Source organism: Zophobas morio, unplaced genomic scaffold, assembly GCF_036711695.1.
Source record: "Zophobas morio isolate AGI-343-1 ecotype UQ-CSIRO unplaced genomic scaffold, CSIRO_AGI_Zmor_V1 ptg000023l, whole genome shotgun sequence".
In the NCBI taxonomy this organism is placed as follows: Eukaryota; Metazoa; Arthropoda; class Insecta; order Coleoptera; family Tenebrionidae; genus Zophobas; species Zophobas morio.
The window spans coordinates 10,719,834-11,200,988 of NW_026972128.1; the positions used below are offsets into that span (position 1 = coordinate 10,719,834).

Here is a 481,155-nt window from a genome sequence, read left to right on the forward strand (position 1 = left end):
TCAGGTACCCCCATTTATCACTTAGACGTAGGAAATTTAGTCATGAAGCTTTAGTAGTTTAGTGAAATGAGCTGTGTGTGCTTAGTTAGTCGCACCCCGAACAGATACAATTGAAAAGATTAATTATACCGCAGCTGACCGCTAAGTACCATACAAGGTTGTTTGTTGTCTAATTTTATCCGATTTTATACAGTTTTGGGTAAAATAAATTCAACTGTAAACCACAACAGAGCCTACTAATGTCCGAAGTTTTAAAAGTACATACATACTTTTAAATCTGTAAAAAATACAAAAACGACGCCAGTATTGTCGGTCCTTGGTGTTGTACTTCGAATAAAAGAGAAATAAATGTTAGCTAAATTTAGGACAGTCTAAAAAAAAAATTAAGATATAAATCTAGACTACGATTTTCTATACCCATTTGTAATGTTTTTAATTTTTCATTTTATTATCCGACCGTAAGCTAAGGAGTCTAAGGATGGCTAGTTTCATGCTTTTTCAAAATTTCATAACCCTTAGAGTACGAAAAAAGTCACCCATTGAAATGGAAAATTAGTAGTGGGAGCTGAAAAAGGTTACCCTTTTTTACATAATTTTCAAAATTGTAGAGCCTCACAGTACCCATTTTAATTAAAGTGTGTCTTTAGGCCAAAATGAGTACATAGGTACAGTATATGGCATGTAGTGTAATCTAGGAAAGTCTTTTAAAACGTTCCATTTCACGAATGTGTACTCTGAAATTCGGTTTACAGTTATGGTATGAACTGCAACATGTTAATAAATTTTTTTGTTTTTCTCTCCCAAAATTTGATGACGTTGTGTACAATTTTGCTGAGAAAATTGTATTCAAAATTGCAAAATAATACGCTTTCTACCTTTTCGATTATTTTCTTTTCTTTAATCAAACGTATTGTGATGAATTTTTCCTTTCCTTCAGATCGAGGAGTGAAGGTTAATTACAAAATCCATATTTGTCCACAAAAATTTAACATTTTAAACATGTCTTAACTCTCTTGTTGGGAAAAGATAAACTACATATATTAAGAGAAAAAGGGCAAAATGTAAGCCCCACCCACCCGCCCTGTCTCAATTGTGATGAATTTTTTTATTCGTCGTAACCCAGAGGGCGGAGCTTAATTGCAAAACCCTTATTTTTCTACGAGAAATAACCATATGAAACATGTTTTTAAGTAATCGTGCTGTTAAAACAAGACTAATTGTATTAAGTAAAAAAAGAAAGCCAAAAGTAAACCGCACCCATCCGTTTAGGTCTCAATCGTGATAAATTTTTAATTCATTGTCAGATCGAGGGACGCAGCCTAATTGCAAAATCGATATTTCCCTACACAAATTTACCATTTTAAACATGTTTTAGGTTTCTTGTTGTAAAAAGAAGACTACACATATTAAGAAAAAGAAGGCAAAATGTAGCCCCGCCCATCCTCCCTACCTCAATTGTGACGACTTTTTTATTCGTCGTGAGCCAAGGGGGCAGAGCTTAACTGCAAAATACTTATTTCCCTACAAGGAATTAAAAACAAATTTTTCAGCATCGTGTTTTTCAAAGAATACTATGTAAATTAAGAAAAAAATAAAGCCAAAGATTAGGTCCCTCGAGGCGAGGCTTAATCGCAAAATCCATATTTGTCTACAAAAATTTACCATTTTAAACATGTTTTAAGTTTCTAAAAATAAAAAAATCATCACAATTGAGTTGGGGTGGGTGGGCGGTGTTAATAATTTGCCTTTTTGTTTTAATATGTGTAGACTTATTTTCACAACTTTATTTAAAACATGCTTAAAATGGTAAATTTGTGTATGGAAATGTCGACTTTACAATTAGTCTCCGCAATTATTGCAAAATCCATATTTCTTTGCAAAAGGTACCATTTTAAACATGTTTTGAGTTTCTTGTTATGAAAAGAAGACTACGTATTAACATACGTAGTCTTCTTTTTTTTTTTTAAATCATCACAATTTCTTAACAGAAATTGTGATGATTTTTTAGTACCTTAACATTGTCCTGTACCAGTGGTTTATGAATCCGCCTTGATTTTTATCACAATTACTTTACAAAATTATTTGTGCAATGCTTGTAACGACCTGCTAGTGGCCGTGTGGGTTTTCCACGGCTCAGCGTTGAACTTGAGCTCTATTCGCATGACATCGCATCCCATATTCATCGACTTTTTTTTTCTAACACATTGAATTTGTTTGAATGTTTGACATCAGGTGCAGAAAAGTCGTATCGAAATAACTTCAGAACAATTTTTTGAATTTCTGCTTTAATACAAGATTTTCTCCATCAGTCTTATTACTTTAATTAACCGGCAATCGCAAATTACTTATGATAATATATGAGTAGGTACAGGTACTTTATAGTCGTAAATTTTATACTTCACAATTAAGACAAGGTATAATATTGTTTAATAAAAAATACTAACGCTATTTTTGTCAAATCAATAGCGTGAGTTATTAAATTATTAAATAGTAAGGGTAAAAATGAAAAAATTGGTTTAAGGTTATTTTCCTTGCCCTTGAAGTACAGTTCAACAAATTCCACTTCCTCAAAAGATTACAAAATTTGATTTTGCAATTTTTGTTTTGTTATAACTTATAACCTCTATAAAATAAAAACACGTAACGTAAATGACTCCACTGGGATGCAATTTCCAAGGAGACCCGGTCCACACACGTGCGGACAATACGAAATATATTTAAAGCAGATAATCAACGAGAAAAAGTATATTATCATCAGTGTATCATTATGGTTAACTTCGATTGTTTATGTTTATACATCGAAAGAATGTTACGATTAGGCACGTAGGAATTTGTTTGATTTGAATAAGTTTATCTCCTCAAAATAAAGGACTGAAACTATTAATTGAGCAAAATGTTATGCATATTAATATTATTATTATTATTTTCATTGTAATAATGGAGTGACTCATTCTTAATTTGATCTCAATAAAAAATTAGATTGTGATTAATTGCATTAAATTTATTTTAACTAATGAAAAATAAAACCGCCGAGTAACATTTAAATCATTTTAATTTAGAACTATTTTAGATGACGCCGTCAAATTGTTGCTGAGGATGATTAAGCAAATTTTGGTTAGCATTTTCCCATCCATACGTAACATCCTAACATACGTGCAAAATTTGACAACAATCGGTCTAGTAGTTTTGGAGATTGTCTGTGATATAAAAATCGAGACAGACAGACAGACGGAAAAGGGAGACCACTTGTTTCGTACGTTAGGGGTTATGAAACGTCGGGAAGTAAGAACATTCATCAGTGCGTTCGATAATAATAAATTGAACGTATTTTCCTAAATCTCATATTACATAATATTTAATGAGAGGGTGTTGAGCAAACTATTAAATGTAGGGTATTTTAAATTTAGCGAGGTAAATACTCAATAGCTAGTAATCTGCAACAGTTGTTATAAAACGGCATAAATAATATAAATCCTCCAACAAATATTAGCTAACATTTGGAATAATTATTGTTTGAAAACTTGATACGCTAGAGAGAAATAAAATATTATTCTACAAAGACCCCATTTTAAAAACAAAATAAAATATTTTCAGCTTTTTTAATCTTCTAATGCACATTTTAACATTAAACATGTAGCAAACAGAAAAGTTCTCAATTTGTTACCAACTGACAAATACCTTTAAAGTGCTCAAGCCACATTTTAAAATTAATTTCACATAAACCTTAAATTCCTATTCATAGGAGTGGGTCTACATTTAAGTTCTTCCAAAATTTGTATATATTTTTTTCGTTTTTTGTGACTTTTTGCAGAGTTTTGTCGAACTCTTTTAACATTGTGATTTTCGTAGAATATGTTAAAAAGAAGTCCAGCTTTAAAAGACGCTAAATTTTACTAACTAAAACAGTAAGTTGAACTACTTACTACATGAAATACCACTTTTATTCTCTTCCCCTTTGTGTCTCTCGCTCCCTCTTTGTTTAAAGTGGAGCAAATATAAACAAGATACAATCAACTCAATAAGTCGTGTAACTTTTAAATAATAAAAAACCAATAAGTAATGTTTGTACAGTTCTTTTTCGGAGTTGAAACGGTAATTGTGAAAATGTGAGAAACTCAGTGACACCTGTTGTATATGTGTAGAGATTTTTATTAGAAAAAGAGCTTCAAACATACATATTGTTAAGGCAATAAGCACGACACACTGAAGGAAGGATGATGGATTATCAATAATTGCCGCTAAGACATTCACTTAAATAAAGACAACATCATGTGCCGACATGGTGTCATATTTGATATTTGCTCAAGATGTTCAGCACGAAACTTCTGTATTATTTTTTGTGCGATAACAGAAAGTCTATATTAAAAAAATCTTCTAAAACACTATTTGAAAATTCTGTTGCGACATTTTAGTGTTCTAGTAGTTTTAAAATTCTAAAAAATAATTATCTCAGTATTCTGCAATTTGAAGCAGGAAATTACATCGGATATGAACATATCTGTACATATGTAACTGTCAACTATATTCTGATATGTCGTTATGATATTATAACAGCATATCAAAATATGTATTTCTAGATCATCTCGATATGCTCCACCCTTGTTCAGCTGAAGTAGGTATCTAAAATGGTAAAAACTAATGTTATGCGGTCGTTTTAGATCAGTATAAAACATGTTGTTAGCATGCCGTAATGACTACCGAATGGGGAAGATAATAATGCATTCATGGTAGACTGTAACTTAATTATAACAATAATACAACTGTACGTGTTACGTTCATCTTGTATAGAAACCTATATAAACCACGTACACACAACCGCACTGATGTTCATCGATCAATTCGGTAGCTGTTTAGAACATTTACATGTTATTTACAGCATTTGAGTAGTTACTAGAACTAATACGTGTGTTCGATATTTTTGAAGGGATATATTAATTACTCAAAGTTTTCACGTATTAATTAACAATTTTTTGTCACTAATTGTTACCTGTTGTTAATTTAGTCATGAATACACTGTGAGGTTTATACTAGCACGAAACAGATTTCCGGATAAAAATGTGACCTCGTTATCTGCACAGACAAAAAGATTCATACACATGGATGAGCCGGATCCCACGATTTTTGGCAGAGCAGATAATTTAGAAATGTATTAAATAGAAAAAGTTAGTACTTGAGCGATTTAAAATGGGTAAAGTACTAAGCGTGCCCACTAAAAATTCACTATGTCCTGAAAATTTCTTGGAAAAACCTCTTAGCATGTGGCTGTTTGAAACTCGAGTGGAATATGAAATCTCCTTAAAGTATTTAATGCGAACAACTGCAAAACGGAATACCACCGCGGAGAAATAATAACGAGGCATTCGTGACACACAGCGGGAATCTTTCGTAGTTATGTTCTTTTTTAAATCAAGCTAAATCGAAAAAACTTTCCCGACACTTTTAAGTCGTAGTCGATACCCCGACAGACACGTTTGACTCTGATTTACATTGCGCCCAGACTTGAAATTTGTGTTATTTCACTTGTTACTCCCTGAACGATACCCAAGAACAATCTATAATCAAATATTTGCCGAATATCTAATTTCATATTTGCTTATCGTTCCAGAGGTCGTAAAATACAATCACCGGGGTTTGTCGGGTTGAGAGTCTGCGGCTCTAGCTGTCTGTGTTAGTGCTCTTATTAAGCCGATAATCTCCTGTTATTTTATTTGTCTGTTCATCCCCTCCAAAAACTAATGACGTCATTTCGAAGTAATAGGTAAATAAATAATCTCATTTGAATTGTATAGGAGGTTGGTGTACATATAAATAGTGACACAATTTTTATTTATCAGGCGAAATTAATCACAATGATTAATTAAACATCTTTATGCAAAAATTACCAGAGCAATTAATTTCAGTTAATACTGCCGACGTAAAATCTACTTCAGTGTTAAAAGCATGTGATGCAGTCACTGCAGCTTAAAAACATTTTATAATAATTATAACCTTGATAATAATTAAGTGAGATCAGAAATTGTAATTATATCGCTGGATAAAACTACTTTAACCCATTTAAACTCGCAAAATCTCCAGACCCGTAATGTGGTGTTTATTAAATTTTCCCAAGTTGATAAAGCGTAAAGCAGTTTAATACGTTACACACATCTGAGTATATTACGTAAAACAGCTAGATAGAGATGTTGTCAAATTTTAAACACAATGTTTACTTTACGAGTAAAGTTCTCATTGTCGGAAAATACGGCCGTGACCATAAAATAACAATTACCTTGTGCAGAATTAGCAGTGAAATAGAAATTTTCCAATTTTAAAACGACAGCAGTCGTTAAAAGCCAACGTTTCTACTAATTAAAGAAAACTAGAGTTTTTAATGAAAATATTATTCTTTATTGTTGGTGATTTAATAATCCATGTCAGTGCCATGTTTTATGAAGCGCAGAAAGCCATCCATCAATAAAATAACTTTAAAAAATGAATAAACTCAATTACATTGTCTGCTATGGTGATTATTGGCTGCGTAATTGTTTTCTAATAAATACCAATGCAACCTTAATTAAAATTTGATTGAAATATAGCGAAACCATACATCAATAATTTGTGCATAATGGCTCGTCGAGCGCAATAAATAAAGCGTCCTTTATTTCAGTTCTGCTGAAATATAATACAAAATAATAAAATGAAAACTTGATTATAAACCGTTTATAGAATACTCCGAAGTGTTTGCGTTAAATTTTCCGAAAATAAGGATGAAGGAAATCACGCTAATTACCAAGATCAAAATGAACTTTCGCCTTTGTTTTGTTCTTTAACGAGGCTCAGCAGGCCGATATAAGCGCTGAAAATTTCGTGAGACTGTCGTTTGTTCTTTTTATTAATTGTTGATTAACAATTATCGTTGTGTTTATGAAATACCTCTCGTACAAAGAGCGGGTAAAGATAATGTGGATCTCTTGTTTAAAAAATATTAATCCCGAATTGCAAATTTATCTATCATGAAACGCAAATACCCTCGCCATGGTGTGGGTCGATAATGAATAACATAAATTTAAATTAATTTAGTAGCGATGTTTTTTAATTTACAATCAATGCTCAGCTATTAACGGTATTATCCATTAAGTTTTAACGAGTCACAGACTCCATATTTATGGTTTGAAGCTGCTGGTTTTGAATGTAAGTTTGAACGTTTCGAAGGCAATTTTACTTGCAGATAGATATATTATTATAATTAATACTTTAAATATGTTTAATGATGTCGCCTAAAATTCATAACACTTCGGCAAAAGTTTTCGAGAGTTCTGTGGGAAACCAGAAAACTTATTCGTATAACGAAAATAATTTCAAACACTTTAATACATGCTTAACATTTATATTAGATGTAGCGTTCGTATAAACTTGTATACATTTAGTGCTTACTTACATGGAGTCCAAAAATAAAGGGATTAGGGTTATCTCTTAGTCAGTACTTCGTAATAATCTTTTTTCGACTTTCTTTAACTTTAAGAATTACACTGTAAAAGACAATACATTTTTAAGATATTTTTCTAAAATCTCCATACTATTATTACGTACCGTGTATAGAAAATAAACTAAAACTTACAGTATAAACCTATTTATTCAATACCCCGAGGTATAGACTGACTCCACGAAACTCCTCCACAGAAATCTTTGTTAAAACACGATTCAGAGGATTAATGTGCATAAAGAATAGATAGAAGTGAAATAAGGAACACTTGGGCAAGCAATTAAGGTCCAAACTTACACTGAATTAAAGCAAAGCACAGTTACTGGAGTGCGGCAAGTATAAAATAGTCCACATTTTCTGCGATGCGGCATATGAAGCTGTTAAAAGAAGGCACAAGCTATCGTGATAAACAAAGTAACAATTTGAAAATATTTACTTTTGAAAAAACTCCATACATGGAATTCATATTCTGTGTGAATACAGCTCCTAACCCAAGATGTAAGGCGTCTATTTGGAAACTGTTTCAGCGCCGAATTTAATTTCTAACAAACATCTTCGTGGTTGTCACACTACTTTATGTTGAAATTTTGCTGGGGAATGATTGGATCAGTAGGCATCAGAACATGAGCCATATCGTGCGATCAGATCAAGAAATTGACGAAGAGGGCAGAAATTTGTCTTGGGCGGAACTTTGCAACTGTAGTAAGATGGCTTCGGATGGGTTCTATAGACTTCAAGGGTCTACAGGAGCACGAAGTTTACCTATAAAAAACGCTGCAAGACGACGGCTTTTCATCTCTCTTCCCAACAGTGACGATGAGATAACTCCAGAGACTGTAGAGCGTACTTTAATAATTTCACCTACAGTTATTTTTGTAAGTTCTGCAATATGTTATTGAGGTTAAATTGTCTTTGACATATATATTATTCAGAGTTTTTTGCTATTTTTTTCAGTATGTCATTCCTAAGAAGATTGTTCCCGAGAAGATTTTTCCTTTTCTATATTTCTCTCTATAAAAATCTTTTCAACAATTATCCAGTACGATTACATCGAGATTTATCCAACAGTTAATAACCACTGGAGTAGACTTGTAATTATCATACCTTTGATAACTCATCTAAAAACAATCGCATTTAATTGAAATCCTCCTAGTTAGTTAATTAAATGAGATTTTCAGTATAAACATTTTCCCAATTATTTCGTGTGTATGATGAATTTAAGAAAAATATGTTCAACCAACGTGAATATATTTAATAATGTTAAATCAATAGCTAACAAACAGCAAACTACATTCAAACAAGAATTTCAATAATCTGCAGATTTTATTTTAACGTATAATACACACCCAGCGAAGTCTGTTGCTGGAAAAGTATGTTTTTCATAAAGATACATATTTACATATCATTACATTTTCTTGAACTCGTAAAACTGTAAACAATTTACGCAGCCATAAACAAACACGATTTAGAGAAAATTACACACGCTAATTTTATTTTCTTAGCACGTAATATACTCCAAGCGATGGGGAAAATTGTTAATTCATTGAGGAAGCAAAATGCCTTTTGAGAGAATGCGGCATTTAACCCACTTATAATGCTTAATTACTAACATAACTTCTAAATAAAATACTGTTCGACACCACATTTATGTGTATTTGAAATGTACGCACATTTCGATCTAATGTTTAAAAAATTTTCCAGAATTATTTACAAGAACTTTTTGCGCTCTCAAACAATAATATAATTTTTTGAAATATCTTACTTACTTATTTTTAACTCTTTGAGGTAATTTCATGGGAAGCCGCCACTAATACGTCGATATTTGAAACCTTAAGTTTGGACTTCTAAATTTTAAGTTGTATAATCTTATCCAGTGGAGGTTTAATTGCACCTATCAGTATTACAGTAATTGCGGTGCTAAAGTCACCACATCGTAAAAAATTTAGTATATTGCAGACTGTTGGAAGCTCCTCTCCGGAATTATGAAGCCCTAAATTAGAACTCGTAGTAATGGAATCGCCATGTTTATTGCACAACATTACATTCTTTGATAAAATCGTACATTTATCCTCCAGAGCCTAGATACAATCTTTGCGGCAACACATTTTATTTAATACACCTAATTACTGCACTTGTGACTTTGTTTCTGAAATTTTTACGTATATTCACAACAGTTAATAATAACTGATCATTAATTTACACCTCGAAATGTTTACTCAAAAATTGATCAAAACTGAATTTCTTAAATGTTTATTAACGAAAAATAACCACGAAATTTATTTTTTACTAACTAGAAAAGCACGTTGTTGTAACTAATCAATAAGGCCGGTGACTGTTTTGTAAATGTTGTTAAATTTTTAATTATTAAAGTTGTTGTAAGTTTAGTCTAGTTCGAGAAGTTTCGAAGCTTCTTACAACATAACTTCGCAGTAAAGTAATTGCAGTTTAATGGGTACCTTAAACACCGACCAAAGTACGCTTCCTATGTGTTGATCTGCTTTAAATTTTTTCTAAGCAACTTAAAAAATTATGGTATGCCTTACCGTGTCGTTAGATACATGCTACAATAAATTATAAATTTAAGTAGAAATTCAATAGCCAAAAACAACCATGCAGCATATCAAAAACTAATTTTCTGTCGGAATATGTCTTTTTTTACAAAGCTGTATTATTTTCTTTCTTAATTCTTCAAAAATATGATGACCCATGCTAAAATCTAAAAATCAACTCAGATTCATAAACCACAACTATACAAGTAATAATAAAATTTTGAGATGACTTCATCAAATTACTGATGAAAATGATCAGACAGTGTTTATTTACGTAATAATGTTTAAATAATAGAATATTCAAGCTTTCCCAGTCACTGACAGCTTTTAACAAAGAACAAAGCCAGATCGCACAGTTGTCATTTAAGCGCTTAGGTTACGTAAACCTGTCCTGATTTCCACCCTACACACCACCCATTCATCGTTCGTCAATGTCTGAAAAGGATATTATTCCTGAAAATCGTTTTTAATAATGAAAAAGCAATTTACCTAGGATATGTGGAAATTATTACATCATTCGGATGAGGGAACGAGTGGAGTGTAGGCGGCAAGTCTATGACACAATGCGGCTTGCTAGATGAATCCAGGAATAATTAAACAGCAATTAGCTGCATAACCATGTTTGAACACAAAATTCACCACCAAATTGATCCATCAAGAACATAACTTTTCTTAAAGCGAAGCTCCATGCATTTGAGACGACTTTGTCTTGTCGCGTTATGAGAGATACTAAAGCACTGAGAAATATTAACTATTCAAACGAAATTACACACACCGGATTTTAATTTTTTAAATTACAAGGTGGAAATTGTAAGAGTTATAATCCATAATTAATTTCTGTGGAAAAGTTTGATTCGTGTGCAGAAAGGATCTTGATTCAATTTATTTAGTGGAGTGGAGAGAGTCGTCGGAAGTGTAGAAGTAGACCAGAGCGGCTGTAGCACCACAATCTCCTACTTTAACAACTTCTTTTAGAGGATCATGAATTTTATAGAAAAACTTATTACATCTGTCGTTCAAAAGGAATTAGAACATTTGGAGAACTCGGTTTTAATATTTAATACCACAGATCTCGAGTTTTCTATTAGTTGTTGATTTACCGTCTTGAAAAATGACCGTCGTACGTGTGATTATTCTTTGTTGAAGTGGCAAATTTATTAGCCCCAGGTTTTAACAGCGGAACATTTCAATAGATCAGAGCCACGTCAAGACTATTATTCCACCTAACGACTTAAGATTTAATGAGGGAGCCTGCCGACAGATGGTTCTCAGGTGGTTAGAGCTAAGCCCGTTGCGACCTATACGTGAACTCGGTAATCTAGGCCATTTTTATTAGGATATCCAAGATATACGATTTTATCTGGAAAACTAGTGTACACCTAGAAATTGAAAATAGAGACTTACGACATTCCAATTGCACCGATCACTCCGCATTCATTAAAAATTCTTAAGCAAAACCTGAGTTCGACACGTTTGACGATGCACCTACAAAAAACAAAATAAATTTTATGCTCAAACGGAATGATTCTCTGTGTACTGAATGCAAATGCGAAACCATCAATGCAAATTTCCGCTCTGACTAATTATTTTTTCAACAAATGGATGAACTACAATAATGGGCCCGCAGCATGTGGGTACGAAACACGTTGCGATGAATGTGTGGCTCGATTATTTCGTTACAGATGTGATAAATCGTTAACGCGCAATTTATGGATAAATACTTTTATATAGTTATGAATGGCATATTTATTGCAAGCACAAGATTACAGATTACGTGCAAATTCTTCGCCTGTGTCAGACATATTAAATCAATATCTCCAGTCCTAGATTAAGTGTTAATATTAGAAGTTTCAAATTGTTCCAATTAGTTCTCAATTCAGACATAGTTACGGAAATTCAATCTTTACAATTACTCAAGATTAAATGTTCAATTACGTGTAAACAAGTGACTACTCAGTAAATTTGATTACGGAGAAGTTTTTAGGGCAATAATTAGGTTATCTTGCTAGATAGACACTGCTGGAATTTCCCTAAAGCTATAATTTCTAGTTTCGTATTTGCGTAAATGTAAAAAACTTTTAAAGTAATGCGAAACAAAAAGTACATGAGAAAATCAGAACAGCGTAAAAATTCAAAGTGCACTGTAATAAAATGTTTTTATTCTAAAGAGAGTTTGAATTTCAAGATTATAATAGTAATAAATGAAGCACAGTATTAACTTGGTCTTTTAAAAAGAGTACGTGAAATAATAGGAAAAACTATGATGGAAAGTTTATTTTTAAAAATAGGGAATTTCTGGATAATTCATTACATATAATTAATAATATATTATGCACCAAGGGATTAAAGATCAAAGAACGCGCTACACAACAGATTTTTTTTTAATTACAGGCGTAACAAATGTACTGTACAGGCGATGGGAAAAATACTAGTTTCTAAAAAGATTTTTTCTTGTATTGATGAAGCGGAGGCAAATACTTCAAAAAAAATATACTCATTGCAAGCAAAGCCATTAGATCTATTAGTAACATTAACCTCCCAAAATTGAATGATTTAGGGTGTAACGATCGTATCAATGTGGGTCCCTTCCAAAATTGTAACGTTAATATTAACTTATGGAGCAAAAATATGTAGTATTAATAGTATGTAATGTACCATGGAATTGAATATCTGTTGTTTCTAAGTTGCTACATGTCTTTGTATGAAGCGGGAGTTACACGGTGTTGAAAAAAAAACAGTTATTTGTTTCATTAGTATAAAATAATTACTATTTCCTTGTATGTTCTAAGGCTCCATTACATTGCAGCTTTGAACTACTCTATAAATGTGAACTGTTTATAATAAATAAAAGCATCATTAAATTATGTGCTTTAATATAGGAAACAGGAACTTTTACTGTAGTGTTTGGGGTAGGGTTTTTCTTATTAAGGCATTTCATCGGTATGCAGTAGTTTGACGGATGTACGCCGCAAGAAGTGCTCAGTATAACCTTTTACCAGTGGCGAATTTAAAATACAATGTAACAGCTTCAAAAGGTAAAGAAAAAACACAAAACGTCCGTTCAGCATGCATATAAAAACCCATGAATCTAACTAAAGAAAAAAAATCTTTAATAAAATAACGATCACTAGTAAATCAATAATTTTTAAAGTTTGCAACTGACTTCAAACCGCCTCAGAAGAATAATTCTCTCATTATCTACAATGTCTACAAAATTTCTACATCTGTGGTTCCATTTTAGATACAAATAAAAAATTTTGAGAATCTATTCAATCTGCTAGAGTTACACTTGGGTCAAAATTTTATGTGAGAAATGCTCGAAAACAGTTTCGAAACCAATATCAATTTGAAGAAGTTGTTTTTATTTTCAAACAACTTAGAAGAACTTGAAGAGAAAAGTTTCAATGGACTCGATAATCCAACATCTTTGTTAATCAGCAACAACATTCTAAAGACTATACATGTGGACATCTTCTTCTACACACCAAATTTAGAAAAACTGTAAACTCCAGACTGGTTTAAAAACGAAAATTAAACATTTCAATTTTAGAAATTTGGACAGCAACAAGTTTCATTTTCTTCCGTCGAAAAGTTTGGACTACCACGACAATTTGGTTTCAATTAAACTTGCAAATAATCCGTGGCGCGGCGACTGCAGCATTCTTAATTTAGCTTTATAGTTTTAGACGCTTAAAGAGTTCAAAATGTTAACGATGTTAAATTCTAGGTGGATAGATGAAAACAAAGGTAAAATTTGGGATATTCAGCCTACTTGCCGAGGTCCTGAAGAGTTAGGAGGAGCTCTTTTGAAAGATCTGGGTTTCAATAGTCTGTATAGTATGGTAAATCTGTCTCCCAGAATTCCAATTAGACAAGTTACCATTCAGACGTCACCAACAACGAAAGATCCTGAGCAATAAAAATTAGACACGTTATAGCAGTTTGTATCCACTAAAGTAAATTTTTAAGAAAAACAGTAAAATATATAAGTTAAAGTTCACTATTCAGCTAATTCCTATTCAGCAAAAATATTATGTGTTTTTCCTGTACCATCGCCAAGTGTACTAACAGTGTATCAAGTTATTTCTAAAGAAGTGTTTCTAAGAGGCCATCAAGTGACGGTCATAACCTCTAAACCACTTAACGACCATAGTTTGAGTAACCTTACCGAAATCGAAATTTCTACACAGAATGACATTGAAAGTAGAAACAGACCCCCAATAGAAATGATATTCAAAAATGAATTTTTCCTTAATAGATTATTTTACTACGAGCAGTACTTTATCAATTTTGCTGAAGAAATTCTAGACCACGTAGACTCACTCTTTCCGGATCCTAGTACCGATTTTGAGTTAGGAATACTCGAAAACTAATACACAATTGGAATAAATTCCGATTTTACACCACTTTTTATTTATAATCAGGCACACAGCATTTAAGTGTTTCAAAACTTGTACCTATACTAGGACTACTAGATCTTAAGTCGAATAAAGGCCTGTTTAAGTAAGTTTTGCTATTTTTGTATTTACAGAATATCCGAAGATATTTAGACGAAACTACAAGAGGAATTGTTTGTTTCAATTTAGAATTACCATACGATGTGTTGTGGTTGCTAGACCATAGTAATGTACTCTATCGACCCGCAAATGTGCTGATCAAAATATCTCTAGTAGAACACCACGTTCTTCGTCACCCGAAAACTAAAGTCATTGTTAGTCAAGGCGAACTTTCATCAGTACAAGAAGCATTTGTTAATTCTGTACCTATTGTTGGTATGCCTTTTGTGTTTGATCAGTTCAAAATTGTGCAAAAAATCACAGACTTGGGTATTGCTAAAGTATAGATTACGCAACTATGACAAAAGACCATATGAAAAAAATCATAGTTGAAGTAGCTCAAAGTAACAAGTATATCATTTAAAGAGAGAATATGTCATCAGACATATAGGCACAAAATATTTAAGAAGTGAAACAACCGCTATGCCTTGGGTATAGTATTTTTTAATTTGGTTACGCAAACGTTCTAGGTTGTCTGTACAATATGTATCAATATATGTATAGGTATAGAATTTTAGAAAATCTAGTAACTAGTAATCACTTCCCCACATTGTCCTTGGAAATAATTTGGGGACCGCTGGTAGAAAAAATTCTAGAAAAACATAGTCAACCCTAACCTTTTTTTTTTCATTTCATAAAATTAAATTTAAACTAGTTCATACATTTACGAAAATTTGTATTTTTTTTTTTCAAATTTCGTTGCTATATATTTTGTGGGCGCACTCTGTGCAAGAGAACGCGTGACTTTAATGTGTAGCTAGTTTTTTGGAATGAGGTTTTTACATTAGCAAGAACAAAAAGTAAGGAAAAACTTATCACTTTAAGCACGCCGTGACGACAAGCAGCTTGTGATTTGTGAGAAATGGAAATCATGTGCGACAAAAGTCCTTCAAAATCGCTGTATGTATAAACAATGGTAGCAACCACATACTAATTTAATTAATTTCTAGATTCAACGAATATCCGTAGACTCGTATAGTCCATAATGATATTATTACCACAGTTAGTAAATCTGTGCTACAATGGCTCGAGGTCGTAATTGCAGTGGATAACGACCAAGAAGCAAACGCAGACCACATCCAGATGGTACAGGATGAATTAAAAAGGACGTGTGAAAGCTAGAATATAACAGCCCATTTTGGGTTTTTTGGGCTGTTATAATCCAAGCTTCACACGTCCTTTGTTTATATACGACAAATATATTGATTTAATCCTCGAACAAGTCTACACCTAATATGGATACCAGCTCAGGATAGAGGAGCTGGTATCCATATTAGGTGTAGACTTGTTCGAGGAAAACCAGAACAAAGACATGCCTCTAATTAAAAACTACAATTGGTTGAAAACAAGAATGCAAGAGTAAGACCTTTTTTCATAATTTTCTTAATAGTCTTTGCGTATTACACACTGGGAATCATATATGAAAAAAAAAAGAAGCACGAGAAGTGGAGGGCAAATATGAACTTTTGGCGAAGAAACTGGGGCAATCTTTTAGAACTCTTCCAGATGTCATCTCTCCCCTCTCCGAAGAAAAAGTCAAACAAAAAGTACAATCCTTAGAACAAAGAGCCGTTCTTACAAAAAACGAATTTAAAACGAAAATAACTGAAATTCGAAACATCATTCATGTTGTTGATACGCGCATTAATGGCTTGAAAGAACTGCTAGAAGAATTATGCAATAGTCTTCATTTTTCAGCCAGCAAAAAAATATCTTTTCTAATCTGGAAAATTTAATCGAAGAAAGTAAAGCAACGTTGACCATTCTTTGGGATCAGTGTCACTGTGGCTCAAGCATACGGAATGATTTTCCGGAAATTTACACAAACGAGTACAGTCAAGCGGTGCTTGATCATTTTAATGAAGAAATCAAGAAGTGGGAGGAGTTCTATGTCTAAAACTAGTAACATTTTTATAAACTATTCATTTTTTATTTATTTTTAGTGAAATTATTAGTACGATGAACACCTACAACAAAATTTTCAAAGAGGCAGAAGAAATGCAACAAAATTCTGAAAGAGGCAGAGGTATTTATTTTCATTTCTTCTGTCTCTTTCAGAATTTTGTTGTATCTCTATTTAGAGGTCCGAGGTCTTTTTATGCAAACAGAGGCAGCAAAATGGTGGAGGAATTGAAAAAATTGGGCATTTTAAAAAGCCGCATCAACAAAACTGAAGAGAAACTCATAAAATTGTCGAATTATTTTTCAGAGAAACACGGAGAGCCGTTTTTGAGTTTTGATCGAACTGTTGAAGCTCTAATTAAGTCCAACGTTAGTCTGAAGAAGGTATGTATTTAAAAAAATATACAGAATATCATGTGTTTTTTTTCTAGTTTGTTACGAAAAATACAGCGGATTCTACTAAGTCACCAACAACACCTCGATTGTACATACCAAAAGGTTCTCCTTTCACACCAACGTCTCCGAAATGTGCCGGGAAAAAGAAAGCAATAACCCCATCTAGTCAACAAAAACGCTCTTCAAAGAAAGGTTCTTTTTCATTTTTTAATTTACTAGTACTGGAAATAATAGGAAGTATTTTAGAAATCCCCAAGTTCAGAAAGCAAAACAAATAAATTCACCAAGGAAATCTTGGAAGCCGTCTGTGGTGAGTTTAAAATCTGCCAAAGACTCGAATGATGAATCGTGGACGTCCGATTTTAGTGATTTCGAGGTAAATATAAGAGGGACAAAATAGTAATCTGGTGTCATTTACATGAGGCATCACTTTTCAGAAAGAAATCAAAATAAAAAATGTTCCAGCAATATTGATGGCGTAAATTTTTTAATAAGTCACCTACCTAAACTTATTATTATTATAATTACTGGCATTAATATTACTACTAAGCTACGCGATGATCATATTTGCACAATAACTTTTTTTCCAGGCGTAAGCTAAGGAAGTATTATAACTGAGTACATATGACGAGTAGCTACTTTTATGTTTTCGCGACGTTTGATGACCTTTAGACTGCGAAGAAATAGGTGTCCCATTTCCGTCTCTCTACCTGTCTGTCCGAATTTTTATTAGACAGATATTTAATCTCCGAAACTACTCGATCAATTGTCAGTGTGCATTAAGGATATCGCCAACCAAAATTTGGATACACATCCCTACCAACAATAGAATAACGTCATCTGCTATTTATTTACACTAGTAAATATTATTTCAATTTTATAAAATAAAATAATCCTTCACATGTAGTTTATGAATTCGTGGTCAGTTTTTACCCTATGGAAAAAAAATGCTAAATCGAATGCTCTGAAAACTTGCAATCGTTTTAAGGTTATCGTAATCATGGTAAATCGTCATCCCAAAATTTTGTCGAATAAATTCTCTATGAGATATGCAAAATATTATGACTCTGTAATTCTGGTTTATCAATTCAGTCATAGATTTTAGATTTACTTATACAGGGTGACCCAAAAAAATTAATCATTGAGGCAATTTATTGTACTGATTAAAGCCAAGAACGACTCACTCCATATTCCTGAAAATTTTGAAATACAGTACTGTTATTATTAGTATTACATTGCATCTATCCATATTGATATACGTGTCCTTGCAAAGATGTTGATGAGTCACTTGAAACAAACGCATATCATGCTTCTACTTTAGTGTTACAGACATATCTTTATTTTAACTCATTAGAATTATCATAAAAAAATACGTTGCCAAATCAAATCTTATAATTTTTCTAAAAATCGTGATTTATTTTATATTTACCACCTTCACAATTTTTTGCTTTTCCTTTCTCTTCGATTTTGCAATTTTTTGATGTCACAATCAATTCTTTTCATTGTCTTTATTTTTTTTATTTTTCCAATTTTCATTGTTTCGGTTTCATAATTTTTCGTTTCGTCAACTTTGATTTTCTCAATTTTTTGTTTCCTTAATTTTTCTGAGTCAATTTATTTTATTGTTTAAATCAAGAATTGTAAAACTGAATACTTTGAAATCTTACAGACGTTTTGAAGTTTTGTAAGCATAGTAACTTTTTAATCAAAATATATCTGTTCATCAACCCCAAAAAAAATTTTGCGTCATCCCAAAATTTCGCCAAATAAATCCCTCCTTGCAAGAATGTGGATGACATCAACACAAAATTTTGTAATAGAAAAACTCACTTGTAACAAACGATTAGCACGTTCTTTAATTTTACTCAAACATTAGATGCATATCGTTATTTTAGCTTATAATGGTTGCCATACAAAATAATAAAATTAGCAAAATCTAATCTTTTAATTTTTCGAAAGAGCTCGATTTGATAAGTTGTACTTTATTATCGAGGGAAGTTCTGTCGACCAATTTTTTTTAATTACTTTACATCACGCAACGTAGGGGATACTTCATATAATCATCGTGATCACTACTAATATTAATTTTTCAATTCTATGAATAATTTTCAAGTTTTCTGCCCGCTCTGCAATAATCTCACAAGCTAAGAAGAATTACTTCCTGTTTTGTTTTAATATAAAACGTGTTTTTATCGTAATAGTCCCCGATTGCCTCCTTTTTTTTTCACAAAATGTTATTAAACTCTAATGGCTCATTCGTGAGGTCGGAGAAAAAATGTATTTCTTTATTCAACAATTCTCTCCATATTTAATAGGCAAAATGGTAACTTTCACTAATGCATATTTGGCAATTAATAAAGAGCTATAATATAAAAAATCGTTTAGTTTTAACTGTTACCCGTGAAATATATAATAATAAAGAACACTTTAAAAGAACATTACGAAACTGTTGTTATTTTTACGAAGAAAAGTAAGTTCCAGCTGTTAATTCTCAATCACTTAAATTCGATATACTTACCTACGCTATTTAACTAGAAATTGCTCTTACGCTGTGAAAGCTCGCTAGATTTAACTGCCCTAGAAGAAAACGTTTTTGCGTAATTTTACGCTTGTTGGTCACTCCAAACATCAAAAAACGTTGTTGCAGATACATATTTACTCTCCGTCTGTTTACTCTTTCATGAAACACAATATTGCATTTTTTATTTTCTTGTAGAAAATCATGAGTCTTCTTGTAACGAAATATTTGTAACCCACATCAGAGTCAAGCCACAACCCCAAATCTTATTGACAGCTGTTGGTGCGTAACTAAGATAAATTCGTATTTTCGGGTTATTGACGTTGGGACTATCTATTTATTTCGTGAATAAACTACTCAGAAGTTTATCAAATGAATAGAATGTTAAGATTTCTCTGGGTCGGTCCACTCACGAGCTTAGAAACTTTTGAAAACTTCAGAGCCGTAAAAAGTCGAATTACTTTGAGCTTTGAAGTCATATTCTGTCTATTAAAACGATTAAAGTCAGAAAGATTGTATAAAACTTCAATTGAAATGATTTAATTAAGTCTGAGGTTGTGCGAATTAATTATTCAGTCCATCACTTATTCTCTTGTTAGTTCGACGATCTAGAAACAAAGGTTCTTTGCAGAAAGCCATAAAGTTATTATAACCACATTGTTGGCAGCTACAAGAATATTCGTTCAAAATCAAGTCGTTTTTTCGTAAAACTCTGAAGGTTGTTGCAGCTACAAAAGAAACTAAATAAAATGACTAACAGACGGGAGCATTTGTTGCACATTTTGCAGTCAATTTGTGGTAATTTTTGACAATTCTATAACTTCGCGTTTTAATCTTTCTTTTTAACATAACATAATGTGGTTATTTTTATAAATCTAGAAATGATTTCCAATAATTATAGGTGTAGAGGCACATGTTTTAACAAACAAAAGTTTCGCTCCATTGTCAAATGTTATGGCTTTGATTTATGCATTTCATTTCGAATATTAAATGCTAATTCTGCAGGGTCTATGTTCACCCATACTGTACATCCATTTGCATGTACGTTTACAATCACATGCTGGCATAAATCGTAGAAACAAAATTTCGAATAATGGAAGAAATTCTTTTAAAATTAAGTTTAGTCAAGTACTCCTACTACAAGGTATTCATAAAATACGATTTTTTTTATAAAACTGAGTAATAAAAGTTTGAAAAAATGTTTAGATACATTGAATGAACTTTTTTGGCTTTTAAGAAGAAATCTGACATTTTCAATGAATTCATAATAATAATAATAATATTTATTAATTTCAACACGAAGAAATCCCAATTACAGAAACCAAATTAACTCCTACAAAAATAACTAAAAAATTGACAAAACACTAAGTAACCTTAAACATAATAAGAGCAATGCAATGTTTAGCAAGTTAGCAGAGATCAAAATTAATGAACCACTATGAATATCACAGCTATTAGAAATACTATTAAATAAATTAGTAATTAATAGAATTAGTTCTAGCCAAGTTAATATAAAAAAAAAATATGTTGGTGCGTTTTTAATCGTGGTACAAGAAAATTAATTTTACCCAAGAGCACAGAAAAGTCAATTCTATTATGAAGAAAATTATATAAGAAGCGAATCAAGAGCCGTGATGTAAAATTGAATCTCTTCAAAAGATCTGAATGGTCCACACCACGTGGGGGGTAAACACTGTCTTGTTAGAAAGCTAAGAATTTTAAAAATTTTCGTTGTACAGACTCAATCTCCTGCCGATGGATTGCGTAGATGGGGTACCAAATAACTGCTTCGTACTCCAGTCTTGCTATCACCAAAGAAGAAAATAATGTGATAAGAGTTCGCTGATTTACAAATTCTCTACAATTGCGATAAATAAAACCATACATCTTGTAAGCCTTAGGAATAATGTCTTTATAATGATTTGTGAAATAAAATTTGCAACTGATACAACTTTACATTCAGACATATTCACCATTAATCTATTTGGAATACACCAATGGTAAAGCAAAATTAAGCAATCATTAATGGAATTAATTTCCATATAATTTGACATAATCGGCCTACATAAGTTTATTACAGGGAGTAGCATCAGGAAGATCGTTAATAAAGAGCAAAAACACCAAGGGTCCTAAGTTCGATCCCCGTGGGACCCCAGAAGATGGAGTACAATTTACAAATGAGATTCTACCGGTCAAATAAGAGATTAAAAGTTTCAATAAAGGAATTGTGAAGCCAATATTACAGAGCTTTTGTAGTAATAAACAATGATCTATTTTATCGAAAGCCTTTTCCAAATCAGTATACATGACATCACATTGTCTATCAATTAGTTCTGATATATTTATATTGGAAAAATACAGCTAAATTTGTACTGGTCGATGTTTTCTGACAAGATGAAATCAATAGCTTCGTCGATAAGTAAATGTGATAATACAAAGTTGATCCGAAAACCTTAGCAAAGTTGCAAAGTATCGAAATACCTCTATAATAATTTGTCGCCCGGTTCTGCTGTCCTTTCTTAAGAATGGGACAAATATAACCCTTCTTCCAAAGTGAAGGAAAGACGGATTTCTTTACTATTAGATCAAATATTAATACAAAGTGGCTCAGCAAGAATCTGCGCACAGTCTTTAGGTAAGAAAAAGGGAATTCCATCAATACCCATTGTGAAAGAATCCTTGGATTCTTTTAAATTTATCAGAACATCTTCAGCAGTAATTTGGCACGGTGGAATAGGAATATTAGAATTAGTGTTAGAAATGAACTGAGAGTACTCCATAGGTTTAGAAGCAATTAACACACTATTGAAAAAGTCTTCAAAAACGTCAACAATTTCAGATGGATCAGATAACTCAACACCTTTATAGATCATAAGGCCTGGAATTCTAGATGTTCCTTTTTTGCTTTGAATAGAGCTCCAGAACTTTTTGGAATCAACAAAAATCGATTGTTCTAAGTCGGATAAGTATTTTTTGTAAGCAATATTAACAAGTGCTTTGAGAGAGAATATTTAGGCACGGTTGAGTCAAATAAACTGTACAGAGTTTCATAAAATTTGGAACATGCTTCTTCCACTTTATCAATATTAATTTTTAAACCCCAATCAATAGCCAAAAGTTGTTGCTAAAATTGATGAAAATTCGCTTTTTTTAAAGTTGAAGTTATTGTTCAAGCTGTTCATTTGAAAAGTTTGTAAATAGCGAAAAGAGATTTTGTTCAAATTTATAACCATCAACTAATGAAGAGAATGCTTTATCAACCGATAAAGATATAAGATTGGAAAAAACTAAGTCCAAAAGATGATTGTTACAATTAATAATTGAATTCTATTGGGAGAATCCATGGAATGTTTTAAAAATATGTATTTAATGTCTCACTAAACTGTCACTATAGCTGCTTGTATAATTAGGAGTATTGAGACCTATCACTAAAAAGTGATTGTCATTAGAAAAAATCTCAAGGGAACTAAATGAGTCAAAAAATAAATCTAATTGCTGAAATTGAGTGTAAGGTGGAATATATAAAACAATAATAAATAAAGATTAACATTTATAAATAACCACTCTTGCAGCAACAATATCAATAGAAGGAAAAATGGTTGGTTATTGATTAAAAATCGATCTCAGTGCAAAAGTAACAGTTTTTAGCAGCAAAAACAACACCGCCACCTCTACACAAATCTGTACATTCCATAGAACGGTCTTTACGAAAAACAGTATAGTTGGTGGGAAAGAGTTCACTACACCGAATATCACTAGTAAGCCAAGATTCTGTGAGAAAGATAAACTCAAAATTACTTGCTGAGACATTGTTGTAAAATTCAACACATTTAGAACTCAACTCGCATACATTTTGATAGAAACGTTATATAGAGTTACTAGAAATGCCAAAAGGAAATAAGCTTAAAGGTTTATCAGAGGTATAAACCCGAGCCTAGAAATGTTTACATTTTTCGAATGAAAATCTTGTTTGATTGATTTTAAAAGATTCGTTGCGGCCTCCAGATCGTTGTTATAGATTTCTTCTTTAGGTAAGTTCTGCTAGGGCGCAGGTATACCAACTACAATGATATTTTTGCTCCTCTTTTGACGCTCTTTTAGTTCGTTAACTATATGTTCGATGTCCGGGGAAGTAGAAGACATGAGTTGCTGTGAAGTGGCCGTATCAGTGAACTTATTAATGCTTTCAATTAAAAAGGGAATAATCTAACAGCAACTACATGAATCTTTCTCAGTATTAGAGGGCGAGCGACAATCATTACATGTCCAAGAAAGCCCATTTAATAATTTTAACAAAATTAATTGTTGTTTGTCAATTCCCTCGCATAATAATCATAGTTTTCAATGATTGCTCCATTTTTCAATTTTTATTGTCCTTAAAATAGCTACATTAATACATATCCTCCAATAAAGTCAACAAACACAAACGGGGGCCCTACTTTTTCATATTCCCGGAGCTATGAAGCGTTGAGAAAACATAAAATTAGCCATTCATCAAAAGACTCTCAAAATGCTATAACTTTCTAACATTCCAAATTTCACTGTTTTGCACTTAATAAATTTCAAGTTTTTACTTTCCACATCGTACAAAAAAATGAAACTCGTAAAAATTAAACTTCACAATATATTCTTCGAAAATGATATCTATATGTTATAAAATAATAGTTTAATTTAAATAGTAAATAATATCTATGATGTCGTAATACAGCAGCACCCTTCAACCAATATAAAATTTGTAAAACTGGTGTTTTCCATTTGTGTCAGAGTGCCACGTAAATGTAAAACATTTTTTGCATTTTATATGTATCAACGTATATGTATGAAACCGCTCGAATGTAATTACTATTGAGCCTAACTTGAGGAAGGAACTTCCAAAACTTTATATTAGATTTTTCTAATGGAATTCTTGTTCAACTTTATAAAGTTGTCGGATATGAGTTTTTAAACCGTTATAAATCTCAACATATTTCAATAAAGCGACGGAATGCTCACTTTGCACATGAAATATAGATCGGCATATCCACCGTAATCTTAAAACCATAGAAACCCATTTTGGAATGTACGCCTTAAGCCACATTGGACTGTTTATGATATTCCCGCTGCAATAGTTTACGAGAAAATTGAAATGAATAGTTCTTTAAACAGATAAACTTCCATACAGCTTTATCCACACTATACGAACTGCGACAGTGCTAATAAAATTCGTCAATAAAACGCAACAAAATAAGTACACATTAAAATAAATAAAATAAATATTATTACACAATAAACAACACAAAATTAAGTAACCCAACAGGTCACTCATGATTCACCAGACAATTGCGGATTTCTCCGCTGGTCGTTTATCGATACAACGCATGGTTATTCCCGCACTTTTACCAGTCAGTCGGAATCAGGTTAAGAAGTCGTCGTACGCATTAGCTTTGGAAATTTTATTGTTCTGTCTTCTCTGATGAAATCATCGTCGCTGGAATTATCTACCAAAAACCTCCCCGGACGAAAAGCTTCTTCAGCTTCCGGTTTGTATGCGAGTCGTATTTGTTCATCCAAATTTCGCACGTTACTGAGGCTTGCGGAGAGCTTGTGCAAAGATAACCCGGACGAAACTGCTGCCATTGTTATTAAAGCCGCGGTGATCCACATAACTTTTAACAGGTTAAACAAGGCCATCTGGAAAAATCAAACAGTTAACTGACGTACAGGTCGTTTCATCATGTAATCGAGTCATAATGGATTTCAAATCGTTTGTCAATGTTGCACTCAGGGCATAGCTTCAGTTTATCTTGATTACATATGAGTTGTGACGGTTTGTGGCATTTTGCTGTAAATGGGTATAAACTAGAAAGTGCGAAGTCTCAACATTAAAACAAAATTGAATTTTTAAATTGTAGTTGGTATTTACTTTCGGTGACAACCAACGGTCCAGAGTAAGCTGTAAATTGCAGTTTTATGTTACTGCTGACGCGCAAACTGCACTCGACCCACCCGCCGCAAATGCCAATCAAATGTCACTTGAATTTAACGACGAAATTTCAGATTTACAAAATATTAGGTAAACTAACATTAACATGTAAGCAAAAATGTGAAAACAGATATTAAAAAAACTTACACAGCCTACTGCAATTCCAAACTTCCTTATTACAAGAAAAAATATATATGAAGCAATTGTATTTTTCTGATTATCTCAAAAACAGCTAATCTAATTTGGATAATTTTTTTGGTAAAGTGTCATTATGATAACTGTTACAATATCCACATATAAAACTTCAACTATATTCCTGTCATACTTCCAACAGGAAGTTATTTTTTGCGCATGTCAGCCAGCAAGATTGACGTGTAATGAGATATTGCTACGAAACGGAAGCATTGATACGCGAAAAAAATAACTATTTGAAGCCGGAGTGGTTCTGGTTAGGATATCAATGAAGTTCAATGAAGTGACGAGCTTCCACGTTCAGATTTTGACGTTTGATCTCTTCGTATGCAATTAACTTGTAATTTGATATAATGTAACATCAGAGAGTACTGAAATTAAGTGTGGGAATTGGAACCAGTTAGTGAATTTAATAAATTAGGGTTATCTGTTCGCTTGACTAAAATTTCGGTAACAAATTAATATTTATTAATCATCTTATGAGTACACATTTCGCTTGCATGTCAACCCAGAAATCAATTTGAGAATACGCCCTTGCTTAAACTTTAAAATGTAATCAAAACAGAATAGAGAGACCGAATTGACTTGCAATATTCAAAAGTAAACGAATATTTGTATGCATAAGTAAACGGTTACGGAGAGGATAATTAAAATGTGGAAAAACTGACTCACCTCTAATCTGCTACCAAACTTGGTGGAATTAATTACTGAGTATGTTGATGCACTAACCGCAAGTTCTCAACTTGGTTTCAAGCGAATACATTCAGCGAGAAGCAACAGGGGTTTTATATAAAAGATGTTGACGCTCACTCTGATCCAGCAGCAGTTGGATAAAGGGGATCCACATTTACCATTCGCCAAGTTCTGTCTTACTCTTACCATAGCACTGCGATACTCGACTAAAGTGACCCACACGGTCACGATCTTATCGGTTATTTCATCACGAACATATTTCTCGCAGTTATTTAAAATATTATTGTGATAAGGTTTGCATGAGTTTCTTTCAGTTTGTTTGCTTTTTAAGACTTGCTTGTGACCAGCAATGGGACGAGAGATACAACATTGAATTGGACACAATATGTGGTGAACCTGAACCCACCTAAAATCCCACATACAACATTTACTATGCAAAATAACGCTGCACTGTAATTAACTGCGTAAATCATGAAATGATTAATTGTAGTTTCACACAATTATTCACGACCACACAACGGTCAACGTACTGACAATTACTTCCAGTTTCTTTTTTCCGTTAGGCATAAAAGTCCAAATTTAAAAAGTTCACTCTTCCAAGATTTTCAACAATCACACCGGATGTGAGGGAGAAACGGATAAATTGTGATTAATTATAGTTTCAAAGTTAAGTTGTAAAATATTATTCTAAAATTTTGATTTTTTTTAAATTGGATGCCTCAGGGTAAAAATCAAGACGTATTAGTCGAACCTGTAGGAGTATGTTATTTTATAAAATTTCAATAACATTTACTACGCACAATTTTGAAGTGACGGCGTCACATTGTTGGTGGAAATTATTACAGAAAGTTTGCGTAGCGTTTTACCACCTACACGATATTTTGACAACAATCGCGTCAGTAGTTTCGGATGTTATCTGTCTAATAAAATTTGATATTAATTTATACTAAAATCTTAAAAACGTGACATTAGAAATTCATCCTACTGCAATACTAAAAAGAGTTCATCATTTATTGACGTTTTTGACTTTCCACACGTAACTAGAAGAGTTTGACTGGATTTGTGCTTTGAATTTATTTCTAAAGTTTATAGCAATTTAAAGTTTGTATGAAATTCAATTAAGGATAAATTTTAAACTCCTGATACAAAAACTATTCTAAACTTTAGTAAGAAAAACTGTTATAATTCAATTAAGGATTTGTAAAACTTTAGTCAAACTAGCCATGAAAATTCTATATATTGTGTACAATTAATTCTCACGATTTACTCGTTTATTTGTGAGAAGTTTGTAAAAGAATTCTACTCTTTATAACAATTTTGTAATCATGCTAGTTTACAAGGGATTACAAACTTATCTCGTTGGAAACAATTTACGTAATTTGTAGCTCAAACTTTGTATATCGCAACACAAATGCCATAGAGACCTTCAGCGTTTTATCAAATCCTAATAAAATTCCATTTGTGATAAATAAACGAAAGACATAAAACGCCATTGACCATAAAAATGAATAACAGCCCTGTAGTAAAATGTAAACTAAAAACGATTGCATGGAGCTAAAACGGTCAGCATTAACATACAACACCTGTATATGAACTTTACGACTTTTTGTACGCAAAAACCTTTATGGAGGCAGAGATGGTACACACTGAAATACTTAGTTATAAGTCGTAACTGAAATAGCTGCGCTATACAACAGTTGTTCGAATAATAATAATTTGCATAAATAACGACTTGACAATATGAGAACAATGTGTGGAGTGAATATGAACTATAAGTTTTCATTATCATTCGGCTCGACGAATGAATACAAACTAGTTCAGTGATTCACCACATTGCTTTAGGTGGTCCAATAAAACTTCTAATAAGCAAAGTTTCGGAATTTCGTTTTTTTTCCTTCGTTCGATCCATTTAGTTGAACACTTTTTAGAACAAAGAGCGGAAAATCGCAAGCACCTTTTTGAATAATTGGATATTGCTTGAAAATTTTACTAATTATTTATTTGTGAAAATATATCTATGTGTGTATATGCAAAGGATACAGTAGTCTTAAAAAGGAAAACACCAACAATGGTTTCAACTTAGGAACCTGCTAACCAACAGTCATAGCTTTGCCCACTGTTTTTGATTTACTTTTACCAACACATTTTTGTTTTCTGATTATTATTAGTTAAGATAGTGATTTTCATTAAAGTCTGGCTTCATGTTATTATGGCGTTTTAAAGCTAGCGGGATACGACAATGCAGTTCTCTCGCGTTTGTCGAATAGTGTATATGTTAGCAGTTCATTATACAATATTTTTAAAAGTGGTGCAAGTATGCAAATAATTTTGCATTTTTTTTAAATGCCAGATAGGTAGGTACAATATAGTCAACAACTAGTTTAAATACTGACCCTAAAATTACAGGCAATGAATAAACTGTATTAGAGCCGATTGTACATATAATCATAAGATAAAACTGTACTTACTAACGATTTTGAATAGAACTTTTTGAAATCAACACTATTAATAAATGTAAATTTATTACTGCATTAATACACTATACAGACTTGCAATAGATATTTACGATATGTGTATCGTAATGTGGAATTTTACGATACGCGATGGAAAAATTGTCCAACGAGCCGAAGGCGAGTTGGATAATCCATCAAGGATCGTAAAGAAACATTACGATACAAATATTGTACAACGTTTTATCTACTTTCAATAATTTTCATAAAAATTAACACAGATATTTTTGTAATTTTTAAAATTGTGTTTATGGAGAAAAAAATAAGGCGGCTAAATTAGTAACCGTAGTTACTGATTTGTTCACGTTTTTCACAAGCGTTCAGTGAAAGCAATTTATGTGCAAAAATTAGGGTGGGTTTTTCCAAAATGTAGTTAACCTCTGGTTTCGTAACTTTTAGTTAACTTTAACTCCAAGTTAACTAGCAGTTAATTTTGAATGCGTTTTTCCAACAAATTTGTAAATTTGGTTAGAAAACTAACAGTTAACTATGATTTATATTTGGTATCTATGGCAACGTTTCACAAATCTGTTGTTTATTGTGATAAATGTCATTCAAATTCTTCTGGTGTGATTATTTTGTACAAAAATGAGTAACACAGAGAAAACAAAGCGGTGTTCTAACTTTACGAGAGAAGGGGAAAGGATTTTGGCCCAATTGGTTCATAAAAATAGAAATATAATTGAATGCAAAAAAAGTGGCCAGGTAACATGGGAGCAGAAGGCAAATACCTGGCGTACCATTGCAGATGAATTCAATTCCAGTGTTGGAGGGCAATTTAAAGGAGTCCAAATTTTAAAATGCAAATACGCCAATTTAAAAAAAAAGTTGCAAACGTTTATCTTTGTAAAAATTCTTTTCTATCCCATTTTTCAAAATAGTTTATACGTTCCCTTAAAACTCTTTGTTTTCGTACAGGCACCTCCTCATCGTCGCTATAAACGTTAATATCGACGAAATCCATCATTTTACTGATGACAGTTTTATAAAATCAAACGTCAAAATATGAAACTACTAGTTAACTGATACTTTGAGTTCTGGTTAAATGAAATTAGAAGTTAACTTTAAACCGTTAGTTAACGGAAATGGAAAAACACTGCAGGCCTAGTTAACTGTGAGTTAGGTTAAACCGTAAGGGTGGGTTTTTCCATCTCTAGTTAACTTACGGTTTAACCTAACTCACAGTTAACTAGGCCTGCAGTGTTTTTCCATTTTCGTTAACTAACGGTTTAAAGTTAACTTCTAATTTCATTTAACCAGAACTCAAAGTATCAGTTAACTAGTAGTTTCATATTTTGACGTTTGATTTTATAAAACTGTCATCAGTAAAATGATGGATTTCGTCGATATTAACGTTTATAGCGACGATGAGGAGGTGCCTGTACGAAAACAAAGAGTTTTAAGGGAACGTATAAACTATTTTGAAAAATGGGATAGAAAAGAATTTTTACAAAGATAAACGTTTGCAACTTTTTTTTTAAATTGGCGTATTTGCATTTTAAAATTTGGACCCCTTTAAATTGCCCTCCAACACTGGAATTGAATTCATCTGCAATGGTACGCCAGGTATTTGCCTTCTGCTCCCATGTTACCTGGCCACTTTTTTTGCATTCAATTATATTTCTATTTTTATGAACCAATTGGGCCAAAATCCTTTCCCCTTCTCTCGTAAAGTTAGAACACCGCTTTGTTTTCTCTGTGTTACTCATTTTTGTACAAAATAATCACACCAGAAGAATTTGAATGACATTTATCACAATAAACAACAGATTTGTGAAACGTTGCCATAGATACCAAATATAAATCATAGTTAACTGTTAGTTTTCTAACCAAATTTACAAATTTGTTGGAAAAACGCATTCAAAATTAACTGCTAGTTAACTTAGAGTTAAAGTTAACTAAAAGTTACGAAACCAGAGGTTAACTACATTTTGGAAAAACCCACCCTAAGTTAACTAGAGATGGAAAAACCCAGCCTTAGTGATTCAGAGGATAATTTGCCTTCCGATATTGAAGTGGCTACTCAATCTGCCATCGATACGTTAGTTCCTGGTAAATCTAAAGAACGTACGAGATACGTACAAATATTTTGATGAATGAATGGAAGTTAAGAAAATTGGTGACGTTTCTGAACAAGGTGATGCATTCCTATTTTGCTGAACAAGCAGAGAAGTTAAAACCATCCTCCTTATGGTGCCGATATTCCATGTTGCGAACCTTGGTATTGATTACGAAGAATGTTGATATTTCTGAATATCATCAGGTTGTGGCTTTCTTCTCGGAAATCAGAAGGTTCCCGACCCAGAAAATCGTTTATTTGTTCCAAAGAAGAGATAAATCAATTTCTTAAGAAAATGAATGATAAGGATTTCTTATTTATGAAGGCAAATTGCAACTCATATTGATAAAAAACAATCTCAAATTTATATAGCTTCAGGTTGTTTTGATAGTCGGAGTGTTTGGTGCTTGTCGACACGAGGAGATCACAAATTTTACGACACGAGACGTTAGAGCCGAAAAAGAATTTATCAAGATCACCTTACTGAATTCAAAAACTAAAATTATGTAGAATTTGCTATAACGAGAGGAAATTTTCAGGGAATAATTAACATGTTGCTTGGTCATAGAGGCTGGAAGTCGGATAGCATGGCAGAAGGATATGTTGAAACATCTGTCGAAAATAAGAAAATAATTGCTACGAAAATAACGGGTTCTTCGTGGGTTCAACAAATTAGGTCACGGTGGAGAATCCCAGCTTCAACATGGGAACAGCGTTTGGTGTTAACTTTATAAATGCTTCAAACTGTGTAATTTATGTTAATAAATGGTTTTGAAACTTTCTTTTCTAAAAGTCACTCTTTGCCGCACTAGTGCGGTAATTGTTCCTTTACCGCACTTAGTGCGGTAAAAACTACCATTACAATATCAAAGAAAAACCTGTAATCTGGCACATTACATAATGAAAGTAGATAAATAAATTAATTTATCAAAAAAAGAAACAATACTGTTCTTGTAGTTCTGTTCATCTTAAACTTTTTACTAAACTTAACCGCCAAATAAGTTATTTGAAAACAATTCATAGATTTTAATTACTTTTAAGTTGTTTAAGAAATTTTATTTTGTGTTGTGTTGTGTTTGGATTCGGACACCGACGCTTTGGTGTATCACGGATACTAGCACCCCTGGAAAACTCCTGCTCTTCAGGTGATTCCACTCGCTCCTACCCGTGATGTCTTACCTTTGAAGTAATTTGAAAGAATCTCGGAGGCCCTTTGTGTCTTGATTTTCAAGTAATTTGAAAGAGTCTCAGAGACATCTTGTGTTGTTTTTGAAGTAATTTAAAAGAACGATGGGAGTCCCCTGTGGTTTTTGATTTTGAAGTAATTTCAAAGCATCTCGGAGACCCCCTGTGTTTTTTTTAAATAGATAGTTTGAAAGAATCTCGGGTATCCGATGTCTTGTTTTTAAAGTGATTTGAAAGAATCCTGGGACCACTTGTGTTTTGTTTTTGAAGTAGACTAAAAGAATCTCGGAGACGCTTATCTTGTCTCTGAAGTAATTTGAAAGAATCTCGGGGTCTTTCTCTGTACTGTTTTTAATGCAATTTATTAGAATCTCGAGGATCCCTTGCGCCTTATTTTTGAAATAATTTGAAATAATATCGTGGACATTGGTATTTTAAATAATTAATAGAATCTTGGAGACCCCTTTTGCATGTTTTTTGCAGTAGTTTTCAAGAATTTTGGGAAATCCCTGTTGTTTTGTTTTTGAAGTAATTTGAAAAAATCTCGGGAATCTTTCTGTGTGTTGTTTTAAATTCAATTTATTAGATTCTTTGAGACCACTTGCATCTTGTTTTTGAAATAATTTGAATCACTCTCGGGGAACCCTAGTGCTTTGTTTTTGCAGTAGTTTGTAAGGATCTCGAGGATTTTTTGTCTTGTTTTTAAAGTAATTTGAAAGAATCACGGAAATCTTTCTGTGTGTTGCTTTTGAAGCAATTTATTAGACTCTCAGGGACCCCTTGCGTCTTGTTTTTGAAGTAATTTGAAAAAGTCTAGTGAATCCCTTGTGTTTTGTTTTTGAAGTACATAGTTTGAAAAAATTCCAAAAATTCCTTGTCTTGTTTTTGAAGTAATTTGAAAAAATCTCGGGGAGCCTTTGTGTTTTCTTTTTGAAATAGTTTGAAAGATGCAATAGGTATCTCTTGTCATGTTTTTGAAGTAGTTTGAAAACATTCCAAAATTCCTTGTCTTGTTTTTAAAACAATTTAAAAGAATCTCGGGGATCCCTTTTGTTGGGTTTTTGAAGTAGTTTGAAAGAATTTCGAGGATCCCTTATCTTGTTTCTGAAGTAATTTGAAAGAATCTCGGGAATTCCTTGTGTTTTGTTTTAAAAATAGTTTATAAAAGTTTCGAGCAGCCCTTGTTTTGTTTTTGAAGTCATTTGAAAGAATCTCCCCGGGTTTTTTTAAGTAGTAGAATCTCGGGGACTACTTTTGTATGGTTTTTTAAATAGTTTGCAACAATTTCGAGAATCCCTTGTCTTGTTTTTGAAGTAATTTGAAGGAATCTCGGGGATCGTTCTGTGTATTATTTTTGAAGCAATTTTTCAGAATTTCGGGAACCCTCTGCGTCTTGTTTTTGAAATAGTTTAAAAAAATTTCGAGGGTTCCTTGTCTTGTTTTTGAAATCATTTGAAACAGTCTGGGGAATCCCTTGTGTTTTGTTTTTGAAGTAATTTGCAAAAATTTCGAAAATCCCTTGGAGTTTTGTTTTTGAAGTAAGTCTAAAAGAATCTCAGATATCCCTTTTGTTTTTGAGGAAGATTTCAATAATTTCGTGTGTTTTTTTAAGCAATTTTTTTGTGTTTTCTTTTTGAAGTAGTTTGAAAGATGCAATAGGTATCCCTTGTCATGTTTTTGAAGTAATTTGAAGGAATCTGTGGACCCCTTGTGTTTTGTTTTTGAAGTAGTTTGAAAAAATCCTTCCTTGTCTTGTTTTTAAAACAATTTGAAAAACCCCGGGATCCCTTGTGTTCTGTTTTTATGGTACTTTAAAAGATCCTCGGGGACCCCATTTGTTGGGTTTTTTAAGTAATTTGAAAAAATCTCGAGGACACTCTGCGTCTTGTTTTTGAAATAATTTGAAAGAATCTTGGAACCCCTTGTGTTTTGTTTTTGAAGTAACTTTAAAAGAATCGCGGGTACCCCTTTCGCCTGATTTCTGAAGTAGTTTGCAATAATTTTGGTGTTTTGTTTTTAAAGCAGTTTGAAAGAATCTCGGGGATTCCTTGTCTTGTTTCTGAAATAATTTGAAAGAATGTCGGGAATCGTTCTGTGTATTATTTTTGAAGCAACTTTTTCAGAATTTCGGGAACACCCTGCGTCTTATTTTTGAAATAATTTGCAAGAATCTCGAAGACCCTTTGTGTTTTGTTTTTGAAGTAATTTGAAAGAATCTCGGGGCCCCTTGTATTTTGTTTTTGAAGTAATTTGAAAAAATTTCGAGGATCCCCTGAAGTAATTTGAAAGAATCTCGGGGACCTCTTTTGTCTGGTTTTTGAAGTAGTTTGCAATAATTTCGGTGTGTTTTGATTTTAAAGCAGTTTAAAAGAATCTCGGGGATCCCTTGTCTTGTTTTTGAAGTAATTTGAAAGAATCTCGGGGCCCCTTGTATTTTGTTTTTGAAGTAATTTGAAAAAATTTCGAGGATCCCCTGAAGTAATTTGAAAGAATCTTGGAAATCCCTTGTGTTGTTTTTGAAGTAATTTAAGAAAAACTATGGACTTCTTGTGTTTTGTTTTTGAAGTACTTCGAAAAAAATTCAGGATCCATTGTCTTTGTTTTTAAAGCAGTTTGAAAGAATCTCGAAGACCCTTTGTGTTTTGTTTTTGAAGTAGTTTAAAAGAATCTCGGGGACCTCTTTTGTCTGGTTTTTGAAGTAGTTTGCAATAATTTCGGTGTGTTTTGTTTTTGAAGCAGTTTAAAAGAATCTCGGGGATCCCTTGTATTTTGTTTCTGAAGTAATTTGAAAAAATTTCGAGGAACCCCTGAAGTAATTTCAAAGAATCTCGGGAGCTTTTGTGTCTTGTTTGTGATGTAGATTAAAATAATCTCGGGGACGCCTTTCGTCTGGTTTTTGAAGTAGTTTACAATAATTTCGGTGTGTTTTGTTTTTCAAGCAATTTGAAAGAATCTCGAGGATTCCTTGTCTTGTTTCTGGAGTGATTTGAAAAAAACTCAGGTATCGTTCTGTGTATTGTTTTTGAAGCAATTTATTAATATCTCGCGGACCCCTTGCGTCTTATTTTTGAAATAATTTGCAACAATCTCGAAAACCCTTTGTGTTTTGTTTTTGAAGTAATTTGAAAGAATCTCGGGGCCCCTTGTATTTTGTTTTTGAAGTAATTTGAAAAAATTTCGAGGATCCCCTGAAGTAATTTGAAAGAATCTTGGAAATCCTTTGTGTTGTTTTTGAAGTAATTTAAGAAAAACTATGGACTTCTTGTGTTTTGTTTTTGAAGTACTTCGAAAAAAATTCAGGATCCATTGTCTTTGTTTTTAAAGCAGTTTGAAAGAATCTCGAAGACCCTTTGTGTTTTGTTTTTGAAGTAGTTTAAAAGAATCTCGGGGACCTCTTTTGTCTGGTTTTTGAAGTACATAGTTTGCAATAATTTCGGTGTATTTTGTTTTTGAAGCAGTTTAAAAAAGAATCTCGGGATCCCTTGTCTTATTTTTGAAATAATTTGAAAGAATCTCGGGGCCCCTTGTATTTTGTTTTTGAAGTAATTTGAAAAAATTTCGAGGAACCCCTGAAGTAATTTAAAAGAATCTCGGGACCCTTTGTGTTTTGTTTGTGATGTAGATTGAAATAATCTCGGGGACCCCTTTCGCCTGGTTTTTGAAGTAGTCTACAATAATTTCGGTGTATTTTGTTTTTCAAGCAATTTGAAAGAATCTCGGGGATTCCTTGTCTTGTTTCTGGAGTGATTTAAAAGAACTCAGGTATCGTTCTGTGTATTGTCTTTGAAGCAATTTATTAGAATCTAGCGGACCCCTTGCGTCTTGTTTTTGAAATAATTTGAAAGAATCTAGGAGACCCCTTGTGTTTTGTTTTTGAAGTAGTTTGAAAAAATTTCTAGGATCCCTTGTCTTGTTTTTAAAGTAATTTAAAAGAATCTCGGAGATCCCTTGTGTTATTTTTAAAGTAATTTAAGAAAAAACTATGGACTTCTTATGTTTTGTTTTTGTACTTCGAAAAAAATTCAGGATCCATTGTCTTGTTTTTAAAGCAGTTTTAAAGAATTTCGCGACCCTTTTTGTTCTGTTTTCGAAGTAGTTTAAGAAAATCTCAGGGACCCCTTTTGTCAGGCTATTGAAGTAGTTTGCAATAATTTCAGTATGTTTTGTTTTTGAAGCAATTTGATAGAATCTCGGGAATCCCTTGTCTTGTTTCTCAATTAAGATATGAAAGAAACTGGGGATCGTTCTGAATATTGTTTTTAAAGCTATTTATTAGAATCTCGGGGACTCCATGCGTGTTGTTTTTGAAATAATTTGAAAAAATCTCGAAGACCCTTTGTGTTTTGTTTTTGAAGTAATTTGAAAGAATTTCTGGATTTCTTGTATTGTTTTTTAAGTATGTAATTTGAAGTAGTTTGAAAGAATCGCGGAGTCTCCGGACCACCAGAGGCGAAAAGCACCTAACGAACCAGCACAGGAAAAATTTAAATCGACAAGTGAAAGGTGCAAGTTTTACTTCATTTAAAAGTACATAAAAGTTGGACTCGAGCACCAGCGCTCTGCTGTTCCACAGCTACTATTTCCTTTGCAAATTCCCGATTTCCAGATGGTGCTATCCCCCCTGGACAGCAAAAATAACACGATCAAAGACAACCATGAATTTCTGAAAGTTTGTCTTTAATCGTTGAGTTTTCGTCTCAAAATTTCAAATTGACGGTAATCTGACAACACGAAAATTCTATCAAAGACAACAAAAATCCATGGCTGCCTTTGATAGTGTTTTTACTACTCTCTCGGTAGAAAGAAAAGTATAGATCTTAGTAGGTCTTAGTTCGCCATGGTTATTTTTCTTTTCATTGTCTACTGACTGACATTTTTTTTTTTACCATCACATCTGTTATGTATTCTTCCTGCATGCTAGTTTTGCACATTTTGGTATCAAAAAAATCATGTTTTTCTTTTTTTAACCAAGTACGAGTAGTAAGGAATAGTAGAAGTAAGTAAAATTTTAAAGACAAAATAATTTGCCTATTCGTGCGACTCTTATTAGTCAACAATATTCGCCAAATTTTGCTTTATTCAAAATTTAAATTGTGTTCCAAGGCATTCTTCAGAATTTTTTGCAACTGAAATACATCTAGCATCAATTTTACAGCAGCATATTTTTCATTAATGATTATTTATTACATTCGCTCTTCAGCCAAAAAAAATATTTCTAAATTTTATATAAATATTAAATACTCCTACTAAATAAAGTTATCACATTCTGAATGGCCAATTAATTAGCTTAATAATAATGTTCCTTAATGATATTTAGGTTGGCAACAATGCTTAGGTTTCTGATACAATTAATAATAAATGACGAACCAAATCGCCTTAAATCTTTCTCAAGAAACTTTTGTTGATTGCCAACCAAATTACTAGATTTCCATGGTTTGCCTCGACCTGAAAAGATCGTGAATGCATTATAGAGATGCACCACTGTCAGAGAATGATAGCAACTTGTGCAGTCCAGTTCGTAATTAATTTTTGAATGTCAAATTTTACGTATGAATTAGCTTCATCCAGCGCATCATCAACGTAATTATAAATCCATCAAAATCATGATACTGAAATTAACTAGTCGACTGCAACAACTTCAATGAAAGATATCGCTTTGTACTAAATGCATATTTATAAGTAGTTATCGACCCTCTTATAAACTTTCCAATGCAGCACAATTTCACCTAAATTTAATATGAACCTGTGTGTTTACCTTTAGCAAAATTTCACTTGAATAGCGCTTGCTGCAATCGATATCGCAATAACCTAACAAAAATAAAACGTTTTTTCCAGAAACTTCGTATATCAACCCGAGGCTAGTTTCTGAATTCGAAATCACTAAATCGCTTTTCACACCGAGAACACTGAATGAGAATGAAGACGGGGTTATGAAAAATAACAAAGAATAAGATGTTAATTATTCAAATTGTTTCGAGGAGGGGTTTTGAAACAAAGTGTGAATCTATGTACCTTGGGAATATCCGATGAATGGTTTTTGGATGTGGTTGTATTGATGTTAGGTGCCGTACCCTATCGAGTTCATGTCAATTATTTATAGAAAGCCGTTAGGATACGAGACATGAAAAATTTTACACATTTACACCTCGCCGTTTTTCCAAGGTAAACATCGGTGACCATCCATCTGTTGAGAACTGAGACCAATTAATTATTTTTCAGCGTCGGTAAACGCATTAAATTTTATTCCCTGGCATATACCGTAACAAAGCAAATTTTTAGGAGAGACAGATTAAACCGGCGTCTTGCAGTCTTCTATGATGGAGGATTTAATTTTCCAGCTACCACGAATTTCGTTTAACAGACGACAACTTTCTCGTAATGAGTTGTAGAGATACTCAGTTATAACATTTTTTCGGCTAACTTGAAAAAGATTGCGGAAGAAAACTGTCTGGGGCATTTCCTAGTAAAATTCCAAGGCTCTACATAAATAAATAATCTTGCAGGAGTTCGTTCTTGGTTTAAATTTTCAATAATTCATCGGTCTGTATAAACATTTCAAAGCAAGGGAGCCACTTACTTGGGTATGTTATATGGGTTCAACTTCTTATACCGAACCAAAAGAAATGTATCGATGCCCTTTACAAAGGTAATAGATTTTATGCGAAAAACGGAATTTTAGAGGAACGAAGCGGCACCATGGAGACTTATCGATCGTTTTTAAAGCTAATCTTAAATAAAATTTGCATGAATTCCTTCAACGCAACAATTCTTGCAAATTTTACTTTATAATTAAATTAAATCGGATACTAATGATAATAAGCCTTTGGTTTGAAAGTTTTCTTGATTTCTGCTAACAGCAAGTTTAATTTCATACATTAAACTGGATATTGTTTTTATAATAGTAATAACAACTCGACAAAAACACTGTAGAAATTTTTATACTAGGTAATGATTTGAACACGTATAGGTTTCAGATATTGATTAAACCACTAAGAACTTAATGTATTGGAGAAAACAAAAAAAATGATACGGTACGGGTTCTGTTTTCAGACACGAGCGTTCAGCCCATTGTGTTTCGTTCAGAACGCGTCTCGCGTAAAAATATTGACGTTCTTTGTCTTCCAAGTAAAGAAAACCTATATTGCATTCAGTGAAATTCAATATAACAAAAACTAAACAACAGAATATTTGTAATATTTCTATGGATGCCTAAAGATATAAATACGTCAACGTTTACAATCTCGTTTGTTAAAAATGCTAGCACAATTTTTACATTTTAGCAGTCCGAAAAAAGACTCTTTGTTGTTGGCAAATTAATCATGCCCTGCTTAATGAACAACTTTTATCTAACCTGCACACAATCTCGCAGTTTAAAAACAAAAGTTTATTATTTAGCGCTGGTCCTCGGGGATTACCGTCAACGTAAACATTTGTCTGTATGATGGCACTGATATAAACAAGACGTGTAGACATGAGTAATAAAAAATGACGATTTTTAATTTAGGAACGAGCGAAATGCTCCGACAACTAAAATTTTTTCCATAATGACTTTTCATTTAACAAATTATGGAAATAATTTTCCTATCTAAACAATATAATAAGTAGTTCTAACGTTCAAAATCTTTCACTCTCTTTCTTTGGCATATAAATATTAACTGTTATCACAAAATTTATTTTTCTTAACAAATCCATTAATAAAAGTACATATATATATAACTGCTATAAAATAGTTATAATTTAAATAAAAAAATTTAAATATATGTAATTCAAAATGACGGCTAGGTTACCAGTTTGTATAATATAAAAATGTCGGTCTTCCATTTTCGTCTGTCTATCGTCCATTTGTCGACGATTTTATTGTACAATCTTCAAAATGGCTGACTGTTATCAACATATTTGTAACTAGGACATGTAACACAGTAGGTAACCCGTTTCCGTCTGGCTCTCTGTCTGTCTGTCTGTTCTCTGTGTCGATTTTTATTAAGAAAATATCGGAAACCACTGGAACCATAGTTCTCAAATTTTATGTGTACATATTAGAAACATTATATGGATGGTACAAAGCTTACCAAAATTTATCTATTCATCCCCACCAACAATTTTATGACGTCATCCCAAAATTTTGCATGGTAAATTATATTTTAGTTTTATAAAATAACAGACTCCTGTATTTGTGGTTAATGAATACGCCTTGAGTTTTTACTTCAGGGATCCAGATTTTCGCAAAAAAAATCAAAATTTTATCGCAAGATTTTATATTGATATAAGAAGAATGTGCTAATAATGAGAAGGTCGTGAGTTCGATCCCAATTTTGGTTTCTTACACTGTAACTGATATTGTCTATATTTTTGTTTTATATAAAAAACTGCATTTCTTTTATTATACTTCAAGGGCGAGAGGAATTTCTATCTAGTAACATGTGATCAGTTTTTTTGGGGATGAGAGAGCAAGTACATCGCATGCTAGCATGAGATCGTTAACATGATGATTTATGTCTGTTATATTTTGGTTAAATTAAATCAACTCCTTCGAAATTGTAACAGTACATGACATGGATTACCGAACAATCAATTCTTTTCGCTAAATAATATCCTAACTGTACAAAAAAATTATATATTTGTTAAAACGGATACCGACATCCGGTATTCCTTATAATATTTCAGTAATATTGTTTTATTTATTTTTTAAGTTTACACGGGTATCTCAAAAAATGTTCTTTTATTTGATCAGGATCTGGATTATCTCTCATGTATAACTTAGATTTAAAAAATAGTAAAGTGTGTTTCAAAATGATTTTCATCTAGTTAGCTTTGAAATCGCTTCAACGACTAGGACTAAATGAAAATCATTTTGAAACACGTTGTATTAACAAAATTAAGTGATTGTAAAATATCGTACATCGAGTTGGTTTTAGAAAAACTGTCACTGTATTTTTGGTAGGGATTTGCCACTTATTTCGTAAAGCAATTTTTATTACAACATAAAAAAAGTGGTTGAAGGTTATTTCGATAGAACTTCCCTCACCCCTGAAGAACAATAAAACATATCCAGCTTTCTCAAAAAATTATAAAATTTGATTCTGCGAAATTTATTTATTTTTTTAATGAAAACCCCTAAAAGTTAAAATAAGACATGTAAAGAAGCATGCTACAAGTTGTTTCAAATCAGTGTATCCTTGACAAAATTTTTGGATAATGTCATCAATATTTTTGCAAGGACGTGTGTATCAATTTGGATACTGCAGATACTAATAATAACAGTGTTGTATTCATAAATATTCGGGAAAATGGAGAGACCCATTTCTGGTTTAATTAATAAAATAAACTGACCCATTCATTTTTTTTTGAGTCACCTTGAATAAGCAATTCTAAAAAAATGTTAATTGAATGATAAATTACAAGTATAGACTCATCATATATGTTTCGCACATTTTCGATAGGATCTATTCAACACAATTTTTAGATAACGTCATCAATTTTTTGGTAGGGATAAACAGATATATTTTGATTAAAAATATATCATCCTTACGATAACTTTAAAATGTCTGCAAGATTTCAAAACATTCGATTTTACAATTTCTGATTTAATCAATAAAATAAATTGACTCATTCATTAATTTTTTTGAGTGACCCTGTTTAATAAACAATTTTAAAAACTATTAATGAAATGATAAATCACAAGACTACACTCTATTTGACAAAACTTTGAAATCATCATCGTCATCAATTTTTTGAGAGGGAATAAACGAATAAATTTTGAATAATGATTTACCATCATTTTGATTTCTTTTCCAAAAATCTAATGTCCAGGTCAAAACTCAACACGGATTCATACACCACAAGTGCAAGAGTGTCTTATTTTATACTTAAAATTAAAAAGTATATATTATTGCAAATTTTGGAGATGACGTCATTCCCTTGGTGGTGGGAATAATTTTGGTGAGCGTTCTATCATTTAGATGATATTCCTAATAGGTATACCTAGAAAATTTGACAATAATGAGGTCCAGTAGTGTCGGATATTATCTATCTAATAAAAATCCGGACAGACGTCAGACAGACTTATAGACAAACAGTCGGGAACGGGTGACCTATTTCTTCGTATTCTAGGTGTTATGAAAGGTCGAGAAAACATAAAAGTAGGGAGTCTGCCGATGGACTCAATTTCAATACTTCCTTAGATTATGCTGAGGAAATAAAAATGGTCTAAAGTTATTTGGACAGAACTTTTCTCGTTCCTCAAGTACAGACAGGAATTTAATTTTGCGAATTTTACTTTTTTTATGATAATCCCTGTAAGTTAAAATGTACATATAAATGGGGACTGTTCAAGTACAGGCAATATGCATGTTATGCGTGGTTTCAAATGAGTTTTTCCATAATAAAATTTGGTGATGACGTCATCAACATTTTAATATGGACACTTATATCAGTTTGAATAAGTGCAGTGTAATAATAACAGTCTGTATACTCAGCTTTTCGGAAAAATGGGATGAGCCGTCCTTGATTTGATCAATAAAATAAATTGCTTTATTCATTAAATTTCTTGAGTCATCCTGTAAGTAATTCTAAGAAATATGAACGCACTGATAAACCACAAGTACAGATTCATAATATTTTGCATATTTTAGATAGTTTATCGGCCAAAATTTTAAGATGACGTCATAAATTTTTTGGGAGGGACAAACGGATTGTGACAGACGACGAGTAGTTATCAATTATCAGAATGAAGCGGCAAAATTCACGAAATTTCGAAGCCAACTTGATGTACGATCTTTTATTCTCACCTTGTATAATACTGTCAACTCGTATTAATTAAGACATTAATATTGAGCAAACAAATATTCGCATTATAATTTCCTTATATTCGTAAATATACAAAAAATATTTTTGCCAAAATAGTATAGGTAGTGATCTTAACTATAATTAATTTTGTACTAATTCATACTATACAGGGTCTCGGAACGATTGAATAACTTTGTTATTTGAAAAGCTTTTTTTTGGAACTTTGGTATGGATATGTAGTTAAACATGGCGATTACAATATTTTTTGTTTTTTTATCGCTTCCGGTTTTACACACAAGGCCGCCTACTTTTTTTTAATGAAACACCCTGATTTTTGTTGACATTTTCTAATACAGAATAAAAAACTGATTTCAGAAATTATCAACATGTTTATTTCTACTGACAAAAAAATAGACAAAAATTCACCAAAAAAACACTTATTAATATTGTAAAATCACGCCATTTTTGAAAATACTAATAAATAATAAACTATGAGTGGGACTACAATAAATGTTCAAAGTGTTCTCCACTTACAATTTGGCAGTGATGTAATCGATCAACAAAATGTCTCAGTGAATTATGTATGATTTTACAAAAATAGGTGGTTTCTGTGAGTTTTTTTCTATTTCTTGTATTATTAAAAATAAACATGCTGATATATGTATACAAACATGTAGAATTTTCAACAATAAACGTATCCCAGTTAAATTTATCGTAATTTCAAAAGAAAATAAAAAAGTTTTGTTTGATGTGTTGCCGCCACTTCTATTCAACCAACAGTACCTCGCTTCAGTAGATTTCTGTAAACGCCGGCCATCTAGCGACACCCTCATAAATTTAAGCAGCCATCTTAGTTATTGATCGTGTTTTGTTGTTATCCCAGTTTGCTAGATTTGTGTGTGAAAAAAGAAAGAAATGGCAGATAAGTACGATTCAAACGGTGATTACGGCACTTACGCTGATAATTTCAAGCGTAAAAGTATAGCAGACAAGTTAAATGAAGCAGCTGAAGGAGAAAATGACGAAACTAATCCGGCAACACAAAAAGCCGGGGAGTATGTCAGAGAGTTATTAGCCGAAAAACTAACAATGGATCAAAATAAACAACCAAATGCATGTAGACTCATTGACCAAGGTAATGACAAGTCGTGCCCTTTTATAGTTTTTCACGTTACTTTGTAAATTCGAATTTATCGACTAATTTGCGGTGTCAAATGGTGTTCAATGTCAGACTTCCGGATAAGTGTGTAAATATAAACACTTTTTTAAATGCCAATCGCAGTTTTTCAACAAGGAGTATCGCATGTCATTGGACATGCAGGTGGTAATAAAAACTAGTTTTAACTACTTGTTGAAACTGTGAAAGAAGTCAAAATTTGTATACATCGTTTTCCGTGTCAATGCAACAGAAAATTAAATTTGTACCCGTAATTGCAGTTTTTTTTTTTCGATAAACCGAAAGGACTTGTTATTTGTTTGGATATAGAAGTAAGGAATGATTATTTTGTTACTGAGAAAACGTTCTATAATAATATATTACCTACACACAAAGTATTTTTTTTTATGTTTCTTGCAGTAGATATAATTCTATTGTACTGCTCTTGTATTTATCATATACATTACATAAAAATGAAATTAAGTGAGATACAATTTTGTTTTTAACTTTGTGGAAGCTATGATAATACACATTTGTGAAAAATTGGTATTTTTGTGGACACAATACGAGATTAAAAAGTTGAAGAAGCAACAGGGAGACGATTAGCGCTAGAACAGTTTAAGATTATTTCTGTTTTATTCAACGTATCATCAAACGCATCTTTTATCACATACACTATCTCCACTAACGCGCAAGATCTTACCTGTTAATATCGGAAACAACCTGCATCCACAGTATCTTGTCAGTTGTTACTTCATACAATCATCCATAGGGAAATTTCATTGTTGGCATTTACATCATAAGAAGTAAAACAAGTAAATTTACATTAATTATTACTCGAGAAATAAATTGTAAAAAGGCATGCAAAGAATTTAAATTAAAGTACTACGATTATCATATAAACTAGTGCTGCGTTGCGTCAATATCTGTACTGTACTGTATTTAGTATTTTAAGCTTCTTATAAGATGCACGAGTGAAAGTGTAAACACAAAAGTTTTTACTAAAAGCCGCCTTTTTGAGTAAATGAGGAAATTTTCCTTGAAACAGTAAAAGAGGCAAAAGTCGTCAATGTTGTTCTTCGACAAATTCAGTAAAACACACAATGTTACGTATTAAAGGACTAATGGAGGTTTTAATTGCCCGAGGCGAATAATTATAATTCAAGCGATTTAAAGGGCCGATTGCACAGCATAATTTAAACTTGGTACGAGTTTATTTGCTTTATTTATGTTGGGTCAATTGTTTCCCTTTAACATTAATGTTGTGTTTAAAAGCTTAGTGAAATCTGACATTAAGAGGTGTTTTAGTTCTGTCTACACAATTTTTTTCATCCTCCGCAATAAACATTAATTTTTAAACAAAACATACAATTCACAAGTGAGTGTGGCTTTGTTAACATCATTTAAATGTTTTATTCTGTTTTAGAATCATAATCTTGTTTATAAGCACCCAAATGCGGGCATAAATTGGCCTTTATGTCATAAATCAGTCAAAAATTGCTAGGCAACGATTGATTATTTATTTACATTAATTAGTTATTCAAACAAGCTTCGATATTCAACATTTTTATTAATGTTGGAAAAATAATATTTCATCAAATCACTCCCTGGCCGACTTCAAATTCTTCTAAAAAATTTTTTGAATAAACGTTTTCCGCTTCTTCAGTTTGCATTTTAAAAATCAAATTATTTAATAAATAAAAAACGTGGTATCCATAACAACATCAAAATAATAGCCAGCTATGTATTAAAGTTCGCATCGGCACAATTCACACAATCTTGCCGGAAACACTCAATATTTCGTTAAAAATATTTTAGAAACTAAAATAGAATAAAACGTTCCCTCGGCCATAATCTCCCCAATTTTGCCCTTAATACATAAATAACTATTACGTAACTTTAATAATATTGTAAACAAAAATGTCTGTTATTTTAGAGTTCTGAAATGTGAATTTGTAACAATACTTCGTAGGCTTATGAACGTCTAACAAAATAATATTTTTTTGTGTTAGAAACTATAATCGATTAATTTTAAAAATCAATTTTTAATATATTTAAATAGTATTTTCGAACGCCTTTCTACTAAACAAAACTTGATCTAAGTTTATTTAGATAGAACTTCCCTCTCCTTGAAGTACGTCCAAGAAATCCAGATTGTTCTAAAAATGACAAAATTTGATTTTGCAAAATTTTGTTTATTTTATGACGATTCCGATAAGTTAAAAATTATCGATAATAGCAGTCACAGTGTAAGAAAAAAATTGGCTCATAAGGAATTCGAACCAGTGCCCTCGACGTTTTTCGCGTTACATCTGTACGGACTATCGCTATTTCGCGGCTCTTATACTTTCAAATTTTGGTTAACGTTTTACCATCTACCCGATATTCCTAACATACATACATATACAATTTGATAATAGGTCCGATAGTGTCGAAATTTATATGTACAATACAAATCGACCCAGACAGATGAAAATTGGAGACCAATTTGTTCGTACTGTAGGGGTCCTGAAACGTCGAGGAAACATGAAAGTAGCCATTCGCTAAATGGACCCTATTACAATGATTTCTTAACTTATGCTCGGGAAATAGTTACTGCCATAAATCTTTATAACGCTTAAATTACTTGTTACTTGTTTAATTATCTTTTTTTTTTAATTTGAACCTTTTAAATAAATCGATATATACAGCTCACTTATTATAATTACAAAATAAAAGGATTATAAAAGCGTTTAAATGTAATTTCTTTCTTGTATATTAGTGATTTGTACTTGTAGGTGCATTTTATGCGACATTATTAGAGATGGATCATTTTAAGTTCAACATGATGAGTCAACAGAATCTGACAACGAACTGTCAGTCAGTAGCGCAACATGTACATTGCAGAAGAGGGTGCTTTTTTAAATTATTCTTTTAAATCGTAAACAATAACACAGGGAAACGTAAACTTAAGTGAACTGGTCAACACGCTAGCACGAATGCGAATGAATCTATTAAGCACTAATCTAAACAGGTGCCCTTACGCTAGAAAAGTTCACAATGACACAGAAACGATGACGGACGCCTCTGAAGGTGCGCCCACCCCTTAACTTTGAAGGTGGAGTTGGCACGATGTCTACTAGACCTATTGCTGTGAAATTTTTTGTTACTAATGACTATCGGGTAGACGGTTAACCAAAATTTATTTGTCCATAGCCACCATATTTGATGTCACTTCAAAATTTTGCTAGGTAAATCATATTTACATATTTACTTCCCGATCGTAAGCTAAGGAAGTATTGTTGACTCCTAAAGCATGAAAAACTAGGTTTGTGTTGATTTCTAGTGGACGAATAATCTCCGAAACTACCGGAATTGTTGTCAAATTGCATATGTATGTGTAAAACAATAACCAAAATTTGTCTAATCATGCCCACCAACAATTTGATGACGTCTCCTCATCATTTTAGGTAGTTAATGTTGTCTAAATTTTATTAAATAATATCCTGTACTCGTGGTTTATGGATCCGCCTTGATTTTTATCACAATTACTTTACAAAAATTGTTTTTGTGATATATTCTGCATGCTTCGTAGTCGAGTGAGATCGATGATGATTCTTGGACTCGTGTTTTACCCAGTGTGGATTCGAATTCCATCCTCACCGAATGGTGTTTTTTTTCAGTGACTTGTATTACTATATTTTTGCTTATATCAGACAATAAATCAATCTTGCAAAATATTTTTTTTTTTATTTTTTGAAAAACTGTTCGATTGTATTTAAGGGGCGAGGAATGTTCTGTTTAAATAACATTAGAACAATTTTTACTTCCTGAGCGTAAGCTAAGAAAGTGTAGGAATCGAGTCCATCGGGTGACTTGCAACGATGTTTCATGAGTTCTAGAATACGAAAAAAGTGGTCTCCTGTTTCCGTCTATCGCCTGTATCCATTTTTATTAGACACGTAATATCCAAAACTACCGGAATTTAAAATTTGGCCTATCATCCCCACCACCAATAAGGGTTCTCTTAAAGAAAAATAAAATTCACACAACCAAATTTTATAAAATTTCGAAAAAGCGGGATTTGTGTTATTTTAATTGACGGGCGGGAGAAGTTCTGTGGAAATAACCTTGGGCCAATTTTTTAAATGTACTTATGGTTTATTATTCGCTTTTATTCTTTTTAGAAACATTTAGATTTATGAAAAGAAAATAAAAATTGTACACATTTGTCTTGGATACAAAATACAGAACCGTCTGCTCTGATAAATTGCTGTTCAAAATTTATCCATGCATTTATCTCCTCCAAAACTGTGGTATCATCGCAAAATTTTCCCAGATAAATTGTATCTAAAATGTGCAAAATATGCATCTACACTTGTAGTTAAATCAGCAATAATTTCAAATTTCAGTTCACGCCTTTGATGTGTGTATTGTATAAAATAACATAGTGGTACACATGTCGTTGATGACTCCGTATTGAGTTTTTACCCGAAACGTCCAGATTTTTGGAAAAAAAATCAAAATTATAACACAACATTTTGCAATTTAATTTTGAATCTACAAAACCGAATGCTTTGAAATCTTGCAATGTTTTAAAGTTATCATACGCATGGTAAATTTTCAAAATGTCATCCCCCAAAAAAATTTATGACGTCACTTCAAAATTTTCCTGAACAAATCCTATCTTAAATGTGCAAAGTATGATGAGTCTATACTTGTGATTTATCACTGCATTAATATTTTATAGATTTGCTTATACAGGGCGTCTCAAAAAAATTATTGACTGACTCAGTTAATTTTATTGTTTAAATCAAGAATTGCAAAACTGAATACTTTGAAATCTTGCAGACGTTTTGAAGTTATTGTAAGCATGGTAACTTTTTAATCAAAATGTATCTGTTTATCAACCCCAAAAAATTGATAGCGTAATTTCAAAATTTTGCCGAATAAATCCTATCTAAAATGTGCAAAATATGATCAGTCGATACTTCAAATTTATCATTGCAGTAATATTTTTTTAAATTTGCTTATACAGGGTGACTTAAAAAAAAAATAGATCAGTGAATTTATTTTATTGAATAAATCAAGAATTGCAAAACCAAAGTTCGTCTGTGTTGATTTTTATTAGACGAATATTTTCCCAAATTCCCGTATCAATTATTGTCAAATTGTACATGTGTGTGTAAAACGCTAACCAAAATTTGTCTAATCATCCCCATCAACAATTTGATGACGTCTCCTCCTCAACTTAATGTTGTCTAAATTTTATGAAATAATATCCTATACTCGTGCTTTATGAATCCGCCTTGATTTTTATCACAATTACTTTATAAAAATTGTTTTTGTGTAATATTTTCCGCGTGGTTCATGTAGTCCATATCTCGCTTCTGCATCAAACGCTTCGTAATCGAGTGGGATGGACCATCGACTCTTGGACCTGGAGGTTCGAATCCCATCCTCACCCAATAGTGTTTTTTTTTTCAGTGACTTATATTACATTATTTTTTAGTTATAGGGTTTATCAGGAAATGAACAAAAATTTTGCAAAATCAAATTTTATAATTTTTTGAAAAATATGATTTGTTTGATTGTATTTAAGGGGCCAGGAATGTTCTGTCTAAATAACATTAGAGCAATTTTTTAAATATTATGCTTCTACGCTTGTCCTTTGTTAATCCTCTGATCTGTTATTTTCTTTAGACATTTAAATTTGTAAAAAGAAAAGAAAAATTGTACAAAAAAAAATTATAAATTTGTCTTAGATACAAAGGAGAAAACCGTCTGCTCTGGTAAATTGCTGTTCAAATTTTATTCATTGATCTCCTCCAAAACTTTGTGGTACCATCGCAAAATTTTCCGAGATAAATTATATCTAAAAGTGCAAAATATGCACCTACACTTGTAGTTAATCACCAATAATTTCAAATTTCAGTTCACAATTTTGACATCCTTCGAAAAGTCTCACTAATAAAATACTCATGCTGAAAATTTACAAGTATGATTAATACTGGTAACTTTTTTTTATTTAAAGCAACGAATGCACTAAAACGTACATAGTTAGGATCAATAATATTTATGTGGTTATATGACCATCAAGAAAACTAAAAGTATTCCTATAGATTGTAAAATATTACAGAATTATTCTTTTAAAAGTATGACTGATCACGATTCGTTTTACGACTAAATTTTAGTAATTGAAAATCAAAATTTAACACCAATAAATCCAGGATGACAAACATTCTATGATAAATTGTAAAGAAGTTGTGGATCTACTTTTGGAAATTCGGAGTGGTTCGAACGAACTGGCAACACCGCCGATAATTCTATACTAAAAGACGCTGCTCTAAGTTTCGTCTTTATACATTATTAACTAAATGTCAACTTGATAATAAACGTGTAGAACCAAAAAGACCTTGTAAAGAAAAAATGTACAAAGAGGGATAGTTAAATACAATTTTAAGAATTCTCAGAGTTCGCGAAAATGTCTTCGTTAGAGTGACATACGCTATTTGAACTCCCAGTAATTGGAAAAATAATTGGAAACGTATACGATAGCTAATGATCAAAGTTTCTTTTCTATCGTGGTGTACACTGCTATTGAACATGCAGCTGTGGCTAGTTGCTCATTAATTGCACGGACTTAAATATCTTTCAGGGCACGTGTATGGTAGTACGAGCAAGGTGAGCTTGTCGTTTAGATACCGTTAAGTTCCCTCTTTAATATCGTGTAGGGCCCTCTACATATTTTCAAGGGGTCTTTAAAAGAGTCGAACGCCAATTGAGAATCGTTTCAGTTTTTAGTCTGAACAACTGTTTTTTATCTTTAGTGATTACCCCATGTTTAAGACTAAAGATAAATACCATATGTATAAAAATAGTCTGCTTTCATTTACGAAAATGTCGAAATGCTTCATTTTCATATTTCAGTTCAGTGGCTTCTAATTCCATAACGTTAATGACATTGCAGTGCAGAGTGTTTAGTTTGTATAATTTGTAGTAACAACATTTAACACATATCAAAACAAAACACTCCTCTGAAGTTCACAGAACTGTTCCGAATTAACTTGTTTGCAGCTAATGCTAATTAACTTCTGCATTTATGAATTTACGTAAATTGCACAAGCAAATATTTCACATGTAAAACCGGTCCAAAATGTGTTAAGCAGCATAAAACAGTGGTGTTGCAGATCCATTAAGCCACTATTTATCGTAGTTATACAAATAGTAAATTAAATATGCGACACAAAACTAATGAGGATAATAACGTGTTATTAGCAGTACAAGTCAATTAGAATTTACGCCACCGTATTCAAATCTGCAGTGGTAGTTAAACATCAATACATCCTCTGTAGGCTTTTCGGAACACGAAAGTGATTTTCTCTTAAAAAATCTAACTTGATTCCCTTATTCCTGATTTGATTTCAATTGCTCTTGAGTAATAATGCTCGTAAACTGTAATTCAGTTCGAGAATCTCTGTAGCTACAGCAATTACAGAAATATCCTTAAATTAATTTCGAACAATTAATTTTCAAGGAGTGGCAATTGCAACTCCTTGACCTCCATGCTTTATGACAGTACTCCAAAGACCCTTCCTCGCACCAAATCGCTTTACGGAAAATACGACCAAGTATTCCGATAATAGCTTTTAACAATTACATAAAATGTATCCATGTCTTGAAAGATACGAGACCATTACTTCAAGCTTAAGCTCTCTGCTACACAATCGACGACAGTTAAATGAAATTTGTAAGAGTGCGAATAATTGTTACTTAGGAGAACGAAAATCATTTTATCCTCCGCGATTTATTAAGAAAGCTGACCAAAAAACAGCGGAAATAGACAATCTGAAATGCCTCGTTCCTGTTCGGTTGATGGTGATGTATTACTACTAGCAACCTGAACATTTGTCACTGCTAGTTCGTAGTATCTCCATAAGGCACTTTAATAATGGATAGCGAATAAAAAGATCGATAGTAGGTAACTAAATAAATGTATGTAAGTCCCAAAGATTTACACTTCTTGACATTGATAAATTCCCCATATCAAATAAAGGGAAATGCTGAAGCGCTTAATTTTCAGAATGTCCAGAATTAACAAAAACTGAAAATAGCTTGAAGGGCTGCCGTACCTTCACAAACTACGCAGCAAATCTGACAGTTTGTTTATGGTAATATAATAATGAAACAAGTAAATATAACTCGAGCCTATTTAATTTGGGGTTTATTTTACCTATTGTTAAAGGATGGAAACTTTGTTTTATGCGGTTAATGTAAAAGAGATGTGTGTGCATTGTACAATGAGCAGTATGCTAAATAATGAAAATATTAAATAAACAACACAAAAAGAGAAATGTGAATTGTGCGTTCCTCAAGTTGTAAATTAGCCACAAAACAAAAGAACTTCCCTCGCCGCAAAAAAGTATGTTAAAAAATAGTTACACCATAGCATAGCACCTAGTATTGGTTGCGCTGTTGAAGCAAAGCAAGTTCGGTATTAATACATTTAGCTTTTTCTGTGTACAAGTTCGTGGTAAATCATTAAATCTCAACACGAAAACAATTAGTAATCTGGCACGTTTTTGACTAAACAAAGTTAACAATAACAGGGCCAACATTTAACCATCAATTTAAGCCTTGAAATTAATTGTTTTGACGCCGTTTTCAAGCTCCCCTTAATTACAAAATCAGTCTAGAATGAGAGAATAAACGTAAAAATTTCGTTTTAAAAGTTAAAAGCTGGAGGTGTTTCAGAACAGAGAAATTGGATTTTACGTGTAGAAAGCCTTCGCATTATAATCATTACCTGATTTGGAATACTAAAATTTGAGGGTTAAAAGCAGACTTAAGATCGATATGTTCAGAGGTGTGAATGTTCTGATAAGAACTCTGAAAGTATTGTTTAACTTACAATAAGGATTTTCGTATCTTTTATATTTTGAAGTGTTTTGATCCCTTCAACCAACAATTGAGGCTTACGGAAATCCGCGATGATAGTGTTAGAAGATTTCACTCAGAGTGACGAATGATAAATCCGTTCATCGGTGGCGGCGACAATGGCAGGTTGAATTGAAGTACACTGTCGCCCTATATTTCACTTCGCTCGGAGTAAATATGCATGAAATAAGAATGAATGTGTTGTTACAAGAGAACTAAATAGATTTCGAGTTCGATTGAAATTGAATCTATTTGGTTGGCGAATAAAAACAGGATGGTTGACCTACATGGCCACCATTATCGGATTTGTTCGCAATTTTTAGTTTAATTAAATTTTATTTTGGTACGTGTTTTTTTACTGGCTAAATAAATGCAGAATCCGTAAAATCAATTAACGAAAAAAGTACAACTGAAAAAATTACGAGAGGAAATAAAGGGAGTTTAGCCAGTTTGATTACTATCAATCGTTCAAGGTAAACAGTAGTTTTGAAGTGTACACTAATTTATTAACTCATTTCAATTGAAATTTACAAAATTTTGAGGTAACGTCATCAATTTTTCGTTGAAGATGGATAGGTACAATTTACCTTTTAATTTTAATGTTATTTTCAAAAACTTTTCGATGATATTAACTTTGTAAAGAGTATAAATAAATTAAAATTCCGTTTTGGTTACCAAATTTAAAAAAAAGTCATTTCGTAGATTCTAGGGGAAACTGTATATTTTGCTTTTTTTGTGATATCCCCAATATGTTTCATTTGTAATTTAGCCATTAAACCATAAAAAAGAGCATGTACACAAAAAAATTAAACGAGATTGAATTTTTAAGAAAATTCTGAGGCGACATCAAGATAGTCTTAACGCTTTTACAAAATTTCAAAGCAATCCGTCTTGTACTTTCTGAGTTAAATTGTAAAATTCGATTGTACAGTTTTGAGTTCTTTTTTAAAAATTGAATCCATATAAAGCCATAAATGGGGATGGACTAATACATTACAGATATATAAACTTATAATTGTACATTTATGTGCTAATATTTCAGGTGACGTTATTTTTATGGAAAAGTTTCCTCTGTTGATTTATTAACGTTTTACAAAGTTTACTGATTAGAGATTCGTTAACCATAATTTTATCGTCCATTACTAAGTTATGGTGCAGACACGTCATGATATAAAGGTGTGTCGAATTTCGAGGAGCATGTGGACATAAAAATGTTGGGCTAGTTATTAGAAATTCCAAGCGATCCGCAAGGTCGTGATCGACATCCAAAATTACACCAAATCGATATTTATATTATAGCTATATCAGGAGTATCCAAGCATATGAGGAACGTGTTGATTCGGTTGTAAACTCAGTATTCAACTGTGACTTAATGCAGATTTTTCACGCTAGAAGCGAACAATCTTCACTCATTCAAAGAAATATTTCTAATTTTGGAAAATGTTTTCTCAAACGTTGTTGCTACTTAATTTATTTCTTATAAAGTTATTTACCTGAGTTATAACATCCTGCTATAAAAAACTTCAGTAAGTGCGTGATTTTGTTTTCAGAAATCACGAAGGTACAAGCAATGGGAAAAATTCCCCAAAAAGACGTAAAATACGTCGACATTTATAGGGAAAAGCCTATCAAAGTAACAGTAAAAGTTTTAGTTCCAGTAAGAGAACATCCAAAGGTAAAATAGCAAAATCAAATTAGACAACTTGAAATTCCATTGTCTCTCTTATAGTTTAACTTTGTCGGAAAACTCCTTGGACCTAAAGGAAACTCAATGAAGCGTCTACAGGAGGAAACCATGTGCAAGATGGCTGTTCTCGGTAAAGGGTCAATGAAAGATCGTCAGAAAGAAGAAGAGCTTCGCAATTCTCTTGATCCAAAGTACGCTCACTTGATGGACGATCTCCACGTTGAAATATCGGCTTTGGGACCGCCGGCAGAAGCTCACGCTCGCATTGCATTCGCTCTAGCTGAAGTTCGAAAATATTTGATTCCCGATAATAACGATAACATCAGACAGGAACAAATGAGGGAAATGGAAATTATGACATCTTCAGACATACCGATCGAGGAACCGAGAAGCTCAAGGCGCGCTCCAGGAATTCTTCGAGGTAATTAATTACTTTAACAAGTTTTTTTACTTTTTAATTAGAAGTAACAAAGTCGCTGCTGTTAATTTATTCACACGAAGGATTCTAATTTGAATTAAAATTAACAGATATGCTTGGGTAAACCGAAATAAACATGGGACGAGATCCAGATTTTATTTAAACGACTCCACAAATTTTGGGTCACATCAAGTAACATGTTTTTTAAGTATAGTTTGAAGATTGTTGAAGTTTTGTTTTCTTTAATTTTAACATTTTTAATGACTAATTAACTTGAAGTATCTTCGTTTGAAGAATTAAACCGTCACAGTTTGGTGGGGTCTACTGTATACTTTATTTGTGTATGATTTATCGTAAGATTTAGTAGAATAAAGGAGTGATTATAATTTGTATTACTTCTATTTCTCTAAAACGATTAAATAAACGAGAGCACTCGCAATTTAAACTGAAGTCTTATAAATATATAGTGAACCAAGACCTATAAGGTTATATGGCCATCATAAAAGTAGTTGACCGCAAATAAATACCCCCTTTGTGTGGTTCGCACTAAGCTTACCGGTTGGCAATAAATCATCTTCGAAACATTTCTTGCTCCTATTTAACAGGGCCGGCTTTCAAAGCGAGTGATTATTTCGGAACCCTCAGCGGCTGCAAGTAGTAAAGAAATAGTGGAGTGGTGGATTTTCATATTTAGTGAAAGCCGCCCCTGAACGAACCCACCAGAGCCGGTCGAGCTGCAGTGGACACGTTATTTACGACCCTAAAATCTTTTCTATTGTAAACAACTTAACTTCGACACAATGGGATGATTTTATGATGGCCATATAACCTTATAACTCTTGGTTCACTATACTTGACCATAAAATAATTTATAAAAATCGAACAGGGGTAGGAGTATTTGTGAATGGCGTAATTTTCCTGTAGCAGCAACAATACCTCGGCCACCAGTTCCCATGAGAACCGCAACCAGAACGCCGGTTGTGACTCCCAGGGTGATGCCAGCAAAGACAAAAATAATGTCAATTTTGGATCGTGCTCGCATAGCAATGGAAGAAAGTTACGGTTTTGAGGATTCATACGAACCCACTGACGTTTACGAGCCATATTCCAGTTCAGTGTCCCATTCAAGGTCCTATTCAAGCCACCACTATGAACCAGATTACGAACCCGAGTACTACCGTGAAAGTTCTAGTTCATATGGTAAGTTCATTTTCAATTTTCTCTCGATGGTTATATCCGCATTTTAAAAATAAATATGAAACTAAAATTAAACCCTTAAATAAACCTAAAACTTAAAACAAAGCGCCACCATTTAAAGAGTCCTCTTTTTAAACAAAACTCGTTTAAAATAATATCGGGATATAAAATGAAAGATCGACTCTTTAACTACTCTAATTTAATTTATTGTGCCTCTAATATGTTTTTAAACGATTGTGTACAGAACCATCGCAGCGGTGGAAGTCTTATAAAACTGCAAGCTCATCAACTTCTCGTCACAGTGACACTACTCGTTATCGCACTTCCCCCTACACTCGCCCAAATAAATAAGTTTAGCGTTGAGTTCATTTCAACAATTTTCACTGTTTAATACTAATAACTGTAATTTATTCAACGTTAACATCACTGGTGTCATATTTCTTGTCAAAAAATAAAAGATCTGATTATTTAACGAAGCGCGTTACTGGGATCTGAATGGTTGCTAATGTTCGGGCATGTGCTAATAATACGCCTTTCATCAACAACGAGAGTACAAACATAATACGTAATATGTATTTGTGTCAATACTCGCAAATGGCTGAACCATGGTAGGTACAAATCGCATTAGCAAGCCCTGCGTTCACGGACCATGCAGATCTTTATGTTCAGCGCTCTAATATTATTATTTATTTAGCTTCCTCGAGAAAAAAAATTTATTCATATAGAATGACTGATTTATTTATTTATATTAAATAGTATCAAATCGTTTATTTTTATCAAAAATAACCGTATTAAACTTGTATTTAATAGCGACAACTTAAAAAGCAATTTAACTCAGATAATATAAGCTTAAACATTTATATGGAACGTAAATCAAGTTAATGTAATTTTCAAGATGTAAAATGAGCTATTCTTTAAGAAATCGGATGTACGAGACAATGTAGTTCAGGCTTACAGAATAGCTCGCTAAAAGCTAATGTAGATGTTTAGATTATATCAATTAGATTGAATTAAATTGTATCGTGTCTTCAATAAAAATCGAATAGGACAAAACATTTCTCGTTAATTCCCTTATTAATATCTATTATTTTAAATTTCTAGTGCACATACGTCTTATTATCTCAGGTAAAGTATTAATCTTAACATATTAAATATCAATTAAACTGCGCTAATTTAATCGTTAAATATATTTATAATTTATTTTAATTATAAACCACTCTGCATGTTATTTTCATTTAAACGAATTATTTTATTTTCGTACAAATATTATTATTTTATCATGTTTCATGGTATCATGTAATATTTATGTTTATTTGTGTAATACAGCTGATTCATTATGGCATAAATACTGCAAGATCCAATCACCCTGGAATAGTAGTTTTCTTTTAATATTGTTATTTATTTATTTATTTAATTTTTTAATATAATTCTAATACAATGTTTATTGCTGTTGCAGGTTTGTGACCTTCGGCCCCCAGGAAAAAAAAACAATATGTGAATATTAAAGTGTGATTAAGTGTCTGTGATATAATAAAGTATTTGTATAAGTCGTAAAAGTATTTTCATTCCGTGTTTTCCACCAAATTTTTATTGCATTTTTGTGAACTTTGCCCAGAACGAATGACACTGCAAAAGTTTTAAGATGAGCAAAACTTCGCACCTTCTTTGTTATTTTTTTATTTCTCAACAAAGTAAAAAATTAATTTTCAATAAACCAAAAAATCTACTTGGGTACATTTTTTCTTTATAAAGTATATTAACTTGGTCACCCACAAGATATACAACAAAAGTCGTAAAAATTATAAATTTATAACAACCACTATAAAGAGAATGCAGACAGTTTTTCCATGAGTTTGAAGATCCTACTTGTGTACTGATACATTATTGGGTTAATCTACAAAAAAAATCTACGATCAAAGTGCGAATAGCCACCAAAATTAAATGCAAGTTGAAGGTGAATGTTTTTTAGTTGAGCGTTGAAAACTGATTTCATCAGTCATCCACAGAACAAATTTCAGTTCCCTCTGTTGGCAACACTGTGGGTCAAAGTCTACGTGTTTCGAGTTCACCTGTTTATCAAACCGGTCAACAAATACATCTCCTAAGTTTTATATGTGGTTTTAAGTATACTCCTTATTATTGAGTTATGGCTTCTTATATTGCAAGAAATGTTGTCAAAAGCCCTGCGGCCCTGGGGTTAGTCCAACAACAATTCAGTAAGTGTTTAATTATTTCCACTCTGAATGTGAGTGTATGTTCAAAGTTCACACTCCTAAAAAACTTGTAGGTGGACTTAGGGCATTCTCTGTGGGCACACAGCTAAATAATAAAAAGACTCTAAAAGATAAAACGGGAAAAAATATCGTCTTAGTGGATGGTGTCAGAACACCATTTTTACTCTCTGGAACTGATTATTCTAAGTTGATGCCACATGACCTAGCAAAAGAAGCTTTATCGTAAGATTGTATACAATCTGTTGATCAACACTTATGACCAAATTTCAGCGGTATTTTAAAGAAGACTGGTGTTCCTAAAGAGATTATCGACTATGTCATTTATGGAACTGTTATTCAAGAAGTTAGAACTTCAAATATTGCAAGAGAAGCGGCACTTGCAGCTGGTTATAGTGACAAAACTCCAGCTCACACTGTTACAATGGCTTGCATTTCATCAAATCAGGCCATGACAACAGGTATGAAACAATTAAAACAAAATAGAATCAACACAGTAAAATCTTGTTGTAGCAATTGGTCTGATTGCAAGTGGAGTCTATGAAGTTATTGTAGCAGGAGGGGTAGAATTTATGTCTGATATACCAATTAGACACAACAGAAAAATGAGAAGTTTAATGCTGAAAGCAAATAAAGCTAAGACTTTGCAGCAAAGACTGGGTTTGTTGGCTTCAATTCGTCCCAATTTCTTTATCCCAGAGGTAAGAAACAAGTTCGTTATGAGTGGATGTATTAAATACAGTTGTAGTTACCCGGAGTATCTGAATTTTCATCTGGAGAAACCATGGGACATTCTGCTGATCGTTTAGCAGCTGCCTTTGGTGCTTCAAGGAAAGAACAGGATGACTATGCACTTAGATCACATTCTTTGGCCCAACAGGCTTTCCAGAAGGGTCATTTTACTGATCTATACCCAGTTAAAGTAAGCTATCACTTTCATAAAAATGTTGTACTAAATGCTTTTTAGCTTCCTGGTTCAGATAAGGTTATTGATAAAGACAATGGCATACGTGTGTCTAGTCCAGACCAATTAGGAAAACTAAAACCAGCATTCATTAAACCCCATGGAACAGTTACAGCTGCCAATGCGTCATTCTTGGTAGGAGTTACTTAGTGCTGAATTACACTACTACATGATAGCATCTTTCAGACTGATGGAGCTTCAGCTGCGCTTATTACTACAGAAGAAAAAGCAAAAGCTCTAGGACTGAAGCCTAAAGCCTACTTGCGTGATTTTATTTATGTATCACAGGATCCCATAGATCAGTTGTTACTAGGACCAGCCTATGCTACACCAACATTATTGGATAAAGCTGGTCTTCAACTTAAAGATATTGATGTTTGGGAATTCCATGAAGCTTTTGCAGTAACAATTACTGACATAATATTTAAACAGTCATAATTGTATATTTTTCAGGGACAAATTTTAGCAAACTTCAAAGCCTTAGATAGCGACTGGTTTGCACAAAAGTACATGAACAAGAAAGGCAAAGTTGGAAGTCCAGACATCAGTAAATTCAATGCCTGGGGAGGATCGCTTTCCATTGGTCATCCATTTGCTGCGACTGGTATAAGATTGGCAATGCACACAGCAAACAGACTTGTTAAAGAAAACGGACAATTGGGATTAATTGCAGCTTGTGCTGCTGGTGGTCAGGTAATTTAAAAATACTTTATAGAGTGAACAGAGAAAATATATTTTTCTTTCAGGGTGTTGGTATGATCCTTGAGCGACACCCTGACGCAACAGCCAACTAAATATTTTAAAAGTTACATTTGCTGAGTCAAGGAAGTGCTCTTATATTTACCCCACTTATTTTTTATATAGTTCTGGGTTCAGTAAAAATGTATATATTTCTCCAGCGCCGAGTATAAAATATTTCTTTTTCATATAATGTAAATCTCTTAAGACGTTTAATATATTTATACCTATCCTTAAGTGGTATTGGCCCATCCTGTAGAACTACCAACGTCCTGAATGTGACTTTTAACTGCCTCATCCAGAATATGTTTAATATCTCTGCAACCTTGTAACGCCTTTTCTAAGACTTTCTGAAGGTGATCAACATGAAACCTCTGTGACATTTCCATGAGTACTATTTTTCCAGACATTGGTAAAGCGGCAACAGTTAATGTGGGACCCCCAATAATTTCCTCTTGATGAGAAATATCCAACATGGGTACATCATTATTTGCTAAACTTGCTGTGCATGCACAAACATACTCCTTTAAAGGAATACCAGCATCAATCAACGCCAACGTTGCAGCATTTACACAAGCTGGATATATTCCTAAAAGTATAACTATAGAATCAAAATTTTAAATATCACAATGTTTTACCCCCATCTGCATGAAGAACCTCAACATATACGTCAATCTGTGACCAAGGATACAGCTCTGTTTTAATAGCAGCTGTAAGCGCTTGCCTTAAATGTATTGATATTTCAGTTGATTTTCGGTCCCCACGTGGTCGTCGTTTGCGTTCTCCTGTCGAAAACACTGCCATACTAAACTGGCAATTAACCACAGCAGCATCATGTTGTGCCTTGGTGCGGTTCCCACGTACCTACAAATGAATTTGGTCAAACTTGAAAATAATGTGTGACGAGATAATAACCTGATGGGGGCCATACACAGCCGCTAAAATCTTCGTCAAGCCTTGTTCCAAGTATGCACTACCGTCAGGTTCTGTAAAAACCCCCAACTTGCATCTTATTCTTCGAAGTTCGTCTGCCCGTCGACCGTCAAGTCGCAAACCGATTTTTGATAAAAGTTCTCGATTTTTACTCATTATTTCTTTACACTAATCTCACAAATTTTAAATTTAAGTAAGGTTAGGATTCTACAATTTATGTTATCCACGTGCGACGATTGGCTACACTGGTAAGGGTAATCACGTGATCTTGTGTACTGTTATTTGACAGCTGTCAAATTATTCATGTAAATTTCTGATTCATATTATCCAACAAATAAATAAAAATGGTACGTAAACCAAGATTTGCAATGAACTGCCAAAAATATACATTTATTTCAGTCCAACGAGGTGGAAGAAACTATGAAACGTATCCAGTCCCATAAGGGCGTTGTTGGAACCATAGTTGTAAACTCAGAGGGTGAGTACTTTAATGTAGGCGTTCCTATAACGTTCACATTTTATTATAGGGATTCCAATTAAAACAACGTTGGATAATACAACGACAGTGCAGTATGCTGGGTTGATTAGTTCTTTGGCAGATAAAGCTAGAAGTGTTGTTAGAGATTTAGATCCATCGAATGATTTAACGTTTTTACGAATAAGATCAAAGAAGCACGAAATTATGGTGGCCCCTGATAAGGAATTTATATTAATTGTTGTACAGAGTCCCACAGACTAAAAATATAAGTGATTTTAGCTGCTACTTATGTTCTGTTGATTAATCAATATTTAATATTTTTTACTTTTTTTTGTTTTATATTTACTACTAATAAATTATAATTTTACAACCTCCAGTGCCTCAAGCAGACCTCAAGTTGCAAAATATAACATACAACAAGTCTTTTAATATTATGATGTGCAGGGTCATTTTCGTCACAAAGCATTTTCCATTTTGACAGTTGGTCACACTGATTTTTTTCAGACGTTTTCCAAAATATTTAATCGGTAATGAAACTGCTTCTAATATATTTATAACACGGTTTGATATATTTTAGCCACACTGATAAACAAATAATACATTTTTGGTGTTATTACACTATTGTGGTATTACATAATAAAGTGAGGTTATAATTGTAGCCAATGGGTGGCCACGGGCACGGACATGAGTCCTACACAATCCCCGATTACAAAATATACAAAGTAGATGATATTCCCGAACTCTGCGCCACCAGAAAAGCGTTAGCTTCACATGGTTTGAAAGACCCTTGGCTCCGCAATGAAGTTTGGCGCTACAATCCAAAGGAATTTGGTACAGAAAAAGCCCGATTGAGAACTTTTCTTTTCAGGGGATTTAGAACTGGCTTTATAGCTTTTGCAATCACCATTGCTGGAACTGCAATTTACGATAAAATGTATCCTCCAAAACACCATGGTGAACATAGTGACCATTAACTGTTTACTTTATGTAGTTTATTAGTATTTAAATAAATTGTCGATACATTTAAATCTGTATTATTTCGAACATTTTCCATTATAAAATCATACACAAAGCAATATAATGTGCTCCATTATGAAGAAGTTCTAGGTTTAAGTTCATCATAGCATGACCTAAGAAAGATGTAGTTCTTCTTACTGGAATTGTAATATTCATGTCCTTTGGACCAGTCATAGCTAACGGCATATGCGAAGATTTGTCCATTACTATTGAAAGCGCAGCGTGTAATAGGTTGTTCCATTAATTCAGATGATTTGAGTTTAGTGCGTGCATCTTTATCCCAAAAACTAAATGAACCATCAGATCCTACTGTTGCTAATGTACCATGAACAGGATGGAATGCAATATCATTCACAGCATATATGTCTTGATATCCAGTTGGTGCACCATTAGACCGGTGACACTTGAAGGTAAAGTTATCTTTAGGATTTGTTGGATTAACATACTGGATTGCGACGCGTCCTTCCACAGAACCCAATGCATAACCAGTTGGAGTCTTCTTCTTATCTCTATAATAATAATAATTACTATCTACATAGTAAAAATAATTTAAACAAACCTGAATATTGCCACACAACGATGTTGATATTTTAGAGGACTATCAAGAACTTTATATTGTTGAGGCTTCCCATCTAGTTGATAAACAATAATTTGACGCCCTGCAGTTCCAACAACTGCCATGGGATAATCAACATCTGCACAATAGCATCTTTCTGGCAAATTGATACTCAACATTGGATTAGGGGTGCGTGTGTCCCAAAATTTCAAAGTCTTATCCCAAGACCCAGTCATTAAACAGGAATAATTAGAGGCTTTGATCCAGTGGCATGTTTTAATAGGTGCATCATGTTGCGCAACTTGTACGACTTGATTACTGGCCAGATCCCAAGCCTTAGCTTGCTTGTCACATCCAGCCATAAATACCTAATAATGAACTGAAGAATAAGGAAACTCGGAGACTTAAAATTTCCCGTTACCTTTGTCCCATCATCGCTCCAACAAACATCCAGAACAGGACCCCCACATGCTTGCATAGACTTGGGTACACTCTTTCCAGATTGTTCAATCTCCCAGCAGCGGACATTGTTATCCCAACTTCCAGCAATCAGAAAGTTCTGACTCAAGGTTGCTGGAGAAAATGCCAAAGAACTGATTGAATCGTCTGGGGGCTGAGTTACTTCAAAATCTTTCATGGGGTTTGCAGTGCTTGGGGTCGTGGCGTTACCAAAGCCACCGATCGACGACTGGTTGAACATTTTTGCGGCTTACAAGAACTTTGGTCCAAAATTAATTTCGTTGATTTAAAAAAATCGTGCCCAGGAATGTGAAAACAAAAACAACTCGATACAGCTGTCACTCGCACCAACTAAATGTCAGTTCTGTCACTTGTCAAATAGCCGGCAAGCGACATGTTTATCAACAGAGTAGCGATTCTACCCTAAATTGGCAAAAATTACTAATCAATGAAGCGCGAAATATGGTTGCTCGCAAAAAAGAATACATTTTTATTTTGCAACGAATCATACTTTACATGTAATATAATTATTGCGTTTGCTACACGTAATAACAGTCATTTATTCAAGTTTGCGTACAAGAAAAAAATTCAAATGGGGGTGTTCAACCAATCACAATTCCATTCCTCGTTCAGTTCGACCAACAAAATAATGTTTAAATTTCTAAATATGGCGGGTATTTACAGCTTTTTCCCTCGCTTTTGCTGCCATTTGTTGTTGAAACGCGGACTTTAACACAGTGCTAACTGAACACAAAGAACACCCACATTTGTGTTTATTCTAAGTTTTTATTAATCAAATTCTTTTAAATTAATTTAAATTTTAAACTACACTCTTTTAACTTGCCCAAGATGTTTGAAGCACGTTTAGTGGCCAGTGCAACATTCAAGAAAATCTTGGATGCCGTCAAGGATCTTCTTACTGAAGCCTCCTTCGACTGTTCCGAATCCGGAATTCAGTTGCAAGCCATGGATAATTCCCACATTTCACTAGTTTCTCTCATGTTGCGTTCAGATGGCTTCGATAAATACAGATGTGATCGAAGTTTAACCATGGGAATGAACTTGGCAAAGTAAGTTTCTCAAGTGTCTTATCTCACTCTCATTAAATCTGAATTTCAACAGCATGGCAAAAATATTTAAGTGTGCCAACAACGACGACACTGTAACTATCAAGGCTCAAGATGATGCTGATGTGGTCACCTTTATGTTTGAAGCCAAAAAACAAGAAAAGATTTCAGATTATGAAATGAAGTTAATGAATTTAGACCAGGAACATCTTGGAATCCCTGAAACTGATTTTTCGTGTGTTATTCGTATGCCATCTACAGAATTTGCAAGAATCTGTCGTGACTTGTCACAATTTGGAGAATCTATTGTTATTTCTTGTACAAAGGAAGGAGTTAAATTTTCCTCTGGTGGCGATATTGGCACTGCAAATGTAAAACTCGCACAAACAAATAATTTTGATAAAGAGGAAGAATGTGTCACTATTGAAATGCAAGAACCTGTTACGTTGACGTTTGCATGCCAATATTTGAACTCTTTCACGAAAGCTACACCCTTAGCAGCACAAGTGCAACTGTCCATGTCTGATAACGTCCCACTTGTTGTGGAATATCAAATCCCTGATCTTGGACATCTTAGGTTTTATCTAGCTCCAAAGATTGAGGAAGATGAAAATTAAATTTATATAAAGTAATTTAAGCTTAGAATCCAGTGTTAATTGTCCAGTTACTCCACTTTAAACGTTAATTTTAGTACATGATGTATTTTTCTACCATGAAAGAATACAACTTTCTGTCACCATTAATAATTTATTTTTACAACATACAACTACATGATTATTAAACAATATTAGTAATTCTTTTCCCACTCTTCACGTTCTTCTCTCTCCTTAATAACTTGTTCTACATATGGGGCTAAGTAATGACGATCTTCTTCCAATTTTGTCCACTGCGCTTTGGGAAGAATATCTTTTTGCAGAGACAACTGAATTGCTCTTAGGATACGGTAATTACGGGCATCACGTTCTTTTTGTGGTAGCCTTCTTAGAGCTTCTATGACATCAGGATCATATTCATCTAAGCAGTCATCTCTCATAAGTCCCAGCTTGTTGAAACCCGAAAGGTTATATGCCCACTTTTGTAAAGCACTGCTCATAAAGCGTCGCTGCACAAACTGCAGTGCCATTTTTGTTTTTCTTTGTCCCAATTACCTAAAATTATATCAGTTTACAAAAATTCACGAGTAGTTAGGTAACAACTAACCAAGAACCAAATTATCTAGAATCGTTTGCGTCTGCGCACGCAAAATGATGTTGACGTTTCCAGTAACTTTTTATGTTTGATTTGGTAGCAATGACTACTACATCGCGGGATATTTCAAATATCAACTGAACATGTTTTTACAACGAATTTTATCGGTGCATAATATAGCCATATTTGTTTATTACGTTAAAACTATACCAATAAATTAAAAAATAAAATATATTTATAACATAATTTGGTATTTTAAAGTTTTCTTCACTCTAGAAATTAATAATCTACCATCATAACTAAGGGATGCAAAAATCCAGGGCTCTGCTGGTGACCATTCAGCGCAATAAACACTATCCTCATGTTCACACCACTGTAATGGCCCATCAGATATCCTAAAACCAAGAGTAATATACACTGTAAAAGCTGCAAAAACTAGTAATATTTACATTTGTTTTGTTTCTGTTTCATCGTGTATACAAACATCGTTGTTATTTTCTGAACTAACACTTGCTGCACTAGAAATTAAAACTCTTGCATCTGAACTAGCTGACAGAAGTAGCTGGTCATGGAATGGATTAAATCTTATGCACCAGACCCTACACAAAATGATTTAAAAATAAAAACAGTAATATGCTAATGCAGTACCAGTGTGAATGATCACTTCTGGAATACACTGGTTGTGCAGTCTGTCTGAAATCCCAAATTTTTATTAAACCATCATCACCACATGTTGCAATGTGGTACTGCTTGTTCATATTGTAATCCAAATCCCTTAATAACTGACTGTGAACATTATCAATATTCCAGGCTACTTCTCCAGATCGTACATCATATGTTTTCAAATGTGTCTCAGTTGCAGTTGTAAACTACAAATAGTAATATTACTTCACACAAAGAAAATGTGCTGAATTTTTACTACTTGGTTGCAATTTTGGTGTGGATTCCATTTACCAGTTGTGAATTTGGGATTATTTTTTCCACTCAGTTGCACATTCAGGATAGATTTAGCTTCCTCCCCTGATATATCCCAAAAGACCACATGATTTTCCATCACTGTGACTGCTTTATTCAAGTCTGTGGGATGAAATTCTGTTGTTTTGATTTCACTACCATACTGGTCAGTTTCAAATTTTGTTCCAAGTGATAAATTTTCCACTGTTTCAGGGTTTTCAGTTTGCGGTATTCTGTATAATGCTGTTTTCATGCAGCAAGTGTTATCATTGGAAACAGCGTTGTAACAAGTTGCCAAACTTGTTTTATCTAACGGACTTGTGTTTAATTTCCATATTTCACCCTCTGGGTGATTAAAGACTGAGGTTTTTATGGTTGAATCTTCTTCGTTAAACTCTACCAAATGTACCTGATTGGTTGTTTGCTTGAGAGACTGCGTCCCAATTAGAAAGCGAATTTTTTCGGTTTCTGCTAGCTGTGGAGCTAAAGCTCTTGCCTGTTTAGTTTAATGGAGTTAGAAATTATTATACAAATGAATACGAAATTACCTGAAATTCCAAACCGTAAATAACAGAATTTTCGTTTTCCATGTTGATGTATGTGCAGAGAATTCTATTATGTTTATTTTTTAAACATAAGTTCAACCAGGAACATTTGCCATAGCTGTCAAATTTAAAGTAAAATGACTACCAGCCTAGTAACTTTAATTCTGCCGGTTGGTATTATTTTGACATAAGAATCGACGCTTCCTGGAATCCTGCTGCAATGGCTACCTTCCTTTTCCTCTAAACGTCAACATGGTGAGTGTGATACATGTTAATTTTGTAGAATTATTTGTTAAAAAGAACAAGTTTTAAATAGTTAAAATAAGAAAAACTTCTTTAATAAAGCAGTAAAAGTCATCGTGGTAGTTAAAATTTGATAAATAATAATTTTGAGTTGTAACCTTTTTAATTATTCTTTGTTAAACACGTGTTGTGAACTTAACATTTTGTTTTGAACAGCCTCCAAAGAAGGATACAAAGGCGTCGGCGAAGCAGCCCCAAAAGACCCAAAAGAAGAAAGAAGGTTCTGGGGGCGGTAAAGCCAAAAAGAAGGTAAAGTTTGTGTCTAATTATATGTAGCATGAGTACTATCGTTCATAACATTGCAGAAGTGGTCGAAAGGAAAAGTACGCGATAAACTTAATAATCAAGTTTTATTTGATAAAGCTACCTATGATAAGTTATACAAAGAAGTACCTTCGTATAAGCTCATCACTCCATCAGTAGTGTCAGAAAGATTGAAAGTTCGTGGATCTTTGGCCAGGAGAGCGCTAATTGAATTGCAACAGAAAGGTAATAATACAACCATCTATTAAGTTGTATTTTCACACAATATGATGATACTTTTTTTTTGTAACCAGATATACTGTGTTGGTACAACAAAACTGATTTAATGAGTCTGATGTTCCATGTTCCACAAATATGTGTGAACATAGTGTCAAGTCAAATGTTGTTAATTTTTTTTGTTTTAGGTCTTATTAAACAAGTGGTTCAACATAGGGCACAGTTGATATACACAAGGACCACTAAGGGTGACGATCAGGTTGCATAAAATGTATGACTACATTTGATAATAAATAGTTTAAAAAATACTTGTTCTTCTTTGTAAAATATTTTGTCTCCCATCAAACTGCAACTTGGGGTAACAAATACCTATGTACTTTAAGAAATTAAAAGTCGCGATTGTTACCCAGGGACAGAAAAAAAAAACAATATTGATTTGCTAACAATCAGTTGCTTCACTTGTGTTGATTGATTAATCAATCATTTTTAGTGTGATTTATTTTCACCTTTGACTTAAAGAGAACTGTAAATATAAAGAATATAACTCTGGGACTCCTTAAGGTTAAATAAACTAACCTACATTTTTTGTATTCATTTACTGTAACGAATTATCAACAAAAATTTATTTAGCTATTGTGCTGAATACCTTCCCTCGCTTCGAGGTTATGTTGTTCTAACCTAACGATATTATTTTGAAGAAACATTAAGTTATAAATTAGGCATATTAATTCCTATGTATATGTTCTTAAAAATTTTGTAGACACCATTTATAAATGAAAAGCTATGGAAAATTGTGTTCTTAAACAAATTTACGTTGAAGAAAATACACCACTTCGAGTGTGTATTACTGTTGAAGATAATTCGGTGGAAATACTGCTATTTCAAGAAGAAAAATGTTGGAATTCTAGTGTAAGCCCCCTTTTTGCCACATATTCTGTCTTTCTTTTAATATGCGACTTTCAGGTTGCTAAAGAAAACCTGCAACATTTTGCCAACGAACACAAACTTACAATTGAAAATTATTGTCAAAATCTACTGGAGTATATAAAAACTTCTAGTCCTGATATAAAATATGTTTTCAATTCAGAAGAATTTATTATAAATCGATTACTGAAAGGGTCGTTGACAGTCAAATACTTTATTTGCAAAGTACAGAAGGTATTGCTTGAATTTAAATGTTGCTTAATAGTTTTTTGTTTATATTTTATTTCAACATTGCTCTTAAATACCGTAATACGTTGTAGACTCGATATGTAGAGCATGTCGAACAAATAATGGACAAATTTTATTTTGAGAATTTAAAACTCCTAGAAAATGTCAATATTTTTAAGAAGGCAAATGAAGAATTAACTGACTGTAATCTCTCTTAAATGTATTAAGTTTCAGATTAATTTTACAATTTTTAGGTAAGAACCAATGTGAACTGAAATTAAAGCAACTAGTTGCACAAAAAAAGTCTGATGAAAGTGAACAATTTGGTCAGTTTTTGCTAATCTTGAACGAGAAAAAACGACGCATTCAACATTTGACTGAACTTTTGGAAGTTTTTAAAAAAGGTAGACCGATCAGTAATCCTGAGGTGAAAGTTGGAAAACAGAAAAGTAAAAAAGGCGCCAAGAATTCTGCAACTGTGCAGAAAAAGGAAACAATATCAGAGTCTGAAAGTGATGACGACGACGATGAGTCATCACTGGGGCACAATACCACCGATGATGAGTCTATTGAAAAAAGTAAAAGTGCATCACCAATTGAAAATAAACCGTCGACTTCCACAGAAACTTTTGATTTCTTAGAAGATGATATTGCTCAAAGTCATATGTTGCCTAAAAGAGCTAAGCATTCAAAGCCTGAAGAAAATATCGTTGTTGTGCCTAAATCACCACCAAAGACTGAAGAGGTGGAAACTCAACAGCAAGCTAGATCTCCTGGAATTGACTTAAGTACACAACAACTTCTAGATATGCTTTAAAAACTTTTGGAATAACCTTTTTCTAAACACTTTTCTTATGTAGGTGTATACATTCTTTGTCATTTTCATAAAATAAGACCAAAGTGTAATAATTAAAATAAAATAATTATTCGATTTGAATATTAATTCTTTACTCATTACAATAATTCTTATACAAATATGAACTACAAAAATGACAATCTATTATGATTTGTTTAACCATAGATGAACAGCAATTATACAAAATTTAAATGATTATAAATGGTAAGTTTATCCGTTTGTTCCTCTACCAAACTAAAACTTCCAATTGGATCCCCATGTAAAAAAGTAAAGTTATTTGAAAAAAAAATCAAGTCATGTGCATTAATTTACAAAGAGTGAGTGCAGTGTCTACAGTGTTCCTATCTTAAAAATTCAACCGACAGAAGTTGTTATACTGGAACAAACATCTTAGAAAATTTTGTATCATACTGAATAGTCACTTAAAACGAAAATCACAATGTAATCAAACGTGAACGAAACCCAATAGTACTAGTATTAACTAATTAAATTACACTATGCAAGAGACAAGGAAAATCACATATTTTTAGAAATAAATAATCAGGTCCTGATCGAGTATAAAATATAAGACATCCAGACTATTTCTTTCTAAAAACACATAATACAGTACTCAGAAGCATTTGAAACGAATCAAGTCAAAACTTCTTTGAATTAATGAAGTTTATCAATAATTAGGCTAATAATATTGGTGTTTATTACATTAAAATTTAACAAGGTTCATCAAAAGAAGGAGAATGAAACATAACCAGATTTAAAATAACTATACATACAAGACGGATATTACTATAATATAAATTAGCAGCAACTTGCTACTGAAGAAATTAAGAGATGACCTGCAGACAAATGATGACTAAATTTTCAGCAACATCCTGACTTGGTTGTTTCAATTGGACGCCCTTGATCAATCTTTACTTTGCTCGCTTGATCAGCGGCCGAGGATGGCGGCCCAACTCGATTCTTGATTTCTGCGGCCATCGTCATGAAAGCCTGTTCAACGTTGGTAGCATTTTTCGCTGACGTCTCTAGGAAAGGAATGCCTAATTGATCCGCATATTCCTGTAATTAAACCTCTTACTCAAAACACCCTTGTTTTAATCACGTCATCAACTAGGTACCTTTGCTGTTGTGTAATCTACCACTTTCTTTGTAGTAAGATCACTTTTATTTCCCACTAACAACTTGTTTACATTATCGCATGCGTAACGATCTATTTCTTCCAACCACTGTTTTACATTATTGAATGAGTCCTGATCTGTACAATCATACACCACTATAATACCGTGTGCTCCTCTGTAATAACTGGAAGTTATTGTTCTGAATCGCTCCTGGCCAGCTGTGTCCCACTAAACAGGAAAACATGGTTAGAGATTCTTTTTGCAGACCATTATTTCTAGACCTTTAAGCCAGTAGTTTCAAAACACGAGAGGAAAATGTCTTTTAGCAAACCTAAACATGTATTCGCAAATTTACAAAATTTTTGTTATACAAATTCAAGTTATTTACATTTTTTTTTTTTATTTTGATTAACATATAACACGTTTACTGAAGAAAAATGTATTAACATCAATTCTTTTCTATTTAATAGAATCCGAAATCCGCTGCCTGCAACTGACAGTAAATTCACTTGAAACGTTTTTGAGTACCTACATAAGTATCCATTTAAATAACACGTATCAGCAGGACCGTATCAGTAGTTTTAAGTGCACTTAAGATAATATTTTAATTATTACTTTTATGTTGCATTAACCAATAATAATTTTAAGTTTTAAAGCTTAATGCGACTATTTTTAAATACCACCTCTTTTATACATTAGAAAGTTAGTTTTACAAATTTGTGAAATAATATGACGAATATCATTCCACAGGTACATGAAAAGGACAACAGTGTTGTTGAAAAAAATGAACCTAACGATTTTGAATTTTTATTTCAACAAAACATGTTTCCATTAAATATCAAAACATATTTCAAAAGACTTTTTCTTCAACTGAAGAAGTTTTCAAGATTGGTGACTGCTCCAGGAAGTTAGAAAATGTGAGAAAAGTGACTGAATTTGACTTTATAATTCAACAACAAGTTTCTCCATTTTGATGCTAAATTGTAGGATCAATAACTGCAAATTTGTAAAATCCTATAAATTAATATAGTGATTGATAGTGTTAAGTTAAAACTAATGGTTTTATTAAAATTGTTAAATTAATCTCCTCTAAAAAAATAATGATGTTATTTTAAACTACTTTTGAGTAAAACTTCCTTGACATATCTTACTGATATATTCCTTTACCTTTTCATTATTCATCCCTGAAAGTTCATTCATTTTAATTCAAATGTTAAAATCACTAGTACAAATGAACACTGGAAATATCGCCAGTATTATCATTTCTAAAATTTAACATTTTAGTAAACGATGTTTTGATACTAGAAAATTAATTAGGTTATCAATCCCTGCAAAACGTTGCTGACATATTTTTTTAATAACATTGTAAATTGATCATCACCGAAGTGGTACTACAAACGTGTCTAAAATTGTTATCGATATAACGTCATCATATAAACAAACGGGGGCAGTCAACAAAAAAAAGTAGGTGTCATTTTATTCCGATGACAATGAGTGTGAAATAATGGTCTTTACGATATCTGTACTATAACATACTACAATTTATTTGACTAATGACGTCACCAATTGAATTACAAAACATTTATGAATTTTATTCGTTAACGTATTTTTATAATATAATTTTTTAAACTATTATTTATTCTTCTCTTTAAATATATCGAACCACTGTTCTTATTTAAATCGCAAAACCAACAAAGAATTACCATCGAAAATTGTTTCAGTTTCTTATCAAACTGTGTCAAAACGTTTATATTTCTAGGTAAAGTGTCACTCCAAGTCATGTCGACTTTTTTATCAAGTGAGCTTTAAATTTCGTAAAGATATTAAAACTATACTTAAGAAAGCCAAACATATAGTCATGACAATGCGTGATCAACACACGTACTGTTCTTGTTGGTTCGAAAACGCGCGCCTTTAAACCGCTTTTACGGTATTCTGTAAAATCGCAACTACAGTTATCACGGGGTGTTAAAGTGGACTAAATGTGGAGTCGGTATTCATTATTCAGGTCGTTGCGAGAGCAACAAACGAATAAATCGAACTTTTTGGTGGATACTTTTCGTACTTGTCTATCGCTACGTCGGTTCGACGAGCTGATCTAGTTCAAGGTGTGTTTTTTGCAACAATGCAACAAATTTAATGCTTCCCGTTTTATTTTTAATAAAAACGATGACCTGAAATTTGACTCACCAAAAGAACATTTGGGAATGAATTCCACTGCATTACAACTTTTAAAACTTCATATTTCGCTAATTACTGTTATTAGAAAGCTTTGACAACTAGCTCAATGTAATGTTAAAAAAAATCAATTAGAAGATAAACAATAATGACAAAGAAAAGAAAATTTAGGTCACAATTGGCTACAACATAAAAACTCTTTAAAATGATAAAACAAAGCCATTTAGCCATCTTTTAATCACGTTTTGGAATTGTTTACACTAAAGCGACGAAATTAAAATTTTTACAATCCCTACAGACAAAACTGCTGCAATGCGAAAGTGTCATGTTTAATTAATTGGAACGAGTCGACCTTTGTATCTAGTGGCGTGTTTCTAATCAACCCCATTTTTGTAACAAACTGTATGTTTGTAAGTGGAACTGGTAAAATATTATGTATTTAGTTGACCAGAAATACTTCCACAAAATTTAACTGAACTATGACAGAACATAAAATAATTGTTTCATTACACTGTTTTAATGTATAGTTAAAGCAAAACTGAATTAGACTAATTTACGACATGTATGTACAAATTTGTAAATGTAAAATTTAACCAGAAGAAATGTAGTTTGTGCAAAACCTGTATACTAAAATAGAAAATTTTGAATCTCTATGAATGGTTAAACTGTCTTTCTAGTAACTTTTTATGACTACCACGAGAGTGCGCCAAGGTCAACTTTTCTAACTTCACCCTAAAAGATAATGAACTACCAAATTCAGCACTCTGCCTGTTGTCTATACACTGAATTTGTTCTTTTGTTACAGTGGCGACAGTTTTTGAGAGCAACATAAATAAACATGAATAAATCAAAAGAAAAGAATATCTGTATTTGTCAAAAATTCAAATGAAGTGACTAATAATAGGAGTGACCTCCAGAAAAATAAGAAATATTATCAAGTTGCGCCACTAGTAAACAGGACCCAAAAGACTAAAAAGTTTATGAAGGTCAAGTTTTGCTTGTTTTCCCTCTCATTTTGTTTGTTACAAACAAATAAGCAACATGTGGATTCCAATAATTCAATGTTTTTCTTCAGGAACTGTAATAAGCTATAATTTGGGCACCTACAGTCCATAATAGATCCTTTTTTTTTTCAGCAACATTATGTTAAAATCATTGACTTAAAGGTCTAAGAAAACAAATGTAAAAAAAAATAAATTACAATTCTACAGACAAGTAAATTAAACACTTACAATTTGAAGTTTTATTGTTTTGCCATCTAGATCAATTGTGCGAATTTTCTGTAAGTAAAGGGAAAAATAATGCCACTTAAATCAAGAAAAGAGCCCACAATACTTACAAAGTCTACGCCAATAGTACTAATGTAACTTTCCGTATATGTGTCATCCTAAAACCCATAACATTAAGGTGTATGATACAATATTTGTGTAATTTTACTCACTGCAAACCTAAGTAGTAAACACGACTTTCCAACGCCTGAATCTCCAATCAGGAGGAGTTTGAATAAATAATCGCTGTAAATAAAAATGTCATTAAATTTTGACGTTATTCTTGTAACAGCTTTGGCTCATAAACTCCCATCAGGTGTTAGTAGTAGAATTTAAAGAATGACATGACGACTCAAACAAAAGGAAGTGAAGGAGGCCATTTTTTGAGTATGGACTTTTGGAATAATGACTAATGTGTACAAGTTGGACAGTTGACTCATGAAATCGTAAGTGACGTGCCACTTCTCGATAATTGAGATGTCGTGAATAGTGGGTGGAAACGCATAGGAAATTGATCGCCGCCACCAGTACCACAAAGAATTAACAACTTCCACAAATTACTTGAATTAGAAAGCATGATAATTGAAAGAAAAAACTGAAATCTTGACGCAAACTGCGCAATACACGTCAAAAATATTGCATTGGAGTTCCAACAAGTCAAAAAATAAATAAATCGATACTTACTACTCTGGATTCATATTTTCTTTATTTGCTATAAACAATAGGCTTAAACAACACTATATACGTTTACGTTTCTCTACTGTCACCCTAATTTACACGTAAAACTACAGAAATTTCATACACAAATAAGCAAATTCAGGACAATGGCTACTGCGATTGACGTATCGCGACAACTTTGTTATTAACTTCTTTTATGTTGGCCAGATGACAGCACTGGGTAAAGTTTGGCGCTAAAATTAAATATTTCGCAGTGCCACTGTTTTCCTAAATCCTGCAATTAAAAGTTTAGTAGGTGCCCTTATATTTAATTTTTTAATACTGTAACAATAAAAGATTCAAAATTTCTTGTCTCGCTCTCTTAGTTGCAAACAATCAAAAACAATTAAACAAATCATGTATGGATAGTAAATAACTGGTGGGCATTATGATTGTATTGTGTCTAAAACCCCGATAACGGTAACTACACTTGATTCCTTCTGAAGTTTGATAAATCAAATTCAGATAAATTGTACTAATGTCAGTCTTCACTCACCTTATTTATAATATTTCGCCAACTTGTGTACTTTTAGCGTATATTATCTAGGTACTGAGATGAAAAATTCTTTTTTTTGCATAAAAATGGAAAAACATTTAAAAACAAATTTAATAACTCTGAAAATTAATAAATGAGCCTTCTTAATATTAATTGTCTAAAGAAATGTATTAAGTTTACCTACGAAAAATATCCTATAAATTTGTAGGTACATATATATATATTTATATACTAATTAGTTAGTACTTATTCGAAGCCCCTAATAAACTGCTCATTATTATAATGGTGGTGATTTGCAATGCTTGCCTGCTTTTCGGTTGCGTCTTCGAAAGGATCGAAAGTTTTGCTAAACAGACGTTGTTGTCCATTATTATAAGTATGTATAGCTTGCAATGATTAAATAAATGAATTGGTGTCCTGCTCCAATTTTGATAAAATCTTTAATGTAATCGCTGATATTTTGATGGACTTCAGTATACTTAATGCACATTCGCATCAAAATAGTGGGAAAATTCCAATGAGAAACATTTTCAAATCACTCCCATTTGCCAAGTTGCAAATTTTTGTTTCGTCATTAAATCTAAAGAAAAAGCATTCAATCTGAAGGCGACAACAGATAACAATTTTGTGCACACTTAATTTTTCACCTTTTGCGAGAAGATGTTATCATTCGTTAGACAGTTTGTAAAAATGTGTTAAGTGTTTTAAGCTGAAAGAAGAACACGTGCAAATCCAGAATACCTGTTTTGTACAAATCTCAGCTAAAAATGTTATGCTTTATTTCAGGTTTGCACAAAAACCGTTAAAAATTTCATCTGTCTGCACTTTCGAAAAGACTTAAGCTTCGTAATTTATGGCATGGTTCCACCCTTTTCTGCTTTCAGTAATGCCTGAAGATGAGTTCTCAGAACTGCTAAATCCTCCAAAGGATTCAACCGACAAAACCGCTACCACCGAAGTACCTGCCAGCTAAAAACTTATCTAATGATCTAAAGTTTTGAATTTTCACTTTGTGTGAGAAGTCGTCCACAGTAGATAAATTATAGTTTTTATGTAAAAATAATAGGTTTTACGAAATTACGACTTGACTGCAACACGAAACAACAGCTTTTGTTTATATATTATCCCTCTGAGAACTTGGTTTTTTAACAAATTAGTATCAAAGAGAAAGATGTTTCGGGTGTTTCATTTTACTGAAAGTCTGATCCACACTATATAAAGCAAGGAAGAAAAACTGTATCATAATAATGATAATAGTAATAACAATAACAAAAATTAAATTTATTCTAAAAGAAAAATGTCTTACAGTACAAACTGATGTTCATACACACAGGATATATTGTGTTAATTGTGTTTAAAAAAAAATTGAAATATGTTTATAAAAATTGTGCGCCGCTTAGCAGAAAACCATGAAATATGTGGAAACGACACAAATAACACGAAGTACATGACCCAGTCATAGGTGTTTTTTTTATTTGTTGAGTGTTTACCAACAGCTCAACCAAAACACGTTGGTTTAAATCCATTAATTTAATCTGTTTTAAATTTAAATTTCATTTATTTTGCTCTTTTAGAAAAATTCCCCATAATGAATTTACTAGAGATAAATTGTTTTGTGCACCACTTTAGTGTTTGTTGGTATGAATCCATTTTATAAATTACTCAGCAATAATGTTTCTAATTTCGATCAACTTCTATAAACAACTGAAGCCTATGTTTAGCTTTAGACTTAAGTAAAAAATCCTAAATAAATCTGTTATGAAAACAACGCCCGTTTCTTTTTTGATTACTTTAAAATTAAGTTGAGACGAAATTTGGAAATATAAGTTACTATCCAAAGTAAACAAGCATATTATTCAAAAACAACTTTGTTTTTTCACGAAAGGATTTGCCCGAAATGGGTTTTCGTACAATTTGGAGACTCGAACAAATATTGAATACATTCGGGGTACTGTATAATGCAAAAATGAATTCTTTGTAAACCTATCCGCTATTGTTATAGTTACCTATTGTCTAGCTACCTCCCTCGTCACAGTGCACTGTCCAGTACCGTCCCAAATGGATTTGGAAATTTCCGCTCGCCATAAACACGTCAGCAATAATTGCAGAGGAAAGTACGGTCAATAAATTATCGTCTTGGGTTTTGCAAATTTTATTTTTATGGCCCTTAATAGTGCCGATGCGTCTCCAAAAAGACGACTTTATGAAGCTGGTAATCTCGACTGTAATCATTAAAGACGATGCGACGTATCATTTAGCGACAAAAATGTTTATCGCGTTATATTACGTACATAATGTGTACCTATGGTTTAAATTTTTTAAAGGTTTAATATGAAAAAGTTGAGTAATCTGAAATTTGATCGTACAAAAATTGCATTTCCGTTTTCAATCGTAATGAAAACGAGTTTCCTTTTTTGAAAATTCAGTCTAAAACAGAACACTCGTGTAAAATTGATGGTAAGACTCTTAACATTAGTGTCAAGATTGTCAAGTAGTTTGTTTATTTATTCTCTTCTTTTTCCATTTCTTTAAGCTGGTGACACTTGTTTCTCAGTTGTTAACGAAATCACAACTCACTTTTTTAGAACTGACTTTGAAATTATAAAACAAATGGGTTTTTAAAACTGAAAAATTTTTACTTGCACCTCCATCTACGAGTATTATTGTTGTAATCGAGTCCGTCAAAATTGTTACTTCAAAATTGTACAAGTAAATTAACACATTTAGTTTATGACTCCGTGTTGAGTAAAAACCCGAAATGTCCAAATTTTTGGAAAAAAAATCAAAATTTTAAAACATTTTGCAATTTAATTTTGAATTTGCAAAACCGAGTGCTTTGCAGATGTTTTAAAGTTATGATAAGTATGATATATTTTTAATCAAAATATTTATATTTGCTTATCTCCTCCAAAAAATTGATGATGTCATCTCAAAATTTGCCGAATAAATTGTACCCAAAATGTGCTAAATATGATGAGTTTTTACTTGTGATTTATCACTGCATTCATATTTTTTTAGATTTGCTTATACAAGTGGGTCAAAAAATTAATGAATGAGTCTATTTATTTTATTGATTAAATCAGGAACGGCTTACCCCATTTTCCCAGATAATTTTGGGAATACAATACTGTTATTTTTATTCGACTGTACCAATTCAAGTTGACATACGTTTCATTGTACTTTAGGTGCGAGGGAAGTTCTGTCGAAACAACTTCCGACTAATTTTTATTAGGTGCGTTGCTGAGCTTTAGGTGAAAACTTTAGATTTGGGTACGCTTTTTACGACTCTTAAATTGTGGAGGACTATAAACTTGAAGTAAAAAAAAATTTGAAAACGCAAATGCAAATCTAAATCTAAAGTTAATTTCAATGCAGTTCGTTTACTTTAATTTTATGTTAAAATATGTTTACTGATTAGCCGCACTAATCTCAATATGGTTGCGTTATATTGCGTGTTTTGTTGTTTACTACAATTTTTTATTTATTGTTATTATTAATAATGTCGATAGCACAGTAAATCTTTTTAGATTAGAACATATGCAATTTATTTTAAATTTTATAATTTAAATATATCTTATTTACTATTCCTTGCTGCTGAGGAGTGTGTCAGTAACATTAAGCAAATATACGAACTTATCAGTAAACCGATGTTGATTACACCAAATTTTATGCGCTTGACGCTCAAAAATTTAAAATGCAACATGTGAAAGCCATTAAATTTTACGGTCATTGTGTTAAAGTCCGGTTTTTATAGAGGCAATGGTTCCGACATTTTTCAGGTCAACTGCCCTTCAATCACCCCCATAAAATATTATACGGTTTTCAAAAATACTAGTTTATTAGGAGTATACAGAAACCCGACCCGTTTATTTTATTGTATAATTCCAGAGATCCCGGTCACGCTTTTGACAATAAAAAAATATTTTCTTCCCCTATTATAGTTAGAAGAGGAGCTGTCAAGCAAGGTTACAGCTTTTTTAATTTGATTTATTCCACTTATGTAGAACAGATTTGTGTAGACTTACTGCAGTCATAAACACATAAACTTACTTTTTGTTGGTAAAGTATTTTTTAACCCTTGTCATCCCAGTGTTTGGTTGAATTTTTCCCGAATCATGGTTTAAATTAGTCTTCGACGAACAAAAAAACTCCATCATTCACCATCGTTATTGGTTTCTACAAGGTTCCTCGACTGTTATAACTACAGTTCATTTGATTCGCATGATTTTAAATTAAAACGAAAAAACGAACCCTTTCAAACACGGGTCAAATAGACATAAAAGTATTGCACACAAATGATAAATTCGTTCCGTCATGTGCAAAAAAATGGTCTAAAGTTATTATTAGACAGAAGTTTCCCGTCCCCTGAAGCACAGGCGAACAAATACAGATTCTTCGATAAATTATTATAAATTAAAAAAATTGTGATGAAGTCATTAACTTTTTAGTAAGGACGAGTATATCAGTACATTGTTATATTAATAATAACAGTACTGTATTTCCAGAATTTTCTATTTAATCAATACAATAAAGGACTTCATTAATAAACTTCTTCAGATATCATGTAAACAATTTTTTGCCCAACAAGTCTCTGGGTTACTGGGTTGGAAGTTACGTCAAATCTTTTTTCAGTTATCTTAAAAAATTGGTCTAAGATTATTTCGACAAACTTCCCTCGCTCTTGAAATATAATCCTACAAATCCCGCTTCTTTAAAAAATTATAAAATTGATTTTGCGGTTTTCGTTCTGTGATAACTTCTATAAAGTAAAAATCAGCGGTATAAATAACAACCCCCACAGTCCCTGTACTCCCAAGTACGGACAATGTAAAATACATATATAGCACATAACTATTCGAGATAAAATGTCCTCTCAGCACTACTGGCAATATAAAGTTCAAGTGTTTGTGTTTATACATCGAAAGAATGTCACGTCGAAATTGATTTGATTTGAATGAGTTTGTCTTCTGAAAATGGAGAACTAAAATTATTAATTAATTAAACTACAATCGAACACAATGTCGTGAATACTATAATTCTTATTTTATCATTATTAAATAAAGACGTGCGTATTCTCACATTTTCGAAAAAATGGGATGGCCCGTTCTTAATTTGACCAATAAAAAATTTGTAGTGACGTCAACAACATAGATAAGATAATAACGGAGATTACGTGTCTAATAGAAAGGAGAAATGAGAGATCACTTTTTTCGTATTCTAGGGGTGATGAAACGTCGAGAAAACAAGCAAGTCGCCCGATGGACTCGATTAGATTAGACTAGATTCTACTATACATCCTTAGCTTACACTCAGAAAGTAAAAACGAAATCTTCTTCACTATGGCCCATGTACTCGATGTTAAGGGTAATTGTTAGCACATAATATTAAAGTAAGAAATCGCGAACACTAGGATTGCAACAAATTGAAGATTTTTTGAAAAATCTTTCTAATAGCAAATATTTATTTATGAAAGTCTGTATTTTAATTTTTAGTTACATTTATTTTACGTATTATTTTAGGTCGTTTGTGTTATTGTTTTAAGTGGCGCCTGCCAGAAGCAAGAACTGAAAAATATGAAAATTGATGACGTAGAAGATACTGGGAATTCACTTATCATTAAAATTCCCGATTTTAAAACCAAAACACAATGCTCTTTTGTAGTGTCTAATACATTTTACTCAATATGCAAAAAATATATGAATCTTCGCCCTTCTAGCCAGAACGCTAATAATTCAAATTTCTTTCTAAACTAGAAATGAAAAATGTACAAAACAGTGTATTGGAATAAATAAGTTTGGTATAATTCCGAAAGAAATTGCTCTGTCTCTGTACACCGGACATTGTTTCAGGCGGTCGTCAGCCACTATTTTGTAAACGTGGGTGGCGATATGTTAACGCTGAAGGCGACATTGAAGAATCAATTCAGAACAAGGCTTCAACAGCAAATGTTATTGCAAGTGCAATAAATTACAACCCTTCAACGCCGGAAAATAAAATTAAACAATAACAACATAGAGTCTGGTCCGTCCACCTCCAATAACTTTAATAACGAGGAATCTACATCACATTATAATCAGACTATGACTCTACCTTTTCATAATTGCACTACTACCATAACGTTTAAATGCTGTGTTCCATTCATGTTTTGTTATATTTTCTGTGACATAACACTGTTTAATATTAAAAAAATGTTTTTTTACTTAAAGGGTAAGTAGTCGTAGAAAAAATATAGTACAGAATTCGAGTGGTAAACTCATTACACACTTTCGCTATCGCTCGTGGCTCAAACTTCGAAATTCGTGTGTAATGGGAGTCTTACTACTCTTGTTATGTAATATACTATTACAGTTAGACTTTCGTACCTAGAAAAAAAAATTTTTTGGGTCAGTTCATTCAACTGTTCAGTTTTCAGTTCATTCAACTGTACAGTTTTTCTGTTATCGCTTGTAAAGTGGGTTTAAATTTGACTTTTACAGTTGATATTTCCAGCAATGAACGAGATATGTTTCAATGAAAACACAGTTACACAGTTTTAGATTTGCCAAATTAAACTTCACAAATAATAAATCAAATAGAACGCTATCACAACACAAATAAATGAATATTTGTTCTGAAACTACATAATGTTAGTATCTTACCAACTTTGATATGTCTTTTGTGTAGTGTTTGGAAAAAACTCCAAAATTAAATAATACATAATTGGATTAATATAATAATTTAAGTCAAAAATGATGGCAGATTATATATAATGCATATATAATAATATTTCAGAAGAAGTCAATATAGAGTTAGAAACATTTGAAACAGACGAGCGAAAAACTTTGGTTCGTGTTTTACTATACTTACGGTGTCTGATATATACTTTTCACTTCCCGGGCGAAGCTAGGGAAATACTATACATAATAGGTCCATATGGTAAATGGCTACCTTCATGTCTTCTCGACATTTCATGAATTCTAGAGTACGTAGATGAAGTCCCGTCATCTTTTTCGCGTGTTATAAAACAATAGACTTCTGTACTCGTGATTTATGAATCCGCCTTGATTTTTATCACAGTTACTTTACATGTTTTTTGTGCAATATTTTCCACGCGTTTCATGTGATTGATATGTAGCTCATGCAGAAAATACTTCGTGGTATGTACATACGTGGCGTAGTTGGTTAAGTGGCAGATTATCGAACTTGTGCTCTGTCACTGTGAGTTCGAATCCCATCCTTATCGCGAATGTTTTTCTCTACACTGTGATGGTATTATCTACATTTTTTTACTCATAGGTGTTATCATAAAATAAATATAATTTTGTAAAATCATTTTTTTTTTCGAACAAACTGGATTTGTTCGATTAAGAAGTTATGTCTAAATAACTTTAGACCGATTTTTATTATTTGTTCTTTGTATAATCTCAGACATTTTGATTTTGTTAAATACGATAATATAGTGCTACCAAGAGTAATTTTGATTAATATACACGGACCGGCAAAAAAAACCGGCCACCCTGAAAAATTTCGCAAAACCAAGCTTTAACAATTATTAATTTAACTACGGATCGTTATTTTATTAAAGAACCATTCACTTTTTACACATTAGGTATAAATTAGCAAAAAAAGAAGCCAATTAAACGCAGAATTAAATTAATTTAACAAAATAACAGAAACAGAGCGACACTTTCAGAGACGTCTGCAAGAGTTAACGAAATTATTTTCGCGTGAAAACGTTTATTAATTGCCAAACTTATAATCAAATGATGAGAAACACTGTTTACAACAATTTATTATTTAAAAAAATATATATCGTACTTGGTCTGTTTCTGTTATTTTGTTAAATAAAATTTAATTCTGCGTTTAATTGTCTTCTTTTTTTTTTGCTAATTTCTACATCGTGTGTCAATAGTGAATGATTCTTTAATAAAATAACGATCACTAATTAAATTAATAATTTTTAAGTGGTTTCGCGAAATTTTTCAGGGTGGCCGGTTTTTTTGCCGGTCAGTGTACATTATATACAGATATTAGATATAATAAATTATATTAACGTACTCCTAAAATGAAAACTAAATTTATAATAAAGACGAAATTAAAAATTTAGTCAGGGAATAAATGGAAAACATGCGATTATTTTTTAAACTTCTCCGTTTCGTAGAACACAATGTTGCGGCCTTGAAACATAGAAATGTCCACGATTTTTGTTCTGCGTAAGAACTTTTAGAGTAAGCAAAGCGATGAACATGAATCATTTATTGGTTAATACATTGATTACATGATTAAAAAACTGGAAACCCAGAAAATCCATATTTTTGCCTGAAGGCTGTTGCCATGCAAAACTAATGACCAGTCCGAAGGGAGTTGAGTACTGGCGAAAGATGTTGGGTTGACACCATAAAGACGTGTTTACTACCTTCTTGTTTCCGTTCTTCCGTTGAACAAGAGCTTCAAAGCTGTTAAAATACAGCCTTGAAACAAACAAGAAAATGCGACGCTCGGACCAACAATTGAAGAAAAACTAACTCGTGCTTTATTTTAGACGATCTCTCAAATTTGCATAAGAGAATAGATCGAATTAAGTCTGCACAGCGTTATTTTTGTAATTTTTGTAATAACAATGCGATAAATTAGTCAAAATATTTGTCTACAATTTACTACTAATTTACAATTTACAAAATTATTCTTAGGGGTTCTAAGTTGTTGACTTTGGAATCATTTGATAATAAAATGATAATCAAATGCGACTAAAAAATGTATGTAATTAAATTTTTCACTGATTTGTATGCTGTTGTTGGTGTCATGGTCATGAAATCTGATAAAATAATAAATAGTTGCAGCAATCAAAAAATTTCAAAACGTAGAAGAAAAAGATATCAATTAAAGAAAATCTTTTACTGATGTCTTATTGGAATCAACAATTTAACCATGAGACAGTATGTCAGATCTTGTAAATGAAATAATTTTTAAACAGTGATATATTTTTTGCTAATTTGAAAACAGTTCAACCAACGCTTAATCATTTCTGCATATCATTTCTTGTCTTGTCGATGTTAATAAGAGCCTCATATCAGTTACTGATAAAATTGGTCTTTTTTATCTTGTACTTTTCCTACAGCTAATGTCTTTGTTTATCTTGTTTCACTAATGTAGAGTCCAGAGCAATGGTTGATTTGGCGAGCATTGTGGACCATTGGCAGAAACCTATTTATGCGAACTGCGCATAGGGAGGGACATGCAACCCCTAGTTGGGGAAGGGAAGGGCGGAAAAGTGTACGAAATTCCTGATATCCATCAAGAAAGGTCGCAGTCTCAGTGCGACACAACATAGAAGTGAGATAAGTGGTGTTGTCAGCAAGTGTCCAACAAACTGCCGTTTTTATGGAATAATGTAAGTCACAAACGTCTTTATAAATCATAACCTCCTATTTCTAAGCTGTGTAACTCTACTTAGCCTAAACTAAGTGCATTTTTTACATTTTTATTACACAAAAATCAGAAACTTTGCGGTTTTTGACATTTTTTTCAAAATCTGTTTTTGCCACAGCTTGAAAAAAGGAGCTCTATCTTGTTGGTATGATTAATTGCGCGTTGTTGTGGGTTGCAAATATCATCTCAAGTTCATTTTTGACTATTATTTTCAAAATACGAGTTGAACTTCTAACTTAAGTACATAATTTTTAACTAACAACACCAAAAAATGCTGAAAGTATAAATTCTGACAATCCTTTGCAATTTGGATATATTTTCAAGGCTCAAGGTCAAGTACAGTGTTCTCTCTCTGATTCACAATGGCCGTAGTAAGATATAACGATCCTCTTTTGCTTGCATCGAATGCTAGTCCCGTTATAGAAACTAGCAGCAACCTCCAATCCTGACCTACGCAAACAATTTCGTGTGAGTGCAGGGCGAGAATTAGAACAGTGGTTCTCAAACAGGCGATGTATTTGATCGATTATTTCTATTTTCTTCACTCGAAATTGTTACAAGACTTTGTGATATTGAAACGACAACGTGGCAATAATAAGCGTGTGGCTAAAAGCACCACACATTAAGAATCGTAGACCGTGCAATATATGAATTTAGAACCTCTGATTTAGAAAGTTATCGAATGTAAAACTCAGTAGCGGAGAGTCACTATTGTTGCTTAGTACATTACAGTAAAAATATTTGTTCTAATCATATTTATGTAGCTTGGATTTTTCAAAACAGACCAGAATTATCAAAATTGTGATAACCAAAAACAAAGATTTTTTGGGGGGATATTTTGTATGAAATATGAAGACGATATTTATTGGTACTTTTTTCTACGATCGTCACTACTATAACGCAGTTTTTACAAATTTAATGCATTCATAACAAATTAGTAGTGGTGTCACGAGTCATCACTGGCAGAGGGTGTAAACATAAAAGCGCATGCTTGCTGGCTCCCCTGATTCGTTTTCCTGGGACTCGATAATACGAATTTCTTTGGAAACACCCTTTTATACGTCCCTAAAATTCGTGATTTAACGTGAAATTCTATGTTTTAACAAATTTGGAAATTTTCCGCCCACAGGCAATCCTAAACAATGCAATGCACATGTTCACTTGTTACAAAAGGATCTCTACTTTCAAAAGGGATTGGCCATAAACTTCAGAAATGCACCATTGTACGTGTTTATTGTCAGAAAACTGGTTTCGCATCTCGGCATCTGGTGGCCATCGGGCTTTTGCAGGCCTAAGTATTATTATACCCGTATTAGTTGGAGGCTGAAAAACGAGGGACATTCGCTTAATTTTGTACTTTCTACCTGCCAAGGGTGTTTTGGGGTAGGGTATGTTTGTTCAGTGTGCTGGTGGGATATCTGTGCGAACAAAAATTTACAACCACCAAAGCGTTCGGCATTGTTTACAGATGTGCAAAACAGATGCTAACAGGTCAATGCACCTTTTTTTTAGCTCAAGGATTTTTTGTCATCAAAATTAGAGATTGCATTTGACGTTTCAAAATAAAGGGGTGATTGAGTTCTGAAAATAATTTTCTTCGCCAAAATTGCATTTAAGTACATAAAATTTTCCACAATATTTTCATTTGATACATTAAATTACAACGAAAAGTTTTTTCAAAAAGAGATCAATTAAAAATGAGGTGCTCAACATGTTACAATTTGCGAATTTTCATAAAATGTTTGTTACATTGTCATATATATCTTGCGTTATCTTTTAAAATATACATTGGAAACAATAAATTGCTATCTGCAAACAGCACCGATAACAGCCTTAACAGACATATTTTGGACACAGTGTACATCAATGCCAAAAAATACTCTGAAATAATTTTGTACCCCTTTGAATATTGTTAAAATTTGAGATAGTTTGCAAACTTGACTTTGATGGATATAATTATAAAGTAATACAAATTGCCTGAATCACAGTGCTGCCATTAGTGCTTTTGTAAGCGCTATATTATTATAAGTTCGATAATTGAGACAAAATAATGTTTTCAATATTTTATATTTCGACAAATATATTGAACATAAAGCTTGTAGTATTATTTAGTATTTAACCTTTTGGCATTACGTTTAACATTCAGAGTACTATTTGGTTAACGAACTTATCACCACTCTATAAACATGTAACGATACTACGGAAATGTTCATTAAAGAAGTATCGGAAATGTTGCTGTTGAGTTTGAATTAGCTTACGTTCGGAAAGTAAAAACGTCTAAAATTCATATTAAATGACTGGTTTCTCCGGAAATGATTTTTTATTCTTTAACAGAATTCTGATATTCTTTTTGACTTTCACCAGAAATGCAGTTTATGCCACACCTATGGACGTTACAATCCAAATTTCTCTGTGTTCGTATCTTATCCTTCGGTAGTAAATATTTAAATAAATTTTAAAAAAGTTTTTATTTGATCTGAGATAGAATAACGATTCAATGCATAATTTTGCTCACATAAATATTCCTTCGTCCTTAAAGTATACTCCGACAAGTTCCTCTTTTTTTAAAAAATTATAACATTTGATTTTGCGATTTTCGTTTTGAGCTAATCTATAAAGTAACAACGAGTGGTGTAACTAACACCCCTACAGCCCATGCGCGGTTGCGGGGACAATATGAAAAATATTTTAAGCAGATAACCAGTGGGAAACATGTAGATATTCTTACTTTCTTAGTACATGCTTAACTTCGACTGTTTATGTTTATACTTCGAAAGAATACGACTATTAGCACATTCAGATTACAAGCATCAGCAGTTAAATGAAATTTAATTGATTCCGTCTTCTCAGCGTAGAGAGGACTGATTAATTAATTAACCACTATTTTTTTACCAAAAAACACTTATAAATTTGAAGAACATTAGGTAAAATTGTAAGACGGCGGACAAATTCTGATTAACGTTTTACGATACTTCCAATTACCATAAAATATTTACAAGAACTCACAGCATTCGGTTTTTGCAGTTCCAAAGTTAAATTGTAAAATACTGTTATTAAGTTTAGATTTTTTTCCCAAAAATTTGGATCCCAAGGGGCATAAACGAGATTTTTATTTATTTATCATGCTTAGAGTAACCTTAAAACACTTGAATATTTTCAGAACTTTCGGCTTTGCAATTTCAAAGTTTAATTGTAAAATGTTGCTATAAAGTTTAATTTTTTTTTCTAAAAAATTTGGATCCCAAGAATAAAAACTTAACGCGGATTCATAAATCACGCATGCAAAAGCATATTATTTTATAAAATTTAAAAAAACGAATAAACTTTGATTAACTCTTCCTATAACCTTAAAACGTTTGCAAGATTTCAGAGCATTCGGCTTTGCAATTTCAAAATTGAATTTTGACACAAAATTTCGAGTTTTTTCCCAAAAATCAGCATGTCTACGGTAAAAACTCAATACTGATTCTTAAATCACACATGCAGGAGTACGTAATTAAATAAAATTTAAGGAACATTTTATTCGGCAAAATTGTATAATGATCTCATCATTTTTTAGGGGGGGATAAACGAAAAAAAATTGATTTAAGGATTTATCATGCTTACGATTAACTTAAAACGCTTGAAAATCTTCAGAGCATCCGGTTTTGCAGTTGCAAAATTAAGTTGTAAAATGTTGTTATACAATTTTGATTTTTTTCCCCAAAAAATTTGTTTAGGGTAAAAAACACGGCATCGTAAACCAGATGTGCTGGAGCATCTTACTTTGTAAAATTTAAATATGATTAAGGGCCGGTTTATCAATGCGCAGTTAAGTTAAAGTAACTGGCAATTAAAGCTTGTCTGTGAGTTAACCTGTTTATCATTACCCGCTAGCTCAAAACTGGTGGTCAAAGTGCCTGATAAATTAACTGACAGTTCAAACTGTCAGTTAAAACGTTATCCACCAGTTAGTGGCAACATAACCTAACAAATCCAAATAAATCTGTTATGAATTTAACAATATTTTGATGAGGACTTATGTTGTGCAACAAACTGACAGAGAAAAGATGAGAAAAACACTCATTATTAGCTGATTATTTTCCAGGTTTAATGTGGGTACCAAAAATTAAAAACCTATCTAATAATACCGCGAGATCGAAAAAGAAATTAATCGAAGTAGGCCATGCACGACAAGCCGTTTGTCGTAATCACGGTGGTAGGGTAATTTAATTTTTTTATTAAATGTCAAATTGACAGTTTAGAGATTCGAATTATGACGCCTACTTTTAAAACACAAGAATGAATTAAAATCACCGTTTTCCAATTTTGTCTAAAATTTATCCCATTTCTGAAGATTCTAATAACAAAAAAGCTTTAATTTCGTTTGATAACAGTGCAAATTACTTTTGTCAACGTGACGATTAATCAAAAATTATTTTAAACTAAAACAAACGCCTTTTCGTGCATGGACAACTTTGACTAATTTATTTTTCGATCTCTCTGTATTTATTTATAGGTGTACCTACTTGTTTCATTTTTAATTTCCAATACTTTTTTTCTAATGCTAAATTTTGCTTTTTCATGATTGATCACGTGAAACGCGATATACAATCGTTGAATACCGAATACGGATCGAATCTGACGGAACTTTCAAGGTCGGGGTAGTTTTGAACTGACCAATCACAACTCATTTCCAGTGGGGTGCGCGTTACCAACTTAAGAGAGTAACAGCTAAACTTCGAGCTACGAAACTGGAAGAAACATCGTGCATTGATAAACACTTTACCTCCGTTAACTGCTAGTTACCCTTACCTGACAGTTACTTAACAGACACTTTTAACTGAGCATTGATAAACCGGCCCTTACTAATATAAATTTTGGTGATGACGTTATCCTATATGTTGGTCGAGATCATGGTAGAAGGAGACATGGTATAGGCATACGCATCGGGTGTGACGTCAAGTGGGGTGAAATTAGCGCGAAATTTAAAATACAGTTCGTTATCCGACAACTAATTGACGTATTGGACAGAGCACTGACAACTCAAGCTGAAATTCCCTAGACTTCCCTAGCGAAGCTCACAAGAGTCACAAGGTCGTTGATGCCACCTAACGTCACAAATGGATGCGCAGACCATTTTTAAATTGGTACATCGGATGCCTATACCATGTCTCCTTCTACCATGGTCGAGATGATCATCCCAATTTTGGTTAGCGTTACATCTATACGATATTCCTAATACACAAAATTTGACAATAATCGGTCCAGTAGTTTCGAAGAGTCTGTTTAATAAAAAGCCGGACAAACATCAGACCTATTAAACGTCGAGAAAATATAAAAGTAGCTAGTTGTCCAATGGACTCGTTTAAAATACTTCCTTAGCTTACGACGTAGTAGGGAACTAAAACCTTTGTGATTCCCCCGCCAAGGTTCAAATTTAACTAACCATTTTTTTCGATTGTTTCTTGACATAATAAACTAGTTTAAACTATTTATGTCTCTAGGTGTATAATACTGGGTGTGTGATTTTAAAACTAGTGCATTTATGTAAAAAAATCAAATAATAAGAATTCACAAAAAACAGTGGGTATATTTAAGAATATCACCAATTTCATCATACCAATTTCGTTTTTGATGAAAATAGGAACAACGTTAAATGAAGCCACCAATTTTTACCATTTCCTGAAAAAAATATGATACATTAAATTTCATACCAAATATTTCGAAAATGCGCGGTTTTTATTAAGTGAGAAACTAATTTCATAAATTTCCAGGTTAGAACAAACAGATACTAAACTCTTGTTTTTTCAAATTTCACAACTTCATACCGTGTAGAATTTTATAATGCTACTAGCTGACCCGGCAAACGTTGTTTTGCCATATAAATTATTTCTAGTGATTATTTTGGTAGTTAAATAAAAAATAAAATAAAATAAATAAATCATAATTAAATTAAATTATAAATTATAAGTACATAAAAATTTGCAACCCTATTGCGCATCTGTGGATGAAAGTAAAGATACTAATATAGTTATTAAAAAATGGGGGTTGGTGGTAGAACGGTGAAAATTTAAGGTTATATGTATTTTTTTAATGTCAAATCTTAAAAAAAAATAATAAAAAATTTTGTCCAAAAAATAAATAAAAAAATTTGGGTGGGCCACCCTTATTACTTAGGGGTATAAAAAATAGTTTACGACCTATTCTCAAGCCGTTTCGGAGGAGTTTAGTAATAAACACTGTGACACGAGAATTTTATATGTTAGAAGATAGTAACAGTCACGAGCTTCTCTCGCTCCAAATAGCTCACCACACTTTCTGTGTATATCGTCACAGATACACAATTAATTATTATTGTTCGTGCAGTTGCAGTTATATTTATTTTTATTATATTTGTTTTCAGTGCACGGAAGCGTCCTCACCAGTCCCAAAATGTCTTGCAACAGGAACACGACGTCCTCATGCTCTTCGACCTCCAATGATATGGACAGTCTCGTGTGCAATATCATCTCGGTCGCATTGCAAGACATGTGCGGGAACTGCGATGAAGGATCTACAGCCACATCCAGATGCACCGATTGCACGGAGCTTCTGTGCGGCCCTTGCGTCCGAGCCCACCAACGCGTACGATTAACCAAAGATCATCGAATTAGTGCGCTTCCAAGCAATATTGTTACGTCGCCTATAACAGTAGATTCGGAAATCAGTTCGCCAGAGGTACTTTACGCACAATTCCCACTAAACCAAATATTTACACCTTTTTTTGCAGGCAAATGTGAGTCCTTGTAGTATGACAAGCACACTCTGTGATACTCACAAATGGCCTGCAAGGCTGTTTTGTGGAACCTGTGTTGCATTAATCTGCAGCGACTGTATTCTAACCGATCATGCAAAACATGAAATTACGTACCTACAAGAAAAGCACACTCCGATTTCAGTGCATTCGAGATTAAATCTCGAAACAAAAAGTGCAATACATGCTGTTGAAGATGCAATGAAAAGAGTTAATTTTATGTCTACCAAGATTCATGAGAAACTGCAAAAGACGTCGTGTGAAGTTCAAACCGTTTTCAAAAGGTGAGGATTCAAAGGTTTTCAATGAAATATTTGCATGTCAAATATGTTTATTACCACACATTTCAACAAATTTTGTCAGGTTTGGCATCTTCAGGACACTTCAAAACTTGTTTATTGCACCAAATAAGATTTTGGGTCAGATTTAGAATTGTGTGATGCTTTCATTGCGATCTCGATTATAAAACTAAAATTTTTCCAGATTTTACTTTGTCTATAGCTTTAGGAAGAATTTTCGAAAGTACCAAAAAATGACACAGAAAAATGTTTTTCAAAAACTCCATTTCTTGGGTTACACGCTTTTGAAAGGCAAAGTTTATCTTCCAGAATACCAGTTTTTAGTGTTTAAATAACGGAAATGACACTTCAAAAAAATTAATTCATACTTGACACGTAAGTAACTAACAGAGAAGATTCTTATCTCGTAGAATTTAAAAATAGAGACAATAATTGATGCAATTGTTTTTATTAATAAGATGTGATAAAATTTAAAAAATATGCTACACTTTTCAGTTTCACTGATTCATTAGGTGATGAATTTTTGAGAAATCCTGTACAAGAAAGAAACATACAATTATTGATAAAACACAAGTGTAGATAAGCAATATTTTGTAGATACATTTTCAATAGCATTTATCTAGCAAAATTTTGAAATAGGAACTAATTATTTAAGCGGTTTTTTAACTATCCGGGCAGTTGCATTAGACAGTTAATAATTCATATGGGCAACATTTTTTTTTTGTGGTAATTAAACTGAATTATAAAATTTATCTAGTAGAAAAAACGGACTTGATTAGTCATACTTGGTGTCTGGAAAATGGAGGATTAACACTTCGCTACGCTCTTAACAATCAACTAGCGAGTCTGGGCAAAATAGTAAAAAATTCTTCTCACATTTTGGTGGAGTTACAATAATTTTAAAATTGGTTCCTGTGTTTTATTTTCGGATAAATTTAAAGGAATCTGGTGTTTTGTTGCTTTTATTGGTGTTTTATTTTTTACAAATTTGAAAGTCTTGAGTGTCGCAGTTTTTTTTTAATTAGGATTTTAATAGAATTGGGTATCCATTGTGTATTTGGGAGCCTATGGAGATTTTTTTGTAGATTATTTAAAACAATTTTGGGGGATCTTTGTGTTGGGATACGTCATTTGCTAAAATTAGTCTTAACAGGTACTAGCCCAACCCACCTGCCCTCTCTTTTCTTAGAGGGTATGTCATTTGCCAAAATCTGTCTTATTTTAGCAGGTACTAGCCCCATTCACCCTCTTTTCTCACAGGGTATCTCATTTGCCAAAATCAGTTTTATCTTAGCAGCTACTTGCCCCACCCACCCGCCCTCTTTTCTTCGAGGGTATCTCATTTGCCAAAATCAGTTTTATATTAGCAGCTACTAGCCCCGCCCACCCACCCTCTTTTTTCTTAGACGGTATATCATTCCCAAAATCTGTTTTATCTTGGCAAGTATTTTTTGTTTATAATTTATAAATGTCTTATTAAATGTTTTTTTTTTTGTTTATTTATTAATGAAAAATAACAGCTTGTTTTATTAATAATATTGCCCAACGATTAATGACTACTGGTTGTTATGGTTACTGTCCTAAAAAAAATAAAAGGTGGATTTCAGTCACCATCGTTACTGAGAAATCAGAAAGTAAGCCGGAGGTATAGTCTTTGCCATTTCTATTGAAACACCTGTTGATTTTGCCTAAAATTTAGCAATTGCTAACAGTTTTCGGTTTTTAGTTAGAAAATTGTCTGAATATGAGCGTTGCCAAATTTAGGATCAACAAGTGGTGTTTCAGTAGAAATGGCAAAGACTATATTCACGCATTAGGTGCGTGCAGTGTTGCCAATTTTATTTTTATAAAATTAAGTTTTTTTCCTAATCTACATCAAGATTTTTTAAATTATTTTTTGGGACTCTCGAAACCCCCGTACATAACGTATTGAAGAGTTAATCCATTTTCCAGATACCCGGTGTAATTCTATATCGCCAGTACAATAATTTAGTTAGTAGGTTTTAGATTATGTAAATTAGCGGCAAAATTATTACTTGAGCGGTAAAATGTTTGAATGGGCAGTTAGATAAATATTTGGACAGTTCTCAGCCCTCTGTAAAACTTATTTAAAGAAAAAATATTTTATCTCCATTATACAATAAGTTTTAACATTTTTTATTATTTCGATGGATATGTTTGCAATTAGTTTATTTTTATTCTAAACTATATTTCCATTTAAAAATTTAAAAATATTTTAGTACCAAAAGGTTTTCTGGTTCATAATATATTAAAATAATACAAGGTACTTCAGTCAGTCTAAATAAACCAATAAAATTTAAAATTGTCAAACATAATTACTCGAATTATATTAAACTTAAATAATAAATAATTATATGTATGAGAACTACTTAACCCAATGTTTCTATCCAACTGATTCTCATTTAGTAACTGCCTACGCGTGACTGCCCATTTATTCACTTTACTGCCCAATTATAAATAACTCTTCACCAATTCATTGAGCTACTCATTTCAAGATATTATGTTACTCCATGTCCCCTTTTTTTCTTGTTCATATTTTATCGGCCAATATGTTACTGAACATACGATTTGTATTTTCATTGCAATATATTACTGCCTCTTTAAATCGTAGCCTTCAAAAACTAGCATCATTTCAAAGATCCTAGTTTTTGAAGGGGATAAACAAATTTTGGTTAGCAACTCACCATAACTTTAAAACCTTTCCAAGATTTTAGAGCAGTCAGGTAAAACTGTTTTTTCAAAATATTTAGTTGTCTAAAGCAAAAAATAAGGGTGGATTAATAAACCACAAAAAATACAGGTGTTCTATTTGTAAAATTAAAATCTTGATATTGGAAAATAGTGATTTCGATATTAAACGGTTATAAAGTCTTCGAAGACTCTGATCAGAATAGAAATATATAGGCTGTCCCATTAAAAAAATAAGTCAAATGTTATGCCTCAAAAATTGAACAGATGAAAAGACTTTGGATTTTGACTTTTTTTTCTTCCTAATAATAATGATAATGATAATAATTAGATATGTAGGAGCGCCGTTTTGTATCCACTAGCTTGTAAAATTATATTATACCCATAGCAGGTAAAATCTGACGAGGACCTATTTTTAAAACTTCAAAAATATATTTGAAGAAGTATTATGTGTGTATTAAAAAAAAGATATGTTATTTTTATATATTATCTGTTAAGACGAGGCATTAGTAATTCTGTTTTTTCTTTGATTTTTTTACCGAAATAGCAATTAATAAATTATTCATAATTTACGAGTATTTAACCTTCGGAGATACGATGTCTACAAATTTATTCGAAACCGCAACCATTATTACTACTAACCATAGTCAAATTTAATAATGCAACCTTCAAATCTATTGGAAGGTATTGTTTACAAATTTATGATTGTTCCATGGATCGTAAGTCGTAACCATCATGAAAAAAATCACATAAGTTACAAAAAAGTCACTTGTATTTAACTGACATGAGTAGAACAAAAATTGGACACCTTTTAGTGAATTAAAACTTCTAGCGGCAATCTATTTTTTTATTTACAAATATGTAGTACCAAACTTACAAAAATAAAGTCAAGAAAAAAATGTGGAAAACTACAGGATCATATCTCATAGTTTTGCTTTCTACACATTTGAATATTTAACCATAATACTTGTATTAAATTCACATCTATTACTTTCAAACCAGCCATTTTTCTCCTTAGATACGTTATCGCAAAAATTTACAAATTCAATCATCTCCAGAACCTGTTTTCCTCAACAATATTTATAGTTCTTAAATAAGTATAACAGGAAATTACGTAAACCAATTTTTCAAAGACAGTATTGCATAATGTGACCTAAGAGAACATTTGTGTGTCATTTTTTACGACTGTAACTACCTATGTAAGAATTTTCACTTGTAACTTAATTATTAAACTAGTTCAGTGAATTGATGGCTGGTTTACGACGACGCGCTTCCTTGCAATGTTATTTAATAATATGGGAACTGTGGTAAATAAATAAAATTATGTCAAAGGGGTGTTACCTAATTAAGCAACTAATTAAAAGTTAACACTCTACGTCAACGTTTGTTATCCCACATTCCATAATTAATTTAATAACAACATGCAAAACACAAAATTGTGAGAAAAATCTTTTTAAGCAAGAAAAATATTTGTAAGAGAGTTACAAATCGCTTGTTTCCAAATATTAGAGAAAAAAATGCAGAGCTGCTAAGTTAGTATTTGTTGTATCATAATACCTACTTTTGTCAACTGTACCCTATAGAAAACAATACAATTTACCGACTTCTTTAACTTGAAACCCTGTAGTTACCGTAGTACAAACGGTAGAACTTTAAAAACCACAACTATATTTTTGCTTATTTGTCAATATTGTTCCAGATACATAAACGTTCTAGAACGGCGTGCTCAAGAACTCATGAAGAGAATCGACCAAATCCAGCGTTATAAAGCATTTCGTCTTCTTACTCAAATGGAACGTCTCCGCACAGCCCACAGTCGCCTAAAGTGTCTCTCAGAATTGCTAAGCAGTTCAATTGGTGGCACTTCCAACGAGAACGAATTCGTGGCAGTCAACGAAAAAGTTCACAACGAACTAAAAGTTCTTCGTTCAGTTCAATCTGAACTTTTTCCCTGCGAAACCGACAGCGTCTCATTCAGTGTCGAAGAGAACGGCCTTTTATCGATATTGAGTACTTTCGGTGAGCTGTCTTCAATGCCATGGCCTCCAGTAGCTTCAACCTCTCAAGCTTCAACACCCCCATTTGACATTTTCGACATGAACCAACACTGCCGTCCAGTATACGGTGTTTCAGATCAAATCGTCGTCACTCGGATAAATTACGGTCCACCTAAGATGTTCTCCAGAGAAGGCGTCCAAAACGGGGAACTGTGCCGCCCATGGGGGGTCTGCTGCAACAGTTTGGGGCACATCATCGTGGCAGATCGCAGCAATAATCGCATTCAAGTCTTCGACAGCACCGGCGTCTTCATGTACAAATTCGGCAGACAGGGAAATGGGATTGGAGAATTCGAGCGTCCCGCGGGAATTTGCGTCAGTCCTCTTAACCACATCGTCGTGGCTGATAAAGATAACCATCGTATTCAACTTTTCAAGATGGATGGGACTTTCGTTTTGACTTTTGGAGAGAAGGGGTCTCAGAATGGCCAGTTCAATTATCCTTGGGATGTCTCTTGTAACACTCACGGTGATATCGTGGTTTCGGATACCCGTAACCACCGCGTCCAACTTTTCACTTCAACCGGAGCCTTCGTCACTAAATTCGGCTTCGATAATAATCCGATGTGGAAGTATTTTGATTCTCCGCGTGGCGTTTGCTTCACCCCTTCCGGCAATATTATGATTACTGACTTTAACAACCACCGGATTTTAGTGATTGATAGAAATTTGACCCATCCACAGTTCCTAGGCGAGGAAGGTTCTAGACATAGACAATTTTTGAGACCACAAGGCATTGCTTGTGATGATCAAGGTAACATCATCGTCGCTGATTCAAAGAACCATCGCATTCAAGTGATGGACAGTTGCGGAAATTTCCTATTTCTTCTCGGGCGTCCTGGTAAGAAAGAGGGCGAATTTGATAGACCCAGTGGACTCTGTCTTGGTCCCACTGGAAAAATAATTGTCGTTGATTTTGGAAATACTCGTATTCAAGTTTTTTAATCTGTACAATAGGTTATGTAAAGTGACTTAAGTTTGTAACTACAAACGCAAACTTCTCAGGTATGTTATACACCTACCTCAAAAAGATCGTTTAGTGCGATTTTCATCTTAGTGTAAGTGTTGTCTAGCATCGAATCGTTTTTACCGTATAAACTGTAATTTGTACAGTAAAAACGACTTTGCTAAATTTATTTCATAGATGACTCAAAATGTCAACAGAATCTACAATGCTGTTTAATATTATAAATGCATATAAAGACAAAGAGTTGTCTTAGTTTTGTAGACAGATCTTAGTGTCATTTTTATTCGAAATGCGGTACTTCACGGTAATTCACAGCATTTGTAGGTTCAGGTGACATTTTGGATCATCTGCGAATAGATATTAATTTTATTAATTAATTATAAAATTAATTAAATTAATATCTGCTCACAATTATTCATGTCATCAGACTTGTCATGACTGAATTTCATATCAAGTCTGATGTGACATGAACAATTGTGAATAGATATTAATTGTAATAGTTAATATTATAATTATATAATTAATTAATAAAATTAATATTTAATATCTATTCACGGGTGATTCATGGTGTCATCTGCACCTAGGAACGCTGTAAATACTAGTAGCAGCAGATTTCGAATAAAAATACCACTAAGTAAGTCTGCAAAAACAAGACTTAACCACAGCTCTGGTCTTTATATAAAATTAAACGGCATTTGTAGATTCCAGTGACACTTTGAATCACTTGTGAATATACACATTATTTGAATTTGATACTGAATTTTGAAAGTACACATTATAACAATTGAGACTGACTTTTAAGACTGATTGTGAGTAGAGTTAGAATTTGCTTTAATTTTTTTCCTTTTACGTGTGCTCAACTCTAGATAATTATTCCGTTTTTTTAATTCTGTATACACTTCAACCTTTCTTCTTTCTTTCGAGATCCTGCGATAGGTAAGACAAAATGAGTGAAAGCTGAATGACATGGATGTAGCGTGAGCAGAGTTTGTATCATGCGGTCTCCATTAAAATAACTCATATTAAGTTAAAGAAGAAAAGAGTATTTTGCTAAGCAATGTTAAATAAAGGTACCTGGTGTTGTCCTGACGGGCAACAATTCATTAGTCTCGTTTTCTGTGTTAACTAAAGTGTGGCATAACATGCTTAATTTTAATTGTAAACAAATTGTTAAATAGTAAAAACATTCAAAGTACAAAAATCGAATGTTGACTTGAAGTGATTTTGTCGTACTTACTTTGAATGTGTTTAATATTAGCGAGCTATACCATCATAATTTGACGATAAAAAAGTTAAACTTTTCTATCGGAAAATTGTAAGTTCGCTAGTGTTTTTTAATTGTTAACTTCGTAAGTAAATCAAAAACCGGTCATTATAATTTTGAAAAATTTTTGTGTTACAAATTAGTAAATTTTAGACGAATTTGAAAATTCTAACAATTTTAGAATATTTTCCATACCCATGAATTAGTCAGTCAAAAATTGGCTACACACAAATCCTTAAATTAAGAATTTGTATATTAACTTTTGAGTGATTATAATTATAAACTTTGATTCATGTTAGTTGTTAAGGATAAAAATTAATAACATAACGATTAGTTGTTAAGAAAATGCTAATTATTTATGAATTTTCATGCGTTTTGTGTAAACCTCATGATATTTCATTTTTGATTAGGATATTTTATTTAGTTATATAAGGAATTCAGTTTATTATACAAATGATTGTGTGGAAGAGCATTTATACACACAATCATTTGCGTAATAAACTAATTTCCCGCAGCATTAGTTTTTAATTGTTTTATTAGAAGTTAGACATAGATTATTTGATTTTTATCATATTTCCTTGTGTTTTGTATTTTATTCATAATTTTGCAACATCAATAATATGGTTTTGAATACTGCTGATTGATTTTTGCTCTTGACAGGTAGTTCATTCGGCTTTATTTTTGTGTTGTGTTTGTTTTTGAATGTAGATACGTTTGTTGCAATAATTGTGCACGCGAGTAGGTTAACGATTTTCGTAGGGCTATTGCAAATTATGAGCATTACAACGGTGATTAGTCCATTACTCGCTATTTTTTTCTACTCGTTTTATTGTCGAGATATACTTACATAGTTTTTATACACCTTCTTATGTGGTGCAATTTCAAGTAATATACAGTTCCTATCAAAAGATTTATTTATTTTTGTCCTCTGACCTTTTCCAAAGTTTCCAATGAATAAAGAACCTGGTCACTGTCTGAAGCTACACCTGTGCGGTAGTCTGATCCAAATACCATTTCACTTCATGCCTCTGGCATCAGTAGGACTTGTTCTTATTTCACATTATTTACTTTTACTACCATATTTAATGAATGTGTGTTGCATAACAGAGCGTATATGATCATTTAAGAATATGCTAAGAGGGATGCTACGAATAGTGTCTTAAAATGCAACTAAATATCTGTTCATAATTGTGTGTTAACGTAAATCTGCACTATTGCAATTTGTGTAAGATCATTTAAAAAAGGATACGAAAGTAAAGGCGCTGGACAGTCCCCACCACATCGACATGCTTTCTTAAGAGAAGTTATTTAGGTACAAATTTCTCTGGTAAAGGTTTTGTTGTGATTTTGATCGGTGTGTGGTAGCTACCTAGGAAGAACAAATCATAATGACGTAAGTATTTCATTTTTATTTGTGCATTGTTACAGTCAATTGTATGAAACTGTTGACACCAAAATTTACAATTTTTTTAAAACTTTTTATGCAACAATTTTTTTAGTTAATATTAACATCCTGCATTAGATCGGAATTACTAAAATTTATAGATTTAACAGCAAGTAGAAACTCAGTTTATTGCAACTAGCTCTAAGCTCTCACAGACCTTTTCCCAGATAATTTCCGCTAATGACAAGATTTGTGTGTTACCTATTATGAAAGTGGTCGCATTCTAGCGGAGACAGGCAGTGTAATTTTTAAATCGTTAATAGACATTCACGTAATACCAATTATGTTGCATTTAATACAAAAAGACTGCAAGTTCTAAAATGAAAAATGTGATTTAGAAATCAACAGTGAATTTGTAATTATTACTCCTATTAACTTAAGCTATTTATACATTGGAAAAAACGTTTATTACATGACAATTTCATTGATTTGTTTTCTGCCACTTACTCCGAATTGTATGTAAATAATACATGTTTATAAAAGTAGCCTCAGAATTTAAGTTGCATTTTTTTTGTGTCAAAGTCATGCAGAGATTGCAAAGACGAAGTGTAGTTTAAAAGCAGTCATCAGAAAATAAAAATGTGTAACCACCGTTGACTGCAAAAATCATTAAAGTGTAAAACGGTAGTGGTTGTCGCAACAAAACAGCCATTTCAGCTTTTTTAAAACCTTCAGATTTTGTTACTACACATAAATTTCTTCCGTCTTTTATTGTTTAATTTAATTGACCTGAAGAGAAATTATCTGAATTATATAATGTGGTATTAAATTGTTATCAAATGATATTTAATTTCATAACAGGTGGTTATGTTTTTGTGTGCACGTTTTAATCACTCAACTGTATCGCGAATTTAAAGCTCAAAAAAGATGGCCCACTAACAAGATTTTGACCTAGACCTTTACCTCACAACATGTAAAACTACTAATAAGAATTTCAAATATATTTTTTCAAGTTTCGTGGTCAATGATCATGAAAGAGAAAGTTTACCACGATTAAAAAAATGTAGGTTTTCAATTAAGATTTTTGCTAATTTGGCTTGGTGGTAGTACGACGTCGACGCATTAAAAAAGTGAAAAAGAATTTTTCATTAATCTAAAAGCGATGTTTATTGGCGACATAAACGACGAACGTGCTTCAGTATGTGTAAAAAAAGTTAATGAATCTTTCTTTTAATCTTTTACGCTTAAAATTGATTTAAACAATGGTCATAAACACTTTCTCCTACAAATCTATGCTTTCCAAAATTGAGTATTTGCATGTGAAGCCTACGCTGTTGGTTTGTTATAATTTTATAAGTAGATAAGTCTATTGTTCGACAGTTAATGATGCAGTCACAATTTAATAACATGTAAAATTTAAAGAAAGTGTTGTCACCTTTAAAGCAGACAATTTTGTAACAATGGGTGTGGATTCCGGACTCCAGAGAGAGTGGTCCACATAATACTCATGAATGAAAATTCATGATAATAAATTAGTGACTGTAGATTGTTACATAACTCTTAAATCATTAAAAATTCCATAAATATAGAGAAGGGAACATCTCGTACAACAAATATCATTTCTTAATTATTAACTGAGGGTCTACATAAACATAACGGGGACGTCAGTTTTTATTTTTACTTCTCGAGCGGTAGCTAAGGAAGTACTGTAACAGGTTAATCTTAACGAATGCTTAATTAATTTCATGTATTCTCGATATTTAGCAACTTTTATAGAAATGTCGATCTCTCTTTTCCTTCTCACTGACGTGTTGTTGGTCATTTTATTAGACAGATCACTCCCAAAGCTATGAATTGATTACTGGGTAAAAGGCTAATTAAAATTATTCTGTTCATCGTCATCTGTACTTCAGAGGCGAGGTAAATTCTGTTTAAAGAATTTCAACCCAATTTTTCTGAACTGTGCAAACTCAGGTATTTTAGGAGTGCTCTTTTATCTAGTGAAATGATTGACTGAATGTTCATATACAAACATTCTTAATATTTCAAAATACATATTTTTCATCTATTAGAAAACAATAAAAATGCACTTTTATAACTGAAAAAAGAACTAACTGAAATAGAGTGCAATGCAATTAATTTTTTGCCCGTTGTTTAACCGCAAAAATATAGCTATACTTAATTTTGCAATAAATAATAATTAAATTATTTAAGACTGTTCACTAGCATCCACTTTCTACAAAAGTAGAATGTAGGTAGACAAGCTAAACGTAAAAAGCAAGGATTTCATTGTAGAGGAAAATCATCAAGTTCAAATGTCAAACCCGTGTGATTGTAAAAACCTAACTGCATTCTCCAGATGGTACAAAACGATCCAAGACACTACATATGTTTATTGTAAATTAATTATTCAACAAAATCTACACTTCTTTATTTAATCATGAAATGAATAATTAAGAAATATTTTAATTGCACATTTTTAGCAAATACAATACACTTTTTGAGTTATTTTTCCAGTGCGGTGTTACATATTGAATGTGTATGTGATATTTTACGTTTTTGTATAAGGGTTATCTTTGAAAAATGAATTAAAATTTATTTAGTCCCCTGGAAAGCTAATGTCGCCATTACAAAAAAGTAAACACGCCTTTAGATGGGAGATACTTACATAAAAGTTCTTTACTTGATAAATATGATTGGAAAAAAATCAGCGAACCGATTTATTTTACCGACTGTTATGTCAGCAAAAGCTTATACAATTTCTATAAGATTCTGAGAAACGTTGCAATTGGTTTATTTGTTTTACAATAGGTGAAGGTCTCCCCGGGTAAGCGAATTTACTGCAGCCTACTATGATGGATTTGTAAAAATAACCACACTATATTTTTTGCCGAACTTTATTCAGTCCATCATGGAGCAGATCAGAGCATAAGTAATAAATTTTGGTTAACATATAAACCGATTTATTTTATGAATTAGTTCAAAAATAACAAATTTTCGGAAAACTACCTTACAATTTTTTTTAATAAATCATAAAATTTGATGGAATTTTATTTTTTAATGATACCCGTCTACAAGTTCACATAAAAATAGAGTAGATTATGAAACTATAGGTAAATAAAGAGTATAAAAGGGCACAGGTCATTTTTTATTTGGTTACTTTGCAAAATTTTTAGATGATATCAAGATGATGTCAGACAATTTTGAATTCTTTACCAAAAACCCTAAGGCTAAGTTAATATACCATAGGTAAATGAGCACAGTATTTTACACCCTTTAAATAAATAAAATTTACTAAATAAGTTTTGAGATAACGTTATCACGTTTTTGGTGAACATTTTCTCTATTCCATATTCTAAAAAAAACCTAAGAGTTTACAGCAATGTCTACAAAATATGTTTAAAATACATCTAAAATTCCAAAACAAAATATGTATAGTTTCGGAGATTGCTTACTTGCTGCCAACGGACGACAGATAGACGGAAACGGGAGCCCTATTTTTAATATTGTAGGAGCTACGAAACGTCTCGAGAAGTAAAAAACTTATTTTATACATAAATCACCAAGAGCCACAAAACGGATGGATTAACATTAATGAAGTTATAAATACTAATTCACAGGAATCCAAAGTTTATTTAAAGTCTTAACAAAAAAATTAAATGTTGATATATTTTAAGGTTTAGTATACGTACTTAAATTAGTGACTACGTAGAAGTCAACTAAGATTTGAATTTCTATTCACCTTTTACGTCCTTATGGCGCGACTACTTTGATATTTATTAGATATCTAGCACTTCCAGTGCAAAATAACAAGAGTAAAAGTTGTGTCGAACCCAAAAGAAAAATAATTGTGGAAAAACTTTTTAAGGTAAAATATCCTGCATTTTTTGAACACTTATATAGAAATAAGTGTAGATACAGACAGCTATCTTTCCAGTGAAAGCCATCATGAATAAAATCGGCACCACATCTGTACCACTTTACTGATTTACCTCTATACACCAACACTAATAGTTGCCGGAATAACTTTCACTAAAATATTGCATTTTAAGTTATTTTTTAGATTTAACTTAATACGCTTATTACCTTACCCAATTTTCTAAGTTTATACAAATCGACAGAAATTTCTCTTTAATTCGTCTCACTACAGTATTGTACAACAAATTTAAATCCTTACAATAAAATTACTAAAGTACATAGAAACACGCAACAATCTGTTTATAGTCAGTTAAAAATTATATAAAAATGTAGAATTAGTTCGAGTGCTAAGTGCATTTAAAACAAAGTCATTATTTTTCATACTCCAGTTAGCAATGAATACAAACACCACAATTAACACGGTCTAGGCAATCTTTAATGATAATCAGATCCGCAATAAACATAATCCACTGCATAACAGAGTACTGCTAAAGTGCATCCACGCAGTAGCAAACAATGTTGAAGTATCCACCCGAATAATTTTTATCACACGCTCTATTTGTTTCAGGAATTTCTATTTAACGGCAAGCTTGTTATTAACAGTCGTACAATTTATTCATGGTCTGCCGAGAACTCCAGTCACAGAATTACCAAATTATCCCAGATATACGGAATCAGCTAAATCCCACCGGAGTTTTACCCCCAAGGCACCTTCACCATTTACGTCAGCAGTAGAGTACAATGATGCCACTGCCGCGGCAACACAGCGTGGCCCAAATTACATTCAAAATCCCTATCTTTATCAAAATGTAATTCCTATTAAACAAAAAGTTCAACAAGTGGGAAGGCCTGGGAAAACCGGACCACAACAATTTGCAAACCCAGAGGAGCCCCTTACTGAGGTAAAATTTAACTCGAAAAAAATCGTCTTGTAAAAGTAAAAGTAACGAATTGTAGAAAGAACGCAAAGAACTCGAAGAAGAAGAAGAAATTGAAGAACCTGATCGTCTGAGTGTTTTGCTGCCGCAATCCAAGTTTAATTGCGCAAGTAAAAACACAGGGTATTATGCGGATGAAGAATTAGGTTGCGAGGTGTTCCATTACTGTCAAGATAATGCCAAACATTCTTGGATTTGTCCTGAAGGGTTTACTTTCCATCAGGTAAAAGCAGATACAGAAAAATATTTTTGTTTTGACTGCTATTATTTTTGCTGATAAGGTCCATCTAATTTGTATGCCTCCTGGTGGTGATAACATCTGTGAAAAATCTTCACAGTTTCATTTTGTTAACGAATATCTCTACAAACCAGTTAATTTGGAAGAATATCAACAAAAACCCAATATCTCGTTACGTTATTCTGAAAGATTTTACCCCGAAAACTACTACGACGAAGGAGAAAATGAACAAGACGATCGTCAAACAGTTCAACATAGGAATTCAGTACGAACCTTTTTAAATGTGTTTTCAGTCTTTTATACTGATATTTTTAGGTGCGGGTTCAACAAAACACACCTGAATCGGTAACCAGAGCTACATTCAGACCAGAAACTTCTCTTGGTCAAGTATTTAGGACTCCTAATGAAGTTAACATACCACTTCAGCAGAGAAGACCGCAGTATGGGACGCAAAGATTTTTCACCAAAAAATAATATGTAGTAACTTTGTTGAATATTTATCAAAAATGATACAAGACTATCGTAAGCCTGAATTAACTTAGTTATAAATTAATAGTGCGATTAGAAGATGTAATAAATGTTTGTTTTTTTCAATAAAAAATATTTTTACAAAATAATATCTCTGATCTAGTTATTTTCACATGTGGCAAGCAGAGAATTGGCCTCGTTTCACTATTACTAGCACCAGCTGGATTATTATCTCGGTAATTTACGTCAGTGCATGTGCATGCAGTTCTCTCATAAATTATGAAATAAATTCCATAAAATTACACACATAAACATCTGAGAAAAAATGGTATTCACCTATTCACCTATTCTCGTTGCGCTTGCAAAAGTTGTGACGTCACTATTTTTTTTAGGAGGGTTATTAAGCTCTATTAAGAATTAACAAAACCTAATTTAGATTACTATATCGCATTAACAAAATATATAGTATTTTGGTAAATAAGGTACAACAGAAGTAAAAAAGCTCGAGAATTACTTATTATTGTTTAGTAATGTTGAAAAAAAAAGATCAAACAAAGTTTTTATAGCAGAAAAAAAATCCTGCATCAAAATAATTTTGTAATTCATGTTAAACTTTAGACCAATATTTTGCACAACTTAATTATTGTGACTGCAAAAAATAATACTATACCGACATAAATTGCTCCTTCCTCTTTCAAAATCATCAAAAACCCTCGGGAAATAATGTGTAATAAAGCAGCAATTAGTTTTTTCCGCAAGCGCTGAAAGTTGCTGTTTTACCATTTATTCTTATTAAATTAGTTGTCGTCATTTCTTCCCGATTTTAGCGATCAGCCTTAAGTGACGCTCAAATCCTGCATCGTTTCACTTAATTTTGCTTATACAAAATATTATTGTTCGCTTTTAAAACTTCTGAAATCAGAAATAAAGCTTTAAGTACATAAATATTTGGTTTAACAAATAAAAAAAAAGTCGACTTCCCTCGCCCTTGAAGTATAATCGGACAAATCCAGCTCTTTAAAAAATATATAAAATTTGATTTTACGATTTTCGTTTTGTGATAACCTCTGTAAAGTAAAAATCAGTGGCGTAAATAATTCCCCGCAACCCCTGCGCCTTGGAATAATGTAATAGTTATTTATGTATTAAGGGCATAATCAGGGAGATTGTGGCACGAGGGAATGTTTAAAGCCCGACGAAGGAGGGCTTTTAATTTCCTGAGTGCCACAATCGACAATTATGCACGTGGTACATACAACGTTTTATTCTATTTTAGTTTATAAACTATTTTTAACGAAATATTGAGTATTTTCGGCAAGACTGTGTGAATTGTGCCGATGCGAATTTTAATACATAGCTGGCTATTATTTTGATGTTGTTATGGATACCACGTTGATTATTTGATAATTCGTTTTTCAAAATGTAAATTAAAGAAGCGGAAAACGTTTATTCAAACGAAAGTTTAGAAGAATTTGAAGTCGGTCAGGTAATGATTTGATAAAATATTGTTTTTCCAACTTAAGAAAAACGTTGAATATCGAAGCGTGTTTGAATAATTAATTGATTAGAGTAAATGAACAATCAATTGTTGCTTAGCAATTTTTGACAGATTTGTGCTAAAAAGGCCAATTTAAGCCCGCATTTGGGTGCTTATAAATAAGATTATGGTTCTAAAATAGAATAAAGACACGTATATCAACTTGGGTTGGTGCAATGCTAAAAATAACAGCATTATATTCCCAAAATTTTATGGGAAAATGGAGTGAGCTCTTCTTGATTTATAAATTAATAAAATCAATTGACTGATTCATTAGTTTTTTTGAGTCACTCTATATAAGAAAATCTAAGAGATACGAATGCATTTATAAATTACAAGTATAGACTGATCATATTTTGCACATTTTAGATAGGATTTATTCGGCAAAATTTTGAGATGACTTCATCAATTTTTGGGGTTGATAAACAGATATATTTTGATTAAAAAGTCACTATGCTTACAATAACTTCAAAACGTCTACAAGATTTCAGAGTATTCAGTTTTCCAATTCTTGATTTAATCAATAAAACAAATTGACTTCGTCATTAATTTTTTTGAGACACCTGTATAAGCAAATCTAAAAAATATTAAAGCAATGATGAATCACAAGTATAAACTCATTATATTTTGCACATTTAAGATAGGATTTATTTAGCAATATTTTGAGGTGACGTCACCAATTTTTTAGGGGGGAAGAGTAAATACATTTTGATCAAAAATTATCCATAGTTATGATAACTTTAAAACACTCCAAGATTTCAAAGCATTCCTGATCTGCTGGGATTATTATGCCTGGTTCCTCCCCACAAAGAGAAGATTAATAACCCAGTAGAGAGTTAAAATCTAAAACGAGTTTAGCACAGAACTTGTTAAAAAATCAGGTAACCATAATATACATAAGCTCTTCATCATTTTAAGGGTGAGCTAAAGCATATTCCAGCATAGGGAAATACATATAAACTTCTGCCCAAGTTTTTGCCAAAAGTATACGTCCCATTGTAATAAACTTCACACCATTGAAATGAGCGTAAAAAACCCTGCCCAGACTGCTTTTCCGTTTTTTAAATTTTGTTTAGCTTTCGCTATTTATGGATCAATTTTAAATTTTGAAAAGGTACATTAGTAGAAATTGTATTAAAAAATCCATTGCGCTTTAGAGAAATAAAATATCTTAATAAATAATTGAGTAAATAGGGGCAGAATATTTAAAATTTGTGGTCAAACAAACTTTAGCCATTTTTCTGGTCCAGTCAAATCTATAACAGGTAACCGATAATAATATACCGACAATGAAATTTTATGAGAATGTCCACTCTCTAAGGTGTTCTAAATTTAATCTGTAAGTCACAACGCCAAGTAAGAGGCAATTAAAGACAGATTTTTAAGTTTACATTATCTTGTAGCCCCCTTCTAAGTATTAGGGAGCACCCTTTTTATTAAAAATTAAAAGATTTGCGTCCGCAGGTATCCGTGGACTAATATTTACGATACATTTACACGTAGCCAATAAAATATTTTGAAATCTCCGACCAATGCAAATTTTTGTTTAAAAGTTGTTGCAGTTGGCATCGAACTTTTATTTGTAACTAGAGTGGAATGAAATTAAGCGCAAAATAATTGGCTCTTCAGTTTTTGATAAAATATGTAACATGTTGCCCCACAACAATTCTACCTAGCGCCGCAGTGGAAAGGATGTTTAGTTTTTAAGACAAAACCTCATACTTTAGCTGACAAAAATTTTGTATATCAGTTTTTATTGAAGTTAAATTATGAATAGAGTCCTCTGAGTGAAGTATTTCTTTGTTTTATTTTATTTACTGATGTGAATATATAACAAATGCGTTAGTAAAATAAATCACTGACTGCCTTTTCCATTCTAACATGTTTTTTTTGACCCTTTGAACCCATACAACAAATATCTAAAATTGTGTAATTGTAATGCATTACTTTTTAAAAGTAAGTGTTCAGTAAATCATAGACCCAAAATTTGTAGATTAATTATTTTTAAATATAAAGTACTTGATTTTTGATTTTACCTCGATAGGATTTAAATAACGTCATCAAGTTTTCAATTTCTACTAAAAATACAGGATTGCCAACAGAGTCAATCAATTCAAATCATGCGGTACTTCCGGAGATTATCAGTCTAATGAAATTGGAAAAACGGCGACCTACTTTTTCATACTCTATTCTCTACTAAAGATGATGAAACGTTAAAAACATGGCAATTTACGATATTAAAAAAGTACAAATGTTCATTGTGAATTAAAAGCAACTTGGCAAAAATTGAAAATCGAAATACATTTCTAAAAAAACATTTCTTCGGCGCCGTGAGATTTCGAGTCGAACAAACTAGAGATGGGAACTATCGTTACTTTGGTGTACTCGTACGTATTCGTTACTTTTTAAAAAATTAATCGTTATTTATAATCGTTACTTCGGGTATTGATTACTCAGTGAAACTCGCTTTGGTATGGTTTTATTGCGGTATGAAAATATCTAATAATTTCTAGAATACAAAAAATATATTTAAATCGTAAAAAAATACAAAAATAAATCAAATATTACATAGAATAAAAAAAAAACAAAAACAAAAATACTTACTTTATCAATCTATTATTATTTAGTAACTTTAGTTACTTCATTAAATTTTTGTTAGAGAGTAATCCAACGTTTGGCCCGAAGGCCCGAAGTAACAAAAGGCCATATTATTTTTAACATATTGCTTTTTCTATATTCAACATTCAACTCAAGTTGAAAGCGAAGTGTTAGTAAATAAAAGTAAGGGTATTTGATTTATAGGTATCATTTTAGGAGGTCGGTAATTTTCGGTATTTCGGCAATCGGTTCTTGATTCCTCAGTATTTGAATCCAGAATGCATACTCGAAATCACGAAATGGTCAGTAATCATTGACGAATAGTAACGATTACTTTTCAACTTCGATACTCGGTAGTTCGGGTCTCATCGTGTACCGAATACTTTGTAACGAATAGTTACTATCCGTCCCACCTCTAGAACAAACTACGACCGGATGGAAATGTCAGTTGTCAAAATAAAAATCAAAATATAACCTAAAAATTTGTTGTATAAATTGAGTGCACTAGGAAATAGGAATTGTTAAAAACAATGCAATGTTTGCATGTAAATATAAGACAAGCAACATTCATAGTTCTGTCCATAATAATTAATAACATCAACATTATTCAAATGGGTTGGTACTTCCATAGCTCACTACCCTACTGACATTTCATTTAAATTGTTAACATTTCAGCTGATAAACCCGAAAAAGATGTTAATAGTAGTAACGAGGGAACGCGCACTTCAACTGCTCTTCCAGCTTTTGTAACAGTTGTATGACAAATACTAAAATTGTATTAATTAAAACACACATTCTTCTAGGAAATTGATGAAAGGTGTCGGGCAGATGATGTAAAGTGTAAAGACTTACATCCACAATGTTTGAAATGTGATTTTAATATGTCGTGCATCTATGGTGAACTAATAACTACAAAATGTGAAACGATAGACCCCAAAATAAATTGTTCAGGTGATAAAACTTTTACAAAAACGTTGATTTGTCGTTATTGCTATCAAACTGAACCATGGGAACATACATGTTTCTTGAGGGCGGACTGCAACTCAGTCGCTTCTCCGAGGGTATATTATCCAACGAATTGTACAGTTAGAGATGATTTACTCTGTTTAGGTAAGGATTTTTCTAAATGTAACTGTTTGTCTAAGGTTTAAAATTTAAGGTAATCGAACATTTACCAAAAACGTGATGTGCAATTGGACTGGTGGTTACCGCTGGACGACTGCTTTAATTTTAAGTATCACATTAGGAGGCTTTGGAGCTGATAGGTTTTATCTAGGTCATTGGCAAGAGGGAATAGGAAAGTTGTTTAGTTTTGGAGGATTAGGCGTTTGGACAATCATTGATGTTATTCTCATTTCACTGCACTATTTAGGACCTGCAGATGGGTCTCTTTACATTTAGGCGAATTCTCTTTATTTTACAAATACGTTTTATAATAATAACACTGTTACTTAAAGTTACATTTTTATTATTTATTACAATGGACTAAATAGTGGTAACTTTCATGCAATATGCAGATATATGAAAATATACACAGCATGTGTACAAACATTCCATGGACTAGCTGTAATATAATACAAATAGCTTAAATAGGTAAAAAAATACTGCCAATAGTAGGAACACAATCGAGCACATTTAACAAATTAATTTTATTTCATCCAGTAAATATTCATTTAAATCTGCGTCGGTCATTTCTTCCATTTCTTTTTGCGATACCTAAAAATTTAATTGATTGCATACTTATTTTCAAAACGTAGAAAAAAAATACCACTAAAACTCCTTCTTCTGAACGATCTAACAGTCTTAATTTCAGGGCCATTAACCCCACAGGTACATCTTCTTCAATGTTTTTTATTCGAGTATAATCATCTAACACCTCTACATGTACAGCTTTGCTTAATTCATTTTTATACCCCGTAATTCCAACAATATTTAAATATGGAATGTCCTGACTTAATTCGAATTTACTTAAATCTAATTTGCTTCGTATCCCTTGTAAATTATTCAACAGTCTTTGCATAAGCGGCCTCTTGTGCAGTTGATATGTTGAAAAGTTATTAGGATTTTCAACTGGTTTTCTTCTTAATGTTTTCCATAAGTCTGGGTTTTCACTATGGATTGCGTGCAACAAGAGATTCAGTCTTAAATTCGTTTTGGGATTAGCAGCTGTAAATCAACGTTTTCATTACGATTCTCCAAAAAATCTAACAAATACTCACTTAGTAGATGCCATTTGTTATTATTAAATATATAAGGCACAAGTTCATTGGCGTGATAATTGAGAATCCATAGATATAAAGTTATATCCACTAGCGAATCTACATCTCCTACAAGTTCGCCAACTCTTATGCGTTCCATTATTTTTGGCATTATCACATTTTTTATATCACCATGATTAATGAGTTTCATTTCACTAAACATGCTCATTATCCATAAAAATCTTTTAATATCCTTTGCTCTCAGTTGTTCGGTAGGATGTATCTCTTTTGAAATGAAACGGCTTTCACTGAGCTGCTCTAGGCATTTATTCGTCAAAAATTTAAAAAGTTTCTCATCGTAAAAAAAGTAATCAGCAAACAGAGCCATGATATGGCAAATCATTGTAAATGAATAGAATGTAAAAGTTTTATTAAAAAACATAGCGTAAGATATAGTATTGAGCAAATCATCATTTTGGTATCTGTTGTGTCTCAGTGTTTTAAGTAAAGTAACAAACAAAGCTGGATCATCTAGCACTGCTAAATTATTACTGATGTAGCTCCTAAGTTTTTCTAGCAGATTTTTGTTTATTATTTTTGTGCTTGTTTTAAACGTCGCGTTGCAAATTATGCACAACTCCTCACAACTCAAATTTTCTATAAATTTATGATCCATAGACCTTATGCACTGTCGGAGCATTGTTTGTGTTTCTAAATTTTTCTTTTTCAAGCCTATATAAAACATTAGTTGCAATAAATCTTTCTTGTTCAGACTAGACAATGAATCAAATAAAATTTTTATGGAGTATTTATAAAACTTAAAATCCGTCATACGATGTGGAATAATACTCATGTAAATATTTAATAATCTTAAAATATCTGTAGAACTTAAATCAGATAGCCTTACGCAACATTCAGTATCTAATTCCTTTAATACTAATAGTAGTTCGTTTCGAGTAAGATTGTGATTAGTCAAGTTGTTGGCAAATATTAGAAGCTCATTAGTTCTTAATTTATGCATCTGGTTTTGATTTTGCAGAACGGTCTTTAGTGTTTCTGATGTATACTTAGGAATATCCAATTGCTGGTCCTTCTCGGGGTTTAAATATAGCAAAATTCTACCTGTAAGGGTCTCCTGATTTGGTATGGTCACTTGTTGCTGAGTCAGTGCTCCTGCGAAATTTCTTAACTGACTCCTGCTGACTTGAAAAACAGTGCTTGAAATCAGTGACAGAGTTTTTGTTATTGCACGCATTTTAGAAGCACTTAACATAATTAGAAAATTTATAAAAATGTGTAGGTTAGAACCATTTTAACAGCTGCCAATTGACATTATTAACACATGACAGGGAGTTCAATTGCCTTTTGACGTTTGTGTATTGTTGATTGCATACATTCCAGTAAATTCCTAGGTTTTACAAATTCTTAAAATAGAAAAACACTTGTAAATTGTAAATCACAAATTAAACAACTGTGATAATGATATTCTACTACATTAAATGACAGATAAAGCACTACTATAAAATGCGATAAGGTGTTAGAAATACTTTATTTTAAAATAATACAACATGGCAGCAGGTAACATAATTGTAACTGGATTTGGTCCTTTTGGTGAGCATCGAATTAATGCTAGCTGGGAATGCGTAAAGCAGCTACCACAAGAAATAGATGGTTATAATGTAATAAAAGAAGAAATACCTGTGTCATATGATACAATTGATAAGAAAATTCAAGCATTGTGGAAAGAATTTAATCCAGAGGTAATAAGTATACATACTTAATAAACATTATTTACATTTAAAATTGTTTTATAGTTGGTTGTACATGTTGGCGTTTCAAGTATAGCAAACAAAATTACCTTAGAAACTTGTGCATATAAGGAAGGGTATAATAGGAGGGATGTTCATGGAAATTACCCTAAAAATGGAACTCAGTGTTCAGCAGATTGTTGTGAAAACTGTATTCAAGTAGGAGTTAATGTTAATGATATTTCTAATCACTTGAATGCTACTAAATCAGTCAAAGCATGTGTATCTGTTGATGCTGGAAGGTAAAATTAATAATTATAGATCTGTTTAATATTTATGTATCTATTTTAGGTATCTTTGTGAATATGTATTATTTACGTCATTGAGTGTGGATAAGGATAAAGCAATGTTCATCCACGTACCTCCACTGGGAAAACCTTATACAGAACAAGAACTTGCAGATGGTGTTTTAGAAGTTATTCGATGCGCTTTGAGGCAGCGAAAACAAAAATAATATAACGTCTTTAAATGTATTTTTATTGTAATAATACTCACATATTAACTATTGCAGCAATATACAAATCTTTAGTACCTAACAAAAATGAAATTATGATTTTAAAAAATCCGCCCACTAGGAATTTAGGGATAAATAGTGATGAATCACTAAATTTATTGAAAACTAAAAGTCCCTAGAAATCGCGCCAAAATAAACTGTCAACAGGTAGAACACAGGGCACAGGTGGTCTTTCGGTTGTAAGACATTTATTCGCTAAAAGTTGACGTGCTTCAAGTATAGTGTGTGACTCAGGTGTGAATAAACGTTGACGAAATGTCTGCAAGAAAATCTCAGCGGTTGTTACAAGCACGGAATAATACTCCAAGTCCAGCAACAGCACGCCAGACCAATACTTACACTTCACGTTTAAGAAATTCTGTTAAACGTAATTTAAATAGTTCCTTTGGAGCAATCGAGGAAGAAGACTCCATTTCCCCTCGAAAACAACAAAGAAATCATGATAGTATTACAAATAAGACTGACGAAACACCCACAGACCTTACTTTAGTAATTAACAAAAAGTCTCTCACTTGTCGTCGCAAGTGTTATTATTACGAAACTATTTCTGACTCTGACGATGATTCACCTAAAAAAGAAGAACTGTTAGTAACAGGTAAACGGAAAATTAAGACTCCCTTAAAATATTCTGAAGATATGTATGTATCTCCTTGCAAGTCATTAAAGGTAGTTATTAATAAGTTAGAACAAACTCCTGTTAAAAACAAACTGCTGGAGAAAGACACTTTGTATGAAATTAGGACTCCAAAGACACCAAAAACTCCAAAAAACGTGGTTGCAAAGTCAACACCAAGAAGTACTATCAAATTAATTAGGGAAGGTGTTATAACTCCTAAAGTTCAATCAAGGAGTAAGGCTATTGATTCAGAAAATACGCCATTGAAACAAGCTAGAAGCCAACTACATGTTTCGTATGTGCCTTTAAATTTACCATGCAGGGAAAAAGAACATGAAGATATTTTCAAATTTCTAGAGGGAAAGCTTTTAGATAAATGTGGCGGGTAATATTTAGATTATACAATACTGTTGAGGTATTCATTAATTCATTTTAGCTGTATGTACATTTCTGGAGTACCTGGGACAGGCAAAACAGCTACTGTTACAAGTGTTATTAATAATTTAATAGCTTCCGCTAAAACAAGACATGTTCCAGAATTTCAATATGTAAATATTAATGGAATGAAATTGACTGAGCCTAGACAAGCCTATGTTGAAGTATGTGCTTACAATTCTTTTTGTGTTTATATATTACATTACCCTTTTTTTTTAGATTTTAAAGCAACTAACTGGTAAAACAGTGGTATGGGAACAAGCGCATGATATTTTGGAAGAAAAATTCACAAAAAAATCAAAGAAAATGAAGCTTCCTATAATTTTATTAGTAGATGAAGTAAGTTTAAATTTGAAAATGACAGTTTTAAGTTAACTGGTTCTTTCAGTTGGATATTATATGTACAAAAAGACAAGATGTTGTGTACAACATCCTTGACTGGCCTACAAAATCTAGTACACAATTAATTGTGATAACCATTGCTAATACAATGGACTTACCAGAAAGGTAACCATTTCATAATATACAACTTTTTTTTATTTATAAATAAATTTTTAGACTGCTGATGAATCGAGTGACAAGCCGATTAGGACTGACAAGACTTACTTTCCAAGCTTACACCCACAAACAACTTCAAGAAATAGTAACAAAACGTCTTGTTGGTACAAACAGTTTTAACCCTGATGCTGTCCAGCTAGTTGCTAGAAAAGTTGCATCGGTTTCTGGTGATGCTAGAAGAGCACTGGACATTTGTAGAAGAGCAGCTGAAATTGCTGAATCTGAAGGAGATTATACTCTGGTGGCAATGTCTCATGTGAATGAAGCATTAAAAGCAATGATCACCCAGCCTAAAGTTAAGGCTATTAAAACCTGTTCCGTTTTAGAGCAGTATGTACTCCAAGCTGTGATTTCTGAGGTGAGGTACTTGCTTTAAAATTGTATGGTGTTCTAAGTCTTTTTTGCAGGTGGGAAGAACCGGGGTTGAAGAAACTGTTTTTTCTGATGTGTACAAAATGTTAGTGTCTATTTGTGCTTTAAATGGATTTACCACGGTATCATGTACAGTTGCTTTGAGGGCTGTGGCAAGGTTAGGTGCTTGCAGACTCTTACTTGTTGATCAAAAGTGTCATGATATTGATCAAAGAATTATCTTAAATGTGAGTTCTGACGATGTATATTATGCACTAAAGGAAGAATGACTATTTATTTTTAAACTAACAAAGTTTTTGTGTTTGATTTATAATGTAAAAATTTGTGATACAAAATAAAAAACAACTGCTGATTGAAGTTTGTAATGTTTGGGGATATTTGCTTTTGTAACCTTGGTTTCTTAGACACGATGGAACTAAAAACTAACCTTCAAAAAGTGATAGGCGGAAACGTCATAATTGTCAAAACCGTGTTTGAAACGTTCAAAAAAAGTGAATTATTTACAATCAAGAGTTAATTGAAGGTAGTTAAATTATTGTACAAGTGTTTTTTTGTGTAAAGGTAAGTTTTAACAAATAATTTTCACATCTGTTATTTTTGGCGGAACATAAAATTTAAAGTTAATTTGTGGTAAATCAAGTGTTTTTTTTTGTCAGATTTTGTACTTCTTCGCATATTTTAACATTACCACAGTCGTTAATACAATATCATTTCGGACTAGAAATCCTGAGCAATTAACAGCTATTATTAAACTAAATTTAATAAACAAAAGGAAAAAATAAAAATTTATGATATTTGTACTTGTATAATACTGTGTACTTACTGGCTTATTGTTCATTTTAAAATTACCATTTGAAGCAAGACAAGGTTATGTACTTAAAGAGAAATCGTGCGTAACATTGTAAGGTCAAATTTATGCGTGAATATTGAAAAAAAATATTATTTATCTCGTTCATTTAGATATTCAAATCATAGTTTATTTTGGTCGGTAGTTACAGACATATCATGGCTCAGAACGCACCTTTAATTTTGCGGCTGTTAGCGTCTTCAGTGACGGCAGCCAATAGAGCAGGAAAAATTATCCGAGATATTATGACTAGAGGAGATTTAGGAATCGTTGATAAAGTAAGCAGGTAAAATTTTATTTTGAAATATTCACTGTGATATTTTACCAGGGCATCAACGATCTTCAAACAGAAGCAGATCGGTCTGCACAACGTTGTATAGTAGCTTCATTGTGTCAGCAATATCCAGATTTGACTATAATAGGTGAAGAAGAAACTAACAACCATGAAGTAAGTTTGACTTTTATAAATAACAAGTTATCTTACAAGCTGCTATTAAGGTTCCAAGTGACTGGATTGTAACAGATTATGATAAATTAGTACTGACGAAAGAATGCCCTCAGGAATATGAAAACATCAAAAAAGAAGATATTGTGGTTTGGGTAGATCCTCTAGATGGTACATCTGAATATACACAAGTAACACTACTGCAACAAAATAGTGACTTTTATGAAACTATTTGATTTAGGGATTGTTGGAACATGTAACTGTATTAGTAGGACTAGCAGTGAAAGGTAGGCCCATTGCTGGCGTCATTCATCAGCCATACTATAATTACAAAAGTGGAAATATATTAGGCCGAACAATATGGGGATTGGTAGGAGTAGGTGTTGGCGGTTTTGATCCTCAAAACGCACCTTCAGATAAATTCATTGCAACCACCACAAGATCACATTCTGATGGCACAGTTCAGAAGGCCTTAGAAGCATTGAATCCCGATGAAATTATTAGAGTGGGAGGTGCTGGGAACAAAGTAGGATAAATAGTGTGTGACAGTGGGGAATGTTTATTGAATTTGTTTTAGGTGCTGCTACTAATTGAAGGCAAAGCCCATGCCTATGTATTTGCTAGTAAAGGTTGTAAGAAGTGGGACACGTGTGCCCCAGAAGCTGTGTTGTTGGCTACAGGTGGACAGTTAACAGATATGCATGGATCCCTATATTATTATGGAAAAGACGTAGCGTGTCCCAATGTAGGAGGTGTATTTGCCACAACAAGAGGTATCAATCATGAAGTTTTACTATCAAAAATACCACAAGAAGTCAAGGATAAACTGAAATGATTTTTCTATTTTAAAACTGCGTTTCCAACTCTTTGATGTACATGTTACTAAGTCAGTTCCAGAGTAGGCAGCTGTTAACATTTTATACACCTTTTTTACATAAAATACGTGAATTCAGTTATAAATCAAGTTTATTTTTACAAAAAACTACAGGGTGCATTGATACAGCATTTATTATATGTGAACTGAATTCATAATATTTTGAAGTGGTTCACATCATTCCAGTGATTTGTTTTATACAGAAATGTGTTAGCGTTAGCAATTTTAGAAATTGATTAATTATTTGTTATTTATGTCACACTCTGTTGAAATTAGTTGAACATGTTAAAGAATGCAATAAATGTTTTAATAAAAGTTAGTAAATTTTAGGTAGCTATGTGTAAAGTGTCTATTTTCTGTAACAATAAAGTTTATTAAAAACGTTTTTGTGTTTAAATTCGCTTCCTCAAACCACATTTATTTCACCGAGATTTTGTAAAAGCAGCGGTTAAAGTCAGTTTTTAAGTTCCTCAAAGTGGCTGACAATCAAGATCAAATGTTTTTGCTTTTATTTGTTGAACTCTACCCAATAACTAAACTTTTTTTCTCCCATTGTATTGTAATCTGCATAACTCTGGTATTATTACTACAAACAAAAAACAGCGAATTCAGTAACATTACTATATAAAAATAAACTTGATATCAAAAATAGTTATATTTTATCTACAATATATTGCTTGTTTATATCCAATTGGTTTAAAGTTACATTTAAACATAATTTATCGTCTCTAAAGAATCTAGCAAATCTAGTTTCTCACAAATTATAAAATTGATCCTATATATTTTTTTCGATAATGCTTACACATTAATAAAAACAGGAATGTATTCTTAAACTATAAGTCAAGTAGTACGCTACACTGTATATTTCGCGTATTTTCTTAATAAAATGTTGTAGTACCGTCATTGGTTTTTAATGTAAAGAAATATACGCGAGACCTACTTTTTCGTACTTCAGGGGTTATAAAATGTCGAGAAAACATGAAAATACACATTCGTCGGATAGTTTTTTAATGTAATTGGCAATGGTTCTGTTTTTATCAAATTTTGTTTTATTTAGTATTAAGTAAATAATTTTGTAAAACTCAACAGTGAAAAATATAGAGGGTTAGTACAAAGTCCCGGAACGATTGAATAACTTCGTTATTTGAAAAGATTTTTTTTTTGAAATTTTGTGTGGATATACCGGGTGTCTGGAAAATGGCGGATTAACTCTTCAGTACGTTATGTACGGGGGTTTCCGGAATCCCAAAACAATAATTAAAAAATTCACACCGCACGCATTTCTTAGTAACGATGATGACTGAAATCCACCTTTTATTTTTTTAGGACACCAACTATAACAACCAGTTAATTTTAAATTAATCGTGCTACATTATTATTAATAAAGCAAGTTATGTTTCATTACTAAATAAACAAAAAAAAAAAAAAAACATGTAATAAGACATTTATAAATTATAAACAAAAACAAAACCAACAAAAGAAAAATCCATTAAAGCATATAACCAACTAAATTAATTATTATTAATATTTTAATATGGTTAAAATCGTACATTTTTACAAGGAAATATGGATTTTGCAACTATGGGGGGGAAGCCTAATTGCAAAATTGATATTTCGTTATACAAATTTTCCATTTCAAACACATTTTAAGTTTCTTGTTGTGAAAAAAAGTCTACACATTTTAAAACAAAAGGCTAAAATGTAAACCCGCCGACCCGCCCTCTCTCAATTGTGATGATTTTTTTTATTCGCCGAGAACCAAGAGGGCGGAGCTTAACTGCAAAATACTTATTTCTTTACAAGAAATTAAAAACAGGTTTTTGAGTATTGTGTTGTTCAAAGAATACTATGTATATTAAGAAAAAAAAAGCAAAATATAAACCCCACCCACCCACCCCCATCTCAATTGTGATCTTTTTTTTCTTAGAAATTTAAAACACGTTTAAAATGGTATTTTTTTTAAGGGAATTATGGATTTTGCAATTAGGCTCCGCCCCTAGTTTGCCAACGAATGAAAATTTGATTACTATTTAGATCAAGGCAAGTATGGGTAGTCTTTATTTTTTTTTCTTAATAAACACAGTATTTTTTTAAACAACACGATACTCAAAAACATTGTTTTAATTTCTCGTAGAGAAATAAGGATTTTGCATTTAAGTTCCGCCCCCTTGGCAGATGACGAATAAAAAAATCATCAGAATTGAGATAGGGTGAGTGGGCGGGGTTAATATTTTGCTTTTTTTCTAAATTTACGTAGCTATCTTCTCACAAGAAACTTAAAATATGGTTAAAATGGTACATTTTTACAAGAAAATATGGATTTTGCAATTATGGGTAGAACCTAATTGCAAAATCGATATTTCCTTATACAAGTTTTCCATTTTAAACAGGTGTCTTCTTATGAAAAGAAGTCTACACATTAAAAAAAAGGCAAAATGTAAGCCCGCCCACCCGCCCTATCTCAATTGTGATGATTTTTTTTTATTCGCCGTGAATCAAGTAAATTCGTAATGTTTCCAAATTTTGATCATTTTTTGTAAAAGTTAGTCATCAGTGCTTGCTAAGATAAAACTGATTTTGGCAATGATATACCCTCTAAGAAAAGAGCAGGTGGGTGGGCGCGGCTAGTACCTGGCAAGATAAGACTGATTTTGGTAAATGACATATCCTCTAAGAAAAGAGAGGGTGGGTGGGCGGGGCTAGTACATGCTAAGATAAGATTGATTTTAGCAAATGACATATCCTCTAAGAAATTTAATTAAATTATTATAAGAAAAGACACTAGAGGCTCCAAAGCACTTTTAAATTCTTTCCAAACAGGAATACCTAGAACTTCAAGATTGTAAAAAAAACCGGGTCCCAAAAAATATCCATGGGCTCCCAAAATAATACACCATAGGTACCTAAGAGTCTCCCGAATTAAAAAAAAGACTTTCAAATTCGTAAAAAATAAAACACTAAAATCTCAAACGATTTTTTCAAGTTCATCCAGCAACCAAACATCAGATTCCTTTAAATTTATCCGAAAATAAAACACCAAGGGACCTAAAATCAACTGCGAACATTTTAAAGGTAGGATTTTGAAAACTTTGACAATTTTTGATACGTCAAACATTTTTAACTGCTTACTCGATTGTTGCTGATTTGTACCTTCACTTTATATCAGACAAACATTGTTGTCAAATGGAATTTTGTCAAATTATTTTAAAAACAACACAACCATATCTGCGTGGTACATTCTAACTGAAGTGGTAATTAAACAATAAACATGGTCATGGGCGACAGAAATATTAACTAAAAGTTATATTACTAGTTGTGATTGTAACTCTACCAAAATGTGAGAAGGATTTTTTTAATCCGCCATTTTTCAGACACCCGGTATAGTTAAACATGGCGACTTGATTACAATATATTTCTTTTTTTTATCGCTTTCGGTTTGACACACACGGCTGCCTATTTTTTTTTTAATGGAACACCCAGATTTTTTTTACATTTTCTGATGCATAATAAAAAACAAATTTCAGAAATTATCAACATGTTCAAAATTCACAAAATCACGTCATCTTTGAAAATATGTACTATTAAAAAATGTTCAAAGTGTATGATTTTACCATATTAAGTGGTTTTTTTTTTGTGAATTTTTAGAAATAAACATGTTGATAATTTCTGAAAATAATTTTTATTCTGCTTCAGAAAATGTCAAAAAATCTGGGTGCTCCATTAAAAAAAAAAAGTAAGCGGCCCTGTCTGTCAAACTGAGAGCGCTAAAAAAGAAAAAAAAAAGTTGTAATCAAGTCGCCATATTTAACTATACATATATCCAAAGCAAATTTCTGAAAAAACTTTCAAATAACAGAGTTATTTGACAGTTCTGGGACTTTGTATTAACCTTGTATATTTCTTAAAGCACATATTATTTATTGCGTTTTGTGATTTACTAATCTGATGAGATGGCGTCTTCTAGAGTGATAAATACATAAATTTTCCATCTTTTAGTTTTTAATAAACCTTAATTCTGTTTCTATGTATTTGAAGCTTTTTCTATTGTTATACAATAATCGCTTTTTATGATAGTTTATTAAAAGTGGCTATGTTTGAAGGCTAAAGCTTGGGATTTTAACTTAAAAATAAGTTATATTATGAAACAACTAATTCGTTAGTTGGAATATGGAACAAATGTTGGGCATCAATCCAAATGTGTTGTCAACACTCAATTTACTTTAATAAATCATATAAAAACAAACTGCATCACTACCTATAACTTACAAACAGATCATTTTCTTTTCACCTTCTTCTTTTCACTTTCGTCCTTCCCTTCTTTCTTTTACCACCAGTTTCATGTTTTTTAGCGACTTTCGCGGCCTTTGGTTGTGGCAGCGTTCCTGGCCTTTTAGGTACTAACAAATGTTGCTCTACTAAATCCGCTAATTTACCTTGCTCTGCTAACATTGACAAAAATGTACAAATAAACTCATCATAATTATGTGTTCTTCTGCAGTCATCAATCTATCAAAAATAAAACCAATGTCATATTCATGTTACTTTAAATGGAAGCTTACCTTATATTTATTTTGTTTGTCATTTTCATCCTTTAAATTAATTTCACACATACAAATCTCGTTTTCTAAATTTCGTAAAAGCGCTAGTAGGTCCTGGGGCGCAAATGTATGAGGTTCCAATAGTTCTGGGTGTTTTTTCTCAGCTACTACAGTGTCACCATCGCTTGTACGAACCCGTGCTACTGCCCCATTGGGGTTACTCTTCTGATCAACACCTTCTTTTTTTACTAAACAATAAAATTTTATTTATATAAACATAACATGAGAAGTGGGCTATGTAAATAACGTACTCAGTTTCTTATTATTTTGTTCTTCATCCTGTTCTGACATCCGAATAACAACGAATCTTTTCAAGTCTCGAGACGACGGACTTGGTTGTTGCTGTTGCGCCCCCCAATTCCAAGTCTGCGTTGGTGAATTAAATGCCGACCCTACTTCTGATGAAGTGTCTGTTCCTGATGTACTTGGTGCTGGTGAAGTTTGTATAGTTAAAGGGGTTGCATAATCTAAAGGACCCAATGTTGTCACTGAACTCTTCGCCGCAGTTGACACTGGTTCTTCAGGAGCACCAGTCTGCATGGGTACATTTTCTTGCGATATCTCTCTTTCTTCCACATTATTAGTTGTATGTACAGCGTTTGCATTATCTTCCTCTTTCTTGTCTTTTTTCACTTTAACTAAGTGTTTTAAAGCATCTAGTACAATCTGCCGATTAGTTTTCAACATTTTCAATTTATGGTGAATGGCAAGTCGGCGATCTGGTACCACCGCCATTAAATTAAATCGAATTTCGCTACATTCATCACCGGCACTTATGGCAAGTCTGTCAGCAATGACCGCCCGAAACTTATCCGTCCACTGATCTCCTTCATTCCACGGTCCGTGATCAATTGGGTATGGTTTCAAGCCATCCAGTTCAAACAAACGTCCACTTATTGGTACAAAACTAACAAAATGGAATGCTTCTCCAGTAAACCGGCCTGTAGAAACCCCAGTACTTTTATCCAGCCGTCTCTTAGCCTGTGGCATTGCATGTGAATTATGTGCTTTCGCTAATTCTGGGGTATTTCCAATCGCCCATCCTTTATTTTCAGGCGACATTCCCCTTGTATGTGTTCTCAGTCTTTCTAACGTCGTACCTAAGTGCAAGTCAGCGCAGTTCAAAAGTACTGACACTAAGGCATGAGTCGCACAACTGTTAGGCACCATTTGTTGCGCAAAAAATATTTCATTTACTATTTCTTCATCACGAACAAAAACTTCGGTTTGCTCGACCACTTTTCTTCGAGAGCGTCTTTCCTCCATCCAACGAAACAGAAAAATAAAACCGTAAACAGGGCCATCTAAGGGTTTATGTATGTCGTATATTTCTTCAACTTGAACACCTTTCACTCCAAAATCTTCCAAAAGGAGCGAAAACAGTCCCGGGTCACTTTCCAGTTCGAGCCAACCTTCTGTTAGTTCTTTTATATCTACAGGCATATTGTTCTACCTACATCAACATTCAGAACTGTGAATTTTTGCAAATAGTACCGGTGGTTTAGTATTTTCGAATATTTACATAACAAAAATTAGACATCTGTCACATTTTGTGATTTGCCAGATTTCATGGTCACCACCTCTCGGATAAATGACGTAAAAACACCAACAGAGTACGGGAAGAAAAACGAAAAATATAGCATTTAAAGCTCAAAATAAATCTTAAGAGACTTGCTGCTTTAATAAATAACAAAAAAAAAGATATATTGCTGCTAAATACTAGCTTAAATCCATTTATTCTTAAATTGTGTTTAAAATTTAGGGGTTTTAAGATTTGAAACCTAGGGAAATTGGTTTTCTGAAATTTATTAATTTTTGATGTTGCGGCATTGCGGGAACGACATAACCTCAAAAAAGTCAAAACAACAAAACGAAACTCTACAAAACACTGAACTGTAACAAAGAGTAAACCAAATATTACTAATGATCAACTTAACAATAAAATTATTGTACTTTTCGTAGATTCAACTGCCATGGACAGTTCTTTAAGTGACGAAGAATCAGATGAAATTCAAGTGGAAGCTAAGCGAATGAGACATGAACCAAAAAACTACAATTTTAGTCGAAGATATGAACGAACCAGACCTCGGCGTACTCGCCTAGTAAGCAGAGATTCCAGTTCATATCAGCCTAAAGGTATTTGTGTGATGTAAAAGTTCTTTAGCAAAATAAATTGTTGTAGAAAGTAATTTGCAGGGACTGATCTTCGATAACGGAGCGTACACTATAAAAATCAATTATTCATTTGAAAATGAAACAAGGTGAGAACGACTGTTACGTAAGGCAGCTTATGTGCAAACTTTTTGTTGTAGAGTTATACCAAATTGTATAATGAAGGCCAAATCTGAAAGAAAACGACTGTTCATTGGTAGTCAAATAGATGAATGCAGGGACTGCTCAGGTTTATACTATGTGATACCAAGTGAAAGGGGATATGTTACTAAGTGGGATGTGCAAAAACCAATCTGGGATTTTGTTTTCAGTAAAAATGTGTGTCCCATAAATAATTATCCTCTTATTATGACACAACCCTTGTTTAATTTTAAGTCAATACAAGACTGTATTGATGAAATTATGTTTGAGGAGTATGAGGTTTCTTCAATGCTTCGAGTGAATCCCACAGATCTTGCATTGTTGCAGTATCATCATGAAATTGGTAAACATCAAACTATGTAATTGAGACCACTATTTTTTTTTTTTTTTTGTTTAAGGTGCCAAACCTGCTTGTATTATTGTCGATTCAGGTTACAGCTTTACCCATGTGATTCCATATTTAGAAGGCAAAAAATACATGAAGGCAGTGAAGAGAATCAATGTAGGAGGCAAAGTGAGTTTCATTATCCATGTACTTGTTCATTTCTTAAATTGTCATTTTTTAGTTGTTAACAAATCATTTAAAAGACATCATATCATATCGCCAGTATCATGTGATGGAAGAAACTTTCGTGATTAATCAAGTAAAAGAAGATACTTGTTATGTATCACAAGACTTTAGAAGTGATTTAAAAGCGTCTGAGTTACCACCAAGTAGAAATCACATCCTTCGTAATTACGTCCTACCTGACTTCAACAATATTCGAAGGGGTTATATTCAAGATCCAGAAAAGAAGGATGAAATAGCTGAAAACTGCCAAATTCTTCGCCTAAATAATGAAAGATTTTGTGTGCCAGAAATATTGTTTCATCCATCTGACATCGGTATAAAAAGCTTAGGAATTGCAGAAGCTATTTATAAATCAATTTTTTTGTGTCCGCAATTTTATCAGAAAGATTTAGCGAAAAATATTATTTGTATTGGGGGAAATACAAAGTTTGAAGGGTTTAGAGACAGATTATTCAATGAAGTCAGATCTATGATTCCAGCTTCATGGGAAGTGAATGTTTACAAGCCTGCAGAGTAATACAATTTAGCAAATTTTAAGTTCCTGTAAATTTATTTCAATTTTTTTCTAGCCCCATATCCTACAGTTGTAAAGGTGGCAAAGTTTTATTGAAAGATCCCACTCTTAAAAGTAAACTTGTGACTAAACAACAATATGAGGAATATGGGTTGAACTTTATCCAAGAAAAGTTCAATGATTGGTAACTAACTACATATTGATAATTGTAAATTGTACATTTTTCATTTAAAGGTCTTGCCCAGATATCCATGAAGATTCACAACCAAAACCCAAAACAGAACCCTTTAGTTACATTGATCATATAAAGAAATATGATGTGTTTGGTAAAGGCATTCTGTTGGAAGAATCCAATGAAAATGCAAATAAAAATGAAGACGCTGATTTAAATTCAAGAAAAGGCGATGAAGAGATTGACGTTTCTAGCAAAAATAATGAAATGGATGATAAACCTGAGCAGATAAAACAGGTATTGTTGGACGATAAATCTAAAATCACTAAGATACTTAAAAAAAATACACGAAGTAGTACGACGCCTGTTATTTATTCAGTGAAAATCGTTTCTTCTGTATCAAAAGCCTCATGAGTTATTTTGATTACGATTTTTTTTTTTGTAAGATATTTATGCTTTATTTAATTCCTCAATAGACAGCATCACTATTTAGAGCTAGTGAGAGCTGTGGATATTTTTTAATTATAAGAGTACTAAAAATAAAAAAGAATTGTGATTTTGTAATTGTTTATTCTTTCTTTTCTTTCTTTTTACCTTTCTTACCCTTTTTACCTTTCTTCTTCTTTTCTTCAGGTAACACTGTATCTGGGTAAAGTTTCATATAAGCTTCCTTCATTGCCACGCAGTCAATTTTTTTCTTGTGTGGAAATCTTGCCATTAATTCTTTAAGAAGATCTTTATCAATTTTCTTGATTTTCTTTTTCTTCAACAGTTCTTCAAACGTTTGGGTTGTCACATGTTTATCAGGCAATGATAATATAAAGTGGCTAAAAGTGAATTTAGTGGTTTGATGCGTGCGATTTTATTTATTTATACCCAAAATCTTTCCTCAACTTTTTCTTTTTTGGTTTCATCGCTAAATATTTACATCGTGCGAACACCAGTTTGTTTATGTCTGGTCCGTGAATTTCGTAATTGCTCAGAACATGGCCATGGGTGATAGTTTTTTGCCTTTTCTGGTGCCTAATTTTTTCCTGCAGGAATTTATTCACGTAGTTGTAAATACTAATTCGTTATACATACTTTTAAAAAGTCTTTAGTGACGCACATATTCTCCATATCCAAATTCTCAAGATTGTCACTTGTTTGCTTCGCGAAAACGGCTAACAAAAAGTCGGCTTCGTCGGGAGTGTATATATTATTTCCGATTTTAACGTGATTCAGTGATTTATTTTTTATAAGTGCTGCTCGAAGTAACTTCAAAGCCTGTGCAGTTATTCTAAAACGCGTCGCATAGAATTTTTAATATATTTAATTAACTTGGAACCTGTTCCAACTTAAATCCAGAAATTGGAGAACTTCAGTTTTTCTAATATATTTCGTTATGGGACGCAAAGCGGCTGCTATACCAATACCATTCCAAGCTAGACTTAACCAAGATATCAGTTGATTTTTGGCTAAGCCGTTTCCTAATTTTTTATTTCCTGGGAATGTAAACTCAAACATTAAAGTAGCCGTTAGAAAGTACACACCAGCGGCAGTGAAAAAACCATTCCAAGCAAGGTCCAATTCTTCTAAAGTTTTATTTTCAATTAAAATTTTTTCCATAGTTACTCCTGAGTCTGCGGTCAGTTCGTTATGACTTAAGTTTAATTTTTTGACGGAAGTATTTTCGATAAAAGATGACTGTAGGACCGTTAGACCCTTGTCGCCCAAACTGTTGTAGCTTAGATCCAATTCATGCAGAAACTGTGTGGACGATATACCTTCACACAATTTTTCTGCGCCTGTAATCAGTTGAGGTAACTGTGCGCAATTTTTGTTGAAAACAAAATTACCTTCAGGACCTATCCGGCATTCTTTTAAATTTAAAACACGAATCGAGTTACTTTCACGTAGAACTTCACTTAATAAAACGCACTGTTCATGGGACAACCAGTTATCTTGTAGAATCAAATATTTTATGTTACTGTTTACTTTTAGTGCGTCGGTAATGCCTCTCATCTGGCTTAGCGTTATTCCGTAGTACTGTTGAAAAAGGTGAGGTCAGTGTTAACTGTATTTTGGTTCATTATAGTACCTTCAAATTTAAAGTATCTGTCGCCAGTGACTTAATTATTCTTGTCATGGGAACAATCTTCAGGTCTTTACACATGTTTATGTACTTCTGACAGCCATCAGGATCAAGCTCTTCTTCAGGTGCTGTAATATTTTTTAATTATACTCGGAAGTATTTGTTTTATACTATGTGGTTACGAATATAGTGTAATATTTCATCCAGTCCGGGATCCTTCAACGGAGGGAACAAATTTTCTATTAACCTGAGTTCGCTTCTAGAACACAAGTACTGTTCAAAACACTTGAATGACGATGTATGTTTGTTCAAGAGCTTTTCACTAGAAAGTGTCTGTAGTAACGCTAATTGATCTTCCATTCCTAATCTGATAGGAGCTGCTTCGTCAGTCTGTGTTTCAACCAATTTTTCTATTGCTGCTCCTTTGCTTTGTGGTTCACTTTTAACAGGTTCATCTTCCTTTGTAACTTGAGCCTCTTCTACTCGAGTGATTTGTTCAGTTTCTGAGATCTGGTCAACTTCTGGTTTTGCGTGTTCCCCTTGTCCTTCTTGTAACCCTGGTTGTTGTGTTTCTTCATCTTGCTCTTCTGGTTGTTCGGTTTGCGGCTTCTCTTCTTGTTGCTCTTCTTCAGATTGACCTGTTGTCTCCTCGAGTTCTGTTCCTGGTATTTCCTCGGGTTCTGTTTGTTCTTCCCTCTGTATGTCATCCTCATCCTTAATTTTTGTCTCGGGTTCGGTAGCTTCACCAGAATTTAAATTTTCTTCAACCGTATCGGTTTGTGGAACTTGTTCCTCATTTGGGGTCGATTCGACATTTTGTTCCATGAAAATACTTTTTAAAATTTTTCGTACGCGACGATTTTATAAAAACTGACATGATGATACGTCGTCCAGGGTTTGTTACTGTCACAAATCGGTTATACAGAGTGTGCCAATGAGATATTTAATTAGGATGCGACATATTAATAGAAGTCGGAAAATAACAGAAAAATATAGAAAACAAGAAAAATAAAGAGATTCTGCTACTCCATCATTAGCAGTTTCGCCGCACTTGACGTCAGTCGGAATGTTCAAGTTTGTGTTTTAATCACATACAAACAATATTTTATTTATTTTTTATTATTGGCTACAGAATACAGAATTACAACTTTCGACTGTTGAGTAATCATATAAAACGATTATAAACTGTGTACTATTGTATTACAAGATTTTTATTTAGGTACATATTCAACTTTATCAAAAATAATTTTTATTACACAAAGTATGTGTACATTTTTCACAACAAAAATAAATAAGTCATTATTTTACTCCTCAAATATACATACCTATTGGAAAAATAAGCCACTATCAGTGACTATCCATAAATTGTAACTCGGACAACAGCAAGATATTATTGGGTAGCGGTTTTGGTTGAGGTGAAAGTAATGTAATGGTTTGTCGATCCATGTCTAAATTCGTTCTGTAAGAACGTAAAATATTAGACGATTAGTTGTAAATTATGAAGTAATCCGTTTTAAGACATTAAAAAAGAAAAGCATTATTATTAAAAAATTGACTGAAGTGACGTCATCAATTTTCTGGAAGGATTGAATTTATGAATTTAAGTTGAAATAATATTTAATAGCCCAGACTTATTTTGGATATTTTCAACATGTGATTTTAATACTTACACACACACAAATCCTGCCACATGTGAGGAAATGATGTCTTCATCCTCACCTTCTGTGAAACTAATTGCTAAAAGATGGTGTAATATTCCCGGATTTGGAGAAAGTGGCACAAGTTTGGTTAAATGGTCTTCAGCTTTCATTCCTAATGGAAGGCAAGAGTCTGGTAAAGCTGGCGCTCCTATTTTATAAATTTTAATTTCACTCCACTTAATTTCAAAGGAATGTGGATACATGGAATTTTTTGGTGTTCCATAAAAATATTCTCTAATTCGTTGATCTCGAGCTTCAGATCTTACACTTTTAGATCTCTCAACTACCTAAAATATTGTAACATTAGCACAATTCTATTATTTGTTGGATGGATTCTTACCCCTCCACTTTTCTGTAAGAAAATGACTTTGACAAATTTAGGCATATCACGAACCAATTCATTATAAAGCCTTTCCTGATCGAGGACTAATATGACATCAACTTCAAACGCTTTAGCTGAGTGCAATATCTGCTTATATCCAGTCCCTTTTATCCAACCACATGTGTTGATAATTACACCTGAAGCTCTTGCTGAAATTATATAATAATTAACTAATGTATCAACAGTAATTAAATACCAACTCTTTTTATTAATCTCTAGTCTCTCCTTTACAGTATTTGATAGCTGTGTCACTAACATAGAGAATAATGCAACATTTGTTTGTGGAGATTTATGTCCTGTATGGTAGACTAAAGGAGCCTCTTGTGAAAACCCCTCATCAATATTTGCCGGTCTTTCAATTAACAGTGCACCTAAACAACTTAAAAATGTACACTTCTTTACAAAAGTGTTAAAATAAACTCACCAATGGTCCCAGGAATAGAAATCTGCCCTTGTCCTACATCTAGATCCACAAAAATTGGTCGTCGCCCCATTCGTACTGCATAATTTAGTAAAATTCGGCAAACAGTCGATTTACCAACGTCATTAGGGCCAACGATCATTGTGGTCGGGCCTTTTTTGTTGTCTCTTTCAGCTTCAACGCGCATAAATTCTAAGGCAGCATGACAGTTCGAGTATGTCACCATGGGGGTCTCCTTTGCAATGTAACTTACATCAGTTCTTCCTTTAATTTCAATTGTACATCCATGCCAAGTATACACGGCGACTTTAGCACCTGAAGCGAAATCGTAAGTTTTGCCCTTTACTAGTTCTGTACCGAAAACTTCTGCTTTGCCGCTTTTTAAGGTTAGGTACACTTTCTCATTTTTCGATTCCACTTCAAATCGCAGTTCGTTGTCTTGATCCAGTTTGAATTCTTGTATTAAACTCTTTTTATCTTCGTGTAATGCCATTTTTGCGAAGACGACTTCACCAAATACAAAACCTCACAATTTCAATTTTATGACAACCATGACAACCACAGATGACAACCACTACCACCACAGCTAACCTAAAAGTCCTAAACGGTGAATGTTCCGTCACTGGTTCCGCTATAGCCGAAATACTATGAGAAGAACGTGCTGACTCGAAAGAATCAAAATTACATTGTTGATTGTTTTATGATAAATCTGTGTGTGCATAATTTATTCAAAATTTTGCTAAAAGAATTTTGAATTTTTTAAGTGGAAACTTAGTTGGTTGGTACTTTTCTACTCAACAAAGCACAACACAAAATGCAGATTAGGGTTAATCAATAATGAAACGAACTGAGGTCAAAAGAATTAAGCTGATTAAAGTCAAGACTTGCTCAGAGATAATTTTCAGTAAACAACCAGTAGGACGCTATTACCTTTTACATCTTCACTATATCATTCTTGGCATAATTGTGTAGTTTTTTCTATGAAATAACTATGCAGATGTATTTTTTTCAAAACGTTGCTGTCTCTATTACTCCATCATGCTTTTAAATCGTAAATTGTTCATTTTCAAACCCAGGCTTTAGTTTTTGCCTTGCGTAAATTCTATAAAAGCATTAACAGTGATTAACACAAAGGATTTTTTTGTTTTAACCTCGGTTATGCATCCAGCATCTAACATAATAATAGATGCAATTGTATTCCAAGGGAGAGGTACGTTATGACTAAATTCTAGATAGTTTTTAGTACAGTGATGAGGTAGGTTCATGTACCGGCTATATGTGATTCCACTTCATCATTATCTTTAATAGTATTTTCAGCTGTGAATATTTTACTGGTACTACAGTTTACTCAAATATTGCTTTCCTTATGACCAAATATTGTTACGATGATCGGTAATTTAAAATCGGCGTGGGTAAAACTCAAAAACTTATTTCTCAGTAATATTAATTCACACGGCTAACTATACAGCGATTATGTACAAAATAATTCCGAGGGGAATGGGATTGACTAGATCCAAATTCTCTCAACATTGACTGGACTCGATTAGTTTGCTTCTGACAGTGGTCCCTATTTAAATAATCTTATGTTCTTTTCGATGGTTTGCGAACGCTGCTTCGAGGTTTTTCTGGAGCCTACCATCGAGACTTCCGGCAACCCGCTCCAGGCTTTGCTTTATCCGAACGCCGCCAGGCCGATGTCACCAATGAAAACCCATAGGCGTCGTACCAGGGCGGCGTATGGGTTTATTTCGTAACAATATACACTTAAGTATATTGTTACGAAATATTGTATTACTCGCTTTGCGGAGAACTGGTTATCAGTAATAGTACCAGATTGACATATTGTTGAATAATAATAATATCAGTTGTCTTTGAAAGCAAAATAAGTTAATTATTACTCAAAAAAAAAAGAAATTCGGTTTTTCGGTTTTTATTAAAAAAGAAATCTCTAATTCAGCGTAAAAATAATATAGTATATTGTGAACAAGAAGGTACATACATATATCCTGCAACTGTAGTCGTTTTCCAGGTTCGCATAGGTTTAGTTTTCTAGTACAGAATCACTGTCTTTCATGTTATAGTATACGATTTTGCATAGAGGTTCAGTTGGTTGTTGTTTCTCAGGTTTATCACATCGTTTTTCCGCAGTGAGAACTAGAAGATTTCGATATTCTTCATCTGGTCACTTACACATAGTACCGGGATAATTTTCAAATTCCCATAACCTCACCTGTTTCTTATGCAGAAACACGTTGTAGCTTCTTCTATTCATTTTCTACTGATGTCAACTCAATTTTCTAGGAGTTTTCGTATTGTCCTGACGATCTCGTTTTTTACCGTCTTGTGGAGGGATTATCTAATTTTACATGCATATTAGAAGTTCCATTAGGTTATCATTGACTTCGCCGCTGCCTGACTGTACAATATACACATCTTCGCCTCGTAGGTACCGCTCCGATTTCGACGCATGTTTCTAGATTGCTGAATTTCTTCCTCACCACTTTTCCCACTTTGTGTCTGAAAAAATCGTTTTCTTTATTTTTTCCATAATTTGTCCCTCATCATTTTCAACCGTCTCTTACCTTTTTTTCAAGAACAGAAAAGCGTAAGAGATTATTTTCTCCATTTAGGGTCTGTGTAAAGTTTTTCAAAATAGTACTTCACAAACTGAATATGGATCATAATTTGAAGAAGGCCTTCTGTCTTCAAGATAACCCGCGAGGGATCCTCACACTAGCTTTGCCATTGGCAAAACCTAACAAACAATTTCTTCATAAAACATATTCATTATTAATAATAACAGTAAATTACCTGACGTAAAATTATGATTGGAAAAAGTTTCATAACTTCCCGTGAGACGTCGTTCATTATCCTTTGCCCCTCTAGGATTACAAGCTTCAATGTGTTGCCGGTGATTAGTTTCGTCTAAAATTGAAACGAGTTGTCCGGTTCCCGTGACTTCCTCCACAACATTAATAGGGCACCTTTCTCTCTGTCATATATTTTTCATTCCAAGTTTACTATATTACGCAAAACGGCCGTATTTTCTTGATATTCGGCGCCCCATATTCCAAGGATGTTGATTCTGGGATCTCCCAGTTCAAATTTATTCGTATAAATAATTCCTCTTAAGTAAGTTTTTTGAGGACATTCCCATTTTCTTCAGTTTCCTAGTCGTGGATGCTTAAAATAGGGTTTTCTTTACCCAATTCCAGACATGCGCGGACCACTCTGTTAAGCTTTTGCTCTATTCAGCATCACTTCTTTGAACAGCGTTGAAGATTCTGGCAAATCGACACACCATTGATGCAATTAGACGTCGAGAAGTTGAACGTTGACTCCACTTCAACGACCACGTGGTTGGAATTTTCCTCTGATAAGTGCTTCTCTTGTCTGTCTCGATGGAACGAATTTTGCAATACCTATTTAAACAAATTTATCTCCTTGTCTGATAGCGGCGACGTGATTTCCACGTGGTAGCACAATTCAGTCTCGATGTTCAATAATTCCCCCTAAACACCCCATTCGGGACAATATTTCCACTGCAAATTGCAAAAAACTTGTCATAATTTTATAATAATAAAATAAAACGAAGTTGGTGGAATATGAAATGTACAACAGCGTCGTCAAAGTATTTGCTTAATAAAAAATTATGTCCTACCTGTAAAAGCATAACTTCGGCGTGCTAGAAATGTTTATTCCAGCGTTTTCCGGTTCCCGTGACTTCTCCCACAACATTAATAGTTCACCTTTCTCCCTGATATATATTTTTCAGTATTTCTAAGTCTATATCGCCTGCAAATACTTTGTATCTGCATGATTTTGTTCGTAATACTATGCGGATCAAGGCTCACAGTCTTACAGCCAACAGAAGAAAAAATTTTAAAACTAAAGATGCAAAATCACATCTTCAGAAGTGGGGCTCTCATTTAAGTTTGGAGCTACTGTCAAATCCACAATTTCGTCTTGATCGTCAAGATCTGGACCCCCAGTGGTATGTGACTGGTGTGGACCACTCGAAACCTGCGAATTTCGACTGAAGCTGCTGCGACGTACAGGTGCCACAGTTCTCTGATTGGCCGGTTTTACAGTTATTATGAGGTTTGAATTGTTGGCGACCATCATATCTGTCATCTGATCTAGCGTTTTTCCAACCACTTTGATACCATTAACTTCTAGAACTTCATCATTTATAGCTAAAAGTTCTGTGGACTCTGCGATACTTCCAGGCACTAACTAAATTACACTTTTTCTAACACAATATTAATTAATATCTTGATACTTACCACTCTGCGTAACGCGGACGCTAGTTTCATCCTTAATATAGAACCCAAGAGGTTTCTCAGACCCCTGTTTCAGTAACCGTACCCGTCTGCAAGTTTCAGGTACAATATCGACGTCAATAATAGATTACACTTGTCGGAAGTCGTGAGGGTTTGAAATGGCCAAAGTTTTTGTTCAGCGTGGGGTTCACCCTAATATACTAGATATTAAATTGCGGGGTTTGATTGTCCCGTAACCGTTTAACTCCTCCAAACTATCACCTAATGAGGTAAAAAAATTAACAAGTACCTTTTCTTTGTACTATTACCCTCAACAAGGGTTTGGCATTCACAAGTACTCTCTTCAGATTATCATCATTGTTAATAGGTAGCACCGAGTCAATACTGGAAACTAAAAAAGCAATGTCCTGTAATCGATGTAGACCCTCTAATAAAACACGGAACTCCTTAAATACTTTTTTGCCTCCTACTCCACAATAATTTTTTTTGAGGAGCTGGAAATACGACTTTGGGTCAACCCAGAGGCTCGCGAATCCCTATCAAGAAGGGCTTATTCTTGTTCGGTTCCAAACCATGGAATGGTATCTTTCAATTTTCAATGCTTGCAAGTTATTAATTCTGCTAGGGTGTGCTACAAAATGAATATAATAGATTTTCAATTAAGTATATCAAATGAAACAACTTACTTGTAACAGTCTATACTGGTGTAAGAGAATATTTTCGCCATTTAGGGTTGGTGTAAAGTTTTTCAAATACGTAATTTCCTCTCCAAAATAGTACTTATTAGAGCTTCACAAACTGAATATGGATTATAGTTTGAAGAACGCCTTCTGTCTTCAAGATAACCCACGAGAAACCCTCACACTAGGTTTGCCATTGGCAACACCTAACAATTTTTTCATCAAATATATTCATTAATAATAATAACAGTAAATTACCTGCCGCAAAATTGCGAATAGAAGAAGTTTTATGGCTTCCCGTCAGATATTGTTCATTTTCCTTTACCACTCTAGGATTATACGCTTCAATGTATTCCCGGCGATTAGTTTCGTCTAAAGATAAAACGACTTTTTCGATTCCCGCCACAACAGAGGCACTTTTCTTTCTGACATATATTTTGCAGTATTTCTAAATCTACTTTAATACACAAAAGAGCATTATTTTTTTAATATTCAGCACCCCATAAATCAAGGACGTTGATTGTGGTATCCCGGTTCGAATTTATTCACATAAACACCTCCCATCGACAAGTTCTTTGAGGACACTCCCATTTCTTTCCTTTCGTAACCATCTCCAAGTCATTGGAGCTCTATAGGAGTCAATTTTTTTTTCATATAACGACGACAACATCGGTCTTAATTTGTTCCAAAAGTAGGGTTCTCCCCAGACACTCTCCAAGAAATTCTGTGAAAAAATAATAATTGCTCATTTCGATTCTTATATAGATTTGAGTATATTTGAAGTAATTAATTCTCCGGGGGCCCCGTTATGGAAATCTGCACAAAGTTCATAATCTTCTGGACCTTTTTCTAATTCTGGTATTAAAGTTTCTACAATAAAAACTACGTCTTTGGGGGAATACAAGATGAAAGCATCGAACATTTTATTCCTGTCTAGGTCTTCTGTAACCTACCACAAGCATAAGTTTTTAGAAAACAATCAAACTTTTTTTGGTTGTTGAATTTTGTAAAATAGGATAGCGGACACTGCTGGCAAAAACAAAAGAGATATTACCATAACGGTAGAGAGTAGGGTTATGTCTTTACAAAGGTCGCTCTGGTTTAAAATAACATGAGGAATCGTAAGGTTGAAACAATAAATTTATTAAAAATTTAAACGTTTTAGAATGATTGTTTAGTTCTTTGCATTCTCTAATCTTTTCGGAAAATAGAAAAAGACTCACCGAAACCTCCGCTTGGATAAAAATTGAAGATATAAAGAAACCACATGTCCATACAAGGGTGCATTCTCGCTTGATTCCAAATCATGGATGGTATCTCTGACAGCTTCCATTGCTTTTAAATATGTTTTTCCTTTATTCGTAGCGGTGGGTTGTTTGTTTTTCTCCATTAAACGCATCACTATAGAGGGCAATTTGTTGTAAACAGGTATCTGAATAAGCTCCTTCACCTTGAAAACAAGTAAAAACATTATAAATACAAGTATTTTAATACACTCTAACTTCGTTAGATTTTTTTGTTTAGTTCTTTGCTTAATCTAATCTTTTCGGAAAGTAGAAAAACTCACCAAAAAATCTGCTTGAGCACACAACTTCGATCGAAACTGAAAATATAAACGCTGAATGTCTTCTAACTTCGCATCACTTTTATTCATTTAATTTACATTTTTACTTTTTCATCAACGTTGTTTTAGTATTTGAGTCAGTCTCTCTGTAAATATTGAATTCAATTTACCTGGTGGTTCTCACCACCCTTATTTCAAAGTGGGTGGTGGCTCTGGCCCACCCTTGCGGGTGGAGGGGACGGAACAGATGTCCCCGCCAGGAGCGCTAACATAACCCCCCGCCTTGAATTCTTCAATCACATTGTTTTAAGATAAAAAAATGACAAATAAATGCGTTACAATTTACACTAAAAGAAAAATGCACAATATATGTACCTATACATGAAAGGTAAAATAAAAAAGCAAGAAATATTGATATGAAACCGTAAAACTAGTTAGAGTTCGAAAGATCACCACCACAGTCTTTAAGTTTAGCGCAATTAGTCTATTGGTAAAGCGCACACTTTCGAAATTGCTCTTTTTATCAAGCCACTTTTGCACTTCACCGACACTACCCGCACGTTCCCATCACTGCCGGGGTGCAATTGAGTAATTCTACCCAACTGCCATTGCAACGGTGGTAAATTGTCTTCTTTTAGCACTACTAAGGTGCCAACTTCCGGAATTCTTGCAGAGGTGTTTCGCCACTTGCTCCGATTTTGCAACGTGGTCAGGTACTCCGTCGACCACCGTCTCCAAAAATGCTGGCGACAAGCCTCGATCAATTGCCAGCGACAATCGGTTGATGGGAATGGCGGTGTGGTCCCTCTCCATGGGGGCGGTTAAAGGATGCCCGATTAAAAAATGGCCGGGCGTAGGTAAGAGGTGTCATATCGTTGACATCGTTCGACAGTGGCATCACTGGACGCGAATTCAAAACGGCCTCAATTCTTACTAACAAGGTGTGCATTTCCTCGTATGTAAGATGATTTTCACCGATAACGCGTTTAATATGGGTCTTAACGGATTTGATTCCCGCTTCCCAAAGCCCACCAAAATTTGGAGCTCGAGGGGGTATAAACTTCCAGATTATTTTTTCCTGTTCTAACCTATTTTGGAAATCTTTGGCTAGTAATAATTGCTTCAGTTCTTTTTTCGCGCCAACAAAATTGGTGGCATTGTCGCTTAGAATGTAGGCAACGTTGCCGCGGCGCGAAATTAGTCGTTTTAGCGCATTGAAAAAGGAATCAGGTGTCAGGTCGCCTACAAGTTCAAGATGAACGGCTTTAGTACATAAACAAATGAAAAGACAGATGTAAGATTTGACCGTCCGCTTTCTTCTACCTCGGCCTTCTTTAATTAGAATGGGACCTCCGAAGTCTACTCCAACTTTAGAAAAAGGGCGGGCTTGCATTAATCTTTGTTCGGGTAAATCACCCATAATTTGCGTATATGATTTAGGGTTAACCTTGTAACAACTGATACATTTATGCAAAACCTTACGAACTTGACTGCGGCCGGCCAAAGGCCAGTAGTTTAATCTCATTTGCGCCAGAGTTCCTAGCTGCCCTGCATGTAGCATATGAACATGAGTTTCTTTAATAATTAAATCGGTCACAAAATGTTTTGGCAATAAGATTGGAAATTTTTTGTTAAATGGCATAGTTGACATGTTACTTAATCTACCCCCCACCCTGATTAATTCATTTTGGTCTATGAAGGGGTTGAGCGAAGTAATGCGACTATCATTAATTTTTTGACTGTTTTTTAACTGTTTGATTTCGAAAGCAAATGTTTCCGCTTGAACTAAGCGGATAATGTCAAATTACCTTTAACTTCAGGTTGTTTTTTGATCCTATTGTATAAATTCTTGATAACGCGCTGCCAACAAGCAACCGCATTTTTTAGTTTTGCAAAGGTCGAGTAGGAAGTAAGAATTTCAAATTTGGGGGAATTCAATTGGAGACTTACAGCCGCAACAGTACGTTTTTCTACTAGTGCTTCGTCTTGAGAATCGCAATGGTTCGAATTTTGTATAATAAGAGAAGGGATTTCAATTTGATGCAGCCATGATGGCCCATTGAACCATAAGGAATTTTTGGCTAATTCGCTTGGATATATACCACGGGTAATAATATCTGCTGGATTTTCGGCACCTTTTACGTGATTCCAATGACATTTACTTGTTAATTGCTGGATTTCAGACACTCGATTAGCAACGAAGGTTTTCCAGTTACCTGGATCGGCGGCTAACCAAGATAAAACTATTTTGGAATCAGTCCAACAATAGCACTGGTCAGGTAAAATGTTCAAGGTATTAGCAGCTTTAATAAGTAACCGAGACAAAAGAAGAGCCCCGCACAATTCGAGTCTGGGCAGAGAAATGATTTTTAATGGGGCTACGCGCGACTTTGCGCATAATAGTCGTACATGTAAATTTAATTGACAGTCAACAGATCTCATAAAGATCGCTGCGCCATATGCCTGTTCTGAACTATCACAGAATCCATGAATTTCTATTTTAATTGGGTCACGACATATTACAGTTCGAGGAAATTGAATTTTACTTAAGGCTGGCGTCTGGTTCGGTTTAGCCCTATACTAAATACATTGAAAACATCGTCGCGGTTTCCGGAGTTGCATTTTAAAAATATGAGATATATAGCTTTAAAAAAATTATATTTCGAATTAACAAACTTCAGTCCAGGGGACCTCCATATTTATATTCATATCTAGTATGCAGTTTTTACAAAAAAAAATTATAAAGTTGAACAACTTTTACATCACATTCTAACCGGCACATTGATGCATTTTTTGACGAAGTGCTGAAGTTTTTTGCATTCTGAGATAGGAGGTCCCCTGGGGAAAAGTGTCAGCTTTCTTTTGATACCATTTATAATATTAAAAAATCCACGACTGAGGTAAATAACTCGCGAAAAGTAAAAATCTATTGAAACGAGAAATCGGCATTAAACGAGTTGTGATGCGGTAGCAGAATGCAGGTTTACTTAGATTCTGACTTGGTTGGAGATTTCAGTATTTTAAAAATGCAATTCCGGAAACTACGTCGATGTTTTCAATGTATTTAGTATTGGGCGAAACCGAACCAGACGCCACCCTTAAGTTAGGTAGCTCGCGTAAAAACGAAATCCATGTTTTTTGAAGGCTTTCAGGAATTTCCGTGTCCCAATCAATTTTCAGTGACCATAACTTCTGCATAAATATTTTTGCCTTCGTGACCACTGGGTTGATTAGGCCCAGTGGGTCAAATAGTTGCGAAATAGCGCTTAATATGGAACGTTTTGTAAGTTTGATATTAACAAAGTTAAAATTAGTGTATAAAAATGAATCTGCCTCATTGTCCCAACGAATACCTAATGTTTTCTTATCCAATTGTTTATCCGTAATTATACAATTTTTTACAGACACGTTATGCTCGTCATGTAGTATTTCAGGACTATTTGATGACCACTTACTGAGCTCGAAACATCCCTTTGCCAGGACCGTTTTTAATTCCTCTTTAATTTGTTTTAATTCACGAATAGAATCTGCGCCAAAGAGCGCATCATCCACATAGAAGCATTTCATAATAACATCATGCGCTAGAGGGTACGCATGTTTTTCCTCAGAGGCTAATTGTTGGACACATTTTATCGCTTGATATGATGAAGAAGTAAGCCCGTAAGTAACGGTTTTTAACCTATATGTGTTTATACGATATTCGGGAGACTCTCGCCATACAATTTTTTGATAGTTGCGATCGTCTGGATGTACCCAAATACAACGGTATACTATCCTCAAACATATTTGGCGTTTATGACTTCACACCAATTTGACTCCCATTATAATTCAATAGGCCGTCACAACCGGATGTCTTAAACCCGCTCACCGATACCTACCTGAAAAGACCTTTTCTGGTAAAAGCACAGGGCAGGACTGAGTTTTGCATTTACCGACAACTGCGCCTTTCGAGTTTTTTATTTTAAGTAAAAACAAAGTAACTTTGTACTCAATCATTTTTTATTACAGCACAACTATTTACTTATTAACTACTACTGCTTATTTATTGATCGAAATAGTCACTGTCATCATCACTCGACTCTTCTAAATTAATAATTAACGGTGTTATCAACCGTGCCCTGTACTGGTCTTCTTCTTTTGTGGAATGTCGTACACAATTGGCCCACATTTCGGCAGTTATTTTGGAAGCTTCTTACCTAATTATGTCAATTGTTGCACTACTAAATTTTGGTGCCGTATTATTCCTTCTTATATTCTTTTTCATTTGCGACCAGATTAGTTCGATGGGGTTAAATATACAATGGTACGGCGGAAGTCTAATCACCCTAAATCCACGATCTCGCGCCATAGCATCTATTTTATATTGTTTCTCAAATTTTCGAGTGTGTAACACTTCTAATAATTGTGTCTTTGTGTAATTTTCTTCAAAGTATAAATCATGTTCTGTAAGGAAATTTTGAAATTTGAAAATTTTAACAAACAAAATTACTCTGAGTCCGGTCCTTCGCGTCTCGACCGTCCCTGGCACGTCGAAAAGGTCTTTTCAGGTAGGTATCGGTGAGCGGGTTTAAGACATTCGGTTGTGACGGCCTATTGAATTATAATGGGAGTCAAATTGGTGTGAAGTCATAAACGCCAAATATGTTTGAGGATAGTATACATCTTTGATATATCTGCGGTTATAACAAATTGAGGTACTCTAAACTGGATAATGATAGTAAATAAATCGGGCTGCAAAACTGGCCCCGCCAAAAGATTGTCATTTAAAGTAAGATCATTGGAACTTTTGGCAGAACCATCGAAAACTACTCGGAGTTTTGTGGACGAACTGTTTAAATTTAGTACACAATTATGTGGCAGGTAAAAGGATTTGTCCGGGGTATCAGCAGGTATACAAGCTCCATGTGACCCATCTGCAAATACTCCCTCATAAAAGCAATGTATGTACACCGGGAGTTAAATTAGATTTTTCAAGTAATTCGTCAAATAGAACTAATGCTTCGTACATTTTTTCTCTGACATCACTGAATTTGTATTCGACCTCTACATCCGATTCGCCATCGTCTGAGCCATTCGTAACGACTAACGACTCAGTTCCGTAGTGACTGCAAATATTTTTAAGTTCGGTTTTAAGATTTTCTAAATCCAGCAACCGTCGCCGTAATTGGCCAAACTTTTGGTGGTTTGTCGTGCCCAAATAGTTTTTGACCGCGGCCGAGCTTTTGGACACTAACAAAATTATTTATTTGGGTGTAGGCCCATTTCCTTGGAAATGGAAGAGCTAAACTGCATATAGGGGAAGAAGTAATAATTAAACATTTATAACATTTTTATACGTATATTAAAAGAAAGCATTATAAGCATGTCAAAAGAATAATCGAGTAAATGTGTAAATAATCAACAGAAAAATAATACATAAAATAAATTCACACACATAACACGAAAAAACAAAACAACATGCAAAACTATCTTCTAAAGCGCTACGCAATTATATTCCACTAATAAAACTCTTAAAATCTATGAACATAACCCACATTTTTAATTAATAAACTTAATCCTAGGAAAATCAGCATGCAAAAACACTAAAAATTAATTCGGTAAATCCTTAATTAAATGCGATACCTTCTAAACAACATTAATATTACGAGCATGATAAATAACCAAAAAAATAATAAACTACTAACTACTAAATGGAATCATCACTTAATTATTTGAATAAATTGCGATTGGGCATTTATATATATATATTAATTAAATCATGAGAACAACTAAAATAACGGGTAAAAATCATGCACTTAAATCTACGACAACTTATGAATATAAACATGTAAAAAGAGAGATAAATGAGTTTTTACATACATCGATTAGCTAAATATGCCGAGCACAACAATTGTTCACGAGAAAAATTGATGGTTACTGGACAGTTAGATACATGTAAAAATAAACAGTCATAATTTATACATGCAGTTAAACATTGGGACATTAGTATCATAAATGCGCTAAAATACAATGAGACGATTAAAATAAAATATAATGTGAGGTTTCCAAATACTATAGCAAAATAATCAGAGAACGGAGTCATATTTAAACGGCAAAAATTCAATATAAAATAATCGACAGCAAGAAAATTAGATTAAAAGGTTTCAATTCGGGAACTTCCCAAAAAACGCACATAAAATATTCATGTCGCAAGCAAAGAATTAAATCGGCAAATTTAAAGAGATATTGGAATAATTATTATAAAAGCAAATGGTAAAAATCAGAAAAATCCTCTCCAAAAACGCATATAAAATATTTATGTCGCAAGCAAAAGAGTTAAATCGGCAATTTACAGAAATTTGGAATAATTATCATAAAAGCGAACGGTAAATTATCGAAAAATCCTCCCCAATAATCAAGAACCAACGCAAGGCTAAACGTGCCACCTGCAAACGGGAACATATGGAGGCACTAAAGATTACTTTCGGTGCCGGCGCTAACTGTTCACACCCAACGTAACGGAGAAAACGCAGAAATTAAACGCTACACATGTACGATTCGAACTCGAGAACACATGACGAAAAAACGGAAAGCAAGATAAATTAAGAATGACTAAAAGGTAGACTTACACAGCTGCAGCATTGAGAATTTTTCTATCTTCCTCTCGGGCTCAGCAAATTCTTCTAAGTTCGGATTTCTTCAAAATTCAGCAAAAATTAATAAAAATTCTCGACACCGGTTTGGGCAGAGCCTTCGGCGGCAACTGGAAACTTCTACTTAAACCGTTTTCGGCGCTACTGCTTATATAGGGATTTTTACTCATTATTCTTGTCTACCGTGACTTTAGTGGACTATATTTCTTCATGATTAGTGTATTACTCGGTACGGGATTTTAGGTTTTATTTCGTTGTTATATAGGGTTTAGCTTTTAATTATGGTTCCGCGGCTGACGTTTTTTATTGGTTAGTGTGTCGTATATTTTCGGGTTTTTTTCAACTTGCGTCATGCTTTTCATGTCGTCATCGCTACATGTGGTTAGCTTGTTGTAACTATTTTTAAAGAGGGCGTTTTTTCTGAGGTTGTTTATGTGTCTGGGTTTCGTTTGCAGCTGTTTTAGTTTGGATACAATTTTATATGAAAGTAATTGCGATTGGCGATGTTTCTGGCGTATTATTTTGTACAAGTTATTTGCAGTGTCTGGCAAGCGCAATGTTATTCGCAATTTGCGAATACGCGAATTTTGTTCCTGCATTTGGGGATTGATAGTTGATTTTGTTTATCTATTTGAATGGTACTATCTGCCGATTAGAACATGCGTGTTAATTAATTAAGATTTGCAAATTTTCTAGTTATGTTTTGAGGGTTTGTTATTAGTCTTTTTAGTTACAATTTTCTCGTGAACGAATTTAGTGACGGCTCGTCACAGGTTTGCCGGATCTGATACAAAGTTACGGTGCGCGTTCACTTCCGCAACGATAGCTAAGAATTTGTTTAATGTTATGTCTTGCGATTTAGTCATCTTATTACGGAAAATGCACACGTTAATTAGATGAATTTGGGCCTACCTGATCGTCTCTGGCACTCTTGAATTTTCTGTTGATGCCGTAGCGATGAATGCTGATTGTTGAGATGTGTGGAGACTGAACTCGTAGTTTACCGTATTTCACTTATCACTATCACTGTTGTTTTGTCGCTGATCCGGCTCGAAGGACCATGTTTTAGTTTGTATAATGATAAGACCAGCGAACTTGTAGGATAGAAGTATATTGACAGTAATAAGTGTAGGTATATACAAAAAAGATTTAGAGAATATGTGACCTCACGGTCGAGAAGTATTTGAGTCAGTCTCTCTGTGAATATTGAATTCAATTTACCTGGTGGTTCTCACCACCCTTATTTCAAAGTGGGTGGTGGCTCTGGCCCACCCTTGCGGGTGGAGGGGACGGAACAGATGTCCCCGCCAGGAGCGCTAACAAACGTTTTCTTTGACGCAGTTCGCGTCTTTTAAGAACGCTTCCACTGCTTTAGTGACAAATCTTTCATGGTTTCGTTTTTTTCTTCAATTAAGCAATTCTCGCTTTCGGCCTTCAATTAATTTTAAATCCGTAATCTCTGGCTTCTGCTCATCACTGGTATGATGTTTTTCATAGAAACGACAGTTGTTATTGCTAGGGCACTGCACAAACTATATCAAATTTTGGAATTTTAATATATCTATTCTATTATTAAGTCTGCTAGGTTGTTCTACAAAATGATTATAATAGATTTTCAATTACATCAAATAATAGTTATTTATGTACCAAGTCAGTAAAGTGATTGTTTATCGAACGAGTCTGAGATTATGAGCCGAGCGAGCGAAGCGAGCGAGGCGAGTAACAGGCGAGTTCGATAAAGATCTTTACTGACGTGGTGCATACAAATTTTTATCGCCAACCTTAAAAATTTATAATTAAAAATAATGGAAATGTTATGACTTATCACATTTTATTATGACAGTAAACGTATAATAATAACAATGAGTCAAAAGATATCTACTTATTACTTGTTATATTAAATGTAAATGTACAACCTGACGGATTATAAAAATTGAGTCCTGAAGTCGAAGGAGTTTGAAGTGAAAATGTTTGAGGATTAGCCGTGCTAATAATTTCATTAGGTGAATCTTGAGTAAAATTATCATTGGTAACAAATATGTTGTCAGTTTGACTTTCACCTAAAATTGTCTCTGCGATTTTCTTTTTATTGAGCACAGATTCCTCAACATAGGACTCTGCAATCGTATCAGAACTTTTCTCGTTGGAACCGTGACAGTGACAGACAGAATGTCATACAGTCATGGTTATGTTGACAATTATGAGCGGCAGGTAAAGTGCTTGATTTTTACAGTAAAATAAAGTGTTTGTTTACTTCCGAAAATCGCTATGGTAATGCATGTCTCTATTGCCGGTTGGCGATAAAATAAATAACTTACCTGGTGCAGTCTATACTGTCATTTCAACTTATAATAGTTTAAAATACATGACTGTATGAGCACGAGCAGGGCTGTAAAAATTTTACTGGCTAGCCAGATAAATTTTTACAGGCTATAGCGAGTTAAGTGACATTTTCATGTTGAATACAGTGACTTGGTAAATTGATGTTTACAAGTGAGGAACACATAAAATATTATTTTCGTCAGAATAGTTTTGGGGTACACCATATCTTTTGTGTTAAAAAGAACTCTTTAATGGATTAATCATACTTCCACGGCTTTAACACAGTGGCGGAACTGAGGGGGGGCCAGGGTGGGCCATGGCCCAACTAAAAACTTTGCGGCCCACCCTGGTGCCCACCTCAATTTTTCTAGGAATACCGGTGTAAATTTTTAACTTGTTTTGTAATAAAACCTCGAAAACATTTTTTTAGTCCCGGCAAATGAACCCGGTGCCCACAGATGATGTTGCAGCTTTGCATCCTAGCAATGCTTTACTTTTAAATTTTGACGCCTTAACTCCTTTAGCCACTTTTTATCAAAGTAATTTGGATTTGTTGAAATCAGAACTTATGATACGTCCAACAACGTTGGCAATGTATGAAAATGAAAAAAACATGAAAATCACGACAATAATGGACCTTTTAGACATGTTAAAAATTTATAAAATTGTATTTATTGAAACTTACAAACTAGCGGTTATTAGTGCTAAAATTCCAGTATTCAGTGCTGCATGTGAACGTACTTTTTCCACTTTAAAACGTTTAAAAACATGTGTGCGTAATTCTATGACCAATGAAAGACTAATTTATCTTGCTGTGACCAACGTCGAATCTGTCGTGGCAAAATCTTCGAACATCGAAGATATTGTTAAAGAATTCGATGCTGCTCACAACAATCGTCGAATATTACTTCATTAGGGGTAAGTCACTTCTATGCGGTTATACATACATATAACATTGCAATGCGTGCCCAATTAAGATTTTGAGGGCCCAACCGTTGGCCCACCCTAGAATTTCATGCCTGTTCCGCCACTGCTTTAACACCCCCCAAATTCACTCTAATCGTGCTTTTAGCACAGTTTTTGTGGTCTTCGATTTGCGCCATATCATAACAGGTAATATAAAATAAAAACTCCAACAAATCAAGAATTAAAGGGAGTCATTCAAAATTAGCACCCACTTGGAAGCCACTCCTCGAACCTCCAGCAAAGACACTTTCGCTATTTTACCTCTAACCCCTGCATTTGTTTCTGCAACTCTTCACACACAAGTGATTGCCTCCTCAACTTGGTGGTGCGACCCAGGAAATATATAGATACGTTAACGCACGAGTGTACGTCGTGTCAACAATCCCAACAATGTGTTTACACAGTTTTTGCATTCTTAGCTCGTCTTTGGGTGCATTCAGCTGGTTACGTTTTTCAAAAATTCGATTTCCTTATTGAGGTAGGTATATCCAAGGCTCTGAAAGAGGCAAATCTCTCTCTCTCTCTCTCTCTCTCTCTCTCTCTCTCTTGGTGTCCTTTAAGTGTCTTTTATTCTACCCAAATAAAAAAATACAGCATTGGGTTGTTTGTGTACAATTCTTTGATGAAAATTAATAGAAATTGCTGCTGGAGGGCGCTGAGGCAATGCGGGAGGCACATTAGAGGCTCCAAATAATTATTATTAGTGGCAGCGTAGTGCCCCGTGACGTAATCCATGAAGTTGCTAAGCAAAATGTGTTTGTGGTAATGTAAAGAGTTTATACAAAAATAGCTTTAAACTACTGTTATAATTACAAATATATCTGCACAGCAATCGTGTCCTGTTTAAAAACAATAAAACTTAAAAAAATTAAGGAAGAAGAAATACTAATCGGAGTTGAACACGAAATAATGCACATCCATTTCACGGACATAATTATTGAAGACGGGAAATTAAAAAAAAAAGAAGAGGTGAATATGGATGGATTCAAATTAAATTGAGTGCATCGGTCACTATTAAATATTTATGTTATTGACTTTCAATATCCAGTTATGAATTAAATCAATTAAACTAGAAGCATAGGTTAATGTAAAATATTAACATGCTAACAAACACATTTATTCTGCTGTGGGTTACCTATGTTTGTGTCAAGAATTTAGTATTTTCAATAATGGATTTGTACGATTCAATAAATCCTTTATTTTATTGTTGTAAAGTATTTGGTGTTATACCGTACAGGTTTCACAACGTAAAAAATGATCGCAAATATATACTCTGTCGTTACATGTTCATTTATTCTTGCATTATGTTAACGCCATTTTTTGGTAAGTGGTTAGTGATAATAACGAACGTCAGAAAATTTAATGTTCGGAGTTGGTTGTGCAATTTTGAACGTACAATGTGAATGTAGATACATTAAAACTATATCTATCCACATCTACCTTTTTTCTAATCGTGTTATCTTTTCAATTTCACGGTGTTTTAATTTAGATAAAGGTGTTATTAAGAAAATTGTAGTTATTTTTATTACATTTAAATTGTTTTGCTAATGTGGTAAGTAGGTAATTGCGCAGTGGATAAAACCACCATTTTTTTAGTTTTTCACGCCATTTTAACGGACTACGTGACTCCCTCACTGGTTTTGAAAATGAATGCGGTTACAGGAATAGCAGATTTAGTTCAAACTTATGGAACAACAGTTGTGGTTATGTTCATATTTGGATCCAATTATGTCAGAAAAGAGTGTATTATTGAAGCTTTAAATGAAATACATATCGTCGACAACAAATTAGTAGAGTTTGGTTGTATGTTGCCCCACAAGCATACGAAATTTTTTATTACATGTTTTGTCCAACTGAACTTGTTTTTTTTTAAATAATTTTTGGTTTTTTAGTTGTATTACTATTCGTTGCAACTGTTATGGCATGTGTGGAATATTTAGACTGTTATTTATTCATCTGCGCAGTCATGTCGTCGAATACGTTTTGCAACCTGATATGTGTTTTAGCAATCACCATAATTGTGTTAGAAGAGATTCAATTTTTCACGTACATTTTACTGCTGAAACACAGATTTAAATTGCTGAATTCGCTGCTAATAAACAAATTTGCGCAAAATAAAAAGGGTTACGAGAAAATTAACTGCTTCAAAATTCATCCCATGACAATACAGAATGGTGATAAGGGAACGATTGTGAAGCTTAGATCTTTACATCTCCGACTCTGTTTTGCTGGGAAATTATTAAATGAATATTTTAGCATACAAATTCTGCTTGTAATCGGATTCGCTTTTGTTGGATTCACAACAAATGCTTATTATTCTTTTGATGTAATTTCTGACAACTTCATAAATAATAATAGCAGTTTTGACGATCTTCCTACAACAATAATTTGGACTTTTGCCAAATTCGCGGAATTGCTTTCGATATCGGTGATCTGTGCTATAACGAAAAATGAGGTGAGGTTAAACATTAGTATTTTCAATTCAATGGCTCGAATCAATTTTCAGGTGAATCAGACAGGCGAAATATTGTATCAGTTGAAGCAAAGGTTTAAAAAGACGGTTGCAACGCAGGTAATAAAATGAAAGCGCAATATATTGAGTTTCTGTGTACTGGAAACCACCAATAAGCCGCTTAGGATTATGATAATGATAATTTACAACCCCGGTTGGTTGTCTGGAGGGAACAAAGGTCTATGAATTAGACGTACATCCGACATTTTAAGCAAACATACGTTGTAAATCATAAGCAGGTACCATAATCTTGAGCAGTTTATTGGAGGTTGCACTTTTGGAAACACTTTGGATGAGATGATTTTTTTTGTCAGATACATCTTTTCGGCAAGCAAATAATGCACTGTGACTTCAAATTTACAGCGTTCGATTTCTTTAATATCGACATGACTCTTTTTTATGGGGTAAGACATTGTTTAGCCATACCGGACGTCAAAGCCGGACTATAATCGTTATTAGTAATATTATAATTACTCTTTTAGGTTATCGGTTCAGCAGCAACTTATCTTACGGTTTTGATACAATTTGAGATTGCCGCTAAACGTTCCAACAAAAATGATTCCCTTCATTACGCAGTAACAGGTAGAAACAACGGAGCACTGATATCTTATTCAATGGATCAATGATAACCATGTTTTAATTTTGATCAAAATCAGCGATTCACCGAATGATGTAATTTGTTATCGCACCTACACAATAATCAAGTGGAAACTTTAAATTGGTTGGTAGTTTTATGCTCACAAAACGCAGCACAAAATGTAAATTAAGTCTAATCAATAATGAAAAGAACCGAGGTCAAATGGATTAATTTGATTAAGGTCAAGACTCGCCATTTCCCTCTCAAAGATAATTTTCAGTAAACGACCAGTACGTTACCCTTTCCGTCTTCACTATCATTCTTATCATCATTGTAGTATTCTTATCTTTAACTTATCACGACGGGACTACAAGATCATTTCTTTATAATTACTAAGTTGCTAGTTAAGACAAATAAGACAATGGCATCGAAAGATTACACAGTGTTAAAGCCAGGTGTATCTATCAAACCTGTGGTGTCTCATAACGAAATCAATATCATTTTAAGTGAAGTATATGGATTAAAATGTACTTCACTGAAAGAATTAAACGGATATGATGACAATAATTACCATGTTAAGGTTGAAGAAAGTTGGGACAACAGTCACATTCAAAAGATCAATACATCCGGATATACTTTAAAAATTGTGAATTCTTTGGATTCCGAAAAACCACAGTTTTTTGAGGCACAAAATGAACTGCTTGTTTATTTGGGTGAGTAAAAAGTGTTATTAAAAAGTATATGATGTACATTTAAATTATGTCGCAATATGTTTGCGAAATTGTTTAGTAATAAGCTAATAAGTGATATTTATATTTTATGTTCATTATAAAAAACTTAAAATAAAAAAATGTTACACTGTTGCTGTTCCAGAATTATAAGTGTCAAACCACTAATTTTTAATTGCTGAAATTATAACAAGAAAAGTTTGGCCAAATTTTCACCTACCTAGTCAAAATTTAGTTTTGTCTTATTTACTAAAAATTCAACACCGATTGTTATTATTTAAAATTACCTGCATATTTACAAAAATTAAATTATACGCCTGATGATGGCCCAAAATTTATTCGTAACGACGACATTTACGTGATTTGCGAAAATAAAATTTTGAGTTGGAAGTTGACAAAAGTACAGTAAAAGATTTGCATATAAAAAGGCTAATTGGATACAACTTCCCATGTCCCTGATATACAGTCCAAGAAATCCAGCTTCTTCGATAAAATTTGATCTTGCGAAGTCTTATTTATTTTATGATAACTCCTATAAGTTAAAAAAATACAGACAATATCAGTCACAGTTTTTGAAAAAAGTGGTCCATGGGGAATCTTGTGTTTTTGACGTTTCATTATCTCTAGAGTATGAAAAAATAGGTCTCTCATTTTCCTCTGTTGTCTGTGTCGATTTTTATTAGACAAATAATCTCAGATCGAACCGATTATAGTCAAATTTCGTCATTTAGGAATGATAAAACGCTAACCAAAATTTGTCTAATCATCTCTACCAACAATTCGATGACGTCACCTCAAGCTTTTGCATGGTACATGTTATTTAAATTTTATAAAATAACATACTTGTGTTTATGAATTCGTTTTGAGTTTTTACCTTTGGCTTCCAGATTAAAAAAAAAAACAAAATTACAGTAATACTCGTAGGAGGGAAACGTTGACCTGCCGCTTGTTACCTCAGTTGGTTAGAGTGTGTGTTGAAAAGGCGGACGTCGACAGTTCGATCCCCTCTTGGGCCACTTTTTTTTTTATTTTCGTTTGATAATTTTGCCTTGAGGAATTTATATTCACTTAATTTTGATTTTTAGGTAAAACAGGCATATGTTGCCCCACACCTGTACAAAACAAAACTGGCCACTATTACATAATTAAACAATTTTCCAGCGGTAAACATATAGTGAGGCTACTAGAATTTATTGATGGGTCAATTCTGCATCAAGTGCCTTCTTCAACGAATCTTTTTTATGAAAGCGGAAAATACGTCGCCTCGTTGGATGAGGCACTACAGGTAATAACATTAAATGCTTAATGTCCCAGTTGCCACTCTTAATTATTCTTCTATGTTAGAACTTTCATCATCCCGCCTACGATAATCACAAAACCGTTTGGCATCTAGAATCGGTTCCACAACTGTCACAGTTCTTATATGCTGTGTCTGATACCAATCGGAAGAAAATAGTAGAAGAAGTGATTGAAGAGTTTTCCAAGAGGGTGTTGCCCATGGGTCCAAATATGAAACGCGGCATGATACACGGGGACTTTAATGAGCAAAATATTTTAGTAGAAGAAAAAGATGGTGTTTGGTGTATTAAGGGTGTATTAGATTTTGGTGATAGCCATCTTGCGTGTTATATCTATGAGTTGGCAGTCACCATGACATATATGATGATCCAAGGGAAAAGTCTTGATGTTGGCGGTCACGTTCTAGCAGGTTACAGTTCCGTTAGAGAAATACCACTAGAGGAATTTAAACTGTTGAAGGTGGGTAAGTGTCGTACGAAAATCGAATTTACAGTTGTTTTTTTTCAGGTGTGTATAGCAGGTCGACTTTGCCAGTCTTTGGTTCTTGGGGCATATTCAAGTCTTCAGGATCCAGACAATTCATATATTTTGGTAACATCAAAACCTGGATGGGCTTTGTTAGAAGAGATGTGGGTGCAACCGGAAAATGCTTTATTGGAACGTTGGAAAAATATTGTAGAAAGTTATAAAGCCACGTAGATAAAAGAACAAAATTTATTAATATTGCGAAATAAACATTTTTTTTAAATCATTCAAAAGTAACGTCATTTTATTTAACTACATTTGTTTAGAGAATACAAAATGGAACGATCTAAGGAATTATAAATGATGTTAACCTAAGGTATAATAATAATAGTAGTAACAATAAAAATTGCTATAAACTTTTCCACTCAACGCTATTTTTTTATAGTGGTAATTGTATTTGAAATATAATTTTGGAACATTAGCTAAAACGTAAGCAGTGGCGTATCGTAAATGGAACGATTGCGGATTTAATCCGAGATAAGCCACTGAAACCAGGCGTTTAGGCTAACATTTTGCTTCGATCACTGTCAATATTGACAATAATATTTTATTTTACAATAATACTACATGTGTTATGTTAATTAATATAAGTATAACATTGTTTAACATAAGCTGTATATACTCTTAGGCAATCGTTAACAGTATCTGACTATCATTTTTCATCAATAATTAAATAATTCGTTTATTTTTTTACAATTTACATATTATCATTCCTTATGTTTATTTTTATACAAATTCAAGCGTCCAGTTTGGAATTTAAAGCATTTTCATATTAATTTTATCAGAGTACCGGTATATTGAAAATTTTGTAAATCAACACTGTAAAAACTTAAAAGTTATATGGCGACAATAAATTATAACATAACATTATGTACAAAAATGTTTACAAGAGTAGGTTAAAACAAAATATTTACATGTTCAATAATTATCATACAATTTGACTAAATCCTAACTACTGCGAAAATACTGACAATGATAATAAGAAGTGAACACCTAAACAAAAAATTGGTGGTAACTCTTAAAAAAATACTTAATTATAATTACCTACAGCTAATATCCTATCAAAATAGTTCATCCATCAATCCATTTGGACGTAACACCCTCTATAAATTTTTTTAGAAAATTTGAGTTTATTGCATAATTTTACTTATTTGTGGCATTCTAAGTAAACGGAATTCGCATTTTGTGCCAATTATATAAAAATATAATCACAATCGTTACGAAATAATGAAAGCAGGTACATATTGAGGTTAATAAATATGCAACAACCCAAAAGTTCACTTACAACAAAAGTCCTTTCTTAAGTCTACGTTTTGGAATTATTACATGTAACATTTTCCTACTTTCTTAAGAAGTCTAATATTTAATACCGGTAATAATGGAATGTCATGGGATTTATATAGTACATATACATCCAACAAATAAATGTAACAAAAAACATCAGTCTTGAATGTGTCGTTTCTATCTGAGAATTCCTGCCGTCTCATAAAACTAACGTTGATTCCCATTTATTAGGTGGCAAACATTTCTCCAATAAATACGACCAGGTAGTACATTAATATACATCAGATCAGCAGAAGCTGAGACGAGTTAAACTTATTAAATTATATCTACTATTGCTAAGTGCAGCACTTTTTCGTCCAAGGAAATTTATATTAGCTGATATAATAAAGTCATTTTTGAACACACTTCTCACGTCTTCTTTATCTTGCTCACTAATCATATAACAACAGCACTGTTTTTCAAACAAATTATTTCATCCACTTCTTGTTTCCTAAATTTTAAGCTGCCTTGCACGTCTGGCAGCATTGTTGCTGATACCTTAGTATCTTGCACATATTCATAGTTTTCACATTTGGGCAGAACATGGAGTGATCTTTACACTCTGTATCTAAAATGAAATCATTTGATTTCGGTGTAAAGTGCATGCAAATCAGTTACCTGCAGGAGCACATGGAGACCCTTTGCAGGACTTCATGACTGGAGGACGGGGAAGATCTTTGCAGGCTGTCCCTGCTGGTTTTTTGGTGCCGTACCAAACACATTGAAGAATCCTATACTTAACACCCTGCATCTCGCAAGCGGCGGCGCACTGTAAATTGCCACAGTTTCAAAAGAGATGTTTTTGTCAAAATTATAATTAACTATATTAAATAAATAAATACATCTACGAATCCTTCGGAGATATATTCTGGGTTGCGTCCTCAATTCACCTCGTACAAAATCAAAAAGTTTATTTCGCTAAAAAAATAAAATTTACCTCTGACCAAGCGCCAACTTTCCACTTGCCGACACATTTCTCATTTGTGCATTCTTGCCTGTGTGTTGGCTTACTGTCTTCATCACATTTCGACTCTGATACCGTCACATTATCAACCTTACACTTGACTAATCTCCTTTGCATGGCTAAATCCAAATGAATTAGCAATGAGCTAAAATTTCCAATGCACATAATCTACCTGTATGCCAGTTGAAGCACTTGGATTTTTCGCACGGGGTCCACTCGGAAGTGGCCCATCTGGTGCACTCGTCCGAGGCACATTCACGCTCGGTCGCTGGAAGGGGCAGTCCAGCGTCTTCGCACAAGTTATGGTCGACACCGTGTGTCATATTGTGTAACCTAACAATACATCGGATTACCCTCATCTGAAAGCCATTTCCGCCGCAAGTTTCGGAGCATTTGGACCAATCGGAAATGACCCATTCAAATTTTAAGTTGTCCGGAGTTCCTTTACCCAAAACGACCATCGACCCGGATTCGTCTTCCTCGTTTTCAGATGTGGTCGTAAAAGGGTTCTCGGTCAAAGACTGGCGAGGGTCGTCAGGAAATGCCACCATGCGATGACCGCGAGAATTGCTGAAGGTCTGGAAGGGCCACAATTGCTGCAATTTTGATTAATATTAATTAGCTTTCCGTGTATAATAATACTAATACAGGCGTCCATGGAATTTTTCGTTTGTTTGTAATGTAATGCGACATAATTCTGCTAATGAAATCCCATGGAAACACAGAACGAAACTTAACTACATTTGCAACACTATTAAAATTAACTCGGTTTAAAGTTTAACGACTACATGCAAGTTTGTAACGAAAGACGTTCTTATAAAAGAGCGAGTTGGCTCGAGACTATTCAATTAGCAGCTCTCTTGAAAGAACGAATTTGAGGGTGTGTATTTGTTTACCTATAGGTAGCAGTGCAGACATTGTGTGTGCATTTAAGAGTGAAGAGTTTGGAATTAGAAAGATATAATTACAGGTGTCTTCATGCAACAGGCATGTGAAATCGAAAAGGGAAACATCGAAAATATGATGTTATGTACAAATGATGAGATGTTAAAGAATTTTAACATTAGAAACTTGTGTTGAATTTAAAAACGTAAGTTGTTACTGAAAAATTACTTTTTGTACTTCGCTTGTATTATTTTTATATTAAGAAATGAGCCACAATGTGTTATTTTTCTTTAAATACCTGTAAAATCTATGACTGAATGCTACCGATTTATATATCAACGACTATTAATGTTTGTGATTTTTTTTTATTAAACCTTTAGTAACCTATTTAAAATTTTATGATGGCATACCTGATTGTCAAAGTGACAACTGTGAACTTATGTATTAGCGCTGATGCCAATAACTCAGAATTGCCAACACAAAAATTTGTTTCAATAATAATTAATAGTCACCCGGTATATTCTAACTGAAATCTCGAAAGAAAATTCAAAGTATTTGTTTCCCATTTCGTCACATAGAACAAAAATATATACTTTTGTGTCTGCCACAGTTTTAATACACAGAGTCAGCTTTACACTTACAGTTAATAGCTACATGGTACAGTTAACGTTATAGCCTTTCTACTGTTAAAAAAATAGTTTAGGATCTATGATGTTATCCAAGGAATATATAACATTATGATTAAATAACAAATAGTACTTTAAACACCAAATTTATCTAATAAGTAATTTGTTTCTTTTTATGAGAATCGAAAGTACCTGATGGTAGACATCATTTTTTTATTAGAGACCATGTGTCTCGTTTAGTTTCGGTTATAGTCTTCAGGATTTTTCTACACTAGATTTTTTTATTGGTTATCAGTTTGAGATTTAAGTCACAACTGCCTTTGTTCTTTTAGGGTTTTTTCGAGCTCAGTTGTGGCTTTCAATTTTGATCACGACTTATTAGAGAAAAATTCCTGGAAGAATGTAAAGTAGATGCCAAACATCGTTTCATTTCAATACTAAATATTTAGGTCGAATCGTCCAGGGCGTAGATTAAAGTCGCATTCGAATTTATCTGAATTTATTTCCATGTCTTTGAACTAAAAGATAAGAAGTCCTATCGACAAAAACATCTGTTGAAGCGGTAGGACTTCAAAAATGTATTCTCTCTTTGTTGGACGATGTTATAAATTTTTGGTATTGCGTATAGATCGTCACGAAAGAAAATAAAGAGAGAGATGAGTTTAATGAAGACTGTTAAAGTAGTACCGAAAATAAACGGAATTAGAGCTTTGGGTGGTACTACTGTTCTAAATTTGACGTAAATTAATGTCATCATAACCTTTAACAATTTATTTTATTTAACTTTGGAAACTGATAAGTCAGCTGACACAATGTTGCTGTGGTGTCAGCTGTACAGTAATACCACCACCACTACCTAAACAACTCACGTTATTTATACATATATACATTCGTCTCTCAAGTCTAGCGTGTATCGCTAGGCCGGAATGTACGGAACGTAATTTTTAATAAAGATTTCATTAATCATCTTTCCTAAGTTGATGTGTTCTCAAAATTTTAAGAGATTAGAGGAGACCTGTTTGTAATGATACAACTTTTTAAAACTTCTCAGTAAACATTCTACGGAACCACACATTATTAAAATATTAGTTGCCAGATTTGAAATTACGAATTTTAGATTTGTCATTTGTCCATATTCGATTGCGTTACACAAAATTCACTTGACACACTCCTTGTAAAACTTTTATGACTTAGGCGGCTAAATCACCTATAAGTCAACCTGGCTATTGTACGCTTTATGAACTAGAATTGCAAAGATTATTACTGTCAATTGTTGCCATAATGGAGCTTTAAAGTTTTACTAGGTATATGTGAACTGAGTTAAGTTATACAATAGCCAGTTTGACTTATGATAGTTTAAGCCGCTTAAGTCATAAAAGCTTTACAGGGTGTATGTCAAGTAATTTTTGTATACTTAACATGGCCCTGTCTGTAGAACAGAATATTTACCTAAGTTTAAGGGTGGATATAAATTGTTGGAACAATTCCTTTATCCCCCCACTCGATTAATTGCGACGTAATCGTATACAAATCTGTCACAAGGTTGACAAACTTCATGGCAAAAACAGGGAGCAGCAACTCTTTGAAGCAATTTTGATGACTCGATGCTATATATATGGGTCTGTCAATTTGATTTTTAAGTTTATAGTTAAAAATTTCAAAAATTTGAATATATTTTAAGCTGTTTTAGCTTCTACTAAATACCAGTTCTAGCATTGTAAATTTCACGGATTTTGGATTTTGATTTTGATTATGAAAAGAAGTTATTATTTTTTCATTTGAAACAAAGTATGAAAAGCATAAGAAGAAAAATGGAATACTCATATAGAGTGTTCCAATAAAAAAAAACTCAGTTGTAGATATGTTGGGCCTCAAAAGTAGGACACTATGTATAAGAGAAAATAATTTTGGTCTATGGGGTATTTTGTAAATTCTAATCAGCGGTTTTGAACGTTTTTTATGGATTTTTGAATGGCGTCATGGGAGCATTAATTTTAATTCGGACATTAGTTATGAAAAGCATTTGCTACACCGTAATTCATAACCTTTGACATTTTTAGAGATTATTATTGGTATTACAAATTAATATTAATCAATAGATATAGCAGACTACCAGTTATTAACGATTTTTAATTAACCCGGCGCATCCACCAATTTGTTTGTTTGGTTGATACTATCTATATATGAAGTAAATGTAGCCAGATACATAAAGCTGACTCTGCTTTCACAATTTTTGGCTGACGCTCGTCTCTTATTCTTTAAATAATACTTCTGAAAAGACTGACGCCACAGTAACTTACTTCTAAGACCATAACTTCACATTTATCGTCGCTTAGCCCTCACCTGCAGATTAGATATAAGTCTTTGAAAGTGCGGCATGATTCGCCCCGCCGAACTCGCCGAATTCCCATAATAGGGTTTCAGCGATTCAGAAGAGCTCGCCGGCAAACGCGAAGGTACCATTTTATCCTTTACGCAGCACAAAATAGGTAATTATAAGCGTAAACCAACACAAACAACCCTAATAAAGTTTAACTTACGTGTACATTATCCGAATGAAGTGTTGTACTTTGCGATGAATACATGTTTATGTTGTTCGTATCCAGTCTCAGAGAGGGTAACGTGGGGGTGAATAATCTCGTTCTAGGTGTGGGTTTCTTTCTAACAACGTCCGGTCTTTGTTCGTGAGAATGGTCATCGCTGCCAAAGATCGGACTAGTATCGTCCCTGTTAACGTAGACATCCGAAATCAGATCGACGCGATCGGGTTTATTGCCCTGTTTCTGAATCTCTTCCGAGGTGAGGAATTCTCCGGGTTTGGGCCGTACGGACAGTTGAATACCGGCAGAGGACCGACCCGCAATGCAAGTGTAGCGGCCGCTGTCTCTAAAAGTCAAATTTTGTACTCTCAGTGCTCCTTTTTTGGAAGTTTTGAATTTTTTCGACTTTGGTAAGAACTGTTTGTCTTTGACCCACTGGATTTTCGTACGGTTGAAACGCTTCACGGGGCATTTAATTTTGATGGTGGTACCAGCAAACACAGTTGCTGTACCTCCAACCTTTAACGTAATTTTCTTCTTCTTGAAGTCGTTCTGAATGAAGGAACTGTTGGAGATGTCGATTTGGGGTTTGTCGCTTTCTACTATACAGCTCTTGGTGTTACAGGGCTTCCGATCTTGTGGTTTGGGGGACGGGCACAGTTCTGGAGATCTGTCGACTGTGTGGTTTTGAGCCATTACTTGTTTACACTCCACTTTTCTCGATTTTTCGCCTCCTCCACACGGTTTGTTGCATCTGGACCATTCAGACATTTTCCATCTAACTGGGCAGTCCAAGACATTGCAGTATTGTCGATCTGGTGGTGGGGGTTGCGGGCACATGTTATTTGGGACTATGACAGTGTTACCACCCCCTTGGGTTACTTCGTGGATACAGTTCACTTCTCTCGTCTGGATTCCAAGGCCGCAACTTTGCGAGCACGGAGAAAAATCCGAGTAGTTCCATCTGGGTGGGCAAGGATGGTCGTTGCAGGTCCTCATTAAAATTTCCGGTTTGAGTTCCATAGGGCAAAGAAACGGTGAAGTGACCTTTTGCGTGTCGTCTCTGACACAGTTCACGATCAGCTCTTGGACGCCTCCTAAACAAGTAGCACTGCAATGGGTGTACCCTTGTTCCTTCCAAGAGTACGATTTACCTGGGGCGCCTCCTGCGACTTTGATGTCAGATCGATAAGGATCATCCTTAATATCTAACCCTATACGTTCGGCTGAGCACGGTTCCATGTAACACTTTTCTGTTTCCATTGGTTTCGGACCACTACATTGTTTATCAGGCAATTTGGCTATGGTTCTTGAAAATTCTAAGAAAATTTTGCAGTGAACTTGACGTTTACGCACTCCTTCACCGCAGGTTACACTGCAGGGTCCCCACTCGTCAGGCACGAACCTGTAAGTAACAGATGGCTAGTGAATGGGGAAACATGAATTTGAAGCAAACGCTTTTGTACAATTATCATTATTTCAAGTGCACATGCTGAGAAAACAATTAAGTACGTACCATTCACCCAGAGGCAACAAACAATCTGTGTTAATGTGTTAAAATGATGATGGAAATACGTCAGTGGTGAGAAAAAAGTTTGAGAAGTCGGCCTGCATAATTAAAGTGATGCATGCGGAATTCATTAGAGCGTCAAATGCAGTCCAATTGTGGTAACACTGTTTTATAATTAAGGGATAGATTCTGTTGAATATTTAGTAGTGTCTGGATATGAGCAAATACTGTTGATTTTGTTATTTACTATTTATAAACAGTTGCAAATAAGCGGAGAATAAACATGTGGAGTGGAGTGGTCACAGCATGTGGTGGATAGTGATTTTCTGCACACGACGTTTCACGAAACGAAAAGATTGTAAAATCAATCAAGACGAATCTAGGAGATTAGCCCATCACGCTGTCACTGCACTGTTTGTGTTGATCATATTTTATGATATATTGCCGATGTTGGTTAATATATTAATATTATTAACAATAATAATAATCATTAAACTTTATGCAGGCTAAATTTGAAATTATTTATCAACCTTAAAGAGTCATCGTTGTTTCCAAAAAGATTTAAGCATCGGCGATGGTCTGAAAACTTGGGGTTCGCACGCACGCAAAGTTGTAAACTCTGAGGAAACCGTTTCTGAAACCACTTATTCCAAATATGCATATAATGAACGTACATTTCGATGAAGTCCATTGTTTTTATGAAAGAGTATAGTCTTTCAAATTCTCTAAGGTTATATGGCTCCACTAAACCTAATAATGGGAAATAATAATCCCTTTTGTGGTCATGGTCACCATCATGAGCCTACACTCATAAATCAAAGATTTGTCCCAAAATCAGCACAGATCCAGATTCAGCTATATAGCTTATTTGTATACAAATAGAATTTGTCCGTTCAGTTACTAGAAAAAACATGAATCATTTTTCTAGGATAGGATTAGACATTCTCTTGAATCGACCTCTGAAATGGATTACGGATGGTAGTAAGTACATTTGAAAAGATTTACAATTGTAGGTTTGCTTTATTATTATTAAGCATTCCATTATCGATTTCACAAAACCCTAATTCTACAACAGCCATATAAGCTTAGAGAATTTGGACGAATTTTACTTCATTTGCATGCTTGCACGTTTATTTCTTCACTATTCAATTTTCAAAATTCAAAATTTCAATTTCAGAAGTAGTAGTAGTAGTTGTCAATCCGATAACACAACTACAGAAAAAAATAAGCTAGAATCTCACCAACTGTTAATCATGAGGTTCAATAAAAATCAGTTAATCTAGGCAGACACTTTCCAATTTGTTCTTTATAAAAAAAAAACCTTTTTTGTTGTGATACGTTTATCGTAAAAACAGAAATGATGTCGGTAATAAATATTCTCTTATAGAAGTCTAATACATTTTAAATTATTATCGGGTTTGGATTTGATTAATGGTAATTGGCGTATTAAGTAAATCTGTACGTTAGAAAGAAGTAAAATTTGTCATTGGGTATTTATAGTGAATATTGGAAAATACTTTTATTAAATTACCAATTCGACTATTTTCCTTCTTTCGAAGGCAAATTAAGATTTTAGCGAGATAATTGTGATTTTTATCGAGAGATTTCAAACAAATAAAAACTAACGAGCTTCGTTTTCCATTCTACCCTTCGTCGGTATCTTCCTTAATCCAATTCATGAGTTTAAGTGTATCCACTCAAATCTTGTTAGATATACATCATTTGAGTGGAACAGAGCAAGCTTTATTTTCGTTGAAAGTAAAATTTTTTAATGTGCTCATTTTTTCAGCCAAGATTTAGCTTCTGCCCTTAAGTTGCGTGACGCTCAAATTAAATTTAAATCTTGACTTGGCATGCAAAAATTAGAAGTGTGGAAGATTTGAATAATAGCCTGGCGCTTGATTGAAGCTTGGAGGAATGAGAGAGCGCAAACTGAAGGGAACGTGTGGGAATGGTAATGAAGTGTGAGCGCAGTGAAAACAGCATTTTTACGAAGCATTTAAATCATGGATAAAATGAGATTGTGCTCGACAACAGCTGGTGCTTTATTAAGAAGCTTATCACCTATTTATACTCGTGTAGGTCCCGACGTTTTACCACCCGTTTTCCTAGCGAAATCGCAGAAATGATTATCGTTCTTAGTTTGACACAGGGGGAAAACGGCCAACAAAACGCCGATTAGTCGAAAAGGGTGCACTTTATAGTTTTAGAGAGAGAGAGACAGAGAGAGAAATAAAGGATTAAAGACTATTTGTGTTTGCAGTACCTCACATATACCCAACCGCAGGCAAAGAACACTCTGAAATCGCTGAAAACACAAGGCACACAATATCGACATGTAGTTGGGTAGTGAAACGCACAGGTGGAATTTAAATTAGCCTAAATGAGTGAAATATTAGTGAGTGATGGAAGCTCTATTGGAACTATCGAGTGGCACGTACAACCCAGATAACCTATCGAAATGGACCTGTACACACAAATACAATTGAATTTGTGGTAGAATACTGAGTTATCTGCATTGTATGAGCATCAACGGATAGTGCTACGCACACGTAATTGGAAGCGTAGGTAGATTGTGTATAAAATGAATTGGTGTACGCATGTTAACAATTCAATTTAGTTTAAACACACAACAACAACTGTTTTAGCGCCTGTATTTTCTTGCTTTAAAAGAGACTGTGACGAAGTGGAATGTTTAGAGTTATATTAAGCACTTAAACAGGCTGAGACGAGTGCTGAATACATTGTCTTCACCGCGTTAAACTTACAACAACGACACGTCTGTTTATTGTTGCAGATTTGTCATTAATTGTTACAAGATTAAATGTATTGAAGGACTTGCAAAGAAAATAAATCACTTTTCGCCGAACGACACAAATATTTAGAAATATACTTCCAGTTCTAAAAAAGTGAACACCGATCAAATAACTTTTGGTTGCCGATTCTAACACATCGCGTAATACATATGTTAATACATTAAACGCAGTTTAGCTGAAATGATCAAAGTTTTTATAAAACAACGAACCATAAATTGCAAGTTTGATGAATCGCGAGAAATATTTACATCAGAATCTCCCTACAAATATAAAATCTTTTGGTCGCTGTTCGCTATTCTAGCACTCGAAATATACCTACCGAAATATGGTGCGTCTGTAATTACTGTAAAATGCTATCTAACCAGTGATTTGCACACGCACTAAATTCCAATTTATGTCACACCAGATCACATGTAGTGTTAATAATTTATGGCGATTTGTGGTTCTTTGCTTAGAGATGTTGGTGGCCAATATCTTTGGTCATGAACATTCATGAGGATTCTGAATATTTAACTGGATAAATCAATTCTATTGTATACAATTCTAGTGTATTTGACATGGCCAAACAGATGCAGTGTATAAGTAATTAGTTAGTTCTAAATTTATAAAGAGCAGTCAGTGAGATAACGCATCTGTAAATATACAATAAATAAAGTGAATTCTCAGCCATTCTAATTCTCCACATAAACTGTTTTCAGTTGACATTAAAATAACGTGAGAATAATTTGAATATTTTATTACGTTCAAATCTGTGTATTAATGAAACTGCAGTGTCGGATTGAGGACATGGGGCTCGACCGGGAAATTTACAAAGTGGGGGCCTGTGGTATCGTATACAGATGTTGTTTGGGTATTATTACTATTATTATTTTGAAAAAATTATGTTGTTTTTGGAATTTTGATGACGCTACCAAGAAAAAACAAAGCTAGTAAAAAGATTGTGAAAGCTTATTGTGACAGAACTTCCCTCGCTCTTGAAGTATAGTCCAACAAATTCCGCTTTGTTAAACAATTATAAAATTAAATTTTGCGATTTTTGTTTTGTGATAACTGTTAACCTCTATAAAATGGCGTAATTAACGTCCACGCAACTCCTACGTCTTTAAGTATGAAATATATTTAAAGGAGATAACTAACGAGAAAAAATATAGACATTCTCAATTTCTCAGTATATGCTTAATTTCGACTGCTTATGTTTATACTTCGACCGAATTAGACTTTTAGCACGTTCAGATTACAAGCATTAGCGGTTAAAAGAAAATGAAATCTGGTTGATTTTGTGTCCTCAACGCAGAGGAAAGGACACAAAACAATCTTAAAATATCTTCACGATTTCACAACATTCGGTTTTTGCAATTCCAAAGTTAAATTAAAAAATATTGTTATACAATGTTATTTTTTTTCCAAAAATCTGGATGCAAAGGGTAAAAAGTCAACACGAATTCATAAATCACACATGTAGGACTATACTATTTTATAAAATTTAAAGAACCTTTGTTCGGTAGAATTCTATACAATTTTGAACTTTTTCCCAAAAATTTCTATGTCAAGGGGAAAACTCAACACGGATTCTAAATTACACATATATGGAGCAAATATGTAGTTCCATAAAATTTAAGAAACATTTCTTCTGCATAATTATAAAATGGCGTCATTATTTTTTAGGAGGCCATGGACGAAAACATTTTTATTAACGATGGCTTACGATAACCTTAAAAAGCTTGCAAGTTTTCAAACTTAAATTGTAAAATGTTTTTATACAATTTCGATTTTTTTCTCAAAATCTGGTTGTCTAGGGTGAAAACTCGATATGAATTCATGCAGGAGAGTGCAATTCTATAAAATTAAATATATATACCTAATACCAAAGAAAGGGGCAAATTAGTAGTAAGTAAAATGGTTCGTTTTACCCCACACTTTGTTTTTTAATTCATTATAGGGTGCTTTATCATTTTTTTTAAGAAAACAGGCCAATTGTGACGTTGCAGAGGTTTTGTTTATTTTTTTTTGAACATCTCAAAAGTCAGCGGTTTCTAGATATATGGACCCCTGGAACCATGGTTAGAATCTTTAGAAATCCACATGGGGTGAAATGTTAAAAAAAAAAAATTAAAAAAACTTCACGAGAAAAATGGGCTTTTTTTATTTTATCGAAAAAAGCAATAAAAACTTCAACGTCAAAATTGGCCTGCTTGCAGTACCTTAAAATATATGAAAAAACAGGTAAAAAATAGCGTAAATAGATGATAATCCAATCCTTAAACCGGAGTCATTCAGATGAGAATTGGATTTGAAATAACAAACAATGCTTTTGGAATTACCAAAAATTATATGTCTTTCGTAAACATAAATTAAAGAACATTTATTCGGCAAAACTTTAGTCATTATTGTTTTAGAGGGTAATCAACGAAAAAAAAAAAAAAAAGATTAACGATTTACCACGGTTACAATAAATTTAAAACAAAAAATTTTAGAGCATTCGGTTTTGCACTTTCAAAGTTAAGTTGCATGATGTTGCAACTTTGATTTTTTCTCCAAAAGTCTGGATGTCTAGGATAAAAACTTAACAGGGGTTCATCAACCACATGTGGAGGAGTATCTTATTTTATAAAATTTAAGTAATATTTACTATTATAAATGTTGGAGATGACGTCAACAAATTGTTGGTAGGGATGATTAGTCAAATTTTATTAGCGTTTCACAATCTACACGATATTCGTAATCCACATATAAAATTTAACAATTGGTCCAGTAGTGTCGGAGATTATCGGTCCAATAAAAATATGGATAGACGACAGACAGACAGACAGAGAGACAGACAGACAGACGGACAGGCAGACGGACAGGCAGACGGACAGGCAGACGGACAGGTAGACGGACAGGCAGACAGACGGAAACGGGAGACCTATTGTTTCGTACTGAGTTTACACTGTAAAAAGACGCTCTTATTTAATATTAACAAATAGTGTTTTTATGCGTCTGTTATATTTTTAGGAACATTTATTGCGTTTGTAAATGTAACATCCTGAATATGTGAAAAATGTAAATAATTGTATAAAAAAAAAAAGTAGACTGCTTCGGCGCCCATCAGGAAATTTCCCGGTGTTCCAGCGGCACAATCCGACACTGTAAACCCGTGATTAGAGAAACTATAAATTCAACTACATATTTAGTTTGGCGATTAATTTTACTCTTTGTAGCATATTCTTTTTGAATGCAAAAATCAAGTTTTTCTTTACCCTAAAAGTGATTTAAATTTTTAAGCTCAAATTAAATTCTTATGGAGCAGATTTAAAGTATTTAAACAATTTAGACTGTTTCTAGAGCAGACAAAGAACGTTTAACATGTAATTGCTGTTTAGAAAATGTTTTTTGCGTAATGTAACATAATTATAATACGAAATGGTTTTATTAAAAAATCTAGAAATACATTTACGCAGAACTTCCTACGCCTCTGAAACATAAAATTTACCACAAACCGTTCGGGCGTATTTTTTAATTAAGATTTGCTTGTTTCTTTTTTTTTTAATTTCGCCACTTTTTTAGCGAGAATTTATAATAAGTCATTTAATAATGTTATTTCGTTATCTAAATCTGAAACGGTAAAAAACAAAATTGGTCTTTATTACATTACTGCTGTTAATTATTGTTATAAAGTATACATAATGATGTGGTAAAATAAATTTAATTTGAGGAACAATACACCGACAAATGTTTATTTTTACTTGTGTTTAATTATAGTGTGGTTTTAATAAAAAATATGTGTTGTGCTGATGCATCCGAGATTAATATCCTTCATAATTTTGTAATGAAGAGAATAATATTAAATATATTTTACATACATATATCCGAAAAATAAAAACAAATGCAATAAAAACAATGTCTGCTTTTTGCTTTTTTTCATTTAACTATTAAATAGCTGTGAAATTAGTAAAATGTTTGTTGATGAAACATTCTGTACTATATGTAACCGTTTGTAATTTTTTAAAAAATTTAAATTGTATGTCAGATAACCAACCTACTACACATCATTGTAGAACTGTTTTTTTCATACATTTTGGTCTCTTTTGGAAAAGGCTTTGTGCTAATTTTCTCTTTAATAAAGTAATGAATTTTGATTTCTTGTTTTGAATATCCAAAAAAGGGTGGTCTGTTTTTTAACCACTTAAGTATTTGGCTGTTTCGTCAATATTAGTTATTATCTTATTCCTGTTTTTTTTTAATTATTTGAACATGAACAAACGAGCAACACTCCATATCTCAGCCCTTGTTTAACAGAACTCTAAACATGCTTAAAGAGTTTTCTATCAGATATCTTTCAGTCTAATTACCACGACGAATTTCAGAAATGTCCTGGTTTGTGTTAACAATTTTTTGTCCTAAGGTGAATCTCTGAAATTTTAGAAAATTAGTAGACATTTTACTTTCTCAGCAGCTGTATTTTCTTGGATGAATGATTATAGTAAAATATAAAATATGTTTTTTTTTTGTGTTATCAAAGGGTATAGAAGGAACATGCCATGATGCAATAATGCATTTAGTGAATAAATCGTGGTAAATGGAGACCAACAATAAATTTTATTCTTTATAAATGATGGAAAATTGTTGTTTTCAGAAAAGTAGGCCTAAGGAAACAATCAATGTTAATCTGCAAATTGGACAGAAAAACATACTGTAAAAGCCTGCTCTTCCTTAGCTATTTCTTGTTTTTTTTTTGGTCTAATCACCGTAAGTAATATTTTCTCTTTGTGAAACTAAACAAATCTATCATTGGCCATTGCATATCCAAATCCAGAAAAACACAAGAGGGAAAAATCAAATGACTGAAGGGGAATCAGACTTAAAAAACACAAAACAGACTATTAACTATTTTGGTACGGCGATGATGTAGCCACCCGTCTTATTTGGTGTAAAATAATTTTGACAACGCATAGTATTCTCCAGTCAAAAATAAATGACTAAATTCGATATTGAGATAAATATTCGCATAAAACATTTCTTAATTTATACATTCATCATCGCACTTAAATTTTATATGCTACTGTAGCTGCAGTAAAGTTTTACGGCTCTGTAAAAATTAAATTGGGCTTTCTCAAACGATGGTGCTTTATTATGCTTTTATATGTATATTTGATACCATTAAATTACAACGGAACGTAGTCGGAATGATTTTCAACTCACGAAAGGTTTCGTATAAAACGATGTTTTTGTTGTTTCTTTTTGTTTGCAGTATTATTTGTAATTTAATTGTGAGTAAATCCAAGACTAATTTAGAAAATAATAAATTAAACACACAGAAGGAATTAACAGACAAAAAGCACTAACACTGAAAGCTTAATGAAGGAAATGATTCAGCAAAACACATGAACTTACGTGCTTTCAGAAGGCACAACCTGTTCCCCTACGAGTCTTTCAGCGTGGGCCGGTGGCGGCGGAGGATACGGCTGAACCAGGGGTTGAGTGTGGTATAAGCTGGGGAGGAATTCCTCGCTTGTGTCGATGTGATGCGGGCACTGTATACCCGTAGAACACGGTTTACTCTCGATTGGTTTAAGCTTCTGGGGGCATAATGTACTAGGCTTGTCTGCGGAGTCTCGACATTCAACCACCCTCACTTGTGTACCTTCACCGCAAGATACTGAACACTGCAAGGTTTCCACGATAAATAGCAAAATTGGCGGCACAAAAGACAGCACAATTACGTAAAAAGCATATAACACAAGCATAATAGAGTCGCATAATTATGAATATCACTTGCTCTTTTGTTTTCTAGTTTCACCGTAAGCGTCGTCAGGTAAAGAAGTTCTATTTTATCTGAGTGGACCGACTTACCCCCGACCAGGATGAAGCTATCCATGCTGGACAGTCCATCCGATTACAAGCTTCTTGAAACCATGGTTTGTGTCCGGTGCACTTCTGATCATTAACCTGAAACGTTATCCGATTAGAGTGGAATCCCACAGAGACCGAAATAAACAGATCCAAAAAGCCATTGTTGTAATTCTAGCACGTAATTTTCAATCGAAGAAAGTTTTCAGTGATTTTCATTTGGGTAATTTCGACAAATAACGGTTTTATGACTCCCAGTTGCACCGTTGGAAAGAGTATTGAGACGCAATTAATTTCTTTTAAAACCTAAAAGAACGGAGTATCGTGTACTAGATGCAGCCGCTTTATGGGTGGATGCTGGAAAAGGGGTTATCATAAAATTGTAAGTGCATCGTTGGGTAAATAAAAGCAATGTGTGTTTCTAAGACGTTAGTTTTTGAACATTTTGATATATACATAAATGAAAAAAAACTTCTTCGAACCTCATTTTAAAGTACTTCTACATGGGACATCAAATTTCTGTCAACCGATGTGACGTAAATTGTCAGCTTAATTTCGAACTGCTTTTCTCGTACATCAAAGTCACAAAATACTGTCGGCATTCGTAAAACTTTTGGTATACTACGAGGATAAATGAAAAACAAGACGTTATTTGTTCAAGTAAAAAAGTAATATTCCACGTTTTTCTGTTTACATACAATTTCAACTTTTTTTGTAGTGATAACATAAATCTGCAGACAGAATGTGATCGATCATTTAAACGAGTATTAAATCGAAATTTGAAACTTTCATAACAAAGTATAAGAAACTGAAACACCGAGAGCTCAGTTTTCTGTCGTTCACAGTTTTCAAGTGAAGGTGAGCAGCGTAAGATTTACAAGGTGTTTATTTAAAACTGTTGTGTCTGATAAAGACGATTAACATTGTGGACAACCTTTAAAGCGTAATGTTACGTTTTGTGGACCGAGTTTTTAATTTTAGCTTCAACGAATTTGAATTTTTGGTTTAACGTGATTTGTTTGCAATTGCGCCGAATTTAAAAATGAATAGTTTCAGAACTAAAATAAACATATTTTCTTTCTTGCACTAAGTGGAAAACGGGAACATGACGCTAATTTGAGATGCACAAATATTAGAAGTACGTTTTTCATTTTAGTTCAATGATATTTTGCTCTTTTGTTTTCTTAAGCGTAAACTAAGGAAGTATTGTAATAGGGTTCATCCGACAAATGGGTACTTTCATGTTTTCTCGATGTTTTATGGTTCTTAGAGTACGAAATAATGTATCTCCCGTTTCAGCTGTCTGTCTGCCGTTTGTGTCAAGTTTTATTAAACAGATAATCTCCGAAATTACCGACTGCTAACCAAAATTTGTCTGATCAACTCCACTTACATTGTAATGACGTACCTTTGTTTAGTAAACACCTTTTCAATTTTATAAAACAATATACACTTGTACATGTGCTTTATGATTCCGCCTTGTTTCTGATTATTATTATTATTTTTAGTGTTTAAACCTTCTTTTTCTTCAGTTACATAATACGTAGCTACGTAGCAAAGACCTCTGGAGGGGCGTTTTGCTTTGTAAATGAAAGATTTGCGGTTCGGTAACCGGTGACGTTTCCAAATTTTTATTCATCAAATCAAGAACGGTAAACGTTTCTTTCTTACACTGCGATTGGTATTATCTGTAGTCTTTTCTAAACAACTGGATTTATCTAATTGTACTTCAGGGGCGAGGGAAGTTCTCTCTAATAACATAAGACGATTTTTTTATTATAAAAAGTTCGTGGTTCGTTAAGTTAGTTTAAAAATACTTTTTTTTTGTTCTTTTACAAGAGAAACAATCTTGTTTTGTGTTTGATAGTTGCATTTTAGATTTAAACTTTCAAATTGACGCGACGGTAATCTGATAAGACGAAATTTAAAAAATCTAAAATTGGTTAAGATTCGCTGCAACGGTCGACTCGTTATCCCCACCTTAGCGCAAATCGAGCTGATTCCTACACTAACTGTTTTATGAGCTGAAAATATTAAAATGGCTGAAGTGATTATCATCAAACATTGATAAGAACCATTCCAATTAAACCAACTTTCAAATAAAAAAAACTGTACAAACGAAGACTTCAAAACTATAACATCCCTGTTTTCGTCGGGGCTTCAAAAAACGGTCTAAGATTATTTAGACAGAACTTCGCTCGCCCCTGAAGTAAAGTCGAACAAATGCACCTTCTTCGAAAAATTATAGAATTTAATTGTGAGATTTTTTTATGATACCTTCTATAAGTTAAAATAAAGTTATGTGTGGACTGTTAAACTATCGGTAAAGAAGCATGTTATGTGAATGTTTTAAGTGAGTACTCCATACAATATTTTGTTATGATGTTATCAACATTTTAACAGCGACACATATTTGAATAGGTGCAGTGTAAAACTAATAATAACAGTACTATATTATCAAATTTTCTGGAAAATAGTGTAAGTGATGTGAAGCTGACGTCCAGCAGATTTGGAGATAATCTGTCTAATAAAAATCGACAGAGACGACAGACAGAAACTCTAGCGATCATGAAACGTTGACAAAACATGAAAGTAGCCATTCGCCCGATGAACTTGATGGGCTTCCTTTGTTTACGCTCGGGAAGTAAAATACATTTTCTTCAAAAATATGATAGCATACTGTGCACTTTTTCTGGCTATAGCAGAGGAAACAAAAATAACATCGAGCAGGTTATTAGATATGGCGATATCAACTACAAAAATTAAAGTTTGGCAGTCGGAATAAAAAAACTGACCCGTCCGATTTTTTTAATTTTTCATTATACAGGACGTTCAACAAATGACACGTGGTTCAGAACTATTTATGGAACGAAAAAAATAATTAAAAAAAAAATCTTTGGGCTCAAGTGTAGTAGATATTCTTCGAAGTTTTTTTTTCTTTTTGATAATTCACCACATTTTAATGCACTTGTTTATGTTGGCTATATGAAATCGATCAGATTTTCATTATTCAAAATAATTTTGGAGATATCTTGTCTTTATCCATCGTTTTCTTCATTTTATAACAAGAATCTATCTATCTATAAATCAATATTTTGTTTTTGTAAATGAACGTCTAATTGGCGGAAGGAATTTGTTTATGTTTTTCTAGAACTCCGACTTGCGAACTTAATAATGTACCGATGAGTTTGTGGGTTATCTTTTTATCATCCTGTATATTTTATGAACAAATTGTGGCAATTAAGGTTCACAATTTCTATTTTTTATTCTGTTATGTCACAATGTTGCGAAAACATGGTAATTTTAAACAAGAAATTCTACATCTGGTTTACATGCAGTGAATACTAAGTCTGTAAAATGCAGTGTTATGTACATACCCTAATTTTAGTATTATTTGCTTCTTCAACACAGTGCACTTGACGTAATCTTGAACCTCCGCCGCAAGTCACCGAACAAGGTCCCCATTCTCCTGCATGCCACCTAAAAACAAGATAATTACAACAAAAACTTAATCATTAACTACATATTTTTATAACACCCTGCTAATTTTTCTAAAAATTTTAATGGTGGATTCAGTGCCCGTGACATTTGTTGATAATATCCACCTTAAAAAACCTATTGAGATATAACATAAAGGGAAATTATTGAACTATAAAGATTACAAAGAAAATGAAAAAACAAAATCAGGAATGAGAATCAATATTGTGAAACACAAATAATACTCATTAAACTATTTGTGCTAATATACTCGTATCATATAAATAATGAAACAAAATTTTGCAATTAGAACATAGAAAAAGACCATGCTAAACAGTGGACAAAAATCTCAATTTAACATTTGCATGTCACTGTGATCACTAGTGCGACACGAAAAATTTACTTTAGAATGGAAGGAATTTTGGTGTTTTATGTATCGCAAAATGATGAAATTGCAACTACATATTGCACAGATAATGTGTAAAGTTACCAGCATATGCTGCGCTTACGTACACAAAGTACATAATTAGAGAATAATCCATTCGAAATGTGCACTTTTGACAGCTTATGCAACAGTTAGATGCAGCTGTTTTTGTTGCTCGAATAATGAACAAATATGGAAACTCTAGAGGAAATTTGCATAGTGTGTGACTGAAAAAAAAAACCGAAATAAATTAGTCTTTCATTTGTAGTGTACAGTATTCTGCACTCCATGCACCATTCTGTTAGACAATTCTCTAAACACGACAAACTTCTAATTCTAATTATTATGGAATATGTATTTCCTGGTTCATTTATAATTCAATGCAGCAACATTATCACAGTATGCCATATTTATGTCTGCAAAGTTTCAAAGTTAACCGACTTAAATTAGTCGGGCCACGTTCTTTGGGGGTGTACAGTTAATTTACAGCAAATATTACACAAATATGCAAATTGCCATTACTTAATTCTCGCTTAATGGGTGCAGCATTATTTTAGACAGTTTGTTTTTATTTGATAAAGCACCTTATGCAGTCTTATGCGAAAAGTTAGTTTTGAAACCAGTTTTGCAACGTAAATGGCGTTGCTGAAGTGTGCATGTAAAATTAATTTAATTTATTAGTACGTTTGTGACTATCAGACCGGCGATTAGTACTTACTTGGGAGGGCAGTTATGGGTGTTGCACTCCACTATCGTAGAATCGGGCTTTTGTGACTCGTTACAAAGTTCCTCCTCGACCTCTTCTCCCGTCACCCGGTTCTGGCATAAGGGACGTGACATTTTGTAGCCTGGAATCAAATGCGGAATGGGAGATAAATTTGCCTTCCAGTCACAAGCACAGAGTTTTCCAGAGGATAAGTGCGTAATATTGAAACAGTATGTAACCCATTTTTGATAACGCACACATTTTTTTCTGGTTTATGGCGCTATGTACAGGTACAATAATATGGTATTTTTCCATATTTTCGTGAACATCAAATTGAAAGAATTTTGGCGAAAATTTATTATATAAATTAAATGATGCCCAAGTAAGTAAAAATTTCAAATTAGATTTTTTATTCATCGTCAGTTTTGCCGGATTTGGTTGCAAACACGTAGTCATTTACAAATGTTAAGGATATATCATCCTAATTCTAGAATGTCAAATTGACAACAAGAGTACCAACACTATTGAAAATAACTTGGATTAAGTGGTTTATATTTCGGTCTTTCTCGGCTGTTATTTGCCCAACTGAAGTCAGTTAAAACTGCAATGAGTTGGTGGGATCTGGATAAGCACTTAGTTCATCATGAACGTTCGAATTTAGGCCTGCTAAGAAAGAGTTCAAAGCCGGTAAATTAAAAATGAATATTTTATTGTAATTTTATCAGTTTTAATATGATCCCTCAAAACATTGTTTAAGAAGGAGATTAAAAATATCGAGTTTTCAGGAAAAAATTAAGGAACAGGTTTTCTGTCCCCAGTCCTTTGCTCATGATGTTAATTACATTCTTGCTTAGAAATTATTATTTGAAATGTTTAGGTTCTTTCAAAGGAAATTAATTCCAGAAATTGGGAATCTAAAAATTGTAAACACTATGCATATAAATTACGAACAATAAAAAGCATTTTGTAAAGTTTGTATATCAAGGTTTTGTGTGATCACATTGCCGTCCCTGTTCAAAAATCATTAGGGATTTAAAAAATTTATAGTGGCAGCAATGATATTTATTGACAATTCTTGATGGACAGCAAAATTTAATTTCACTGTTTGTGAAGAAATAAAAAAATTGCCAACTGAATTTAAAAGACAGATGCAATCAAAATAACGTCAAGAAAATTGTAAAAAATTGATGTCCCCATATATCTTTACTAAGTAGTGTTTTTTTCTACTTTTCATCATCACAATGTTTGTAGAAATTTTCAAAACATGTACAGCATTAGTTTTTACTATTTTTGCTTAATAATTCAGTTAGTTTAACTCGATATTTTATAAAATAATAAATTAACTGTTGTAATAATACAAATGTTTTCTAATTAATATTAAAGCAGAATGTGAAAAATGGTGGAGGCGCCGGGCAAATTTATGAAAATCATTTTATATTCGTTTCTTCATCTACTACTTACCACCGCCACATGTCGCAGAACACAAGGACATGTACGTCAACGTCCAGTGATACAAAGGCCTTGAACACGAGGAACCATCGCCTCCACAAACCCCACATGCGTCCACCTGCCGCGAAGAGCCGATCTTCAAGTCGCATCCAACCCTCTGTAAAAAAATACCAGAAATCAAACACCTCAGCCGAGACCCAAAGCACGTCAGCTTCCTTGTGCATTCTCTGTTTTATTTACTTATGTAAAGCGATTGTGGCAAATTCGCGCCTTATCTATTAGGTTCCATCTCCATTCCTGGCTCTCAATTCGCACGTGCTTTACAGAAAAGTCTGTCGAGGGGTTCGGGGGTGCCTCTCGAGACCCCAAAGCGATGAATAAATGAGAGATCTAGAGTGTATGGCGCTTGTGTCACTTCACCAGCCTCTTTCCATATTAATACTCTATTCTTGACTTTCGAATCGTATTTGCAGACCAGGAATCGGAAATTCATAAAGATATAAATTAATTGGGGGAACACGGAAGATGAAAGCCAACGGCGATACAAAATTTCGACTCATAATTGAATTAATTCAAGTTAAAAATTACTACCATTTAATTAATGGAGAAATGAAAGCACTCGACAGATTTTGTACAGTATTAATTAAACAGTAGAAAAGACGTACTGGCGCTGAGGCAAATCCCGTAAGTCAATAATTTGTTAAGAGCAGTTTTAACATTTACGTAATAGACTTTTGATACTTAAAGATGAATAAGTGGTTAATTGATAAAATAAACAACTAATATTCCTGCGTCTACGTAATGTTAAGTTTTTTAATTCAGTTATTTGCAACACGTTGTACATTATTTTTGAATCATTTTGGGTCCCTTTGTGTATTAATGGTTGCGGCAATTGCAACGTAAAGTTCGTAAGTGCTGATGCTGAGGTGACAAACAAACTACAGTTAAACTTTTCACGGAGTGTAATGTTTTCTTCTTTTTTGTAGCACTTGCATTACGATTATTTTTTTGCCTGTCTAGAGTGACCATTTATGAGTGAATGTGCCACTTTGTGTGTTGCACTATCGTTTATCACGTTTTATAAATAGTAGCAGGTACACTATGTACAGTGACTGACCCACTAAGTTTGTTCAATAGTAGGTAAATTAAAAATCGATGGTTACCTAACAATCAATTCCCTTAATAATTAACCATCAATTAATGTTGACCTATAATTGAAAAGCAGTTCTATCAGTTTTTGCCTCTCAGTGGACGTTTATTTACATATTTTATGGCTGGTTTCTGTTATTTGTTTTTTATTAATAATATGTCTGTCAAAAAATATACGTGTTACATACCCATCTTTATAACAAATTCGGTGTTTTTGAATTATAAAAGTAGAATTTAAACAAATACGGCTTCACAATGTGCTCTAAAAACGCATTCAAATAAATTACATAACACATGGAGCGTCACTGAAAAATATACCCCTCGCGTTTGTTTTTTAATTTTTAACGAAAATCGTCGTCTGGAGATTACACGACATGTTCCTGTGGAAATTAGGTGCAAAGTGGAATTTCGTTTATCCACGGATTTGATCCGGCGAAGTTTATCGCCGCTGTTGGTGCTTGAAGAGGTAACAAAACTTGATGTTTAGAGTGCAGAAGGATAAAGAAGTAATCTTTCTCTCAAATGAGTTGGTAGAGTAGACGGTTTGATATCTGCTCTCTCTCCTGACAGATTTTCGGAATATTTGTGCAGTTACACATTTATCAGAACATTTTTCAAGGCGAGGTCGCGTCAATCTCGACAGAAGCCTCTAGTCGAGAACATAAATCCCGCTAGATGAGCGCCCACCTATCTACCCCATTACGAAAAACCACCGCCAGAACGAAATCCCCAAATCTGAATGAAATTAAATGTTGACAAATAAAACCGGATAAACCGGCTGTTCTTTTTATCATTTTCTTTGTTTCAAGATTTAGGTGAAACGAGATTGTGGCCAAACGGACTGTAATTTTAATTTAGTGCAGAGATACCTAAATGAAATTTACAATGGGGTTGTAAATGAAGTTGTAAAAAATTCATCTGATCCTAGCTTGGAGGTCAAAGTTTAGTAGGGCGAAAAATAATGTGCTGCGAGGAGTATCAATTTGTGTTGGCTCGTTATAGCTGCTTCGATACAAATGGCATTGTTCAATGAAAAAGTAAAAAATATTTCCGCAGAAACTCCAGTGATGCAGTGCTGACTACTCTATAAATTAAGGTAGCTTGTTAGCGGAAGTGTGGCGGAGTTTCCGCACGTTTGTTTACCCTCCATTGTCGGAATTACGAAGCTGTAATATAAAAATTCGCTTCGGATTTGCATTAAATTCTTCTCAAATCCAGTATACGGAAGACATGAAAACTGATAAAAAAGGTTAATCCGTTTTTATTTTATTTTAGATTTTGTTAGAATAAGATATAACCGTAATAATTTAACGATTAAAAATTGAAAACAGGATTGACTAGATTTTTTAAATTAGAACTCGCAAAAATAAGGCAATATTAACCCATGTAAAAACCTATAGTAACTACAAATCGTTAGATTTCTTCTTAACGGCAGTGGCAGATTTGAGTGTCAGAAAGCATCAACAAAATTGGCGGTTTCACCTTAATCGCAGCACAATAAAAGTCAAGCGGCACTTAAACGACCCGCCGGCCGTTATACAATATTTAGTAGTTTCTGGTTTCGAAATATAATTCTCGCTTGTAGGATTTTTCTGCCGTACTTTATCTTTTGAACTGTTAGGATCTACACTCATTCTTGGTATCAAAATTATTTGCACTTATCGTTATAATGAAGCTGAGCACAGAATTTTTCTAATTTTTAGTATATTTGAAAATAACTGGACTGTAGTTTGTAAGGAAGTTTTCTGATTATCGATAAAGTAAGTTGTAAGAAATGCATTGTGGTGTCCACATTTGCAAAATTAAAAAAAAGAAAAATCATTCAGTAACGTAGGCAACCATGTGTAGAAGTTTCGACGCCACTCGTTTTGCTTTTATGCTAGTGTAAACATGTGTTAATAATAAGGATAGGTTAAATTTAATTTGTAATTTTATAAAAAGGTAATTCTTTAAATAATAATGAATCGCATTCGACGTTGCAGTCCCAATTAGTGTACGACCAGTTAATTCATGCTTTTCTAATCTAAAAAAGTCTCAACTTATTTTAAATTAACGATGTATGGAAAAGTTCTGGATGTTTTTATTCAAGTTGTTACATTATCCATACTTCGTAATTTCTCACTGTTGAATGCATGCAAAATTTAACATCCTGTAAGTTCTTAAGATTCTTGATAGAGTGTGGCGTAATTAAATGCTGCTTGCTTTATTTGTTGTAATTTTAATATTTATTTAGCTATCGTTAAAAGTTCAAAAAATATAGGATTTGAATTTTAATTAAAATAAAAGTTCGTGGCGAATGCGAAAGACATGGTTTCTAGTTAAAGCTACGGTTTTTCTCTCGTATTATTTTGCCCCAATAAATGTTAAATTGTAGACAGTTAGATAATAGCTGACTTTTTGCGACGGAGGGGTAAACGGTACAATATGTGGCAGGTTTTTTGGGCACCGAGGAAGGGCGACAGACTTCGGCGAGCGTCGTAAATTCCGTTCTCGTTGCAACGTCCTTTGCAGCATGTACAGTTTAAAAATACAAGCAACCATGATAAATGCAAAATAAACGGCAGTAGTATTTAACTTTGTTCTATAATTATTTACATCATTATTCTGAATTGTGAATTTGTAAACCGAAGTTTTTATTTAAATACGCCATATTATCGTCTATCCTTGATTTACTTCGCGTGCAAATTCGTCAGAAGTAACTATTTAATAATGGAAAAAATTATGAAGTCATTTACAAAGGAATGGTAAAGTGTGATAATGACAGCCTGGACTTAGCAAATTGTCGTAAAGATTTAATTGCAATTTTAGACATACATGTCTTGTATTCGTGTTGTTTACAAATTGTGTTAATTAATATAAATTTCGTAATTTATCTTTTAAAAAGGACAGTCCGTTATTTTCGTTTTTCCCAGCAAGAGAGAAATAAAAATCGACAAAAAAAAAACCCGCAGGAGAATTGGTGGTGCACAAGATGGTAATCAATCTATATCTTTCATCACAATCTGATAACATAAATCCTTGCAGTGTCTCCATAGATCTTAATTTCCATACAGAAATTCTCCTTATTCCCAATTACGAACATCTGATATAGCGTGCTTTGTGGTAATTAATATTCCTGGTCATCCATTTTCTTGCGTGTTAATGGCACTTATGACTTTCACGGAAATTTTTCTATGTCTAAATTAGAAATTTCTGACATTAATACGATTATGTAAATCTGGAGTCACCTTAAAGCTTCCTCGAAATAAGAAGAATAAAATCGCCTGTTGAGGTCTTAATAAAGCAGCGACGGAACTGATGTATGTATAATGCCGGTATCGAGTGTCACTGATATGAATTTTTCTATCCGATACTTTATTGTGTAACATTAATCAATTTCCGAATCATTTTAGACAAAACATGAGGAACTAGCAACACGTATCAATTTATTTTGCTGAATGCCTGCAAGCGACACATCATCCATTTTAGGCTACAACATGATGTGTGTAGCATGATATATTATTATAGAGCACAGGAATTTCTATTTATACACATGATAATATCGACGTCGCGAGTAGTGTCGGTCACTGTCACTCAACGGAACCTTATAACGGATGTTCAATCGGTTTCACGTTTGCAATTGGCTGTGCACCGCTGGACGTATGTCGCTGTCACATTAATCAGAATTTGTTAACTCTTTACCCCTTTCAAAATCTGATGACGTTGTAAACATAGCAAAAACAACTAAAACTGGAGACCAGCAAGTTACGTCTTAAAAATCTCAACCGCTCCATCAACTCCCTTAAGGTTTTATGGGCTAAATAAACGTTTTATTGACAAATTGTGGCAACACGAGAATGCGACAGACGTGAGCTCAGCCATGCATAACTAACTCCAAAAGTGAAACTAATCGAACCCTCGTTTAGTTGGTTTAGGAGTTTACCTGACATTTTCCGTCAATGCACATATCCAGACTTCCTGGTCTACATCTGGTCCCGTCGTGGACCTTGTCCGCAAGCTTTGCCACAACAAGTACGGGATCTTCATCGCTGCTTGCATCTCCGGTAATCGGCTTTCCTTTGCAGGTGAGGGCACAAGGATCTGAGTCGTCGTAATGGGCTGACCACTCATAAAGACTGCCCTGATAAGGACTACTGCTGAATGCTGCGCACTGGTCTTCACGGAATTCGTGGGATTCAGGACACGACTGGAACAAAAAAGAATAGTCAGTGGATGAAAATCTAGCTAGAGATTTACGTGGTACAGCTACGAAATTGTAAGAAAAATCGTCAAAGAGTAAATTGCAGTTTCGACGCTCTTTGAACCGTGACTAATATACGGTGCATGTCACGGCGCATTTCTTTCATAAAGATCAAGATCAGTTTTTCAACTTTTAGGTGAAATTTATAATAATTTTCATTTCTATAATACTAGAACAAATTTATTGATTCGACCCCCTTCATTTCTGCTACGAAGTACATGGTGGACGTTTGAGCCAATAGAAAAATGAAAAAATCACAAATCATTGGAGTTAAATTACACTATGCAACAAATTAAAAAAAAATAAAATTCACAGAATGCACAGTATGTAGTTAAAATTTCTTACCGCAAACTCAATTGAGGATTGTGCTTGAAAGAGTCGTATCACATCAGGTTTCAAAGTGAAAAGTGTTTATTGAATTTTTTGAAATCATACAAAATTAGTAAAACAAAACTTCATTTTTCATTGAAAAAGGTCTTTTTTCTCGAACGATTGGCATTCTTATTGTAGCCAGATCTCGCAGTATCCCTCTGAAGACACCAACAGAAGTCTACATGCATGGGTGGATACACAAAAGCGATATTTTTACGATTAAATGCAATCAAGTGTCCCAAAAAGTAAGAAAAACAAAACACCCGTTATCTATGTTTTGTGATGTGATATGAGTATAAAACATTTTTTTCTTTAGTATATGGAGTATAGGTACCCAACCTATCACATCAGGTATCACAATGAAAAGTATTTATTGAATTTTTTGAAATCATACAAAATTAATAAAACAATACTTCATTTTTCATTGAAAAACGTCTTTTTTTTCGAACGATTGGCATTCCTATTGTAGCCAGATCTCGCAGTATCCCTCTGAAGACGCCAACAGAAGTCTGCAAGCATGGGTGGATACATAAAAGCGATATTTTTACGATTAACTGCAATCGAGTGTCTCAAAAAGTAAGGAAAACAAAACACCCGTTATCTATGTTTTGTGATGTGATATGAGTATAAAACATTTTTTTCTTTAGTATATGGAGTATACCCAACCTCAAGCACTATCTGAACTTTCTGTGAATTTTTTAGTGTTGCATAGTGTTATCAAAGTCTGTTCAAAATTTTACACAAATTGTTTTCGATATACTTATTTAACCGGTTCCATACTTTTGCTTTACTTGTACATAAAGTAAAAGGATTTATTATAAGTTGATTCGCATGGTGAAGTGAGTCACCAAGGTTTCAAAAGAGTTCGTTACATACTTTCTAAGATAAATAAAGTTAAAACGAATTAAAGATGTTTAAAGTGAAATTTTATTGATAAAATTTTGTGATGAAGTCATGATTTTCTATGGGCAGAAATATGCATGTGTTGATATACCTATACAATGCAACACTGATAACAATAGCATTCATAGAATTTTCAACAAATTATAAAAGCCGTTTATTTTAACTCTTTAGATACCCTTTTAAATCAATCCAAAGCTAAAAATTTTTTATCAAAATGCAAATACAACAATACATCTTGAGGTATCATTTTTAATAAATATTTATTTAACAATTCTTTGGATATTATCAAATGTATAAAGGGAATAAATACACAAAAACCCCTGAACGTAAACATTTTGACTGTGATAAGGTTAGATGTATAAACACAATTTTGATTTAAATTTAAAAAAACTCACCGTTGTTCAAAAACATGGCAGTATATATATGGAGCCATCTAGACTGCAGTAGCACAATAACTACAAATATAGAAAGTGTCGCAGTCTATTATAATTGTGTCTGTGCCACAATCAAAATCACTCTTGGTGTTCACTTTGTGTTCAGTCGAACGCTCTCACTATATTATTGACATAATTGTTGTCGCTGAAAGCTACACCACTACTTTGACAAATGCAAAATGTTTAAAAATAACAGTTCAACTTTGAAATGTCAAAGGTTTCGTGTTTAACAACCGAAAGTAATAATTATTACTTCTGAAATTTGTTCAAATTTGTAGCCAATAGTCTGCTCAAAATATAGGACGTCATTTGCAAAGGCAGCATAGTGCATATTAGTATATCATATGTAGAGTTAGAACATGGCAAATTGTAGATATTTTTGTAACAAACTTTTAAATTTGTTTTCTGAGCTCTACATCTTTACCTTGGCACGAATAATGATCTGTTTTTGCAGACAGTGTAGATTGAATGACGCAATTTCTGATTTTGGGCTATTAATAGTAACAGTAACAGTAACTCTTTAGGATTTTTTTATTTAAATATTATAATACGTATTTTTCCTTTCCCTCAACCACTCTTGTGAGGAAAATATACAACCTTTTTTACTCTCTTTTTCGTGGTTGAAAAAACAGTAAACGAAGAAAAAGCTAATTGAAGATGTGAATAAAGTTAGTGTATAAATAATAATAATCAAACAAAAATGTGAATTTGTCCATAAAAGTCTAGTAATAGTATAATATATCACCTCAACAATTTAAAACATTTTAAATATGCAAGCAGCACGATTCCATTCGAAAGAAAAACAAGCTTTGTCTGTGGCTTGTTCTACGGCACACTTTAACATTTGCTATTAAAATAATAAAAAAAATCAACAAATTTTCAACATTCCTATATAAAGGAACTCGATCTTAAGCAACGTGACTTAGCGTAAAGGAAACAGCAGCAAGGTCGCCACCAACTGGTTCTGCTCCACATTATAACAGGCCCACGGCAAAAAGACCACGCCAATGACGGAATCAACGGGACCTTGCTCTTGAAAACGAGAGTCCACATACCGGAACTTTCACTCTTTCGACCGACACTCAACGGACAAGTTCATGGGCTACCACAAAACCGCAATTTTTCCTCACCCTTTTCAACCGAATTAAAACAATTTAATGGACATGTGCCTTTGTTTCAGAACCCACACCCCGACACGCACCACTGGGCAAATGTTACCTACTTTGCGCTCAGAAATAAGACCGCCTACAGCAGACAATGCATGAAATAATGGCTGTTATGACGGTGACATTTTATATACATTTTTCTAGATTTGCCTGGCTGAAAATAAAGACGAATGATTTAAAATGTCAGAGAATGAGATTAAGATGCGTATGGGTGAAGTGGAATAAAAAGGAAATAAAAAGGGGAAATACATACCGGTGGCACTTGCGGATTTTTTACAACCCTCAAGCATTTTTCTCTTTGATATTTTAAAACACGGGGTTTGCAAACTTGCAATTTACTACAAACTGGCATACCGTCAGATATATTAATAAATACAGGGTGTTTCAACATAAATATTGGCCTTTTCTGTAACAAAAAATAAAATATTATCTCTTTCAGAAATTAACCCAATCTAATAAATTTTATAAGTGGGATTAATTGATGTAAACGAATCAAAATTTCTGCGACGTCATCAAGTGGACATACGACTTCTGACTTTATTGAAAGTCAAAATAACTTCGACAATTTTGAAAAATGTTTGGAAAGATTACCCCTTCTACACTGTTTATTCGAAAATTTTATCATTTAATCTTGTTGATATTGTGGCATTTAGAAAATAACACGTTGCTTAAAAAAAGTTGTTCTCATTTCGAGGAAAGCTGGGACCTGGGTTATGCAATGAGTTCTATTTTTAAGTTTAAAATGTTGCAAATTAGACTTATTTATGTAAATTATGTATATAATATAGGCGTATAAATCCCCTGTATGTATAGTTACATAAATTTTGCTACGTAGAGAATTTCATAAAGTGCGCCATTCAACAACATCTATTAGATACATGTCATTTTCGTGTAACTTCATAACTATAATTCCCTGAAAGGCAATCTACATATTCATGTGGGAAATTGATTGATTGTAGGTAAATAGGAGGCTGGAGTGACCTTTTTCCTTGTTTTCTGTCGATATAAACGAGACAAACTCACACATTCATAAAATACAACAATAAATTTATTGGCACATGCATTACAAAATAAGTCTTATAAAAAAGCTGGTTAAATGTTACTCCCTTACAACAAATCTGAGTCTAACCTGCATAAAGTATTCATACATTATTAACAACACTAATAAACCAGAGAGTGATAAAGTCGTGAATTATTTATTCTCCTTTGTACGATCCATCGTCGTAAAGTTGCTCGGTGTTATCTGGAATATACTCTCCTTCGTGTCCTTCTCCTACGAGAGCTACAGCAGGACCTACAGCAAGTGGAGCGGCGGCGACGACCGCAGGTGCGGCAACAGGAACAACAGCAGGACCAGCGAGGGTGTGACTAGTAATAACGGAACCTGCAGGACCCGCAACGACGGTGTTAGGAGAGGCAGCCAGGACGACAGGAGCTGCAGGTACTACGGCTTGGCCGTCCGTGACTACGGTGCCTCCTGGAGATACCGACGAAATCGAGCTACCGTCGGGACCCACGAGCGTGGTCTTGCTGCTGGGTCCTTGAAGGACTTCCACAGACGGCACTGCGACGAGTCCCGCTTTGGCAAGGACGAAGAAGGATAATAGGAGTATGCAAATCTATAATAATTGTGTGTTTCTTTAATAATGACTGTAATTAATTAGTTACGTACTCGTACATACCTTGGAATTCATTTTTGACGGATTTGTGATAGTGTGTGGACTGACAAGAAATGCAATGGCAAGTTTGCATTTTATAACCGCCCAGTAACCTTGTCTGGCCAAGCCCGGAGCATGTTAGTAAATAGAGTATCGGTTTACCATATATTAATAACTAAAAATGTTAACTGTAGGTACATAAAATATTACATTGAGAGATTTTTTATGTATTTAGATTCGTTGGAGTGTATGATGAAATTTCTGTTGGTTTTAGTATTGTTTCTAAATCGGGAAGATAAAAGAAGTCGTAACTTATTTAAAAAACGAGGAAATTCCATTAATGACGTATATTAAATTTCATTGATAATGTATGTGCAATCAAGCGTATAATTTTTCAATTAATTTGATTTTAAATTATTTAAATACAAGGCTTGAATTTTTTATATTTTCGATGAAATTTAAGAATAATACTGTTGAGGTGTCGATATTTGTTAGTAAATTTATAATAATGTTTTAAAGTCGAAAACTCGACATATTTACGTTTAACTTAAATGCAAACGATTGTATAGTGATTTTTATTTTCACCACGACATTCGCATTTTGATTAACATCATGTTAGGAGTATAACTATGTACTAAATCACGAGCATAATGAATATTTGTTATGAAATTTAAATACGTATTTTTTTTATTTTTAACAATTTGAACTTTCTTTGTGTACACTAATCTATAACGAAATTTGTACATTCTTGGTCTGGTTCTTGCATGATTTAAAAATCCTATAGAAATGGCCAAAAATCCATTCAATTAAGCTCGAATCAAAAAGCATACTAAAAATTAAAAATCAATATAATAACATAAAATTTTAAAACTGTAATTTTCACTGGTGTTTCATTAAAAAATATTAAGTACAAAGGCAATCAAATTAAAAGCTAGATCATATATGACTGCATATGTTTAGTGAAATTTTTAATATTAATAATATGCTTCTTTTATTTTCGCGGTTAATTTTTTTATCAATCTGTAAGAAGTTGTTCTTAGAGTCAAACATTTCCAGGACAAAGAATATTATATTCAGAAGTATAATAACGGTGGTAAAACATAAAAAAAATGTATTAAAGTTTCCTGTTATTCGGCAACCTGTCTCAACAAATTTAAAATTGTCCTTGGTTAAGTTTCTGCGAAACACGTCAGACCTAAATCTGAATATAGTTCTTCGTTAAAGTGTCACATGAAAACTATCACGAAAAATATATCAAGCGGAAAATGTTTTTTATTTCTGAATATTATCCTATAGTTTATCACGACCGCAAAAGCTAGAAACTTTGAATTTGTTTTTGATGACATTTAGAAGTTTCTGCCATTTTTCATTTTAAAAGTGTATCACGCATCGGTTTAATCTGTTAGAAGTTTTAACTACGTTGTGTTGAGGTTATCCCTGGTATCGAAAGTTTGCGCCACTTGTGATTTGTTAGAATATTTTTTAAAATAAGTGTTAACTAATAATGCTATTTTTAAAAAGTTTTACTCCTACGTGAGGGTTACAATCAAATTTTATTTTTATCAAGTTCCAGTCAGGTCACCTTTATTAATATTTGGTAGTTTTTACACAAAATACACCTAGAATAGTAAATATTAATAAACATTTTTGTTTCATTAGTAATTACATTTAAGCTATTGTTAAGTTCTGAACGTATTTTGTGGGAGTATGAAAGAAGTAATTTGCGTAATCTAAAGAAGTTTTGCGTAATCTAAAGAAGTATTTTAAACAAGTCCATCGGGCGACTGGTTAATTCTATGTTTTTTCGACGCTTCATGACCCCTAGAGTCCGAAAACAGGTCTCTCGTTTGTATCTGTCCATCTGTCGTGCTCTGAAATATTGCAAACCTTTTACGGTTATTGTAGGCATAGCAAACCGTTAATCAAAATTTGTCCGTTTATCTCATCCTAAACAACACTAATGCCGGATTCATATTTTTTAGAATTGCTTATGCAAAGTAACTCAAAAAATTAATGAATGAGACATTCCTCATCTCATTTTCCCGAAAGTTTGAAGATACAGTACTATTATGAACAGCATTAACTGTACCTATTCAAACTGATATTCGTGTCCTCTAAAATATTGATGACGTCATCAGTGTAATTCGTGTACGGTGCTTAATAATCTAAATCGTTAATTCAAGTATTAAAAGCAGTGTAATTAGAAAGATGACGAAAAACACTCGTTCTCAGGATAATTTGATTAGTTCCCTTACGGTAACTAGTCTACAGCAACTCATAACTGATGTAGTAAACACCAAGACTGAGCAACTGATGCAGGAAGTTTTTATCCTGAAAACTCAACTTGATGAATTAAAAAAGACCAATCAGGCGTTATTGGAACGTCTATCAAGTGATGTAAGCGAAGAAAGTCAGGTATCTGTTATCCTTGACCAAAATTTCCATTCAGTAAATGTTGAGGGAAATAATACCGACAGCAAAATTACTGATAAAGACATGAAAAAGTTGGAATCTAATCGCAAGATAAATGTTTTAAAGCCACAAAAAAGCACTATGATCGATAAATCGAAACAAAATGTGTTAAAACATAAACACGCCGTAATGGGCAATGGGACGTCTGATAACGAGAATCTTGCTGCAGCAAAGCGGCGAATCTGGCTACACGTTAGTAGAGTACGATCTGACGTAACGGTTGATAAAATTCAGAACTACCTATCGAGTAAATGTGAGCATAGGAACTTTATTATTGAGGACATATCATCCACTTCTCCAAATTCAAATAAGAGTTTTAAGGTAGGAGCGGACTTTGAGCTACATGATACTTTATATTCCCCCGACTTTTGGCCATCTGGGATTGTAGTAAGAAGGCACAATTTTTTTCGCCGAAGAAAACCTGTTAACGACCACCAGTTCTGAATCTCATCACAGGAATTCAATTAGTAATTTGACACGATTTATCAATGAAGGTTTTTGTTCAATCTTCCATATTAATATACAGTGTTTAAATAACAAAATCGATGAGTTAAGTGCTCTTCTAGTCAAATATAATTTTAAAATAGTATGTATCACAGAACACTGGATATTAAATAAGGACTCACTGTCAATGATAAATTTTAATAACAAATATAAATTAATATCTTCTTTCTGCAGGAAACAAAGAAGTCATGGAGGTGTTTCTATATCTATATATTACAAGTATACTTTGCTGATGATGCAAATTTTCTAATTACAGGAAAAGATCCTATTAGCATTTTCAATGTTGTACGGACTTTATACGAAAGAATTTCTGTGTGGTCTAATAAAAACAAATTAATCATCAACAAAGATAAAACCACTTGTGTGCTTTTTGACGAACATACTTTTCTTGTGAAAGACATTCAGGATGTATTAAAAACAATTAATGTAAATCTAACTATTAGACAGCACACAAAGATGCTTGGTATATTTCTAGATCATAAACTATCCTGGATATCTCATATAGATTACGTATGCAATAAACTCTCTCAGGTTTGTTTTATGCTCAAAAATGCATCCCTCCATTGCAATAAAGACATATTAAAGTCATTATACTTCGGATGTTTCCAAAGTTTGTTAATGTATGGGGTGGTACATTGGTATAGATCTACCGCAACTGAAACAATACGTGTATTTAGAATACAGAAATGGGCTTCTAGTAGGCATAAGAAGAAGAGATTCTTGTCGTCCTTTTTTTAAGAAAGAAAAAATCTTAACACTTGTTAGCTTATATCTGTATCAAGTATTATGCTATGCTTTCAAAAATAGAAGTCATTTTGCAACTTGTGGTCAGGGACATCAATATGAAACGCGCAATAAAGACTTATTGCTGCCAAATAGACATCGTACCTCGCGTTATCAAAAAAGTTTATTGTTTTCGGGTTGTAAAGTTTTTAACTGTTTACCAATGTCGGTCAAAGACACAACAAGTATAACAATCTTTAAAAAAAAGGTGAAACAGTTTCTCTTAGACAAGAACTGCTATTCTTTGGCTGACTACTATGTGTGATGTGTGTAAATTAATGTATGTATTGTCTTCATATATATTCTTTTTATTGACGTATATAACATATGTATTATTTTATGTATGTTTTATTAAATATATTATTATTATTATTATTATATTTGCTCATAATTCCTTGATTTGCAGACCTATCAGTCTGGATGAGGAATCTATTGAAATGCATGCCGAGTTCTGTGGCATTGAAATCCCCGAATTGAATACTATCGTTATGGCACTATATAGACCTAGCACTTCAGGTAATTTTCATAATTTTATGAAAAATTTAGAAAATGTCTTAAATAAGATTTTCAAAAATAACACTAAACTTGTTCTCATTGGTGACTTCAGTAAAGACTTCCAAACTAACTCCACAGACATACAAGCCTTAGTTAATCTTACGAGGTCGTTTGGACTTAACGCTAAAATCCTAGATTATACAAGGATCACAAAATGTTCCGCTACTACAATTGACAATATATTTACTGACTTGCCTGATGAGTGTTGCTCTTCTGGTGTTATTGAGCCGGGACTTTCTGACCATTCAGGTCAATATTTGTGCATTCTTTCAAAGACTGTTAATGTGGAAAGCAAAAATAATTACTTCTCCACCAGGCATATCAATAAATCGGGCTCATTCCAATTAAAAGAACATCTTAAATTAATTGATTGGTCTTATAAAGAATCTACTAGTAATGACGTTAATACTTTTGCGGATTACCTTGTTCACACATATAAATCACTCATTGAGTTATGTTTTCCACTGCAAAAAGCTACAGACTCAGCTAGTGGTGTGATGTGGTTTAATAATGAACTCAAAGTTATGAGGGATTCAGTAATAGCTCTTAAAGTAGTTTCAAACAGTTCCAAAGATATAGTTGACAAAAATGCTTATCTTAAAGCTAGATATAATTACCGAATGGCTATTAAGATAGCTAAAAAAAATGCATTCAGTTCTTTTATATCTAATTCTAATAACATTTCTAAGGATACCTGGCGTTTTGTAAACCGGCATCGTAACAAAAGTAATGCCTCAAACGTATCGAAATTTGATGTTGATGATATGAATGATTACTTCTCATCTATTGCTCATAAGATTCTAAAAGAGATTGATACTACCATCACATCTCCAGCTCTAAATTTAATGAATAAAATGCCTAATAATAATTCCTCATTTTTCTTGCATCCGACATGTGAAATTGAAATCTTGAATGTTATTAACAAATTAAAGAATTCTCCCTCAACTGATGTTTATGATATAAACGCAAAAATTTTAAAATCTACGGTGAACATATTGTTAACTCCATTCACTAACTTCATCAATAAATGTCTTGGCATTGGAATTTTTCCTGATTGCTTCAAAGTGAGTAAAATTACACCAGTCTTCAAGAAAGGTGACCCTACTAATATAGATAACTATAGGCCCATTAGTATTATCCCAATTTTTGGGAAAGTATTAGAAATTTTGATCAAACAAAGACTTGAACTATACTACGAACGGTTTCAGCTATTTAATCCTGTCCAATTTGGATTCAGACGGAATAATTCAACATCCAAAGCTCTATTACACCTTATCGTAAACATAATCGAGGCTATTGAAAATGGGGAACATAGTAGGATTACATTATGCGATTTAAGTAAGGCTTTTGACTGTGTCAACCACCCCATACTAATATCAAAACTTGAGTTTTATGGCATTAGAGGAATACCACTTAACTTACTGGCATCCTACCTCACTGGCAGAAAACAGTGTGTCTCTGCAAACGGTAACTACTCGAATACTTTAAATGTTAGTGTTGGAGTACCGCAAGGGTCAGTTTTAGGGCCACTTCTTTTCATAATTTACACCAATGATTTCTATACCTGCATCAAGGAAAACGCTGACTGTGTGATGTTCGCAGATGACACAACTATTATTACAACTGATCGTGACATAAAGACGGCAGCAGCTAAAGCAGAGACAGCAATGAAAAATGCCCAAGTTTGGTTTGCCTCCAATACGTTAAAGCTCAACAAATCTAAAACCCAGCAACTTGAAGTATCCTCAAGTAACTCCATTAGCATCAGTTCTGTTAAATTATTAGGCATAACTATTGATGTAAATCTAACATGGAGTGAACATATAAAAAATTTAGCAGGTAAACTATCTTCAATTATCTTCCTAATACGAAGTATAAAGAACACTGTTGATTTTGAAGCGTTAATGTCTGTTTACTATGGCTTATTCCATTCAAACATTACCTATGCTGTAACGATTTGGGGTGGTTCCACTTCCTCCATCAGTATTTTTCGCCTACAAAAAAGTGCTATTCGCACCATCTTAGGCCTAGGCTGGCGTGAACACTGTCGCCCTTTTTTTATCAAACATCGTATATTAACTTTCCCTTGCATTTTTATTTATCAGACATTAATATATATACATGAAAACCGAAGCAAATATACATATCAACATCAAATACATCAGCATAACACCAGAGCAGCAAGTTTGATTAGATCCAAACGATTTCGCTTAGCTAAAACGGAAAAACTATCTATTAATATCAATTTGTATAACCACCTTCCTTCATGTTACAGAACTCTTAACTCTAATAATTTTAAAAATAAAATAAAGCAATTTCTCCTTGACATGGCCTTCTATAACCTGGACGAATACTTGAATTATAAATTTTAATGTCTGTCACCTATGTAAATCTGTGAACTGTTACATATTTTTAATCTATATTTCTGTTTGACGTGTACTAAACATTCTGTTAATGTGCTAATAAATTTACTTTAATTTACTTTACTTTACTTTACTTTACTAATTTGTATCTATATGGAAAAACTCATTAAAAACATAAGCTTGTGATACTTCTTTACCTGTACTTTAGCAATTCACACATTTATTCATTTTACCTCATAGGTTTCATCATCAAGAAACAATTCTCAAGTTAAATTTTATAATTTTTCAAAGCCTGTTCAACTGTACTTTAGGGACGAGGGAAGTTCTGTCGAAATAACCTTCGACTAATTTTTTAGTACTGACATTGTCATTAGTGAAGACATAAATAATATTTTCGTGCACGTGTTTTCATATATAGGTAATTAATTAGTAATTAGTTTCAAGGCAAAAAGTGCAGAAGGAACTAATTTGTGAAGACGTAATGATTTGTGCTTTATTCAAAAAAAGAAAAAGGACAAGACATGAAGAAAATGGTTATATTTGGTTTCTACAAATGATTATTGAATCGAAGTAGGTCATGGAAGCGTGCCGCGTATCACTTTATATGTATTTTACTAAATGCCAAAGGATGCACGACAAATATCTCCACACGGATCTGTATAATAATTTTGGTTAATTATATCTTTAATAACATAGGATATGAATATATCCTATGTTATTAAAGAATTAAACTTACAATAAAAATAAACAAATTGTTGTCGTTAAAAAATCAAAATAAATGTAGAAAATGTTCACCATTGTTCAAGGCAACATTTATTTTATGTTGGTGACACCTTGTTTTGAACGAAACATGTTCAAATTCAAAATTTGGAGAAATTAATGTTAGCGGCACAAGTAGTAAACGTTTACTCAAATTGTTGACATGTTTCGATACAGCCGTATCATCATCAGAACTATACATATATTAAACAAGAAAATAGTGGATAAAAGCAAAACCTATCTGAAAAATCTTCGTTCTAGTACATTAACGTATCAATTTGTACAACTGTCAAACAAATAATATTGAAATTAATTCAAGGCTGACACTGGTAGAAAATCAAATATGTAAGCGACACTTTTTAAAAAGTTGCAGTCACAAATTGTTGATTTTCTGAATTTGTTAATAAGGTATAAAAATTGCAATTTAAGGTTCGTTCGACGTTTTGAATATTTTTTCGGTATCTATATTTAGATAAAGTAGAAAATATTCTAAGAAATACAGTGATCGTAAAGGTTAAAACACATTTGTTACGGTCGAATAAAAACTTGTGGTCATAGACTATAATCTAGAGGAATGGAGGAACACACCCTATAATATAATAAGGTATCAAAGGTATCTCGTTCGCGACCTTTATAGCAATAAATTTTATCGTTAAATAACTTCAAATTTACTTGAAGTTTTATTTTTATTTCATGTACATTGCACTCGATAACTATTGTTAACACTAAATTAGTCATTTCTGCATTACCTACGGCTTTTATTGTAGGCTACATCTTGCGAAATATGTTAAAGTTCGATACAATTTAACATTTATTCATGTTTATTTTTAAATTTCACGCAATCAAACACAAAATGCGCAACTGAAATGATTTAGCGTGAAACGTAGTTGGAAAGTAGGTAGGTATTTAGGTATTCTGAATAACGTTTTCGTCATCCACATCCGTGAAAACAACAAAGACAATTAAATTTTTATTGAAGAAAAAATACAAGAGGAAAGAGAACTGTAGAAAAAAATGAACACACTGGGGACTTGATTATATATACACCGGAAATTTTCCAAACTTCACCCCATCTCCCACGACTTAATGACCATATACGTGAGGTTTGTAGGAACCATCATCGTACAATTTTTCGTTGATGTCAGGGATCCATTGACCTTCCAGTCCAGATCCAATCAAGCCACCATGGCCAAGAATACCAGCTCCGGCACCAATGAGACCAGCTCCTCCAATGATTCCGGGGGCGGCGATGCCGTGTCCGGCGATGACGGCGGGACCGGCGATGGCAGCGGGAACGGCGGCTACTCCGGCTCTAACCACGCTTCCGGCAGGTCCTGAGAGGACGGCTGGGGCGCCAACGTCGGTGACGCGTCCAGCGTTAACGGTGTTGGCGATGGCAATAGGGTCGACGATGCCATGACCGACTCCGACTCCACCAAGACCGAGTCCGACGCCACCGAGACCGACTCCGACTCCGCCAAGACCACCTAGCACACCGAGCCCTCCGTGGACACCAAGGATGCCACTAGCGCTGGCGGCGGCAACGGCTACGAAAAAGACGGCGGCGGTCTGGAAACGTTGAGGTTAGCTGGGGTTAAAACTGAGGTGGTGGTACTTACCAAGGAGTGCATTGTTCTGATCTGACTGAACAAGTGAAAATTACAGGGAATGGAATAGCATTTATAGTGTTGGAAATAACCTTGCACAAGCAATTGTTCCCTTTAGATAGTGGTATTGAACGGCCTAGATTGTTAAGAAATAGTAAATTGTCTGGAAGATCAGACTTTGGAAGGACGGCTACTGAGGATTCATTCATGTAGTCGTCTGCATTCATTCATCCGGCGCTGATTGATAAAGCTTTTGCCGGAGGATGGGTAACTGTGATTATTACGTTTTATTAAAACATCTGTGTGAATATTTCTAAGATTACGCGAAAAGTGAATGGATTGCTGCATTTTTTCGAATATCAATGACATTAACGTAAAAACTCTCAGAAAGCGTATGGATAAAAATTATAATGCTCATTTAGAACTGTAAATTTATATTTAATTATGTAACGAAATAATGAAAAATGTCTGGAAAAAACGTATAAATCCAAATTTCAGTTTCATGTTTCTGGTCTATTATTGTGCACATAAATATGTATGCGTGCTAAAGTTTAGGGAAAGTTATGTAATTATTTGATGTTTATAAAGTAAGTGAAAATATTTTATTTTGGCATAAATAAAAACACTAAAAATAATTGAGATACGTACCACAAACTCTTAATTACATCTGGGATGAATTAATTCCACGTTCATAAATAAAGTAGTGTATATAATACAATTACAGTGCTATAATTATCCTTTGTTGTCTTTTGCGTAATGTGTTACCACCATTTTATGTAACAAATAATCGGATTTTAACTTTATCAATAATAATTATGATTTATTACAAATTTTACGATAATTTAATATACATAATATGATATAATATATTAAAATTAGTGATTTCTATGTCAATTTTTTTAACTATGTATTTCTTGGAAAAATTCTAAGATTTAATTTTGAGAATTTTATTTTTTTTGTGAAAAAAGTATAAGTCAAAATAAGGTTATGTATGTAATCTTAAAGTAAAGGTAAAAAGCATGCTATGTTATGTTTGGAGTGAGTGTTTTCATAACTTAATAACCAATTCTGTGATGACGTCATCAATAGTTTATCAAGGACTCATATATCAATGTAATAGATTGCCTCATTCATTAATTTTGTGATTCACCCTGTGTAGGTAATTCTCGAAAATATGAATGCATTCATAAATCACGTTTACGTTTTTGAAAAAGGATATATTCGGCAAAATTTTGAGATCACGTTAACAATTTTTTTCCGATGGCATCAACGAATAAATTTTTATTAACGTTTTACACTGCTTGCGACGCTTGCAAAAATTCAGAGCATTCGGTTTAAATAAGTTAAAAACTTTGATTTGTTTTCCAAAAAATTGAATTTGTGGGGTACTAAATCTCAGTGAATCATAAATCACAAGTGCAAGAGTATTTTATTTTATCATTGTAAATTTTGTAGATGACGTTATCACATTGTCGATGGAGATAATTAGACACATTTTGATTAGCGTTTTGCCATCTACACGGTATTCCTAACATACATATAAAACTTGACGACAATCGGTCCAGTAGTTTCGGAGGCTTTCTGTTTCTCTATCTAATAAAAACGCAAGACGGAAACGCAAGACCTACTTTTTTGTACTCTGGGGGTCATAAGACATCGAGTAAACATGAAAGTAGCCATTCGTTGGATGTAACCTATCACACTATTAATGCTATGATAAATGATAAGTTTAGACTGATCACATTTTGCACATTTTAGATAAGATTGATTTATTCGACAAAATTTTAAGATGACGTCAGCAATTTTTGGGGGGATAAGCATATATTTTGATTAAAAATTTACCATGATTACAATAACTTTAAAACGTCTCTAAAATTTCAGAGCATTCGACTTCAGGTTCAAGACTAAATGCAAAATGTTAGACAATTTTGATTTTTTTTCCAAAAATCTTCTTGGCTTTAACAGATTTACGCACTTAAAAAAAAAACGTTAAAACAAATACAAAAAAGGCTTAAAGTTAGCACTGAAGCACATTCAAACATGTTCAGTTCATTGAGCATTTTTTTATGGATTCTTTTTTATATACTATAGGTATTCATAAACAAAAATATGGAAAATCTTGAAACTTTTAAAAACTGTTTCTATTTGTTGATTTAAATTTGTAACTTTGTACTGGAAGAATGCTCTATTTTAAATGTTTTAGCTAAATAATTTTTAAAATTTTATGAGAATGGAATTTTGAAACAAATTTTGTTAATGCTATGAAAACAAAAAAAAAACTAGAAATTTAATGTTTTTCGAAGATCTTGGTCCGAGACCATTTTTCGAATTAGCTCGTCCAGAGATATCCTTATATCTACAATTTTTGGACAACTTTCAAAAACCTATTTTTTTTTGTTTTCATATAACAATAAAAAATCACAATTTCATTTTCAGACATTTAAAAATTCCTAAAATGTTTAAAATAAATATATAAAAATTCCAAAATGTTCCATATTTTTGTCCATCGTAAAATAAAAGAATTGGAGTACTACGTTCGAAGAATTGTGGAAAAACAGATAGGTGTGGCATTTTTGGTTTAAAGCAAAAAATCGATTGATTCATTTAATCTACTTTTAATGCATCTCATTTAACTAATTCTAAAAGTTGAAAATACATATATTGCAAGATCGCAAAAAATGTTGCATGTCTAAACACATAACGTCAATGACTTGCCAGATGGGATAAATAAAGAAATTTTAATTGTTACTCTGTAATCAATAAACCAGTATTATTATCCTGCTAAAGTTTAAAAAAGATTGTTTTTAAAATTTATAACCCGTAAATGTATTACAAAAGTTATCAATAGATTATTATTAAACCAGAAATAAGAGAGTATGTCACCCTTTAATAGTTTATAGTTTCTAAGTTAAATGGCAAAATTTTTTCCAAGAAAAAAAAATGGAATAAATTACAGATAAACATTTTAAATGAAATTTACTAAGTAAAATTTTGATATGGCGTCATCAATTTTTTGGTGGAGACGTCTAAAATGTGACAGCAATTGGTCCACTAATATCAAAGATTATTTGTCTAACAAAGTGATTGATAGATAATAGGCGGCAGACAGACGGAAACGTTGGAACTACTTTTTAAACACATGCAATGGACCACTTCTCAAATAGACCCTAGTTTATACTTGGAAAGTCAAAATTGTGAGGTTATGTTCAAAGAACCTCCCTAGGCTCGAAAACATTACTTTCTTACTAATAAACTTACATTTTTAAATACTTAAGTATTTAATTTTTGGAGATTCATTCTTGTTTAAGTGTGAAGTTTTGTAGTAGAAGGCTGATTGATTACAACAACATGTTTAGACTTTATTAAAAATTTAAGTCATCTTCAGGTTTATACAAGCTAGGATATGAAAAGTAACATGGATTTTGAAAACATTGATGAAATTACAATCACATACGTTTTATAATAATTAAAATAATTAAAAAACCCAAAAATTCCACAAAATGCTGTCATTTTTTGCAGAATGATTCCACCATTTTGTGGAATTTTTGAGTTTTTTAATTATTTTAATTATTATAAAACGTATGTGATTGTAATTTCAGTAATATTTTCAAAATCCATGTTACTTTTCATATCTCAGCTTGTAAAAACCTGAAGATAACTTAAATTTTTAATAAAGTCGAAACATGTTGTAATCAATCAGCCTTCTACTACAAAAGTTCACACGTTCAAGAGGCGGAAAAACAACTCTAACTTAAGTATTTAATTTTCTCAGGTGCTTCAGGAAAAAAACAATTTGTACAAATTAAAGATATTTTTTTCATATTAAGTTCAGTATATTACCACGAAAATTTAAAAATTAGAGAACTGTTAATTTTAACGATAATTCTAAAAATTGTGATTCTGTTGACATGGTTATTACGTAAATAACATGGAAAGTTTGTGTATCAACGGAAGAAATTATCCAGTAAATTTTGTGATTTAGGGCAACTAAATAGTCATAATATATTCTCTTATTTTCATACCTATAAATTGTTGAAAAGTAAAAAATGGAGGGGAAACAATTTAGGCTGTTATCGCATTACAGTATCTTCAAACATTATTACGAATTTGGAGACATCCGATGTATATAATAATAATAATATATGCCTTATTAACAAAGAAAAATAAAATTTTCTTCATTGTGCCAGCCTACTATTAACAGTCAAGTAAAATCACCTAAATAGAATCATTTCATGAGTAAAATCACCTAAATAGAATCATTTCATGAATTTTGTTGTCAATAAGTATATAAATTTTTAGTTTTCTTTATAGACCTTGTTATTTTGTTTAGTTGATTCGTTGAATCAACAAATATCAAGATTACATACCTGTGGAACAGATATTACAATAAGAAGTAACATTTATGTATTTAGTAATTGTGCAGCTGAAGAATACGGTTCTAAAGCCCACAAACAAAAGATATTTACGACGAAAATTAAAGTTATCAATTAGAGTAAGAGAAACAAGAATAAAGTTTCAAACGTTAGCACTACTCTAATTATAATAAATTACGCAGCATTTTAGTTATCAACGAGAAAATATGTTTCTGTACTCTTATGTATAAAGAAATTGTGGTATGAAAGCCATTACTTGGTGGTAAATCGTGCATTACTTTCTAATAAATAGACTCACATTTTTTTATCTTAACACTTTATTCAACAGTCAGTCATATAAAAATTAAGCATACAATCCTGGTTTGTAAGAACCGTCATCAAACAATTTTTCAGTCAAATCATGAACGTACTGTCCTTCGAGTCCAGAACCAGATGGTACAAGACCGTAGGGGCTGGCACTCAATGGCAAAGGGTGAATCTGAGGCTTGTAAGACCCATCATCGAACAATTTCTCAGTATTGTCATGAACGTAGTGTCCTTCGTGTCCAGAGCCAGCTGGTACCGCTCCTAAAGGAGAGGCCACAAGTGGAGTTGCCCTAACTTCGGGCTTGTAGGAACCGTCATCGTAGAGTTTCTCGGTGTTGTCATGGATGTACTGTCCCTCGAGTCCCGAGCCAGCAGGAATAAGTACTCCTGTAGAGATGGGAGCGGCGTAGTGGGCAGCGATGGGAGCGGGGTAGTGGGCAGCGATGGGGGCGGCGTAATGTGCGGCGTAGTGAGTACCGATGGGGGCGGCGTAGTGAGCCGTCACCGCGGGGCCCGCGATGGTGCGAGAAAGAACTGTGCTTGCTGGAAGGACGACGTTTCCTGCGGAAGCTACGGCAACTACCGCAAAAGCGACTACGAAACTCTGGAAATAATGCAGTGAGGAAATTTGGAAGTTGCGTGCGAGTTTTGACTTACGTATGTGTTCATGTTGCTGGTGTTGAGACTTGTAGGAATGATACTGAAATTGGTATTACAGATTGTTTTATAGTGAGATGACAGCCTTGTACACGCCCAAAATTGCACACAAATCGAGTATGTTGACATTAAAGTTTCCGCATAAATAAAGCCATCCGAAATAATTCGTATTCGGATTTGCATATTGACTGGCTGGGTTGGGATTAAGCAAAATAGACCAAAAATTTATGGAAATCTGCGTCTAACAAAACCATTAATAAATTTATTCATTTGCTCTAAATGCCACTAACATCATCACTTCACACATAAAAGTCGGAATTGCAAATTAATTGTTTTTAGTAAACGTCTGGTTTGTTGGTACGTGAAGTTTAAATCCTTAGGAATGATTAATATGCGTTGGTTTGAACCCATCAATAAAATTATGTAAATCATCTGAGTTCGTTGTACCTATTACTCAAATCGAGGAAGACCGAGATACAACTAGTAGTCGCAATTTAATTTATGGACTATTTACTGCAGTTTCCTATAAATAACTCACCCTCTCATTAAAACCCTTTTGAAAAGTAGTGGATTTATGATTCATCTCGCACCACTGATAATAAATAACATCGAGTAATGCCGATAGCCAAAGCATTGGGAAGGCCTTGATAATTATTATTAGTCGAGATAATAATGGAAAAATGGGTATTAAAAAAGTAGAAGATTAGAACCTGTTTCATAGTCTAATTTTCAAGACAGGTTCGCTTGCTAGTTAAAAAACAATTACAAACGGAGTTATGAAAATTTAGCAATTTATTTATTAATGAACATAATTAGTGTAAAAAGTGAAGTAGTCACGTACATAGTATAATCTTAATCGATTGTCAACCATGTTATGTTTACACCTTACAGATAATAATAAATAGAAAAGATTAATAAAAATTAAAATAATTTCCTTGTAGGTACACTAAATTTTATTGCATAGAACAAGTACAAATCACTAACACTCGAACTAAGTTATTGTTGGTTTTTAAATGAGTGTTTATAGTTTTATAATCATTAAATCAAATTTAATTAAAATGTTAAATTATTTGTTACAGCAAAAAATTTCCACTTGCTGGTTGATTGGACCCTCAGAGAATATAAACCTCCGCTTCTGAACGGATAATTGGGTGAAAATAAAGGAAAACTGAACTGTGTTATCATTTTATGTTTTTGTTCCTACGGTTTTGTATTTAGTGGGTGTTTTATGCCTTGTATTGACAAAGCAGAACATTTAATGCTTATTGAGCATGTGGAATTTAAAAATGTGTTACCAATTTTTTGTTATTAATTCTTCGAATTCTTACGTATCATTTTGAAATAATACAGCTTGATTTTTACAACTTTTTACTGTGATTTTATGAGCATATTTTATGTGCATCAAATTTTACGTACAGTCGGTTACTGGTTATTATTACCTTAGTGCGTTTTATAAAATAGTGTTAAAGGTCGGATTTATTTGGTACGAACCGGATACATTGTTTGCAAAAGCCACCACGAGAGATAAATTACGCAGAAATCAACACATCGTGGTTGAAATTAAATTTGAGTGAACGTGGTATCAAAACTTTTGTGGTGTGTAAACAGTGTAAAACTATTAACTGCATAATTTTTGAAAACGTAATTAATTACTTAAATAAATTATAAATAGTTTTTTCTATTTTGACAACTAAAAACCTAAAGTACAAAAGCAACATATGTCGTATGAAAGAACAAGCGCCGGTTGCTTAGATCGATTACTTTCTTTATTGTACACATAGAATTAATGACCTCAAAATGGAATCTATGTTATTAACATGTTAAATTTATGCCCAATGATAATAAAGTAACGAACCATATCTGCAACTTTCTCCTTTGACATTCAAAGAACAAAAAATAGCGTTTACGAATAATTAAGGAGGTTTAAAGCCTTCCGCCCTTTTACAGCTTAAAGCTACCAATTTAAAATTTTGCAGTTTAACTTTCAAAAAAGAATTTTCGTTTACGAATACAAAAAAAGAGTGTCAGTATAGTTTTTCTTTTCATAATTGTCAGAAAATAAACTTAAACATTTGCAAAAGAATTAGAAAACCAATCGTGTAGTGTAAAAAATCAAAATTACTTCATGACGGAGTTTCTAAGTCCATTTTTTTTTTCCAAATGTACAAATGGGGAACATTATATGTACTGAATTTTACAAATCAAGACATGTGTTTTCTTAACTGAAAAGGCAGGAAAACTTGCAAGATTGTGAATCGCACCAGACAGTGATCATCTGGCTCATTGTAGTCGCGGATCTCGTGCCATAAATTTACGTGAATTGTAATTTGCTGTTGTGAAACTGTAACAGTTTTCTGAAACGTAAAATCATGCACTAATAATAATATACGAATAATAAATGTCAAGGCAAATAAGCGGCCGCTACATTTTTTATTGTTATTGATAAATATGCGACACCAAGTAAGTTCTTGAATGTGGGTAAGAATAACTTCAATTAAAATTCTTAACGTACTTGCTGCAGTATGTATAAAAGGAAACGGGTAAGACATTCCCCTTCAGTGACTAAGAGAGTTCGGTGTTGGTAAAATACACAACGACTAACGACACGTAAGATTGTCTATATATCTTACTAGAGAATATAGCCCTTTAACTTTTTAAGTACAAAAGTTGTACATGTGAATTGATTTTTAATATATTTTAAAATAGTGTTGTCAAATACTGTTCACGAAATGACAAAACATAGCATTATCATAATAGTTGCGTATATTTAATATTAATATTGAGCGAACAAAATTGGGCCCAGTTAAGAAAAAAAACAAGATTTTTATCAAGTCTGAATATTAATTATTATGTACATTATCATTAAACAAATGCCATATTTTTAAATTGTTATTTCAATTTGTTTGACATTTGGCAATACATTGAATACATGATTTCGTTTTTATTATTATTTTTTTAATAGTAATAAATAATAATAAATACCGAAAGTGTCAGTGAGGTGTTAATTCGGTTAACACTAACACGAATTTATACAGTTTTCTAGTCTACACTGAAACGTTTGATAAATAATTCAAAAGTGTTATTAATTTCCTAATCATCTAATGATGAGGCCAAATCAGGACAAGGACAAATTAATAAATAACAGAGCCAAATGTATATTATTTTCCACATTTTAAAGCAAATTTTAAGATGACGTCATCAAATTTTTGGAAGAGATAAACTGTCCAATTATGATCAACAATTTAGCTTGATTATTATGATCCAAAAGCCTGTGTAAAATTTCAGAGCAATCGATTTTGTAGCTTCCAAGTTAAATTTTGTAATTTTGTTGTACGATTTCGATTTTTTTTTAATCTATATGCAACAGCTCAAAGCTAGTAAGTGACAAGTATAGTCATACTATTTTGTACAGTACTTTGGTTAGCAATTTACCATCTACACGATATGCTTAAAGCAAATATAAAATTTTTCACAACAATCAGTGCAGTAATAATCTCCAACAGACAGATGACAGACAGATAGGCACACAGGAAAGAGGTCCTACTTTTCATGTTCCAGGAGCAGGACATCGAGTAAACATGGAATTAGCCGTTCACTGGATGGACTATATTATGTTCCTAACTTGAGGAAGTAAAGTTGCTTTAACAGATATATCCTGTTCGACAAGAAAAATTTACTATCCCAATATATTTAAAATATAGGTTAATTTTCGAACTTTGAAATTTTAGGTGTACTCTTGAATTATCCTGGAGATGATAAAAAACTGATGGTATCATCTCAAAATAGTTTTAAGTGGACCTCATTTGTATTTTATATACGTAATTTTTAGTAATATCTGTAGTGTAATTATTACAGTTTTTTTTCATTCAGCAATGTTCTGTTTAAGTGTGTTAAAACGTACGTTTTTTTTGCACATAAAGAGTGATTACATTAAATAAAAATCTTATTTATCCTGCTACCTCCCAAAATTGCTGGTAAGACACAAAAAGCTGTTGAATAAAGGGTTATTAAAATATGGTTCGTAATAATAAAAATATGATAGCATTACATTATAACGTGCAATTAACAAAAATCACCCTCAAGCTAGCACTTGGTTTTTAGCTCTCTTTTTTGTCCCTCGTTGTGAGAAGTAGACCATTATACAGTTTGCTCGTCAGCTCCACACATAATAAAATTAATGTTTAAATTTAACGAAATTACTAAATAAATGTTTATAAATAAATACACCGTGATTTGTATCTAGAACTGGAGGTGTATTAGAGGTTTTATTTCCACTTTTTCATTCTCAAGAAAAAAACACCTCATTATTTTACAATTAAGAAATATAAGTATGTCTAAATAAGGACTGAATTCGATATTATTTGGAAATAAAAAAACGGTCACTATTTGGAAAACGTTTATAATAAAAATATAAAAAAATTACACCACTTGAAAAAACACTTAACAATTGCTAAGAATGTATTATTTTATTAAAATTAAATTCCATACGCAAAAGCTCGGACTTTTCGTTTTACATGTCTCATTAAATTTTGTATAGTCGTATTAGTAACAGTTATTTCATATTTTTTCCACATTATTTTCATAGTTTCTGCACTTTTTGCTTCTTTTTGGGATTTTTGGAGAGTTCTCTTGATTATAGCCCAGTACCGTTCAATCGGGCGTAACTCTGGACAATTAGGTGGGTTCATACTTTTCGGTACAACATTCACTTCGTTTTCCTCATACCAATTCATAACATCTTGAGCATAATGACACGTGGCCAGGTCAGGCCAGAACAGCGGCTGTTCTTCATGACTTTGAAGGAGAGGTAAAAGCCGCTTTTGAAGACATTCTTTTCTATAAATTTTTTTATTCATAGATCCTATCGTTATGAAGACGTCACTCCGTTTTCCGCAAGTGCAGATTGCTTGGCCATATTAAGAATTTTTTTGCAAATTTCGCAATTTTTTTTTGTTTGTACTTTGGATCTACATCCAATTTACTGACCGCCGTATAATATTCTTGGCCACTTATTTGTTTAAAGTCTGCTTTGACATACGTCATCGTCAGTAATAACGCATTTTGACTTTGTCAACAATTCGGTGTATAATTTTCGACTTCGAGTTTTGGCGACCAAATTTTGTTTTTCATCCCGATTAGGGCATTTTTGTACTTTGAATGTCTTCAAATCTTTTCTGTTCTTAGTTTTCTGTACAAAAGAATGTGACACACCCACCTTCCTTGCTACATCTCTAATTTATAAATTGGGGTTTCTTCGAAATGCTTGTACAACTTTTTGAGCATTTTCTTTCGACACAGGACCTGGTTTTTGACCAGCTCCTGGTTTGTGGTCAATGTTCAAACGTTCGCGAAAATTTTTAAGAACATTTGAGACCGTGGAATGAGCGATACCTAATAGTTTTCCTATTGCTCGATGTGACATTTGTTTATTTTGTAAATGAGTGCGCAGAATTTCTTCACGCGCTCTTTTTTGGTTTTGCTGCATAATTTAAACTAGGAAAGAAACACCAGGTATAGTTACAGAATAGAACAGCAATTACTCTGAATTCACTGATTGTCAAATTTGACATGTCAGGGCAATCTATGAAAAAAGTTGCAAGGAATTTTGTATGTCCAAATAATTTCGATTCCACTCCTTACTCAAAATCTTCATCTTTATGCTTAGAATATCGGTGTTTATGAAAATATAAGAAAAAATTGTTCTAAACTTATTTAGACAGAACTTCCTTCGCATCTGAAATCAAACACCGAAACAAATTTAATGACTAGGGGAGATTCTTACTTTATAAAATTTACATAGTATTTACTAGGCAAAATGTTGATAAGGCTTTTTAGACCAATTAAAATACACACAGACATGTAAAATTTGGCAACAACGTTCCAGTAGTTTCTAGATTATATAGATTATCTGTCTAGTACGGATAATCAGACAAATGTAAACGGAAGACCTTTAGTTTCGTACTGTAGGGGTCATGAAACGCCCAGAAAGTAAATTATGCCGAGAAATTTTTTAACTCTAAACATGAAATGAAATATGAGCCTAATCCCTATGTTCAGTTTTAAAAACACACATGAATCCAGTAGAAGTATGCAACCAACATTACATCCAGCCTCCTTCATTAAAAAAAAAAAACTAAGCTAAGAATTATTGTTATAAAATATTTTACAAAAATGTAAACAGTGCTTATACTCGATGCATCGAATATAAACACCAAAAATGGAATAGAACAAATTATGTTTTAACTGAAGAAAAAAAGTTAAATATCTTTACGAAAGAAAGCCATACACCGCCACGGTACGACGCCTATGGGTTCTAGTATGTACGGCGATGATGAGTCGGTGACGGCCGGATGGTGTTCGCTAAGGAAAAGCCTGGAAGCAAAAGTTGCGATGGGTATGCCAGAAAGACCTCGATTGCGAAACATCTAAAAGGGAACTATGAAGTTAAATAAGGGTCACCTTCGGGAACAAGATTATTCAGTCAACGAGTCGAGTCTAGCGAGTGTCGCGAAAATACAGACAAGTTGCGCTGGAATTATTTTATACATAATCGCTGTGTAATTAGTCGTGTAAATGTGAGTTACTAAGAAATAAATTGTTGAGTTTTACCCACGCCGATTTTAATCACTGATAATCGTAGTAATAATTTATGCTATGCTAAAATCTTTTCTTGATTGCAACAACTGTGGAATTTCTTGTTCTATAAAATCAGGTGTGCATTTTTTTACGTAACACTGGTCACATACCTCATACTTCCAATGAATTAATGTGTGTTTTTTAAAACTGAATATGGGGATTAAGTCCAGGGTTATTTTCGTATGTTTTGAGTTAAAAAAAATGTCTTTCTAAAATTATATATAACTTTAAAAATTGATTAATTTATTTTAACTGAACACATCTCGTACTAACTTGTGCTAACATTGCATTACGACATTATGTAATAATAAGTTTCTTTGAATCTAAGATTAAATACGAGCAAGCTCGGGAGATCAAAATTATCTACATTCCGAGTTTTGGTTTTTGTGGATAACTTTAGTTTAAATAAAAGAAATCTCTTCGAAAGTTCGAATTACGTGTCTAATCTGGTATTAATTAATCTACACGACCTTGGTAGCGCTTTTTCAGGTTAATTCTGAAAAATAAACAGCTAAGAACAACATTAATAAAAAAAATTAATTGAGGTACTCATTTGAAAAATCATTACATATTTCTTTCGCAGGAAGCACTAAAACCAACCAGTACAATAATCAAATTTCACTAGCGACAGTTGCTAATTAGAGGAGTGGGTGTGTAAAAAAACAAATTCCTTTGCCATTCAAACAAGTTGTTGAGCGGATTTACAACAAACACTTAACATATTCATTGTCTTATTTACAGTGGAAAATCGAAACGGATGTAGGGAAAATAAATTATTTATTTTCTATTTGATCACAAAATTTAAGATGGTCTTAACAAAAAGGTACATAGCGAAGTTCAGCCTCAAGGTGTTTAATATCCGTAGACGTGGGGTTTGTAGCTACCATCATCGTAGAATTTTTCGGTGATGTCTGGGATCCATTGTCCTTCAAGTCCAGAACCGGCGGGGACGGCAGCATAGGCGATGGGGCCGGCGGCGACGATACCGCTCCTGACGATGGGAGCAGCGGCGTAGGCGGCGTAGGGAGCAGCAGCGTAGGCGACGGGGGAGGCATAGGCGGCAACACCAGATCTAACTACGGTACCAGAGGGACCGGCAAGAACGGCGGCGCTGTCGATGGGGGCAACACCGGCATGGGCGGCGGCCACAGCTACGAGAAGGACAACGGCGCTCTGGAATAAGACAACGCTTTATTGCTGATCTCGTTTGTCCTCTTGTAATATGAGATGTCATAAACAAGAGGTACAAGTTACGGCCACAGGCATGTGGTAGAATAAGGTGCTGCTGATAATACTTACGATGAATTTCATTTTGATGTACTTGGTGCTTGACTAAAGCTGAACAAGTGATACACTTAACAAAAATTTTCGAATTTATATAGTCGATCATAACCTTGTCCACGCCCAATTATGGTGGAACAAAATGTTTTTTAATTGTGATCAAGTGGACAAAAAATATTAAAATAAGTTGATATCACGTATAGATATGTGACACCCACTGGCGATGTCTTCGTTTTGTTAAATTAAAGATATGGAATTCTACCTGAAAACGTGGTTTTCAGATAAACTAAGTAACACCTAGTTAGTGATATTGTGTAAAAAAATATGGTTTGGTCGTTTAAAGTTCACTAGTTTAATATTTCTTGACGTAAGTTATCATGATATTAAAATTTCAAAATTTCTGCTGTTATAATAAATATGCCGAATTTAGGATTTTTATAAATAACCACCGATTGGCCAAAATTTATAATTTAAAAACTGACGGCAGCTGTTAAGTAGAAAAATATTTTGCATAATTATGTAATATTTTCATATGACGTACATAATTAAAAATATTTAAATTTGGGAAATTTTGTTAAGTTGGGGAAAATATCTCATTCTAAATGATTTATTGTAATCTTAAAAGGTGACGTTAACTAATGTGTTCATTGATATGTTGAATTACTGGTTAATTTTATATGTCAAAGGCCGCTTTACCTCCTTGTGAATTTATTCATTCACTCTTGTAGCTATTTAGATGGATGTTGTAAGCCAACTTAATAAATAAATACAATAAATGAATCAAAAGTCTTGCTGGAAAAATTATTACATGTAAGATTAGACAGATAATTACATCGCTTTTTATAGCCACGTAATTAGTTTGGAACGAAGCTTATTATTATCAAATGCATTATTGTAGTAACACCTTAACTATTGTATTAATTGTTCAAGAGATACGAATTAGTTATGAATTAAATATTTAAATAATAAAGGGATAACTTTCAACGCTGGCTAAGAATTGGTAATCGTTTCCACTTTGACTGCAAAGTGGAAACGATTACCAATTTATACTGATAAAGGCAAAAGATTTAAATGAAATTGGTAACTTGTAAATGCGGACTCTACAAGCCATATCGACTTCCGTAAATCACGTTCTTTGTATAAATACAGCGTGCACGTCAGAGAGTGTTTTTAAAAATTTTTATCTCATAATTTGTGAGTATAAATGTATTCCATTTGATGTGTACAAATAACATTAATCAAAGCGGTATTAAGCTGTCAAAATTTTACGAAAATTATGTGAACCGTGTATATTGGTCTATATTTACATTCAGACAACGTGTGGAAGCATTTCTAAGACGATTTCAGGTGAAAATGATGTTAAATTATTAACAAATGCTGATTATTATCAGTGACAGTGCGAGCAAAGGAGCAAACCTCCCGTCGGAATCATTAGCATTCAGGTTGCTAATTGTATAGTACAAAAAAGTTAGTTATTCCTTCAAATTCAAGCATATCTAGCGACGTCTAGACTATAGATTATACAGGCTGTCCCTTACAAAGTGGGACATCGTTGTGGTGCATAAGCTCTGTCACACGAGAGATACGAAAATAAGATTAAGGCTGTTTAACGACTTCATTTTCCATATAATGGCTTCTTGAAAAAGCAACTGTTACCTATACGTTTGTGAGCACGCAACAATGAGTCAAACCTAACGACCTGGATTACTAAGCAAAACTAATGTACATTATTGGCACTGTCAAAGCTTCAGTTGGTTATTAAATACTTAATATCAGTTTTTATGGAGATTTTTTTAACAATCAGTCGTGTTAATAATCTAAAAAACATAAAGGTATCCCTTAAATACGTGAAGACAAAGTGAAATGAAACCAAATTTGAGTGTAATTCGCATCCATTGCCCACTTTTGGCGGGACACCCTGGATATAAAACGCACCATCGTATTAGAACCTCAGTTTCCAGGAGGAAGTTTTCAAGAGAACAAAATTGTTAACATACATAACGTTAATTCAGGCTTGTAATTGAACCCAGTAAATGCGACGTGGACACGAGCCTATGGGCGACTTGAAGGTTACTGGCGCAAGCCCGGTCTCTGTTAATTACACTTGATTCTAGATGCATTTCGTTGTAAAATATCTTTATTAATCAAGTGGTAGTTTTGAAACAATTTTATAATAAATTGAGACGATACACTGTGTATTACTTCTTGGTGCGTGAAAATTATATAAGAAATTTTAATGAATAACATGATAACTTTATAAAATTGCTAATTATTATAATGTTGGTATTCATGAACTAAATTCTTTTAACCCGAAAGTATAATAAAAGAAATAAAAAATATTCTAAAAAAAATCTGGGGATTTTGTGTTAAATTGCAATTTGCTTTAATATTATGTTCACCAAATAAAATATGTTGTAGCACTACGACGTTTCATGAGCCCTAGATTACGAAAAATGTATTCTTCAGGTTCCGTATGTCTGTCTGTCTGGCGTCTGTATCGATGTTTATTTATTAAACACATACTCATCGAAACTACTGGACCGATGAGTGTCAAATTTCGTATGTATATTAGGAATATCATGTGGGTGATAAAACGCTAACCAAAATTTGGTTAACTATCCCCACCAACAATTTGATGAAGTCATTTCTAACAAATTTTTTATTGATCAAATTAAGAACGAGTCACCCCATTTTCTCGACAAGGTGAGAATCAGCACGTCTTTATTTAATAAGGATTATAATAATAATATTCAGAACATTCTGTTCGTCTGCAGCTTAATTAATAATTAAAGTCCTCTGTTTTAAGGCGACAAACTTATTCAAATCAAACAAATTTCTACGTGACAATCTTCCGATGTATAAAACACTTGAAGTTAAAACTTGTTATTACTGCTAAGAGCCCATGTTTTCCCGTTGCTTATCTGTTGTAAATATATTTTACATTGTCCGCACTTGTGCAATGTGTACCCCCACTGTGCAGAGGCTGCGGGGGTGTTATTTATGTCGCTGGTTTTTACTTTATACAGGTTGTCACAAAACAAACATCGCATTTGTATATATTTTAAATAGGGTTTACAAAGCAGGATTTTGAGACAAGTTATCAAACTTTCTTAGCTTTTTACCATATACAGAACATTCTCAAAATAAACAAATTGTACCACAGATGGAACTACTTTGCCGTATTCTAGAAACTATGAAAAGTTGAAAAACATGAATTTAGCTACAGTAGATACAATAAGTAAAATTGAGAAATACTTTAAATATTTTGAAATTTGAGAATTAATATATAATTAGGTTAATTACACTAATTGACTATTTAATATTTCATAGATTTATTAAAGGTTCGTCTACGATTATCGTCACAATACAAGAAATGCTTTTGTTATTAAAGTGATTGTAATTTACAGTAACACAATGGATGTTTTCTAGTTAAATCAGTTTTGTAATTAAGTTTTTTGAAGTCCATAAGATCTTGTGTCAACAATTTTTTACCACTATGTTTGTATCATAATGTGTAACATATTTCATAGCAAGAACCAGGAAATAATTATGATTGTAATATTTGTGGTCCACAGAGGTAATTTTCAGGAAAATAAGACAACTCTTTGTTCTATAAGAACTCTGAAATTTTATTTACAGTATAACACAGAATTAAATAATCACTCTTGCAGCAACTTAGAAACCGTAAACGTAAGGTTTGTAGGAACCATCATCGTACAATTTTTCGTTGATATCAGGGATCCATTGTCCTTCCAATCCAGAACCAGCTGGAACAGAAAGCGAGAGACCCAACTGAGCGGCTCTATGGGATACAACGGGGGCAGCATGAGCGACGGCAAGTGGGGCAGCATGAGCTACGACTGGGGCGGCATGAGCGACAGCGAGGGGAGCGGCATGAGCAACGGCCAAAGGAGCGGCATGAGCTACAGCAACTCCGGATCTGACGATGTGACCGGAAGGTCCAGAAACAACGGCAGCGCTGTCAATCGGGGCACCAGCCAGGCCCAAATGCCCAGCGAGCAGACCAGCGTTGGCGGCAGCTACAGCTACCAAAAAGATGGCAAGACCCTGCAATTACGGCAATTTTAGTTGGGGTAACCTTGATTAGTTGAGTAACAGAATTTGATGTAATCGAATGCTAATGTAATACTTACCAAAGAGTTCATTGTGATGGTTACTTTAATGGTTGTAGTTAGCCACAAAAGTGATACTGAGACAGGACACAAATTTCGTATATATACTCTTGTTTATAACCTTGTGCACACCCCACGCCCATTCAACAATACATTTAGTTCCTTAAAATTATGTTTTGTGTATCGCAATCATACGTGTGTGTTACAAAAAAATTTACATACATCGTGCGTATTCGGTCTGATGCAATTTTTTTAAGTATGGCAAGCACGAAAAGTTTTGAAATTAAGCAAACGATTCGATGAAAAGATGTAAAATGCAACTTAAATGTAGTTCAAATGGTTACATTTCCTGCTTTTAGTTGTAGGTTATTGTCAGCAGGTACTCAATTAAAGAAATGTTGTAGGTCATAATAAAGATCAAACGGATAATTATCTAGAAATGATAATATCAACACTTTTAAAAATACGTAAAAAATATTTGATTTAAATTGCGCAGTACTCTCAGGGTTAAGAGTCTAATGAACTGTTTTTGAATTATTTGTCGCATTCTATTTAAACTTTCTTTTTCCATTCGTTTTATTAATTTTATAAACTGAAGATAATAAGGCTAAGAGTTGTAATTTACTCGGAAGTTTCTTCGGACATCACTTGCGAAAATATTTTTAAAAGAATTATTTCATAATTTCTAGGAATAACCCATCAACTTATTGTTATTGATTTTTTCCCAATTTTAGGGTAATTAGGTGTGTTAATTCTAAGAACAAATACATCGTTATGTACAATATACGAAAAAATTAAAACATTACTGATGTACTAACAATTTCGTGTTTTACATACGTGTTTTGGTACACGGTATGGTGCACTAATCAATAAATCAGCAACTTAAAGATCAAATTTTTGAGGATATAATAAATTAAATTTCATTAAATAATACTTCGTGCAGTTTACGAAAATATTAAGATATAATTCAAATGTTATATTAATCAGATAAATGACATACAGTATCTGTCATCTGTTTGGGAATATAGGCCTAACGAATTGTTGTCTAGAAAAATACAAATATTGTAACGTAGACTTATAGCAGTTTTATGTTAATGTTAATTTTAGAATAGAACGTTTTTTCTTTTTCTAACAATATAATAATTGTAGTAATTCTTTCCTTAGTGTAAACTAGGGGAATACTGTAATAGGGGCAACTGACGAATGACTACGTTTATGTTTTCTTAACGTTTCATGACCCCTAGAGTACGAAAAATTAGGTCTCGCGTTTCCATCTGTCTGTCTGACTTGTCTGTTATCTGTGTCGATTTTTGTTAGACAGAAACTGCCAGACCGATTGTTGTCAAATTTTATATGTATGTTAGGAATATCGTGTATATGGTAAATCGTTAACCAAAATTATTCCTTACTTATTTTTACACTGTTACTGCTATTATTACACAGGTTATTACAAATAAAATGTCGCAAAATCAAATAGTATAAAGTCTCAAAGAAGCGGGATTTGTTGGGCTGTACTTCAGAGGGCGAAGTTCTGTCGAAATAAACTTCAAAGATTTTTTTTGTTCTGGTGAAGAACAAGAACAATTAACTTTTATTGTACTTAGTAATAGTATCTAATGTTATTTCCTTACACTGTTTGGCTATTTAGCTATTACTAGTCCTACTAACGCATAAGTAAAGAGAGAAACACTTTAAATCTATAGCACCGCCATATTTAGTGTTTAATAATTAATATCGATTTTTAGTAATATTCCAACGCGTCAATTTTTCTCTCGATATTTTAATTTTATAATTTTTCGATTGTTCAATTGCCCGATTTTTCGATTTTTTGACTTTTCAATTCACATTTTTTAGATTTGCCCCCTATTTTCTCAGAGGATATGTCAATTCCCAAAATCAGCTTTATCTTACCAAGTACTAGCACCACCCACCCACCGTCTCTTTTCTTAGAGGCTATGTCATCTGCCAAAATCAGTCTCATCTTAGCAAATACTAGCATTTTGGTAAATCACATATCCTTTGAGAAAATAAGGGGCGGGTGGGCGGCGCTAGTACTTGCTAAAATAAGACTTATTTTGGCAAACAAGATACCCTCTGAGAAAATAGGGGGCGGGTGGGCGGGGCTAGTACTTGCTAAGATAAGGCTGATTTTGCCTCTATTAATCTTGTAAAAACTTGTTAAATTTAAAAGGTGTTAAATTGCGAATTTCCATTCTAACGAGTTAAATTCCTAAATCTGATAGGGTGCATATTTTTTGTTTCATTCTTTCATCAGGCGCGAGGGAACTTCTGTTGGAACAACTTTCGACCAATTTTTTAATTTTTCGATTTATCGATTGTTATAAATTTTAAATTTTCCAATTTTTCAATTTTGAATTTTTCGATGTTTTGATTTTCCAATTTCTAGGATTTTCAATTTTCCAGCTTTTCAGTTTTTCTATTGATAGATCTTTCAATTTTTCTATGTTCAATTGTTCAATTTTCCGATTTTTCGAGATTTCAATGTTTCAGTTTTTTCGATTCTTCAATTTTGCGATTTTTTGATTTCTCGATTTTCCAAACTTCTCAATTTTTCAACATTTAGTTCTAGGAAGTTTTCAATATATGGATTTTTCAATTCTTCGATATTTCGGCTTTTCAATTGTTCAATTCTTCGATTTTTAGTAATATTACTCTTAATTAGTATGTAACGAGGTAATTAATATGAATATTTGATGATTTCAGTTCACTAGATATTAGGGAAAATCTTAAATTTAATTTAAATATTAAGTATTTACACACTATTATGCAACTGCGATTTACATAAAAAAAGTAAAATTTTTATTGATCAAATATGCGATATTATTTACTAAGATTATGCGGGAAACATTTCGAGCATGAAACCTAGTAGATATGTTACATTTGTCAGATACATAAATACTAGTGTAAAAATTTATAGTAATTACTAAATTACTTTTATAATTCTGATTTTGCACAAAACCTTCAAAATTAAACTTCGTATTTTATTGTTTCCGTTAATGAAACCAAAATAAGGACGCGTAACAATTAAATATATTTATTTAAATAACATGATGAGTTAATTATGAAAATTTTAATTAACATTAAAATGCCACGTAAAAAATTATTTTGACTGTGTGTATTAGTAAGCAAAATCATCTACACAGTGTGTTACCACTGATTTCTGGGGTTATGTAACTTCCACAAATTCATCAATCCACATTCCATTGAAACCGTCGCTTATTCGAAAAACGTCAAGCCATCGCATTGTATTCTCAAATTAAATTTCTTATCAGCTGAGCTGCGAGAAGTCTTTAGATTCAATTAAAAGTATAGAACTGTGGACCGTTTGTTTATTCATGCTTAACATTCAATACAGATTTTAATTTTTAAATATATTCGGCATTCTTTTAGATAACAGCTAATTAAAAACACATTTACATTTTTAATAAAGTAAACATTAGAATCCAGCCGAATGAAATTCAACCCTGCGGAGATTCGATTTATTTCTTGAACCTTATAAAATAATAATGAACCGTTATTTATTTCTCTAAGGAATGTGATATGGAGCGTGTTATTTCCAGAACCAATATTTCAACAAACAAATGGACCAAATGATGTAGGATGGAGTAATAACTTAATAACTTCGAGGGTCGAATTCTTTTATTTTGAGGTACATGTTCGATAAGGTCAACCTCTATTCGCTGGTAAAAATTAAATAATCAAAATAAAGAAAAAAAAACTGAACAAGAACGAAAGATGAATTATTTATTGCGAAATTTGATTAAGCCAAATATTTACGTGGAAACAAATATTTCTCTTAATTAAAAATAAAATGTATGATGGTAGTTTTTTCAGTCATTTTAAACTCTACCACAAGTGTGGTTTGTAAGATCCATCATCGTACAATTTTTCGTTGACGTCTGGGATCCACTGGCCTTCCAGTCCAGAGCCAGCTGGAACAGACAACTGAAGCGCTAATTGAGCGGCGGCTTGGGATGTAACCAAGGGGGCGCCAATGCCATGACCAAGAATACCAGCACCAGCAATGCCGGCAGGACCAATGATGGCGCCGCCAAGGCCCCCTGTGGTAACGGTTCCAGCAGGACCGGCTATAACGGCAGCACTACCCAATCCTCCAAGGCCCAAGCCAATACCGCTGCCATGGGCTACGGCTACGAGAGCTACGAAGACGGCTACACACTGAAAAATTTGACGATATTTTGTTTCAAGAAGCACTAATATAATAAATAACAGGTGGTTCGCATTATCACACAAATGAGACCGAGTGTCGAGTAATAAATTTTGAATAATAGTTTCATTACCAAATGTGTTTATAAAATTTTCAAGTTCAAAAAGAGTTTTCAAGATTTAATGTTCTATGCTTTGTGTCTTCTTCGGCGTTCGATGCCATTGTTATAACGTCCACTCATGTTAAAATTTGTTCCGTGAAATTTTATTTGGTTTGCTCTTTAGACAGGTGGAGTCGATATTGTTAATTTACCGGGTCTGGTTTGAAACAAGGTCGAGCACACCGCACCGAGGCGACCTTTAAAATTGGGCGGTTTTTCCGGGCACTTTTATAAAGAATGGCATCTGATTGCTATTGTGGTAAAAACCGTCAGGAAAATACTTACGAGGGTGTTCATCGCGATAAGAAGTAACACTACCGATTGCAACTACTCTAATACACTTGCAATTGCAAGTTCTAATTGGTTTTATAGTGATCAATAACCTTGTCACACCCGTTTAGGCCATTGTTGCATATACATTTTCTTTCCGCGTGTATGCACATACTTGCATTAGAAAGAAAATGGTGCAATTTTACTTATGCGGGAGTCATACTAGTTGGACCTAAAATGTTGAAGCTAGGCGGATACGAAAGAAACATGTTGAAGTTTGTTCATGAACGACTGACAAATTTGTCACTTCGTAAAACACAAAATGTGTGAGATTGGAAATAGTACACAATTCTTTGTTTTCTGACCAACTGTAGTTGACGTGGTTAATTATACAATGGAATGCATAAAAATTGATTTGTAAGACTATTATAAGACATCAAGTATTCATTAGGACAAAAAAAGAGTTTGAATAACAACCGGTAAACAGTTTAAATAGCTTGAAAAAAGTTGTTATTATTAATAAGATGTAAAAATTAAATAAAAGTAACGGAACCGACGAGGCCAATGACAAAGAGGAATAATTATTTCGTCTGTAAAAGGTTTTCTATAATGTTTAAAATAACAACCGACGTAAAGTGTGGAAATCTTTATTAAGTATAAATGGAAAATTTGACTAATGATAAATTTTACATTAGGTTCATACTTTTTCTAACCATAGTGATGTGTGTTTTTCCCTGTAAATGGTCAACATTATCTAAAATACATATTATCCTGATGCGATCTGTCACCCAAGAACATTGTTTGAGTTTTAAACAATTAACATAAATTAATTAATTACTTAACATTTATAGCTTTCTAGTGTTTGTTACTGCGATCTGTTCATGTAGTTCCGTTTATGTTAATGGTATTATGCAGTTAATTGTATTTCTGTAATATACAAGAACAGCGCTTTCCACTATTTGTTGTTTCAGATTTAGAATGCTCATTAATAAATGCTTCTACTTTGAAGTGGGATTAAAAGTGCATGCAAAATAGTCGCATTTTCTGAAAAGATGTCAACTTGCTCTTGGTATGCGTTTTTTCAACCATATTTATCATTTAGTATGACACTTACATGGAAATACCAACTATATAGTTGTAGAAGAGTCACCAAGTACTTTAATTTTATGAAATGTGACAATTGTTAAAATGAGGATAATCATCCCCACCAACAATTTAATGATGTCCCCTCATTTTTTTTTTAGTAAACGCCATTTATATTTTATAAAATAACATATTCCTATACTTGTGGTTCATGAATTCGCCTTGACTTTTTATCCTAAGCATCCAGATTTTCGTAAAACTATCCAAATTGCATCATCACATTTTATACCTGTATAAGAGCACTGACGTGTGATGAACTCCGTGGCAATGACGTAAAAATGTTGAATTACTGGTTCAATTGACTCATGGGTCAGAATTTTATTGCTCAAATCAAGAATAATTCACCCTATTTTCTCGAAAATTTGAGAATATAGTGATGTTGCGTTCGCCTACATTTAATAATAATAAAATAAGAATTATAATACTGTTGATTATTAAATTATTACTACAATTTTATTCCGGGGAAACAAAATTTACAATTACTTTTAATACAGTTCATAAATATAAGTACTTAACCATTTAGGTCTAAGTACGTAAATTTTAAATTGCTTATAACTTATAAAACATCACAAATATAAAAATAATTTCATCGGTTGAGCCACACTTACATGATAAACGGTAACTGTGAAATTTATTATATTCTATTCCACCAACAAGTTGACCTTCCAAGTGGGCAGGGCCGGCTGAAAAAATCTCGCTTTTCTTGCATTGATTATCTCGATTAATATAATCATGACATATTAATTGTCATTATCATCAAAAACTGTTATTTTTAATATAGAAAGATTTTTTCTTAAAATTTCAGGTCTACCTTCTATGTATTAATCCGATATCCACAATTCTTTTAAATAACAAATTTCTCATCGTAAAAAAATAATATGGTTGTACTGATTTTTAATTCAAATTTAAACAAACTGGACACTTTTTAAAAATATATCCAATTCAGACAAACTGAAACAGTGTTTCCTTTAGTCCACGTGACATCAAACTGACACCAGACCTGTATTTTTGATAAAATGAAACGAAAAGGTTAATGTCACCACCATATTGTCCTCTACGAAATTTCAAAAAAGTTTGCATCATAACCAAAATTTATGTAAATGATTTTTGTAAGGCTGACAATCGGTTATAAAAACGAATTAAATCAAACTTTAGACATCAGTTGCTCTCCAAGTCTAAAAGACCAACAAAACCAACAACATGAACTCCTTCGTAAGTACTACCAACATTAGAATATATCGCAGTTATAATAAAGCACATCTCTGTTCAGGCTGTAGTCTTCCTTGCTGCTTTGGCTTGCGCCAATGCCGGTGTTCTCGTTGCTCCAGCCGCCCGAGTTCTCCAGGGACCTAGCAGCAGTGCCACCGTCATAGGACCTGATGGTAGCTCCATCTCGTCTGTTGCTCCTGGCGGTGCCGTCGTTGCTGACGCCACCCCCGGAGTGGTCGCTGCTGCTGCTCCCGTTGTTGCTGCCGCTCCCGCTGTTGTTGCTGCTCAGCCCGCAGTTCTTGCCAGATCTGCAGTGGTCGCAGGTCCTTCTGCCCTGGTTGCCGGCCCTGCTGCCTGGGCCGCTCCCGCTGCTTTGGCGGCTCCGTCTGTGTTGGCAGCTCCCGGTCTTGTCGCTCGTTCTTCTCTTTTAGGTTCCACTGTTATTGCGGGACCTTCCGGTACTGTTACTGCCTCTCAGCCTTTGGCTGCTGCTCCTTTGGCTGCACCCTGGGCTGCTCCTTTGGCTGCTGCCGTATGGTAATTCCAGACTGACTTAGACCAATTAAGCCAAATAATTAAATGACGGTACCTTATCAGCAGTCCGGTATTTAAACAAAAATGTAAAAAAAATGCGTCCGTGATGGTTGTGATTGATAAATGTAATAAATATTTTTGTATAAAAATGGTTTTCTGTTTTTATTTCTTACTTAATTGTTCGTTCAAGATAACTGTGATGGATTCCTTAAATTAACTTTGCTTAAATTTAAAGTGCAAGAATCCATTGTGGCTATGTAGTTAGACTGGTACCAGATACCAGTCTGGGAGATAATAATAAAAGGGCTCGAATAATTTAGTGAGGTAAATTCCTCGATTCTCAGGGAAAGCAAAAGCTGATCTTCTGAAGTTTTCTTTAACTGTCAATATATACGTGTATCTACATACATACATATGGACCAGTTTCTCTGGAATTTTGAGTGTAAGACGCCTTAATGTTTTGCCTTAGATGTCTAGATAATGTAACAAAAAATAAAGCTGCAAACGCTTCAAAAATATTTGTACACCCCCCTCCAAAAATTTGGTGACGTCGCCTCAAAACTTTGCTAATTAATCTCATTTGAAATTATGTATAACGATGTGCATTTATAAATGTGGTTCATGAATTTTACTGTAATTTTTACTTTAGTATGTTGGCATTACCAAAAAAACACTATTACCTAAAAAATGGTCTTGTGTATATCGATTGTGTTTTAGTAATAATAGGAATTCTTTCTAAATAACTTTGGATCATATTTTTTAAGTACCTACTTATTGTCTTCTACATGCCAAAATACTTAAAATTGTTACAAACGAAAATTTTTAAGCAGATTTGTTCGATTTTTTTTTTGTTTGGATTAAAAAACAATGTTTTGTAATTCAATAGGTAATGTATTTTGAGTTTAGAATATAATAAGTTGTAACGGTCAAGTTTATGGTATGCTTAAAAAGATTAAAAACATTAACAATGTTCATTACTGCAAAATATTAACAATCATTAAAAAAAAAACACTAAGATGAACGATCTCGCAGTAATGGAGTCCATCAGGCAACTTTCCAATTTCATGTTTTCACGACGTTTCATGACCCCAAGAGCTCGAAAAATGTGATCTCCCGGTTCCATCGGTTTGTATGTCTGGCGTCTGTGTTGATTTTTATTAGATACGTAATCTCCGAAACTACTGGCTGATGGTCCCCACCAACAATTTGATGACGTCATCTGAAAGAATTCTATTTTAAGTTGATTTAAATGTTATACAACAATATTCTCCTATACTTGTGGTGTACGAATCCGGAAATGTTCACAAAAACAATTAACACAATATAATAACAGTTTACCGTTAGCGCGGACCGGCGGTTGCACGTTTGATGCCAAACTTGTGCGTTTCTTTTCTTCTTCCTAAGTATAAACTAAACACTTTATGTTAAAGCTTTTGTTATTAATGCTGAGATGCCATTTTTCTCGTTGGTTATAAGTATTTTACATTGTCCGTACTTGTACAATTGTGGGGGCATTATTTATGCCGCTGGTTTTTATTTTATAGAGGTTATCACAAAACAAACATAGCAAACCCTAATTTTATAAATTTTCAAAGAAGCGTGATTTGTTGGACTTAAACTTCGGGCGCGAGGGAAGTTCTGTCGAAATAAACTTGGACCATTTTTTTTCTGATACTTATTATTTATTGTTGCATCACTGAACTGAAGACTGTAGGTATTTAAAATTTGTTTTTTAAACTTATACTGTTGACGCAAAAGCCAGATATTACTACAAAAACGTGATCACTTATTCAGAAAACGAGGACTTTTTATATTTATTATATTCTATTACGTATAACACAATAATTCACTTGTTGTTCATTAATACAAAACATTTTGGAATGAAAGACCAGTGGGTGTTACTAAACATGGTGTGTCTAGGAGTGCTCTTGATCGAAGTCACTTTTACACAAATACCGGATGTGTGACATTTGATGCAAAGCTGACTTTCATCACGAGCAGTGTCAGTTGCACTATGTTAATCATCAAATTACTATCTAACAGCATATATTTATATTTATGTTTTTGTTATTTTTCATTTATAACTGAAATAAAAAAAAAACTAAAAGGAAAATACAACCAATTTCAAGTTCACATTTGTGTGATTGTTGTTTTTCGGTTACTTTAACAACGAAAAGAATCAAGGAACCGCCATTATTAAACAATGATAACAGCTTTTACGCTGCCGGTAATTCTACTTTCATTGACCCTCCTGTGCTTATCGCCGAGGTTGTGTTCAATATTATTCTTAATAACTGACTACTTTCTTCGAACTTTAATCTTAGATTTAATTTAAATAAAATATATATTGTCGATATTGTTGAAAACCTTCACGTATTTTAAAAAAGATATGTACTTTCGCATAATTTTTTTTTAATTATTAATGCCAATATACCAATACTGGCATTGTATGAAAAATAAATAAATTTCTTCTTTTTGTTCTGGACATTCTAATAACTTGTAATTAGTTACAAATCATTATTGTCATTACTCATTACTAATTTATTTTGTAACAGTGCACGTCCAGATTATAGAACAAACGTAAACTTTTGTCAAAGTTGAAAGAACTTGTTAGGTTTTTATCGATTTGTATGTTTTATTCATATTTTTGTGGATACTTCACAAGATTTGAAAGTTCAACTTACACCTACCTAAACAAAAGTATTTAAAATTAACTTGATTAAAACGTTTGCTTACATTTACGTTTTCGTAATTAATGAAATGTCGCCTATAACAGGTAACTCAAAACATGCATAAATTTAAATGAGGCCAAATTTATTAATTTAAATGGTTTAAATTACTTACGGATATATAAACAAACAAAAATAGAGAATTTATATGCATATCTATACGTTTTTTAATATAAGAGAAAAATCCAAAATATTATTGCAGTAAGGTACAAATTGATTCAACGCAAGATGAAAACTCACTACTTTCCCAAAATATGACATAATGCCATTAGTTTTGTGGTTATAGCATGCAGTGTGCGTTTTGTTGGTGAAAATATACACATGGTTAAACAATGCATATGACAACAATGGTTAGAACTACTATGTATCGTACTTTATAATGTTAATTCATTTGGCAAATAGATAATCAAATATCTACTACAACTGTTGTAATATTATTTTATAGCGCTATTTGATTTTAATGATTACTGTCGTTGCAACCTTCAACTTTCATTAATTCTTGTCATTTTTTTTCTATGATCAATCAAATTTTAAAAATATCTCAACTGAATACATTTACATAAAAAATGATACACAAAACCTAGCGAAACAGTGACTGAACTTGCATAAGCGGAAGCACCTCCGAAGAATTTGATCGAATTTTTGGGCAAGGCTATTCACTATAAAATACCTCCCTATCATGGAAACTGCACAGTTGCTCAGCACAGATCACACACTTAGCACCATGAACTCCTTTGTAAGTATCATTACAACCGCAAAACAACAACAATAAAAAAAAACAAAATTCCAGATTGTAGTAATTCTCGCCGTTTTGGCCACTTCTCAAGCCAGTGGCATCGCCTCTTACGGCGCCAAAATTCTACAAGGGCCAAGCAGCAGAACCACTGTCATCGGAAACGATGGTAGCGCTATTTCCGCTGTTGCCCCTGGAGGTTCCATTGTCACTGAAGAACATCACGGATTAATCGCCCACGCCGCACCTGCTGTAGTAGCCCACCACGCTCCCGTATTTGCTCACGCCGCCCCAGCCGTCGTAGCCGCCCACGCTGCCCCCGTTGCCGTCGCCGCTCACGCCGCTCCCGCCGTCGCCGTCGCTCATTCCGCCCCTGTTGCTGTAGCCCACTCCGCTCATTCCGTAGTTCACTCTGCTCCAGCTGTCGTAGCTCATCATGCTCCTGTTGCTGTAGCTCATCATGCAGCTCCCGTGGCTGTAGCTCATCACGCGGCTGTAGCTCATCATGCGGCTCCCCTTGCTGTAGCTCATCATGCGGCTCCCCTTGCTGTAGCTCATCATGCGGCTCCCGTTGCTGTAGCTCATCACGCAGCTCCCTTGGCTGTCGCTCATCACGCAGCTCCTTTGGCTGTAGCCCACGCTGCCCCCGCTGTTGTAGCTCACCATGGTGCTCATGCTGTCGCTGACTCTGCTATTGTAGGACCCTCTGGCAGTGTTGTCACTGGTAGGGCTCATGTAGCTCCAGCTGTTGCTGTAGCTCATGCCGCCCCTGTTCTTGCACATTCAGCCCATGCTGTTGTTTCACATTCAGTTCCTTATGCTAATGTTTGGTAATTTTAGCAAGTTTTGTTAGTGCCGTTAATTTTTTCGATTTATTAGAAAAAATTTCGGTTGCTGTTTTTTGATAATGACAAGCTTGTTGATTTATAGACTAGGTTAAATTATTGAACTGAAAATGAATTTGTATAAATGTATAAAATGTATATAAATAAAAATATCGAGCATTTCAGTAAGCTGTTTTTTGTCAATTTCTTTACAAAATCGAATTTTTTATCCCAGTTGATGCCATCGAACTACATATTTAAAAATTACTACTAATACAAGAATAAATTATAGGATGCACAGTCTACAAAAAACTTGTTTAAAACTATTACAGATTAATCATTCACTTGTTGGTCAAAATTAAAATAAATTCTTATTTTTAAATGGAATCACAGCTTTTCTTACAATTTTTTTTTTACTGTATGTAAGTTCAAGTGTTAAACTCTCATAGAAAAATTACAATAATTGCACTGTTTAATTAAGTACACGTACAAGGAAAAATGGGAACATTTTATTTTATTAAAACTTTATTTGTTATATGTATTTCCAACGATATTATTATATAAGTTCTTTTTATATGCGAAATAAAAAACAGACATACTACGTAACTTTTAAGTTATTAGTGACAACGTTATATTTATATGAAAACAGTTGTTATAATTTTTGGTTTTCCAAAATATTCAATCAACACAATTGACAAACTGAGACCGTAAATTAAATGTGTGTTCAACAAAAATCAATCTCTAATTGACGTTACATTTCTTGCTGCTTTTCTCATTCCTCATTGTAAACAGCAGACGATGTGAAAGACAGCTCGCTTGTCTACGGTCTTGGAAAAGTTTTTTGTTTACTCCATGTTAGTGTCTGTCCATAGTGCGACAAAAATAAAAAAATAGAAAAAAATTGCCACGACTATGACACTTAATGTAATATATTTCATTATATTATACACAATCTGACCTTTAGTTATTTCACACACTGGCACAAATATATAAACTTAACGTCACTAACGTTATCTGATGGAAAGTCAAAGTTTTATTTTAAAGTATCATTTGTGTATAACGTCATTTTTCATAATACTACTGAAAAACGTACATCCATTCTGATTTTGTAAAAAATATGTAAATTATAGGGAGCTAATCGCGAATAAATCAATATTAGTTAAAAAATTGGATTATTTTAATAAACTGAAATACTGTAAATATTAAACATAATAATTAAGTTCCACGTTGTCCGCATGTGAGCATTATTGATTATTTGCACTCCCTTACTAATCACATTTTATGTTGTATAAGTCAATTATCATCATAAAACATGTTGCGACTTAATCAAATTTTCGTTTATTTGAGTGCCAACCAGTGACATGTATTTGAAGGGTCTGCATTAACGACTGCAGATAAAAAACGTACGTACTGAAATATGTAAATACCTTTATACATGTGCTGCATTTTTTTGAAGCTGCAATGTGTAACAAAACTCTTCGTTGCTCTTACCTGAAAAAAAAACCTTTTATTAAAAAAAATCTCCACAAGGACGTAATCTTCTAATAATTATTGCAGAAGATTTTTTAGTCATCACGCAGAAATCCAAAAATGTGAATACTTTTAGAAATTTTGTAATAAAAAAAATTTGTGAAAAACCATTACTTCCTGGACATAACAATGTATTAAATTGCGAAACACATCCATTAACATTTTATCACATTTAACAAAAATTATTTTTTCCTAATTAGAGGTTTTTTTATCATACGTTTAAAAAAGAATTAACTAAATGGGACACATTATCGTTGCTACTTTACTATAAAAACCAAAGAACTCAAACTGAAATCATTCCAGTTCGAGAAGCTCTTACAACCATGTTCACTGTAAGTACCACATTTACCATATTATATTTTATATACTTTTGTACATAATTACACAATCTAATTATTGTTAACATTGCAGCAACTTTTCGCTCTCTTCGCCTTCCTGGCCGCCGCTAATGCTGGCATTATTCTTCCCGAGACGAAAATTGAAACCATTCCCATAGTGAAGACGAATATTCATGGTCCATCTGGAGAAATCACACAAGAAGAACATTTGCCAGTCATTACTCATCATGAGCCAGCTACCATTCTTGAAAGTCATCCAGTAGTACGTCTACATGATGTTCCTGTTGTAGTTGCACCTGAGGTGGTACACCACCATGAAGTTTCCGTTGTTCATCCTACCGAAGTGGTTGTACCCCATGTTCCCATTCATCATGAACTTCCGGTGGTTGTTCCTCATGAAGTACTTCCAATTCAGCCTATTGTCCACCATGAGCTTCCATTGGTTGTACCTCATGAAATAGCTCCAATTCATCATGAACTTCCACTGATTACTCATCACGAACTTCCCCTTGTCCAGCCCCATGTACCGTTAGTGCACCCCATTCCCGAACACCCTGTTTGGATTAAGAGCGTACCACATACCATCCCTCTTTATAATGTGCCTCATTTGTACAAAAACTTGTATTACCACTGAATACATACAAATGTAAAAGGAAATTTATAACAAATCAAATAAATAATTTTCCGCAGATATTTAGTTCTTTATATTGTGCGCATTACTCCTACAACAAAAATATGATGTTGATAAACCATTATTATTATTCATAATAATTAAGGCGTATAATAATGATCTATACCTATGTACTAAATACAAAAGGAAAAACCCGTACAGGGAATATTTCTTAGAAATTGTACTTGATAAATAAAATGAACAACAATTTATAAAATAAAAAACGTTATAATTTCTATAATAAAGCATATTACCGCGGGCACAACATTTCTATAATATTTCGAAAGAAATAAGAAAATTAACGGCGAAATAATAAAAAAGTAACACTTGCACAGACCACTTTGATTTTATTTCTAAACAAAATTCATTATAAATTTGTTGTTAAGATATTCCATCGTAATTGTATTTTCTGAAATTCCATTTAAAATTTGGCGATTTCAAACAAAAAACACATTCGTTACTGTAGTTCTTTATTATTGCCATGGTCCGGTATGCTTCAGAAATGGCCACACCCATAATAAAAAATTAACGTCACAGACATGATACATGATGTCATGATTTCCCAACATTCCAGTCTTTTGTATATTTTTACTTCCCGAACATAAGTTGTTATAATATAATTTTATAATTATTTCAGTCAATTCTAATTTTTTAATTTATTGTCACGGGTTTCTGATTTAATTTAACTGAAACGATTTCTTTAATTTCGATAAAATTACGGGCATCTTTAATGCAGTTCAAATAATTGTAATATAGTAAATGTGATGATCCAACTAATGACATTATAATTATTTTTTTATTAGTTACATATCGATCATAAATTACAAGGAACTCGATCAGCCATACTCCACCCAATTTTAATTTCATTTTGAGAATAATGTTAATGATATTGAAAGAAAAGTATATGCGTATGCAGTGATAATCAAAATTTCGTCACGCCCATTATTGGTACTAGTGACCTTGTCTGGTTGTATGGTCGGTCAATAGCTTAATCACTCCGACGTAACCAGAGGAGTTCCGCAAACGTAAACCGTACTCGAGCTTTTGTATAAATCGCTAATTATTTATGGATCGAAAATTTTCTTAAGGCTAACTGACATATAAATTAGATGGTTTAGATAGTACCCAATAATACCCTTGACTAATACAATAGATTAATTAAAAGCGTACGATTTTTGGTGGCATTTTAAATTAAATACAGCTAGCAGGAAAGTATTTCGACTTTACAAAATGAAATTTATACTTTGATGATTGAACTGATGATTATTTTTATTTATGCAAACCTCGTTTCACATGTAAAGATTTTATATCTCATTTCTATTTATTTCAAGTACAATAATATAACAATCTATTCTTTTCATTCCTCAGTTCACTTTTATTATTACCAAATCCACCCAATTAACATATGGAAACGATTGTGGTTATTTTTAGTTGTTATATATGTAGTCGCCGTAAGCGAAAAATCATTTTAAATTTGAAAAATATGCACATTTAGTTAAATTAATGACAATGATTACGTTATTCAAATGTGGGATATCTACAAATTTAATGTAGGATTTATTCATTAGGTTTGTACTTATATGTAAGTATACTTCAGGTCAACACAAAAGGGTACTCGTAGAACTAAGAAAGAAGTTTGAATATAGTCATAAATCTCATTGCATACTCATACTTATAAAAAATGATTAAAAATGTTTTTGTAAAAAAAGATTATTTATTTTCGTAAAACCTACATAATTAAGTTTGTAATGTATGTTAAAAAATCTATTTTATGTATTAAAATATTTTAAAACGTTTTTACACAATTTTTATCTGCTTAGAATGCAGGCAAGAAGTATAAGATCGAAGATGTAACTAACAAGCCAATTGTAGTAATCACTACATATTATCAGTGGAATATACAGATGACCAATTAAAAAAAAAACTGAACCATTTATTTTCTGCTTAATAGTTTGTTTTTCATAAAGGACTAATATGTTAATTTGTTCTGTTAAAACGAACAAATCAATTTTATGGCCGATAAATTGAAAAATGAATGTTTGTTAAAAAAAAATGGTTCAACGGTGGCCAGTGAACAGCGTGGGGCAAAATTAGAGAAGTTATTTAAAATATTACCTTATAATTAAATATTTTCACGAAACAATAACAAAAACGGATACCAACAAAATAGCAAGTTTATGGAATTTGTAATGGATTCTTCAACGCTCAAGTGGCATTTGGCAATATTATTCAGTTATTTAATGTACTTTTAAAGTTTAAATTAAAGAAGAGATGCAACAAAATTGCAAAATAATGTGATTTCAACAGTAATATGTTATGATTTTAAGGATTTTAAGTTCTGATTAGTTAATGTAAATCAAATATGTCATTTTTCAATATTTTTAAATTTAAAATAAAAAAATATGTGATAAAAATCTCTCCTCCAATTTATTAATAAAAAATCAAATAAGTGAGAAATTCCTGTTAAAATAATATATAACATACCTACCATAGATTTAAAATCGATCTGTACAGTTAATTACTTTTATAATCAATAAATTATTTTGTGTGTAATGGACATCCAAGTTCATAGACATGAAGTTTAAGAAGCATTTAAGTGTATTCTAATGATTGTTAAATTAACATGTTAAAAAATGTGTAATTACAACAGTAAATACATTTTCTAATAGTAGTTAATTATTTTAGAATCAATAAAAAGATAAATAAATTGTAGACAGTAATTTTTTAATCTATTTTTAACGACACGTTTTTTCAACTTGTTATCCGTTTATATTATAATTTCCCAAAATCCCTACACATCCATACACGGATACTGACCAAAAAGAAATTGGGCGTGTGACCACTCCAAGGTTGTTTTTTCCTATAAAAGCGAATCGTAAATATCCTTCAGCATCACTTGAACAGTTCAAGAATCAACCAACACAATGAACACCTTCGTAAGTGCTCCCATAAAAAACCTTGTTAAATTTCAAAAATTTTACAATTGTTTAGTCATATTATTAGTATCAACGTAACCGAAATTTTTGCACCCTTTTTGCGCTACTATTCAAATGTCAAAATTCTAAATTTGTTTCTAATTTTTGGCTTTTGTTCTATACAAATCAATTTTATTTATTTTTTTTTATTACATAAAACATTTATTTGAATTTCAGGCTGTTGTCGCCATCTTCGCTTTCTTGGCTTCTGCCAACGCCGGTTTAATCGCCGCCCCCTCCGCCAAGATCATCCAAGGCCCCAGCAGCAGAACCACCGTCGTAGGCCCTGACGGCAGCGCCATCTCCTCTGTCGCCCCTGGAGGCTCCATCATTGCCGAAGATCATGCCGGACTCGTAGCCCACGCTGCCCCCGTTGTTGCTGCCGCCCCCGTCGTAGCTCACACCGCTTACGCCGCCCCAGCCCTCGCTCACACCTCCTACGCCGCTTACGCCGCCCCAGCCCTCGCTCACACCTCCTACGCCGCTTACGCCGCCCCCGCCCTCGCTCACACCGCGTATGCCGCCCCAGCTCTCACTCATGCCGCCTATGCTGCCCCCGCTGTCGCCTATGGCGCCCATGGAGTCGTTTCTCACAGCGCTGTTGACACTGTTGTTGCTGGACCTTCCGGAACTATTGCCACCAGCAAGACTGTCCATTCTCCAGCTGTTGTCGCACATGCTGCCCCTGTAGCCTACGCTCATCATGGTCTTTACCTTTAAATTATTTATTTGTGGAATGTGTGGATTAATTTATGATGATAAAATAAAATAATATAAAAAAATTATGAATTTGTTTTTAAATTAAGCTTTAGATGCAATGTTTGTCATAATTATGGGAAATTAGCATTTTTAGTACAAGTAAGTGAAATAAGTGAAACTTCAAGGTCGAAGAACCTCCAAAAAAATATATATTTCCTCAAAAGTATACGATATAAAGATAAAAATAAAACCATATTGTAAAATATAATACTTAATACTCTTAACTTTCAAAATCACTAAATGAAGATGTTTCCAAACTCTTTACTTTTTATGTTCAGTCATAGTGGACACTGAAAAAATAATTTTGTATGGCCCTTTCTTATTTTTAAATGCTGTTGAAGAGAGATGAATGATTTATTTTGAGTTCCAGTTTAAGAAATTTCCTGGTCATTTTAGACACTTATTTTAAGCATTTTTTTTTGCAAGAGGTGCTCATAAAAATTATAAATTTACATTATTTATTACTAGAGAGCGGAAAATATGCAGCAAAATTTTGGGAAATATGATCATATGATATGCATCAAATGTATGCAAATATGCAGTAACTTTCTCAATATATGCAGAGATATGCAGTTGCATATGCTCCAAAAATAAAAAAAAGCCGAACTAAATTTATTTATAAATTACAAAAACAGGTTTCCCGAGCTTAACTTTTATTACAAAAAATACATAAATCACATTTTTAAAAATAATATTCTTATACTAAACAATATAAACAGAACAAATAGAAAAATTGTAGTGATCGACTATTTAATTACTATTTTGGTAAAAATTTATTTTTAAATATTTTTCGAAATATTCTAACAAAAATTTTTTTCCGGTGATTCTAAAGTATGTATTAGAAAAACGGCGTACTACGTCCACAGATGTAACAATCCTTACCGGTTTAGAGCAGGCGCAACAAAACAGAGTTGCTTTCAATGCAAACTTACGATGACAAATAATAGGATAAAGTCCGTTCGACCACCATCATATATATACTTAAGTAACGAACAAAAATATGGGAATGAACGGTATTTCCAAAAGTAATCAGGACCCGAATTTACCTGGAAGAATGGCGTAACACCCAGTGGTTCCTCCAAATTACCATAAAACCCAAACCTTTACTAGTTATTAGAAGCTCAGGACAATATTTGCAATATGATTCATGAAATTTCGGCTCTCTACATAAATGCCAATAGAATGACATTTTTTTTTTCAAATTGGCACAAAAATTGATAAAAATGCAAAATATGCGCCAGTTACGTGAAATATGCAGCAGAAGGCAAATATATGCAAATATGCAATTTTTTTATAGCTGTATTCATTTTTAATTAGCATGATTCGTTCACATATTAAATATCAAGACTTATATGCAAACAATAACGGATATGCAAATTTCATAAACTCCGCTCTCTACTTATTACTTATATACCATCTAGAATCACTATAAATAAGCTTTTTACTCGATTTTAGGATCTTAGTTAAAGATTTCATTAGGGCACTGGTACATAAACGATTTATTCGAATTTTCAAATTTATTTGATGTTATATACTTATTTTCAAATATTTAACAAATTTATGGATAGAAAAAGTGATCAAAATTTGAACTGGAAAATCTTTCAAAAATTGAAAAAAAAGTCTTCCAACGTGTCTAGAAGTAGAGGTCCCAAATATGTTCGATGGAGTTTAGGACAGGTAAATAGGGTGGCTAAAGCATTGTGCTATTGTTGTGAAGAAACGTCGCGTAAACAATTTTCAAATAAGTATCAGAGGTGTAGAAGTATGTTATTTTGTACACTTTAATAGAATTTATTTTAACAAATTTTGATATGATGTCATCAAATTTTTAGTGGGGATGAATGATTAGTCAAGTTTTGATTAACTCTTTATTATCCAGGCGATATTTTAAAAATATATGTAAAATTTCCTAAATTATTGGTCTAATAAAATCATATACCAATAACACTGGCAACAAAATTAACAATAATTTTGTTTGCCACAAACATTGTGACTGCAGAAATTCATTCACGCTACTTAAACAAATAGCATTAGTTTTTTAGATATACCGAGTGTCCCAATTAAAATTCCGCGGTCTTATATCTTCAGAACAGATAGAGATATTGAAATTTTGTAAACGCCATTGTTTTTAGCTTGAAGGGGAAAGCTTAATTTAATACAATGCAAATATGACACATATATTTCTTAAAGTGCAACGTAACTGTTGCTGATATTTTAATTAAAAAAATAAAACTTATATTTAACGTAATGTTTTGAATTTGAATCACTAAGTAACACATTAAAAGAAACGGAACGGAAAATTTTTCTATTTTAAATTTAAAAACTAACGCTAAGAAAAGCTTTTATCAAATTTTTAGTACCCTAAAACGAATAAACGTTTGCAATTAGAATCTTTGTGGAAAATTTCTTGTTGCTCAGTGTAAAAGATACACAGAAATAGGAGACCTACTTTTTTATACTTTAGGAACTATGAAACATGGAGAAAACATGAAACTAGTCATTCGCCAAATAAACTTTATATAAGTAAGTATTTCCTTGGCTTAGGATCGTCAAATAAAAACTTTTCATTGTATGCGTAAGTTTAACCGTTTCCTTATGGAAAAAAAAAACTATGAAATTAATGAAATTCACAATTTCATGAACTTCGAAACATTTCAATTTAGTCTGTTTTTTAATTAGGTATTTTTTGTGTAGATTTACATATGAATCCCATTAGAGTTTTAAAATATTAATTAAATAATAAAAGCACAACTTATCCTTCCAAATTGTTTATTAAAAAAACAAAAATTTCAGAAAATATCCCTCATTATTCGTCTTAGAAACGACAAAAAATTTATACATGCAATATTCTACGATTACAGAGAAATTATATTGGAAAACCTCCGTAACTATTGAAGTCATCAATACTTTTCAAGGTTTCATTGTTTTGCATTTTTGATAAAAAAATATATATCAACAGATTATAACTAACAAACATTCTAAACACCCACGCAGAATAAATAAATTAAAACTAGAAAGAAAATTGCTAACTAAGAAAACTTCATAAAATGGAAATACTTCTTAATTATAGTGTATTTAAGAAAAAAAAAAAAAATACACAGAAAGGATCGTATTATTTATTACTAAGAATTTTTGTTCATTAACGGTATTAAATTTATCTCATTATTAAAAACTTATCTTAAATATATGTACAAATCAAAATCGAAATTAGGTGGCTTGCTATTTAAAATAAGCAGATAATGACCATGAACGCCAGTTATATCTGTGATAACAATCTAATATCCTATATAAAAAAGGCAACAATTATTTTTTAATGATATCTTCCATCAATCCCTGCTCTTGCATTTAAATGATGTTCACTCTACGAAATTCCTCCCATAACTCAAACCCAAATTTCCATATCATTAATCGACCGTCTTAAACACAACAAAATGCAACAATTTAAATATCGCTTGTTTAACAATTAATTAAGACAAAACGTAAACAAAAAACTTGTACCCGTACGGAAACTTAAGAAAATTGGGCGTGTGGTCATCAAGGTTATCATTACAATATAAAAAGACAAACGTACACCAAAACGGCATCAGTTGATCGACTCGACTATCGCCAAATATCCACCATGAAATCCTTCGTAAGTATTTTCAGTAGGACGTCGAAAATGGATACATGATTCCATTACAGGCTGTTGTTGCTCTCTTCGCCCTCTTGGCTTGCGCCAGTGCCCAGATCATCCAAGGACCCAGCAGCAGGTCCACCGTTGTAGGTCCCGACGGTAGCGCCATCTCCTCCGTTTCTCCGGGTGGTGCCGTAGTCGCTTCGCACCACGCCGGTGTTGTCGCTCACGCCGCTCCTGTAGTCGCCGCTGCTCCAGTAGTCGCTCACGCTGCCTACGCCGCCCCCGCTGTCGTTGCTCACCACGCTCCCCTCGCCTACGCTCATCATGGTGTCGTCGCTCATCATGGTTATTACATTTAGGAATCTTATTTATGTGCCATACGAAAAATTGTTTGAAATGAAATAAAAAAATGCAGAAAATGCAAAGCTTTTTTTTATAAATATGAAAATTGTAACAATCAAAGGTAAATAAATTGTGGCACAGAAGACAAAAAGGGGGGGGGGGGGAGGGGGTGAAATTGAATTACAATTTAAAACTTGTTTTAGATAATAATAAACATTTTCCTTATATATATTTAAGAAAATTAATAATCTCATTAATGAGTAATGATTTATTTACTGTAGAGCCATCTATTGTAGGAGAAATATGACCTATAGCGTAGAAAATTTTTCAAATTCACAAATACATATATTTAATATAGTAGGAGTTTATAGTACCTGAAGAAGTTATTTTATAAAAATATAATACCATTTTCTATGAAAAATTTTGAGGGGACGTCACCATATTGTCGCTGGGGGTGATTAGACACATTTTGGTTACTATTTTATAATTTACATGATATTCTTTAAATACATAGGTAGATATCTATAAAATTTGTTTGTCTAGTAATTTTGGAGATTATCTGTCTAATAAAAATAGACACAGAAAAATAGACGACAGACATATGAGAACAGAGGACACACTCTATGGGTCATGAAACATACAAAAAACATGAAAGTAGGCATTAGCCGGTGGGATGCTTTTACTTATTATACTTGTTCAGTGTACGCTCGGAAAGCAAAAAAATTGGTCGTTATTTCGACAGAACTTTCTTCGCCTCTGAAGTGCAGTCCAACAAATCCTGGTCCTTTGAAAATTTACAAAAATTTTGCGATTTTTGTTTTCTGATAACCTCTATAAGGTAAAAATCCGCGGCAAATAACACACCCGCAGTTTTTTCACTTGAATTTTTCAATTTTCAATTTTTCATTTTTTTTTTGTTTCTTTAGTGTTTCGATGTGAGTTTTCCAGAGTTTTCAATTTTTAATTTTTCAATTTTTCGATTTTTTATTTTGTATTTTTTCAAATTTTCGATTTGCAATTTTTCGTTTTGGCTTTTTATTTTCTTCATTTTCACAATTTTTCGATTCTTCAACGCTTCGATGTGTAATTTTTCAAAGTTTTATTTTTTTGTTTCTTCAGTTTTGATATGCAACTTCAAGTTTTCATTTTTGAGTTTTTCAGTTTTGCGGTTTTCCAAGATTTGGATGTTTCAATTTTTATATTTTGCAATTTTTCGATTTGCAGTTTCATGAGTTTTCGATTTTTAATTTTTCAATTTTCTGATTTTTCAACTTTTCGTGTCTTCAATTTTCTGAATTGCAAATTTTTGTTTCGGTTTTTCCGGGTACTGATTTCATAATTTTTCTTTTTTTTCAATGTGAAATATTTCACTTTTTGGATTTTTCAATTTTTGTATTTTTCAACTTTTAAATTCGGTGTACACAAGCTTAATGAAATATTTTATTGCGATAAATTTTTAACACGCCGTTAAAGTACCACGTGACCAACTCTACGCGAATTAGACATCGCTAAAGGCGTGATTAACTTATTAATGATTTTTAATTTTTTGTTTTTTCAATTCTAGAATTTTCAGTTTCTCGATTTTTGAATTGTTTGTTTCTTCAATTTTGAATTTGCAATTTTTCTGGTTTTCATTTTAATTACGTAATTGTTTAATTTTTTCCCTTTTTCAATTTACGATTTTAGAATTTTTCCATTTTTCAGTTGCTGGATTTTAAAACTTTTTCATTCATTCAATTTTTCAATTTCTCGATATTTAACTTTTCAATTTCCGTTATTTCATTTTTCAATTCTTCGATCTTTCAATGTTACAATTTTGACGATTCTACACATAATTCTTTGATTTAACAATTTTTGGGTTTTCCAATTTTTGGATTCGATTCATTTTGTCTTCCTTCCAATTTTTCGATTCATTAATTTTTTTCGATTTATTTAATGTTTCAATTATTCGTTTCTTTAGTTCCTCGATTTGAAATTTTCCCTATTTTCCACTCTTCAATTGGAAACGTTGAAAAATTGAAATTTCTGCTTCTCTATAAAAAAACTGAAGAAATTACAAAAATGTAAAATTGAAAAATCGAAAAAGAAAAAACAAAAAGTATAAAATGAAAACTTTGAAAACTTATAATCGGAGAACAAGGACTTGAAAAATTGAAGAAACGAAAAATTGAAAAATTGAAACGAAAAATAGGAAAATCGAAAGATTAAAAATTGAGAATCTTAAAAATTGAAAAAGTGCAAAATTGAAAAACCGAAACATGTATTATAAAATTGAAATATAGAAAATGAAAGAACTGGGAAAATCGGATAATTGGAAATCCAAAAATTGCAAAATTAAAAAAATTTTAAATTGGAAAATGGAAGAATTGAAAAATTAAACGTTGAAAATTTTTAAAATTGAATAAACGAAAAATTGTAAAATCGAAAGAGACATTGAAAAAACAAAGGAAATGAAAAAACCAAAAATTGTGTTATAAAATCAAAAAAATTGTAATATCGTAATTATGAAATCGCAGCATTGAACAATGGAAAAATTAAAAAATTAAAGAAATTGAAAAAAATGCAAACAATTTTTGTACTCTAAGGGTCATAAAACGTTGAGAAAACATGAAAATGACAAGTGGCCCGATGGATTCGATTAATATACTTTCTTAATTTACGCTCAGGAAGTAAAACAGTTGAAATCACGTCATTGATTTTTAGACGGGGGTGAGTTTTATTTATCATCCTCACGATAATAAAAAATGCAAAAATTTTTCGTACTCTAGGGGTCACTTCCTTAATTTACGCTCAGGAAATAAAAAAGTTGAAATCACGTCACTGATTTTTAGACAGGGGTGAGTTTTATTTATCATCCTCACGATAATATTCAGATAAGCTTAACAATTAAAAACAAACATTTCGTATATTAGGAGCTATAAAAACAAATAAAACACTAATCAAAAAGAATTCCCTCAGCTATCTATCACACCGTAGTTTTGTCTTTTCAGGGACAAAAAATAAATAAGGAAAATATTGCACTACAGCACAAAAGTTACTAAATATACGCGAATAAATTTCGGATATTAAAAAAACCAAAAATCACAAACCCACTTTAATATAATAACAACAATAGTTGCCCTATTGCAGACCCAGTTGGGGTCTTGCTATATCTAGAGCCGACCGAGAACAGTTATTTTATTTTACCCTAGGGTGTTACCCCAGATACTCGTTTTAAGGCTGAGTCGACCTAAAAACTTCCGAAAAATCGACCCACGAAGTTCGAACCTGCCATCACTCTATCTTAGAAATCAGCGCCTACGCGTTACGTCAGACTTTCTCACTTTTAAGCACACTCAGTATATAAAAAGAAACATTTAAAAATGTTTCATTTAGTACATTTTAAATTTTACGTTTTAGTTTTTTAAAACATTGTAAACAAATTCTTCTTACCCATTAAAAAAACACCTGCGCTTTTGCTAACACCCGAACATTTTCGCAAGAATATGAACAATATTTTTCATTTTTCTCGTGAAAATGATATTGCATTAAAATGATCCAAACTGAATAAAACACCGATTTATCATAAGCGATGCAGAGCGGCTGAATACAAATATAATCCTGAGACACTTACATTTCGCTTTACCATCGTAAATAAATCTGTTTATTCTGCAATTTTTGAAATAGAAAACGCAGGAAAACCATTTCATATGTGAAACAATGACGTGTATTCCACACAATATTAAATTATATTAAGGTATATTTACAAACACAGGTTTAAATTACACGTTGTTGGAAAAAATTACAGGATCAATCCATGGCGAGCGATAATTCCATGTCCTGCATAAGCAAGAGGAGCGCCGTAGGCGGCATAACCGTGGTGGGCCACAACGGCGGGGGCGGCGTAAGCAGCACGAGCGACGACTGGGGCGGCAGCCACCACGGGGGCAGCGTGGGCTACAAATCCGGGATGTTGACTAGCGACGATCCTTCCACCTGGAGCCACAGCAGAGATTGCACTTCCGTCTGGGCCCACGACGGTGGCTCTGCTGCTAGGGCCTTGCAAAATTCTGGCGGCGGGGGCGGCGATTAGGCCAGCATTGGCGCAGGCCAAGGCGGCGAAAAGAGCAACGACCTGTGGTGGTAGCAATTTTTGTGAGCTTTGTCTAAATTATCCGAATTTATATGTAAGTTTACAAACACCCGGTATTCTATCAACTCACATTTCAGTTAAAAATGCTCTAAACTTTTCTATCTGAAAGTAGTCATTTTGACCGAAGTTATTTGTTATGACAGGTAAGCTTAATGAAGAATGCTCCTATTATACCTCATTTTTTTTTATAAAATTGGCTGCATAATGAAGATTTTTTTTCAAAATTTTGAGCTTTATTTGCTGAATGAATATACGGGATCTGTAAATTTTCTTTTGGTATCTGCACTGCTTCAGGAGATGTTAAGAATTTCGTGTTGTTGATTAATACTGTATGTGATAATGATAAATGTTTATTACTATTATTTACTTACCACGAAAGTGTTCATAGTGAAAAATATTGGTTTGGTGGTTGATATACTTCAACTGATGATAAATGTCTTGCTACATGGCGTTTTTATACTACACTATAACCTTGCACTATGCCAGATTTCCGTATACTGACAAACAAGTTATATCTCTCAATCATATTTTTTATTTATTAGATTAAGCGACAAGTAGCAAAATGATAAAAAGCCACATCGTAAACGTTTCTTCATAGAAAGTTGTAATAAAGAGGATACTTCATATATAAACTGAACTGTTAGTATACTCTGTTAAGATTTTTTCCGAAGTTGTAAGATTTTATTTATATAATTATTTAGTTAATCCTTTAATTGTTGAACATCCATTATTAAGGATGTGAACTGTAAAGCTAGAGGCAAAGATATTAACTTTCAAAAAAACAAATATGGACATATGAAACATGACTTCTGGTAAGCAGAATTTTGGTTCTTATATTTTAACGTTCCCATCCAACTTTTTATTAATAGCAAAATAATTTTTATCAATAGTGAAATTCGAAATTGGAAACACCTATTTATTATTTAATGAAGAATAATTATTAAATATCTAATTTGAAACAGAAATCTGTTGAATAAAAATATGTGAATTCATTATTGTTTTAAATTATTCGTTTCGTTATAAAACGAGGTATTAAAAAACTGTCGGAAAAAAAGCTTCTTAGATTTTTCAAGAATGGTATTAGAAAAGTTTAGTTTCTATATTGTCTTTAAATATGTATGAACTGAGAGGCAATCGAAACACAACATTTGGATTTTGTGCTTTCCTCACATGAGAGACGCTTAGATAACACTGAAAAATTCACGATTCCACGCAGAAGCTTTGTGGATTCGAAGAAAATCCTTATTACTTCAACAACTGTACTAATTGAAAATTAATAACGTAACGATGTTTTCTGGCTAATCGTTTTTAAAACTCTGGATGGATCACATCAATTTTTATTTTGATGAACTCACTTTGAATGTTGCATTCTGAAAATTAAGGATATATTTTATAAATTAATTACAGAAAAGTTGGTTAAACTTGATTTTTTTTTGACAGTTTAAAAAGGAGTCCTTTGTTTCATTGTCTCAAATTTTCATTCGTATGAATTTTAACACTACCTTCCGGCATGTTCTAAACTTAAAAAATCAGTGTAACCCCCTTACCATTGGTGATTCAGAATTAAAATTTTTAGTTTTTTTTTTATGAAACTTCAATGGTTTGTATTTTTTGTAGTACACTGTAATTTTAAATTGTATTAAACTGGGTTCAGAGGTCTTTAGAAAAAAAAGAAAAATGTAAGACTATTTTTGACAGACACTACACTCGTAAGCGATACTCGTACCAGCATAGTTTCGGAAATTATATGCAAGCGTTTCAAATTTCAGCTCATTTTTATGACTAAAAATTTAAAAGAATTTCGTCGTATTTTCCTATCAATACTATTTGTTTATGTATATACCCGCTGTTTTTTCAGAATCGCTTAATTAAATCTCGTTTTTTAAGGTTTTCAGAAAACTCGAAATTCGATTCAAGGATTTCTAAAATCTTGCTTCGGAACCATACGTCATAAATTTTTCACCAGCTCGTCGATATCTACATTCTATAATTTCTTGTGGACTTTTAGGCAACTTTTTCATAATATCATTTTCCCATACTCCCCTTATGAAAATTTGGACCCTTTTTCGACTATCAATTTCAAAAATTTCCTAAAGAATTTTTTTTTGTAGATTTAGAAACCCAGAAGTTACTCTCGGCCTCATTTCTTGAAGAATCGAAAAATTGAAAAATCCAGAAATTGAAATGTTGCAAAATGGGAAATCGAAAAATCGAGTAACCTAAAAATCGAAAATTGGAAAAATGTACAATTGAAAAAACAAACTGAAAAATCAAAATTTTATTTCATTTCCAGAATCGCCCAATGAAATATGGCAATTTTTAAGATAAAAAATTTGTTCAAGAATATTTCGACAGAACTTCCCTCTCCCTGAAATATAATAAAACAAATCCAGCTTCCCCAAAAATTTGATTATGTCACATTTTGGTTAGCGTTTTACTATCTACATGATATGCCTAATACACATACAAAAGTTGACAATAATGGATTCAGTAGTTTCGGAGATTATCTGTTTAATAAACATCCAGACAGTCGGCAGATAGACGGAAACGGGAGACTTATTTCTTCGTACTCGAGAATATCTCTAAAAGCTTGTCTTGGAACCATAAACATGCCTTAAGCACGTCGAGAACTATATCTCAGAATTTTTTGTGGATTTTTATTAGGCAAATTTTTGAAAAGCTCAATTTTTCAATAGCTCTTATGAATATTTAGACAACTTTTTTTAGACCACTTTTGAAAATTACTGAAAGAGATTTTTTTGTGGTACATATAGTTAAACTACAGAAGTTACTATTGACCTCATTTCTTGGAAACATTCTACCATTTTTCCAGAATTACCCAATAAAATATGACAATTTTTAGAATAAAAAAAAAGACTTTTTTAAAGTGAATATTTCTATATCTTGTTACGATGTACGGGCGATTAAAATCGGCGTGGATTAAACTCAACAATTTATTTCTCAGTAATTTAAATTTACACGTCGAATTACAGAGTGATTATGTACGAAATAATTCCGGCGCAACTGGATTCTGAACATGCACTCGACTCGATTTGATTTTTCCGGGTTTCCCATCGCGACTTCCACTTCCAGGCTTTTCTTTAGCGATCGCTGGCCGCCGTCATCGATGAGTCATCATTGGCGTACATATGAGAAAGTTCTCGACGAGCCATAGGCGTCGTACCGGGGCGGTGTATGGGTTTATTTCATAACAATTTATTTGATAAACATGCTATAATTTTTAAATAAGCACGTGGAGATCTACGAGTACACCCCAGAATTTTCTGTGGGATTTTAGGAAAGTTTTTCACAAGCTCACTTTTTCAATAACTGTAAATTTCGACTTTTTACGACAATGTTCGAAAATTACCCAAAGACTTTTTTGTATATTTCGGCATCCAGAAGTTACTTTCGGCCTTATTTTTTCGAAAACTCGTACCATTTTTCCAGAATCGCCCAATGAAATATGGATAAAAAAAAGATTTTTAAGTGAATATTTACAAAAGCTTGTTTTTGAACTATAAACTTATACTTTTCGAATAAGCACGTCGGGAATCCTAGAATTTTTTGTGTGTTTTTAGGAAACTTTTTGAAAATCTCAATTTTTTAACGCCCCCTCTTACGACCACCTTCGGTAATTACTTAACGAAATTTTTTTTGTACATTTCGACTTCCGGAAATTACTTTCGGTCTCAATAAGAAACTCCTCCTCAAACAGAATATTTTTGATATCTTGCCGGAACCATGAGATCTGTACCTTAGAATCTTGTTTGGATTTATTGGTAAAATTTTTTTAATACTCAATTTTCTCTGTTACGAAAATCTGTCTAATCATCCCCATAATGTGATGACGTCACTTCAAAATTACACATAGTAAATGGGTTTTAAGTTGTATAAAATAACATAGTCCTACACATGTAGTTTATGATTCCGTATTGAATTTTTACCCAAAACGTCCAGATTTTTGGAAAAAGAGTCAAAATTATAAAACAACATTTTGCAATTTAATTTTGAATCTGCAAAACCAAATGCTTTGAAATCTTGCAGATGTTTTAAAATTATGAAGGGCCTAATACATTTTTAGTCTCTCATCTCATCCAAAAAATTAATGACGTCAGGTCAAGATTTTGCCGTATAAATCGTAATTAAAATGTGCAAAATATGATGAGTTTTTACTTGTGATTTATCATTCCATTAATATTTTTTGGATTTGCTTATACAGGGTGGCCCAGAAAAATGATTGAATGCGTGAATTTATTTTATTGATTGACAAGAACTGCAAAACCGAATGCTTTGAAATGTTTTAAAGTTATCATGAGCATGGTAAATTTTTGATCAAAATGTTTTTGCTCATCTCCCCTAAAAAATTGATGACGTCACTTCAAAATATTGCTGAATAAATCCTATCTTAAATGTGCAAAATATGATGAGTTTTTACTTGTGATTTATCATTGCATTAATATTTTTTAGATTTGGTTATACAGGGTGCCTCAAAAAAATTAATGACCTAGTCAATGTGTTTTATTGATTAAATCAAGAATTGTAAAACTGAATATATACTTTGAAATATTGCAGACCTTTTGAAGTTGTTGTAACCATGATAAATTTTTAATCAAAATATATCTGTTTATTCCCCCTAAAAAAATTGATGACGTCATGTCAAAATTTTGTGGAATCATCAGGAACGACTCATTCCATTTTCCCAGAAAATTATCATTTTTAGTATTACACTGCACAAATTGATATACGTGTCCTTGCAAAAATCATCACCTCCTCACAAAATTGTGTAACGAAAAAAATCATTTCAAAAATGCTGGATATGTTTCATTGTACTTCAGGAGCGAGGGAAGTTCTGTCAAAACAATTTTCGACCAATTTTTTTATGATGGAATAAAATCTTCTTTTTATTTTTCTTTAACTGTTGCCAAGTTAATCTGAATTAGTGACAGGTTGTTTTTGAGTTTTCCAAGATAGCATTATTTTTTACTTTTTTATTATACGTACAGTACAAACGAATTAATGTGTAATGGCTGTCAGGCCTTGGATATTCTAATAAGATAAAACGATCTCTGTATGATGCTGATTTCACAATAGAAATTCTGGCAATCTTAAGCAATATCAACGTCCTATTTACCATGTAAAGTGCAGTACAGTTTCTGCCTCTGGTTTTTTAGCACATTATATTTAGGTAGGTTTTTATTTAATAAATTTAAAAGGTATTTTTAATTGAAAACACATGGTAGCAAAGCTAAACATCTAATAAGTCACCATTCATTTTTTGTGTGTTTATTTGCTGACCAAAGTAAAGGTTCCCAAAAATTTACCATTTATAAAAAAAATCTCACGGATATTTTTCTTCTTTATTAACGTAGGTACGTTTTCAAGCACCCCATTCCGATACACTGAATCATGTGGCATCATTTGTCTTATTCAAAACATCATTCACAGTGATTTAAAACTTTAGCCGCTTTGTTTTAATGCTCAATAAAATAAACCATATCCTGGTGGTTTGTTGTACGTGGATGTAAAATGTGGTACGTGGTTAAACAAAGTATTGTTCTATTGTTTTGAATAAATTATGAAACCGCAGATTCAATTTACTTGCTGTTGACACCATTGTAAGCTATAAATCCCACAATAATAAATAAGTAATACCTTAATATTGACAGCATTTGTTGAGAAATACGGCGATCTAAATTACTGCGACTGCCATTTCGAACGATTTGGTTTTTTATACATAAATTCCACTACGAAGGTTTTCAGAGACTTTGGTAAGATATGCACTGAATTATGCAATACATTATTTATCCATTCCCTACGAAATATTGATGACGTCATCTTAAACTGTTAAATGGAGAATTTTGTCTGACAGCTTGACGATAACTTTAAAGTGCGACTAAAGTAATTAGATCGAAAGGCAATAAATGACGAAGAAAGAAATATTGAGGAGCGTGTGCTTAGTGACTCACCCTGTATATTATAATATTCTCTGAAGGGAATAGGATCGATAACTACGTCAAATAGTATTAACCTCCTATTAATATTAAAAAAAAATCCCTTACATTTCTCTGGAAATAATTTATGTATGTGTCCCTAGCACAGAGCACATCTCAAGTAATTTCGAGTACACATTTTTGGGATTACGTTATCCGTTTTAGAGAGGACAAAAAGTTAAAATTTACTTATCGTTTCATAGTGGTCTCCAGAGAAACTGAACCATGGATCCAGGAATTAAAGTTTACGTAGTTTTATGGTTCGTTCATGATCGTTGTGTACCGAAAGGTAAATTTTCTGAATAGCAATCTGTTTTACGACAATGACAGTTACGAAATTAGGAGGGTGCGCTATGACGAGAGAATAGTAAAAGTGTCTTAAAGTTAAGGGAGTGTTAAAAAGTCTTGGCGATAACGTTAGTGTACCCTAAAAATTTGAAAGTAATCGGTTCGGTTGTCTCAGAGGCGATAAGAAAAATAAAGAAAACATGTAAACAGACAACAGAAACAAGAAACGCGAAAACAACTTAAAATATCCCTCAATGTTACCCGAAAAGTAACAATTAAAATTTAACAAATCCTTAACCCAAACTAGTGAACCGTAACCTTCAAAAGATAATAATTCATGCGTTTAATGTGATACACATACGACAGCTTTTACTACTGAAATATCACAGTGGTCTGACATACAGGAAATTTACAAGTTTGTACCTAACCATGAACTTCACGTCAAGAACCACACCTCCAAAATGCATTGTCCAGTCGTCAGTGACACACAATTCCACGTTATTTTATAATTAATTACTTAAAATACCAAAAATATATTGTAATGCTGCACTAAATAACAAAATTTTTGTTGCCAGTTACTGGAACTTGATAAAAATTTCGGAAAAATAGTCACATTTGAAGTTTCCGATGTTTATAGCTTCAATTAGTGTGACTCTGATTCCAAACAAGCAGTCATATCATCAAGATTTACATAATTATCAGAACGTTTGTCTTTTATTTGGTATTCCCTAGTCACAACCGTAATTACAATGGGCGGTAATTCCTTATAAGATTATCGTGGTATTTCTTATGCAAATACTGTAGGAAGCATGTGCTCTAGTGTGTGTTCCAGTCTTGCCCAGATTTTATTTCGGTCGCTTTTTATCTCGTTTAAATCCATTATTTTGTCGAGCATGTAATTAATGTATTAGATGATTGTCCTTGAAGTACATAACGTACGGTGAAATGTGTGGGGCGTTGTCTACTAGTTTTACCTGTTTTAGGTGTACTTATCTTCAGAAACGAGAGTCTCGGTTTCATTGTTTATTACACTCTGGTAGCATTTACACGCAGTCGGATATATGAAACAGTTATTTTTCAAGATGGTGGAAAAAGTCCCAGACCCAAGTACGTTATACATTTAGAAAAACATTTCTCATCTGAAGTCTACAGAATATTAATTAAATATTAATATTTATTATTAATTCGTTTCGTTCAGAGAAGTAGTTAAATATGTGTCATTAGAACTGTACATATGGTCTCAAAAAAGTATGAACTGATTCGTTTTGTAGCTTATGTTAAAATTTTCTTGAATTTATCGAAATACAATAAAGTTATATGACTGGTACGATCCTTCAAAATTTATTTATTAAATTTGTACATTAATTACTGCACCGTTAGTCCGGATGCGGACTACACATATCTTAAAAAATTAACACTTTTGTAGGAAAAGCGAGAGCTTAACAATGTTGCAGGTTTGGGGAGAAAGTAAAATAAAAAATGAGTCCATAAAAAACTGACCCTTTGTTCCGGGAATTCCCCACTGAAAAGACAAAATATTACTTTTTGTACAACAATTTCCCCGTCGTAATGATTCTGCAAGGCCCAAACGTATTGGCATTTCCTTATCAGATTCCAAGTTCAACGGACATTTTCCACTGTCCTTTTCGTCTGTAGCGTCTATTGTGTTTATTTTTTTATCTAGCATCGGTCCCCGATTGGCTGTTTCTATGATAACCTTTGCCAATCGGAACATTTTATCATCTCAACATTGTAACTTTTGAGACGTTGAAATCGTGAGACGTCGTTCGAGAAAATTGTCTTATTACAGAAAAGAATGGATAAATAACTCTATACCATAGAAAGTGTGCGCGTGTCAAGCAGCTCAATACTATTTTCTACCTTCCTCAACCAAAAGATAATGATTTGGAACAACGTTGGGAGACACGGATTTGATTCGATTTTAGATTGTTGGGGACATAACTATTCGTGAACTGTTATGAGCATTACTGTCGCCGTTAAGCTTATTACGATTGTTAGAAAGATTCCAAAAGCAAAAAAGGGAAAGCTGGAAACGGAAAATGTTTCATAAAAAACGTCGGATATTGAACGCCGTTTTGCTTGCTGGTTAATAATAGACTTTAACTTACCGCATGTATACATTTTTTTTTATAGTTATATTATGCTTGTTGTTTATTATAGCGTAACATTTTTTATTATTGAGACAAAAAGGAGTACCATGTATTCGTCGACCATTATTTTTATAGTATGGTTTTAATTAAGCTAAGAATGCTCGAACAACCTCCCTGGTAAAAATCCTCGCAAATTTATAGCAGATTACGTGTGCTGTTTTCAAATTTACGTATATAAATATCATCTTGAAAAAAATATATAAAAAAAAATGATGTTGTAACTTCCCTAATGTGATTTTATTTTTAGAACTGCTTACACAGGGCAATAATAAACATAAATAATGGATAAAACGATTATTTTAATGATAATATCAGAAATAATTTATCCATCATTAATGGTAAAACTCATGCAATAATGTATCGTTGTTACTAGTAATAATAGTACTTCGCTGTACATATCAAAATGCATATATTTATCCCCACTGATAACTCCCGAACAGAATATTTGCTAAAAAACACAGCTACTTTGAATTTGAGTAGATTATAAAAACTGTGAATGATAAGGTAATTGATCATTTCCTTGGTTAAAAGTTAATTTGTCTAAACAAGAAGTAAAGATATCTTATTTTTTCTATTTCTGTTAAGAGCTGAGGAACTAAATACAGTTCACTTTGAATATTTCATTTAGAATTAATTCCTACTTAATCGTATTCTTTTAGTTTCCGAGCAATAAAACTTTTGTTATTTATTAATGCGTAACGATGGAGTTTAAAACAAACAAAAACACACATTTGTATTCAGAATCAGGAAAGCTTTCAAAAGAGATGTCACTCCACCCACTTTGCTGTTTAAAAATTTCAACCGAGTAACGTTGTTATAAAAATACGTTTACGGAGAGAAATTGTCACTTTAAATACAAACACTCCCAGCATTATTATTGTACGGACTTTCCTTGTTGATTCGTTAGATCGACGAAACAATACTACATTGAAGTATTCACTAAGATGTAGGAAAACTAAAATTAGTAATTTAGACTGCAAACGTAGAAATCCAATTAGTACTGACATCTATTCATTAAATTATTTTGCATTATAAATAGAATTTGCATATCGTCCTATAATAAAGTTTCGGCAGAAGGCTCGTTAGCAATTTCACAATTAGGAAAGTTGGTTCGTTGCTTTATGTTAGTTTAGTAAAGTAAAGAAAATTTTACACTTTTCGTTAAGTCATCATTTTACTTTGCGCGTATTTTCCTTAATTTGAGGCAACAGCACGTGTTAAATTTTTACGGACTCGAGGTCAGGTAAAACCAGTGTGTAATAAAATCAGTTTGTACATTTTTTTCTATATGCTGCTTAAGCAATTCTAAACCAGGAGAAACATGTAACGTACCTTTGACGTGGGTCTTCGAACATGATGGAAATAATAGAATCCTAACAGTAAAAAAATAGTTACAAGTTTTGTCTAATACACACGAGTATACAACAAACAACACTTGTTTAATGATGGTAAGTTACATTTGTGAAAAGTTACTACCTGGCAGAATTTCAGGCAAGCTAAATTAACCATTGTTCAGCCATGGTTATGTTTTTGGAATATACATTTATTTCAAATAAAAACAGAAATTTATTTAACAATATTGGTGAAATTATCTTTTTTTTTTTTGAAAGAAAATTGTACGATACACTTAAAATATCAAAACATTAATAAGTTTTACAGTTTATGAAATATTTGTTCAATTATGTTTAACTGAAAAACAATAGCCACATAAAAATAAAAAACCTACATTTTCGTACTCCACAAGCCGTGACACCCCAAGAAAACATGGAATTGGATATTTCCCTCAGCGTGGAAATGGAAAAACTCTTGTACAAACCGCTTTAACGAATGATTTTTTATTGCTAACCCAATAGGGTCAATACTCACAGATTTAGCAGCTGTTAAGTGTATCGGTTTTATGGGAAAAGGTCGGAAAAGGGTAAGTCATTGATCTACATCAGCGATTAATAAAAAATAGTTTATAAGAAAATCGAACAGTCGTAAAATATTTTATATTTTTGTTGATATAACGATTGGAAGGCATTCTTCCATTACGCTGCGTTGTTTACACCAAACCCACCAGGGTTTTCTCAGGATTATTTACTCAAAGAAAAAAGAAGCGACGGCAGTAAAGATGCCGACTTCAATTTTGACAAATGCGCTCGGACAATCTTCCTCAATAACAAAGTTATTGACCCTTTACTCAAAAAGTATCATCGTAATCGTATCGACTGTCTAATCTATGAAATAATAAATATCATCAAAATTTAATTTACTCGAGCGTTAATGTCTTCGTTCAATTCGGCCATTAAGCTTATGAAAAAGACATCACAGGCTGTTTAAGGCAATTCAATTAGAACTTTAGCAATATTTAAAATAATCCGCCAATATAGACAAGACGCAACCAACCGTTAAGGAAAGAAATTTTCCGAGAAAACAAATTTGCTACGCGTATTAAAGGAAATTCGTCTGAGGAAAGTTTTAAAATCACTTAAAGGAAAGTTTCTGCATCAAAGTTGCTCTACATGAAGCAGAAATGATCAAAATCTTTATTACGCCCTCTTCAGAAGTACGGAAAATATAAATAAAAAACGGCTGCATGTGTTTTTTAATGATCGATTGGCTACTGTAAAATTTGTTTTCGTGGCAATTAGCGTGTGTCTGAGAGGAAAATATTTTGTAAATGTATGGTAATAAATGTTTACGTTCACTGTAAATAACAGACTTGATATCTACCATAATTTAGCCAGAACGCCTTTCTCCAGTTATGTGACTTTGAGAATAATACAAATGCAAGAGTTTCCTGTTTGCTCACACATTTACAGAAATTCATAAGAAAATCAAATACAAAGTTCGCACCCAAACGAAATAACATTTAAATAAAAAACTACTTTACGCAAAATGGAAGTTCAAAGAATGAGTGGTATGAGAAATGTTTGTTTCGTTTCACAGGAGAAAATCACTCAGCAGAAGAAATTCTGCAGACCGCAAAGTGGGAAAATAAATAAAAATTGGTAACATTTTCGTATAGGGTTATTTTATTTTTTTAACTTCAACCACAGCACGTGATGAAAACCACCACTGTGATTAATATGATTACTTATTACAGACTGGCTGCTTTTCTTTCATTCTCATTTGATCACAGCCATTACTGTTAAAATTTTAAAGTCAGTTACCAACTAAAAAAGTTGTAAATATTTTAAAAATCCAAAACAAAAAGCAGTAACAGGGAAAATTAAAACTGTTAACACTAAAAATTACGACTGACATTAAAAAATAAAATATTTAATAAATTGCGCTCATAAAATCTAAATTTGTTACATAGATTTGATAAAATTCCATGAAGATCAACACTATAACTTGACTGAGCAGAGCAAAAACTTTTAGTATTTTCGAAGCATAGCATCTGGATAAAATTATTGATCTCAATAATATTGACTGAAAGTGAACAAAGCGTCCGTCGGTTCAAATGAGAATAAGTGCGCAACTGAAAAATATTTCACAAGAAGATGCTGCGACTAAGTTTATTATACTTAATTTTAAAATAAAAATAAGAAATTCCAACCAAAATACAACGTTGTAAAATCGATGTGTCAGCGATGTCTTAAAAATTTATAAATTTATAATTTTGAATTACTCATCACGTAATTAAAAAATAAAAAAGAATTTTTCGCTGTCACGTTTGGAGTTTACAGAGGGGCGAAATGTAAACATATAAAATGTAAAGACTATGATTAACATTCTGTTGCACACTTCTGCAATAATTATTAGCTATCCGCTTTTCATGCGGCTGTTACAACGTTGCTAATTAACGTCGCCATCATCAGAGTTAATCTAGCAAAATGACCTACCTGCATGTTGCATATTTTATATCTGACGTGCTCTCCTCTGCAAGATCCCGTTCTGCACGTCCTTAACTGATGTGAAACACCCCCATCGCAAGATCGAGAGCATGAAGACCAGTCCGACCAAGGAGACCATCCTCCAGCTCTACCGTCCACTTCTTGTAGTTGCGACGATAATTCCTATAATTAATTTTTGAGTGTTGTAGTCGGGTTTTAATAGTTAAGTAAAGAAGTAAGCGCAGCATGAACAAAAAACTGCACTATAAGTTCTCGTAACAATCGATATGTTCGTGTTGGAGTGATTCATAAAGACCTCCTACTTAACATCATTAATTTTGCAGAGTAAGGGCATTAAGAACGTTCTTTGTTTTAGAATTCTCTTATTCCTCAACATCCACTTCTTACCCCCTCGGCTCTCATTTGTTCGACGAAAGCACTTCCGATATTAATTGGCAACATTTTTCTTCCCAGATTCGTCGACCAATAATAAAATTGATTTTATGAAGGCCTCTGGTTAAGTGCTTCCTATTGAAAATACCGCGTAAAGTGGCTGAAAAACGTAATCACCTTTCTGAGCGGATTTTAACAGACTTTTTGGTTAATACGGTGGTAGATTTTCGAGGTCGATAAAATCAGAGATTGAGATTCACCGTTAAGACTAATAAGAAGAGACTGAAGCTCACGAATGAATAATGCATTGTTGATTCTTGGAAGCACCAGAGGATTGCAGACTTGCAAATACGACTTTACTCACAAATTACAATAAATTACGCATTAGTAAAACCAGGAGATATGAAAATCCTCTTGTAAAATTTCCCCGAACTGATGTTTCTCCACCAATTACTTCGCGAAGCTTTTTACCGGATTATTATGTTTGACTGACAGGAGATGTAAATCTGCGTGTTACATTGATATTGAAATTTTCATATTCTTCTATTTATTTTCAATCTCTTTCTACAATCTTATTTCTAGCGGCATATACAAAAGATTCTTTTATTCCATGTTTGCTTTTGTAGAACAAGCTGGTCACGGCCCCACTTTGTACAAGAAGTGATGATCCAATCTTTTATTTCCGCTAATCGAAGCGCCTTTTTCAGATATAGCCATTTCAGTATAACAATAAAGATTTTGATGATCTTGTCAATACGATTGATGTCACCGTGACTCCTAACTCTTATTTATTTTTCTACAACAGACACTGAGCTTTTAAAAACTGATTGGATCCCCAACTTCGTTGAAGTTTCGATTAAAATTTTCTGAATTCTTGAATTTTGTTGAATATTTTGATTTGAATCTAAATGATCATCTTGTTTTTAGAAAAATATACTAAGCGTTATCACTTTTGGAAACTTACTTGGGGGCCGTTCTGATGAAAACTTTTAGCTGCTAATAAATACAAAGATAAAGACAAGTCGTAGCAATAGAATACGTCGAGACAAACGGAAATTGGTTAAACATGCCATTACAATGAAGAGTCTCCGATTATAGCTCGTTCTAGAAGTTCTTTCACCCATTTAGTTCGTGTAATAACCTCTACTACTAAACCGTGAACACCAATAAACCCCCAAACATAAAATTATAAAACACGTTTGTGATCATTAATAATTAAAATCTATTTTTATTGCCTTGTACATGTTCTTTTAACATGTCACGGATATTCAGCCATCATTAATTTCTCCATTATGTGATACATCGAGCTTTGAGCTTCATTCGCACATACTGAAGAGCTTTGTTACATATTGAAAACCGAAACCACTTTGTGTCTGTTTTAATATCTCCGCAATTAAAAATTTTGATTAATGATGTTATATGAGCTATTTTCGTCGCCAATAATCAACAGCTGATGTTGTTACAATACAAGAGCTTCTAGAATCATCATTTCAATTTGTGAAATGGTGTGAATATATGACAGAATAACATGTCGAATGTTATTTCCAATCCATAGGTGTTGTGCAAACTTTGTGTTCGTGCAGCAATGAGATGAAGACTGAATAAAGTTAACAAATACATTTTGTAAATGACTCTATCGCGTTTTTAAAATTGGCCATTAGCGGCTCTAGATAAGATCTTTACCTGTTCGGAATCATCATCCGATGTTATAGGAACTTCTACAGGAACTTCTGCCATTGTGAGGTTGTTTTCCACACCACGTGATTGTAAGACGCACGTCATCTGAAAAGAAAAAAGGCGAGATTTATCTTCTAGAAGAAATAAAACCGGCACTTACAAATATCATATGTATAAAAGTTTTCTGTCTTATTAGAGCATAAAACTAATAGGTGGAACTATCGTTCGAAATCGATTGAACTGGAATGTTTTTGTAGTTTCTTAACAACTTTGACGAAGTTTTATTTTGAGACAGATAAAAAATATGGTATCCAATTATCTCTCTCTACGTTTTCTGCTGATTCTTTTGATGCAGATGTTAGCTGGTAGCTACAGGCACACTTCGGCCCGTGGTAACTTGTCAAAGTATTAAAAAATTCTTCTGGAGCTTTGGTTTCCGGTTTAAAAAGTTTTGTTTCCTTAAACTTGGGTGTGGAGGTAACGAATAGTCAAGAAACTTTAGAAAAGTACACAAGTTTAATTAAATCTTATTAAAGATTATTAGTTGCACTGAATCTTTGAGATTCTTAGATTGATTAACAAGATTCATAATAAAATATGTACAATAAAATCAAACTGCTGTCACAAGATTGTGTTGTTATCACATAACTATATAGAAAATTAATCATACATAAATTTCATATTTTACTGATTGGTCATTGCTCTGTGTCCAGAAGGCAGACACATAAACCACAAATAGATGTTATTTTATACAATTTAAATAACAATTTAGGTTAGCGTTTTACCATCTACGCTATATCAATAAAAACGTATAAAATTTGACAACGATTTAATGCAAGACAAACAAAACGCGTGGAAACGGAAGACCTATTTTATATATATATTTAATATAAATCCGAAAAATGAAAACATGCCAAATTGAAATCTACAAGATTACTTGAAAAAAGAAAAATGTTAGAAACGATTTTGTGTGTAACTGTTAGTACTAGTAACTTTTTCGTGTCACTGCAGTGGTATAAACTGCAGCATTAGTCCTTGTTGGAAAGTGTTATTTCTTGTGGCATGCAAATTGTGTGTAAATTCATAATTTAATGTTAATAGATAACAGCGTTAAAACAACATTATATTAAGACTCCATATTATAGACACTGATGAGGTGCAATAATAGCGATTTAACAACCTAATAATAAACTAATGACATAAAAAACTTTTAAAAAACAATACAGATAAAAATAAATTCATTTCGTAATAAAATTAAAAAAATATTACTATATCACTAAAATCACATGAGAGTTATCACAAAAAATATTTCCTATATTAAAGCTGAAACAGTGTAAGTATATAAGCTAGCTTCAGATTCCAAATTAGCATTCAGTTCAAGCCACAGCTACTTAGAACAACTTGCAACAATGAAATTTATGGTAAGACTGTTATATTACATCTATAAAATCCAACTCTTCTAAAATACTAAAAATAATGTCACCCTAATCATCCGTTTTACTCTTATGTGTCTGCTTGCATAAAAATAACCTCTTGTCAAAATTTTCAGATTGTTTTGGTCGCCCTTGTGGCTTTTGCCGCTGCCGAAGTTGTGGTAGGCCCTAATGTGCGAACTACAATAACTGGTCCTGATGGCTCCCAGATTATTAAGGACGATTTCTCTGGATCTGTTCTGAACACTCCCTTGGTCTACAGAAAACTAGCATTGCCATTCGTGCGTTACGCCCCTTATCCGTATGCCTCGTCAATCTACCCTTCATACTACAGATACCTACTTTAAATTAACTGTTTAACATTTTATCAAACCGCAAAAACAGTAAAATAAATAAAGTCTTGAAATGTAACTCATGCGTTTTAATTGTGGCGATAAAATAAATCCTTGTTTTAACACGAAAAGTTTCCAGAGGGAGGGATTGTAAACAGTGCCGAGTTTACATGTCCCAAGACGGCGGTTGTAATAAAATCGCAGCCATGTTACAGGTGAAAAGGATTTTGTAATTCATAACGAAATCATAGTGACTTGACTTTGCGAAAACACATTCCGCATTTTTTTATTAAATGATATATTTGCATACACAATTTTATGTAGCTAAAAATAAAAAAAAAATAATGACATGACCCATTTTAGTCTCCGGTCACAGTAGTAAGCAATTTTCATAAATAAAAGTTGCTTCTTAGGAAAACACGAAAAATATCTAGAAAAATTTGAAAAGCTACAGAAAGTTCAGTACTTTTATTTAGACACGATTCATCTACATTTCTTGTAATTCCAGGTGCATAGTATCTGTTAGTGCTAACATTTTATATTACAAAATAATGTTGTTATCCTCGCCAAAAATTGATGACGTCATTTCAAAGTGTCATTAAACATTGCTAAATAAATCTGTCATAAAAAATAGCCCGTGAGATGTATGCGGTAATTGTTGTGGTTCAGGGAAAAGTAAAGTTTTAATATCTTCACATATTTTATTTGTACGACAAAAAAATTAACGATGTAATAAAACGCAGTCACCGTAAAGTAGCTCGAATCCCAAAGCGGTTCTTTATCTCGCTAATAAAAACATAATGTTGCTCAAACGTAGCAAACCCTTCTTCTGCAACGAATTCGTGAATTTTGTGTTTGCCTTGATCTTCGAAACTAAAATTTGATTGGCAGGTTACAGCGTTACACAGCTCCACCGTGGAAAGCTATTTTTCGTGTAGTCGTAAGTCTTGGATTCGTCCTTTGCTATACCTACATCTATCGTGTTGTTATATATTTTCACAATAATAATATTCCATTGATCATCAAGTCGTTGCCGCCAACGGAGGCAAAAATTCGCAGTCTAGTTATAGAAACGGCCCGCAGAATCGCCGATCCGTCATAAAAGTGTAGCAAAGTTCTTGGCTAAACCTCTTATTAGCCATTAGGTGTAACCGCAAGTGGGTCGGAAAACTGGATGAAGCCGTTAATAAAACAGCAAGGTAAGAAGTCGGGTCGAAAGCAAGTTAGTGCAACTCCCTGAGGGCGATTGCCGGTCTCGCTACATCGCCCTTCACGACTTCGATGCGGGCCAAACTCGACATAAGTACAATTCAATAAACTCTAATAAAAGACCATTACACAGAACAAGATTCGGTTTTCGCTACTCGATTGAATCCTGTCGCGTTATTTCCGTTATTCTCATAACACATGCTGCGATAAAATAAGATTTTCGCAAGACAAGACCTTTCACTTTCGTTATCAAATCAGCGGCAACATCGTTTGGAGATTTTTTCAAAATCCCATATTTTACAAAATCAAATTTGTGTTGGATGTACAACTACTTGGTATGAATTTGGTGGCGATGGAGATTTTCGTGTTGAAGAGAGGAATGATCCGTGTTATCTCGCCTGGCAAGGCCAAAAAGGCACTAAGGTTTCACCGGAGGGGATGAATTCGAGTACCGTGGAGCGTGGAGCAGAGAGCACAATGTGATCAGGGAATCCCTGAGGAATTCAGTCAAAGTGTAACGGAATTACGCGAGCGACAAGCTGCTTCATTGCTCCCTCGATACATCTTTCAGGTTACTTACGCCCAGCCGAAACACCATCGGAGGACCACGCAGATTTTCACGTTCCACGCCAATTTTTTCCCCTTTAGCAGATGTCGGAGAACACGTAACGAAAGAAGTGCGATCTAAAGCGTCGCAACGGTGTCCTTGTTTTATAACCATATTCGAACGATCATTTTCGCTATTTTTAGACAATTTAGTGTTTTGTAACAAATGGCCTGTAAAAATGTATGTATAAAATCTAGACCTACTTTTACGTGAACAAACCTAATTATTATATTTCAAGGCATTCCAGATTCACACCCTTGACTTGCCTTAAAAATCACTTGGACTTATTTCGCTGTTTTGGCGGGGAAACAGATAACACAATTATAGGGGACGATCAACAAAAAATGTCCTCAAGCTGACATCGAACGAGCCAGCTGTCTTATTACTCATCGCTTGTTACTAATAACACGAAATAAGGAAGACAGTTAAAATCAACTACTAACTTACTAAAGGGACATTTGCTGATCGCACGTTATTTAAAATTAGATATATTGGGGTTTACTGCATTCGATTACGATTTAATTTAAAGTAAATTGTGGAGTTTGCGTACAATTAATTATCATTATTTGAATTAGCACAACGTTGGCTTATGAAAATAAACGAGAGTGTGCTTTTGGAAAGTCCTTTATTTGAATAAAAATGGCAAGATTTGCGTAGCGTGTTGAAATTGTTAAAAATAATAGCCATTCTTCTAAGAACGATTAATTTAATTTTTCAAATGATTTAAGAAATGGTGGCAAAATTATTGCAGGATTTATGTTGGCCCTTCATTACACTTGTAAAGCTTTTTCAATGAATAATTTCTCTTGACAGTTTATGAATTCCACATGATGAGATTACGCCACACAGCTGGCAAATAATAAATTTAAAACTTGTTACTTGGTAGCATCTGTATTTTGCAATCGAGATATGATCCTCAAGAGGAAGTAATTTTGTAAGAACTGTTACAAAATATTTATTATAACGCCAAACGTCAAAAAATTGTTCTTAGTTTGAACAAAATGAAAATTTTAAATGCGAAAATTCAATTTTTACTCGCCGAGCTTAAGCTAATAAAATATTGTAATCGAGTTCATCGGGCGACTGGCTGCGACCCTAGAGTCCGAAAAAATAGATCTCCCATGTCCGTCCGTCTGTCTCTCTCTGTGTGAATTTTTGTTAGATAGATAATCTCCGAAACTCCCGAACCGATTGTTGTCAAATTTTATATGTGTTTTATGAATATCTTGTAGATGGTAAAACGCTAACCCAACTTTGTCTAATCATCCCCATCAACAGTGTGATGTTGTCATCTCAAAATTGTACGTAGGTAAATGGGTTTGAAGTTGTATAAAATAACTCTTACAGTTTATAAATAAATACGTGATTTAAAATCGTATGACAACATTTTGGAATTTAATTTAGAATCTGTAAAATCCAATTTTTCAAATTTTGCAGACGTTTTAAAGTTATCGTGAACACGGTAAATTTTTATTCAAAATAGATCTGTTTATCCCCCAAAACATGGATGACGTCATTACAAAATTTTGCCTAATACATCCTACCGAGAATGTGCAAAATATGTGAACTTCATACTTATGAATTACCATTGCCTTCATATTTTTAGAATTTCTTATATAGGATGGCTTCAAAATTAATGAATGACTCGATTTATTGTATGGATTAAATCAGGAACTGCACAATGGAATGCTTTGAAATCTGGAAGATGTTTCAAAGTTTATTCAAGTATGGTAAATTTTTATTCAAAATATATCTGTGTATCCCTTCCACAAAAATTGATGAGGTCATCTCAAAATTTGACCGAATAAATCCTATCGAAAATGTGCAAAAAATAATGAGTGTATAGTTAGAGTGCTGTCTGGTGATGGGACCTCGAGCACACAATCTGGTACCTGACTAAAAAGGAATGTCGCAGCAGTTCAAGCATTCAAAATATTGTTAAAACAGTATTTGATATCTCAATGTTTATGCCTTAGTAGATTTATTCGAAATCTGTATGTTACCCGCTATTTCAGTTGTTACTCTGGGTGATTTTTTCTTTTGTGTCCTCTTTGTACTAATTTTTTGTGTATTTTTATTGTATTGATGATGTTATCTTTAGTGTTCTGACTTATTTTACTTAATTTTTTTCTTTTTTTTTTTTGACGTACTCATACATTTTTTTATGCCAAAAAGAAAATAAAGGTTATTATTTTTATTATTATTACTTATTATTGATTTAGAACAAATCAGTGTTAAGACCAATTAAGTAATTAAAGATACTGGTAGTGAAAACGACACTTGTTCCATTATTAAGTCTTTAATTTTAACAATATGCCAGCTATATCTTCATATTTTTAGAATTGCTTACTTATACAGGATGACTGAAAAAAAAATCAAAGAATGAGTTATTTTATTTTATAGGTTAAATCAGGAACTGAAAAATCGAATGCTTTAAAATCTTGCAGACGGTTCAAGGGTATCGCAAACATGATAAATTTTTCAAGCAGAATATACCTATCTAACCCCTGTACCCCTTTTTTATTAGATAAAATAAATTTAATAAAATTAATCGCTCTCCTAATTTTTAATACTTCCCGAGCGTAAGCTAAGGAAGTATAGTAATCGAGTGCATCGGACGAATGGGCTCTTTTATTTTTTCTCGACGTTTCGTGATCTTTGAAGTACCATTTCCGTTTGTCTGGCTGTCCGTTTGTCTGTCTATCGGTCTGTCTGCTGTCTGGTGTTTATATCCATTTTTATTAATCTCTGAAACTGCTGGACAATTGTTGTTAAATTTTGTATGTATGTTAGAAATAGCATGTACAGTTGCGCCCCCCCCAAAAGTACACGATAATTTGCTCTATTGTAAATGTATCTTCAAAGCATGAGCGCTCGAATACCAAAATTTGTCAAATTTGACATTTTGTTTATTCTGGTAATAGCCAGACTTACATTAATTTAAAAATTTTAAAAATTCCATGACAACGAAAAATCGTGCACTTTTGGGGGGCCGCAACTGTAGATAGTTACATGCTAACCAAAATTTGGCTAATCATCCCCACCAACAATTTGATGATGTAATTTCAATCAATTGTAGTTTAAAATGATCTTATTGTTATATAAAAATATACTCCTGTACTTGTAGTGTATGAATTCGTTTATTGGTAATACGCTGTGACTACTTTTCTTTTGTGCAGTGACTAATAATATCCATGTTGATGACGTTATTACAATTTTTTTTTTTGGTCAAATTAAGAACGAGTCATTCCATTTTCTCGAAAATGTGAAGAATACACACCTCTTTATGTAATAATGATAAAATAAGAATTATAATATTCAGAACATTTGGTTCGATTGTGGTTTAATTAATAATTTTAGTCCTGTTTTGAAAAGACAAACTCATTCAAATGAAACTAATTTCTACGTGACATTCTTTCGATGTATAAACATAAACAATCGAAGTTAAGCATGTACACTGATAATAATATACTATTTTTCGTTGGTTATTTGCTTTTGAATATGTTTCGTATTGTCCGTATGTCTGTGGACGGCACTTCCTCGGAATTTGCGCCCCCGCGGCGTAGGTGGTTCGAGGTGTCATTTGCACCATTGGTTTTTATTTAATATATAAAGGTTATCAAAAGACAAATTTTTTTTATAATTTTTCAAAGAAGCGGAATTTGTTGGACTGTACTTCAAGAGCGAGGGAAGTTTTGCTCTTGGACCAATTTTTATTGATCAAATTAAGTTTCGAAAATGTGAGAATACGCACGTCTTTATTTAATAATTATTAAATAAGAATAATAATAATAATATTCAGCATTTTGTCCGATGGTGGCTTAATTAGTAATTTTAATCCTCTGTTTTGAGACGACACTTATTCAAATCAAACTAATTTCTACGTGACATTCTTTCGATGTATAAACATAACCAATTCAAGTTGTTATTACTGCGGGGAGGTCATTTTTACTAGCGTAAGTTAAGGAAGTATAGTAATCAGAAGTCCATTGGGTGATTTGGTACTTTCATATTTTGTCGACGTTTCATAACCCTTAGACAGGGACGCAGATAGGGGGAGGCCAGAGGAGACTGAACCTCCCCTAAAAAACTTTTTGCTTTCTAGACTTAGACAATTTATAATTAACCAAATGTGATTTACAACATCGAAAATCAAAAAAAAAAATGCAAAAAATGTGGTTTAGTTTCTGTTTCACTCTCACGTGTACGGCTCGACAAGCGTTATCGCTATTTGTCTTAAAGTACGAGTGCTTATAAAATGCGTTTCAGCTCAGTTATTTTACTGATTAAATCAAGAATCAAGAACGACTGACTTTATTTTCCTGAAATAATCTTCGACCAATTTTTTTTCATTTAGACACTGAAAGAAATTCTGTTCATGTAATGGTAAAACAATAATTATGTTAATAAATCCTGCATAACGAAAAAGTTTGCGGGCTTTGTTCGGATTTAAGTTAAATAAAGAACAACGTATAGATCAAAACAGTTTCATGATGAGATCACATATCAAACAGATCAATATTATAATACTAAACCTAGACAATGGAGACACAATAATACTGGTGACGGTTGCTCTGTTATTAACATGCATATATAAATTATATATTAGTATATTACGAACTATAATCGAGAACAAATATTTAATCAGAGGCAATAATAAGACTGAGCTCTAGATAGATGTCTACATCTATCGGTAGTTCAGTGAAAGTTTACTATTTTTCTCACAAACTTATCAAGCGGTAAATATGTGGGAAGACATCTATTAAAAACTCCTGCCTGTCACGCTCACCACCCATAATAAAGAAGTTGACACTACCAATGAAACATATCAAGAAAATTATAGTATGTTTAAAATAGAAAAAAAGAAAAAATATCTATGACTATTGATTTAGAACAAATCAATGCCAAGACCAATTAAGTAATTAAAGATGTTGGTAATGAAAGCGACACTTGCTCTATTATTAAGTTTTAAATTTTAACAATGCCAATTTAATAACCGCTAAATCTGTTGTACAATTTCTTAACTCGACTTGCGCTTCATTTAAAAGTTCTCTTTTTCGTATTTTAATTTTTTATACTCTATTACGTGGCTACATGACAATAATTTAGTGTTGTAGTAACTATGATGAAGGTTATTAAAACGCGCTAAATAATTCCACTTAAAGAGAATTCCCGTCTGCTAAAAATCCGCTAACGCAAACAATAAGATTAAACCATTAAAATTTTATAAAAACAAACTTTACCTGAATTTCCAAAGAAAACCCATGTTTATCCCGGTCCGCTTTATTATTATACAAAATGAATTACGGGCACGCCACTGACAGAAAATATTTATTTCCCCAGGGACCATCCTCTTCTGTTCCTAATTTAAATACAAATATACAAAATGATTTAGCTGTGTAAGTTAATAAATGAAACATTCAAGCTTCCCTTAACGGAGGCAGACAGCAGCATTTTTCTTTCTTTTATTTAAATGAGCCGGATATTAACGCTATTATGACGCGAAAAAATATTTCTTATCGGAACAACGTATTGCGCCATTTCTCTAACAATATAAGAGTAATATATTTTCGGTATCGTACAAATATGAAGATCGGAAACTGGAAAACCGATTACCGCACCGTACAAATGATTCCAAGCTTCTTTAAGTCCACTGTACAAATTTTTTTAGCGAACACAATTTTTATTTTGTGATTTGATAAAATATTTAAGTAATTTTTATAGAAGATGTTTAATTTTCAAATTTAAGCAAAGAATGTGTTTCTGTTATTAATCATGATATTAAGGAATAATACAAATTGTGATCATTTAAATATACAACGAAATTCTTTTGTTCTCCAATATAAAAAGCTTAAAAAGCAATGAAAATATAAATTTCTTTAAGGAAAAAAAGAAATGTGACACATTATTTTTGATATGTACGGTGTTAATATTATAACAAAATACTGTGATCCAAGGATTTAAAATTTCCAAGCCAACTAAAGCCTTTTTCATTTGTTTTAAGTGAAAGTAAACAAACTGTGAAGCCCCTAATAAAACAGAAACAGTTTTGTATATTTCACGTGAACTAAAGCGTTGTTATAACTCACATGTAATTACCCAACTCGGCTAGCACCTCGTTGTGAGCAAACTACACATACACTCGTTGGGAATTATGCTTTATCTCAATGTAACATGAGTAACTATTATAACACAAAATGCTAATAACTTTTGTTCTGAAATATGTTATTTTGTCTACTAAAATCATGTGCTTTATGCATAAACACGCTCGTGTAGAAAATTTGAGACTTTCAGGTATAATTATAAAAGTTTAACTTTACAGTAACATATATCTACTAACGAAACTAACCAAAAAATATGCAAATAATATTTTGAATTGTCCAAGTAATTACCATGCGTAGAAATTTAGCGGTGTGTAACAAAACCGAAAAAATAGATGATACATGCGAAACAATTTATGGCAGAGATAAATTACTCTCCGGAAAGTTTCAAAAATAGGCAATACAATAAGAGAACGAGCGGAATTGGGTTGAGTGTGTTGGTTAACGAGGGTGAAGAGTGGGAGCGGATAGAGCAGGCAAAGCTCCAAATCGGCTTGGATGTCTTGCCAAGGACGAGAACTCCGGGTCGGAGGACTAGCCGGAATGGCGCCTCGTTACAGCTAACCGGAATTGGCTCGTAATTGTTGACAATTCATGGACTTTAAATTGAAATGTCGTTACATTTTTCTGTTAGGACAATTTCGTCGCATTTTTACGACAATTTAAGAATTTGTAGGTAGCAAATAAAGCGAGGCAGAATAAAAGTTTATGGAATTTAGACAGCCCTCGGAAAATACAAAGTGTTGTAAATGGTGGGTCATTTAAGAGTTGGTTGCTTTTTGATTTGTATTACCTAAATTAGCTGTTGGAATTTTAAACATGCAGTTGTTATTAATTAAGTGATGTCTTGCGTTTAGTCAAAGAAGAACAGAACATTTATTACAAATATTAGCTACTTTATCTGACACAAAGATATTATTTTCCAAAAGGCAACACGAAAATGATATACGATTCCTGCCTTTAAAGGTATAACACCACTCACTCACACACACCTTACGATGTTACCATTCGTACAAAAACGCATCAAATAATAACGCAACTTGTAACATAAATATCCGCTATCATAATACTGAATGATGTTGCTTCTTAGAGCAATGAATCTTGCAAGAGCTACTGCTAAAAAACAGTGGGTTAAGGTGTTCAGAATTTATTAAATGTCCCTACTACTACTAATATCCTGTCATGCTAATTTAGCTACCTAACTAGAGCTTCCGTGCCAAATTTCTTCATCTAGGAAACAAGGAGTGCAGATCTAAATCACAACATAAATGTGAGTCACACTAGAAGCGTCACGAAAACAAAGCGAACAAAAATCGACAAAAGCAAACGAACTCTTCTCTAAGTTCAAAGGACACACTGGCGCAATGGTGTTTTTGTTTTTAAAGTGAATTTATGAGTAGGTTAAGATTCACGCTTCATTTGTACAATTAGATTTATTTTGAATGATGTTCTTTTTAAAATACAATTGCTTAGAAATACGTCAGTCAATACCAATGTATGTTTTAACCAAAAAAGACCATTAATGAAGATACTATACATGTACGTCACCCTAAAGATAATGATCTTTCTCACAATATTCTAAATATATGTTTATGACGATCAGATCAATATTAATATTACAATTGGACAATGGTCGATGTCATCGTCAGTGACATTTGCTTCGTTATCATTCTGGTATACAGTAAAGGCCAATGATAACATTTATATGGAGACCTTTCTTTGATTCAACGGTATGAGGGGTAGTTTAGTATAATAAGTAAATGTCGTGATAAGTCACACTACTGTACAGGTCTATTATTTTACACTTTTTTTTTAAGTTCTATTGATTTTGAAAACAAGGTTCAATGATATTGGCAGCCATTATTAATAGATATCTACTTATATAACGTATCCGTGATGTATATAATAGACACTATTTGTAAACATTTTTTTTTTTTGTAGGCGATACATTTCAGAAGTTTTCTATAGGCATTGCGACATACATATTTTCTAAATATAAATTTTACAACATTTGAAAATAAGATAATAAAAGTATATATAATCCCAGTCGTGTAACTCTTCTTGAACTGCTTAAAACTTATGTAGAAAAAAAAATTAAAGAAAATACGGGAAAAATATATAAAATAAAGTCGAAATTTGTCAAAATAATTTCAACACTTTAGAAGTCTTTCTCATTTGGAGTAAATGCCAGCTTTTCCTGAATTTTTGTACTTTTCTCAAGTTACGTTTTATGTTTTTTATATTGTGTTTCAGAATCTATTCAAAATGTTGTCCTAGGTTTTTAATAATAATATTAATAATATAAGAAAACACTACTGAGTATATTTTTTCAGAAGGTATTTTCTTGCTGCCTGTACGTGTAAATTTTAATTACTGAAGATTTGGAAATCACCAGCGACAAACTAGTAGGCTTACTGATTATCTATATTTTTCAAAACTAATTTGAAATTATTAACCACCGATTTGTGAGAGATCAGTTTCTAAATGTTTAATAACAAAAAGTCACTGAAAATTTTGAATAGGTAACAAGTAAAGTATTTTCTACAAGAAAGACTTTAACAGAATAAAAAAAAGCATTGCTAGAACCAGCGCTATATTTATGCGCTTTTAACGACTGACATCAGAGCCGCGAAATCCCTGATATAAAATGCATTACTAATGGATTTTATATGCTGCCAGCTGAAGCTGGAATAATGAATAAGCAATAAATTAAATTATCCAAATTCACTTCACATTTTATGATGTTTATTTGGGGGCTTGAAATAACATAAAAAATTCGGAGCAGCTTAATGTTTTCTTTAATGTGGCAGCTAAGAATCCATCCAATTCAATTTTTTAGGACACGCTACGTAATGGAAAACATGTTTAAGATCTTACATTTTGTCAATCAATAAATTTACAATTCATTCCAACATCTACCAAGTAATAATAAAATATTTTTACATTGCCTTAAACAAAAAACCATGAATATTATTTGGGGTTGTACGGAAGAAAACAAGTCCTAGATCTCCGAAACATTATTATTATTAGAAAATTAACAATGTATTTTGCTCCGGCATATATGCAACATTATATTCACCACGGTTCGCATAAATGCCTACTTCTTTCTTTTTATTATGAACAAATAGAAAATTACGTCTTAATAAACCGAAATAAATCTAGTATCTAACTTCAATAAAAAAAAAAACAAATAATAAAACACTGACAACATGCCCTTGAACACACAAGCTTATGGTAAAGCGACCAATGTTCAATGGTACATCCCGAATAAGGACCTCAAAAATAGATAAAATTCAAAGTGGATTAGTTAGAAACGATAAAAGAGCATGGCTGCTTAAAACTAATCTTATCTAAAAGCTGGCGTTGATAAATCTCTTAGATTTGTGGAGGCCGCCCTCTTAAACGTCCAAAACGTTTCTACGAATTCTGTGATACCATCAATCGTTTACTGAATAATTGACAACAAATAAAAGAGGACTGTATTTGTAACATTCTTTTTATCACAACAGTAAAATACAATCAGAACAAATTTCTGTTTGGCCTATTCTTTTTTTTCAAAATAGCTTCATTCATTTTATACAATTGCTTTTTTTTAATTTTTTGTGTGCTTTTGAGGTAAGTGCAAATACATTCAAACATGTTTTTACATTTTGTTCGAAATTGTTTAGAAGGAGTCAATTGTGGTATCAATTTGAACTTCGAGAAAGTAGTACAAAATAAATTAAACTAGCTCACATAAATTTTAAATGGACTACCCATCAGAACACCACTTGGTATATTGGCACTTATCATGAAGAAATATCGCTGCACGTTATCGACCAGTACAGTTTCTATATTGTTGAGGACAGCGTTATTTTTCAACGTATGACATATGTTTGCAACCATTCATCAAGGGAACGGTATTTGGTATCCGAGATGGACTGCCAGAACACAAGAGTGATCTACGAGTATATTCGGAAATGTGTTATTTATAGAACTCTTATTTTTAATAGTTTGATGAAAGTGTGATTTATACGTTCGTTATACGTTAGTTTGTGTCCTGGAGAGTTTATAAAAATATGTTGATAGTTGCCAGAAAAGAAAAGGATATTAAAAATTATGACCGTGTTTGCCGCGAGTGACGCGAACTAGACCATGAATAATCTTGTAATCGTATTTCTCTCTCCTAAATGTGATATAAGAAACAATGTGTTTAAATTTAGTGACGAAAAACATTTTTGTTTTTTAATTATTCTTTGCGGCCAACATGATGAAAAATAAAAAATGTTTGCTTTCACGTAAATGAAGATTTTTCGGCGCATGTTATTTATTACTCGAACTTTAAATTTGTTTCACTCTATCCTTTAAATCTTGATCGAAAAACGAAAATTATATTTAGCTTAAATTAAAATTACCCAATAACAAAGTTTGTAAGTCAGTTATACCGAAGTAGAATGAAGTGTGGGTTGTTACTAAACAAGCTTTTCATTTAAATGCAAGTCTCTTAAAGTGCTAAAAGCGATGAAAAATTAGCAGTCGAGTGTTTTTACTAAATTCATAAAAATTTTTTTTTTTAATTTTCGTACTTCGAAGGTTGTCTTTTCTACAATTTTACACTAATTACAAACAAATATTATACAGCGTAAATGACCATCTTACAACGATCTTTTTCTTTTGAACAAAATCAAAAAGCAGTTAAGACAACAAACCTCGTGTCTACCAACTGAACATTATTGACCAAGAAGCAAACCTACATCTTAATAAAGGGAGTCGTAGAAAGCAAGAGTGGAGAAATGGAGAGATCACTATAAAAAATTACATAAACCCACTGATGGGACTTCAAAGAATAAAGGTACATTAAATTCTTTACCCGAATGTTGAAAGGAAAAAAAATGTTTTCTTTATTTTATTATATTTTGTGTTTTACTTCCCGAATCTCAGCTAGGGAAGTAGGAACAGGGTTCATTTGACGAATGGTTAACTTCATATTTTTTCGTCGTTTCATAGTTTCGAGAATATGAAAAAGCATGTTTCCCGTTTCCGTCTGTCTGTTGGAGATTTTATTAGAGTGATAATTTCCGAATATACTGGACTGATTGTTGTAAAACTGGCGAAATATTTTGACAATTTGACAAACAACTTTGATACCCACAGACTGTTTTTTTTTTTTTAATTTATGTGTATTTACTTTGAGTTATTTTGTTTTGTGTGATTAACAGATTGTACGTTACAACTTTGTTAGGTAAAGCATGACATCGAATTAATGTTGTTGACAGGTGATTAAATAATACTATTTAGTTTACATGCAGGTAGGTATAGATTAAACAAAAGTCGATTCCAAACTACAGTTAGTTCGGGATTTTAACACTGCACTTAAAGCTGAAACTGAAAAGGAAAATTTAACATATGTTATGAAGTTATCTTCTCTTAAACTACATGACATATTTTAACTGTAAGTATGTTTTTTTAAGCTACAACATAATTAAGCGGTTTCGGATTGTTTGTGAACGTTAATTCGAGATATTTCTTATTCCATCTCATTAAAGTGATCATTCCTTTAGTTCAGTTTATCAACTAACATAATACCACCACACACGTCATCCCTGCTTAGGCCTTGCAGGAGGGCCTTCCCTGCGGGCCTGGATGCTGTGAGCGTAGGAGCGTACAACTGTAAGTAATAATAAAATTCGGAAACAAAACACATGTAGAACTCTGTTTTCATGCATGTAATGTGAATAACGTAGTGTAATACCTACCGCAGCCCACATTCTCTACTTTATTTTATAGGTTCTTATCAGTTTTAATGTCTCGGAATCAGAAAGAACGACATTGTTTCAGTAGTTGTCGATTTTTACCGGATTTACTGAAATAGTACAAAGTAATCCATCGACAATTCAAGCTGTACAGTCACCGATTTTTCCCTTTAATTAAACTATCTGCGCACCAATTCGAACATTTTTCCGCATACAAACCGACGATATCAAAGGTATAGAGTTTCATAAAAGCACCGTGTGGCACTACTATAGAAGAAAATATCCCGCTGGCATAACACAAATAAACCCAACAGTCAATATTTTGATGGCGTGGGGATCAGCTAAACCAGAGTTGCTGTTTACGTTGTTTTCCAAATAGGTGTTTTCGGCTGCTTTGTTTCAGAAATGTGTTAAAAAACCATTACATTTCAAGCTTTCGTCAATTTCATACGACGAATTCGTTTGGTAGACGAAACGTCAACGCTGAAATTGATTTACGGTATAATGAGTGGTTTACGAAATTACCAAAGTTTTGAAAATGTTATTACCGAAAACTTTTATTACTTGCTTAAAACTCCGTTAACGTCTTTTTACATTCAAAGAAAGAGAGAGAGAGAGTGTTTTGAGCAAAATTTGTAAATATCAGACATAAAAATTAAACAGTGAAGTTCTGCCACAAGTCATAAAAAATATGTTCATTTCCAGCATCGTGAATAAAAGAAGAAGTAATACGTTCTGCATGTGCGCCAGTGAAATCAGATTACTCATTTTAACATCATAAAAGATTGTTCTGAAACTTGGCCTTAATTTAATATTTCATTTCACTTTATGTATTCCATTAATTCTCTGAAGTTTCTTTCGGCTCCTTTCTACTTCCTTCGAAATGAATCTGTTGTGAACTCTGTATACTGACTAATCTTGTTTTGTTTATATAAAAATATCATCGTAAAACGTTGCATTATAGCTTAGAGCAAACCCAAATTGCGTCTTGGCTTTAATTAACACGTTGGTTCTTTATGATACACAATTTATTTTTTCACCTTCATACAGCGAGATTAAATTAAAATGGAAACAAATTTAATTAAAGCATGCATTTTGTGAAAAATATGCACCTGGTTATAAAGCACGTTGAATAAAAATTATATCAAAGGAGTTAAGTGTGTTGTTAAAAAGGATACAAAAAAAAATCTAACAACGCCTACACTAAAATAATTGTAAATTTTTTCGAATTGTATTACAAAATATTTGTAAACCAACAAAAAGATAAAAATGGCAATGCTTTAACATTGGTAATTACTTTTAGGAGTTCAATTATTATACGTTCCTTTTGGTTTTTTTTCCTCCTTTAGATTAGTTATGCAGAAAAATATCATGTGATTTACAACTCAACAATCTCAGCTCATTTTCTTGATAAGAGGCACAACAAACAAGACTTTAGAGCCACAGACGAACCTTTTAAGTCTGCACGTAAAAGTTTAGAAGAATTTTATTTGCAGTGTTTTAAAAATTGCATTTCATATCTCGCAAACGCAATCACAGCTTGAGATCTAGACAAACACGACAAAACTTCGATTCTCCAGCCAACATAAATTTTATAGCTACAAAATGTGTCATTTGCAAAGTGCAAGAGTCGGAAGTCGACCCGTTGCAACGAAACTTTGCCTAACTCCATCACACACAGTAGAAAAAAGAAAGAGCGAACTGTACAAATATCAGTCTGAAAGCGTGGGTAGATACTCGGTATAAATAAGTAAACATTTAGTACCTATCTAGATTAAGAAATCGGTCGTCCCTAAACCTGACCTACCCACCCGTGCTTCGAAAGCATAAAAGAACTCTTCCTTGTAATTTATTATTTTTAACTCAGCTGGTGCTTTCTGAGTGATTGTAGCATTATTCACTCTGGACTCATCTGATTTATAAAACATTGATACACAATACAATGAGGCTGCGGCGTATTTCGTACATCATCAACGCTAATAACGTTTTGGATGTCTTCATCTTTACTACAAAAATATGTAGATGTTAATAGTGTACACCTACACTTTCGGCTGGACACACATTCTCAGACAAATCATTAGTTATGACGGGACAAGATGCCTTAACAGGTTGTGTGGATTCGTACCACTAATAAAGCTGATTTATCTTCTGGCGCCTCACAAATATGCGGCCACATTTAAATTCGCCGCGCTGCGGGAGCTTCACCACTATTAATTTCAAAATCAATTTTCAAACTGCATAATATGTTCAGGGGGCGCAAAGTTGCTCCACAGAATAGGCAGAAAAAATGTAAATTTGACATTTTATATTTATGTATTGTTATCCTGACTTCTCTTTATTAAACATAAAAATGTGTGTCGACAGGTTGGTGCTGCATCTGAGCAGGGCTTTGAAACGAACTCGTAACATTTACCTGCAAGCAAAATTTGAAAAAATATGCGATTTTTAGTAAAGAAGAAAGAAGATTTTAATACTAAAATAATTTTAAAATTATTTACATGGAAAAAATATGTATATTGGCGCCACTTGTTGCCCTAAATATAACCAGCAATTCTTCCTAACATCTCCCTGAGTTGAGATGAGTAAAAGGGGTAGACAATTACGGAACAAAAAAAAAGGGCGGATTTATAAACCACAAGTATAGGAGTACGTTATTTTATAAAATTGAAATGCCGTTTACTAAAAAACATTTCGAAGGGATGCCATCAAATTATTGGTGGGGATGATTAGCCACATTTTAATTAGGATATAGCATATACTGAGTGTGCATAAACTCTCGTTCATTGAGTGGGTTTGGGATTATGAATGCGCTAACTATTCTTATGCGAAAATATGTGTTATTACCACTTATTTTATTTTCAGTTTATGCATTTTCCGTCGAAGTCGTAAATAAAAACGTTTGTTTCGAAACGAGAACATCCACAATGGAGTTTATTACTACAGTTAGGAATTACAAGCTTAAAATAAACAAATTTCAGATAATTGTGAGTTCACAAAACTTTTAATATGGAGTGCTGAATATCTACATCATTCTGTGGAAACCCTTTTACATCCAATTAAAATAGGAGTATGGCTCGCAGTTCCTCGCAGACATTTAATTGGTCCAGTTTTGTTCCATGAGACTCTAAATACTACTCGATATAGGGAACCAATTTTAGATGTATTTATATTTATACAGCAACAGCAGGATGATAAACTAACGAGTATCTTCTTTCAACAGGATGGAGCTGCAGCCCACACTGCACATGTAACATTAAAGTATCTAAAACGATTAGAATAATAAGAAGAGGAACCAGACTACTTGCTACTTCATTTACAAAATTTCAGTTTAACTCTGTAAAGATTATTTGCGAAAAATAATTTTATTAAACTTCCAAGAAATTTAAAATGAATGTTGTAATTGAATGTCAGATCTGTATCACAGTGTGTTTCATACAAATCTGGTTATAACAATTAGGGCTGAATAATTCTCCAACGGCATCAAGGGATATAAATAATCGCAGATAAGCTTAACAATATAATAAACGACATTAAAGCTTAAGTGCGATATGCATTCATTTATTAGTGTTTTTGGGTCACTGTAAAAACATAAAACAAATTAAAACCCAATTAAAATATGAATGAGTTGTTTTTGTTCCCCAAACAGCTGTTTAACTTTTGGTAACGACAGGATTATCAGGGTAATAATTAAAAGTGTGCCGGCCTATAATTACCATCTCGCCTCTGCAGGAGAACGACAAAAGCATTCAAACTTAATTAGAACGTTCAACAATTTTAAATCGAAAAAATAATTAAATCTATTGAAAAAAATTTTTTCACAGCGACAATAAAATTTTATGCGGGTTAGTAACTGAAGCGCGCACGTTAAAACGAGTTGGCAGAAGAAAAGGGCCATATCATGACTTGTCGTCCGTCTTCCCTTTACTGACTGCTATCTTTCTTTGCTGTTGTTTCCGAGTTCTCGTTTCCGATGAGGAAATTTAATTTTCTCGGGGTTTTATCGTCGCAGATAACTTTGCATTAACATCCATGTTTATATTTTCTTTTATTTTGCAGATGTAATTTGTGGAAAATTTCGAATGGAAAACAGGTGATGTAAATGTGGAAACGCTTCAAGGGATACGCTAAATCATGAGGTACAGCTTAAATAAAAAAATAACGGTTAAAGCAATATATTTGGAATAAATTATTGCTTTAGGTTTCTGTACAGAATTCCCTTCATCAGAACAGTGCAATCAATTATCGCTTCAGCTTTAAATTATATAGCATTAGGTTAAAAATTATTACCGCCGTATATGGTATGACAATTTACACCTTGTGTTAAAACATACATACATAGACCCGGAATGAACTGAATATAAATTAGTGGTCAGTGTTAATCTGCATACAAAACGTTTGTCGATAATAAGGTATTTGCAGAAATTATGAGTTATTTAGATATTGTGAGCTGTTTGGACAAAAAGAGCTGAGAAACTGCGTGAAAAACAAACAAAAAAATTAAACAAAAAAGACAAGAAAAGAGGAGCGAAAAATTAATAAAGTTTCTTAGTTGTTAGGTAGAAAATAGGACTATATGTATTCACTACCTCAGTATATATTTATAGATCTCACAATATCTTCTTGTTCAGTCATCATAAACTTCAAAATTATTTATTTACTGGCAGGTATGTTTTAAAACTAAATTTTACATTACGGTTGAACGATCTTTATTTTTTTGTCGTTCGTTGTAGGTTTTAACTTTTTTAAACATCCGTTTTTATTTCAGCTAGTGAATCGTTAGCTTTAAGGAGTGTTCATTTTATTAAACGGACACCTTTAAAGTAACGCCACTTTTCTAATTTTTAATCTAAATTATTTTAGTTTTTATATATGAAAGCTTTAAGTTGTATCTATTAAATGCCATTTTTGTTTTCAAAATAACGTTATTTCTTTTTAAAATGAAGCGAATCGCCATTGGGGCAAGAAAATTATCTTTGCAAAAGTGATGCTACGAAAAATTTCCGTTGGGGGGACTGCCTAAAATAACCAAATGTTCAAAATCAGCAGTGTTCCAAATAATCAAAAAGTTTGGGGAGTTTAATACTTTAGAAGATTTGCTCAAATCCAGACGGAGAAAAGGCCCGCTTAACGAAAATATTGAGGAAAACATCATTAAACTGCTAAAATTAACGAAATGTATGTGTGTGCGGGAAATAGCGAAGAAGCAAGGTGTTACCGTAGGTACTGTACAAAATATAAAGACTCGGAATAACATTAGAACGTATTAAAGCAAAAAATCCCAAAAAGAAGCGAAAAGCAGCGCACAAAGTTTCAAAAAAAAAAGCAGGAAGTTATAAACAATTTTGGTCAAAAACAAAAATCGTTGTGTTTTGATGGACAACGAAACGAAGATTAAAATGGACTGCAATACACTACCCGGCTCCCAGTTTTATAATGCAGTCGTAGGGGAAGATGTCCTCGATGACATGAAAACAAAAAAAATTGAAAAGTTTAGGAAAAAAGTCTTAGTGTGGCAACCGATTTGTTCTTGTGGGCTAAAAAGTTTTAGTTTTTTTTTACGATTGGAACAATTCGGGGCGATGATTACAGGAAAGAATGTATAAAAACGCGATTATCGTCTGTTTATTGCAAACATCATAACCCTCCATTGATTTGGCCAGATTTGGCTTCAGTTCACTACGCTGGTGCCACTCAGGAGCTTCTTAATGCCAATAATGTACAGTTTTTAAAAAAGGAAGATAAACCACCCAATTGTCCTGAGCTTCGTCCACTTGAGCGATAATGGGCAAATATGAAATCAGTGTTAAGAAAAGATGGCCGAACAACATCATGAGTTGGAGAATTTAAAAAAATGTGGCCTCCTGCTATGAAGAAAATCACAAACAAACCTGTGCAAACAGTGATTCGCGGTATTCGCGCAATAGTTAGAAAATTTGATAGTTTCTGAATATAATTGATTAGAGAATAGGAAAAATTATTTCATTTAACATTGTTAAACATTTTTATAACAAAAAAAATTAAATCAGCCCAAAGTACTCGAATTAGTAGCAATTTTTCAGTGTCCGCTTTATAAAATGAACATTCCTTATAATTACTAATTGTTCAAAGCCAGGTAAACATTATACAATATTGGGTCACTCTAAAGTAATAATAATACTAATATTAATAACTACTGTGGTTATTATGATAAAAACCTAAAACTTGTAGCTAAATTGAACAAAAAAGTTTTGTCAGAGAATGAACGAAAACTTCTGTTGGATCACTTGAAGTTCTAGGAACAGCTCGTACAACGATAACTGGTCGACATTAAAAACTAACACAAAGTCTGTTTTACGCTGCAGTGGAGTCGTGCTAGGATTTGTTAACAGGGAAATTGCTTTTTTTATCTGCTATGACTATATAATTAAACTGAAGAAGAATGAGCAAAGAACAATCATAAGCGAGTCCTGTTTCGTTTCACAAGTATTAAATAAAAGCTTTTTAAAAACTGTGTCTCCTGCAATGTTTAAAGCTGTCTAAACCAAACTTCAAGCTTTCGTTCATTGAGATAGACTTTGATTTTGATCTGTTAGAAATATTTGATGGTTCGGACCAATATTATTTTCTGCAACAACAACATAATGGCTAGCTTTTATTTACATTTATAAAAGTATTTAGATTTTTATCACTCGATCCCCGTAATATTTAACATTTTTGAGGTGTGGACTGTGAGGGCCAAGAGGGCAATGTGACAGGTTTAGATATGACAATAAACTAAGTATGTGTCCCTAAAACTAAATATTGATATATTTTGGATTTTTTTCAAAATAAAGCAACAGTTGAGTTATGTATTATGTGGCTTAAGCGGTCATACTCATTGCTGTATCTTTTTTTATTTCTAATACTTATTTCTCAAGGCAGACAAATTCAGCGAAAATTAAAATTTATGTCTATCAAAAAGAGAAAATCCTAATATTAGAAGTATCGTATGAAAAATGAAACCGTGGTGATTCATTTTTTTTTTTATTTATATAAGAAACGATAACAATGAATTAATTTAGTAATAATATTTAGCAGTTTCAAAGTAAATATTTCTAAAATGTTGTTTCGGAATAATAAATACGCTATATATTTTTCAAACGCTCAATTTTTCCGTACTCCTTAAAAACTTCAATTTTTCAATACTCACTCGTTATGAAATTTCAACCCTGTTACGATCACCTTCGAAAATTACCGAAAGTCCTTTTTGTAGATTTAGGTCTACAGAAGCTACTTTCGGTCTCATTTTTTCAACAATTCCTACCATTTTTCCAGAATCACCCATTAAAATACTGCAATTTTTCGGATTAAAAAAGACTTTCATACCAAATATTTTTAAAATCCCCTCTAGGACTATAAACACGGTATATTTTTGAAATCAGCACGTCGAAATCTCAAAATTTTTTGGGAATTTTTCTCACAAGTTTTTCAAAAGAATAATTGTTCAATTCTCTCTCGGCTAATTTGGACCACTTTCGAAACTTCAGCCATTTTTTTTTAATTTCGACATACAGAAATGACTTCCTTTCTCATTTCTTCGATAACTCGTACTATTTTTCCAAATCGCCAATTGAAATAAGACGAATTTTTAAGAAAAAATTTAATTACAAACCGAATATTTCTAAAACCTTGCTCTAGGACCAAAAGCACGATTATTTTTTTCGAATCAATATGACGATACCTATATACCAGTTTTTTTGTAGATTTTTAGGCAAGTTTTCCAAAAACTCAATTTTTTTGTTCATGAAAAATTCCACCATTTTCGACAATTACAGAAAAGCATTTGTTCTCTTGAAGTTATTTTTCCACACATATTTTCAATAACTTCTACCGTTTTTGCATTTTAAAATATGGCAAATTTTTAGGATTAAAAAAATAATAATAATTCCGAACCGAATAAGTTTCCAAAAAGAAAAATTAATTAAAATTACTAGCCACAACTAGTTTTTAATAATAATAATAAGAAAATGAAAAAATATGAAACGCATTGCTTCCTAAGAAACAAGTTATGATTATTTCACATTAAATCTGAATTATCACTATGTGTAATAGACGAGAATTTATTATCTTTTTTAATGTTTATAACAGATATTTGTGGCATTTACATGTGTTGATAATCCAGTTTTTGTAAAAAAGGGAAACAATGTTTCAAAGGTAACAATGGAATATTTCATTTGTAATTTCCGAGCCAAAAGCTCTGCGTGGTATCAGATTATTATTATCGCGAAGGATTACAATCAGGTTTTCAATTAAACTGTTTGGCTATGAAATGGAAGTATGTGTTATATAGGATTGCGTCGAATCTAAATAATTTAATAACTTTGAATGGAGATTGCGGTGTATAGTTCACAATAATTATGGTGATGATAATAAATGCCTATTATAGATCATCTTTTAATTCTTAAGCAGGCAATAAAGCGCGCATTTTAATAAAAAATGTGATAACTTTAAATCTGCAAGATTTAAATCGAAGTCTAGCGCTTGAGTATTAAAATTTATTAGTGATTTACATAGAAACTCAACACGTGTAAGCAGTAGAGTGAATTATGTATATTGTAACTTTGTCCACAATTTGTAACATATCATTGCTATAATTTTGGTTATTCATAACATTCTTCAATATTTTTACAGACAGTTTATAAAATATCAGATGACAAAATTTAATACTCCTATGTTTTATCAGCAAACAACAAAAATTCAATGCAACATAATTTTTTTTTAATTAAATGTCTTAAGTAAAAATGACAGTAAATTCGGACAGTGGTATCCCTTAAAAACACCCTTTATTTTCTATTGAAATTAGATTTCCGGCTTCAAGTCAACTGTTTGACCCTATATCACCTTAATAGACTTGAGGTCTGTTTCATCGCTTATTCTTTCCTTCCCAAGGGTTAGCTATCTTGTTAGTTATCTTGAAATTTCCATACCGGAATATATTCTTGTTATGTATTCATTCTATCTTTCCGCACACTGCAATTCAGTTTACAAAATTTGCAACAGTGTTCAAGAAAATGTTACCTAAATCCAAATTTCGCTTTATCTCAGTAAAAGTAGTAATGGTATTCTAAAACTAGCTATCTGTCAACACCACAACATTTAAACTGAATTTCATAAAAAACGGATACCTGAATATCGAAACCGGATATGGATCCGAAAAAATTAAATTGGCATTTCCTCCCCCTAAAATATTTACATGCAAACTTCATAAATTCAGTGACGGAACTCGATACAACAACCAGGCGGAAGCTGCGTTGTAACTCAGGTGTGCTTTGTGAAAAGCAGTAATACCAACCCGTAGGTTTCCAGGGTTTTCACAGCACGAAACATCCTAAATCAAATGCAGTAATTTTCTTCAGAAAATCGTAACCAACCTGTTCAATATAAGTAATTCAAAATCTATAAACCGCCTTGTGTCGAATATTTCTAAGCGGAAGCAGCGATGTGTTCATTTCCTGCGATTGACCGCGTTTAAGCGTTCCTGCCGATTACGTGCTATTTTCGAATACACATTTAACTAAAAAGGTGTCATTTTAATTTTCATAAATCAAAGCTTTCCGTTCAATAAATAAAGAAAACTTTCACCATTATCGTCTGTGCTCGCAAATTCGATTTGCACTGTTCCGACGCAAAAAGTGCATAAAACGGAACATAAGTTGTGAGAGTCATAAACAGCAGATAAAACAGATTTCGTAAAATCTCTACAGTTTACCAGCTTTACTTTGATAAATGGCTGAGAGTTTTGTTAGTCGCTTGTTTAAGTGATACAGTACGGGTGAAGTTTTTGTGTAAGGGTAAAAATCTAGTATAAAGTGTGTTTTACTGCAACGCATAATGTAAAGCACTAAAACGATCGGTTTTTGCTAATCTTAAACAAACACTGCCTTGATGCTATACATTCTGCTAAATGATGTAGGGTCTCTACGTTTGGGTCGTTTCCAGAAGTAAAAACTTACACCGTTTCAAAACACATCCATTCCGCGCAATGACAAAATATTTTAAAAAAATAACGTCTTCTTGCAACTGCTGGTCTTTAATTTGAACGTGAAGCGGTGCTTAAGATGAAGTGTGGTAGATAAATGGATGCACTAAAGTCTGAATCGAACTAGGACTTGATCTGTATTAAAGTTTTTATTAGAATTTGTGTACCATTTAATGATATTTAATTATGTAAGAGTTGACTTCATTTTTCAGTAAAACAAACTCCTTTCGTTAAAATATACCCTCTTTAGCTTCAAAAATAACGCGAGGAAAATCTAATTAAATTATACTGTTTTGGAAGATATAACGCAGTTCAAGTTTCTCTCTAACCCCAAAAGGGTTTAAATTAATTTTCAACAGTCATGTAATCACTCACTGTTAAAAAATTTAAATTTATTTAAATCAGTGAAATGTAACTAATTTACTTACAAAAACCGAAATTGCTGGTGTAGCCTTCGTGAATTAAGAGAACGTATTTATACATCACAAATAAATTCCAAATCAATCCATCTACTCCAGCTGAAGACAGAAGAAACCAACATAACATTTTGTTCATAAACCAGAAGTCTTCATATTTGTGACAAATTTTATGCAAACAGTTAATTAAAGCAAATCACCATTTTGTAAAAAGTTACTGCAGTGGCATGAAAGTAAAATTGAGAATAATCCGTAAGTTCTGGCTCTTTGCCAGATCTCTTGTTATTCGCTGCTTAAGACAGGATTCTTTAATTTTGAATACAATTTCATTATCGTAAGACGTTAAGGGTGCAATTTTTTTACTTTAGTCAAAGTACGGTGTTATCATAAGAAATACGTTGTGTTGCAAAGCTAAAAATTGGTCGAATGTTATTCCGACAGAACTTACCTCGCCTTTGAAGTATAATCCGATAAATCCTACTTCTTTCCAGATCACAAAAATTTAATTTTGCGATTTTCGTTTTTGTGATAACCTTTATAAAGCAAAAAGTAGGGGGATTAGTAACACCCCCGCAGCCTCTGCGTCTAGAATTGTGCTCCGAAGTATGGACAATGTAAAATATATTTAAAGCAGGCGGCCCAGTAAACACATCTGTGATATTAACGTGACAGGTACATACTCACAAAGGACCAATAAGTACATCGCATGATTATGTCTTAACGATATAGCTGGCAGATAACCGTTGTAACATCACGATAGAGTACTCTGGTTATGTAACCAATACGTAATACTGACTACATTTACTAGATATCTCATGATTATGTTGCACCGATATAGCTCACATATAAGCCTTTTAACATCACACTGTAGTACTCCGATTATGTAACAAGGACGTAATGTTAACTGCATTTATTAGATTTCTCATTACTATATTCCAGGGATATAGTTGGCAGAAAAACCTTATAACGTCACAATAGATTGCCCCAGTTATGTAACCAATAAGTAACGTTAACTGCAGTTTCTAGATATCTCATTAATGTTGTGTCAGCTGTCAACAACCTTTTTTGTGTTGCTTTTTGTACTAATTTTAAATTTACAATTAAAATGAAAATAATAATAATTGTCACTAAAATTAACTTAGTAATACTGTTACTTTAATAAGAGTATTACTACTTTTCCGGACTTTACCGATTCTATGCAAAATGCATATTTGGCATATTTTGCTATTTGTTCTATTCTCCACATATTTCGAAAAAAAAGCCCAGATTCCACTAAAATGTGCATACTTTCGTGTTTTTACACTGACCGGCAAAAAAAAACGGCCACCCTGCATAGCGTTGACTACGACCATTCTCGATCAAAGCGACAATTTGAAACACGTCTCCCGTTTCCGTATGTCGGTCTGTCTGTCTGTGTATCTGTCTATCTGTCTGTCTGGAGTCTGTATCGATTTTTTATTAGACAAGCGTTCTTCGAAACTACTGGATTTGCCATATTTTATATGTATATTAGAAATATCATGTAGATGATTAAACGATAACTAAATCTTGGCAAATCATCTCCACCACCAATGGGATGACGTCATCTCCAAAATTTATAATACAAAATTTTTTAAATTTTATAAAATTAGATATTCCTGCACTTGTGGTGTGTAAATCCGTGTAGAATTTTCACCCTAGACATCTAGAATTTTTGGAAAAAATTTTAACTTATCCGGGTTCTCATAAAAAAATAAAATTTGCATAATCAAATTTTATAATTTTTCGAAAAAGCTGGGTTTGTTTTATTGTATTTCAGAGGCGAGAGAAGTTCTGTCGAAATAACCTTCGACCAATTTGCTTCATTCAAAATACATTCCGAGAAGTAACTAGTTATGTACCTACCTAAATTTCTAAGATTTTGGGTTGAAAAATTCCAAGATTACTAAGAAATACTCACAATAACGTACTTTCGTACCTACAATAAAATATTCTTGGAAATTTAATTTTACTTTTCTATCTACTTACAGAATATGCCCAATGCGTACGAATTTTTATGGAAACAGGAATTTAAAAATAAGAGTAAGAGTTATGGTCGGCATTATATATTTGAACAAGCATTTTTTTGTTGTGTGTATTGCGAGTAAAGATCTCAACAGTCTCTGACAATGATTATATTAATTTATTTTAAAACACACATTTGGCTTTTTTCATTTCTTATGACAGTAAATTAGGTTAAACCGCATATCAAAAATTCTCTTTCAAGGGACTTTATGCTAAAAAAAAAAGTAGGAGGTGCAATTTAAAAAATTATCGATGACGTCATACACCTGTCAAATGTCGCTCAAAACTTTTGAAACTAATATTACAAAATGGCAGTTTTTATATACCAGTAGACGTGTTTTTGCGTTTTTACTTCTCGAACGTAAGCTAAGAAATATTGTTTGTTTTCTTTCATAGTAGATAAATATTTTAGTTCCTTACTCTGCTTCCCCCGCTGACAATAGCAGTAATAAAATTAGTTATTGTAAACGAAGTGAACGGTTTTAACCCTTAGAGATGAGTGGCAGTTGTCATACGAGGTAGCATGGGTGTTTTACAAGTTGCATATCTTTTAAAATAGAAATTTTCTTGAGGTGTGGTTAGGGTTGCCAGATCTCATATATTTGGTATGAGTATTAGATATTTAAAGAAAATCTCATACCTCATACCAAGTATTAAATATATGAGATAATCTCATATATTTTCATTTTAACCGCCATTTCGAATTCTGTACTCTGCACTTTAGACGCAGAAACTTAAATTCGAATTCCAATAATTCAGAGTCTACTGTCTAACATGTATGCAAAGTTGTCGGCTGAATCATGACAAAAAAGTGGTGCAGAAACGTCAAATTAGAGACGCGATTAAATTAAATATTAATTCGAGCTTCTGTAAACTCGGCCTAAAACGTCTCATATATTTTTAACTGATCTCATATATATTTTTCCATGGAACTCATATATACCTTCTGAAAAAATCTGGCAACCCTAGGTGTGGTGGAGCCTTAAGAGTTAACGGAATGGACCTATCTACTGAACAGTCGTAAAAGATACACCCTAATATAGCATGCACTGTCATCATGTGTCAAGTTACCGCGTAATTCAAAAGTCTGACAATGAACGAGACAGGCAGCGGTCTCGGATATAACATGGCAGATGGCGCAGGTGTGCTGGAGTTGTTTGTTTACGTTCATCATGTCAAAGAATTGCAAGACAAACCGATACGACTCTCGAGGATGCCGAGCGCCACCGAGCGTTTTAAATTGCACGATGTTGATTCGCTGTTTTAAAAATTGTGGTAAAGATGTTGGCTGTACCCAAGAAGTTATGCGCAAACCTCTGTCTCTTACTAACATGCAGTAATCCTCGGTCTGTTCGTGTTTACGACTATTCAGTAGATAGGTCCATTGTTTTCGCGTGAAAACGTTTATTAACTGCCAAATTTATAATCAAATGATGAAAAACACTGTTTACAACAACAGCCTTCTTTATTGTTTTAATTAAGATGATATCGTACTTGGTCTGTTTCTGTTATTTTGTTAAATTAAATTTAATTCTGCGTTTTTATGTCTTCTTTTTTTGCTAATTTGTACAACATGTGTCAATACTGAATGGTTCTTTAATAAAATAACGATCACTAGTTGAATTAATAATTTTTAAGGGGATGTTTGCTAAAAGAAAACTGTCGGATTTTTAATTTTGCCGTGTTATTGTCTTCACAAGAAGCTTGCGTGTAGAAAAATAAAGACGAGAAGTAGTGGTAAGCTGGTTGAAACTCAGGAAAACTGGGGTGTAATTTATGACACCCATAATCTCTGGTAACAGTTCGGCACCCGCTTGTCGTGGATTATTGTTCGATTTTCGTTCGTCAACAGTTCAATTTTCATATACGAATTTATAAAAATGACCACAAGAAATTAATAAGAAATAAAAATCTGAATGTGTACAAAAATGTACTTCGAAAAATTAAGACAACAAATAGTAAGTCCAAGCAATTATAATCTAATTGGGAAACTGATTGATTTACAACATAAAACGCACTCAGCCAAAAAATTATAAATGCAGTTATTTTTCGGACACAAAATAATCACTTTCGCAACACTTAAAAAGATTTGTGGCAGGTAATACACTTTGATCTTTGACAAAAAGCCTAGAAGCAATAAGATTGGTGATCATATAAAGTAACAATAATAAAATTTCTATTAGTAACATTGACTTACACTTTATGTAAGTGTATAAAAACAGCGGCGGATCTAAAAAACAATAATATTTATATGTACAGAAATTCGAGAATAAAAGCATAATAATAGTAAAACTAATCAAATGATGATTAAACTGCATTTTTTGTCTGTAGTTTTAGTAGGTTTTTGACATAATAATTCTGATAAAAGTTTTTTCCACTTTTTCGTGGCTTTGAAAGTGGAATCTTCGACTTTCGTCCCATTTCAAAATTTACTCTTTATATATTTCAGTGGTCACGAGTTCACTAACGTGTAGTTAGTGAACTCGTGTAACTTCAGTGTATGAATAAATTTATGCAAAGATTAAATTTGTCACCGAAAAGATGTCGGAAGTAATAAATTATCCCATCGGTCCAAGAACGTTCTGTGGGTGTTATAGCCCGATCCGAAAGAGACCGCAGTAAGAGAAATAAATAGAACGGATAAAATCAAGCTTCAAACATGATCAGTTTTAAACCAAAATTATGAAGTTTTATAGATCGAGATTTTTTTTTTTTGAAATATTGTAGTAAACACTTCAAAGAATGTCCATGACTTACTTTAATGTGAATTTTATAACTATGGTCGGCACAGTCAGACCTAATATTAGTGTGATTTTGAGCATATTTGCGATTTTATTAGAGCAAAACAAGTCATTTTTTCTCCAATTTTATAAATTCCGGGCACTAATAGCATATCAAAGATATTGTAAAAAAAAATTGGGTTCAGATTCCAACTAGTTGTCTAATATTTGTGAAACAAAATCTACTGTAAATTCACTGAAAACTAAACCGGTAACATCACCTTAAAGTGATTTTGCGAAAATTTTCAGGGTGGCCGGTTTTTTTTGCCGGTCAGTGTACAATAATCAACGGGCGGAATTGTGTTTCATACGCTAGATCCAGTGCTGTCGTGGCGATAGTTTGATTACAAATATATTTTTCTTTTGGATTATACCAACATAATATAACATTTCAAGATCACAAATCTGTGGTCCTGTGTTTGAAAAATTAAAAAGGGCATCGAGTATTGTTTTTTGAAGTAATATAGTAATATAGAAGTAGTTTTTTAACAAGCTGTAAACACTCCTAGCCACGCGCTGGCTACGACCTTGTGGACCAGATCAAAGCGTCCCCGCTACTCGCCGTAAAACACACCTTGCTTCAACTGGGGAATTGCATTCTTAAGATAAATTTCCGCCTACTGATAATAATATAGGATTACTTTCGGTAGTCTGTACCTATTTACATTTATTGCGGTCATTTACGTTGCATGTTAATAACTTGGTTTTACCCGCTTCAAGATGGGTCAAGACTAATATTTTTACGATCTGGTTTATCCAAAGGCGTAAAAGTATGAGTTGGTATGTAGGTTGTACTTTAGCGAAAAGAATATGATATAAGTAAATGATTCATTCTTTCGTATGTAAGCGTCTTATAAAAAGCGTGAATGTCCAAAAAAACGAGAGAGAGAAAACTTCCGTGGTTTTGTCATCGATTAAAGATAATCCGAACATAATTTATACTGACAAAAACATTTTCTCCAAAGCATACAGCGAGATAATTTCCAAAACTAATTAATATTTTATATATTTTTTGCAGTAGATTTATTAAAAAATACATTCTTTGTTTTTTTCACTTTTAAATACACTCTTAATGAAAGTAATACTTTTTTTCACGTAATCGTAATGAGTTGAAAACAGTGCATCATTTGTAAAAATATATATGCATATTTCAGCCTTTTTGGGTATATTATATGTATATATGCGCACATTTCAGAAAAATTTTGTGCGTATGTCCAGACTGTGTCACTCGCATTTTTTTAATAAATAGTCCTAAATATTTAATCTGAAATTAAATTTTTCAAACGTTGCTCGCATTTTTCTAGCTATATATAACACGGGAAACGAACACTCCTTCATAAACCAAATCATTCTGCGATACTAGTTTTATTTTATACCTTTAGTTCGTGTTTTTCTTTTTATCCTGTTCATTTTAGATAATGCAGGACATCTGAAATCGAAAATTGATGCTTCTGACATGGTAACACAAAAAAAAAACTTTCACAAACATACATAGATTATATTTATTATTTTTGTCTAGGTTGCAAGAAGTACATATAAACAAAAGATTAAAAATCTTAAAAAAAGAAATTTCTTAATTGTTTTAAATCATTGTTTTAAATCTTGCATCACGTTACACGAATTCAATAGTGAATTAGTTGGTCATAAAGATTTTTGATACCATTCGTCATATAATTACTAATTGTAATATTAAATAATTTTGTTGTTGTACGTACATAATGAACTCCGCTTTTTATAACTGAACATTAAGAGATTAACTTATTAATGCATATGGTCTATACTGAGAGTTAGAAAATGCCCCCATCTTAACACGAAAAACTACAATTTAATGATAGAATGTATAAGTAGGTGATAACTTAATGAGGCATTATTGTCCAACCTATATCTCTGCCTAAGCTGTCACTCCAAATTTAATCACATATAAAATATATTGAAAACAAATAAGACAAAATCTTTACCTATTACAAATATGGTTTATGATCATTTTTTTCCTGTTCTAATAATTTCTTATACACATAACTAATTCTGAAAACTCAATGATTCTAAAAGTAAAAGTGTTATTGTAAGTACAGACCATCTGGGGTTGAGGGTATGGTGGTTTGCTGCGGACGCAAATAGAAAAACAAAGTCATAAAAATTCCTTCTCAATTGTGGTCGTTGAAAGATGAACCGCGACCGGCGACAAGTTTGTGAAGACTTAATTCGTTGGATTTTATAAAGACGTTGTTGGAATCGACCCTGGGATATCACCTCTATCACTCATCCCCTACTACATAAAACGAAACAAAGAAAAATATTCATTTTATTATTTAAGTATTAAATTTATTTCATCTAATGAAATAATAAGGCTCTTCCATATTTACCGCACCAGATGTTTGGGGCGAGCAGTCCGGATTGTCCCATGAATTGTTTTCGGTATTTATGGTTATTGCACTTCCATTTCCCGGTGAAGCTTTGTAAAATTTCGAAATCGTTCACTTGGTTTTCAACGTTCAACCTCCGAAAGTTCTGCAAGCTCTCTCGTGTTTTCGTTACACACTGTATTTGTAGTGCAGTTTTGTGAAAATTTCTGTACTTCAGTGTCGTCGCTATTTACACACGGTAAGTTGATATTTAATAACTTCATAATTTTAATTTTTGTTGTTATTTTTAATTTCAAGGCCAAAAATTGACAGTTCAAGAAATGTCTAAAACAAATTTAAAACCATTTAGTACTTTATCAAACACACAGAAATACCGTAGATTACAACATTATAAAAATTTTATGAAAGAGAATAATGTGTTACAAACAATTCATAAAAAAGACAACGATAATATTACTTTTGAAAACGCGGAGAGTGTTATAGATTCAGTGTTGATCAGTAACAGCATCAATAACTCTAACAATAAAGAGTCTACTATTGGCAATTGTAACATTCTTGATAGCAATATTACTGCCACCCATATCAATGCAAATAATCACGATAATATGACTTTTAAAAATGTGGAAAGTGTTGCAGATTCAGTGTTAAATAGTCACAGCACCTATGACATTAATAATACTCGTAACAACGCAGTAAACGTTTCCTTTATAGAAAAACTTCGTAATTGGAAATTAAAGTTCAATATATCTCAGTCAGCCTTAAATAGTTTGTTGAGCATATTAAAATCAATTAATGGTTTAGAACATTTACCTACAGACGCAAGATCATTCATGAAAACTCCAAGAAGCGTACGATACCAAAACTTAATAAAAAAAGTAGATTCGGGTAAATTTGCTATATTTGGCTTTGCGAAGGGTCTTAGTAATTCATTGTCCGTATATTACGATAAACCTCCAACAAGTATCAAAGTAAACTTAAATATTGATGGTCTCCCTCTTGCAAAAAGTTCGGGTAGTCAGTTTTGGTCTATATTAGGAGCAATTGTTTGCGATTTTTACACTAAACCATTTATAATAGGTATTTTTCATGGTTTTAGTAAACCTAAAACTAGTCATGAACTCCTTCAGGATTTTGTAAATGAAGCATCGGATGTACTGCAAAACGGAATTTTTTTTCAAGGAAAAAATATACACGTTTCGATAAATGCTGTCATTTGCGACGCACCCGCAAAAGCTTTTGTTACAGAAACTGTACCTCATATGTCGTATTATGGTTGTTCTAAGTGCGTACAAAAAGGAGTAAGAATAAATTATCGCATGACATTTCCCGAATTAAATGCACCATTACGTACTGACGACGATTTTCAAATGAAAACATTTCAAGAACACCATAAAAATACATCTCTTTTGGAAAATTTAAATTTAGGAATGGTTTCTCAAATACCTATAGATTATATGCATTTAATTTGTTTAGGAGTTACAAAAAGGCTTATTCGTTTCTGGATTTCCACGCCACCTATTCATAAAAAGAAATTAAAATTTAATTCAGTAACAGTTAACAAAATTGACAATTATTTTAATTCCATTAAATCCAAAATAATCTGTGAATTTTCTAGAAAACCACGAAGTATTCGAGAATTTGAACGTTGGAAAGCAACCGAGTTCAGGCAATTTCTTTTATATACAGGTCCAATTGTTTTAAAAGAGATTTTACCAACAACCTATTATGAACACTTTTTGCTTTTAAGTGTAGCCACGAGAATTTTATTGGATGCAAAGAAGTGCTTCACACATAACAATTACGCAAATTCTTTGCTTAGATGTTTTGTAAAGAATTTTTCGATTTTATATGGTAAAGAATATTTAGTTTATAATGTACACAACCTAATTCACCTAGCGGATGATGTAAAAAAGTTTGGCCCTTTAGATAATTTCAGCGCATTCAAATTTGAAAATTACATGCAATTTATTAAAAACAAAATAAAAATTGGCCGAAACCCATTAAGACAAATATACAACCGAATTTTAGAACAAGAGGGTGTACCAACAAGCTTTAAGAGAACAGACTATCCTATTATTCACTATGAAAAAGGCGACAAAACCGTTATAGCAAAAATTGCTACAAAAAATTTTGTTTTGTCAAACAACAGTATTAATTGTTACATTGAAACAGTTGCTGGTTCGATTTGTAAAATAAATGAATTTTATTTATCAAATGATGAAATTTTTATTAAAGGAAAAAAAAATATGGCCACCAGTTCACTTTTCAGATATCCCTCCGAATCTAGCCAATTTGGTTTTTATTTAATAAATGAAAAGAATTTTGAAGAAAATACAACAATTATTTCTTTAAGTGAAGTTAAAACTAAGTGTTTAAAACTTCCTTTAATGGTTGAATCACTGTTTGCAATAGTTTCCCTCGTTCATAAATAATATGAAATAGTGATCTTGTACTATACATTAGTTTAGGTATAGGGTGTTTCAGCCAAAATTTACGGCTCTATCTGACGTTCTTATTTACATTGGCAAGCTGCTAAAATTTGGTACACGCTTACATAATTATAGTTGGGAAGTAAAAATACTACGGCGGTTGTTATTTTATTTTTTAGGAGTTCTAACTTTAGATCAAATTTTTATGTGAAAAATCACATGACACTTTGTTTTCGTTCTTGTTGCTGTTATTGAGATTTCACATTAGTTTTATTATGACAATATGTTGCTATTGCATTATTTGTTTCTTTAAAACCACAATTTTGTTTATAAATAATATTATCGGTTTAGAAAAAAAATATGGAAGTATTATCTTCGACTGGATATGCGGTAGTTAGGTTTGAAGATGGATCTGTCTCTGAAGTTCCTGTCATCTGGTTATCCAAGGACCGCAAGACTTGCTGGTGGCCTTCAACGAAAAATAGTACCCATTATATATACAACAATAAACAACCAAATAAAGAAACTTGGAAAAGAAGTCCCGTCGTCAAAATTGAAGGATACGTCGGTAAGTTTGTTAAAAAATATCTAATATTTGTATCATTTGCATCATTTGTGTTTACAGATACTTACGAGAAGGCAAGACACGAAGCAAGTGTGATTATGTACACTACAGACGAAAGCGATGGAGACATTATAAATACAAAACAAGCAACCAAAGCTCAAGTACATAATGTCAATGCAGAAATATCTGATGCAGAAACCGATTCTGAAACACAAGGCAAGTTATAACCAAAATGGCGTATTTAGAGTTTTTTGTGATAAATTTAAATTTTATTTAAATGCTGCTGTTGGTATAACAATCATTGTTCAGGTTCCTATTGAAGTTTTAAAAATAAGCTTTGCTATAATTACAAGAAAATTGAATGCCGCTTTTTATTATTATTAATAATATTATTATTAGTAGAAAATATTTCACAGAGCAAGCCCCAATTATAGAATACACAATTGAACAACAAGTTATGGTTTATTATCTTAGATTCTATTATCTAAGTAATTATGGTGGTAAATTGCAAAAAGAATTTTAAAAAGTCACATACTATTCTTTTTTTGTATCCACATTTACATTTTCGTATTAACAGATTCTTGCACTATAAACGTTTTCAAGATTTCCTTCATAATTTTATTTGATAGCGAACTCTACTTTTTCACATGCAAAATCTTTAGCGGTACAAAATTTTTGATACTGAATTATTATAAAAAAATCTTGTATTACTATTCGTAGATAATTACAAATTAAGTATTCATATTTCATGCAAATATACACTATGTCCCCGGATTGAGTTCACAAGAGGAAAAAAAAAATGTATTTTCTATTTTACAAAAAAATGACATAGGAATAACATTTTTTGCTTAATTCAAAACGAATAAATCTGCAATTAAAACTTCAATATTCCTGGTCTGTACTCTTAAAATTAATTTTTTCATACTTCAAGTTCTTCGTTACTTTGGTTTTTTTCGATTTCAAGGACACAACCTGATAATATTAAAATTTTAATTGCAGATTTATTCGTTTTGAAATAAGCAAAAAATGTTATTCATATGTAATTTTTTTGTAAAACAGAAAATACATTTTTTTTTCCTCTTGTGAACTCAATCCAGGGACATACTGTATATGAATGACTACCTAGATAACAAAAGCAATTTTTTCAGAGGAACTGGAAATACCACCACCAATCAATGAAGATACACCCGTCGACTTTGAAGAATTTACAGTAATTGTTCCTCCAACTGAGGCTCCTTACGAGAAATGTTGCATAGGTATGTTGCTGCAATTTTTGAGGAACTAATGCTTATGAAAATAATTTTATTTTTAGCATTGGAACAAATACAAAAGAACATGTGTGAGATAAAAGAAATGCTGAAAGAAATTGGTGATAAAGTATTCAACATGGAAAGGTCATCGAATCTGACAAATGAGGAAAAAACAGAAATAGATGATATGCTACCAATAAAAAACAAAACAGACTTTGATGAATTAGAAGATTATCTTTGTCTGCCAGAAAAAGCAGATTTCTTTGTAAGTTACATAATCCATAAATTCATATAAATATGCAATATAATAAAATATTGGTCATTCTATAGGGATAGATTCCTGTAAGACTAGGAGACTTTGGCAACCCTCTAAATATGGTACACACATAGTGGACTGCACAACAGTCTCATGGTGTACATGAATCAACCTATATGTTATACATACACGGTCTCTTTTAAATAGATTTGGAAAAACTCCATTAAATTTCACGCACAATTAAAGCATTTGGAAGGTCTTGTTTTTTAAATTGCTGGTCTAGAGAACATGTGTAAATGTTAATAATGCTGATTTATTCAATTCTCATGGTGACATACCAATTTTTTTGCTTTGTATTGATGTGGATTTTGGGATTTAACCCTCCTCCCCCTACATTAGAATTAATACAAAATGTTCGGTAGATAAGGTGATGATGTTGTAATTTTTTTTTTCCGAATTTATTTCAAAGTGACCTGGTGAATGCACATAAAATATACAATTTTTCTTGTTTCAGAAAAGACTGTTGTCCCAGATAGGTGGTAATGGGTACAAGGATAATGTGGGACGTGTTTTAAAAAAAATATTTTCTAACGAATTTGCAACTAATTGGTCATGGCTGGGTCAGCGGGGAAATTTCAGACTAGCAGAGACGAAGGCGATAAATATCGTGAAAGGTATATTTTATTGCAATAAATATAATTGTTCTAATTTTTATTTTTGAAGAAATTATACTGAAGGCCCATTCTGTAAGAGAAAAAGAAGTGGAGCAATGCTGCTCAGAGTGGATACGTCATTCCAAGCAACGTTTAAAGAGGGAAAAAGCTACGAATTGAAGTTTCAGTGGTTTTTTAATAAAATATATGTGTTGTATTAGAATTAAATTATATATTATATTTTTTTCCAAATTTAAATAAAATTATGGTTTATCTGAATTAAGTTTCATTAACTTCATCAATGTTCCCATCCCATACCCTTAAGTGATACATTTAAATAGCATTATTAATAGCTGGGTTTTTTGTCATGCCTATTCACGTCGCATGCATCATGTTAATAAAATATACTGGCAGTTACATGTTTACGACGTAGTGATGTATACGCAACGTGTATATCAATTTAATACGTTATACTGACATTTAAACGAAACGTAAATGATACATTAAAATGTAGAGAATCTGGCGATGTACTAATCTAACGCTACAACGATGTACTGAGAGAACGTCTTTAGTCTGAAATAATGTTGATGTCCCCAGTACGTCACAGACGGTATATAGTCAACATGTACCAAAAATGTTAGCATGTTGATTACATTACACAGCACAGGGAGCGCACATGGGCGCAGTGTGGGATGTAACATGGTACAAGTTCGTAACTACATTAACATGACATAGAAGTCGCTATAATGTAACTGTGTTTACTGGGGGTAACCAAAAGGAAAAAATGTCCACTGAGCTTTAATAACAAGCTTAAATTTAAGTGATTGCATACATCGAAAGAATGTCACGTAGAAATTAATTTGATTTGAATGAGTTTGTGGGCCCAAAACAGAGAACTAAAATTATTAATTAAGCCACAAGCGAACAAAATGTTCTGAATATTAACTTTCCAATTTTATCAATTTTAAATAAAGAGATAATACGACTAGTACTATCTATGCACAAAAGAAAAAAAAATAAACGGCTAAGTTTTGCATCTCTTGCGTCCTCCCAAATAACTCCACAAAGCGTTGTCTTCCATGTTAGTAATAAAATGTTATTATACTTCGCAAATATGTTTGCGAAAATTTGGACGTTTAGGGAAAAACTCGAAGCTGTTTCATATGCCATAAGTACAGAAGTATATTGTTGAATAACATTTAAATAATTTTAACATAGAATTCTTTGAGATGACGCCATCAAATTGTTGTGCTAAATTTTGATTAACGTTTAACTCTTCAGTACGTTATGTACAGGGGTTTCAGAAGTCCCAAAAAAATAATTAAAAAGTCCTTTATGATGTAGACAAAAAACCGTAATTTTATAAAAGTAACATTGGCAACACTGCACGCACCTAATGCGTGAATACCTCCGGCTTACTTTCTGATTTCTTAGAAACGATGCTGACTAAAATCCATCTTTTATTTTTTTTAGGATAATAACCCACTAGTCATTAATCGTTGTGCATTATTATTAATAAAACAAGCTGTTATTTTTCATCTTTAATTTTTTTTAGTAGTTCTTAAAATAATACTGCTTTTAGCAAATGACATATCTTCTAAAAAAAAGAACGGGTGGGTGGGTGGGGCTAGTATTTGCTTAGATAAGACTGATTTTGGCAAATGAAATACTCTCTAAGAAAAGAGAGGGCGGGTGGGCGGGGCTAGTACTTGCTAAAATAAGACAGATTTTGGCAAATGACATTTAAAAAAAGTGTAGTTTGATTTATACATTATGATTTATATTTTCCATCATGAAGTTTCTTTCAAGGAGCGGTCGTGTAGAGTAAAATAAATAATATTATATAATACACTGCCCTACAAAAAAACCCTGACACTTGAATATTTGGAAATTGACGCTAATGTTTAGTGTTATAATTTTTTCTAGCGTCCGAGTTTTTTTGTCTGACAGTGTATTATATATGTTATGTCCGAAGACTCCATTATTAACATTTTATTCGACTTGGTTCCCGATGCACCGCATTTCGTCTTCGATCAATGAACTTTCTTCGCTTATGTTATCAACCCTGCCGAAGTGACCTCTAACCCTGAGGCTAACGCACTCGTTATCACTGGCCTACTTCTAGATGCAACGCACATTCGTCTTAGAGCAATGAACTTTCTTTGTTTTGTACTCCTTATCAACCCTCGACCCTTGGTTGACCTGTAATTCTGATGCAAGCTCTTACATCAGCCCATGTGCAGCTTATCTTCGCCAAAGGAGGTCAAACCTCAGTATATAAGGGAGAAGAACGAGCAGAAGATTCATTCAAGTATTCGACACTCAAGTATTCAACATTCGAGTCGTGATCTGCAGTCAAAAGTCTCAAATCATACCGTAACGCCGTTCCCGTCTTATCATAAAATATTTTACTTTTATATTTTGTCCGGACTTAGAAAAGTCTAACGTTATTTTATTATATTCGAACTTAGAGTAGTTTCAAGTCTTGTAATCATCATTTAATAAAATAGAATAAAAAATTGTTAATTTTTATTCGTAACGACCATCAGGATCGTTAAAGTGGCGCAGTCGGTAACATTTGCAAAAATTTTGCAAGTCGCGAAAAATTCGCAAACTCGAATTTAAGCGAGAAACGAACCTATTCGACGTAGTTCATCATCTGGAAGAAGCAGCGAGAAGATTCTTGAACACTATCCAGAAAGAAAGCGAAGAAAAGGCGAAATTGAAGAAAGAATTTTCGAAAATCCCAAAGAAGACTGGTATCTAGGGTTTTCATTTTCCGGATTCCAGGTTTAATGAAGAGCATCTATCTATTACTGTAAGTAGTATTTGTCTCTTATTTTTGGTTTTTTGCAACATATTTCGTATTTTTGCATTTATTCGATTTACTCAAAAATTCCTTGTTATTCTTCAATTTTTCTCAATTTAAAGAAATAATTCTTGCCTTTCTTTATATTTAAGTTAATTTAATTACAAAAAGAAAAATGGCAGATTTTACTCTAAAAGATTTAAAAGAATTAATACCAACTTATGACGGAGAACAAGCAACTTTGTACGACTTTATTGAAGCGGTAAATTTCGCATTTGAAAATGTACAAGACGAGCACAGAAACGCACTACTTTTTGTTGTAAAAAGTAAATTAACCAGTAGCGCGAGAAAATTTATTTCATCAAGGCAACTTAATAATTGGGAAGATATTAGACAACTATTAATAGGTCATTATGGTGACTGTAGAGATACCGAGGGGTTACTTCGTGATTTGACTTCTTGTTATCAAAACCCAAACGAACTTCCAAGAAATTTTGTGCAGCGTATTGAAGACCTTCTTACAAAAATTCGTAGCAGTGTCGCACTAAATAATGAATTAAATGATGCATCCCGAAACGCATTAAATGCATCACACGAAAAAATAGCTTTAAAAACATTTTTAGCCGGTCTATCCGAACCTCTTGGTAGTATTTTACGTTCACAAAAACCTAACTGTCTCGAACAAGCCGAACAATTTCTAATTGAAGAAGAAAATATCTCTTACTTAAAAACTTTTAGATCACTAAAACCATCACTACAAAAATCGGTAAATAATAAAATAGTACCGAAAGAAAATTATCACTCTTCTTCTGCAACAACTATAAAAGCTTGCTCGTACTGTAAGAAACCAGGACATATGATCGGATCTTGTTATAAACGTATACGAAATGAATTAAACCAACCAGAAACACGAAGTACGCAAAATAAAAATTTTAATGCAAATACTTTACAACAAAATAATTTCACTAACACAGAAAATTGTCGAGACTTGAATCAAAATAAAAAACGAGACTTTTATACAAATCAGCGAACAAATGAAAATAATCAGATTAATTATTTAAATCTTTCCAGTAATTCGATGTACAATAAATCTAAAGGTAAAAATAAACCATCTAAAGTGCATCAAAGTCTTAATGAAATTTTAAGTTACAATTTAATGAACGAAAATAGTTCAAAACTAATGTACATTGTAGATGACGATAACAAGACATATTTAATCGATTCTGGAGCCGCATTATCAATAATGAAATCAAGTTCTGTACCTAGTAACGTTTCAAGACTAAATGAACATTTTAAAATTCAAGGAATTGCTCCAAAACCTATTCATATCACCAAAAGTTTTTATAAAAAATTCGATGAAACAAATACTGAGTTTAAAATGTACATCGCCAATTTAAAAATCGCATTTGACGCAATTTTAGGTTTAGATTTTCTCACCTCATACGATTGTGTCGTTGACTTTAAGAATAATGTTCTAAAAACTAATTTTAAAGATATTCCGTTATTAGTTTATTGTGAAACACAAACAAAGAAAAATGTTTTACATCACGAAAAACCTCGAAATTCGAGAAAAAGCTTTACTACTCAAAATGATAAAAATTCTGCGAATTATTTTAAGTCGCAAGTGCGCAAACCTCATTCTAATGAATATTTCAGATCAAACCGAATCTATAGAGAAAACAAACGTTTTCCAAATCTATCTCAAGTTGTGGAACCTACTACGTGTTATAATTATAGAAATAAAACTTATAACGATTTTAAACCACAAAAATATAATAACTATTTCCACAGAAAGAATAATTTTAAGAATTTAACAGGAAATCCTTATAATGATTTTAAATCCAAAAAAGCTTATATGAATAAAAATCGTAACTTCTATTATAATGCTAATAATAGCTTTAATTCTGTTTCACCTATAAATGTACATTACATTACACGAAAGCAGAGTAATAATGATCAAAATAAGTTTATAAATCTCAATCGCTCTCAGACTAAAAACCAATCGTTTAATAAACTTACTTATTTGAGATCAACGGAAAGTAATAATTACAGGAATAAAAAGAATAATTTTAATTTTACGAAAGATTTTTACCCAAATTATGCAACTGAAATAGACAACAGGTCTTATGGAACAAATTTTAGATCTAAACAATCGTTTCTAAATAGAAACTTATTTTCGAGCAACAATGTAAGAAAAGATCAACAGATTTATAACAAAAGCTCTTATTTAAACAAAGATAGATTTTGTTCTAATTTTTATTCAACGTATAATAGACGTTTCAGTTCTCAAAAGGAAAATAAATTCCTAAGTGAAAGTACTAGCTTATATTAATTAAATATTATAAAACATAAAAAAAAAATAGAAAAAATAAATACACACAAAAGGTTTAAACAACGTTAATTATTTATCTATCATTATTTTCTTTTTGGTAAACATTTTTGTAATTAATAAAATTATAACTGTATTTAAATTTTAGTATTTACTTTCACGATTAATAATTTACAATTATACTTATTTGAAAAACTAAAATAATTATTGAAGTATTAAAATAAAAAGAAAAGCTTTGGGTAAAGAAAGTATTGTTTGATGACAATATAATTAATCACATTGAAATTAAACTCGTTATTTCATAACTCTAAGAAGTGAAGTTAAGAGAACAAATTTACTTCCTTTTACTTTCAGGTAATTTACGATTAACAAAAAAAAAAATCAAATATTTCTTGGTGTATTAAGCATAAAAAAAAAGTAAACAAATAACGTATACACAAAAGATCTTTTTTATAGCACTATAATAAATCATTAAAGCTACAGTTACCATTTCAAAATTTTAAATCATGAAAATTAAGAAAACTGTCGAAAGCTCTATTTAAATTCTAGTATTTACTTTTACTGTTATTGATTTACAATTATTTTTGAAAAATTGAAATATTTCTTAGAAGATTCAGAAAAAGAAAATGTTAACGATCTTTGGGAAGGAAAATATTACTATGTATCATGTAAAGTTAAACTTGGCATTTTGTAAATCTACTTAACTAAAATAAGTTTAGTTCCTTTTACTTTGAAGTAACTTACAAAAAAAATAAAAAAATCTTTATTTCCCAGAGTTAGTAAGTATAGAAAAGAAACAAAAACACAAAGGGATAATGTGTACAAAAAGAATATTGCTTGATGGAATTGCAATGCATCATTAAAAAAAATTTTATTTATTTTATTTCATTTCAAATTTATTGTATTTGAACTTGTAAGTAGTTTTAAATATTTTAAAGAATAATTTTCATAATATTGAGTTTGTAAAACAAGTGAAATAATTTTATTTACATTGAGAATTAGAAAAATCTTAAACTGAAACTACTGATGGAAAAAAAACATTATACTAAAGAGCTGATTAAAATAAATCGTTATTAGTTATTTAATTATTTTTAAGTAAATCATGTTTGCAACAGGACATTATCATCAGTTATTTTTACAAGATTTAAGAGAAATTTTATGTTTATGATAAAGCCTGAAACTTTGAACCGAGTGGATAATTTGAAAGTAACTATCGATACTTTGGATATTAGTCCTACAGATTTATTAGGAATTATTGATAATAATTTTTGCTATTGCAAAAATCACCACTGGTTTTCTTTCATTACACCAACAAATGTTCAGAATAATGAACGATAATTGAAAATTAATTTAAACTTGCTTGTTTTAGCGTTTTAAGAAAACGAAAATATTTTATCAATTTTACACGGTTTAGATGCAATTTGGAAAACAATTAAACGGAATCTTGATCCTGCAATTTGAGGATATATTGATTAATTGATAAACAAATAAGAAAGGGTCGATCGCGAAACCTTATATTTAAGAAATCAAATACAAGCAGCCACTTCGAGTATTAGTAAATTTAACTATACTGTCTAAAAGTTGCGAATTGATGAACGAACCTTTAAAACAAAAAAAAAAATGTCCAAAAGGAAATCAATAAGATCGTAGACATTACTTATCATTTCAATATTCAAGTACATACTTACGAACAGTTGCTTGAATCACTTATGTTAATTGAGTCAGAATTATGTGACATTTTAGAAAGTATTACTTCTGATAAACTAAAGATATTGCATCCTTCAATTATCAAAGCTGAAATTCCTTGGAATCAGTTGAATTTAATTTCTCAACATTTACAACTTTGGATGCGAATATTCACAACTTTCAAACGTTTTTGATTTAATAACTTTAGAAGCTTTTAGCCAACAAATAAAAGAATTGTTTTTGTTTTGAGGATTACATTAGTTCAAAAGGAAAAATATACTGTTTATCATTATTTTATACTCGATTCCATTTAAAGATAATTTTTCATGCAATCATTTCGGAATCAAGATATGTTGCATTAGCTGAGAATAATAGGCACTACTTGAAAATAAACAGTATAGAACGATGTAAAGAACTTGGAGAGGACACCCTACTATGTTTGGAGATGATACCATCCCTATATGACAGTCCATCTTCTGAAGTCAAAGTTTTGGCCAAGCTACAAGCAAATGAAAGATGTCATCCAGTTTTATTCGACATTTGAGGACCTTCGATGTGATCACTATCGTGATTATATCTCCTGTATATAACATGTTTTAAATTTGGACTACTTAAAGATCCCACTGGATACTTCACGGGTTTCAGTCCACCACAACCAGGTTTCTGCTGTCCTCAAATCTTCATCTACTCCAATGTGTCATGAAGATCGTCAATTCATATCGAAACCGATGACCACTCCGAAGAAATTGTCCATCAAAGCGACATCCCACTGGCATCGATTTCAACTAAATGAAGACTATGATACTCTTCTCGGAGTGAAGAGACTTACGGAGGGAGGTGTTATGTCCGAAGACTCCATTATTAACATTTTATTCGACTTGGTTCCCGATGCACCGCATTTCGTCTTCGATCAATGAACTTTCTTCGCTTATGTTATCAACCCTGCCGAAGTGACCTCTAACCCTGAGGCTAACGCACTCGTTATCACTGGCCTACTTCTAGATGCAACGCACATTCGTCTTAGAGCAATGAACTTTCTTTGTTTTGTACTCCTTATCAACCCTCGACCCTTGGTTGACCTGTAATTCTGATGCAAGCTCTTACATCAGCCCATGTGCAGCTTATCTTCGCCAAAGGAGGTCAAACCTCAGTATATAAGGGAGAAGAACGAGCAGAAGATTCATTCAAGTATTCGACACTCAAGTATTCAACATTCGAGTCGTGATCTGCAGTCAAAAGTCTCAAATCATACCGTAACGCCGTTCCCGTCTTATCATAAAATATTTTACTTTTATATTTTGTCCGGACTTAGAAAAGTCTAACGTTATTTTATTATATTCGAACTTAGAGTAGTTTCAAGTCTTGTAATCATCATTTAATAAAATAGAATAAAAAATTGTTAATTTTTATTCGTAACGACCATCAGGATCGTTAAATATATATTAACTATTTATTGTGAGATGTTTTGTATAATAAATTCTCAACAATTCTCTATCCAACTGTCAAAAAGTAAAACCAATTTGATAACGTGATTTATATTTTTGCATCAACCGTACAACATACGCTCCCTCGCCATAAAAATTACCACCACCAGCAAACTCATCACACTAAATGGTCAGTGGTATGTATATACCAGAATATTTCCCGTATTCTCGCGCCAAATCCATAAATTCTAAATTTTACGAGTCCTGCTTCCAGCCACTGTAATCAAAAGCCATCATCAACATCGTTCAAATTATCATTTTCAATGTAGTTAAAACCCAAATTAATTACGACTCGATCGGTAGCTTTACATTTAAAGTTTAACGGTTCCCATTTACGCCATAAATGTTTCAAAGTCGTAAAATGTCGTTGCACGCACGAGACAGCGAAAGGCGGACAGTCGCACTGAATAATTAAAAAATCTGTATATCTACTTTTCTCTCTGGTGCAATATAACAATATTTACTGAATAACAAAATTTATTAAATGAAATACAAACAAAATACAACGTTTCAGTATTTACAGAATTTCAGAGGTGTTAAGGTGAGAGGCTCCTAAACCAGTCGATAAAAGACGAACACACGGTTTGATATATTAGTTTTTCCGAGGCCTCTTGGATACGCAATTTTTAAAAATAAGACTTGTTTTAATAAGTTTTTGCGAAGACCAGACAGCGAGTAAATAAATATTGCTTCTGCAAACTGATAAATCAATTTTTTTTTCCTTAAACTAACCGTATACGTAAATTTCAAAATAAATAAAAGTGGATTATTAAAAAGCAAGTGCATGCAGACGAGCACGTGACGGTGCATAATTTTAGACAAAATTTATGTACCAGATTATTAGAGGCGATGAATTCGCAATTTTTGCTAGCCTTGTACCTAATAATTTAAGGTGTATCGAAGTATTCGATTCGAAAATTAAGTTTAATGAATCATTTTCTAAGCGCATTTCAAGTAACCAAAAATTCAACAATTTAATTAAAGTTAAAAAGTCCTATTATGGTGGCTTCTATTTTGTTAGTTTCTCCAAACACGCATCGAATTTTTCCATCAAATATTTATATATATCATTCGTAGCCTCATTGGTTACACCAACATCCTCTTAAAGTTCTGCTCCTACATTATTTTCCTCTTCATTCCATTTGTATACTTCATCTTCGTACAGCAAGCCAACTTCAGCAAATAATTGATAAATAATTGAAGCTAATGGAAATATCAAACAAATTAAGAAAATAGCAGCAGACAGAGAAAGAAAGAAGGAAAACTCCAAGTAATGGTAAATTTTCATATTCACAACCTACGACTCGTGAAACACCACGAAAACATTAAATTAAAGATTCGTTCAAATGACCCTATTCCCTCAGCAATGTGAGAAGTAAAAACTTACTGACACGTCTATTCCCGATAATCCCGTGGCTTTCTCGCTTCCGGAAAGGGATGATCCAGGAGCGTCGCAGGTTGTAACATTTTCGCTCACACCTCAACCGCTGGAAGCAATGCCAGCCACTCCAACAAACACAACAAAATGTGCTAGGCTCACCCTGTCGGAATAATTCCGCCAATATTTATCCTACTTGATGAAGTTTGAGAATCCTCGGCTGTCGGTATGTCTACTCCTAATTTATTCCAAACTCTGAATCAAGCGCTAACTGGGTTAAAACTGCAGTTTGTTGATGTTTCTCGACTACAGTGCAAGCGCGCGGGTATCAAGCAAGTTTTTGTGGCACATTTCCATAAATATTTCTTGGTGTGTGCACATCGAAGCAATTTTCTCGACGAGGAAGCAGATCATTTTATTTTCTTGCTGCGGCTGCTGCTCTGATGAATATCTCCATTAACTTAATCTGGAACGTGAAGAATTCTGAAATGTTGTGTCCGACACACGGAGAAAGCAGAATTCCTTTCCCACACGAGCATTCAGTTGCTCTTGTATCAACAGAAATTGCTTCTGAACTGCTGGAAAGGTGGAACAAACACAAAATACATCGCTCCAAAGCTGAATAAGTAAACTTTCCTTCGCTGATGATTACACATCATTCACTGAAAAATATTTATTATTGGCCCATCGTTTCTGCTAATTTTGCAGATGCTGCACAAATTTTGCAAATACCGTCCAAAATATGTGTAAACTGAGACATACTCATTCAAATCAGGCGGATTCAAAAACCACAAGTGTAGGGGTATATTATTTTATACAATTACGATATTCTTAAATCACATATAGTCCATTAGTTTCAGAGATTATCTATCTAATAACCGGAGAGTAAAAATATCCGCCCCCTACTTCCATTAAATCCAATAATTGTATACTAACAGCGAAGTGTAAGTACAAAACAAGTATAAGTTAACACCAAAACCGACATTCGAACAAGCTGAACAGAAATCGACAAGACAGATGAACCACTCCTACAAGTTAAAGGCACAAACTGACGCATTAGCCACGTGCTTCGTGTATCCACGTACTTTTATACTTGAGAGATTCTGGAAGCTTAAATAAATTTCGCGCACAACTGCATATCAGTTTAAAGAGTTTGAGCATTCAAGCTCAACGGAATAACAGTCGCATTAAAATGTCACTTCGAAAGTAATACTCCGACAAGTTATACCTATTCTGTGTTGTAAATACAAAACGATTTAATAATTTGGAAAACCCAATTCGACCGTGTTCTGGGTCCTGGTTCGATCATATAGAAGATTTACATTATTATTCCGGGACTCAGTTGGACATCTGCGCAACACAGAAGAATATTTATTTAAATCCTTGAATTCGAACATTTTGGAAAGTAATCACTTCTAGCAATTTATTTAGGACGAAATTTGACAAGTTCACACATAAAGGTTTCCCACATCAGCCGTATTTTAGGAAGAAATTTAAATTTTAAATTAACGCTGCCTGGGGTAGTTGCAACGTTTGTGTTAACCGGGACTTGACTAGGTGAAGATTACAGGCAGTGACCTATTTATTACTATTATTGTAATCAAAGGCCACTTAAACTATAGTGAATTTTGCTACCAGGTATCTTTAAAAATCAGCTTGAATGTTTAGTAAATTAGGATAGACTTCCTTTAAAGCGACAAACCTCGTGCAGTAGAATATTATTATGAACCTTGTCCATACACAAGTTTCTGTGCAGGGAGTATTTCGCGTCAGCTGTGCTACAACATAACATCGTGTAAAATGAAAACCCCCAACCTGAAGCCCACGATAATATCTTCTCAAATGTTCCGCTCACTCAAGAATATAATATAAAAGAAAAAACACCTTTCAGTTCTCAAAGAGCCTTCTCCATCAGTAAAATTTATCAAAACCTCCAGATCCCACCTTTCAGTTTGCTTCTGAACAAGACCGCTACGTCATGAGCGCCAGCGATTAACAATTTAATTTGTACTAACAAATTTAATTAATTAAGACTTATGATTAATTACTCTTTGTCAGGTGTACTCGCCCACCTTTCGAGCGTAATCTCTGTGAAGTACAGCGAGTCTTCAGTGATGAAATTATTTCTCAACAGTTTCAATGGTAATTTAAATTAATAGTGGCATCCGACGAAGATGTATTTAAAGCAAATAACCTGTGTGGATCAGGTAACTAAGGCGGTTGTTTTTCGAATTGAAGATATTTTAACCGAAATTGATAGGTATCGCTACTACTTACTAAGCATTATGATAAATAAGGTCTCCCTGGGATAGCTATAGTTATCGGAATTTCGAATTAAGACTTGTTCGGGGGTGGAGAGATGTCAGCACGAACTGAACTTATACAAATTTATTACAGTAAAAACCGTAATAAATCGAGCAGAGTCGGTTTTTCTCCTCTATTTAATTCGGAGCATCAATTTAATCTTAAACGGTGCTCACGCCCACCTCCATCTTGTTGAAAACACAGTCGGAGTGACAACGACACGATTGATTCATTGTGATGTGCGGTCATTTACATACCATTCGCTCGTATTTCTTTTTTCTTGCCTTAATTTATTCTCACCTTCTTTATTACGTCGATTTCCTTATGTTATTTCTAGTTAATTACCCGAAATTTAAAGTCGGTTAAAGAAAAAACACATTGGGACTGTGTCAGATTACGATCTATTCTAGTTCGAAAGCTGATTTGGGTCCTTTACGATATTCCGAGAAGACAGAAATTTTATTATTGGCAATTGCATTTGATGAGGTCTATCAATTACAAGAAGAGCCTTTGTCACAACGTGTATTAGAAGGCACAAGATAATTATCTCTTTATCACAGAAATTCATCTTCCATGGAAAATAATGCGTGTTTAAGCTTGTTAACGATGGAAATTTGAATATGCAGATATGCATGAACTACGACAATAAAATGACGTCGTTTATTGTAATAAAATATATGTAGAAATGCACTCAAAAGCTGTTTTTAAAATGTGTTTATTTTAGAAACAGTTTTTCAACCGCTAATTAAGTAGTGTAATTTTTTCTGATTAATTAACATTTGGCCTTAACTAAAATTAAAACAGCATTTAAAGATTTTGAAATGCTTATTTTCTAATTGTGTGCGTTTTTTATTTCATTCTTTTAGCAAAACCTCAACACTTCTCTGTCCACGTTACGTAGACATATTTTTATGAAATTGTCACAGATTTTTGTATAGTATTTTTATACGTTTTTGTCCATAAAAAACATATTCATTTCAAATATTGATTGTGTTTATATTTTTTATTTACTTGTACAACAAACCACTAGACGTGAACTTTACTGGTTAATTTTGACTATTGAATTAATTTTCTATGGCCCACTGAGATTAAGAACCAAAAAAGCGGCTCAGTGATAAGCAACTTGCAAAAACACGATATACACCAGTTGGTTGCCGTCGTGTGTTCGGTTAACGTCTTTGACAATGGTGAATTTTTCCAGTTTAACATTTACATCAGTGGTACAGCATCTCCGACATTATATTACTGTAGCCTTTTGGCCTTAAATGTTATTTGTTTGTTTGCAGGGCGTGGGTTTGTGTAGGCAATGAGTGAAATAATTTCCCAAAAACTATATTAACATAATAATATGCATATGCAACACACAATACATAAAGGGCGCCAGTCGTATTTTTCTATTTTTGAAAAACGACAAAAACAAACATTGAATAGGTGTTTTGAGCTTTTCTTTTCTTTAGTTAACACACTGAAATTATTTGTGGCTCAGCACACTAGTCTTTACAACACTATAAACTTAGACAAGTTAAGATTGATATCTAGACAAAATGAGCTTACAATTACAATTACTCGACCATCAGAAGCTATACTGATAAGATTTATTATACTGATCTTTGACTGATATACTTTTATTGCTATAACATTGAAATTCAAAGAAATATCGATTATGGAGCTTGGAACTCTTTTTTCCCGGAAAATGAGCATTCGTGTACTTGAGCGTAATGACAAGTACCACCTGGAGCTGCCGAAAGACAACAAAAATTCTCCCCAAATGGGTGAGATTGACCGCTAGACCCCCAAAGAACCACTCATAATATCACTAGACATATGGTAAGCCCCTTTACAATACGTTAATAACAATATCTAAATTATTAACTCTCTCTGACCTAACCTGTTTCTAACCTAAAGATACCTATGTTTACAAAGAATTTTCCTTATGATATTTTGCGGGCAACAAGCAACCTAGAAGGTGTTCACCATGGGGTTGTGGCCTCCAGTTCTAAGATATTTAGTTATTGGAACCCTGCTACTTGCGCTGGTGGTCGCTACTTCCACAGATAAGGTGCTACCCCCGTGGTGATGGTTCCCTGGGTGTCATCAATCGGTTCCCGAATCGTTACTCCCAGCACAACTTTCCACGGAGTTGAAGATGATACCAATTACAAGCTCAATCCAAGTAGCGAATGACTCCAGTGATCAAAATTGACGAATATTTCATGTTCCAAACTCGATAGTTAAAACCTAGGAAGTGGTGTTTTATTGACATGTTTATTTTAAGAGATCTCATGTGACTTTTATTTAAATATGAAATTTTGACTCACCTGGGTCTCATAGGTTTATTAAAATCTTCTTTAATTGTTTAAAATGGCTTGAAATCTTGATTTTTATTTTACGTTTCTAACAACCACCATTTTGTCCAAAATCTTATCAGCAAACCCATTTTTTTGTTCGCCTGACGTTGTATCGCTATAAAAACTCCCATGCCGAGGCGCACAATTTGAAACGCTCAAATCTACCTACTCGTCCTTACTAAAGGAAGTTTAAATTATAGTAACGGGACCGTTACAGTACCTTCAAACCTCAAACTCACGATCGTGGCCGTGATAGGACCGAAAGAATATTGCAAGCTGAAGAACAAATTTTGGAACGTGTCGAAGAAGGGCCCGACATCATAATAGAACTTTGATTCTCTCTTAAACACAATATTAATACCATACAAATAAAGGTGTGTAGTACACATTTGTTCAACAGTTTTTGGAAAACCTTTTATTTTATTGATTTTGGTACAACGTATAATCATAATAATTATTATTAATCCGGTGTAAAGGCAAATTATAGTTAACGTTCACCACCTTCATTGTAAACTTAAAGCACACCTAAAATTCGTAAGGCTGAATTAAGTCGCCAACAGACAGACGACGCAGACAAATCACTGACGACAAACGGAAACGGGAAACCTTCATTTCCTTATTTTACGAGCACTAGTGAGACGACAGGCACACCAAAGTAGACATAGCGATAAAAAAAATCTATTACAACACAAGTTCTCTTAGTTTTATTTGTAAAATAAAATTCATATGTATATTTTCACTCGTAAAAGTAGTGATACTTACTAATAAACTTAAAATATAATTATTTTAACTAAAATTCTATTGATATGTTTGGTAATTATTTATTATGCGATGGATACGTACCTTTAGTAGGTTTTAAGAAAAAACCTTTCATTTCTTTGTTATGAAAGCATTTCATTTTTACTTCAAAATTACGCAATCTACTTTTTTTAAATGCGGAAAGTGGAAAAACCATTATCGCAGCAACCGGAAAATACAGAAAAGTATGAACTGTTTCCGACGTTAACGAATGTTTAAGTGAGATTATTATTTTATGTGCGATAAATTGAATACCTAATTAGGACTGGCTATATATTTACAGTCCACCACTTTTGCAGTGTTAATCTCGATGTACTCGGATAATAGGACGAATAATTTTTTAAACAAAACGTCCACAACACAGTTCCAACAACCAGTTATACACCAGTGTATTGTTTAAAAAAAAATGTTGTGTTGTCAATTTACGATAAATTATTATTAATTTATATTGAAAATTATTAATTTATATTGGAACATGAAACCTATGACACTAAATAATTCAAATCCTTTTTGTTCCATATATGACCGTTCGTATTTACCAAAAAGTAATTTCATCTTTACAAATTAGGTACGGCATGACGCATTTAATGGATTTTCAGTCATGATTGCTTCTTAAAACTGTTTTCACTGCGAGCTGAAAGAGCATTCTATCACACTCGAGTAAGTATCAAGTATTTGTGTTTTAGCAAGTAGCATCAACCGGAAAAGGAAAGAGAAGGGCTATTGTTGTTATTTCCCACGACGCGATGCCTGGGCTTGTTTACATTACTGCTAAATTAGGTTTCGTCACAGGACCCTTAACTAACTAAGCGGTGATCTTGAAGCGACATCCTGTAATGAATTAATTATAAATTCGCTTAAAACTTAATTCAACTTCTTGGTCTGTTCGAAAATTTCTTCGATGCGATGTGCTTTGCCAACAATATAACCAACGCCAATCATCCAATAACGTAACATCAAATCGATTGAATAATGTCGCGTGCGAATTAATGACCTAAGTTTGAAGTGTTCGGCATTGTTTATGGTTAATGCATTCAATGGAAAATAATTAAGCGATGCAGTAACATGTATTAAGCGAATCTAGAACAATGAGAAACTTCTCAAGTTTGTTACAACAGTCCAGGTGCCGGTAACGAACATTTTTCGCAACAACTTAATTGTAACACTCGTGTTAACGTTAATTGAATAATAAAAAGAACTCCGGATGTGAATAGCAATTCGAACTTACTCTTCACTACAAATTTACTTCGTCGAGCGAAGACAATTAACTAAGTGACTACGAGCTCGCAAGTTCAACACAAAGACTTTTGTATGAAAGTTCTTTACATCTAAACCAAGTTCGGGTTAGAGTTTGACTTAGACGACTTTTTAAATTAACAGCTCTATTCTTCCCATGGAAGTTAATCATTCGCTTGTGGTAGCTTTGGACTACTCAAGCTTAAAAGAAGCTAGACGCAAAGGCTATTTTGTGCAAAACTGAAGCGACCGCAGCATGTTTCGGAACTAACTTTATGGAGGTACGTGGCATTTTGTAACTTTATAATTTAATTTTGCTTTAAAAGACATATTAATTACTTGTTTTTGGATAGAGGCATAAATTTTCAGATGATAATAAAGAATACGACTTTATAGGATTAAACGGTGACGGATTTAAGTGCTCATCGCCGCTCTATGGGTGGTCCCTAAATAGCCTGTCCAATCTGTTAACTACTTAATTTCCATAGCCACCTCTTTATTATGGAGCGCTTATTAATTTATTCAGTTTCTTAATAATAATTCATCTTTAATTTATGAGGCTGTCAACACGGATGTTGACAAGTTATATCAAAACATTTGGTCACTTGTTGTATCAGCTTTCGTATTTTTATTGATGTAGTAACGACTACTTTTCTTAAAACGAATACGCAAATAATCCATATCTAAGTATTTTTAAAGTGCAATTTAATAATTAAGAAACCAACAGTGAAAGGGAAAAATTCAGATATAAATAGATTAGTTCGGTGAAGTCAAAGGTCAAGACTTGCAGTTTCATATTTTACGAACTCTAAAAATTCAAAGAAAAATTATTTATATAAATAGTATTATTAAAATAACCCTAATACAGTTTTATGAAAAATTTCTGGTAATGTTCAGCAAAAAGCATCATACCGGAAGTTTCCTTGTCTCTAAAGTACCTACAACAATATATATGTTTTATAAACAAACTGTTCATTATTTATTATTACATGTTTTGTAATAATCAAATCAATGTAGGTATGTTTTCAAAACTTTAAAAACAATAAGATAAATTATAAACTTTATTTTCCAAATTTTGTAAATATTTTGTGACACCGTTCCGTATAAGCTAGATATGGTCTAAATCCTAAAAATTTCACTATACTATTCTAAAAAATTAAGTCAAAACAAAATTCCCCAGACCTGTTTGACAATTCCTCTCATTCCTAATTCGAACGTTCTGAACAAGAAACTGGTCTCAAAAGATGTCTCCGGAACCTACTGAATTTTGTTTGAACTTTTTAAGAATCGACACCCATACCCAAAAAATAAATTTCAATTTTGACGGAGCACAACTGCGGAACGGGATGCGACAGCGAAATCCTGTTTTCACCATTCGATTTCTAGGCGTTTTTTAGTTCGTACTGGTTGATTTTCAGACTGAATTCTGCATCCGTTTAGAATTGATAGGTGGATATATCGAACAGTGTCGTTTTCGGAAGTCTTGTTCGTTAAAAAAATCAAAACAAATTCAGGAGGTCTCAGAAAGCCTTTTTGAGCCCGGATTCTTATTCAGAACGTTGGAATTACCAAAAAGAGCAACTTTCAGCTAAATCTAAGTCGGTTTAAGCGAAATAACTTGAGATGATATAAATTAAAAAAAAATTATGACATTCAAAAAAGTGAAGTCTATCAAAATTCTCCAGATCTGCCTGAAAATTGCTCTTTTTAGGAATTCGGATTTCCTAAACAAGAATCCGGGCTCAAAAATATCTTCAAGATCTAGTGAGTTTTTTTTTTTTTAATTTGTTGACGATCGACACCTATACCTACTCAAAAAAATTATTTCAACTTTGACGGCCCATAACTCCGAATCGGTATGAAATAGCGGACTCGGGTTTTCACAGTTCACTTTTTTGAAGTCTTTTAGCTAATGAACATTGATTTTCAGGTCGAATTCTCGATCTGGTTAGAATCGACAGGTGGATATATCCGTGTAGTGTAGTTTTTCGGAAGTGTCGATAATTAAAAAATTTAAAAAAAAGCCGAAAGTCCTGGAGACATCTTTTCATCCCGAATTCTTATTCAAAAAGTTCGAATTAACAAAGACAAAAATTTTCAGGCGAATCGGAGTCCATTTAAGCCAGACAGGTAGATCTAATTCCAAAAAAATTCTCCCGATTTGTCTGAAAATTGTTTTCAGTACTAATTCGGAACTCCTCACCAAAAATCCGTACCCAAAAGATGTCTCCGTGACCTGCTGATTTTTTTTTTTAATTTTTAACGATCGACACCACAGTCAAAAAACAAATTTCATTACTCGATTTCTTGAAGCTCTTTGGTTAACCTGGTTCATTTTGAGGCCGGATTCTACACCTGTTTGGAATCGACAGAATAATATACCGCATGGTATCATTTTTTGGAAGTATCGAACGTTATAAAAACAAAAAAAAAATCCAAAGGTCCCGCGGAATCTTTTGTGGTCGAATTTTTGTTCAGGAGGTCCGAATTAATTAAGAGAAACATTTTCACACAAACCGGAGTCTATTTAAGCAAGATAGCTCGATATCGTCTACATCCTAAAAATTTCGCGATTCAAAAAAATGATCTGCACTCCGACCCTCCTGAACAAGAAATCCAGGCTCAAAAGTTGTATCCGGAACCAGTTATAAATATTGTTACGAGTAAAACAAAATATATTATTAAACAGACTAGAAAAGATCGAGTATACAAAAAATTGACGGATGTTTCAAAGAAAGCCACTGTAACAAAGCCCTCACTATAATCAGTAATGAAGATCTGTTTTCTTTTTTTTTTTGTGCTTTCTTAGTCTTACGTTTATATTTTACTTTTAATTTTGTTCTATAGCTTAAAATAAAAATAAACTAAAATATAAATTACTTACGTTGTCAACAAAAAAAATGTGTGTATTCAAAAAGAAACAAATGGAGCAGTAATTACAATAGCGTCAGCACCAATTATATTTGCAAACTTTAATGGTAAAACGTCAGCTTATAACAACAAATCGTCACCTTAGAACTGGTTTGCCGCATATCCAGATCGCGTCCGAGGGATTTTCGCCTCTACTGTTTGGTGCAGATTTGCCGCATGTCGCACTTGGGCGAAGCGAAACATAGTTTAGATTCAGTGCTGATTTGCCGCATGTCCAAGCAGAAATCGATACAGTACCGTTATCCGTTTTTACGTACTTACTTGCTGTTTTGCTTTTCAGCGTTAGGTTTGGGGTTGGGAAAGAAATCGTATTCAACTTCATGCGCAGAACAATAAGAATAATGTGAAATAAATAAAAAAGAGACTTAACAATTTTGATGAATCTGAAATTAAAAAAAAGCAACTGTAATTTGTGCAACTCTTTTTCTGTTATAGATGTTACAAATATTTTCAAATTATTAGATTCGAAATTTTACAAATTTAAATTTCAAATAGATTTGTTGTTCGATAAACAAATAATTTATTTTTTTACTAAACAGTAACATTTTTCTTTAATTTTTTCTCGGGAATGATTGAACTTATTTTCTCTAAAGTTTTAGTGAACAAGATTTATAACGCTGCATACCAGTAAAAGAGTTCACAATTTTTTGTAGTATTCTTAATTGTAGAAACGATATTTCTACATCAATAATCACAAATAATAGATACATTTTTAATTTTTTAAATTAAAATGTTGTTTAGGTGGATTTTGCTTCGAAATTTATTACTGGAACGTTTACAAAAATCAGCTTTTGACATAAAATGCTTGCAAATTTGAAACAGAATTGGAATGTTTCTTGACAATCATGCCTAATACATTTTTGACTTGTATCTTTTAAAAAGAATTATTTCCGAATTTATAGCTATTAACAATTTACGACTTACCTACTTCAAGAATAAATTCCGTATTAGAATTTTACCTATAATAATTAAATAGATGTATGTTGTTAACTTATATAAGGTACCTTACATCGAAACGAGTAATTTGTTTTTTAATATGACATTGCCTTTCTTTATCATTCTATTTGTCTAACAATTATTATTGTTGTGCAATTATACGCGTGTAAATAAAAATAACTTTACAATAACTTATTTATGGGTAAATTTTTTTACCAATTAATTTAAGTGGATGGTTATGTGTAATGGTAATAATAGCCGCATAAAATTCACTCACTGTTTAGGTATACCAGATATCAAAAGCTATTAAATCCAAATGTTATTGTTTATTTTTTTTATGTCTCGAGCGTAAGCTAAGGAAGTATTGTAATCAAGTTCATCGGGCGACTGGCTACTTTTATGGCTTCTCAACGTTTCATGACTCCTATAATACGAAAACATAGGTCTCTCCTTTCCGGTTGATAAAACGCTGACCAACATTTGTAATCATCCTCCCCATCATATAACGTCATCTCCAACTTTTACAGCAATAAATGTTATATAAATTTTAAAAAATAACATACTTTTTCATTTGTTGTTTATTGAGTTTTTACCCTAAGCACCCAGATTGAATTGAATTACCATAACCCTAATTTCTTGAGATTTTGGAAACAGGATATACTACATAAAGAAAGTTAAAAGAATTTGAAGTAATGTAATGATACTCTTTTTACATCAACATACTATTATTTATCAATTAATTGGGCATCGTCCAAAATACTGTTCATAAATTATAAGTGCAGGAAGTTTATGCAAAAGCATGCAAATACATTTTTTGCGTATAATAATATGTATTGCTTTATTATTAAATATCTACTCATTTACAAGAATTATTAAAATTAGTAAAAAAAAGTATTCAAGTCTCTGTCTAGTTTAATATCTTACCTTATTAAAATAATAAGTTTAATCAATTATATGTCTTTTCAAAATTTAAGCAAATTTCAAGGTCGACAACTTACCAGTGTAGTTAGCGAAGATCACAACCCTCGCAAAACTGTAGGGTCGCGGACGTTACACTAAACAACACGTTTTGTTGTACACGTCTATAATATTGTAAACAAAAGAAAATGTAACTAAATAGTATGTTATATAACAGAAAACACAGAATTTATATTGCTTTCACTCTCATGTTTCAACACTGCTGCTGTACATAACAAGGACTTTAGAGCCGTTTGTATTGAGGACTTAATGCTGATTATTGTTGACATTAAGTGCCAAATGAAAAAGTGACAAGCTGACAAGTTATTAGAAAAACATTCCGATTCAGAATCAGAATCGAGAGAAATTTGATTGGGGGGTATGTCTTCATATGGTGCATTACCCATTAAACGCTTCCAATCATCCCTGATCAGCCGTTCACAATGTCTAATAAAATTTTGCCATTTGTCTGCACCTACTGTACCAAGAGCCTCCCGCCATAAGGACTGTACAACACCAATAGGACCACCGCGTTCCCGAATATGTTTATTGTAATATAGTTTACACTCTCCCTATGCCAGTTCAAATGGATTATACTGACAGTGGTAGGAATATTGAAAAATAGGTGGATAATTCCTCTTGCTCTCGTCACTGCCATAGCATTTACCCTAGACGTAATATTTATAAATCTGTTCTTTTAGGATCTCTGCTGGGTGCTTTTAAGTTGTTCTTCTAACTTCTCCACTCCGTAAGAACATAATCTATCATAAATATTGCGATAAAACGCGCTCATAGAAACGATTCAAATTTAATGCGGTTCTTGACGTCTCAACTGACAGATCAGTCACTAGCATTGTCGATAAAGTAAAATAAGGAGGTGTAAAAAAATACTAAACTACACAGTTAAGAGTAAATTTTTGGGTTTTGCGTGTCCTTGACCTTCGCGCCCATTTTGAAAAATAATATATGTAGTTAGCAAACAATGACGTTTAATTTATACTTAGTAGGGTTCACGGCATTAACTTTTCACATTGCATGTTTAATTCGGAGTTATAATTTGAGAATATAATTTACCCGTATATTTATTTTTGTAGTTTAGTAGTACTTCAGCAAATTTAGAAAACTGTATGTTATTTAAAAATACGTGACAAATCACGAGGACAGGCAATCTAGAGATCTGACTGCTGGTTTGCGCGGGAAATACTGCATACTTTTTACTGCCCATTCACAATGGACATAAGGCATAACAAGTACATAAAGCTTACATAAATACATAAAGTTGAAACGATGGAAAACGTGTACCCGTGTTCACAGTGGACGAACATAATTCTTATGCTTATGAACGTTTTATGTAATCTTTGTGTGCGTACACAAAGTTGAAACAAGTTCAACTTTGTGCACGAATTATGTCAAAATTATGTTAAAATCTACGGACTTTTGAATGCTGCCATTGAATTCCCTTTGACAGTTGGCACTTGGCACTTCACACCTTTGATTATATTATATAAATTATTATCAAAGCTTCACACTGCGAGTTTGTTCTGTACTGCGAGTTGTCAAGTTCGAATATCGTACGAAATTGTAGGTTAGATATTTTGATTGACTCAGTTTGAGGTTAGCCGTTTCTATCTTTAGCCGGGAGTTATTCCGTTCTGCGTTTGCGCAGTTTAACAATTCTTACGAGTTCACTCTGTCCACTGTGAACGTAGATAAGCATAAGCCAGACACAAACCAAAAACGTAAATTATGTTATGCGCTCGTTCTTATGTCTTATGTCCATTGTGAATGGGCAGTTAGAAAAAAGGAGTCTATGATAAGCGCACGTAGGAGATGATAGACAGAGAGCTAATATATAGAGCTAATGTATTGGAAAGAAATAGGACAAGTTTACGTGCGCACACCACAGTCTCCCTTTCTTCTCTAAACAGTTTGGGATCATACCATAGTATCATAAATAATAATTGACAAAGAGTTCGCAAAGGAATCCAACGGAAATATTTATACAATTGTTTACAACTACCAGTACAAATAATTCTTTCATTTTCAACTGAAAAGCGTATAACTATATTAAGTACTAGATATTATGGAGTTAGGGGTAATCAAATAGATTTGGGTTGCAGTCAACATAATTATCTTTGATACATAAGACATGGAAACGAATGATTTATTTCCAAATCCAAATATACTGCATTTACAGTTTTAAACAGTATCACTGCTAATTTTCTCTGGTTGCCCGACAATAGCTACTTGTAGTCAATATCCACGTAATGTAATAAAATACTGGAATCTAATTGTTTGAGACAATTTTTACCCGAGTGTTCTTTATCAGTTTGAATATTTTATATAAAAAAATTACATATTAAGCTGCAATTTTAGTAGGACTGCAGCGAGTCAACGAGCCGCCATTACTCCGCCAATGCAAAGAAAATATCATTTTATTATCCTTTGTAAAAATAATTCCTTTCTGTAAAACACATTTAAATTTGGTACTCCGTATTTCGTTCACAATTCACCATTTAACAATGGAAATTAACAATGCAATATTTGGATTCTACAATTTTGAGGTAAAATGAATGACTGCAATGCGTTTTATCAAATGTAGATTTTATATAAAAATAAAGAAAAATAAGTCTCTTTATTTTAAAAATATTTAGAAAAAATCGAATCAAAACATCAATAACTTAACATTCATTGTTCGTTATACTTAGTTAACTACTTCACCACGCGATTTCTAATATCGTTTCAATTTTTCATTTATTTCACATTATTAGTCCTTGCCGTATTACTTGTTCTGCGCGTGAAGTTGATTAAGAAATCTTAATCTTAATTATCTCTGAAAAATGTATTTATTATTATCTGTAATTATTGATGTGGAAATATCATTTCCACAATTACGAATACAGGTATGCAGCATTATGAATTTTGTTGACTAAAATTTTAGAGAAAATAAGTTCAATCATTTCCGAGAAATCATTAAATAAAAATATTACTGTTAAGTAAAAAATTAAATTATTTGTTTAACGAGCAACAAATCTATTTGAAATTTTAATTTGTAAAATTTCGAATCTAATAATTTGAAACTCAATCTTTCTTAAAAAAAAAATCGAAAATATTTGTAACATCTATAACAACAGAAAAAGAGTTGCACAAATTACAGTTGCTTTTTTTTAATTTCAGATTCATCAAAATTGTTAAGTCTCTTTTTTATTTATTTCACATTATTCTTATTGTTCTGCGCATGAAGTTGAATACGATTTCTTTCCCAACCCCAAACCTACCGCTGAAAAGCAAAACAGCAAGGAAGTACGTAAAAACGGATAACGGTACTGTATCGATTTCTGCTTGGACATGCGGCAAATCAGCACTGAATCTAAACTATGTTTCGCTTCGCCCAAGTGCGACATGCGGCAAATCTGCACCAAACAGTAGAGGCGAAAATCCCTCGGACGCGATCTGGATATGCGGCAAACCAGTTCTAAGGTGACGAAATGAGTTTATAGTGAAACGTATTTCCCTAATTGTGAAATAACATTAGTCAAATGTAAATGCATTTCTTTAAAATTTCTCTCATACTCCGTCTACAGGTAAATAAGCTCCTGGTAATGAGTTCGTCAGAGGGTATGAAAATATTCAGAGTAAACGATACGTCGACTTTTAAATTTGCACTTTTTTCAGTAATGAACTATTCTTCATTTCCTCAAAAAGGGAAATTGGTAAGGTCTTGCACTAGCGTTGAAAATGAAATCTTAAATCTACAACACCGGTAAACGGAAACTGTCAAATATTTTATAAAATTATGTATGACTATTTATAAAAGCTTAAAACTTACCTGCCGAAGCTCTAAATGACCGTCCATTGCAAGTCAAATTACTTACTTATGCGGCATCTACATCTGCCAAGCAATCAAGAACTTCATTCAGCATTTCCGACAGGATTTTAAGACGTAATTATAACTTAGTACAGCTATAATTGAATCGAGCACCAGTGTATCAGGGTAATAAAAGACGATATATCTGACATTATCACTCTGAATAACAAGTGATACAAAAACGGAGCCACCCCCTAATAAAGTGATAATTCGAAGTTGAGAGAGTAATTACGAGCGATGGTTTATTCATAGCCGAGTAGGACTGATAAGTCTGTGAGAGGAAAGCGTAAACGACAGTGAGCTTCCACAATTCCACAGTGCAGATTTGATATAGAACAACACGGCTCGTAAATTATTTTAAATAATTTAAATAAGTTGAATGTGTGTGCATTGATGAACTCTCTGACACGATTACTGATGTATTCTAAAAACCGTCTGAAAGAAAACAAATTAAGATGTTTGATTAGTGATTTCCTTATTTGGTCCTAGATTCTGTGTGGCGCGTCAAATTTATAACTCAATCAAAACGTTTGAAGAAGTTGTAAATTATTGAAATCGAAGCTTTGATTCAAATTTCCAGACAATAACAACAGCAGTGAGGAAAGTAATAAAATAAATCTCTTCCAAAAGAATTTTTCTTTATGTGCTAGAACGAAAAGTGTAGGAAGTGCACAAATGCATTTATCTGATTGCATCCTTTTCAATAAAGCGCACGTCACATGTCTTGCCCTACATTTCGTTTCGTGGAGTAGGTACGGAGAAATATTCCAAAAGACAGAAATTCTATTATTTAGCTCCCGTAGCTGGTGCCAGATCATATTCCATATCAACTTTTATCAGGTAATTTTCGTTTCAAATCACCAGCGTGACACTCAACGTATATCACGTGACGAAATGCAATTATTTACTTGGAAAAATATTGTTGACAATAACAAGATGTGGCATGACGGGTTATGATGAAGTTGTCTACATCTGAAGTGTATTAGACTTTTATTTACTGGAAGTTTGTTCCGATTTCTTTTTTAGCCCAGAATTACGAAGGATAGATTAATGGCTTTATGATGGAAGCTCAGGAATAATGGCTCCCGTTTCAATTACACCGAAAAGACCAATGCCTCAACCTTCGCACTGGGGTCGTAGAAACTCTACATTCTTTTTATTGCGATGTTTCTAGCGCGCTTCCAGAGAATAAATCAGTCGCACTACATTGCATTCATTTTACTGTTAGTGAACAATCTTAGATTGCAATTAACTGGCCAATATGTTGTCTTATCTAGCAGATGAGCCCTGATTTATGGCTGCGCTCGGTTAATGCGAAAATACGACTAACTTTTGCATTTTATCAACCAGTATACAGATAATGATGAACATACAAGACTTTAAAATGCTTGCCAACGCGGTTGGAATTTTATGAATTTGCCCTCGAACGATGCATGGTTGCCGGTATATATATATACAACACTATGTTCCTGATTGTAATGTTGGCAACTACTAAAACAAACAAATCAGTATTATGTATTAAATATTAGTTACTTTGAAATCGATAGCATTGCTGTTGTCTCTGCAATATTAATCCGTTAGACACACTGACAGGGTTTAACATAGGACTTCAACTATGTGAATATTGCAGAACTATTCAAACAATACTAACCAGTTTAGGTTAACGGGGAGTCTACAGTGTGATTTGTTTGGATGTTTGCCAACTTTCAAATATAAGATCTGGGTTCAGACCGTACAAGAACCTATAGATTACATGAACACAGAATAAAATATGGAAACAACTTTAACATAAAACAAATTCACGGAAAAAAATAAGGATACATCAATACCTGTTTAAGACAGCGACATGAAGGGTCGTTTATTAATGTGTATTTATTAATTCGTAAAAAATGTAAAATTCCGAAATAAAAATCTTTCAAACGAGTCAAAACATTATGTGAAACGAATATAAAATTAAGATTTTTTTAATATCAATATCGAAATATTAATACCAGTACCCTCAATGTAAGCATAAAAGAACAGAAAACCACTTAAATTTCTTAAAAAATTTTGTAGTTAAAATATGAACAGAAGTTGACATCGTTCGGATATGTTGATGAATTTTTTACTTGTTTGTATTTTAAGATTAACTTTAAGCTTTTTAGTTTCCGATCGTAAGCTAAGAAAGTTTCATCACATCTAGATTACGAAAAAATAGGTCCTCCCCTGCCAAATGTCTGTCTCTCTGTTCGTCTGTCTGTGGTCTGTGTCGATTTTGATTTGACAGATGATCTTCCAAACTACCGGACCGATTATTGTAAAATTTTATACATACATATATAATATATATGTATGTTAAGATTATGGTGTAGATGTAAAACACTAACCAAAATTTAGCTAATCATCCTCTTCCAATAATAACAATTTGATGACGTGCCCTCAGTTTTTGTAGTAAATGCCATCTAAATTTTATAGAATAACATATTCCTATACTTGTGGTTTATGAATCCGCCTGGAGTTTTTACCCTGGGCATCCAGATTTTCACAAAAAAATCCAAATTGCACTATGATCTCGAAAATTTAAGAATTCAGTAATATTGCGTCAGTTTACATTTAATAATAATAAAATAAGAATTATCGTATTAAACAACTACTTATTCAAATAATATTCAGAACGACTTGCTCCACTGTAACTTAATTAATAATTTTAGCAATCTCTTCTTTTTTGAGAAGTTAAAGTCATTCAAATCAGATAGCTTACCACGTGCTTAATCGTCGCATTTTTTCTGAACATAAACAATTGAAGTTAATCATTGCATACTAATAATATATTTTTCCTGTTGTTTTGAATATATGTATATTCGAAATTGTCGGTGCCTGTGCGTATTGCTTACTCCGTAGCTCATAGGAGTTCTCATAAAAAATGAATAAAATTCACATTTTTTTTAAAGAAGCTATATTGTTCAATATACTTCATAGATGAGGGATGTTCTCTCTAAATTTCAGACCAATCTTCTAATAGAAGCTATCAAAGTTATGATATCAAATTTCAGGCTTCATTGTACATATCAAATAAATTTATTTAGACAGAACTTTCCTAGCTCCTGAAGCACAATCTCACAAATCCAATTGCCTAGATAATATGAAATATACTCGTAAGTTTGCGAATTTTATTCTGTGATATGTAAGACATTGTACACGTATGTAAAAAAACTAGTGGATATGACTGATCTTTTGCAATTTTTGTACCAAAATTTTGTAATGACAGATTACGTCATCGATTTTGAACTAAGCACAAATAAATATGTCAATTTAGATAGGTATAGTATAATAACTAATAATAGTACTACCTCCCATAATTTCAGGAAAATGGGATAGCCGCTTATTATTTAATCAATAAAATATTTTTTTCATCCATTAATTTGTAAGTTTATAAAGAAACTACATTTATAGCTGCAAGTTATTTTGAATATTGCAAATGAGAATGGCTTTGCAAAATTTTGAGATGACGTCATGAAGTCCTTAGAAAGGATGAATAAATAAATTATCATTCGTGATTTATCATGATCACAAAAAAAGTGCGTACAAAATTTCATAGTAATAATGGGTTCCTAATTTCTAAAGTAGGTAAACTGTAAAATTTTATTCTACATTTTTTTTCCTATAAGTCTATAATATTTTGGAAAATATTTATGCGCAAGATTAAAAATTAGATTGAATTCAAGAGTTATTACATGTATAGGATGTCCATCTGTCTGGCTGTGGAGGATTATGTAAATTAGACCTGATCTGATCTGACCTGACCTGACCTGATCTGTGTAAGAGACTAAGTATAAAAGTCTCTTATACAGTCTAACAAAACTCATTTAGATCTACAATTTGAAAGTACTTCAAGAGTCTACGTATAAGATGTTTCATTTAATGGTTGCGTATAAAAGTTGTGTTTTTTTAACACAGAATTTTCTATTTATTTTTACATGCTTTCCAACACAAAGAAAGTCTTTTTGATTAACGCCTATCAAGATTTATTACATCTTATTATTTATTTACATTTATATGTAAAATAAAGTTATATTTAAGATTCACAAGTCCACAATTTTTAAAGACGGCGATTTAGGTTGCTATACAAAGCACTTTAGTCACCTTATCTTGATATAGGTATGCACAACAGACTGAATATAGCTTGAACTTATATGTGTACAAGGTGTCTAGATTTACAAATAATCCACCTGTATTTTGTAACACCTTGTATTTGAAGTACGAGTATTATTAAATTAAGAATGAAAAAGTACAAAACGTATGTTTTAATAATATAAACACCGAAGCGAAGCAGCGGAAATGTACCTAAAAAAACTATTATGACTATACTTATTAACGAATTAAAGTAAATTTATACCTTGGCATCTGTTGTGTCGACTACAGTAAAAAATCAGGTATCACCAAGTAGTGTTTCTCGTGGTCTTCGAAAACAACCATAAAAGAATCCAACGCCTATAGCTACAGTCAGCATTGTTAGAAAAATTAAATAATCGTACCAAGTCATTCCAAGTATAACATAATCCATGTTCAAGGTAGAAGCAACAAAATGTTTACTTTAACTAAATATTTTTTTGATAATATGAAAAACCTAATAAACGTAATGCAAATACAAAACGTATAAATTTAAATTTTACAATGCTTTTAGCATATCTTAACAACAGAAACATAACATGCGATAAGATTAAGAATTTGCGTTACTTATACGTAATTCTAACGTATAAACTTTAATGAGAACGGAATTATTTATTTCTACGTCGTAGAACCACATCTTTGTACCCAAAAAACTTGTCGCATATTATACGCTATACGCCCCATTTACAATTAAAAATCCATTCGGGTAATTAAAAAAAAAAAACATGTCAGTTTTACTAGAAACCTTGCCTTTTTCGATTAAAAATTACAAAAATTGGTTGACAGTTCAAAAAATTATTATCAACGTTAACTATAGTTTATTAGCATCTTTGGTGTCTTTACAATTCCTATATTCTAGTATCTAATTTTTTTCAGATTTTCTAAAATTTATAGATCTTAAGAGGCTAAATTGGAATTTTGGTAATCTCTGGGATCTTTACAGTCAGAAGAGAATTTTAGCTTTTGACCCTTTACAGTCTTTAAAATCTTTAGTCTTTAGAGTATTTAGTCATCAGACTCCTTAGAATCTTTCCACAAAAAAAAAAAAAACACACTTTGGGAATCACTAGGAGTTTTATAAAGCCTAAAATTTCTGCAATTTCTAAAATCATTAATACCCTCAGGTTCTTTAAAATTTTTAAGATTTTATTGAATCTTTTTTTCTTTCCATTTAAACCCATATTCCCTTCTCGATGTTTCGCAATCGAGGTCTTTCTCCATTCCATCGCGACTTCCGCTTCCACGCCTCTCTTTAGCGAACGCCGCTTCGACAGGCCGATGAGTTATACTACGTACTAGAAGAAACACATACATAGTAGAAGACTCATAGGCGTCGTACCGGGGCGGCGTATGGGTTTATTTCGTAACGATATTGAGAACATTAGACTTTAGTCTAATCTCTAGAATCTAGAATTTTTAGAGATTTCAGATTTTGATTATTTTTAGCTACTTCAATATCTCTAGAATTTTTATCATCTTTCCAATTTTTAAATATTTGGAACCTGTGGAATCTTCGGAATTTTTGAAATCCCTGAAATCCCTTTAGAATTTTTAAATTGCCGGCTTTCCTACCTTTTTTTGATTTTTTGAAATTCCTGAAATCTTTGCAGTCCTTAGAGTTTTTGGCATCCTTGAAAGCCTTAAAACCTTTGAAAGGGTTAGAATATTTGGGACTTTCACAACATTTGGAATCTTTTCGCAAATTCGGTCAGAATTTTAGAATTTCTGTAATTTCTAGAGTTAACATTGTGCATATTTTACTTTAAATTTATTCGGCAAAATAAACGCTATATTTTTGGAATCAACACGTCGGGCTCTATATCCCTGAATTTAATCAGAATTTTTAGATGACTTTTTGAAAAATGAAATTCCCCAGTATGTATTCGTATTAAGTACCTCCCTTATGCATATTTAGATCCATTCTCGACATGTAGATTTTAGGCCGCAAAAGTCACTTTTGGCTTCATTTCTTCGATAACTTAAACCGTTCTTCTAGAATCGTCCACTGAAATATTGCAATTTTTTAAAATTTCAAAAAATTCGAACTTCATACCGAATTTTCAGAAAATATTACTCCGTTACCATAAAGATGCTATATTTTTGGAATCAGCACGTCGGGATATCTCTGAATTTTTTCAGAATTTTTACCCAACTTTTTCAAAAATGAAATTTTACACTATGGTAGTACTTGCCAAATAATCTACCCTCTAAGAAAATAAAAGGCGGGTGGACCAGGCTAGTCTTTGTCAAAATAAGACTCATTATGACAAATGACCTACTCTTCTATGAAAGGTACTAGACTAATCCCGCCCACCCACCTTTTATTTTCTTAAAAGAGTAGGTTATCTGCCAAAATCAATCTTATCTTGGTAAGTATGAGACTGATTTTTGCAAATGACAGCTTTTATTTTCTTAGAAGAATAAGTCATCTGCCAAACTCTCTTATCATGACAAAAGTACTAGCCCCGCCCACCCCCCCTTATTTTCTTAGAAGAGTGGGTCATCTGCCAAAATCAGTCTTTTCTTGGCAAGTACTTTCGACTTCTTTGTGATAACTTCTATAAGTAAAAACCAACCAACTAGATGAAAAAAATGTAGATATTCTCAATTTCTCAGTACATACTTAACTTCGACTGTTAATGTTTATTTATGCTTTGAAAGAATTAGACTATTAGAACGTTCAGATTACAAGCATCACTGCATCAGCGGTTAAATGAAAATGAAATTTGATTGATTTTGTCTCCTCAATTTATATAATTTAATTAATTAAATATAGATACTCAGTGTTTTCGCAAAAAACTGGATGTTTAGCGTAAACACTCAGATATTTAAACAACATTTAATCAGCAAAATTGAAAGTTGACGTCTTCATTTTTTGCATGGGTGGAATAAACGGAAAAATTTTGATTAGCGATTTATCACGCTTCCAATAAGTATCTGCAAAATATCACAGCATTCAGTTTTACAATTTCAATGTTAAATTGTAAAATAAACTTTTGACTTTTTTTCCAAAAATATGGATGCCCAGGGTAAAAACTCAACATGGGTTCATAAATCACACGTGTATGAGATGTTATTTTATAAAATATACAGAACATTTATTCGAAAAAAATTGTAACATGACATCATCATTTTTTGGGGAACCAAAAACGAACAAATTTTGGTTAACAATTTCAAAGTTAAAAAGTTACTGTAAAATGTTGTTACACAATTTTCAATTTTTTGATGATCAATATTTTAGTAAGGACACGTATATCAGTTTGAATAGGTGCAATGTAAAAAATATTATTAATAACAATACTGTATTTTCAAATTTTCAGGAAAATGGGGTGGACTTTTTTTTGAGTCACCTTGTGTAAACAATTAAAAAATATGCAATAAATTAATTAAATTAAATTAATAACGGATACATTTGATGAAACAATTTGCAGTGCTTACGTTAACCCTAAAACGTTTGCAAGATTTTATAGCATTTGGTTTTACAGTTTCAAAGTTAATTTGCAAAATGTTGTTAAATACTTTTGATTTCTTTTTTCAAAAATCTGCATGTATAGGGTAATAACTCAAGATGGATTTATAAACACGTACAAGATTAGGTTATTTTATAAAATATAAATAACATTTATTCATCAAAATTGTAAGATGACGTCATCAGTTTCTAGGGGGCTCGTAAACGGATAAATGTTGATTAACAATTTACCATGTTTCCGATAACCTTAAAACATTTGCAAGGTTTCATAGCATTCGGTTTTGCAATTTCGAAGTTAAATTGTAAAATGTTGATTTTTTTTACAAAATTTGGATCTAGGGTAAAAAGTCAACGCGGGTTCATAAACTACAAGTGGAGGATTATATAAAATTTACTACTGTAAAAGTTGGTGGGGACGAGCAGACAAAATTTGGTTAGAGTTTCACCATATACGATTTTATTATATATATGTTTTTAATATACATACAAAATTTGACAACAATCGGTCCGGTAGTTTAGAAGATTATTATCTGTCTAATAAAAATCGACACAGACGCGGACAGACGGCAGACGACAGACGATATACAGACAGACGGAAACGAGAGACATGTTTTCGCATTCTAGGAGTCATGAAAAGTTGATAAAACATAAATGTATCCAGTCACCCGATGGACCTATGAAAAACTAGTAAAAGAAACCTGATTTCTTTTAACCCCTGAGGTTTATATAGTCATATACATACCCATAATCTTTTTGTCATACAATATATAGCCATTTTGGGAGAGTAGAAAGTAATAATCGCAAAACAACTCTCTTCATTTCATATTACGTTAAATAGTATAGAGTAAAATTGCCTCTATCCGAAATTAAAACAACTCCATAATCCTTCGCATTATTAATAATTTATTTAGCAAACTGTTTATTAAAAACGAAATGATTAAATATAAAACAAAGTGATCCCAACACAGTATTTTGAGTACTGTCTACATTTCAGTGGAAATCACGAAATCCATTAATCCACTTTGACCCGTACCAATTTCAGCGTAGCTAGTTGATGCTACTCATAATTAAATATTTTACATCATTAAATACTCGATCGGCGGAGCTAAAAGCCGAACAGCATTGATTTAGCGTCAGACAATCGTATCTGATATTTTCCGGATTGTATATTCCGCCTGACATTCACCGTATTTTTAGACCGCATAAAACTTTCAAAGCCTTCCCAAACCGTATTTTATTATTTATGGAGACAGAGGGCAATATCTTCCTCCCTCTATTAGTCCGGGCAAAATTAAAATCGAAAAATGCAGCACGTGATGAAAAAGCTGACGTTGTAGCGTATTTTCCCTTTTTGGTAACAAACCCATTTCAGCGTTAGTGTCGCTGCGAGCTTTGGAGCTTTGCAGATTAACATAGTCCTGATCGTCATCGGCGTAATGTTGTTGGCAGGGCAATGCGGTCCATAACGTGACGCCACCATGTCGCGCATCTAAACTCACTCTGCAAACCAATTGGAACTTCAACTTGTCTCGACTTTACGTCCAGTCTAACTTTGATTTAATATAATAATATTGAAGGATAAGCGACAGCTGATTAGAAACGCTTTCAGAGACAGCGTCTAAACTAGAATATATTTCGTGGAAATTTTCAACAAATTTTAGGGTTGCAGAATGTCATTTATGAATCCGACTTTATTTTGAAAATTGTATAACAATATTTTAGAATTTAATTTAGAAACTACAAAACCGAATGCTCTGAAATCTTGCAAACGTATTAAGGTTGTCGCAAGCATGGTAAATCGCAAATCAAACTTTATGTTTTTATCCTCTCCAAAAATCTGATATCGTATTCTTAAAATTTAGTTAGCTAATCCCATTTTAAATGTTAATAGACACTTGATAGGTGAAAATTCAATATTTTCTCCAATACAAATTATTCCAAGAATCGAGGAAATGTTCCAAATACGCATCACTACAAATTGTAACATCCACCAACAAAAGCCGGATGTTTGGAAAAGCGTTTTCCAATTATTTCCATGTGTGGAGCTAAACCTACAATATCATGAATTTTTCCTCAATTATTGCGATTGAATCGCGCACTGATTCTTCCGTACAACTCGTCAACATAAATTCCAAATTAATGTAATGGCAATCACGGAATTCAATATTTTCAATGACAGGAAATCAATTTTAAAACTGGAATTTATTAAGCACCTGATGGAATTACTTAAAAATTAAAAAATATTAATTCCAATGTTATTGTTTGTAATTAAATTATTGTAAACCAGCTACAGCCTACGAATAATTAATAAGGTAATTAAAAAGTAACCACAAAGAAAGTAAAAAAATTGGTGGAAGGTTATTTCGACGGAACTTGCCTGACCCATGGAGGGCAAAAAATCTGGCTTCTTTGAAAAATTATACAAATTGTTTGCGATCTATTCGAATTTTCATTTTTAAATTTTTCAATTTTTCAATTTTCCAACTTTTGGATGTATTATCAATTTTGAGATTTTGCAATTTCTCAGTTTGCAATGTCACGAGTTTTCGATTTTTCATTTCTCAATTTTTCGACTTTTCAAGTTTTTCTTTAGTTTTTCGATTTGCAATTTTTCCGTTCGGTTTTTCATTTTCTTTATTTTTTCAATTTTTCAGTTTTTCAATTTTCTGATTTTATAGTTTCTTTAATTTTCAATGTGAAATTTTTCAATTTTTGGATGTTTAAATTTTTCGATTTGCAATTTTTCGATTTTTAATTTTTCGTTTCTTCACTTTTTGAGTTGCAATTCTTCTAATTTCCGTTTTAAATATGTAATAATACCTAATAACTTGTTTTCAAATATTTTAATTTTAATATTTAAATTTTACGATTTAAAAATTTTTCCATTTTTCAATTATTATTGTATATTAAAGCGTTTTCATTTACTAAACGTTTCAATTTTTCGATTTTTGATTTTACAATTTTTCGATTCTTCAATTTTTCATTTCTTCAAATTTTCGATTTGAAATTTTTCGTTTCGATTTTTTATTTTCTTAATTTTTACAGTTTTTCGATTTGCAATTTTTCATTTTTTTTTGTTTCTTCGAGTTTTCATTTTAAAATTTTTCAGTTTTTCGATTTTCCAACTTATGTATTTTAATTTTTAGATTTTGCAATTTTTTAATTTGCAATTCACTAGTTTTCAATTTTTAATTTTTCAGTTTTTCAATTTTTCGGAAACTTAAAAACCGAAAAAATACAAAATCGAAAAAACGAAAAGTCTACCGTAAAATACAAATATTCAAAATTAAAAAAATCAGAAAATCGAACATTTGGAAATCCAAAAATTGCAAAAATGAAAAATTTAAAAATTGGAAATCGAGGAATTGAAAAGACAAAAATTAAAAATTTGAAAAATTGAATAAATTAAACAGTACAATCGAAAGAATCATTGAAAAAATAAGGGAAATGAAAAAATTGTGATATAAAATCGAGAAAATGAAAATTAATAAATCGGGAAAATGAAAAATAAAAATCAAGAACTTGATAAATTGAAGAAAGAAAACAGAAAAATTGGAAGTAGAGAAATTGAAACTTTGAAAAAATTAATACTGAGAAAATGCAAAATTATGAAAGCGAATGATTGAAAAACGGAAAAATTGAGAAACCAAAGAACGAAAAATTGGTCGAAGGTAAATAAATCCAGATTTTTCGAAAAATTATGTATGTAACGTTAAACTAAAAGTAACGAAACGTGCTAGGCGTTTTTTCTTTCGTTACAAAATTTTGTGATGACGTCATCAATATTTTTACAAAAACATACGTGTCATCAATTTGGATAAAAGCAGTGTAATACTAATAATAACAGTACTGTATGATCTAATTTTCGGTAAAATGTAGTGAGTCGTTCTTGATTAATTAATAAAATAAATGTCCTCATTCTTTAATTTTTTTTTTTGAGTCACCCTATACAAGTAATCCTAAAAACTATGAGAGCATTGACAAACCACAGGTATTGAGTCCCAATATTTGGCATTTTTATTAGGCAAAATTTTGACACCACGTCATCAATTTTTTGGGTGGGGATAAAGAATTAATTTTGATTAACGGTTTACCACGATTACGATAACCTTAAAACGTTTGCAAGATTTTAGAGCATGGTTTTGCAGTTTCAAGGTTAAATTGCAAAATGTTGTTATACAATTTATCTTGTAGTAGTTTCGCACTCTAGAGGTCATTAAACGTCGATAAAAGATGAAAATCGCAGTCGTCCAGTGGACTCGATTCCTTAGCTTATGCTCCGGAAGTAAAAATGGCCAGCTTGACGAAACATTTATACCTCTGAAGTAGAAAACCAAGGACTGACTGTCAAAACATCGGAAGTTATGCATATTTAAAAGAATAAAAGCAAAGATTTTCCGAAAATGTTAAATTTTTAAATACGATGTTGGTGTTTAATTAATAACGTAAATCTTTTATCTTTGTAACAAAATAGTTATTTACATTATAAATGCGGTAGGTTACACTTTACAACGCGAAGATTTAATATTGAAACACGAAGCAAAGCCGAGTGTTTTAATAAATCTGAGCGTTGTAAAATGCCTACCGCATGTATAATGTATGCAACTTTTTGGCCGATGACTTAGTGGTGCTTGTTTTCGTCAATTTTTACATTTTTTTAAATTGTGTGGAATTTGTAAGTAGGCTTTCCCTGCGTCAAACGTCAGATAAAATTATAATCGTGACAGCTGGTTCGATATGACTGCTGGTTATGCCAACAGATGGGGCTCTCCAAAATCAATTAAAAAAATTGGTCTAAAGAGTTTAGACAGTACTTCCCTCGCTGTCGGAAACGTGACGACTGCAGGCCTATTATGTTTTTTTTTCGCAGTGGATTTCAAAGAATTCGGTTTTGTAGTTCTTGAGTAAATCAATGAAATAAATGTACGCATTCATTTATTTTTTTGAGTCACCCTGTATATGCATATCCAAGAAATATGAATGGAGTGATAGATCACAAGTACAGACTCATCATATTTTGTACATTTTAGATATGATTTATTCGGCAAACTTTTGAGCTGTCATCAAGTTTTTGGAGGGGATAAGCAAATATATTTTGGCTAACATTTATTATGCTCTTTATAACCTTAAAACATCTGCAAGATTTCAAAGCATTCGGTTTTGTAGTTCCTGATTAACCCAATAAAATAAATTCACGCATTCATTAATTTTTTGAGTCACTCTGTATATGCAAATCGAAAAAATTTGAATGGAATGATAAATCACAGGAAGAGACTCATCATATTTTGCACAGTTTAGATAGGATTTATTCGGCAAACTTTCGAGCTGACGTCATCAATTTTTTGGAGGGGATAACCAAATATATTTTGACTAAAAATTTATTATGCTCTTTATAACCTTAAAACATCTGCAAGATTTCAAAGCATTCGGTTTTGTAGTTCCTGAATAAATCAGTAAAATAAATTTACGCATTCATTAATTTTTTTGAATCACCCTGTATATGCAAATTCAAAAAATATGAATGGAGTGATAGATTACAAGTACAGACTCATCATATTTTGTACATTTTAGAAATGATTTATTCGGCAAACTTTTGAGCTGACGTCATCAAGTTTTTGGAGGGGATAACCAAATATATTTTGGCTAAAAATTTATAATGCTCTTTATAGCCTTAAAACATCTGCAACATTTCAAAGCATTCGGGTTATCAGATTCAAAATTAAATTTCAAAATGTTGTTTTATAATTTTGATTTTTTTTTTCCAAAAATCTGGACGTTTTGGGTGAAAACTCAATTCGGAGCTGTAAACTACATGTGTAGGACTATGTTATTTTATATAATTTAAAACCCATTTACTATGTACAATTTTGAAGTGACGTCATCGCATTAGTAGTGGGGATGATTAGACAAATTTTGGTTAGCGTTTTACCATCTACATGATATTCCTAATATAAGTACAAAATTTCATAACAATCGGTCCAGTACTTTCGGAGATTATCTGTCGAATAAAAATCCGGGACGGCAGACAGACGGACAGACGGACAGACGGACAGACGGACAGACGGACAGACGGACAGACGAACAGACGGACAGACGGACAGACGGACAGACCGACAGACGGACAGACGGACAGACGGACAGACGAACAGACGGACAGACAGACGGAAAGGGCAGACCTATTTCTTCGTCTTCTAGGGGTCATGAAAGGCCGAGAAAACGTAAAAGTAGAGAGTCGGCCGATGGACTCGATTACAATACTTCCTTTGCTTACGCTCGGGAAGTAAAAATCAATTGCTATTATTTTAAAACATTTAACAGATGCATTTATGCGGTATCTTATTTTGGTGAACACAAGCTTTGTTAATGATGACATGTCAATTTTTTTAAGGGTTTTAAAACTCTGAAAATTTCTGTGTTTATTACCGCACTTAATTTGGTAAATGACAGTTCAATGTGTAAAAATCAAAATACCACGGCTATCTACGATACGTAAATGTCAGTTTTACAGTTGTCGAGGCCAAAAAATTAATTATGAAACCATAGTGTTCGACAGAAAAAATTAAACCTGCCTAATTAGTCCTGATAATTTAAGTTGGCATTTTTACCTTGTCGGTGTCACCATAACCATTTATAATTTTCTCTGTCGCAGCAGAAATATTAAATTTATTTATACAATTTCACATTTATTAATTAGGATGTCATGCATTTACTTATTTTTTACTTTGTGAAAAAACAGACCCCCGATGATGTTTAGTCAAATGAAAAATGATTATGACATTACTATTGCTGTTTTTTAAAATAATAAATGTTAGTATTAAACGGCTCATAAATAAATGTGAATTCCTAAAACCTTCCGCTTGATTTATGTTAATATCTGAGAATCTAATTGTACGAAAACGTAAATACAATTAAATCCATATTTAAATCGCAACCATTACTGCTCATTTCACATTACATCGGTACATAATTCCACTTGAACTAGCGTGTTATAATCGTAACAGTATCAATATTTAACTCTCGGTATGCAACCAGTTATACGCTGACGCTAATTAGATTCAATCTTGACAGGATTATTATCATCATTATTACCACCGCTACAATGCAGGTAGTGACAACACCTACAACGGAATGTTTACCTACGATAACCCCAAACCGTATTTCTCTTTCTCCTGGGAAACATTCGGTTGAGTTACTCGCCAAGTTTCACTGCAAGACCTCATAAAGTAGAGAAAACGTATGTAGAATTAACGCACCTGTTCCGGATTCAGCCACTGTTTCTATCGATAAGTCCGTTTTACCGGCGTTTTTTCGCAAAAAGCAAACCTTAGTTATTACACTTATTAGTATTAAAGGAGAAAAATACTCGAGTTGTGTTTTCTTTTTTGGGTGTCAACTTCAGAGGACTACTGAAGGAAAAGGTTGAGTGGCAGTGCCAGCGCGCACCACTCACCCTGCAGATTAGTTTTCGATTTCAATCGTGAATTTCACAAGTTTATAGGGTGAAAAGGGAACAAGCGCCGAAATCAATTTCTATAATAAGTTACTTTTGTTTTAACAAGCTTTTCGATGAACGGAGCGGTCGAAATTACTTTCAAACTAATTAATGTGGGTCTATTGAAAAGTACTTTAATTAAATGTTTTTATTTCCTTTATTTAATTTAAATGGGTTTAAACGAGTAAATAAAGTTACTTGTACGCTAAATTTATATTTCCTCAACTGCGGTTAGCGTTCATTTTTGCTCCAAAAAATCATTAAAAATAATAATAATAAATTTTATACCTCGAAACTAATATGGTATCGTCTGTCTGAAAAAATAAGGACCATCAAAAATTAATCTTCTTGTATTTCCAAGATCTCAGTAATTCGTGAATCGATTACAGTTTCAACAAGCTCCAGATAGAGGGATTCGTTAAATTCTCTTCAATAAATAATGGCTCAATTACGTATTGCGCGAGAATTCCTACCCACACGTTGGTTGATTTTTTTGGCGAATTGAGCCTGCCTCATCGGTAAATGTGTGCGGGTTAAACAGCTCCAATACACACAATGATGACAATGAACTCCTCGAATTAATAAAGATGTACTTTCACCGCTAAAATTATATGATAAATTGGGAATCGGTGCTATCTGTTGTGTTATCGGTTCACAGAACTCTGCATGGATCATCTTCCGTTAGCTGATGTAGCAAATGCAGTTTACAGCAACGTCGTTTCATGTGTCCAGCAGTAACATTGGAAATATCACATGTTGAAACGATGGCTCAAAAGCTCAAGTTTCATCACAGTCTCTGCAATCACTTGAATTTTAAATTCTTCTCACACTTTGAATCTTCCAGTTCTGTCTGAGTTGCATACGACATATAGTATTTTCCGGATAATTCTTCATGCAAATTTTCGGTTGCTACATGGAACATTACAGTATCTACTCACTCCTCAGTAGGATGTTCCATGTTAGTTGAAATTGTACATGAACTTAAATGCTTAAGACAAAACACAGGAGTAGCATTCCCAAAGTAGACATATTGTTAATGATGGTTTCAAATGTTACTATGTACTATCTATACCAAATGTATTTTAAGCAAAATCTAATAAAATATAAAGTGGGAAGACAATTTTCAATTTCAATTCCAATAACCCACTAACAACCTCCTGTTTCGATTAATACTTTTAACACGATAAGTCTCGATTCTTGTTCGTAACAGCTCCTCTACGTATAGACTCTACATAAAACCTTAACTGAGTAAGAAAAAGCAAGTCAACTTTCGAATAGTAACTAAATCTGCCGTAATTATAACATGGCTGACGGCTGGCCGGGAGTGATGATCTGGGTACATCGCTTTCAGTCTAAAGTTAATAATACATGATCGGGTACACCGGCCCGTTCTGGTAGAACTAATTTCAAAGCAGAAACTTTTAATATCATAAAATGTAGTCTCCAACTTCAAAACTTCCTTGTAGACTTCATTTATTAGTTCCCGTGGTAATCGAATTTGTGTTTTGGTATCTGCCTGCAGGAATGTAATGTACCTGCGTTATCTCATGCCTTGATTGCGTAGTATACCTTCAAGATATTTGTGATTCATGCACGAGTTTTTCCATGCAACAGAAATGGTAGCAAACGAGTTGAACAATGATGAAGCAACCAGCTTAAGACAGTCGTTTGAGATTGTTACAACTCAATAAATTTGCGCGCTTTCAGGCGGCGTTCGATGATAAAACAAAAACAGACGGTCTTAAACTAGAACATTCCAGCAGGGCACCACACGCTCGTAATTTGTAAAATACTTTCAGGATGTCTATGAGGTTGGTTTCCTAAGGCGCTCCTCGTTAGCCTAGATAAGGACGATTTAGACTTGCGGGTACCCAGATCGTAAAACCGCACGTAGAAACTATAAGTGTAAAATTGTAATACCCATAAAGTAGCATTTTTATTTCACTTGACGTGTTAACAGCTGTATATCATGTTGAAACCCAGGGATACTATTAAGATGACAGCAGAGGTTAACAAAACTTTCGGGTCTGCTTCATTGATAAATAAATTAATTAATCACATTTAGTAATTTTTACCAATTTTATTCTGAATTACTTATCTGTGCAAAAAAATTATGTCTGAAATAATATGTACTAATTTATTAAGAGGAGCTGCCAGATAGAACTGGACTGAACATTTTTTAACGTCTAAATTGGGCTTCTGGTGACTATAATGAATAATGATATACAATACAATCTAACGACAAACAGACAGACAGAACATCGACAACAGACAAACAGACAGACAGACAGACGGAAACAACAGACCAATGTCTTTTTATTTATAATTTATAAAAAGTTATTATTAATAAGTCATGTATGGTGAAATAATACCCAATTAAATTAAAAGATCGATCTAAATTTTGTGTACTGACTGACTTCTGGAGAGTTCTGACCTACACTTTTAAACAAAAATTAACGCATCTTCCGATATGATCAATAACATTCACGTGCATATAAAAACTGAATAGGGCTTTTTGTATCCAAGAATAATATCGAGAATTTTTTAAAACCTTAAGAATTTTACCTCTTATTTTCAGTATTCTGCTCACATTCACCAAAGCATGTAAAGCCACTCGGTTGAGAACTTACATTGTCGACAACGTTTGTTCTGGAATATCTTTTACATGGAATTTTATTGACAACTTCTTTCTTATAGCTACTTTCAAAAGCACCTGTGTGATATGTTTTATGTCATCCACATAATAATCTCTGCGGAATGGACTAAAGTATGGAAAGTGAAGTCAGATAAACATTTTTCCGTTTAAAATTGTGTGCTCATGTCTTTGTATAGTAAACATCATAAACAAATTTTAAATGCATATATTATAATAGTTCAGTTCACGTTAAAGTAATAGCGTATAAAATTATCTATACGGGATATTTTCCAGCAGCAATTCCGCCGATTCTTTCGAAACATCGACTCGAAGCTGCCACACACAAATCTTTGTCAATCAGCGTCTAACAACTGATTTTACAGACTGACTTTTGTTTATGTTTTTATATTCTTTAAATGTACAATTTTCTGTTGTTTATCAAATCATATGTTTGAGGAAAACTACACCGTATTAATCTTACTTTAAAACAACACTTCTTGTAGACCAACCGAAAATAAACAAAAAAGGACATCAGTGTGTTGAAAATCTTTATGAGACACAAAGCTTCCTTCTGTTTCTTTGTATACCGACTACCAATTCAAAGATTTAAATCCTTGTCTTATCAATGTCGTTAACGCCTACGTAGGCCCTTTTCGAGATCAGTGCATCAGGTATCCATTCGTTACGAGCAACAGTATATACATTAAACGGTGCGGCCTCGAGGGTGCAAATAGCTAATAAATTTTACTGCTTTGATAATGGGTTCTTGCAGCTTCCACCGAAAGAACCCTAACTGTGATGAAAAACGTCAGTGGAATGCGTAAATACATCTTCCTAGGAAAACACACTCGAAAGAAAGAAACGAAGCTTCATCAGTTTTCAGCCGTCGATAATTTTTATGTCTTTAATCTGGAAAAATTCTCTCAAACTTTTAAACTCTAATTCTCGATAAAATATCTCCGACGATATACAGTTTCTTGACATAACTCGAATGTCTTTGGCTGGAGCCCCAACAAATTCTTCATCGTTGCATTATTTCTGGTCGACCAATAAAGAATTCAATATTAAAGAAATATGGCGTCGAGGGTAGAGCCAGTACCAATAAAAAGAACGCTGATGTATACATGCCGTTTCGATTTCTGTGTCTGTGCCACTGATATATGGGTTAGCATGATGGGTTAAATGGCATTTTAGCACCGACATAAATTGATATAAAACATCATGAGGCTGTAAAGAAATTTACATAGGCGCCGAATCTTAATTGTATAAAAGAATTATGATGTTCTTCGCCTGCGGGATAATGGCGGCATTATTGAACTCACTTTATTTGATGCATTGACACGCAAGGTACTCTATCATACCTATATGTGTGCATGGGCTTCCTTACTGTTCTCGATCTCGAGGAGGCGCAAGAAGAAAGAGTTATTCGTCATTTTCACCTCAACACAGCCACCCAACTTAATTAATTATTATTATTCAATGTAATTAGAAAGTGAAAAATATAGTAAGAACGAAAATTTGAGCTGTCATAAGGTGGTTAGAAACGTAAGAACGTAACCTGACCTGCCTTTCTTTCTGATTGCTTGCCTAAAAGGAACAAAAGTTCTATGAATCAAACGTTGTAAATCATAACTATTATAATTCTGAGCAATTTCCAAACGATCAGACATATATAATACCAGTTTTTTTCAGTATTTTCACGAATAATAAAAATACTCGTTTAAATTGCGTTATTTTTAATTCTACCCACAGCAATTTTTCGAAATTTTTGCAAAGTCTGATTTTCCAAATAAACATCTCTCACCCTCTCGAATAAAAGATTTAAAAGTTCGATATTCACACTGTACATTTTAAATCTCCCCGTTTTCATAAAATATAAAATTAAAACCAAATTCGTGTTTTAATAATTATTGGTGTCAGTCGCAGTCAGTCAGTTATATATTTATAGAAAATTTTAACTTCTTACAATAGTTCAACATTTAATAATAATTCTGTATTCAGAGCAAAATAGTTGTTTCTAGAAAATGCAATCAGTAGTACTGAAAGTTATTAACCTGACCTTCTACAAGAATTCAAATTACCTGCTTTCGCCCTGAATTTCGGACCAACACAAAGCGGTCAAATTCAAATATATAATTTCTAACGGTTTATTTACAATCCTTGCGTACAACTGTTTGTGCTGGTCCTGTGTACCGACCCGTTGAATTAAAAATCATTACACTGTTTAGACAGCCAATCATATCTGTTGAAATGGCGGCTAGTTACCCTAAACTTCTCAATCCAGTTCTTTCAATGGTCGGTGTTCATAATTCCTCATTATCTGTTCTCATTTTAAAGCTCAAACACGCAGTTAATCCTACACTGATGGCTGGAAATTTAATTTAAGTACTAATTAATTATATCCACCAGGAGTGATGAAACGATCGACTGAAAGCGTTTATATATCGGTTATAATTATCAAGTAACAGGTATAGTTAATCATTTCTGTTGGATTTCTGGCGATCCTTTAGAAGTACAGGATAAATTCGAGGTTTAAAGAAGTATACCTAAGGCGATGCTTAAACCCGTAACATTTTATATTATGTAAGCTGCTACTTTTGTTTTTATTCAGATTGTCATTTTTTTGAAAGAAAATTCATTTCATCATATGAAAGTCCAGAACAATTTAGATCATGATGAATCTACAAAGAAATTTGCTCATGATTTGATCTTCTACTCTTCGTGTTTTTTTCTAAATACGAGTATGAGTAAAATGTGTAAAATAAAATTATATAGAAAGTGAAAAGAATTGTCAAACTTATTAAAATTTCGCTCTTGAAGTGCAGCAACAAAGCCCGCTTGTTACAAATTTTTGAGATGACCTCGTTAAATTGTTAGTTTAAGTGATTAGACAAATTTTAGTTAGCGTTTTATCATCTACACGATATTTATAACATACATCACAAATTTGACAACACTCAGTCCAGTACTTTCAAAAAATGTGTCTAATAAAAATAGATACAGACAGACAGACAGACGGACGGAAACGAGAAGATGTGTACAAACGCATAAAACGTGAACTAATGCAATCCAGTAAGATGAAGAAAAAATTTTGGCAGATATTTAAACAACTAAATTCGATTGTGGCTAAGAGAACATTGCTATTGCATTTGAAAAAGGTAAATTAAAAGGCAATTTATAAATACATATAATTATACAACAGAAAATGCAACCGAATAAGGTGTTAAATCAGGATGTGTACTGAATCCGATGTTGTTTTTAATCGTAACAGATGACGCTATAAAAGAGGGAAAAAGGGCATGAAAGGAACTCAAATATCAAAGTTAGTATTCGTAGACAGTAGTCAACAAGTTAGTAGTAGATAATGGTAAAAACAAAAAAGATTTTTAATATGACGAAAACATTTTTTAGAAAAAGAAAAACGCCCAAAAAAGTAAAATTAGCGTTATTAAAGAAAATAGTGAGGCCAACAATGCTATATACACGAATACTTATTACAGAACAGCACAGATGGAAAATAAATGCTAAAGAAATTAGATTTTTAAGAAGAATAGATAATAAAATGACAAAAATATTAGTCGATAGGTTATTTTGGCAAGTTTCAAAGCTAAATTGTAAAATATTGTTATAAAATTGAGATGTTTTTCCCAAAAATCTGGATTCCAAGTGTAAAAACTCAACACGGATTCATAAATCACACATGCAGAGGCATGTTTTTTTGTCTTTTGTGAAATATTACCTCATTATCAATTATCATAGTTAGAAATTCAACAGTTAGGCCATTTTTACTTCCCGAACGTATTGTAATATTCTCCATTTAACACTCCTTGACGTTTCATGTCTCCTAGAATGTGAAAAAATGGGTCTTCCATTTCCGTCTGTTTATTACTTGTAATACTTTCATCACACAATTTTGTAGTCATTCTCATTTGAAATGTTCGAAAAATGAATGTGCTTCTACACATGTAATTTCTCCATGCCGTCTTATTTTCATAATTCTTACAATTGTTTATACAGTATATCTCAAAAAAATAATGAATGAAGACATTTTTCTTATGATAAAAAATACTCATATAAAATTTCAACCATCAGTATATTATAATTTCCCTAAAAACTTGGACCTGTCTGATGGAAGACGTAAGTTCTACCTAAATAAGTTGTAAGCGAAGTTCTAGTATTGTAATAGGGTCCATCTTGCGACCGGCAACTTTAATGTTTTCTCAACGTTTCTTCACTCATAGAGTACGACAAAAGTGATCTCCGGTTCCCATCTGTCGGTCGTTTGTCATATGTGCCGATTTTTGTCAGATAGATAATTTATTCGACATAATTGTAAAATGACGTCATCATTTTTTGGAAGGCCATAAACAAATAAATTTTAATTAACGATTTATTATGCTTCCCATAACTTTTAAAACATTTGCACGATTTCAGAGCATTCGGTTTTGCAATTTCAAAATTAAATTGTTATTCATTTTTGAAGGGGGTATAAAAGAAAAAATTTGATTAACAATTTACCATGCTTACGATAACCCTAAAACGTTTGCAAGGTTTCAGAGCATTCGGTTTTGCAGTTTCAAAGTTGAACCGCAAAAATGTTGCCATACAATGTTGATTTTTTTTGCAAAAATTTGGAAATGCTGGAGTATCTTATTTTGTAAAATTTAAAAAATATTTACTAATGTAAATTTTGGTGATGGCGTCATCCTATTCTTGGTGGGGATGATTATCCCAGTTTTGGTTAGCGTTTTACCATATACACGGTATTCCTAATACACATACAAAATTTGACAACAATGGGTCCAGTAATTTAGGAGACTATCTGTCTAATAAAAATTCGTACCCTATGGATCATGAAACGTCGAGAAAACATAAAAGTAGCCAGTCGTCCAATGAACTCGATTACACATCCTTAACTTATGCTTAGGAAGCAAAAATTAGACCGATGATGATGTCTTGTATAGAAATGGTTTTTCTTACTATTTATCTGGTAATAATTGTATACCATATTTCATATTTGTCACACTATTTTAAATGTGTATTTTGAATTTCTTATTACTCATTTCCTAGTCAAAAAGGCTGAGTAAGAAACATGTATCATTTCTAAATCCATTAAGAAATGCGCACTATTTTTCTATGAAACTGAGCGTTACATTAAATCCTTTCTTTTTGACTGAAATCCCACTTATTCACTCTCCAATTTACGCTTTACAAAGTTGAATTGCACTATTTTTTAAGTTGTGCACTGAGGTGAGTCAAAATATTTGAAATCGACGCCAAAGTGTTTGGTCACTAGAGAAATTTAAAACCGTATAATCGTACGTCTTCTTTTGCTTATTCTCCTGCTTCAAGAAATAGTACCTTTTAGAAAATCTCAAGACGTCCTGAAATGCGATGTTGCTGATATTTTTTGAGTAAATGACACAAGTGCCTAAAAAAATGATGCATAAACCAGATCATTGCTTGGATTATATAAAAAAACGTCGTGTCTAACTTTTGCTGAACCCTGAACACATTGTATATTTTGAAATTGATATATCAATAAATAAGTAGGTGGTATGTGTTGTTTCAGAATCCCGGAAGTTTTGATAGATAACTATGGTTGTTTTTAATAATAACTAATAACGTTTTTCATATACTTACTTTAGTGTATCATAATGTATGTAAATATTTTTTAATTATTGTGACGTAATTTGCTACTGATAAACGTCATAACGTAGTCAACCTATTCTATAGATTTGTATGTTTTAAGAATAGTAGCGACAATAAAGTTCACAAAAATTATATATCATCACTACATGCAGAATACTTACGGACTCCACCCGTATATTTTTGTCAACTTTTTTTGGAATCTGATTTTGCATTCTGTTGCATAGTTTCTGGAAAATCTGTATTTATTTTTAAATTCACCGCTTTTGTGGAAGCATCAATTCGCCAAGTATATTTTGCGTTCATAACAGTGTTCTATCAAAACACATACTTTTTGATTATGAATCACTGTACCGGAACAATTTTGCAGCTGTTGTGAGGTTGAAATTATAAACACTATAATACTTAATAAAACAAAAACGCACTGCAGCGGTTAATACAAAAACAAAAATAAAATATATCTGCTGTAAACTTTAGTTAAATACCGAAATTAATTAAATAAATTACATTCGTAGCAGACGCAATATAAGCCCGCAACCATCACTATAAAATCCAACATTTCAAATAAGTATGTCAGACAACGTCGGCATGAAGTGCACATACCGCATTTCAATAAACCAAGTTTGTTTTCTATGCAATCCAGAAGATTTTCCTAAAATCACAAACTTTCCTAAATTTAACTTTCCCAGTCTTTTTTAACAGGTTGTCTCGTGTCTGTCGTGATATCTTATTCTTACCTCGCATTACCCGTGTCTGTGTTTTTATTTCCCTCCTGTCACGGACCGGGATCGCTGTACGTGAACTGCGAGTTTTGCGATTCCTCAAAGAACGTAACATTCGTGCAGCTAAATAATTTAAGTATAGCCATCAGCATTTTCGCAACATTTTGCCACTGCGGAAACTTCACCGACGAAATAGAGGCGATGGCTCTGACGCGAAATGGATCAGTTTGTATCAGAGCTTATAAGCGTAGGGTGGCTTGTCAAAGACAGACGTCGACCTCGGCTTGATGTTGGGGTGACTGGGTCAACGGCGGCGGCTGATTCAGGTCGACTACTTCGCTAGAACAAGGCATAACGCACACGGAGGGACCCAACAGATTGACCTGTCACCCCTGAAAAAGATGAATCTCTCTTACGGATGTCGCTGAAAAGTTACAGCTGTAATCTTTTTCATCCCTCCGTGTCGGATATGTGTTCAAAAATCTCTTAGAGCCGGTTTATAGAACAGCGAGTTAAATATTTAATCCTCGATTAGTTTAACAGAGAATTAAAATGTGGAATATGAGCCCGTGATTGGTTAAAATATGCGCGTTGCCTCGCAACGGACCTCAGTTAAAAGTTAATCGCGAATTAACTTTAACTTCGGTTTCTATAAATCGGGTCTTAACCTTTCAAAAGTAAGCTACGCTTTAACTAGTGGGGAAATCAGTGGAGAAGTGGACAACCGCGTTATGTAAGTTAGAAAATATGGCACTCACTTCATATCCACGATGTTTTTGTTATAGATGTAATACCCCTCGAGCATAAATCTCGAGAACAAATAAAGATACTCAAGCTCTGTAAAAGCTATCGTTTTTAACTTAAAAGGGGAACCCTAATTTGATACATCCTACATACAACGCATCTTCGACGTTGGCGTCGCGACGCCAAATTATATTTCTTTTTTAGCACCCTATATTTTTTAACGGATTTTTAAAGAGCATCAAAGTTTCATTACCATAATGCCTTCTTTGTATTTTTACTTTACTTCCCATTTTCAAAAATATATAAAATATATTCATAAACAGACTGATTTAATGAGCGAGAGATATGAATGAAATGCCACAGAAGTGCCCATGTAAACCACTTTATTATATATATTTTTTTATTAAATATAAAATAATATTACTCAAGTCTGCTACATCATGATAATTAGAAATTAATGTGCAGTTAAAAACCTACTGAGCGTCAAAATGTGACGCATACACAAATTTTTCAAAGTTGCCTATGTTGTTTGCAGTTAAAACAGTGGCGTTTGCAGAATTTTAGGAATATTTTGTGTATTTAGTGTGTAAAGCTCATAAGCAGATACTGACTTTATATGAAAGATGACTTCGTGACTGTACTGTCAGTTCGTTCAAAGAACTGAATTTCCAACGTTCCTACACACGGTATAATGTTCGTTCCACTAAACTTGAAATTTGATTTGTATTTGGTAGATTTTTTTTTAATTTTCATGCTTTTCTAAACATATGTTTCTAATATTTGTTCAGGGTGAATGCTTTTATAATTTTTACTTCCTAAGCGTAAGCTAATAACGCCAAGCACGCGGAAGTCGCCGATCTCATGAGTCACTTTTTTTTCTTACACTGTGACTGGTATTATCTGTGACTTTTGACTTATTTTCTTCAACAACAAATAGAACTGTGTAAAATTCTTAATTTTACGATCACACAACTACTGGAACTTTTTCAACACATATTTTTTTTAATACAAAAAAGAGCAACGCCCAAGATTTTGGATAGGCTTGTTTCGAACTGTATATCTATACTTAATAATTAATCAGTTATACAGAGTGAGTCACTAATCCCCGTTCCTCGATATCTTTATTCTTGTTAATTATTACAAGTAGGAAAAAAGTCGAAGACTACAGTTATACGGCTCCTTAAGGACTATACACTAAAATTACTTTTAACTATACAAAGTGTCATATTTTTAAGACGTAACACACAACTTAGTTTCTCAAATGAAACACCCTATACCGGGGGTCTAGAAAATGGCGGATTAACTCTTCAGTAGTTATGTAGGGGGTTTTGGAACTCCCAAAAAAATAATAACTAGTACCTGCTAAGATAAAACTGATTTTGGCAAATGCCATACCCTGTAAGAAAAGAGAGGGTGGATGGGTGGGGTTAGTACCTGGTAAGATAAGACTGATTTTGGCAAATGAGATACCCTCTAATAAAAGAGAGGGCGGGGCTAGTACCTGCTGAATTACGACCAATTTTGGCAAATTGGCGAGTCAGTATAACTCCACCAAAATGTGAGAAGGAATTTTTTACTATTTTTTCTAGACTCACCAGTTGATTGTTAAAGTGTAGCGGCGAGTTAATCCACCATTTTCCAGACACCCAGTATATCTTTACAAATTTTTATTGACCTCTTCTTAGGCTTTATAGCACAGTTTATTTTTAAAATTACGATGCCACGTTGCCACGTTATTCCAATTTTCTTGAAATTTTTTGAACAATGGAAGGGTTAAAACATTTTGTGGAGAGATAAAGAAAGTTACGCCTTTTGTTGTGGTATAAATGAGATTAAATTTTCATATACAAAGTATAGAGCAGCCTATATTTTGTTATTACATTTTGTTTTATTTTTTCCCTTTCTTTTTGCTGATTATTTTCTGTATTTAAAGTTGATGGTTACTACGAATAGAGTATGATACAGTAATAAAATGCAGGACGTTCCAATTAAGAAAACTGAAAGATCGATATTTGAAAATTGTAAAGTTTTAGAATTTTTATAAATACCTACATTCTATATTCCACAAAATATTACAAGGCAGATTTTAATAATAATCCTATTGCGTTTTTTTTGTGAATCCTTTCATTGCCAAAGAATTTCAAGAAAATTGGAATAACGTGGCAACGTCGCATCGGAATTTCAAAAGTCAACTACGGTTAAAAAGAGGTAAATCAAATTTCATGAATGTAAACTGTTCCCCATTATAAACAACTGAGAAGCTGCCCTGCCTCTAAAAAGAACCCACAGAACAAAATACCTTAAAATATATAGGGTGTTTCATTTAAAAATTAATTTGTGTCTTATGGCTTAAAAACAAAACACTCAGTATAGTTAAAAATAATTTTAGAGTATCGTCCTCAATTAACCATACAACTGTGGTACAACTGTGGTTTTTGACTTTTTTCTAGATCTAGAACCACGCGCTTAGTGACTCACTCTATATACGTATGTACCTATAAAATACTTTATTTATATACCTATAAAAAAGTGGTTCGTGAGGAAATTGAACCAGCGATCGTCGCGTTACTATTTATATGCTTCAATAAAATGAGATTTGATTGGTCACGTTCTCCACTTACATTAGGTACTATAAAACGTTGTCATCCAACTCTGATTTTTTTCAGGAAATCTACAATTCTAGGATAAAGAATCAATAAGGATTCATAAACCACAAGTGTAGGAATATGTTATTTTATAAAACTGAAATAGTATTACCAAGCATAATTTTGAGGTGACGTCATCAATCAATAGGAATGATCAACCAAATTTTGATTAGAGTTTTACCATCTACACAATCCCCTAACGTATAGCTAAGATATAATAGCAATTATAGTCCGGGAGTTTCGAAGATTATATGTCTAATAAAAATAAATACAGATGACAGATAGACAGACAAACAAACAGACAAATAGATAGACAGACAGACAGACAGACAGACAGACAGACAGACAGACAGTATTTATCGTCATTTTTGTTATATTTTCAAACTTTTGTGTGTAGACATCGTAATACCAGGTGACTATTAATGATTGAAGGAATTTTTTGTGTTAGCAATTCTGAATACTTGGCACCCATGCTAGTACGTCAGTTCGCAGTTGTCAGTATGGACATACGCACGCCTAACAAACGTGTTGATTGATTGAGACGATTGCAGCAGTCATAAATGTCACTTTGGCAATCAGGTGTGCCATCATAAACTTTTAAATAGGTTGCCAACCTGACAATTTAATAGTCACTTGGTATTTATACTACTTCTCCAAAGATCAGCCGTTATTTTATAATTACAATGTGGTGTTTTGCATGTAGATTATCTTTAGAAAATTTCGTCTGCCAAGTCTGTCGTTCTAGCATTAAACGGAGGTTACTTTCGAGAAACACTGTACAAAGCAAGGTAAATAGAAATTTCCCATATATTATTTTCTCATCCCGTGCTCAAATTGGCTCCCTCATCTGAATAACATATCTTTGAAGTGTCGATGTAAAGAACCGTGAAACAGCTCGTAGCATTAATGAGTTGTGTGTATATAACCCGTGTCATAGCATTTTAAAAATGTCTTCGTCAATGGCCAAAGTAGCGATTATCATTATTTGTACTAATTACTCACAAGTACGGACACAATGTTAATGTAATTCTAGAGTTTTAAAGAAGTTGAAAAACTAGGTAAAAATCAGCAACAGTACGCTATCTAGCAAATATTAGATGACGTCATCGATTTTAAAGAGGAAATGAATTAACAAATTTTACTTAATGTAATATCCTGCGAAATTTTCGCGCCCGGGTTTCAACTAACGCGCTATAGAGTTTGCCAACATTGTCCGGTGGTTTAAGCGGTAGTCAACGATAGTCATCAGATAAAAACTGATTTGATGTTCATAATGGGATTATAAAGCGCGCCCCTATATAAACGTCACTTCCGGTTTCTATCCTGCAACATTGGATAAAATCAACGTGACGCGCATGTTTACAAACAAGAGCGAAAAAAATATCCGGTATTACGTCTATATCCAGTGGTCTGTGGCAGTAAATTACCCGAAACCTCTTTCCGCACAAACTCCATCCTTATATTAAATCCGTTTCCACTCCATTTGCCCGATTTTAATGATAATAGTTCGATTTCTGTATCAGAAATGATTGGTATCTACAGCTGCGATATTCATAAAGGAAAAACTTGCAAATATATTATTCCCTTTCAAGAAACTTGTTTTGAGAAAAAACACCAAGTAGGTGCTTTCAGAATTTTATACATTTGATTAAGTATCATTTTGTAGTTCAACTACGAGTTGCCAACAAATATTTTAATTTGATCTTCAAATTTCAGGTTAAATTTAATCAATAATCTCCCGCCCACGAAATTTTAAAACACGAGAGTAAAAAACGGGGGAGAAAATTTATTTTACAAATTTATCGAAAATCAACAAAATTACATTACTGATCAAAAGAGGAATACTTTTAACGTGGGTTCAAACGAAATATTTTCATCAAAGTTTTCAAACCGCCACCATTCAGCATTTACGTGGCTGTCTAACTGCCTCCAAAGCATGTAAACATTGTCTGAATAACGTAGTTGCGGTCACTTGGAGTTCCTAATGTTTTGGAATGTTAAAGACATTGTTGCAGCTTCACAGAACCTAATTTACAAAACAGTCAACTAGTTTCCCATTCCCGCAAAACCAAATTTTAAATTAATGTTACGCCATATGTTACCACTGTGAAAACTAGAATAACCTCCACTATATTCGCATATTCGTTAAAATTACTGTCACAAATATACATGCTTTTCTATAATAATTAATCATGCGTAAATCTTGAAGAGTTATTACACAGTTTTGGTTGAAAAGTCATAAATATTCATCAGATTTTCCAACAAAGCTTTATTTACGAGCATCCAATTAAAAACAAAATTTTATTTGGGGAAAGCGATTTGTTGTCTTTATATCAATTTTGTGGTTAAATTGTTTACGAGTTTTCTGGGGGGCATAATTTTCATTCCATAAACAGTACAGGTAGATTCAGTAAATTACTCCATTGTTTGTCGGCTGGCGCTGGGTATTTTGTTTCACTGTTGAAATTAAATTTTTATACACCGTCTACAACACCTCTCTCCAGATATTGTACAATGTTTTACACTTAAATGTCACTTAAAGTATAAAATTTCAATTCCATCGAAAACCCACTATTTCTACGTCCTATCTTTAATTAGATATTTAAAGTGCTATTTTAAATTGGAAAGAATCGCAGGAGCGGAGAAATGAGTTACGAAGTTTTATCAAGAATTGTTGAAAAGTTGAAAATTAACTTACGTTGTGTCGATGCATCTTGTTGAATTCAGTGAATAGGATAGGGAATCTCAGATTTCAGTCGAATAAGGATCTATTGCTTTTCATTTTTTATTTAGTCTCCAATTTTAGTATTTTTTAAATAAATTTACTAAACTAATATTTGGGAATTTGAAAGAAAAAAGAACTCTTCTTTTTTGTACAACACAGGCTAATAATTCCGACGGGAGGTTCAAGTGCCAAGGAAGCGCAAAATAATATTTACCTTTGATCAAACCATTCAAAAAGTTAATTTAATTATCCGTATAATGCCACTAAAAGCGGTCCGATTAACGATGTTATTTATAAGAATTGCTAGCTAAAATAATTACGTATGTAGTAATTCCCGGGAGCCTACTAGAACTGATATCTCATTGCAGTTATCCACACAGTAAACTCATATAGCAGGGATGAGAATTCAATTTACGTTTAAAGCTGTCTAGTAGTCTAAAAATAAAGAACGAAGAGATTCAAATTATTTATTAATTAAATAGATACCAACACGTAACATACCGGGTTTCGCTTTAAAACCGCATTGAAGCTCGAAACAATAGTCACCCAACAAAAATCCTGTGATGGTTTAATTATACATTACCCCATCTTTTTAATAGGAGTAAAAATTCAAATAACTTTAACTTACCAGAAACCAAAGAGCGGCCAACCACCTCATTTGTGTCCTTTCGTGCATTTTTGCTTCATTTATTGCACCGTTCTGTCAGTCATGCCATAAAATCCACCTGCAAAAAATAAAAATAAACTCGAGAATTTCAATAGTATGTAGTTGTTAAACCCCAACGGAGGGTTGAAATTAGCATTTTATGAGTCCAGTTAGGTGCGGGGTCGTTTGTTTATAAACGATATGAAATTGTAATCAAATGTAAAGGTCATTTCTTTTGCAAATAGCCTTTCGACATTTCTCCTGAACGACAAACATCAAAGACGACAACATTTTCATCTCATTTTACAAATTTATGGAACCTCATCGTCGCCTCTGATCAAGATTTTACGAGAGCAGTAAAATTTCCGTCTATATTTTATGTGTAAATAAAATTATACGGGATTATTCGCGCACGAATTTTTCGCGGAATTATATAATTTCCACCAGAAATACCCCAGGAAATACTTATGAACAAGACAAAAATGTGAGGATTCCGTATTCCCTCACGGCAGACGGGCTACAGCTTATTCTTTTCTAAGTTTAGTGTTCGGGCAATTTTACTAATGGAAGTGGACATGCACATAAAACTTGTGCACAGATTCATGTGCGATTAAAAAGAATGTTTGGCATGCAATTCGGGCAAGTGTTGTTTGGGTTGCAATGTAGTGCAAATTGCGGTCACTTTTTTTGCTGATAACGTATAGGAAAAAATCGCTTTTTATTTAGAAGCACAATTCACTTGGACAGAATTAAGCACGGAGGACTATCCACAAGAAAATAAGATTTTTTGTGGACGTAATCTGGGTTGAAGTATTGAAAATTTATAACACGTTCTCAAACTTTAGTCTATATCCGTTATCATATACTTTCAAAGTTTTAAAACAACTTATGTATATACCTTAAAACATCGTTGGAATTCTAAAATAGTTTCAAACAGCGATCTCATTCAAATTGAAGGAGATTTTATGCAATTTTATGCCTCAGCTAGAGCACTTTTATATTACGCTAGAAATCTTATAGTAAGGAGGGATATGTTGACATAGTTTTAATTTTTCCGTAATAAATAAATATGTATATACTTCAGACTGTAGGAAACAATCAATACTAAATATTACTTGGTAACGATAACTATATATTTCTTTTTTTAATGTGTCAAAAGTAATTTAACAAAGAATCAATATTTGCGAAACAGAGAGCAATTTTCATAGTGTTAAGATTCCAGCAAGGGCTTACAAAACACGCGACACGCAACTCCTTCACAAAATACAATGTTTCGCTTAAATTCATACCCTCTATAAATAGTTCATGTGACTTGCATTCGGGAATGTTATTTCAAGATTTATTAAAATTTTATTTAAATATTTTATAATAATTACACTATTTTAAATAATAAAATGGTTAGCCCTTACTGAAAGCAGTAATTCTAGTCACTTTATCGAGTTTAAAATGAGAAAAATATAGGAGCATTTGTTGCAATGTACCAGTCTTTGCAAATGAAACGAATGATCGTAAAGGATACGAGAACCAGGTCACGTTTCTAATTTTCAGGAAAGCCGATTAAATATATTTAAAAAAATCCAACTGCAAATTGACACTTATTGGTCGTCAACATGTTCGTACATAATTATTCAAGTTGAAACGTTGCTGAGATAATAAGAACAGTAATTTATAATGATGCATTGCTAACGTGGTTAAGCATCAGTTACTTTGGCTTTGACATGTTAATATTTAAAAACTTTTGTATGACATTTTAACATAATAGATGCAAATTAGCAATAATAATAATGATGTAATGTGGACAAGAATAAATGACATAATTATTTCCTGTTGTATCTAAGTAATAGTAGAATGTGTTAAGCTCAAGCATCACATAACTGGTAAACTATTGATAAGTTATGGTTATAATATCGACGATTTTTGGGTCTGAACTCTTGATAATAACGTTAATTCATTAATAAAACTATTGAAATTTTAACTATTGTATCTCTTAAACTGCTGGCAGTCATTGCCCCCTGTCTTTATCCAGACTCACTCTCTTCAGCCTCGAACCCTGTACAAATACCACGTCTTCATCAGAAACCAATAATTTTGTTGCGTTATCTACATATGTTTTCTTGTTTAACTAATCGACAATTCTAGTTCATGTTAAGTGCTTTATGGAATCCCACTTTATACAGTGGCTCTTTCTCCTTTCTTTTTCTCTCTCCTTTGGACACTTCTCATATACATACGCTGCTTCTCATAGTCCATCATCTATCTTCTTTGCACATCCTATTCAACTAATATCAGAATAGTAATCTTGTCATGTTCTAACCATTAAACCTCAATTTGTACGGACTGATATCCTGTTGGTAAATTGGAAAGAAGACCTTTTAGGTTTGCCAATGAACAACTCTTTCTATAGTTGGTAACTTCTCTTTTTGGCCTTTAATTCAATCGAAAGGACTTAGATAATCTTCTTACACTCTTTAGTTGCTTTTTGTGGGGTTTTAAATTTCTGTTCTTATTTTTAATGTCGATAATTTTCTTATATTTGGATATAGAGCGATCAAAACCCAATTCTTTGCTCTTTATTTCTATTCAAACATTGCTTCCCTCTGTCTTTACGGTCGCCGAAAAATTTTATTTTTCCGACGATGTTCGATAAGTTTGCGTACCTACGTATCACTGTCAAAGTTGTATTATCGTCTGGTCTACCAATTAAATATTCAACGTCATTGTCTAGTATGTTATTATAATTTCTATAGATTGGTTTTTTATCTCTTTCTCTCTGTTCTTTTCCTTTCTTATTTTCCCGTATTCCTACTTTTTGTCATCTATTAATCGCCTTTAGCTGTATGAGCCTAATTAATTGATATGTTTGGTTTAACATTTCTTCGATTTGGGTTCTCATTCCCACAGGTTTTGAGAACTTCTCAATCTAGGTACTTCATCAAAAGATTGCTAATAATTTGTCGTTTGAATATTTTAAATGTTCTAGAATGTTCCCCGAAACTTATATTTACACTCCTTATTGGCAGAGAACTATACACTATCAAAATTTCTCAAGAGTATTTTTTGTTCTAATGGAGCTTTCTAGAAATTACTCCACAATACTACATAATAGAAATCTTCTAAAACTCAGTCTTTAATTCCAGAATTTTATGAAAATTTGCCTTTTTTATTAACACAGTTTTGGCACTACTTGCACTATTCTCCGCTAACTGACTTCATCACGACAACCTCTTACAATAAATTATCTAAAATTTTCTTTCTTAAATTTCAGTCATATAATCTTAGATCATATAATAAATAGATACCAATACTCAAACTGAAAGCTGTGACTAGACATGAAGCTATCTGTTGTCGTTTTCTACGTCAAGGGGAGTAGTATAATGCTATCCTTGTGTGATCCCCACATCTTCATCTTTGTTATATGCATTTCATCTGTATATGTCTATTTCACTTCCATCCTTGTACCGCACCAGCGCAACAAATCGCTTTTGACAGATGTTTCTTCTAACCTCTCTTTCGAGTTCTTGTACGAAAAACAATTTTAGAATTTAGAACAAAGATCCTATTTTAAGTGATGTAATCATAAAGGATCACAATTGCTGCACAATAATTTACTGTTCCTTTCGTTATCTACTAACTGTGAATTATTTATAAAATCAAGGTGTGAACATCTTTCGTACGAAGTTAGGTTAGACATACTTCCTAAAATTTAGGCGCGCAAAATTCAAATAGTGATCACGCAAGGATAGCTTGATTATAATCCCTCTATGCACAAGAGAGATGTGTGACAGGAGGATGTCGTCACAGGCTCTGCTAGGGAAAGAACACGGCGTGGTGGTATCTATTTATTATATGATCTAAGCATATAATAAAGTAAAAATTCTTCTCTTTTTTACTTCCTAAGCGTAAGCAAAGGAAGTATTGTAATCGAGTCCGTCGGCGGACTCTCTACTTTTACGTTTTCTTTTCTTGACCCCCTAGAGTACGAAGAAACAGGTGTCCCGTTTCCGTCTGCCTGTCCGTCTGTCTGCTAACCAAAATTTGCTTAATAAATCCTTTCAAAAATGTGCCAAATATGATCAGTGTGTACTTGTTATTTATCACTGCATTCATCTTTTTTAGATTTGCTTATACGGGGTGACTCAAAAAAATTAATGAATGAGTCAATTTATTTTATTGACTCTGTTTCCTCGGAAAATTTTGGAAATACAACACTGTTATTTTTAGTATTACACTGCACCAATCTAAGCTGATATATGTGTCCTTGCAAAAATGTTGATGACACACAAAATTGTGTAAAGAAAAAACTCAACTCGAAAATGCTGGATTAGCTCCATTGTACTTCAGGAGCGAGGGAAGTTCTATCGAAACAACTTTCGACCAACTTTTTTTCAAATGTAATTCTTCCAGAACATTTTCTTTCCTAGATTCTTCTCGAAAATGTATACGATTTTACTGCTTTCCAAAGTATGTAATCATTAAACGGTGGATTTTAGACTGCAAAAAACCTAAAAATAAGCTACGTAAAAGTAGAAAAAAGCTTAAAAAAGAGGATATAGACACTCTAGGCAATAACTTTTTATTCATAAAATTAATTATGTTATCTGTTTTTAATTCCCATGTGCAATCTAAAGAAGTATTGTAATAAGTATACTCCACCTGGTAAATGGCTACTGTCGTTTTTTCTCGACATTTTATGATCCCTAGAGTACGAATAAGTAGGACTCCTGTTTCCGTCTATCCGTCTGTCCGTCTGTCCATCTGTCTGTCTGTCTGTCTGTCTGTCTGTCTATCTGTCACACCTGTCGTCTCTGTCCATTTTTATTTGATAGATAATCTCCGAACAACCGAACGCTTCGTTGACAAAATTTACATAACTGTTAGGATCACTTGAGCTCTATTGTTCGAGCAATAACTTAACAATTCTAAATAATAAAGCTCAAGTGGTCATAAAATTTTATTAAGACTCAAAAATAGTGAGTTTATTATAGATGAGAAAACGATAACCAAACTTTGTGTAACAGCTCCCACCAACAATGTGATGACGGCACCCGGACATTTTGAGGAGTAAATGTTATTTAAAATTTAGAAAATAACAGCTTACACTTGTCTTTTATGAATGCTTGATTTTTCACGGACGGCATTCATTTTTGTAAAAAAAATTAGATAAAATAATATATTTAGAATTTAACTTTACTACAAAACCTAATGATCTGATATCGTGGGAAGGTTATAGCAAGCATGGTAAATCCTTAATTATTTTCCTACCAAGAATGTGTTGACCGAAGTGGCTAAACAACGGTCGCCGAAACTTTTATTACTTCCCGAGAGTGAGCTAAGGAAGTATAGTAATCAAGTCCATCGGACGAATGGCCAGTGTCATGTTTTCTCGATGTTTCATGACCCCAACTGTACGAAAAAAGTAGTCTCCCGTTTCCGTCTGTCTGTCTGTCTGTCTGGCTGTCTGTCTGCTGTCTGTGACATTTTTTTTAGACACGTAATCTCCGACAATACCGATTGTTGTCAAATTTTGTATATATATCAGAAATATCATGTAGATGGTTAAATTGCTAACCAAAATTTGGCTAAAGATCTCTACCAACAATTTGATAACGTCATCTCAATGAATTGTATTTTATAACTTGAATGTTAAAATATACTCCTATATTTGTAGTGCATGAATCCGTTTTCAATTTTTTTGCTAAACCTTCAAATTTTCGCAAAAACATTTGCAAGGTATAATAACGTTATATTACGAACATCAGACACAAGCCCCCGTGTTGCACTGGTAATACGCTCGGGCGCGGATACAGGATTTCGTTCAGGGGGGGGGGGGGGCAATTTTTGTGTGATTTTACCTGTCTACCAGAAATTCGTTCGAAACAAAAAAAAATTATAAAGTTTTAGCTAGTATACTCTTTTTCACATAACATGGGTGACATTTGGTTCTTTTCATTACACGTATAGTGTACAGTAGAACCTCGATAATCCTAATTCCTAATTGGGAAAAAGGTGTGTTCGGATTAACGATTTGTTCGATTCAGCAATTTTCGCAAAAATCTGAAAGGGAATTGAATAACAACTTCATACACAACTGAAAACAAACTTCAAGAAATAAACCTAAATTTTATTAAACAAAAATTAAAGAATTCTTAAGCAACAATGGACATTCTAAAAAAATATTACTCCGTAACCATAAACACGCTATCCTTTTTGGAATAAACACCCCGGGATCTATACCCCGAAATTTTTCAGAATTTTTAGATGAATTTTTCAAAAATGAAATTTTCCATTATGTATTCGTATTACCTCCATTATGCAAATTTCGACCCATTCTCGACGATTTTCGAAATTTAACTAAATATATTTTCTTGTGGATTTTGGACCTCAGAAGTCACTTCTGGTTTCATCTCTTCGATAACTTAAACCATTTTTCCAGAATCGTCCAGCTGAAATATCGCAGTTTTTTAAAATTTCGAAAAATTCGAATTTCACAGCGAATTTTCCAAAAATATTGCTCCATTACCATCAACATGGTATATTTTTGGAATCAGCACGTCGGGATATATATGCCTGAATTTTTTCACAATTTTTAGGAAAATTTTTCAAAAATGAAATTTTTCTCATGCAAATTTCGACCCATTTTTGACGATTTTCGAAATTTAACCAAATACTTTCTCTTGTAGATTTCGGGTCTCCGATAACTTCATCCGTTTCTCCAGAATTAGTTAATTAATTCAGTGCTTTGAAATATCGCAATTTTTAAAAATTTCAAAATATTCCATACAACATATGTATGCAGAAAGATCTTGCGTTATTTTTGGAAGTAGAGGCATCGACTTCAAATAGCCTCTGTTCGGATTACTGGATGTTGAGACAATCGTGAGTTCGCATTATAGAGGTTGTACTGTATTTACAAAATGAAATATGATTTCAAAATTTTGAAATTGGTAAAATAAAGTACCTCTGTCAGGGGGGGGCAATTGCACACATCATGGATCCGCGCCATCCATGTTGATGACGTCATCACAAATTTTTATTAGTCAAATTAAGAACCAATCACCCCATTTTTTCGAAAATGTGAGAATACGTTTTTAAATAATAATGATAAAATAAGAATATTCAGAACATTTTGCTCGATTGTGGTTTAATTAGTAATTTTAGTCCTGTGTTCGAACTCATTCAAATCAAAATTTCTACGTAACATTCTTTCTATGAATAAACATAAATAAACACTTGAGCTTCAGACTGCTATTACCTAGTGCTGAAGGACATTTTATCCCGTTAGTTAAGTGCTTTAAATATATTTGAAATTGTTCGTGTAGCACAGGGGCTGCGGGGGTGTTATTTATGCTGTTGATTTTTACTTTACAGAAATTATCACAAAACAAAAATCGTAAAACGAAAATTTTATAATTTTTTGCAAGAGCTGAATTTGTCGGATTATACTTTAAGGACGAGGGAACTATCGAAATAATATTCGACGAATTTTTTTTTATTAAAATACCTTGTTATTTAACTTTTTTAGAACCTTTGATATATTGCCTAGTTTAGGCACTATACAGTTAGATTTTAGGCAATATAATAGACAAATAGGCACGAATCTTGAAAAATAGGCAATTAACCAACAACAACTAGGGCTTCAATGAGTGTATTTTTTTGTGAAACGTGTTTATATAAGAATTTTACATGAAAGACCATCTCTAGTGAGCATGTTATTTTTTATTTATTCTTTCCAAAAATTTGATTTACATTTTATAAAATACTAGCTGACCCGGCAAACCTTGTTTTGCCATATGAATTATTTCTAGTGAATACTTTGGCAGTTAAATAAAAAATAAAATTAAAATAAATAAATAAATTATAATTAAACTAAATTATAAATTATACATAAAAATTTATCGTACGACAAAGATTACGTTCAACAGCCATCTTGCAACCCTCCCTATTGCACATCTGTGCATCAATGTAAAGATACTAATATCTATATATGTATTTTTGATGCCAATTCTTAAAAAAATAAAAATAAAAATTTTTGGCCAAAAAACAAAGAAAAAATGTTTTGGGTGGGCCACTCTTATCACTTAAGGGTATTATAAAGAATAGTTTAGGAACAATAACTCTGTTAATAACAGCATATCAGTTTGCATGAGATTTATTTTTCTCCGAATGTGTCACCTATTTATATCTAAAAACGAATTAATATCTTCTGCTGAAAAAAAAACGCTTAATAAGAGTTGTTTTTTAACTTATTCAAGTTCCAAAAAACAAAAAAAATCAATATAAATATCTCTGCAGGTTATGATTTTCGTCACGAGAGTTTTCGCAGTTTGTCTTTAATAAACCCTAAATGCAAAAAATGTATTCACAAACCCCAAAAATCGGAAAGTTTCCTCCCTTTAATGGTGATGCATTACATTTAATAACAAAGGCGATGTCATCGCAATTCCCCGAATGGAAACCTCCTCATTCTGAACTCCTACTTGAAGTTCTAATGCAATATTCAATATTCAATAAGTTTCTAATCATCTTCAATACCCATCATGTGTGCTTTCTCACGTGATGTTGGGTTTGTATATCTAATTTCCAACAGTATTACGCTGTTGAATCTCGTGTAAACCCAGTATACATCTGAAAAGCACACATTAGCAGTGTCGATTCGTTGCGTCCACAATCCCGTAATGGCCTAATGAAACAGAAACTCTAATTAGAAAACGTCTCCGCCACCGGATAATTTATACAAGTTCTTGGACACTGTTTTTGTAGGTGTACAATGCAGTTCACACAGTAGGGCATAGTGAAGTATCGATGTTTTCGATTAAGTGGGCTTGTAATGGCTTTCTGAGGCCATAAGTTGCTTCACGTGGTGTTCTCCTGAGATAACCTGTTATGTCTAATTTCTGGGATGTTCATTTGACAATTCTGTTGAGTTATTAGCCAGTTTGGGGAGCGATCAGCGATGTGGGTGTATAATGTTTATCAATAAAAATACACTTGTCGGAACTGAATTGATTTCAAAATAAATGATTAATATCATTTCTTTTTTAATACACCTTGGGCCATTTATCTTCCTATAAACCGCTTGTTGACTGCATGAAGTATTTACTAAGCAAGTGATGTCTTGATTGATGACTGTCAGCCGCTGAAATGTGAAATCTTGGTGAAATGCTTTTTAATAAAAAGTCGACCTTTAGATTTTCAAGATATCTACAACGCGGAATATGATTCAACTACGGTAAGTTATCATTCACGTGATCAAATTTAGTAAGTTTATCTTATGTGGTGGTTTTAATGGTTCCTTGTTTCTGTGCACGGAAGTGCGTTTTAGTACAAGAGTGATGATTGTGAGTAATGCGCAATGATTGGATATTGTTTTTATTAATAGTCAACTAAAACAAAAAGTCGTGATCACTGAACAAATGTAGTCAATTATTTATAAAGCACTTACCTACCTGGGGGATCAATATTTTCCTTACGAGTGTTTTTTTTTATCAAAAGCTCTACAAAAATTTATTAGAGACATTGATCTAAAAATATAAATAAAATAAAATTTGTTAGTAAGTAGTACAATTTATTTGCATAATAAAGTAACTATTAGCGTTCTCGGCTGATTTTGCTAATTTTTGACGACGAATTTGATTTTATCCAAATCGTCAGGAAGAATGAAAGCTATTGTGTCGATTATTATATTAGAAACTGGTAGATTTGGAGTTATATCATTATTATTAGTATTTCTAGTCCATTATAGATTAAGAATGCACGTACTATTTTAACAAAGTAATTGTCATATTTTTGATGTATATTTTGCGTTGTTAGTAATAAAACTGCATAGCCATTGTTTAACATGAATTAGCAGCTAAGTCAGGATTATCTGAAATATTTAAACTATAATCGAGGTCAGAACAAAGTACATTTTTTAGCGACAATATATTTTTACGAATACTCTGCTTGATACAAATTTGTTTTACAGACGAACGGGTTTTTTATTGTTAAAATTTTGATGAATAATTTACCATGTTTTTGAATATCTTAAAATGTTTGTAAAATTCAAGAGCATTTGTTCTGCAAACTCAAAGTTAAAACGTAAAATGTTCCCTATACAGTCTTGATTTTTTTTCAAAAAACTCAACTCAATCAACTCAAATTCACAAACTACAACTGCAGGAGTAAAATATTGTTACACAATTTTAAGTTTTTTTTCCCCAAAAATATGAAAGTCTAGGGTAAGAACTCAACAGGGATTATATTTACATATTTTAAATTTATATTAATAGTGTCTGGCTTCAAGTAAGTTTATCTTCGTTTCTCCATAATTGAAAATAATTTTAAAAATGGAACAATGACACAACAAACTTTCACGAATCCATAATCAATTTTAAATACGAAGCTTTACGAATACGAGTTACGTAAGTTTGAACGAGGGTGAAGGGAAAGCAGTACAAAGCATTCAGTAATAATTATCTCCTGTTATCCTTCAAATGATAGGGAAAGAAAAACTTACGTAATGTAACGAAAATTCCAGTTAGCATTTTTGGGTATTAAATACACAGATGCGTCCAAAGTTATGATAAAATGAGCAGTTTTTATTAATCCGAAGCCAACTTGAGCAACATGAAACTTCACACATTGCGTGGGTAGTTTGACTTTATGAGGGTGAAGAAAAAAATTGTATTATGCTTAAAACAATTTAGAAAGTTTTACGTAACATAATAACGAATTCTAATTAGAATTAAGTGAATATACAGATTTAAATTTGCGATTTCATATTTGAGAAAAGACGCCATACATTTCATGCTCCGTGTGATCAATATTTTGATCAGTATTTTACAACATAGTTCACGATTTCCAAAGCTTGTAAAGCTTTTTGATCCCACACACCTTGGCTAACTATTCTAAGACTAGTACTTTAACAGGTTTACTGGTACGAACCACTTTAAAGCTTTGCTTACTTCCACAGGTAATTAATTATTATTAATTAACGAATTTCGAAATTCTCACGTAAATGAAAAACCAGTGATAAATGAAAGAACCACCACACGTAGATAACATCATCTGTCTCATAAAAAAGCTTGTAACATTTCATACAGCTTGCCATATATTTACTTTTAGGTAACACTTAAGTGTAATATCAGCCCCTTTCATCTACTCCTTTCACTTTCAAGCTTTATCACGTCCGTAAAATAAAACGTTATAAGGTTCTTTTCTGTGTTATCTTGGCAAAACCCACTTTGTGTTATCGTTCGTGTCTGTCTTCTTCAGACCATCTACACTTACATCTCATTACAATGTTACATTGCGGCCGCAAGAATAGCGATTTGTCTAAATGATAAACTTCCTTGGCGACCCCTTTCAAAGTCACTTAGAGGGAGAAAATTATTACACATACAAAGTTCAAATATTTGCCAGGGTACATTTATCTGTCTCTGAAAACCAAGAAGTGAAATATTACTGTAAGTGTGGTGCATTAAACATGAAACGTACAAATGCGTGCAGGGAACAGGTCTATTCACCTCAGTTAGTGGTATGTTTGAAGTGTAAAGTTTTAGAATAATAAAATTTTGAAACAGTTGTGTTTATAATTAACTCTTACTGTTAATTACACAAACGAAACAGCTATTTTAATAAAATTTAGGCAATAATAATTTCACGAAAATATCTTGAGTAGTAAAATAAATAATCATTTCAAACTGAAATTTATTATGTGCTTTAACCCAAACACAGCCATAAATATAGCACATATAAATTAAGCGGATATCGCGAAGCAGATTTTATGTCTATCGTTATATTAACAAAAAAATCAAACTCTAATAAAGGTTGAAAATAATTATTAATAACTTTCCTTGCAGAGCCTCTCCGACTGCTCGATGATCCTTCAGACATAATGAGAATCGAAATTGAATGGATTGAAGAGGGCCGTAGCGTGGAAAAGGCGACAAAGGATTCGGTGAAAAACGAAGAAAAAACTTTACTAAAACTTGAAAAAGCGAATTACACAAAAGTAATTGCATTTCCACTATAATTCACTGATGCAACAACAATACACAGAATTACTAATCGAGTAATACTTGAACCTGCGTTTTCCCAAGACCTAAAATGTAGAAGCTACTCGAGACCACTAATCAAAAAGCAAACAATTTAAGCGCACTCGAATTCTCCATTAAATTATTTAATCCTAATGAATACTAAAGAAGCGTTCTTTTATTTGTTCTTTCCTTAAATTTTTACGATCGAGAGATTCTTACCCACGTAGACCTAATTTAAATGGCCCTTGTTGGTCGAATATAGTACGCCTGAAGGTATTTATGATTTGTAAATTAAATATTAACCCTGCTTAATGTCACGTCGGTAACTATTATTTTCACTCTGTTAAATTGTAATCTTAGAATGAAATATGTGTCCATGCTTATTTTCACTATTAGTTGTTCTCTACTCTTCAAATCCCAGGATGATATTTCGCAACAGTTAAAAGCGTACCAACACTGAGTAATTACAGAGTGCAAACAGTTTAATTAATTTGCAAATAGTTCAAACAACAAAAAAGTGCGTCCAAATAGAACACGTATAATGTAATAATTTAATGGACAATCTTATGAAATGAAAATTAAATTAAATAAGCCTGCTATACTAATGCGGCAAATTCGATTTTAATCTCATTGTATCGTACATAACATCGCTAAATCAATGTGACATACAGAATAACAATGCTTATTTAAATATGGCACCACAATAAAACAAACAGAGAATAAAAACCCATAACATATACAAATTTATGCATAAAATAACGACAAATGGCAAGAATGGTGATTTTGTTACTATAATAATTATTATTAGATTACCTGTTACAGAGTTGAAAAAAAAATCTTAAACTCTATGTGCACGAAAGCAAAAAAAAAAACATGTGTAAGTTTTTTTAAGCTTTTCTTTACATTTCAGTTTGTAGAATACGCAAATGTATATCTTCGGTTTCCAACTGTCTGTTGACAAATTTACCGGCCTGATAATGCCTGTAACCATTAGATTGATTTTACTGTAAAACGCTATTGTAAAAAAAAAACACAAATGATAAAACAAAATTTCTCTGTTCATTCCCACCTACTAAAAATTTGATGACGGCTTCTCAAAGCTTTGCTAAGTAAATCTCGTTATAAATTTATATTTTAATATGCTGCTTTTTTACCTTATTTTAAATAACGAATACCTTTGACATTTTGAGAAGAGACTGAATTTGATCTACTGATCACGCAATATCCACCAAAATTTAACTGTTTTTGTTTTTTTTTACTTCCCGAGCGTAAGCAAAGGAAGTATTGTAATCGAGTCTGTCGGCCGACTCTCTACTTTTACGTTTTCTCGATCTTTCATGACCCCTAGAAGACGAAGAAATGAGTCTCCCATTTCCGTCTGTCTGTCCGTCTGTCCGTCTGTCCGTCTATCCGTCTGTCTGCCGTCCCGGATTTTTATTAGATGGATAATCTCCGAAAGTATTGGACCGATTGTTGTGAAATTTTGTAATTATATTAGGAATATCATGTAGATGGTAAAACGCTAACCAAAATTTGTACAATCATCCCCAGCACAAATGTGATGACGTCACTTCAAAATTGTACATAGTAAATGGGTTTTAAATAGTATAAAATTACATAGTCCTACACATGTAGTTTACGACTACGAATTGAGTTTTTACCCGAAACGTCCAGATTTTTGGAAAAAAAATCAAAATTATAAAACAACATTTTGCAATTTAATTTTAAATCTGCTAACCCGAATGCTTTGAAATGTTGCAGATGTTTTAAGGCTGTAAAGAGCATTATAAATCTTTAGTCAAAATATATTTGGTTATCCCCTCCAAAAAATTGATGACGTCAGCTCGAAAGTTTGCCGAATAAATCCTATCTAAACGGTACAAAATATGATGAGTCTGTACTTGTGATTTATCACTCCATTCATATTTTTTTTATTTGCATATACAGGATGACTCAAAAAAATTAATGAATGCGTAAATTTATTTTATTGATTTACTCAGGAACTACAAAACCGAATGTTTTGAAATCTTGAAGATGTTTTAAGGTTATAAAGAGCATAATAAATGTTTAGTCAAAATACATTTGCTTATCCCCTCCAAAAAATTGATGACGTCACCTCGAAAGTTTGCCGAATAAATCCTATCTAAACTGTACAAAATATGATGAGTCTGTACTTGTGATTTATCACTCCATTGATTTTTTTTTTTGGATTTGCATATACAGGGTGACTCAAAAAAATTAATGAATGCGTAAATTTATTTTATTAATTTACTCAGGAACTACAAAACTGAATTCTTTGAAATCCACTGCGAAAAAAAAACATAATAGGCATGCAGTCGTCACGTTTCCGACAGCGAGGGAAGTACTGTCTAAACTCTTTAGACCAATTTTTTGAATTTGCATATACCGGGTGACTCAAAAAAAAAATGAATGCGTAAATTTATTTTATTGATTTACTCAGGAACTATAAAACCGAATGCTTTGAAATCTACTGCGAAAAAAAAACATAATAGGCATGCAGTCGTCACGTTTCCGACAGCGAGGGAAGTACTGTCTAAACTCTTTGGACCAATTTTTTCAGTTTAATAAGCTAATCCCAAAACATTGATCGAAGCTTATTTTTCGATTTCTCCAAAAATTATAACATTTGAATTTGCGAATTTCAAATAAAGATATGTATGTAATGTTTTAACATTACATTCGCTTAACTTTAACATTACGTGCGTGTAATGCGTTTGTTTCAAGTGAGTTTTTCAATTACAAAATTTGGTGATGTCATCAGCAATTTTTGCAAGTAGGTACACGTATATAAATTTGGGTAGATGCAGTGTTAAACTAATAATAACAGTACTGTACTGCCAAATTTTCGGGAAAATGGAGTAAGTAATTCTTGATTTAATTAATAAGATAAATTGCCTCATTCATTAATTTTTTTTAATCACCCTGTATAAGTAATTCTAAAAACAATGAGTGCTTTGATAAACCAGAGCTATAGACTCATAATATTTTGCATATTTCAGAGAGAATTAAAAATATTATGAAATATTAAAAAAATTAGGTAAAATGTTGAGATAACATAATTTTTTTGGAGGGGATAAATGAATAAATTTTGATTAATGAATTACCATGATTACGATAACTTTAAAACGTTTGTAAGACTTCAGAGCATTCGATTTTGCAGTTAAAGTTAAATTGTATAATGTTGTTACACAATTTTGAGTTTTTCCAAAAAGGTGCCTACACACGAATTCATACATTACAAATTAACGAGTATCTTACTTTATAAAATTAAAACAAAATTATTATTGTCTATTTTGGAGATGACGTCATCCAATTGGTGATGGGGATGACTAGCCAAATTTTGGTTAGCGTTTTACAATCTATTATATTCCCAATACACACAATTTGACAACAATCGATCCAGTAGTTTCGGAGATTACATGTCTAATAAAAATCGATACAGACGGCAGACAGACAGACAGACAGAGAGACATACGGAAACATTCGTACTCTGGGGGTTATGAAACGGTAAAAAAAAAGCATAAGTTGAGTTTCAGTGTGATTTGTGTTTTGGTAATAGGCTAATAGGTATACTTTTCGGAATTACTTATATAGAATGTCCTGAAAATATGTGATTTTTTTTCATTAAGTCAAAAATTGGTCATTATCTTAATGTTTTCTGAAATTGTAGATACAATATTGTTAATAGTATTACTGGACGTCTCAAAAGTTATGTATTTGTACGTAAAACAATTGGTCTACTATTTGGACAGAACTTCCCTCGCCTCTTAAATACCATCGAACAATACCAGTTTTTTCGAAAAATTGGATTTTACAAAATTTTATTTATTATATGATAAGTGAAAAATTATAGGTAATACGTAGAAATGCAGCAAAAAAAAATTGCCAATTAATTCTGATAAAAATCAAGGCGGATTCATAAACCACGAATACAGGGGTACATTATCTCATAAAATTTAGATAATTTTACTACGGAAAATGATGAGAGGACATCAAATTGTTGGTGGAAATGATTAGGCAAACGTTGATTAGTGTTTCACCATTTATACGATATTCTTAAATCACATATAAAATGACTGATTGAATATCAGATTGTGGGGCTTAGGTAAACTTGCAACTGTGAGTTATCTCTCAGCAATCTGATTGCAGCCGATAACTTTAATCTACATATTTTTTTATTATTAATAATTTTAATTGTGTTATAAGTCAAACAAATAACTAAAATCTCAAGCAACCGACAAATCAAAAAAAACTTCTATTTGAATACAATTACCCCATAGGTTGACGATTTCTTCATAGCAATAATGAAGAAATAAGTTTTCGAGGAACCTCAAATTCTAGAATACCGCAGCATTGTCATTTATGTTACTCTAACAGAAATCAAAATTAAATGTAAACTACACTAAAATAATTAAAATTACTATGGAATTTGGAAATTGGTCTAGTTTTCTCTCACAAAAAATTTTTTTGTCAGGATATTTATACCGTGACGGGAACAATTTTTAGTCACCCCTCCAAAAAGAGGGAAATGGTGTCTATTTTAAAGCAATTTTTTGCATCTTATATTTATGAAGGGCCAAAACACTCGTTTTGAAATTGCGTCTATTTCATTTGTCCAAACTTTACAAAATTTTAAGAACTACATGCTCAACCCTTTGAAACTTTCTCATTCGTATCAGTTTGCCCACTAATTTAATCAATATAAGTAAATTGATCGATGGCAAAAGTTACAAATATTTATCGCAGTTTATAGGAAATAATACACACAAACTTGGAAAAATTCCAACTGGTAAACTAAAAGTTAAAAATAATGCAATTCTTCAACTTTTACAATCTGTTTGTTACGAAGACTTTAAAGCGTATGCGCTTTATGCATAAAAGATTTCGCTCCCCCGGAATACCTCAAAGGATGTTTTATAATTAAAATAAAAAATCGAATGAAAATATTGTACAAACAGAAATCCCAACCGTACGTTAGGGCACGAGCAGAGCAGTAATAATTCAACCGAAAAGGTGCATCTAGGCAATTAAGCATTTACAGAACGTTTAATACTTTAAACCCCACATAATTTTTCAGAATCTGTCTAAACCCTTGCTGCAATAACCGGGGTGCAAGAACAAGCCTACTTACTTGATTTTAACAAATTACTTGCCCAGTTTCTTAAAAATATTGCAGGCAATTAAGCTATGAATTGTAGGCCCGACGTGATTCAAGGAAGATTTGTTGCGTTATCCTGGCACAGGAGCTCTGTAACAGTACGTAACTTAGTAACGCAACATTTTACGACTTAAAGTCTGGCCCGCATAATTTTAAACGCTCTGGTGCGTGCAGCCTATCAGCAAAAGATCTACAGACTTTGTACAGCGTTTTTAATTAATTTTTAATTAAGATTTGTGTCCCACTATCCAATATAAAACACGATCATACGACGAATTTAATGAGGACGAAATTATGAGAACAATTACCACCGAGTTAAAACCGTTCTCATCATTAACATACAGATGGTTCGAAGTTTCTGTTTGAACAGAAATTTTCAATTTATGGTAGGTTTACAGAGTGGTGTCGTTAAAGTCTTTGTATCTTTTTATTACGGTAAAAGTTACCAAAGAACAAGTGATACGTGCTATTTGTCTTGCGAGAGTAACTTGTTTTATCCTAATTTTAAAAATATACCAACAATGGATTCCAACTTAAAAATATACATAATTGGCAATGTCTGACGGTTTGGGTTTGGATTTGGGTTTGGTTGTAAAATATTAAGTAACTTGTCAGCAAACGTTAACACTAAAAATGTCAACCTGTATAGCAAATTCCACAGGTTCAGTTTTACAAAAATACCAACACTAAACTAAGAACGCTGCTTTTAATGACACAAAAAGTTATGATAGGTAATTACAATTATCCATTGTAATAATACTCCATTCATGAAACCTGTGGTCGTTTTTATTTCCCATTAACTTCAAAAATTGATGTCAAAAAATATTGATTATTGTATTATTAGATAAGAAAGCCTGGACACAAAGTAGTCATATACAAAATTAAATGGAAATAACTCATTTATTACAAGATTTACAATCCAATAAAACTGCCTTCTTTTGCATTATTAATTTAGTTAAAATCGTTCACTACAACAATGAAAATGAACAACCAGTTCTCACGTTATTAAACTGTCAATACCAGCAAGGCTACGGTGCTTTGTTTCTTATTTTACAACTTCAAGGAGTAATAAATCTAAAGATAACTAAGAAAATCAATGGAAGTAGCAGCTAAAATGGCATTAGATCTTCTTGCTACGTCATAGCGATATTCGATCGTTAAAAAAATTCGTATCAAGTCATTAAACAAAATTTCCCTCGCCCCTGAAGTAAATGTAAATAATACCAGTGACATTGTAAGAAAAAATAAACCAAAAGGGGATCGAACCACAGAAATATGTTATTTCAGAACTGTTAGACAAGAATTATGAAGACTGTCTAAAACTGCAATCCCCCAAGTAAACCATCGATGACAGGTTACTACTACACATAGTGCAAGTTGATTTGTCAAACAACAGTGAAGGTACTTAATAGCTACTTAATCTTAAATCACTTAAGGTCAATCTGGGGGGTATCGTGGAACAACGATGGTTAAATTAACACACCCCTTTTTAGTTACCTTGATTTAACTACCATTTTTACATTTTGGAGGAACAACAAATAAAACAACAGCATAAAAACACTTTTAGACTTGTAAATTTCTACACAAGGAACTACATGACAAGGTATCACGGTAAGAGTGACAGTGACATAAATCTCTGGTCTACGCTATAAACTCCTTCACCATATAGTCTGGCCTTCCACCCACCAACGAAGAAGTTTGCTTTAGGACCTTTTTAACTCATAACTTTTATATATGTACATTAAACAAGTACGAAAGCAGTTTAATATTACAGAGGCCTCTTAAACGAGGAAATATTAGGTAATTAAGTTTAGGGTTACCAAGGGATTTCTGATGCGTGTCTGTGCGGGTCAAGCTGTCCATTTAATTTAAATAAGGCGAGGTAGGTTCGCAAAATTAGGAACACACGACGGTGAGGTTAAGTACAACCATAATTTTGCTTCCGATCTTATCGGAAAGGGCTTAAATGCTATTGATAAGATCTGTGGTGGCACACGGAACCAAGCGTTCGCCTGCTATGTGCTTTCCTACACACTGTACGAACAAAAACTTGAAAGTAAACGTATTTACTTCCAAGAGGTTTTTGGCAGATTGGTCAGTCCTTGTGACATCACAACATCTTTATTTCGATCAAAAATGAAACGTTCTTATATCTGCGTTTATAGCCTGCGCTAAATTGAAATATTATAGATGTTTCTCTTCACGAATTTCATTAATATGTCAGCCAATAAAATCAAGAGATGGAGCGCATATGACGCAAATGCTACTATAGGCGCTCATATAATATTACCCTTATGAATCCTACGAAATAAGTTTTTTTAAACGAATTTTTGAACAAGCTGAAATATTCAGAGCTTATCTATTATACGACGCAACCCCGGCCCCCAGTAGCCAAATGTGAAAACACGACTTCATTTTGCGGACGTTCTATTAAAATTTATCACTGTCCATCACGACCTTAAGTTAGTTTACTTAAAAAAAATCCTGTAAAATCGTGCAACTACTAATAAATAATAACGAGAACGGCCACTCGTGACTATTTTGGCCACAAAATTTTATTAGCTCATATTACTACATTCACCTCGTTGACAGCTCGTGAAGAGATCAGAGATAACATTACTAGCGGAAGATGCTGAGGTAATTAACATAAATATCCAACAAGAAAAACCCTCAGGCCTGGATGCGTAGGAGCAAATTATTGTATTGGCAAGAAAAGCCGCCTAATAAGATTATGAAATTACCGCATAGTTTACGAACATTAACAGTAACTCATTAAAATGCACTATCATGCCTTAAATTTCATTGCTTCATCATACCGTTTCGAACTTTTATGTTAACGAAAAATTTCAAACTTAAGACATTAAATACCAACATTGTTTAATATGGCGTTAACTTGGAAAGCTTAGCATACTTTTCTACCTGTGTCGTAAAAAACGTAATTCGAGGTTCCAGGCAACAAAATACGACTCCCGATATTTTAATTAATAATATTTAAATCAACAAATATTTCGACGAAGGCTTGCAAATTAACGAGACACATTTTCCACAAGTAAGAACTCTAAACATTGTTTACAAAAAAAACATTAAAATGACTAAAGTCCAAACTATCAAATTGCTTTTGACGCTGTTAGGTGTTTGTGCTCCCGAGAGAGGTAATAACTGGTTGCACGACCAATTAGTTTTATGATTATCGAGCCAGATCTATTGAAGTATATGCCGGAATTGACATCATTTATAGATGGACACACATGTTGTGCAATTATCGTGGCTGCCAGCTCAGTGTGGTCTTGTCCCATTCGAGGTGAATGCAGTTCTTTAGTCTCAGAAAGAAGTAGTTTTCGACTTCGCCTAGGACGTGGTCGCTCATGAGCAACAAGAAAAAGTCGAAAAAGTCGGAAATTTTCTTGAAAGCTTAAAGTTTCGTGAATTACTTATAGTCCAGTTGATATCAATTGATGAACATCCTTTCCTTAATACTAGAGGCAGCGAGCGAGGATTTATTATGTGTAAATTCTATAAAGTTTATAATCTTATCCGACTTGGAAGAAAAATAGTAATAAGAAAAATAATAATACACGAGAAACAGAATTGGATTTCCTTCGCTTATTTAACCGCTTTGAAGAAGGGTGTAACAAACGATGATTATTATGTCTTTAGAAAATTACACTGCAATCATACAAAATTACAAATTTGATGACGTAGTTCTAAAAAAAATAATTAAATTTTTTTTGCTAAATGCCCCATGACATACGGTCCTGCTTCAATTCTGAAAATTACATACACAAAATTCATTAATATTAATTAATATGTTTATCTTATCATTACCCAAAGGTGGCTGACGTCTTCTCAAAAAGGTATTAAATAAATCAATTCTGTTCCGAATGTGAAGGATAGTTTGTATTTTCAACTTTAGTTATAAATTTATAGCAAGTTAACTAATACTACTATACGGTTTAGGTTTAGTCGCAATTTATTTAAATAATATAAAGATGAACGTAACTACCTAAATATAGTAAAATTAATTACCCTGTCAAACTTGCACCGAAATCAATATTTTTTCAAACGGCTACCTAATTTTTTCAAGCATATATTATAAAAGCACAAAAAATGAATATCCTTCTGTAGCTGTTGTAATTTATTAAATTTTTATGTTGTTTTTATCATCGAAGAGTGGGATGACATCATAACTTGAAAGCGGCAGAAAATCCATATACAAAGTATTGTGTTTTTAACTTTATGAACATATTGTAAAAATTTGTTTTATATTTATGTATTTATATTGTATATAAGTTAATATCTTTTTTCAAGTTGAAACAATATTTTATTTAAAACTGAAATTCATTTACGAATGAAAACTAAATTTAATACGTGAAATTCCGTTTCACTTTTTGTTATCCAACTTAAAAAAAAGTAGTTAATGCTTATTTTGTATAGTGAAATGCTTTTAATCGAGTAAGCATCTCCATTATTTAAACACCTATTAAAAGTTTTAAATTCCAACATAAGTAAAAAGAAAAACATAATATGTCTTCAGGAGACATGGTGTGAATTCTTAACACATCTAGAAAGTCCCTGAATCTCTTTGTGAACTAGGAATACAGGGAGTGTTATTTAGCAGCACTAAACTTCCAGTCCACACCGAAGTTCATTTAATCCGGATATACAACAAACCGGTAGTATTCATTATACAAACACGTTAAATTATTCAACTTAAAGCTGATTCTCGTAATAGAATTTTCGATTAGGCTCTCTATCCTGCGAAATTACCTTTTTAAAGTAAAACGCATGCCAGGCATTAGGCGTAAAGCACACCCTTCCACTTGACACCCTGAAAAGGGAGGGTTACTCTCACCATGTTAATTCCACGTTAAACTAATAATCATTTCACTATTTAAATTACCTTGTATGTTTTTCAGTAATTTAAGCTGTTCTAAATTAATAAATATCTTTAATATTCAAGCCTGTAACAGGTGCGTCTTAACCCAGCAACAAAATTTCTCTTCCATATTCACTACGGCGGTACCCACTGTGAAAACATATTATTCAAAAGTAGTACTGTCCGCCCACAAAACAAACCATTTCTTTATTGATAATAATCTCGATTGTAAAATGCACTTTATATAACACAAACTTAAAACTGAAAATTTTCAAGTCGACACGTAAAAAAGCAATCTCTTTGTGAAAGATAATTGCAAGCTCAAAGGAGATAGAAAACAAACAACGTGGGTAGTCTAAGGGCTCTGAGGGCGCTAGTGTTTAAATATAGACTCCTTCAATTGAAGCAGTTTGTCATAACGAGTCCTGCAAGATAATGATCAGGATAATGGCCTTAGCAGGAGGCGCATCGCAAATGAGCTTCTGTTACAATACTTGCGCTTTATGGGTAGTGGTAGTAGTCCGCTAATGAAGTGTTAACGAGTTTTTTTACTCGCTGTTGATCCCAACCCTTTTCCGAATAATATAACAATTATACGGGCTAGCCCAGCAGCTATAAACTCACGTTTTGCTTTTCACCAAGTAATAAATATGGGATAATACGCGGCGACGTTATTAATTTTAAGTTTCATCATTTGTAAGAACCTATTAATCAAATTGAAGCGCACATGTCTCCCACGCGAGTATAATAAATTATCGAAAATTATTTATTTATTAATTCATGAATGCAGTGCAGGTTGTTATTAAACAATTTTTACTGAGTAGTCGTAGGTAGATTCTTCGAGAGCATGTGTCCCATGAGGTTCCGATAACACAATTCTTGATAAAACTAATACAAATAAATACGCACCGTAATGATAAACAAATAATTTTCCAATTATAGGATAAAATATGACATCAGCAATGTTTTTAGTGAAATATAAACAGTTATAAGTCTGTCTTGGAACATTCGTCACTCACTCGATTAAGAATGTAACTTATTGTTACTTTAGTTGAAACTATTTAGTCATGCCTGTCAAAACCATAAATTAAGGGATTGTTGATCACATGAAAGTACACTAATACACCTGTATCTCCAATACCACTCAACAAAATGACGTAATTATAAAAATCTGTAATCAAGATAACATGTCATAATTACCCACATAACAAAAATTAGAAAGTAATAAACCTGAGCATCGACATTTTACAAAACATATCAATTACATCTAAATCCTGTACTAACATATTACACACCAAATTTGCTTGTGGATTTATTTTTGACTGGGAGCCATTTGAAAATTGCATTTCCTATAAATCTGAGACTAAATTCTCTATGGTAGGTACGAAATAAAGAAAAAACTGGTCGAAAATTGTTTCGACAGAACTTCCCTCGCTCCTGAAGTACAATGAAACATCCAGCATTTTCGAGTTGAGTTTTTTCTTTACACAATTCTGTGATGACGTCATCAACACTTGCGCTTCTGTGAAAATGGCGCCGTTCCTGATTTAATCAATAAAATAAATTGTCTCATTCATTAATTTTTTTGAGCTACCTGTTTAAGCAAATCTAAAAAATATGAATGCAATGATAACTGACAAGTAAAAACTCATCATATTTTGGGTAGAATTTATTCAGCAAAATTTTGGGATGACATCATCAATTTTTTGGGGGAAAGAACAGATATATTCTGATTAACAATTTACCGTGATTACAATAACTTTAAAACACCTGTAAGATTTCAAAGTATTCCGTTTTGCAGTTCTTGATTTATTCAGTAAAATAAATTGACTGATTCATTAATTTTTTTGAGGGACCCTATATAAGCAAATCTAAAAAATGAGGTTCTTAATTTGATCAATAAAAAATTGGTCGAAGTCTATAAGTATAATCCGGCATATCCAGCTCTTCAAAAAAATGATGAAATTTGATTTTACGATTTTCGTTTTGTGATAACAAGAAAGTAAAAACCGGAGACATAAATAACACCTCTTATCCTTCAGCAGTAGACAATAGCAATCTGAAGCTCAATTGTTTATTTATGTTTATGCATAGAAAGAATGTCACGTAGAAGTTGGTTTGATTTGAATGAGTTTGTCTTTTCAAAACAGGACTAAAATTATTAATTAAACAACAATTGAACAAAATGTTCTGAATATTATAATTCTTATTTTATCATTATTATATAAAGACGTGTGTATTCTTCACATTTTCGAGAAAATGGGGTGACTCGTTCTTAATTTGACCAACAAAAAATTTGTGATGATGTCAACATAGATAATTCTGGACACAGCACAAAAGAAAAGTAGTCAAAGCGTTATAATAATGCAAGAAAAAAAAAGGAAAGGGCCAATTACAGTACCACAGGTCGCCATTATCTTCGATACACCCACTGCGCCGCGGAGACGTTTAAACGGTGTCGAGAATAAAACGTTATTATACCTTGCAAATGTTTTTACGAAAATCTGAACGTTTAGCGTAAAAACTGAAAGTGGATTAGTACATTACAAGTATATGAGTATATTTCGGGGACTCCTTCTATCTGGTTTTTGAAGTATATAGATCGAAAGAATCTTGAGGACTCTTCCTGTTTTTGTTTTGAAATAGTTTGAAAGAATCTCGGAAACCTCTTGTGTTTGCTTTTTGAAGTAGTTTGAAAGAATCTCGGCACACCTTTTGTTTTAGTTTTGACCTAGTTTGAAAGAATCCCTCTCAAGAACCCGTTTTTTATTTTGAACTGATTTGAAAGAAACTCGGGAATCCCTTGTGTCTGGTTGTTGAAGTAGCTTAAATGAATCCCGGCATCACGAAAAACTTGTTTAGGTTTTTAAAGTAATTTGAAAGAATCTCAGGGACCTCTTATGTCTGGTTTTTGAAGCAGGTTGAAAGAAACTCGGGGAGCTTTTTCGCTCTGATTTTGAAGAAATTTAAAAAAACCTGCGTCACGGAGACGTTCAAACCGTGTCGGGAATAAAACGTTATTATATCTTACAAATGTTTTTAAGAAAATTTGAATATTTAGCGAAAAAACTGAAAGTGGACACTACAAGTATATGAATATATTTTTGTATAAAATATCATTCATTGAAAAGACGTCATCAAATTGTTGGTGGGGATGATTAGCCAAATTTTGGTTAGCATTTAACCATCTACATGATATTTCTAATATACGTACAAAATTTGCCAACAATCGATCCAGTCGCTTACGCTCGGGAAGTAAAAATCTCGGCGACCTCTTTTACTCTGGTTTTGAAATAGTTTAAAAGGATCTCTGGGACCCCTTGTGTTTGGTTTTTGTAGTAACTTGAAAGAATTTTGGGACCCCTTTTATTATGTTTTTTAGTAATTTGAAAGAATCTCGAGGACCGCGTATGTGTCTGGTTTCTGAAATTATTTAAAAGAATCTCTGGGACTCTGTGCTTAGTTTTTGTAGTAACTTGGATGAATTTCGGGGATGCTTTTTATAATGTTTTTTAGTAGCTTGAAGGAATCTCAAGGATCTCATGTGTCTGGTTTCTGAAGTAGTTTAAAAGAATCTCGGGGACCCTTTTGTAGTAATTTTGAAGTAGTTTGAAATAATCTCAGGGACCCTTTTATTTTGGTTTTCAAGTAGTTTGAAAGTATTTCGAAATAATCTCGAGGACTCTTCCCGTTTTGGTTTTGAAATAGTTTTAAAAGAATCTCTCTCGGGAACCCGTTTTTTATTTTGAAGTAATTTGAATGAATTTCGGGAATCCCTTATGTCTAGTTGCTGAAGTAGTTTGGAAGATTCTCGGCATCCGTTTTGTTTAGGTTTTTACAGTAGGTACATAGTTTGAAAGAATCTCAGGGACTTCTTATGTCTGGTTTTTGAAGCAGGTTGAAAGAATCTCGGGGACCTCTTTCGCTCTGGTTTTGAAGAAGTTTAAAAAAATCTCTAGGACCACTTGTATCTGGTTTTTAAAGTAACTAAATTGAATTTCGGGAATTTTTATGTCTGATTTTTGAAGTAGTTTGAAAGAATCTTGTGTACCTCTTTTGCTCTGGTTGTTGAAGTAGTCTGGAAAATTATCCGCGAGAATCCCTTTTGGTTTGATTTTGAAGTAGTTTGGAAGAATCCCGGGGCCCTCTAATATCCGATTTTTGAAGAAATTTGAAAGAATCTTGGAGACTATTTGTGCCTAGTTTTTTAAATAGTTTGAAAGAACCTCGAGAACTCTTTTTATTGTGATTTTAAGTAGCTTGAGAAATCTCGGAAACCCTTGTGTCTGATTTTTGAAGTAGTTTGAAAGAATCTCGCAGGTCTCCATTATCTCCGATATAATAAAACGTTATTATACCTTGCAAATGTTTTTACGAAAATCTGAACGTTTAACGGAAAAACTGAGACATTACAAGTATTATTTTTTTGTAACATTTAAATCATTTTAGAATACCATTCATTGAAATGGCAGGCAAACGGAAACGGCAGCCTACTTTTTTCGTACTTAGAGGTCATGAAGCATCGAGAAAACATAAAAGTGGCCATTCGTCCGATGGACTCGATTACAATACTTCCTTCACTTACGTTCGGGAAGTAAAAAGTACCTATGTAGTTTAGAACCGAGTAAACTAACAGCAAGGTTTAAGGAATTCCGAGATGAAGACAAAAATAGATTTACATGTCAAAGAACAGACACCGGAGAAATTTCTATAACAACTACGGGATGTTGGAAATTTGTTTTACATTGTCATTGAATTAATTGAACAACAACGATTTTTACCAGGTTTTCTATAGTTCAAAAGGAAAAAAGAATGCTGCTACAACCAAAAATAAAATGTTAACTTACTTCATTACGGTATAAAGATAAACTCTGACATCCAAACTAAACTTTCCCTTGTGTCAATTATAATATACTAAAGAAAGATAAACATGGGAATAGGTAGATCTACAACGGCTCGAATATCATCAACGATACTTCTTTATTAAACTTACAGTTTGCTCCTGTTCCACAATTTAGATCACGCAACAATTATTTCTACTCTTTAAACAAAATGTGGATATTTTATGGCTCAGTCCTGTTATAGTTATCTTCTATTGAAATTATCTTTGGTAACCTTACAACGTAGAGTGTAGAATATTTTATTACAACGAAATAATCTAACTGATTTAAATTATTAAATGTTTGAAATAAATATTAAAAACTAAACAAGGACTTAACAACTCACCTTGTAGAACACCCGCTGTTGTGGGAAAGTGTCCTCTCCCATCAATCTTAAACTGACGCGAGCAGTGTCATATTTTAATTATCCGTATAGTTTACCACTTATTTTACACTCATAAAGGTTAAGCCACTAATTAAAACGGCTTACAAAGCCCTTTTAAGTCTATAAACACTGTGAACATTTTTCATTGTTTCAGATTTTACCGAATAACTGATGATAAAATGAAAAGATCGTCTATCCAAGCTGTACCCTTTCGGAAGCCAATCTGTTATTATGGAATTGTATTACACAAATTGTATTACACACCTAAGCCCATATTTTATGATATCTACTTTTTAATAGATATTTTCACACTACAAGCATTTTGCATTAGCTTGTTTTTACACAAAGTATATTTAATAATAACTGCTGTATTATTGTTGTACAATTATGTATTATCATTTAAATAAAAATCGATTACAGCCAGCTGTCGGTAATTAAACTCCGTTTCAATTTCTCAACGGAGGTCAGTTTAACGCACACAATACGTTTCTCGTTGTAACAAAAGGACAGTAAATTTTCATTACCTGTTCAATGGAACACGAACTGTGAAATAATTTTATTCTTAATAACATTATACACTGGGATAACGGACAGTTATTGCCATGCAGACTAGTGTAAATATCAGAAATTGCAAAGTGTCTTAATAACTACATATAAAATAGCAAAAGTTTACAAACTTAAATGATAAATATTTGTAGAGGAGCTAGTCTGCAAATTAGGTGGAGAGTATATCAAAGGGTTATTTCAGTTTCCCATTACTACTTTTTTTATCTATTTACTTACTTACTTGTGATTTCGTCCTATCCCCAATTTGATGATAAGATTGATAAGTATTTAAAAATTACTTTCAGTTGATTAATTTTGCATCTTTATAGAAGAATGTTATTTTATCAAATTCAAAATATTGGTTAGCGTTTACAATATCCAAGATAATGTAAAAAAATACAGCTAAAATTTCAGAACGATCAGTCCCGTAGTTTAGTTTGTCATTAACCATTTTGCGTAAATTTTTATTTATTTTTGTTACGTATTTCTTAGGCCTGAATATTGTTCTGTAACATTTTCGTATCCGCGGCATAACTCATTTAAACAATGATATTATAAAACATTAACTTGTGACTTCCAAATGTCTTTAGTTAAATTAAAAATGATGCTAATAAAATGCATTCTTTGTTTTTTGCTATAAAATTAAAGAAGAAGTAGCAGGTAAACGTAAAATGTTTCATTCGCCGCACAAAAATACACATCAGTGACTCCTCCTCCACATTCTCGTCATTCTGTTTTAAGTGCGTCATGACAAGATAAAGGATATGGCGCTTTCAACTTTGTAAACCACTAATGGGTTGTACAAACAAGGTCTTAATTTTTACGTCAAAATTTCAATAAATCTTCCATACGACGAACGAAATTCACACCACGAACAATAAAACGACGATTTTTAGAAAGTAAAGAAATAAGAACATACGACTCGCGTGATGCCATTAATATCAAAAACGAGACAACTTTTAAAGTTTCACGGTGTAAGTTTTAACAAACTCCACACACCAACTAACTCTCTTTGACTCAAAAAATAAAATAAAAGCTTGCATTTTAATCAAAGCTTTCCGTCTGAAGAACACTGGCTTCGGTATTCAAGTGCAGGCAGCCGCCGTGAGATTTCTCTTTTGCATACATTACACTTGCGAAAAATACGTTGATGATCCGACCCGATCTGATAAAGATTTAATTTAATTATATTGGCGCGGACCTGTCGATAGTAAACCCAATCAATAAAAAGGCATTTCAACTTAATTATTTCGCTGTGAACTGGATCCTGACTCTACGGTAGTGACACTTTGAAATGTTTCAAACATCAATTATTTTGCGCTCATTTCGACTCGATCGGTGGAAGAGGCAAACAAACCAACTTCGTCCGTTTGAATCCCTCTTGCAATTCACCCCTTTCCGCTACCCACGGAACCCCCACGTTGAGACATTGGCATCGTCGAGACGCTTAGACACTTAAACTAATTTATTAGTTTGCCTAGTCCAGAATTCCGGACCCGGAATAGCAATTGTTTAAGACCGTTTCCTCCCTAAACGATTGTCAAGCCCGGCCAACACCGGATTAAAGGTGCTACCACAAATATATTTTTACTTCCGAAAGATCGCCAAGGGAAATAAAGTAACAGCCGGGTTTTGACAAGAATCTATAGTTTCATGTGGCATTCGATAACGCGTAGAACACGAAACTGCAAGTTTCCGTTCACGCCTGTCAAGAAAATTTAAATACAAATTGTGAATTATTGCATACAAAGTAAACATTATAGCCATTATTGTTATGCCTATGACAATTAATATATTCATCCTGACGAAAAGGTCGATGGCGTCAAGTACATCTTATTTCGGATGCACATTCTTAAATGCCATTCTGTGCCCGAAAACCTCGATACTGCAAAGACGAAGGATGTTCTTCGCAGATTTTTTTAGTGAAACACCGTAACGTGAGCTAATGTCTGTTTTGACTCCGGAATCGACCGGAATTGCATTACGATTCAGCAGAGGTATAAAAGTTTTTCGGATCTACGGGTTTTTTCCAGGCATTCGCAACTTTATCCACAGACAATGGAAGGACGTTATTGAACATTGCAAGACAAAACCAACAAACATATCAACTTCACTGTCTGCTGGTTCAATCATCCCAACAAATTATTGTTCCTGTGGCATCGGACTTTTACCAACTAGAAATTGAAATCGCGCCGAATGTTTGGCGAGTTAGTGTACGAAATTAAACGTTTTCAATTATTCGAAAAGACCGGCTGTGTTGGTGGCTAAAGTCACAAATTAACGTTTATGGGGGTTCATTTTACTACGGCGTGTAATTCACAGAAATACTTCCTAGTTTCACTGCAGAGTCACTTCTATGCTAGACATTAGGATCAATTTGTCAAGTGCTATTCAGATTATGCGACTAGTGTAAAACAAACCAAAATGCGGACGTGTTTAGGAGCTGACAGCAGGACAAATTACTCAGAATTAAATTAAATAGAATTAAATAACAATAATCATTTTATGTTTTTATGATAACTGAATAATTTTCTAAAAACTTTGTAGCAACTACGTCTCGGTTTCGTTTATTATTTAAGTTGCCTCATCGACCCAAAGGTTTTTTATAAATGACTATCTAACCCACTTAAATCTCCTTAGATTTTGCTGAACCTTATAAAGAAAATCTCGTTTAAAGCATATGCAAATTTAATGGGTCCAAACGGAGACGAAACTGTTGTCACCGCTGCTGTGTAAGAAAGGTAAAGAGAGAGGCGCAAAAAAACAACTTCCCTTCAGATTTAACGTCACTTTAAGCCTACATAAAATTCTTATTTAAAAGTTTTAATTTTCCTAAAAACACCAGCAGTCTGCGCAACATTCCACAAGCGTCCTAAATTTTAAAATTTTAATCCTTCTACGGTGTCTGAAATTACATTGGTGCGAAAGATATACTCTGTAATTTTGAAAGAAAATTATCGTTTGAAGCATCTAAGGCATATAAAAAAAAGTAGCAACATGGGATACTAAAAATCCCTGCCAAAACTGTAAAACACACTCAGCGGGGTCACCAATGTATAATATAGACATAGCGACGTAAGTCTGCACAAAAAACATCAGAAGCTCTTACAAACGGTTCTAATTTATAATTCATTATAAATTTTCATTCTAACAAAACAGTGTGGGCAGCTGATTCGAGAAGATTCTAACGTACATTTTTAAATAGGATAAAGTTACTCTGATTTTTATTTCAAAACCTACACAAATTAAAAAAAAAAGATATTTAGACAAGAAAGTAACTATTTTTTTAACCTTCTGAAGACTGTTAGCGTCTAGTTTACTCAAACGTGTATCTGAAAGGTAATTCTAAAATAAACTAACGGTTGTAAATAAAAACTAAAAAAATTGTTAGAAGCATTTTAAAATATCGCAAACCCAGCCTATATAATTTATTATTTCGTACATTTACTTCACAAAATTACAGTTACGTAAACAACACTTAACACTAATGTAAGTGCAAATACAGTAGCAAAGAAATACTCAGAAAAGCCTTTTAATAACAAAAAAAGAAATGTGTGTCTATTTCAATATGCCCTCACATTGGAAAATTAAGTAACCTAAAAAGTCGATTTATAAACTTGTCGCTGACGTTGCCGTTGTAAGATACATACGCCGCGAAGGTATGCGTCGTTTATATCATCCGTTGACGTTGCCGTTGGCACACCGTTGGGGTGACGTTCGAGATGAGCAACTTTTAACTTTCGCCGTTACGTTACCGTCGACGTTGGGTTTTCAACCAATTAAATTGCGGTACCGTGCAGTGCTGCCAACTTGAAGGAAAATCCCCTGGAGTAAGGAAGACATTTTTCTAGTTGACAGCACTAATTCCACGAAAATAATTTTTTTATATGTGTAGTGTATTCTTTTCGTAACCAGAAAAGTAAAATATGTTTAATAAAAAATTGAGGTTGGGATCGATATGAATAGGACTTAATTTTTGGCTTGTTTTTTCTTAATATACATAGTATTCTTTGAACAACACGATACTCAAAAACTTGTTTTTATTTCTCGTACAGAAATAAGGAGTTTGCAATTAAGCCCCGCCCCCTTGGTTCACGACGAATTAAAAAATCATCAGAATAGAGATAGGGGGTTGGGCGGGGCTTATATTTTGGCTTTTTTGTTATTTCTAATATACATAGCCATCCTTTCACAACAAGAAACTTAAAACATGGCTAAAATGGTACATTTTTGCAAGGAAATATGGATTTTGCAATTATAGGGCGGACCTTAATTGCAAAATCGGTATTTCCTTATACAAATTTTCCATTTTAAACATGTTTTAAGTCTCATGTTGCGAAAAGAAGTCTATATATAATAAAACAAAAATTGGTCTAAAGAGTTTAGACAGTACTTCCCTCGCTGTCGGAAACTTGACAACTGCATGCCTATTGTGTTTTTTTTCTCATTACATTTTTGTAGTGGGAATTTAAAAAAAAATTGCGATGACGTCATCAACATTTTTGCAAGGACACGTATATCAGTTGGGATAGATGTAGTGTAATACTAAGAATAAAATTATTATATTCTCAAATTTTCGGGAAAATGAATTGGGTCGTTTTGAATATTGATTTGTAATAATCAATAAAATAACGAAACAATTTACTCACGTATACGTATCAGAGGCAACTGAAAATCGTGTATGTATAAACATTCTTAATTTAAGATGACAGGCGTAACACCATACGTGAGAGTCAAACAGAGAAACTGTAAACAAAACGACCATCGGTTTTATTGCTTCGACTTCCGCTTATTATATAAAACATTGGGTTTTATTTTAATTCTTGACGGTGAAATTCACAATTGGTTGATTATAAACATATCTATTTCACCTTCGCGGAACCAAGTGAGCGCATAAAACAAATGCAGGTCTGTAATGTTAAAGTCGATGTAAATAAGCGTGCTACCCTTATGTTTCAACCGAGTTTTTCCTTTAACAAATTTTGTGTCTACCAAATTGGGTTGGTTGGGGTGTAATACTAATAATAAGTGTTGCCTTTAATTTAATCAATAAAATAAATTGACTTCATTAATTTTTTTGAACCACCTCTTAAGAAAATCTAAAAAATATGAATGGAATGATAAATCACAAGTACAAACTCATCAAATTTTTTGCATTTTAGATAGGATTTATTCAGTAAAATTTAAGGGTGACGTCATCAATTTTTTTAGGAGGGATGAACAAATACATTTTGAACAAAAGTTTACCATGCTTATAATAACTTTAAAATATTCCCAAGATTTCAAAGCATTCGGTTTTGTAATTCCTGATTAAATCGATAAAATAAATTCACGCCTTCATTAATTTTTTTGAGTCACCCTGCATATGCAAATCCAAAAATATGAATGGAATGATAAATCACAAGTACAGACTCATCATATTTTGTACATTTTAGACACGATTTATTCGGCAAACTTTTGAGCTGACGTCATCAGTTTTTTGTAGAAGATAACCAAATATATTTTGACTAAAAATTTATTATGCTCTTTATAACCTTAAAACATCTGCAAGATTTCAAACCATTCGGTTTTGTAGTTCCTGATTAAATCAATAAAATAAATTTACGCATTCATTAATTTTTTTGAGTCACCCTGTATATGCAAATCGAAAAAATTTGAATGGTATGATAAATCACAAGAAGAGACTCACCATATTTTGTACATTTTAGATAGGATTTATTCAGCAAAATTTTGTGGTGACATCATAAATTTTTTAGGGGGGACGACCAAATACGTTTTGATCAAAAATTTACCATGCTTATGATAATTTTAAAATATCTTCAAGATTTCGAAGCATTGGGTTTTGTAGTTCCTGAGTAAATCAGTAAAATAAATTTACGCTTTCATTTATTTTCTTGAATCACCCTGTATATGCAAATCCAAAAAATATGAATGGAGTGATAGATCACAAGTACAGGCTGATCAGATTTTGTACATTTTAGATATGATTTATTCGGCAAATTTTCGAGCTGACGTCATCAAGTTTTTGGAGGGGATAAGCAAATATATTTTGACTAAACATTTATTATGCTCTTTATAACCTTAAAACATCTGCAAGATGTCAGAGCATTCCGTTTTGTAGTTCCTGATTAAATCAATAAAATATATTTACGCATTCATTAATTTTTTTGAGTCACTCTGTATATGCAAATCCAAAAAATATGAATGGAGTGATAAATGACAAGTACAGGCTCATCATATTTTGTACATTTTAGATATGATTTATTCGGCAAACTTTCGAGCTGACGTCATCAAGTTTTTGGAGGGGATAAGCAAATATATTTTGACTAAACATTTATTATGCTCTTTATGACCTTAAAACATCTGCAAGATTTCAGAGCATTCGGTTTTGTAGTTCCTGATTAAATCAATAAAATATATTTACGCATTCATTAATTTTTTTGAGTCACCCTGTATATGCAAATCCAAAAAATATGAATGGAGTGATAGATCACAAGTACAGACTCATCATATTTTGTACATTTTCGATATGATTTATTCCACAAACTTTTGAGCTGACGTCATCAAGTTTCTGGAGGGGATAAGCAAATATTTTTTGACTAAAGATTTATGATGCTCTTTAAAGCCTTAAAACATCTGCAACATTTCAAAGCATTCTGGTTAGCAGATTAAAAATTAAATTTCAAAATGTTGTTTTATAATTTTGATTTTTTTTCCAAAAATCTGGACGTTTCGGGTGAAAAGTCGATTCAGAGTTGTAAACTACATGTGTAGGACTATGTTATTTTATACAATTGAAAACCCATTTATTATGTACAATTTTGAAGTGACGTCATCGCATTAGTGGTGGGGATGATTAGACAAATTTTGGTTAGCGTTTTACCATCTACATGATATTTTTAATATAAGTACAAAATTTCACAACAATCGGTCGAGTACTTTCGGAGATTATCTGTCTAATAAAAATCCGGGACGGCAGACGGACAGACGGACAGACAGACGGAAATGGGAGACCTATTTCTTCGTCTTCTAGGGGTCATGAAAGATCGAGAAAACGTAAAAGTAGAGAGTCGGCCGACGGACTCGATTACAATACTTCCTTTGCTTACGCTCGGGAAGTAAAAATCAAAATTATAAAACAACATTTTGAAATATAATTTTGAATCTGCTAACCCGAATGCTTTGAAATGTTGCAGATGTTTTAAGACTATAAAGAGCATCATAAATCTTTAGTCAAAAAATATTTGCTTACCCCCTCCAAAAACTTGATGACGTCAGCTCAAAAGTTTGCCGAATAAATCATATCTAAAATGTACAAAATATGATGAGTCTGTACTTGTGATCTATCACTCCATTCATATTTTTTGGATTTGCATATACAGGGTGACTCAGAAAAATTAATGAATGCGCAACATTTATTTTACTGATTTACTCAGGAACTACAAAACCCCGAATGCTTTGAAATCTTGCAGATGTTTTAAGGTTATAAAGAGCATAATAAATGTTTAGTGAAAATATAATATCCCCTCCAAAAAATTGATGACGTCAGCTCGAAAGTTTGCAGAATAAATCCTAACTAAACTGTAAAAATATGATGAGTCTGTACTTGTGATCTATCACTCCATTCATATTTTTTGGATTTGCATATACAGGCTGACTCAAAAAAATTAATGAATGCGTAAATTTATTTTACTGATTTACTCAGGAACTACAAAACCGAATGCTTTGACATCTTGCAGATGTTTTAAGGTTATAAAGAGCATAATAAATGTTTAGTCAAAATATATTTGTTTATCCCCTCCAAAAATTTGATGACGTCAGCTCGAAAGTTTGCCGAATAAATCCTATCTAAACTGTAAAAATCTGATGAGTCTGTACTTGTGATTTATCACTCCATTCATATTTTTTGGATTTGCATATACAGGGTGACTCAAAAAAATTAATGAATGCGTAAATATATTTTATTGATTTAATCAGGAACTACAAAACTGAATGCTCTGAAATCTTGCAGATGTTTTAAAATTATCATAAGCATGGTAAATTTTTGATCAAAATGTATTTGGTCGTCCCCCCCTAAAAAATTTATGACGTCACCACAAAATTTTACTGAATAAATCCTATCTAAAATGTACAAAATATGGTGAGTCTCTTCTTGTGATTTATCATTCCATTCAAATTTTTCGATCTGCATATACAGAGTGACTCAAAAAATTAATGAATGCGTGAATTTATTTTATTGAGTTAATCAGGAACTACAAAACCGAATGCTTTGAAATCTTGCGGATGTTTTAAGGTTATAAAGAGCATAATAAATGTTTAGTCAAAATACATTTGCTTATCCCCTCAAAAAAATTGATGACGTTAGCTCGAAAGTTTGCCAGATAAATCCTATCTAAACTGTAAAAATATGATGAGTCTGTACTTGTGAATTATCACTCCATTGATATTTTTTGGATTTGCATATACAGAGTGACGCAAAAAAATTAATGAATGCGTAAATATATTTTATTGATTTAATCAGGAACTACAAAACCGAATACTCTGGAATCTTGCTGATGTTTTAAGGTTATAAAGAGCATAATAAATGTTTAGTCAAAATATATTTGCTTATCCCCTCCAAAAACTTGATGACGTCAGCTCAAAAGTTTGCCGAATAAGTCGTATCTAAAATGCACAAAATATGATGAGTCTGTACTTGTGATCTATAACTCCATTCATATTTTTTGGATTTGCATGTACAGGGTGACTCAAAAAAATTAATGAATGCGTAAATTTATTTTATTGATTTACTCAGGAATTACAAAACCGAATTCTTTGAAATTCACTGCGAAAAAAAAAACATAATAGGCATGCAGTCGTCACGTTTCCGACAGCGAGGGAAGTACTGTCTAAACTCTTTAGACCAATTTTTTATTTTTAGAAACTTAAAACGTGTTTCAAATGGAAAATTTTTGTAAGGAAATGTGGATTTTGCAATTAGGCTCCGCCCCTAAGTCTGCCCACGAATGAACACTTCATTACTACTTAGATCAGTATAGGTATGTGTGGGATTTAATTTTTTCTTAACATACATAATATTCTTTGAATAACACGTTTTACATGGTAATTTCTTGTAGAGAAACAATAAGGATTTTGCAATTAAATTCCGCTCCTTTGGCTAACCATGAATAAAAAAAATCATCACAATTGAAATAGGGCAGGTGGGCGGAGCTACATTTTGTCCCGTTTTCTTAATATGTGTAGACTAATATCGACAACAAGAAACTTAAAACATGTCTAAAATGGTAAATTTTTGTTCTAATCAATTTAAATCCTCCACTTTTCTTCTAGAACTCCTTTAAATACGGCAAAAGTTTAGATTCAAAGTTACTATTAACGGCAACTTGGCAACGGAGTTTATAAACGACAGCTTTAAAAGCAACGTAAGGGGGAACAGCAATTACAACGGGAACTTCAACGTCAACAGCAAGTTTATAAATCCCACTAAAAGTTTTTATATGCAACATCATACAAAAAAATGAATTTCTCTAATCACGCAAAGACCCAATCGTAAAACTGTCGACATAATGAATAATTTGAAAATTAAAAAATTTTGGTTTGGTGTCTGGAAAATGACGGATTAGCTCTCCGCTATGCTCTTATCGACTGGCAAAAAATCTGGGAAAAATAGTAAAAAATTCCTTCACATTTTGGTGGAATTACAATGATTTTAAAATTAGTCCTTTTGCTATGTTTAACAACTAAATAACACATTCATTATCACAATAACTAGTAATAAAACTTTTAGTTAATATTTTTCTCGCCCATGACCATGTTTAATTACCACTTCAGTCAAAATGTACAAAGATATGATTCTCTCTTCTCTTAGAGGATATCTCATTTGCCAAAATCAGTCTTATTTTGGCAGCTACTAGCCCCGCCGACCCACCCTCTTTTTTCTTAGAAGGTACGTCATTTGCCAAAATCAGTTTTGTCTTAGCAAGTACTGATGACTAACTTTAAAAAAAATGATCAAAATTTAGAAACATTACGAGCTTACTTTATACAGCCTGTTACAGAAAAAAGTACATTCATTTTAACTGGTAATAGAACTAATCCAAAGCAATTAAATTTGTAAATAACATTTTGTTGTAAATCCTTTCGAGATTGAGTTAAAATTAGTTAAAGATTTAATACAAACTCACCTACCCACCCACGGCTAACAAAGCAGTTTCTTGCGGAGAGGGATAAGAAATGAATACAACACGGAACAAAAAATGTACACATTTGAATGCAAGGCTGTGATAGGTAATGGAGACCTACCTTGAAATCGCAAAAAAAGTGGCCACCATTATTGTCTAGACACTGAAGACGGCAACGAAATGAGTCTTTGACTCTTTGTAACATAATTTCATTGTTTCGAATTGTTTCAACAGCACATATCACTCGTTCCCGCAAAATTTCAAGAATATCAAAATTCTTTATGCTTGCACTGCATTTCCCTGGGCTTCTCCATACACTAGCACCATGTCCGTGTATTCACTGTTCAAACAGCGCGGCATAACTTCACACAACGAATAGTGAAAACACCGCAAAGGAAAGTCGAAAAGGAACTAACTGTTTTGAAGCTGATAAAACGTTATCGCTAGCCAACTCGCCAAAAAAATGGGTAAAAACAAACTTTCCACCTGATGCATCGAAAGTGAAATCCACGGTCAACAATTGAAGAAATACATGACCGGCTCATTAAATAACAAAAAAATTCGTTTTTGAAACAATGCCAAATAGAAACATGTTTTCTGTTGACGAGTTCTGTTCGTGGTTAAATTGAATGTACTTTTTTCTGTAACACGTTGTATACACAAGGCAGGGATTGTTAACATCTTCTCTAGTGTTTAGCTGGTTATGCTTTATTGGATTTTTCTTTTGTTGGCTTTGTTTTTGTTCATAATTTATAAATATCTTATTAAATGTTTTTTGGTTTATTTGTTAATGAAAAATAACAGTTTGTTTTATTAATAATAATGCACAACGATTAATGACTACAGGTTGTTATGGTTATTGTCCTAAGAAAAATAAAAGGTGGATTACAGTCACCATCGTTACTAAGAAATCAGAGAGTAAGCCGGAGATATTCACGCATAAATAATTTTTTTATTATTTTTTTGGGACTCCCGAAACCCCAGTACATAACGTACTGAAGAGTTAATCCGGCATTTTCCAGACACCCGGTATAAAAAAAATATATCAAAACAACAGCTCGGTTGAGTTAATTTAAGGGTATAAATTACTAACTTGTACTGGAATCGAATAGTGAGACCATTTCCGATTTGCAAGAACATGCTCCTTTTGAAATATACATTAAATCATAGCTTCCGATGGCAGCCCATAAATATAGGTTAAAAGTTACGTAAGTTACCCATAAGTATCGTCCTTCAAAGGTTGAACAAGTCAAGTATATACAGCACGATACAGATTCGATTTTCACATTATATTATTTACACGCACGTCTGGTAATAAAGTGAAACAACACGCGCGTCCTCTTACGTTCGCAAGCTCAACGTCTGTCTCGCTTGGTTTATGGGCATTCTTTGAATTTATCAGACGTCTTCAGCTATAAATCCTGAATAACCCGATGATGACGACCATTAATCCGACGTCATAACTAAGTTGCTTAGCCATCATTAACCCCTACTTAGCTTAAGTACCTTTCCGCAGGTATTTATTCACGAGTTAACATTTGACGTGTCTTTTTATTCTTTATCTAGGTGTACGAAGAAGTGGTTTTTGTATTCATCGCAGGGCCTTCCTTCACATTCTGAGCAGACCAGCTCTCCTGAAATGTTAAGCTCTCTATCCTAATCCGGGTCTTCGAAGGGTCAACTTAATCTTCTGTCAAACTTCCTGAATAATTATCTATTTTTATTGCGTAAAATAGTTTTTTGGGGTAAAATGGTCATTTACTTTCAGGACTGCGGACAGGATTGTAACTGACTCAATAATGCAAGTTACTGAAACTGTTATTTATAACGGGATAACAACCACTGTGGTATGCAATCTCGACACATAAAAACGTATTTTCATAATTTTAGTTTTACAATGTTATACTTAAAACAGTAATCATTATTATCAGCCAATATTATATTTATCAAAATATGAATATATGAAATGTGAAATTCTATTGAAATACTGAAACTACTAGGCTGATTGTTAGGAAATTTTAGACATCTTTTAAGAATATGGTGTTGACGGTTAAACGGAAACGCAGCTATAATTTTTATTTCTGAAGAATTTAACATAGTATTTCACACTATTTATCTCCAGTGCGTTACAAACAAAGCGTAAACGGCGGACCGTAACATTATCGTTACCGCACTCACAAACCGAGTAAGACAATACTGTGCCCTATATCACAGCCGCCCCTGTCTACAATGCTCGTAAACTCAAAAGAATTGCAGGAAATATGCTGAAAATGTACTACTATTAACTTAACAGCTAAATTATTTTAAAACAGCTTTATTAAAATTCACAACCTAGTGCTTATAATTCTGTCCGTACAACAGCAAAAATAATAACAGATATGTTTCAAGAAATTATTAATACAATCAAATTTCACATCTCTGTCGTATTTGTTCCTTTGTAATTAATTTATTGATGTAGAATTCAACAACAAATCAATAAATAATAAGTAGACTCGTTAATTAGAAAAAAAATGGTCAAAGGGTATTTCAACAGAACTTCCCACACCCCTGAAGTACAATAAAGCATATCCAGCCTTTTCGAAAAATTACAAAACTTGTTTCTGCGAACTTTTTTTTATAAGAACCTAGAGATATCTATGTAATGTTAAAGTACGTCACTAACATTTTTACAAGGATACTTGTATAAATTTTAATAGTTACAGTGTAATAATAATAACAGTATTGTATTACCAAATTTCGGGAAAATGGAGTTTCTGATTTAATCAATAAAATAAATTGACTCATTCATCATTATTCTGTATAAGCAATTCTAAAAAATATTATTGTGATGATAAATCATAAGTATAGACTCGACAGAAACGCGGGTAGACGGCAGACGACAGACAGACAGTCAGTATGTCTCTTATGTTTTCGTGGTCGTGAAACTTCGAGAAAACATATAAATAGCGAGTCACCCGATGTACCCGATTACGTTACTTCCTTAGCTTGCGCTCGGGAAAAACTACTTTTATTAATTTAATTTTGTTTATTCTTGAAGACAATTCAACTGCGCTTTGAAAATGTTTTTGTGAAAAAATGAACAATATCAAAATTAAAAGTGGCATGTCGCATATAAAGTGGCATTTTTAAGAATACAATTTCTAAATATTATAATCTAAACAACTTGCTGAAAAAATATCAGCTATTTGTCCACAGTTTTATTTTAAGAAAATTAATACTTTAAAAAACAGAAACCTATTACTGAAACATCAAGAAAAAAAAAGGTAAATAAATTACTTTTATTAAACTGCCCTATAATTCCTACGCCAAATGAAATGTCCCACCTAAATTTCGAACAAGAGAAGGATTTATTAAAAAAAAAAAATGTTAGTAACTATTCATGAAAACATAATTACGTTGCAGTCTAATTTCGGAGCAATCCCATGGTGCACATATGTAGTGATATAGCTCGATTAACACATGGTATAGTCCATCCTTTTGATCTCGCCACCTAGGGCAACTAAATTCGCAAAAAAAACTATATTTCGAGCTATCTGAATCGCCAGAGTAGACAGCATGTTGGCATTTAACATATTTAATTAAACACACTTAAAATATACAGTAAATAGAGCTGGATGTATAAAACTGTCCATTGCAAAACAAACCAAGTGTAATTGTCGAATCCCTAACCGAAACGAAGGAGTGTATTAAAATCAGGGTCAATAAAACAGAAGGAAAGCAACCAGGATTTGTGAAGAATTATAATCCTTCAACTTTGCATCAAATTTGCTCCAATACTGTGTTGAAATGAAGTAAATTAAATATAATTTTTTCATAAATTTTGCATGTTCAGTAGAAATAACATGGTATTTAACTTGTGTGAAGTGAGTTAATTTGTTCCCGGGTTGTTATGCACTGAGATCGAAAAGTCGAGCTAGACTTTCAAGACTCGTACAAAATATTTCTTCAGTCAACCAAACTACCTATATTTATTATTGCAATATAAGGTGTAATCAACAAAATCGGTCTCTAGGTAACCTTACATTTTTAACTGTCTTGTATTCTCATTCCCTGGTGTGAGCAGCAGACGATAATTAAGAGAAATTAACAACACTTTGTAATACAGTCGTTATGGCAACATTTAACCATGTGAAACAAATCAGCAAGTACGAGAAATACGAGTTGGTTTATTTTATTCAGTCTTTAATGTAATTTAATTACGATTTTTTTACCTCTGCGTTTTTTTTTGTAGAACCTCAAACAGTTACCATTTCAAATAGATGCTTAACACTGTTCAAATCAAGAAAGTGTTCCTAATTTCAGTTATTTTATAAAACATTTTTCTCTACAACAACCATTACAAATGGATATTTTTGTTTTATATTCTACTTTAACTTAAGTGTCTTATATCCCCTACGTTTACATATTGCCTTAGATTAAACTACCATCTTTTTACAATAGCAAAATATTTTTTCTGAAAATATCCCCCGACCGAAATAAATTCCTTCGTGCCAAGATTCTCTGATGTGGAACGAGAAAGCTGAGAACTGCCAATATTATCACAGGTTCGGTGTCAATTGGGGAAGACCAGAGGGAGTATCATTCTCGCGTCATCCCTCTGTTGGGTCACCCGGATCACTTATCAAATATTCATCGGGCTTCTCGACTGGGGACAACATGGATTTGACCGTACAAGATTATGCCATCAAAGCTGAGCTTTGTTTATGTAAAAACGAAGGCTGCACGATCAACCGAATCGTTTACTGTCACAGTTCTATAACAAAAGGGCTATACGGATAGGTTTTCCCATCGGGACACGGCCAGAAAGTCACATAATTTACACCTCCCTTGACTTACACTATTTATCTTCAAATGATTTTCTTGAGAACTGAAATGTGCCGTAGCTCTAGAGGCTGGTAAAATCCAAAAACTAAAACACATACATGGACATATAGCTTCTGTATTGTGCAGTAATTTATTCATAAGTAGGAATAAGGTTTTCCATTCGACAGCACCAACTGTTCAATAACTTTTATAGATTCTCTGTTGTGAAATTAACTTTCTATAGTTTTGAGGTAATTTGATCAATAATTTCAGGTGAAACACGAATTGTCCCCAAGAATATTGACCGATGGAAGGATTGTCGCCTTCTTATATTTAGAAAACACCGGCTCTAATTAGTAGTATCCTTTATTCTTAAATTTTTGTCATATTTGTGAAATTTTCGATTAATCATAATCATGGTTATTTTTTATATCTTGCTCATAATTTGTTTATGTATTTTTTATATACACCGTGTTTTATTTTATAATTGTATAAAAGTAGGTCACTCATACTAAATGTTAATAGAAAGGGATTTTTGTCATTTCGGCTAACAAAGGACTCAATGGGTTTCGCATGGCTAATTCATCCCCCTGTCGGTAAAATTCCCTCCTGAAATGAGAATAAATCCGAATGAAACCCATTCCTCGTAGAGTGCTAATATTATGAGAAGGAAATGTTGAATGAGCACAATCTGTCAGTTAGGCTTTGACCAGTGACGCGGGATTTGTATTTTGAAATGGGGAAATTTTAAAAATATATATGTAGATATATTATTTTCTCATCGGCAGTTATGAGAACTGAGTTGAGTAAGTACGAAGAACTAGTAGATATAGTTTCCTTTTACGTCTACGATTCGTTTTATTAGTGTGTTCTTCTCAAAGTATTTCGACTCTAATTAAACATTTCTAATACTCCTACATACTATAGTCAGATTAGTGTTCTCACTAAACTTGGAAAGAGTTTTTGTTGAACATTCAGTAAGTGTTTTTTAGCACCTGTTTTAAACTAAAAATTGTTCTTTATTGTGAACAACTGTTCATTGATTTTAATGTATAATGTGGCATGTTTTTATTCACATAGCAGCACCAATCGAAGTGCTCAAAAGTCAGAAAGGGTCACAAGTTAACTTGAAATTGAACATCTTGTTGATAACATGATAATCAAGAATGTTTTTTATTCTACAAAATAAAACAATATGATCTGAATTTAGAAGAAAATTGACTTTTTAATAGCGTTAAATAAAAAAAAATGACATTGATGTGGTATTTTAGAAACAAGTCAGTTAAGATCTGAAAAAATGATCAATAAATATCACTTATTTAATTATATGTCTGCGCAAAACTTCCTATTCAATATATTTGATCGATTATATATTTTTCTTTTACCAGGTACCTATATTTCTGTGTTTTTCAGCTAAGAAGAAGGTTGTTGTAAATTTATTCATACGACATAGTGCGTTACCGAAATTTGAAGATATTTTTATTACGTACAAACATATAAATTTTAAAAAATATAGTTTCTGGAATGCCAAAAAAAAACTAAATAAGCGACGTTTTTGACTACTTTTAAACACTACTTTTAAATCAACATTTTCGTATTCTACAAATCACGAAAAAATAAAAACTTCCATCTGTCAAACGGGCTCTGTTAAATACAAATTGTTTACGATATATCTTTAGCTCCCGTTCGATAACTAAAAATGTCTATTGTATTTACCGAAGATAAAGTTCCACTGTAATTTAATGCTTAATGGATATAAAATTTAAACTTGTCATGGCAATTAAAGGTAGCCAACTTTTTATTCTCTTTAAAACTTTACGTTAGCTTTATACGCTGTTAAAATGATAAAAAAATCGTAGCTTACCAGAGCTGTTAAACGTTCACTGAATAAAATTAATCATTACTGTGATTTATATTATCGCCTTTTATAGGAGGAACGAAATTGTAAAAAAATAGGAAACTCACAATTTCGAAGTACCATAAAGCAAAGAAATTTTCCATCTCAAATAGCCAAATAAATGTTCTTACGTGATTTGCCTGAAAAGATGAGAAAAATTCTAAGAATATGAAAGATGAATCTGAAGTATCATAATCCTAATTTAAATAAATCTCAGTAGTTATGTGACAAATATTATTAGTTTAAAATTAGAACATTCTTTTTAAGCTATTCAAATTAAAATTTACTGACTATTTTATTGGTGCTGTTAACTGGATTAAATCATTTCTATACATACCGTACAATTCCCAACAGTGGTATGATACGCAGCATAAATGCAAACACATTTCGAGTAATACTGTAGTTATCTCTGAATGAATGATGTGTGGTAACCCATAGGGTTAAGTATTTCATTATATGAAGCTCATAAGCTACTGAACAATATCGAATGGATAAGGCTTTGTGTTTCCATGAAACCCGAGACCCGCATTCTAGAATAGTGGAGTAAATGAACTTCTTAAATCGAGGAGGAAAAATGAAGATATTTCTCGTTAGAGTGATGGCAGTAATGATATGCAAGCTCTTATTCGAAAACATTCTTTTGTTAAACGAGTGATTTATATATAAGACCACTGTTTTGTATATAATAAATCACCGACCGTCATGCAACCAACCAACTTCCTAGTTGAGCAGTGGTCTTTTCTTTGTAGGAAGTTAGTCAAAGAATTTGATAAAGAAAGAAAAGCAAGCGATCCTTGTGGATTTTTTCCATTATCGGGAAGGTATCAATTGAAATAGCATTCTTTTATGTGCAAATCAGCTACAAAGTAAGGTTTCGACTGGGCGATCAATCATTTCCGAGATTGTGAATAAAACGTTTTAGTACGCGGATTTATGTCTATGTCTATTATTTATTGATTGTTACGTCAGTGTCCCGCTTTCCGTCCGTTTTAAATTTAAATCAGTCATAATTAAATCTGAATATGGTGAATCCCCTCACCTGGCTTATCGATTCGTGAGGCGCTCTAATGCAATATTGCAATTTGATGAGGCTGAGACTTAACGACGTGAAATTTAAATATTTCAAACTGCTGTCATAAAGAATAGAGTTGATGGTGGTTTTCTCCTTTCGATAACAAACAGCCATGGAATTTTAATTGGATTGGAAATCCATATCGAAGACGAATTCGGAATATCAATATATACGTCTAGGGACATCGTTCATGCTAAGCCACCACAGAATCAACGACTCCAGAGCCCATCACTCATTTGTCCCACTAATTGTTTGTCACAATTCCATTAATGGTTTCTTTTCGTCTCCTGCCTCCGTTCGTCAGCCTCGTAATAACGAGCAAAACTCTGTTAAGCGCCATTACGTAACAGATAATCAGCATTCCAATTTTGAAGATATTCAAGATGTTCCTACTCCCGGTGGGCATCTCACGTTAACTTGTTTCTTATAACAAAAAACTTTAAATTAATTCAAGTTTCTTAAATATGTAAGACTCGCATAACTCAGCATCTTATTATTAGAATTCAAGTTACAACAGTTACCCTAAAAATAAATAAATCCTAATTCTGATAAATTTTGATAAAATGATATGAAAATATAGGTATTCAGAATACAGTTTTCCCACGATAGTATTAACTGCAACAGGGAAAAAACTAAACAAAATAACTCACTAGGAAATCATGAATGGCCAGTATCTGCTATGAACATTATATCAATTTAAATATTTCCAAATTTTCAACGTTGTTCAAATATTTACACATGTACAAATCAGTTTTGACCAGTTTCGTGTGCTCCTATAGTAACACAAGTTCTCGAAAATCTTAAACCATTTCACGTTTGAGTAGTTTGAGCTTTCGTAAAACATGAAGTAGGGATTTTTCGCTCCTTTGGAAAAAATTATCTATCGTTCTTCCCATTGTGAAAAACTCCAATTCCTCCGAGTACAGCATCAGTGAACAAAACAGTAAAATAACATAATTAAATTCGGGTAAATAAACAAGCAATTAATTATTGGTTTTGCAAATGAACTCTATTGCGTTATGGCATTTGGTTTTTACCTATTGATATCGCATTCCGGTGCAATGCAATGAAAATTACGGCACCCAGTTATTATGGGGGACCGCATAATAACGTTAGATTTGTAAAATGAACAATATAAGTTTATATTCCTACAGAGTTTCGTGGTACAAGATAATTAGATAGAAGATTTGAATAGTTTAGAAGAATCTATGAAGTGATTGTATAATTTGTGGATAAATCCAATAGATAAAGCAAATCTCCTAGCTTCTAGAGATGGTATAGCAAATAAGTTGGTGATCAAAATTTCTGGCGATAAAATAAGAATTTTAGAAACACCCTTTAAATCCCTTTAGTAACAAAAGTGTAATTTGGGTACCCGATAGGGGCACAGTATTCCATACACAAAAGTAGAGATTTTTTAAACTGTCGTTGGTACCACAAAAATCTTTACAATTTCTACATACGATATGAAATCTAGAGTACATACACTTGAGAAATTTCATTAGTGATATGCTCCACACAACAAACTGCAAAGTTTACAGTGTACGATAAGGATCTATTTTGACGATAAACGACCGGATTAAGTAAGTATCAAAGTATCAGGTTATATGGAAGTTTAGAAAAACTTTTAACATTTTAATGAGAATGTAAAAATCAGTTTGATCAAAAGCTTTTCGAATATCCGTATATATTACATCAACAGTGTTGGGCAGTATCTAGATACTTGTATCTAAAAAAAGTATCTAGATACATTTTTGGGTATCTAGTATCTGTACAATCGAATAAAAGCACAAAATATCTGTATCTAGATACAAAATTAATGACGCAGATACAGATACATTTTTTTATTTCACTTTTCTTCAGTAGTTATTAGTTGAGTTATACTAGTAGTAATTTTTGATACTTCATGTTGGTGATTTTGGTCACATAAAAAAAATAGAGGTAAGAGGTCCACTAATAGTGTTCTGTCACGGAAATTTTCATATTTTAAATACCATCATTTCCTACATTGTAGCCTTCAGTACTTATACATCTTTAAATATAATCCTGAGGGGTAATAAATCTAAGCCATGGTTAGATGGTATTTTAAAAACCATAAACCACAATTCACTATTCACTCCGTTTTAAGCTTATCGGGGCAATGCATTTTATCTGTGTACCTGAGCAACCCGGGTCCGGTAGATTCGCTGGTTGTATTTGTGTTATTAAATACGAGTAATTTTAAGAGTAAAAATATTTATTTAAGGTATGTTATTATTTTTAGAAAATAATAATTGCGTGTTACATAATGATTAATTTTTTCAATTAGCACAATTTAGTTCTGTAATCGATTAATCGAATGTTCAATACATACATTTCTCTCGCATAAATCGCACATTTGTTACTGTTTTATACCTTTATTTTTCAGACAAATGTAGCATCTTTTCCTGTTGCCACATGTGTCATATCTTCACTTTTTCAGTGTTGGACCTAACGCGAGGCGGGCTTGGCAGGTCCGTTTTGCCCTAGAATGTGCCGATTATGTTTAAGTGTAAATCTTGGGCAATAAAATTAATATTTTTACAACCCTCGGTAGAATAATTTATCGTGATATATTCTCAGAAATCGTGAAACAAGATTAAAATAAAATGAGTTTCAACAAAAATCTGAAAATTTAAAGTTGCACTCTGGTGATTCCGGCCTGCCAGGCAGCCTTTGATCCTATAAGGGGTTTAAATACCTTTTTAAGAAATTATACGTATTTTGCCTTAAACGCAACCAGCAATTCGTCCTAAAATGTATATACCTGCCGCACCGGGATAGACGGTTACCGGACATGGTCATAAAAATATCGTAAGCCGATACTGAAGAATAATAATTTACGACAGGTTGCCGACAACAGACCTTCAGCACAGAATAATCATTTCCCGTATTCTTTTGAAATATTAATTTTAATGCTGGAGATAATTATTAGATATACTCAAACACAATCTGGACACTGTAGTATGGGAATAAAAACAAAAAAAATATTCTTTTTAAGCGTACGTAATAAATATTGCACAATTTGCGACACATCAAACAGCGAAGCGATGGCCTATTTGCAAGAAAAAAGAGAAGATTTTTCAGTCTTAAATAACTATGCTACAGTAAAATGTTTATTTTTTAAATTTAATACCACAATCCCTTCTTCTGCACCTGTGGAACGGGTGTTTAGTAGCAGAAACCAAATTCTGACACCAATAAGAAATAATTTAGGTGACAATACGTTCGAAATGTTGTTAATTTAAAAAAAAAATCATTAAACAATACATAAAAAAATACATAAACATGTTTTCAATTATTTTATTCGCCAAAGCTTCAAAAAGTATCTGTTTTCTTGTATCTGTATCTAGATACATTTCGAAAAAATCGAAAACAATCTGTATCTAGATACTTTTATCTTCCATATATCTATATCTGTATCTAGATACTTTTAAAAGTATCTGTCCCCAACACTGGAAGAAACAAATAGGTTTTCATATTTTTATCGACGCTACAAAGAGGATAGTACGAGATCTAAGATTCTTTGATTTGCATTATTTGTAATGTTGCTGTACTGGTTAAGATTAAAGAATTGTAGGAAGGTGTTGATCATACGTAACCTATTACACTGATCTTCTTTATTCAAAAAAGAAACATTAAAATCGCCAAGTATTATCTACAAATAAATTTGGAACCTCAAATTGGCTCAGTCTAGAGAAAAATTTTATCGTCAGAATGAACTGTCTACCTCATAAAATCTTAAATCGAAAATTGCTTGTACTTATTAAATAAAGTTACAGCGCTCTACAGTTCATAATATTAACAAAAGAAATGCATATTTGCGCAATATAGACGATATTATTATTATTATTACCACAGAAAATACCTTCAAAGCTAACGAAACCGTCAATATTTATGTACACGAAATTTTTTTGGGCGTCGCGGGTGTGTGTAAAGTGTCTGTGATAGAATAGAAGAACACACAGAAATCCCATTCACAGCATCTCGTTATTCTGTTTACAGTCTATCCCAGTTGTTTTCTTTCATAACTACTACACCTTCGGCTACACAAATCTGCCACTTTTTTACTGACATTTTTATTACTTTTTCTCTTTGGAGCCTCGAGCTGATCAGCAAGTTACTTGACATAATTATTAATTATAAAGGCACCTCTATCTTTTCTCACTAACGCAATTTCGAAAGTCGTAAAAAAACTCGCCGCAGATTAAATTAAAAAAAAGTTGCGGTATCTTGTATCAGTTACAAAGAATTTCCAAGGTACATATTTTACAGTGATCTGAGAGCAAATTTTAGAGTAATTTTCGCCCGTAAAGAGTAAACTTTTGGTGCTAAAACAACGGTAAAAAATCTACTATTATATTACATCTTGATGTCACAGAAAAAAACTACTTGGAAAAGTTAATTACACCGGGTCTTCTCAGCCGCGGTACTAAACTTCAGACCGTCTCAAGAATTTCGTGTTACTACATGCCGCTGCATCATTTAGTGTATTTAGTTGCCCCAGCATTACCGGAAATCACCACAACCTCCACAGTTTATAAACTTGGGAATAAGCACACACCCTAATATAATAGAATAAATAGAATACTCGAAATGTACCAGGCCACAACCGCGCTGTGATCAAGCATTGTTTTACACGTCGTGTGCATATTTATGTTTCAATTTGCATAAAGCTAGTTCAGTAGCGCGAATGGAACGATTTTCTTTATTGCCACTTGCCGCGGAAATCTGATGAGCTAACTGAAATGAACCTCAGTTAACCGCAAACGGAAGAAAACGTCTTCAAGCCATATCGTCAATCACTTCATCCTCAAACTTGTATAGTGATTTAAAAATCGGAATTTATGCATACCAACTTCTTGCATGCCACATGCCAGCTTGTAATTACTGCATTACTGTTGACAACATTATGTGGGTACTGGTGTTTATCTCGAGTTTGCATAAAGCTACTCGTAATTGAAATTTTTATTAATTCCTTATCTGTAATGTCGTATTTGCAGTTCTACAGAAATGTTAAGTGCATGCAGTTTTTTTAGTATTGTTAATACTTAGTAGTTCTAGATATTAACAACAGAATGAATAATAACTAAAGTAAAACATTCGTCTCTTGTTTTATATAGAACTTCCCTCATCCCCAATTTTTTTTAGAAAAAAATAAATACTTAGTATCACTCACAGTGTAAGAAAAAAAAGTAGCCCATGAAGGGATGGAAAAAATTGAGTTGTTTATTTTAATTTTATTATAGTTAATCTTAATGTACCTATAATTAAATGAAAACAGACAACGTAAATTAGTGTAGAGTATTTTATATCGAATAAAGAATTACGAAAAACACGAATTAAAACAATAGAGATAAAGTGTCGAGTTGCAACCCTTTTAAATTCAGGTTGTACGGTATAACAATAAAAGGTAACCAGAACACCGCGGTATGCTTTGAAACTGACAAACAAAGTAGGGAAAAGCGTTGCTAGAAAAAGGCAAAGAATGGATTTAACTGCTTTGAACTTTGTAACCATGTTTACGTGCATTTAGAAAAAGAAAATGTATCATAATTTTTTGTACACAATTGCTTCACACCATGTATTACCTGGTCTCGTCATTTTTCTTGTATAAAATAAGTATATTTTATAAATTTTTTGAAACATAATTATACTTTAAAGAATAGATATCTTTATTTCCACTCACACAAATGGTGGAAAATAGGTACATACAGAGTACAGACATTACTAAACAAAATATATGTACTTCTCAAGGATCTGTGGTATGATTGATTTAGACCGTAACTTAAAAATATATTTTTCAGAAATTTTCCTTTCTTTTTCTTCAGTTCCAAAACATATTTGTTATTGTGTAGATACTCTAAAACCTTTAGGATAATTTTTACTTATATAAAATTAATAGTAGTTTTGGTCATAACTTGCTAGGATTTGCTTCGTATGTCTTCGTCAGTCCCCCATAATTTTTAAAAACGTATTACATGTCTGCTGTTAAACCGTGGATTAACTCGAAAATCTTGAAATGATCAAATAAAAGCGTCACTTATGGAAAACATTTAAACGGACACAAAACCGTACCTAATAATTAAGTATTTTCTTTATCAGGCGTTTTCCAACAAGCTGTCTGTTGTGATAAGACAAGCTAAAAATATTTTGTTGCAAAGTCTAAAAATCCTAAAGATCTATTTAAATATGTTAGTTCTAACATTAATGGCCTGACAGTGACAACGGCATTGAAAGATGGCAAATGGAATTCATATTCCTGAAAATACTCTTGCTTGTGAAATTTTTGCTGACGCTATAATATTAACTTTGTGTTATACTCAAATGGGAATGTCGTTCGGCTGTCAGTGTTCAAATCAGGTTATCTGATACGTAGTAATTAAATTAAAATCCTAGACAGTTGGTTTTGAAGTTTTCAAACGAGTGCGATACGTCATAACCTCATAACTTTGTAAAATTAAAAAAACATATCCAGAGTTTTCGAGTTGACTTTTTTCTTTACACAATTTTGTTGTTATTAACATTTTGGCAAGGACACGTACCAACTTGTATTGGGGCAGTGTAGTACGAAAAATAACAGTATTGTATTCCGAAAATTTTCTGAGTAAATGAAGTGAACTATTCCTGATTTAATTAATAAAATAAATTGGCTTAATCCTCAATTTTTTTGAGCCGCCTGTTTAAGCAAATCTATAAAATATATATAAATGCAATGATAAATGACAACTCATCATTTTGGGTAGAATTTATTCGGAAAAATTTTGAGATGATGCCATCAATTTTTTGGGGGGAATAAGCAGATATATTTTGATTACCAATGTAAAAATGCTTACAATAAGTTCAAAACATCTGTAAGATTTCAAAGTATTCAGTTTTGCAATTCTTGATTTAATCAACAAAATAAATTCACTCAGTCATTAGTTTTTTTTGCGACACCCTATATAAGCAAATCCAAAAAATATTAATGTAGTGATAAATCACAAGTATAGGCTCATCGTATTTTGCACATTTAAGATAGGACTTATTCAGCAAAATTTTGAGGTGACGTCATCAATTTTTTAGGGCCCATGAGCAAATACATTTTGATCAAAAATTTACCATGCTTATAATAACTTTTAAAAATATTTCCAAGATTTCAAAGCATTCACGCAATATTCACGCATTTATTAATTTTTTTAGTCACCTTGTATATGGAAATCAAAAAAAGATGACTGGAATGATAAATCACAAGTCAATCTTTGTACATTTTAGGTAGGATTTATTTGGCAAAATTTTGAGCTGTCATCAATTTTTTGTAGGCCTTAAGTAAATATATTTTGATTAAAAATTTATCATACTTATCATAACTTTAAAACATCTGCAAGATTTCAAAGCATTCGGTTTTGCAGACTCGAAATTAAATCGCAAAATATTGTTTTATAATTTTGATTTTTTTCCAAAAATCAGCACGTTTCGGGTAAAAACTCAATGCGGAGTCATAAACTACATGTATAGGACACTGTTATTTTATACAATTTAAAACCCATTTACTACATTTACTTATTGGTGGGGATGATCAGAAAAATTTTGGTTAACGTTTTACCATTTACATAATATTTCTAATACAAAATTTGACAACAATCGGCTCAGTAGGTACTTTCGGAGATTATCTGTCTAATAAAAATCCGGGACGGCAGACAGTCAGACAGACAGACATGCAGGCGGAAACGGGAGACTTACTTCTTCGTACTGTACGGGTCATGAAAGGTCGAGAAAACGTAAACGTTTACGCTTGGGAAGTAAAAAAATCAGAAATGAAACAAAGTAGAAAAAGAAAATTGGGGGAAAATTCCTCCACCATAAAATGGAGGAATTAATATATTTTACCCATAAATTAATATATGTATAGAAATAATTTCGAACAATAAAAAGAAACAGATATGTCGGGGGCAAATAAACGAAGAATTGAACCGCTCGTAAGGAAAACTATGAATTAATATTGGATACAATACTTAAAAAAAAAAATACAAGGTCTAACAAAAACCTCAAAATTTAATTATGTATATTGCAAATTAAAATTTTAATTTGCACTGAGCTTCTGTAAGCCAAAGTACTGAAATTTTGTAGAATAATTACAAAGTAAATGTAAATACCGACTGATTTGTTAAATTTCTGTTCTAATTACCCATGACACTTACGTCAACAGTGAAACGTGTTGCTAACGCGAACTTGAAGTGTGTATTTTGGGTTGCCTGAATATCCGGCGTCAAGTTAAGTTATTCACCAAGTTTCAAATGTTCTAAAAATCGTACAAAATCTTTTATTTATAACAATTTAAATTTCGAATACCACACTTACTTTACAATAATTGAAATAATGACCCGTAGTCTTTGACACAAATTTACTCTTCGCTTCATATTTTCGCTCGGACAAGAGCAAGTAGTTTAAATAGTAGATGATATATACACAGATTGTATAAAGATGGTGTTTTGCAACGTCACGAAATAATCCAAGGGCGTCAAACTGGTGATCCAGGTAGGTAAATGTGGTCAGTGTGGTTACTAATCAACGTTCATGATAACATTCTCTTAAAAAATTTAACCTCGTTTGTGCTCTATGAGCTGTTGCGCCGTCATGTTGGCAAAACCATTATGTAGTTCCTCAGGACCGAATTTGTCAATGAATTCCTGCAGTCCTTGAATATCCTTGATTCACTCACAGCTACACGCAGTGACGGCTCGTCAGGGACGGCAGGGTCGGCCCGGCCGTACCAAATACTTTGAGAAATAAGAAAACATTTTTTTTTTGAAAATCCAAATTTTTTATTAGCATTTTTGAAGGACTGATACTATTAAAAATTAAAAAATTAATAAACATAAATAAATAAAAATAATTACTATTAATTTCTAATGATGAAGACACAATTTAATGTTTTAAATTCATCCCGGAGAGAAACTATTTTACTATGTCAAATGCCTATATAGACACGGGCCCGGCCGGCCGATGCGTTGAAAAATTACCAACAGTAATCTACGAGCTACGGCTTATGCTTTTCGATCGGTATATGGCTGCGTTAAGTTACAATTCTGGCGTAGATTGAAACACACAACATCGGCCGATAGCGCTCTGGCCGATTTTGCCGCAGACGCAGACGACACCGTGGATGCGGCGCGCTGGTTTCTACTTATCGCTCTTTTATTTTATTCATTTCCATATTTGCAGTTTTTACAGGATTGTGAATTATAAATTATTAAAAACTGATTAAAGAATTATGCATGTCAAGCATAAAGTTTCAAAATTTAAGAAAGTCGTTAATAATTTAATTTAGTTGGGTAAAATTGGATGATTCAAACAATACTGCAATATTTTTATCAATCAGTTGATCACATATATCTTAATACGGTATATTCCTAACTGTAGAGTGTTGAAATTGTATTCATCTCCTGTAATAAAAAATATTTTACATAAAATAGTCCGTAAATTCCCGTATAGTTTCCACCCGTGGTCGGCCGGCCGGCTCGGTTGTAGCAATCCAACGTACTTGGACGCTTAGTAAACCGAGGATGATCGAACGATGAATATTTTTGACCAGTGTTGGTTGCACGTTGCACGAAGCGTTTGATTGAATTGATAAATAATTAAATATATTTATATTAATTCGTATAAAAACTCACGATGGACACTTTTCGCAATATAGTTGACATGAATGGCGACTTGGTTAATTATTTATTAATACATAAATTTAAAGAATTAACTTATGGCCATAAAGTTTTTGTGAAGCAACGTTAATGATCAATTTGATTCAAACGAAGCCTGGTCATAATCGTGCATTTTCTAAAACACTCTACTGTAAATATCCTTCGTTAGCTGGCAGCGAAACACGTAACAAATTATTTTGCTGATATTGTTTATTATTTTCAGAATCCAAGAACCCTTATAATTCTAGTGGTTATGATAATTTAAAAGAAGTTCATCGTGCACTGGTCAAACGCAAAATTTCTAAGGAGCATATTCATTTGACTCTAAAATTTAAATTGTTCGGAAAATACAATATCGCGAATTCGTTGGATAGTGCCAGACACGAATACATATATAAATAAATACAATGAAACTGTTCGAGAAAACAGAATTATGGTAAAACATTTAATAAATATGATTATTTTTCTATCAACACAAGAAATGGCATTTCGAGGTAACGACGGAACAAGTGGTTGGGATAATCAAGTCAACTTTAAGGAGTTAGCAAAATTTTTAAAAAGAATTCGAAATGAAGATTATTATTTTCAAAGATATATTCTGATGTTGAAGAGATTGCTACTTTAAGACTGCTGATATAGCTCCTCCATCTGCGAAACGGCGTAAAACTGATTTAACGAATGACAATGACATTTTATTAACTAAAAAACGTTTACTAATTAGAGCTATCCTCATGTTTGGCCGACCCACGTTTTTTTGGCACGAGCCGTCACTGGCTACACGTATGTTTCAAATGATTTTCCTGTACAAAAATTTGTGATGACATCATCATCATAATATTTTGTGAGGAGATTGTATATAATGTGTATTCCATGCATCAACTTCTTCAATTATTCCAAGAAAATGTTTATTATTTAGAAATTCAAGATCTTCTTCAAACGGGTTTTGCTATATCAACCGAAATCTCTTGAAAAAGTTGAATTCATCCGCATCCTGAAAATCACTAGATCTGGCGTATCGCAAACGCGGAAATCCACCGTTAATAATTTCTAGGATGTCTAAATGAAATTTGAAGATATCGACATCTTGTGTGATGTCAACTTAAACATGATCTAATATTAGTTTAATATGCCAATATTGAGTGCCTAATTTAAGTAACGATTAAACTGTGATTAATATGTTCTATCATTTTTAGAAATATTACAGTTTTCTTTGAAACAATGGCAATGATTTGTTAGTTGCTTTAAATTAAAAACTGATATGTAATTTTAGAAAAAATACTCCTGGCTCACTAGTAGCTGTAGTCATTTTAAAAAGAAAGTTTTTTCCAAGCCACATACTACCTTAAACGTAGCGTTAAATCCTAAAAAGCATTATTGGAACCACCCTCGACATGTCTCACCCGAATGAATCAATATCGAACTTGAGACATCAAAAGAGACAAGTAGTAGTTTCGACGTGTTCAATTATTTATCCAGAGGTTATTGCTCAAATGCTTGAAGAAGCGTTTTATTGTTCACTTAAGATATGTGCATAATTTAGACCGAACTCATTCCGAGAACAGCTGCAGTAAAAGATACAGAGCACGTTGCTACTGCAATTAATTTAATGTTAATTGCCCATCTTACTCTGATTAAATTACCTTTCCAATATGTAGGTAGTAGATATCTGAACACGTCCGAATGATTGAAACGATGCAGACAGTTACGAACTTTGTTTCCTCCGATAACGTAGATTAAGAGAAAGAAGGGATGTTTTTTATCAAGTTCCTAATCTGAGCAAATCCCATAAATACCCATTAGCCGCGACAAATCTAATTTACCATCAACAAATTTGCCTCTCGTGGTTAGAGGTGCAACCAGGAGCTGCAAAACGGAACGTGTTTTCATTATTAACGTGAACTACAAGCCTCAGCTGAGCCGTACAAGGAGCGCACTGCAGAACCCTTTTAATAAATATTCGAAGCGCGCACGTAAAAACCCCTAAACCCCTGTCATAATAACCGACTGTTAGTCTGGCACAACAAAAGTAATTTGCTATTTAGTTACAAATAGAGCTCAATTTGTCGCAGTTAGAGACACGAAAAAGCGACACCCTGAGCAAATTTAAATAGTCGAAGGCTGGAATTTATCTGGGAAAAGCCACTCGCATTCTCCCTTCGATATGGAAAGCACGGGAAAGAAGGGTGGTGGGAACACATACACCTGTAATTCAAGACTGACACAAGAAATTATTTTCTAAGTACTTGCTCTACCTTATAGTCTCGGGTTTTATTAGTGTTATATCAAAGGGATTTCCGTGTATTATACCTAATTATTAAATTTTATAATTATGTAAACTATAATAAAACCAAGTATCTCATTCACGTCATCGTCGGCGCCCCTTGATGTAGTTATTTTAGAATTTAATTGCTATCTTCTAGGAACTTCATACACTCGGCTCGAAAGCACAATACGTATTAGACGAAGTTGGGGCAAAAGTTGTTATCGGAATAATCAGTACAATCGCATTTTGTAATTTGTACGGACTAAAAATTATTCACTACATGACATCACTCCTGTTGTAGACGAGAAAGACTGAATAGCGCGCAGAACACACGTAATTATTAGGAAAACAAGACGTTAAATGTAAAAACGAAATGATCAATAGTCTGGTAACAATTCTGATTTGTTTTTTTACATCTTCATGAAAAAAAAAAAATGGACGAAGTTTATTTGGACAGAACTTCACTCGGTCCCGAAGTACAAGTCCAACAAATCCCACCCCTTTGAAAAATTATAAAATGAGATTTTGCGATGTTTGTTTTGACAACTCAAAACGGATTCGTGCACCACAAGTATAGAAATTACTGTATAACATTTAAATCATTTTAAAATAGAATTCTTTAAAATGACGTCAGCAAATTGTTGGTGAGGATAATTAACCAAATTTTGGTTAACGTTTCACCATCTACATGACATTCCTAATATATATATATATATATATATATATATACAAAATTTGATATTAAAATTTTATTGCATAACAAACATTTTCGTCAGGATTTAAGAAAACGGAATTCAATTTGATTTTCCGCTCATTTTTCTTCAAAAGTACCACAGTTTCATTCACTCATGTTACTGAATAAATATATAGATGTTTTCCTTTAATCTTTGATATTACCATAATATTTAGTTCCATAACACATTATGTGAAATGAAATGAGACGGTGTTTCCAATACCGCTATCAATTGATGCGTAATCATATTGATGAAACATACTTCCAAATCAATACTGTAGACTGTGATGATTTAAAAGTTATTTGCTCCTGAAAATCCTGCAATTCTGCCCAACAGTATGACCACACACGAAGTGTTCACCAGCTTAATGTGTGTTATTTAAATAATTACTAGTTATCTAAATACGCACTTACTATTCATCAGCTTAAATCCTTGAACTCTTTACTTACCCATAATAAGACCATATTTAAATTTTCTCGAAACAGATGTGTCACACCTACTGCTTACACTTTAAAACATTACTGCTAAAACAGACTAATACTTCAATATGAGAAAATGTGTTCCCATAGTAAATTATTACCGTCGTAGAAATTTCATAATATCCAGATGAGGAATATTAATTCGCATCAAATGCTGTTACTTAAAAAATAAGCGATAATTTTGATCAAATCACGATGATTGATAATGTTTTTCTAAAAACCATTCAAGTATCTCCACTAATATGTCGCTAACAAATAGATTAAAATAAATTTTCTTCCGTCCGCGCGACACATTAAGACCCTGCACCTGAAGAACTCCCAAAATGAAAAAGATTGATGATGATCCAGTGTGGACTCATTTTAAATTGTAATTGATCTGCCCTTTGAGAAAGTCCACCGAACATCATTTAGCGCGATCTTACCTTTGCTTTGAGTAGATACCTTGCGTACCGGAACGTCTGAAAAACAGAAATTTTATTTTGTTAGTGCACAAAAAAATTAGGACAAATTAGTATTTAAGTTGGGGGCGGCTATTTGGTAATATTTCCATACGTAGAAAATATTTACATTCACAGGATCTAAAACACTATACACACTAACGGGTGTGCAATACAAAATATATTCTGAACATGCCTTGAAATTATTATTTACAGGGTGATTCTTTTCAGAGACTAAGTAGACAACCAAATATACTTTAGAGCATGGATAGTTTCATCATTACTATCTTAAATGCAGTCGGGTTGAGAGATAAGTAATTGACATTATATTTTTTTTGACCTAACATTATTTTGTTATTAAATGTCATTTTCAATAATCGTCAGTTTTGGGTTGAAAATTGGTGAACTATTGCGTTGCGCTTCCGACAGTCTGCGTTTGCAGTTGCGGTTACGTTGGGACTTAAATGCGTGGAAATGGTATCGTTTAGCTTTATGCGGTTTTGATTCCGTTTATGGAGTAGCTACAAATCGCGCTTCACTGACACTCAGATTTAAATAATCACTCTATATATTCACTTTAAAAATAATTATAGCATTTTAACATCGTTTTAGAATAGACAACTTAATAACTTCAACCATTTCATTATTGTTTCTATTTTTGTTTAAAAAACTAAAGCCCCTCTAAAAAAATTGGTCTAAAGAGTTTAGACAGTACTTCCCTCGCTGTCGAAAATATGACGACTGAATGCCTATTATGTTATTTTTCTCATTACATTTTTGTAGCTGGGCAATTTAAAAAATTTTGCGATGACGTCATCAACATTTTTGCAAGGACACGTATACCAGATTGGATAGGTGTAGTGTAATACGAAAAATAAAAGTACTGTATTCCCAAATTTTCGGGAAAATGAATTGGATCGTCTTGAATATTGATTTATAATCAATTAAATAACATTTATGTATAAACATCCTTAATTTAAGACAACAAGCGGTAAGACTTGTTCACTTGTTGAGATTGTACACGTGAGAGTCAAACAGAGAAACTGCAAACAATACCGATGGTCGCCCAGACTTTTTTATTGCTTCGAGTTCCCCTTATTAAGTATATAAAACATTGGATTTCATTTTAATTTTTGATGGTGTAATTCACAATTGATTGATTATAGCTTGTCTATATCACATTCAGGGAAACTAGTCAGCACAACAAAACAAATGCACCTGTAATGTTAAAGTAAATGTAAATAAACATTCATTTTACGAAATTCAAATTATTGACAGATAATGAAAAAATTATTGATTCGTTTTCAAACCAACCAACAAAATGACGAGCTACTTGAAAAATTATCGAAAATTACCGCTGTAATTTTTATCTTGTTGCTTATGGTCTAAATCTACAATGAAGTAAATAACAACAGACAGACGGACAGACACGACAGACGGAAACGGGAGACCTATTTTTTCGTCTTCTAGGGGTCATAAAAGGTTGAGAAAATGTAAACGTAGAGAGTCGGCCGACGATTTAATCACCAAATAAAATAACGACCATATATGAAAATAATAGAAAAAATTGATTTATGATTATTTAGATGAAATTTGCCTCGCCCCTGCACCGTGAAGGCGCAAAATCCAAGAGGGTGCGGTCCGTACAAGTGCGGACACTATTAAATATATTTAAATCAGCACACCAATCGGAAAAAAATGTATTCTCAGTACATGCTTAACTTCGACTATTTATGCTTATATAGTTACCTAGTAAGAGTGCGACTATTAAGCACATACAGGTAATCAGCATCAGCGGCGGTTGATCAAAGTATGCATTTGTGTTATTATTGGTTGGTGTTATTATGATGACTATTATTTTATTAATTACTATATTCTTACATTTTCGAGAAAATAAGGTAAACTGTTTTTGACTTGATCTGTGAAAAAAGAGTTGGAAATACTCCACGACCCACTTGTCGAACTTCCTATTATGTACCTAAAGTACAGAAAGAATTAAATAATAAAATTATAATAATGATAAATACGATCAAAGTGGATTCATGAACAGTACAGGAGTACATTATTTTATAAAATTTAAATATCTTATATTGCGCAAAATGTTAAGTTGACGTTATAAAATGGTCAGTGAGAATACTTAATTATGTGGAATTTATAAACTTGGTGTTGAGGTTGAAGTTTCCTTTGCAGTTGCTGTTCCCGCTGACGTTGCTTTTAGAGCTGAAAATTTCCATTTACAAACTCCGTTGCCAAGTTGCCGTTGATAGTAACTTTGATGTTCAACTTTTGCCGTATTTAAAGGGGTGGATTTAAGTTGATTACTACAACAATTTACCATTTTACACGTTTTATAAGTTTTTTGTTGCCGAAATAAGTGTACACATGTTAAGCAAAAAAGGCTAAATGCAGCCCCGCCCACCCGCCCTATCTCAATTATAGATATAGATCCTGCGAATATTTTGCCTTTTTTTCTTGAAGTACATTGCATTCTTTGAACAACACCAAACTCAAAAACATGATTTTAATTTCTTGTAAAGAAATAAGTATTTTGCAGTTAATTCCCCTTGGTTCACGGTGAATAAAAAATTGGTCTAAAGAGTTTAGACAGTACTTCCCTCGCTGTCGGAAACTTGACGACTGCATGCCTATTGTGTTTTTTTTCTCATTACATTTTTGTAGTGGGAATTTAAAAAAAAATTGCGATGACGTCATCAACATTTTTGCAAGGACACGTATATCAGTTGGGATAGATGTAGTGTAATACTAAGAATAAAATTATTATATTCTCAAATTTTCGGGAAAATGAATTGGGTCGTTTGAATATTGATTTGTAATAATCAATAAAATAACGAAACAATTTACTCACGTATACCTACGTATCAGAGGCAACTGAAAATCGTGTATGTATAAACATTCTTAATTTAAGATGACAGGCGTAACAGAGAAACTGTAAACAAAACGACCGTCGGTTTTATTGCTTCGACTTCCGCTTATTATATAAAACATTGGGTTTTATTTTAATTCTTGACGGTGAAATTCACAATTGGTTGATTATAAACATGTCTATTTCACATTCGCGGAATCAAGTGAACGCATAAAACAAATGCAGGTCTGTAATGTTAAAGTCGATGTAAATAAGCGTGCTACCCTTATGTTTCAACCGAGTTTTTCCTTTAACAAATTTTGTGTCTACCAAATTGGGTTGGTTGGGGTGTAATACTAATAATAAGTGTTGCCTTTAATTTAATCAATAAAATAAATTGACTTCATTAATTTTTTTGAACCACCTCTTAAGAAAATCTAAAAAATATGAATGGAATGATAAATCACAAGTACAAACTCATCATATTTTTTGCATTTTAGATAGGATTTATTCAGCAAAATTTAAGGGTGACGTCATCAATTTTTTTAGGAGGGATGAACAAATACATTTTGAACAAAAGTTTACCATGCTTATAATAACTTTAAAATATTCCCAAGATTTCAAAGCATTCGGTTTTGTAATTCCTGATTAAATCGATAAAATAAATTCACGCCTTCATTAATTTTTTTGAGTCACCCTGCATATGCAAATCCAAAAATATGAATGGAATGATAAATCACAAGTACAGACTCATCATATTTTGTACATTGCAGATACGATTTATTCGGAAAACTTTTGAGCTGACCTCATCAGTTTTTTGTAGAAGATAACCAAATATATTTTGACTAAAAATTTATTATGCTCTTTATAACCTTAAAACATCTGCAAGATTTCAAAGCATTCGGTTTTGTAGTTCCTGATTAAATCAATAAAATAAATTTACGCATTCATTAATTTTTTTGAGTCACCCTGTATATGCAAATCGAAAAAATTTGAATGGAATGATAAATCACAAGAAGAGACTCACCATATTTTGTACATTTTAGATAGGGCGGGTGGGCGGGCTTACATTTTGCCTTTTTGTTTTAATATGTGTAGACTTTTTTTCACAACATGAAACTTAGAACATGTTTAAAATGGACAATTTGTGTAAAAAAATATCAATTTTGCAGTTAGGCTCTGCCCCACAATTGCAAAATCTATATTTTCTGGCAAAAATGTACATTCTAACGACGTTTTAAGTTTCTTATTGTGAAAAGATGGTATATTAAGAAAATGGCAACATATAAGACTCCCCACCAGCCCTATCTCAATTTTGATGATTTTTTTTTATTTGTCGTAAGCCGAGAGGCGGAGCTTAATCTTGATGAATTTTTCATTCGTTGTTAGACCGAGAGGCGGAGCCTAATTGCAAAATCGATACTTTCCTATAAAAATTTACCAATTTAAACATATTTTACTTTTCTTGCTGTGAAAAAAAGACTACACATATTAAGAAAAAGGGGCAAAATGTAAATCCTTGTAGTTATAAGACCTAATCTGTTTTTAAGACGAATAGTGATAAATCTTGTTGATTTAAACATCGAGAACTATTTTTAACAATGCATAAGTACTGACAGAAAGCTACAGTGTAAAAAATGATGGCAGATTTTATCATAAAACGTCGAGGAAACCTGAAAGTAGCTATTCGTCGGATGGACCGTATTACAAGTCTTCCTTAGTATACGATCGGGAAGGAAAAATACATCGTTGTGTGAATGAAGTGTTTGATAGAAGGTTTATTTAATTTTCCCTGATGCTTTTCTTCAATTAGTAGACTGGTTCACTGCGAACCGATTATCGTTTAATAAAAAAAAATTGGTCTAAAGAGTTTAGACAGTACTTCCCTCGCTGTCGGAAACGTGACGACTGCATGTCTATTATGTTTTTTTTTCGCAGTAGATTTCAAAGCATACGGTTTTGTAGTTCCTGAGTAAACCAATAAAATAAATTTACGCAATCATTTTTTTTTGACTCACCCGGTATATGCAAATCCAAAAAATATGAATGGAATGATAAATTACAACTACATACTCATCATATTTTGTATATTCTAGGTAGGATTTATTCGGCAAACTTTTGAGCTGACGTCATCAGTTTTTTGGAGAAGATAACTAAATATATTTTGACTAAAAATTTATTATGCTCTTTATAACCTTAAAACATTTGCAAGATTTCAAAACATTCGGTTCTGTAGTTCCTGATTAAATCAATAAAATACATTTACGCATTCATTAATTTTTTGGGTCACCCTGTATATGCAAATACAAAAAATATGAATGGAATGATAAATCACAAGAAGAGACTCATCATATTTTGTACATTTTAGATAGGATTCATTCAGCAAAATTTTGTGGTGACGTCATACACTTTTTAGAGGGGATGAGCAAATACATTTTGATCAAAAACTTACCATGCTTAAGATAACTTTAAAACATCTTCAAGATTTCAAAGCATTCGGTTTTGTAATTCCTGATTAAATCGATAAAATAAATTCACGCCTTCATTAATTTTTTTGAGTCACCCTGCATATGCAAATCCAAAAATATGAATGGAATGATAAATCACAAGTACAGACTCATCATATTTTGTACATTTTAGATAGGATTTATTCGGCAAACTTTTGAGCTGACGTCATCAAGCTTTTGGAGGGAATAATCAAATATATTTTGACTAAAGATTTATGATGCTCTCTATAGCCTTAAAACATCTGCAACATTTCAAAACATTCGGTTTAGCAGATTCAAAATTAAATTGCAAAATGTTGTTTTATAATTTTGATTTTTTTCCAAAAATCTGGACGTTTCGGGTGAAAAGTCGATTCAGAGTTGTAAACTACATGTGTAGGACTATGTTATTTTATACAATTTAAAACCCATTTACTATGTACGATTTTGAAGTGACGTCATCGCATTAGTGGTGGGGATGATTAGACAAATTTTGGTTAGCGTTTTACCATCTACATGATATTCCTAATATAAGTACAAAATTTCACAGTAATCGGTCCAGTACTTTCGGAGATTATCTGTCTAATAAAAATCCGGGACGGCAGACAGACAGACAGACGGACAGACGGACAGACGGACAGACAGACGGAAATGGGAGACCTATTTCTTCGTCTTCTACGGGTCATGAAAGATCGAGAAAACGTAAAAGTAGAGAGTCGGCCGACGGACTCGATTACAATACTTCCTTTGCTTACGCTCGGGAAGTAAAAACATGGGGATTATATACCAAATAAAATATCAAAAAACATTTTTCTTTTGCGTAATTTGGCTAATAAGATTTCTTCAAAATATCTTCGGATAGCATACTACTCCTTAGTAAATTGTCATCTCAATTATGGCATATTAATTTGGGGACACTCCTCAACCTTAAATAAATTATTTAAACTCCAAAGGAGAGCACTGAGAATTGTTGCAGGTGTTTCATACTGTGAAGACTGTAGATCATTTTTCATAAGCTTAAATGTTCTTACGTTACCATGTCTGTACATATATCGCTGTCTTGAATATTTGGTAAATAATGCTCAGGATTACCGGAAATTAAGCACATATCACAATTACAAAACTAGAAGTGATGACGTAAGTTATAACTTGTTGAAGCTCACGAAATGTAAGAATGGAACCTCATATTTTTGTATTAAGTTTTATAATGCATTGCCAAAAACATTTAAATCTCTTGAAACGAAAATGCTTTTAATTAATATTAAAAAGTATTTACTTCACAAGGCCTTTTACTCTGTTGATGAGTACTTACTTCATATATTTGAACGCATTTATTAAAGTTGTTTTATTATATTTTAAATTAAGTGCTGTGGATTTATAATAATTAATACAATCATTGTTATATAGATTTAATTAGTATAGTATCATCTTACTTGTATTATCTAAATTTCTTAATTATCTATGCTTTTGGACGTGTGTAAATACATTTGTAGAATGACACAAATAAACCCTATCTATCTATATAAAACTATACTGACATTTGAATAATGTAAGAATCTGACAAGTGAAAAAACTAATTTTAAAACATCTTAGATTTAAAAATACTCTATGCAAAATTCTATATAAACCTTTCGAGATAAGTATTAAAAAATATTACAAAAAAAGTTAAAATATAAAATCAACAATCAACATTCTATACAACGCTAAATGATGTTTTAGTAGACGTAAAAAAGCAGACAAAAATATATAGAGTTTATTACGTAGGCAAAATCAATAACCTTTTAGCAATTTAGATGTGGTTTACATTAAACATGTTCTTTTTTTATAAAAAAAATAATTTAACAAATAAGCGTATTAATAATAGTTCATTTTACAAAACATTACTTAAAATTTAATTGATGAATAATAACTACTCTTAAATTTTTCTTGCGAACTCAAGATTAAAAAATTCTGTGTAGATATAATATAGAAATCTGCTATTTCAACATTTTTTATCAAAAAAATTAAAAATAAATGGACCGAGGCTGTATTCATCAATTTTTAATTATGAAAAAAGTCTACCTTGATCAGTAAAATTTCTCTGGAGTTTAAAAAGCATCACGATTAATTATTTACAAAATTCCAGTTGTCATTAACTCAAAATTTTCACACATTCGAGACACATTACTGGATTTATTTTTAACTTTCTGTATAAAAGAAGTGAAATTATATTTTTTAGCTTTCCCAGTCCAGTATAATTCAACAAAAGCAATCATAAAGTTCCAACTGTTGGGTTGCTACAGTGAAATAATGACTACAACATGATAATAAATTTTTCATCCCATACAAAAACATTATAGATCATTAGACACGACTCCACGTTTCATAATAAATAATATTAAACACACGAATAAAGTAGAAACCAATAAATATCGAAAAGTACAATGTTTCTTCGAAATAAATATATTACTTATTTTCCCAACGACAATGACAACCGGCGGCACATCCAACCCAAAAAGCGAATAAAAAAGTTGCACGATATTATGTTACCTTTATAACAGAAAACGACAAAACAAACCAAAATTATCTAAATTTAAAGTTCTACGTTGCTTTATATCTGTATCTAGTTAAATACATAATTCTCAAACAACGCGGGCGGTCCAAATCCCACAACGGCTATGGCAACGCGGTTTGAAACCAAAACAGACAAAGAAATAAAAGGACACTTTCACAAATGAAAGAACTGACCTGTCGTTAAGGCTTCTATTGTTGCTGAATTGTTCGTTATTTTTACACTAAATTGAGGCTGAGGATCGTTTTTTTTTTTTTCATAGAAACGAAAGAAAATTTGTAGAAAACGCCCCACGTATTGTTGGCCAAGAAACTATAAATATTTAATAACAATCCCTCAATGGACGCGCCATAATCAATTCAAAGCAGTGAAAAATTTATTAGTACTGGTTCGCCAGGCTATTCAAACGAGCCGTTCTAGGATAAGAATCTAACTCAATATTTCAATCGACAATCATAATTCGTGCTATTAAGCCACTAATGGCACTATTAGATTTCCCCGGAGTCGATCTCCTTCGTCTACGCCGCATAAAACTACAAAGCGGAAAAGAGACATTAAAAGCCTACTCGACTTAATCGATAGGGATTAGGAAAACTTCCTATTTAGGTTCGAAATTGCAATTTTCTCTCAATCTTGAAGACGGAGCTGGAGTTGGAGAGTGGGACAAAATTAAGTAAACGCCAAGTCTAAAACAAAGAGTGGAATTGGGCCAGTTTTATTTAATAACAAACTTCCTGCGAGAAGATTTACGACACTTTGTATGTTTTTTATTGGAATAATGGGACAGAAGCATTTGGTAATATCGTACAATTGCCACATTTTCTATAGACAAACTTGTCAACAAGAAAGAAACTTTGTGCTTAACATAATAAGAGTCTGAAGTGTTAAGCAAAATAACCTAAAAATCATTTGTTTTGGAAGGGGGTGAATAAACAAAATTTAAGTAATATTCTGCAATAAACGTTAAAACTAAGTTACACTTTCAGAGAATCATCTTTAATAATCTTTTAGCTGATCTTAAGATTTGCAAGTTAATTATTTTAGCAAAACTAGTTGGGTTTAGTTAGCTTAAATTACTAGTTACAGATTTGTAGTTGTCAAAGATCTGGTTCTTATATAAAAATCCTTACCCCGACAATACCAAACCCTTATTTTTCTCCTTAAGAATCGATCATTTCAAGAAACTGTCACGCAACATGTTTCTCCAACCAGTTTCTGGCAAAAGTAAGTTTTAAAAGATTTATAAGATCACAATTTAGATTCGTAAGGATCTGGATTCAGATCTGTACCAGAATCCGGACTGAGTGACAACCACTACGTGAATTTAGCAAACAATCAAACCAAAAGTTGAGTGACTCGACACATTCTTAAATTGTGCACCGATTCAATTTGCAGATGTTTTCTTTCCTTTCAACGGAGCTCCTTTTATTATTTACACATTATCCCGCAAACATTCGTCTGTAATTGCATCATTATAGTGATGCGTCTGTTGGCGCAACAAATTCCTGTACAAACACTGAATTAAATTCTAGTCATTGTAATTTATGAGGCAGAGCACGATTATACACACATACGGAAGATCTCGCATATGCAGGTTTATCCTGGATAATTTATGGTCACAAACGTATGATGTGCAAATCATATTGAACCAACTCATGCAATCTGCTCCAGGTGGTCAAAAGAAAAACTTTTACTTCTGTAAATCACTTCAGTATGCAATTATCGGAAAATAAATTGATAAGGTGGAAGCAGTTGCTGCCTAACTGCAACCTGCTGGTTCTTTAAACTCGTGTTCTTTTGTTAGAACCCTATTATAATCATTCTGATTAACCGATTTTTGATATCATCTTAATTAGTCGCCAGGTAAATCATTTCTTCCCACTCGACCAGGATCAAATGAGTCTCACTTTGTGGCTATCACAAATTCCAATTCAAGTATTCAGACCTGTTCTGTGCGGTAATTAATGCCCCAGTACCAAGAAAATAATTTTTTATTCCCACTTCTCGCCGATTTGCAAGTTCTACTTAATAACGCCCATCTAATAATGACTTTCGCTGAAGAACTATTAAAAAATCACATAAATAATGGGCTACAATCGGGAACCTGATAAAGGGTCACTAAAAACGGTTTGTATATACACGCAAAACAAGAATTAAGTAAATTTAGTCGATTTGCAAAAAATAGACCAATAAATCAAGAAAATGACGCAATCCTTCACTTGTACAAATCAAACTTTGGACGGCTTTTCTATTTCTTATCGACCCCACGAGAACCCGATCCGAACTGCACACACAACTCAACACTGCCTTCGCAAATTTAAACGGTTATAATGAACAATACAAAATTAGCAGTGCCTCATTTAAAAGCATTCTTGGCCAGAATATAAGCGCAGAAATTGATTCTACACAACGAAATGATTGTCTGGAGAGGTGCGAATGTGTAATTTATATGGTAGTATATTACTTTAACGATGCAATAAATACGAAAGCCTTGGGGAATGTTCTGTTAACCCACCGCACATGATGCAAATCGTTTAAAATAAATAGTACTAAAAGAACATGTTGCCGCTTAAACGTTTGCACCTGATTGCCAATCGTGCTATGCGGCAAGTTGTTTCGTTTGAGCGTATGAATTTTAATACGGAATCGTGCTTGCTGGGAGATTAAAATTCCAGCGAGATTTACAACGAAAATCAGGAATACAGAAGATATAAATCATATTATCAAAACTTCTGCATTTCTTAAAAAAAAATTAATAAAGATTTTTCAATTGGATCAATAAAAAAAATGTAAAGCGACTACTCGTACCACAACTCTACCAGGTACGTTTGCATAGCTTCGTATTACATGTCTATAGAAGAAGAAAAAAAGTATAAAAATTTAAATAACATTTACTACCCAAAATTTTCAGGTGACGTCTTCACATTGTTTGTGGGGATGATTAGACGAATTTTAGTGAGCATTTCTCCATCTATATTATTCCTAAAATTGTTTCATACTTTAGGGGTCTTGAAACGTCGAGAAAACATAAGAGTGCCATTCACCGGATGGACCCTAGTACAATTCTTCCGTGGCTTGCGCTCGTGAAGTAATAATGAACCAGAAAATGTGGAACTTGACTTTAGAATACGCTGTATCGATCTTGCGTTTCCGCCTGTATGTCGGTTGCTTGTTGACCATTTTATTAGTTATTTCCGAAACTACCTGACTGATTACTGTGAAACTTTAGATCTATTTTAAGATCAACTTGTATGCGGTAAAACGCTAATCATAACTGATACATATTTTGATAATCTATTAATTACATTTATTTACTACATTGTTATAATACATAAATAGTTTGTGACAGGTCAGACGTGTATGATTGGGACAAACCAACATAATATGTATATAATAATAATAATAATAGTACTATATAATAGATATTACAAGTGGACACACAAATTGCAAAACACTTATTTAAAATATAACAGATATTCTTGGGTGGAATAAAACATTAACTTTGACAGTAATCTAAGATTTAGAAGTCGTTTCTTCCAGTGCTCAGGATTAATACATTGCAGAGGTTTAGGTTCAGCGAATTTTTTACACTCTTAGTTCCAATTTGTTTGTCTGATATTGCACATGGTATTCAATAAAAGAATAAATGAAAACATGCAAAATAGACCATTCTCATAGCGTTAGGAGGAAATTTAAATTTTAATGCTGATATTTCACTTGTTTTGGCTTTACTTTTAACGATCTTGATATCATTATCAGACAAAATGAGAGTAATATCGTCCGCGTATAAGACTTTTACATATAAAATAAAAATCAGGGGTCCTAAAACTGATCCCTGTGGGACACCATAATTTACCTGTCGTAAATCAGATTGCGTGTTATGATACAAAATTTGTTGTTTTCTACTGCTTATGTAAGACCGAAAAACTTCATGTGTTATACTTCTAACTGCAAAGATTCCAGTTTGTATAATAGAATGGAACGTGATACACAATCAAACGCCTTACTGAGATCGAGAAAAGTCAGCGCTGTGTGAATCCCATGTTCTTGGTTGGTGCTGATTTCTTTAATGGTATAGAAAATTGCAGAATTCGTTGATCTGTTACATTTAAAACATTTCGGTGACTCCTTTTTCGTCCACTAAGGCTTAACATTTCTTTGTTATCGAGAATAACAATATACCAAAAATAAAACCAATATTTTGCCGACGTTTCGTCAATTGACCATTGATTTCTTCAAGGCGGTAAAAGAACAATACATTGTTGGTGAATCAACTTCTCTAAAAAATTATGTACTTACAAATAAAACTTAAAACGTAAACGAATGACATTTGACATTTTTCAAAAAACTAACCTCACTAACTAAATACACTATTGTAATCTAGCATTTTATTACTTATTAGTATTGTTCCGATTTTCGGGTATTGAAAATCGGCGTGGGTAAAACTCAACAATTAATGCGTTCTTCTAGAGGGTTCGCGGTCGTCACCTTCGAGGTTGTTCTGGAGTCCGCCATCGAGACTTCCGGCTCCGTATCCAGGCTTTTCTCTATTCGAATGTCGCCACCAGAATGATGAGTCACCACCACTCATCGCCGTACATACTAGAAAACCCATAGGCGTCGTACCGGGGAGGAGTATGGGTTTATTTCGTAACTGTACCATTAAACCTATCTTATAAAACATAACAAAAATCCTTGAACAAGTCTATGGTCAATACACGACACATAGGCAAAATACTAATCTTATTTTTAATATAGTCCTATTCTCCTTAACAAAAAAAAAAAGTTAATAATAATTGTCTGGTAGGTTAAAGTTGCCTTTTTAAAAATTGATACGACTTTGGATACTTTAAATTTGTCAGGAAAAATTCCTAATGCAAAACATTTATTTAAGTAGAAGTGCTGATGTTATGTTTAATACTACAAATTTAGTTATACTGTTACTGAGGTTCGATACGTCATAGCTGTTGTTTAAGTGAAATGATTATCCTGTTAACTTCATTTTCCACGGTTGCCTTAAGACGATGATCGATTGTAGAATATCAATTAATAAAATTTATTTTTTTGTTAAGCTGTTTCTATGTTCTATGAGAATTACATATTTTTACGTATCAGATGACAACTAACTTCATCCACATTCGCCATGAAAATATCAGATCGATCGCAACTGCACTATCATGCAACTAGTATAATTAATAAACGAGGGGCTTAATTGCTGATTCCGGCTCACTATAAATCACTACTTAAATATTTCACCTATTAATTTATTTTTATTGAGCAATTAAAAAACAGTATATTAATATTTTAGAAACACTAGTGTTTCTGTAATTCACAAGGTATTTAAAAATTTAAAGAGAAAAATAAATTAGTTTAAAAAATAATAGGGTTTTTTAGAAACGCGTACATATTTTAATTCCCTGAAATAAATTTGTACTTTAATCAAAAAATGTGCTTTACGCCACTGGAGAATCGTATATTCCTTTAACAACCTACCATCACATTGATAACATGATGGAGAAAGCAGACAATATCAGCTGGCCCAGTAACAGTGAACTTTGTTCTAACAATAACAGAACAAGTGTTTTTATTATTAAAGACATTTTCGTGCTTTTGTTTCTAATCTTTTAACTTATTTTATGACCTAGAAAATTTCGTCATCACTTCTTTTACTTTCTGAAGAAGAATGTACATAGTTACAATAAACTTAAAATCTTTAAATTATTAAATTGTAAAGTGTAACACAATTTTGATTTTTTTCTCCGAAATGTGCATACCTAGGGTAAAAAATCAAGGCGGATTCATAACCCACGACTACAGGTGTGTGAGTAGGATACATTTTGGTTAGCTACGTTAGCATTGTATCATCTACACAATATTCCTAAAATACAATAAATAGTAAATGCTTTCGTTGTTAATTATGATAATTTTCAGCAAAACAAAAATGTTCGTTTTTCGATTTTCATTGACTTCATCGACAAATCGTCTTCTCTTTCTTCACGGCGTTTAGTGGTATTTTCCAGTGTCCCCGGTGTGTATTTGAAGTAACTAAAAACTCTGAATTTTTCAGCTGTTATCCTTCGAATTTATTCAACCATTATCTCTAACAAAACAAATGTTTGCTTATCTCGAACAGACTAATTGATGCTGCAAACGACATGAACATGAATTGATTTGACGTTTTATTGTCTCTACTTTGTGCTCCTTCCCTAATCCCAGATACATAGCAAATGAGAAATTCCCGACACCCATTGCGTGGGTAAATCTCACTTGGAATGAAAATCGACATGATTTTTATTGATTCGTAGTGAAAGTGTTGTCAGTTCAATTTAAAGCCACCCGTGCCCCTCGCTTATTAAATTTCTTTTCATTTTCGGCCGTTATTAGAAGCCGGTGACTGCATCAAACGCGTATCCCCCTAATAAACAAGTTATCTCTGGTGCGTAGGCAGCACAGTAGGGCCCCATTGAAATTTAAAAGCAAAGAACTAATTAACGAACATTACATTCTCTAAAACGTCGTGAGGATGCTTATAATTGTTTCAAACCACAACACCCATACGGCGGTATTCTCAGAGCGCATCCCAGACTTCTAGGGACTGATTGACGGCTAATGATATAAAGCACGAGGAAACGTTTTCGTGTCGGAAAGTCGTTCCTGTGATAATAGATTCATTGTTTTTAATCAAGCGTGTGATTTATTGGTGGCTTCCACTAATGAGAGTTGCTCTATATGGGCACGCGTGAACACCATGTACCCACATATTCCCATATTTTTTGCCTTACCCGTGGCATGCGTGGGAAGAAATAAACTATAGGTCTTCTTCGTAAAAGCACCGCACCACTAATAAGGATCACTGCTCAATTATTCATAAAGACTGGAAAAATTATCCCATCGTACGCATCTCAAGCATGGGAAACATCAAAAAGAAAAAAATCATACCACACATGTGCACACTGAAGATATAATTAGTATTACTTATTGACTAGATGACAGGTTCAAAACGTATTTTTTTATTTTTATTTCTCGAGAGTAAGCTAACGAAGTATCAACTAGTTTCATGTTTCCTAGACGTTTCATAGCCCCTAAAGTTTGAAACAAATAGGTCTCCCATTTTCGTCTGTGTGTCTGCCGATTTTTTATATACTTTAGGAATATTGTTTAGACGCTAACTCTTCCGGTTCGACTGAAAAAAACAACGTCATTTTTTAAATGAAACCACTCAATACATTAGCAAAATTTAAATAACTTACACTAATATGAAACCCGCATTCACCATTTCCAGTGATTGACAGGTTTAGCGATTTTCTTCCAGAATTCCCAGACAACGTGTCTGTTTCAATCCTTTATGATTGTTTTATTAAACCTTAATCCAGAATAATTCCCGAAGATGAGAATCATTTTTGGCATATCCGCAAGAGAGATGTCATTCAAAACAGAACAAGAGCGTGGAATAGCATCAGAGTCAAGACGACTAATCATCCCGTACGATCGAAAATAAACTGAATTAGAGCGAACTTTGGAAGCCGTCTTAAATTGGCATTACTGGATGATTACATTCTGCGAACATTTCATCACATTCACTCAACGTGCATCGGTACAGTCAAAGCGCAGCTAATTATGGTATGCTATTTAAGTTGGCTGGGTAAAAGCTGACACACCACGTTGTTCTAACCTAGCATTCGCTAGCATCATCTCTTATAAAGCTAGCACCATCCAATAATTGAAATAAAAGCCTTTTGTACACTGGTAGTGTGGCCCCAATTTTAGAAAAAATGACACCCAATTTGACTAAATAAAAACAACAAAACGTAAAGTTATCTTTATTACTCTTTTATTGTTCCTTATGGGTGCGAGACCACAAAAGAAATTTCGATTGAAGTTCCGAAAAAAAAAACATCCATTAACGACGCTTCCAACGAGAAAATGTTTCACACAAAACACAAACAACAGCTCCAGACGTTTAGATTTATTTTTTACAAGTTAACGAATCTGAATCATCACAGATTACCTCATACTGTTTTATGCTACCTATCTAACAAAAAAAACTTACTTACTAGTTAATGACGAGTTTAAAGATAAAAACGTTTGTTTTTATCGCACTACTTTCTAAAGACGGATCTAACGGTTGTGATGTCCCAATCTATTTAAGTCTTCATACTCTCACATTCACTATTGAATAATCCGGTCTTCGTGCATTAGATCATCACATAATCGTTGGTCCACGGTACACTGAGCAAACAAGCACATGTACGCAAGTTTTTTTTTCTTAATTCCGTTTGCTGATTGATGTGCTTTCAGTTTACCTACGTTTGACTTTGCACCCTTCTATTTTCCGTCCTTTTAGTCCTGTCCGTAGCGTGTTTGCCTTTCCAATGCTCAACTTTACGTGCCCTCATCGATTTGGGCAATGGGGACAATAAAGAATCAACTTTATACGAGAGCTAGAAATCTTTTGAATACTTCTCACATTTGAAAACCCTATTTTAGGAAAGAGAGCATTTATCGCATGAGTTACGTCAATATGTATGAACACAAAGATCTTTAGAGACGCTGAAGATCACGGTTGTTACGAACCAGAAAAATTGCTAAGTATGCGAAGGAAAAGTAAAAATGTCGCATGGTTGCATAAAGCACTTTTACTAACATCATAAGAGCATGACTAATATGTGGAGTAAATTCAATATTTACCGATGACGTGCTGTCAAACTAAATTAAGAAATATCATAGACGAAAACGTTGGGAAGCAAGTGGAGTCGTTGCCACACACGAACACAAAATATGTATCAACTATTATAGCTTCCAAATAAAAAACAACACACTTCTCGCAAGAAGAAGTTAATGGGGTGAGACTACAAGCTATTGAGCCACAAAAAGTTGTAGTGATGGGTAGATAGTGGGAATAATGGCATTCCGACCCTTCAACCCTCGTTAGTAGGCGATATGTTAATTTCTATATTTTCATTTGATAAGACCAGAAACTAATCTACCAAGTCATTAAGTAGTCTGACCACGTTATATACAGAGAGAAACATAAAAACACCACTTTCTCACAAGGTTCCCGTATTTTTTTGAGTCTCTAATCCGTGTGAAAAATTAAAGAGTCGTTTATCGTAGGACCAACATAACAAATGTAGGTTTCATGGACAGTTTGAAGGTGCGAGCACTGACACTTTATAGATAAACTAATTGTATTAAACCAAGACCAGGTTTAGATCTTATCTTGAATATATTTATGAGATTTAAAACGTTGCATGGGCATTATCATCACTGTTATCTCGCCAACGTCTCCTTCAAAGGCCACATACCCCAATTGTAATGTATTTTATTAGTTTTTATTATTTACATAAACATGAATATTAAAAACAAAAAAAAACAAAAAACTGATAAAGTTCTGGTTTCTGTCGTTTCTACAAAATTAAATTATATACGTTGACTGGTAGTATTTTTCGCTCTTCTCAAAATTTTTGTAAAATTTTTGTGAGAAAATAGCTACAAAATAAAAAGAAAACAAAAACAGAAACATTTTTACTTCCCAAACTGTCGAAGTGGGTATTCTAATCTAATAAAGTCCATCCTATGAACGACCAATTTCACGTTTTCTCGACATTTCATATCTCCTAGAATATGAAATAGTAAGTCTTCCGTCTCCATTTATCTGTCTGGCATTTATCCGTCGTCTGCTGGCGACTTTATCAGACAAGAAATTGCTGGACAACTGGGTTGAATTTTTAGATTTGTTTTAGGCACATAAATCTTATAAATGACAAACCGCTAACCAACATTTGTCTGATCATCTTCACCAAAAAATTGATGAAGCCATCTCAAAATTTTGCTTGATAAATCCTATGTAAAATGTGTCATATAGTATATGTATGCTTGTGATTTATTATCTATACATTTTTTTACGTGTATGCATGCATAATTTTTAAAAACGACACAATAAAGTTTTACAGTTTAGTAACTTGGAAAGAAACTACAAAAATCGATACAGACGGCGGATAGACAGATATACGGAAACGGGAGACCTCTTTTTTAGTAACCTAGAGGTCATGACATATCCAGAAAATATGAAAGTAGCCAGTCGCCCGATGGGCTCGAATGCGATATTTTCTTGGCTTACGTTCGGAAAGTAAAAATTGATCTAACATTATTGGGACAGAACTTCGCTCGACGAGGGAAGCACAGTAGAACAAGTACAGATTCTTCGAAAAATAATAAAACGTAATTTCGGGAATTTTATTTATTTGTTTATGACAACCCCTATTACTTAAAATAAGGGTAATATTAGATAAATATATTTAAAACAGATAACCAAACGGAAAAACACACATTATTAGCGCATGCTTAGATTCGATTGTTGATGTTTATAAATCGGTATAATGCGACCATTAAATACCCACCTAGTTGGTTGATCAGAATATGCGGAAGAATTTTAATGATTTTCTCTACTCAAACAGAAAAGACTACTAAAATTATTAATTAAGCTACAATATAATACTTCTTATTTTATTATTATTAAATGTAAGCAGACGCAACATTACAGTATTCTCAAATTTTCAAGTAAAAAATATATAGATTATAAGAGTCACAGTTTAATGGAAAATTAGCGCATCAAAAGAATCTTTGGGTTACAAATCGGAGACGATCGCCTTTGCCCTACTGAGACCTGCGTGCCGCTTACATACTGGCATAAAAAGTGGCCATACAATTTGGATTTTTTTTACAAAGACTTGGATGTCAAAGGCAAAAACTCGCGGATTCATAGACCACAAGTGTAGGAATATATTCTTGCAAAACATTTACATAAGTTTAATGTACAAAGCTTTTAAAATGACTTCATTAAATTGTAAGTGGGGATGATTCGCCAAATTTTGACAAGCATTTTCAGGATATTCCTAATATAGGGGAACTAGGGGCTTGTTGTAACAGGGGTAAGTTGTAACACTAAATTTTTACCCACAATTTAAACTCTTTAACGTCAGGTATTTTACTGAATTTAATTCTTGCACCATAAGATATCATGTCATCACAACCACTGTTCCTTGAGCCAGCGCAGTAAGTGGATGTGTGCACGTGTTTCGTTTTAGCCAAGTAATGTAAAATATTGCTTTAGTAAAATTTGGTTTTTCGTATCAGTTATTAATTAATTTAAAACTTTTAGTTTTGCATGTAGCTCAAAAATTACTCAGCTTTGATATTCCTTACACATTTTGACGCTAAGCCACATAATTTTGTCGAAATTTAATTAAATGTAGAAAATTGTGCTACGGGGCATGTTGTAACAATAGCTTTGGGGCAAGTTGTAACATGTTACAACTTATCCCAAATTCACTTCTACAAATCTCGTACCTAGCATACGAAAAGCGAGCCAAAATTTTGACCTATGCCATATATCGCTTTCCAGATATATTAAGAAAAAGGAAGACAACACTCAAATTTTTAATGTTAACTCTTTTTCTAAAAGTTTATTTCAGTTTTACTGAAAAAAAATTGTATATAATGAAGTGTTGTGTTGATTTTTGAAAAATAAAGTCTAAATATGTATCAACATCAGCTTTATTTTTACTGGTACTACCTGTCTCATGGCTGTTACAACTAGCCCCAACCACGGGGCAAGTTGTAACAATGCACTTTTTTTAAGAAAATGCCTGGTGTGAAGTGAAGATGAACAATTTTGACCTTTTGCCTGTTCAGTCCAATAGGGGAATAGTTAGACTACCGATAGATACTTTTATAATGGTCAAACAGCTAATAGATACCAAATTATATTCGTTTTCCTAAAAACTGTTACAACAAGCCCCTCGTTCCCCTACATATAAAATTTGACAACAAGCGGTCCGGTAGTTACGACAGACAGACGACAGACATACGAAAACGGAAGACTGTTTTTTCCTATTCTAGGAGTCATGAATCGTCGGAAAGTAACATTTGACAAGATAGGGCAGCAAGATTGCTCGAACCCGAATATAATTCAAACGTTTGACAACACGCACTTTAATAAATTTTACCATTAAATAACACAATTGCACGCAATTTTATAATTAAGTAGATAAAAATGTACTTCATTGTTTTTATGACATCATGTGCAAATTTTCTGTGAATGCTATAATTGGATGTAATCAATAGACAAACACTTCAAAAACTGTGTCTACATTTGTATGTATTTCGATATTATAAATATTTTCATAAATAAAGTACTGAATTTAAACTTTTTAATTTAATAATTTAACTGTCTTAAAAACATTTTAAGACAAATAATACTGCTGCACACCTTTTAAGAGGAATTAAAATTTACCATAGACATGTCAATGATATGACAACCACCAACCTCACACCTGTTGAAGGCATCTATCAATTGAGGAGATTAGTTTGAACCGAAATCGCAAGCGATAATTTATTATAATGCTAGTCTACAATGCATTGTTAACAAATTACATCAAATGCTAAGTTCGTATCTAAATTACACATATTGGGTAAGCATAAATCGTCGTTATTCATCAAGTGAGCTTTGGATTGTGATAAATTTGCCACTTCATTAACACTGTGTCATACACCAATTCTTATTCGATAGAATCTGTTACTAAATTACTAATATGCATGCCCAAAGCTGGTAATCGCTAAATCTGTCAATTTTATACTATCAACCAAAGTACAAAATAACTTTGGCTGTGAACTGAGGTAACTTAACCTAGAAATTGTTCCCCCACTACTTTTTGTACTCGTCAGTTTGTGCAATTTGCGTCGCAAACGTTAAACAAAAACGACAACATTTATACAAGTTTCAAGTTAATAAATTTCGGACAACGCGTTTCACTATAGAACGAGATACTTCTGTTATGATGACGTGTTATCGCAATGACTCTTTGAAGGTGGAACATATGTACAGTTCTTTCCTGTAAGAGCGAATTTCTAGCCAAATTTCCTAAGTTTCTAGGCAACGACTCTTCTTTACAGAAGCATACTGGAGACATGGTAAACCATTTTGCTAAGACGGGGACAATACACAAAAGCAAATATTCTGAACGGCCTAGTGTGTCTGAGGACATTGTTGAAAACGTGAGAGGAACAATAGAAGAGAATCCACGAACATCTATGCGGAGATTATCTCTTCAAATGGTCGTTTCAGTGAGTACTTGCCACAAAATTGTTAATTGAAAGACTAACTTGCATCCTTGAAAATTACCCAATGTAAGAGGTTCTTTCAATTCAAATAATGATGATATGCCGGACTTGACTTTGATTTCACCTATCTCTGGATATGTGAATTCACAAAACTTTCCAAATTAGAGTGCTGAATGTCCCCATCACTTTGTGGAAACCCTTTTACATCCAATTAAAGTAGGAATATGGATCGTAGTTTCTCGCAGAGGTTTAATTGAACCAGTTTTCTTCCAAAAGCTGTCCTATGTAGGGACAGCTTTTAGAAGTATTTATACAGCAACTACACGATGAAGTAACGGTAGCTGCTTTAAACAAGATGGAGCTACAGCGCATATATTTAGGATGACAGAATAATACACAAAGAAAGAGATTGCCAGCACGTTCACCACCTGATCTACATACAAACGTTTATATACACACTATACATACACACAAATAAGTGACATTATGCATAAATACATTCTACAATAAATTCTGAATTGACAGTTTGGCTACTTTGATTCGTTTTCTCCTCGAGAGCCCCATTAAACTGACATCGTAAAATATCAACACCGGAAACTACAACAATACATATATAGCATTTCCTTACAGTTGTCATAAAACTGTGCTACACTATCATATCGACTTTCCTTTTTGTTTTAATTGTACGTCTACTGTTTCAGTGTTAAAATATTAATTACGACGAGAGATTAGGTACAATAAGACAAAAAACAATCCTCGTCTCATTTCAGCGCTTTGCGGTAATGCGATTACATCACCACGAAGAGTGCTATAACCTTGTGAAGAATTACCTTTCAACTTTTTCTGTAATAAGCCCGTTTTAATCATGCAAAGAGTCGGCGCCAGCGATTACGAAGAAAAACAAGTGACAGGTGAGCTTCTGTTAAGCTAGCGCCTTCAATCGCAGTCGACCGCGAGTCACGACTCAAGACAAGACATTAAGAGAAATTCTATATACGCTGTTTACAATTACGAAGCACGCTTCTCTTGACAAATGATGGGTTGGCGGCACTGCTAATGAACAAACTTGTAGTCAAACGTAATCAACTCTTGTAAATTCACAACAATCCATCGCTTGTGTCCTAAATTTGGGGGATTTTCACGCTTGGATGGCTCACATACGCAGACAATTCCAAGAACTGTCATGTGCGTATACGACTTGTGTAAATAGTGTGGAGGTGAAAATACAAATGCGATAGATCGGAGCCTAAAGCATCAACTGATTATTTCGAAGGCGTCCTCTTCCAACTTCGGAAAATAATTTACGATTATATGTGTTTGATAACGTTGTAAATTAAGGGTTTTGCGGCGAACGATGGTAATAAAGTCCAATTATCATTTGAAAGTGTGACACGTGCTTTACAGATAAGTAGGGGACTTTGAGCCTCTCCGTATAGCAGAGCATTCTAATGAGAATTGTAGTCGTCTTCGGAATGGGACAGGTAATGTGGTGAATTACTCCCATAAACCGTTCAAACACAATCCAAATGCTGGATAAATACTAGAGAATGGAATCGGACGAATTGAACGAGACAAAATGGCGTCATCGAGTCACAATGTTGTGGATACTACGACAGCCAGCTATTGTTACTGAATTACTTGGAAATATCAAGCAGAGATTTTCTCTTATCTGCTCCGGAATTTGGGCACGTTCGTAAGTGGATTATTACATCAATACTTGTAACTGCTCGGAAGTGATAATATTAGGTACTGTTACACAATCTCGGAAAATCAAATTTTAGCAAAATGCAAAGCTGCGCCTCGGTTAACTTACTCTAGTTTGTACAGTTTATTTAAACGGTCAACTTAACAGTCAGTTTTAGACGACATTTTTTTGCATTAAGTAAATAGGTAAACATTAGTAATGATAATCGTTTTTGTCAACCACTTTTCTTTCTTTGTGCAACAAATCTTTCTCTGCGTCATTTTTTAGGATTTCGCTAGCCATCACCTGTGTCGCGCACAAATGATGCAAAATACAGTAAAGCGACATGAATCAATGCATCATTTAGTTTTTAGATACTGTGATTGTAGTTACTTGCTATTCAATTTGGAACTTTCGTCTATTTCTATTCTATCTATTGAGTAGTAAAGTAAATTGTACAATTTTATGATAAAAAATATTTTACTTATTATTTTTGAATTTTTCAGATGACATCATGACGTTTATGAAAGAGAAAAACAGATGAATCCGGATTTGTACACGATAATCCTAAAGAATACGTGAAATTTCACAACAATCGGTCCAGAATTTTGAAAATTACTATGTGTGTGTTAAAATTGCTAATAAATGACAGACAGACACGACGGAAATGGGACACCGACATTTCATATCGTACAACCTGTAAAAGCCAGCCCACATAAAACCGTAAATTCGTCAAAGTGAAGCTACTGCAATACGTTTCAAGCTGGAAATATAAATCGTTGATATGTTGTATTTTCTGAAGTTTTCACGTACTGTATGAAACAGTAAATGGTAAGGGGAAAGTTTATTTGAAATGTGGAGAAACAACTCGCCGTGTTGGGAAAAAACTCGACATGTTAATTTTAAAATCGACAAGTGGAGGTTTTTTCGACATTTCAAATAAAATTTCGCCCTGACCATTCTACGTTTCCGTAGCATCGTAAAAAAGTCATTACAAACTGTAAAATACGAAAAGGTCAGCCCTCTTTTCCATCTGTCCGTCTGTCACTTGAGTTGGCGATTTTATGTGAAAAGAATGGATGATTGTGAAATTTTAAATGTTCTTTAAGAATATCGTGTAGACGGGTAAACCAATAACAAAAGTTGTCTGTTCGTTCCTGCCAGCATGTTAATGACGTCATTTCAAAATCTTGTTAAAATACATACGTTGCTTAAAATTTTATTTTTAACAATATAATCAGTATAATCCATATTTTTAACTTTATACATACGAGCTTTCATAAAAATAATAAAATTTGTAAGATAAACTGTAAAATTTTGACAAAACTTGATTGACATAATAACCACAAATGATCAATTAAAATTTATTCATCCATTGACGTCATGTATTAAATAAATTTGTGTTAAAATATACACTTCAAGATGTAACGTTGTTGGCGCTTTGGTAATACAATTTGATTTTGTATACAGGGTGAGGTCCCCGGTATTTCATTAATTATTAGAAATAGAAGCAAGCGAGTTTTTCCATTACAAAATTTTATGATGACGTCATGAACATTTTTGCAAGGACACGTATATTAATTTGGATAAATGCAGTGTACCTACTGTATTCCCAAAGTTTTGGGAAAATGGAGTAAGACATTTTAATTAATAAAATAAATTGCCTCATTCATAATTTTTTTTAGTCACCCTGTATAAGTAATTCTAAAAACTATGCTATCTATATCCATACTAATCACTAGCATGAAGTCATACTATTTTGCATATTTCAGAGAGGATTTATTAAACAAAATTTTGAGATGACGTCATCATTTTTTTGGGAAGGGATAACTTAAACATGTTTGAAAGATTTCACTGCATTGGGTTTTGTAGTTTCGAACTTAAATTGCAAATGTTGTTATAAAATTTTGATTTTTTTTTTAATCTGGATATCTAAGGTAAAAACTCAACAGGGGTTTATACATCACAAGTGCAGGAGTATTTTATTTTAAAAAATATATTTTTGTAAATTTTGGAGATGACGTCATTCTATTGGTGGTGGGGACGATTAGTCAAATTTTGGTGAGCATTTTACGATCTATATGACATTCCTAATATACATACTCGTACAAAATTTGATAATAATCAGCCCAGTGGTTTCGGCGATTACGTATCTAATAAAAAACGACACAGACGCCAGACAGACAAACAGACAGACAGACAGACGGAAACGGTAGACAACTTTTTTCGTACTCTAGGGCTCATGAAACGTCGAGAAAATAGAAAAGTGGCAATGGACTCGATTACTACACTTCCTTAGCTTACGCTCAGGACGTAAGAAGTCGAATTTTGTGGTTGTACGGATCCATAAGTAGTTTGCATTAAAATTCTTTTCGCCTATACAGAGTGTTTTGTTTTTGAAGCATAGCACACATACTTAGTTTTTTAAATAAAACATCCTACATTTTTACATATTCTCATTAGCCTATTCCTAGCTTTCAAAATAGCCATAACTTATTTTTGAAATTCGACGTTGTCACGTTATTTCAATTTTGTTGAATTGTTTTACCAGCGCAAGAGTTAAGAAAAAAAAACGCAGTAACGTTATTATTAAGGTATGTGTAGGAATAGTTTATGGAGAAACAAACGCACTTTGTTGCAGTATCAGTTAAATAAAATTTTAATAACAGAGTGTCTATAAAAAATTTCTAAATGTTACAATTTCCAAATATCAGTATTTCAGTTTTTCAAACAGAAACTCTGTATTTTATTACTATTACTATTATTATTCCCTTTTTTATAATTTTTCTTTCAATATGTCGGTGGCTCTCCCAAATAGTAAAAAAAATTGCAGTAACTATCAATTTCAAATATAGAAAATATTTATCGAAAAAGAAAGAGAAAAAAAATGCACTAAGATGCAGTAATAAAATACCGGGTGTTTTAATCGAAACGACTAAAATACCCATTTCTGAAAATGACAATCATTTATTTTTTTTTAATAACCATTCCGTATGTTACGACTCAATTTTAATTACACCATAACAAAGTATATAAAGATAGATTGTGTACAATATTGTGTAGTGAGATAAATAAGGTACATAACATGTACCTTTATTTATCTCACTACACAATATTGTAAGACATTTTAAAAATTGCAGTTTTTTGATGGACCTTCCCACTGTGAATAAATTTTAAGAAAAGTGGCAACGTCGCATCGGAATTTCAAAAGTAAACTGTGATTACAAAGTCTAAGAAGAGACTAATCAGAATAGTTAAAAATATATAGGGCGTTCTATTTGCCTTCAAAATAAAACACTCTGTGTAGTGGAAAATGTTTAGTCTTCAAAGAAAAGTACAACTATAAGTCATCATTTTTTTCCTTTTTCTAATAATTAATGAGATATTGAGGGATGTGCACTTAGTGGCTCACCCTGTATATAGGACGTCTCAAAAATTGATGAAACAATTTATTTTATTGATTAAATCAAAAACGACTTATCTAATCCTCACGAAATTGTAGACCCATGCAGCATTACATATAGACTTAGACTAACATAAAAAATAAATTTTGGAAAATAAAATTTTCTAATTTATCTGAGAAACTAGAATTTATTAAATCGATTGTACTTAGAAGCGAAGGAGGTAGTGTGTAAATCATATATATCATACGTGATAATGAGCTCGAATGAATTTAAAACTTGTGAACATCCCTGTATATTTTTGATGTTTTTAATGATAATAAATGTATAAAGTTTTTGTACATTGTATACTTAATTGCAACCACAATAATTTTATATTCCCAAAGAAAACATGAAAACTAGACATGTAGATATAACCTTGTTGCATACAAATCGTTGGTAAAGTCAAAATTTTCAGTTTTCTGAAAAATCAAGTGTAACATTATTTTGTCTAAAATTCCATGTGAATTCAAATAACTGTTTTTTAATGTATTAGTTAATCAACCCAGTTTCAGAAAACCCTGAAATATTTTTTAAATTTTTATCACTATCGGATCAATAATTGATTAAAACGAATTAAGTAATCATCACTTAAACCGTTGTTCAGAACATCATAATTCATAACCTGTATAAAAATGTGTCGAAACAAAGCCTAACTAGGTATTTTAAATTTCAAGTGACATAAACGTAAAAATTAAATTTTTGTTCAAGATTCTGAACGATGCTTGTGTTTAAACAGAACATACATACACTCATACCCATAAATTGCTACATTAACTCAAATCCCAAGTAGATCTAAAATTGTAAATTTACTTGTGTTCAGGAGCTGTATTAAAAAAAAATCTCTTGTAATGAACCCCAATACAATATAAAGTTGTTAAGTGCACCCTACAAAAGTAATATAGACGACAATATCCGACCAAAAATATGTAAAACAGGTCATTCAGCAGTTACTTGACGATCACACGTTATAACACCTGAACAATGCGACGTAAAATTCCCTGCGACAATATAGTTCAACTCCGTCCATAAACTACATCACACCGCAGTGTATATTGAAAATATAGGGTAATAAAATGCTTCAAAATATACCACATTCCGAATAAAATTTAAATAAAAATGAGACGATGATGTAATGTAAAAAACTTTGTTTGGCAGGTACTACAATAGCCTACAGTAGGATGTACACAAGAAATTTCGTTTTTCAAATATTTCTTTCTTATTAAACTGTTTCGAAATAACATGAAACAGAATAACTCTTGTTATCTTACAAAAGAACGCAGAACGCACGATATCTCTTCAATCCGAGCAACATCCCCTCGTACCCGTAAAAAGGGCAAAACGGCGGCGAACCACAAAACAGAACGCGCAACTTCAAAGCTCCTTCCATGCATTTATTGTAGTTCAGACGTGGGGAAGGTCCACCTTTTATTACCTAATCTTGAATACAGGGTCAATTATGCATGCAAATCGATTTACCTGACCAATAGAAGATATATCGTCTGCTGCCGCTCTATTAAATTATTCAACATTAAATCTTCTCAGCATTTACAGTCACATTTCCATCAAAACGTGCATAAGATACTAGTCAGGTTGATATTAGCCGTCGCGTAATTGTGATCTGATACCGGTTTTAATAAAAACATCATTGTCAACCGCAATTACCCGATATAGTTATATACACTAAGCGCCACAAGAATAGAGGTTGAGAACTGAGACCTGAGGTACACGCATTTATAATCGAAAATTACACGCTTGGGTACGAGGTGCATATTAAACTGAACAAAAAATGAAAAGAAGCTCTCTAGCATTTGAAGCACAACCAATTTAATTAAGGTTTAGGAAACCCAACACAATAAATAATATTTCGAATTATCAATATTCAATTTGGAATTGTGTCTCTCTACCCATGATACAACATGCGCTATTAAATAATCTCCTCTTGAACATTTTGCAAACAAAAGCGTTTTTAGAATTTATGTAAAAAATTGGAGAAATTTATTCTAACAAAAGGATTTAAAATTGCTCCCTCCTCACGCGTCAGTGGAAATTACGAATGCAGCGTTAAGTCGTGTCCAAAGCCCGTGTTGAAAACTGTGACACATGTAATCAAGATAAAATTAATCCGCCTTTTATAATCTTCCTTATATTGCTCTGGTCCCTGAATACGAACGAGAGTTTTATATTAAATTTAATAGGAAAATAAAATCTTACGTGTTCCGTACACAAGCCAAAAAAAGAATGTCATTCCTAAACCATACACACTGAATATAAAACAGGGCTCTAAATTTAATTCCATACCTTCCCGATGTTTGGACATTTATCTTATCGTTTGTCCTATAAAATATGGGACGTAAACGGCGCATAAATTCGTGGGTGTCAAATACAAATTACTTATAGCTTATCAAGGAAAGATGCGTTTACGGTTAATTCCAGCGATATTTTTTCGATTAGGCGCGCTTCCGACAGATACAATTCAATTAACTGTTGGCTTTTCTAATTTTTTCCATTTGCGTAACGAAAACTTGATGTGGGTGGTTCGGCGTTGTAATAATAATTTTTATTATTTTTAAGCTTCGCGGCTTCTCTCAGCCAACTGCTCGCTTCAAGAGGAATTTCCATGATCTCGGCAAGAGATAAGATAAAAATAAAATTCGGGATGTAAACATTTTTTATCTTTTAACTGTAATTATTCAAGTTTGTTTTACGTAAAAGTAGAAAAGGTTTAGTGTACTAAGAAAATATTTGAACTAATGCATTTTTTATCGTTGTCAGAAGAGGGGAACTATTTCCCTACAAGAATAACATTACATCACCGTTGTCAAATTTTTTTCCAGTAGATAGTTTGCTGAATTTTAATATGCTAAAACTTTGCAAAATTTTTATCTTCTTTCTTACAGAAAAAAGTATAATAAAATTTTGTTTTCGAAAAATTTTACCTTAACGAATCACAGCGCACGAAATCATGTTTTTTAAAATGAACACAGGAATTAAGACAATCTTTAAAATCACAAACACAAAGAACTTTCCTTCTAATTTGACTAATATTTAAGATTACGTCATTCACATAATTTTAATGCGTTTATAAATGACTTATGAAGACTATTTTAGTACTCAAATAACTTGAGAAACATCCGGTTTTATTAGGGTTATGTGTGAAGTTGGGTCACCTAGAATTTAATTAAATATGTAATTTAATCTTCTGTTATGTATTACTTTCATCATAATTTTGAACATTTCAGCTGAGAATGGCATAACTACTACAGTACCTAAATGTTAGGTATTACCCAAAAACTAACACTCTCTGTTGTAGTAATTATTTATTTAAAAATTGGCATAAAAATACATATGTTAAATTCTTTACTGGTTTTAAATTTGCATGTCTGTTGGCTTTTCTACATATTTCAAAAGTCAAAACCAATTATCCTGTCATTTGTATTGTACTGGAATAATGAAAATACTGATTTTCCAAAACTTTTAACACAATCTCGACCGTAGATAATAATAATATGTATTCTGGTACAAAACTACAAACATACTTAAGTCGTACTAAGTGTTTCAACAATAAACAATTTAATTTATAAAGGTTATTTTAAGTTTCTGTATATCTGGTGTCAAAAATTTCGATTTTTGGAAAAACAAATATTTAATATATAAACTTTTATAAAAGTTACTTCAAATAAACACGTTATTGTATAAAAAATATATGGAAAACTGTGACCTAGTAATTCAATTAAACTTTTCGAGAGATATAGTCGTAGTTTATGAATCCGTCTTAATTTGTTACCTTACACGTCCAAATTTTTGGCAAAAAACAAAACTGTATAACAACATAAATACATTTATTCATATTGTTTAATAACTGCTTATACAGGGTGATTCAAAAAAAATAATGAATGGGACAATTTATTTTATTGATCTAATCAAGAATAGCCCACCCGATTTCCCAGAAAACTGGGGCATATAGTACTGTTATTATTAGTAGTACATTTTGCCTTATACATTTTAACTTAATTAACTGCCCTTGCTAAAATATTGATCATCATAAAATGACTGGTAACGGAGAAACTCACTTGAAACAGACGCATACCATACCTCTTTACCTTTATTTTAATACTACACACATATCTTTAAATTAATTTGAAAAATCAAATTTTATAATTCTTCTAAAAAGCTGGATATCTTGTTCTATACTTCAGAAGTCTCGTCTAAAAAATCTTATTATTATTATTATTATTAAATAAATGCGTTCGGGCAGAAGTTAAACCTGTTATCCCCGCGCAACCTATTATTTACAAAACACAAAACTATAATAAAAGTAACAATATAAAGTTATTCAGTGCAGTAATGGTCGTAGTTAATTTTAAATGACACAGAATTACCTAAAACTACATAGTCCGATAGTAAGTTTCAAGGATCAAAAACTCTATTTCACAAAAAGTGCTGTCTACTCCGGGTTTTGAAAGTCTCTTTTTGAAGCTTGAAAATATGTCCTCTAGTTCGTATATCAGGATTGAGTGGAAATAGCTGCTTAATAGGTGAATTTGCAGTTGTTAAAGCCTGAAAAGTTGCAATAACATCTCCTCTTATAGAGGGTGAAGGTAGGTTCATGGCGGCTAGTCTATCCAAGTATTGCGGACGATTTATACCAAATGGTATTCTGGTTACTCTGCGCTGAGTAGATCCCAATAGTTTCTTATCTATTTCCAGAACAAGAGTGCAAACTCTAATATTGGTCGAACATAAGTTTAATAAATTTTTGCTGTCGTTTCAACACTAGGTTTAACAAAAGTTTTGGATACTAAATAAATGATCTTATTTGCCTTAGCAATAACAGGAATTAAAAGCTCTGACCACGACAGACTTGATGTAATCAACACCCCTAGGTCTAGGTATTCATCACATGTCGAGAGTTCCACGTTATTAATAAAGTATCTATGCCTAGGATTATTCTTTCCAATATATAGTCAAATCCCTTTTTATTTTCTGATGGTCAGATGAAATACCATATATTTTTAAATCATCTGCATAAAACGCATGAGGAGACTTTAATAGACCACTAAGATCGGCAACATATGTAATAAAAATAAGAGGGCCTAAAATTGAGCCCTGAGGGACGCCACTTAAAACTGGAGCGGAAAGACTAAGAGTTTCCGACCTTGACTTTGAAAATGCGATCAGTGAGGAAAGATTCAATCCAATGGAGAAGAGGACCTCTAATACCGTAATGTCGGTCCGATAGACATCATAGCAAGTTTGAGGAAACAGACTTCCCTGGGACGAACACATTCTGCTGTGAAGGGATTATCTTATGTTTCTGCAGAAAGTCTAGCGTTTTCTCGTAGATTATAGCTTCCATTGTCTTCACCACCAATGAAGTGAAACTAATCGGGCGGTAGTTGGCCGAATCAAATTTGTCGCTTGTTGTGGAGTTCTGACAGGACCTGATAGAGCACACCTGATATATTTGTAAAAACTTTTAGGATCTTTGTTTTCACCAATGGTTTTCTCATATTTATTTCTGGCAGCTTTGATAACTTTTGACAGACAATTAGAGAATACTCGATGTACATTATAATCCACCTGACTACTTGTTCTTCTGAAACTACGCCATAAACATCTTTTCCTGTTGATAAGCTTAAGGGTTCTATTATCTATACATGGCTTTTTAAGTATATGACTTTTTCAGTGTGATCGTTTTAGACTTAGATTCAATTAAGTCATTCAACTTTTGCTTAAAAATGTCCCACTTGGCACATACAGAAGAGCCGGTGAATAATGATGACCAGTTTAGTTTATTTAGTTCATTATCCAGTGCACCAAAGTCGAGAATTCTTTTTTGGTATACCATAACCTTGCTATTCCGCATAAAGCACATCTGTAATTCCACCTTCAAGACCAAATGATCTGATTTTCTAACAGGGCCTAAATATTCTAAATTGGCTAGTAAGTTTTCATCCGATATTATAAGAAGATCTAATGTCAAGGGTTGTTGCTGCGATCTATATCGAGTAGGTTGATCTACTAACTGCGCTAAGTGACTATAGTAATTCATGCAACATTTGTGACGCATTGCTTAAGCATTGAGAAATAAAAAAAGAGAATCAATTCCTTTGGTGTCAATATTTTGCGAAAGAGATGTTGTCGTTTGTGTCTTCCCAGTATTACTTTCCATAGTGTTGAGCATGTCCATTTGACGTGATAAGGCTTTCCTTACCTTCCGTTGAAAATTTAAACATCTATTTTTGACATTTCTATATTCTAATGCCAGGTATATTTCATGCAACACAATACTACACCTTCTATATTAGTTGTAAAATTGAGGAGATATTCTATAGGATCCGGTTGTTGATTGATGTCTATCACTTCGATTAGTTGATCAAAATCCAAGGGAAATTCATGATCTGTATTCTCAATAATCTGCTTTGCTGGGATAAGTTTTTCTGCAAGTGACGTTAAGCTTTCTAACGATTCACTAGGTTTAAGTTTCTTATGAGACGCTTCTTCCGTATCTAAATTTCCTAAAGAGTCCGGTGGTTTAAGTGAAAAGTCCAAGGAACCTGCATCTTCAACTGGAGATGAATCTTGGAGCATTTTTTTTATGTATCTAATTTTGCGAAATTTATAAATAAAAATAAAATCCAGTGATTTAGAATTAAAAATTAAGTTTTACCTGGATGCAATTTCACAATCGTCGGCAGCAGATTAAACCCCTTGCCACATCAGTGCCGAACTTCTCTCACCTCTACAGCGCAGCCAATACCACATATATTTTTGAATAAATATTAATTTAATTTTTTTGATTATGAAAACAAACACATATGTTACTTTTAATATATGGAATGCATCATTAATGTTGTTTTACAGTGTGCTGAATTTTTCATGTAAACTTAAAAACAGAGTTACAGTATGAAATCTCAAACTAAAAAGTATACTATTGTGCACATTTCTAGAGAGAACAAAATTTTGTGATAACACTACCAATTTTTCGGATGAATGGAAGAGTTTTGATTAAAATTTTACCCATGTTCTTAAACCGAACGTTAAATTTTGAAGTAACCAGTTCAGCAATTCTGACGATTACAATTATGTCAAGTAATAGGGGACAGTCACCAAACGGGAAATTTACATTTTTGTATTCTACAAAACCTTAAAATACTTAGGATACGAGGTTTGATATTCAGCAAAATAACTATTATAAAACAGTTTCTTTAACTTACATAAATAATTAACTAACTTAAAACCAGAAGAAATCGTGAAAAAATTCAATGTTTCTGCTCCCGTATCTAAAACCTTGTTTAGAATATGTAAATGATGTTTTAATCATAGTTTCATAATCGGTGACTTTAGACTGTTTAAACAGGGACCGGAGATGTGTTCTGACTCATTAGTCACATCTTGAGCTCGTTCGGCAGTTTTCGTGTTCATTAAACACGGCTTGGTTAAAACAATCTGGAATCTAGTTAGTTATAAATAGTGGCATTTATTCTTACCTATTCTTTGTCATTTCGAAAAGCTTTCTGACATCGCCGAAATAAAGTGCATGTGAATTAAGATAGATGCAAACATTTCGGAAAGTGAAGATATTTTCATAAATTCATAGGCACGCGATCGGAAATTAATGAGGCAGCAGAATCAGCAACTGTATGTAAGCGAGACAAACTATTCCTTTTTTCGGAAAACGTTTTGTTTGCGTACTTTCGAAAAAAAACTAAAATGAATTTAAATCTAAAAGAATAAAGATGTCACGAACAGCTGTTTTTTTGTTGCCTGTAATAATTGTGAAAATACCGCGATTATTATTATTGGGGGTAAATAATATTTTATCTAACTATTTTCTGTGAAATTCAATTTGTTTTTGTTTGAACATACTATTGTCAACACCTTGTAAACATTATTGACTGCATTCTTGCATGTTTATTTTTATGAGAGTTTTCACATACCGCCACCAGTTATAACAGTGATACTTCATTGCCGAATAACACCCGAGGAATTCTTCAAATGTTTGCTAATATTACATAATAAAAAAAATGTAAATGACCAGAAATGTAGACGACTTACAGAAAAACATAAAAATATGGCGACGTTTAATAACGACCTAAATCATTCTGTCCATTGAAAGCAATAATATATAGTTTCGTTTCCCATTTATTTAAACACCAAAACAAAATTGTGTTATATATTTTTGTATATCAGCATTATTTTTACTATTTTTTGGCGTAACATATTCGTCACATAAACACAACACAAACTAGTCATATCTGTTTAAAACTTATAAATATAGTGCAAAATAATCACGCAGATGCAAAAACCTATCTAGTGATGTTTAAAAACTATGTACATATATGTACACATTAAATACCATAATTGTTTTAATTATGTGTATATACATTTATCTGTTATCGTTATTAACAACAATTGAGACTAAAGTGATTGCTAAGTACATTTACATAAAATATTACACGTAGAATTTGTTGTTTTTACTATTATTATACAAGTTTTACGTATCACTAAACTTAAAATTTTAATAATGATGATTAAAACAAATTGCTTAATAATTTCGCGTTAAACGTCTCAACCTGCTAATGGTTTAGTAATTTAACACTATAACACACTCATGCAAATTCACAAAATGATGCAATGTCTGCTCAATACAGATTAATATTTCAAAATCAGTAAAACAGCTACGTCTTCAGTGTATCTGACAGGATCCGCAGCTAATGGACACTAGGACACGATGAATAAATGAAATTTTTCAAGCACATGCACCATTATGACAAAAATTTTTCATATTCCAAGGACCATTATTCACTATAGAACATTATATCACACGTTTTAATGACTCTGTCTCTGACGATTATAAATTATTACGGAGTGACGTACAAATGAATGTTATTAATTTTTCAAATTCAATGAACGCACTAACTTGAGGTCTACTGAAAGCACAAATATTTAACTAAAGAATTCTCGCCGTCAAAGTTGTTTAATTTTAAATAACATCGTCGTTAATGCGATTAGAATTACCTTGCATTGTTCAAATCTAAACAAGTCTGGCATAAGCGCTTTTAATAAAATACGACGTATCACACCGGCTTTTTTATTTATGAATGCGGAAGAATACAGTTAATTATTCTTAAAGTTTAGTAATTTAACGAGAATATAAATTGTCATCTACTTGCCACCGTTAGATTGTTAAAATAATCAAAGGCCTTGGGATATATAGCTACATAATAATTTTTGTAACAATGATAATAACAGGTATTGATGTCGTTTTACTCATCCCACATCCACAAGCTTATACTAAAAGATGCCTTTAAGTCCGTCTACTTTTCGATCAGATTAGCATCCTATTTGGGAAAGATTAACATTCCTTTCACTTGAAGCTGGTATGTTAGATATTACGTGTTTTAATAAGAGAAGACTTAAAATATATGACTGGAAAGGAATTTAATACCAAAAATGTAATGTACTTTTTAAAATTTATCCAGATTTACCTACCACCTAACACCACCTAACACATCTACAAAATTACCAATCACCAAAAAAATCACGTACCCTTGTTTGTAACTTACTCCATATCGTAAGCTTTAACTTACATCGTTCCTACATAATGGATATAAAAGTCATGCTACCAACAAACTTTGAAGGACCGTCGAACATTTTTTGCGAATGGTCGGTCCAACGACACCCACTTCTCTTCCATGAAGTTTTAATAAAAAACAGTGAGAACTACATAATCCCGTCTCATAACAAATGTTTGGACTGTAAAAAAGCCCTAGGCCCACAAACTAGCTTGTTGACAAGGGCAAAACCCTGTGAATAGACTCACTGACAGTTTTATATGTTATGTATATTAGCCGAGGGTAGTTTTTTTTCTCACTATTAGATCATCGAAGAATCGGGGCAAAGCACCCGAATGAATATTAAATTGATCCGATGATCTTATCTGACGTGAAAAATGGGAAGAAGTTGTTTGACTTAATGGTAAGAATAAATATGTATGTCAGGTAACACGAAGATATAATTTTGAAATATAAAACGCAGGTACAACTTCTGAATGCTCGAATGAAAAACTTTTTGCAAAAATATCTCCTTTATACTTTTGCGTAATTATGACCGAATTAAAAAAGTTTGTTCTTAAACGTGTTATCATAATTAAAATGTTCTCGTAAACAGCTTCTGTAAATTTTCCCAAGACACATTTAATTTGAATTTCTTTGAGAGAAATTTTTCAAGCATCAAAGTCTGCTGCAATTCTAAAGCAAACAAGTTAATGCCAACAGTGCCGACCATGCAAACATTCCTGCAATTCTGCACCTCCGTGCTACCGTTTATTTTTTAAATTTTTATTAGGTGCGAGATAGTAAATTTCGTTGTAACATCGACATATCGCGGCAGAAGAAATCTGTTTAATTAAACGAGAACGTAGCTATGGATATAATTAATTTTAATTATTAACGAAGTGTACACAGTGTAATACAACGGTTTATTATATTTGCCCGGATGAATAACGAATGACGCTAGGTACAGGTGTGTATTTGGTGAGATTTTGGAAGCCCTTCCTACTTGATTTTCACGGTGGAGTGCCATGATAAATCAAGTAAATGGTCTATAATTTTCACCGAAGGGCACCGGACAATATCACCATGATGAATATCAACCATAAAGGAATCAATAAACCGTTTGATAGGTGGATCGCATTCAAACTCTATAGTGTAGCGCGATTTAGAAAAGTATCCTTCTTTATTATTAGTGAGTGTTACAATAGGCACTTAAGTTATAGACCCTCGGGGACACCCGAACACACTCTCCCTATAAATCCCTGTAAGATTTTATCGAAGTTAAATATGGTACGCTACCGCACTTTAAGTCATATTTTTAAGCAACCTGCAAAATCTCACGTTTAGCCTAATATGAAACCTGAAAACAAGTCCGTTACTTAAATGTGAACAAAATTTATTGCTGTCAAATAATTTATTCAGAATCCTTAAACCCGAACACATCTATAATGCATCTTCAGTTGCAAAAATGAAACGGCAATGATAACTATGTACTTATTTAAAATTTGGCTGCAATATTTTCACAAACTTACTGTTGAATGACACATAGATCACAAAGACTGCTATGAAAATGAAAAATAGTGTTTAAAGTTTCACTCACTGTGTGCTGTATTTTATTTGCGCAGGTGCGTACTTTGCAAACACTTGAACAAATCGAACCTTCCGTGGATGAAACGAGCAAATAATTAGGTTGAAATTTATATTCATTAAAAATAAAAAATCATAATTTATGCTTGGTTAATAATTACAAGAAAATTACATACAACAAGATAAGACATTTCTAAATTAAAAGTTTGTCTTTGATCGATACATTTTCAACTCAAACTTTTAAATTCACGATAAATCTAACATGGGGGAAATTCTATCAAAGACAAATCTTCAAAACTCCGTGGCTGTCTTTGATCGTGTTTTTATTGGTCTCTCAGGATAAACGGTAAAACAAAAAAAGAAAAAGATCGGAACTAACATATTTTTATTTGTTTGTGCGAGAAAATTTAATCCTCTCTGAATAATAAACTTAAAATATGTTCAAAAGAGGAAATATGGATTTTGCAATTCTCGGTCTGACAACGAATGGAAAATTCATCACGATTGAGATCCAAACGAATAGATGGAGCTTAGCTTTGCCTTTTTTTTTACTTAATATATGTAGTTTTCTTTAAGCAACAGCAGGAAAATAAGGATTTTGAAGTTAAGCTCCGCCCCTCCTATCTCACGATGAACAAAGAAAAATCGTCACAATTGAGATAGGGTGGGTGGGCGGGGCTTATGTTTAGAATTTTTTTTCTTCTTAATATACATAGTCTCCTCTTCACAACAAAAAACTGAAAACATGTTTAAAATGGGAAATTTTATCCCCTAACACTTCTCTACTTCAAATTTACTTTTTTAAACATGTTTTCATTTTCTTGTCATGAAAAGAAACCACGTACATATATTAATAAAAAAAGGGAAAATATAAACCCCGCCCGCCCACCCTTATCTCGATTGTGACGACTTTTTTTATTCGCCGTAAGCCGAGGGGCGGAGCTTAATTGCAAAATGCTTATTTCTCTACTACAAACTACCACGTGAAACATGTTTTTAAGTATCGTGTTGTTGAAGGAAAACCATATACATTAAGAAAAAACAGCCACTTGCAATAATATTTAATGAATAGGAGTTTCTTTAATTTTGGCTATTCGATTTCGAAAGGTCAAGAATAAAAATTATTTTTTATGATCTTTTGGATCCAAATATGCTACCTTATATACCTTTTTATGGTAAGATATACGGAGTGTTTAATGAACACGTGACAAAAATTCTAGGGTATGCTTGGCTTATTTTAAGATTTGTACTTGAATTATTTTTGGAAATAATAAAGTAAAATACGGTGTGCCGCACGTATGAAGATCGTAGAATTCGGTGAGGTGGACCTCAATAATTATGACTTGCTCGATGCCCAGATTTAAATCTCAGGGTTTTTTATCTTTGGGCCCATTTGAAAACATTAGTGTACACCACTCCAGTGGAAAATGAACAAGATTTGATAAATCGAAAAGTTCGACAATCACTGAGGAGAAACTTACATGCATGCATCCTAGCTGCTGGTAATTATTTCCGGCAGTTTTTGTAGCTTAAAAATCTTCGCATGTAGTATGAAGTAATAAAGTTATTTTTTCAAAAATCTTTGAAGCAAAGCAACAAAATTAAAATTACTTAAGGAACAACCCCCTGTATTTTTACTAAATGTTTAGTAAACACCCTGTAAAAATAAATCATAAAATATATCAGTATTATAGCCACTGTTATTTTGGCAACACAACAATGGTATTTAAAAAAATGTTACGTTTAGGGAATGAATGCAAACTAGTGTTAGAATAAAAATTGCTCTAAAGAAACAGTACTTCCCTCGCTGTCGGAAACGTTACGACTGCATGCCTATTATGTTTTTTTCGTATTATATTTTTGTAACGGGGCATTTTAAAATAAATTAGGTATTAATTTTTTCAATTTTGTCATTATTTGGCATTGACATCTTTGTCATTTTTTGTGATTGCTATGATTGCTTATTAAAAAAAATAAAATTGGACGAAGTCGTCTCTGGAGTTTACAATATGTTGCCTATGCAAAAATTGTCAGACGTGAACAGATTAAAGGAATACCCTGTATAGTACTTGTAATTTAAGAAAAATACGTCTGCAAGATTTCAAAGTATTCCGTTTTGCAATTCTTGATTTAATCAATAAAATTATTTGACTTAGTTAACGTTACTTCAATTATTATTTGTTTTAATTAATTTAAGAAAAAATTGGTCTACGTTTATTTAGAGACAACTTTCCTCACGTCTGAACTATAATCGAACAAAATTTAATTTTGCGAATTTTACTTTTTATGGTAAACCCTAAGTTAAAATAAAACTATGTGTGAATTGTTAAACTACAGGTAAAGAACCGTGTTGTGCTATATGTCTAGTGAGTTTTCCATAATAAAATTTTGTTATAACGTCGTTGACATTTTAGCAAGGAAACTTATATCTATTTTATTTGTACGTTGTTTTATAAAATTTAGTGGCCTTTACTAAAAAAAAACATTTGCGGTGACATCATCAAATTATTGGTGGAGATGATTAGACAAATTTCGGTTCCTACACGAATCTCCTAAAACACATACAATTTGACGACAATAGGTCCAGTAGTTTCGGAGATTACGTCTAATAAAATAAAAATGTATTACTAAAACGCACTAAAACGTGAAGGAATCGTAAAATTAACAAATCATTCACCAAATAGATCTATTATAAATACTAACTTAATAGGTTAGACTCGGAAAGTAAAAATCAAAAAACTGCAAATCATTTTCTATTTTTCTATTAAATTATTAACGAATCCACCATACATTTTAATTTCCCAGTAGACGCAAAATTTGTCTACAAATAAATTCAACTAAATTGGTAGTACAAAACATAGAAAATCAAAGCTGTAGTAAATTCCCAACCAGCAATCGATTGATTTTACCATTGTGATAAAAAATTACATTTTCGTGTCAATATTTGTTTGTCTGATGACTTTTTTTTAACGTTGCTCACAATAACGTTAAAAAATACTCCCCTATATTTCTGCACACGATCTAATTTTTATTAGGTACACTATTAATATCCTCGAAACTAAAATCTTTTTTCAGAGTTCACGTAATGTTTAAAAACTGAAAAGGCGTTAATATTCGGATTAAATTATCACGTGAATTTAACATTTTGTAAAATATTAATCTATTAGTTATGTTGCACGTTCTTGAAAATTTCTTTCCTTTTATTTTTGTTATTCTATTTCTATTTTATTTATACGTCGACTCTATTTGTGTTTGGTATAATTTACAGATGTGCTGGATGCTATTGTGGAGAGTTTTATAGTGGCTAAACTGAAAACGTAATCATAACAACCCGTAATTACTGAATTAGAACGAGTACTCAGTACGGAGTACTAAACTACTATACTACTATATCTAAAAATATCTAATAACAAGAAGTTCCTGAAGATTAGAGAACTTTAGTCTGCCACTGAAGATGTTCTTTTTATATTTGGGGAGTTTGAAAATTTTGTCTATTTCTGCCATAAGATCAAAATGTACACAAAGAAAACGTATTTATGTGTGAACACAACATAATCTTTTGGTAAAATTTGTAAGGAACTCTTACAGCTTCAAATTGTATAAATCCAAAAGACTCAGCAAAAGCTAGACCTGAGTTATGAGAACAACTGGTGTAAGCCCAAACTGACATAAAATTTGATGTTTTGGTGCAGTAATATTTCAGTGAGATAGCAAATTGGTTACTGTATTAATTTTGCTTTAACAAAAACATAGCTTGTTGAATGTTCCAGCCTAAAGGATCAGTTTCTTTCAATGCATAAAAGAAATAAAAGAATAAATTTTTTTCAAAAGCCTCGACTACACAAGCAGATTTTACACATCTCTTTTGCTCCAAAGCACTTTAGTCTAAAACAAAGTATCGATGGATGTGTGCGACTTCATAAATTTACTTTCACCGAGATGCCCATTACATTTACATCAATTAAATTTAATGTGTGATAATAAACACGTCGTTCTACAAAACAAATCATGTAAGATGTATTGATAACTCATGACAGTGACATAAAAAGTTGTAGCCTATGTTTATTAACAGTAATCAATTAACGTTGGCCCAAAAATTATGTGTTGAATTCCACCCAGTGCGTTTTAATTGAATCCGGTGAGTGTCAAGTTACAGTGATGAATGACGGGGTTGAGGATTCTATACATTCATCCCAGTCACACGCAGAATTAATAATCAACGCAATGTAGTGCAACGTGGAGTGGAGGAATATTTTATAAAGCATCTAGTGGCTGCATTGTTGAAACTAATTGTTAATCAGTAAATATTCACGAGCCAACTGTTGTCGTTTACAATTGGGCTAAGTCTGCTAAATACAGTTTAACACCCGTTCATGAGACCCTACGTCTTGCGATGTAAGATAACATTGTTACTCCAGTCAACTCGTAAGCAAATAATGTTATCCAATCTTACTTCCGTGTTTCGTTTAAACTGACACCACTAGTGTAAGTTTTGAGAGGTTAATAAGAACCCCTGAGTGCGTTAAGGCGAATTATTGCCTTAATTGAGATATAATTTCCTGGAGGGCGTATCATTCTTAAGGGTCTACAATTTTTGGGTTATTTTTTTTTATGGGAGAAAAGTGGGTAAAATGAACATAAATCAAAGAAGTGAGATAAATATCGGGTGAAATAAGATACAATCTAAATTAAACTTAACAAGGAGAACCACCCCTGGCGATATCGAAACGTTAGCCATCATTTAATATAGGGGTACAAGGTTAACGAGCAAATTAATTTTAAATTAATTCTGACATGTCTCAATTAACGGGAGTTTATTATAAACGTGAGAAAGTTTTAATTGGAGGTGATACTACAGTGACTCCTGATAAACTTCTTGGAAACAATAACTTCTAAACAAATCGTAGTATACGGCTTATAATTAAGACTACATTTGCAGCAGTTTCAACTCTTGTAAATCCAAATTGATAATCTCACTTGCTGCGGTAACCAGTTTCATGTTTTAGAACTTTTGAAAATTAAAAAAATGACTAAATGAACCAACATTTCAGCAAGACAAAATACGTAGTGTAAAAAGGTTGAGGTCTACATTTATAAATTTAGTGCTTTATTAAAACAATGACGTGTTTCGAGAAACCTATCTGTCCTCATCTTCAGCTTATTAAATCAAATGAAATGAAGTTTTGACAGATATTCAGAGTGCACTTAATAAAGCACTAAATCCATAAATGTGGAGTTCGACATCCGCCTTTTTATATTAATTTTTAACCTACACTTAGATACTTATATCCGAACCATAAATAATTATGAGAAAATACAAATCTTAAAATTGTGTGGTAGCACGATTATCTGGGTCAATTTACGCCACACTGCTTTATTTCTGTTACTTGTTATTTTTTTGTAAAACCTTCGTTAATAAAAAAATTACCCAATTAACAGATACCCGAATCTCGTTTTTTCCAAAGTGTTATTAATTCAAAGCATGGCCTTCACCAGTTCTATAATTCTGATTTTTTACCTATTTTAAGGCTTAAACATACTTAATCAGAACACAGTATGAGTTTTTAAGCCAATAAGACTTTTGCAATACGAGTTTAACGTTTACAAACTTCAGCTTCCCAAAACAAATGAGTTGCAGCAAACTACAAAGTTAAGATTAAATTACGAGAAATGGGTAATGTTTTAAATTTGTCCACAAATGTAGTTTTCTTCCATTACAAGATTCTTTTCGTAGTTTTACCTAGAACATATTACACGATGGAAGAAACGAAATAGAATTCTTCAGGGCGGCTTTTAAACTTCACAGGCAATTTGATAATGTTGCTAGGAACTAGATAATATAATAATATCGGGTGATTTTTTAAATTTCTGCTCTAGTTGACCATGAAGCTTACGTTAGCCGTTTCAATTTCACTGCTGAGCTACGCGTTATGTCTCACTAGAGCAGAAATTTAAAAACTTACATGGTAGCATTTAATACCTAACTGGATTTGTCCCTATACATACTATGATGACTGTTTGAAATATCGCGAACACCTTTAAGATATATACAAGGATATCGGCGATAAGAACGAAAAAAATAATAAAAATATTCTTTTCGGTGTAAGTTAGGTACAAAAAATTATATTTTGATAAAAGTACATTTGACAACACTAAACATACCTTTTATTTTTATTTCCTGAGCGTCAGCTACGAAAGTATAGTAATCGAGTCTATTTTGACAGATAATTCCAAAACTACCAGACCAATTGTTGTCAAATTTTGAATGTACATATATTAGAACTATCATGGTGGAACGCTAATCAAAATTTGGCTAATCATTCCCAGCACCAATGAGGTGACGTCATCTGCAACTTGTTTATAACTTTATAAAAGAAGATACACATCTACTTGTGGTGTATTAATCCTTGAGTTTTCATTCTAAACACCTAGATTTTTGAAAAATAAAATTCAAAATTGTATAACAACATTTTTCAATTTAACTTTGAAACTGCAAAACCGAATGTTCCGAAATCTTGCAAACGTTTTAACGATATCGTTAATCACAATTTATCGTTTATCCCTGCCCAAAAAATTAAAGACGTCATCTCAAAATTTTGTCAAATAAATCCTTTCTGAAATATGCAAAATATTGTGATTATACTTGTGCTTTATCGACACACTCATAGTTTTTAGAACTGCTTATACACGGTAACTCAAAAAAATTAATAAATTTATCACAAAATTTTGTAACGAAAAAATTCGCTTGAAACAAATTTAAAGCTTAACGCTTCTTTACATTTCCTTTAATATTGCTTACATATATTTATTTCAAATTATAAGGATTATAATAAAAAATATCAAATTCGCAAAATCAAATCTTATAATTTTCCGAAAAATCTTATTTATTGTACTGTATTTCAGAGACAAGGGAAGTTCTGTTGAAATAACTTTCGACCAATTTTTACGTTTTCTCGACCTTTTATGAGCCCAAGAGTACGAAGAAATAGGTTTCCCGTTTCCGTCTGTCTGTCCGTCTGTCTATTAGGAATATCATGTACATGATAAAACGCTAACCAAAATTTGTCCAATCATCTCCACCAATAATGTGATGACATCACTTCAAAATTGTACATTGTAAATGGGTTTTATATTGTATAAATAGGATTTTTGGAAAAAAAATCAAAATTATAACACAACATTTTGCAATTTAAGTTTTAATCTGCAAAACCGAATGTTTTGAAAACTCGCAAAACTTTTCTAAGCATACTAAATTTTCAAAATATATTTGCTTATCCCCTTCAAAAAATTGATGACCTCAGCTCAAAATTTTGCTGAACAAATCTTAAATGTGCAAAGTATGAGTCTATACTTTTGATTTATTACTGCATTAATATTTTTTGTATTTGCTTATACTGCCTGTCTTAAAAAAATTAATGAGTGAGTCAATTTATTTTATTTTTTAAATCAAGAATTGCAAAACTGAATACTTTGAAATCTTGCAGACGTTTTGAAGTTATTGTAAGCAGGGTAACTTTTTAATCAAAATATATCTGTTTGTCAACCATAAAAAATTGATTGTCATCTCAAAATTTTGCCGAATAAATCCTATCTGTGCAAAATATGATCAGTCCATACTTGTAATTTATCATTGCATTCATATTTTTCAGATTTGCTTGTACAGGGTGACTCAAAAAAAAAATCAGTCAATTTATTTTATTGAATAAATCAAGAATTGCAAAACGGAATGCTTTGAAATCTTGCAGACGTTTTAAAGCCATTGTAACCATGGTAAATTGTTAATCAAAATAAATCTATTTATTCCTCCCAAAAATTGATAACGTTATCTCAAAATTTTGCCGAATAAATTCTACCTAAAATGTGCAAAATATAATGATTTTGCACTTGTGATTCATCACTGAATTCATATTTTTTATTGATCAAATTTTCCCAAAAATGTGAAAAACATTTTGTCGATTGTAGCTCACTACTTAATAGATTTGATCCTCTGTTTTGAGGGGACGAACTCATTCAAATCAAACTAATTTCTACGTCACATTCTTCCAATGTATAAACATAAACACTTGTTATTTTTCTTATCGAGGATAACCTAATGACGTACAGTAATCGAGTCCCTCGGGCAATTTGACTTAATGAGACATTACCATGGGGAACAGAAATTTGAAGTAAATGTTTATTAGTTATTATTGCGACAATTGAAGCGTTATTTTGTTCTTAAGCATAGCAAAACTCAACTTTAAGCTTACATACGTCTGTCAAACTGCGAGAAGGATTTTTTTTCAATATTTTTCTTGTACGTAATGACACCTTTAGAGGCGTTCGTGACATTCCGGACATCCTGTATCACGATCATATCACATTTGTCACGGTTACAAAAACTACCAAAGCAAGGTTTTTTTAATAAAGTTATAACTATTCCGAAAAAGAAAAGAGTAAAAGACGAAAATTTAAGGCGTAACACACTATTAATAATTTCAGACCTCTTCTTAGGCTTTATAACCGTAGTTTATTTTCGAAATTCCAGTCCGACGTTATTTCATTTTTCTTGAAATGCTTTAGCAACGAAAAAGGGTTACAAAAAATATAGGGTTATTTTTAAAATCTGGGACACAATAACTTGTGAAGAGATAAATAAAACACACCCTTTATTGTAATATAAATAAAACTGAATTTTATATTCAGCGTGTTTACAAAAAAAAATTATGTAAGAGTTTTCCAACATCGATATTTCGTTTTGTTTTTAATTTTTTTCAAATAGAACACCTGTATTTTATTACTTCATCTTATTCTATTTTTTGTTCTGTTTCATTTTTGTGAAGTATTTTCTATATTTAAAGTTGATAGTTACTGAGGTTTTTTACTTTTTTAAGTGCATTAACATGCAGCAATAAAAAGCAGAGTTGAAAAAATTGAAATGCTTATTTAATTGTTTATCTTCATAAAATATTTATTACACGATTTTTTCTGAACCAAAATTAAAATAAATTAAAAAAAAGGGATAACCTGGTAACGTCATATCGGAACTTCAAAAATAAACAATGGTTATAAAGCCTATTAAGAATATGGAAACATATATAAAAAAAATATGTAAACAAACTAACTTAGGTGTTATGTATCCAAAAAAGAACGCTCTGTACAGTCGAAAAGAGCCGTATAACTTTGATCTTTGTCTTATTTTTCTATTTCTATAAGAATTAATGAGATATCGATAACGCGGACTTAGTGACTCACCCTGTATATAATATAATCTCAAAATAAAATATGTCACTGTGACGAATTAAATCATATTTTTTCGATTCTTCTTGAAGTGAAATTTGCCTACAGAAGAATGAAATCCATACCCTATTCAAACGTGATTTATAAAAAATATGCTTGTTTCCTGTTCCGTACTTCAACAAAAATATTGGAGAATATTGCGTATAAAGCGGAAACATTATTTGATTTGTGATCAACAACATGGGTTTCATCGGAATAGGTCAGTAGCAGGTACCGCTATTCCAACTGCTGATACATATTTATAATGCATTTGACAAAGGTAATTACATCTCTGAACTATTTTTCGATTTAACAATTGATATAATTAATTTGTCTTTTGTATTATATAAATTATATTGTTTGGGTGTTAGAGAAACGTTGTCTTATCTTTCTGACAGGGAAATTAATTGTTAAAACTAGTTATGTTGTCGATGTATATTCAGGTGTGCGCTAAGGTTCAGTGTTAGGTCCGCTGACTTTTGTGCTTTTTGTCAATGACGTGTTATTACTTATAATATCACAATGTTTGCAGATGATACAGAAATCACTGTTTCTGCTTTGAACCTTGATCTCTTGCAAAAGATTCTGACAATTTTGTTATTAATTTACTACTTATTTCGAGTGTAATGCATTATTTGGGAAAAATCCAGATCATGCTGGTGTAAAATTATAAATATCTATAAAATATACGTTGATACCGGAAATTGTAAATTATATCTGTCACTCATTTGAAAAGAATGTGTATTATTTACTGTCACAAATTTTCAACTTTCACGATATTTCCCGATCATAAAGATATTACCAGGTATTAAAATTTATATAGTTTTCTGTCTGATGAAGGTACTATTTACCTAAACATGTGGAACATTGTTCTGCAAATAAATTATTTTGAAACTTAAATTGTATTACAAAATTTATTTCAGCCATCATGTAACAACCGGTTGAAAACAGTTTGATACTATATTTTCTTCGATAAATTATAGAAAAAAATTGATTTCTCACCTCATTAAAAGTTAAAAATGAACTGCTACAACAGCAATACAGGAAAAACATTAGATTTCACTTAACCGAAAATCTTGACCGTGCGAGAATTATTGTGCAATTGTTTGCCCTCTCGTGTCGAATCGTGGTGAAAAACCCGGGGCAAAAAGCGCCCTTGAGAGTGCTATTAAATGACCACGTAGGGCCCATGTGACTCGGTATGCTGGCCAGCTGATTTTTCCAAACCGATTGTGAGAACATAAAACGCGCCAATTGTGTGGTCTCTTTTAATTAACCGCATCGGGAGAATCCAACCATTCCTCCAAATCAAGTCCCTACATCAATTACGTCACGAACAACTGTTGTGATATGATTTCTTCATTAACCGCAACGCGGAACTTTACAGATTATAAGTCCGAAGCAACACAACTAAATTTAAATATTCTTAGCAAAACAAAGCATCGTGGTTTGCGCAGGGATTAAATTTGTTGACGCAAAGACGAATTCGCATTAGTTTTGACGCATATCTTTAATTAAATTTTATTATATTTAAGAACAATCATGGCGCAGCGGCTTGTTGTTTGTCCGTCGACTCGTGAACTCGCCCTGTTGAAGGGATGATTAGTCTCAAACTGGGAATTTTAATTACAAATCTGTCACACGCAGCAGTTAAAACATCCCCGTTTACAAACATGTGCACTTGAACCGCCGCACACACCTCCACTTGACGCCCCTTCAATCATTCCTTTTTTACATTACCTTTTGGTGGCTTTGACATCCAATAAAAACCACAACAATTCAAAAAATAAAGTGTGAAAACGTGCCACATAAATTATTTTGACGTATTAACAAAACGGTGAAGACTTTCTCTTTATTACAGCTGCGATAAATGCCTCAAATATTGTGAGAAGTCGGGTGTTCGTGATACCGACTCGACAATGCTAGATGAAACCAAATCCAAATAAGGAAAATTGCCTCTAGTCAAACCGTGTTACGACAATAGCTTATAGAGATAAAAATGCAAATCACATAAAAAAAATTTTCTTTTTTTTTTTCCTTAACATGGAATGACGAAGTCGAAGGCAATTCTCTTTCGTCTTTATTGACAAAAAGGTTATTAAATAGACTTTTATGCCTTAAGACTGTGAAAAAGTTGAGCGTTGAGCTTTATCGGACAAAATGATGAATTGACTACATTCAAGATGGGAAAGTTAACACCGACACGAAATGCAGCATTCTTATTTCTTATCGGAAAGTTAAGACGGACGAAGAAAATTATGCAAGAACGTACACGTACAAAGTTGGCGGCAAATACTTAATTTAAAGTGTAATTTGATACTGCACTGTTTCCTGTAATTTAACAGTTCCTATTCCACAATATTTTACAAGAAAACAAACAACACGATTTATGCTGCAACCGTTGTTGGAAATTAATACCACATTTATAAACTGGACCTAAAAGACCACAAACAATCGGAATCAAAATTTGTTGGAACATCATATGTTTATTTGAGTCCGAGTTATATGGTTGGGTGCGTTATTTCAGCTGCACTTTATGTACAATAAAGTTCACAATATACGCTACATCAATAAAATATGAAACAAAACACTGGCTACATTTCAGAAATGTTTAATTGCGCAGTGGACGGGCCGTCCGATTAACTTAAGCATGTTTAACGGTGAACATAAAACGCAAACATTTAGGTTAAAGGTTACATGACAACTTTTCAATCAATACAGTTTCAATATTGTGATACCCTCCCTGTGATATTTTTGTAACCACAATTCTTCCAATTTTGAAAATTTTTCAACTGAACTTTAATTGTATGTAAAGTTACCCTAAATTTTGTAATACTCTTTTAAAAAAATAATTTTCTTGTCATTCGGGCAAAAGGTTAATCTTTCAATATGACGTTATCACCTCTTCAATGAGCATACAACAAGTCTAATAACACTCCCTGAACAGTTTTTAAAATGTGGCAATATTTCACTAAAGTGAAAGAGTTTTGGACAAAATAACCTATACATTGTGTTTTCGTTATGATACCGCACTTGTATTTATGAGTACTTACTATATCACTTTTATTTCTTAAGAGAAAATGTAATTACAATCATTATTGGAAAAAGAAGTTAAAGCGGGTTTTATTTAATAGCTTCGGTGTCAGTAATCCGTTATTTTATTTCTGCCCTGTAATTTAACATCATTACGTAATTCATTGTTATACCCTATAATTTGAATGAAGTAGTAAAGAACAAATTTATTTACGCGTTAAAAGTGGAAACATATTTAGTGAATATTAAGCAAGATGTTACATGAAACCCCTAATTTATAGAAAAGTAATACCTACATTTTTTAATTACAAAGGGTTTTGTTTTCAGTCAGTTTTTCGAGCCCTTGATTTTTTCTTTTTTTCGGAAAAGTTAACCTTCATAAATAAACCCATTGAATTGATTTTTGTATCGTATGCAATTCTCAGAGATACATCCAAGTCTCATTTGAAGGTATGTAATTTTAAAATCTCAAAAAATTGGTCGAAGATTATTATTTCGACAGAACTTCCGGCCCTCATCAATACCGCTTCTTCGAAAAATTAAAAAAATTGTTTGCGATTTTTGTTTTCTGACTTGAATTTTTCACTTTTCGATTTGCAATTTTTAGAGATTTTAATTTTAAATTTTTCAGTTTTTCAATTTTCCAACTATAATTTTTCAATTTTTAGATTTTCCAGTTTTGCAATTTTTCAGTTTTTCGATTTGCAATTTTTGGTTTCGGTTTTTATTTTCTTTATTTTTTCGATTTTTCAGTTTGAATTTTTTCAATTTTTCAATTTTTTTTTTAATTTTGCGATTTACAATTTCTCCAGTTTTCAATTTCTTAAACCTTTCAATTTTTCATTTCATAAAATTTTCGTTTTGCGTTTTTTCGTTTCGGTTTTTATTTTCTTTATTTTTACAATTTTTCGATTTTTGGATCTTCCGATTTTATAAATTTTTTGATTTTGCAATCTTTCGTTTCTTCACCTTTGGGATTTGCATTTTTTTTAGTTTTTCGATTTTCAACTTTTGAATATCACGAGTTTTCAATTTTTAATTTTTCAGTTTTTCAATTTTTTAATTTTCCATTCCTTCAATTATTTTTTCAATTTTTCGATTTACCAACTTACATTTTTTTAATTTTTCGTTTTCTCAGTTTTACATTTCCAAGTTTCTTCATTTTTCAATTTTTCGTTCCTTTAATTTTTGATAGGCAAATTTAATTATAATAATAAAAAAATCACTTTTTCAATTTTACCTTTTCGAATTTTTCAATTTTTCGATTTTTAATTTTTACGACTGACGTTTTTGATGATTTTATAATTTTTGGATTTATAAATTTCTAGATATTCAGTTTTTCAATGTTTCAATTTTTCGTTCCTTCAGTTCTTCGATTTTCTGTTTTTTCGATTTTGCAATTTCTCGTTTTTTCAGTTTTTCCATTTTTCAATTTTTTTCGATTTTTCAACTTTTCGAACCAGAGAAAGGGAGAAACTGCAAAATTGTAAAATTGAAAAGTTAAAAATAAAAAAACGAAAAAGCATCAAATGAAAAACTTTGAAAAATCTAAAAACTGGAGAATCAAGAACTTGAAAATTAAAGAACCAAAACATCGAAAAAACGAAATATTGTAAAATCGAAATAGTAAAAATTGAAAAAATCGGAAAATCGGATAATTGAGAAATCCAAAAATTGCAAAATTGAAAAATTTAAAAATTGGAAAATCGAGGAATTGAAAAATCAAAAATTGAAAATTTAAAAAACTGAATAAACGAAAATTTATCAAATCGAAAGAAACATTGAAAAAATAAAAGAAATGAAAAAAGTGATATGAAATCGAGAAAATTAAAACTGAACAAGCAGGAAAATGAAAAATTAAAATCAAGAACTTGAAAAATTTGGACGACGAGAAGTTGAAAAATTGATAAAATTAAGAAAATTAGGAATTGCAAAATAAGTCCAAACTCCACAGATATAATCTGATGATTTAATATACGTTAGGGGACATGTTTCGAAGACTAGCTGTCTTCATCTTCAGCCTCATTTTTTGGAGTAAATGTGTGGATGACATTTTGTACTACTAGCAGTAGAAAACTACTAGTAGTACAAAATGTAGTAGAAAACTACTAGTAGTACAAAATGTCACCCACACAAACGTAATTTTTTTTTTAATTCACTACAAAAAATGAGGCTGAAGATGAAAACAGCTAGTCTTCGAAACATGTACCCTAATGTACATTAAATCTTCACGATTATATCTGTGGTGTTTGGACTTACTTTGCAATTCTTAACTTTTTTGATTAACGTCCACTTCGAGTAGGATCAAAAACTTATGTTGTTAAAATTAAGGTTGAAAAAAGAAAAATCATAAAACCGAAACAATAAAAAATCGAAAAATTAAAAAAAATAAAATTGGAAAATTTAAAATTGATAAAATGAAAAATTATAAATGAAGAACTTGAAAAATTGATAAAATTAAGAAGGTTAGGAATGGTGAAATAAGTTCAAACTCCACAGATATAATTCTGATGGTTTAATGTACGTTAGGGGACATGTTTCGAAGACCAGCTGTTTTCATCATCAGCCTCATTTTTTGGAGCAAATGTACTACTACTAGTAGTACAAAATGTCACCCCAACTACAGGAGAAACATACGTTAAAATAAAAAAAAAAATTGATTCGAAAAAATGAGGCTGAAGATAAAGACAGCTAGTCTTCGAAACATGTACCCCAACGTACATTAAATCATCACAATTATCTGTGGAGTTTGGAAATACTTTGCAATTCCTAACCTAAGATATAAAATTGTAAAATCGAAAAATTGAAAAATTTAAAACCGATAAAATGAAAAATTATAAATGAAGCACTTGAAAAGTAGTAGAAGAAACGAAAAAGTGAAAAAGACAAAATTGTAAAATTGAGAAAATGAAAAATAAAAATCAAGAACTTGAACAACTGAAGAAACGAAATTTTTTTATGATTATTACCTTTATAAGTTAAAATAAAGATATGTATGTAATGTGAAAGTAAATGTAATGAAATGTACACGTTCGTTTCAAGTGAATTTTATTCGATTATTAAATGGAATGAATCGTATTTGATTTAATCAGTACAAAAAAAATACCTCATTAATTAATTTTTTTGGGTCACCTGTATAAGTACTTCTAAAAAAAACTGTGAGTACATTGATAAACCACAAGGATAGAGTCATAAATTCACCAAAATTTTGAGATGACCTCATCAATTTTTTGGGAGGGGATAAATGAATCAATTTTGATTAACGATTTACCATGTTTACGATAACCTTAAAACGTTTGTAAGATTTCAGAGCATTCAATTTTACAGTTTCAAAGTTAAATTGATAAATGTTAGGATTATACAATGTTGAATTTTTTTTTTATAAAAGTTTAAAAAATATCTTGTTGTAAATTTTGGAGATGTCATCCCATTGGTGGTGGGAATAATTAGCCAAATTTTGATTAGTCTTTTACCATCTACATGATATTCCTAGTTTCGGAGAGTATGTGTCTAATAAAAATCGATACAGACGACAGACGGACAAGCAGGCGGAAACGGGAGACCGCTTTTTTCGTACTCTAGAGGTCACGAAACGTTTAGCTCAGCTTAGCTTATGCTCAAGAAGTAAAAATCGTTACCAGCATCTAAAAATATCAAATCCTCCTCACCGATCCTTCATTTCTACCCAGTTTTTTCATACACGAACTTAAAAAATTTGGTGTGTTTTGACAAACTAACAACACCGCCGCGAAATCTCTACTATAATGTACCACGCTAATGGATTTTATGCACGCGGCTAAGTTAACATGAACTTGACTGTAGATAACTGTTTAAATACATTTTAAACGGCCACTTACTCAACTTACTCAATTGTAGCACGAATTTAGCAAATATTAATTTACTGCTCGGAAGTATCTCCTACCTAGTAGTAGTGGAGGAGTATTGATAAACGCATTTTATCCAACCATCAGTAACTGCCAGAGGTTGTCTGATCAATAGAACTACTTTTAACACTATGTAGTCTTAAAATCAATTGCCTTTTACAAATAATACGGTTTTCGATAAGCTTACATTTTAAATGAGTCGTTAAAATACCGTGCCACGGACAAATAAAAAAATACTATTACTGAAAATAACAACCACGTCATTTAAACGCAATATTATGTTCGTTGACGTCGATATTGTAATAATTATACAGAAATATTCAAATGACTCACTTCATTTCGTGTGTAGTGTAGACAGACACCTTTATTTGCATATTTGCAAATAATTATTTCCCATGAAGATTGTCAAATATTAACATCAAAGTGGGTTGCAGAGAAACATGTCGACAGCGAATTATGCATTCTGTATAATAAACCCGAATAACGTTAAAATTTTAAATCACGAATCTGCAAAATCCAGACTTCTGGAAAACTTTTCGAATAAACATTGGTGAACAGGTTTAAAAATGCATTGCCATATCCGAATGTGCCCTATTTGACAAAGTAGGTAAGTATTCACCGTAAACTAGTGCAAGAGTGCCAACTGCACCGAATAAAATTCGAATTCCCAGTCGTTACTGCTCCTTTATAACGAGCTTCCACGTTTTATTTATTGTACGAGCTTACGTGAGAGCCAAATTAAAAAGCCGGCCCTGTCTTTTTTCATGTTAATTGGCTGTCCGGATTTGTTGATTAAAGTGTAAAATCGGCCACCTATTTAGTCTGACACAAACAATGGTTTAGGTATTTTCACAGTGGCAAAGTGAGTCCTAATCGGATTTCGTTAATTGAACTTCATTGTAGAAAGAGAGCTGGTGGTCAAACGCAATGGAATTAAAATCGTTTGATTAATTAATTATGTTTGAACGAGGAAGTAATCGTGTTGCTTCAACATGTTGCAGACCCGCTATTCCAGCTTTTATTAAGCACAGCTAAGCTCAACAACTGTTGAAATTAATTGGTACCAATCTAATTTCTTCGAAAAAAGTAGCAAGAGTCGCATTTATTCCGACACCAAAAACATATATTTGGCATGAGCTTATTTAATGCGGCCGTCAAAATTTAAACTAGGGTATATTTTCGAGTGCAGATACAATAACGAAATGGAACGATGGATAAGCCGCCGCCGAGAAGTAAGCTTAATGAACTTACTTTTCTTGCCGATGTCTAATTTAATAAAGTGTTTATACTAGAAATTAAACAAAAACATTTAGATTTTACAAAAAAATCAAATCAATTTACATACAAGACGTAACGAAAATTAAAATAATAGCATCACCCTACACAGCATATTAGAACGTCAAATGTATCCATTTTCTAAATAATAATATCAATGTTACTTACATACGAACTTTATAATGTTACACGATCAGATAACTTGGCCAATTTGACTCCTCATCTAAATGTTAGTACCTACATTAAAATTCATTTTAGTCACAGAATATGAATAGAAATAAACTTAGTCATCCTTTTCAAAAATTTACGGAATTTTAAGAAAGTTTTATAATTTTATACAGCATGTGTCAAAAAAATTAAGGTGTGAACTCACCTAATTTATATATTTGTCCCTATCAAAAATTTAATAACATCAATTCAAAGTCCCGGAAAAGGCCTAGGAATACATGTAAAAATACCTTATATAGGGACAGGGCCGTCTTAACCCGGGGGTGTAAGGGGTGCAAGGCGCCCGGGCGCAAGGCCCTAGGGGCGCAAACGGCAAGCCGAACACTTAAGTGTAATAAAAATGGAAATTTTTTGAAGTTAATAGAATGTATTTTTAATTTTGATAACACCCTATCAGAACACATTTCTCGAATTCAAAGTGCTCAACATCGCATGCCCCATTATCTTGGCCACAATATTCATGAGGCTAAAAGCTCATTGGAAATAACGATTCTTTTTTTCAATTGTCTAGGAAATTACTACAGCATTTCGTTTTAATATGGAAAAAATTTCTGATGCATTGTATTTTATTTTTTCAAATAACAAGTATGAGAGCGACACGAGGAACATAGCAAGCTTACTGATGTCGAAATTAAAGAGTTTTAAGTTTATATGTTCAGTAGTTACTTGGTAGAATATTTTATCAAAAATTAATATTGTCAGTAAAAATTTACAAATGTCGGATGTCATTTTTTCAGAGGCCGTCAAAAAGCTAGATCAAATCAGAAAAGATTTAGTTACAAACCGTATTGACACTGCGTTTGAACAGTTGTTATTTGACTCAGTATCAATTGCTGAAGAATTAGAGTGTGAAACTGAATTTGTTCAAACTGCTCGTCCACGTCCCCGAAAAAGACATTTTAATTACGAAACTGCAGATGAGCTCATTTTAGACCCAAACCAAAATTTTAAAATCGATTTCTATTATTATTTATTCGACACGGCAACTGCAAAAATAAATGAAAGATTCGAATTGTTAATACAACACAATACAAATTTTTCATTTTTAGAAAATATAGAAAACTGGAGGAAATCGGAGCCAGAGCAAAAAAAACACAATGTCTCAACTTGCAACAGAAATTAACTTATGAAAATAGATCCGATATAGATGGGGAAGATCTGTTCCATGAGTTAGAATTGTTTTGCCACTATTTTTTATAAATAAGAACACAACTCCACTTGATATTTTAAGTTATATGTTTTCGAATAATTTACTATCCACATTTCCTAATCTTTCAACATCTCTATATACGTATATATTTTAACTCTTCCAGTGCCGGTAGCTGAGGGCAAAAGATCATTTTCTAAGCTAAAGTTAATAAAAAATTATCTGCGGTCAACCATGACCCAAGGTAGATTAACTAAGCATTGGAAAAGAAACAGACTTTGAAATAGCCGAAATAATAAAAAAATTTTAAATCTCAAAAGCGAGAAAAATTGACTTTGATGTATGAAATAGCACAGAATAGTTTTAAGTTTAATCATTCTGATCTGACATCTGTATCTTACATAAAGACCATAAAGTAAGTTTGTGTGATATTTTTTATGGAATAATTTATTAGTTTTTGTGAAGTTTAAATATGTGTTTAATATGTTTAATTATTTTTTATAACGTTTAATACTCCGAAATAATTTTAAATTTGTTTTATATTTTTAGTATTTAAATGTAACTGTGTAAATTATATAATTGTAATAAGATTGCACTGATTGTCATCGTTTAAACTTCCTAGCCATGTTGTTTATATAATAAATAGATCAACCATCGTTATGTTTTTGATTTTTGGTATATATGAATAGAATATTTAAGCGAATTGTGGCGGTTAACTGCTTCTAGGTTAACCACCCGTAACGTTAGATTCTGGTATGGGGCTCTAGACTCTGTAAAAAACAGAGTTAATTAATTTTTGACAGGGGGGCGCAACGCTGATTTTCGCACCCCGGCGCAGAGTATATTTAAGACGGCCCTGTATAGGGATTCCAAAACTCAAGAAGAGGCCAACTAGAACATGTAGCTACATCGAAAACAGAATACTCTGTACAGTTAGAGATAGTTTCTAGTGTTCAAAGAACCATACAAGTTTAATTTTTGACCTTTTTTATTTGTAATAATAATCTAGAAGAGCGCACTTATTGTTTCACCCTGTATATATAGCTTTTTTAAATAAAAAGATATGTTTTAGGGCATCTTCTTAGTTTCAAAAGTATATTATTAAAATGCACCATAACCATAACCATATAATAATTTTTTACATCGCATCGCCTCAAATATCTAAATAGTTTACATTTTCACTATAAAACCTGTCAAACGGTAACACTATTTAATGTTAATTGCAAAAATAAAAAAAAAGATGAATATACAGGGTGTTTACTAAACGGGGCGATAAATGTAAAGTAAAACTAATCGGTCCTCAGATTTAAAGCTCTTGGATATGTACTTACGGAGTCATTTGAAAACATTAGTGTACTCTAGTTCATTGAAAAATTAAGAAAGTTTAACAAATAGAATATCTTGGAAAACAATTTTAAAATGACCCAAGGAACAACCCCCTCAATTTTTGCAGCATGTTTAGGAAACATCCTGTATATACATAATACTGTTTTATTTGTGCTTTTTCCTTCTATGCTTTGTATACATAGTACAAGTACGTGCAAATATTATTATTTGCTTAAAAAAATCAAATGACGCTTGTAGCTTTTGAAGTTAGGATGATGTAAATATAGACAAGGTACAATTCCACGCAAATTACGCATCAATTAACACGAACTTCCGTTCAATCTGTTTGGTAAACAGAACTTAATAGTAATATAAATAGATACAACAACAATTATATTAATTCTCCAGCCGTTTCAACACCACAATACCAACACCCTACACACATAGCTAAAATCCTCCCTGAAAACCCAATATGATTCTGACAAGTAATGAAGGAAATTCTAAATACTTAGTAGTTTGTCCAGATGGTTCATTTTGTATAATGTACTTAAAAGTGAACCATATTCTTATGTACAAGTCAATAAATTTAACGTACAACCCCAATAAAAGGTACAAAAGTTGAATATTAAAAAAAAAATATTCACTATTTCATGAGATTTCCTATAAGTTTTGAATAATTTGATATGTAATTTTTTCACTTTTCCCTCCTTATCAATTCCCGGGATTCAACACAAGAGACCAATTAAAGTGTATATGTTTCAAAAGTCCAAAAAAAATGAGAAACTTCCGAGACGAAGATCGAAACATCGTACCACTAAACAACTGCAGAAACTGACTTTTTACACTTTTCCCATTGCATTGTTCAATTTATTTAAAAAATATTTTATACATATACAGGGTGATGAAAAAATGACAGATATGCTCCATGGTACATTGTTAAGAAGGCTTTGAAAAACTCAAAAAAAAATGTTTAAAAAAAATCCTGCACCAAACTTTTGAAAATATTAAACGTCAAATTTGAAGATTTAACAAAATTCGTAATTCTGATTTGTAACTGCATTGTCTACTAGACAGTTAAATAATTGGTTATTAATGATTTAGTAACACTTTGCTAGAACACGACCCACAACGTCATTTCTTATTATTGACACATGCCATTTTTGACAATTTTATCGGAATTTTAGATTTTCAATTAAATTCACATTAAAACATCAGAATTACGTAGTTATTTTTCAATTTTGAAGTTTAACATTTTCAAAAATTTGGTTCAGAGGTTTTTTAACAATTTTTTCGAATTCTTCAGACCCTTGTTAACAACATACGAATTAATAATTTACAAGATAACTATAGTTAATACTTTCTGAAAATAATGTATTGTTATATTAACTCAAAATTGTACATTAATTAAGTTGGCTTTGAAATTTTGTGAATTTTGCCGCCTCGTTGTGATAACTGTTGACTACTCATCGTCGCCTGTTCAAATATCAATCAATGCCTAAGTTTCGTCGTCGCCCGTCACAAATGCATGGAGGTAAGAATATATTCTTTCCTTCATAGCACAAATGTCAACCATAACCTAACTTTCTTAAGCTTTCAAAGAGTTAAAAATGCAGTGACAAATTTTCCAAAGCCAACTTGATATACGATATTGTACAAACCAGTGTCGAAATACTCTACTTCGGGACCCCACATCTTACGTTTCACATATACAGGATGTTACAATTACAAACGCAATAAATTTTCCTAAAAATTTAACAAACGAAAAAAAAAATACCTTCATAATATATTAAATGAAAGTATCTTTTTACTAGCTTTGTTTTTCTTGGGAGCGTCGTCAAAAGTTCCAAAACAGCATCACTTTTACTTCCTAAGCGTAAGCTAAGGAAGTATAGTAATCGAGGCCATCGGGCGACTTGCCAGTTTCATGTTTTCTCACGTTTGATGACCCCTAGAGTACGAAAAAAGTGGTATCCAGTTTCCGTCTGTCTGTCGTCTGCCTGCCTGTCTGTCTGTCTCGATTTTTATTAGACAGATAGTCTCCGAAACTACTGGACCGATTGTTGTCAAATTTTATATGCATACTAAGAATATCATAACTTCATAACCAACATGATGGCGTTATCTCAAAGGATTCTAAAATAAAATAATTTAGTATTAAATACAATCCTATAGTTGTGGTGTACGAATCCGCTTTAAGTTTTTTTCCCTAAACCGCCAAATTTTCTCACCAAAATTATAACACAGTGTAATAACATTTTACCACTAACACAGGGTGTATTTTTTTTTTCTTGCGCTGTGACTAGTATGTTGTAATTTTTGTTATGAAAAAACTCACTTAAAACATATGCTTAGCATGTAAACATAAACACTCGAAATTACGCATGTAATGAGATACTGTGAAAACAGATTTTCTCGTTGGCTATTTGTTTTGAAACTTATTACGTTTTGTCCTCACTTATGCGGACTGCGCCCCATTGTAATTTATTTAGAATTGCTTATACAGGCGTTGATTAAAAGTGACTCAAAAAAAATAATGAATGAGTCAATTTGTTTCATTTATTAAATCAGGCGCGGCTCACTCCAATTTCCCGATTTGGGAGTACAACACTGTTATTACATATTAATAATATAGTGCACTATCCATTCGCAAAATCTAATTTTGTAATTTTTCGAAAAAGCTGGAAATGATTTATTGTACTTCAGCGGCCAGGAAAGTTCTGTCGAATAACCTTCCACCAATTTTCTCAAGACGTCAATGTCGCTGGCAAAAGTCAAAATAATAGTAACAATAAATCTAAACAGCAGTGTATACAGTACCACAGGACACCACTTTATAAATTTCCCGGTGGATCCCCAGGACACTGTTACAAACACCCTGTATAATCGTCTCAGTCTATAAATATCAAGCCGTAGACGGGCCATTGTACCAAGACAGCTGCGTCATCCCGACGAATGTGAGCTCAAAACGGACACTGACTTCACCAAGCACAATTGAGCTTTCTATAAATGTGAGCTGTCATTTTCATTTTCATTGTCGTCATTGTCTAGACATTTTCTTGCATTCGACCTCCAGAAGCTACTTTACATTTCTTCGATAACCCCTACTATTTTTCCAGAATCCGGAATGGCAATTTTTAGAATTAAAAAAAATAATTTTACACCGAATATTTCTAAAATCTTGCCCTGGAACCATAAACACACTATATTTTCCCAAAATTGTTGGTGGATTCTTAGGCAACCTTTTCAAAAGCTCGATCTTTCCCTTATGAAAATTTATTTAAAGACAATTTCGACCTTACTTCTTTGATAATTTCTACCAGTTTTCCAAAATAGCTTCAAATACGACAATTTTTAAATAATATATAGCTTTAGAACTATAAACACGCTTAGTAATGAATGGGGCGAAAATGTTCAGGAATACTTTATTAAGTTTTAAGTAATAAATCGTTTCGGAAAGGCTTGACTGCCTTTCCTATAACACTGTTAAATCCTAACATCACGAACCGCCACTGATTTAAAGTGGTTGTTGTTTCAAGTAAATTCCAGTGCCTCTTCTTCCTATACCATCACTCACTATAAGTATTAGCAAACATAATTCTTTTTACACAACAATCAATTTTTTTTTTTAAATAATAAAATGTTAAAATTTCACGTAAACCCACTGCGCCATATACCTACTACGGTATTAAAAAGTAAACGTGTGCGGACGACTGAAATACTTTACTACACCATGTCATAACGTAAAAATGATTAAGAATTTAAAAGAAAACATGTTTTCATGCCGCGAATTGCAAGCTGCCCCACTTCTTTTGGAAAGCACTATCTAAGAATTTTATGAATCGATTGTTCTAAAGAAAAATGTTTCAGAGGAAAACAGACAGAAAATGCGGCAAATTTTCAAAGGAGGCGAAAGGAAGCACTTATTATTCATAGGCTCAATTTTCTTCATAATTTCTATAATAGAGTGGTACGCCCGAGATTGATCGATGAATTAATAAGTGTGAGGTGTGTAGGTGTTTTGATTAACAATAATAAGCAGGTGTAAATTAGCTTCCGTGGAAAAATCAATAAGAAACAACTTAGGCAAGCAAGAGCTGCATATTAAACCCGCAATCTAATCTTCACCCAATAAAATAATTACTAGTGCACTTGTGTGTGTTTTATAATTAATTACAACACTATAAAATGTTAAACATGTGTTTAGAACTTATTATACCATAAAAATTGTTTTTTACACAGATTCAATTTAGTGCGGTTCTCCTCCATCGTTAAAATCTCTAGTAAATTATTTTCAACACTTAAGAGCGACGCTATTAAATTCAAAATAATTAAGAGATCCTTTCTTCTTGGAAGAAGAATGCATTAACTTGTGTAGTCGTGTCTTTGGATCTTTTAAATATGAAGGTGTTTTTTTAGATAAATAAGCGCGCATTCTGCATTATTAACAAGATGGTTAAAAACATCAAGCGTGATGAAACAGACGATTAACAACGCCTGGCGACTACACGAGTACGTTGTTAGCGCAATTATTAGTTAGGAACAAAATAAAATGTTATTTTCATGATACAATAGTGTGTCTACGAGACATGCTGTAGAAATATATTTAACTTTCGTTTTAGGAAACAAGTGTAAAGAATTTATCGGTAATCTTTGTAAAGTATCAATTAATTATGCATAAATCTTCATTAACACCAATGATGTAAATTTTTAAACTACATATAAACGGTAATTTCTCGAAAATTGTGCAATATTTAATAATGGCAACATGAATATGTATACAGATAGACACACTAATAAATGAATGAAAAAGAAAACGAATAACCCATTTCATTTTAGCTATATCAACGTCGACTAGCATGTTTATCGGATACATAGTAGAGCTCCTTAAACTTGGCTAATCTTCTTTAGAAATCGATACTTCTACACTGACAAGTACAGCCACAAAATCGTAGAAATAAAAGTTAGTTGCATTATTTTAATTTTTAAACTCATCGCCAAAGAAGTGAGATTCTAGTTTGCAATTATAGGTCGCATAAAAGTACAATAAATAACTGCAAAAATAACTCCCCTGCAGATTCAACAATCCGTGTAGCATAAAGGAAGGGGAAGGATATTAATCGAAGAGCAGACAGATCAAGGACTCTTCTTCTTTATAGACACTATCGGCCAATTCGTGCGATGCCAATATTTTATTAACTCTTTTCAGACTGTCAAATGTATCATTCCCTTTGTTATTTAGTGCGCTATCAGCAAAAGGAAACTTGATAACTTTATATGGAAACTTTCCGATCACAGGTATTATAAAATTAAATGGCGCAAGAGCGTAGAATGAACGAGTTCAGAACTCGGCAGCTACAGCGGCGAATTTACAACCAACAAACAAGATACACCTTTCTGTTTAAAATTATAAGGAGATTTAATAACAGAGATAGAAAAAATCTCCAGAAGATAAATACTGAGTATTACCAAGAAAATACACACATTTCGTAAACTGTTAGCATAAATTACTCGATTTACTGAAACAGAGGTCACAATAAATAATGGTTATTCATTAGGTGCTGAAAACGAACTCCGAAATATGGACAATAATAAATTGAGAATTGCGCGTTTAAAAAAAGAAATCATAAATTGACATAAAAACTGCGGGGAAGATAAAATATGAAATGTGATGATACATGATAGAAAACAAACACAACTCTACGCTAAGTACTATCTAGTTAAAATAATATCAAATTCATTGTTACGTCTACAAAAACAGTGAACGTCGTCGTCATATGCATTTTTTCTTTGCTTTCATGTTTCTAAGTAAAAGTTATTCCAACAGTCAGCAGCTAATATTATTTTTTAATTCAATTTTACTGGTAATAATAACGATTTAAAAATAAGAAAAAAGCCTCACTGTATAACGGGGCACACCACACACACAACACTCCGCGGAACAAAGATAACAGAAGGAAGCAACGCTTAAATTAGCATTTTCTTGCACGTCTAGGCAAAGTAATAAACGATCTCGTCTGAAATTGACAAAATTTGCCAGTACCAGTGGCGTATCTAAAGCAAATTTGGGGAGGGAGATAAACACGCAAATTTGAATTATGCGCACTTACATACTTTACAGCTTAAGAATAATTGTTGTCAAATCACAAATTAACCATCAAGTAGTTGCAAACTCCAGTTGTTATCTTTCTCTAAGCCATTGTCTTCATACGATTCCAACCCAGAGCGACCAGATTGTTCGGTGTGCCTCTGGAAAATGGTCATAAAAGATCTACTGCCGAGTCCAACACGTTTAAAGTGCAAGCAAGCTTATGCTCCCTCCTGTTATCATTCCTCGAAGCAACACTCCGATAGCGATGATGTAACCACGACATCGTCTTGTTAGTCGTACTCGTTATGGTAAATTTACGTTCGTTTTGATAATATTAAATTAATTGTTAAAATATTATTTTAATTTTGTATTATTATTAATAAGAATTAACAATAACTATATACCAATATAAGGTTGCAGCAATAATAATTTCAAGAAGGAAGAATACGAAAAATAACTTATATAATACTTATGAATCTTATGATTGAAGTCTTTCATTACACATGAATTTACGTTTAATAAGTACCATTTTATCGCACTAGCGTGAAAAGTAAGGATTTTTCGCATTAGTGTAAAAGGTAAAAAATAAAAATAGAAATAAAATTCCTACTGTAAGTTTCACGAATTAAAAAAACTATGAACGTCGTATTGAGTTACCTACAATGGTTTGATTATTATCAAGCCAAGTTCAGTTTAAATCTAATTTTTGAAGTTTACAATACTCGTAAGAAAAATCTTGTATGAAGTGTTTGTGAAAAATGTGTTTAAGGCACTCGTGTGTTTTCGTAGGCGTGTCGTAAACATATTTTTTTTACACTTGTGTTATAAATTGCTATTAATTACCCATTTATAGACAATTGTTTCAACTTCTCTTAATTTTGAGTTGATGTGATCAATTTTTTCGGAGGGGATAACCGGACAAATGTTGATTAAAACTTTACCATGCTTATGATAACTTTAATACGTTTGTAAGATTTCAAAGCATTCGGTTTTACACTTTCAAAGTTAGATGTTATAAAATTTTGATGGATGGATGTTTAGGGTGAAAACTAAACCAAGATGAACGAATATTTTATTTTATCACAAGTGAACGAGTATCTTGCTTTATTCAATTAAAAAAAAATTTTGTTGTAAATATTGGACATGCCCTTATCCCATTGTTGGTGTGGATAAATTACAATCTACATGATACCCCTAATATACATACAAAATTTGACAACAGTCGGTCCAGTAGTTTCGGATCTCCCGAATAAAAATCGTTTACGCTGAGAAAGTAAAAATCTAAAGATTTTAGTGCAACGATCAGGATTAAATAAAGTGAGAATTTTTCAAAATTCATGGCAAAAGATGTAAAACCAGATTCTTAATAAAAACGGGAGACCTATTTCTTCGTACTCTAAGGGTCATCAAAGGTCAAGAAAATGTAAAAGTAGAGCATCGGTCAACGCACTCAATTGCAATATTTCTTTGGCTTACACTGGGGAAGTGCAAATGTGAAAAAATATGGAGCAATGTAACCTATTACCGAAAATGTATTTAGAACGTTGCTACGGACAACACAAAAAAGGTTCAACGTTAAAAACAGTTTAAATGACTCAACCACAAAGAAAATTGTTTTTGTCGTTAAAAAAATGCGTCAAAAAACACAATCCCCTAAATTTCCCTGATAAACATCGGCTCAGACATTTTCAATTTTCATGATAACATTTCATAAAGAACCCCGAAATACGATTTTGGCCCACGGTCAAAAAATAGTCCTCTTAATTAGTCTTAGTCTTGCTTACTGTGGCCAATGTTACGTTTTTTTTTTAAGATTAAGCAAGTTTTTAAATTATTCTTTTTGTATTGTTGGTTATGACTATGACCTGCACAAATACTTTACAATGAGCGCAAAACACACCCAATTCACACAATAATTACATTGTTTTAATGCATCAGTCTGTGCACTGCATGTTCTGCTGCGTTTTAGGGTGGAACTGTTTTCGCAAACAAGTTAATTTATGATTTTATTTGCAATTTTATTATGATATTTTGCACCAACTGATGAAATTTCAGGAAACAGGAGTGTAACTCAGAGAAGGTTAATCATTTTATTGTTTTAATATCTTGTTTTCTTCAATTTATATAATCAGAAGATTTTTTTAAGATAAATGTAATAAATTTTTTCAGTTACCGATTTTTAGAAATTTTTGTTACGAATTTCATAATTTGTCTGTGGAACTGAAACGATCAAACAAAATATATAATTAAATAAAATCTAAGTGCAAAATAATTTTGCATATCCTATTAAATTTTCTTCAAAACGATCATCAGCCGAGGGAGAAGCCTAACGTTAATTTTCCCGATTTCTCAACCAAACTTTTGCTGCCATATCAAATTTGCTGGGGGGAAAATCTAAGCATAACGAATTCCAGATTTTCATGGAATGAAGGGGGTTACATAAAATGAAAAATTTTGCAGGATCCATGACAAAAGACGTATCTAGCAGGTAACAAAAAACAGTATTCTTAATAAAAATAATTTTCCATATAACGTGGAAAGTGTTTTTGTCAAATTCTGAATCCTGGAAAATGATATTGATTTTTTAATGAGGTGTTTGTCGAGGGCGCTAAATAATTTTTCCAATAAGTTAACACACAATTTCTGTAACTGATTTATATTCAATTAAAAGAGTTATGTTTCTTCATCGTGTCCCGTAACCTGATTTTTTTATTTTTGTGATGTGAGTAATGTAATTAGTTAATTACTACAGAAATGTATTTATAACGTTGCTATGGACAACGCATCGTTAAAAAAGGGTTTATTTTACCACTCAAATCACAACATGCGAAAAAATTAACTCTTTTTAAATTCGAAGGTTGCAGCCTCGATGGCCTTACGGATGTGGTATATTAGTTTTATCTAAATTTTTAATTGTTATTTAAATTGTTTTAGTCATTTCCACTATCCAGCGTCAGAAAAAAAGTATATTTAATTACAAGCAAATATTATTCATAAAACATTAAACCACAATCATCCGACAAGTGTTAAACAAATTAATCAAATGTGTAAAAGCGATAGTAACACAAACTTTGAGTGTATTTTAGTGTATAATATATTAATGAACTTCCACTTTTATTCATGATATACCCCGAAAGAAAATTTTTTGCCGTTAAAAAATGCGTCAAAAAACCACCGTCCCCTAAATTTGTCCGATAAGCATCAGCCCAGACATTTTCAATTTTCATGATAGGATTTCATAAAGAACCCCAAAAAAATGATTTTGGCCAAAAATAGCCCACTTAATTATTAATGTGCGATAGTCCGCAAGGCGCGCAACCTTGAAGTTTCCAGCCCCACTAGCCGCTCGCATAATTTTGGCGGCGAAAAAACCACCCCAATTAGAAAAGCAAAAAGTGCTCACATGGGCAGCAAGGACGTCCTCCGTCCACCTCGTGCAGCACAAGCCACAGAAACGCACCCCCGACCGCGAAGGGGTGGCACTCGAGCGAACGTCACGCACTGAAAAACCTGAAACTCGCACACGCCGCCGCCGCCGACAGTCGGATGTTTCGCGCGGGTATCGCGATGCTCTCGTCGCCGGAGCCAAAGAACGAATGACGATCGTCGGCAGTGCTTGCTTGCGGCACCGCTCGTAGCGTATCCGTATCGACCGCATCAACCCCGTCGTATTGTTGCATTTACATAGTGGGCCTAGTTGGCGCGTCTCGCGATCTTCGCTTTTTTGATTTGCGATTGTTTCGACGGACGAAGATTTTTTGCCCCGGAATTCTTCGTGTTTTGCTTTTTCGGGAAATGCTAATTCCTGTGGCGCTCGAGGTGGTTAACAATAGCCGTGGCACGTTTTGCATATCTGGGGAGTTCTCGTGAAAGGAACTCGACACCGGAATAATTCCGGAATTCGGATCGCTTGTTAAAGTATATTCGGACACAAAGAAGTACAATGGAACGAATTGCTCTAGATAATAAGTAGTGGGTAATTTGTGAAGAATTATCGAATTTGCCAAGTTTCAAAAATTATGGTAGTTCGGTCTAAACGATACTATCGCATGATACACATTTTCAAGTGTTCAATACCATGAGGTCTCGGACATTCTACCATAAATAATTTCAAACTACTGATGAGTGATGAACTGATGAGATGACCAAACGATCTCACATTTATCAAACTTCACATTCAATTCAATGATATTTGAGTGTACTTATCAATCTACGTAGGAGTAAAATGTAACACTGTTACCAACACGCATACTTTGAAAGAGACGTTAGATTTCAGAAAAAACTGGTCAAAAGTTATTTAAACAAAATTTTCCCCTAGCCCCTGAAATGTAATCAAACGAATCCAGTTTTTTAAATAATTTAGAAAATCTGATTGTACGAATTTTATTTTTGTTGGTAATCCAGAAAGCTAAAATCTTCTCCTTTTTCTTCTTCTTCTTCCTTTCTTGCTTCGAGGCGTATTTACAGAGCAGCTGTTTAGGTTTAGGCCTAGCAGAGTTCTGATCCTGCGCAGTATTCACGCTCTTCACAAATCTCTCTACCTGTTTTTTTTTGTCTTTTAGCAGTTTTTTTTTAAGTCGTACCATATTTGTTTTTCTTTGTGCATTTATAATTGTGTAGTTCTTCTAGAAGTATTTGAAGGTTTTTTTTTCCTATACTACGTTGAAATCTAGAGTCTGTCTTGCTAAGTTGTTGTATGGTTTTCTAAATATGTAGGTATGTCTAATCCATTTCCATTTTTTACTCACTAGAGAAGTATAGTAATCAAATGCATAGTGCGACGTGCTACTGACATATTTCCTCGACGTTTCATGACTCCTAGTGTACGAAAAAGTGATCTCCCGTTTCCGCCTGTCTGTCGTCTGTCTGTAGGTCTTTCTAGACACGTAATCTCCGCAACTGCTGGACCGATTGCTGTCAAACTTTGCAAACAACATTATAAATGTACAAAATACAGACTTGGTAATGTTAAAATCCTAAGTTCTTTGAAGGCTTTCCTGTAAGACTCTCTTCTTTTTAAACCACTTATAACGCTAATAGCCCATTTTTGAATAACAAAGACCCTTTGGGCTTTGGAAGAAAGACCCCAGTGCACCATTCCGTATTACAAAATACTTTGAAAGCACCCAAAATAGAATATTTTGACCACGTTCAAATTGTTGCTAATCTCTGGCATAGATTTTCTAAATAGTACGTCCACTTCATTTGACTGTCCAGTGTTAATCCTAGTAATTTTACAGTGTGTGAAAGCTTAATATTTTGACTATTTGGCAATACAACATCGTTAAAGTTCGATTTTCCATTAAAAAAGGTGATAAGAGATGTTTTATCTTCATTTATACATCATTTATTAGCATTAACACACTCACACAAATTTGCATATTTTATCTTTACCTTTTCTTCAGCGTCAACACCTGTAAGTACAAAATTAGTATCATCTGCGTGAGACATTTGCATAAAGTTACACTTTTTTCTTAAGTAAGATGGCAAATCAGTCACATAGATGATAAATAAAGTCGGACCCAGAACGGACCCTTGCGAAACCCCAATATCAATGGATGTTGCGTCAGAAGATGTGTCATTTACTATTACTTTTTATGTTCTATTATTAAGGTACGATTCAAACCACTTATATGCTTTGCCCCTAACACCATAACGTTGTAATTTTTGTAATAAAATTGAGTGACGAACGCAATCAAAAGCCTTGGTAAAGTCGGTAAAAAGTCTTATAGAGTTATCTTTTTATCGACGTTACCTAGATTCTCAGCGAGGGCACTATCCAAACCGCGACCTTTGGTAAAGCCGTGCTGAGCTTTTCATTTTCTCGAAAATGTTACGCACGTCTTTATTTAATTATGATAAAATAAACATTATAATAATAATAATATTCAGAATATTTTGTTCGATTGTGGCTTAATTAAGGATTTTAATACTCTGTTTTAGGGAAACAAATTCGTTCAAATCAACCAGTTTTATACGTGATATTCTTTGGCTGTATAAACATAAACGCTTGAAGTTAAACATGTTATTATTACTGAGAGGCAATTTTCCGGGGATGTTATTTGTGTCGCTGTTTTTCACTTTATAGAGGTTATGACAAAACAAAAATCGCAAATTCACTTTTTATAAGTTTTCGAAGCGAGATTTGTTGTTCGACTGTACTTCAGGTGCGAGGGAAATTCTGTCGATATAAACTTCGACCAATTTTTTGTCTCGTTGTCATTCGTGCTACACATGTGCCTTGTTCAACGTCCATCTTTCGGCCCCGTACCGCGTTTCTTTGTATACGATAAAAATATCTTCAGTTTTGTTTCTACTGTAATATTTTTACTGACCATATTTTGTTCAAGAAAATAAATGTTTTTCTCGTTATCCTTACTCTTCTGTTCGAATCTGTCTCACTTCACTTACATGTGATATTCAAAAAAGCTAAATGTTTGGACTGTTAATTTCGGGGCTAATATCTAAGGACCTATCATGTCGTTCCCAGCCATACTTAAATAATAATCACTTAAACGTCAAATACAACCTTCTTACCCCAAAGCCACCTTGGTTTTCTCTCAGCTTCCTATTTAGACTGTCTTTCACAATGACCGTTATATTGATCATCATTTTACTTGCAATGGATAACAAAAAAGGAAATTTAACTGCTCGATCCCAATTACTACTATGTTAAACTAAATTAGTAATACTTCCAAAATTTCCAGCAGTTCTAAAAAATAAGAATGCATTGATAAATTATAAGTGTAAACTCATAATATTTTGCACATTTTCGATAGGATTTATTCAGCAAAACCTTGAGACGACGTCGTCAAATTCTGGGGCGATAAACAAATAAATTTGATTAACGATTTACCATGGCTTACGATAACCCCAAAACGTTTGCAAGATTTCAGAGAATTCAATTTCTGCAGTGTCTAAGGTAAATTGTAAAATGTTGTTTTTGATTTTGTTTTAAATCAAGACTGAATCATAACTCACAGGTATTTTATAAAATTTAAATAACATTTACTGTGAAAAAACTTGAGATGGTGTATTCAAATTGTTGGTGGAAATGACCAGACGTATTTTGGTTAGTGTTACCATCTACAGAATATTCCTAAAATATATATAAAATTTTAGAACAATCAGTCTAGTAGTTTAGAATTAGTATATTATATTCAAATTCGCCAACACACTACAGACTTTTCATATTCCAAAAACCATGAGACGTCTTTGCTTATCTGTGGAGAATTCTTGTGAAAGGAACTCGACACCGGAATAATTCCGGAATTCAGACCGCTTGTTAAAGCATAGACGGACATAAAGAAGTACAGTGGGACGAATTGCTATAGATGATAAATATAGTGGGTACTTTGTGGAAAATTTCTTGAATTTACAACGGCACATTGACATTGAAGCTTAAAAAATTATTGTACTGCATACGCATAATAGGTATCTATATGTTTTCAAGTGTAATTATTAGGTTCAAAACCCAAGTTGGCAAAATGAGGTCAGGGAATTTCTGTCATAAATAATTTCAAACTACTGATGACCGAACGATGTCTTGTAGCTCGTACACATTTATCACTTCAAACTGGGGTAACAGGAAGAGAAGTGGCAAATGGATATTTTTTACCTTTTCCAATTTAATGATTTTCGAGCGAACTTATCACCTACCGACTGTCGTTCTACAATTTACAATGTTCGTAAGAGCTAAATTAGTAACTGTAACAGTCTTTCTTGCCAATGCGCGATTTTTTTCAGAAAAGTGAAAAATAAACGTGCTTGTTTACTTCAAGGCTACTGTCTGCCTTATGCTGAAGATCAGAGTATATACTCTTTATCTCTATAATATGTAATAGCAATGGAACGTTTTGCATGTTTGGGGAGATGTGAAAGAAACTATATTTTTAGATTTAAAAAAATCACACTTGTATAAGACGTTAGTGTAAATACATTTACAAGTGTGTTATAAATGATACTCTGGAACTGTTACAAGTTTATTATTCTTGAAAATGAAGGCTAGTACATTTTATTTTTAATATAATATTCATTAACAAACACTCATTTTATATTTATAGTCTTATCATATAATCGAACACAATAATAACAGCAAATCATGAATTATTTTATTTCAACATGTGTAGTTTACATAACCTTCGGTTATCGTGTGCAAAATGTGGAAAACGTATTTCATTGAATAACTGAATGAATGTATACGAGAAACAGATAATCGTAAATAATGTTTCATCATATGTAATTCAGTTTTTTTAACTAATTATAGTAATTACGATCGACTGATTCATGTTAAAAATGATGACACAGTTAAAGAGTTTACTTTGAACTCTAAATACCCAAAATTTGACATACCTATTGATAATAATAAAGTTTTCCCAATATGGATTCTATAAAATAACCTTCCTTAACGATGATCTTGAACCTATCCTGGATAGTACATTATTCCATAACAGCTAAAAGTATGAAAATGATGTTATGAATCTGCAAAGAGTTTGTTTGTTTTTCCACATTACACGCCGACATAATTGATTTATTTTCCCAACTACTCCTATATAACTTACTTGCATCTAATATATTGCTTCCAATAATAATAAATACATACTTCAGCGTTGTAATTTCTGAACACTGCTTCTAAAAAAACGGCTATATCGAATTTTATCTCTTTTACCTTTCAAACACACACGTCTTCAGAATCATTCATAAGATATATCCGTTTCTGGATCGGGATCTAATCTCAGGAGCAGAAATACAATTCCTGCAACATGCTTATTCTTCTGAATGATTAACCTTACACGTCACGTATCTTCCATTATGCACAGATTTAAAAGTGTACTTTTATCAACATTATTTTTAACGCAGTACTTAAACTTGCGTTACTGTTTTTAGAAAGCCTTATACAAATTTGTCCTCAAAAAATGGATTTATAATTGTAGGAAGTAGGAAGCACGTATTATGATCTTCTACCGGTTGATGCAGGGAAAATAAGTATTTCCTGCAAAGCATGTTTATTTAAAACAGCTGCAAGTTGCATCTGCGTGTAATCTTACCAGGTTATAAACTATTGTCCGTTGCACTAGTTATACACATTCTCTTTTACACAGTATACTGATTGTAATTGGTCATCTTGATAACCGTGTTCTTTTTTAGGCAAGCTTTACGCTATTATCACAGTTCTCTGTTAATCAATAATCACACACCGTGAGCACAAAATGGTTTTTTATTATTTTATAAGATAAGTTGGTATTTCCTTTATAGCCATTTAAGTGATCACTACTAGTTCACATAAAAAAACCTCCTTTGCAACATTGCAACAATTTTAGGGTATGCTACAAACCCTGGTTGTTAATTAATGAAATACCGAGGAGTGCGCGCGTACTGACTATTTATACTCATATAATAATACACAGGTGTATTATTATATGAGTATAATACTGCCGAATAATTATTCATAATTATTACTTCAGACTCTTTCAATCATTTAAAAGGAGCTCATATGTGCATGGCATCTTCACAAAGCAAATCACCAGTCATAACAAGTTGACATACCTACTGAACACGTTCTCCGACACCTCCATTGTCCACAAATTCAGTTATGCATTCAAGTTACTTTTCCACCGAACTAACCACGACAGTTATTGAAGAAAGAAAGATCTAAATCATCACGCCACGTAGAAATATTTAAATCTTTGTATGTACACAGTGATTAAAAAGTGTGTTTAGTAAATTAACCGTGACTTTACATTGCCATCTAAATATTTCAAATGCAAATTTTGAAACTGTAATTATTTTGTACTAGTTCTCAAATCGGTGCAAAAAACATAGAGCCAATATTTGTAGTTTCTTTGAATAGACAAAGTTTATGCATTTTTTTAATAACTCCTTGTTTTTTTTTCAAATCGAGATACCAAATTTCACAAAGTAAATCTAATCAAATTTAATTTAATTATTGCATAAAGTTTCCTTAATGGCACTTCTTCCTGATTTTTACTTTTTTACTGTTGCAATAGGGTTCATCGGGCGACTGGCTACTTTAAAAAAATAATCCCCCTTTTCCGTCTATCTGTCTGTTTATCAAACAAATACTCTTCGAAACTACCAGACCTATTATTGTCAAATTTTAAATTATGTATGTTAGGAATATCGTGTAGATAATGCCACCAACAATGTGATGACACCTCCTCACAATTTTTCATAGTAAGTGGGATTTAAATTTTATGAAATAACATACTTCTATACTTGCGGGTTATGAATCCGCCTTGAGGTTTCCCCCGAAACTCTATAGCAACCTTTTATACTAGTATAAGTAGAGCTTTGACAAGGTTGTTCGTCAGCTTATTCCCCACAACTTGCGACTTCGGACTTCGACGGCATAGATAGCGATTATCGCATAGACTTTTTGTTTTTTACGCTGTTACTGCTCTTGTCTATATTTTTTTATTGATCAAATCAAGAATGGTGCACATTGTTTTATTATTAGTATTATACGTGTAGTGTAGCACGTGTCGGAATCAGTGGCGTAGACCGTAACGTAACCGATATATTTTTTTAAAATGTGCAAACGAGTAAATATATAGGCGTATTTATATTACTTTTTAAATTTGGTGTATGGGGGCGCTTACTATAAATTGCGGGGTGGGGGGGGGCAGTGCCAGTTAGCTACGCCACTGGTCGGAGTTGTCACACGTATCCTTACTGAAATATGTAGCGGAACATTTTTAAATGGAAAAACTCTTGCACTTTATCAATGCATGCCTATTTTTGGCGCGATTGTTGATCTAT

The 481,155-nt window shown here is 32.7% G+C and overlaps 40 protein-coding genes and 3 long non-coding RNA genes across 53 annotated transcripts; 23 read left to right on the forward strand and 20 right to left on the reverse strand.

The window, feature by feature from the left end:
* Window positions 1-24,623: 24,623 nt before the first annotated feature.
* On the reverse strand, window positions 24,624-26,602 carry LOC135134264 (uncharacterized). The gene is made up of 2 exons (XR_010281265.1): window positions 26,210-26,602; window positions 24,624-25,053 (listed from the first exon to the last, which is right to left on the reverse strand). It is a non-coding gene; the product is annotated as an uncharacterized LOC135134264 (long non-coding RNA).
* Window positions 26,603-43,617: 17,015 nt separating this feature from the next.
* Window positions 43,618-57,699, forward strand: LOC135134685 (KH domain-containing, RNA-binding, signal transduction-associated protein 2-like). Of its 2 annotated transcripts, none has more exons than XM_064063451.1 (5): window positions 43,618-43,904; window positions 54,392-54,516; window positions 54,571-54,949; window positions 55,871-56,146; window positions 57,600-57,699. In XM_064063451.1, exons 1-5 carry the CDS (start codon window positions 43,685-43,687, stop codon window positions 57,605-57,607), a joined length of 1,008 nt encoding a protein of 335 aa, XP_063919521.1. In that variant the 5' UTR covers window positions 43,618-43,684; the 3' UTR covers window positions 57,608-57,699. The 2 variants fall into 2 exon arrangements, with proteins under 2 accessions (XP_063919521.1, XP_063919520.1); XM_064063450.1 differs by lacking the exon at window positions 57,600-57,699 and adding an exon at window positions 56,388-57,353.
* A 451-nt stretch (window positions 57,700-58,150) lies between these two features.
* Window positions 58,151-60,313, forward strand: LOC135133878 (trifunctional enzyme subunit beta, mitochondrial). Its single transcript, XM_064062405.1, has 9 exons — window positions 58,151-58,359; window positions 58,431-58,599; window positions 58,648-58,835; window positions 58,888-59,075; window positions 59,123-59,296; window positions 59,342-59,473; window positions 59,525-59,740; window positions 59,792-60,031; window positions 60,085-60,313. Exons 1-9 carry the CDS (start codon window positions 58,290-58,292, stop codon window positions 60,130-60,132), a joined length of 1,425 nt encoding a protein of 474 aa, XP_063918475.1. The 5' UTR covers window positions 58,151-58,289; the 3' UTR covers window positions 60,133-60,313.
* Window positions 60,047-61,249, reverse strand: LOC135133881 (exosome complex component RRP41). Its single transcript, XM_064062407.1, has 3 exons — window positions 60,992-61,249; window positions 60,715-60,940; window positions 60,047-60,665 (listed from the first exon to the last, which is right to left on the reverse strand). Exons 1-3 carry the CDS (start codon window positions 61,163-61,165, stop codon window positions 60,310-60,312), a joined length of 756 nt encoding a protein of 251 aa, XP_063918477.1. The 5' UTR covers window positions 61,166-61,249; the 3' UTR covers window positions 60,047-60,309.
* Window positions 61,250-61,255: 6 nt separating this feature from the next.
* LOC135133883 (dynein light chain roadblock-type 2) lies at window positions 61,256-61,858 on the forward strand. Its single transcript, XM_064062409.1, has 3 exons — window positions 61,256-61,356; window positions 61,409-61,487; window positions 61,537-61,858. The coding sequence occupies exons 1-3, from the start codon at window positions 61,354-61,356 to the stop codon at window positions 61,746-61,748; spliced, it is 294 nt and encodes a 97-aa protein (XP_063918479.1). The 5' UTR covers window positions 61,256-61,353; the 3' UTR covers window positions 61,749-61,858.
* A 69-nt stretch (window positions 61,859-61,927) lies between these two features.
* On the forward strand, window positions 61,928-62,515 carry LOC135133882 (NADH dehydrogenase [ubiquinone] 1 beta subcomplex subunit 3). Its single transcript, XM_064062408.1, has 2 exons — window positions 61,928-62,014; window positions 62,147-62,515. The coding sequence occupies exon 2, from the start codon at window positions 62,150-62,152 to the stop codon at window positions 62,459-62,461; it is 312 nt and encodes a 103-aa protein (XP_063918478.1). The 5' UTR covers window positions 61,928-62,014; window positions 62,147-62,149; the 3' UTR covers window positions 62,462-62,515.
* On the reverse strand, window positions 62,506-63,894 carry LOC135133879 (protein Rae1). The gene is made up of 3 exons (XM_064062406.1): window positions 63,482-63,894; window positions 63,064-63,428; window positions 62,506-63,013 (listed from the first exon to the last, which is right to left on the reverse strand). Exons 1-3 carry the CDS (start codon window positions 63,758-63,760, stop codon window positions 62,578-62,580), a joined length of 1,080 nt encoding a protein of 359 aa, XP_063918476.1. The 5' UTR covers window positions 63,761-63,894; the 3' UTR covers window positions 62,506-62,577.
* A 319-nt stretch (window positions 63,895-64,213) lies between these two features.
* LOC135134056 (proliferating cell nuclear antigen) lies at window positions 64,214-65,385 on the forward strand. The gene is made up of 2 exons (XM_064062644.1): window positions 64,214-64,589; window positions 64,642-65,385. Exons 1-2 carry the CDS (start codon window positions 64,369-64,371, stop codon window positions 65,201-65,203), a joined length of 783 nt encoding a protein of 260 aa, XP_063918714.1. The 5' UTR covers window positions 64,214-64,368; the 3' UTR covers window positions 65,204-65,385.
* On the reverse strand, window positions 65,314-65,709 carry LOC135134058 (cytochrome b-c1 complex subunit 7-like). Its single transcript, XM_064062646.1, has one exon. It carries the CDS (start codon window positions 65,707-65,709, stop codon window positions 65,374-65,376), a length of 336 nt encoding a protein of 111 aa, XP_063918716.1. The 3' UTR covers window positions 65,314-65,373.
* Window positions 65,710-65,949: 240 nt separating this feature from the next.
* Window positions 65,950-67,418, reverse strand: LOC135134054 (EARP-interacting protein homolog). The gene is made up of 5 exons (XM_064062643.1): window positions 67,277-67,418; window positions 66,697-67,224; window positions 66,423-66,643; window positions 66,224-66,373; window positions 65,950-66,169 (listed from the first exon to the last, which is right to left on the reverse strand). The coding sequence occupies exons 1-5, from the start codon at window positions 67,316-67,318 to the stop codon at window positions 66,010-66,012; spliced, it is 1,101 nt and encodes a 366-aa protein (XP_063918713.1). The 5' UTR covers window positions 67,319-67,418; the 3' UTR covers window positions 65,950-66,009.
* A 41-nt stretch (window positions 67,419-67,459) lies between these two features.
* Window positions 67,460-68,364, forward strand: Rps25 (Ribosomal protein S25). Its single transcript, XM_064062645.1, has 4 exons — window positions 67,460-67,528; window positions 67,733-67,825; window positions 67,882-68,065; window positions 68,245-68,364. Exons 1-4 carry the CDS (start codon window positions 67,526-67,528, stop codon window positions 68,322-68,324), a joined length of 360 nt encoding a protein of 119 aa, XP_063918715.1. The 5' UTR covers window positions 67,460-67,525; the 3' UTR covers window positions 68,325-68,364.
* Window positions 68,365-68,733: 369 nt separating this feature from the next.
* On the forward strand, window positions 68,734-70,145 carry LOC135133955 (uncharacterized). 2 transcript variants are annotated; one of them, XM_064062522.1, is made up of 5 exons: window positions 68,745-68,763; window positions 68,817-68,965; window positions 69,020-69,214; window positions 69,301-69,412; window positions 69,463-70,145. In XM_064062522.1, the coding sequence occupies exons 2-5, from the start codon at window positions 68,840-68,842 to the stop codon at window positions 70,023-70,025; spliced, it is 996 nt and encodes a 331-aa protein (XP_063918592.1). In that variant the 5' UTR covers window positions 68,745-68,763; window positions 68,817-68,839; the 3' UTR covers window positions 70,026-70,145. The 2 variants fall into 2 exon arrangements, with proteins under 2 accessions (XP_063918591.1, XP_063918592.1); XM_064062521.1 differs by having other exon boundaries at window positions 68,734-68,965.
* Window positions 70,132-75,489, reverse strand: Rab1. Its single transcript, XM_064062523.1, has 6 exons — window positions 75,310-75,489; window positions 74,799-74,871; window positions 74,697-74,744; window positions 74,590-74,637; window positions 71,180-71,407; window positions 70,132-71,120 (listed from the first exon to the last, which is right to left on the reverse strand). Exons 1-6 carry the CDS (start codon window positions 75,321-75,323, stop codon window positions 70,923-70,925), a joined length of 609 nt encoding a protein of 202 aa, XP_063918593.1. The 5' UTR covers window positions 75,324-75,489; the 3' UTR covers window positions 70,132-70,922.
* A 9,592-nt stretch (window positions 75,490-85,081) lies between these two features.
* LOC135134185 (E3 ubiquitin-protein ligase TRIM71-like) lies at window positions 85,082-99,575 on the forward strand. The gene is made up of 4 exons (XM_064062811.1): window positions 85,082-85,208; window positions 91,632-91,945; window positions 91,998-92,305; window positions 96,729-99,575. The coding sequence occupies exons 2-4, from the start codon at window positions 91,661-91,663 to the stop codon at window positions 98,029-98,031; spliced, it is 1,896 nt and encodes a 631-aa protein (XP_063918881.1). The 5' UTR covers window positions 85,082-85,208; window positions 91,632-91,660; the 3' UTR covers window positions 98,032-99,575.
* A 1,029-nt stretch (window positions 99,576-100,604) lies between these two features.
* On the forward strand, window positions 100,605-106,412 carry LOC135134227 (uncharacterized). Its single transcript, XM_064062856.1, has 5 exons — window positions 100,605-100,710; window positions 105,188-105,521; window positions 105,577-105,780; window positions 105,839-106,060; window positions 106,111-106,412. Exons 1-5 carry the CDS (start codon window positions 100,706-100,708, stop codon window positions 106,267-106,269), a joined length of 924 nt encoding a protein of 307 aa, XP_063918926.1. The 5' UTR covers window positions 100,605-100,705; the 3' UTR covers window positions 106,270-106,412.
* Window positions 106,413-110,836: 4,424 nt separating this feature from the next.
* LOC135134568 (TM2 domain-containing protein almondex) lies at window positions 110,837-111,854 on the forward strand. 2 transcript variants are annotated; one of them, XM_064063264.1, is made up of 4 exons: window positions 110,837-111,013; window positions 111,074-111,150; window positions 111,202-111,508; window positions 111,558-111,854. In XM_064063264.1, exons 1-4 carry the CDS (start codon window positions 110,929-110,931, stop codon window positions 111,797-111,799), a joined length of 711 nt encoding a protein of 236 aa, XP_063919334.1. In that variant the 5' UTR covers window positions 110,837-110,928; the 3' UTR covers window positions 111,800-111,854. The 2 variants fall into 2 exon arrangements, with proteins under 2 accessions (XP_063919334.1, XP_063919335.1); XM_064063265.1 differs by having other exon boundaries at window positions 111,074-111,144.
* On the reverse strand, window positions 111,850-113,869 carry LOC135134565 (uncharacterized). Its single transcript, XM_064063256.1, has 3 exons — window positions 112,618-113,869; window positions 112,167-112,564; window positions 111,850-112,114 (listed from the first exon to the last, which is right to left on the reverse strand). Exons 1-3 carry the CDS (start codon window positions 113,867-113,869, stop codon window positions 112,034-112,036), a joined length of 1,731 nt encoding a protein of 576 aa, XP_063919326.1. The 3' UTR covers window positions 111,850-112,033.
* Window positions 113,870-114,027: 158 nt separating this feature from the next.
* Window positions 114,028-114,926, forward strand: LOC135134569 (pyroglutamyl-peptidase 1). Its single transcript, XM_064063266.1, has 3 exons — window positions 114,028-114,356; window positions 114,411-114,646; window positions 114,696-114,926. The coding sequence occupies exons 1-3, from the start codon at window positions 114,165-114,167 to the stop codon at window positions 114,856-114,858; spliced, it is 591 nt and encodes a 196-aa protein (XP_063919336.1). The 5' UTR covers window positions 114,028-114,164; the 3' UTR covers window positions 114,859-114,926.
* Window positions 114,927-115,170: 244 nt separating this feature from the next.
* LOC135134563 (origin recognition complex subunit 1-like) lies at window positions 115,171-117,286 on the forward strand. The gene is made up of 6 exons (XM_064063255.1): window positions 115,171-115,919; window positions 115,971-116,133; window positions 116,189-116,308; window positions 116,358-116,476; window positions 116,528-116,885; window positions 116,935-117,286. The coding sequence occupies exons 1-6, from the start codon at window positions 115,174-115,176 to the stop codon at window positions 117,166-117,168; spliced, it is 1,740 nt and encodes a 579-aa protein (XP_063919325.1). The 5' UTR covers window positions 115,171-115,173; the 3' UTR covers window positions 117,169-117,286.
* Caly (calypso) lies at window positions 115,404-125,231 on the reverse strand. 3 transcript variants are annotated; one of them, XM_064063258.1, is made up of 4 exons: window positions 123,915-125,231; window positions 123,625-123,851; window positions 123,332-123,571; window positions 115,404-115,486 (listed from the first exon to the last, which is right to left on the reverse strand). In XM_064063258.1, the coding sequence occupies exons 1-3, from the start codon at window positions 125,104-125,106 to the stop codon at window positions 123,350-123,352; spliced, it is 1,641 nt and encodes a 546-aa protein (XP_063919328.1). In that variant the 5' UTR covers window positions 125,107-125,231; the 3' UTR covers window positions 115,404-115,486; window positions 123,332-123,349. The 3 variants fall into 3 exon arrangements, with proteins under 3 accessions (XP_063919328.1, XP_063919329.1, XP_063919327.1); XM_064063259.1 differs by lacking the exon at window positions 115,404-115,486 and adding an exon at window positions 119,410-119,651; XM_064063257.1 differs by lacking the exon at window positions 115,404-115,486 and having other exon boundaries at window positions 123,266-123,571.
* On the forward strand, window positions 117,324-119,394 carry LOC135134567 (3'(2'),5'-bisphosphate nucleotidase 1). 3 transcript variants are annotated; one of them, XM_064063261.1, is made up of 6 exons: window positions 117,324-117,460; window positions 117,892-118,024; window positions 118,075-118,194; window positions 118,245-118,382; window positions 118,433-118,717; window positions 118,769-119,394. In XM_064063261.1, exons 2-6 carry the CDS (start codon window positions 117,905-117,907, stop codon window positions 119,024-119,026), a joined length of 921 nt encoding a protein of 306 aa, XP_063919331.1. In that variant the 5' UTR covers window positions 117,324-117,460; window positions 117,892-117,904; the 3' UTR covers window positions 119,027-119,394. The 3 variants fall into 3 exon arrangements, with proteins under 3 accessions (XP_063919331.1, XP_063919332.1, XP_063919333.1); XM_064063262.1 differs by lacking the exon at window positions 117,324-117,460 and adding an exon at window positions 117,721-117,800 and having other exon boundaries at window positions 117,860-118,024; XM_064063263.1 differs by lacking the exon at window positions 117,324-117,460 and adding an exon at window positions 117,778-117,800.
* A 246-nt stretch (window positions 125,232-125,477) lies between the features above and the next one.
* Window positions 125,478-127,797, forward strand: LOC135134340 (actin-related protein 6). The gene is made up of 8 exons (XM_064062987.1): window positions 125,478-125,568; window positions 125,626-125,799; window positions 125,846-125,924; window positions 125,976-126,319; window positions 126,375-126,490; window positions 126,543-127,060; window positions 127,117-127,245; window positions 127,296-127,797. Exons 2-8 carry the CDS (start codon window positions 125,637-125,639, stop codon window positions 127,645-127,647), a joined length of 1,701 nt encoding a protein of 566 aa, XP_063919057.1. The 5' UTR covers window positions 125,478-125,568; window positions 125,626-125,636; the 3' UTR covers window positions 127,648-127,797.
* LOC135134339 (uncharacterized) lies at window positions 127,793-130,186 on the reverse strand. 2 transcript variants are annotated; one of them, XM_064062986.1, is made up of 8 exons: window positions 129,490-130,186; window positions 129,314-129,435; window positions 129,072-129,261; window positions 128,766-129,020; window positions 128,561-128,717; window positions 128,317-128,512; window positions 128,110-128,267; window positions 127,793-128,060 (listed from the first exon to the last, which is right to left on the reverse strand). In XM_064062986.1, exons 1-8 carry the CDS (start codon window positions 130,130-130,132, stop codon window positions 127,802-127,804), a joined length of 1,980 nt encoding a protein of 659 aa, XP_063919056.1. In that variant the 5' UTR covers window positions 130,133-130,186; the 3' UTR covers window positions 127,793-127,801. The 2 variants fall into 2 exon arrangements, with proteins under 2 accessions (XP_063919056.1, XP_063919055.1); XM_064062985.1 differs by having other exon boundaries at window positions 128,561-129,020.
* A 222-nt stretch (window positions 130,187-130,408) lies between these two features.
* LOC135133954 (protein CLP1 homolog) lies at window positions 130,409-132,567 on the reverse strand. The gene is made up of 5 exons (XM_064062520.1): window positions 131,814-132,567; window positions 131,590-131,760; window positions 131,348-131,538; window positions 130,978-131,294; window positions 130,409-130,766 (listed from the first exon to the last, which is right to left on the reverse strand). The coding sequence occupies exons 1-5, from the start codon at window positions 132,301-132,303 to the stop codon at window positions 130,655-130,657; spliced, it is 1,281 nt and encodes a 426-aa protein (XP_063918590.1). The 5' UTR covers window positions 132,304-132,567; the 3' UTR covers window positions 130,409-130,654.
* Window positions 132,568-133,724: 1,157 nt separating this feature from the next.
* On the reverse strand, window positions 133,725-135,642 carry LOC135134193 (uncharacterized). 2 transcript variants are annotated; one of them, XR_010281243.1, is made up of 4 exons: window positions 135,472-135,642; window positions 134,622-135,352; window positions 134,393-134,565; window positions 133,725-134,343 (listed from the first exon to the last, which is right to left on the reverse strand). It is a non-coding gene; the product is annotated as an uncharacterized LOC135134193 (long non-coding RNA). The 2 variants fall into 2 exon arrangements; XR_010281242.1 differs by having other exon boundaries at window positions 133,725-134,327; window positions 135,472-135,640.
* A 25-nt stretch (window positions 135,643-135,667) lies between these two features.
* Window positions 135,668-136,523, reverse strand: LOC135134192 (partitioning defective 6 homolog gamma-like). The gene is made up of 2 exons (XM_064062819.1): window positions 136,097-136,523; window positions 135,668-136,046 (listed from the first exon to the last, which is right to left on the reverse strand). Exons 1-2 carry the CDS (start codon window positions 136,124-136,126, stop codon window positions 135,699-135,701), a joined length of 378 nt encoding a protein of 125 aa, XP_063918889.1. The 5' UTR covers window positions 136,127-136,523; the 3' UTR covers window positions 135,668-135,698.
* Window positions 136,524-149,561: 13,038 nt separating this feature from the next.
* Window positions 149,562-151,553, forward strand: LOC135134025 (putative gustatory receptor 28b). Its single transcript, XM_064062592.1, has 6 exons — window positions 149,562-149,580; window positions 149,854-150,060; window positions 150,150-150,712; window positions 150,764-150,829; window positions 151,084-151,173; window positions 151,252-151,553. The coding sequence occupies exons 1-6, from the start codon at window positions 149,562-149,564 to the stop codon at window positions 151,393-151,395; spliced, it is 1,089 nt and encodes a 362-aa protein (XP_063918662.1). The 3' UTR covers window positions 151,396-151,553.
* Window positions 151,554-151,653: 100 nt separating this feature from the next.
* On the forward strand, window positions 151,654-154,594 carry LOC135134692 (uncharacterized protein). Its single transcript, XM_064063460.1, has 4 exons — window positions 151,654-152,059; window positions 153,160-153,359; window positions 153,419-153,832; window positions 153,881-154,594. The coding sequence occupies exons 1-4, from the start codon at window positions 151,768-151,770 to the stop codon at window positions 154,070-154,072; spliced, it is 1,098 nt and encodes a 365-aa protein (XP_063919530.1). The 5' UTR covers window positions 151,654-151,767; the 3' UTR covers window positions 154,073-154,594.
* A 951-nt stretch (window positions 154,595-155,545) lies between these two features.
* LOC135134691 (protein madd-4) lies at window positions 155,546-473,953 on the reverse strand. Of its 2 annotated transcripts, XM_064063458.1 has the most exons (17): window positions 473,780-473,953; window positions 406,833-406,868; window positions 347,383-347,479; window positions 253,301-253,399; window positions 251,234-251,407; window positions 181,519-181,782; window positions 176,460-176,604; window positions 175,011-175,140; window positions 173,769-173,871; window positions 170,395-170,490; window positions 169,936-170,207; window positions 160,237-161,641; window positions 160,040-160,165; window positions 156,358-156,781; window positions 156,159-156,304; window positions 155,840-155,990; window positions 155,546-155,789 (listed from the first exon to the last, which is right to left on the reverse strand). In XM_064063458.1, the coding sequence occupies exons 3-17, from the start codon at window positions 347,428-347,430 to the stop codon at window positions 155,680-155,682; spliced, it is 3,693 nt and encodes a 1,230-aa protein (XP_063919528.1). In that variant the 5' UTR covers window positions 347,431-347,479; window positions 406,833-406,868; window positions 473,780-473,953; the 3' UTR covers window positions 155,546-155,679. The 2 variants fall into 2 exon arrangements, with proteins under 2 accessions (XP_063919528.1, XP_063919529.1); XM_064063459.1 differs by lacking the exon at window positions 160,040-160,165.
* On the reverse strand, window positions 185,738-186,493 carry LOC135134299 (uncharacterized). Its single transcript, XM_064062938.1, has 2 exons — window positions 186,394-186,493; window positions 185,738-186,330 (listed from the first exon to the last, which is right to left on the reverse strand). Exons 1-2 carry the CDS (start codon window positions 186,403-186,405, stop codon window positions 185,908-185,910), a joined length of 435 nt encoding a protein of 144 aa, XP_063919008.1. The 5' UTR covers window positions 186,406-186,493; the 3' UTR covers window positions 185,738-185,907.
* LOC135134615 (uncharacterized) lies at window positions 188,578-193,318 on the forward strand. Its single transcript, XM_064063337.1, has 4 exons — window positions 188,578-189,236; window positions 190,535-192,150; window positions 192,208-192,753; window positions 193,287-193,318. The coding sequence occupies exons 1-4, from the start codon at window positions 188,578-188,580 to the stop codon at window positions 193,316-193,318; spliced, it is 2,853 nt and encodes a 950-aa protein (XP_063919407.1).
* On the reverse strand, window positions 194,763-195,486 carry LOC135134391 (adult-specific cuticular protein ACP-20-like). The gene is made up of 2 exons (XM_064063056.1): window positions 195,425-195,486; window positions 194,763-195,374 (listed from the first exon to the last, which is right to left on the reverse strand). Exons 1-2 carry the CDS (start codon window positions 195,434-195,436, stop codon window positions 194,889-194,891), a joined length of 498 nt encoding a protein of 165 aa, XP_063919126.1. The 5' UTR covers window positions 195,437-195,486; the 3' UTR covers window positions 194,763-194,888.
* LOC135134305 (uncharacterized) lies at window positions 200,090-200,858 on the reverse strand. The gene is made up of 2 exons (XM_064062942.1): window positions 200,749-200,858; window positions 200,090-200,695 (listed from the first exon to the last, which is right to left on the reverse strand). The coding sequence occupies exons 1-2, from the start codon at window positions 200,758-200,760 to the stop codon at window positions 200,129-200,131; spliced, it is 579 nt and encodes a 192-aa protein (XP_063919012.1). The 5' UTR covers window positions 200,761-200,858; the 3' UTR covers window positions 200,090-200,128.
* Window positions 203,319-204,383, forward strand: LOC135134535 (uncharacterized). The gene is made up of 2 exons (XR_010281338.1): window positions 203,319-203,355; window positions 204,307-204,383. It is a non-coding gene; the product is annotated as an uncharacterized LOC135134535 (long non-coding RNA).
* On the reverse strand, window positions 208,145-208,789 carry LOC135134312 (cuticle protein 19.8-like). The gene is made up of 2 exons (XM_064062956.1): window positions 208,684-208,789; window positions 208,145-208,557 (listed from the first exon to the last, which is right to left on the reverse strand). The coding sequence occupies exons 1-2, from the start codon at window positions 208,693-208,695 to the stop codon at window positions 208,237-208,239; spliced, it is 333 nt and encodes a 110-aa protein (XP_063919026.1). The 5' UTR covers window positions 208,696-208,789; the 3' UTR covers window positions 208,145-208,236.
* LOC135134347 (larval cuticle protein F1-like) lies at window positions 212,270-212,926 on the reverse strand. Its single transcript, XM_064062993.1, has 2 exons — window positions 212,820-212,926; window positions 212,270-212,733 (listed from the first exon to the last, which is right to left on the reverse strand). Exons 1-2 carry the CDS (start codon window positions 212,829-212,831, stop codon window positions 212,341-212,343), a joined length of 405 nt encoding a protein of 134 aa, XP_063919063.1. The 5' UTR covers window positions 212,832-212,926; the 3' UTR covers window positions 212,270-212,340.
* On the reverse strand, window positions 216,547-217,492 carry LOC135134696 (isoniazid-induced protein IniB-like). The gene is made up of 2 exons (XM_064063465.1): window positions 217,433-217,492; window positions 216,547-216,998 (listed from the first exon to the last, which is right to left on the reverse strand). The coding sequence occupies exons 1-2, from the start codon at window positions 217,442-217,444 to the stop codon at window positions 216,666-216,668; spliced, it is 345 nt and encodes a 114-aa protein (XP_063919535.1). The 5' UTR covers window positions 217,445-217,492; the 3' UTR covers window positions 216,547-216,665.
* On the forward strand, window positions 219,663-220,454 carry LOC135134694 (cuticle protein 16.5-like). The gene is made up of 2 exons (XM_064063463.1): window positions 219,663-219,772; window positions 219,831-220,454. Exons 1-2 carry the CDS (start codon window positions 219,761-219,763, stop codon window positions 220,308-220,310), a joined length of 492 nt encoding a protein of 163 aa, XP_063919533.1. The 5' UTR covers window positions 219,663-219,760; the 3' UTR covers window positions 220,311-220,454.
* LOC135134693 (histidine-rich protein PFHRP-II-like) lies at window positions 223,673-224,774 on the forward strand. The gene is made up of 2 exons (XM_064063462.1): window positions 223,673-223,768; window positions 223,823-224,774. Exons 1-2 carry the CDS (start codon window positions 223,712-223,714, stop codon window positions 224,597-224,599), a joined length of 834 nt encoding a protein of 277 aa, XP_063919532.1. The 5' UTR covers window positions 223,673-223,711; the 3' UTR covers window positions 224,600-224,774.
* On the forward strand, window positions 226,433-227,091 carry LOC135134616 (A-kinase anchor protein 14-like). The gene is made up of 2 exons (XM_064063338.1): window positions 226,433-226,451; window positions 226,531-227,091. The coding sequence occupies exons 1-2, from the start codon at window positions 226,443-226,445 to the stop codon at window positions 227,089-227,091; spliced, it is 570 nt and encodes a 189-aa protein (XP_063919408.1). The 5' UTR covers window positions 226,433-226,442.
* LOC135134617 (larval/pupal cuticle protein H1C-like) lies at window positions 229,973-234,896 on the forward strand. Its single transcript, XM_064063339.1, has 5 exons — window positions 229,973-230,063; window positions 230,280-230,821; window positions 230,956-230,960; window positions 234,377-234,492; window positions 234,543-234,896. Exons 1-5 carry the CDS (start codon window positions 230,052-230,054, stop codon window positions 234,834-234,836), a joined length of 969 nt encoding a protein of 322 aa, XP_063919409.1. The 5' UTR covers window positions 229,973-230,051; the 3' UTR covers window positions 234,837-234,896.
* Window positions 238,525-239,411, reverse strand: LOC135134695 (larval cuticle protein F1-like). Its single transcript, XM_064063464.1, has 2 exons — window positions 239,323-239,411; window positions 238,525-238,933 (listed from the first exon to the last, which is right to left on the reverse strand). The coding sequence occupies exons 1-2, from the start codon at window positions 239,335-239,337 to the stop codon at window positions 238,601-238,603; spliced, it is 348 nt and encodes a 115-aa protein (XP_063919534.1). The 5' UTR covers window positions 239,338-239,411; the 3' UTR covers window positions 238,525-238,600.
* On the forward strand, window positions 289,097-291,640 carry LOC135134618 (uncharacterized). Its single transcript, XM_064063340.1, has 6 exons — window positions 289,097-289,304; window positions 289,362-289,517; window positions 290,450-290,557; window positions 290,614-290,816; window positions 291,322-291,481; window positions 291,531-291,640. Exons 1-6 carry the CDS (start codon window positions 289,097-289,099, stop codon window positions 291,638-291,640), a joined length of 945 nt encoding a protein of 314 aa, XP_063919410.1.
* Window positions 473,954-481,155: the final 7,202 nt, after the last annotated feature.

Excerpts from the sequence above, each read along its gene's own strand:
- LOC135134058 (XM_064062646.1), bottom strand. The coding sequence starts at position 65,709 with ATGGCACTGCAGTTTGTGCAGCGACGCTTTATGAGCAGTGCTTTACAA.
- LOC135134054 (XM_064062643.1), bottom strand. The coding sequence starts at position 67,318 with ATGGAAAACGAAAATTCTGTTATTTACGGTTTGGAATTTCAG. Across the intron at positions 66,644-66,696 it reads CACACCAAAATTGCAACCAA|TTTACAACTGCAACTGAGAC; the intron begins GTAGTAAAAATT and ends TACTATTTGTAG. Across the intron at positions 66,374-66,422 it reads AGAAGTGATCATTCACACTG|GGTCTGGTGCATAAGATTTA; the intron begins GTACTGCATTAG and ends CATTTTGTGTAG.
- Rab1 (XM_064062523.1), bottom strand. Across the intron at positions 74,745-74,798 it reads GTTTACTACTTAGGTTTGCA|GATGACACATATACGGAAAG; the intron begins GTGAGTAAAATT and ends TATGGGTTTTAG. Across the intron at positions 71,408-74,589 it reads AAACAATAAAACTTCAAATT|TGGGACACAGCTGGCCAGGA; the intron begins GTAAGTGTTTAA and ends TTTCCTGTTTAG.
- LOC135134567 (XM_064063261.1), top strand. The coding sequence starts at position 117,905 with ATGGCTCAGAACGCACCTTTAATTTTGCGGCTGTTAGCGTCTTCAGTG. Across the intron at positions 118,383-118,432 it reads GTACATCTGAATATACACAA|GGATTGTTGGAACATGTAAC; the intron begins GTAACACTACTG and ends TATTTGATTTAG. Across the intron at positions 118,718-118,768 it reads TGGGAGGTGCTGGGAACAAA|GTGCTGCTACTAATTGAAGG; the intron begins GTAGGATAAATA and ends AATTTGTTTTAG.
- Caly (XM_064063258.1), bottom strand. The coding sequence starts at position 125,106 with ATGCCTGTAGATATAAAAGAACTAACAGAAGGTTGGCTCGAACTGGAA. Across the intron at positions 123,852-123,914 it reads ACAAAATAATAAGAAACTGA|TAAAAAAAGAAGGTGTTGAT; the intron begins GTACGTTATTTA and ends TTTATTGTTTAG. Across the intron at positions 123,572-123,624 it reads ACAAACAAAATAAATATAAG|ATTGATGACTGCAGAAGAAC; the intron begins GTAAGCTTCCAT and ends TATTTTTGATAG.
- LOC135134618 (XM_064063340.1), top strand. The coding sequence starts at position 289,097 with ATGGAAGTATTATCTTCGACTGGATATGCGGTAGTTAGGTTTGAAGAT. Across the intron at positions 289,518-290,449 it reads AACCGATTCTGAAACACAAG|AGGAACTGGAAATACCACCA; the intron begins GCAAGTTATAAC and ends CAATTTTTTCAG. Across the intron at positions 290,817-291,321 it reads CAGAAAAAGCAGATTTCTTT|AAAAGACTGTTGTCCCAGAT; the intron begins GTAAGTTACATA and ends TTCTTGTTTCAG.
- LOC135134227 (XM_064062856.1), top strand. Across the intron at positions 105,522-105,576 it reads CAGAGGAGCCCCTTACTGAG|AAAGAACGCAAAGAACTCGA; the intron begins GTAAAATTTAAC and ends AACGAATTGTAG. Across the intron at positions 106,061-106,110 it reads CAGTTCAACATAGGAATTCA|GTGCGGGTTCAACAAAACAC; the intron begins GTACGAACCTTT and ends TGATATTTTTAG.
- LOC135134568 (XM_064063264.1), top strand. The coding sequence starts at position 110,929 with ATGCAATGTTTGCATGTAAATATAAGACAAGCAACATTCATAGTTCTG. Across the intron at positions 111,014-111,073 it reads CATCAACATTATTCAAATGG|CTGATAAACCCGAAAAAGAT; the intron begins GTTGGTACTTCC and ends TTAACATTTCAG. Across the intron at positions 111,509-111,557 it reads AGATGATTTACTCTGTTTAG|GTAATCGAACATTTACCAAA; the intron begins GTAAGGATTTTT and ends TTAAAATTTAAG.
- LOC135133955 (XM_064062521.1), top strand. The coding sequence starts at position 68,840 with ATGGAAAATTGTGTTCTTAAACAAATTTACGTTGAAGAAAATACACCA. Across the intron at positions 68,966-69,019 it reads AAAAATGTTGGAATTCTAGT|GTTGCTAAAGAAAACCTGCA; the intron begins GTAAGCCCCCTT and ends TGCGACTTTCAG. Across the intron at positions 69,413-69,462 it reads AAATGAAGAATTAACTGACT|GTAAGAACCAATGTGAACTG; the intron begins GTAATCTCTCTT and ends TACAATTTTTAG.
- LOC135134691 (XM_064063458.1), bottom strand. The coding sequence starts at position 347,430 with ATGCACGAAAGGACACAAATGAGGTGGTTGGCCGCTCTTTGGTTTCTG. Across the intron at positions 161,642-169,935 it reads GTTGTGCCTTCTGAAAGCAC|GTTCGTGCCTGACGAGTGGG; the intron begins GTAAGTTCATGT and ends TGTTACTTACAG. Across the intron at positions 156,305-156,357 it reads GTGCTTCAACTGGCATACAG|CCATGCAAAGGAGATTAGTC; the intron begins GTAGATTATGTG and ends ATTTGGATTTAG.
- LOC135134025 (XM_064062592.1), top strand. Across the intron at positions 150,830-151,083 it reads AAAAGACGGTTGCAACGCAG|ATACATCTTTTCGGCAAGCA; the intron begins GTAATAAAATGA and ends TTTTTTTGTCAG. Across the intron at positions 151,174-151,251 it reads ACATGACTCTTTTTTATGGG|GTTATCGGTTCAGCAGCAAC; the intron begins GTAAGACATTGT and ends TTACTCTTTTAG.
- LOC135133882 (XM_064062408.1), top strand. The coding sequence starts at position 62,150 with ATGGGTGGCCACGGGCACGGACATGAGTCCTACACAATCCCCGATTAC.
- LOC135134615 (XM_064063337.1), top strand. The coding sequence starts at position 188,578 with ATGACGAAAAACACTCGTTCTCAGGATAATTTGATTAGTTCCCTTACG. Across the intron at positions 189,237-190,534 it reads TCTGGGATTGTAGTAAGAAG|ACCTATCAGTCTGGATGAGG; the intron begins GCACAATTTTTT and ends CTTGATTTGCAG. Across the intron at positions 192,151-192,207 it reads ACAGTGTGTCTCTGCAAACG|GGCCACTTCTTTTCATAATT; the intron begins GTAACTACTCGA and ends GGTCAGTTTTAG.
- LOC135134569 (XM_064063266.1), top strand. The coding sequence starts at position 114,165 with ATGGCAGCAGGTAACATAATTGTAACTGGATTTGGTCCTTTTGGTGAG. Across the intron at positions 114,357-114,410 it reads GGAAAGAATTTAATCCAGAG|TTGGTTGTACATGTTGGCGT; the intron begins GTAATAAGTATA and ends ATTGTTTTATAG. Across the intron at positions 114,647-114,695 it reads GTATCTGTTGATGCTGGAAG|GTATCTTTGTGAATATGTAT; the intron begins GTAAAATTAATA and ends TATCTATTTTAG.
- LOC135133879 (XM_064062406.1), bottom strand. The coding sequence starts at position 63,760 with ATGTTCAACCAGTCGTCGATCGGTGGCTTTGGTAACGCCACGACCCCA. Across the intron at positions 63,429-63,481 it reads GGAGCGATGATGGGACAAAG|GTATTTATGGCTGGATGTGA; the intron begins GTAACGGGAAAT and ends GTTCATTATTAG. Across the intron at positions 63,014-63,063 it reads CGTTGTGTGGCAATATTCAG|AGATAAGAAGAAGACTCCAA; the intron begins GTTTGTTTAAAT and ends TTATTATTATAG.
- LOC135134685 (XM_064063450.1), top strand. The coding sequence starts at position 43,685 with ATGGCAGATAAGTACGATTCAAACGGTGATTACGGCACTTACGCTGAT. Across the intron at positions 43,905-54,391 it reads ATGTAGACTCATTGACCAAG|AAATCACGAAGGTACAAGCA; the intron begins GTAATGACAAGT and ends TTTTGTTTTCAG. Across the intron at positions 54,517-54,570 it reads CAGTAAGAGAACATCCAAAG|TTTAACTTTGTCGGAAAACT; the intron begins GTAAAATAGCAA and ends TCTCTCTTATAG.
- LOC135134056 (XM_064062644.1), top strand. The coding sequence starts at position 64,369 with ATGTTTGAAGCACGTTTAGTGGCCAGTGCAACATTCAAGAAAATCTTG. Across the intron at positions 64,590-64,641 it reads ATGGGAATGAACTTGGCAAA|CATGGCAAAAATATTTAAGT; the intron begins GTAAGTTTCTCA and ends GAATTTCAACAG.
- LOC135133954 (XM_064062520.1), bottom strand. The coding sequence starts at position 132,303 with ATGGCATTACACGAAGATAAAAAGAGTTTAATACAAGAATTCAAACTG. Across the intron at positions 131,761-131,813 it reads TTCTATTCCTGGGACCATTG|GTGCACTGTTAATTGAAAGA; the intron begins GTGAGTTTATTT and ends TAAGTTGTTTAG. Across the intron at positions 130,767-130,977 it reads GTGGCAGGATTTGTGTGTGT|AACGAATTTAGACATGGATC; the intron begins GTAAGTATTAAA and ends ACGTTCTTACAG.
- LOC135134693 (XM_064063462.1), top strand. The coding sequence starts at position 223,712 with ATGGAAACTGCACAGTTGCTCAGCACAGATCACACACTTAGCACCATG. Across the intron at positions 223,769-223,822 it reads TTAGCACCATGAACTCCTTT|ATTGTAGTAATTCTCGCCGT; the intron begins GTAAGTATCATT and ends ACAAAATTCCAG.
- LOC135134692 (XM_064063460.1), top strand. The coding sequence starts at position 151,768 with ATGGCATCGAAAGATTACACAGTGTTAAAGCCAGGTGTATCTATCAAA. Across the intron at positions 152,060-153,159 it reads TGAACTGCTTGTTTATTTGG|GTAAAACAGGCATATGTTGC; the intron begins GTGAGTAAAAAG and ends TTTGATTTTTAG. Across the intron at positions 153,360-153,418 it reads CGTTGGATGAGGCACTACAG|AACTTTCATCATCCCGCCTA; the intron begins GTAATAACATTA and ends CTTCTATGTTAG.
- LOC135134340 (XM_064062987.1), top strand. The coding sequence starts at position 125,637 with ATGGACAGTTCTTTAAGTGACGAAGAATCAGATGAAATTCAAGTGGAA. Across the intron at positions 126,320-126,374 it reads GCAGTATCATCATGAAATTG|GTGCCAAACCTGCTTGTATT; the intron begins GTAAACATCAAA and ends TTTTTGTTTAAG. Across the intron at positions 127,246-127,295 it reads CAAGAAAAGTTCAATGATTG|GTCTTGCCCAGATATCCATG; the intron begins GTAACTAACTAC and ends TTTCATTTAAAG.
- LOC135134192 (XM_064062819.1), bottom strand. The coding sequence starts at position 136,126 with ATGAAACTAGCGTCCGCGTTACGCAGAGTG. Across the intron at positions 136,047-136,096 it reads CGTCCGCGTTACGCAGAGTG|TTAGTGCCTGGAAGTATCGC; the intron begins GTAAGTATCAAG and ends AGTGTAATTTAG.
- LOC135133878 (XM_064062405.1), top strand. The coding sequence starts at position 58,290 with ATGGCTTCTTATATTGCAAGAAATGTTGTCAAAAGCCCTGCGGCCCTG. Across the intron at positions 58,360-58,430 it reads GTTAGTCCAACAACAATTCA|GTGGACTTAGGGCATTCTCT; the intron begins GTAAGTGTTTAA and ends AAAAACTTGTAG. Across the intron at positions 59,076-59,122 it reads CCAATTTCTTTATCCCAGAG|TTACCCGGAGTATCTGAATT; the intron begins GTAAGAAACAAG and ends ATACAGTTGTAG.
- LOC135134185 (XM_064062811.1), top strand. The coding sequence starts at position 91,661 with ATGTCTTGCAACAGGAACACGACGTCCTCATGCTCTTCGACCTCCAAT. Across the intron at positions 91,946-91,997 it reads CGGAAATCAGTTCGCCAGAG|GCAAATGTGAGTCCTTGTAG; the intron begins GTACTTTACGCA and ends CTTTTTTTGCAG. Across the intron at positions 92,306-96,728 it reads GTTCAAACCGTTTTCAAAAG|ATACATAAACGTTCTAGAAC; the intron begins GTGAGGATTCAA and ends ATATTGTTCCAG.
- LOC135134617 (XM_064063339.1), top strand. Across the intron at positions 234,493-234,542 it reads TATCCACCATGAAATCCTTC|GCTGTTGTTGCTCTCTTCGC; the intron begins GTAAGTATTTTC and ends ATTCCATTACAG.
- Rps25 (XM_064062645.1), top strand. Across the intron at positions 67,826-67,881 it reads GCGGTAAAGCCAAAAAGAAG|AAGTGGTCGAAAGGAAAAGT; the intron begins GTAAAGTTTGTG and ends ATAACATTGCAG. Across the intron at positions 68,066-68,244 it reads AATTGAATTGCAACAGAAAG|GTCTTATTAAACAAGTGGTT; the intron begins GTAATAATACAA and ends TTTTTGTTTTAG.
- LOC135134563 (XM_064063255.1), top strand. The coding sequence starts at position 115,174 with ATGTCTGCAAGAAAATCTCAGCGGTTGTTACAAGCACGGAATAATACT. Across the intron at positions 116,134-116,188 it reads CTAGACAAGCCTATGTTGAA|ATTTTAAAGCAACTAACTGG; the intron begins GTATGTGCTTAC and ends CTTTTTTTTTAG. Across the intron at positions 116,309-116,357 it reads TAATTTTATTAGTAGATGAA|TTGGATATTATATGTACAAA; the intron begins GTAAGTTTAAAT and ends TGGTTCTTTCAG.
- LOC135133883 (XM_064062409.1), top strand. Across the intron at positions 61,488-61,536 it reads CATAGTTGTAAACTCAGAGG|GGATTCCAATTAAAACAACG; the intron begins GTGAGTACTTTA and ends ATTTTATTATAG.
- LOC135134565 (XM_064063256.1), bottom strand. The coding sequence starts at position 113,869 with ATGTTAAGTGCTTCTAAAATGCGTGCAATAACAAAAACTCTGTCACTG. Across the intron at positions 112,565-112,617 it reads TAACAAATGGCATCTACTAA|CTGCTAATCCCAAAACGAAT; the intron begins GTGAGTATTTGT and ends GTTGATTTACAG. Across the intron at positions 112,115-112,166 it reads CAGAAGAAGGAGTTTTAGTG|GTATCGCAAAAAGAAATGGA; the intron begins GTATTTTTTTTC and ends TTAAATTTTTAG.
- LOC135134339 (XM_064062985.1), bottom strand. The coding sequence starts at position 130,132 with ATGGAACAAAATGTCGAATCGACCCCAAATGAGGAACAAGTTCCACAA. Across the intron at positions 129,021-129,071 it reads ATGCCGGATAGGTCCTGAAG|GCGCAGAAAAATTGTGTGAA; the intron begins GTAATTTTGTTT and ends AACTGATTACAG. Across the intron at positions 128,268-128,316 it reads TCACTAAAGACTTTTTAAAA|GAAAAAATTAGGCACCAGAA; the intron begins GTATGTATAACG and ends AAATTCCTGCAG.
- LOC135133881 (XM_064062407.1), bottom strand. The coding sequence starts at position 61,165 with ATGAGTAAAAATCGAGAACTTTTATCAAAAATCGGTTTGCGACTTGAC. Across the intron at positions 60,941-60,991 it reads CTGTGTATGGCCCCCATCAG|GTACGTGGGAACCGCACCAA; the intron begins GTTATTATCTCG and ends ATTCATTTGTAG. Across the intron at positions 60,666-60,714 it reads GGTTCTTCATGCAGATGGGG|GAATATATCCAGCTTGTGTA; the intron begins GTAAAACATTGT and ends TTATACTTTTAG.